This window comes from Mauremys reevesii, linkage group 2 (genome assembly GCF_016161935.1).
Source record: "Mauremys reevesii isolate NIE-2019 linkage group 2, ASM1616193v1, whole genome shotgun sequence".
Lineage (NCBI taxonomy): Eukaryota > Metazoa > Chordata > Testudines > Geoemydidae > Mauremys > Mauremys reevesii.
The window spans coordinates 15,745,029-16,263,165 of NC_052624.1; the positions used below are offsets into that span (position 1 = coordinate 15,745,029).

At 43.9% G+C, this 518,137-nt stretch overlaps 3 protein-coding genes and 3 long non-coding RNA genes across 24 annotated transcripts; 3 read left to right on the plus strand and 3 right to left on the minus strand.

Annotated features, from left to right (window-relative positions):
• Nucleotides 1–8,029: 8,029 nt before the first annotated feature.
• CRYGN (crystallin gamma N) lies at nt 8,030–21,373 on the minus strand. The gene is made up of 4 exons (XM_039526704.1): nt 21,332–21,373; nt 20,629–20,877; nt 17,568–17,713; nt 8,030–8,420 (listed from the first exon to the last, which is right to left on the minus strand). The coding sequence occupies exons 1-4, from the start codon at nt 21,350–21,352 to the stop codon at nt 8,285–8,287; spliced, it is 552 nt and encodes a 183-aa protein (XP_039382638.1). The 5' UTR covers nt 21,353–21,373; the 3' UTR covers nt 8,030–8,284.
• A 24,156-nt stretch (nt 21,374–45,529) lies between these two features.
• RHEB (Ras homolog, mTORC1 binding) lies at nt 45,530–102,444 on the minus strand. The gene is made up of 8 exons (XM_039524137.1): nt 102,186–102,444; nt 85,426–85,497; nt 72,665–72,732; nt 65,250–65,332; nt 60,563–60,619; nt 60,412–60,459; nt 59,764–59,845; nt 45,530–46,018 (listed from the first exon to the last, which is right to left on the minus strand). Exons 1-8 carry the CDS (start codon nt 102,235–102,237, stop codon nt 45,926–45,928), a joined length of 555 nt encoding a protein of 184 aa, XP_039380071.1. The 5' UTR covers nt 102,238–102,444; the 3' UTR covers nt 45,530–45,925.
• Nucleotides 102,445–102,568: 124 nt separating this feature from the next.
• On the plus strand, nt 102,569–132,748 carry LOC120397742. Its single transcript, XR_005593974.1, has 4 exons — nt 102,569–102,712; nt 113,906–114,054; nt 116,827–116,909; nt 132,357–132,748. It is a non-coding gene; the product is annotated as an uncharacterized LOC120397742 (long non-coding RNA).
• PRKAG2 (protein kinase AMP-activated non-catalytic subunit gamma 2) lies at nt 121,958–483,953 on the minus strand. 17 transcript variants are annotated; one of them, XR_005593965.1, is made up of 19 exons: nt 418,993–419,176; nt 377,905–377,976; nt 364,014–364,293; nt 240,893–241,104; nt 212,827–212,926; nt 181,985–182,094; nt 165,004–165,085; nt 162,292–162,350; nt 152,562–152,607; nt 144,678–144,732; nt 142,689–142,815; nt 137,423–137,588; nt 136,976–137,013; nt 135,133–135,279; nt 131,632–131,763; nt 131,073–131,126; nt 130,371–130,425; nt 129,360–129,453; nt 124,803–124,850 (listed from the first exon to the last, which is right to left on the minus strand). XR_005593965.1 is itself a non-coding variant. In XM_039524125.1 (16 exons), the coding sequence occupies exons 1-15, from the start codon at nt 419,107–419,109 to the stop codon at nt 129,340–129,342; spliced, it is 1,725 nt and encodes a 574-aa protein (XP_039380059.1). In that variant the 5' UTR covers nt 419,110–419,176; the 3' UTR covers nt 121,958–124,850; nt 129,319–129,339. The 17 variants fall into 17 exon arrangements, 12 of the variants coding, with proteins under 12 accessions (XP_039380059.1, XP_039380060.1, XP_039380063.1 ...); XR_005593967.1 differs by lacking the exon at nt 131,073–131,126; XR_005593966.1 differs by lacking the exon at nt 130,371–130,425 and having other exon boundaries at nt 124,808–124,850.
• LOC120397740 lies at nt 213,304–226,274 on the plus strand. Of its 3 annotated transcripts, none has more exons than XR_005593970.1 (4): nt 213,304–213,437; nt 214,602–214,736; nt 218,356–218,480; nt 225,859–226,272. It is a non-coding gene; the product is annotated as an uncharacterized LOC120397740 (long non-coding RNA). The 3 variants fall into 3 exon arrangements; XR_005593971.1 differs by lacking the exon at nt 213,304–213,437 and adding an exon at nt 213,463–213,590 and having other exon boundaries at nt 225,859–226,273; XR_005593972.1 differs by lacking the exon at nt 213,304–213,437 and adding an exon at nt 213,633–213,758 and having other exon boundaries at nt 225,859–226,274.
• On the plus strand, nt 243,243–246,979 carry LOC120397741. The gene is made up of 3 exons (XR_005593973.1): nt 243,243–243,946; nt 244,027–244,168; nt 245,076–246,979. It is a non-coding gene; the product is annotated as an uncharacterized LOC120397741 (long non-coding RNA).
• Nucleotides 483,954–518,137: the final 34,184 nt, after the last annotated feature.

Here is a 518,137-nt window from a genome sequence, read left to right on the forward strand (position 1 = left end):
TAATGGTGGATTTTTTAAAAAAAAATGAAGAACTTATATTTCATTGGCCAATGGCATTCTATTCAATATTAAAGCAAGCTACAAGTCCACCATTATGATGTTATTCTTTAGTCAGACAGAAGTTATTGGGCTCAATACAGGGGTAATTGGGGGAAATTGAATGGCCTGTGATATACAGGAGGTGAGACTAGTTGATCTAATGGTCCCTCTGGGCTTAAAAAATGAATCTATGAACAGGAAGATAACAACTGATGCTGGAACATCTCAGCAGTGTCAGGGTTATTCTAGGACAAGAGTCTGAGCCCATTTTGCTGTCACAAAGGAGCTAAATCTCGCAGCCAATCACTTTTGATACACATCAAGTTTCATTTCATGAGACCATGACTGGAAATAGAATAAATTAATTAAGGCTGGGAATTAGGATGCTGATTGATCTTCCCCATCTGATACCAGGATCTCTTTCTCCACCCTGCTTACACCCAGCCATTCTTCATGCTTCACATTGTGCCCACTAAATTCCATACGGTCAAGGAGACTAGAACACCCTATGAAACATTTCAATCCTGCCCCTCAGTTGGCCAGAGAGGTCACCACTAAACACTCTGTCCTCTACTCATTGACTAAAAGTGCTGCCTACTGCCCTTGTGGCACACCTAGGACTGAGCTGGTTTTCACTGGGCCTAGGTTGAGGTCTTTGACAGAGGGGAAACACAGTGCAGCCTTCCAGCACTGTACAATGTCATTGTCAGAGTGGTTCCCTTTTAAATTCCAACTGCATCCCCAGACCCGTAGTGAGCCTCCGGCATAGATTAACCCGAAACTACAATGATTAGCCAAGTTTCAAGAACCCCAGCATTTGAATATCCGAGTGACAGTTCTTTGGTAGTCATCTTAGCTCCAACCAGAGAAATAAATGTACCGGGGAATGTATAACTGAAAAACAGTGAGGTTGCATAGTGCTTCCCATGTGTTCATGCCAAGTGAATATTGCAGCATGTACACCCATTACCCAGATCTGCATAATAGAGTGAATCCACATACACAGTTAGTCTAACAGCAGCTTGCTCTGGAGTCAGATTCTGTACAGCTTCAGTCTGTATTCCAGCAGTCCAGCCAAGCCCAATATTACTGAGTGCATAGTCTTCCAGATGGAGTTTGTATTTAATTTAGCCTTATTCCTTGTAATTAACAATACTTCACATTTATTCATTTTGGAATTTCTGGTGATTTCTAAGAATTGTATAGACTAGTTTCCAGTTTACTTTGTCCACTGTGCACCTTACCAAGACTTCCTTATCAGTGCACCTTACCAAGACTCATTCAGGCCTACAGCTGAATGAAATAGAGCTCTCGTCTGCACTGCAAAGCCACATATTAGTTTTACATCATGTTTTGATCAGTCACATTGTTTAGCAAATATTATTTGATCGCTTGAGCAATGTCATCATGCCCGCCTTTCCCCCCCACCACACACACACAAAAGAGACAAAAGAAAAAAACCTCACACATTAAAGTATGTAAAGGACCAAGGATTCTGACATAGGTGTGTTTTTCATTTAGGGATCAGGAAAAAAACATAACAGCTTCATAGTACAGTGTCAAGTCAAGAAGAACGTATGGGGCTGAATTTACTTCTGACAGCGACTAGCGTCAGAGGAAAATGTAAGGAGAAGATTTTTAACTGTATCTGTGCATGTACATGGTCGCACCTTATATTAAGGTCACAATTCATAAATAGTACATTAAAGTGTTATTAAATGATGAATAAATGTTATAAGCATGCTACAGACATGTGTAATGTGTGTTATAGATGGTCATAGACAACCATTACACTCTATAACTGATTAACCAGTCTTTTTGTTCTGTGTGTGTGTACAGTGTCTAGCTCAGAGGTGGGCAAACTATGGCCCGTGGGCCAGTCCTGCCTGGCCCCCAACCCCTCCCCCGCTGTTGCCCCTCCCCCGCAGCCTCAGCTCACCCCACCACCAGTGCAATGCTCTGGGCAGCAGGGCTGTGAGCTCCTGGGACAGTACAGCTGCAGAGCCAGGGCGTGACTGGTGGCAGCGGCGGACTGGCCTGGCTCCAGCCAGGCGGCACGGCTGTAGCGCCACCGGCCATCAGTGCTCCAGGCAGCGCAGTAAGGGGGCGGGGGTGTGGATGGGGTCGTGGTGGTTATGGGGGGGAAACAGAGGGTTGAATGGGGGCAGGGGTCCTGGGGCGGCAGTCAGGAAGGAGGGGGGTTGGATGGGGCGGCAGGGGGCAGTCAGGGCAGAGGTTTCAGGGGCAGTCAGGGGACACGGATAAGGGGTGGTTGGATGGGGCAGGAGTCCCGGGGAGGCAGATAGGCGGTGGGGGCCGGGCCACGACCCCCTCTCCTAACCGGCCCTCCATACAATTTATGAAACCCGATGCAGCCCTCAGGCCAAAAAGTTTGCCCAACCCTGGTTTAGGTCATGGAAAGTGAACACAAAAAGGGACACTCGTACAGCTTCAAAGACTGAGGATAAACATTCAAACTAGTCATCTTAGAAAACATGTTGTGATAGTAGCTAATACAAAATGCCCAGAGGGGCTGTCAGGAATGAAAGGAGGGGTTGGACGGGGTAGCGGGAGTGTGGGGGGCAGTCAGGGGATAGGGAGCGGGGGGGTGTGGATGGGGCAGGAGTCCCGGGGGGCAGATAGGAGGTGGGGGCCGGGCCATGATGCCCTCCCCTAACCGGCCCTCCATACAATTTACGAAACCCGATGGGGCCCTCAGGCCAAAAAGTTTGCCCACCCCTGGTCTAGCTCAATAAGTTCCTAATCCTAGGGTGCTACCACAAAATAATACATAATACTGTGGGGGGTGGGGTGAGTGAGCATATATTGTGTAATACATGCTAGGATAATGTAGGTCTGTCTCCCTCTAGTGGCTAGTCTACATAAGAGGTTTTGAGCGTGCGTCAGGACTTGTTTCAGAGTGTTAGCCGCGCCAGTCTGCATCAGCAAAAAGAATGAGGAGTACCTTAATTGATTAGTCTCGTTATAGTTGGTATGGCAATACCCATTTTTTCATGTTCTCTGTGTATATATATATCTTCCTACTGTATTTTCCACTGCATGCATCCGATGAAGTGGGTTTTCACCCACGAAAGCTTATGCTCAAATAAATGTGTTAGTCTCTAAGGTGCCACAAGTACTCCTGTTCTTTTTGCTTCAGGACTTGGTCCTTCAGTTCAGTTCATGGTTTTAGTGTGAGCCCCGGAGGAACAGTTATACATGCATGCAGGTTGGTGAAATGCCACGTATTACACACCACCCCTAGAGCAACTGAGTGCGCAGTTTGGGTTGATTTTAATGCCTTTGCTTCTTTATCCTCTTGTACCGTGCCCTGATATTGAATTTGATTCAAATAAATGACAATCCTGCCTTAAAAACAGGTCACAACTCAATTGAAATCATGTCTATCTTTCTTCAGGACCAAATTTTGCCTTACTAACAGATTAGAGGTGGTTGCAATAGAGCACAATGCATATTACTGAATATTAACGTTTAATAGAATGCGTTGAGTTCAGGAGCTGATTAGAGCCCCGATGAAACAACAGCAATCTCACTCCTGAAAGGACTCCTAAAACCTCTGTAAGCCATATTTAATTAAAAGAAAATGAAATACACAGAAGCCAAGGCATGAAACGTGCATTTCTGCATCCCACTCAGTAAATGAATCATTTCTCTGTTTTCCTTTCTGAAACAAAAAACCTTGTAGTTCATAAAGATTCATAGATTTTAGGGCCAGAACAGACCATTTTAATTACAATATCTAGTGTGACCTCCTGAATAACACAGGAAATGCCCATTACAATAGAGGGCTATTCTGGCATTACTATGAAGATAATTTGATATCTTGACTAGATGATGACATTCCAGAACATATGAACACAGAGCTGAGCCCAAGACAAGACAGGATGGCCCAGCTTGCCTATGAGACAAACACAATCCAAATATTATTAAGTTCACAGCATATGTTATCTATCTCTATATCACTGTAATAGGCAGACATGCACGTTATCTAGCTATATATAATGGGCTATGTTTCTCAGTTGGTATAAATCAACATAGCTCCATTGATTTCAAGGATTCAGCCCAGGACACTGAGAGTACACATAGGGTCATATCCCTTACAGAGTATATACTCAGGGCCAGATTGTCCTCTCATGTCAGTTTTACTCTGATGTAACTCCACTGACTTCAATGGAGTTATTCCTGATTTACTTCATGTAAGTGAGATCGGAATCATGTAAGTGAGATCAGAATCTTTACTAAGGCAAAACTCATTAAGCCCACTCATGACAGATGCCGGAATTGGCAACTCCCACTGGGCCTGATCCTGCAAAATGTCAAGTAGCCTCAACTTGCACTGAAGTCAGGAATCATTGAAGTCAGTCTGAGCACAGGATGAAGCCCAGTGATTTCAATGAGAGTTGCGAGTGTTGAGCATCTCTCAGGCTCTGACTTTAAAGGGAGTTTTACCTGAGTAAGGGCTGCAGAATTTTGCCGAGGTAGACTACCTGACGTTATGGGGGAATATGCAGACTTCAATCAGCACGCGGTTAGGAGGGCTACGTTATTCAGGAGTTGCTAAGCCAAGAATGAGTTATGCATAAGACTCCAAACAAATGCTAACCAAAGCTTTCTACAACCTCTGCAGCTATATTCTTTATGTCACAGTTTAGAAAATAAACATTTTAGCAAGTTTCTGAACATTTTGTTGGTCGTGTTATTCAATTATGTTCTGCATGTACAGTTGAGCTGGCAAACACACAAATCCACAACCACCAGGGACTTCATGGTTGTCATTATGCTACACAGCAAGGCCACCAAGATCTTCTTGGCAAGAGTGAGACTTCAATTCAGATCTTCCAGTGTTAAAAGCACAGGCCCCTCCCACTGGAGCTAAAGGAAAGGCTACGTTAGCTATAGCAATACAAGGCCTACGTCTCTGATTCCAACCAGCAGAGCATATTTTATATGTACTCCCATACAGAAAAACCTTTGTTACCCTAGAGCTAAGGTCACTGGACTGCACATACCATCAACAAAAATCCTAAAAAACAGGGAAACAAACACCTCATTCTTCGCCCCACCTACAATCCACTCATTTCTTCTCCTCGATCTTATCTACCCGCCTTCCAACACCCACAGCCCACATATCTCCACCCCAAGGGGGAGCTTTAACACTGACCATGTTTATTACCCAGGGGCCTTGTTTTCAGAAGTGCGAGCACCCACAGCTCCAGCTGGAGTCAATGGAACCTGCAGGTCATCTGTAGCTCTGAAAACAAAGCCCTATATGTTGCGGTGATTCACACAGGGTTAGTGTGGCTTCTAGAAAGTAAGTGTGTGTGGTGTAGATACACAGCCTGTAATTTTTAGGAAGCTTTATGTGAGCAGATGATTTGTGTTAATGGTTGTTCTAAATGTGGTGGGTGTTGTCTGAAATGACAGACAGGAAATCTGCAGGAGTGCACATTGGGGCATCCTATTTATGATTGGTGTTAAGGCTGCCTTAGTGCTTGTTGCTCTCTCCCAGAGCCCACCTCCATATTCTTGATGACCAGCCCTACCAGCTCGCCAGATGCTTGATCCAGAGTCCACCGGATGCAGGGCCATGTGCAGTGTGCACTAGTGGAGTGGGAATCAGGAAACCGAGGTTTGTTTACCAGCTCTGCCACTGACCTGCTGCGTGACTTCGGGCAAACCACCACATCTCTCTGTGCTGCTGTTTCTCTTCCTGTCCTGTGCAGATTTTAAGCTGTTCAGGGCAAAGACTGTCTCTTACTATGGGGTTGTACAGGGTCTGTATAGGGTTGTACAGGGGTTGTACAGGTCTTTGCCCTGTTTGCGGCCTCTTAGCACTACTGCAATTCAAACACCAACAGCTGCAGGGGAGTTGGAGAGCCAAGCTCCCAACATCTGAAAATGAAAGTAGCTGATGGATATGAGCAGTTGTGTTAGCTTGTCTTGGTGAAAACTAATATGTTAATTGTGTTATTCTGAATTATACTATTCATGGGTCAAATCCTCAGCTGGTGTAAACCAGGAGCGCACCATCAAACCCAATGGAGCTGTGCTGAGTTATATCAGTTGAGACTCTGGCCCCTTTTTATCTAGTTTTAAAGTTTAAAAAGTGGCATATATCAGAGACACGTTGTAGGTGTGTGTTATTGTGTGAGTGTGTGAGGAAAACTATTCCAGAGTGAAAGGACAGTGGTGATTCAAATAGAAGACCCTGAAGACATTTGAGGGAAAAGGGTAACATTTCAAAAAGGGAACATAAGTGTGTCCTCTGTAAAAGTTAGTAAATACCTCTGTAAACAAATGTCATAGAAAACCAAACCGGCCCATGTCTACTATCCCAAGCTGGACACTAAAAGTTCCATCACTAAGGTGTGGAACAAAGGGATTTTAATCCTGCTTTAACTGTAAATCTCAGTGCAATCTTAACTATGGCATCTCTACTGATGGCTTCATACATATTCATACAACTACAGGCCCGTTTATTACAGCATCATTCCAATAAAATGCTCTAATTTTGTTATTTGTACAGGGCAGTACACCTCTACCTCGATATAACGCAACCCGATATAACATGTAAAGCAGCGCTCGGGGAGGGCAGGGCTGCACACTCTGGTGGATCAAAGCAGGTTCGATATAACGCGGTTTCACCTATAAGGCGATAAGATTTTTTGGCTCCCAAGGACAGCATTATATCGAGGTAGAGGTGTACTAAGCAAATAATCTTGACTCAAAAGGTGAACAAAAAAGTTACAAAGTACATTTAAAATATATACGTTTGGAAAATAAGCCACAAAAATAAAGGTAATTAACGGGAACACTGATGCAGTGAGCAGCTCATAAAATTCCATCTTAAAAACTCATTCTTGGCATTCCAAGGTCCAGCTGATTCTTTTTCAAAAACAAAACCCAGTGGATGTAACCAGATTTGTTTAAGAAAAAAACACCACCCATCAGCAACATGTCTGTGGCCCTATATTGACTCAGGCCTGTGTGCAGTTGCAATGCAGATTGCCATTCTTCCAAAGTGTATCCTTGTGCTCCATCATAAATGTGCAATTAATAGAGACTTCTGCTTTTCTCTGAGCTCTTAAAATTGCAGAATTCTTGTATATTTCACTGCACCGCAGGCCACTCCACAAGGGCAGAACAGAGATGCACTGCTGAATGTAGCATCCCTTTGTAAGTGCACTCTTGCATCACAGCCAGATGCACTCTGGGCCTGCCATCCTTTCCAGTGTCCCTTTGAAGAGACAGCTAAAGTGCTTAGGTCTGCATTAGTCCACTGGAAAGTCTGCTAAGACTTGCAGTGAGGAAGCAATGGTTCAGCATTATAGGAATTTTTCCAGTTCCTGTCAGTAACCATCAGAGAAATGAGCCTGAACAGCCAATATAATAAACCAATATATATACCACAGAGGGAGTGAAAAGGAGAATGAAATTATCCCTTTAAAAACTGGCCAGAAACACTGTAGCTAATATCAAATGCAGTTTATACTCCTATGGGAAAAGAGTCACCTGACCGCACAAAAGCAATCTCATTATGTATTTTGTAAATAATTTAAAAGACAGAGATTTTGGTCTTTCAGCCCAACCCCATCTATATCTCCCTGGCAACCCATGTGAAGCTGCAACAGAGAAAATACCCAAGAAATACAAGAGCTAAATGTATCCATTTAAGAAGAAGAAAAGGAAAGGTGCTATGTGAGAAAAACGTCTGTATTCTTATATTGCTTTTCGAAGGCATACACAGAAAATCCCAGCTGATTGTGGCCACAGGAGTTTCCAAGTCACCCTTCTGGAAATAAACAGGACAATGTTCGGAGATGTTATACTTGTGGAATGGTGGCTTTTAAAATAATAATAATAATACTGGGCCTGATCCAAAGCTCGCTGAAGTCAGTGGAAAAAATGCTCAATTGCTCCAGTGGGCTTTGGCGCAGGTGCACCAGACTGCACGGGAATAATGGGCTGGTTTAGCGTTGCCATTACTGGTACCTCATCTGGAAAGCAGCAAAACAAGCCCATGTGCTCTGCTCATGAATCAAAGTACAGTCAGGCCATCTAAACAAGCAAAGCATACTTTGTCTCATGTAACGGGGGGAAAATGCCTGCAGCCAACAGCAGCTCTTCAGAATTTATTCCACACTTGGAATTACCTTGGAGTGAGCAGAGGGGAAGATTAAACTCTAGTTTGCACCAGGACATTGTTTGTACAAGAAAAATTCAGTTAAAAGTAGTTGACAACTCTTCTGAGGGACTGGATATTTGCACTGTGAGCTTGCCACGTGTTAAAGCTGTTGTACTCTCCCCTCTCCACAACGTACATACGGCCACGATAGTTGGGTTCCTCATACAGCACCCATCTAAAACAGAGAATGAACGGATTACTCAGGGAAGCATTTATACAGTACAGTAGTAAAAACCATTTTTGGTCCCTTGCTGAATCCCTTTGTCAGATTGCACCCTGGAAGTTAGGGAGCACTGCTTTGCTAAGGGCACAAGACTTTCGCCTCTGGGTCAAATCCCAGTCAATAGATTTGTCCAGTTTCAATCTGGACACAGAATGGAAACTGCTGTCCTCTGTGGAGTTAACCTCCTTAGTGCTGCTGGCTCCTTCTCCTTGACTTCTGTGCTCCCTTTTGACTATTCCACAACCATCCTGGACCACTCCATCATATTATTTATTATTTGTGTTACAACAGCACCTAGAGGTCCCAACTGAGATCGGAGCCCCAGCTCGCTGAGTGCTGTACACACACAGTACGAGACCATCCCTGCCCCCAAACAATCTAAATACACTCCATCTTCCTGAACCACCCCTTTATCTATAAAAGTAAACTTGGTTCCCCATGCCCAGATCTAGCCACTCTCTCTCTCTGAATGGTGATAACTGATCTTCTCAAAGGCCTTTCTTCTATGGAATTCCAGAAGGGTCATTTCTTGGCTGTTTTTTTTTCCAATTTGAATTTGATATGTTAACCAACCTCCTGGTTAAGTTAAGGGAGTGCTGCAGGCTGAGAATTTTAATCAAAACAGGGCCCCACAGCTTCTGAACCACGTTTTGAGCAATGGTTGAATGAACTTATTCTAAATGCAAATCTGTTTGATCAGCGCAGCACACAGTGATCTCCCATTGGAGACAAAACATGTATTGGGCCCCACTATTTGACTTTGCTGTTGTATTTGAAATGCTTTCTAGTCTGAGTGCAAGAAGTACCACAATACTTTGGTCAATTCAAATACTCCGACATAGTCACCGCTGGAATTTTAGTAGTGGCTCTGATGTAAATGTGAATTTAAACAAAACCTTCAACATTATCCTCAATTATTAATCGCAAGGCTGTGATCTCAATTTTCACAAATTACTTTTGTGCCTTGTCCCCAATTTAAAAAAAAAACAAAAACAAAACCCCTCCAGCTCTTGAATGCTCTTCTTGCCAAACAAACAATCTCTCGCAATCACTGAACCTTAGAAAGGAACAAGACACGTGTCATATCAGATTATGTCATTTGTGGTACTGGAAGAGAAACGGTGCATGACACTGTATGAGGAACAGAAAACATCTATTGAAAGCAATATACCAGATTTCACCCAAAAACTGTCACATTTTCTGCTGGACAGTATTATTTTAGAAATTGCTATGAAATCAAAATCTCGTCTTCAGATTTCATTTTCAATAATGCCTTACAATTCTATTATTATTATTATTTACACTGAAGTTGTACCTAGAAGCCCCAATAATGGACCAACGCTATATAAGGTAAATGCTGTGCTCACTTACATCCAGCTATACCATTAGATGGACAGACTTTTCATTCAAATTACATGCAGTGCACTCATTTACACATATGATAGAAATCACTCTGGTCACTAATCACTAAAGTGCAGCCACCTCTGTGACAGAATGTGGCAGCTGTTGCAGCACACAGCAACACTAGATAAGAATTTAGGACAGGAAGTGAAGATGTCTGTACCCAATTGACATTGTGCATTGGAAATTAGCAAAGGAACATAATTACCTTCCAAAAGCCACAAGTAGGATACATCATCAAAAGGTCCCTGGGGAGCAAAGAACCTTGCATCCCCCTGAAAACCTGTTATAGGAGACAGCTTTGCCTAGTGGATAGGGCACTCAACTAGGAGTTCAGGCGATCTGCATTCTCTTCCTGGCTCTGCCTTTGACCTGCTGTGGGGCCACTTCAAATTTGTGCTTCATTTTCACTATCTGTAAAATGGGGATAATGTGACTTACCCTCCATTGTAAAGAGCTTTGAGATCTAGGGATAAAAATTGCTATATATAAAATAGGATGTATTATTACAAAAGCCCGGCCTGTTCACAGAGTAGTGCAGGATGGGATTGAGTTCGGGAGCTGCCAGATGTATGCAGAAGGGTAGTGGAGAGGAAGAGTCTGCTGTAATCTATTGTTGCACACACAGTAAAATCCTCTAAGTTTCTCATCTTAACTCCTGGCTGGAAGGGGCTGTGAAATGCTCTGGAAAAAGCATGTTCATGCATGATGGTGGATGTCATCCCTCATGTTGTTCTCCGTATCTTGCACCCTCAGGATGATTCTGGAGTTTTGCTGGCAAGATCTGGAGAGAGTTGGTACAGAGCCCTCCTTGCCTGGCATCGTGGCCCAGAGCTGTGTCCAGAGTCCTTTGCAGCTAAAAGGACAGACTGACCTGACACAGGGACAGGAACTGTGTCTAGAACCGGCCTCACCTGGGGGAGTGGCTTGTCTTGACATGGGGGCTTTGAGGTTGAGATAAGGGGTGGAACGGGACAATCCCACTCTTAGCTACACGGAAAGGTAAAATATAGAATTAAAAAACCAATTAAATCATTTATTTCCAATATTCTAAGAGCCTATTCCGGCCCTCTGACCCTGAATACTACAGCACAGCTGGAGGAGAGCTTTTTAGGGGCCAAGCAACCCTTTTTAAGAAGGGTTTTAACAGAAAACCTGCACCCTTTCTCTAGATCATTTATGAGTAAGTTGAATAGGATTGGTCCTAGGACTGACCCTTGGGGAACACTACTAGTTACCCCTCTCCATTCTGAAAATTTACCATTTATTCCTACCCTTTGTTCCCTGTCTTTTAACCAGTTCTCAATCCATGAAAGGATCTTCACTCTTATCCCATGACAACTTAATTTACATAAGAGCCTTTGGCGAGGGATCTCGTCAAAGGCTTTCTGGAAATCTAAGTATACTATGTCCACTGGATCCCCCTTGTCCACATGTTTGTTGACCCCTTCAAAGAACTCTAATAGATTAGTAAGACATGATTTCCCTTTACAGAAACCATGTTAACTTTTGCCCAAGTTATGTTCTCTATGTGTCTGACAATTTTATTCTTTACTATTGTTTCAACTAATTTGCCTGGTACTGACATTAGACTTACCGGTCTGTAATTGCCGGGATCACCTCTAGAGCCCTTTTTAAATATTGGCGTTACATTAGCTATCTTCCAGTCATTGGGTACAGAAGCTGATTTAAAGGACAGGTTACAAACCATAGTTAATAGTTCCGCAATCTCACATTTGAGTTCTTTCAGAACTCTTGGGTGAATGCCATCTGGTCCCGATGACTTGTCACTGTTAAATTTATCAATTAATTCCAAAAACTCCTCTAGTGACACTTCAATCTGTGACAATTCCTCAGATTTGTCACCTATAAAGGGCAGCTCAGGTTTGGGAATCTCCCTAACATCCTCAGCTGTGAAGACTGAAGCAAAGAATTCATTTAGTTTCTCTGCAATTACTTTATCGTCTTTAAGTGCTCCTTTTGTATCTCGATCATCCAGGGGCCCCACTGGTTGTTTAGCAGGCTTCCTGCTTCTGATGTACTTAAAAACATTTTGTTATTACCTTTGGAGTTTTTGGCCAGCTGTTCTTCAAACTCCTTTTTGGCTTTTCTTATTACATTTTTATACTTAATTTGGCAGTGTTTATGCTCCTTTCTATTTACCTCACTAGGATTTGACTTCCACTTTTTAAAAGATGCCTTTTTAACCTCTCACTGCTTCTTTTACATGGTTGTTAAGCCACAGTGGCTCTTTTTTAGTTCTTTTACTGTGTTTTTTAATTTGGGGTATACATTTAAGTTGGGCCTCTATTATGGTGTCTTTGAAAAGTGTCCATGCAGCTTGCAGGGATTTCGCTCTAGTCACTGTACCTTTTAATTTTCTGTTTAACTAACCTCATTTTTGTATACTTCCCCTTTCTGATATTAAATGCCACAGTGTTGGGCTGTTGAGGTGTTCTTCCCACCACAGGAATGTTAAATTATATTATGGTCACTATTTCCAAGCAGTCCTGTTATAGTTACCTCTTGAAGCAGATCCTGCGCTCCACTCGCGACTAAATCGAGACTTGCCTCTCCCCTTGTGGGTTCCTGTACCAGCTGCTCCAAGAAGCAGTCATTTAAAGTATCGAGACATTTTGTCTCTGCATTTCATCCTGAGGGGCTGGGAGCGGGGACACAGCTGGGAGCAGAGCCACAGCTGGGACTGGGTGCAGAGCTGGGCCCCACTGCACCCCCACTTTGGGGACCTCTGCCCTAGGCTGTGGTCAGAGCCAGCCAGGGAGCCCAGGCAGCTGTGGGGGGCCTTGTACCCTGCACCTGCCTTGGATGGGGGGTTGGGGTGCCTTAGAGCAGTCCCTGCCCCCCCAAAATGTGGAGGGTCCAGGGCTTCCCAGGCAGCTCTTACCACAGCCTGGCTTCCGGCCAGGCCTGGGGGCAGGGTCTTGGCGGGGGAAGAGGATTAGTAGGGGGAAGGGCCCTGTGGCAGGGAGGGCATGTCAGGAGCCCAAATGTTCTTTGTGCCCAGAGCCCCAGTAAATCTTAATCCGCCTCCGATGCCCAGCATCAAAACCATTTGTAGGTGTGGGTTGTGCAATAATCCAAGCCAATCCCCTGCAACACAGACCACCAAATCACATGATGGTCATGGGGCTCCTCTGTCCAACTTCTTTTAGTAAGAGCTTCCCCTTCTTTTCACCGATCACGCTCAGTGAAGATGCTTTCTTGGCATGGAAGCATCATGTGTAACCACAGACCCAGCTGTGCCTTGCACAAGCCAAACACTTCCCGCCTCTCAGAGAATTCTACAGCCTTCTGCCTCCTCTCCACAATCCCCCGCCCCCAGCACACACACTTCCAATAAAATGTGTTTGTTGGTAAAAGGAAATGTGGTACAACGAAAACAGAAAAATAACCGATAACAGGACATAAAAACAACAAATGTGTCCCTGAAAAAAGGAGACAATTTTCCCCCCGGAATATGTTAATTCCTCTGAAACAGTGACAAAAGGCAAACTCTGCACAACCCTAACTTTGCAAAAGGTTTCAAGGATGTCTGAAAATGTAGGGGAGACAAAAACTGGGCTGATCATAGTTGGCCCTGCTACAGTGAAGGATCAAAAGGCAACAATGAATGTAGCCTCAGAGGAGTACTGTGATACAGGGAAATCTTATTATTATCCTAATTTTAAACACAAGGAGAATGAAGTTCAGAGAGAACATTGTCAAATATGAGTGACAGAAGTTAGAAATCTACATTCACTAGGCAATGAACTGGGTACTGATTTTTCAAAGTGCTATTGAAGTCGATGGAAGTTGTGGCAGTTCAGTGCCTCTGAAAATCAGGCTTAGCTAGGCACCAAACTTTCAGCACTCGGGTTTGAAAATGTTCACATGAGTGACTTGTCCAAGATCAAACAATGGCTCTGCAGCCAAGAACAGAACCCAGGTTTCATGATTTCAGTCCTGTGTCACAAAACCCCCCTTCCTCTGGATAAGCCAGGGAGCAATACCAGGTACATATGGTTGGGGTGTGCAGGGGGCACTGACTTTCCCCCAAAAGACAGTCTTGACTCTTGACTAGTCAGAGTTGAGTAAGTGGAACTACACGGCACTATGGGCAGTGGCCTCAACCAAAAGCAGGGTTCTAAGATGTCAGAAGGGAAGATCAGACATAAGAACATAAGAACATAAAAGAAAAGATGGTAAGTGAACCAAAGGTCCTAGCCCCCCATCTCTCATCTCGACCAGTGGCGCCAATGCCAGGTGCCCTGGGAGTGAGTGAACTAACAGGATCATGATCAAGTCTCTCTGCTCTCCATCTCCATCCATCTCTCTCAACAACAGAGCTAGGACACCATTCCACCCCATCTGGGCTATAGCCCATTTATGGACTAGCCACCATGAATTTATCAGTCCCCTTTAACATTATTATTATAGTAGCCTTCACAACCCCCTCCTCAGTAGGTTTTTCCACAAGTTGACTGTGCGCTGCGTGAAGAAGAACTTCCTTTTATTTGTTTTAAACCTGCTGCCTAGACCCATCTTCCTCCTCTGGTCTAGCTGCCAGAGAGGGGTGGGACTCTGGCATTGAGCTCCTCCCTCCCCTTCTAGTCCCAGTGCTAGAGAGGGAGACGGGCAGGCCCATGAGATGATCAATTTAGATGGGTTGTAGAGCTCCAAAAACAGTGATCTTAGGGGCTGCCTGCTTTGCTTGGCCTTAAAGGCCTGCTCCAAGTGTGTGCTTTTGTCTAAATGGTGGTTTGAACTGGAGCCAGGGTGGCTCTTTATGATTTACAGGGCCTCAGGCTGCCCAGGTTGGGTGTGTGGAAACAGAGCCTTGAGCTGCTCCCTTTTCTGGTCTGTCTGCTATAGGGTTGGAATCAGACTGAGTTGACTCCCATTTTCACCCCAGTGAAAATGTTTCCCTAAACTCTAGTATCTCATAGCTCAAGATGGACCCAACCTGACACACCGGATCTGTGTGTGCCCGTGTGTAACCCACACACCTCCTGGGTGTGGTGTTCTGTCCTACCTAGTGGCACCGAGACCACTAACAGAGAGAGTTAAATGAGTTTGCTAAGAGGCAGCTGGTTTTTAGCTCATGAGGTAAAGGCTCATGCCCTAAGCTCCACAGGTCCCAGGTTCGATCCCGCCTGCCGACGACCGGGATCTGTTGGTGTTGGACACACACACCCCTTCAAGGTGTGGGACATCAACGTTTAAATTCAGATTTAATGCTGTAGCCTTGGCCCATCTCTAAGTACCACAAAGCCACGCTGGGGAATTTCTAATGGAGAGTGGGAAAGCAGGAACCATCTTCATAAGGAACCTCCTCCCCCGACAATGTCTAATTAGACAGTGACACACTGTCCAGTAGGCTTCACCCACAAGCACAGCCCGCCACATGTCCCATTCAAGCTTTGCAGTGTATTGATTGGTCCCATCACTCTTTGGCACCAGTCACAGAGAGAGGGAAACAACTCACTTCCAGGACCCTGTATTCTTCTAGCAGCAGAAGCAGAGCAGAAAGTCAGTTCCTGGGCTGACTCCTCTTGGGAAGAAGAGAAGAAAGTTTCTATTTGCTCCTCTGACCCTTGGCAATGTGCTCACCCTTCTGGGCAGAAAACGCTGTTTCCACACAGCTTTGGCGAAGACAGGGCCTTTGCCTCCTTCACTCATTTGGTTTCATTCCAGTCCATGATATTTTGGTTTTATTTCAGTTTGGTCTTGTGTAATGAGTGTAGTGTTCTGAAGGGTGTCAGACCAGCACACCCTATACACGGACATCCTCTCCATATCCACAAAAAGGTACAGAGCAAAGCAAATATTCCCCCACAATAGCCCACTGACCTGGCTCTACCGTGATTTGGAAGACACCTCTAAGGGGAAGAGGGTTGTCCAGTCTCCTTGCCACCTCACGTCTTGGCCTCTCTCTTGAGGCTGGCCCAAAGGACTCCAGTTAGTGCTAGCTATGGTGTTGGGTTTGTGATGTGGACACCTGACTACTAGGTAATGGGCTGAGGCCACCAGCTCATTTCACATAGACCACCAAACAACCAGCACATGTAGACACTGCTAGCCTGGGCTGGAGTCAAACCAGCAACCTTGGGGTCAAAAGGCTCCATGTCCCTATAGCAAATCCCTAAAGTAGCCAATCCTCCCAGTCCGTGCATTTATTCAATACCGTCAGCTCTCTAGCAAATGAAATAGCAAGCCAGGCAGCCATTTACTGCACCCAATCCACTACATTTTAACTGGTGGTTACCATTGTCTGTCAGAGAAACATTATTTTCAAGGTAAAGACTCAGATGATGCCTAAACCCTACCAGGAAGAATGTCACTTCTTATCTGAAGCATTAGCAACCTCTAGTAGATGTCAAGATTACTCAACTTACATTGAACCCCCTCTCCCCAAATAAACATATAGCTCAAGATGACCAAACTTGCTCCACCAGTGAAAGCCCTTTCATAGCCAATGGGAGTGTTTGCAGCAATTTTAGTGGGATGGCTGCCACTGCACCCCAGCCCCAAGCATGCACTGCCACCCCCAGTCCCTGTCAAGGAGGTTTATTCTTTTGTGACAAAGGTTAAACAAACAACCAGAGTGAAGTCTTAAGTCAGTACCTGGCCCCCAGGCTCCAGGGCCACCCCGGCTATGGGCAGGGCTTAATTTGTAATGAAAGAGGTGCCAGGGCTCAAGCAATTTTTTTATAGTCATAACTGGTGCAGCAAGCCCAGAGGCACTGGGGCTATGAACTGCCAAGCCTGGAGGGCCAGGAAGCCCTGGCACAGATTAAGCTCTGCCTACGGGTCTCTGACATTCCAGCTCCTGGCAACTTCCCAGCCTCAGCCAGCTCCACTCCCTCCTTGGAGCGGCAGCCGCAGGATTGCTTCCCTGAACCCCCCTCTTGCTCCAGGACTCACCACAGGAGTTAGCTCCACTCCAGTGTGGCCTTTGCTGCCCAGGGCTCAGCCTGCCACAGTCCCCCTTTATGAACCCAGGTGGAGCCCGGCCCTCTTTAATTAGCTGAATCAAGCTCACCTGCTCCAGTCCGGGGAGCTGGGCTCAGTCTATCCACAGAGACCAGCTACCCTGTGACCAGGGGCGGCTCTAGCTTTTTTGCCACCCCAAGAACGGCAGGCAGGCTGCCTTCGGCGGCTTGCCTGCGGGAGGTCCCCGGTTCCGCGGATTTGACGGCTTGCCTGTGGGAGGTCTGCCAGTCCCGTGGATTCGGCGGCTTGCCTGCGGGAGGTCCCCGGTTCCGCGGATTTGATGGCTTGCCTGTGGGAGGTCTGCCAGTCCCATGGATTCAGTGGCTTGCCTGCGGGAGGTCTGCCAGTCCCATGGATTCAGTGGCTTGCCTGCGGGAGGTCCCCGGTCCCACCCATTCGGTGGCTTGCCTGCGGGAGGTCCCCGGTCCCACCGATTTGGCATACCCGCCGCCGAATTGCCGCCAAATTCTCAGGACTGGTGGACCTCCCACAGGCATGCCGCCGAAGGCTGCCTGATTGCCGGCCTCGCAGGGACCTGCAGGCCACCCCCCACAGCTTGCTGCCCCAGGCACGCGCTTGGAGCGCTGGTGCCTGGAGCCGCCGCTGCCTGTGACAGAGTGGATTGGGCTTGTGTGGAGAGCTAGCTTAACTGTGTTGCAAGAATGACATAGCAGTTGCATTCCTTTTATGTCCTTTCTTACTTACGCTCCATCTCCGTATACTTTGATGGCATTGACACAGTTCTTGTTCCAGCCCTGCCCTTGCAGGAAAGAGCAATCTTCAGTGAACTCCATGCAGTGACCACTAAAATGGCTCCCATCAAATATCTCCATTCTGTAATGCTCACCGTGCTGGGGACAAAGAGATTTCAGTAAACTCAAAAGAAAATGCATCAAATTGTTTCCCCTGATTGTAAAAGATAAACAGAAAGCAAGGGTATCTCATCATGAAAATGTGGTAAAAACCCAACAATAACACTGCCCACCCCTCACAATACCCACCCAAATGCCCACATAAACATACAAATGTCTCTCACAAACAGCTCACTCACAAAAACACACACACAAACTCCTCCCCAAAATATACCTCTGCAAACATCCACACACCTGCATAACCACTGTTCACACACAAACGTATTGCTCATGTTGTGTTTACCACACATACCCCCCCACCTTTCACCTCTAAATCCCCTCCCCCACCAAACAAGTACTTAACACTGTTCACAAAGACGCACACCACACAAACAACACTATAAACATAACCATTTCCCACTCCACATATACACTTAAAAAAAATGCCACACACACAAAATATTGGAAATTTGCATGAACAAAAGTATAAGAACATAGTGCAAAACAATTTAATAAATCCAAAATACACACAGGTGGTAGAATATTTCCCCAGTTTGTACTTTCCTTCAGTTCCGATCATATCTCTGATTATTTACACAAGATGTTGTGCCTTTGTTTTAAAAGAAAAGGAAAATATCTTCCCAGAGTGCTAGCTATGAAAGCCTTCCTGGGTGAGTTGAGGTAAATATCTTTGGGGGAATTTTGCTGTCTTCTCCACAGGTATTTGTGATGGAGTTAGGCGAAAGAATTTTTCATATAAATTGCATTATGCATGAAAAAGCTACATTGTAGTGCCAAAAATCCCATAGCATTCTCCAGCAGTGGAATCTCAGATACCATTCCTGACCAAACATTCTTCAGTGTAACTGTTGCCTGAATTGTTGAAATATTTTAAAACTCTCACTTGTATAAGAGCGATGGAGCACAGGCCTGAGGGGAAGAAACGCATTCATGGCTACTGGCCCACAGAGGTTCAATGGGTCTCCATGGATCTGGAAACAAGGTTCTGTGTGGTACCCTTGACACAAGCTCATAGTCCCCTCTCTGGATTCTGTATTAAACATTGGAAACCACCCCCTGCACAATAGACTTATAACTCTGCCATCGGGGGTGGGCTGCACTGGGCATGCTGTAGGAGTCTCGCTGAAATGCTAATATAAAGACAACCTTTCCCCTTGCTGAATGAAAAGGCCTGGTTCCAACATCAACCAAAAGAGAGAGAGAGAGTCCACTACCTCAAAGATCTACCTGCCCTCACGCCAGGCTAAGGGAGTGATGCATCTCATCCTGGCTGATGTGAGGTCACTCACCCAGAAAAGTTAGTATATCAGCAACAGGCCCCAGGGTGTGCCAACCAAGAAGAAAAAAGCCATTAATACTAAGGAGGGGTGGCAGGGGTCAACCAGTGGAGCGCCAAGCATAGGGCTACAGCCAATTTTTGACTTGTACAACACACATGCTTGAATGGGGATGACACCATACACCCTTCATTCTTCTCATGTGGTGTATCCATTGCCTCCCGGCCCCAGTCAGCACATCCTTGGCAGAGTTCTAAGAGCAGCTCTGTGCAGGATCCTCCAACCACATACACCAACCAGAGCTGCACGGGACAGACCGCAGTGTTGGCTAGTACAGCTCCCACTGATACATTTTAAACTGCCATGAGAAGGTAAGACAAGATTCCCCTTCAGCAGCTTGGCTCATTGGCTGACAAATCCTTAGGGGTTAGTGAGACACCAGATTTATTTAATGGAGAACAGGGCCCTCAGTAGACCTAGTTCAAAGAGGCGCCTGTCGATGTACAGCCTCATTTTAGCTTGCTGGGTACTGGTCAGCCAGCTTTCGGGACTTCCAATATGAGCTGCCTGCATAGGAGTAATGAGCAGATTCCTACATTTGAGAGGATGCTCTAGAGTAGTATGTGTGGTCTTATGTGCATCTCCTGTGGAGTTTTAGTACACACACACACACACACACACACACTCTCTCTCTCTCTCTCTCTCTTTTTTAGGCTAAGTTTTACACAAAACCAAAGAAAGCCACAACCCAATGGGACTTGGTGACTGTATCAACCTGTAACTGAACATAACCTGTGAGTTATTTTCTTTAATCATTCTCCCATCAGCAGCAGGTGACGTCAGGATCAAATGGAAAGCTCAAACCAAGTTCAATATTTTTCTCCAGCTGCAAATCCTTCCAATTAAATTTCCTCCGCAGAGCGGTAAAGGCTCCCTGCTCTGTTTTTGTTTGTTTGTTTTCTTTGTGTGATCTGGGCCATATTTGGTATTAATTCCAGGGTGCTCAGAGTTTGAAACACAGGAGATAATGTGGGTGACATTGCCAAGAGCCTGAGAGCTGTCCCACAGCAACAGTCTCCTCTCTGGTTTGCACAACAGATTGTGATTCCATGGCCTGTCCTCCCTAGATACACACAGATTACTAGTGGGCGTCATCAGTTGCTCTGCACACACAGAGAGAGCAGACTATCAGAGTAGAGCCCTGCCTTGTGCACAGAACTTTGCTATTCATTTGCGTGTAAAATATTTCATAACATTACAAGTAAATGCAGGTGATGCTGTAGGGGCATTGCCCTCACATATAAAAGCCACAGCAAAATTGTAACCCATTAAAACTGCTGACTTGGAAGACAGGATACAGATTTTCTCCTTGTCCTGAAAACATGGGAAATTGTTATGCTATTTTGTGGCCTATGCAGACTATTCACAGAGGATCTACTTTCCCCAGAATGCAGTTTACTTCCTAACTGTGTATTATTGCTATAAAGCTCGTTCTCTCTGATATTTATTTAGACTTCAGCTAACATGGAAGCTAAAGGCACAAATGCAGCCCCCTCAACCAGATATTTCAGCAACAAAAACAAACCTCTTGGAAACTAACTGAAAGTTGGCACTAACCATTCCGACAGGCCTGCAGGAGCCCATGTGATCATTATAGCCATTCCACCGGTAGAAGTCAGGATATTCCCCATGCTCCAGAATGTATTGCTGTCCTCGGAAGTCTGGGTGATCAAAACAGATCCAAGCTCCACTCTGTACACAGATAGAGTTCACTCGGTTCATGAAACCTCTGTCCTGGAAATTATCACAGGTCCCACAGACCTCCAGCTTCCTGCCCGTGAAGTATTTCCCCTCATAGAAAGTGATCTGAAATGAGGAGAGAGAGGATGCTGTATTGCGGCACATGCAAACACAGACTGCCTGTCTGTACTATGCATTGTTATTCTGGCAGACATAGTGGTTCTTAAATTCTGTGTCTAAGCAGCGGAGAACTAAATTGTCACTGGAGTATTTGTTTCAATGAGAATTGTAACCCAGCTCAAGTTTACAACACTGCATGTGGCTTTATATCACCTCTCTCTTGTTCTTTTGTAACTATAGATGTTTGAACAGCAAGCACAGCTATCAAAGTACACCCCATTCTAGTTGCTCCTTTCCCCTCCTTAACAACTTTGCTTCCACTTCTCCACATTCATTACTAACATGATCATCACATGATCTGCCTTATCCTAACCTAGGAAAATTCCTACTATCTCCGCCGAGAGAGAACTCCGGCTCTTTGGCCTGAGCTGAGGACCAAGCAGTTGGTTTTTTTACTTACTTTTCCCGAATACTGAGACATTTTCTGCTGGATGCAAACCAAAGCCAAAGCAGAAGCCAAACCAAAAGTGTGATCTACAGATATGTTGGATACCCCACTATATACCAGCGAGGAGAGACGAGGCTGGTATCGCAAGCCCTGCTTAACAATACATCAGGAATAGGAGGCTTTAAAAAATCATGCTTAGTAGGCAGAACTTCCACTGTCGGGCCCTGCTGAGTCCAGAGTTTTGATTTAGTGCGTATAATTTAACAAAAGATTTGTTTGGCAGGGATTTGACTGATTAGTGTTGCACATTTAGAGTTCCCTTTAGAGGACTTAGTTTTTAGAATGGGCAATAAGGAAATTATAAAAAGGTGGCTGCTCAGAAGCGGGGGCTCTTTTATTGGCATTTTCTTCTTCTTCTTTTTAAATGGGCCACTGCTTTTCAGCTCACTCTTACCTACTGGGGCTGGAGAGCCCGAAAGTGAGCATCCTTGGAAGACTCCTTAACAATAATGATTTGTACTTCATCCATCAAAGGAACTGCTTCTCATACATGCATAAAGTTTTTTTAGACAGCGTTCCTGAAAGCCAAACACCTCGTCCCCTCTAGTGCCTGCAGAAGAGCCAATGATGAGTAGTAAGCGCTGCAACTGTAGCCAGCTTCTGTGTGCAGGGCTGGCTCCAGGCACCAGCTGAACAAGCTCATGCTTGGGGCGGCAGATTCCAGGGGGCGGCATTCCGGCCGCCCTTTTTTTCCCCTTTTTCTTTTTGGTTTGCCACTCCGGCCGCCCTGTAGGAGGTGGCGGTGCGGAGGAGAGGAGCTCCCTGCAGCAAACTCCGCAGGGCAGCCCGCGTCCTTCCCTCCCCGCCGACCGGAGTGGTGCAGAGCCCTCCCGGCCGCCGGCACAGCGGTCGGGGCCGCATGGCGAGCACCCTGCTGAAGCCCTGGCCGCCTCCCTTCTCTCTCCCCCTCTGCTCCCTCCCCCTCCCCCCCGCTAGACCGGGCACGCACTCCCCTGCACGTCTGCAGCACAGGGAGTCCCCCTGCACCCTGGCTCCGGTCGCCCTGCAGGTTTTGGTTTTTTTTGCTTGGGGCAGCCGCCCCGCGGGGTTTTTTTTTTTTTTTCTTCCTGCTATGCCGCTCCGGCTGCCCTGCAGGTGTTTTGTTTGTGTGTGTGCTTTTCTGCTCTGGCCCCCCCACAGGTGTTTTGTTTGTGTGTGTGCTTTTCTGCTCCGGCTGCCCCGCAGGTGTTTTGTTTGGGGTTTTTTTTGCTTCATCCCCCCCGCCGCCCGCCCCGGCAATTCTGTTTTTTTTGCTTGGGCCAGCAAAAAAGCCAGAGCTGACCCTGCCTGTGTGGAAGGGTCCAAGGCTAATTGTGTCCTCAACACCCTTTCATAGCTACACATGGGCCTACCACTATGTGATATTTCATGTTCACTGCATCCTTTGAAGATGAAAAGCACTTGGGCCCTGATTCCGCAAAGTACTTAAACCCATACTTAGAGCCCCCTGAAGTTAACATGACTTAACCCCATGCTTAACTTTGTGTTTTGCTGAATAGGGATGGACTAAGCATGTGCTTAAAGTTAAGCGTGTTTTTAAGTGCTTTGTTGACTGGAGACCCGTATGAATAAAGAGATGTAGTTGGAATTTAGCTGACAATTTTGTTGGCAATGCAGGAGACAGAATAAAATCCAACTCACTCTCATGTAAAAATCATACAACCTTTTGATAGCACCCTTCGTCTATAAGGATTCTAAAGTGCAGCCACTCCTGGGGAGGAGGGGAGGCCATCAGGAAGCACAATAGATTGAAAGGCATTTTGCCGAAGAACCCTCCATCAAGCCCCAACTTTTTCTATAAAAAGTGCCACAGGAGCTTCATATTCTTATTTTTTAGGTCTTTTCTGAAGAATACTCCTCATCAAATTCTAAGAAGGATTCAGCTGGCCATGATGTGGCCTGAGTTGAACCTCTGGTGTTCAGTACTCTAGAGCAGTAGTTTTCAACCAGGGGTCTGCAGACTATGTCTAAGATTTCCAAAGGAGTCTGCACCTCGATTCAAACATTTTTAGGACTGCAATAGGGTTGCCAACCCCCCAGGATTGGCCTGGAGTCTCCAGCAATTAAAGATTAATCTTTAATTAAAGAATATGTCATGTGATGAAATCTCCAGGAATATATCCAACAAAAATTGGCAACCCTAGGTCTGCAAATGAAAAAAAGTTTGAAAAACCACTGCCCTAGAGATTTCAAAGGTGAGTCTCAAACCCCTATGTTATCCCTTCTGTGTCAGGAACAAGGGCACACCCAAACACAAGTTTTATTGAGTAAGAAAGTGTTGGTGACAGGTACTTTTCCTGACCAGAAACATACTGTCGAGATGACATTTGGGAGGTGAAGAATAAAGCCACTGATTTGAGATAAAGATCAAGGCAATTTAACTTGAGATACAGAGCAAGCAAGCATGTGTGAAGGACTGCAGTGGTGAAATCATGAGTCCTCTTCCAAATAAACTTGATGCCAGCACAGAAGGTAAGGGAGAGGGCGTGTGAACAGATTGTTGAAGAGGGGCGTGAAGGATGACAGCACAGGTTGCAGGGAGCTTGTAGTGGATTACATGCCAGCATTCACCATGAAAACAACATGCCCTGGTGTTCAATGAGTGGGGAGGGGATGCACAGTGATGAGGGAGAAAAAGCAGACAACAGCCATTTCATTTCCTCGTTATTGCTAATGTGGCTGGGGATAGCTGCCACCTCTCTAGGGCCACAACAGTGTCCTTCATGCCTGAATAGATCCCAGGGTGATATGGAGACTGAAAAAGAAAATATTAATATGCAAAACAGCTCGAGCATGAATAAATCACTCATAACAGGGGAGGCAGGTCAGAGTGGCATGAGCAGCATGGGGCAGGCAGAACCAGAGAGACCCGCAGAACTATCGATCTTTGAACATGTACAGTAGACTGAGGAAGCACGAAGGTGTGAGCACAGCTAATGTGAATTTGCCCCATACCTCCATCTCTGAGCCAGCCAAGAACTGAGCAATACAAATCCAGTTGGAAACACAGAATCAGTTTATTTTCTATATGAGAGGCTGATGTCATGCAGTGGGGTCACAGTGAAGCAACATAGTGGCTTGGGCATAGGTCTGGCAGGCAGGCACTCCTGAGTTCTGCCTCTGACTCATTTTGTGACCTTGACTGCCCTACTTCTCAATGTCCCTATCTGTGAAATGGGGCTATTGATACTTGGCTACTTCCCAGGAAAGTTGTGAGGATTAATCAGCCAATGTTTATATTTTTGAAATGCTGTGTAAGTGCCCTTGCTGAGCGTTGTTGTGAATGCAAAAATGACCTGGGAGCAGCCAGCCAGTCTCACTGTACATCTGCTCATTATGGCTAGTCTGAGGAATTAGTCCCGCAGTACTGCAGCGTATTCCATAAGACTTGACTACATCTGAGGGTGCTCAGATACTACATTGATGAGTGTGGTGTAAGAACCTATATAGAATAGACTAGACTGTTCAAACCAGGTATCAGAGAGGGAGGGAACAGGATACAGGGTAAACATTTCAAAAGCAACCTAAGTCCCTTTTTTTTAAAAAAAATCACTTAAGTGACTTTAGAAACCTTAGTCCACTGATTTTTCAATGGAATTTAGGCACCTATGTGACATAGGAGCTGTTGAAAATTTTGCCCACGCTGAATGTTGGATTCCAACGCTCATGTAAGTTAGGGATGGTTGATAGGCAACAACCCTCATCTGTACACCTGGGGCCATTTTTACACCCATTTCAAATCCAAGCCTCTTTTGACGTTCAAAAATATTTGTTTACTTTTTTCCCCGCCACTTCTAGTGTCTGGCCTGGAGCTGAAGCAGAGTGCCTATGTAGCCTACTCATTCCACTGTATTTACAGCTTGTATCACCAGGAAAGGAAGGATACCAGAGCTCAGGGCAGAGCAGTATCTTGTGAGATTATCTTGTAATAGCTATTGATGGACCTATCTTCCATGAATTTATCTAGTTCTTTTTCGAACCCTGTTATAATCTTGGCGTTCACAACTTCCTCTGGCAAAGAGTTGCACAGGTTGACTGTGCGTTGTGTGAAGAAATACTTCCTTTTGTTTGTTTTAAACCTGCTGCCTATTAATTTCATTTGGTGACCCCTAGTTCTTATGTTATGAGAAGGAATAAGTAACACTTCCTTATTTACTTTCTCCACACCAATCATGATTTTATATACTTCTATCATATCTCCCCTTAATCATCTCTTTTCCAAGCTGGAAAGTCCCAATATTATTACTCTCCTCCTTCGGAAGCTGTTCCATACCCCTAATCATTTCTGTTGCCCTTTTCTGAACCTTTTACAATTCCAATATATCTTTTTTTGAGTTGGGGCGATCACATCTGCACGCCGAATTTTCCACAAACAGTGTCTCCTACTGAGATACTTTAAGCAAATCACTTTTACTTTGTTCAGGCTCACTTTCACAAACTTCACTGGCCAGCAATCCATCACCACCAGAAATCTACCCTTACCTTCCTCAAGTTAGGGCTTCAAACTGACCATCAACATTAATTTGCTCCAAATAAAAGTTTTCCTGAGCTGCTTTCTGCGCTTCATCTAATTCCAGATTACACTTCTGTGGTATTAGACAGACATTCAGAAATTTCTTCACCATATAAACTTCTTTTCTGACTGGACAAAAAGCTATTTTCCATAATCCCAAGGCTAGAGACACTCTCCTCCTTGTTATAGCATAGCTGGTTAAAAACATACAGCTGCTTGGAATCAAATACCCTCTTCACAGATCTCCCTGTCAGCTACAGAGGATCCACATTCATACTTTTTCTGGGATTGGGTTGTGACACTCCCCTGATTAAACATAGTTACCACATCATTATTAAACAACATACCACCATTGTTATAAACCGAACACGTTCTGTTGTAGAGAGGAGCTGGACTACCAGGATAACACAGTTCCTGCTCTTCTTTCATTATTCTGATTTGGAGTTTAAGTCTGGCCACCTCAGTCTCAGCTTGCAGCAGCTTCATTCGCCACCTGTGAGATTCTCTGTCTCTCTCCTCCACTTCTTTTTCCAGCTGGGACAAGGCTTGCTTCTCTTGCATCTGAAGTTCTGCCATTTCTCTCTCATGCTGAAGATGCTGGCCATCTCTCGGGGCTTGCAGTTTTCATTGTGGATCACTCACTGTGACTAACTTTAACCTTTAACACTCTCAGTTTTAAATTTTAAATTTGGAATAGCGTGGGGTTCTGATCCAAAACTCAAATGATCTGGTTCTGTGGATCCTGCCATGACTACACCAGTGGGACCTGTGGTGCCTGGGGGCAGGCCTCACTGGAAATGCCAGGGTCAGGGCAGGCTGCCAAAAGGAGAGCAGATACTCCCCAGACTGGTGCGTAACAGTGAAGTTAAACTCCTGAACCAGTCACAAACTGTGCTGCTGATCCCCCACACTGGTTACCAAGAAGTAAAATAAGAAATCACACAGCCCCCTTTATTGCATTCCAGTTCTCTGGCTCCCAATCCGCACCTAGGTCCAGGACAGTGAGAAGTTATTTAAAAACCTCTGCTCACCTATACAAAATATTGGGCCTACAAATATACCTCATTTGTGAGCTCAAATATAAAAAGCATGTAAAAGTTCATACAATGTTATGATAGCCCATAAGAACAAATATTAATGGGAAAAAGTAGGCAAAGTAACTGACTTAGTCCAAACAAAAAAAGCCAAACTGATATGATTCAAGGACTGTGTTAATATTACGCTTGTTAAAAACAAGAGATATGAAGCCAAAGTTAATGAGCCAAAATTGGTTCATTGACTCTTAGCCTAATTGGTAGACAAAATAATGAGGGGATGAGCTATTCCACCCATCATCCTTTTTTTAAGTCCTTAAAAGGAAGAGATTTTTGTGAGGAAAGGATGAAAGAACTAAAAGAAAAACAGCTGGAAAGAACAGAATCTACTGAAGCCAGCCTCACCATCCCAGCTGTCACCCCACTGTTTCCTGAGACCCTGGGTCTTCATCATCCTGACCCTGAGAAATGTCCTGACCAGAACAGACCAGAAAGAGAAGGATCCAGATGACATTGCCACCCTAATAGGCTCCAGCTGAATCCAAAACACCACCTGGAATGATAGTTACCATCTTCAATACCGTCAAACAAGGGTGCGTTCCCATCTGTCACTGGCCTTTAACAACAACAACATCGACACCCCCAGCCCATCTCAACTAACGTCTCTTTTCCCCCAAAAGACAGTTACTAGCATCTTTAATACCAACTAAAAGCCTGCCAACCAGGGTGGGGGTGGGGGAATTCCTTCTAAAAACTGTCTACAGCTAAAGGGAAAGGGAACAAGGGATGTTGTTAAAAGGAAGCCTTCCTTAATATTTTACATTTCAAATGCTTTACTGTTTTTCCTTTTCTGTGTCTTTAATAAGAAGTTAAAAGGATTTTAATGGTGTATTTGCTGTAGTACTAAGCAGGCTGTTCTTGTGTTTCACTCTTTAATGTTGGACAGTGACTGGGTTATGTTAAGATCTTTAGCCCATATATTCCATCTAAATTAATACAACAGGATTCCAAAGGTATTAAACCTAATTCAATAAGGTTTAATTTAGGCCTTGTCTACACTAGGAAATTAGGTTGGTATAACTACTTTGCTGAGGGGTGTGAAAAATCCACAACCTTTAGCGACACAGTTAAAAAGACAGAGCTGCCTCTCGGGGAGGTGGGATACCTACGCTGACGGGAGATTCCCTCCCATTGGTGTAGGTAGTATCTTAACGGAAGTGCCATAGCGGTGCAGCTGCAGTGGTGCTGCTGCAGTATATTAAGTGTACACAAGTCCTATAATCAATAAAGTTCACTCAGAATATTGTAGGAAATTGTCAGTCTTGTCACAGTTACACACAGCAGCTTCTTTTATTTTTCTAATGTTAAAACCCCCCAGTTTTTTCCAGACTTTCTTTACATCATAAAGAAAGATGCAAAAATAGGTAGATGTCTATATTGCGAGGCAGTGCTGTCTAGTGGTTTGAGCCATAGACTAGGAGCCAGGGGACTTGGGTTCTGTTCCCGTCTGCCCTAGGCTTGCTGTGTGACCAGTAAGAAGTCAGTTTGTCTCTCTTTCTCCTCCAACTCTTTGTTTGTTATGCTCTATTAAAACTGTACACTCTTTAGGGCAGAGACTGTCTTACTATGTGTTTGGGGGTTTTTTGCTGGTCACCTTTAAGAAACTTGTGAATTATAGAATGTGAAGCTGTACGCACAGGGAGCCTTTGCTTAAAATCCCTGGGAAGCATTTTAATCCCACATTATATATGTATATCTTGGTGTTTAGCTGCATCTGTGTTGAAATACCAGAACATTAACAAAAATGACAAATAATGAATAAATTGTGAGAGTTTTTAAGCACAGACTCTCCACACCACAGAGGTTCTGTCCACATGATTCCTGACAGGGATGGTGACTCTCTAAGGCTCTGCTCATTCTCCCACGCTTCAGCTTCGAGATTCTATTTCCCCCTAGTTACAGTAGTTTGGAATGGTGAAATTTGCAGGTGAGATAGCTTCCCTCACAATTGTCTGATGTCAGACGTGGCTCTCATCCAAATAAGGATGAACCCAGTTCTTATGAACAACTGTCAATCAAATGCAGTAAAACACGCACATTTTAACCCATTGAAGTCAATTACTCACTTGAAGCAAATGACAGAATCACCGAAGTTGGAGATGGAAAAAACGTTTTTAGATGGAGTCCCAGGGTTTCCCAAACTTTTGCAGCTGTCAAAACCTCTTTAAACTAAAGTTTTTTTTGTGACCTGTCTCTCTCAAGAGCTCCAGCTCTAACCATGAGCTGGTGAAATTTTGTAACTATAGTCACACAGAAATAAGTAAGTGTTTAAAAAGTAAAGACATAAGAGAAGAAGTCAATAGAGGAGACAGAAATGTTACATTCACTCAGTTCAGTCTGACCGATGTACTTGTCTAGCTGATAGACAATGATCCACATAATATCTATTGGGGAAATATAGCATCTTAATCCATTTCCTATTGACAGCTGATCACAATAATTTGTTCTCATGGCCACCACCAAAGAGAAAACCAACTCACAGCTTTCTTACCTAAAGGTGAGAACTCCTCCTTCAGAGATGGCCAAAAACCGCTGAGTTCCTGACTAGAGAGTCAGTTAGTTACATGGTCCTGTGACAAGGGAGACTTGATCATTTGTTTTGCAGTGACCCAGACTCATAATGGTCCCTTCTGACCTTAAAGTCTATGAGACTCAGTGATGCCAAGCCAACAGCATCCTGGATAAAGGGAAGAGCAAGCCACATCTTTCCCCTCTGTTAAGTGCGCTCAGATGTTGATCTGAGATACTGGTGGTCCCCGACCAGATTCTCAGTTCACGCAAAGTCTGAACAAGAGGCAGAACGACATGGGAAGAACCACTGACAAGTTTCCCTGATTATTGCTTCAACTCTGTCATACCAGGGTAAAGTTTTCATCTCCCATCCCAGGGGAGGCAGAGAATTCATCTTGTCCAGGTGCTCAAAAATCTGCAAGGGTAAGACTAAGTGTACCACCCACAATCAATCACAGACGGCCTTGGTGAGAGGAGATTGCTTATCACTCCAGAAAAGCTGCATCTCTGAGGAGCTGAGTTAGTACTATACCTCATGAGACCACCTGGCTTGGAGGAGCTATGGGTGGAGACAGCCCATCTCAACACAGAACAAGGCACAAAGCTGAATTCATTGAGAAGCCATTAATGAAGTTTACTATAACAGCTTCATGAAAGAGCTGGGGCAGATTTTCAAACCTTTCCACAGCAGCAAGCGCTTGATGGCGTATGAAGCACTGAAGCCATAAGGCCTCGGGTGCCATGTTTTGGACTGCGTGGCCAGTTCTCAACTCTCATTGCCTTAGCACCTCAGTGCAGGCTGCAATACTCCACTCCCGCTGAAGGTGGAGGCTGTGAAAACCCCATTATTGGTTAGACAAAGACCTGCCAGGGATGATCTATAGTTACTTGGTTCTGCCTCAGCACAGGGGGCTGGATTTGATGACCCATTCAGTTCCCTTCCAGCCCTACGTTTCTATGATTCTAAGGTGAGGCTCTGATTGCATTCGGGAAAGCCTAGGATGAACGCTATCCTGCTGTGCAGCCCAGCACAGCTTTACAAATACAGGTCTTCAAATGAACCAACAGAAACATTCTGCACAAACACGAGAAGCTGGGTAGCACTAGGCACAGCAGTAGATGGGTCGAGTAGTTAGTTGTCTTGAAAGCAGAAGCTCTCACGCATCCTCAGCTATGCCACTAATAGGGAATGAAACACTGTCAAAGGTGTCTGTGGTGGGATGTGCACTTGGGCCTGAGAGGCCAATTATGGTATCTGGCTGCAGCTGGAGGGAGAGCCAGACTTAACAGAACATGAAGCCCAGCTGGGCAGGAGCAGGCCGGTTAGTAGAAAGCCAGGAAGTTGAGAGCAGAAGGAGGCTGGACTGTGCGATGGAGGATTCTCTAACCCACATGAAGTCACTCTGGAAACTGAAGAAGAGTCTATTAGAAAAGAAGAATGGATACAAAGTGGGAAAACAAAGAAAGAGTAGAAGCAGAATCAGGTGATGATGTCAGCAAAAAAGCAAAGCTGAGGAAGGAAATAAACCAAAATGTGATAGTTGGAAGATCCCTAGCCAAAGAAATAAGATTAGGAGATGCTAACCCTGTGAAAGTAGCTACCTGGATTTAAAAAGCACAGGGGATACTGTAAGAGCTAGTCTGAGAGATGGTGATCTTTTAGTTGAATGTAAAAACAAAGAGCAAGCTGATTAACGCTGAAATGCCAGGGAAAGTTAAACAAAGTTGCCACTTACCAAAGTATTTGACTGAAATAAAGGGGAGAATATATGGAGTGCCATGAGAGCAGACCAATTATGAGTAAGGCTACATTTTAGTTACGGGTATTTTAGTGAAAATCATGAACAGGTCATGGGCAGTAAACAAAAATTTACAGCCTGTCACCTGTCCATGACTTGTACTATATACCCCTAACTAAAACTTGGGCGGGAGGCCACGGATGCTATAGGGGGGCAGTCCGGGGGGCTGCAGGTGCTGGGGGCAGTGGCCAGGGACCTGCGCTGGTGCTGGGAGGGGAAGCCGGGCAGCAGCATGTGGCCTGGGACCCCCACTGGTGCTGGGAGGGGAGGACTGGCGGGCTCCCTACCTGGCTCTGACCAGTACGTCCCTGCAGCTCCTAGGAGGAGGGTCAGCTGGGGGGTTCCATGTGCTGCTCCCACCACAAGCACCAACTCTGAAGCTCCCATTGGCCAGGAACCACAGCCAATGGTAGCTGCAGGGGCAGCGCCTGTGGGCATGGGCATCACGTGGCGCCCCCTTGCCCCTCTGCCTAGGAGCTGCAGAGACTTGCCAGTGGGAGCCAGGGAGCTCCCTCCCCACCAGGTAAGCACTGCCCTGCATCCCAACTCCCTGTCCCAGCCCTGAGCCCCCTCCCACACAGGGGCGGCTCTAGACCCCAGCGCACCAAGCAGGCGCTTGGGGCGGCCGTTTCCGGGGGGGCGGCATTTTGCTCCGGTGGAGCTCCCGCCGGCATGCCTGCGGCAGGTCCACCGGAGCCCGGAACGAGCGGACCTCCCGTCTTCCCGCGGCTCCGGTTGAGCTCCCGCAGGCATGACTGCGGCAGGTCCGCTGGTCCCGGGCTCCGGTGGACCTGCCGTAGGCATGCCGGCAGGAGCTCAACCGGAGCCGCGGGAAGAGGGGACCCGCCGCGGGACCGGGGAAGGGCGGCGCAGCGCTCCGCGCTGCTTGGGGCAGCCTACTGTCTAGAGCCGCCCCTGCTCCCACACACCCAAATTGCTGCTGCTGCTACTAGCTCAAGGGCTGCCTGGTTTGGGCAGACCCTGAGCCAGCACCGGCCATGGCACAAGTCATGGAAAGTCTCAGAATCCGTGACTCCCATGACCTCCATGACAGACATGCAGCCTTAATTATAAGGTAACAAAAGCATAGAAGATAAAAGTGTTAGTAAGTAAGTGACTAATTAGTAAACAAGGCAAAGAAAGTAAGCCATCAGCAGCTGCACTGATTACATTTAGGAGTTATTGCTACCTGAGAAAGTAACAGGAGGGTTTCAAAAGCGACAAAGGAGTCTGTGGCACCTTATAGACTAACAGACATATTGGAGCATAAGCTTTCGTGGGTGAAAGTTTCAGATATTCTGAACCAAGTCATATATCCCCCCTCTCGTACGGTGTTATAAGCGTCAACGGTATGGGCATGTAGCAGCTGTTTGTAAAGGGAAAACAAGATGTGGTAAACATGGGGAAGAACAATCCTATGAAAATTTTATAGAAAGGACAGAGGTCAAATGTTGTAACCGCGGTGGTAATAACATTCAGGCATATAGAAGGTGTATTGTGGCAAGGCAAGCTAAAGAGATACAAAAGGCAAAAACTGTAAACATACCTTATGCAGAAGCTGTAAGGAGACTTTCAAAGCATCAGGTGGAGAAGGAAGAGACAGTCAACACAGGAAAAGGGGAACTGCAGACACAACCTCATTCAGTAAAGAATATGATAAACATTGCAGAAGGAAAAGGCGATGATATACTAATAATGAAGAAAGAAAAAAAGGGTTTGGGTTTTTTGCATTTATGATAAAAAAAGTGATACATTGTACACATCACAAACTGGGGGAAAATAAAACAATGAAAATTACAGCAAGGGCAATGGAAAAATACTTGTATGTTAGCAGCTTGTCAATGGACCTTATTCATGCAATTTTGAATGAAATTAGTGGTGAAATATGACAAGTATGGAGATCTCAATCTTTTGTTGGAATGCACAGTCTAATAGCACATGGTCAGGAATTACAAAATAATATCGTGGAAATGAAAGCTAAACCATATGTCGTCTGTATCCAGGAAACATGGTTGGTTGAAGAGCTTACATTTAAAATTCCAGGGTATATTGGCTTTAGGCAAGGCCAAAAACTAGGAAAAGGAGGAGGTGTTTGTACTTTCATTAAGGAAAGATTAAACTACATAACAATAGAGAATGAGGAAGTAAGCCTAGAATATAATGCTATTGAGACCCCAATGCAGAAGATATTTCCTTAAGGATTTATAATGTCTATAACCCATCTGGGAAATTAGAAAGTTTGGAGCCACAAGAAATAGTGAAGAATACTAAAAGACCATATGCTACATGCTGTGATCTAAATAGGTGTAATAAATTATGGGGAAGTAAGACAACTGATAAAATGGTGCATGCTTAGAAAAGTTCACTGATGAAAACAATCTAGTGGTTTTAAACGTTGGCAACTAGATTTAATGCAGCAGATGGTAGTTTTTCCTGCTTAGACATTGGGACTTATAACAGCAGATATGGCAAGTAAATGTAACTAGGAAAGATTGTAAGGAAGACAGACCTGGGCGTGATCATTTCCCCATACTTATTACTTTTCAAGGGCAAGGTAAGGTTGGAAGGTAATGGAAAATGACCCACCTGAAATTTAAAAAAAAAAAGCTAACAGAGCTATTTACAAGCAAATGTACTGAATTTGTGAATAATCAACGTGTGAGTAAAGACAGAGAATTTCTGTGATAATGTAACAAAGGGATTAATATTAGCAGTTACTGTAGCCAAACCTAGGACATTGAAGTATCCCAAAACTAAAAACTCACTTCCATGGTGGAATGAGGAATGCAAAATGGCAGTTAAAGAAAGAAACAAAGTCTATACAAAAGCAAAAAATACAATAAATAGTGAAGATCTAATGAAGTCTAGGTAATATGATGGAGAAAATGATGAATGAAAGATTGGTTGCCTATTTGGAAAACACTGGAATTATAGATAAGGAGCAGAGTGGTGTTAGGAGGGGAAGATACACCATTGATCACATTGCTAAATTAGAAATTGAAATACAAAAATGTATGAAGCACAAGGGTTTCATGATAGCTGTCATTCTAGATACTGAAAACGCATATGACATACTTTGTACAATAAGCCTTGCCTCCATAGTAAGTGCACTAGAGATAAGGGAAAGAATGTCTAGGTGGATTAGAGACTTTTTGGAGTAAAAGAACCATGCAGATCAGAGTTGGAAAAGTTATGTTGAATATATACAACATTAAAAATGGTACACCACAGGGAAGTGTTATCAGCCCAACCCTATTTAATATGATAGATAATCTCTCAAAACAAGTAAGTGCTGGAGTACGTCATTCTACTTGCAGATGACTGGGCTCTGCATGTAAGGAGCAGGAATACTGAGGAGGCAGAAAGCAGAATCAAGAAAGAGTAACATGAGACGTCAGACTGGGGAAATGCATGGGGTTTCAAGTTCTCCATGGCTAAAACCAAAAGATTTATCTTTACAAAAAGGAAAGTTACAAAGGAATATAAACTGTATCTGTATGGAGAACAATTAGCTATAGTTAAAAGATTCAAATTCTTAGGAGTAATATATGATACTAAATTACTCTGGAAAAATCATGTTACAGATAAATGTACGGGGGGATTAACCTGCTTAAAAATCTTGCTCGGACTAACTGGAGGGTGTATAAGAAAAAGCTGCTGGTGGTATCCAGAGACTTAATCAGACCAGTTATTGAATATGGCTGCCAAAACTTCAGGTCAGCCACAAAATCAGAACTTCAAAAAATAGATTTAACATAAGCCCAGACACTATGAATTACATCTATATGTGTGCTACAGATAGGGTGACCAGATAGAAAGTGTGAAAAATCAGGACAGAGTGTGTGTGTGTGGGGGGATAATAGGAGCCCATATTAAAAAAAAAGCCCCAAATATCAGGACTGTCCCTATAAAATCGGGACATCTGGTCATCCTAGCTACAGATAGCATCTAGTGCAGGGGTTGGCAACCTTTCAGAAATGGTGTGCCGAGTCTTCATTTATTCACTCTAATTTAAGGTTTCGCGTGCCAGTAATACATTTTAACATTTTTAGAAGGTCTCTTTCTATAAGTCTATAATATATAACTAAACTATTGTTGTATGTAAAGTAAATAAGGTTTTTTTAAATGTTTAAGAAGCTTCATTTAAAACTAAATTAAAATGCAGAGCCCCCCGGACCAGTGGCCAGGACCCGGGCAGTGTGAGTGCCCCTGAAAATCAGCTTGCGTGCCGCCTTCGGCACCCATGCCATAGGTTTCCTACCCCTGATCTAGTGAAATGTCAGGTACACTACAAATTAAACTACTGGACCTAACTGTCTGGGCCAAAGTTAATGGGAAATGCAACAATGAAAGTATCAAACAAATTTATGAAGATTGCTGGGAACTCAATAGGCAAACCATAGCACATGGTGTTAGAACGCCACATATGGCTGAAGCTGAAGTGCAGCTGCAGGAGTTGAAAGCCACAGAAAAGCTGAATGAAATCAAAACTTTCAGTCAGGGTAAAATTAGTTATGGACGGAAAGCTGCATTTCCTAATATTGAGTTAGATTTATTTTTCTAAACTTAAGAGTAAAAAAAAGGCACTAGGTATTAAAAATGAAGTATACCAATCTATAGATAAAAAGTGGAGTTGGTTTTGTCAAATATGTACAGATGGGTCCAGAACAGAAAACACAGGAAGAATAGGGAGGGCATATTGTATAGCCAAATGGTGAATTAGTACATCTAAAAGAATACCTCACTATGTAGCTGTCATGACAGCCAAACTATTAACCATAATGCTAGCATTAAATTGGATCTGGAATGTATGGCCAGCAACAACGGTCTTTTTTCAGATTCAATCTTACGGTGATTAAAAACGGGTGTCTCGGTATACAGAAATGATTTCATCAGTGAAGTTCTATGTCTAATAAGAGAGTTAGTGCAGATGGGGATACATGTAGCATTCACTTGGATCCCAGTGGGATAACAGGGAATGAAATGGTGGACAAAGCAGCTAAAAATGCTGTAAGAAGTGGAAGGATTGACATAGAAATACCCTGGAGTAAACAGGAATTCAAAAGCCTAGTACAGAAAAATTTAAATGAGGAATGGCAAAAAATTTGAATTAATGAAAAAAGAGGAAGTCGATTTTTTGAATTGTGCCCTAGAGTGGAGGATTTTGCCATATGTCAGGGCCTGGATAGGACTAATGATGTGATTTGTTTAGAGTACTAACTGGCCCTTGTGGCTTAAAATGTTTTTCGAATAAAAAGACACAAAGATGGACTATATGATTTCTGTAAAGTAGAAGAAACGATCACCTTTCGTGGGTATGTTAGGGCTTTGATAAAGAAAGAAAAGCTTTTTGAGGCATTCAAATGTCTTAAGGTTAAAAAATTACATTAGTAAAAACATCCGGGAAATGAAGTATTATTAAAAAGGTGCTGTGACATTACCTGAAAGACACAGGGCAGAATGAGAGGATCTAAACTGCTAAGTACTGAGGAATGAGAGTTGATGACAGTTATAGACTATTCAGTTAAGTCTGCTTTGCCATTAAAATGAGGAAAAGCAGATGAAGAAGACCGCTCTAAGAGAATCTGCAGTCACTCACTAGGAGCACAGAAATGGGGAGGAGAATACCCAAGAGGAGGAATAAGACCTGGGATCCTAGCCCTGGAAAAAGGGTCAACCACAGAGGAATTGGGGGGAAAGACAGCCCGAGAGGGCTGAGTGGAAAGAAGCTCAGGGAAACAGAAGGAAGGAGAAGGACTGAATAGACCTTTGCTGCTCATTATAGGGTCCCTGGGCTGGAACCCAGTGTAGAAGGCAGGTCTGGGTTCCCCTACCAGCCACTGGGCAGTGGCACAGGATTGTTGGAGATGCCAGCCAGACAGCTGGTCGGGAGGAAATTTGTTACCCCAGAAGGGAAGGACCATATAGTGACCTGGCCAGAGGGCTGAGTCATGAAGGGGAAGCACCCCGAGTCAAGAAGAGAGAGAGGGAGGTCACAGCGTGACTAACCAAGGCTGCCAGACTGGGTGAGAGCTGAGCTCCAGTGGTAGTCAAAAAGAGGCACCACCTTTGGTGGGTGCCTCCCTTCACAGTGCCATCCTCAACGTATAACATTTGAAACCAGGTCTGTTGTGGGGGGCAGGATAAGATTTTTTTTTTTTTGCAGTGAAATGCACCTTATGCTGTTATGCCATTCATAAAGACACCAGATAATCAAAGACCCCAGTTGTGTCTGTATTGACAGTAGGCAGTGTTGTTTTAGCTGTGGTTGTCTTAGGATATTAGAGAGACAAGGTGAGTAAGGTAATATCTTGTATCGGAGCAACTTCTGTTGTTGAGAGAGAAGCTTTCAAGCTACACAGAGCTCTTCTTCCAGTACGGCTGAAGCTGTGTAGTTTGAAAGCTTGTCTCTCTCACCAACAGCCGTTGGTCCAATAAAAGATATTGCCTCACCCACCTTGACTCTGTGTATTGACAGTGCCAGTTTGAAAGATCAAATCTTGTTGCTTTTTCAAGGCTTCACGTTTTCACTGAAAAAAGTCCTGGCATTCATCTTCAGTTCTGAAATGTTGCAAGAACTTTAAAGGCTGTGTCCTCCCATTAGTTAGCAGTCTGGTGCACACACTGTACTGTGTTTCCATCAACTCATAGCGAGACATCAGGGCCGTGAGTTGATTTCTGAGCCATCCCTTGCACTTTGGGATGCAGAAACAGGCTAGAGTCTCACCTGGTGCAGCTCCATCCAAGTCTCTGAAGTAACACCGATTTACATGAGTTGAAGATCTGGCCCATATATATTAATTGGGCTCATACTGTTTTATAGAAAGTAAATCTGGACACATGTACAGGTCAGAGTTTAATATTGCTTTATAAACTTTGTTGGCATCCTTTCATCTACGAGAGACAGTGGGAATTGCAGCCTGTGGTGTGGATGGTTTGCAACATCTCATGTGACTGAATAATCCAAGCCAAGATTTGCATCTAAACAGAGGCCTAAGCTTTCAAAAGTAATTGGTGACTCTGGGTATTCACCCAGTTTTCAAAGGGTGCTGAGCACCTGCTCTATGAAAATGAGCCTCTTTCAGGGTGTCCCACATTGAGCACCCCAAATCACTAGTCCTTTTTGAAAGTTAAGGCCAGAGTCCCTAGCAGATTGGAGTGCCCACACAGCCTGCACTAGTCTACACTAATCCACCACTAGCATGCAGTCACTGTATACTCTTCAGTATCCTTAGAAGTTAGGGAAGTGGATTGGACTGAAGAATTTGTGGATCTAAAGGTGGAGGAGGCCTGGAATTACTTCAATTCAAAGTTGCAGAAACTATCAGAAGCCTGCATCCCAAGAAAGGGGAAAAAAAATCATAGACAGGAGTTGTAGACCAAGCTGGATGACAAGCATCTCAGGAAGGTGATTAAGAAAAAGCAGAAAGCCTACAATGGGTGGAAGATGGGAGGGATTAGCAAGGAAAGCTACCTTATTGAGGTCAGAACATGTAGGGATAAAGTGAGAAAGGCCAAAAGCCATGTAGAGTTGGACCTTGCAAAGGGAATTAAAACCAATTTTTAATTAAAAGGTTCTATATCCATATAAATAAGAAGAAAACAAAGAAAGAAGAAGTGAGACCGCTAAACACTGAGGATGGAGTGGAGGTTAAGGATAATCTAGGCATGGCCCAATATCTAAACAAATACTTTGCCTCAGTCTTTAATGAGGCTAATGAGGAATTTAGGGATAACGGTAGGATGACAAATGGGAATGAGGATATGGAGGTAGATATTACCACATCCGAGGTAGAAGCCAAACTCGAACAGCTTAATGGGACAAAATCAGGGGGCCCAGATAATCTTCATCCAAGAATATTAAAGGAACTGGCACATGAAATTGCAAGCCTATTAGCAAGAATTTTTAATGAATCAGTAAACTCAGGGGTTGTACTGTACAACTGGAGAATTGCTAACATAGTTCCTATTTTTAAGAATGGAAAAAAAAGTGATCCGAGTAACGATAGGCCTCTTAGTTTGACATCTGTAGTATGCAAGGTCTTGGAAAAAATTCTGAAGGAGAAAGTAGTTAAGGACATTGAGGTCAATGGTAATTGGAACAAAATACAACATGGTTTTACAAAAGGTAGATCGTGCCAAACCAACCTGATCTCCTCCTTTGAGAAGGTAACAGATTTTTTTAGACAAAGGAAACACAGTGAATCTAATTTAACCTCGATTTCAGTAAGGCATTTGATACGGTTCCACATGGGGAATTATTAGCTAAATTGGAAAAGATGGGGATCAATATGAAAATTGAAAGGTGTATAAGGAACTGGTTAAAGGGGAGCCTGCAATGGGTCGAACTGTCAGGCTGCAAAGAGGTTACTAGTGGAGTTCCTCAGGGATCAGTTTTGGGACCACTCTTATTTAATCTTTTTATTACTGACATTAGCACAAAAAGTGGGAATGTGCTAATAAAGTTTGCAGATGACACAAAGCTGGGAGGTATTGCTAATACAGAGAAGGACCGGGATATCATACAGGAAGATCTGGATGACCTTGTAAACTGGAGTAATAGGATAAAATTTAATAGTGAGAAGTGCAAGGTCATGCATTTAGGGATTAATAATAAGAATTTTGGTTATAAATTGGGGACACATCAGTTGGAAGTAACAGAGGAGGAGAAGGACCTCGGAGTATTGGTTGATCACAGGATGACTATGAGCCGCCAATGGGATATGGCCATTAAAAAAGCTAATGCAGTTTTAGGATGCATCAGGCAAAGTATTTCCAGTAAAGATAAGGAGGTGTTAGTACCATTATACAAGGCACTGGTGAGACCTCATCTGGAATATTGTGTACAGTTCTGGTCTCCCATGTTTAAGAAGGATGAATTCAAACTGGAACAGGTACAGAGATGGGCTACTAGGATGATCTGAGGAATGGAAAACCTGTCTTATGAAAGGAGACTCAAAGAGCTTGGCTTGTTTAGCCTAACCAAAAGAAGGCTGAGGGGGGATATGATTGCTCTTTATAAATATATCAGAGGAATAAATATCAGGGAGGGAGAGGAATTATTTAAGCTTAATACCAATGTGGACACAAGAACAAATGGATATAAACTGGACCCTAGGAAGTTTAAATTTGAAATTAGATGAAGGTTTCTAACCATCAGAGGAGTGAAGTTCTGGAACAGCCTTCCAAGGGGAGTAGTGGGGGTAAAAAATATATCTGGCTTCAAGACTAAACTTGATAAGTTTATGGAGGGGATGGTATGATGGGATAGCCTAATTTTGGCAATTAATTCATCTTTTATTACTAGTAAGTAAATATGCCCAATGGACTGTGATGGGATGTTAGATGGGGTAGGATCTGAGTTACTACAGAGAATTCTTTCCTGGGTGCTGGCTGGTGAGTCTTGCCCACATGCTCAAGGTTTAACTGATCGCTATATTTGGGGTCAGGAAGGAATTTTCCTCCAGGGCAGATTGGCAGAAGCCCTGGAGGTTTTTCCTCTTCCTCTGCAGCATGGGGCATAGGTCACTTGCTGGAATATTCTCTGCACCTTGAGGTCTTTAAACCACGATTTGAGGACTTCAATAACTCAGACATAGGTTAGGGGTTTGTTACAGGAGTGGGTGGGTGAGATTCTGTGGCCTGCGTTGTGCAGGTTAGACGAGATGATTAAGGTCAGAAGGGACCATTATAAAGTCTATGAGTCTATAAGGAGAAAACAGAAAATGGGTGCCCAGGTCCTGTCCCTGGTGGTCACTATTGCCAATGCCTGCTGCACACATGGGAGCAGCATGGGAGGAACAATAATGGACACAACAATGGACTTTTTTTGTAACTTTTTAGCTTTAGAGTTAGTTTGTTGGGACAAGAGGACAGCTGGACAGGCTGCAGAAATTTTTTTTTTTTTTTGCTTTAAAAAGGAAGGACATTTTCAGGATAACATGACATCTGAGGAGGGGCAGGGCTAGAAGCCAGACAGTCCTGACTTTTACTCCCAGGTCTGACAGACATTCTGTGGCCCTGCGTAACTCATTAAACCTGCCTGCATCAGGTTCCTCCATCCTCCGTAACATGGGGAGAATGCTCATTGGGATGGGTGAGGAGGGATCAGTCAGCATTTGTAAAATACTTTGAAGTTGAGCAACACTATGATCATAAAAATATTATGATGGTATAAATAGTAATAACCTGTAGCTTGCTCCTCCTCCTCCTCCACCACAGGTTACACACAACATATCAGTGCTACTCAGACTATAACCTACCAGTCATGGGTACAATAAATCTGAATCTCCACTGCAGTCATGATCAGGGAATGCAAGTTCTGATCCATCCTCAAGCTACACAGGATTGTACCAAGTACCCCTAGTAAAACACTAATGGTACAAACCATTCAGGCATTCCGCAGAACGCAGGCATATAAGATTTCATCTTTTCAGATAAACATAAAAGAATCTGAAAATGGATACTTGGCATTTCTACATCACAGAAGCAGCTTTATTCATTTTTTAAAAATAAATCTTGACTGTAATAATTTTCTCCAGGCTGACACTTGGCAATCTACCTATATACTGAGTGGTGACAATAAGGAATACTGTATGGAAACAAAACCAACCTCAACAATAGCAGCATTGCTGCACTCTCATCTATATGCTAGTCACTCACATGAAGGGCCAGATGTTTGGATGTGGGAGTTTCATTCAGAGAAAGAATGATTTAAGGAAAGCCCAAAGCCAACAACTGCCCCTCCCCCACCCCCATCTGTCAGCACTTCCTGCGCCAAACAGGCAGACTTTAGCATATGCTGCTCTCCCTTCTGAGCAGGAGCTCAATTCACTGGGCCAGCTAACGGAGCAGTCTAGCTACTGAAACACAGGGAAGCAGTAAGCTCACTTCTGCAGCTCTCTGCTTGCCCAGAGAATGAGAAATTGGGACCCACCAACTCCTACCCTGCCAAGCCCAAAAGGAAGATCATTGCCTCAGGCACTTCAAAGCTGTTGGCTTTCCTGTGTCATAACTAGACATCTTCTACTTTGTAAGTCCTGGCTGCTTTAGGCTTTTCAGGGCTTAGTGACAGGACAGAGCAGCAGGGAGTTGTCCATTTTCCTCCCCATCCTCTCGTTACATACATATGCCATATTCTGCCTGTGATCTCTGCTCACTGCTGGTGACCATCATCATTCACCCGTCCCTAATGCTCTGCAGCTGCTGGAGATCTGCCTACCAAACCAGGGGTGGAAAAGCAACTCAGCTTTCCAAGCCAAATGGGGGAGGGCAGATGGGGAAGTAGATTCCCTTCCATGTCCCTGGCTTCTGGTGTCAGATTAGAGAGAGATGTGGAAGTGAAAATGGCACTCGGGTGCTGTGAAGGCCCCATGCAATCACAGGTTTAAGCTCAGCCCCAGTAGCAATTGGTTAACTTCACATGTATTGTTGGTTAAAGTTGCCATAAGGTTGACTCCATGAGCAAAAACAACTCCTGTCAGGTTTAGGAATGCAATAAAATGTTTGTTATGCTCTTGGGGTGCCCCTTCCCCATAACCCGGTGGGCAGCTCTGGCTCAGTATAATACTGCCAGTTTCCCACAGTGTGCTTCTGATAGCAACAAGGCTCTAATCTATTCTAGGGCCAGGTATTCCAAATTCAGGGCCACAATGCAGGGGGCACTGCAGAAGCGACATGGGGAGTTACTAGATGTGGCACAAAACTTGTGTACAAGTTTTGCAAGAAAATGAAGCATAAGTGATAAAAACGGAACCACAACATGAGGCCTACATCCGTGTGGCCCTTTAAGGCCTCTATAATGAAGAATCTGAAAATGCCAGGTAATGGCTTGACATAGAATGGAGAATGCAGCAGACTACAAAAAGTTCTAATGAAGCAATATTAAGCCTGCAACTATATGGTCTTGTGCCTTATGAGTCCTAGTAAAATCTGAGGCAGACATTCCAGCTCTCCTGCAAACACAACAAAGCAGCACTCCATCGGAATACTGGGCATATCTATAAATTGTTGAGGCTCAAAGCAACCTCAGATAATGTATGATGTGTCCTGACTCATATTTGGCAATTCAGAAAAGTGGATCATCGCGTAAGAATGACAAGTTGTTCCAATGGAGACTCAAAGAAAACTTCAGAAACAGTGACAAATGTAACTGTTTTTGGCAGGTGATGTCAAAGTTGCATTCTGAAGTGTTGCTGAGTGTATTAAGTCTTGGAAGGAGTCCAAATCTTAGAGAGACTTGATTATTCATACTGGCACTGCACTCTCTTCTCCCCCCTCACCTGCCTTTTTAAGTATACACACAAATTGCAACTGAAAGTCATGTTGTAGTACCTACCAAATTGGAGACTCAACACAGCAGGAGCAATTGCTTTCAAAAGGCAGCTAATGAGACTACTCCAGAACCCAACTTCCCTGATATGGCACAGCTTCTAGCACTTGTAGATTGACAATACTGTTGACTTGATTCTTTTGTAAAATTGCAAATGCCTATCCTGAAATGTGTAAGTATTGTAAGTTTCCATATCAGCAAGATTGCAGCCTGCACCTGTGGTGCCACAGCAATGGCAGGTAAGAATACAGGCTTGATCACCCAGTTTAACATTGCATCTAATGCAGCATAGCTTCACTGTTAAATACACCAAGCTTCACAGGAAGTGCCTGAAAACAGCTCCATGAAGAATTGAGCTCCATTAACTTAAAGGTTGCCCAATACAACTTTTTGCATTGCTCTGTTATGCCATGGGCTCCCTTCACCAATAGCTTCTCTCTTACTGAAGTGAGGCTGATGTAAAATGCTAATTTGACTCTGAATTAAGGGAAGTGCATGTTTTCCTGAATGATCAACAATCTACCCTTCAGTAATCCTTCTTGTGCGGCAAATTTAACATACCTGGTTGAGTCTGGAATTTAACTCAATACAAAAAATTAAAGTCCATGCACAGAGTTGAAGCAAAGTTGAGAAATGTGAACTGGGTCTTAAGTGCAAAGCAACTGATCAACTTCCTGTTTCAGACTTCGAAGGAACTGAGGAGCCAGTTGAACCATTAAATTCAAGCCAACACTGAGACCAGCTACTTGACTATTTAATTGATTATCTACAGAGCAAGGGAGAAAATCTAAAACCTTCAGTGAATATGCAGTTTATTCAGTAGCATGGACTGGGCCATTGTAAGAAACGGCTAAACCTCTTTGGTGAGGAGATCCTGCATGTGACTCAGCAGATTTTTGGCCACCTCCGAAAGATACTTGCTTAGATGTAGAAGCTTTGGAGGTTTCCATTGCATTTTTATCCTCACCTTCAAAGAGAGGTCTGATGGTAGTGAAGAAAATGCATTACAATCGCCCATCATTCAAGAGACAAGATTGTTTCCCCAATTCAGCCTATGAAATGTCTCCTTAGCTAGACAGGTTCATCTGTCACCACTGTCCCAAATATATTTAAAGCTCTGTACCTTCTTTAAAGTTATAGATTTTGAAACTTCCTGATTATGATTTCTGATATGGCTACAGTTAAAAGTTTTTAAACTTTCTATGGTTCAGGTCAATGATCCTGAACTTTCACAAGAATGGAAACATTTACCTTAATTGGTCCTGGCTGCTCTGCCGTATAACCCTCTGAAAAGCAGGACAAATATGAAACCATTCCTCACCCATGTCAATGGTAGCCTCAGTATGGAAAATGCATATGGAAATACCCTGAATAATGCATGCCAAAATATTCAAGGCACATATAATTGCTTGCAAGAACCAGTTTGAATTTATAACCCAGAACTGCTCCATTATTTCATTCTATTTTGAAAATACTGTCCCTACTTACAAGCCTGTGTAAACAGTTTATAATGGAAGTGTCAACAGACCCTTCATTATAGCTATATTTGAGTGGCCTCTATCAGATGAGTCATGTTAATGAGAAGAGTGATGCATTTGCATCCTTAGCACTTTCTTCCATCAAGTTAACAGGCAATACCACAGTGCATCATCCTTATCAGCTGGTACACAGGTTCATCTGAGGTTGTAGTCAGCCACCCAGGAGTTCTGCTAGAGGGGCTGCTTCAGATCACTGTAGCAAACGAACACACTCTGGAAAAGCTAAACAAGTGATTGGCTTCAACATCCATCTCTACTAGTCCTGGGGGGCTGGAGGCGGTCAGTTTGTAGGAAAACCTATATCAGGTTACTACTATATTTATTATATCTTATTTTAAAACCACAGTTAAATAGAGCAACACAATAAGGTTTGCAGCTATTTTATTTACAAGTATACATTTAACACAAAGAAACACAGATATCCAAGCCTAGTTAAGAGTAGTGTAACAATATGCATCATTTTGATGATTATTCTAACCAACAGACTACACTGAAAAATTAATGCCAGTAAAATTCTTGGTCATAATATTAAGAAATACAATATAAACTGAAAATATGATTGCTTAAAATTTGAAAATGGAAGTGAAGCCATTTACACAGGAGTCAGAGTTTAACATAATCTGAGGAAAAAGGCTCCAACCAACTGTGCATCTTTCAGGTTAAACAGAAGAAAAAAGAAGCATAGTTTATCCTTAAAGATAACGGGCAGTTTGCTTCTTCAGGTAGAATGTATTCCCAGTGTTCAGGTTTTGCAGTGGAATTACATTACTGAGCACGACGACTTTCCTTGTGAAGCTGCCCCATCAATCTTTTCTGCCTCCAAAATTATCCTCCTAAAAACATCCACGGCAGTCTGCAAAGAGAGGAGTGTGATTAGCATGAAGGCTGCAAATACCACTTACTGAGAGAAAGACAACTTGGTACAGTTTTGCTGGCTACTCTAATAGACAAATGCATACTCAATTTATCGAGTCAGGTCTCAAACAAATATGGTAGGATTTGGGTAAGTAGGAAATCTAGGTGTATTGAAATATTTACCACAAGAAACTCTTTGGAAAATGGGCATAACCCAATATACATGCTTACATGGGGAAACATTTTAAAAAATATTCTGCAGAGAACAAGCTTTAACTGAATTGTCAAAAAACCCAAAAAGCTAATTACTATAATTCTGCTTTGTATTGTAGCCATTTTGAATAGTAAGTGCTCTTTGACAGTATTGAAGGCTTACATATTCTGCCTCTCCAAAAGACAATACACAAGTATAAAATTAAATCATATACTCCAAGCAATACTACTACAATTCAGATTAGAAGAGACATTATCTCTGTAAAGCAGCAAGTAATTTAACATCAAAAGGAGAGGAAAAAAATGGAGGAAAGCAATTCCAATTGAAATTAAAAAAAACAATTCAGTAGAGGGTTGGTTTTAAGCGTCTTGAGTCCTTTCGTCATGCATAGTGAATGTTCCTACATTATACTGCTCATTTACATTTTATTGTATGACTACCATCAGACACTGCCTAGTTTACAAGTATTGTCCGAGATGAGGTGTCCTGTTCAGCTCTACCAGAATGAGGCAATGAGATTTGACACCTGCTGCAGGAAAATGCTCCAGCGATAACAGAAGAAAGTTGAATTTCAAGGGGAAGTATCTAATTTTAACCAAAATCCTTTTGAAAAGAGTTAATATGATCAGATAAACCATAAATATTGCGACAGGGTCACAGCTTACATTATACATATGAAACCTCAAACTGCAAAACAGCAGGCATTAACATATGTTGGTTGCATGTAGCCATATATTATAAGCTTGCCACTTCCTTATACGGTTGAGGAAAAAAATCCAAAACCCCTGAAAAAAAAACCCCACACAAAAACTGTTCAAATTTACTGTGTGTAGGCATCCTCGTGCACATCCCTTCAGCAGCTAAGAGTAACTGCTATTCTCTGAGCAGGAGTCATCTTTCCAGTTATTGATTCCACTTAGAACTCCTTGCTGGACCCTCCCCTAGGTAGACTGAACAAGCTTAGGCTACAGTAATCACTGGATAACGTTTTTCCAATCTACTTGATGCTATTCTCTCAGATTAGTTAGGAATCCCCTTGATAGTCTCTCCCTATCACGTCCTCTATGCTTTGGACTCACCTTCCAGATGTGGGGAGGACCCACATTGTTATTCTACTGTATGCGATCCCGACCTAGACAGTAACTTGGTGGGCAGAATGGATCTGTGCAAGGACACAAAGGAGTGGCACCTTTACTTGGGTCAGAACTAGGTAGGAGCTTAAGTCCTCATCTTTGAGTTACAACCTGCTGGACTAGCAGGTTGTAACTCACAGAAGCTGAACAACTGAATCGGACATTCCTCTTCAATGTAAGTAGGAGCCTGATTCATTAGAGAGTAAAGGTTTCAACAGATTTGACAGAAGTGGTAGACTGAACATTTGACTAGTTTACAAGGTTTTCATGAAAGCATGAAAAGTTAAGATGCAGAAACGTCAAGCCCTCTTTAAACTTCCCCCAGAGGTTACTCTTCACTTCAAAAATTCTATTAAATGAAGCACCAGTGTACTTATATGGACTGAGAAACTTCAAATAAGGGGGTTTATGTCATGACACATTCAGGTTGAAGCATTATTGAATACTAGCCCACACTGAGAAATAGTCACCCCTTTACAGAAGTTAATATGCAAAAATGGAGCATTCCATTGCACCTCCTTGTGGGATTCACTTTGTATGGTTAGACTGCAGACTGTAGATAATAGATTGCTTTGTTTTTGTATATTTTACAGTCACTTTATTAAATATTCCTTTCTACATTATTATCCTAAAGCCAATAGTGATGCTGAAGTTCTCAGCTTCATTTTGGGTTTCTGATCAAGTTAAAGACAGACATTGGTATTCTGACTAAGGGACGTTTGGTCAAAAGCTCCCAGGGTATCAATTTTAGTCTATCCAAATGTCATTACTATTATAATTTCACGAGCACCAAATTCAGTTTGTATTGAAAAGAAAAGATATTCCATGTTATATGGAGGCAAATGTATGAGAACTGGAAGAAGCTGGTACAAGAGACTATAATTTGTTTAAAATAAACATGCTGAAAAACTCTGTGTGCTATGTGTTCTGACCTGGCAGTTATTTCTCCAGTAAGGTACAATTTTTAGTTGGCTCACTTCCAAATAAATTCCACTAGACTCAAATGGCCCCACAATCTTAAAGTAATTATAGTAAGATCATAGCAGGCTGAATTCTATGTATAGCCTCTCTCATATTGAATACCATGTGTTCTGTACCGTCTCAGGAACCATTAAAATACTATTCATAAATACAATTTTCCAAGCAATCCAAAGGCAAACTGACATAAGTGGCTGATTAGTCAAATTGCACAATACGCTTCCTGTGCAAATTAGATTTTAGCAGAGTTCTGGACAGGATTACAGATCCCATCAACTACTTTCTGCTGATAAATTTTCCGCGGGTGACAACTTAAAGGAAAAATCTAGTCTGACCTACAATACACTTAACATTGTTATGTAAACAGTTGAAATTTTATTTTGGCTCTAGTAGACACTATTCTCTACATTCCTGACTGGAAACAGCTATTAAAAAAAAAAAAAGAGCACTTATTCTGTCAAATGAGACGAGACTATATGTTATTTCTCAGCGAGATTGTTCGTCTGGGCCACTCACCAAGATGTAGGTGGCCAGTGAATACATTTCACAGAAAAGATGGGATATTTAACATGTTTTAGTTAGATACATTCTTTATGGATCTACAAAGAAAGATCAAGAATACATTTTCAAGCTGGTAAATCTTTTCAGCAAAACAAGGTCATGAGACGACAGACAGGTGCCACTGTTGCATGAACAATACAGTCTTCACTGGAAACCACTTCCCTACCTCACAGGGGTACTGCAATGCTGTTCAATGCAATTGGTCAAGTCTACACTACAAACTTTTGTCAGGGGCTGGATAAGCTGTACTGGCAAGGAGCACAGTTTGGCTAGCATAAGCTGTGTCTACACTAGAAGCACTTGCCAGCATAGTATACAGATATGGCTATACCAGCAAAGTGCTCCTACGTATAGAACTGGCCTTTGTTTGATGATTGATGGCAGTGGTGATCAGAATTACTGAACTCTGATCAGCCATTTGACCATGTTGGCTTATTTCTAGATTTCAGTTTAGTTTTTTTCGAATTGAGGACAGCACAGCAAGTGGTAAAGTTTGGATTTAATGCTAACTACTGAGTATAATCAAATCAGGGTGGGGGGAGGGAGAGAAGGGTATTTCTACCTAATCTTACATAAAGCACTAGAGGCTTTAAGTCTGTTTGCTCTTCCTTTGCTGCTAATACACTTGATCATGGAACAATTATATGGCCTAATTACAGACATTGAAAACTACTGAGAACAGCATAAAGGCATAGTTATTTGAACTCATGTTCTGCATTTAGGTTTGTGTGAAATGTTTTGCTTGGCTCCACAGTTTGAGTGCTTATGAGTAGGCTTGGCATAAATACATTTTTTAAAATATAATTTCAGATTTTTTAAAGCATTTTTATTTTTATCAATTTAAGTTTTCACAGTTGCATGAAATTATGGGAGGGCCTGTCTATTTAGTGACAGTAAATATTGTGATTAAAAAAGGTTTTATAATCATTAAAACCAATGGTCATCACCACATGTCAAAATATACAAAGTAAATATTCTTAAATCAAACTAAGTTCCCAAGCAGCTTTTTTTTTTTCTCCCCCCTTACATTTTTGCCTATTTGTATGTTTTGATTATCAATGGGGGGGGGGGGGGGGAAGAGAGAGAGAAAGTGTTGAAATAGATGTTTTAGGACCATTAACAAGCTACCACACAAGAGTTTACTAGACACCTCTTGGGTGGTTCCATTAAACACACCAATTTGCCTTTCCCTGGCACAGTAAGATCAGGCAACGCACTCAGTGTGCAGATCTGATCTTTGTGCTACAAAAAATTGTCCTCCTCAAGGAGGAGCATGAACTAGATTCACTTGTGGCTTTGCCCCATAAGCTCCTAATGTGTTTTGGTACAAGGGCATTTTACATCTTCCAAAAGAGGAGGAAAGAAAGCCCTAGAATGTGATGGGGAACAGAAGATAAGGGAATGCAGTTGGACTTCAGACACAACGTAACATCTGTTATAATTGTATTTCAAGCTTGGTGTTTAGCTCCAGGGGCAGACTTCTTCAGGCTCTTGTGAAGTCACCACCCTAGAAGCACGCTGACTGCAGTTGGCAACAGGAGATGTATTTCAGAGTTCTCTGATTCTAGCTCCTAGCAAGAGGAAAGTGCAGAGGTCATGGAAGTAGTTCCTTGAGTCCACATCCACAAGCTCGCCACCATGGAAACCAGTACCTATAAGCAATCCTAGATTTGACTATCTGCAGTTACAGCAGGGGATTACATCTTCAGATGCTTTTTCTGCCCACTGCTATCTTGAACTGGACTCCTAAGTACACCAGTTGAGAAGGAGACAAACACTGCACTTTGTGATCCAGCTATGGCTCTCCAGAAAGAAATCTACAGCAGCAACAGCTTCCTTTGCCTGGTGTTCTATCAAAAGGTTGCTGCAAGCTTGGTCAGTGTTCTTGATGTTGTTCCTGGTGGCCCAAATGGGAAAGCTTTGCATTGACTGTAATAGCCTCAGCACTGCAAAATACTGAGTAGCTGATGTGAAGGCCATGTTGGGATGTGATGATCTAAGCCAGTGATTCTCAAACTGTGGGTCGCAACCCTGTTTTAATGAGGTCACCAGGGCTGGCGTTAGACTTGCTGGGGCCTGGTGCTGAAGCCAGAAGTCCGAGCCCCACCGCCCAGGACTGAGGCCAAAGCCTGAGGGCTTCAGTGCTCAGGTTACAGCCCCCAGGTTACAGCCCCCGCCTACCCAGGGTGGAAGCTCTCAAGCTTTGGCTTCACACACCCCCAGGGGCTGAGGGTCAGGCTTCAGCTTTGGCCCCCCCCATCCGGGGCGGAGCAGCTCGGGCTTCGGTCCCCATTCCCGGGATCATGTAGTAATTTTTGTTGTCAGAAGGAGGAACTTCAACTCCAGATTTATAGAATCTGGGTAGTCCTCTTTAAGCAAGAAGCCAGCTTTCCTGCAAGCAGGAGGATAAAGGGAGGGTGGAGCATAGTCATAGTCCAGTCCCAATAGTCAGGGTGCTGGTATTATCATGGCCAGAAGACAGCAGCTGGAGAATTTATGAATCTAACCAGAAGGCAAGTGCTCAGGGACTTCTTGCTCCTAAAGGACGCTCCCTTTGTTCACCCAAGACAGCAGCTACCACCCAGAGAACAACAAGTCTTGCTCCCAAGCTAGAGGAAGCTTCTGCCCTCTAAACTGGAGGGGGCTTTAAAATCATGGAAGACAATCTTGGCTCCTCAGAAGGGGGTCCCTATCCCAGAGGTTCCTTGGTGCCAGTGTGAGATCTTGCCGAAGAGGAGGAAGCGTCTCCAGAACCAGTAGGATGTTCCTGTCTGTGGTTCCTGTTGAAAGGGATGCTTCCCTGTCCTGCTCCCTGCCTGATCTCTTTAGTTAAGGGGAGTCTTGGATGGATGCAGCCCTATCTCCCACCTTTTACCTTCCTTCCTGACGAGTGTAAGTCACAAGATCCCCGGCAGCTGCCTACAGTACCAAGGGTGGCTGTCCCAGCTTTGGCCTTTGGAGTACCTGAGCCCCTTGGTAGGCTAGACAGTAATTCTCTAGCTGTAGACTGAGGCAGCCACACAATGTTGGTGTGTCTTAGCAAGATTTGTGGAATCTGATACTTCTCTGCTCAGTCTTCACTGGCTGGCAAAGGTACTGATCTCTCCGCTTCTTGAAAACTATTGGATTTACCAAGCATATTGCACAGAACAAGTGAGCTCACCGAGATGGTTGTGTACTTTCTCCATCTGATGGAAAGGCGCTATACTCAAGCATCTGGACTGGCAGAGGATCAGAAGAAATCATTTACACCTGATGTTTAGGTTAAGAACCTGCATTACATTATGCCAATACCAATGATTAAAAAAAACCACAAAAACAAGAAAGTCTCCAGTTAAGGTTACTAGGTCATCCCTGATATAAATCTTGTCCAGCAACCTTTATATCAGTAGCAATATCTTTTGTACCAACTTAAGTGTTAGGTACTCACTGCAGTTTGGAAGCACTAATTAAAAACAGAGTTTTTGCAGGATTCCTAAAGAAATTGGGAGGCTCGTGGAGAAGTTCATACATTTCTGATGTACAATTACTGTTCCTCCCCTTTGAAGCAGAGTCTAATGTGCACAGGTTTGCTACATATTTCAGATGACAGCAAATCATCTAGTAGTTCTGATGTCCAGGCATCACACAGCACACTTTTTATTATGGAAACATAACAAATCCCATGCCAGTCAGTTAACGAGACTATGTATGTTCGTACAGCACTTTAATATGCTAGGTCAAGGGTGGGCAAACTACGGCCCACGGGCCAGATCCGGCCCCTCAGGACTTTGGATCCGGCCTGCGACACCATGTCCTTGTGGCACCCAGGCAGGGGGGCAGAGGGCTCCGTGTGTCGCCTCCAGGCACCGCCCCCCGCAGCTCCCATTGGCTGGGAACGGGGAACCATGGCCAATGGCAGCTTCAGGGGAGGTACCTGGAGGCGCGGAAAAGGTAGCACACGCGGAGCCTTCCGCCCCCATCTCCCACAGGGGCCGCAGAGCTTCTGGGAGCGGCGCGGGGCTGGGGACAGGGCAGGCATGCAGGGAGCCTGCACTGGCCCTGGTGTGCGCCACTGTCACCCCGGAGCCGCTTGAGGTAAGCGGCGCCAGGCTGGAGCCCAAACCTCTCCTGTACCCTGCCCCCCAACTCCCTGCCCTAAGCCTCCTGCCTGCACCTCACACCCCTCCTGCACCCCAACTCCCTGCCAAGCCCCCTGCACCCCTGTGCACCCCCTACTGAACTCCACACCCCTCCTCCACCCCAACCCCCTGACCTGAGCCCCCTACTGAACCCTGCACCCCTTACACACCAACCCCATGCCCTGCATACAATTTCCCCACTCAGATGTGGCCCTCGGACCAAAAAGTTTGCCCACCCCTGTGCTAGGTGTTATGAAAAAACTAACTTCTTTATAAAAAAAAGCAGGCTACGTAACTAGAGTGTCACTTCAAGTTTCAGAAAGTTATCAATAAGTTCACAATATGAATTAGTGAGCAGTTACAAAAATTTATATTTAGCAATGGGAAATAACTGAATGCCAGCTAGACTTTGTCTAAGAAACGTTGACTGCAGTTAAGTCAGATTTAGCTTAAAGACTTTGTTCTAGAGTGGAGCATTTGTATACAACTTGTCTACTAAAAACCACTTAGCTGCAAGTCTATTACTCACTGAAGGATTTTACAGGACATTTACAATCTTCATTTTTTGCACTACTCTGGAACTAAACCGAAGAGTGGCATTAAACTTGCCAAAATCTAAACCAAGAACTCAAGTACTACAGAAATTAAATCGTGACTTCCTTTGGATCTGCAGAAGATTTTGAAAGATTTGTACAATCAGTTTTCTTGACTGGTGTGGAGAAAGTAAATAAGGAAGTGTTTATTCCTTCTCATAACACAAGAACTAGGAGTAACCACATGAAATAGGCAGCAGGTTTAACAAAAACAAAAGGAAGTATTTCTTCTCACAACACATAGTCAACCTGTGGAACTCCTTGCCAGAGGATGTTGTGAAGGCTAAGATTATAACAGGGTTCAAAAAAGAACTAGATAAGTTTATGGAGGATAGATCCATCAACGGCTATTAGCCAGGATGGGCAGGGATGGTGTCCCTAGCCTCTGTTTGCCAGAAGTTGAGAATGGGTGACAGGGGATGGATCACTTGATTACCTGTTCTGTTTATTCCCTCTGAAGCCCCAAGCATTGGCCACTGACGGAAGACAGGATACTGGGCCAGATGGACCTTTGCTCTGACCAAGTTTGGCCATTCTTATGTTCTTTTGCCCTGTGGAAACTGGATTTTCTTGACTATCCACTGCCAGCAGCACAAGTTCTGGCAATTACATGTATGAAAGAATAGAAGAGGTATGATTTTTACCAGGAAACAAGGTTCCACCTTGCAGGATTGTCTGTTTGGTTGCACAAAGAACTTCAGGAAAGATACAGAGTTGATTCCTAATTTTAGGTATAGAGAGGTGCTAGTGAACTTTCCACCAGCACACGGGTCAGCCTGGAGCCTTATTCTTCATCACAAACCAATCTGATACTGTTCCTCTGACGCCATCATAAGCCTCGATTCCATAAGGCAAAAAAGTTTGTTACAACCAAAGCAAAAATGATATTTGAGTACAGACAGCCTATTAGTACTTCAAACCCACAGCCAGTTAAAATGAACTAGGGAAGAGGTCAAGGAACATTATAGATTAAGCACTATATGCAGCCACGAGAATTGATGGCACCCTCCGCACCCTCACAATTTGCAGGTACTCCAGAAGGAAGAGCCTGCAATGGGAGGAAAATGGTACATCACCAGCATCACCGCTAGCTTTTCTTCTGCCTGCATGAGAGAGGCATCCTGACCCTAGAGGCTCCTGGTGTCGACTTGCTGGGATTGCAGCCTGCATATCCCTGCCAATGAAAGCCAGGCAGGGGGAACCACCCGGTGTGAGAGGTGTGTTGATGGAATCTCAGGAAGCAGATATGAATTGCAGGTGGTGGCTCATCTCTACATCATCCAAGAGCACAAGGACTTTGACAGGGCACATGTCAACATTTGAGATGGAGGATGCTAGCCAACAGAGGACTACAGCAGCACCAGAGGAGAAAGAAGAACCAGCTGCTCTATGTGGAGGAGTAGCTGCTGGCCACTTTGGGCAGTAGACAGTGCTCCGCCCCACACCCCAGTATGCTGTATGGCAACAGGAAGTGAGAAGCAGACCTCAATTGCTGAAGGGGAGCCACATCTGCCCCCAAGACTGGCAGGCTCATAGCCACCACACCCAAGAGGTAGTGGTGTAGGGTGCCAATGGTCAGGGTTTCCCTTCTGAGAGGACAGAGGCATCCATCTGCTGACCCAATGTACCAGACGGTGTACTGCCTGCCTGAAGCTCACACCAGGAACATTACAGAAAGGTTGGCGCAGCTCATCGGTACCTCTACCTATGACTCATTCATGTGGGCATTAAATGTTACTGCTTATCACCCAGAGAAGATCAGCAGTGACTAAAGGCTCTGGAAGTGAGGGTCATGGAATTGGGAGTGCAGCTTGTGATATTGTCCATTCTCTCAGTTGAGGGCTGGGCCCAGATTGGGAGAAGCGCATCCAGTAGACAAATGCATGGCTGGGCAAGATGGTGTTGATGGGAGGGCTTTGGCTTTCTCAACAATGGAGTGCTGGTCTGAGAAGGAGGGCTGCTGGGAAGAGAGGGGGTCAGCCTGATCAAAAAGATGCTCTTCCCCAACTCACTAACCTAGTGAAGAGGACCTGAAACTAGGCTCAAAGGGGGCAGGTGAGACACTCACAGGTAAGCATAAAAAGGAGACCTTAAAAAGGTCTAGATTTTGGGGTGGAGGGGCAGACATGGAAAATTACAAGAGGGTCATAGGAGGAACAAGAAAATCAGTGGGGGAATCTGATTAACAATTTAGATGTCTATACACAAATGCAAGGCGTATGAAGAACAAACAGGAAGATCTGGAAGTATTAGTACATATGCTAAATTATGACATCAGAAACTTGGTCAGCTAAGTCTCCTGACTGGAATACTGGTATACAGAAGTAATGCTTGTTCAGGAAGAGCAGGCAGGGAAAACATGGGGGTGCTGTTGCATTTTATATCAAGAATATATACCTTGTTCTGAGTCCAGAAAGAGGTGAGAAGCAGATGAGTCTCTGGTAATGATAAAAGGGAAAAAATCATAGGGATGACCGCACAGTAGGGGACTACTATAGACAACCAAATCAGGAAAAGAAGGTGGATAAAGCATTTCTAGAACAAGCAACAGAAATATTCAAAACCATGAGACCTGGTAATTCTTGGGGACTAACTACCCAAACATCTATTGGAAAAGTAATATGGCAAAACACAAAATTTCCATTAAGTTTTTGGAACATATTTGGGACAACTTTTCTTCCAGAAAGTGGAGGAAGTAACCAGGACGACAGCCATTTTATACTTGATTCTAACTAGCAGGGAGTATTGGGTTCAAATATGAAGAGGGAGGCAATTTGGGTGAAAGATCATGAAGTGATCGATTTTATGATTCTAAAGAAAAGGAAGCAGTAGAATAAGGACAATGGACTTAAAAAAAAAAAAGCAGACTTTAACAGACTCAGAACTGATAGGTAAGGTCCCATGAGAAGAAAATCTAGGATAAAGGGAGTTCAGGAAAGGTGGAATTTTCCCCAGGAGAAAAATATTAAAGGCACAACTGCAAGCGATCCTGACGCAAAGGGAAGATAAGAACAGTAAGATGTCAACATGGCTCCATCAGAAGCTCCTTAACGACCTGAAAAAAAATCAAGAAGAATTTCTACAGAAAGCAGAAACATGGGCAAATTGCTAAGGAGGATACAAAAGAACAGCACAAGCATGGAGGGACAAAATCAGAAAAGCGAAGGCACAAAATGACTTACACTTAGCAAGAGACATAAAAGGCAATAAGAGGTTCCTTAAATCCTTTAGGAGCAAGAGAAAGACTAAGAAAATGTAAGTCCTCTACTTAGCAGGGAAGGAGAATGAATAGATGAAAACAAAAAGGCTGAGATGTTTAATGCCTATTTTGCTTAAATCTTCCCTAAAAAGGTTAATAGTGACCAGATACTCAACACAATTGATATTAACAACAAAAAGAGGGAAGGAGCTCAAGATAGAATAGGGAAAGATCTAAATATTCTTTAACCTGTTAAGTTAGATGTATTCCAAGTCTATTGGGGCTGATTAAATTAATCTCAGGTATTTAAGGAACTAGCTGAAGCAATCTTGGAACCATTAGCAATTATCTTCGAGAACTCCTGAGGGATGTCCCAGAGGACTGGAGGACAAACATAGCACCCCATCTTTAAAAATGGGAACAAAGACTGGGGAATTATAGACCAATCAGTCTAACTTTAATACCTGAAAAGATACTGGAACAAATTATTAAACCATCAATTTGTAAGCACTTAGAGGATAACAGGGTTAATAAGGAATAGCTAGCATGGATTTTGACTTGCTTCCTCCAACCCAACCAGGCCAGTAACCAAGTGTCATGATATATGGCTTTAATAAGGCTTTTGACACAATCCCACAAAATATTCTCATAATGAAATTAGGGAAATGTGGGCTACATAAAATTACTAGAAGGTGGGTGCACAACTGGCTGAAAGACCATACTCAGAGTATGAATCGGTGGCTCCTCATCCAACTGGAAGGGTATATATATCTAGTGGAGGTCCCATAGGTGTCTGTCACTACTGAATATTTTCATTAGCATCTTGGATAATGGAGTGGAGAGTAGGCTTAAAGTTTGGATGCCACTAAACTGGGAGAGGTTGCAAGCTCTTTAGAGGACAGGATTAGAATTCAAAACAACCTTGACAAGTTAGTGAATTGGTCTGAAGTAAACAAGAGGAAATTCAATAGACAAGTGCAAAGTAGTACATTTAGGAAGGGAAAAAAATCAAATGCAGAACTACAAAATGGGGGCAGTACTGCTGAAAAGGATCTAGGGATTACAGTGGATAACAAAATCTGAATCAATGTGATGTAGTTTAAAAAAGGCTGATATATTCTGGGGTATATTAATAGAAGTGGTATATGTAAGACAAGAGAGATAACTGTCACATTCTACTTGGCACCAGTGAGCCCTCAGCTGGAATACAGTGTCCAGGTCTGGGTGCCACCCTTTAAAAAGATGTAGACAAATTGGGGAGCACTCGGAGGAGAGAACAAAAGTGATAAAATGTTAAGAAAACCTGACCTATGAAGAAAGATTAAACGCATACCCAGTTTATCATCTTAAGAAAAAAGACGGGGGGGGGGACCTCATAAGTCTTCAAATGTCTTAAGGGCAATTATAAAGAAGACAGTGATCAACTGTTTTCCATGTCTACTGAAGGTAGGACATGTGATGAGCTTAATCTGCAGCAAACTTTCTTCTGAGGTCCCCCGCAACATGCTATAAAAACTCCATAGCCCAGCTGTATCACAACAACTGTTTTTCTGTATACAAGAACAAGGGCCAGCATTAGGAGGTAGCAAGCAGGGTAATTCCCTGGGGCCCCACAACAAAGAGGTTTCAGAGTAGCAGCCGTGTTAGTCTGTATCCGCAAAAAAACCAGGAGTACTTGTGGCACCTTAAAGACTAACAAATTTATTTAAGCATGAGCTTTCGTGAGAAGTAGCTCACGAAAGCTCATGCTTAAATAAATTTGTTAGTCTTTAAGGTGCCACAAGTACTCCTGGTTTTTTTGTTTGTTTTTTTTTACAACAAAGAGGGCATCACAAAGCTAAGTTGCTCAGGCTTTGGCTTCAGCCCCACGTGGTAGGGCTCGGTGTCCTGGGCTGCAGTTCTGTATGGTGAGCTTCAGCTTTCTGCCCTGGGCTCTAGCAAGTCTAACGCTGGCCATGCTTAGCAGCCTCCCTGAAACCTGGTTGAGAACCACTGATGTAGATTATATATTAGGAAAAAACTTTCTAACTAGAAGGGTAGTTAAGTTCTGGAATCCCCATCACTCAAGGTTTTTAAGAACAGGTTGGACAAACACCTGTCAGGGATGGTCTAGGTCTACTTGGTCCTGTTTCAAGTCCAGCCCCCTGCACTGAACTCTCAATGCCCTTTTCAGCTCTACATGTCTGTGAAATACTGGAACATATTCAGGGGGTAAATGAGGAAGTTATTACACCAACAAGGATTAGTGTTAGGTTAGAATGAAATTAAATCTGCTAGTTTTGTCATCATTTAGAAATAACAATGGTAACATTTACAATGTTTCCTGGTTATACTTGGTCAGATTGTGGCCATCCATCCATTAACACAACCCACATCACTACAAGATTTGTGAATTATTTATGGATTATGAGGCAGGAAAACATTACTCCTATTTCAGAGGGAATAGAAGCACACTGGCAAAGCTGGAAAAGAACCCAAATCTAAGGGCTGGCTAGTGCCCTACCCACAATGCTATCCTTTCATCCTTGTAGCGGTATGTTCCTGCTAAGGAGTCAGCAATTAATTCTCTATTTTTGAAGGTACTGATACAGATCAAGCCATTACCACTTCAACTTAAGGTGAGAGTTGACACTTAATCTAACTCTTTCCATTTTAGCACCAGAATCAGACACACACATAATTAAGTTACACCTTTAGTCCCATATTTCTCCTTTCAGCAATCTGACTTCATCTACAATTCTCAGTGAAATATCTGGACAAGCTTGCACACATGGACTTCATTGCAAGCAATCATTTCACTTTCTGTTGCCAATACACAGCAATACAGCATATTTTAGTCTTCTTCCCATTGCGATGAGGTACATGTGGAGACATTTAAAGATCCTTTGATACCGAATCCCACTATTTAAATTGCAGCGTATCAAAGTGGATGTTAATTGGTTACCTGATTTTCTTTAGCAGAGGATTCCAAGAAAGCTGCATTCCAGGATTCTGCTAAAGCTTTCCCTTCTTCATAGCTAATCACCCTGACCAAATAGAAGACAATATAAATTATTACAGCAAAGAAAATGTTCGATGGCTTGTGGAGAAGTTAGAGCAACAACTGCCGCGCAACTGCAGTTACTTCCCTGCAGCACTTCTATGAAGTATTAAACTGCATCACATGCAGTATAAACATCGAAGTAAAATTTGGGTCTTGCAATACTTGCTTTCCATTTTTACTACCTCCATTTTATATAGTGCTTTAAAGTTATTGTCACAACATTCCTATGAAGTAAACATGCAACTACTCCATTTTGTAGATGAAAGAGAGACATTAAGTGACTTGCCCCAAAGTGAGAGCCAGGATTAGAATTCAGTAGTTCCTGGCTCTCATTTCCATTCTCAAGTCCACAGTTCCTTAGTTATGATAACTTAGTTTAATTTAGAATTAGGTTAGCTTATGCTAACTTTTTAGCTATGGGAAATTATGTACCTATAATTTAGTTCCCCAGAAGAAAATTTCATTGAAATTGTTACAAGTGATGTTGCAACAGAGAACAGTTATGGTATCTTAAATTTTTCAGAAAAATATTGTATTTACAGTACATACCGTTCCATATGCAGATCTTTTTTGTTTCCAACCAGCATAATGGGTATTCTGTGAAAAGAGTGAACCACTTTTAGAATAGCTGTTATAGCATATTGAACAAAGTACTAGTAATATACCTGCAATGAAATGAGATGAAAGTGTTACTACTTACTGGACTTTTCCCACCATATCCAATAACTTGCCATGGATAACTTTAATCACTTCAAAACTGCAAAATAAAGGGATGAAATCACACATGCACTCTGATGTTTAGCCTTAATACCCAATACACAATTAATTCCACCTGTAGACTGAGTTTAAGCTTTATTCTCACTTTAGATGTAAAACAACTGAGATGCTGTAAATGTGTTACTGATTCCTATACAAGAGAGGCAAATTGGGCCAGAACTCCATAAAACACTATACCATCTAACAATGTTCTTACATAGGCCAAGATAATCCTGCCTAATATACCTGATTTCCCTTTTGATAAAGGGCACTGCAAGTGTATGAATCAAGATGGGGAAAGTCATGCTTTAAGCATTATTTGGATGTTTGATGTATCTGCTTGGACTGTAGGTACACTTTAGGCAGAATGTGTAATAAGATTTAGCTGCACAAATGTAGGAAGTCTGGGTAAGAAGGTTAAGTTAAAAGTACAGCTTCAAAAAACAAGCAAGCACTAAGAGGGAAGGTGCAATAGAATTACTAAGGATGTATTGCTTTGCTGAAATTCATAGTACTTTCCATTTTAAATTGGGACAATACTCAATTTCAAAATTAAAGTAGAATCAGAATTTATGCACTTGAAAATGAAGAAAAAGCCTAAACTGTGACTTTCCAAGTCAAGAGAAGCACAAACTGAGCTGCAGGCGATATGAGAAACATTGCTTGTTCAGATACTACAATTATGGGTGCTAATACAAAGTCTGTACATGAAGACTTGAGTGACTAAGGCCAGAAGCAATATTGTGAGGTGCCAGGAAGCCTCAAACCAAGCTAACTTAATGGGTATTGGATATTTAGTACCATGCAGAATAAGCAAGCTGTAAACAAATGAAGCCAGTGATGTGCAATGGCAACCACTGTATTACATTTGGAGTAACTGAGCTATTAGAGAGTTTGACAGACAACTTTGATTATAACAGGGACACCATGTATCAACCTGGACTGGACACAAATACGGCAATTAAAAATTATGTAGGGTAGATAAGGTAGGTTCTGACTTTCAAAACTTTGCCATAAGTAGTGTGCTCATTTACATGGCATTTTAATCAGAGCTCAATTTTCAAGGGCCTGATTCTTCAAGCACAGATTTGCATTGAATACGGGCCACAAAGAGATGCCTTGAATACCTCCCTGTACAAGACTGGTCTAATCTGCACGAGGAAACCAGCTTGGTATCAAACTAGTCAAGAATCAGGGGTCCACAAAAGTAGCCTAAAGCCATCTTTGCTTCTTTTGCCCAACAACTGACCACAGGCAGATTATAGGTCAGCCTGACTGTAGAATCTGGCCCACAGTTAGGTATGCACCCTCCTGCCTAAACCAGTAAGGACTAAAGCCAGCCTGTGGACACTTGGGAAGGAGATTGTAAGAGCCAATGAAAATACAAACATAGAAATACAGAGAGACAGTGAACTCTAATGACTGTTATAATGGACCAAACAATTGTCAATAAACCCAAAACAGAAGGGGGGGGAGGGAGGGAGGACTGTCAATGGACAAGGTAGCATTACACTGATGTTTCATATCACTTCATCTTTACTACCTTATGAATGGATTTCCTACATTAGCAAGTGGAATTAACTAAGTTTTAATTTAAAAGACAAGGTAACTGTAGGGCCACAATTTATTCTCTGCAGGCTAACAGTAACTGAGGATTCGTTAAGGGAGGTATAAACTGGTTTATAATGCATGTTATTGCTCACTAGACGAAAGACAATCCAAGGAAGCAGGGACCACCAGCAAAAGATGACACATGATACAAAGTAATGGAACCTACTTTGTGATACAAATTAGGAATTTAAGTAAATCAGAATGAGAAACCTTCAATAACCTTGTGAGCAAATTTAAGACTAGGTTAGAGAAGTAGGGCGTTGTTTGCTTCTTCAGGAGTGTTTTTATGAATTCCCATTTGACAAACACTGCACGAGTCACTCAATATAGAAGAGAATTTTTATTTTTTTTTGTTTAAAAGAATGGATTTTCCAAAAGAATCTACAACAAAAGCGTGGAAAGAAACAAGTACCCTACCATATCAGTACTCAAATGTTCAGTTCCTATATCAATATATAGCCAGTGACCTAGCTATATGAACCAAGAGCAACACTGGCAAACTTGTGTCAGACTGGAGTAGCAACCAACAAGCAAGCAGAAGACAAATCAAAGCCTCTTTGGCTTTCCAGAGTACTTAGGCAATCAGGGTGCGGTGTTACATGATATGTTCTGTCCTGCATCCAGAGTCTCTAAGCAGAAGAACAGGATATGACACCTTACACTTCAAGCAGATTTCTACTTTAAGAGCCAAGCAGTAAAAAAAAGCCATTAAAAAAACCAAAAACTAGAACTTGCAAGTATAGACCCAAGGCAGTCTGAATATATTCTGCAGTTCTTTGCTAAGCTTACACTATAATTTGACTCTTCCACAGTGGCATCCCAACAGTTGTCAGGCAGGACAAACTTCTGTTTTTCACCTGACTGCTTGACTTTGCAGCACTACATAATAGAGAACTGGAGCCAGAGTTAAAAGAATTAAATCCTCTAGTTATTACTGATCAGGTGTAGGACAATCAGTGGAAGCTTCCAGGTCATCAATGTGCCCCAACTCTGGTTGCAAAGTAGTAACTCTAGCAGCAAAGATTCAGCCTCTGTTGCTATTCTAGCCGTGTTCTCTGGGTGAAACTACAAATAAGGGAACTTTACATCTTCAGTACGCTGTCGCAGATGCAGGCAACTGTCGCTTTGAAGTGGACGGAGATTGAGACCACCAATTCATTTTACTTAGGACCATGCTACTAGCTAAGCCCAGATCTGAACTAGTGACCAAGAAGATGGGAGACTCCATGTCCCATAAATCCCCAGGGTTTCAAGTACTGTCTTGAAATTAAGCCAGAGTGCCTCCCCCAGAAGGAGAGAATGCCATCACCAAGTTTGTGTTGTTACAGAATTTGTACATGGGGATGCTTTATAATTATTTCACACTGTCTTAAGACTCAATTCTTACCTTCATCACCTGTTACTGTGAAAGATCCTGTAAACAGCGACAGAAGCGGCTGTCTAAAAACTTATGCTCCCTTTAACATTATTCCTCAATACTACAGAATGTTAATTTGTTTCATTAGGTAGATCTGCCGAAGCTACTCTGCGTATACTTTATGTATTAACATAATGAGCAACCATAAGAGCATTTGAGCAGCCCAGAAGAGTTCAGATTAGGACATACTAGACACTCCAGTACCTGTCAAGAATGCAAACAAATGTTTTCTTTCAAAGTGTCCCTATGTGCTGAAGAGGAAGAGAGGTCGCTCAGGACCTTCTGTTTAAAAAACAACAAAAAAACCCTTGAAGGTTCTTAGATTTTACTTATTTAGTAGCTTACATAAGGAAGCTACTATTTTTACATTGCTAACTCTTCCTCTTCTACTGATATGCAGATGCTGTACAAGGTAACTTTAAAAAGAAATCCTGCCGTTAAACCCCACCAAATTTATAGAAATAAGACAACGTAGGGGTCCAAAAAAGGAAGGCGATTAATAGAATATGGTGCCAATGACTGTACAAAAACCTAATGAAGAGGTTAATGTGCTTCTGACCAGTAAAGAGATTACCTAGAAGAAAGCCGGGCCCTCAACCCAGAAAGGACCTTAATTCAAACTCTGAAATCTGAATAGCTATTCTGAGAAACTATTTTACAGTAAGACATGTCCTTCAATACTGCAAATAAAAAAGCAGCCTACAAGCCAAATTCATATACACTGTCTATTGCCCGGAAGCTCATAGCAATGAACAGGCAATTTCTACCAGTCAACCGGACAGGTGGGCAAGGCAGAAAAAACCCACAAAGAAGAATCAGCTCTATTTGAGTGCAAGGCTACAGCTACCCTACAGAGCTTACAGCAGCGCAGATACACCAATGCAGCTGCGTCACTGTGGCACTGCTAATGCAGACACGAGAGCGCTCTCCTGTCGGCTTTCTTACTCCAGCCCCTGCGAGCGGCAGTAACTATGTCAGCAGGCGCAGCTCTCCCACTGATGTTGTGCTGTCAACTCTGGCGTTTATGTTGGTGCAACTTACATTGCTTGCGGGATGGGTGGGGGGATGGGAGATTTAGTCACCCTAGTGAGCGACATAAGCTATGCCAAAATAAGCTGTAGTGTAGACACAGCCTAAGTTTATACGGCTAAGAGGAAAGAGAAACAATAATATGGTTCTTATGTTCCCATGATTTCTGACCCAAGGAGAAAAGTCAGAAAACATGTAGTGCCCTTACTATTTTAGGTCATGTTTCAGTTTATTTATGCCTCTTTGTACTCATATACACCACAATGAGCAGCACTAGGAATACTTAAGCTTGATCATCTTTTTACTCAAAGTTCATAACCAATACATTTGAATATGGATTCTCTCTTTACTCTCCCCCAACCACTGTATTTTGCAAGCTGCTTAGGTACAGTAAAGATCAAATGCTATTGTGAGGAGAACTGTTATTCCCATTTTACTGATGGGAAATGGAGGCAGAGATTAAAGAATTGTGAGGGCATACAGGGAGTCTGTGGCAGAGCCAGGGATTGAAGCCACATAAATCTCAGATCAGCAGCGTACTCATAAGAATACATACACAGAAGAACTCTATTACCTTTTTATTGATGTGACTGAATAAACGAGAATGTAGCCATTAATGTCTATGGAGTATGTCTGAGGAAATATGGAGTATTCATCCTGTGGAAGGAAAATGGTATTTTTAAAAATGGTTATTGCTACAAGAGAGAATCTTACTTACAGCAGATTACCAGCAGTTTTATACACTGACCGTATTTATAAGACGTGAATTGCAAGACCACCATTTGTAAAGATTTAAAACAATGTCAATACAGGTGAATCAGACTCCATAGCAGGCATGGTGGAGGCTGCCTGTTCCTTAAGGATTACATGGGATGCCCAGAAAAAAAAGTTAAGAAAGCTAGGGGTAAGAAGCTGCAGATTTCCCCCCCCTACCCTCCCCACACACAATATATGCTAAACAAAAACAAAGAATTTCAAAATTTCCCACAAAATGAAATCAAGAAGATTGTTTCAGGTCAAAATTGAAACAAAACACATTTTGACATTTTCTTATACTGTAAAATAAAATTCAAGATAAAACATTTTACTCCAAAAGTGTCAGAATGGAATGCTTTGATATCAAAATGCTTAGTTTCATGTATGTTCCCTACCCCCCCCACTCAACATTTCTAAAAAATAGAAATCTTGGAAAATTTTTGACCACCTGTAAATTCTATATAGATGTTGTTCTGATGCTAGATTTAAAAAGTTTAGTTTAAGACCACTATCTCATCAGTTTATCCAATTGCTCAAACTGTTCACGTTCATATGTCACCAGCCTATATAACGCAGGGGAACCTTCCCCCTTTCCTAATGAGCAAGTGGGAAAGGACCCTTATCTAGTCCTCCCCCAACTTCACAACTTTCTAGCAAGGTGAAGCTAGACAGAACTTGTCTTTGCTTGTGCTTCATATTCAGCTCTAATGTGTGGCAAAGCCCCACCACTGCTCGAATATCAGATAAATGTGCAACTTGGTTGCTGACTAAAGTAAATGACTTGGATCACTTTTATAGCATGTGCAAGAAACAGATGGTGGATGTGCAAACTAAGCATTAGACTGTACTTGACATTCCACAGGACTTCTATCAATTGGAATAGCTTTGGTAACAATTATCACCACCTGTCCCTCAACCTCTAGTACAGGGGTAGGCAACCTATGGCACACGTGCCAAAGGCGGCACACAAGCTGATTTTCAGTGGCACTCACACTGCCCAGTCCTGCCCACTGATCTGGGGGGGCTCTGCATTTTAATTTAATTTTAAATGAAGCTTCTTAAACATTTTAAAAACCTTATTTGCTTGACATACAACAATAATTTAGTTATATATTATAGACTTATAGAAAGAGACCTTCTAAAAATGTTAAAATATATTACTGGCACGCGAAACCTTCAATTAGAGTGAATAAATGAAGACTTGGCACACCACTTCTGAAAGGTTGCCAACCCCTGCTCTAGTACCTCTTAACCAAGCTCTTGTTTTCACAGTACTCCCATCAACCCATCACTTCACTCCTCCAGCTTTACAGGTTTCAGTATCAAATCCTGTGCTGTACTGAGATAGAAAGGGTTGAGATAACAACTAATTCACACTTTCACAACTGTCTGCTTGGCTGTTATTTGCTTGTTAGAGATGCTTTTTGGAATGTGAAATCCATTAACGGCTATTAGGCAGGATGGGTAAGGAATGGTGTCCCTAGCCTCTGTTTGTCAGAGGGTGGAGATGGATGGCAGGAGAGAGATCACTTGATCATTACCTGTTAGGTTCACTCTCTCTGGGGCACCTGGCATTGGCCACTGTTGGCAGACAGGAAACTGGGCTGGATGGACCTCTGATCTGACCTAGTATGGCCATTCTTATGTTGGAATTATACATTTAACATTTACGAATGTTATGTTGCCAACTAACAACATAATGTGGCCCAGTAATTAGATTCACAGAAATCACTTTACACCTAAAGTAGTTATTCCTATAATCTTTGCTACATTATATGTATCCATTTAAGCAGCCCCCATGGTCTATTGGGCAAGTAAACAAAACTGAGCAAAGCTTGTTCTAATGCATTTACAGTGCTTTTCGACATCTACTCACAAGATCTCTCCCCTCCAATCCACTGAAGCCAACAAAGAAAACAAAGACAATCCATGGGAAAGAAAGATTTAAAAATAACCACTGATGAGACAATGCTATTTTAGTTAAGAATTAGTTTCAGCTGTGTGATACTGAAATTGAACCTCAACCTTGAGAATGAACTCTGTTTAAGGTTGTGTTGGCTGGGGAATTGGTTGAGTTATGGTATTCTTTTTAGACTGAGAAGCAGCAAAGAATCCTGTGGCACCTTATAGACTAACAGACGTTTTGCAGCATGAGCTTTCGTGGGTGAATACCCACTTCTTCGGATGCAAGTAGTGGAAATTTCCAGGGGCAGATATATATAAGCAAGCAAGAAGCAAGCTAGAGATAACGAGGTTAGATCAATCAGGGAGGATGAGGTCCTGTTCTAGCAGTTGAGGTGTGAAAACCAAGGGAGGAGAAACTGGTTCTGTAATTGGCAAGCCATTCAGTCTTTGTTTAATCCTGAGCTGACGGTGTCAAATTTGCAGATGAACTGGAGCTCAGCAGTTTCTCTTTGAAGTCTGGTCCTAAAGTTTTTTTGCTGCAGGACGGCCACCTTAAGATCTGCTATTGTGTGGCCAGGGAGGTTGAAGTGTTCTTAGACTGAATTAATGTTCTTGGGAAAGCGGGTTCTGATTTCTGCAAACATTACAATTTGCAAGAGAAGGAAAGGTAGCTACCCAGCTCCTGACACAAATGACCAAAAATCAGGATGTTTGGTCCACTAGCCTGCATTATACAGTTCAACACCACTCCAAAAGACAGCAAGGTGTGGGGAAGTGCCATTTGGCCAGCATAGCATATTCTTTTAGATGCAACTCCTTATGGGTGCTACACTCTAGGTGCACTAACTCTCCCTGCACCTTTGATTGGAGATTTCTCATAGCAGTCTCTGTTCAACCCTCATGTGCGTGTTAGGCAGTCTCATGCCCTGAGCTGTTATGTAGTACTGTGCGGAGAACTGCCCTCAGTTCCTTCTCTACCACAAAGTCCCATAGCAGAGAACTCTGAAGCAGAGGGGAAGGACAGGTAGAGGAGCATTCATAGGGACACATCTTAAAGAACCACAGTTACTGCACAGAGGCTATGGCTACACTGGCGATTTGCAGCGCTGGAAAGCCTCCACCAGCGCTGCACTTAGTAGCCACACACCAGCGCTGTGATTGGCCTCCAGGGAATAAGGTGTATCCCAGAATGCTTTTATAAATTACTCTCTTTGTTTTGTTATGCAGCCTCTCTTTGTTTTGTTGTGAAATGAGCTCGATCGGAGTCCGCTCTGTACCTGGCTGTAAACAATCAAATGAGAGGCAGGCAGGCAGAGTGAATGAAACAGCGAGCGAGGTCGAGCTCCGCGAAACTGCTTATCTATAAAAAAAAAAACAACACTGATCACAGCAAACAGAGCTATCTATACCTGGCTGTGAGCGATCAAATGGAGGCAGGAACAGTGTTGGATTGCAGGCTGTTAGGGGTTCGCAAATTTTTTTTTTTTTTTCCAATCTCTCTCTTCCCCCTGTCACAGTACACCACAGGGGGGAGAGTGAAACAGGGGCAGTCTGTGTTGGAGGCAGGCTGTTTGCAATTAGAGTTAAGACTAAGGGCTCATGAACATTTTGTGATTTTTCCAATCCAGGAAGCTAACACACAGTGTTGGCTCCAAAAATCCACTCTATCTTCCCCACTCCCTGTCACAGTACACCACCCTCCACCCCCCTCTTTTGAAAAGCACGTTGGTGCACTTGAATGCTGGGATAGCTGCCCATAATGCAGCACTCCCAACAGCGCTGCAAATGCTGCAAATGTGGCCACACACCAGCGCTGGTAGCTGTGAGTGTGGCCACACACCAGTGCTGCTCCTACACAGCTGGATGACCAGCGCTGCAAACTACCAGCGCTGCAAACCGTAAGTGTAGCCATACCCATAGTGAGTAACTATTTCTTCTTCCAGTAGCGTCCCTGTCAGTGCTCCACTTAAGGTGACTACCAAGTACTGCCTCTAAGGTGGTGGTGGTGGTGGGGATTTCGGAGTCAAATCCAGTAGAAAGGAAAGCATAGCTGATCCAAACACAGTATCAGAGGCAGAGTCATGAGTTACTGCATAGCATTTGGTAAATGTATACATAGAATCATGAGTCATAAGGCTGGAAGAGACCTTGAGAAGTCTTTTAGTCCAGTTCCTCCACTCAGCAGGACTAAGTATTATCTAGATCAGTGGTTCACTCCTATTTACCATTGTGGGCCACATATGCAGCTCTCCATGAATTATGTAGGCTGCATTCACACAATATACATGCCTGTATGGCCCTGAGGGTGTCACATGGGATGCAGTTGTGCTGATTGGGCCACAAGCAGCTCATGGGTTGAGAAGCACTGATCTAGACCATTCCTGATATGTATTCATCACTGGAGATTTTTAAGAGCAGGTTAGACAGAAATTCTACAACTTCCCTAGGCAATTTATTCCAGTGCTTAACCACTCTGACAGAAAGTTTTTCCTAATGTTCAACCTAAACCTCCCTTGCTGCAATTTAAATCCATTGCTTCTTACCCTATCCTCAGAGGTTAAGAACAATTATTTTCCCTCCTCCTTGTAACCACCTTTTATGTACTTGAAAACTATGTCCCCTCTCAGTCTTCCCTTTTCCTAGACGAAACAAACCCAATTTTTTCCGATCTTCCCTCATGTGTAATGTTTTCTAAACCTATCATTTTTGTTGCTCTTTTCTGGACTTTCTCCAATTTGTCCACATCTTTCCTGAAATGTGTCACCCAGAACTGGACACAATACTCCAGTTGAGACCTAATCAGCATGGAATAGAGCGAAAGAATTACTTCTCATGTCTGTCTTACAACTCCTGCTAATACATCCAAGAATGATGTTTGCTTTTTTTTACAACAGCGTTACACTATTGACTCATATTTAGTTTCTGGTCCACTATGACCCCCAGATCCCTTTCCGCAGTACTCCTTCCTAGGCAGTCATTTCCCATTTTGTATGTGTGCAACTGATTGTTCCTTCCTAAGTGGAGCACTTTGCATTTGTCCTTATTGATTTTCATCCTATTTACTTCATACCATTTCTTCAGTTTGTCCAGATCATTTTTAATTTTAATCCTACCCTCCAAAGCACTTGCGAATACGCTCAGATTGGGATTATCTGGAAATTTTGTAAGTGTACTCTTTGCCATTATTTAAATCACAGATGACAATATTGAACAGAACCAGACCCAGAACTGATCCCCGCAGGACCCCACTTGATATGCTCTTTCAGCTGTACTATGAACCTGATAACTATTCTCTGGGAACAGTTTTCCCAACCAGCTATGCACCCAACTTTAGTAGCTCTATCTAGGTTGTATTTCCCTAGTTTGTTTATGAATATAGATACCCAAGTAGCAGCTTTACAGATTTCAATAATCGGCACATTTTTGAGAAAGGCCGTAGAAGTGGCAAGAAACCCTTGTAGAATGGATGCTTATAACCAAAAGTGGTTGAATGTTGCGAGACCGGTAACAAGAGTTAATGCAGCCTGATAGCCAATTGGAAAATCTCTGGTGAGAGACTGCTGACCCTTTTGACCTATTTGCTAGCGAACGATTAACTTGTGAGTCTCTCCAACGGTCTTTGTCTAGATAAAAGGCCAGAGCTCTCCTGACATCCTGGGTCTGCAACAGTGCATCCTGGAGATTTAAATTCGCTTTGGGGTGGAAACCAGGCATGTGAATGGTCTGACTGAGATGCAACTTGGAAGAAACCTTAGGTAAGAATTTGGGGGGGGGGGGGGCGCACATGACCTTATCCTTAAAACTCACTGGGGGTGGGCGCGCATGACATCTGGGCCTCGATTTCTCAATGTGTCGCGCTGATGTAATGGTTATCAGGAACGCTGTCTTCACTGACAAATGGAGCAGTGAACAGGTAGCCAAAGGTTCAAAGGGCAGTCTTGTGAGGCATTTGAGGACCAGATTAAGGTCTCATATTGGAGTAGAATGTTGGATTGGTGGTTTCCCAGTCCTCTAAGGAATCTCACTGTGGTCAGATAGGCAAACTTAGAATAAACCTTTATTGGGGGTGGAAAGCCATGATGGTTGCCAGGTGGCAGGTATAGAGCTCAATTGATAGACGCGAGGTTTTCAGAGTTAGGGCAGATTCCAGTATCTGGAAGTGACATGGTCATTGGTGGAATCTGTCTACAGTCATAACAGCTGACAAACTGTGTCCATTTTTGAGAATATGGGTAATGAGTAGATTGTTTCTTGCTGTGTATTAGCACTCTTTACGTCTCTGAGCAGGCTGTCTCTAATCCTGTGAGCCATCGACCAACTATGCTCTAAATGTTTCATCCCAATCTCATGATGCTTCATCTTCCTGCCCTCCTGGGAGAGATCAGGACCAGCATGGAGAGTAATCTGAGAGCAAACAGCTGTATCAGGTAAGGAAACCAAATTTGCCTGGGCCAGGTTGGAACTACTAGAATGATTCTTTATTTAGAGCATAGCTTTGGCTATCAAGGGAGTTGGTAGAAATGCATACAGTAGGGCTGATGACCACTAAAGGTGAAAAGCAATCCCTCAAGGAATGGTGACCCAGTCCACCCCTTGAGCCAAAGTGGGTGCATTTCTTGTTTGACTCTGTGGCAAACAAGTCTGAGGGGTGCCCTACTGATGGAATATGTGGTGTAATATGTTGGGGTCCATTTCCCACTTGTGGTCTTGGAAGAAGAAGTGCCTGCTGAGTGCATCTGCAGTCACATTCTGAATCCCTGGGAAATAGGTCCCACCTTCATTTTGGTTATGCATAGCCTATGGCAGTTGGTTCTTGGAGTCTGCAATAATAGGTTCTATCAGATTAGCCCTTCTGTATTAAAGGAACGCAGACAAGAACGCTAATAGACATTACTAGCACATTACATTAAAAGACACATTAAATTTTACCATGACTCAATCAACGTAATCTTATTTCTTGTATTTTGTTTGATGTAGCCAAATTCACTTTCCAAACACTAGTTTATAAAAAAACCCACTATAGTACACTGCTTTAGCAATGCTTAATAGCCCCTATTAATCCCAAACAATCTGAACACATTTCTACTAATTTTGGGGGACTAAACTACTTGACAGTATCACTGTTGGAAGTTAATTCAATTACTGCTAAATGAGCAAATATTAGTTTAGTAAGTGAACTGTAAAAGCCTTCAGACCCCCTTTATTCAAATATATCAATTGTGGTGTTTTGCTCAACACAGGACAATACCAACTTAATCCTACAGGAGTAGCAGTAACACATGTTGCCTTCACTTTGAAGGAATGGTTCAGACAACAAAGATCACTTACTTGGCCAGCTGTGTCTACTAGCTGAAGATGATATTCTTGCCCATTTACTGTGATCAGTTTTGTAAAAGCTAGAGGAAACAAGAGAAATGCACTTCAGAATTAAAACTGAATAGCTTTATACTCAAGGTCTACTGAGATCAGACCAGAAATTAGTGGCGAGAACTCTAGTGGAACAATCTGAAGTTTAAGTTTTTCAAGCAGGAGTGAAAGACTAAATTGGGGTGCTCTGTATACAGTCAGTATATTGCATACACTGAACATTAATGTTAATTAATAATTTAAAACTTCTGAAAATTGGAATTGCACACACTGGATGCAGAATTTCTCGTAAGTGTTATTTCTTTACATTTAAAGCACTTTAAGACTGTAGACTTTTCAAATAGATAAAAACTAGTGGTCAAATTGTAGACCTAATTGGATTTTCACATTAAGAGTTACCTGAATGTAAGTCAACGTCAAAGTTCGTTAAGATTTAACATGGGGTCTTCAGTTTCAAAACCATTCTCTAAATCCAGGTTTCCTCATCTGAATACCCACAATGAAGCAAAACACCAAGAATTTTTTAGCATGATGGAATTAAAAATAGCGATTTATTGTGAACAAACTGTGCACACAGGACCACTGAAATTCTGACTTGAGGCTGTCACACCACTATTTTTAACTTGCTGCATTTATTGCAGCACATTCAGTTCTTAATCAGGAAGTACATTCAGTACTATTAGAGGAAATCAAAACACTATTATCTTACTATATTTCAAGAAATGCCAACGCACATTATAAGCAGAGGATTATCTGGAAGCCACAACTCAATTTTTTTTTTTTGCTTTTGTGAGTGTATATTAGCATAGTAATGTTATATTAAGTGTAATATAAGCTAGTTGCCTATAGTATTTTACTACCACATTCATGCTGAGAACATAAGGAGCCAATTTCAAAGCTTTTTGTTTTGGCCCAGGTGGTTAGTCTTTGTACTTTCCAAATGTACACCCTAGCTTTAAACACTCTTGATATGCCTCTAGGGTTATTACAATGTTATGGACTGAAATTTTGACTTAGGTCCTCTAGTGTTTAAAGCAGCATAGATTTCATGAAAGGATGAAAGTCACAAACAAACAATCACCTTAACATTAACTATTTTAGTGCTGAATGTTTTAGCAAGAACATTAAGCTAATGTGCTAATCATACATTTCCTGACTTGCCTGCCAGTGGGCAAATGTTTTGGCAGTCCAAAACTTCTAGCTTCCCCGTTGACATCTCCACAATGCAGTCTCTCTCCCTCTGCCAATATAAACTTTTGCAGTGCATTGAAGGTGATAACTTTCAGTATTAATGTTTGTGCTTTCCCTTGAACTAAACAATGAACACTGCAAAGACTATTATTCATTTTTGTGTTTTGAGAAACTTGGAGGTTTATCTATCCAAAGCCACTGCAGAATTGCCAATAAGGGTACTGGACAGCTGAAGAATCTAAGCACCCTATTGAGGAATTTAGGTCAAGTAGTTAGTATATGACATAAAACCCTGCTCATACTAACTAATCCTACTAGGTAACCTCCAAATGCATAGCATAGTATGAGTATTGTAGAGACTGGGGCTACCTGGACAAAGCCTCAACCAGCTAATAAATAATGAGTAGATATAGCCTCTGATAAAGGGCGCAGGTCTGCCTTTTGACATGTTTATAATTGGAGGTATCTGTCTGGATAAGTTACCGGTGTGTGCCTCAATAAGTTTATACCATGCCCTGTACTATTCTAGTGCTCTCTTTTGGAATGAAGAACTCCAGGTTAAAAAATTACAGCAGTTATATTCTTGCTCTATATGAAAAAGTATTAGGGGGTGTTGATGAAAACACACTACCACCTCAAAAAGTGTTAATGAGCAAAGTCACAATTTGCAAGGTTCTTGAGTCAAGTTAGTAAGATGGAAAAACAAGCCCTTTAGACAAAAAGGCCATATTAACAGAAATATTTAAGAGGTCCAGAAACTGGAAGGGGATATTACAGGGAAACCCTGCTATAATGCGCCCCGCAATTATGCAAATTCGGATACAACATGATCATAAGGTGGCTCCAGCTGCCCCACAGTCCCTAAAATATTTGAAGGCTCTATCAGGTCCCCTCTCAGTCTTATTTTCTGAGGACAAAACATGCCCAGTTTTATTTAACCTTTTTTCATAGTTTTTCTAAACCTTTTATTTTTTTGTTGCTCTCCTCTGGACTCCAATTTATCTATATCTTTCTTAAAGTCTGGTGCCCAGAACTGGACAGTACTCCAGCTGAAACCTCACTAGTACCAAGTAAAACCAGACAAGCACCCCCCCCTCCCCCACACCACCACCTAATTTACAAAATTCCTGTTAATACATCCCAGAATGATATCAGCCTTTCACACAACTGCATCACATTGTTGACTCATTCAATTTGTGATCCACTGTAACCTCCAGATCTTTTCCCACAGTACTATTTCTACCCAATTATTCCCCACATTTTGTAATTGTGCTTTTAATTTTTTCTTAAGTGTAGTACTTGGCACTTATCTTTACCAAATTTCATCTTGTTATTTCAGACCAATTCTTTAATTTGTCACGGTCGTTTTGAATTCTCCTATCCTCCGAAGTGCAATCACCCCCGTTTGGTGTCATCTGCAAAATTTTATATGCATACTCGCCACTCCATTATACAAGTCATTAACTGAAATACCAACTAGCACTTGTACCAGACCCAGGACTAGGTATACCCTCCCTGTCGGGTGACTGATAACTACTCTGGATATGGTCTTTCAATCAGTTATGCATCCATTTTATCTAGACCACATTTCCCTAACTTCGTGATGAGAATGTCCTGTGGGACTGTCAAAAGCCTTACTAAAAATAAAGATGTATCACATCTACTGTTCTCCCCCTGCCCACCATCCACTGGGTTATTAACCCTGTCAAAAAAATCAGGTTGATTTGGCACAATTTCTTCTTGATACACCCATGCTGGCTGTTTCTTATAACCCTATCCTCGAGGTGCATACAAATTAACTGTTGAATAATTCATTCCAGTATTTTTCCAGGTATTGACATTAAGCTGATTGGCCCAGGTCCTCTTTGTTCCTCTTTTAAAGATAGGCAAACATAACACCTATCTCCAGTCTTACAGAGGATAGGTAAGGTCCCAAGAGTTCTCAAAGATAATTGCTAAAGGTTCCACAATTGCTTCAGCTAGCTTCTTAAGTACCTGAGGATGAATTTCCTCAAGACCTGCTAACCTGAATACATCAAACGCATCATATTATCTTTAGCTTGTTCCTTCCCCCATGTTGTTAATATTAATTGTGTTGGGTAACTGGTTACCATTTATCTTTTTAGTGAAGACTGAAGGAAAAATAGGCATTAACATTTCCGCCTTCTTGATGTCAGTTATTAGATCTTCTTCCCCACTATACAGACCTACACATAGGGGAACTACACTTTCCTTCATCTTTCTCTTGCTCCTAGTGTATTTAAAGAATCTTATTGCCTTCGTATGTCTCTTGCTAGGTGTAACTCATTTCATGTTTTAGCCTTTCTGATTTTGTCCCTACCTGCTTGTCAATAAAAAGAGAAGAACTAAAGATCTATGCTTACCAAGTCAATGTGAGCTAACTGATAACATTTCCTCATTTCCCTGCATCAGAGATTTCTCACACACTTCTAGAAACAAAACTGAGTTCCACAGTTTAAAAAGGCAAACTGATGGGATGAATTGTGTCTTATGCCTTAAGAGCAGCCTGACTTTATAGTTTGTTACGCAGCTTTATTAAGAGCTCTCATTAATGGTTATGTGCATTTTCAAAACTAAACTACAGCTCTGTGCCTAAGTAATTTGAATTAAAAGCAAAGTTTGGGAGAAATTTTAAAGACTAGACCCATGAGAGCAGTAAAATTTGAAGTAGCATAAAAAAAGCCTCAGATGTTGAACTGTTTTGTATACGGCATTTGGCAAAGGTGAATCATTCCGAAGTCCTGATACACTTATGTGTAGTACAAGAATACCTTAAGTTGTTAAATGTAAAGAAACTGATAACAAGGTAAGAAGTTACTGCAAACAAAGATATCTAGAGGGCAATAAAAGCTATATTGTTTCTTTAGCTTACAGTTCATTTACTTCTGTGACATTACAGCAGAGATTCTGGCAGTAGATTCAGGTCAAACGTTTTATAGTTTGTTACTAAACATTCTGGAGAAATGCGAACCCTCCCCCAGGCACAGCATTTGAATTCCCCACCACTTTAGCCACTATTATTCACTGCAGACCTGAGAAAACTACATAGATTCTGAAGGAACAGAAAAACTGAATTGCTTTCATGTTTCCCACTGTCTTGTGCTTCTCACTTAAACAGAAGTATGCAATGAGAGATCTTCAAAATAAGATTTAGTGATCAGAAATGCATATTCAAGAATTTCCATTTTTAAAACAGCTTAGATAGTAACGCAAATACACTGCCTTTTAAGAAGTTTCATCAGTAACTGACAAGACAAGAGGACAGATTTGAGACACTAGTCTGGTCACAAAAAAGAATTGTTTTTAGATTTGGCAGGTTTTTTTTACTAGATCACTAATAAAAGGAAAATATCTTAAGACACCCAATCTACAGCCTTAGCTCCAGAGGACAAGATGAAAAAAACGGTTACTTACCTTTTCGTAACTGTTGTTCTTCGAGATGTGTTGTTCATGTCCATTCCACATTAGGTGTGTGCGCGCGCTACGTGCACAAGCGTCGGAAACTTTTCCCTTAGCAGTACCTGTCGGGCCAGTTGGGCCCCAGCCTGAGCAGCGCCACTGCGCCATGCATATATAACCCCGCTGGCCCAACCCCCTCCAGTTCCTTCTTGCCGGCAACTCTGACAGAGGGGTAGGACGGCAGGTGGTGGAATGGATGTGAACAACACATCTCGAAGAACAGCAGTTACAAAAAGATAGGTAATCGTTTTTTCTTCTTCAAGTGCTTGTTCACATCCATTCCACATTAGGTGAATCACAAGCTTACCTTCGGAGGAGGGTAGGAATCACGGAGCAATTGATCGGAGGACCACCACGCCAACCACTGTCTCCTCTCGAGCCTGCTGGTTGACTGCATAGTCTGCAGATCTCCTGGACCGGGACCTGTGGCAGGAAAGCTGCTGAAGCTGCTTGCGCCCTGGTCGAGTGGGCCGTGACCGCCGGGGCTGGAACACCTGCGAGGTCATAACACGCACAAATGCAGTCTGTAATCCAGGAGGCGATTCGCTGCGCCGACACCAGGAGGCCCCTTATCCTTTCCACCACGGCCACAAACAGCTGTGTGGATTTACGAAAGGGCTTGGTGTACTCCAAGTAGAACGTCAAAGCTCGGCGGACATCCAGGGAGTGCATACTGCGGTGACTAGTGTCTGCATGGGGTTTGGGAAAAAAACATTGGCAGACAATGTCCTGGCCTAGATGGAATTGTGAGACAACCTTTGGGAGGAACTTGGGGTGTGGGCAGAGCTGCACCTTGTCTTTATGAAATACTGTATATGGCGGCTTTGAGGTGAGTGCCCTCAGCTCAGATACCCTTCTGTCAGAGGTAATGGCCACCAGGAATTCCACCTTCCAGGAAAGATGGAGGAGGGAGCAGGTAGCGAGGGGCTCGAACGGGGGCCTCCCCCATGAGCTTAGAAAGGACTAAGTTGAGATTCCATGGGGGGAACTGGGGGGTGTAAGGGAACACCCTCTCCAGTCCTTTAAGGAACCGCCCCACCACAGGGTGGGAGAACACCAAGCCCCCTGAAAACCCCGGGTGGAAAATGGAGATGGCCGCCAGATGCACCCTGATCGAGGACAGGGCCAGCCTCTGCTGCTTGAGGTGCAGTAGGTACTCTAGAATGGTGGGCACCGGAGCCTGGCGTGGCTGGACCTGTTGGGGCCCACACCAGCATGAGAACCTTTTCCACTTGGCCAGGTAAGTCGCCCTGGTAGAGGGCTTCCTACTACCAAGTAGAACCTGCTGCACAGGGAGGGAGCACTGGCTCTCCAAAGCGTTCAGCCACAGAGCTTCCACACAGTCAGATGCAGTGATTGCAGGTTTGGGTGGAGGAGCCGCCCTCCGTCCTGCATAATGAGGTCCCCGTGTAGGGGCAGGGTTACTGGGGCTTCCACCGATAGCTCCAGGAGCGTGGTGAACCAGTGCTGGCAGGGCCAGGCCGAGGAGGATGACCGCCACCCCGTCCCTGCGCACCTTGAGCAGGACCTTATGCACCAGAGGAAGCGGGGTGGGGGGAGGGGGAGGAGAAGACTATTTTAATTCCCCCTCCTCACGGGATCACGAACACATCTGCTTTGAGCCCGGGCTGCGGCCGTGAAACGAGCAGAACTGCAGGCACTAGATGTTGCCCCTGGCGGCAAACAAGTCTACCCGGGGAAACTCCCACTTGCGGAAAAGTGAATACACGACGTCCACTCTTGAGCGTCCACTCGTGCATGCGGTACAACCTGCTGAGGTGGTCTGCTAGTTTGTTCCACACCCCCGGGAGATGTGCGCCTCGTGGTGAATGGCGTGGGCTATGCAGAAGTTCCAGAGGAGAAGAACCTTGTGGGAGAGCGGCAAGAAGCGGGCTCCGCCCTGCTTGTGTTTATGTAAAACATGGCAGTCGTTTTGTCTGTCAGAACTGTCATGCTGTGACCACTCAAAGTGGCATGAAAGGTCTGGCAGGCTAAACACACCGCCCCGAGCTCCTTCACATCAATATGGTGCGACCGCTCCACTCCCGACCACAAGCCCTGAGTCCTCCTAAGTGAGCACCCCATCCGAGGTCTGACGCATCCGTCACAAGCATCAGGTCTGGCTGTTGTGCAGCAAAGGGGATGCCTTCGCAAACCACGGTCTGGGACAGCCACCACTGTAGGGAGTCCAACACTTCCCTTGGGGCTGTCACCAAGTCCAGGGGGTCCCTGCCTGTATGGTATACACAGGTGAGCCAAGCCTGCAGCATCCTGAGTTTCAGTCTGGCATGCTTGACCACGTGTCCATGCTGCCATGTGGCCCAGAAGCCTCAGGCAGCATCTGGCCGTTGTAGTGGGAAACTGGCACAGGGAGTTCACTGCTTGCTGGAAGGCCAGGAATTGTGGTACAGGCAAAAGCGAGCCTCCCAGTATCACATCTAGGACCACCCCTATGAATTCCACTCTCTGCATGGGAATGAGTGTGGACTTGGAGATGTTGACCAGGAGCCCCAGCGTGTGGAATAGTCTCAGGGCCACTTGCACATGGGACCAAACCTCCTCTTCGGACCGACCCACGAGGAGCCAGTTGTCGAGGTATGGGTAAACTCCAACCCTCTGCCTCTATAAGAAGGCTGCCACCACTGCCATGCATTTTGTGAACACCCGTGGGGTCGTAGCTAGGCCAACCGGGAGAACTGTGAACTGGTAATGTTCTTGGTTCACAGTGAAGCACAGGAATCGGCGATGTGCCGAGTGGATGGCGATATGAAAGTATGTGTCCTTCATGTTGAGGGCAGCGTACCAGTCCCCCGGATCCAGGGAAGGGACGATGGTGCCAAGAGAGACCATGTGGCACTGGGCCTTGACCAGGAACTTGTTGAGCCTGCACAGGTCCAGAATGGGTCAAAGGCCTCCTTTGGCCTTGGGAATGAGGAAATAGCAGGAATAGAACCCCTTCCCTCTTAGGTCCTTTGGTACCAACTGTACCACCCCAGCCTCTAGGAGCATGCCAACCTCCTTTTCCAGAAGGTGCTCATGAGAAGGGTCCCTGAAGGGGGTGGGAGGTAGGCAGGAAGAACTGCAGCCTGTAACCGCTCGGCACCGTGCGTAACACCCAGCGGTCCGACGTAATACTGGGCAATGCACAGGAGAAGCGGGATAGGCAGTCCAGGAAACAAGAGGATGGATCCGGTGATTGGTCTAGTATGCTGTCCTCGAGTGCACCTTCAAAAGCCTGGTTTAGGGTCGGGCTATTATTATTGCGCCACCTCCTGTCATCCCCATTTCGCTTGCAGTAGGGCTCCTGCCTAGGACGAGGTTGGTAGTGACGCAGAGGAGACGGATGCATCTTGAAGGGCTTCCTTTGGGTCATTGGGGTGTGCATACCCAGCAACTTGAGTGTGGTCCTCGAGTCTATGCAGCTCTGCATCCATCTGGTCCGAAAAGAGCCCGGACCCTTCAAGGGGAGGTCCTGGAGCGAGTTCTCGACCTCAGGCAACAGACCTGACTCCTGCAGCCAAGCTGAGCGTCACATGACCATGCCAGACGCGACTGTCCTGGCTGCCGCATCCGCCAAATCCAAGGATGCTTGAAGAGAGGTCTTCACTACGGCCTTGCCTTCATTCACCAGCACCGTAAACTCCTGTTGGGAACTCTGCAGGAGGCTGTCCTTAAACTTCCCCACAGCTGCCCAGGAGTTGAAGTTATGCCCGTTGAGGATGGCCTGTTGGTTAGCAATCCTCAACTGGAGGCCCCCTGAGGAATACACCCTCCTGCCAAACAGGTCCAGGGGCTTCGCTTCCTTGGCCTTAGAGCGCCATGGGCAGCAGGCCCCGGCCCCTTTCTCATTTACCGCTGAGACTACCAGGGAACATGGGTTTGGGTGGCAAAACAAGAAGTCGTACTCCTTTGATGGGGCAAAGTACTTGCATTCCACACCTTTGGCTGTTGGGGCGCTGGAGGCTGGGGCCTGCCATATAGTCTTTAGTTCGACTGTATGGTCTTAATAAGCGGAAGCGCTATACTGGATGGACCCTCTGGGCTCAAGATGTCCACCATGGGGTCCTCCTGCTCCACCATCTCTTTGGCCTGTAACCCCAAGTTATGAGCAACCTTACGCAGTAGCTCTTGGTGGGCTCTGTGGTCTATTGGCGGAGGTCCTGATACCGCTGTGCCTGCCACTACTTCATCCGGGGATGACAAGGAGGTCAGCAGCTGCTCCGCTTCCTTGTGCTTCCAGCTCGGACCCGGACAGCTGACCCTGGAGTGGCACCGGACTCAGTGCTGGTTTCTCCGCTCTCTCGCTTGGCGATGGCGCAGGTGGTCTGGACACCGTAGATTCCCGCACAGAGGAGCGTCGGTGCGGGGATGGGACCGGTCCATGGACAGTAAGAAGGAACTGGAGGGGATCAGGCCAGCAGGGGTATATATGCATGGCGCAGTGGTGCCGCTCAGGTTGGGGTCCTGCTGGCCCGATGAGTACTGCTAAGGGAAAAGTTTGACACTCGTGCACGCAGCGCACGCACACCTAATGTGGAATGGACGTGAATAAGCACTTGAAGAACTACTTCTCTTAAAGGTTTGAGCCTTCAGGGCAATAGCAGCGGTCCACTGTATGCTACCAGAGTAAGACCACCACCTTCTCAATATACTAGTCAGTTTACACTTTGAGAGCTTTGCATCTCACACATGGCCAATTAGAGACTGATACATACTTTAAAGAGAAAAACGTCAAAAAAAAAAAACCTACCTTCACACTGAAGAAAGGAGGGGGACAGAAAAGAAATTCCTGAAAGTTGTTTCTCGGGAGAAAATATTTACAAGGCAAGAACTTCTCTAAAAAAGGCATCTTTGCAGAATTCAGCAGTAACAGTAAAGCTAACACCAACTAGTGGGCTTTGACATGGCCTCCCAGTTTGTGGTCAACCATGCTCATAGCATAATGAGATTCAGAGAGCCCTCTTGATAACAGCATTGTCCATCAAACTGTTGTCAAATAAAAAACAGTTGGCTGGACTTTAAGGGATTTAGTGCACTTCAAAACAACCTTGAAGACTCTTTAATACCTAGCATATAGAAAAAAGATTTAGTGAGTGAGGTTGAGAACCAGGAAAGTATGCTGGCAGTTTCACAGACTCGTTAAGTCTAAGGAACATCAAATGACTGTCTCCCTAGAACCATATCCAGTGGAAGCTTAGTATGAAGATGGGTCATGCAGGTCTGAAACTCACTTGTTCCACAAGCCTCTCACTACCACCAGGCTAGAGGCCCTCCATGTAAGACTTGAGCTCACAGGAACAAAACTGTTCAAAAGCTTTCAAGCAGCTTTGTCAGGGCCACAATAGCTGACAACTGTGTCTTTTACTGGGAGAAGGTTTAGAAGTGTCAAGCCCTGCATGAACTTGATGACAAACTTCAGAGATGGGTCTATCTTTGACTAGTTCATATTACACCATGCAGCATCCTGACATAGCTATCGGGAGTTAAGTTCTTTGAGTTTAACCTGAAGATTAACTAGTCGAGCAGTTTGTGTGGAGCAAGTAAAGGAGGTTCATGCACACCTGTTTACATTATCCCACAGTTCTTTTCCCTCTTAGAATTGTAGGCCTCTCTGGCAGTTCTCTCCCCTCTTACTGCACCCCCCACCTCAAGATGCCAGAAGCACGTGAGCCACATTTTGGAAACACTACACCTATAGATCTGTTAGAAATAAAACTGGTGAGTTGGTTAGAAGGAGATGTGAGGTTCAGAGACAATCTGATACTGACCTGAGTGACTCAAGCCCAAATACGTACAGTTATTCAGTTCAAACCTTTGAGCTTTGCTATTAATTTAGCTACCAGAGGGACTAGTGGAAAGGCATAAAGATGCCTCCTTCTCCAGCGTGAAATGGAGAAAGTGTCCCTTGCTTTTACAGCCTTCTCTAGATAGCACTGGCAGAGGACAAGTAGCTTCCTGCTCCGTTTTATGGTGAAGACTCTTGTGTTCCTCACCTAGGGAAGATCCAGCCTGCTTCCCAATCCAGAGGCCACTTGTGAATTCAGTCTACAATAGTGTTCTTCACTATGAAATACACACCAACTACATATGTTTTGTAGAAAAGCCTACTCCAATGCCTAGAAGGAGTGCCAATACAGTATGTTTGACAGCATTGCTACCAAGTGCTATGATAAGTCAATTCTCAGGGAGGATAGGTCAATCAATTGCTATTAGACAAGATGGTCAGGGACGCAATCCTATGCCCTGGGTATTCCTAAGCCTCTGACGACAAGAAGCTGGAACTGGATGACAAAGGGTGGATCAGTCAATAATTGCCCTGTTCTATTAATTCCTTCTGAAGTATCTGGCACCGGCCCCTGTCGGAAGTAAGGATACTGGTCAAGGTGGACCATTAGTCTGACCCAGTTTGGCCATTCTTATGTTTTTAATTTTAAAAAAAGCCTATTCTGTGAGATTTTGTTTTTCCATCTTTTATGTTGCCAATTTTGATTGGCCATCTTAATCACGTGGTGGGAGTTTTTCCAAAATAAGTTATTGACAGTGCCAATTAGCAGAAGCAAGTCTCTAGAAATTCAGGACTCGCCTACTGTTGGAGTAACTATTTTGTTAAGTTTCCAAGTGCAGAGAAACCCTCAATGATTTAAACAGATCTGACTGGAAGGAAAGAGATTTATGAGAAAGAGTATCTGATATGACATCCCTGAATCTCTGCAGAAGAGCTGGAGCAGAGTAAGTGAAGTACAGATACTGTAAGAAGGTAGCATTTATCATCACTGGGATGGAATTCAGTGGACAGTAAGGACCCTGCTACCGCTGCTCTTAAGGATTTAAAAAAAAGTCAGTCCTGTACTAAGGAGCTAAGATGCTAGAACAGGGGTGGGCAAACTTTTTGGCCTGAAGGCTACATTGGGGTTCCAAAACTGTATGGAGGGCCGGGTAGGGAAGGTTGTGCCTCCCCAAACAGCCTGGCACCCTCCCACTTCCCACCCCCTGACTGTCCCTCTCAGAATACCCCACCCATCCAACTCCCCCACACCCCTTGTTCCCTGACCATCCCTTCCCAGGACTCCCTGCCCCCAAGTGCCCCGCCAGGACCCACCCCCTATGCCACCCCCCCGCTCCTTGTCCCCTGACTGCTCCGACCCCTATCCACACCCCTGTCCCCTGACCACCCCATCCAATCGCTCCCTGACTGCCCCCCCCCCCGCCCCCGGGACCTCCTGCCCTGTTTCCATACTGCTCAGAGCAGCATGTCTGGCAGCCATGCAGCCCGGCAGGAGCCAGCCACGTTGCTGCGCTGCCTGGCAGGAGCTCTCAGCCCCGCCGCACAGAGCACTGGCAGCACGGCGATCTGAGGCTGCAGGGTGGGGGGACAGCAGGGAAGGGGCCGGGGGCTAGCCTCCCTGGCCAGGAGCTCAAAGGCCGGGCAGGACAGTCCTGAGGGCTGTAGTTTGTCCACCTCTGTGCTAGAATGAGAAACTTGCACAGATGTATCTTTGGAGAAAGACCCCTTGCAGTATTATGCTAGTGCATAGGACACCTGAAAGCGAATGACTAGAAATTAGTGTTTAAACTAAAATTTTCTATTATCCGAACAGAAGTGCAGAAAACAAACAGCATAACTAAAAGCAAACTGGATTAATTTTGGGGACTTTAACACACTGATATAATTATCAAGATGTACCAATGAAGTTACAATTCATAAGAGAGTAACATGATTAATGAGTACAATATTACTATCAGAAGACAAAGACCAGGATATATTTTAAAATTAGATTTTAGTATTGTTTTCTTGCATTGTGTGTTTGAAGTCAAACCAGAGATACTATCTCGTTCCTTTTGCATATTACAAGTTGTAATATATGCAAAGCAGCTTTCTATCAAACACTGCTACTCTGTTCAGTGCATGTTAAGGTTCAGAGTTAAAATTAAAATCCTCATATGGATGATGATTCCATGTGAAAAGCCTTTTTTGGGATTATGCAAAAAGGACAAGTTTAATTTATAGGGAAGCACTTGGAAAGCAGCTTCAATTACCTAAAGATACTTACTGTTTTCTATGGTTGGATCATATGAATCAACAAACTGGCCTTCCACAAACTGAATAGTCAATGAAGATTTCCCTATAAAGGAAGCAAAAAAAATATTTGTTTAAATGCCACTGTACAGAAACATACTCCAATGAGTTAATTAAGCCATTAGAGCAAGAGTCTGCTACCAAGTACAAAGTGATATTACAATAATCAAAGTTGAATGTGTTTTTTTTATGAAATAAACATACAAACCTGTGGTGGCTTAAACCCTGGTTACAGTTGGCTACTGAACCCTATTACTGAAAGTACCAGTTAAATAGCCTGTTCTCAATCAGTACCAAAAGTTATGTAAAAACTAGCACAGACAGGTCTGACAAGCTGTTTTCAGCAAGGGTTCTGTTTCCTAGCATAGTCAGAGCACCCACTCCAGTTTATAGTATAGAACAGGGGTAGGCAACCTATGGCACGTGCGCCGAAGGCAGCACGTGAGCTGATTTTCAGTGGCACTCACACTGCCCAAGTCCTGGCCACCAGTCCAGGGGGCTCTGCATTTTAATTTAATTTTAAATTAAGCTTCTTAAAAACATTTTAAAAACCTTATTTACTTTACATACAACAATAGTTTAGTTATACATTATAGACTTATAGAAAGAGACCTTCTAAAAATGTTAAAATGTATTACTGGCACGCAAAACCTTAAATTAGAATGAATAAATGAAGACTTGGCACACCACTTCTGAAAGTTTGCCAACCCCTGGTACAGGAAACCAATTTCTATTCCAAGTGGTGTTGATTAACATGTGCTGTGATATAAGTACCCACAAGACAAAGTGGCATTTTGATAATTATAAAGACTGGAGCTATGCAAGAGAGAACAGGAACTTTACATTAAGAAAAAAAGGGAAGGGAGCAAGATGCTAAATAATGGCAATAACGCAAATCCTTGCAGTGTCAGAATTAAAGACTGTTCCACACAAAAGTTTAAGGGCAAAGTCAGTCACCTGATCTACGCAGGCATTCTATCATCTATACAGTATTGGGAGTGGTGAAGAGTTACATTTACCAGTTTGGAACACTAGAGAATGGCTGTGCCAAATCAGATTACAACATTTTTATTAAAATGCATTCATCCAATCAGTAGTAGTTTAAAGAAAAAAAAACCACTATACTATAGTTAAAACTCTCTTAATTGTTTCACTCTAAGAGGTATTTAACCCTCTGCCCTCATCAGAAAAAAGTTAAGATGACTTTAGGATCCAAATTTGACTTTCAAATCATATCAGTGAGGAACTTAGAATTTTACATTCCATTAACCACATCTTTCATGATTAATCCAGGGGCCTGTAATTTAAAAACAAACAGTTATATGTCCAGCCCTTATGGCTCTGAAAATTATACTGTTAACAAACTGATGCAAGAATGTCTGCCCAATTCTGAAAACAGTTTGAAATCAGTGAGAATTATGAACTGCCCTATTCATCTCACTAGTATGACAAAGACTAAGAAGGATACATTTAAGATCCTGCTCACATTTAACTGGTATTAAAAGTCATGGTTAAGCAGCAAAGCTTAGTGGCAAGTAATTCATTTTGTGTCTACCCAGCAACTTTTCTGTCATCACAACCATATTTGTGTGCTTACACCTTAAGACAAGCAAACAGAGCACAATGAGGAGCAGTGCACCCCACTATGTCCTCCTTCAAAGAGCTGGGAAGGAGAACTGGACAACCAATTTCACATAGATAACTGGGGTCCAGGATGCACCGGAAAAAAAACAAAGTGTGTACTCAACCACATTATAGGAAGACAAATGAGCCATACTAGGCCTCTGGCAGCGGTTAATCACTGTTGGCCACTACAGTAAGCCATAGGACATTGACAAGCAATATCCAGAGAGTTTCTGCACTACAGAAGTTGGAGAACCATTTGACAGTCTGTCCCAATCACTCCTTGTTCCCTGTAAGACGTCCACAAAACTTGGAGGGCAGCATTCATAATTGGCAGGGAATAGCATGCAACTATTAGAGGGCCAGGTTCACATTCTGTGCTGCACCTACTTCCCTCAAGTGTTAGAAAAGTTCTAGTATCACACTAAAGAGCTGACAGAAAACCGCACCAATGAGTTTTTGTTTGTTTTTTTTAAATTCAATCTAACAATACATATATTTATCAAGTCTACTTAAAAATGTAAGCTAAAGACTTTTCACGGGCAAGACAAATTTCCTATTCAACAGCTAATCCTTCCTAAAGCTGTGAAGAAAATACTGATTCTTAGGGTACCTCTACACTACCAGCCGGATCGGCGGGTAGTGATCAATCTAGTGCGTGTAGTGTAGACGCGATACTCAATCCCCAATCGCTCTCCTATCAACTGCTGAACTCCAGCTCAGTGAGAAGCGGAAGCAAAGTCGATGGGAGAGTGGCAGCCGTCGATCCCATGCTGCGAGGACGTGAAATAAGTGATTCTAAGTCAATCTAAGATACGCAAGTTCAGCTACGAGAACAGCGCAGCTGAAGTCGACGCATCTTAGGATCCATCTCCCCCCGGCAGTGTAGACCAGGCCTTTAAGACAGTTTAAGTATTAGAACAATCAACTTACATGGGAGGGGCACCCTGATCTTAGGTCTTTGCAAATTAAAGCCTTGCAAATACACAATTAGACAAGTGACTTCATTTTAATTTAGTCTGATAAAATTCAGCTATTGAAGTGATTCACGTGGTCACAATTTAAGATGAAACTTGGGCAACTACTGAAGATTGGACTTGTTTTGTCCAGTTATGTCTTAACTAGAGGCTAAGGGAACTTGTCTACCCTCAGGAGAGATTTTGCTAACTGCTCATATTAACCAGGATTCTCAAGCTCTCAGGATTCTAAGCAATATTTTCCCCAGCATTAATTTCCATGCACCACAATATGCTTCTTTTCAGAGATTACTGGATGTTGCCTGATTTGATAAGGGCTGTTTTAGAAAGGCACAATATATGTTCTCCCATCCCCAGGCCCAAGTTTACCACCTCAGCCCTACCAGAACCAGGTGTTCGAGCGTGCAGTGTGCTACAAGATATAGCATTTCCTGGGAAGCCTGGTCATCTGGTTACAGACTCTGCATGATGTTTTGTTTCACCATCACACAATCTGTGCGATTTAGACAGTACTTTTAAGCAGAGAGATTGCCATCATTTTACTATTGTGAAGCAAGCATTTGGAAGCAGGGTTGAACTTACAGCACCATTTCCATTGCAATGACTTCCCTACATGCAGGAATTTGCCAGATCCTATTTCAACATATGCTTACTAACACACTGCAACATAATCCTACAAACATTGCTAAGTGTTAGATATTTTTGGACCTGGACATTAGCTTTTTTTGCTCCTTTGTAACCCATGTTAGTGTATTGGGGAAAGATGCTTCCAAACAGTGAATAGTCAAAAAATTTGATTAGTTTCCAGTTTAGCCGAAAGACTTATCGGGTAATACTGAGTAATCCCTTGGCACTGGGTGCATTTCTACACAATGGTGAGAGCAAGATTCGAGAACTTTAATTGATAGACACTATGAAGACTAACAGGCATATAAGGTTCATTTTTAAAAAACAGTTTACAGGAAAAAAGTTGTTTGTGATGAGACTATTCATCCCAAAACAGTTTAAGACTAAGCCATAGTTATACTTTGCTGTCTAAACATCAGTTTATATGCATGTTTTCCCAAGTCTTCCTACAGACTAGAGAACAAAATCCAGAAGTGATCAGTCTCAATTCATTCTTCATCAGACTCACGGAAGTGGGCTACAAGGCTCTTGACCCAGAGGATACTAGTTTCAGTGCTATCAAAATTATTTTGGTAGAATGTGGTATTCTGAAAAGAGGCCTCAGGTCCCATTAACAACCAGAAGGCAAGATCTTAGCTAAGCTCAGAGCCAGGAACAGAGCACTTGTCATAAAGCCATATTAAGCTATTAGATCTAGTGCTGTCAAGACCTAATTTCTCAAAGAGGCTACATTTGAGCCAAAAGAAGAGATGCTTCAAGAGGTGTATCACTTCAGGGCCTTTCAGTTAAAAAATAGCCTGTATCCATCATAAGCTTACTGTTTGTGAGACAAAAATAAGCCTGTATGCAGTTCAGCTGTAGTTGTCTCCTCGCTACTTCCAGTAAGTCACACCAGTTTACCCAAGCTATAAAAATAAGCCACTGCACCATCCAAGAAGTCATATTGGAATTTCTAGAGAAAAGAGTTCAGGCTAAATCAAGCATCATGTCCTACTACAACCAACCTAAGAATAAAACAGATCTTCAGCTCACACATTTAAAGTGAACTGATATTATATACAGCAAGCAGTATTTAAAGTGCCCACTCAAGTGAGTAGAATTAGCTCAACTGAGGTTATAGCCAAATGAAGATGAAGCAGAGTTGTACTAAAATACACTTGGAATACTTTGGTGTTTTCAGATAGGATGCTCAAATGTGGTATTACGTAGGTTAGCCTTACATATATGCAGTATGGAAATCAGATGGACCTTCGTTCTGCTCAATATAGCACACCTTAGAATGGTTCTCTTTGCTGTATAGGATAGCATACTGAAGTAGTATTCTTGAAGCGATTCAACTGCAAAGAGCCAGGAACCGCACAGACAAAGCCAACATGCTTGGATTTAGAGACGAGTTGGCCAACTGCAGGAACGGTCAGTATAACATTGATAAGTTAAGGGCATCTGCAAAAATTTAGCTATCTGGAATAAATAGCTGCTTTTGAAAATGAGAGGATGGAAAGAACATCGAGCTTTTCTAATGCAAGTGAAAATTTTGCCTACAACAGCACTGTCAGTAGTATGACCATTTTGGCCAAGAAATACTATAAAATGAGCATATAAAATAACTAGGTGGATGCACATTTAAAAATGAGAGTTAAGATTTCTAAGAATAGAAGGCAATGCTAAAATTTAATGTTCGCCTGTACTACAAAAATCTACTTGAATTATTTCTCTCCTCTCCTCTCCCCCAGAAAGAGTACCAAAGAGAAAACAGATAGGAAGAATCAAAAAATTCAATAGTTGTGTTCCACACTACTCCTCCCAAAACCTTGCAAATGCAAAAAGTTAAGCATGTGATGAGAATCCATTTGATAATTATTCTTGTCAGTGCTCTAGAAAATGTTACACAGGGATAATGGCGAAATGCAAGATTGGAATATTATGAATGTATGTAAGTATGGAGCGCTATATAATTAATCAAAGCAGACGGTCGACTTTCCCACTCCAAACTGGATAGCGATCAATCAGTAGCTGTCTGGAGTTGCCAGCTTCCAGATTGCAATAGCCACCTGCTTCTCCACCGGCAGGGCAGCTCTCAATCTTGTGTCCTTGCACCACAGGGTGGGGGCGAGTCATGGGACTGTGTGCTGAAAAGTGGTTTTTCCTCATCTGAAAGTTCTGCAGCCACTGCTGATCATCCCAGACTTGCATGAAAATGTGATCCCACCACTCAGTGCTTGTTTTCCAAGCCCAAAAGCAGTGTTCCACTGTGGTGAGCACATCTGTGAATGCCACAAGCAATCTTGTGTCGTATGTGTTATGCGAGTCGACACTAATTAAGTGCCACACTGGTAATTAGTACAATGGGTCAATGATAGGATATTGTTAGCCTTTTTCCAGAGGGTCTGGCTGGAGAGTCTTGCCCGCATGCTCGGGGTTCAGCTGACTGCCATATTTGGGGTCGGGAAGGAATTTTCCTCCAGGGTAGATTGGCAGTGGCCCTGGAGGTTTTTCGCCTTCCTCCGAAGCATGGGGCAGGGGTCGCTTGCTTAAGGAGTGGGTGGATCGGCTTATGTGGCCTGCATCTTGCAGGAGGTCAGACTAGATGATCATAATGGTCCCTTCTGATCTTGAATTCTATGATTCTATCATTGGACTTCTCACTGTCAGTTTGTAGCTTAAGGAGTAATTCGACTGCAATTCGTGACGTGCTGGCAAGACCCATCAGCATATTCTTCAGCGGTTTGGGATCCATTCCCACAGACCGAAAGGGACGAGAGCGCGCAGTACAAAAAACATTGAAAGATGGTGCCAAATGTGAATGGAAGCACAGGGATTGCTGGGATGCAAAGCAATGCATCACGGGGCATTGGGACAGGACCCAGAATACCCTGCACCCCACCCCCTTCCCACAAGCCACAGGGCCAAAATGGGAAGAGGTGCTCTGTGGGATAGCTGCCCATAACGCACTGCTCCCAATGCTACTGCAAGTGCCGCAAATGTGGCCAAACCAGTGCGCTTGCAGCTGATGGCGTGAACACACTGCAGCACTTTCCTGGCTGCGGTCTCCGAGGGCTGGTTTAACTCACAGCACTCTACATCTGCAAGTGTAGCCAGGCTCTAAGTCTAACTGTAAGGCACAAGAGATATTACCCATGGCTGCTAGCTGAAACTGCTAATGGTGTAAGGAGGAACTAAGAGACAGCTGGCCCCACTCCACCTCCTCCCTGGATCCTGGGGACTTTGGGCACTGCTGGCAAAGAGACGTCATTGGAAGAATGTACACTAGAAGTAGAATATGTAGTGATAATCACTGAAAGAACCCATATTCTAATTATGGCTCAGCTAATTAGATCATAGATCCTGGATGTGTTGTAAGAACTTTGAGTTGCCACTTGTGAGTTACTCATGTTTTGTCAGGCAAGCTGGAAAAGACTAGGGTTGCCTTCTGCTGCAAAGGAAGGCAGGGTGCCAACTTCTTTTAAACAAGCACCTATAGGTAACTATCAACTTGCCTCTTATGCAAGTCTATTAGGTGTCATATCATCCAGACTCTGAATTTCCTTGGATCCATATCACCCATGTGAAGTCTGGACACATATAGTAAGGAGACAGCACTGATCCCAATCCTATAACAGCAGGTCAAGTAACAATGGTGATTCTAAGTACTGACAAGATTTTGGGGGTTTTCAGACTTTCGGAGGGGACGGACAATGGCACTTGAATGGATCTATTTCTATTGAGATCCTAAAGGATGATAGCAGGTAGCTGAGTGACTGCCATGAAGATGTGTTTGTGCGGGGTTTTATTTGTTCAGAACATAGATTTTATGTACACATGAGAATGCTGGGGAGAGGATGGAATGGGAAGATGAGTGATATGGGCTGTTACATCATCAAGGATGTTCTACACTATATGCTTCTAGTTATAAAGTAGATGTTATGACATTCACTCATGAAGCAGAACTAGCAAAAGCGCTATAAAGCTTTTTATAGGGCAGTTTCAGTACATCAGTTTTTCAGAAGTCATTGTTATTGTGTCAAGTATCAGAGGGGTAGCCGTGTTAGTCTGGTTCTATAGAAGCAGCAAAGAATCCTGTGGCACCTTATAGACTAACAGATGTTTTGCAGCATGAGCTTTCGTGGGTGAATTATTGTGGTTATTCAAAAGAAGGCAAAGAAGTGACTAACATGTTAAGTGTTATCATGCCTTATGTTATCCGCTCCTTTGTTCCCAAGGAGTTGTCACTTGAGACAGTGCTGTATGTTAGCCTCCTGCACCACTTATGCTTGAGCTTTGTAGCACTTGAGATCCTCAGTGACACTTGATGAATGTACACCAACTCACCTACCGTTTCAATACCCTATTGCACTGATATGAACTGCAAGAAGTTTATCCTCATTTGTGAATTATAGCCCAGAGGGACAGTATAGTTCTTCTGACTGGAAGAGAGAGAGATAATGTACCACAACAAGAAACAGACAATCATTCTGTCAAACTTTTATGGAGCTACTCTGCAATCCTCTCCCAAAGGTTTCTAGGGAGAGCTGTCTCATTTCTTCCCTTGTGATAGGGCACTTTTGCATGCCATTCCATGATGATTTCAGCAAGCATTACTGCAGGGGTGGCCAACCTGAACCAGAGATGGAGCCAGAATTTACCAATGTACATTGCCAAAGAGCCACAGTAATATGTCAGCAGCCTCCCCATCAGCTCCCCGCCCCCCGCGCCTCCTGCCCACTGGGGGCCCTGCCAATCAGCACCTCCCCTTCCCTCCCGATCAGCTGTTTCATGGAATGCAGGAGGCTCTGGCAGGAAGGGGAAGGAGCAAGGGCACGGCAAGCTTGAGGGAGGGGGCGTTGAGGGGTGGAGTGGGGACAGGGCCTGTGTCAGGGCCAGGGGTTGAGCAGTGAGCACCCCGCAGGCACACTGGAAAGTTGGCGCCTGTAGCTCCAGGCCCGGAGTTGGTGCCTATACAATATTAACTTCTGAAGAGCCACATGTGGCTCTGGAGCCACAGGCTGGCCACCCCTGCATTACTGGAACAAACAGGTTAGCAGCATATGGGCTCGAGTGACTTTGGGATGATAGCAATAGCTGTCCTAACAAAGGACTACTATATTAGTCTCACTATGGAGCCACTCAGTGCCCCCTTAGGCTCTCCAGTGCATCTTGCCACTCAGACAAGCTGAGCTTCTGTGATGAAAAGTTATTAAAACCAAAAAACACCACATATTAGGTTAATCCTAACAATTCCTTTGTTACAGTCAGGAGTCAGATATCAGCTAAAATCCCCACTGCTTGTTGAAAATAGTACCTATACTCAGTGCCGCTGCCCTGTACCCATACATACGGAAATAGGGGCCAAAAATGTTATATAGTTTCACATGCAACTGAAAAACTCCCTCATTTTCTCCACTCCTCACCCTCAGGCCATACTCACACTCACCATGCCTGGGGCTGGAGAGAGGTGTTGTGCAGAGGCCCTCTAAGGCTGACGCCACTAATTCTCATGGCCATGAATTTTGTAGACCCCTTATTATAAATGTACAGCAACCACTGCATAATTCATAGGTTCATGAAAAGACAGTGGAATATTCATAGAAATGTATTCCAAGCACTGTGCAATTCCTAACTGCCTCAAAAGTTCAGGGCAAGGTAGAGCACAGTCCCCCGCACGACATTAACATGCAGTCCTGCATACCACATTAATGTGGCAGACCATGAAAGTGCTCTTTCAAGGCCTCCCTTGGACATACACTCCCATGCTGAGCTCTAATGGCCCTTGTGGCTGTCTGATGACTTGAAACAGCCAGACGCTCCACCTCTGCCCTGCAACCTCTGGCAGCAACTTTTCCCTCTTTGTCTTACAGATATTCTGAAGGACAACAGGCAACTAAAACCCTTGGATATTTTTCTCACTGAGATACCGTTCTGTGAGTAAACACACATGAATTTGACACCTTCCTCCCAGACACCCCCACGCAACTTGTTTCTACCCGTAGTGCACTGCACATCAACACAAGCACTCCTGGTGAGTACATGCAGCACTGACGTAAGCAACCAAGCATGCACACGCACAAGTCATATATTAACTGTGGCAGCTTTATGCTGACATAACTTGCATGGACCAAAGTTTGTAGTACAGACATGGACTTAGTATGCTTTGACTTTCTACCACTTCAAACAGCGGTACATCAAAGCACACAATGAAACTTCTAGTCCACTATAGCAATGTCCACACTGGACATTACTGCACAGCAAGCGAGTGCACTGTAGATTCACACCTTGGCGTGCCAGACTAACTCATTATGTAGATAAGCCCTTGATGTTTTAATTATTCAGCATATATTCCTACAGCTAGACAGTATTTAAAATAAATTCTCGCAGGTCACTGTTGAGAGCTGCAGGAAGTTAAAGTAGACTAGTGTTTTACTTTAGTCTTATACTGGTGCCAAATTCAATTATAAAGTGTTAAGTGGCTGCATTATAGAAGCCAAAGAACTGTTTGGCACTTCCATAAGACAGCACTGCACACCCTGCCATCCAGCGTTTAATTGCAGCGGAACCTACCCTTGTAAGTTATTTACTGTATTCTAAACAATAGCCTTTCAACTTTTGTATAAATATAGCAATAGCAGGATCCATGCCTTGCTCAGAGAAGGAGTCCCTTCCTTTCATACAAAGATGTTATCACTTGGTTGAGTGAGCTAGCATTGAATCAGAAAACTACAAGCATAAACATTTAAGGATCTGACAGAGAAAATAATATAAAGCAGGCAAATCAAGAGTTAATCCTAGCACAGCGTCCTTAAATAACCCCACTGTGGCTTGATATTACAGCTGAACATGCTGCCTCTAGTGTCCCAGCTACTGTTAAAAAGTTTGCTGCAGTAAGTTTGACGTCTAAAGGGTAAAACCAATCATAAAAAGAAGTTTTTAATTAAAACTGGCATTTAAGTCTCATTTCAGTCCCCTGCTGGGAGCAGCCATTTTGTTTATCTTGGTATTCTAGAGCATCACCATTGTAAAGACCATTTAATCCAGTTCCCAGTCTAAGACTTTTTAGTTTTAATAATGTTACTAATTAAGTATTAAATATTGCATAAATCCTGACCATTAGAATTTAATTTTAGGACCTAGGTGGCTCTAATGCAATGGCTTTGGTGTGTTACAGGCTCCACTAATTCTGTAGTGATGTACTTCGACATGACAGCAGGTTTTTGTTCTTCGTCAGATACAACAGTAACACTGGCTATTTAGTATGTAATAAAAGTATCTGTTCCCTCTGATTTAATACTGAATGGATACCGCATCATGATTTTGAGTCCTGTACTGAGAGGTACCATCATTCCAAATGACTTAAAAGCAAACTCCTGACTCCATTTGTAATATTAGAAATACTGTCACTTTTTGGCAGAATAAGGGGGTGTTTGCTCCATCTTCCTGCACAAATGCTTAAATTCCCCAGTACAGTGTTTGCAATCTGCCCTACTATAAATGCTATAGGGATGTCACAGTCTACTCCAGAGATGGCTGCATTAGTTCTTGCATTTTTTGTTTATACTTGACAAGCACGAAGGCTTTCAGATGACTATATCAAGAAAAGTGAGCCAAGGTTCATAACACACTGTGACAGCATTTCCAGACCACACACACAGACTAAGGCTTTAGCTACACTGGACTTTCACCAGTAAAACTTTTGTCATTAAGGGGTGAGGGAAGCACACCCCCAAACAACGACAATTTTTCCAGTGAAAAGCACTGGTGTGAACAACTCTTTGCTCTCCTGCCGACAAACCACTTGGGAGGGGCGGGGGGGGGGATATTTTTTTTGCAGCAGGAGAGCTCTCTCTGACAAAGAGCGGCTACACTGCACACCTTTTAGTGGCATGGCCCTAACAACACAGCTGTGCTGCTAAAAAGTGCGTAGTGTAGACATAGCCTTAGGCTATGGCTACATTACAGTTTAGGTTGATATAACTCATGTTGCTCAGAGGTGTGAATAAGCCAACCCCCAAGCGCTGTAAGTTCCACTGACCAAAGCACGGGCCGCAGGGATGTGTTGGCCGCCACTTCCCACAGCTCCCATTGGCCGGGAACAGCGAACCTCGGCCACTGGGAGCTGCAGGGGGCCGTGACTGCAGATGGTCAACATAAACAAAACGTCTCACGGCCCGCCAGCTGATTACTGTGATGGGCCACGTGCTAAAGGTTACCAGCCCCTGCTCTACACCCAGATAAACACGCCACATCGTGCAAAACCTGAGAAAGTCATAACAGACAGTCCAGCTAAAAAACAGGCAGGTCACCAAAAGCCCAATTAGTTTTTTTTTAGTTCTATGAGAGCCTCTAACATAGAAAAGACTCTTTCAGATCACTTCTGAGGTGTGGTCTGCAGTATGAAATTGGGTCGGTGTAACTATATCACTAAGACCTGGTCTACACTGGGGTGCAGAATATCGATCTAAGATATGCAACTTCAGCTACGAGAATAACGTAACTGAAGTTGACGTATCTTAGTTCGACTTAGAATCACTTACTTCACGTCCTCGCAGCGCAGGATCGACGGCCACCGCTCCCCCGTCGACTTTGCCTCCACCTCTCACCAAGCTGCAGTTTAGCAGTGATGAGAGTGAGATCGGGGATCGATTTATCATGTCTACACTAGACGCGATAAACTGATCCCCCAATAGATTGACCGCTACTCGCCGATCCAGCGGGCAGTGTAGATGTACCCTCATATGCGAGAAACCCACACCCAAACAATACAGTTAAACCAACCTAACCCCCAGTGTAGACAGAGATTTCTCTTGTTGATCTCAATACTGCCTCTTGGGGAGGTGGATTACCTATGCTGACAGGAGAATCTCTACTGCTGGCACAGGTAGAGTCTTCACTGAAGTGCTACAGCAGCTCGCCTGCAGTGTTTTAAGTGTAGACAAGCCCTAAATCTGAACCTTCAGATAAGGGAAGTTCTCATTCCATCAGGTTATGTCCTCAGCTGCGTATCTAAGACCTGCAGTCCAACAAGCAACGTAAAGGCAGGAAAAAATGTCATGTCCAAAGATCCATCATACCACAGCAGACACACAGACATTGGTGGGGGTAATACGTTAGGGAAGCCCAACAGCCACCTTCTCAGGCTATTCTAACAAATTACCTCATTTAAGAAAGGGACACTATTCTAGTGGGAAGACAAGTGTGTCTGCCTCAAACAGATACAACTTTAGATAATGCTTCCCCAGCCAGAAGGCAATAAGATGATCTACAATGATCATCTACAATAAGATGATCCAATGGCAAACATCAGACCCACCTATGCTGCTTTTCAGCAAATTGTCTGCCATCCTCAAGAGACTCAGAAAGGCTTATCAAACAACTCAAAACAGCCTCACATTCTCACTTCATTTCACCTCATGCAAACCTATTATTCTCACACTGAATTTTCAAGTATTTTATTTCCTGAACATTAACCATCAGGCTACACAAAACATGTAGATTCTTTTTAAAGTTCATAGTTTTTTTAACTCATCTGCAAATTTGACACCATCAGCTCAAGATTAAACAAAGACTGAATGGCTAGCCAACTACAAAAGCAGTTTCTCCTCCCTTGGTGTTCACACCTCAACTGCTAGAAGAGGGCCTTATCCTCCCTGATTGAGCTAACTTCATTATCTCCAGCCTGATTCTTGCTTGCATATATACACCTGCCTCTAGAAATTTCCACTACATGTATCCAACGAGGTGGGTATTCACCCACAAAAGCTCATGTTCCAATACGTCTGTTAGTCTATAAGGTGCTACAGGACTCTTTGCTGCTTTTACATAATTTTTTAAAAACTTCTATGCCATCATTGTTTAAGACGCAAATATTCATTGACTTTACCAGAGTCTATGAATGTTTTGAATACTAAATAGCTGACTGACCCTAGCTACTACAGTTTGGTAACAGAGTCAAGTTCCTCCCACTATGAAGAAACTGCTAGTTATTTTCTAGGAAAATAATCACCTGGCTTCCAACCTAACTGCCTGCATCTTGTGGAGTCAAAACAACCACCTTGTCCACATTCAGAAGTTGGAATGGTTTAATTTAAATTGGAGTGCTGTCTTCTCAGTAAGTAATCTCCTCAACTTCCCTCTTCTGACAGCAATAGTGTGGTCAAGTACCTTTCCAAACATCTAAAGGAAATTGGGGTATGGATGAGTGCAAGGTGGCTGAAGCTCAATCCAGACAAAACAGAGATGGTAGTATGGAGGAAAGCAAGTGGAGTGTACGAGAGAGACTATGCCTTCCGGATGAGGGTGTTTGTCATGTTTGCAGCCTGGGTGTCTGTTTAGATTCTCAATTATTGATGGATCATCAATTTTTGGCAATAGGATAGATGGACTTCTCAATTGTACTTAGCAACACCTCATGGATATGGACCTCTCTCACAACTGATGCTTTGTCATCTCAAGTTTAGGTTACTGAAATACACTTCTTGGGAGTACATCTTAAAATCTACTCAGAAAATGAAGACTGGATGGAATGCGGAAGACTGCTTTTTAAACTAACGTGCCAAACATTATATCATACTTGAAGATCTGAATTGGCTGCTTATGATTTTCCAGGTGTTGGCGTTAACCTATAAAGCTGTAAACAACCTAGGCCCTGCCTACTCAAGAGACTCTCTTCATGCCATATAGCCAGAGTCAAGATTGGTGTAGGTATTAATGAGATGAAGCATTCTTGATTTGAAAGAGAATTGTTGGCAGAACATTCTATAAAAGGGCCCTTCAGTTTTGGAATTAGCCCCAATCTTGCTCAGAAATAGCTCTGCAGAACATGCTGCAAAGTTCAAATTTTAGGGAGCTTCCAAAAGGGAGCACGTGAGAGAGGGTTTTAGGCAGAATATCTTTCCTCATTTTTCTTTTACTCAAGCCTTGATAAATTATTGCTTTATCTGGTGGAGGTTGTCAATTTGTTTCTCTACTGAGTAGAGCTTTTGAAGCCATTGTCAGTATCCTAGATACTAACAATAAGCTATGAATCTTATCGCTTCAATGTCCTTCATGAATAAGCAGTTTACAGAATGAAAGCAAAGTTCCAATGAACTCTTTAATAGTTCTTGTTTTAGTAAAAAAATTCAGACTACAGCAAGTGCATGAAAAATATTTGAGACTATATTCAGGAATTCTAACCTAAAGGCTTCCCTCATAACTTATAGTGGTCAGAGATTGTTTGCAGTGTTGTTGTACCCATGTGGGTGCCAGGATATTAGAAGAACAAGGTGGGTGAGGCAGTATCTATTTTTGGACCAAGACAGACAAGCTTTCAAGCTCACCAGACCTGAAGAAGAGCTCTGTGTAGCTCAAAAGCTTGTCTTTCTTGGTCCAATAAAAGATATTACCTCACCCACCATGTCTCTTTAGTGGCCAGAAAGAAAGAATTGAGTTGAGACTTAATCCATTTCTAGAATCAAATCGCTCAAATAGTAGAAGTATCAGGGAGGGACCCATATTCTACAGGGAAGTAATTGATGTTACTCACTTTTAAGCAGTTTCATAACTTTATGTCAAACAGTCTTATCACCTACTTTTTAGCATGCATCCTTTTTATTACTGTACATGTGACTGTTAAGAAACACCTATTTATATATAGTGTATAGCAATTTGTAACTCTTCTATTCAACAAAATTCAACATTTGGGGGCTTTTCTGCTGAATTGGGGCCAAACTGAGTAGATTCAGACAATTACCAACATTTATATTGCAGTTGTTTCTGGACGCCCCTGTTGTGGGCAGACAAAGCACAGAGATTTTATTCTCCTTCATGTTTCCCAACCATCTAAATATAGGTCCTTACAGAAGATCACATTTTCAACTTTTACTAATCACAAAGGTGACATGGGGAGTGGCTTAGCTATGTTCATTTTTAAAACTTTCTTTTGTTGCAAGATCAGAAATTGTGTTCCATTAAAGCCACGAGAACCCTAAGATCTACCTGAAGAAAAGGGTAATCATACAGTGTGGGCAGACAAAGAAAAACTGACTATAACTGTTAGTTTCAGACTGCAGCTGGATGGTTCTGGGGAATTCTTCTGCTTGGGTTAATTTGCATGGGTCAACAGCAGTCGTGCTGCACATGTTCAGTGAAGTTATAAGGCACAGACCCAGCACTGCACTGTCAACACTACTACTACTATATAAACCTGGAGCATCTTCATAAATTTGGGATGAGAAAAACATCTAGAGACCAGCCATCAAAAAGAAGGGATGTCCCTGGAGACTGAGGCTAGAGCAGAGTCACAAGTGAGAGGAAGAGACACACAGGGCGAACTGGACATTTAACACACCAGTATATTTCACCCAGACAGGTGCAAATCAAATCCAGAGGAAGAATCTAGCAGCCGGAGAGGGCTTATGTTCTCTATGCAGGGGCCTGTGGGGGAATGAATGGTGAAAAGAATCACCCCATAGCTTCCCTGAACCAATGGAACTGATGCACCCCAAATACTGTACCTAGTTGGTATCTCAGCAATCACATCTCAAGGGCTCATAATTACTAAAAAGGTTCTGGGCAAACAATCACTCCATTAAACACACAACAGTATGTAGGAAAACATGAGAATTCATGTAACAGTGAACCCTGCTAAAGTGAATGTTTTATATTAGAAACTTTAACTTGGTAGCCAGAACAATAGCTTTACAGGGAGCCATAAACAGTGGGCATCACTCCTTTCAGTGAGACAGCAGGCACCTGGTCATTAGAATTAAGAATACTTTTCACAAGCAGCATTTCTGAGCAGGTGACCTTTCCAGAAAGCCGCATGAGAGGGCTGGGTGCGGTCAGCCCACTGCCCCTCTCCTAGCCACAGGGCACCTCTGGAGCTGTAGCGCTCCGAATTCCACCGACTCCAGGCCCTTGGCAGACCTGAGAAGGGGCCTGAGGCCGGACGGATCCCGAGGCAGGCGGCGCCCTCCCCTAGAGGGCCGAGCACGGTGCCAGCCATCAGACCGGCGAGGACGGCGGCTCCTTTCCGTCACTCGGATCAGTTTTTTGGCGGCACGACGCACGCTTAGTGCGCCCCAGGCTTTCCCGGGGAAGTGAAGCTGCCGGACTCCCCGCTCCCCCGGGCCCATGGCAGCTCCCGGCCGGACTACACCTGTCGCTGGGGACTCTCCGCGCGAGGCGCGGAACCAGCCCGCAGGACGCTCCGGGGCGCAATGCGGCGGGAAGGGAACCCCCTCCTCGGGTTCGGCCAGGCTCGCAGCCGCCGCCGAGCTCCCACCGCTGAGCTCCCCGCGCCGTCAGTGAGAGGCAACCGGCCCGGCCACTCACCAGCAGCCGCCACAGCCTGGAAACGGCAAGTTTCCTAGGGCCGCAGCCCGGTCCCGGGCTCTCTAGAGCGTCCGCCCGGCCTGCCCGAGCGCCTGCCGCCGCCGCCGCCTCAGCCCGGCACGACAGCTTCGCTCCCCCCACCGGCCCCACAGCTTCGCTCCCCCCACCGGCCCCGCTCCGGGACCCACCGCCCCGCGCTCACCCACGCTCCGGTAGCCCAGGATCGCGATCTTGCGGGACTTGGACGGCGGCATCTTCTCCCCGCCCGGCCCCGACCCACATCAAGGGCGGCGGCTCCGGCTGAGGAGGAGGCGGCGAGGCGGGGCGGCGGGACTGGACGGGAGACCCCGAGGGCGAGGGCGAGAGAAAGAGGAGACGGCGACGAGCGACATGCAGGGACCGGCGGCCGCACCGACCGAACGAGGCTCCCTACGCGCAGCAGCAGCGGCGCTGTCCTCACGTGACCCCTACATCACCAGCCGAACGTAGCTGAACGTCGTGACGTCACGAACCGAGTCTGAGATTGCGGAGTTAAACACCGGCCGGAAACGCCAGGGCGCGGAAAAGTCGCTGCGTCATTCTCGGCCTTGGCACCTCCCCTTAGCTACGGAGCAAGTACGAGCTCTGATTGGGCCTGAACCGTAATGTAGGGTGTAATACCCGGCACGGGATTGGCAGCAGGGTGCGGACGCTGACTAGCCAGCTCCAACGATTGGCTGTATTTGAAGGGTGAGGCGGGGCTGAATGGTGGGGCGGCCAAATCAGGCTTGGTGGCGAGGCGCATGCGTGAGCGATAGGGGCTTTCGTGGGGTTGGTTGGTTTAGGCTCAATCGGCCTTGCGCGCGGGGGCGGGCGTGGGGATGCCTGGGGGAGCGCGCGCGGGCGCGCTCAGGCGTGGTGGCGGTTGGGCTGGGCCCTCTTTTGAATGTGCCGCTTTTCCTAGTGCTGTGGAACCCGCCTGCTCGCGCGCGCTGGGCCCGGGAAGTGCCGGCGCCGTGGGGGCGGGGCGTTGAAGCGCTGGCTTTGGGGCCTCGCTGCTGGTTCACGTAATCCCCGCGCCGAGCCAGGCGGCGCTAGCTATGGGGCAGCTGCCGGGGGCTGCAGCTGTGGCCCGGGTGCTCCTCCATGGGGACGGAAAAACGGCCGGGCCAAGCGTGAGGGGGCGTTGCCAGGCAGGGCCCCGTGGCAGGCGCCAGTTTGGCCCAGTCGCCCTTCTGTCAGCGCGAGGGGCCGCAGGGCGGTGGCGCACCGCAGCGTTGCCGGGGTGGCAGAAGACGTTACTGAAGGATGAGTTACCTCCCTAGGTAATCCGACGAAGTGGGTATTCACCCACGAAAGCTCATGCTCCAAAACGTCTGTTAGTCTATAAGGTGCCACAGGACTTTGCTGCTCTCACCTCCCTAGAACACTGCGCTGGACTAGCAGGCCAGAGAGCCCGACTTGCACGTGGGCCGCAACCCGTGCAAAAGGGGTGTGCAGGGCGGGTATATAACCTGCAGGACGGTTCAGGCCCAGTCAGGTCGGACGTGCTCCGCACTGTAGCTCAGGGCATGCAGGGAGCTCTCGCTGTGATGCGGTGCTGGAGTCATTGACTCAGGCTTTGGCTACACTTGCACTTCAAAGCGCTGCCGCTGCAGTGCTTTGAAGCGCTAAGTGTAGTCAAAGCGCCAGCGCTGGGAGAGAGCTCTCCCAGAGCTGTCCGTACTCCACCTCCCTGTGGGGAATAACATGGGCTTTGACCACACTGGCGCTTTGCAGCGCCGGAGAGGGTGTGTTTTCACACCCTGCTGCAGTGCTGCAAATTTGCAAGTGTAGCCAAGGCCTGAGGTATACTCAGGCACTGCACATTTGACCCCTACCCCGGGCAGAAGTCTGATGATCTGTCCGCACATTTCTATTCTCTATCTCTGGAAAACATGTTCTGCTAATTTGTATAACTAATTTAGAAGGGGCTGTTATTTTCTGAAAGCAATAGATGCTGTACATGAATATAATACAAAAATAACCATCCCCTGCTAACTGCACACCCTTAGCTGTCAGCTGCCATGCCACACTGGAACCTATTTGGGATACAGTAAGACTTCAGCATTATGGACACCAGAGTTACAAATTGACATAATTTTGTGTCAACCATACATCTCATTTGGAGCCAGAAGTATGCATTGAGGCAAAAAAAAAAGGCAAATACAGTTCACTATGGTATTAAATGTAAACTACTAAAAAATAAAGGGAAAGTTTAAAAAAAAAAGTTAACAAGGTAAGCAAACTTTCTGTGCTTGTTTCATTTAAGTTAAGATGGTTAAAAGCAGCATTTTTCTTCTACATAGTAAAGTTTCAAAGCTGTATTATTTTACTGTTCAGTTGTAAACTTTTGAAAGAACAACCATAACGCTTTGTTCAGAGTTACAAACATTTCAGAGTTATGAACAATCTCCACTCCCAAGGTGTTTAACTCTGAGGTTCTACTGTATCATCAAACAATTACAACCGCTACTTGATGGGTACCCCATCATGAAAGAAATCTTTCCTGACCTGTCTTTTAGCCTTCAAACAACCTCTCCAAGCTCATCATCAGAAGCAAGCTCCCCCCATGACCAGGACACACCAGGTCAAAGTGGCACCAGACCAGACCCTGAGAGAACAACAGATGCAAAACCTGCAGACATATTTCCAGTGGTATAATGATCAACACTCTCCAACACACCTTTCAAAATCCATGGGTCCTATACATGCCTATCACAATAGGTGGTGTACCTCATCCAATGCACCAATTGCCCCAATAGCAATTACACGGGTGAAACCAGACAATCGTTTAGAAAAATAACAGACAAAAACACAGTTACCTATGGGTAACGCTTTTTACAAAGAAATCACTTTATATCAGACCAGGCCTTATCTTTAAAGGACACCTGCACGACACCTTCAAAAGACAAGCTTGAGAGCTTAAAATCATAATTTTCTAGACACTAAAAATCACAGACCAAATAGAGACACTGGATTTATGGCTTGTTACAATCTATAGCTCGCTAACAACAACACTCTCCCGTTTCCCTGGTGCTTTCCCCCCATTTCCTCCCTGTGACTGTAGGAGTATAGATGGGCCACTTCACTTTGAATGATCCCTTGAAATATGTGTAACTACTTATATTAAACCATCTGTTCCATCTTGTATTTAGCTGTGACACTGAGGGCAAATCTACAAAATTAAGCTGACAAGTTACTTTGATGTACAGCCACCGCAGTAATTACATCAATTTTACATGTCCACCCTACACTCCTTTTGTCAGTGGTGCACATCCTCATCAGGAGCATGTCCATCGATTTAATGGACAGTGTGGGGCACTGACAGCCCTTCCCATCATCCATGAAAAAATGGTAAACATTAGAAAGTGGAAGCAAAAACAGTATTAGCTAAGGAAATAGCTCCCTCTGGTTTTCCCAGACTTTGTCTTCTAGACTAAATTCTTCAAGGCAGGGATAATTGTGATTATATTGTGAAAATCAGAGTATGTTGTTGGCCTTTAATGAATAGTTGCACCAACAGAAAGACGTTCTCTGATATGAGAACATAGAATCTATGAGATAATAATTTAAGGTAGTGAGATGTAAGATAGCATGATGTGAATAGCATTCTGCTGATGCTGCAGCACAGTCATTTGACCTTGACATTTATGTCTGAACTCTTTGCATTCATTAGGGGAGAAGTCCTATCGCCTCGTCTATGACAGGCTGGATATGGGGATGGGGAGAGAGGGGTGGCATGTAGGATTTGTGCCACCATATGCCTTCTGGCACTTCACAGTAGCTTCCAATCTACAGGTAGAGGATCTGGTGCTATGAAGATACTCCTGTTCTTCCCTACCTTCCAGGGCAAGTTAGTACTGCAAAGGGCTACTGTGGCCATAGTGCTCTGCAGTCTGAGGAGGAGGAATCCTTGTCCCTTCCCCCTCTGGGTCTAGTAGCTATTGTACAGTCCAGTGTCTGGGTCATTTGCTAGATGGCAGAAGCAAAAAGAGCTGTGCTGCTTTGCTGGCATTTTATTATTTTAATTGTTGTGCATCTGTAACTATATTTGGAGGACCCTGCTGGTGTCTGTTGAAGCCATGGCTATGCTTTCCAAATCTGCACATCCCCTTCTGACTAGTCCTGAGACATCTGGGCACTGTTCCCTGCTTCTCCTTCCCTAAAGCATTCAGAAAATATTTTATATTTAAAAGGTAGGTCTGACCTCCTGGACACTTTCCTGACAGGGCTTGGTAAGCAGCAGTCATTCTGTTTTTCTTCCCTGTTAACTTCCACTCATTGCCTCCCTCCACTGGGTGGGAACAGGCTAGCACAGGTGTTTTCTGATCCTCTCTTCGACTGCCCGGTCTCAACCTTTTCGCCTCAAAGATCCTTACCTCCTCCTCCTGCTAAAAGTCCTTCAGCCCAAACATTGTGCATGCTTGTTGAATAACAGTAGGAAGGAAAAGGCTACCATGTCATTTCCCCTCCTAAAAGACATCGTGTCTTTAAGGCACAAGCCACATAAACTCTCAGTTCCTCCGGTAGCTCTCCAGTGCACAGAGAGATTGTGCCCACTGCACCACCCATTCACCGGGTTCACCCAATCCCCCACACAGCCAGCCAGTGGGTGGTGGTCCAGCCTCTCCCCACATGTATTGGGATGGCATCCCAGAGGTTTATAATTTTGCCTAGGCCCTATAAGATGTACCTATGATTGGCAAAAGGGGATAGCTGGTGGAGGCCTACTACTCTGCTCTAGAGGTTGCCTGGGCTCCACATTGGTTTCCAGACCTAATTCAAGATATTCGTTTTGATACGTAGACACCAAAGGGCCATAGTTATCTCAGAAACAGCCTCTCTCCTGAGCTTTACCTTGATAGTTGTGATCAGCTGGGCACATAAGCTGAACCTCCTTAGTTTTGTTTGTCTATGGGTAAGGCACTGCCATTGAACAGCCTTCAACTGTGAAATTTCCTCTCTGTCTGGGTCCAACACAGCTTGAGTTTCATGCTCAGATAATACAGAAAATCAGGATGAACACAGTATAACAATTTGTCAACCTTCAGGGCAGAGTGCAAGGCCTATCTGTTTTATCCAGGCTCTTGCTTTTGTTTGAAGGAGTGATTTATATGTATGTGTTAATACTGGTTTAGGTGACATAGTGCACTGTTTTTATTATAAACTAGCCTAGAGCGTGATAAGCACAGCTAATAAATGCAAACCATAAATACCAGGCATGTGCCTAGGCTGTGAGATAATGGGTGGTCAAAATACAGACACACACACATTGAAAATTGAGCTCAAAGTTGTGAGTGGGACACCAAAAGAGCAAATTCTGAGGCAGATTGGGGTGGGGAAAGGACAGATGGCAACCTTCTTTTTTTGACCATTCCTGCATCTGTGGAGATGAGGTGGAGGAGGAAAAACTGAAATGAATCTTGCAGGGGGGTGGGAAACTCATGGTGACATGGTGCGGTTTGAAAACCACTGTCCTAGAATACCAGTTGGATTTATATAGGGGCAGGGAGCCAATCAGGAGTCATGAGGCTGCTCCCTGTCAGAGTGCTTGAGCCAGGACTTCCCATGGGCTGCATTCATGGCAGGTTGTGAGTAGTGGAGCACAAGCTAGTTACAGGTACTGCTGCGTGGCAGTGTGGAGAGGTCTGCCTAATGGCCACAAGAGTTCAGGCTCCTATTCCACATCCTGAGTCTCTTCCATGGTACCACGACCTGCAGACAAGGAACACGGACAATACTATGTTGGGTGGCATGGTTGCCCATGCAACCATGACTAAACCCTAGCTAATCAGGAAAAATGTACCCACAGCAGTCCTCCACCCCCGTGCAGTCCTCCACCCTGTGCAGCAGCACCATGTGCAGGAAAGGAGAATGGGGGCCTGGCGACATGCAAAAGTAGATAATTCTTTTGTTTGTACTGATTTCCCTGTTCAATGGTAGTGTTATGCACTTTATTTTATTACTGATTTGGGTATTTTATTGGCAACTGGCCTGCCTGAGAATGCTTTAATTTTTTTTGTAATACAGCTGTGTTCACAAATAAAGGCTTTTATTTTGTTAATAGGGCGGTCGATTAATTGCAGTTAACTCATGAGCTTAACTCAAAAAAATTAATCGAGTTTTAAAAAATTAATCATGATTAATCACACAAACAGAATACCAATTGAAATTTATTAAATATCTTTGGATGTTTTTCTACATTTTCAAATATGTTGATTTCTATTACAACACAGTATACAAAGTGTACAGTGCTCACTTTATAATATTATTTTTATTACAAATATTTGCACTGTAAAAATGATAAAAGAAATAGTGTTTTTCAGTTCACCTCATACAAGTACTGTAGTGCAGTCTCTTGATCGTGAAAGTGTAACTTACAAAAGTAGAATTTTTTTTTTACATAACTGCACTCAAAACAGTGTAAAACTTTAGAGCCTACAAATCCACTCAGTCCTACTTCTTGTTCAGCCAATCGCTAAGACAAGTTTGTTTATATTTATGGGAGATACTGCTGCCTGCTTCCTATTTACAATGTTATCTGAAAGTGAGAACAGACATTCACATGGCTCTTGTAGCTGGCATTGCAAGGTATTTACATTCCAGATATGCTAAACATTCATATGCCCCTTCATGCTTCAGCCACCATTCCAGAGGACATGCTTCCATGCTGATGATGCTCGTTAAAAAAAAATGCATTAATTAAATTTGTGATTGAACTCCTTTGGGGAGAATTGTATGTCTCCTATTCCGTTTTACCTGCATTCTGCCATATATTTCATGTTATAGCAGTCTCAGATTATATGTTCTTTTTAAGAACACTTTCACAGCAGATTTGACAAAATGCAAAGAAGGTACCAATGTGAGATTTCTTAAAATACTACAGCACTTGACCCAAGGTTTAAGAATCTGAAGTGCCATACAAAATCTGGGTCAAGGGTGTGCTTTCGGAAGTCTTAAAAGAGCAACACTCTGATGCGGAAACTACAGAACCCAAACCACCAAAAAAGAAAATCAACCTTCTGTTGGTGGCATCTGATTCAGATGATGAAAATGAACGTTCGTCGGTCTGTTCTGCTTCGGATTGTTATCGAGCAGAACCTGTCATCAGCATGGACGCATGTCCTCTGGAATGGAGGTTGAAGCATGAAGGGACATATTAATCTTTAGTGCATCTGGCACGTAAATATCTTGCAACGCTGGCTACAATGGTGCCAGGCAAACAACACCTGTTCTCAGGTGACACTGTAAACAGGCGACATTGTAAACAAGATGCGGGCAGCATTATCTCCTGCAAATTGTAATCAGACTTGTTTGTCTGAGTGATTGGCTAAACAAGAAGTAGGACTAAGTGGACTTGTAGGCGCTAAAGTTGTACATTGTTTTATTTTTGAATGCAGTTATTTTTTGTACATAAGTCTACATTTGTAAGTTCAACTTTCACGATAAAGAGATTGCACTACAGTACTTGTATAAGGTGAACTGAAAAATACAATTTCTTTTGCTTTTTACAGTGCAAGTATTTTAGATAAAAAATAAATATAAAGTGAGCACTGTACACTTTGTATTCTGTGTTGTAATTGAAATCAATATATTTTAAAATGTAGAAAACATCCAAAACTATTTAAAAATGGTATTCTATTATAGTTTAACAGTGCGATTACTCGCGATTAATTTTTTAATCGTTTGACAGCCCTATTTATTGATAAAGTTTATTCCCATCGCTGCATCATATAACTTATATTTAGAAGAAAGATAAAGACATGATAAGGCATAACTGGGAAGCTGTATCAAACAATTTCTCTCAGTTCATCTATTCAGAGCAATCCATAATGAAAAGCCACTGTTCATATCATACAAACCATCATGGTATAAGCAGTCATTTCATCCACAATTAATAATTCATGACAATCACACACACACACCAGTCGTAGCATACAGCAACAGTACTTCATTTACTGTAAAAATCATGGTACAAATACAACCATAAAAGTACTATTTTCCCTCTTCAATTGATCCATGCAAGTTCACTATGTGGGAGTACAAAGCGTTGCTGACTTCGCTTGCCTGGGTGCAGCCTGCTCTAGCTGTTACAGGAGCACTTTCTGTCTAAGTGTACCAAATCAGCAATCAATTACTATCATAGGCCCATTGAGGGGCAAATGGCTCACCTTTGGATTCACAAAGAATGTGCAGGGCACACCACGCCACAATAATTCAGACAACATTGATAACACTGGAATCTAAACAATTCTGTAATCAGCACCAGTGGGATACAATCTGCCAAATGCACATTTGACCACCATTCTACACTTGAGAGTGTCATTTGCCAGGGCCTCTGACTCAGGATATAATTTCATAAACCAACACAAAAGGTTGTAGGTAGGGGTACCCTAGAATAACACTGGGGACAGTTACTCCATTTATGACAATCTTCTTGGGTGGGAATAGTGTCCTGGCCTATCCAAGAATGTAGACTCCCAATCAGGAGAAAACCCTGGCATCATGAACCTTTCCAGTGCAGCCCATGTTGACGTCCATAAATCGACCTCTGTGGTCCATGAGGGTCTGCATAACAATGGAGTAGTACCCTTTGCAGTTTATGTGCTTAGGTGCACCTTGAGGAGGGCAAACAACAGACACATGAAACCCATCAATGGCCCTGGAGCAGTTTGGAAACACCATTTTCTCAAAGTCAGCAATTACTTTAGGGACATTGTTTATGCCCACCATCTTTGGGTAAATCATATACCTGATTGCTTCAGAACCCTCCGCCGCCACTTAACCAGTTTGGTGTTGGAAAGTTACCTGTGGGTAAACAACAGACTTCTAGCAGTCTGGGATAGCTAGTTTCTAAATGGTTATAGTCACCTGCTTCTGGACCACCATGGCTGCCCTCATACATGTGCTGTGATGCTGGCAGGTTAAGGCAAGCTGTTCACAATGCTCCAGAAATGTAGCTTGCTTTATGCAAAAGTTCTGGAGCCACTGTTGGTCATCCCAGGTCCGAATGACGATGTGATTCCCATCAGGCTGTGCTTGTGGGCCTGCTCCAGATGTGCCAGTCTACATAGGAGACAGCGGTGGTATGCTGAGATTTGTGAACAACAGCCAGCTTGAGTCTGCCATGTCTGTATCATGCCTTCGGTACATCAGAAAACACCACTGAAATGTGCACCAGTGACTTGTGGATGCTTTTCCCGTTTTCTGAAACAGGAGTGAAAGCCCAAGCAAGACAAGTTCTTCAAATGGTGACTCCATGTAGCTTGCTCCAGTTGCCAGGAGCGTGCAGACCCCCAAAATAGTTTGATCAGATGTGTTGGTGTGCTGAGACAATGTTGTGTAAAGTGCTGCGAGATGGACAGGCAAGTTTTCCCACAGTGCACCACAAACAAATGGCTAGCATGACTATAGCTGGGGAGGGCACTAGGAAGCCTGGGATAGTCTAATTTGACTATGTTCTGTGGGATAGACGTGTAAGACCCAGGTCCAGAAACTGTAAATTTAGGGTCAATATTTAGTGTGGATGCTCAAGCCCAGGCTTACAAACACCCAGCCTGCAGGCTTGAATCCCACAGACCTGGGCTTACTCTGCAGTGTAGACATACCATAAGGATTTCTGTCAGCACAATTATGTCATAGAATCATAGAACCATGGGATTAGAAGAGACCGTAAGGGTCATCTAGTCTATCCCCCTGGCAAGATACAGGATTTGTTGTGTCTACCATCTAAGACAAATGGCTAGCCAGCCTTTTTTTGAAAACCTGCAGTGAAGGCAGTTTGTTCCATTGTCCTACAGTTTTTACAGTTAGGAAGTTTTTTCTGAGATTCAATCTAAACCTGCTATGCTGTAGTTTGAACCCATTGCCTCTTGTCCTGCCCTCAGTGGCAAGGGAGAATAATTTTTCTCCATCTTTTTTATGGCAGCTTTTCAAGTATTTGAAGGCCAGTGCCTCAGACCTCCAGAGCTCCCCTAGTTGCTTATGCACACTCTCTTAGTGTTCCTCCTACACTGTTCTCAGGCTGGGCATCTAATTTAACCTCTTTGGGGCTAACCAGGCAGGAAGGCAAGGAACACCAGCTTAGCAAAGGAATTTCTTAACTACATTCACTTCATTCTGACAGCATTAGACTTAGAAGTCTTTGCAAAACAACAAGTACTGAGCTGCAACCCCCTCTACTAGCCTCTAGTTTGATCTCGCCCCTTCTGTGAGTCAGAACTCTTGTCAGCATTTCAGGCTAGACAAAGGCTCTCCTGCCATCTCTCTCTCTCCAGACAGTGCCTTTTTTACATGTAGTGATGATCTGTCTCCCTCCAGAGAAAAGGAGAGGTTACTCCCTGAGGTCTTCTATATGTATGTCCCTATGGGTACTCCATTTCAGGTGTGCATGTGCCCGTGTGTCTTTGGAGATTTTTAGTAGCAGTGCCCGTTCAATCCACACATACACCCAACACATCCTTATGCCCCATTCCCAGGATATATAAGGCTCTGTGGGTGAATTGCCCTCAGTTTCTTCTCTACCACAAAGTCTCACAGAGGAATCTCCAAACAGAGAGTAAGGAGGGAGTGTAGTGGAGCATCCACAGGGACATGCATCTTAAAGAATTCCAGTTACTGCACAAGGCGAGTAAACACTCCTTCTTTGAGTAGTGTCCCTATAGATGCTCCACTTCAGATGACTCCCAAGCAGTATTCCAATAAAGAGGAGGGAGCTTTGGAACAGAGTCCAATACTGAAAAGAGAACTGCATGGTCAACTGCAGCATCTGACCCAGAGGCATGAACCACATCATAATTGTTGGAGAAAGTATGTACAGAAGTCCAAGTTGCAGCTCTGCAGATTTCAGTAACTGAGACATCTTTGAGTAATGCCACAGATGTAGACTGTGATCTTGTAAAGGTGGTCATCACTCTAGAAAGAGGTTGAATGTCAGCCAAGTCATAACATGCAATAATACACCCCAAGATCCATCCTGGGAGCATCTTGGTGAAGATTGTGGATCTTTTGTGTAGTGAGGCAAAACAACTTCCATCTAGTACAGAGAGGGTTAATGCCCCACATGGTTGCAGCCAACCCCACCTTGCCCCCCTCGCAGGAAGTGCAGAGGTGGAGTAGGAAGTATAAGAATATGGCCCTGCAGCTCAGTTGTGGGCAGACCAGGGAAGGAGGCAGACATCCCTCCGAGGAGCTGAGCTTTCAGTGAAGCCCATGAGTGGTAGCAGGGAGAAAAGGCAACCCACTGCCCCAGGATATGGACCACCGTGGGGAGAGCTGGGAGGAGGGGCCTCCTGACAGTGAGACCGAGAGCCAGGTTACAGAAGTGACAGAGCAGTGCCAGCAGAAACCAGTAGGATGCAGCCCAGGAAACCAAGACTGGTTTGATTGTGCATCAGGAGGCAAGGCAATAACCACACATTTCCCCACCAACCCAGTGGCAAGATTACTTGCCACTGCTAGGGCCCTGAGCTGGGACCTGGTGGAGCAGGGTGGGCCTGGGTCCCCCTACTCCCTAACCCCAGTCCTTGTATGCGGGACTGACAGCGCACTAACCTTTAGGCTAGAAGGCCAGTGACAGAGTTTAATTGCTCTGTCCATGTCCAGAGGGCTGAAGCCCCTAGACTATTGCTGTCCACCCCAACCAGCAGGACAGGGCTACCAGCTCACTGGTGGTGTGCGGAATCCTCCTTTTTGCACTCTGAACTGTAATTTGGGCAATTGAGCAGCCGCAAGTCAGACCACCCAACAAACTGCTGGAGGGCATACCGATTTCCTGATGCCTCCAAAAGGGGGTGGCCTGAACCCAAGAGGGAGGACAGTTACACTTCAGATCTGGCCATAGTTGAAATGAAGAATAAAGTTTTCTGCTGTGTAATAACACTTTTCACTTTGCCTTAACAGGTTGTTTTTAATCCTGTGATCCATTGACCAGCCATGCTTTGAGGCAAAGAACTCTTGAGATTGGGGTGAGGGATCTTCCCATCTTCCTGAGAGAGAAGGTGAGGAGCAAGCTGGAAAGTGATTGGTGAGCAAATGGCCCACTGTATAAGGTAAGGAAATCATGTCTGCCTGGGCCAAGTCAAAACTATTAGATTAACTCTGGCTTTGGCCTTTATTTTGAGTAGAACTTGGGATATTAGGAGCCAGAGGGAACACAAAGATGACCCGAATACCATTGAAGGTGAAAAGCATGTTCCAGGGATTGGTGACCCACTCGGGCAGAACTGAGTGCATTTCTTGTTTGTGGCTGTGATGAACAGATCTATCCGAGGGGTGCCTCATTGTTGAAATATGCAGTGAAGTACAATGGAATCTACTACCCACTCATGGTCTTGTGAGAAGTGCCTGCTGAATGTATCTGTGGTCAAATTCTAAGCTCTTGGAAGGTAAGCTGCTGTGATGATGATCTGATTGAGTATGCACCAATTCCAAAGCTGGCCAGCCTCGGCACACACAGAGGGGGAATCCTGCCCCTCCTTGCTGGTTGATATAAAACATGTGTGACATATTGTCTGTCATGACCTTTATACTCCTGGGAGAATTCTGCACCACCGTGCATGTGCATAATTAATGAGTCACATATATTTTTTAATTTTTTTGTGCAGAAAAAAGCTTCTGCTGAAAATTTGCTGCAGTTCTGCATTTTGCCGACCAGAGGGCGATGTGGCAATAGAATACAGCAGCAGCTCGGGAAGAGAAAGAGCCTGCCTTTCTTCACAGTGCCTTTTGGGCCAGATCAGGAGACAGGGCCTATGGGGAGACAGACAGCATGGGGCTGCTGGGGGTAGGGGCAGGCAGGGGCTCAGAAGAGCTAGTGAGGGAGGACTGGGGCAGGGGCTAAATGGGAGTGAAGATGCAGGGGCCCATGGGCAGTGGGGGAAGGAGTGCAGAGCTACAGGGGGAAGGGGAGTGGCTAAGTGGGGGCACATAGACACATGGGGAGAGATGCAGGGCCACATAGGGACAGAGGGTGACTGAGTGGAGGCACAGACACATGCGGTGCAAGGACAGATGGGGATTGGGGGAGTGGGTGTCTGAGTGGTGTGGAGGGACACATGTGCCTGACTAAATGGGAGAGGCTATGGGTCAGCCAGAGTCTGCATGGGGGAAGCTCCCTAACAGTTCCCCCCCTCCAAAAAACTGTTCCATACTTTTCCCACCCATACCCAACAACCCTCCAAGTTCACACCCAGGCACATTCCCAGCAATTATTTTCCTCTCCCTCAACTCCTATGTTACCCCTGACTCCTCCTAGCCTTTGCACTGGTTCTGAGGGGTGCAAGCAATACGGTTCTGTATTATAGTTTAAATGAATTATTACTCAGAGTTCTGTATTAATATACCTAGTAAGGAATCTATTTGTCAAAAAACATTTTCTGAATCTTTTTTGTTGTCTGTATTGTTATAGACATACTTACTGACAGGTATTTTGAACTAAATGACAAAAAATAATTGAAACTGGTATGATTATATTGTGTTATTTTCACAAATAAAATATGCAGAATTTTAAAATATTGTGCACAAAATTTTTAGTTGCAGAATTCCCCTAGGAGTAACCTTTATGCATTTGCCCCTGATTAGTGGTAGAAACGGGAGACAGGCATATCTGACTGCCCTATATTTTAGGAGGTTGATGTGCAGAGTGGCTTTTGAGGTATCCACCTATCCTGGGTCATGTGGGTGTTCAGATGTGCTCCCCACCCCACAGCGATGCATACGTTGTTATAATAACCATTGGGGGAGGGCGGACAAAAGGGACTCCTGCACAAACATTGTGAGAGTATTTCCACCAATTGAAAGATTCCTTTAGAAAGGTGAGTATGGAAATTAGTGTAGTTAGACTGTGTGTTTTAAGAGAATCAACAGTTTTGAGCCACCCATGAAGGCAATGCATTTGAAGTCTTGCATGGTCTATCCCCAAAGTATCAGCTACCATATGTTTCAATAGCTGAAGAGAGTTCTTGACTGAGATTTGAGTACTGATCTGGACTGTGTTGACTATGTTGGACAGGGCCACAAATCTGTGCATTTGAAGTAGGATTTTGTTGCTATTGAATAGAGAAACTATTATTGCTAACTTTTGTACAAGGGTCAAGGTGGATTTTTGAATGTTCAGTTGCAGGTCTAGTTTGAGGAAGAGATCTATGGCCTTGCAAGTTGCTTGTGAACTTGTGTCCTGGGAGCAACCTTTCAGAAGCTAATGGTCTACATAAGGGAACACCAGAAGAGATTACTTATTTGTAACTGGAGGTTCTTTGAGATGTGTGGCCCCATCTGTATTCCTTCTCTACCACAAATCAGATAAGATCTGAAACAGAGGGAAAGAAGGGAAGGTAGTGGAATACAGAAAGGGGCCACACATCTTAAAGAACCTCCACTTACAGAAAAGTAACGTACTCTTCTTGAGTGATGGTCTCTATTGTATTCCACTGTAGGTTATTAATAAGCAGTACCTATGTAGAAGGAGGGTGAGAGGCTGTAGGGCTGAGCAAAGTACCACTGCCCCAAAGGAGGCATCAGTGGAAGAGTCCTGCACCAGGGCATAAATGTCTTGCAAAATGTGTGAATGGAGCCCCACATGGCTGCTTTACAGATGTCCTGGAGGGGTGCCTCCTGAACAGATGCCACAGTAGTTGCTTCCGCTCTTGCGGAATGAGCTCTTAATCCATGGGGGGTTTAGGGGGAGGTTCAAAAGCTGATAGTGTAGAATACAGTCAAGAGATCCATTTGGAGAGCCACTGGGTGAAGCTGGCGTGCCCTCTGACATTTTCTGCTATAGCGAACAGCCTTGGGGATTTCCTGATTGTTTTTTTTCTCGGTAGGTAAAAAGGCAAGACTTGCCAAACATCAAGGGAGTGGAGTCTTCCTTCTTCTGTGGAAGTTTGAGGTTTGGGGAAGAACACAGGTAAGTGAATGGATTGGTTAAGGTGAAATTCTGAAACTATGTTAGGAGTGAAGTTAGGGTGTAGATGTAAAGAAACCTTATCCTTACAGTGTACGGTGAATCAGCCATCATTGCTGAGATGATGGCTACAAGGAAAGCAACCTTCATGAAAAGGAAAGACATTGAGTAAATAGCCAAAGGCTCAGAGGGGAGCCCTGTGAGTACAAGGTTAAGGCCCACTGGGGAGTAGGCTGCTGAATACGTGGGAAGGTTCTTATTAGGCCTTTCCAGAATCTATTGGTGAGTGGATGTGCAAAGACTGAGTGGCCCTGAGAAGGTGGGTGGTATGTGCTGATCGCCATCAAGTGGACTTGCAAGGAGCTGATGAACAAACCTGGTATCTTCAAACAGAGGATATAGTCCAAGATGAGATGGAGATCTGTAGTCTCTTGGAGAATCCCTCTTTAATGTGCCCAAGAGAAGCACTTCTATTTAGCTAGGTAAATTTTTCTAGTAAAATCCTCTCTTATAATAGAAAGGACATCTTGTACAGCTGTGGAGCATAAATATACCCGTCCAAATACCAAGCCCTGGGGTGGAGTGGACACAGATTGGGGTGCTTGATTTTGCCGTTCCACTGGGTCAGGAGCTTGGGGAATATTGGGAGGATGAATGGTGGTTGGGATGACGTGTAGTTGGGAAACTAGAACTGTCTGGGCCAGAAGGGGGTGAGAAAAATCCTGCTGGATTTTGTGTAGAACTTGTGGCAGAAGTGGTAGTAGAGGGAAGGCACAGTTGAACTGGTCCAGGCAAGGAAGAATCAGAGTATCATCTGGGAGTGGCAACCTCAGTGCAACGGGCACATTTCCTGTTTGTTTGAGAGGTGAACAGATCCCTGGCTGGAGTTCCCCATAAAGTGAAAATATTGCACAGTACTGAATCATGGCACTCCCTGTGTGGTCAATCCCAAAATATCTTCTGAGGGAACCTGCAAGCACGTTTTGCTTTCTTGGAAGTTCATCTGCTGATAGAATGATTTGATTGCTGATACATCAGTTCCGGAGGCTGACTGCTTCTGCACACAGGAAGGTGGATCTCGCTCCCTGCTGCTTGTTGACATAGAAGACAGTTGCTATGTTGTCTGACATTACAAGGGGACACAGAGCGCGGATGAACCAAAAAAACCCCTTGCATTTCTTCCAGACTGCTCGCAACTCCTGGATATTGATGTGCATCCTGGAGTCTCGAGATGTCCAGGCACTTTGTGCTGTGGTGCTGTTCATGTGGGCCCCCCTACCTAATAAGGATGCATCTGTAATAATAGTCCTGTCTGGAGAGGAAGGGGGACGCCCACACATAACTGATAAGGTTTTGTCCAACACGGTAGGAAAAACAGTACCTTGGCCAGAACTGTCACCATGAGATTCATGGAATGACAGCTTGGGAAGTATACTGACTGCAGCCAAGTTTGAAGGCAATGAAAGTGGAGTCTTGAGAATGGGGTGATGTAGGTGCACGAGGACATAAGACTTAGGCAAAACAAACAGGTCTTCACTGGTACTCGAGGGTTGCTTGTGACGTAAGCTATGATATTGTTCATGGTCTGGAACCTGTCCTTGGGCAGGTATGCTCTTGTGGTGATAGAATTTAAGGTTGCCTTAACGAGGTCCAGAGATTGCATGGAGGTGAGAACAGATTTTTCAGCATTTATGACTCCCAGGGAGGAGAGGAGGTGTAGCATCATGGAAGTTGATGCATAGGCTTCCTGGTAGGACTTGGCAACAGGGAGCCAGTCGAAGTAGGGGAAGACAATAAGACCACAATGTCTGACATGGGCTGCCCGTACCAAGAATATCTCGGTAAAGACTTTTGGGGGTGGTCACTATTCTGAAGGGGAATACTCTGTAATGAAAATGGTGAGAGCCTACCATGAATCTGAGAAAGCATCTGTGGGCAGGATGAATATCTACATGAAAGTAGGCATTCTTCATATCGAGAGCTGTGAACCATATGTCCTTTTCTAAAGATGGAATTATCGCTGCCAAATGTGACCATGTGAAATCTGAGTTTGCGAATGAAGCAGTTGATATGGCAGAGGTTGAGGATTGGTCTCCAACCACCCTTCTTTTTGGATATCAGGAAGTAGGTCAAGTAAACCTTCTCCCTTGGTATTGAGGAGGGGTGTGTTCTGCCACTCCTTGCTGCAGTAAAGAGTTCACATCTTGTTTGAGAATACTCTCGTGAGAGTGATCCCTGAAGGAGGGTTGCGAGGGTTTGGTTTTTTTTTTTTTTTTTTTTTTGAGGCAAGAGTGATACAAACTATCATATAGCCAGAGTGGATGACATTCAGCACCCTCTGGTCCATTGTTTTTGCACTCCAAATGTTGAAAAAGGGTGCTAGATGACTCCCTAATGGTATGTGTGTGGGTTGAGAGGTGTTGGACGGCGGGCTTGTTTACACTTACCGGGGGATCGACGAGCGGCGATGGATGCATCGGCAAGCGGCAATGAATGCATTGGTGGTCGATTTAACATGTTTAGTGAAGACCCGCTATAATCGACCACAGGTTGCTCTCCCATCGACTCCTGTATTCCACCAAAAAAGAGAGTACGGGGAGTCGATGGGAGAGTCTCTCCCGTCGACACTGCGTAGCATGGACCCCGCGGTAAGTAGATTTAAGCTACATCGATTTGAGTTATGCTATTCGCATAACTCAAATTGCATACCTTAGATCAAATGTCCCCTGTAGTGTAGACAAGGCCTTAGTGTTTTGCTGCTCTTGAGCTCCTGTCAAAAAATAACATCACACAGGGGGCTGAGATTGAGATCCTGATCCTGTTGCAGAGGGTGTAGGTGAGCAGGACTTTTGAAACTTCTGTCTCTGGTTCATAGGGCCTCTGATGGAAAAACTGCTGAGCCATGTCTAGATTTGATCGATGGGTGATGAAACTTCCTCTTAGGGGCAGGCGTGTATATCCCCAGTGAGCAGAAGGTAGCTCAGGAATCCTTCAGGCTTTGGAGGGACTTGTCCATCTTCTGACTGAAGAGGTGCAGTTCACTGAACGGTAGGTCCTCAAATGGTATTCTGGACCTCCTTAGGAAACCCTGACACAGAGCCATGACTTCCTTAACATGATGCTGGCAGTAGTCATAGCTCTCGAGGCGGTATCAGTAGAATTGACTGAAGATTGGAGGTGGTCCTATCAGTTTGCCTTCATCTATCAAAGCTTGAAAACAAGCTCGGTCTGGTTTCAGAAGGCTGTCAGTAAACTCCTCAAACTTGGCATAGTGTGGAAATCTTCTTCAGCCACTAGTGACTGGTAATTGGCCATCCTGAACTGGAGACTGGATGATGAGAAGACCTTTCTTCCCATCAGATCCAGGTGTTTTCCCTCTTTGTCAGCAGGAGTTGACTGAGGATGTTGCTATCTAGCCCTTTCAGAAGTGGCATGGACTACCGGTGACTTGGGAGTGTAGAGAGAAAACAAAAATTCCACACCATTGGCCAGCACCTAATAATTCTTCTCCACCCCTCTCTGCAGGAGGAGTAGTGGTCCCAATGCCCCCAATATGGCCAGTAGGAGGGAGTCAATAGGTGTTCAGGGGACCCTCATGGCATACGGTACCAGCCGCTCTGAGTTAAATAAGGCGGAGGTTGGTCCCAAACTGGTGTGGGCCTTTTGGGTGGTGGTGGACACACAGGATAAGGAAAGAGTGATTCATTCAATGGCTCAATCTTCTGAGAGAAGACTGATTCTGGTTCCAGTGGTGGTACTATTGGTGCTGTTGGAAGGGAGATGTATTCTGTGTATAAGACAGGTGATAAGCTCCTTCCAGCAGTCAATTCTCTCTGAGGTGATATCTCCCTGGAAATGGAGGGGCCTGATGGAGGAGGGGATTCTGAATCCAGAAAAGTGAAAATGTCCTGTGGGGCGGCAACAGTTTCAGATCTCCCAACTGTGGGAGAGGTTCTGCTAGTCCGGGCTGTCAGGCCTTGGGGTGGTATCCAAAGTTGGCAGTGATCAGACTTCATACCGACAGACCCTAGAGTTTGAGCAGAGCAGAGCTGGGGATGATGGTACTGATGGAATAGAGTCCAGTACTCATGGAGCCCAATGTTTATGGCCTTTCTTGTCATGCCTCTGGGACAAAGGATGTCCTAAGTCCTCATGGGCCAAGCTGGTGGGCTTGCCTGCAGTCAAGTCTGACTTCTTCGAAGTGAACTTAGAGGAAGACTTACTCTCATGCTTATGAGAGTGCTTCTAAGCTTCCTGACAAGTTAAGGGTCAACTACAAGGAACAAAAAAAAACAAGTAATGGCCAGCTCTGTTCTTTGAAGGAATGCTCCTGTTCAGTATCTAGTTCTTGATCCCACCCTTACAATTTTGGCTACCTATGGAACAGAGACCAACTTGACCGATAAAGGATAATTTTAAAATGAAAAATTCTTTATAGATAAATCAGAAAATTAAAATAGATAATGTGGCACACAGGTGATATGGCCCCAAGGAAAGGGAGGGAGGGAGGGATTTTTACATCCGCAAGGACAGAAGCGATTGCCTATTCGAGAAAAAGAGCTGAATTTCAGATGGAGATGCACTCTTTCAAATATAAGGTTTCAAAAATAAGATAGGTTTGTGAGGGAGGAGTTATGCTGCATGACATGACATAAGCGATCACAGATGGGATATGGAGAATCTCTAGAATCCAGTAACAATGGGATAAACTTCCACATAGAATCTCAAGAAGAAAGGATTGAGAAGAGACTAGACTCCACTACTTTCTTCCGCAGACCTTGCCCCACACTTTCCTCATTATTCAAGGAATGAATTTGAATTGCATTTACAGTATATTACATAATTAAAGTGTTAGCTCCAGCTACCATCACTTTGAAATCAATGTGATTTTGCCTATTTATAATGTCAATTTAACTATTAGCAGGGCCTGCTGTGGGAGGTGGGGAAATTACTAGGGGGAGCAGTCAGAATTTGCTTAGGGTTGTGAAGGCCTTGGTTTTGAAAGTATTATTTGCACAGTAAGTTCATAGTACTGAAAATTAATGCAACTCTGCTTGTCTAACTGGCATTTTATTTCACAAACTAAGCTATTTCAAGTTTTGTAACAGACATTTCATTTCACTTGATTGTATTAAAAAAAAAACCAAAACTCCTTACACATTCATGGTTTTTTAAACACACAAACAAATTTGAATGCATTTCATTTTGTGGTATAAGAGCAATGCTTTATATGTTTATTTTACAGCTGTTCAATTATTTTGATGTAGATGACTCAAATTCAACACTTTACCAAATGCAGTACATAGGCCATACATATTATTTACAGCATACGAACGTAAGAACTCGTGTGTCTTAAAACAGATAATGCTGTATTGGGAACAGTACATATTGGGAATAGAACAGCAGTCTGTACACCACCTGTATTTGTGATAAATATTTCCCCAGTGGCATGTAACAGGGTTGTAGTCCTTTTATCAGAGGGTCTTACAATGTATTTGTGCGCTCAGCAATGCCCAAATAAAAAGTGGGAGAAAAGGGTACTGTTCTAGACTTAGGACCCAATTCAGCAAACACTAACTTTAAGCACACACTTCGGTGCTTTGCTGAATCAGAAGCAAAAACCTCAGCCTCCTTTTGTGGGTCTCTCACTCCTTTATGAATTTAGAGCATTTTGATTTTAACTATTATGCAATAATTCAGATAATTCTTTTTCTTAAAGACTTAGACCGGATTGTGATTCTCCCTATGACAGGAGGGAGTTCAGCCAATATAATTAATTCTCAAGTGACTAAACTTCTGCTTTGATCAGTCTCGCTTACCACATCAATTGAATAAAATTTTTCATCCCTTCTTCGGCAGAACGGCGGGCTTACAAATACACACCACCAATAAAACAGACCGTGTTGAACACATACATTATGCAAGTGCTCTCTAAAAAAGGAACAATGTTGAGGCCTTAACTTTGCACCTTCTTCAAAGAAAAAAAATTCTACCACACTGCCACAGGAGGAAAAAAACAAGAGCCACTCCATTCAGTTTTATTTTTCTCTCTCCACCAACATTATTCCCAGAGCTTGGACAATGGTATTTATGATGGAGACGATTAACTCTATATGCTGAGGTTATTGTTAAACCAAAGCAGCCATTTAAATTTCAGCACCATTCGAACTATATGGGAGTCAATTTTTATCTAGTCAGAAAGGAAAAGTTTTTAGAGAAAGACCCTTTAACTTTTCAGAGGGAATAAGCAAGGGAGAGAAAAAATTAGTGAACAATTTTTTTGACCGTGTACTATGTGAACGTGTTCAGATTTTATACTGAAAAAAGTCTGAGGTGCTATTAAAAAAGGAGTTGTCAACTGTAGACCCAAACTTCAGGCTTATAGAAAGCAAGTTTTGACAAGACAGGTTTTTATATATTTTTTTTAAAACAAGTCATTAATGTAGTTTTCAGTTTAATTTAATCATTTCCCATCCTGTGCCTGAAATTAGAGAGGGACAAATCAATCCATTTTCATTGTCCTATCTGGGAGAAATGGAGAAATACCCCATCAATGCGAGACTGAACATTCATTCAGTCTTAATAGTGTAAGGTGTTACACAATAACCCAGATAAAGACAGTTGCTTTTAAAAAGTAACAGTGTCCCTTTAATGTATAATTAGCCTGTAAAGAGGGAAGGGAGATAAGAGTGATTCAATGTCTTACATTATAACAAATATCCAGGTGGGAAAAAAAGGATGTAAGCAGCATGTAAAATCTGTACATGCAAAAATACCTGGCATTTTCAAAAACTGCTATGAACAAACTGATATAGTAAGGTTTGTTTATTTTCTTCCATCTGCAGAAGAAAGTCTACAATTATATAGTGTGATCTCTAAGCTTTACGGTGCATTTACATTAGCAAAAACCTTTCCTCGCTCTTTGCATCTGTACGAAAACTGTATATCCATTATAATTTACAAAAAATCGTATCTGCAATCTTACAAACATGATTTAACATTTTAGTACACAGGAAAATATATAGCTCTCTGGCACTTAGTCTCCTCCATGGTACCTGTCTATTACAGTACAGAATAACACTTTTCAACATGTGCTTTTGAAAACCTTAGACTTAAGTAATGTGGGCTGATCTATAAGCTATAGCTTCTGCAGCTCCCAATTTTTAAAAAATGAGAAAAATCTGCCATTTTTTTGTATAACAATCAACAGTTTATTAATGGACATGGTGAAATTTTAGCTATCCACCAAAAATGTGTAAAAAATTGCCATGAAAGTAAAAATAAATAAAGCTGTTTTTAAAATCAGTCTTGTTTTACATATCAGTTCAGAATGCAACATTAAAAACACGAAACCGTCATTAAAGTTTTAAAGTAATCTACTGATATTCAAATTACAACCTTTATGACAAATCTAATGAGAACTGAAACTGATTTGGTTTTAGGTTTAAAGACTTTCACATTCAAATACAGTGTCTTGTTTAGCACAATACTTCCTCTGACAGTGATGGGCAACTGATGACATATTGCTGTATTTGACATAAGGCACTATGATATGAATATGCCATACACTTGCCTTATGTCAGATGTCTGTTGCTGACCAGTGACTTCTGTCAAATACGAATGAAACAGTTTCAGAATACAGTGCATTTTAACGAAGGACATAGTCTTTCAGCAAATGTTTTGAAGACATTTTGAAATGCAAGCCTACATTTTTTAACATATAAGCTTTTTTGTCATGCTGCTTTTTTTGCGACACCACTGGGGGAAAATACAGACATTACCCATCACTGAGTTTCAATACACATTCTCATAACCGTTCTTCTCGTTTCTATTGCAGTCAGTGTTCTTGAAGCAAACTTGACTCAGAAACTTTGTTCAAGTTCTCCTAGAAAGCTTTATACATTCACAGCAGTCACTCAGTTTCACTCTCCTTTTGTTTGGCACCTGTTCATAGAAAAAAAAAATCAGACTTTTCAAAAACATGTAATGTCCTTGCTCAGACTGTACTTCAGAGTCATGGAAAGGCAGTTTGAAAAAAACTGTTCTGGAGCATATTTGGGATATTGCAACACTGACTCACTATGTATGAGACTCTTAATTGTCAATACCATTCTTGAAGAAGACATGTTAATTTTAGTAATTAGGAACACAAGCAAAGCCAGAGGGGCACTTGGACCACCACTGTTTATTTTTTTAAAAAAAGAGGCGCCCCTCAGCATAGCAGCCAATTGCCATAGAAGGCAAATCAACCACACAGTTGCTGAACCAATGGTGATGATTCTTCTAGGAAGAGGTCAAGAACCATGGCACAAAAGACCCTTGGTGATTATTTTTTTTTGGTCCTTGACGGCAGTCAAGATCAGCATTAAAGCTCCCTCAAGGTAAAGACCTACTTGAGACCGAGCCAAAAAGGATTCCCACACTATCTGTATTATGCTGGTGCGTCAGTTTACTTTAGCACAGAGGAAGAGCCTGATTAATGGGTGGTCCAACTGTTGTGGAAGAACAAGTGGTGACAGGGCTGGAAGACCATTCAGTATACTCGATTTCATTTGGGCTCTTCACCACTACCTCTGCTTCTGGGTTGCAGCATCAAGCCCTTTCTCTCTTCTACAGTTCCAGGCAGCCAGCTGGGTATGTGCTGTATTTATATTATTATTATTTTAGGTATCAGGGAGGTAAAATGTGTGAGGAAGCAAGACAGAGATTTGAAATCTAAGAACTCTGAGGGCCCATGAGGTTGCTAGGAGCCACCCTGGAATGTTTGTTTGAAAGTCAGCAATTGGAAGAGGACTGAGAGTTAAATGTGGAGACTTGCCAGCAGGAGGTGGTTTTATCCAGGTTTTCTAAAGTTGCCAAGAAAGGTTTCTCCAGACTCCAGAGACTGGCCGATCAAGTACTAAAGAGGTCTGGGCTGCTGAGGGGGCTGCAGTGAGACCAGACTGGGAGAACACAGGACTCCATGGCTTGAAAGACCAATGAGCACTTCAAGATGATCAGTTCATTCATAGGTTTTAATTGTAAATAATACACTACAAGTTTGTGAATTCAATCTGGAGTGGAGCTGTGGTAATTTCTGTAGTGGCCTTCAAAGAACACCTACCGGAGACCCTTGCTCCTTGAAACAACTGGGTCCTTCTAACAAGAGAGCAGAGGAAGGGTTGCCCCAAGGTGAGAAGCTTGGTGGTAGCAGCAGATGGCCACAGGAAACCTGGGGTTGCGACAGCTGGACTTCAAATGTATACAGTTGTGGAGAGAGATTGTGCACTATGTTCAATACCACAAGTTCTCCCCCACACACTAGTTTTTTTTTCCAGCAGCAACCACTATCCATCACTTAGAGGAGAAATCCTATAGTCTCTCCTCCTAACAGTCACACTTCCTTTCTCCATATACATAGGCAGACACCATGACTGATCTCAAGCTAAATTTAGCATTATCAATGCAAATGAAAAATTCCACTTGGGCTTATGGTTAGACACTTTCTTTTAAAGGGGCGGTATCAGATTAAATTTGGCCCAAAATTCAGGAAACTTTGTGTGTTTAAACAAAAAAAAAATCTTGACTCAAATGATTGTCTCTTCACCCCATTAAAATGGAAAGAGGGTTTTTGCTTAAAACTTTGTAGCACTTAGGTAGAACCTAAAAGCGAAAACTTACTATAAAAAAGTGAAACTGCTATTGTTTTCCATTGCTTAAGCTGAGAAATACAAAACAGCATCAGCATAAATGGTGAGAGTTTTATAAAACTTCTGATTTATGTGACAGGGTACCTGTCAGGAGTTGGAATTAAGTATCCCACATTTTGATTCCATACTTCCTCCTCTCAAAACATAAGCCCCAGTTTTTTTTCCCCTAGAAATGAGAGATAGGAGCAGCAGCCTCTACAGCCAACAGCAATAGCATTCATGGAATGCTCTGTTCTACACTCCATAAGCAAAGTTTGACTCTAATGGTGAAAGCTGGTATAATACTTGAGATAAATCATCCAGATTCACCTTTCCCTACAAACTTGAACATGGTGATTTAGTTGTCTAGTGTACTTTCCATTTTTGGCAGGAAAAACGGAAAGTACACTAGACAATATGTTTTAACAGTTGTAGTATTTGACACTAAGGCCTGGTCTACACTAGGGGGGGTTCGAACTAAGGTACGCAAGTTCAGCTATGCGAATAGCGTAGCTGAACTCGAAGTACCTTAGTTCTAAGTACTTACCCGTCCTCCTGGCATAGGATCGAAGTCCGCGGCTCCCCCATCGACTCTGCCACCGCCGTTCGCGGTGGTGGAGTTCCGGAGTCGACGGGAGCGCGTTCGGAGTTCGATATATCGCGTCTAGATGAGACGCAATATATCGAACTCTGAGAAGTCGATTGCTACCCGCTGACCCGGGCGGGTAGTATGGACGTACCCCAAGACAATAAACATAATAGCAGTATTTCTGGATCTGGTGATTTTTGCTATAAGCTGGGGACTTATCTGTTTGAAGTGTCAGAGAAGGAAAATTGGGTGTATTGGTTGATCTCAGGATGACAATGATGCGGCTGTGAAAAAGACTTATACAATCTTAGGATGGATCAGGCAAGATATTTCCAGCAGAGACAGGGAAGTGTTAGTATTCCAGATGAGATGTATAATGGTACTGTGTACAACTCGGGTCTCCCATATTTAAGAAAGATGAATTCAAACTGGAACAGGTGCAGAAAAGAACTACTAATATTATCAGGAGTAATGGAAAACCTACCTTATGAGAGGAGACTCAAAGAGCTTGGCTTGTTTAGCCTAACCAAACAAAGGCTGAGGGGAGATACAATTGCTCTCTATAAATACATCAGATGGATAAATACCAGGGAGGGAGAGGAGTTATTTAAGTTAAGCACCAATGTGGACACAAGAACGAATTGATATAAACTGGTCATTCAACAAGTTTAGGCTTGAAATTAGATGAAGGTTTCTAACCATCGGAGGACTGAAATTCTGGAAGCCTTCCAAGGGTAGCAGTAGGGGTAAAAAAAACCTAACTGGGTTCAAGACTGAGCTTGATAAGTTTATGGAGGGGATGGTACGATAAAACTGCTTACAATGGCATATAGCTGATCTGTGACTGCTAGCAGCAAATATCCCGAACGGCCAGTGATGGGACCCTAGAGGGGAGGGCTCTGAGTTACTATAGAGAATTCTTTCCCAGGGATCTGGCTGTTGGATCTTAAGAACATAACATAAGAAAGGCCGTACCGGGTCAGACCAAAAGGTCCATCTAGCCCAGTATCTGTCTACCGACAGTGGCCAATGCCAGGTGCCCCTGAGGGAGCGAACCCAACAGGCAATGATCAAGTGATCTCTCTCCTGCCATCCATCTCCATCCTCTGACGAACAGAGGCTAGGGACACCATTCTTACCCATCCTGGCTAATAGCCATTTATGGACTTAGCCACCATGAATTTATCCAGTCCCCTTTTAAACATTGTTATAGTCCTAGCCTTCACAACCTCCTCAGGTAAGGAATTCCACAAGTTGACTGTGCGCTGCGTGAAGAAGAACTTCCTTTTATTTGTTTTAAACCTGCTGCCTATTAATTTCATTTGTTGACCCCTAGTTCTTGTATTATGGGAATAAGTACATAACTTTTCCTTATCCACTTTCTCAACATCACTCATGATTTTATATACCTCTATCATGTCCCCCCTTAGTCTCCTCTTTTCCAAACTGAAGAGTCCTAGCCTCTTTAATCTTTCCTCATATGGGACCCTCTCTAAACCCCTAATCATTTTAGTTGCTCTTTTCTGAACCTTTTCTAGTGATAGAATATCTTTTTTGAGGTGAGGAGACCACATCTGTACACAGTATTCGAGATGTGGGCGTACCATGGATTTATATAAGGGCAATAATATATTCTCAGTCTTAGTCTCTATCCCCTTTTTAATGATTCCTAACATCCTGTTTGCTTTTTTGACCGCCTCTGCACACTGCGTGGACATCTTCAGAGAACTATCCACGATAACTCCAAGATCTTTTTCCTGACTCGTTGTAGCTAAATTAGCCCCCATCATGTTGCTGAAATGCTCAGGGTCTAAACTGATTGCCATATTTGGGGGCAGGAAAGAATCCCCCCCCGCTCCCCCCCAGTCAGACTGGCTGAGACCCTGCAGCATGGAGCACAGGGTCACTTGCAGGTTTCAACTAGTGTAAATGGTGTGTAATTTCAAGTCTTTAAATCATGATTTGAGGACTTCAATCACTCAGCTAAAGGTTATGGGTCTATTACAGGAGTGGGTGGGCAAGATTCCATGGCCTGCAATGTACAGGTCAGACTAGAGGAACCTGATGGTTCCTTCGGACCTTAAAGTCTATAATAGACATTAGCAACAAAATCAAGCAGACTAAGAACAGCATGCTATGCTACACCCTACTGTACCTGAAGGTTTATGAAAAGAGGTCAGAAGGCAGCATCTATACCTGCTGGCGTGAGCACCAATGCTTGTAGAATGTCAGAGAGGGAGATGATACCCACAATGCTATCTGCTTCATTCACTACTACCAGACGATGAACCTGCAAGCAGGGAAAATACATTTTATTGGATAGGAGTTTTATTTTTCTGATTTATAAATAATGGCAACAGTGAAACAAGAGTCCTAAAATAAAGTGCTTAAGGTGGGCAAATTTTCAGAATTAGAGGGAAGAAATTGTTCAATCAGTTTCTTGACTAACATTTTAATATGGTGGTATCACAACATGCTTAAGCTGCTATTTAAAGGAGCACACAGTTGTAATATTTGTGTGATGTTGTCGCAAAAGGGACCCTGTCAAGCGATATCAACTCAGAAATAATAATTTATTTTTACAAAACCTAAGACTAAGACTTAGCATAGCTCTGTTCTGAAAAGCAACTCTGAAGTGCCATTGAGAGTTTCAAATTTGAGTCAATAACCTCTGAATACATTGATATGAATTAGAGTACAATGATAAGAACTTGACTTTAAAGAGAGATTTTTCCAACTGACAGCCTCTGCCAACTCAACCTGGCATCTTATATTCACAAGCTGTGCCCTTGCATGTGCACCATCATCAGGAAGAGGAGATTGCGTATGTCAAATTCTGCAGTCAGATTTATTCAAGGTCATTGTATTCAAGTTGTTTTCAGTGACACTTCTCTATAAAGGGATTGGACAGGTGAGATTGAGGGCCAAATCTGGTTCTAAAATAGGAACCTGAATAACAATTCTGCTAATTTTGCATGAAGCCTGAACAGATTTCATGTCATTCTGCAGAGATAACACAGCTAGGAGAGTGAAATAGCAAAGATGGGTTGCTAGACCAAGTAGATACAACTCTGAATACCCAGAGATTTGTGAATAGCAAGGTGATATTTTTACAGTCACTTTTCAGAGTAGAATTTTAAGACCAACAGAAACGTTTCACATTTTTTATATTTAGCAGAAACAGAGTTTTCATCAACAAATATTCACCTTCCAAGTTTATAATCTAAACATTGCAGCATTCATCAGGACCAGAAAAATGAACCTAAGCAGAAACAAAGTGAAGCTAACCAATCTAGTTTTGTTACAAGTTGAGAGCAATATTATTTACTTGTTGCATAAATAGTGAAAAGTTTAACAATTTCAGTTTGAATAATCAAATTTAACCGCAACATACAGTTATACTGACAAACTTCAAGAGTAAGAGTTGATCATCTACTTGAGTATAAAATGTAGATATCTAACAGCTGAATACTCTTGATCATTTATCTTAAGGTTCAACATTTAACCATTTCTTCTTTTTTAATATCACTAAAAATCAGTTTTCTGTAAGACACCACTTTTTTCCCATGGGAAAGATGTCCAAATGAGTAAAAATGTAAATAGTGAGATTACTGCTTCCAGCACAGTATTTCAATGAGAACTGGCATTATTCTCTCTCAAAGATGAGATTAGGGATGACAGATACAAGTGATAAGGGCAAAAAACAGAGCTGACATGTTAACTTTCCTGTTTCTTTTATTAACACCTTGGAACCCCCTTAGCGCGCTAGGCAATCAAATTTCTCAAATGCTAGTAAGTGCAAAGAAGAAACCTCATCACCCTTACCAAGGGGATAACAGAATGAAAGCAGCATCTCTGGTTTGATTAAAGTAATGGTACGTTAATTTAGGACTGAGGTTAGCTACATACCAGTCAGGATACCTTAGAGCTCCTCTTCTCTTGTATTTGAACAGTCATACCCACCTGATACAAATGGGGAACACAGGAAAGAAATAGAAAGAAAAGGGGGAAAATTCTGTTTTTATATTTTTTTCTTCTAATGAAACTGTGCTGGTGATACTTCGGACACGGATATTAGTTTTCTGTATATTATGCACATTTAATCACTTGGTCATCTTTCTCACATTGTGTTGTGAGTTCCATTAAGAAAAATTATTAGTATATCAATTAAACACTTAATACCAGTATGATTAAGCATTCTTGTTTAGCAACCAAAAAGATCAATTTAGTACCACACCTGGAATTTTTATAATAAAAATAAGTGTTTTACACACAAGACACAAACTAATCCCCCCAGCCAATGGGCAGCTTTTAACATCACTCGGGAACAGGGCCAGATTTCTAGAATATATGTGGGCCTCTACATAAAGCTGACTCATTGAGAAATATTTTATATTTGTGTATTTATAGTGTATCCATTTAGATAGAAAAATTTCACCCGTTATACAATGTGCACAAAAATACATACAGTTTTTCCTATTAGATGTTAAGTGAATGTTTGAAGTTGTGTGAATTGAACTATACTGCAGCTATCAAGTGGCAAGTCTCAAGAAGCAGGTTCCTCTTGTAAAAGTGATTTTCCTTCTCAGGGAGCTGTCACCTGGTAAAACAAAGGTTAATGAGGAAGGGTCAGGCAGGCAGGCCAAGATGGGCCACATCCTTGTGTGACATGCTGTCCAAATCACTCCCATTGTATTTCTGCACTTATGGTTGGCTTATTTGGGGGATCCAGACATTCCATAAAGCTTGTGAGCAAAAAAGTGAGTCCATTGAGGAACACAGTGTAATTCCTACAGACTGAGGGAGGATAAGTATGGCCTTACCAGGCTCAGCTTGCACTCCCAAGGGAAGGAATCTTTTTTGAAACTGTTGGAATGGACTTAAGACCTCTAAAGATATTAACAGAAAGTTAGATATAATATGGGTCATTCTAGACACACTGTAGTACAAACTGCAAGCTTTAGCGGGCACAGAAAAAGCCAGAGGATATGGAATTGTCTGCTGATACAGTTCTAATGGAATACTGAGGAATAGGACTGACAATCCTGAGAATTAACTCAAATTAAATAAATGCAAGATTGGGGTCCTGAAGATGCAACATCTTGGATGTAGAAACTGAAATAATATGTTTTAAATGACTCATGAAGATGACTGAAATGGGTAATTTTGATTTTTCTGAAATGGGCTTGATAGGTGGACACCTCTCTCTTGCTCCCTTATATGAAGTCTATTGATACTGGAGAAGGAAGACAGAGGATAACAGCACCCAAACATTGGTAGATACAGCTACAGGTGAAATGGATTTAGACTTCATAATGTCTGCTTCTCTGGTCAGTCAGGTAACATCACATGGGAGAATCAGGAACCAGATGTATATCATAACTAAACATGATCAGGGATGCATGATGCAGTAATGTTAATATTATGTATTTGTCATTTGAATTTACACATATCTTTATGCTTTTAGCATGCTTGAACTCTTATTTGTTGTTTAAGTTTGCCTCGTTGTAAACGCATCTCATAACCAGGGGTGCTGGAAACCTGTGTGAAGGGTTTCCATGCTTAAAAGATATCCAAGAGTCAAATCTGCCAGGATGGTTTCTACAGCATTTAAAGATTTCATTTAGAAAGCCAAGTTTGTAGTCCTCCTCTCTTTTTGTAAAGATAAACCTTTTAAAAACAAAAAGAGTGGTATGATCTTCCTGAGTCTAGAGACATACTAAAATAGCTGTAAGATGTATACTGCTCCATCCATCTCAAAGTAGTGGTTACTCTGCAGTTTATAAACAATTTAAAAATCACTGTTAACTCTTTCACTTATACTTGCCATATGATCTGGACAGTGAATTAATCTGAAAGGACATTCCACAAACGTTTTAAAAGATACCAATAATATTCTATCATATTTCTTCCCCATCCGATCAGCAATGGGTGACCAATTTCTCGGTAGTCTTAATTTCTGGGAGTACCCTAATATGCCAACAGATTATACTGAAACATTGGTTAAGACCCAATTACAGTATGATCACTAGCCATCTGGTCAGCCAGCATCTCCACAACTTTTAGTTCCAAATACCTTCAGTGCCTTCCACTCACTGTATCTCAGATTCACAGATTCCAAGGTCAGAAGGGCCCACTGTGATCATCTACACTGACTTCCTATATAACACAGGTCATAGAACTTCCTCAAAATTCCTAGAGCAGATCTTTTAGAAAAACATCTCATCTCGATTTAAAAACTGTTAGTGATGGAGAATCCACCACAACCCCCATTGAAGTGTCCCAATGGTTAATTACCCTCATTGTTAAAAACTTGTGCCTTATTTCCAGTCTGATTTTGACTTGCTTCAGCTTCTAACCATTGTATCAGGTTATGCCTCTCTCTGCTAGACTGAAGAGCCCATTATCAAAGATTTGTTCTCCGTGTAGATACTTATACACTGTGATCAAGTCACCCCTTAACCTTCTCTTTATTAAGATAAATAGGTTGAATTTCTTCACTATAAAGAAATGTTTTCTAACCCTTTAATCATTCGCCTGGCTCTACTCTGAACCCTCTGCCCCCCCCCCCCCAAATCATCAAAGATCCTTCTCAAACTATGGACACCAGAACTGGCGACTGTATTCCAGCAGTGGTCACACCAGAGCCAGGATACAGGAATAAAATGATCTCTGCTCCTACTTAAGATTCACATTTATGCATCCCAGGATCACATAAGCTCTTCTGGTCACAACACTGCACGGGGAGCTCATGTTCAGATGATTATCCACCATGACCCCCAAATGTTTTACAGAGTTCCCCGTCCTGTAAGTCTTGCCTACATTCTTTGTTAATAGATGTATACATTTACATTTAGCCATGTTAAAATGCATATTGCTTACTTGTGCCCAGCTTATCAAGCAATCCAGATCACTCTGTCAGTGACCTGTTCTCTTCATTATTTACCACTCCTCCAATCTGTGTCATCAGTAAATTTAGAGATTATTTTGTTTTCTTCCAGGTCATTGATAAAAATGCTAGATAGCATGGGGCCAGAACCAATCCCTACAAGACCCCACTAAAAATGCCTAGTCGTGATTCCCTGTTCACAGTTACATTTTGAGACTAATCAGCCAATTTTTAAGTCCATTTAATGTATACCATATTAATTTTGTATTATTTAGTTTCTTAATCAAAATGTCATGTGGTACCAAATCAAATGCCTTACAGAAATCTGAGCATATTACGTCAACACTATTCTCTTTATCAGCCAAGGTGGGAATCTCATGAAAAAAAAAAAATCAAGTTAGTGTGAAAGGATTTATTTTCCATAAACCCATGTTGATTGGCATTAGTTATATTACCCTCCTTTAACTGACTATATTATTCAGCTTTAATTATTATTATAATATATATACATATATAATTATCTTACAGCTACGCAAAAAAGTATGCCGTCTTTGCATAGGCCCTCACCCACTCTAATAATGGTTTTGATCCTGAGGTTACTTCTGAAAAATATGACATGCACTCTCAGACATAGCTTGTCAACTGCAAAGCATTAGGCATCCACAGTGCAGTTTGCAGGACTGTGCATTTGTTGCCAAGTATGTTCCAAAAGCAGCATTTCTCTTGAATAACATTATTTTTTATTCTTCCATTGTCCACTGATATCAAGTAGAAAACATAGCAGTGGGGCTAAGTGGAGATATAAGCTACAAAAAATATCTTGCAATTCCCCCATCACCAATCACAAAGTTGTACTGATTTCACCAAAATCACCTGCAAATTACCAGTGCCCCCGTTGATAAACCTAGTAAATCAACACTGATATCTACACATGCTAATGTAAGAAGCAACATCTACAGTGAACCATCAACATTGCTTTGTGTTATTTTATTGGACTTTGATGAAAGGATGCTTATGCACTATTTGGTACGCTTGTTGTCTTAGTGCTTTAAGATACTAAAGTGAACAAAGTAATCTCACCTCAGCCTTCACTATTCTATCAACAATGGTCTCCAGTGTTTCCAGCTTACTGCACTTCACAACACCTTCAAAATACTGAGAACGGTGCTGGAGGGCTTGCGTTACTGTGATATCTAGATTATTATAGGTTTTTTCAGCAGCCAGGTTCTGAAAAATAAATTAAAGGAATCATTATTAGTCTTCACAAGAGAGAAGGAGGTATTTGTCATGAAACTATCAATGCAAATATCCAGTTACATTTTTTGGTGTAAATTGATGGCTATTCCGCTTCATATATTAAGCAAAGTATATCAAAGTCCTTCAGCTTATAAACACAGCCAAGTAAGCACTTCTGTTAAACACCCCAAAACAAACTTGACAACAACAATTAATACACAATTGTTCACCAGGCCAATGAAGAACTCCCTTTGCTGAATGATCTTTGGGTAGGCGGTTCAATGCTGCTCCATCTACTTTTGTGCAAGGAGTAGAAAATTTGAAGGTCAACTGAAGTTCTAGAGATTTAAGAGACATCAGCAATAAAGAGAAACTTGGCTACCTTACTTGTAGTTTGTTCTTCTCATGAAGGAGCATATCCACTGCTATGAGCATTACTCATGAGTTAGACCTGCTCAGTATGCTACAATGGGGGCATCTTAGGCTTCATCCCCCAGACCCACCATCTTCTTCCCTGCTTGAGCTCAGACTCCCACTGCTAGACTTTTCTGGCACTGCAATCTGACACCAAAAGGTAACTTCCAAAGCTGGAACTACGTGAACTAGATAAAACACATCACCAGTATCACTACTGAAGTGTGAGGGTTAATTAAAAGTATTATAGATAACATCTACAGTCTGGATCAGGACTACTTTCATATTCAGAGTTTTGCCCAGACCACTGGATGCCCTCTCTTATGAGAAGAGTGACAGGTAAGGAACTTAACTATCTTTCCCTTTCATAACGAGGTATCCACTGGTTTGGCTATTACTCATGGGCATTACAAACTGCACATCTGTTTATTCCCCCTCCCTACTGTTCCCTGCCCCACCCCCCTCCCCGCACTCCCACATCCTCCTCCCCCTGCCCTATCCCACCCCATTCCGTTCCTTCCACCCCATCGCCCTGCCCCACCACAGGTACTCATTGTACAGAAAACAGGATGGCTCCCAGCACACAGAAGGGGAGCACAACCAGCACTAGGACTCAGGAAGTGGCATCCAGCTGCAGGGTCAACAACAGCCAGCCAAGTGGCACCCTTCTTCAGCTGGGCAGCTTTGCACTCGCAGAAAGGGGATGGCGGTGCCCCTGCACACCTCGCCTCTGTTTGGGGGTGTAATATGCCCCCAAACTATGCCCATGAGAGTCCCCAGCTCCCACTTCCCTGCACAGCTTCCCTTTGCTTCCCCATCATTTTCTGTGGGGAAGCAAATAAATCTGCAGGGGAACATGAAGTCTGCATGTGCGCAGTGGCAGAATTCCCCCAGGCGTAAAAATCCAGTCATATGCAGTCATATGAAACTCCCAGCAACCTGTAAGAGGAAATCCTCACTCTAAAACTCTCTGAAAGAGTCAGGCTCTGGTGCAGCAGTAGTTAAGAAGAGGATGTCTGAACTCAGGGGAGGGGATGAAACCTATACGTCCTCTATTGTGATGCCATGAGTAACGTAGACCACCAGATGCACATGCATAAGAAATGCTAATAAGCCAGAAAAAAATACTGTGCAAAGTGAATGAAAGCAGTGTTTTAGCCAGTTCATCAAATTAAAAGTTAGGGAATAAGTAATAGCTGAAGCAAACAACTGAAGGACTGCAATTTCAAAAGACACACTTTAAAACATTTTACAAAATTTAAAAGATACTTACTATTACATCAAATTTGGAATAAATATCTACAACTTTTCCTAAAAATGAAAAAAAAAGTTAGTAAACTGTTTTAGAAACAAAAGAAAAGTTATTTTCCTTGCATCCTAGTTTCATTAATTACCTTATAATTACAAGGAAAAAATTTAGATCAAGAATGGAAAAAAACTTTTGACATGTTACAGTGAACATCTGGCTAACTGAACAGGGGGGGTGATATAATAAGATCTTCTAGGCCTGTTAACTTGGATTTTTCATTTGCTTATTTCTTGCATCTCAAATTATATTCTATCCCCTCCTCTCCCTTGTTGTTTGATCAGCAAGTGGCTGGATGGTATAAAGAGAGATTTAGGGATGGTTTCAGCACAGATAATTGTACAAAATAGCAAATTAAAAACGAAACACGCTATCACTCCCCCTTACTATATTCTTGTACAGCTTAATACATACCTGACTCATCCACAACTGGTAATGCAGATATCCTTCTGTCTACAAATATGTTCAAGGCTTTAATAATAGGAGTGTCTGGATGTATGAAGGCAATGTTGTGATAAGTTCCTATCCCAAGTTCATCCAGGTTCTTCTTCATAAAGGCAGGCTTTGGCATTTCTGACACCTAGGAGAGTTAAAAATACATTCATGCACAAATCATGGTGGATTCTCCATCACTGACAATTTTAAAATCAAGATTAGGTGTTTTTCTAAAAGATATACTCTAGGAATGATTTTGGGTATGTTCGGTGCCTTGTGTTATACAAGAGCTCAGACTAGATAATCAGAAGGGTCCCTTTTAGCCTAAAAATCTATGGGTTTACAATGCAGTTTTCTTCAAGTGCTTGCACATCTCCATTCCAGTGTAGGTGTGTGCATGCCCCGAAAACAGCTGCTGGAATTTTTTCCCCTAGTGGTATCTGGCAGGTCAGCTCTGGTGCTCCCTGGTGTTGTGCACTCATAGCGCCAGTAAAAAGGGCCCTGATGATGCTATGCCCCCTCAGTTCTTTGTTACCGCCCATGACAGTTGATGGAACTGCTCTGGTTGTTTCGGCAAACTTCACAATGGTTTTTAACTATTTACTCTAGAAAATAGCAATCAGTTAGTCAGGTTTTTTTTCAGTTACATTAGTGTTGGACCCTTCTCCAATCAGTTAGTGAAGTTTGTCCGTCTCCAGGTGCTGCGGCATGCCTTGGTCACCGGGCTTCAAGCACAGTGCTTCCTGTGGCAAGTCAATGCCCTTGAGCAACATACACTTGAGCTGTCTCAAGTGCTTGGAAGAGGCTCAAAGAAGGACCGCTGCCAGATCTGTAAAGACTTCAAATCTTGCACAAAAAAGGACAGGGAAGCGAGACTGAAGGGCTTTCTCATGGAGGCAGCTCTGAGACCTGCTTAGAACTGAATTGCTTGGACTTGGTGCCAGGTGCCTCGGTGTCAGTGCAGAGCCTGGTGCCTAAGAAGAAAAACAAGAAGCAGCCAGAAGGAGGTTGATCCCCAGCACAGAAGTCAGTCAGACATGGGGACTGGGATACATTGAGATCTGTGCTGGCACACTCTTCCACCTCAGCACCAGCAACTCTAGTACCTATGCAGGGTTCCACTGAATTTAGAAGCACCGACCTCAGGCAGGCAACGTGGCTCCAGTATGTTTATGGTGCCATCAATTCTTGAAATGTTCACAGCAGCCAAGGACCTCCTTTTGTTGCCAGTGCCTCCATCTCTGGCAATGCTGGAATCGGTGTTGCCAGTGCCATTGAGTGGCAGGGAACCATCTTTCTCCGGCCACCACCTGGCTCCTTGACAGCCTCATTGCAGGCTTCACCACTGCTCATCATCATCTCCGGCACCAACAGGGTCTGCATCGCCCTTGTTGCCTCACCAGGACTCCTCGTTGGAAATGAGATCATACTCATCTCACCCTCGCTACTCCCTGAGGCACTCCTACTCCACTATTGCCCCAAATGCAGGAGTGACACCGAGTGCATGCAATGGCCTTCTGGAATCCATGGTTCCCCGCCGGCCCAGGCTCTTTCTAAAGGCGCTCCTACTTGGTGGCCTCTGAGAACAGAGGACCACTGGTACCTCGCCAAGAGACTGGACTTCGGTACCAAACTTCAAGAGGAAAAAGTTCCGGGAAAAACACAGAGAGAGGTGGATGCCCCCCAGCCAGTGCTGGATTCCTCTTCCTCCTCCCCAGATGAGGCTGTGGTGACAGCTGGTGTTTCCTCCCCAGGTTGACCACAAGGCTCACTAAGACTTACTAAAGTGGGTGGCCTCAAAACTGGATATCATGACAGCTGTGGGCCCATCGAGGGTGACCCTGCCACTCACTGAGGCTTTCATGGACCCAGTCAAGGTGCTATGGCAGACTCCTGTGTCCCTTCCTCCCATGGCAAAGCGTACAGAGTGGAAGTATTTCATGCCAACTAAGGGTTATGAGTTCTTATACTCATACCCCGCTCCAGGATCCCTGGTAGTTTCAGCCGCTAACGAAGAGATCACTAAGGTCAGTTGGGAGCAATGCCTAAAGCGAAGGATCCCAAAAGGCTACACTTATTTGGCAGAAAGGTCTATACTACAGGAGAACTGCAACTTCACATAGTAAACCAGCAGGCACTACTGGGCCGCTATGGCTTTAATATATGGTATGCCATGCAAAAGTTTAAAGACCTGCTCCCTCAAGAAGCCAGACAGGAGTTCTCCTCACTGGTCGAAGAAGGAAAAACTGTATCAAGGGCCTCCTTACAGGCAGCCGTGGACGTAACTGACTCTGCAGCCAGATCCATGACCTTAGCTGTAACCGTGCACAGGAGCTCATGGTTACAGTCATCTGGATTTACTCATGAGGTTCAGCAAACCTTTCAGGATCACCCCTTTGAAGGGTCCTCACTCTTCTTGGAGCAAAGTGATGCTAAGCTTCATGGCCTTAAGGATACCAGGACAACCTTGAAGTCCCTGGGGCTGCATACCTCAGCGGCTTCTAGGAAACATTACAGGACCCAACAGGCTGGCTGGTACTTCGCCCTGCCAGCCAGCAGGACACACAGAGGAGAAAGAACAGGGGGTTTAGGCATAGACCTCCGCCAGCTTTCACCTTGGATCCAATGAAAGACACCCCCAGGAACTTGGGGAACTTGAAGCATTCCTTTTGATGGAACATCCCAGTTTCCATGATATCAGATCCAGTTCCCCCCCCCACCTTTCCTGTTTTGGACTGCCCCATCCCATTTCTTCAGAGCCTGGGCCTGCACTACTTTGTACTGCTGGGTGCTGAGCATGGTAGAAGTGAGATACACCCTCCAGCTTGTGTCTACCTCACCTTCCCACCCTCCCTCCTTTCCCCTCTTCAGGGACCCATCTCATGAGCAACTATTGGTACAGGAAGTCCAGTCCCTCCTTTGGGTGGGAGCTGTAGAAGAGATTCCATAAAACTTGAAAGGAAAGGGGTTCTACTCTTGTTATTTCCTGATTCCAGAAGCCAAGGATGGTCTCAGACCTATTCTAGACCTTCACTGTCTCAACCACTACCATCATTCCCTCTCTGAATCCAGGGGATTGATATGCCACCCTTGATTTAAAAGATACATACTTTCACATATCGATTTTCCAAGGCCACAAAAGGATCCTCAGATTCATCGTAAACCAGGTACATTACCAGTTCACGGTGCTTCCATTTGACCTGTCAGCTGCTCCACCACGTGTCTTCCCCAAATGCATGGCAGTGGTAGCTGCCTTCCTGAGGAAAGGGGGAGTACATGTCTTCCCGTATCTAGACAACTGACTTGTCAAAGATCAGTCCAGGGCTCAGGTGGAATCCAACATCCACTTCATCCAATCATCCTTCCAGGCCCTAGGCCTGCTAATAAACACACAAAAGTCCACCCTCATCCCACTACAGAGGATGGAGTTCATCTGGGAGGTTCTCAACTCCATTCAGGCCAGAGCCTTGCTCCTGGAAGATTGGTTTGGGGAGATCACAACCCTGATAAAGGTCCCTCAAGGCCCACCTGGTTACAACAAGTGCAGAGCTGGGCCACATAGCATTGTGCAACACGCAAGGCTGCATCTCAGACCTCCTTAAGTATCGCTGGCCACAGTGTACTTGCCTGTCCATCACCATCAAGACTCTATTCTCACTGTACCTTCTCAAGTCCTCGTCTCCCTGGAGTGGTGGCTGGACCATTACGTGGTCTGTGCAGGTGTACCCTTTTCGCAGTCCCAACTTTTGATGTTGTTGGTCTCAGACATGTTGTTACTGGGCAGGAGAACCCACCTGAGGGACCTCAGGTTTCAAGGCCTCTGGTCCCCAAAAGAGCTCTCTCTCCATATCAATATCAGAGAGCTTAGGTGATCCACCTAACCTGCTAGGTGTTCCTGCCTCACATTGAGAACAAGGTAGTTTTGGGTGTCACAGACAACATGACAGCCATGTTCTACATCAACAGACAAGGTGCACGTGCGCTTCCCCTCCGTGTCAGGAAGCAATTCATCTGCGGCAGTTCTGCATAGTGCATTCAATCCATCGAGGCTTCTCACCTCATGGAAGCAGAGAACCAGCTGGTGGATCACCTCATCAGAGTTTCATACCAATAAGTATATTTGAGTTAAGCTGAAAAACAGGTTCAGATCTAAAACAATGTTATCAAAGAGGTGCAGAATTAAGATTAGAAAGTGAACTTTTTCCATTCTGAAGCTGTATATTTATCTAAGCTTATGTAATGACAACACATAACATGCATTTGACCCTAAGCTGCATCTTTCCCTTTTTCAATCCACTGAAAGCAAAACAAAAAAAAATGGCAGGAACAGAAAGACAAAGCGTAATCATTCTGGACTGTGTACTTAGTTCAAAACCTGCTTTCCATCCAAAACACCATCTACTCTGGCTGCTCAGAATATTAAGAACATAAGAACAGCCATACTGGGTCAGACCAAAGGTCCATCTAGCCCAGTATCCTGTCTTCCAACAATGGCCAATGCCAGGGGCTTCAGAGGGAATGAATAGAACAGGTAATCATCAAATGATCCATCCTGTCGCCCATTCCCAGCTTCTGGCAAACAGAGGCTAGGGACACCATCCCTACCTATCCTGGCTAATAGCCATTGGTGAATCCTCCATGAATTTATCTAGTTCTTTTTTGAGCCCTGTTACAGTCTTGGCCTTCACAACATCCTCTGGCAAGGAGTTCCACAGGTTGCGTGAAGAAATACTTCCTTTTATTTGTTTTAAACCTGCTGCCTATTAATTTCATTTGGTGGCCCCTAGTTCTTGTGTTATCTAATCTTCTAAAATTCTACAAGGCTTCTCTGAACACAGTATGAACTACAGTAATCCTCTCTTGCTTCATTCTCACCACCATGACAGAAGCTGCAAGACTAACCTAAGGAAATTCCAGTCTCTCTGGAATTTGAGCTGAACCGGACATTTTTCTGCAGTACTGTTACTGGAGAGAAGACAGCAAAACAATAGAATGTAGGACAGTGTGTCAGCTACCAACTTTTTCTAAATGCATGGGGGGGGGGAAGGAGGGGAGGGACAGGGGAAGAAGCCAACAACAACATTTTTGATCTTTCCTTCCATCATATCTTTTCTGTCAAGAAAACATGCAAAAATGTTCAAATTAAAGTGTTTACTCAAGAAAAGATTCCAATGAAGGGTTTACATTAACAGTAATAGGCTTCTATTTAAAATCAGTCAGTCAAAGTACATTTTAAACTACTTACAAAAAGCTGGAGGAACTTGAGGATTCTTTTATGGGTAAGTATATAAAGTGCATTCCCACTGACAGGATCAATAACTGGCAATCTGTGGATTTTGTTTTTGATCAATGAATATACAGCATCAAAAAGGCTGAGGAAAAATCATTAAATCTGTTAGTGAATTCTGACTGTAAAATTCCAAAACGTACTCTGACATAAGAGCATCACAAAGAATACACAAGACCAATAATTATCTACCCTAATTTTCACATAAAATCCTAGAGAAATTGCAGAACTTACACATAGCAAAAAATATCAGCAAGTTTACTTTCACTATTGTTGAAGACAAACCACATGCACACAGATATATATCAACATTTTAGTAAACCTTTGGTATCAGTACATATTGAGGGACAGTGAACCATTATAACAGAGAAGTTAGTAGACGCAACATTTCTGCACAATTTAAGTAAGTTTTTCATTAGGACAATAGTCACTTCAAAAATAAAGCCAATTAATAGCACTCAAAACAAATGCCCTCTATTCAAAAAGAAACACACAGAGTGACAGTGTACAGTATTCCAACTCTTTTGCGCTGGATGTACCTCAATCCTCAGCTGAAAGGATCACATCAGGGGGGAAGAGTGTTCACTTTCACTGTACACTCTTTCAAACGGTTCGTTGAGACATCCAGCAATGCCAATTTTGTATTATAAATTATTATTTAATGGCAATTGCCTTTCAGGATGTATACACTTGTCCACAAGAAATGGAGCCAAGATCACCATCTGATTAAACATATGCCACAGAGATGATTGGGGGGTGGAACAAATGTTAGAGGTCAGTAACACTGATTGAATTTGAAAAAGTGACCAAGAGAGGAAAGGGTGTATTGACATTAACAATCCCCTGAACATAAGAACGGACATACTGGGTCAGACCAAAGATCCATTCAGACCAGTATCCTGTCTTCTGACAGTGGCCAATGCCAAGTGCCCCAGAGGGAATGAACAGAACAGGTAACCATCAAGTGACACCATCCCTGCCCATCCTGGCTAATAGCCGTTGATGGACCTATCCTCCATGAACTTATCTAGTTCTTTTTTGAACCCTGTTATAGTTGAACAATCTAGTCTTAGGCTATGTCTATGCTACAGCCGGAAGTCTACTGGAGAGTGTCTCCCATCAACCTAGCGCGGTGCAGACCCCGCAGTAAGTCGACCTAAGCTACATTGACTCCAGCTACGTTATTCACATAGCTGGAGTAGCGTAACTTAGGTCAACTTACTGCGGTAGTGTAGACATAGCCTTACTCTTCTTGAAAGCTGGAAGCACAGTAGGAAATAGAAAATGTTAGTCTGATGGCAAGAAAAATAACTGATTATCAACTAATCATTTGAGACATTTTGTCTATAAGGTGCCACAGGACTCTTTGCTGCATTTGAGACAATACATTGCTCATTTTTAATGTAAGGTTAACCCTTGAAGTACTGACACTTCCCAGACTGTTGGAACAAATGCTTAGGACATAGCTCCAAAAAGTTAGTATATTGATTAACACTTCTTGCATCAGTAGCATGTATTTATCAGAGTAACACTTATAGACAAATGATTTTCCTTGGTAATTAGGATTCGTGAAGTGATGTACGTAAGAATCATCTTCCCTACAGTATTTGTTTTCTCTGCTCTGATAGGTATGCAAATTAAAAAGCAGTCATGTCACTGGCCCCATCCCCTTCCTGACAAGTGCACTGAAGGGAATTAAACAAGGGGTTTGTGGCAAGCTCGTAAGTTGCTGCAATGCTACAAGATATCCTACTGGACTCAACGCTGATTTTTGAGCGTCCTTCCTTTGAGTCACTTAAATAAAAACATGCAAAGAGTCTTTCCATTCTTCGTTATCTTACTCTAGTTCACAAAATTAAAATCCTGTTTCTCTTTAACGTAGATAAAGAAATCCCTAGTACTAATTCCATGATCAGCACAATTTAAAAGCAAGCAACAGAAACTTACCTTGCATCCGGGGAGATGTTCACTAAAGGCTTAAAAGTTTCTTGTAAATAAAGCTCTATATTAAAAAAACCAAACATTTTAAAAAGTCAATGTTTTAGCTACAAGGAAGTGGACAATTACTATAATGTTTATAACAACTCCCTGCTATAAAATTAAAACGGATAAGAAGTTACAAAGGCTCACAATCAGACAAACATCTAGAATTCTTTTTTAAAGTTAAATAAATGTGCAGGGGAACTTTTGACAGTGAGCCCTCTACACTGAAGTTAAAGGGACAATCAGCAAAGGGATCCATAGGAATTATTTAAACAAGAATTAAAGTAATGAAAAAGAAGAGTATCACCACTAGGTGTCATTATAGCAATACAAAACATCATGAACAGAAGATTCATCCATTGGATGAAGGCTTACAGTAACTGTGGTTCTTAGATGTGCTGTCTATATATTATATTTTTCACTCTTGGTGCACATCTTTTGGCCAGTAGACCTGATGTCACCCAGAAAATCTAAATTAGCTAACTGGTAACAAATCGTAATACCATCGGAGATCAATTTAGATTGCCTTCAAGATGAATTGACCTGGCTCATCTTTCTCTCGGCAAAGACAACAAAAAAAATGTCGGTAAGACCCTGGATGACCGTTCTATACAGATAAAATGAGAACGCCCTCCATACATCTAAAGAGTTGAGTCTTGCTTACCACTGTTGGAATGTAGTTTAGGGAAGAACATTGATAGGGTAAGAGGAAGTTTGAAGCCACTTTGGGGAGAAATTGGGGACTCGAGAACAAGCCTCTTTCCATGATAATCAGCCAGCCAGTATCCAGGCTCTGAGATGTAGAGAGGCTGGGTCTAGATGCCAGTTGTTTGGGGGGAGGGGGGGGAGAAGACAGATGGACAGACTACATCTGGACTAAACTGGCAATGTTAAAAAAAGAGACAGAATTGAAAATCTTATGAGGTATCAGAATTGCCTGGGCCAAGCTGATGCTATCAGGATCATTACTGCAGACTCTTGTTTTAGAGTAGCAGCCGTGTTAGTCTGTATCTGCAAAAAGACCAGGAGTACTTGTGGCATCTTAGAGACTAACAAATTTATTTGAGCATAAGCTTTCGTGGGCTACAGCCCCACTTCTTCGGATGCATGGAATGGAACATATATTTAGGAGATATATATACATACATACAGAGAGCATGAAAAGGTGGGAGTTGCCTTACCAACTTTAAGAGGCCAATTAAGTAAGGGAAAAAAAACCCAAAAACTTTTGAAGTGATAATCAAGATAGCCCAGTACAGACCGTTTGATAAGAAGTGTGAGAATACTTACAAGGGGAGATAGATTCAATGTTTGTAATGGCTGAGCCATTGAATCCATCTCCCCTTGTAAGTATTCTCACACTTCTTATCAAATGGTCTGTACTGAGCTAAGTTTTTTTTCCCCCCCTTACTTAATTGGCCTCTTAGAGTTGGTAAGGCAACTCCCATCTTTTCATGCTCTCTGTATGTGTATATGTATCTCCTCAATATATGTTCCATTCCATGCATCTGAAGAAGTGGGCTGTAGCCCACGAAAGCTTATGCTCAAATAAATGTGTTCGTCTCTAAGGTGCCACAAGTACTCCTACCTCTTGTTTTAGTTTCTTTAAAACCCTCAGTATCAGAGGATACACATACATCAGACCTGGGATCCACAAAATGAGGATTGTCTCTGAGCGTGGTCCCAGGTTCAGGCCCCTCAGAGCAACAGGTGGCATATCTCCTGTTTGTGCTTCTGGTAAACAAATTCATGTGTGGGTAACCCCACCTGTGAAAGACTGAATTATAAAGAGTCTTACTCATGGTTTTCTGAAAACTGACCGCTCATGTGATCTGGCTAGTGTGTTCTGTAGTCCTGGAAGGTGAACAACTATCAGAGTGATCTGATGATGGATGCACCAAGTCCACAAGCAGACTAATTCCTGACAAGGAAGAGGATTGTGCTCCTCCTTGCCTGCTCACATACAATGCTGGGTGTGGTTTTGTCTCTCACTCTCCACACCATTCTGCCTTGGATCAGAGGGAAAACACTACACAAGCTAAACACATTGCTGCAAGTTCTAATATATTTCTGTGAAGAAAAGACTCCTCTGAGGATCACAAACCTGGAGATTCATGTTGTCTAGATGTGCTCCCCAGCTAAGGATGAAGGAGTTTGTCACTACTGTTTTGAGGACAGAGGTGGAGAAAATGGAACACTTCTGCATACATGATTGGGATTATTCCATCAACTGGAAATAATAGGGCTTAAGGAATATGAACTGGCACATTGATGCTTGCTCAGGACACACATTTACTTTCATTGTATGAAAAAGTGGCTGAAGTAAAGTCTGGTACGTGGTATGACCAATGTGCATGAAGCCACATGAACTATCAACCTTAGACAATCTGGCCTGAGATAAGTATGCCCTACCTGTCATGGAGTTTAGCAGTGTCACAATAAATTGTATTTTCTGGGTCAGCATCAAAGATGACTTTTCCTTATTGATCTTGAGTTACAAGGTGGCAAAGAGTTGTAGGATGTGATGAATGACATCTTACCTGTTGACATGAGCTCCCCCAAACAAGCCGGTCATTCAGGCAGGAACAAACTTTTATGTCTCCTTATGTACGCTGCCATTTTATCCAAACTTTCTGTGAAAACATTTGGGGCTGTTGATAACCCAAAATGGAAAGACTCCGAACTGGAAATGTGAGCTCCCCAGTAGGACTCTCAGGAGCTTGTGTGGGCTGAGTGGATCAAAGCATGGCAATATGCATCTTGAAGGTACAGACTCTAGGAATGGGATTACTGAGACGGGGTTGCCATTTTGAACTTGCCTCCGTGAATGAATCTGAGTTTCCTTGAGTCCAGAACTGGGCAGCATCTTATTTTTCAGTTCAAGGAAAAAGGAACAGGAATAAAAAAAAACTTTCCCCCCTTTATTGAAGAGGCACTTCTATTGCTCCCAAAGTAGGACATCTCCTGATGTAATTCTCTTCTGAGAGGGATCACTGAAAAGGGATGGGGAATGTGGATGGACGACTGGAAACATCTAAAATGCAACCTAATATCCAACCTCTACAATTTCCAGGATCCAAAAGTATGAGGCAATATTGGTCCAAGCTTCCCAAAAAAGAAAATAAGCTGTGTCCCAATGAGATAGGGAAAAGGGACGTAGTTTTGGGAAGCTCTCAGCTAACCATCAAATAAATACTGCTGCCCCTAAACCAGAATGCAGGTAATCTGTGTATTCTCTGTTTCTTTCTCAGTGGTTCTTACAGTCTTTATATAGAGGCTAAAAGGGGGGCAGAAGGAACCTGCCTTGAATAGGGCTGCTAAGCTTCTTTTCTTCAGGGTTGTGCGGTGTAGAGACCCAAGAACCCAAGTGTAGCCTGGGAGTCCTCTGATAAGCACAACGCATCATCCGCTTTCTGCTGAACAGATCACAACCCTTAAAAAGAAGGTTTCCTATAGCAATCTGTATTTCTTTGAGAATATGTGAGGATGGTATTCAAAATGCCCCCACCTCATTGTCATAGATGTTACCATCAATCTTGCCACAGTGTCTGAAGATAGTCCTGGTACCTTCTCTCTACCTTTTTTAGATTTCAGTGGAACAGATGCAGGAGTCTGCCTTAAGCACTGTGCAGGTTATCAAGAGTCCTTCGCTGAGTGGCAGAGACAGTCTGTCTGGCATTCAGGTGCACAGGATGTGTAACTGTTTATGGAATGTCTCTTGCACTAACTCAGCTGTAATGCCCAACGGCTCTGCCATCTGACAAAGGAGGTCTTGAAAAGCCTTAAAGAGTCCTGTGGCACCTTATAGACTGACAGACGTATTGGAGCATGAGCTTTCGTGGGTGAATACCCACTTCGTCGGATGCATGTAGTGGAAATTTCCAGAGGCAGGTATAAATATGCAAGCAAGAGTCAGGCTAGAGATAACGAGGTTAGTTCAATCAGGGAGGATGAAGCCCTCTTCTAGCAGTTGAGGTGTGACCACCAAGGGAGGAGAAACTGCTTTTGTAGCTGGCTAGCCATTCACAGTCTTGGTTTAATCCTGAGCTGATGGTGTCAAATTTGCAGATGAACTGGAGCTCAGCAGTTTCTCTTTGAAGTCTGGTCCTGAAGTTTTTTTTGCTGCAGGATGGCCGCCTTTAAATCTGTTATTGTGTGTCCAGGGAGATTGAAGTGTTCTCCTACAGGTTTTTGTATATTGCCATTCCTAATATCTGATTTGTGTCCATTTATCCTTTTACGTAGGGACTGTCCAGTTTGGCCGATGTACATAGTAGAGGGGCACTGCTGGCATATGATGGTGTATATTACATTGGTGGACGTGCAGGTGAATGAGCCGGTGATGGTGTGGCTGATCTGGTTAGGTCCTGTGATGGTGTCGCTGGTGTAGATATGTGGGCAGAGTTGGCATTGAGGTTTGTTCCTGAGTTAGAGTTACTATGGTGCGGTGTGTAGTTTCAGACTATGTTTCAGGTTGGCGGGCTGTCTGTGTGCGAGGACTGGCCTGCCACCCAAGGCCTGTGAAAGTGTGGGACCATTGTCCAGGATGGGTTGTAGATCCCTGATGATGCGTTGGAGAGGTTTTAGCTGGGGACTGTATGTGATGGCCAGTGGAGTTCTGTTAAATTTCTTTCTTATGCTTGTCTTGCAGTAGGAGGCTTCTGGGTACACATCTGGCTCTGTTGATCTGTTTCCTTATTTCCTCATGCGGGTATCGTAGTTTTGACAATGCTTGGTGAAGATTTGTAGGTGTTGGTCTCTGTCTGAGGGGTTGGAGCAGGAGCAGTTGTACCTCAGTGCTTGGCTGTAGACAATGGATTATGTGGTGTGTCTGGGATGGAAGCTGGAGGCATAGCGGTTGGTGGGTTTTTCAGTATAGAGTGGTGTTAACGTGACCATCACTTATTTGCACTGTGGTGTCTAGGAAGTGGAAGTGGACCTCCCGTGTGGATTGGTCCAGCCTGAGGTTGATGGTGGGGTGGAAGCTGTTGAAATCGTGGTGGAATTTTTCCAGAGTCTCCTTCCCATGGGTCCAGATGATGAAGGTGTCATCAATGTAGCGTAGGCAGCGAAGGGGTGTGACTGGACGAGAGCTGAGGAAGCGTTGTTCCAGGTCAGCCATAAAAATGTTGGCATATTATGGGGCCATGTGGGTGCCCATAGCGGTGCCACTGGTCTGGAGGTATATATAGTCATCAAATTTGAAATAGTTGAGTGTGAGGATAAAGTCACAGAGCTCAGCAACCAGTTGTGCTGTGGCATCATCACCGACGAAAGCTCATGCTCCAATACGTCTGTTAGTCTATAAGGTGCCACAGGACTCTTTGCTGCTTTTACAGATCCAGACTAACATGGCTACCCCTCTGATACTTGAAAAGCCTTGTAGTTGTTGGGGTGATGAAGCAGATGGGACCATAGCTTTGTCAGGGGATGACAATGAAATGGCAGCAGGGGCAAGTTCAGCTGACTGATGATTTTTTCCATCAGAAACTTGTAATAGTTGAGGATCAGCAAGTGACATCTGGGATTGCTAATGCTGTTGGACCTTCAGGAGGGAGATAGGCCCTCTCCAGGGCAGAGGAAGGTTTTCTGGTGTGATGGAAGCCCCATAGTGCCCACAATGGCCATGAATGACAGCTATAAGCAAAATGAGTTGAGGGCCACAGGGAAGGTACCAGGTTCCTCCTTATATCCCCTATATCTACTAGGGTAAATTTTGAGCCTTGGACTCCTTATTGGATGTAGAAGGGTCAGATAAGAGATTTTGGAGTATGTGAATGAACCCTCCCCAGTGCGGTTTGAAGTGGATAAGAAAGAACACTTTTCTTCCAATAGTGGAGCTGATTTGACAGGCATCCCAGGTTCTGAGCTAGGAAAATCTTTAGATGATACAGAAGACCTACTCAGTACTGAGGAAATGGCAGTGGTGCGTACAGATAAGGGAATGTCCACAACCAAAGGTAACAACTGTGACTCAGGGAGGGCAGACAAAAGTAGATTCCCCCTTCCCCCCTTGCTTCCCACCCACCCCAAAATACAGTGAATCTCCATCTCAAGACTGTTGGTACCGTGAGCAACAATTTTGAAAGTTAGGAAGTCGCTGGTACAGGAACAGTAAAAGCCTTGATGTCAGTACTGGGCGTCCCAAAGGCAGTGCCATTCAGTGCATATTGGAGACTGCTTTGAGGGTGCTCCTTATCTGGTACCGGTGTATGGAGTCTTTTTGGGTGACAGAGGATCCCAACTCCAGCTTTGTACCAGGAAGGCTGAGGTGATTTATGCCTTTTCTTGTTGCCAGGTTCCTAACACCTGTATATATGCTCTTTAGAAGAGTGGTGCTGTATCCTACGAAATCAGTCATTGAAGAGGACTTGGTAATAATAGCAGAAGAATGCTTCAGAAGAGGAGTTCTAGAGCTGGCCATAATGTCCACACTTATCGGGTACTTCTGGTGGAAGACTGCTCAGATCTGGGTAAATTTCGTTTACCTGGATCAGAGGCAGGTCTCATTGATTTGTCCAGCAGATAAAGTTTTAGGTGAGTCTCTATTGCCTTTTCAGTGTGTTTAGAAAATGACTGACAAAGAGTGCATGTGTCAGTAATATGCCCCTCACTCAGACATAACAGGCATCTTGTATGTCCATCATTGAGGGACATAGCCACCTCACAAGATGGACAATATTTGCACAACAGATATTTTTGCTCAACCATAAGGGCTGTAGCTTGGTACCAGGCAATGAAAAGCCCTACTACCCAGAACAGAAGCCTATTAAAACCTATCTATCCTAAATACCAAGACCTATACTAAGAAGATAACTATTTACACAATTTTTTTTAAAGCTTGCAAGAGAAACTACGAGCAGTGTCACTCTTCCTCACAGCCTTGGGTGAGTGGTAAGGAGGAACTCAGAATCAGCTGGCCCCAACATGCTAATCTTGAGTGCACATGCACCAAGAGTGGATTTTATATTTAGATTTATATGAAACAAACACTGAGAACTTTTAGCTGGTGATTTTTAGAAGACTAAGTTGCCAATTTTAAAGTTAATCAACATATTTGATTTTCAATTTTTTGCTTAACTCCTTTAAATCAGCATGAACTGATAAAATGTTGTATGACAATCGTCTCTATACAACATCATTAAATGTTAGCTTAGAAAAAAGAGAACTGTAAGTTGTCATTTTTAAAAGGTAACTTGCTCATGGCTATAAAATATATTTGAAACTACTAGCACAATTTGTTAACATAAAACTGGAAAAAGCAACCAACCAACGGCTACATTCCACAAACTGTGTTTAAAACAGTAGGAGAGATTTTAAAAACTGTAGGCAATTGGAGAGCGTTTATATTTAGGAACAGTTCATTAAGTGACATGAAGTTAAACAAAGTCCTTCTCAAGCTCTCACACAACAAGTAGTTGTAGCTCATGATGTGACCGTCAAGTGAACACTAAGAGTTTTCAAAGCAGGATACTGTGATTGTGAAGGTGTTATTGGGAGAAGGCACAGTATATAAACCCACCAAGATCCAAACAAGTTAGTTTAAGATTTACTCATCCTATAAAAGATACTTCTGTTTTAAAACAAAAACGACTTCTGTGAAAGTCAGTCTGAAAACAGGACCTTTGTTTTACTAGAGTTTATTATTATTACCACCAGCACCACAGGATTATTATTTCAAGTGCAAAAATAAGCAGTGTGAGCAAACAGACTAACTCTAAATATTTCTTGTTTTCGTTCAACTATCTTAGTAAGAGACAGATTAAGTATATGAATAACCAAATTTTTCAGAGACAATTTTAAGTTTCCTTAACAGGCATCAATGGATCTTAATAGAAATGTTCTCACCCCTCCATGTTTCAATCTTGTGCTCCTCCAATTCATAGATCTGAACCTACAATGGAAACATGAAAGTCGATAATGCTTAAAACATTGTCCAATCCCAACCAAAAGAATGTTAGGTTTTAACAATAACTTTCAGATCCAAATTATTTCCTTGTGTATTACTGCAGATTCACTACTGCATAAAGTCAAAGTTGGTCATAATTCTTGAAATATACTGGCCCAGTGAAGAGCAGAACTTACTGGCACTAACACACAGGAAGCAAGAGCAACACTTCCCAGCACTAGATTTAAAGACATATACCAAGTAATTATAGCATATTGTATCTTAGAAAAAAGTGCACAAGCCCCCCAGTTTTAACAAACTCCTTGCAGGTCACTTTTAAAGGAAGATTGATGAACAGTATTTATCTGTATTAAGTCATTGACAAGACCCAGTAATGATGGATAAAACTGTGAATTACAAAACTGAGGTAAAAACAACGAGGAATCCTTGTGGCACCTTAGAGACTAACAAATTTATTTGGGCATAAGCTTTCGTGGGCTGAAACCCACTTCATCAGATGCTTGGAGTGAAAAATACAGTAGGCAGGTGTATCCCATCTTTTCATGTGCTGTAATATATATATTTTACAGCACATGAAAAGATGGGAGTTGCCTTACCAAGGGTGGGGGGGGGGTCAGTGCTAACGAGGCCAATTCAATCAAAGTGGAAGTGTCAACTGTTGGGAATAGGCCACTTCCATCTTGATTGAATTGGCCTCGTTAGCACTGCCCCCCCCCTTGGTAAAGCAACTCCCATCTTTTCATGTGCTGTAAAATTATACACACACACACACCCCTACTGTATTTTTCACTCCATGCATCTGATGAAGTGGGTTTCATCCCACGAAAGCTTATGCCTAAATAAATGTGTTAGTCTCTAAGGTGCCACAAGGATTCCTCATTGTTTTTGCTGATATAGACTAACACGGCTACCCCTCTGAAAACTGAGGTAAATGCTTTTTCCTCTTTGTGACAGTACTGACCCAGCACTCTACTGAGCTAATGAACTATTGCCCCTGGAGTCGAATTAATTGGGAGATGGGTGCTCAATGACTTAATTAGGCAGGAGGCTGACAAGCTAATGAGAACAATGAATCCATGAGCTGGGGAAAGTTAACAGATAGCTTCCCCTTTGCACTTCCTTGCTAACAGGAGTCTGGGGATATTAGATCTTTCCCTCTCCCTCCACAGAAAGTGGGCTAAGGGGCAAGTTTATGTGCACTTATATATTGCTGCACAAGGCTGTAGTGGTGAACTGGTGGAGGGAACCTAATAAATAACACTAGTGCTAATAATCTTAGAAAGCATCCAGACTGTGTGTGTGGTGGTCCAAAAGGCAGAGAAGGTAGCCTTGTTATACCCCTAAAGGAATAACTGGGGACGTGGCTGAATTTTTATTCTGTAAGACTTCATTTCCCCGTGTACAAAAGAGAAAGCATGAAGAGAACGTTACGATTTTTCAACCACAGGTGGTGCTTTGTTCTCATTATTAAAACCTACTGAAGACCACATTTTTGCACTTCCCAGCCTCTGTCACACTGCCCAATTTCTTGTTGCTCAAATGGCAGCCTCCTGCAGTTCTGGCTCCAGACATTATATGACCTCCCCAACGTTGTTAGTGGCCTTCTGCAATTCACTGACAGTTTCCTGAATATACTTTTAGTAGCTTTGTCTGTGAACTAATTATTGCTAAGTCATGATTACCACCTTTAGAAAACCTAGACATGTCTAGACATGTTAGTTTGATGCTCAATAACAGCTACGCCCTGGCTCTACTCTGGGCCAAGGTGCCCTCACCCCTCTCATGAGTCATCTTCAGGTATTTCTGAGGCTTTAGTATTTAGAGGCATTGGACAAATTAGGATAGTTCATCTACTAAATTAAACCACTAAACTGCTAGGGGCCACCCTCAAACATGATCATTCCTGCAATCGCCATCCCTTGAAATGTGCCAGAAGATGCTGACTAGTTGACAGTCACTAGATTACCTAAAGCAGGGGTCGGCAACCTCTGGCACGCGGCTCGCCAGGGTAAGCACCCTGGCAGGCTGGGCTAGTTTGTTTACCTGCCGCGTCTACAGGTTCAGTGCACTGCAGCTCCCACTGGCCGTGGTTCGCTGTCCCAACCCAATGGGGGTGGTGGAAAGCGTCGCGGGCAAGGAATGTACTGGCCACGGCTTCCCACCACCCCCATTGGCCTGGGATGGCGAACCACAGCCAGTGGAAGCCACGGTCTGCCGAACCTGCCGATGCAGCAGGTAAACATACTGGCCCAGCCCAGAGGTTGCAGACCCCTGACCTAAAGGAACCATTTCTAGAAGCAATATAAAAGCAAGATATATATGTAAGTAAAACAAACTGGTTTTCAGGGTACTTGCAAACAGCAAAACAGATGAGATATTTTAGCTTGATTCAGTCTAGCTAAACCATCAGAAATCTTGGTAAAGGCTGATGAGATGAAGTTACACCTGTTATTATGACCACATTTGAAGAGAATATATTCGTAAAGGATTAAAACCTGGCTCAGGATTCAGAATATAGTTTGATTTTCATTGACAGTTGCAGCAGATAGTAGGAATGCTTTGAGAAATTATAGGAATGTTTGTGGTAATGCAAAAGCCTTGAACTTTCTACAGATCCCTTGGCAATGGTGTTTTGATGCCTTTATGCAAAATAGAAATGCATTTATTTGAAGTAAAAAACTCCACTAACTTTCCTTATAAATGGTTTAAGGAGGTTATCCAATACTTGCACAGTGGCACGTTGGGCTTTGGAGAAAATTCAAGTGGAATGTATGTAATTCACTTGTTGCATTAACACAGCAGCAGGAGAGGTTTTTATTGCCCTTAAAAATATACAAACCACAATGATTTTAAGATTGTCAAGCTTAATTCAAAGCAGTGAAGTAACTCCAGCTTCACAAAATTAAGAGAATTCAGAGTATTTTAATTTAAATTTACAGTTACACTGGATTTGCATTCAATTGCTATATAAAGAAAAATCATTAATTTAGGCGCAGATTCTGTAACCTTTACATATCTTGAGTCATACCTTGCTACATAAGTAGTCCCATTGACCTCAATGGGTTAACTTGTGCAAGTGCAATCCAGTAAGAATAAGGGTTGCACAGTCTGGTCCTAAGTGGTGTTATTAATTTTAAAGACTGGTTTACAGTTATTTAAGAAAAATACATTATGATAATTTATTTTTACTAGAACAGGAGCACCACAATAGTAAAATATACAGAGATTTTACAAATATTCCTACTCATTTTACTAGCCAAATTCTGCCACCTTTACTCTGGTTGACTGGCCCCTTACTATGCAAGTAGCTCCATTTTAAGTCTAGTCTATGGAACTACTTGTGGAATAGGGTGCTACATAATTTAAGTAAGGGGAGCAGAATTTGGCTCTCAGATAATATACTCCATGCAAAGATAAACTGGTATTACCAAAAGCTGAGAATTAATATCACAATATGGAAACTACTACTTCTCAATGTACAGTCCCTCCAAATTGTTCTGCTCTAAGTCACCAAGAAAAATTCTAGTTGTCAGTTTCTTAAAACGGTGACAGTAGCTTGTGTCAAACTCCTTGCAGCCAATACAACAAAAAAAATCCCTTGTGTTAACTGCAAAATGGAAGGGGGTTGACCAGTTTTGCAAAACCTACTTCAATTGTGATTTTATCCAATTATTCCTTGTTATTTTGTAACAAGACAAAAATGTGGGAGGGTTTTTTTTTTTTTAATAAAGTAAACTAATCATTGATTTGGGCAATTGGGACCCAGCAGCAGCAAGAAAATGGCAAGCACATGAGTGCATAGGTAAACAAGATAGCTAATGGGAGTTTTAAAACATATCTAGATCCAGTCAAACTGAATATCTGGAACTGATTGTTTCAAATTCCTTTAGCTGAGTTCTACCACAAACACAACAGACATCAGCACACATGTAACTCAGCTCCCATGTTTACATGATAGATAATACACATACTGCTGTATTAGTGAATTTTTCATATATCTGTGTCTCTTTACCAGGCAAACAGAAGCTCTCAGTGTATACATGCCTTTTAGCGTATTCTCTGAGTTCTATGAAATAGCTATGAGCTCAAGAGCATCTTGTGTATTGGCTATACCTGTTCAGACCAATGTTCCATCTAGTCCACTATCCTGTCTTCCAACAATGGCCAGCACCAGATACTTCAGAGGGAATGAACAGAACAGGGCAATTATCAAGTGATACCTGCCCTGTCATCGACTCCCAGAATGTGGCAGAGGTTTAGGGACATCCAGAGCATGGGGTTGTGTCCTGATCATCGTGCTAAATAGCCATTAATAGACATATCCTCCATGAATTTACCTAATTCTTTTTTTAAGCCAGTTATATTCTGGCCGTCACAACAGCCCTTGGCAATGGGTTCTACAGGTTGATTGTGCCTTGCATGAAGAAGTACTTCCTTATGTTAATTCAAAACCTGCTGCCTATTAATTTCATTAGGTGACCCCCTGGTTCTCGTGTTACGTGAAGGGCTAAATAACACTTCCTTATTCACTTTCTCCACATCATACATGATTTTATAGACTTCCACCATATTCCTGGTTCATCATCTCTTTTCCAAGATGAACAGTCCTAATTTTTAAAATCACTCCTCATATGGAAGCTACTCCATACCCCTAATCATTTGTGTTGCCTTTCTCCATACTTTTTCAATTCTAATATATTTTTGTGAGATGTGGCAACCAGAATTGCACATAGCACTCAAGATGTGGGCATACCATGAATTTATGTAGTGGCATTATAGTATTTACTGTCTTATTATTTATCCCTTTCCTAATGGTTCCTAACATTGTTAAGCTTTTTTGATTGTCACTGCTCACTGAGCAGATCTTTTCAGAGAAATATCCATAATGATTTAAAGATCTCTTTCTTGAGTGGTAATGGCTAATTTAGACCCCATCATTTTGTATAGACCCCATCATTTAGACCCCATTTTGTATAGTTGGGACTATAATTTTCCAATATGGATTACTTTGTATTTATCAGCACTGAATTTCATCTGCCATTTTGTTGCCCAGTCACCCAGTTCTGTGAGATCCCTTTGTAATTCTTTCCAGTCAGCTTTGGACTTAACTATCTTGACTAATTTTGTATCATCTGCAAACTTTGCCAACTCACCATTTATCCGTTTTTCCAGATCATTTATGAATACATTGAACAGCACTGGTCCCGATATGAGTCCTTGAGGGATCCTGCTATTTACATCTCTCCACTGAAAACATGCTTTATTCCTACCCTTTGGTTCCTATTTTTTAACCAGTTACTGATGGAGGAGATATCCTTCTCTCTTATCCCATGACTCCCACTTTGCTTAAGAGCCTTTGATGAAGACCTTGTCAAAGGCTTTCTGAAAGTCCAAGTACACTGTATGTACTGGATCACACTTAACCACATACTTGTTGATTCCCTCAAATAATTCTAATAGATTGGTAAGGCATGATTTCCCTTTACAAAAGCAGTGTTGATTCTTCCCCACATATAGTGTCCATCTATATGTCTGATAATTCTGTTCTTTGCTATAATTTCAACCGATTTGCTTGGTATTGTAGTCAGACTTACTGGCCTGTAATTGCCAGGATCACCTCTGGCACCTTTAAAAAAAATCCTTGTTATAGTAGTTATCTGCTGGTCAACTGGTACTGAGGCTGATTTAAGCAATAGGTTACATACTACAATTAGTAGTTTTTCAATTTCTTGAGTTCCTTAAGAACTTTTGGGTGACTACCATCTGGTCCTAGTGACTTATTACTGTTCAGTTTATCAGTTTATTCCAAAACCTCCTCTACTGACACATCAATCTGGGACAGTTCCTCAAATCTGTCACCTAAAAAGAATGGCTCAGGTTTGGGAATCGCCTTCACATCTTTTGCAGTGAAGACTGATGCAAAGAATTCATTTAGCTTTTACACAACAACACTGTCTTTCTTGAGTGGTGCTTTAGCACCTTTGTCATCCAGTAATGCCACTATTGTTTGACAGGCTTCCTGCTTATGATAAACTTTAAAAAATTTTGCAGAGAGTTTGTGTATCATTTGCTAGTTGCTCTTCAAATTCTTTTTTGCCATGCCTAACTATACTTTTACACTTGATTTGCCAAAGTTTATGTTCCTTTCTATTTTTTAAATAAAATAAACAAATAAATGATAGATATCCTATCTCCTAGAACTGGAAGGAACCTTTTGAAAGGTCATTGAGTCCAGCCCCCTGTCTTCACTAGCAGGACCAAGTACTGATTTTTTTGTCCCAGATCCCTCAGTGGCCCCCTCAAGGATTGAACTCACAACCCTGGGTTTAGCAGGCCAATGCTCAAACCACTGAGCTATCCCTCCCCTCCTCTTTTGACCTTCAACTGCCTTTTATGCTATTTAGCTGTGGAGATTTTTTTTTGGTCCTCTTACTGCTTTTTTTAATTTGGGGTACACATAGTTTGAGCCTCTATTATGGTACAGGTTGCATGCCTTTCATTCTTGTGACTGTTCCTTTTAATTTCCATTTCTAGCCTCCTCATTTTTATGTACTTCTCCTTTCTGAAGTTAAATGCTACTGTGGTGGGTTTCTCTGGTACTCTCCTCTACATGAATGTTACATTTATTTACATTATGGTTGCTATTATTGAGTGCTTCAGTTACATTCAACTCTTGGACCAGATCCTGAGTGCCACTTAGGACTAAATCAAGAATCGCCTCTCCCCTGGTGAGTTTCAGGACTAGCTGCTCCATGAAGCAGTCATTAATAAGGTCTAGAAATTTTCTCTATGCATCCCATCCTGAGGTGACATGTTCCCAGTCAATATGGGGACAACTGAAATCCCCCTTTCTTATTCAGGCTTCTGTTTTTGTAGTTTCTCTAATCTCCATGAGCATTTCACAATCACCAACACCATTCTGGTCAGGTGGTCGGTGGTATATTTCTACTGCTATACTCCTAATATTCAAGCATGGAATTTCTATCCACAGAGATTCTATGGTACGGTTTGATTCATTTAAGATTTTTACCTTATTTGACTCTATATTTTCTTTCACATATAATGCAACTCCCCCACCAGTGCGACCTTTTCTGTCACTCCTATATATTTTGTACCGTGGTATTACCAAATCCCATTGATTATCATTGTTCTACCAAATTTCTGTGATGCCTATTATACCAATATCCTCATTTAATACCAGGCACTCAAGTTCACCCATTTTAGTATCTAGACTTCTTGCATTTGTATATAAGCACTTATAAAATTTGTCCATATTAGTTGTCTGCTTTCATGTGATGTAATGTAATGGGACTTTTTTTTTTCTCATTTGACTGTTTCTCTTCAGTTCCTATCTATACTTTATCAACTTCTATCTACCTAGTCTAGTAAAGAGGAGAGGATAGAATATCCTCTTTAATAAATCCTCTCCTAAGGGACGTTGGTCTGATCTGTGTGCGCCTCTACATCGGTCTGCTTTCCCCCAGCCCTTAGTTTAAAGTCTCCTCTAAGTCCTTTTTAATTTTACATGCCAGCAATCTAGTTCCATTTTGGTTTAGGTGGAGTCCATCCTTCCTGTGTAAGCTCCTCCTTTCCAAAAATTTCATCCAGTTCCTAATAAACCTAAATCCCTACTGCAAATACCACTGTCTCATCCATACATCGAGACCCTGCAGTTCTGCCTGTCTAAATGGCCCTAGGCATGGAACTACAAGTATTTCAGAGAATGCTGCTAGGGAGGTCCTGGACTTCGATCTCTTACCTAGCAACCTAAAATTGGCCTCCAGGACCTCTCTCTCCTACTTTCCCTATGGCACTAATACCTATGTATATCATGATCACTGGCTCCTCTCCAGCACTGCATGTAAGTCTGTCTAGATGTCTCAAGAGGTCTGCAACCTTTGCATCTGGCAGGCAATTTACCATGTACTTCTTCCAGTCACCACAAACTCAACTATCTCTAATAACTGAATCCTCCATTACTATTACCTATTTCTTCCTAACAACAGGGGTCCTTGCACCTTGAGAGGTATCCTTAGTGTGAGAGGATACTATGACATCATCCGGAAGAAGGGTCCCAACTATGGGAGCATTTCCCTCCACTCCAGCTGGATGTTCTCCTTCCCCAAGACTTTCATCCTCCTCAACAGCACAGAGGCTGTCAGACTGAGGGTGGGACCACTGTACTGTGTTCCAGAAAGTCTCGTTTATGTACATGTGTCTCCCGTTGCTCTTCTAGCTCAGCTACTCTGGTCTCAAGAGCCTGTACTTTGTCTCTGAGGGCTGCAAGCTGCTTGCAACAAATGACTTCACCATTTAATTTTTTTTAAGTGTAGGACAAGTTTTTCAAGTAATTTAATTTAAAAAAAACAGAACAACTAGTTTTTGCTTTTAGTTGATTCCCCCTGTAAAAAACTCCCCTTAGGTTTTCCTTCCAGATGGTGAGAGATGCTGGCCATGCCCAGTTATCTACAGTGGGTGGCTTATGTATAGGTCTCAGTTTTTAGTCCTTGCACAAGGGGATCCCACCCTTTGCAGGGCTTCTTATGTCTCTGCTGATGGGTGATCAAAAGGAAAATAAATGTTTCAATGCACCCAAGAGTAACTTCTTCCCAGAGCCAACTCAAAGGGAAAAAGGCCAGCAATACTTTTTTACTTCAGGGCTAATTGAGTAGCAGTTTTCTAGGAGTTATTCTGGCTGGGTAGCTGATTTGGGCTCACTCTGTCAGACTTAACCAGGCAGTTCACTGCACTCCCCATAGGGTTGGGGGAGGAGATCTCCTAGATGGGAATTCCACCTATGGCTTCAGGAGTTGCTACAGCTGTTTCCTGCTCAGGGTGACCTCTCCCCCTAGCTAACTGCAGTTTCCTCCTCTTTAAAGCCCTCCTCCTACATGACATGATTGTCAGAGCTGGAGAGACAGGGCTAGCCCTGAACACAGAGCCTCTCAGGCACCTTCCTCATCAGTGTGTGATCTATATAACTCATCACTCCCCGCAATCTCCCTTTTTTTTTGGTCCACCTGAATAATGTTGTATGTGATTCAACATGTGCAAATCACATATTTTGAATCAAATGTACAATAAAACCCTAAACAACTATGGTCAAATATTTTTCTAAGTACTTTTCACACTAAATCACTTTTACGTAGAATCACTAATTTACACTGAGGTTTAACTAGACCTTTTACGCCAAAAATAAAAAGAAAAGAAAAAGATGTCTTAGTAGTAGTAGTATTATAATAGTGCCTAAAGTTCAAAACCAACCAAGATTCTGTATCTAGATCTAGCCAAGATGATGGCCCCACTGTGGCAGGCACCATACACACATAATACAAGATAGTCCATGCCGCGAAGAGTATAACTACAAAAGACAAATGGGAGAAAAATGTTACCCACCTTTACAGATGGGAAACTGAGGCAGAGAGGGGCTAAGCAATTTGCCCAAGATCACAGCAAGTCTGTGGCAGAGTTGGAAATTTAACCAGAGTCCCAGTCCAGTGCTTTGACCACAAAGCCATCCTTTCCTCTCAAAAGCACAATAAAGCATTTCTATAGCAAGTTAATCTCCTAAAGGCTGTACAAATATTAATCAATTTTCAATGCTTTTGATTTGCATTTATGCATGCTATGGTTGTTAATAATACAATTAAAGCCTGATATGGTACTTACCATTGGAGACTTATAGTATCTATGCAGTATATTAATGAAATCTGTAATTGTTAACATTCCTGTAACAAGTGGAAAAAATATAACAGCATTTAGAAAAGGCATCTTAAAATGATAAGTATGTTTTTGTATTTTTTTTTTAAATATTTACTTCTAAACTGAACACAACACCTTAAGAGTTTTGTAAGTGGCCAATCATTTCAAAAAAGTGTGCATACTAAATTCTCCAAGTTAGCACTGACACAATAGACTATAACAGAAAGAATAGACTCTGTATTGGTAGAAGTTGGAACCAAATCCCCTGGATCTGGATATTGCAGCTGGCTCTTTTCTCTAATAGTTTTAGTCAAACAAAATCCTGAACTAGGATTGCCTCCCCCAGCCTGCATTTTGTTTTTGGATGGGGGTTTGGGGGGGGGGGGGAGAGATAAAGGGTTTCAAATCCAGTTATGCAGTTTGGGCTCACTCTGTCAGGCTTAACCAGGCAGTTCACTGCACTCCCCATAGGGTTGGGGGAGGAAAGAATATAACAGAAAGAATAGACTCTGTATTTTGTGAGTCAAACATTCACTTAAAGAAAATACAAGCAGTAGGCAGATTCATAGATATTAAGACCAGAAGAGATTATGGTCAGCCAGTCTGACTTCCTGTATAACACAGGCCAAACAACATCACTCAATAATTGCTGCAGCAAGATCACAACTTCTGTTTGAACTATAGCATATTTTCTGGAAAGATATCCAGTTATAATTTAAAAAGACTAAGTAACAGTCCATCATATCCTTAGGTATATAGAATAATGCAATATCCGTCAGTAATACCAAGTTATCAAAAATAATGTTTTTTTATTTTACTGAAGTCCTACAAACTGAACAAATATCATTCCACCTAACTGATTACTACGCCTACAGCTGAACTTCTGAAAGACATATGAAGTGTTCAGAGGGAAAATGTCAATTTCTAGAGGTCAACTTTAATTGACCAGAAATCGCAGATGAGCCTAAATCAAAATTCAGCATTGATCACGGCACACAGTCCTTCATAAAATTACTAGTGCTTCCCATGGCTTTGAAATATTAAGTTCTTTATAAAGTATCTTTATAATTTATTTCCAAGAACCTCTCAATCTACATGTCAGGTTACACAGAAAGTATTTATAACTGTCACTATGATCCTGTTTTTCAAATGTGATATTGACAATGCTATATTCCAAAATTAGAGAAGTGTTAAAGAAAGCTGCTATGGCTTCCAAATAGCAAAATAAGGAGCCAAATGCATTTCTAGCACTCTCAGGATGAACTTAAGTTACAGCATTCCACAGTAGTTCTGTGCTTTTTTGCTTTGCAATCCATACAGAACACAGTTTGAGATATGCATGTATTCTAAACAGCTTACTAGGATATTAAAATAAGACAGTGAAATAAATTAATTTAAAAGGGAAAAAATGGATTATGTCTTTTTATGGGGTAAAGAGACCTTTCAGGCTTTCTTTATTCACCACAAAGCAACACAAGAACATAAATCCAGTTTGTTTCTTTACATGTTACCTGTAATACACAAATTTGGGAGTTTTACTTTATAGTAGACTCTGAAGCAAATAAGTAGTTGGGTTGACGCTACATTTTTTTTCTACGTACATCAAAGCCTTCGAGGAGATTATCACCATGTTACTGTGCAGTCACACATGCATATTGGAAAGTGATGACAGTGAAGAAGGTAAGTAGATAAGTAGATAAGGTGGTAGACTTTATGGCTGGCCCAGCGGTATGTATAGTAAACAATACTTCCAATTTGAAGAACATTTTCATTGGGCTAGTCAGCCTTTATGAAGCCTTCCAGTCTTTAACTAAAGCCTTCCAGTCTTTAGTTAAGACTGGAAAAGAGAATCTTAAAACGTTGGCGAAACACTGCTCCTTCAGAATGGACAACTAGCATTATCCAGGCTACATCTCTTGAGATGATTTACAATAACTGACAAGTAAGATTTTTAAAGGCTTTTTTTGCTGAGAATATTTATATATTTAAAATGTAAATGAAAGGGATTTGAAAGATGCCCTGAAAACCAGCTAGATTTTTAGGCTGGCATTTTCAGAAGCGCTTAAGGGAATTAGGTGTCCAATTCCCACTGAAATCGATTGGCAGTTGGGTTCCTAACTCCCTTAGGTGCCTCTGAAAGTCCCTGCTTCAGTATTCTGCCTTTGATGTCTTGTGCTATACCCTCCAATTCCCAACCCCTGGAATGGTAAACATAAAAGATAAAGCAACCAACCAGTTGGGGCCCCACATCTCACTGGTCAGGCTTACCTAGTATTTCCAAACCCAAGTGCTCTAAGAAGTCATGAGTCAGGCCCATCAAAATCATGAAATTTCAAAAAGTGTGTGTTCTGTTTTTTGAGCCCTTGTGGTTCATGTCTTCAAGTTCTTGTCTGCAACCCATGAGATCTGGAATGTTCACTTTCATTTAAAAATAAAAGTGGAGATTCTCATGTAGCTACCCGAGTTCAGCAGCTGAAGCTCTAAGGAAAAAAAAATCACCACGTTTTGAGAGACTCATGATAAAGTCACAGGAATTAGCAACACTTCAACCTTTGCTGGAGGAGTAAGAAAACTCACCACCAGATGCATTCCCAGGATATACAACACAGCTAGCGCTGGCTCTTTTCTCTGCCACAACCCCACATTAACTCCCTGCTGAAAAACACCAGCTCTCCTTACCTACAAAACTCTGTTTTTTACTCTCCCACAGCGGAGCTGCTCGAACACCATTTGCCACCAAGGCAAAGAAAGCCTTCTTTACCTGCCAGAAGAAAAAGCAACCAAACAAAACCTTATTAACATTACATCATCATATTAGAAGAAACCAACAAGGTAGTATGTGTAGAATCACTAGTAAGAATGCAGTTAATCAGTGGATAGTTTGTGTTTAAAAATAAAATAAATTTTTTAAATACTTAAATGCTGACTAAAAACAAGATTTTTACATTCTGCTGTTGTGTCTTTTACATGACAGTCTGATACTTTTCCAGCTGTACTTAATTATTTGTATATGTCCACACTTTACCTTAAATTTGCTTTTCATCAGTTTTATGTCACACACTTAAGGTGACACACAAACAGACTGGACTTTAAAACAAAACCAAAAAAAAAAAAATAAGCCATCTGTGATAATGTAAGAGAGCTCTCAGACTACCAGCTCAAGAATATAGTTTGACAGAGATTGTCATGTTTTTAGAAAGACTATATTGAGTCACCTGAAAAGTAGTTAGTTGAACTTTCTTAGTAGCAACATTTGCATGAGAAAAGGTAGAAACGGAATAGAAGTCTTATTTCCACTCCTGTTCCTGTCAGTTTGAGCTCTTGAATGTTTATACAAGTTTCTTTAAAAAAAAAAGAAAAACCAAAATACAAAAAACCACTCAGCTTCATCTGATTAAGTTGTCCAACAAGTTAGTGAGTTTTGCTGCAAGATAATCATGGAGCACACATTCTCCCTCCTACTTAAAATAATTTTCTTATCTCTGTTTCAAAGTCACAGGTTATAAATGCTGTCTTTAAAATAAAAATAATCCTGTGAAATTTGTGAACGTGGATTACATGCATCAGATGGCTGCATTTAAAAAAAAAAGTTACTGAATGTTAGACAAAATCCTTCATGAGTATTATCTGATAAAGACAACAGATGAGAAATTCCTCCCTCCTCAACAGAAGTATTCTTTGAGGGCAAGAAATGGCCATCCCTTCAGGGAAGGGCCAACAAAAATCAGAAGGACAGAATTTGATGAGTATTAGAAAGTGTAAAAAAATAAGTCCTTGTGGAGAACACAGAGCAGAGAAATCAACTCACGTACAGACACATGAAGCTGGAGAAAGGGAAAATTCTGTCTTATCTGTGAATTTTCATTCAAGGACTCTACATGGCAGAGTTCTCAAAGTGGGGCATTCTCTGGAGGCAGACTAGATCTTTGTTCTGAGTCTAGGTTTAGGATCATCCCTCAGGAATAACTCTTCAGGAGGACAGCTTCCAAAGCTGAAAAATACTAACTATATAAGAGTGCTATTTAACTCAAATCATTTGCAGCAGAGCCTTGATGTGAAATTTTGGGGCTTCCTGGAGGAACACCCTCCTTCCCCTTCAAACCACTTAACAAGTGAGCAATAGTCAGACAAAACAACCCTATGCAATCCCTACATGGGCCAAACTATCTGACATGGAGTCCTAGAATGAATGTTCATAGGTAAGGCAGAATTTTCACTTTCTCAATCCCCTCCATGCAGTGCAATGCAGAAAGCAATAAGCCATCCAAACCATCGCCAGGGAGGGACAATTCAACCATGTTCAGTAAAAGCTTTGTTATCCGGCATGTTGGATAAATGGGGAGTGCAGGTAAGTAAAAAATTCCGGTTAACTAAGAGGGAGGGAGTTTGGGTGAGGGCTCTGGGCTGGGGCATGGGAGGGGGTGCAGGCTCTGGGAGGGAGTTTGGATGCGGGAGGGGCTCAGGGCAGGGGGTTGAGGCACGGGAGGGGCTTTGTGATGCCGGATCTGGGCGGCGCTCACCTCGGGGGGCTCCCTGAAAGTGGCGACGTGTCCTTGCTGCTCCAAGGTGGAGGCGCGGCCAGGCAGCTCTGTGTGCTGCCCCTGCCCGGAAGCGCCACCCCTGCAGCTGCCATTGGCCACGGTTCCCGATCAATGGGAGCTGCAGAGCCAGTGCTCAGGGTGGGGCAACACATGGAGCCCCTGTGGCTGTTTCTCAGCCTAGGAGCAGCAGGGACATGTCACCGCTTCTGAGGAGCCACATGGAGCCAGGTAGGGAGCCTGCCGACCCGACCCCACGCCAACTGGACTTTTATTGGATATCAGAAATGCTGGTTTCTAGAGCTTTCCGGTTGGTAAAGTGCCGAATAACACAGCTTTTACTGTAATACTGAAATGGAAATTAAGGACTACTGGGGCCTCATGTTCCTTAAGGCCCTTCTCTACCAAACCTGCATCATTGGGGTTGAGGATGTTGACTCTACAGTGTTTGAGACAATGTAGATGGAAGGCCTTGTAATAGCATTGCAGACCACCTCAGCTTTAGAGAGGTCTCCTGCACTTTAGAGGATCTAGAGGGGAGACTCTCTCAATAGATTTTAAGACTTTATATTGCTCTTTTAAAAGATGATTTGAGCAATATCCTTCACCAGTACTGGGCCAAACCCCCTGTGAGGGGCAAGAGTGATTTACCAGGGAGATTGAAAGGATCATCTGCAGGCAAGTCTCCCTAAAGAAAATAGATCATTTATGACCTCCTGTGGGACCCCAGGGGATGGAAGGGGAGAGGAAATGGGCCCCATCACCCAGGGAAGAGAATCTGACTCATTTCACCCAATGTTTCCTGATGCTGGGTTCAGGCTAAGGGGGTCAACTTCACTGAATGAGGAATGAGCCAGAGCCACCAGAGAAAAGTGACTCACTGGTGACTCCAAGAAGTCACAGGAGTTGGCACCTTTCATGGCAGTCAAAGCCTTGCAGGTAAAACAACTTGTGGAAAGGGGGAATGCTTTGTGGCCTTCTCAATCATCTCAACATGGATCTTGCCTACATGATGGCCAGGAGTGGGAATTTCTTCCTGAGGGCTCCTTTGGGAGGTTGGAGAGATCTTACCTTTCCCTGAGTCTAAGGAGGCTCCAATTAAACCAAATCAAACAAACAACACTTTCCTGCTTTCTCTGCAAGCTCTGCTCCAAAGGAGACCTGGAATCTGTCTTGTGTGCCACTTAGAGGCAGAAAATTCTGGCGAGTTCTTCTTGAGAGAGTGATCCTAAACCTAGGCTCAGACCAAAGATCTGGTCTGCCCCAATTGCTATGAAGATAGGGAATGACCCTCTGTGAAGACTGTCTGACATGAAGCGGACTGAGTGATACATTTGTTTGCTGACCAGATGAAGTTCAAGCAGCAGGACTGCAAGCTCCTACATTGTTCAAACCTATGTTTATGCTCATACAAACAATGGCCTCTGCAGAAACAGTCATACAGGTGCCAATGTATGCTAATTATAGAGGTTTGTGATATTCCTACCAACATACAATGAACTGCAAACAGATAAGCACATTTGAAACTCTGATCACCATCAAAAGTTACCAACAGACACCAAAGTTAGTTCTTATTATTAGCATAGGGCAAGAACAATGGTATCTTCGTTATTCATGTGCAGTAACTGTTGGCAAAATCCAACTTTTTAAAATGACTTATTTTGGTCCACTACCAACCTGGCCCATATTTAACCAAAGGCTAAAGAGAATGACTGACTAAATGGATTCTGTCACCAATTATCCAGAAGTTCCCTCGCCCTCTCCATATTCTGTTGATCCTTAAAGGTGGTTTTGTTTATATAATATCAGTCACCATAATGAATTTGTAAGTACTGTACTTATTATACTGACCACATTCAAAAATTTAACTTCAAGATCTTGAGCAAAAGTTGGGCAAAAAAAGTTTAAGATAATTTTAGTAAAGCATCAATAACTTGAATGGGTTAGATTGTGTCTTTCAATCACAGACCATAGCAAAAGGCTGCACACAGCTGTATAGCCCCATGGGATAATGCCTCTCAGAACTCCAGGGCATGCAGAGGCTGTGCATATGCTACTACACCACTATAAGGTGCAAATTGCCTGGCTGGTACAACAGGTATATATTTGCCCTTTCCCATCCTCTGGGGTATTGAGCATTCTGTACTGCTGAAGAGTGCTGGGGCTGTTATTCCATCTAGTCCGCATGCAGGGCAGAAATGTAGTGAGTAAGGGGCACCTACATCAAAGGCCAGGCAAAATCTAGCCTTAAATAACCATGTACATACTTTTTTTTTAAAATTATTATTATTATTAAACACACCCCTCCTCCTCCATAAGCGACAGCATGCTAAGTGAATGGTTCTAACAAGAAATGTAAGTAAACTGTTCACTCCAATATGGGAAAAAAAATATGGGTCAATGGTAAAGAAAATGTTTATGAAGCAGAGAAATGAACAAATTTTTGCAGCAGCAAAAATCTACAGTGTTGGCATCACAAAAAATGCTATTTTACACGACTGGAGACAGGTAAACCAACTTGTAGAACTGGAATAGAGCACTTATAATTCGTTGAAATTTAAAAACTCACATATATTACATGAAGTTATTCAAACTTATATCCATATTCCTTTGAAAGTATTTTGGAAATTCTCTTCAGCAGAATTGGTGCCTCTGTGATTTAAATACTAAGGCAGAGGAAGAAACTAGTTTGCGCCCATTAATCTGCACTTACAGTTGTGAGAGGACTCACTGAGTCTCTCTGCAAAGTAATAAACGAAGGAAAACTTTTAATGCTTACAATGCCGAAGGGCAAAAGGGCAGTGGGGAGAGGAGAGGAAGAATGGAGGATAAGAATTTGTCGCCAATGCCTTTTAAATTTCTGAGCCCTCACCTGGCTGTTATGCCCACATTTTCTTCTCTGCTTTGCTTGTAGCATAGCACAAAGTGAGTTTCTTCAATTTTTACTGTTGTGCTTTGTTAATAACCTTAAGTTTAGATTAAGAAAGATGGTAACAGGGTAACAAGCCTTCTGGATGCAGGGGAAGCAAATATGATAAATCTCTACTTTAGTAAAGCTTTTGATGCTCTCACATGACCTCATAAGTCAACTAGAGATATATAGCCTAGATGAATTGACAACAAAGTGGATAATCACCTTGTTGGTATACCATACTCAGACAGTAGTTATCAATGGTTCACAGTCAAGGTAGAAGGGCATATCAAGTGGGGTCCCACAGGGATCTGATCTAGGTCTGGTTCTATTCAATATCTTCATAAATTATTTAGATAAAAGAACAGAGAGTACTCTTAAAGTTTGTGGATGATACCAAACTGGAAGGAGTTGTAAGCGCTTTCAAGGACATGATTAGAATTCAAAATGATCTTGACAAACCAGAGAAATGGTCTGAAACAAACAGGATGAAATTCAATAATGACAAATGCAAAGTACACCACTTAGCAAGGCATAATAAACTGCACAAATACAAAATGGGAAATGACTGCCTAGGAAGGAGTACTGCAGAAAAGTATCTGGGGGTTATAATGGATCACAAAAGTAAAAGTCAACAATGTAATACTACTGCAAAATAAATACATACCCCGAACATCATTCTAGGGCAGTGGTTCTCAAACTTCATTGCACCGCGACCCCCTTCTAACAAAATTTATTACACCACCCCATGAGGGGGGAACAAAGCATGAGCCTGCCTAAGCCCCAAGGGCTTCAGCCCCAGGCAAGGGAGCTGAACCCAGAGGCTCGGGTTGGAGCTCGGGCTTCAGCCCCACGCGGTGGGGCTTGGGTTTTGGCTTTGGCCCTGAGCCCCAGCAAGTCTAAGCCAGCTCTGGTGACTCCATTAAAATAAGGACCACTTTGGGGTCCCGACCCACAGTCTGAGAACTGCTGTTCTAGGGTGTATTAGGAGTATTGTAAACAAGATTTGAGAAGTACTTCTTCCACTCTACTCTGTGCTGATTAGTCCTCATCTGGAGTACTGTGTCCAGTTCTGGGCACCACATTTCAGGAAAGATGTTGACAGATTGGAGAAAGAGTTATAAATATGATTAAAGGTCTAGAAAATGACTTGTAAGTAGGGCCCTACCAAATTTACAGCTGAGAAAAATGCATCACGGACCGTGAAATCTGGTCTTTTTGGTATTTTTACCCTCTACCAGGGGTAGGCAACCTATGGCACGTGTGCCAAAGGCAACACGTGAGCTGATTTTCAGTGGCACTCGCACTGCCCAGGCCCTAGCCACCAGTCCGGGGGGCTCTGCATTTTAATTTAATTTTAAATTAAGCTTCTTAAAAATTTTAATAACCTTATTTACTTTACATACAATAGTTTAGTTATATATTATAGGCTTATAGAAAGAAACCTAAAAACGTTAAAATATATTACTGGCAGGCAAAACCTTAAATTAGAGTGAATAAATGAAGACTTGGCACACCACTTGCCGACCCCTGCCCTATACTATAGGGATTTCACCAAGGAGTGCCAGCGTTTCTCAAACTGGGGATCCTAACCCAAATGGAGATCACTAGGTGTGTGGGTTTTTTTTTTTTTTTTGCGCAAGGTTATTGTAGGTGGGGACGTGGTATTGCCACCCTTACTTCTGCACTGCCTACAGAGACGAGTGGTTGGAGAGTGGCAGCTGCTGGCCAGGTACCTAATTCCGAAGGCAGCACCCCGCCAGCAGCAGCACAGAAGTAAGGGTGGCAGTACCATACCATGCCACCCTTACTTCTGCGCTGTTGCTGGCGGTGGCACTGCCTTCTGAGCTGGACTCCTGGCTAGCACCCATCACTCTCCAGCCACCCAGTTCTGAAGGCAGCGCCACCGCCAGCAGCAGAACAAGAGTAAGGGTGGGAATATCGCAATCCCCCTACAATAACTCTGTAACCCCCCACTACTCCATTTTGGGTCAGGACCCCTACTGTTACAATACCATGAAATTTAAGATTTAATTAACTGAAATCATGAAATTTATGATATTTTAAATCCTATAACAGTGAAGTTGACCAAAATGGACTGTTAATTTGGTAGGGCCTTAGCTCTGAGGAAAGAGCGAGAAAGTTAGATTTGTTTAGTCCAGAGAGGAGAAGACTATGGGGGATCATCATAAAACGGTCTTCAAGTACATAAAAAGTTGTTATAAAGAGGAAGGTGATAAATTGCTCTCTATGTCCACTGAGGACAGGACAAGAAGTCATTGGCTTAAATTGCCGCAAGGGAGATTTAGGTTAGACATTAGGAAAAACTTCCTAATTATAAGGGTAGCAAAGCACTGGAACAAATTACCCTCCTTTACTAGTACACAGCCCTCCGAGTGTTATCATTGGAGGGCTGGCCATGGGGGTGAGTCCAGGCAGAAAAAGGGCAATATAGTATTGGGGCCAGGGGAGGGGGGAGGGGAGATGCAGAAATAGGGGAATAGATGGAGGAGGGCTTTCCCCCCGAGACAGGCCCTCTCCAGAGCTCTCCAATGTCACAGAATCATAGAATTGTAGGACTGGAGGGGGTCTTGAGAGGTCATCCAGTCAAGTCCCCTGCACTCATGGCTGGACTAAGTATTATCTAGACCAGTGGTAGGAAACCTATGGCACGTGTGCCGAAGGCAGCACACAAGCTGATTTTCAGTGGCACTCACACTGCCCGAGTCCTGCCCACTGGTCTTGGGGGGCTCTGCATTTTAATTTAATTTTAAATGAAACTTCTTAAACATTTTAAAAACCTTATTTACTTTACATACAACAATAGTTCAGTTCTATATTATAGACTTATAGAAAGAGACCTTCTAAAAAGGTTAAAATGTATTACTGGCACGTGAAACCATTTATTCACTCTAATTTAAGAAGACTCGGCACACCACTTCTGAAAAGTTGCCGACCCCTGATCTAGACCATCCCTGACAGGTATTTGTCCAACCTTCTCTTAAAAAAAATCTCCAATGATGGAGATTCCAAAACAATTTATTCCAGTGCTTAACTATCCTGACAGGAAGTTTTTCCTAATGTACAACCTAAACTGTCCTTGCTGCAATTTAACCCTATTGCTTCTTGTACTATCCTCAGAGGTTAACGAGAAAAAATTTTCCCTCCCTCCTCCTTGTAACAATTTGCTTATTTTTTATGTACTTGAAAACTGTTATGTCCCCCCTCAGTCTTCTCTTCTTCAGTCTAAACAAAACCAATTTTTTCCAATCTTCCCTGATAGATCATGTTTTCTAGATCATTAATTTTTCTTGCTCTTCTCTGGACTTTCTCCAATTTGTCCACATCTTTCCTGAAATACGGTACCCAGAACTGGACACAATTCTCCAGTTGAGACCTAATCAGCGTGGAGTAGAGTGGAAGAATTACTTCTTGTGTCTTGCTTACAACACTCCTGCTAATACATCAAAGAATGAGGCTTTTTTTTTGCGCAAGTTATACCATTGACTCATATTTAGCTTGTGATCCACTATGACCCCCTGATCCCTTTCTGCCGTACTCCTTCCTAGACAGTCATTTCCCATTTTGTATGTGTGCAACTGATTGTTCCTTCCAAAGTGGAGCATTTTGCATTTGTTCTTATTGAATTTCATCCTATTTACTTCATCCTATTTCTCCAGATTATTTTGAATTTTAATCCTCTCCTCCAACCCCTCCCAGCTTGGTATCGTCCACAAATTTTATAAGTGTACTCTCTATGCTATTATCTAAATCACTGAAGATATTGTACAGAACTGGACCCAGAACTGATCCCTGCACATTCAAGCGGGATTGTCAGCTAGTGTTGGAGGAGGGGGGAGCTGAGTGGGTAGGATTACCGATAGTGGCAGAGCCAGCACCCTCCCAAGCATCAAGGGCACCCAGCATCCCTTCTTGTTGGGTCAATGGACAGTCCCTCCAGGGTGTCCCAAAGCCCGACAGAGGAAGCACCAAGCCTCCCCAGAAGAGCACAGGATCTGGTACATGCTTCTCTGGTAAAGTATCAGAAAGCCCCCCTCCAGGCTCCCCACACTACACAATGCTGCCAGCAGCTGGATGGCGACTTGCCAGCAGAAAAAGAGGATGCAGCGGAGGAGGGTGGGTGGTCCTTACAGCCCAGTGGGAGAGGGCTGATGCTGGAGACCAGCTTCCCTAAGCTGGTGAAGAGAAGCAGAAGAGCACTGGGAGGAAAGGCAGGGCAGAGATGAGCACCACCCATGTGCCCAGGTCCTCCTGGGATTCATGGGAGAGAAAGAGGTTGTCCCAGTGAGATGCCTTTCTCCAAACATTTCCTGGGAGGCAGCCTCTGACATCAGGAAGAGGACAACTTTCCAACAGATCTTCAAGGCTGCCACAATGGCAGAGAGCCCTATCATCCATGCTAAAGCTCACACTAAGTTTTGATGTGGAGCAAGGCAGTCACCAGAAGACAATGGATGCTTTGCCTCTTTGTCAAGATGGAGAAGGGGCCCCTGACACTGCTGATACTGGAAGTGGCAGGTAGATGGGCTGAGGCAGATAGTAACTGGGCAGTAGGTGGTGCAATCCACCAGCTCTGGGGGTAAGGGACAACAGGAGGAGGGGGAGCCATGGCCACCTGCCTGCAGCAGTTGAAGCCATCACCACAGAAGATGCTTTCCAGGTGAGGCTCTTACCCTTTCTGCTGGCAAAGGTGCTCCCTGGATGGTGGCAGGAGTTTTGACAGTGGAGTCCCTCCCTGGACCTCCTGCTGCTGCCCCAGTGTGAGCACTGATGGCACTGGCAACAATGTTAGTGGTTATTGCCACAGAGACAGATGGGGGAGAAAACTGAAGTGGGGCAGCAATGGTGGTTGGGGGTCCCCCTCATTTCCGCCCCCCTTTTCCTCCACCTGGGTGAAACCACTGGAGCAGAAGCCTTGCATGTGGCTACAACACCCTGTATCCCATGCTCTCCTCTTTTATATGGTTAGGATATATTTTGTACAAAATATGCCTGGTGAGGTATTATTTGAAAACTCAAATCTGCTGAGTATTATTATCCTGTTGAAATGGGTACATCAACATTACATGTGAAGTTATGAGATTCTACTGTATGACTGTTACTGAAAAATGCTGTAAGTCTGGGTAACACCCACAAACAAATTTTTCAGTGACAGAGACATACAGTAACTCCTCACTTAAAGTCATCCCGGTTAACATTGTTACGCTGCTGATCAATTAGGGAACATGCTCATTTTAAGTTGTGTAATGCTCCCTTCTAACGTCGTTTGGCAGCTGCCTGCTTTGTCTACTGCTTGCAGGAAGGGCAGCCCCTTGCAGCTAGCTGGTAGGGCTTGGAACCAGGGTGAACTGGTAGCCCCCTATCAGCTCCCTGCTCCCCTAAGTTCCCTGTGCAGCAGCTGCCTGCAGTTCAGCTGTGTCCCTCCCACCACTGCCATGTGCTGCTCCTGCCTTGGAGCTGCTCCCCGAGACTCCTGCTTGCTGTGTGGGGGGAGGGAAGGAAGAGGGGGGCTAATGTCAGGGTGTCTCCCTCCCCCATGCTCCTGCACTCCGCTTACCCTATCTTTCAGAGAGCAGAGGGGACAGACCAGGACTCAGGATGGAGGAGCTTGCAGCAGCTGCATCTCAGCAAGCTGATCTAATTAACAAGGCAGTGTACTTAAAGGAAATGTGCATATCTCTCTCCATTCCTGCTGCCTTGTGTAGAGAGACAGTTAACCCTTGAGGGCTCAGCCAATTGCTAGTTCATCATTTAGCAGTAAGGGAAATATCCCACCCTCTGACTCCTCCACCTCAACCAAGCTTCACAATCATCATCACTGTGTACCAGTATTAAATTGTTTGTTTAAAAACAAACAAACAAAAAAAAAAACTTATAGCGCGTGTGTGTGTGTGTATATATATATATATAAATATAAATATAAATATATTTTATATATATATAAAATTTGTCTGGTGAAAAAATTTTCCCTGGAACTTAACCCCCTCATTTACATTAATTCTTATGGGGAAAATTGGATTCGCTTAACATCATTTTGCTTAAAGTCGTATTTCTCAGGAACATAACTACAATGTTAAGTGAGGAGTTACTGTACTGGCAACCCCAGACAGATATCAGTCAAGTGGGCTATCACTTACCTAAGCAACCATTCTTCAGCAATGGGGAAGTGTAAATAAAGAATTCACATTTCCTCCTAGAAACACTTCAAACCTCACTTACACAGAAGACTGTTTGTCTGTACCCTGGTGGGGGGTAATCCTCAAACAGCGAAGAAGGATATAAAAATAAGAGGTAATGACATCCACCTCACCTTTTCCCCTCCTTCTCTACTTAAGGCAGCTAGATTGCTTGAAAGATAAAAGAAGCAACATTAAACTGGGGGAGTGGTCCCGGTCTGGAGGTTTTCCAGCCAGTACAAACTGCTGTAAGATTTGGTTTGAACAACTCCTTTTTTGCTTTTAAATTTAAACCTAGTAGCCTTGGTAAAGTTTAGGAATTAGCTTGTGTGTTTAACCTTTTATTTCTTTTGTGACCAATTCTGATTTTTATGCCTTACCATTTGTAATCGCTTAAAATCTATCTTTTTCTCTAGCTAATAAACTTGTTTTGTTTTATCTAAACCAGTGTATTTTGGTTGAAGTGTTTTGGGAATCTCTACTCAGGTCAACAAGACTGGTGCAGTAGTGTGCTGGACAGAACAAGAAGCACATTTCTGGGGGACAAGGGGACTGGGGATATGCAGATGTTGCCCTGTATGTAATACATGGATGGTTGGGCATACCATTCATGTATTCAGCTTGGAGTGATTTTACATGCTGGTGGCTGTATGAGAGCAGAGCCTGGAGAGGTCATTGTTCACCAGAAAAGCCGTGTAAAAGGCATCACAAACTGGAGAGCTAAGGGGACACAGAGGTCCAGATCGCACCCTGGGGAATGTCACAGTGACCAATCAGGGTCTGCAATCAAGCACAGGTGATGGGAACAGCCACTGGAAGGAGGAGTGAAATGACAAAGGGAAGGCTAGGGGCAGGGGGAAAAAATGGAGGCTAACCACTCCTTTCCCCTACCCTGCACATGGGGGAGAAGAGTGCAAACAAAAATTGGAGAGGTTAATGAAATAAAGCAAAGAGGGCATGGGGCACAATAGGCAGTGTTGTGTGGGCACCAGCTTCTCTGGCTGCACTGAGTGAAAGGCAGCTGTCTGAAGAGATGCAGTGAATAGAAAATTAAACAAAATGGTGGGGAGGAATCAAAAGCACTGGGAGAGTGCAGATACACAGGGCAAGCAAGGCTGGGTAGGACAGGGAACAAACAGCAAAAGCGGGGCTAGGGCTGAGTAGGAGTACCACCAAACAATGCAGAGGAAGCGGCTGGACAGGGCAGATAACAGAGTATGAAGGGAGGGCCCTGGATGGGACGGGGAAACATAACAAATCACACTCTTGGGAGAAGAATTCTGCACCACCGTACATGGACACAATTTATGTGCCACGCTGATTTTTCTCCACATATTACAGATTCTGCTGGAGAGGTGCTGCAGTTACACCTTTTGCCCACCAAGGGCTGCTGTGGTGCCAGAAGAGAGGGCAGCTGGCCAGCAGAGAGGCTGTGTTCCTCACAGCAGAGCCAGGTGAGGAGGCATGGGAAGGACAGACTGGGGTGTGGACTCAGGAGCTTGGGGGAGGAGGCAGCATTGAGCCAGGGGCTGAATGGGAGTAGGGGTGCTGGGCTACACAGACAGGGGAGATGTGCCTGACTCAATGGGAGAGTCCAGGGGTCAGGTAGGGTCTGCATGAGGGAGGTTCCCCAACTAACTCCCTAACAATCCCCCCCCCCCCTAGCAATTATGTCCCTCTCCCTCAGCTTCTCTGTTACCCCTGATTCCCCCCAAGCCTTTGCACTCCTTCTGAGGGGTGGAGGAAATACATTTATGTATTGTAGCTTATTAAGGAATCAGTCAAAAAAGCCATTTCCTGAATCTTATTTTGTTGTCTGTATTGTTACAGACACGCTTGCTGACAGGTATTTTGAAATAAGTTACCAAAATAATTGAAACTTGTGTGATATACTGTGTTATTTTGACAAATAAAATAAGCAGAATTTTAAAATACTGTGTGCAGATTTTTTTGGCACAGAATTCCCCCAGGAGTAAAATTCCCCAGGTGGGGAAGAGGGAGCCAACTTGACAAGCAGAGGAAGGTGGAGGAGGCCTACCAGTCCTCTGCAGGGAAAGTCCAAGGTGCATGTGCACCCACATGTGCTTGCGACAGACTCTCTGCTGCAGTAATCCCAGGGGAGGCTGGTGGAGGCAGGCAGGCAAGCAAGCAGATGGCAGTCAGCAGGAGCAGCAGTGGGGGAGTGCTCCATGATGCTCTCCCCTCCCTAGCAGCAACAAAAACTCAGCAACAGCCTCCTTCAGCAGCAATGGCAAGCTCTGCCCAGAGTCACAGGATGCAGTGGGAATGAGCCAGGGGACTGCAGGAAGGGAAAAGATGGCATCGTGGCTAAGGAAGATGAATGCGAACTAGATTCTATCCCTGCTTCTGCAACAGAGTCCATGTGTGATGCTGGGCAATTCATCCAAACCAAAAACTTTTCGTAACTGGGCATTAATTGTGTGTTCCTCATTTTTTGGGACCCAACTTGAAACACCTGATGTTGAATTTGAAAAAGTGGTGAGTGTTCATAGTTGCAAATGAAATCAGTGGGAGCTGTGCACTGAATATAAACAAAAAACAGAAATGAATAAAAAAGCTACCACAACAGTGATAAGTACTGGGGCGAGGGGGGGGAGGGGAGGGAGGAAAAACAAAACACAAAAAAACAAACCCTATGTTTCTCAGATTGGGCACTCACCATTAGTTTGACAATTCTGGCCTTACTTTCTGTGCCTCTGTTATCATCCCCACTTTACACCACCATCCAATCTCATGTGTGTTGTGAAGATAAATACATTAATACTTGTGAAATACTCAGATATTATGGTGACAGCACCACCCTAATACGCAGATGTAATTAATAAATTTGCATGTACAGTTTGGATGGTATGCACTGAATAAGACCTAGGGTCATACACTGAATGAGGCAGGGGTTCTGTGGCAAGGGGGTTGAGCTAAGGCTGTCTTAACCTTAATTCTGTCATTTTGTAAGTTTTTAGTTAATGACTTTGTAATCTGAAGGTTCTTTTAATAGAATTTTTAAAATCTAAAAAAAAAACCCAAAAAACCACACCCATCCAGCTACCCCCCTCTCTCCCCAAGACAGGGAATTCCTTGCTCCACATGGGATATAAAACCCTCGGGGCTCCAAGGATTCTCCCACACTCTGCTGCTATTGTCCTAAGGGAGATGTAAATCCTGGCAAGTGTCAGGTGCAAGAGGGCAGAAAGTTCATCTATCAGTTGCGGCGCTTATATGTCACACAACTTTTCTCCACTGCCTCCCCACTACCAGAAACTTTCCTCACCTCAGTGAAAAGCTCCAGCCACAGGGAGAGTATGAAGCCTTTCCCTGCTGCTGCCACTCTGGGAAAACATTTAATTGACATGCACAGCTACACACACCAGTGTGGACACATCCTGATTTTCACTGTGGCATGAAGCTACACGTACTATACATCACTAGTGGTGGCATGTAGTGTGTAGATATAGTTTAAGATCCTCCAGGATATTTGGGTACTTTTATATTTCACTGAATCTTGCTCCTTTTGTATTGTAGAGTTTTCTTTCCATCTACCTTTGAAGTATTATAATCTGTAGTGAGGCTTACTACTATGTAATGTATACCAATTTTATTGTTAACCATGAGAACAACTACAGTTTTCTGATGGTCTTAAAGACACGATTTGTACCACCAAATCAGAAATCTATTCATTCTCAAACCTAGCCTTGACTGAAAATAATCCCATCTCCAATTACTAAGGGGAGAAAGGATATTGAGGATCCAGCAACTACTCAAAAACATTCTTCCAGAGTAACTCACCAGCACAATAAAGAACTAAATATTAATGAAGGTCTGATTTTTATCTTCCTTATCTATTATAGACCAATATAATTCCATTGATCACTTCTGATTTACACTGGTGTAAGGTAGATAAGACTATCTTATGTCTTTTATGCAGTTTAGCTACAGAACCTGTGAATTTTGCAAGCAAGTTACAAAAATATATTTGGGAGTGACATATGTTCTGGTAATCTATGGAAGAGGCACCAAGGAGCTTGCCAAGAAACCACTTTTTAAAAATCCCAAGAAATAATTGTAAGTCAGTTTTCTAAAAGGACCAGATCCAGTAAAGATGTCAAGCATGCACAAATCCCACTGATTTCAATGGGAACAGTGAACACTGATTCCCACACAGCGTTTGGTCTTAAATTACCAGCAAAGTGTAAGATTTGATCTGTGATGTTAAGATCCTGAGGTATTAACTCTCTCAAAATGGGCGGACAGATACACTTGTTTACTTCCTTTAATTTTATTAAAATTTTAAGTTACGTTCCAATTGTTCACCTGAATATACTTGTCGGTTAACCTCTCCACAAATGTTTTTACTCAAAAGTTTTCTATGAAATCTTCAGGTTTTTCTTCCAATCAAATAAACTTCACTATGGCTTGACAACTGATTAATCAGTCTCTCACGCTGGGCTTTTCATGCTGCTAGCATCATTAACCCAGTCACTTTTCTTTAGCAAAACGGCTGTCACCAACATTTATTACTGGGACCCCAACAGCACACTCAGACTAACATGGCTACCACTTTGAAACCTGGCACTGTACAGATAGTGATCAAAGTGAGTCCCCAACCACACAGGCATAACACCACCTCCACAAGAGGTGTAGCCCTTACGTCCATGTAGTTAGGGTGACACAGCATCCATGTAGACACTTACTACCTCGCCTGTTGGCTGTCAGCCCTGAGTGGGGCTGCTAGCTGGAGCCCCATGACAACTCGGACTGTCAGTGGTAGCAGGGGCCAGCTGCCAGGCTCCAGCTGTCAGTGCCCCACTTCAGACAGTGGAATCGCTCTGAGTGAGGAGACACACCACTGACAAAAGCAGCAAGTGTGGATGTGAACTACCACTTTAATTACTGTGGTAGTTGTACGTCAACTTAAATTTTTGAGTTTAGACAAGCCCTCAGAAATACAAGTTTTAGACTGGTGTATTTTCAATTGTGTCTATCAAAATTCCCTAGGTAAAAATCAAATTGATACATATAGCCTCTAGAGGCTAACACAGATCGGTATATACTTGCTATTCCACTATCACATTTAAAAAAAAAAGAAAAGAAAAAAAAAAAGAAAGTGAAATTGCGATTTTAAAGCCACAAAAGAGCAACCAGACTTACAGTAAGCAATAAATAAACCAACCTGTAGATTCAAATTGTAGTATCTTCCTTGCATCAGAATGAAAGAGGTCTTTTCTTAAAATTTTCAAAAAAACCAAACAAACCCAAAACCAAACAGTTACCACTGCATCATTTATCTTTTCAGGGGACACTAGGAGCAGAGCATGTCTCATCTCATCTCAGTCTTTTTAATCAGGCTAAAGTTAATAGCCCCCTTTTGCTGCTTCCTTTAAAAATCACTCCAAATAGAACCAACAAAATCTGAAGAGTCTAGAAAGAACCAAATGGTGTGCCCCTAATTTCAGAACAAATTATTCTTAATGTTTCCAGAATGGACTGAACTTCTAGTACTTTCTGCTTTTGGCAACTGCATACATCATGCACACAAAACCAAAAATCTAAACTAGCTAAAATACGCTGATGATTTACTGGTAAAATGTAGGACCTCCAAGGAATTACACACTTATTTAATTCAGAGGATTATTTAATCTTAAAAGGCAAGGCTCAAAACATTGATAATTTGCATAATATCCATACTCCTGCATAATCATAGATATTGATATTTTGATAACTATTTCATTTACCTATCCCCCATTGGAAAGTCAGTAAAGCTCCATGTCTATTTGAAGGTTACGCTAACTATTGACTCAAAGTAAAATATGAAAGTTCCCTCCTATACAGATGTACACACTTTCAAAAACGTATTACCGATTCTTGGACCCAAAAAGCATCTCAAAAACAGTTTTCTCTAAAGAGAAATCAATTTCACACAGCATTCGAGGATGATACCTATGTGCGTATTTTAAAAGGCAACTGAATTGCAACAAAATGTAGTCTTAAGCACTTACTTGTAACGTAGTGTCAAAAACAACAAGCTTAGAACTTGTTGGTACTATGTCATAACACTTGTTAGACTTCATGAATCGCATGTAGATGTCGCTTTCCGATTCTTCAGATGCTGTAAGAAGAAGGAACACTTAAAAGATCTGGTTTGTTTTTTTTTAAATGCAAAAGAAGAGCATACCATCAAATCATTTAGGCACCATTTTAAAAGATGAACAGTCCCAAAGCAAAAATCTTTGGAACACAAACATAATGAGATGGTTCAAGCATCAGATCAGAGTTCTGCAGCTCAGACCCATCTTTCCTCTGATTACACATTGGAATTACAGTTTGAGACTGACATGTCACATTGATTTAACTGAACAGAATTCCTTGAATAAGGCAATAAATGTCTCCAATATCTAGTCTATTCAACATTTTCTCTTTGTTTGGGATATTAATTTTGCTTTATACCCATGTTTTTTTGATATAGTTATTTCTCTGACAGGGAACTGGAGGACTAGTAGGCAAGTTTGGCAAATTATAGGCAGGGCTGATAGCACCACCTATTAAGGTTGCTCAACATTTCCCATAAGACCCTATTTTCAAATCACTTAGAGCTTTGACAAACGCCATTTTGGCAGGAGTTTTATGGGCTAGATATCTGGCTCAAGCTTTTAAGATTACAGCCAAACAGCTCAGCCATTTCCGAGAACAAGGCAAGGGCAAAACAATGTATTCCTGCTGCTCTCCCCATGTTAAATTCTGGTGACCTCTCCTCTGAATTGCTCTAGTATTCTTATGATTTGGAGAAGGACTTGAAATTTGGCAGAGATGGACTGTCAGAAATGTGCCTTTTGCCATCCCCATGAAAATCTGCCCAAATTTGTCTATATCATAAGCTTCTGAAAGCAATCACAGTTATGCATCATCAGTAGAGACTTGTTAGTTTGCAGCTAAAGTCTCTAAAGATTCAGTCCTCACTGAGCATGCTCAAGCCTCACAGCTCCTAGGGCTGCCCAGACTTTGAATGCACCATAACCCCAGAGCAACTGAGCATATTCCACCCAGCCCAAGGCTACAAGGGCAAAGTTGGATTTTTCCCATAACGGCTGTTTCAGGGCGATGTGGGCTGGGCACTGGAACTGAGAGCATGGAGCCTGTCTCTCCTGTGTACTCAATGGCACTCACCATCCCTGCCCTCCAACCCTGCTGGCACCCAGTGTGGAGGAAACCATCTGATCTGAATGCAGGTGGGATGAAAGCCAGACCAGGGGGAGGGGAAGGAGTAGATTGAGACAAGGAATCTAGTGAGACTAAGACTGGCAGGAAGGATAGGAGAGAGACTGGGGACATGAAGAGAAACACAGAAATTGGGCAAGGAGCTGGGAAGGGTAGGAGATGAGGAAGAGTGAATGAGACTGGCTAGACAGAGAGACTGGGACAAGGGAACTGACAGTAGCCCGGGAGCAGCTCGGAAAGAGGACTGTGATCCAGCCTGGGTGTGTGTGTGCACACAACACATTGGACGAGAAACGAAAAAAGGGGAATTTAGAATTGGCTGGGCAAGGAGACTGGGCACAAAGAACTGAGGATGGATGGGAACTAGAATGGGACTCTTCAAGAGTGGAGACTGGCAAGCAAGGAGAACAGGACTCAGAAAACACAAGAACAGGCAGGAGGGGCAGGGCAGGAGTCAAGTGTTGGGGGGAGGCAGAGAGGAAAGATGGGATGAAGAGCCTGTGCACGCTCCCCTCCAGAACCTGGGATGAAACGCAAGATTCAAAAAGAGTGTCTCTATTCTAGGTCAGCAAATATCTGTGAAATCCACTGGAATAGTATGTCATCCCCCCTAGTGCTGGTCCATACAGAGGATGACAATCTACTACTACTATCGGGTACTCTACCACTTGACCTGTAACAGTCTGTGTAGTGGATCTAATGGTTCCAACCTGCTGATGACCATGTGATTATCCATATGACAGCACCAGATGGTTGTGGGTTTTTTTGTTTTTTTTAAAAGCTAGGAAGTTACATTCATACAAACTAACTGATAAAAGAACATTAAGGTAGTAAAGTCAAGAACTCAAAAGTTAGGAAGTGCCAGAATTAAGGCTTAATTTGCTCCCCTTGTGAACATGCATTATGATAGTCTTTAATTACATGATCACATACTATTTTCTCTACAGGACCCCTACCTTGTTCAGTACACACTATGGACCTGCTCTGGGGATAAATTCAGGGTTCTGTAGTAAAGGAGATTTATCTATAGGACCCCAGTCTCATTTCTTTCAAAAGTTAGTAGGTGAGGAGTCAATTAGGCAGGGGATTACAGGAAGAGAAAGGAAGGTCTCATGGCTAAGGCAGCTGAATGCTGCCCTGGAGAATCGGATTCTCTGTGACATAGGCAGGGATATGTGATGCCAAGCAAGTCCCTTATAGCAAGCTTTTCAGAAGTGGTCATTAATTGTGTGTTTCTTATTTTCTGGTGCCCAACTTGAGTCCCTGAGATCTGATTTTTCAGAAATGTTAAGAGCTCACAGCTACAAGTGAAGTCAGTGGGAGCTGTGCTGCCAATAGAGTGTTACATAGGGTACGTCTACACTACGGGATTATTCCGATTTTACATAAACCGGTTTAGCAAAACAGATTGCATAAAATCGAGTGCGCGCGGCCACACTAAACACATTAAATCGGTGGTGTGCGTCCACGGTCCGAGGCTAGCGTCGACTTCTGGAGCGTTGCACTGTGGGTAGCTATTCTGTAGCTATCCCATAGTTCCCGCAGCCTCCCCCACTCCTTGGAATTTCCGGGTTGAGATCCCAGTGCCTGATGGGGCAAAAATCATTGTCATGGGTGGTTCTGGGTAAATGTCATCAGTCACTCCTTCCTCTGGGAAAGCAACGGGTGGCAATGCAGTCCGAAATCAAAATTAAAAAAAGAGCTCCAGCAATGGCGTCTGTGTGGAGATTTTTAAAAAATGATTTTGAATTTTGTCTTCTGTAACGGAGCGCTGATAGAACAGATTTGCCTGCCCTTACTGCAATCACATCCGCATGGTCCATGCTGGAGCTCTTTTTTTATTTTGATTTCGGACTGCATCGCCACCCGTTCTGATCGGAGCTCCACGCTGGGCAAACAGGAAATATTCAAAAGTTCGCAGGGCTTTTCCTGTCTACCTGGCCACTGCATCCGAGTTCAGATTCCTGTCCAGAGCGGTCAGTGGTGCACTGTGGGATATCGCCCGGAGGCCAATACCGTCGATTTGCGGCCACACTAACCCTAATCCGATATGGTAATAACGATACTAGCGCTACTCCTCTCGTTAGGGAGGAGTACACAAATCAGTTTAAAGAGCCCTTTATATCGATATAAAGGGCCTCTTAGTGTGGACGGGTGTGGTGTTAAATCGGTTTTACACTCCTTAAACCGGTTTAAACGCGTAGTGTAGACCAGGCCATAATGTTAAGAACTCTGAAATAATCAGGCCCTGTGTGTCTTAAGTTAGGCACCCAAAATTAAGATCAGCAGTATCTATTAGTCTGTGACTCAATTCCCTGCTCTGTACAATGGAGATAATACTGCCTCCTCCCCTTACAGGGGAATTGTGAAAGTTTGTTATTTGTGAAACAATGCATTCAGATACAAATAGTGATAAGCACCATAGAAAAGCCTGTGTACAGTAACTGGAGTTCAAGATGTGCTATACATATGCAGATTCAACTGATGGTGGGCATATGCCTCAAGATTAGAAACATTTCACCAGCAGTTCAACACCAGTGGTTCTCAACCTGTTTCTCATTGTGGGCTGCATATGCGGCCCAACAAGTGTTACCTGGGCCACAGGTTGAAAACCACAGTGCCCCCTAGCCAACCCCCCCAATTTCTCTGCCCAGAACCCTCTGCCCAGAGACCCCTCCACAGAGTGGGGCCAGGAGCAGAGTGCTGAGTGGGCAGCAGAGATCCTGGACCCCACTGTGTAGGGCTGGGGGACCGTTGGGACCCAGACCCTTACCCTGCCGGGGTCAGGGGGTATCCAGGAGCCCCAAAGCTGCTGCTGCGTGGGGCTGGGGGCAGCTGGGACCCTGGAGCCTGACCCTGCTGCTGTGTATGTGTGGGGTGGGGGTCCGCAGAGGGGCAGCCCAGACCCCAGCCCTGCCACTACAGGAGACCAGGGGGAGGACAGCCCAAAGCCTGCAGCCTGGACCCCGAGCCTGCCATGTGGGGCCAAGAGGCAGCTGGCAGACCAGCATGTGGTCTTTAGCACACACCTGAGCTGGGCTACAGCTGTGTGTTAATTGGGCTGCATGCAGACCGCGTGTTGACAACAGCTGATCCATACAGTCCACATGTGGCCTCCCAGTCATCATACTCTGCGACAACAGCATACAAGGGCAAAGGGCATCAGATGCTATTTGGTTCCTTCTTACCACAGAATTGCCAAAGAGGACTCGGAGGTAGACAGGATGAAAGGGCAGATTGCAGAATGTGTATGTGGACAATAGTTAGTGTACAAGTAACTGGAATTCAAGGTAACTTCCCATTCTCCTTGAATTGCTTGTCCATATGCACACTCCACTGATGGTACCTCCCAAATAGTGACTGAGTTAAGGAGGTGGGCTTGGAGTGATTAGTTAGACAAGTGAAGAACTGCTTTAGCAAATGCAGCATCGGACATGGAAGCCTGAGTTTAGGGGCCAGTATTTTGAGAATGTATACTGATGCCAAACACAACTGCTTTGCAGATGTTGATACCAGTCAACTCTGTGTTCTTGGGGAACCAGGGTGCAGTATCCAGCCTGTCTGACTCATGAAAGACACCCCCCATCCCGCACCAGACTCTACTTGAGCCAAAACCGATCAGAGAAAAGACTCGCAGAGAGCAGTGAAGGGTGTTGGGAAATACACCTAGACCGCTCCTGACAAGGGTGAGAAGATTAAGGCATCTCCATTAGCATACAGAACAGAACTGCACTGAACTCTGGGACCAGAAAAGCAGGGAAGCACTGCATCATGGGGGGGGGGGGAATCTCTGCTCCAAATGTTAATGAACCTATGCCTGCACACACCCAGGTCAGCAGTTATCAGACCAATTCTAGTAATGAATCCTTGACTGATAATCAAAATACTGAAGCAGCCTAATTGCATTGTGAGCTCTCTGGAAGAAAACACCACCCATAGCCAAGAGTGATCAGCTCCTATTGTCTAGCCTAAAGAAAACCTTTGAGTCATCAGTTTACCCATAAACAAATCTAGTGTGGTCCCTTGAACCGTTGTATTCTCTACAAAAACCCCTACCTATGCCCAAGTGTTCTGATACAGGGACCCAAACTATGCATCAGTGCCACTGGGACACCATCTACTCCTGAGTGATTGTGCTGGGGGCTCTGCCTCTCTCCAGCACTCAGGACCCTGAACTACCACCATCACCTGGGAACCCTGACCAGTTCAAGCTCTATGGAGTGTGTGAGATCCCTCTCTCTTCTTTTCTACCTCAGGTATTAACCTTTAATAATGTAACTGTTATGTGGGTTTAGGCTCTCCTTGTGTAGTTATCACCGTTATTCAATAAATAACTTTTATGGTTAAGCTGGTTTCTTCTCTGTCCCTGAACTTTACTCTTTTGTGTTTTTAGCTTCCCCCATTTTTTTTTTTTACCTAAGCTAAAGATCCCTGTAGCGCTCAAAATACTGTGGGGTTTGCTCATCAAGTGGGTTACTACCCGTATAACTGTAACGTGAAAGTGCGGATAGGGACGTGCTAAACCTGTGGCATATAAGGGTTGCAGCTTGGAAGTGCTACCTGACCCAGCCTATTGAGCCCAGGGGCATATAAGGGTGACAGCTTAAAAGTGCTGCTTGACCCGGTCCACTCAGACTTGCTCTGGTGTGTGTGCGCGCGCTCATCTGGTTCTGGGGCTGGAAGAACCCAGCCCTGGGGAACCTAGGTCCTGCAGGATAGCTCCATCGGGAGGGGACTTGCAGAGGGAGGAGTAGAGCTCTATATGAACACACAAGTGACATAAGCAGTACATTAATAAAATTACAGAATCCCCCTCCCCTGAAAAGGAACCCTAATAAATGAGCATACCCCAAAGTAACGGGCAAATCTGGTAACAATGTCTAATACTGGCAAATTACACAGTGGTGTCACAGATGCGGCTTGTGAGCGGTGGCTCTCCCTTGGCTACAGGAAAGGCCATTCTGATTGAGATTGTCAAACTGGATCTCTTATTCTGAGATGAAATTGCAGAGCCTTTCAACTTCTCTGCTATGGAGATGAACAGTCTTGATGACTTCCTATTTAGGTAGTAACCTAGCACTCTCCTAATGTCTAGAGAGTGTATAGTGCTGCCTCAGCTCCGAGCACATGAAGTTTCGGGAAGAACAATAGTAGGTGTATTTGTTGGTTCAGTTGAAATTCTATTACTACTTTTGAACAAAATTCAGAGTGTCCTTGTAGAATACGGAGTACAGCAGATCAGCCAATGCCTGCATTTCCCTAACTCTTCTGGCACAAAGCTATATCAGTTAAAAATATCACTTTCGTGGAAAGGTGCAGTAGGGAAGAAGAGGCCATGGATTTGAAGGTTGGCCCCATGAGGGCTGAGAGTACCAGGTTCAAGTCCCATGGGGATAGAAGTTTCTTAACTGGTGGGAATACTTTAACTAGGCCTTCCTGGAAACCTAATTACGAACAGATGAGAAAATATTGTATGGCACTCCACCAGTGGATGGTGAGCTGATATGGCCACTAGGTGCAACTTGACAAAACTGAGGGACAGGTTTGTGTGTTTTAACCAAAGTAAATAGCCAAGTATTTGAAGAGTGATGAGGCATCATGGATTTCTGGCACCAGTGAGAAAAATATTGTCCATTTTACTAGATTGTGAAAACTTCCCTAACAGCAGAAAAGAATCAACAAGATGAACCTAACTGTGAAAGAACTTTCCTGTTCTATTGTTGGCATCCACCTAGCTATGCAGTGATATGCAGGTGTCAAACAGTTCTGCAGTGACTCAAGAACATGAGTACCAAGCTCATGGCAGACAGTTAAGAAGCGGGACACAAAACTCCAAATTAGTTTCAAGTGGATTTCACCAACCACTCATCAAATGTAAACTCCTCAAGCACTAACAGCCTTAACATGGAGTCACAGACAGTCCCTTTGGGCACTGCGATCTATCTTGCCACCTAGGTAAGCCTCCAAAACTCCCTTACACCAACCCTCCACCCAAATTCAGATTACTTCCACTCTCAAGGGACTAGTCACTTACAACAAGTCAATCATATCTTAAATCTCATACCAAAGAAAACACTTGTAGCCAATCCTATAACTATCTAAAAATGTATTATATAAAGGAAAAAGAAATAAGACTTATTTCCAAGGTTAAAGAAGGTAAACACACACAAATGAGTTAGTCTTAAGTTTCAAAAGGTAATAGAAGCTTCTGTAATGCGCAAACTCTATAGGTCCCTTAGGACTAACTCAGGCTACACACTGGGGATCTCTTGTTTATGCCTACAAATCCTTGCCCTTGAGAATCCAAGCAGCACAGAAATAAAAGTTCCTGACAAGGAGAAACTACTCCTTCCCCCTCCCCCGCCTTCTCTGAGCTGCCAGTTCAGCTGATGGAAAGAATTTACTTTGCACATCTCCTTTCCATGTGGAGGGAAGCCTTCTACAAAGGCTTCTCTGTTGGGCAGTTCATCCCTTTGGTCAGGAACCAGCATTTCTCACTAATTCATGTCTCTTTCCTGTCTAGTGATTTACACAGAGAATTACAATGCAAATGCTCAAATACTACCTTACAATATGAGACAGGTATGTTAAGTACATGAGATTAATGCATGTAGCAACTTACAAGCATTCAATAACGTCTAAATAGAAAGTATATTTTTATAGTTCTAATTAATATTTCTGAAATATTAAAAACACAGCTGAAACAGACTGAGTTTCTACTATGCACGTGGCAATATCCAAGCGAGGCATGGAGATTTTGGCATAAAGTGGTATCTAGTATGCCACTGTCACAGCAAGGCTGTCAGATTTGGGTGTAGGTTTTGTCCATGGTCCTGAGACAGAAGGTCTGGAAGCAGATGTAAGGTTTTGGTTTGGGATACTGATTGGTTCAGTTGCTAAACCTCTATTGCCTGGGCCATGCAGAAGCTATGAGGATTAGCTTGGCTGAATCTTGTTTACAGAGCACTCTATGAATCAGAGGTGTTGGGGAGCGGTGGGGAAGACACACACACACACACCCCCCTCATGTCTCCTGAACGTGGTATTGGAAACTCATCTGCTATGACTCTTGGACTCATTCCTACCCTTGAGCAGAATTTGATGCTTCTTGTATTGAGTGGTGAAGAAGTCCATCTTGGGCTTGCCCCAGGCCTTGAAGACATTCTCCAGGATCTGGTCTTGAAATCATCCGTTCATTATTTGGGAGGAAGTATCTGTGAGGTTGTCTACATGCATGTTCTGTGGTCCAGGAAAGCATACTGCTTTCAGGAATAACTAATGTTTGGGGCACCAATTCCAAAGCCTGATGGCTTCCTGGGAGAGAGAGAGGAAGACCTTACTTCACATTATTTGTGGATATAAAACATGGTGCTCATATTTGTCAGTCATGATCTGTACCAACTATCCTATTAGGTGGCGGAAGGATTTTCAGATCTTCCGTACAGCTCTGAGTTCTAGGAAATCGATGTGCGTTCTCTTCTTCCTTGGGCAGGATGAGCCCTGTACCTTTAATCTGTCCATATGTACACTCCACCCTAACAAGGATGGATCCATGACATAGGCTAGGAAGGATGGCAAAGGCATCTAGAAAGGGACCCCCTCTACAGGCATTTATTGGGTTTTTCCATCATTTCAGTGATAATAGGACCAAAAGGTGGGATGAGGAGAGATGTCCAGGTGATGTTTGTTGGCTGTGAAAGCCAGCTTTAACCAAAAATCTATCAGCATCCAACGTGAAGTTCAGCATATGGCATTATGACATGCAAAAGGCCATATGACCTAGGAGGGTGAGACATCATCTTATATAGGTATGTCAGTTCTTCTCTGGTTGAAAAGTTATGGCAAACAGTTTAAATAACTTGCCCTGAGGTAGGTAGGCCCTGGATGTGGAATTGTCTAGGATGGCCCTGATGAATTTGATTATCTGAACCAGGATTAAAGTTGATTTCTGTTTGTTGACGTAGGCTTAACTTCTGGAAGCAAGTGAACATGTGTTCAGAGGTCTGTTGAGATTTGCCCTGTATGAGCCAATCTCCCAGGTTAGGAAATATGGTGATGCTGCACCTTCTCAGGTGAGCTGCCACTACTGATAGCATCTTGGTACTGGACTGGTAGCATTCTTCATACTGTGGCGATTCTCAAGGGCAGTACTTGATACTGGTAGTGATCCTGGCCTACTGTAGGTACTTCCTATGGTGTGGAATGATGAATATGTGGAAGTATGCATCCTGAAGGCTGAGATACACAAACCAGGCTCTGTACTCCAGAGTTGGGATTATCGACGTAAGGGTGTCCATCCTGAATTTCAGCTTGCAAATTAGCGTGTTGAGGTTCTACAGGTCCAGGATAGGGAAATAGCTGCTGTAAACTCCATTTCCCCCATATTGTGAGGAGATCTCTTCTATTATGTCAGGACATCCTCATGCTTCTCTCTAGACGTAATGGATCCTCTTGAGATGAGTCCCTGAAAAGGGATGGGGAAGGGGCTTAGGTGTTGTAGCCCATAGAGCTGGCTTTACCATTTTAATTTTGCTTAGCAGTGATGCAAGGAACCTACTGGTCTGTATCTTGTAAGGCATCATCTTAAGCAGTTAGCACAAGGCTTTGCTGCCTATGAAGTTTGGCATAGATAAATGGCCCAACAGTCCCCCTGAGTTTTGGGGACTCAAGAATAGTGTGCTTAAGGGAGGAGTAACTGCAGGAACACTGAACTGACACTAGGCTTGGATATTTTAGAATAGAAAGATTGGAAGATGCTTAACCACAAACTTACCTTGGTGACGAATTTATGTATATAGTTGTGACAGGTTGGATCACAGAACCCAGCTTGGGAGTGCCAAGACTACTTCTGCCCCTGCTTTCCTGCCCTGGCAGCTTAGGACTGCAGTGCCCTGCCTGGTTTGAGCCAGGCTCGCTAGCCTGCTGCAAACCCAGACCCAGGTCTGAACCACGTCCCCAACAGCAGTAGGCTTGACTGAAAGCAGCTTACAGAAATGTTCTTATCTTTAACACTCAGATGCCCAACTCTCAGTGGGGTCTAAACCCAAATAAATCCGTTTTACCCTGTATAAAGCTTATACAGAGTAAACTCAAACTGCTCGCCCTCTATAACACTGATAGAGAGATATGCACAGCTGTTTGCACCCCCGGTATTAATACATACTCTGGGTTAATTAAGTAAAAAGTGATTTTATTAAATACAGAAAGTAGGATTTAAGCGATTCCAAGTAGTAACAGACAGAACAAAGTGAACGACCAAGTAAAATAAAATAAAACATGCAAATCTAAGTCTAATACAGTAATACAACTGATACAGATAAAAACTGTGACCTCAGTGACTTCTGCAGCAGCCGGTGTGTCTGGCCTGGGGGAGCTCAGGCAGCCACTGTGTCAGTCACACTGGCCGCTGCTGGGGCAGTTGTGGGCCAATCTGCCCTCGTCTCCCACCAGCCGCAGCAGAGTTTGGATGTGGCAGGGGCTGGGGTGAGGTGGGCTCTGGGCGGCGCTTACCTGGGGGCTCCACGGAGGCGGTGACATCCTCTTTGCTCAGCTCCTAGGCGGAGGCATAGCCAGGTAGCTCTGCATGCTGCTTTCAGGCCCTGCTCCCGCGGTTCCCAGCCAATGGAACCTGTGAAGCCAGCGCTGTGGGAGGCGGCAGCACGCAGAGCTGCCTGGCTATGCCTCCGCCTAGAAGCTGAGCAAAGGGGATGTCACCGCTTCCAGGGAAGCACGGAGCCAAGTAGGGAGACTGCTGGCCCCACCAATGTCATCGTCCGTCCGTCCCCCCTGAAGCACCCACCACCACCCTCAAAGATTTAGTCAGTGGTATATTAGACTATTTTGAAAGGAAATCTCTAGAACAGGGGTTCTCAAACTGTGGTTTGGGACCCCAAAGTGGGTCATGATCATGTTTTAATGGGGTTGCCAAGGCTGGCTTGGATTTGCTGAGGCCCAGGGCTGAAGCCAAAGCCTGAGCCCCAGGGCCGAAGCCGAAAGCCTTGGGTTTCAGCCCTTGGCAGCAGGGCTAGGGTTACAAGCCCTCTGGCTGGGGCTGAAGCCCTTGGGCTTGGCTCCCCGTCCCCCCCTGCACCAGGGGTGGTGGGGCTTGGGCTTTGGTCCCCCCACATGGGGTGGCAGGTCCCGGATGGGCTCAGACTTCAGTCCACCCTCCTCGGAGCGTGTAGTAATATTTGTCAGAAATGCAGGGTCATGGTGCAATGAATTTGAGAATCCCTGGTCTAGAATTTCTAGAGTTGGTAGAGTAGAACACCTCTTTCAACTGTCCCATCAAAATTGATGCTTCTGGGACTGGAAGGGTTGGTTGGTGTGGGATGGAGCAATAGGCTGTCAGCCTTCCTATGGAAAAAGTGACATTTCCTAGAGGGTTTGGATGTTCTTTGATGCTAGAAGGGAGGCAGATGTGATCCCTGAGAGGAATAAGCCAGTTTGAAATTCCTCTTAGGAACTGCCACATACTCTCCAAGGGAACTCTGAAGGACTCGTGAGCCTCCCTATGTATGGAGGGCCTCATTAGAGCTGAATAGTTCAGCTACTTTGAAGGGAAAGTCCTCCACTATCATTTAGACTTCTAAGGAATTCTGATCTCTAAAGCCAGGATGCCTGCCACATAACGACCATTGATGACATGAATCTGGAAGCTGTTCTGCCACATCCTGTGCCACTTACAGGCTTGTCCTGGCCGCTAGCTGGCCCTTGTTGTCTATTGACACAAATGCCTTGCAAATCTCGATTTGCAGGCCATCTGAAAAGGTAAGCAGTTTCACGTATGCAGAAGTCAAATGGTCAATATAGCCAAGTAATAGGCCACATGGAACTAACTTGCTGAGAAGTAGGCTTTCCAGCCAAATAAATCTCATTTCTTTGGTTCTCTCTTTTGGTGAGGACCTAAATTGTTTTTCCTTTTTGTTCACCACTGTGACTACCAGGGAGGATGGGAGAGCGTGTGTGTGTACAGGAATTCCACACCCTTGGGAAGCATCTTATATTTTCTATCTTGCAAAAGGCAAAAGAATTGGGGCAGGTGTCTACCACAAGGGTTTGGCTGGGTCTATGATAGCCCTTTCCGACAGCGAGGTTACCTTTCCCATTGAAGAGGGCTGGAGAATGTCCATTTACTTACCATTCTGCTCCTGAACTTCCTCAAGAGGTATTTGGAGGGCCTCAGTAACCTTTATTAGTAAATCTAGGAAACCTTTGTAATCATCTGATTGTGGGGTCTTGGTGATACTATGACCTCATTTGGGGATGAGAAAAACAGGGTCACTGGGGCTGGGAAGTCACCTTCTGGTGCATATTCTTCCCTCTGTTCCCATTTCACCTGCGGTTGCAGCGCAACTGGGAGGGGTTGTTGTGCGGTCTCAGGGACCACTACCATGGATGACAGTCTTCTGGTGGTGGTGTTGGTCCCACTGGCTAAGGCTGATCTGAGGAGACCAACATCCCCAACAGGGCCATATGGGCCCTGGTGGATACAAGCCTAGTGGCCCTGATTAGGAGAACCAAGGCTCACGATTTTGCATGTCCCAGTATCTCTTCTCCCACAAAGAGAGTGTCTTGACTCTGTATTATGTTGAGGGTTGTGGTGACATTTTGGGTAAGTAGAGATGCTGCTGGTATGGATTGTCCTCATCCTTCAACTCTGAAGATGCCAAGGAGAACATATAACATGGATCCATGGGCAGTATTGTGGCTCTCAGTATGTTTGGGACTGACTGTGCCACACCAATGGATAGAATCAGTACCAACTGTAGGGCTTAAAATCGACATCAAGGGAGACTGCAGTTCCTGATATATCTGGCGAGCTATTGATGCCAAGTACTTTTATGGTGCTGGCAGCCTAGGTGGTTTTTGTAGATTCAAAGGCCAGAAGAGACTATTGTGATCATTTAGTCAAGGGGTTCCCAAACTTTTTACCTTGGGCCCCCCCTTACTCCTATTCATGAAACCTCCCCCTTCCCCCCGGGAGCCAGGGCCACAGCTCTGGGAGGGAGGGGACGGGGACAGGGGTAAAGGGCTCCTAGGCTGGCAGCAGGGCGGGGTGGTGCTCCCTGCCTGCCTGGGCCCCAGCTGCACGTCCTCGAACGTTCCTTTGCAGCCCTCTAGGGGGCATGCCCCACAGTTTGGGGATCTCTGATTTAGTCTGAACTGTCTAGCACAGGCCATAGCACTTCCCCAAAATAATTCCTAGAGCATATATTTTACAAAAACATCCAATCTTGATTTAAACATTGACAGTGATAACGAATCCCCCATGACCACTGAATAATCAATCATTGAACAGTTTATCACTGTAAAAACATGCGCCTTACTTCCAGTCTCAATTTGTCTACCAATGGTGTAGATGGTGGTCTGGAACCTGGTTCTCTTGAGGCACTATTGCAATCGCCACTACAGTAAAGGAGAGGCACTTGGGTGTAGCCCTGGTTGACCTGGCTCCAGCCCTGTGGATGTTGAGGTACATAGTACCTGGGTCGGTGATGAGTTCCTTTCCAAAGGCACATCTATTGGTACTAGGCATTTCAGTGCTGTCCAGTTGGAATCGGTACAAGATGGAGCTTCAGAGGGAACCACTCAGGGCCACGAAGTCTCAGAAGACGTTTGGTGCTGCAGGAAGGTTTTCCTGTTAGAGGAGCCTTGTCTCCCAGGCTCCTGAAGCCATGTGGCCTATCCAGGGAGGACACAAACCTTGCGGTTGTTGTTTGGGTAGCTGGCGCCGGGACTCTTGTAGGCAGAGAGCTTGCAGTTGTACTTTTGGGCTCCGAGGGCCCCTGCAGGGATAGGAGTGGTGTCTCATGAACCTGGTTTGGAGGCAGGTTCAATGGATTTAGTCATCGCAAAGACCTGAAGGCAAGTCTCCTTATCTTTCCTGAACTGAGAACTGCAAGACTCCCAACAAACATGCAATTTGTAAATATGCAATTCTCCCAGACACACACTGTCCATTTTGGCTGGGTTAGCTCTCCTGCATGAGGGGTAGCATTAGAATTCAGGAAAACCAGATAATGCCATGCTGTTGGCAATTAACTGCCTGTTGTATTCCTATTTCTTTAGCAATCTAACATCTAATCTAGGGATAGCTATAAAACAGTAACTATAATTAGTAAAGAAAGGCTGGCAGTCTCTCAATCACTCAGGGCTCTAGCCTCTAAGCCACAAGGTAGTCAGAGGAAATGAGTCGCGGCCAACATACTTTGCCTTTATAGGCCCTTGCCTTGAAGCATAAGGACTGGGAGGGCATATGGGTGCTGTATAAATGCTGCTGACCAAAAGGTCTCCAATCTCAAGCTCTTGAGTTGTACGCATATCAACAGCGGAATTTACATATGCACAAGTACTTGGAGGAGTTGTTAATTCTGTCTTCAGAGTAGGGTTTGAATAGTGTATAGAGATCCACAAAGTGTGGGGCGCACACTTCTAGGGCGGCCTGGAGGAACATCCGAGGAGGTGCGGTGGGGCCCGGCCAGCCCCCAGGGGGAGCAGGGAGGGAGCACCACCAGCCCCTCCGTGCCCCCAGCTCTGCTCTGGTCACACCCCCAGCTGCATCCCAGGCTCCCAGTCTCATGCCTGGCCCAATCCACAGCCTTGGTTTGGCTCCACTCCTAGCCTGGGGCCGAGGCTGGGTGCAAGGCTGGGAGCAGAGCTGCACCTCGCTGTGGGTCCTGGCTGTGGGTCCGGCTGCTCCCAGCTCTGGCTCCCAGAGTGGAGGTGGGGGCATGGACAGGTAAGGGGGGGACATGGCCCTCAAAAGTTTGGGGACCCCGATGTACAGTAAACAAAGAATGAAGAGGAATTATACTGAATAGCTGCTCAAAATACAAGCATTCTCTCTCCTGTGCACTGAATGAGGCAGGGGTCCTGTGGAAAAAATTAGTATGTGATCATGTAATTAACGACTATATCAAAACATAAAATTCTTGCTTTTCCCCAACCTTTTAGAGCTTTGAGATTAAGGTGCTGCAAAGTGAGAGTGTGTTTGTAAAAACCAAACAAAAAAAAACCGCACACACACACAGTAACTACCAAAAACCTGTATAAACACCTACAGTTCTCTCAAAGAATTGCAATATGTCTGAATATTTTTATAGCAAAACTAGCTCAGCTCAATGAAAGGTAAAACTGTATTACAGTACTTTCAACAGCAAGTTTCCATACCAGTGTACCCTAATGGCATAAAAGTTTACTAAAACTTAATATAACGTAACAGTGAAACTGCTATAAAAACTGTGACCTTAATTCCAGTTACACAGAAATGCACATGAAATCCTGAAGTAAAGTTTAATTTTATTGAGGAACAGTGTTGAAAGACTATCCTCATGTGAAGAGGGATCCACCTTAATCAGCTGGTAAACAATTGTGCAAGATACAAATATTATTTATTTAAGGTTACTCAGATCTTAACAGTTGCAAATAAAATGAAAATTCTGGTATTTTAGTTTGCAGTCTTAAAAGATATAAAAACCTCTGCATACCTCTAATCATCATTATTTAAGGCACTTGCACTAGTAATCCCCAAATAGATATTTAACTAATTATAGTGCATCCCACGGAATTCTTTGTACAGATACTGTATAAATACTTATTATAGTTTGTGCAGGAGTGCCTACAACAGACCACTGTGGACTGACTTTTTGCTGTTTGTATGGTGCCTAGCACAATGGGGCTCCTGGCCTATGAATGGGGCTTCCAGGTACCATCACAGTACAAGTAATTATCTCTTTGCAGCTAAAGGAAGGTCTATGCTACAAGGCTAAGTCGACCTAAGTTACGCAACTCCAGGTATGTGAATAACGTAGCTGGAGTCGATATACCTTAGGCTGACTTGTTGCAGTGTTTACACTGCGCTGGATCAACGGGAGAAACTCTCTCGTTGACTTACCTTATGCTTCTCGTTCTGGTGGAGTACCAGAGTCGATGGGAGAATGATTGGCAATCGATTTAGCGGGTCTTCACTACACCTGCTAAAAATCGACCCCCAGTGAGTCGATTGCAGTGTGTCAATCCCCTGGTAAATGGAGACAAGCTATAAGCAATACTATGCTTTTTTATATTTAGACTGAATTCTAGTATATCAGTTCAACTTCAGGTTGTGGTTCCAGAAAACCTTGAAAGCGGGAAGTTCTACTGCATGAGGAACATTTTCCACATGTTTGATTAAAGTGTTCAAGAGTCACAAAGAGATCATTCAGCAGCTATAGGTACACAACTGTTGTAGTCAGCATCTGTGAGCCTCAAGAGCAGCTTGTTAATGCTGCCAACTAATAAAAAACCCACTTTCCATAAATGTTTCAATGATGTAAAGAATCCTCCTGGTGGGCCTTACACAAATATTTGTGTAACTGACATTAACTAAATCAATTATAACAATTTGACTTTAGATTTGAAGCCAGTTTTCCCCCCCTCTCCTTACTGCTGAAAGCCTAAAATGTATCTACTCAATAGTCTATCTAGTAGTTAATGGGGAATGAGGGCAGGAGTCAAGTTAAAACACTCCATATTCCTACTCCACCAGTCTGGGAAAGTGGACAATCAAAAGCAAAGGAAAACTAAAGGCTGCCCATGCTACCCTTCGTGAAAAAGCCACTCAACAGGAAAAACAAGACATTTAAGAATAGGAAAATGATTGTAGAGATATTAAAAACTGGCAAGGGGATACCAGTGTCAGTTTATTATCTGAAATTACTTTTGACTCTTGAAAAGTAGTCACTTTTTAAAGTTGCGTGCTTAACTTAAGGGGGCACTCATTTTAGGCATTAAATGGGTTAATTAAGGGTAGCATGGGCAACCTTTAGTTTTCCTTTGCTTTTAAGTGTTCAAGTTATGTCTCAGTAATTGTTTAGTATAGTTTTTAAATTTTATATTAATATTGAGGCACACTGAAGATATTTGTCACCATAGTCTTATGGCTGCCCATGTTCCTCAATTACTAGCTTTCATAAAAGTATTAAAAATATATTTCATACTGTAGTTGTATGCTGACACTTGGCATCAGTACTGGAGTGTGACAATCATTAACGCATTCACACTGTATGTGAGATAAGAGACTGATAATGGAGCTGATGCGCAGCTTAAGAAATCTGCATTTCAGAGCTAATTAAAATAAACCATACAATATCCTGTCCAGGCACAAAGAAAAAACAAAACAAAACCACAAACACACTAATTTGCTCTGATTAAGTTACAAGCCTTTTTCAAACTGAAGAGCAGAGTAATGGGAAGGAGATATGGTATTTTAAATCTAGAAATTCAGTTTCTGGCCTGGGATATAAGTTAGGAAGAAGTAGTTTTACCCACTCGTTAGTCAAGCAGAAAATGCCTATAGACAGCTCAGTGGATTGGTAATGAGTACATCATTGATCTTAAGGATTTTCTACAGTGCCCATCACTATGTAACATAATCAGCTCTAAATCACCAGTTCAAATCCTGCATTTTCGGGAAAAACTGCACTACTGTAGTTCTGTGAATAGAGGTTGAACCTCAATTGCCAGGGTTATCAACCTAATGTTTTCTACAAACAGATTTCACATCCACCTATTAAGAATTCATAAAAAACCAGTACATCTACATTTTTCCCTACCAGAAAGCCCCATGACTTTCTCCAAGTCTAATTACTCCAAACAATGAAAATCTAGGTTTAAAAAGGTGCCTCTCAGAAAAATGCTACTCAAGGCTGACAGATGAAGGTATTGAAATACAAGACGTCCAAAGATGGTGTTAAACTTTCATATATTAATATTAGAAGCTACCATTCTGGTGGACTGGGCTCAATGAAGATTTAAGATCAATGAATGGTTGCTGAAGTGCAAACTAGCCTCAAACCCTTGTTTACATGAGACAGTTGCACTGTTTTAACTAACGGTGTTATTTAGAACTGATTTATTTAAACTACTGGAAATCCTTGTATAGACAGGAACTTATTTGGGTTTAGATTAGACCAGGGGTCAGCAACCTTTCAGAAGTGGTGTGCCGAGTCTTCATTTATTCACTCTAATTTAAAGGTTTTGTGTGCCAGTTATACATTTAACATTTTTAGGTCTTTTTCTGTAAGTCTATAATATATAACCAAACTATTGTTATATATAAAAGTAAATAAGGTTTTTTAAATATTTAAGATGCTTCATTTAAAATTAAATTAAAATGCAGAGCCCCTCCCCCGGACCGGTGGCCAGGGCCCAGGCAGTGAGAGTGCCACCGAAAATAAGCCCGTGTGCCGCCTTTGGCATGTGTGCCATAGGTTGCCTACCCCAGGATTAGACCGAGGTCTGCTAGAACAGTGGTTTTCAAACTGTGGGTCGCGAGCCAGTACTGGGTTGCAGAATGTAAGGTACTGGGTCATGGTGGCTCTGTTCAGCACCGCCAACCGGACCATTAAAAGTCCCGTTGGCGATGCTGCCTGGCTAGTCCCTACCTGTTGTGACACCATGCTGTGCCCTGGAAGCAGCCAGCAGGTCAGGCTCCTAGACCGGGGGGAGGGGCATGGGGCTCTGCATGCTGCCTGAGCACTGGCTCCACACTCCTATTGGTCGCCTCCGTCTAGGAGCTGGACCTGCTGCTGGCTGCTTCTGGAGGGCAGCACAGTCCACAGTGCCAGGACAGGTGGGAAGTCTGCCTCTGCACCACTGACTGGGAGCCCCTGGAGGCAAGTCCACACCCCAACCTCCACCCCAAAACCCCTTCCTGCACCCTAAAACCCTCATCTGCAGTCCAAAGCCTGCAACCCCAGCCCAGAACCCTGACCCCCTACCACACCCCATCCCCATACTCCTGCCCAGAGCTCCCTCCCACACCCTGAACCTCTCATTCATGGCCCCACCCCGTAGCCTTTGCTCCCATACCCCAACCCAGCCCTGAGCCCCTCCCACACCCCAAACCCCTCATCCCCAACTCTGTTGGGTTGCAGACATTACCAATTTTCTTCAACTGGGTAGCCAGAAAAAAAAAAGTTTGAAAACCACTGTGCTAGGAGTCCATTTACACTAGCCCAAAATGAGCCACTCTAACTGTGTGACTTTTTAAAGTGATTTCATTAAACCAATGGAAATCCTCATGTACGCACTCTTATTTTGGTTTAACCAGTGCAGCTCTCTCATGTAGGCAAGTCTTCACTAAGACAGACAAGAAGTGTCCTATCCTTAATGGAACAAGGAAAGTCAGTTTTAACATGTAAGCTGAAAGGGTGTTTTGTTTTGCTCCCCCCCACCCCATGCTTCTTTATGTACAAGAAGCTCCTGAAAGGTTTTTGTATTGTTTTAAAGAAAGATTTTTAATCTTAATGATACAAGGAATGTCAGATTTGATCTTCCCTGGTTTTGCTGGCAAACTTGGAGATTGTAGAGATGTTTATGTTCTCTGACACCTTAACTGAAGGGACAATGTTGAGTTATTAACAAAGATATGCTTTGTTCCCAAGTGCTGATTTGGCACAGAGAATTAACAAAACAAAAAGTTTAAGCCAGCATTTAAAGGTTTTCTTATCTCAACTGTTCAACTGCCAGTCTCAAGATATCTTAATTTCACTAGTTCTCTCCACTTACCACATAGTCTTTCAGAATAGAAGAGTCATTGCTTTCTGATGTTAAGGGGAACGAATGGGAAGTTCAGGCCTTTGCACATCATATAGATTAACTACCACTGACCTATTTCCCCCCCCACCCCTTTGTGGGTTACCTTTAACACACACAAAGTTCTGTCTAGACATGGACTTTCAAAAAAGGCCATTAGATAGTATTAAGTAGAAACAAAGACATTTCTGTCTAAAAATTTACTTTGTTATTACTTGTAACATTTAAGCTTAATCCTCCAGTTGAATTAGCATAAGTATTTCTGCATTTCTCCCCGACTTTGTGCATGACAGCATTTTCTGTCTAGTCATCACTGTTTCTCCATAGCATTTCCATTGCAGTTTGAGAGTCTTTCACACAGAAAAGATGGATATTTTAATGACAATGAAGTATTGTGTAATTTGTATATTTTTACAGGCATAACACGTAATAGCATGACCTAGAGGCAGGGTAAAAATTGAAGCTACCTTTAAATAACTTTACAAACTCTAGTTAGCTTCAAGTGCCTCTTTAAACATAGCAAGGGAGGAAAACCTATAGTAGGTTAGTGAGATATGAACACTAAACCTTTTATTCTGGGCATTTTTTTGTGAAGTCTGACTCCAGGATTTCATTAACTTATTCTCTGTGTGACTGAAGAAAACCAGTTGAATCCCTCAGAATGTCTCCCTAGGCATTGCTATCCTACTTTTACCTTAAAGTCATATTATTCCAGCAGCAGGAAGGGGGGCGAAGGGAGGAAGAGGGCAAGGATAAAAGTAAAGAATCAGTTCAATTAAAAAAAAAAATCTAATGTTGCAAATTTACTTGGCAACTCAATTCTCTTCTTGCCTTCTTTCTTTTGCCATCAGTGCAAAAACTTAGCAACAGCACAGGCTGATCAGATGCAAAACCGAAAAGCATAGGTCAAGGGAATGATGGTAATACTTAAATTCTGCTGTTCTGATGAGTGTTTCAACAATGTCAGGGATAATGAGTCATAGTACACAGAAATCAAGGTAACAGGGACCTCATTTAAATAGTGCAAGTAAGGAAAGTTATTTTGTCTTTAAACAGATTTATTTACAGTTGTAAGCTTGCACAAAATAAAGTTGCTCTTGGCCAGATTTAGAGGTGATGTTTAAAAGGTAGCACAAATTACATGTTAATCCTGGGGGAATTCTGCACCACTGCATACACCCAGAATTCATTTTCTTCTACAGAATTTTTTCCCCTGAAGAAAATACATTATGCCAGAGATATGCTGCAGTTACACCTTTTGCCCATCGGGGCCGCTGTGGCACCAGAACAGTGGGCTGCCACTCCCATTTGGGAGCAGCCAGCCACAGAGAGGAGAGCTGAAGAGGCTGCATTCCTTACAGCACCCTGCCCATGGGGCCAGGTGAGGAGGCATGGGAAATGGGGGGGAGGAGGGAGGAGGGAGAACAGCATGGGGCACATGGAGCTGTTGGAGGGTGTGTGTGTCACAGATTGAAATTCAGAAGGGCTAGTTGGGGGCAGACTGGAGTGAGGGCTGAATGGGATTGGGGTGCAGGGACACATGGGGATAGGACAGATGTGCCTGACAAAGAGGCTAGGGGTCAGCTAGGGTCTGCATGGGGGAGGCTCCCCAACTCCCTAACAATACCTCCTCCCCCACAAAAAAACCCAACTTGTTCCATATTTATCCCAGTCACACTCAACAACACTCTAGGTTATCTCCCAGGGTCCTTCCCAGCAATTACTTCCCACTACCTTAGCTCCTCCATTACCCCAGACTCCCGCAAGCTTTTAAACTGCTTCCATGGGGTGCAGGAAATTTGTTTCTGTATTGTAGATTAAATGACTTACTCAAAGTTCTCTATTAATATGCCTCATAAGGAATCAATTTCTCAAAAAACATTTTTTTTCCTGAATCTTTGTTGTCTGTATTGTTACATTCATACTTACTGATAGGTATTTGAAATAAATTACCAAAATTACTGAAACTGGAATGATTATATTGTGTTATTTTGACAAATAAAATGCAGAATTTTAGAATATTGTGTGCAGAATTTTTAACGTTTTGGTGCAGAATTCCTCCATGAGTACACTGTGCAAAGAAGTCTAAGTCCATGTACTACAAATTGAAGGTGAGGGGAACAATCCCCAAAGGAACATTTCTGCATTTAGTTTTATTACAGTTCTGCATACTGTATTATTCAACCTTAAATCCCAAAAATCACATGCTAAACTTTTAGAGAAGAGACCCACAGGTCTTGTCTACACTGGGAAAGAGGCATCATATAAGGAGATGTTTTAACATGAGTTACAGATACAGTTTCTCTCTTAGGGTAGAGAACGTTAAAAATGTTACCTGCAGTTCTTCCAGCACCCACCCTCTGAAAATTCAAGGTGGTTTTTTTTTTTTTGCCATAGGATCTTTCCACACTAAAGAGTCCTTTCTCAACAAATATCCCCACTCTCAAGCATCAACCTCCACCACATCCTCCCACTCCAAGGGTTTAGTAGATAGATCCTCTCTCCAGTGGGCTCTGAAGCTCATAGACTCATAGACTTTAAGGTCAGAAGCTCAATGAACCTGAGCTGGTTTGGACCAGTGGAGGGTGAGGAAAGGAGTTTGGTTTCAAAGCTGAGGGCTCCCTGCAGAGAACTGTCAACCCCTGCAATTCTCTCCCCTCACCCCCCGCAAAAAAGTCTTAAAATCAAGGGAAATCCATCTTGAAGTGTCTATGCAGATCACAACCGCAACAGTATGGCAGAGAGAGGGAATCCCTCAAGTAGACAGATCCCACGCCATTAAAGCTTTGTAAGTGGAAAAAACCCAACATCTTAAACTCAACCAGTGACCATGGATGGATAGTGCAGATCAAGCAGCACAGGCACTGTGAGCTCCTACCAGGAAACACTACTTACCAAAGAGGCAGGTGTTTTCTGTGCCACTTTAAGCTTTCTGATTGATTTAAAGTGAAGTCCCACACAGAGTGCATTACAGTAATCCAGTCTTAATCCAGTGTAGACTAGTAACAAAAGCACAAATCACCTTAACTCATGATTTTCCAAATTTTTTTTAGTGATTATGTTGGTCCAAAATGCAACAGAGCAATTTTAAAACTCAAGGGAGTTTGTGAGAGAAGTAAAGGTAGGGCCCAATAGCACTGCCTTTTAAGGTTGACCAACAATTCCCATTATAAAAGCACAGTTTTCAGCTGCTTATAACATTGCCAAGCTAACCATTTGGGCTGAAGTTTTCCATATTGGATGCAAGGCTGTTTTTTGGGTTTTTTTTAAATAATTTGCATATGCTCTGTAGAGATTTTACAAGAGTGTTGTACTTAGATTCCCTGAAGATTCCATCTGCACTAGGCATGCTCCAGCCTGGGGCTAAGAAGGACTGTCCCTGCAAAGGAAGAGGGGACAGAGACAGATCTGATAAGATGGGGTGTAGAGGCAGAGAGAGTGGGACAAGGAGCTGAGGGAGGGAGAAAAGGCAGGCAAGAGGCAGGCCTTCTGTCTTATTCACAGCACAGGATAGAAGGTACTCAATGAGCAGTTCTTCAGGTTGATCTTCACTGTTCAGAGTGTGGCCATGCCTTCTCTACTGCACACTAGTCAAACCCTTCTCTGAAGGCAAAATTATTAATTTCCTCATGGGCTTTTCTGTGGTGTTCATCACTACAGTATTGGAGTGCTTCATTAACATTAGTTAATATATCTTCACAACACTGCTATGAGATGAGAGGTCAATCTTATCCACATTTTACAGAGGAGACAATATTAAGGTAAAAAATATCCACTAATTTTGAGTGCCCAACCTGACATACCTGAGATCTAATTTTTCAGAGAACATAATATTATATAGCACTGTGCTTTGAGCATACAAAGTTCCTATTGACTTCAGCTGCTGCTGTGAGATCCCAGGACACCATAAAATGAGGAACATCCAATTAGTGACCACCTCTGAAAGGGTGACTTAAGGAACTTGCCTTGCATAACATAGCAGCTACCTTGCTATTGCCAAAGAGAATCCAATTCCCTGGGGTAGCACATTCAACTACCTTAACTATGAGACTTTCCTTTCTCTTTCATAATCTCCTGCCTCACTGACTCCTTATCTACCAACTTCTGCAAAAAATGAAGCAGGGGCCCTTCAGGCAGATTCCATCACTATACAATCCTGATGCATCCTCAGAGCAGGTCTATCCTGTGCACTGAATGAGTCAGGAGTCCTGGGGGGGAAAAAACGGTATGATCATGTAATTAAAGAGTATATCAATGCATGCGCACAAGGAGGCCAAATTAAGGTTGCACAGGCAACTGTAACTCTGCCTTTTCCAAACTTTTAAACGGTAGGCTGTATCTTAACGTTCTTTTAATGTAGTTTTGTGCATAGTTGTGTGTAATGCATCAATAACCTATAATATGCATTTTGTTGCCACCTTTCCCATAACAGTATTACAGCCTCCCCCCACAACTGAAGTGGGTTAAAACAAGAGCCAAGTTAAAGTAATATGAGCTGAGACGTGAAAACAGGGATGAGAGTTAGTGGTGAAAGGTTAACAGACAGATTTAAGGAAAAACTTGTAGGAGAGGAGAGGTTGTTTGGCATCCTACTGGAGGGAGGATATTCCATGCATAGGAAACACCATGAAAGAGGTACAGTCACAGGCAGAAAATAGACAAGAGGGTGTCATCAAAAAGGAAGAAGAAATTGGGAGACCACAGTGCAAGAGGTGGGTGTGTAGGAAAGGAAATAGGAGATACAGCCGGGCAACACTGAGCAGTTTTGGTGGGAAGATTAGGAATGCAGATTGTATAGTGCCAACTCTTTAGACACACAATTAACATCCTAGTATCAGAGGGGTAGCTGTGTTAGTCTGGATCTGTAAAAGCAAAGAGTCCTGTGGCGCCTTATAGACTAAACATGCTCCAATACGTCTGAGCTTTCGTGGGTGAATACCCACTTCGTCAGATGCATCCGACCAACTGGGTATTCCCCCACAAAAGCTCATGCTCCAATACGTCTGTTTAGTCTATAAGGCGCCACAGGACTCTCTGCTGCAATTAACCTCCTAAAAACCTAAGTGTCAGGGTCTAAAAGGTTTACTATTGAGCCACAATAATCAGCAATGCACAAGCTCAGTGACTACAGCAGTTGCAAGCATTACCATACAACTAAATCTGGGCACTCACTTCCTAGGCTAAAAGTGCTGTGGATGAAGCATATTTAGTTCATGTATTGCTCTGCAGAAACCCCTTTGGACAGTCTAGAAAGGGAACCCCTTCCACCTTGTTGGAATGAAAGGCCAGTCACTGTAACTCTGTGTTGATTTGACAGGATAGCAATATAGTTCTGTTGTCTATGCTTAGAGCCTAGTTTTAAGATTAAAAACCAATATTCCAGTGTTCATTCTGGGCTGCACAAGTGCATCATGAGCATTGACTGTGGTGTTGAAGTACAGTGAAAGCTTTTTTTTTTTTTTTTTTTAAAGTGAATCTGAAGCAGTCAGTGAAAGACACTTGAACATAAAGATGTAATAGTTCAAAGGAGCAGGTTATAGACTCATAGACTTTAAGGTCAGAAGGGACCATTATGATCATCTAGTCTGACCTCCTGCACAATGCAGGCCACAGAATCTCACCCACCCAATCCTGTAACAAACCCCTAACCTATGTCTGAGTTATTGAAGTCCTCAAATCATGTTTTGAAGACCTCAAGCTGCAGAGAATCCTCCAGCAAGTGACCCGTGCCCCAGGCCGCAGAGGAAGGCAAAAAAGAGACCAGACCTGAAGTAGGAAGAGTTAACCCAAGATTTTCTTTAAATGGCTCTTTTTTGCCACCATATAGTCCAAGGGATCTACTGAATTTAGTTTTGAAAACAAATATATTATGCCTATATTTTTGAGGATGACTAATGATTTTGAATGCCCAACCTAAGACACCTTAAAGGGGCCAGATTTTCAAAAGATGGGTGTCCAGCGCCTTCTAAGAAGGCAGGGCCTTTTTAAGTTTCTCAAATTGGGTGCCAAAACAAAAACCGCACTCATTACTTTTGAAAACTTTAGACCATATTAGACTTTTCTGATAAGAATCACCCCGTTGGCTTAAGGTGACCACTGACAGTTAGCAATGAGTTTCTTCTCCCCCATTATACCCTTCCGTTTTTGTCTCCCTTCCACCACACCCTTAGTGAGCCCCACATGAAAAAAAAATTGTTCCTAGCCTTTAATCTGGGAAAAAGCAACTGCAGTTTTTTGTATAGTCAGAGCTGCCGTTTTATTTTCTTTAAGTTGTGCTGGTGGATAAGATGGTAAAGAGATGGCTGTGAGCCAACACTGCAGCAGAACCAGTTATCCAAGCTACAGTTACAATGCTGAATCAACCAAATTACTGCAGCTGACAGGTATGTGGTTGATATCTGTGATGTAAATACTGAGACTAAATTAACTTCTGTAGCCTAACGGAATTTTATACACTATTTGAAGGATGGGGTGAAGAAAATTCAGATTAGATTAGTGTCATGGTATAGTTTCAACCAATAATGCTAACAATTATTTTAAAAGAAAAACAACAAACACAACAACAACCACCACCACCACCTAGATCTCAAACATTTCCGTCTGTAACAAAATGAAGCTACACAGTGACAAACTGTGGTGGTAAAAATCTGATGTTTTTCTGTTAAATACACAAAAACAAATTACTTCTCCGAGCTCTTCCCCAACCTCCAGCCTCCTCCCTCCCTCTTTTGCAAAAACTAAAATAAATCCCAGACCTACTATAGCTTGACACTGATCCCATACAGAAAGCAGTTGGAGAGCAGGGTGTTTATTCTTTTCTGTTCTTTATTTTTTGAGCAGCTATGCAATCCATGATCTATCCTGACGTTTCACAAGTCAACCCAAAACTGTGTGTGAAACAAACCAAGGAATCTACTTTGATGCAACAGTACTGTGTGTGTGTGTGTTATTAGGCACACACTCACATCAGCTTTGTCACATGTTTTACTGTAACAAGGAACTGGTTGTCCCTGCCTCCCAAAAAGGTAACAGTATGAAAGATAAGAAAACCTACTTCAGTGGTCTTATTTCCATTCCCTGCTAGAGGGACAGGGATCTTGAATTAAAATATTTTTGACTACGATAGTTAATGTCCGTTTTCTGAGAGAGAAGTCACCATTTAAATAGCATGTCCTGAGCTTTCTAGTAAACAACTATTTTATTAATAATTAAAAGTTTCTCTGTTCTCTTACTGATGTTTAGAAGGGTCTTTTGGGCAGATCCAAGCAAACTAAACATATTTTGGCCCACCTCTTTCTTCCTCTCCTTCCCTTCTATGTATATATTTATGTGCTGGCTATTGTGTTTCAGCTCTGCTGCAGCTAATACTAGTAAACACTCTCTTGAAAAGACTGAGTAAGAGCATTCAGTACAAGAATTATGGTATCGTTCTATTGCAAAAGACAGGATCTGGAACTGACCAACAAGTGAAACTAACAATAAAGAGAGTCCAGTCAAATGTCCAAAGTGAACAAGCGGGGGGTGGGAGGGTAAAGCAAAGGCAGAGGGTAAGGAGAAGGAAGAACCAACATTTCTCTCTCAGGAATAGTTATCTTATGTGTTAATTGTAACACTAGTTAGGTACAAAATTTTTAGATACAAGTGTGATGTTTTTGAGTGAGTGTCCATTTTACTTACAGACCATCCCTTCTGAGAAACCAGATTCTGCAAAGCAACATACCGTCCCAGTCACGAGACAAATGCAGTTACAAGAAAGGTTGGTATTCTAAACAGCATTTCATTTCCCCCACCCTTCAGTTTAAACAATTAGTTTCAAATAATGTGAATTAATTTCCTTTAAATTAAAATGCCAGTGACATTCTCTCTCATTTGTGTAGACTTTCAAGAGAATCACAAGCAAGATCCATTCTGGAATAAGACCATTTTGAGGCCTTGTTTTTTATGGCTACTTTATGTTAAACACTCAGTTCCAAAGGAACTGCAGCATAATTTGATATACCAGATAGTTATTGATTGTTGGTGGACAAACTGTTGGGGAAGCTAGCCATATGTGAAACACAGAGCTAAATTAATATATAATAGCAGCTAGAAAAGTTTCTAATTAAACACATAATTTTATATATCAGAGAGAGAGAGAGAGAGCGCGCACGCATGAAATCTAATCACATTCTTGAAGGTCTTTTGTTTCTGAACCACCTTACCACCCAACATGTCTCATCTACCAAATAACCAGAACTAATTTTCTCTCCTCCCTTCCCTAACATTAGCACAACTGCAATCATAGCAACAAGAGCAAGATTGAGGTAAAAAAATATAACCACTGTGAACATTTCCATCTGCATCCCACTGTCTTCGGGCTTCTCTACGTATTGACTTCATGTATGAAGACATATTGTGACAATGAAAGAAGTTTTGCTCTAGTGCATGGGCTGCTACTTTTATCAAAATGGTCTCCACTGAAATACACTGCACATACCCCTGTGTCTGACGAACTGGGTATTCACCCATGAAAGCTTATGCGCCAATATGTCTGTTAGTCTATAAGGTGCCACAGGACTCTTTGTTGCTTTTTGCACATACCCCTGCCACCTGTTATATGTATATAGCATTCTTAATGCCCATGTTTTGATCACTATCCTTCCAGACAAAGATTAGATGGATTCCCTACAAAGATGGCAAGTGGCTCTGAATGGGGCCAGGGCCAGGGTTTGCTATTAAGTGTACTGTCCACCAACAGAGGAACATGCTTCCTCTGACATATTCCAAAACCAATATACAACAAATTAAAACAAAGCAAAAACACTCAAACTTATATACCAACTCAAAAGAAGAGCCACATACCTCACTTCAGTTTGATGGAGGAAAATAAAATGTCAAGAAATACCACAATGGAACACAATTTTGAGAAGTGAGAATGATTGGCAGTGAATTCATATTTTATAATCTGACGTGCTGGAAAATAAATTATTCTATCACAGTAATCTGTACTATCTTGTGTAAATGAGAGTTTTTGTTTAGACCAGACATCCACCTCAGCATGTTATGAAACACTACTATTAAAGTACACATTAAACAATTGTAAAGGGGATTTATTTACATTTCCCCAAAATTGAATGTTTGTAGCAGATCAATAAGATAAATTTACGACAGACTATGCATGTCATGGTTTAACTCTCCAACTTAAAGATAAGAGGAAGTCAATCAAGTACATGAAAGGTGCAAATGTGGTCAGAAATTATTGGTGTTAAATTGGGGAAGGATAGTACAAATTAGATACTGAATTCCTTACATCAAACATTAATGTAAAATAAGTCATACTGAAGCTGCAGATTTTATTGTTCTGGTGAGGATTCACCAAGACAAAAAAAAAGCCTGAGTCTATTTGACTGGCCTACCTTTGCTTTAAAACGTATAGAGCAAGAAGCTCTTAGAAAAGCAGTCAAGTCAGTAGGACTCAAGAAAAACCTTTAAAAGTCATAAAAGAATTTAAAATGAGGTTTGTGGCTAGTTACATTCAACAGCAGTGTCAGCTACAGAAAGGAATAGCTATCAAAAAGAACATCTGATTAGCATGCTGGTTTATTATTTTTTTTTTTTTACTATAATGACTCAGCCTATTATTTTCAAAGTTTTTAAAAGATATATTACTACACGTTCTGCAAATAAAAAGCCTACGAAGTTTTAAAAGCAGCAAAGAGTCCTGTGGCACCTTATAGACCAGAGGTCGGCAACCTTTCAGAAGTGCTGTGCTGAGTCTTCATTTATTCACTCTAATTTAAGGTTTCGCGGGCCGGTAATACATTTTAATGTTTTTAGAAGGTCTCTTTCTATAAGTCTATAATATATAACTAAACTATTGTTGTATGTAAAGTAAATAAGGCTTTTAAAATGTTTAAGAAGCTTCATTTAAAATTAAATTAAAATGCAGAGCACCCCAGACTGGTGGCCAGGACCCGGGCAGTGTGAGTGCCACTGAAAATCAGCTCGCATGCCGACTTCGGCATCCATGCCATAGGTTGCCTACCCCTGTTATAGACTAACAGATGTTTTGGAGTTTGAGCTTTCGTCGGATGCATGTAGTGGAAATTTCCGGTGTGTGTGTGTGTGTGTGTGTGTGAGAAGCAGGCTAGATAACGGCTACCCCTCTGATATGAAGTTTTAGCTACTTTAAAATATTAAACATGAAAATTAGATTTCTATGGCCATTCTACGAAAGGCAATCATGTCTAAAAACTACTACCTTAAGTTTTCAACACCCCCCCCTTCAAAAAGGCACAAGCTTATAGATCTGCTCAAAATTATGGAGGAGAATAAACTCCTTTACAAAACAGAGTAGTGCTTGTAAGAAGGTAAATAGGTCAGAAGCTCATCTCCTACCTGAGTTAACTATTTGTCAGTCATCTAATTAGGAGCTAAATAGGAAGCAGCATCAAACAAAAGCTGGCAGAGAGAAGTCTGTTCAGTTAACACTGACTTTTTCTAGTACATGCCCACATCTGGTACAACAGTCCCAATTTTTTCATCTTTCAACTGTCATTTAGATCTAGAGGTCAAGGTCTACAGTACGTGTTATCAGCGGGATACACAAAAGTTCTTTAAAAGCAAAAAAAACCCCACGCGTGTCAGGGTCCCCCCCATACAGAACTGGGCTCAACGATAACTGGAAAAACAGCTCCGGGATCCCACCCCAGCAGAGGGTGGCGAAGAGCGGCGTTTGCCCGCCTGACTTGTCAGCTGCTGTGAAGCGCCCAGCGTGTGAACGGAACACACGGGACGGGTCCGTACTCAGCGATCGCCCCGCACGGGCTGGGCCGAGTCCGGGGGCAGGGTCGGGGGTAACCCCCAGCGACCCGCCTCGCCCCTTTCCAAGGGCACAGGCAGCAGGGTGCGGGGCAGCCCCCAGCGGGGGAGACGGGGGCGCCCGCCCGCCTGACTGGGCTTCCCCCCGCCCGGGGATGCTGGCGAGCCCCGGAGCCTGTAGCGGGCAGCAGCGCCCGGAGCGAGGGGAGTGTCTGTCCGACAGCCGCCGCAGGCGCCTCCGACTTACCTTCATCGTCGAGCTCTAGTTTCTCCAGCATCCCTTCGGAGGCGGCCGGGGGCTGAGGAGAAGCCGGAGCCGCCGCAGCCGCTACTGCTGCCGCCGCCGCCTGCGGAAGGGGGAAAGCGGAGAAGGGGATCAGCATCCAGGCGCGGACCTACCAGACCCGCGGCGGCATCGGACGCAGCCCGGCGTGGCGGCGGCTGAGCCGGTCTGAGGGAGGGGAGTGGCCGCTAGCCCGACGCCGTGGGGGGGATGGAGGGAGGGGGTTGCCCCTCCGCCTGACGGGGCTCGATTTGTGCTGTCTCCTACACACACTGGGGGAGGGGAGGAGGCGGGACCTCGCCCAGCCCATTAACCCTTTACACCCAGGCCGGATAGGGCTCTGTCCGTTCGAGAGGCCGCAGGCCTGTGACGTGGGAGGTCTCGCGTCTCCTCAGCCTCCTTCAAGTCAGCGAGCCGCCGTTTACGTCCGTTAGAGTCCACGGGCAGCCAAAAGAACCTTTGGGTGAGAAAGTTCCACCCCGTTCCCCTCGCGGTCCCCCTGTCTGGGGCCTGACTGGAATTTGGAACATTCCGTTTTGCTGCAATCAAGCCGGCTGCTCCGCACAGGAGGGAAGGTAACTACCATTCACACGAGGGGGAGGGGGAAGGAGAGCGGTGGTTGTGCTCTTGCTACCTGCACCCCGGGTCAAGCCCTCCACCTTTCCCCGTCCAGCCTGCAAGGCGAGGGCGGGCTGTTAACGCTGCCTGCCATTCTTCCCAGGGTCGGGGTAAGGCACCCTGAGAGGAGGAAACCCTTCCCCCCTCAGCCGGAGTTGGTGGTGTCCGATGTATTCACCTGCTAAGGCGGCCGTGAGCAGCCCGTCCCACTGCTGTCTAGCAGGGGAGGCTGCATCCCACCTCCCCCCTGCCAAGAGTGGGCCACCTTCACGGGGCAGGTATTTCTCAGGCTAGAGTGCAGGCCAGCCCTTGCTGCAGTCCCCACCCTCCCTGGCACGTCCCAGGGTCCTGCTGTGCCTGGAGACCCCCATCCTCCACTCACCACATCCCACAACATGCCTCCCACACCCAGCGATGAGCTACCAAAATCTTAACAACCGGTTCCCTATAAAAAAGTTCTGATTTAAGGGGGGAGACATACCTGTGGGGCTGGGGGCCCCTGCAGGGCCTGGGCCAAATGCCCCACTTGCCCCCTCCCCTCTGGCCAGCCCTGGAGCTTGCAGCAGGACACCTCCCCTCCCCCCACCACCTTGCCGGGCCTCTCAAAAAAACGGCAGCAGGACGACTCCAGAGCTCAGCTGAGCTGCCCAGCTGATGCCGGTGGCTGGCCACTCTGCAGCTGGGGAGAAGCGGGGGAAGGGTCGGGGGAGCCTCAGCCTCTCCAGCTGGGAATCCTGGGAACAACAGGATGGTCAGCCCGTGGACTGGAGTTCTTTGCCCACCCCCTGGCCCTTTAACAACCGGTTCTCCACTGAGGTCTAGTTTTAGCAACCGGTTCTTGGGAACCTGTGGGAAGCAGCTCCAGCTCACCACAGCTCACACCTACTGTAGCCCCAGCGGCCCAGGACAGTGAGGGTCCCAGCCTGGCTGTGGCACTGTGAGACACACAAGAGTCAGACCCCAGCACTACAAGGGGCCCACAACATTCAGCAAGTCCCAGCATGCAGTGGTCCAGCTTGATGTGAGGCTGCACTGCATGTCAGACTCTTGTCTGGGCAGGCCCCATTTCTCTGAAGTAAAGATTAAGGTTAGTGTCATCTGTCCTATTCTGTACTCATTAGACAGAGAGGCTGTGGTAAATGAAGCTGTAAGGAGTGTGGGGACTGGATTTTGGAGAGATGGAACAAGTGGAGTAGTCTTCATGCTCCTAGCAAGTTACTGTACCGCCGGGCAAAGTCTGGACACCCTGCTCTAAAGTGAGCATTCCATTTTCTTGATTGGTTTCTGCTACACAGGTGCTATAGCTTGTTTAAATACAGCAGATCTTTTCCATATTAATGACCAGGAGTAAAATATTTTAAGGTTCTTATTTTACCTCCACTTTTCTAAGTCTTTTCATATAAAGTACACATTTTTTAAAGAAAGGGTAGTTACCCACTGGAAAAGTTTACCAAGGGATGAGGTAGATTCTTCATCCTTTGAAGTCTTTACATCCAGATTGGATATCTTTCTAAATGAAATGCTCTGGTGCTCAAGCAGAAGTTATGGTCCTGATGCAAGAATTAATGGGTGAAAGTATATGGCTTTTATTATGCAGGAGGATAGACTAGATGACCATGATGAGCCTTTCTGGCCTTAGAGTCTATAATTTAAAAAATGAATATCCTGAAGTTGCTAGTCACTAAAGTGTGGATGCCTTAGAAATGTTCAGCATAAATCACATTAGCAGAGACAGGGTAATGCAAATAAAGTTTATGTTATCAACCTTCTGAACTAGTATATACTTTTTGTGGCCCAAAATCTGATTGCTAGCAATTGGAAGAGACAGATCCAGGGGGATTTGAGGAGTTCTCCTTACCTTGTTACCTAACCCCTTCTGCCTCTTCCTGGGAGTTTTTAGTTTAGTTCTTAATAGTTGTCACAGTTTCATCTCTACCCTCTTATTTAACTGCCTTTTCCTTGGACAGCTACTGTCTTATTTGTCCGCAGGGCTTCAAAGCAAGCATTCCTTCTCCTTAGAAGTAGGTTCTCTGTCCCTTGCTGAGCTGTGGCAGCAAATGCTAGTGGACATTAGAAATGCCCCATGATGCAGAAGCATGGTGCTTCAAAGGAGTTATAGCAACCATGTAGAGAATACTAAGTAAGGCTTACTTGGCACACAAGCACTGGCTGCTGAAGGTGAGGAAGTTTTCCAAGGAGAAGGTAGATAGAGGATTAAGGCATTCAATATTTCTTGCTTTCCAGCAGAATAACATGCACAAAAAAATAGAGAACACCACAAAATGTGTGTTAGTGAGAGTTAAGGGTTAAGAAGGGAGTACAGAACCTTAACAATTCTAGCACAATTCTGCATGGCAGCTCCAAACAAGGAAAATAAGATCCTCGGGGGCTAGGTGACTGCTTTCTACCCCTAAACAAATCCCTTCCAGTGGACATTAATATGAACCCTCACTTGCTCAGGAAGTAGGAGTGTCCAATTCTTGGTCATAAGACAGACCACCATGAGGACACTGTGTCAAGTTTAACTCCAAACCACGTGTGTGTTGTTTTTTGTAATGGCAAAATATTGTTAATGTATATCTCAATGAATACTGCAGCTGATCAGCCATATAAACACCACCACTACTGAATACAGTAACAGTAGTGCCACAGCCAGGCTGGGACCCTCAGAACATCCACAGCATTTTAATTATATCTTTTATTTGAGCTGTGCTTAACCCCCCCCCCATACAATTTTCCTTTATATCACTTGTCTTGATATTGATCAGGGTAAAATGTGCTTCTTACCAAATTCGTTTGTTTGTTTAAAAAAGAACCCCCAAACCATCACGATGTCACCCCAACTCAAATATAACCCAGTGCCTATGGTGGCCCCTGCAGTTCTGTGGGGAGCTATCACAGCTCCAGCTGGTGAGGCGCTGTGAAAATTCTGGGGGGAGGCACAAAGTCAAGGAAGGCACCTACCCCCCGTCACATAGCAAATGACACCTCTGTTTGGAAGAATGAAAAGTAAACTTATCAGAATGAGGACCGCCACTGATGTGTATCTTAACAACAATATTTACCTTGGAGAAAAGACTGTGAAATAAGGTTGCCATCTCTGAGTTACAAAAAAACAAGACAGCTGGGATGATCCTGAGCCAATAAAACTGGGCAGCTGACACTGAACACCCTTGCAGACTTTCCAGGACAGCTACCTCAAAAAATAAAAAAATAAAAAAAAATCCTCGGAAAACCTGGACAGGTGGTGGCCCTACTATGAAAGAAACTTCCAGTAAAGAATACATACCTTTCAGGAGAAAAATTAATACTGATGTGACTAAAATAGTAATAAAGCATGTGTTTGCAGGATCAGAAAATTAATTAGAGAAATCTGGTTTATTTTTGAATTAAAAAGGATGAAAATTTTATATATAACAAAGTCCAAAAGGGTATTAATTGTCATAGCAATATCATAGGGTATGTTTCTAGCGAGGTCCTATGGGGATCAGTTCTTGGCCCTAAGCGATAATATTTTTATTAATTACCTGGAAGAAAACAAAATCATTTAAAAAAAAAAAGCATATGTTGTTTGTAGCTTAAATTTAACACACACACCCTGAAAGTACACAATGTATTTTACCTGCTATAGTACATAATAAGCCATAAGAAGACATTTAGGCCCAAATCATGCCATAAACTCAATGCCAGCAAACTTCACAAGCCTCACTGCAGGATCAGAATGTAAATTTTTTTCTTGGGAAAACTGTATCCAAGCTGAGAATATTAAGACAAATTAAAGATAATTATTAACCTCTAGTAATATTTGCTAGTGTATACGTAACGCTACATTGCAGATGGGTGTTTTACCAAAACATCACTGTGCTACAATTGCCTCTGTACTGCTCATAAATGCAATGGAAACTGAGAATCTCCATCCTTGCAATGGAAACTCCATCTTTCACTCACCCCTGTGAGCTAGCCTAGCAGTATACTGGCATGCTAATATTCTAAGATCAATGAACTATGTCAGCATAATAGGATGAGTTAAGGTCTAGGAGAAAAATCTGTCCTACCCCAGAAAGGCTGTAACTCCCATTACATTGATATAATATGGCATAACGTAGGAACATCTGTGTATTTAGACTATTTAATCTGCTGCCACAAAAGATTTCTAAGAGCTCCTTTAGTCTACACTAGGTATAGTATAGACTAGTTTATACTAATATATAGTATGTATTAATATACTAAGGCCTTGTCTAGACTAGGAGTTAATGGTATAATGTTAGAATGGGTTAGATAACATGTTTGAAGTCTACTGTAGGCAAGGCAGAGTATACTTGAACATGTATTAAGATTACTGAGTTAGAGCCTAGGCTCCCCATAGGCTAATCACATATCAAAGGCAGAGTGTGCCTGGTCTGCATTTGACTTCTCAAATATGTTAGAACATGTCTCTCTCTCTCGAGTGCATCTCTTCAGTCACAGCTTCCATAAAACCAACTGAGTAAATTCTTTACCTCTCAGGAGCACATACCCATGGTCTCTCGAGACTGAAGGATGCCTACTACTACTAATACGTCTTTAATCCTAATCTAGACAAGGTTTAAAGCTATTACAAAGCATTTGGGTTTTAAACCAACAGTGTTCAAAATAATTTAAAACTTTAGATGCTATGAGCCAGATTCTTCAGTATGCTGCAGCTCCTCTACTTTGATCTGTTTTTATTGTGTAAAGGAACAGTGCTCCTGCCATACATACTGGTATCTTTCTGATATACTGTAATTTCGTAAAACATTTGTTATCCGTTATTGCAAAACAAAACTTAATAAATGGTTGGTTTATGTTTTAATATATATTTTTGAAAATTGTCTGAGTATTTTCCTTCTATGTTAGGTTACAGCTCAGAAGTTATGAGCGTCTTAAAAACAGGTTTACAACCAGAATGTTGACACAGATAGAACCTTGATACAGCTCTGCTAGCGATCTTTATGGAGGCAAAGTAAAACAAACAATTTACGGTTAGTAGATTAGCAAAACTCATAAAAATGTGATGTAAACAAAAGAATTTTCGGAAGGGGAGAGCTTAAATCATAGTAGCAAATTGCTTATTTTTTATCGCTGTGTTCTTTCTCTAATGTTTTAACATTAAAATGAATGGGAATTACTCATATTCTGAAGGGGGAAATCTATCCCCTGGATTTTATATATTATAAAACAACATTTAACATTTTCATCTCCACAGCTCTTTACACACATTAATTAATTCCCCAAGCACTTCTGTGATTCATATAACTAAGTATTATCCCAACTTCTCAGATGAGGAAATTGAAGCAGGGAGGGTCTGATTTGCACAAGACCATAGAGGAAATTAATGAAAGGGCTGGGATTAGAATTGGAGAGTTCTTGTCTCCCAGGCCTGTGCTCAGGCCAAACAGCCCTGTCTGTCTATGTATTGCCATGCAGGAAACACTGTTTTCATTCACAATTTCATGCCCCATGTAAGCATCATGGAGATCGAATGTTAAGTATGGTGGAAACAGGAAAGAAAGGAACAAGTACCTAATGCTGCTAAACAGTGTCCCCTTAACTCAATTCAAGATCACTCACTGGCTCTGAAGAAGTCCCATGCAGTCCTGCTTGGATAGCAAATGCTATATGGGAAGCAAAATAGGGGATCCCCTAGGAGTTCTGAGACCGACATATTGAAAGGTAAACCCAAAACACCAAAAAGGCCCAAAGCTGCATTCTTTATCACCCAAAATCTAATTGATTTCAGTGATGGTTTTGGTTGTGGCTTAGGCCCTAAATGTATGAGTGACAATTTCAGACTTAATATGTAAAGCAATCCATCATATGTATAAAAAAAAACCCTAAATGTTAGAGTGTGGAAATGGAAAGTTAACGTATCCACCATGTTCCTCCCTACCAACTATCCTTTCACATTCATTATCACTCCAGCCCATTGGAGCCTTCCAGATTTTCTTGGCCTTCATGCAGGTCATGAGGGGAATGAGGCACAGGGGATGGATCACTTGATGATTACTTGTTCTATTCATTCCCTCTGGGGCACCTGGCATTGGCCACTGTCAGAAGAGAGGATACTAGGCTAGACAGAACTTTGGTCTGACCCAGCATGGCTGTTCTTATGCTCTTATTACCATTTTGAGGTAAGACTGAAATCTTAATTATCAGGGTTTATACACATAGATATAAAAACATGAGAAGGATTTTTAAGAAGTTCAACCAGTCCAAAAATGTGAACCCAAAAAACTTCAAAATGTTTTGTTTGTTTTTTTATTTTGCAAAAGGCTTAAAAATTCTCTTTCATAACAGGATGCAGCCTGTCAAATTTCAATTGGTTTGCTTTGTTTTTTTTGCCACATTAGAGGAGGCTGAACATCAGCCTTATAATAGAAGGCCTGCTTCATCTTAACTATTACGAGATGACTGATCTCTCCATATTAATAAACTAAAACATTAGTGATATTTACACTCTTACATTTACAGCTCTTGATCACTTTAATAATCACATGGAAAAATAGGTGTTTCTACTCAAACCAATATACACTTTTAGCCATTAGCATGTAGCCAATAAATGTAACCAAACAGTACATCCCAATGAATTTAAAAATCAGAACTAATCCTTTTACTTAATTTAATTGCTTTTCAAAAGTTGATGGATAATTTATTAAAATTGGACATCAGTTACTTTTCTCATACGCCAGGAGACTGCTTCTGCACAGATGTAAGGATCCCAGTGTACTTACAACTAAGAACTGGGAACTTGGCATGAAGAACTAGCTCCATCATCTCATCTCCCATGGGACTCTGGTTGCATGTAATGATCTGCCTATGCACATTTGATTTCAGAATCAGACTAAGTGAGCAGTTGATAATCCTTAGGGAAATATGGGTAACATTTATTTGCTTTTCATAGGAGATGAAAGAGTACACCCAGGCCACAATTCAGCAAAGCATTAAAACATTCTTAAATCCATCCATATTCAGGAATGCATTTAAACACATTCAGTTTAAATGCATGCTTAAGCACATGCCTAAAGTTCAGCAGGTATTTCCATGTTTTTCTGAAAAGGGATGGACTGCTGAATCAGGGCCCCAATGCAGAGTAATCACTAGAGACCAGATTCTGATACCACTTACAGTGGTGTAAAACTGGAATAACTCTGTTAAAGTCTATGACTCAAGGAATATTCTTAAAAGGCTGAAAACAGTTCTAGTTAGTGTCAGAATGTTGCCATGAGTAGTTTTCTTGGTTAAGCTTTTTCTGTTAAACTTGAACCCACTGGAGTCCGTGGCGCAAATCCCACTGGCCTTAATGGGACTAGGATTTCACCCCATGTGATTATTCTAGTGGTTGCCAGGTCTCATATCGACTTCTAACAGACGATACTTGATGTTCTGTGGATTAGTTTTTGAACTAGGTGCAGCACAGTGTCTATATTACAAAATAGAGCTGACTACTAAAATAAGTAAATTTACTGTATATGCTCCCCAGTGTCCACATCGTCCAACACATTAATATCAAAGAGCTGGGACAGAACTGGGGGAGGTTTTGACAAGAGGACATTTCTTCTGTTTTTGCTCGCAAACACCACCAGGGATAGTATTGGCTTTGGGCCCCATTTTATCTAAACTCTCCCAAGTTTAAGGCAATATACTTTTGGATCATCTCTAGAAACAAATTTTTAGGCTTAGTATGTAAATTCTAATTGAATACTCTGAGTGTTTCCTATATAAGAGCGGGTTAAATCATCTTCTACAAATAAACACATCTTTGTTTGCCTTTTTCCCAGAGAACCAGCATTCATTTTAAATTAAAATACTCTAAAGCAAGTTGTGTTTGAATAATACAAAAGGTTACATATTAATCTGCAATGATGGGTAAAGACTCAGAAAAACTTTGTTGCAAACGACAAGTCTGTATGAAACAGATTTACTAAAGTATTGCAAGAAAAGTCTTAGCTGTCCTTCATTAAAAAAATGTGTATTCCCAGACATGCATCAAAAGATGTCCTAAAAGCATTTTCACTACTCATTTCTTCCTTAGCAGAAAAGGCATTGACATTAGTGTTCCCGTTATGCTTGGGGAGCCAGTTGTACAACTGATAGTTTAACAGTAAAGTTTAATGTCCTTGCAAGTACTTCAAAGAAGAAAAAATAACCCTTGCTTTCTGAAGCCTAATAGATGGAGAGCCACAAGAAGGAATTCCTATCTAAATGCAAATCAAGGCACAACCATCTTGAATGCACGAATAGTTACAAATGGTAATTTTCCCACCATTTGCTAATGTTACATGCTACAATTATAGTCTTACACAACTGGAGTATTTAACAGCTATTCTCTTCAGAATGCAACAATGCATATTTTAGTTTTTTCTAGTCATATAAGCAGCCCAAAATATTCTTCTTATGTAGCAATTTGTTTAAGCAGATTTAATTTAAAACATTGTTATTCCTTGTTTCTGGTTTAATTAGTTTTGCTCCAGAAATACATAAAGGCTAAAGCGGTCAGAAAAGAAAAAGAGCTAGATCTGCTCGCTGAACTATGAACAAAGTCTCCTACTTGTTTGCTAGAGTGTGAATTGTGTAGAACTGATTTTCATAGTTTATTAGCAGTCTGGTGCGATGGATGTAGTGATCCTGAGGTTAGCACCACAATTGGATCCTTCCCCTTCCCCTTACAAAAATGGGAACTGCATGTAAACTATACAATGAATGTTGGGCACACACATTTGCAATCCACCTGAGTGCAAAGGGCTGGACACATGCTCCTCAACACCACTAAAACCCTGGAGTGGAGATGTCTGGGTGATTTTGCACAGAACAGCTGTGCAGGAAGTGTGGAGTTTCCAATAAAGGATCTCTGTACACAAAAGTCCAGATTTCCAAGGGAGAGCAGATTTCACGGTCCATGATGCATTTTTCATGGCAACAAATTTGGTAGGGCCCTATACATTGATATATATATTCACACGCTGCCCCTGCTCTGCCTCAAGCATTAGCTCTGCAGCTCCCATTGGCTGGGAACCATGGCCAATGGGAGCTGTGGGGGCAGTGCCTGTGGGCAGAGACAGCGGGCAGAGCCGCCTGCTGGGCCTCCGCCTAGGAGCAGCCAGGACAAGTGGGGAGCCGCCCAACGTGAACACCCCCTGAATCTGGCACCCCACGCCCCAACCCGCTGCCCCCAACTCCCTCCTGCACCCAAACTCCCTCCCAGAGCCTGCGCTCCACTGCCGGACCCATGCCAAATGGACTATAAACTGGAATTTCAATGAAGATTAGAAATGCCGGTTTATAGAGCTTTCTGGTTGGTGAAGTGCCGGATAAAAAGCTTTTACTTTATTCCATTACCCTTACTCACTATCTCTTGAATCTTTGATCATTAACTTCTTGTTCAATGCTGATCCGGAGCAAAAGCTTCCCCTACTCTGCAAGTACCAGGGGTGGGGGGGCTCAACCCTTGGCCCACCCATGCCACCCCTGCCCCCAAGCTCCCACCCTTAACCTGCCTCTTCTTTCCCCCCCATCTTCCCCTCCCTCCTGCCCGTGGGAATCAGCTGGCTTGCGACGTTCAGGAGGGAGGGGGAGCCTGCGCACCAAGTCCTCGCTCCTCCCCCGTCCCTCCTGAACACCGGAAGCCAGCTGATTGCCGCAGGCTCTGGAGCTTGAGTCTTTCCAAGGCTGACAGGGAGGAACCACTCAAAGCCACTACAATGGCCTATGGAGGTAAGAGGTTTGTTTCACAGCTCTCAGAGCTTTGTACTAACCTAACTGAGAGACTACCTCGCTCCCTGTGCCATATTGCCACAGTTGTGATCAGTGAAGGTGCTCAAGCAAGAGTCTCTTTAGTATAAGAGAAGAAGCTGCTGACAGGGCAGTCTCCATGAAGGGCCCTCTGATTTTAGCTATTTTGGGTTGAGGGAGGGCGTTCCAGATATGGTGTCCATGGTATACTTACTGCAAGACTCCTTTAGAGAGACAGGGATACAATAAGGGCTATTTATGAAGGAAGGAGGTTGGTTTGGCTTTGGTGTTTCTGTAGTTGGTTATTGGTTATTATTATTTTAACTTATGAAGGTGAAGAAGCTGCTGGTTTTAATTTTATTTTGACTATATTTTTAACTTTTGGCAAAGTCACCTAGAGCGCAGAAGAGGTGGTGGTGTTCGTGGGGGGAGGGAGAGAGGAGTTACTTTTTATTTCTATAATAGGTGTTATTATTTAAGGCTCTCTGTAGACGCCAGCCCACACCACTGCATTAGTTTATGTTTCTAAAGTTATTTTCACAACCACTAGAGCTAAAAACATTTATTTAAAATAAATAATTAAAAGCCTACATTGTGGTTCACAATTTCATAGCCGGTGAACATGTATGCATACTAATTTGTGTATTGTGCTTTTATCAGAAAGTCCTATGCCAATTCTTTGAAAATGATCAGTTTTGAATATATTTCTGAATTGTTTAGGAGGAAACTCTAAACTTGGGGAGCCAAGGCAGTGATCCTGTATGTAAATTGTTACTTCAAGTCAAAGTCGAATAACAGGGTGGTGATTTATAAAATAATTTATTTCCTTCTTTAGTATTAAAGTGTATGGTTAATAGGAATACATGCTATCTATCTATCTATGGTATTTATATGTCCCCCATTACCATAGTATCGGAGTACCTCACAACTCCATGTGAGGTAGGGAGGTATTACCTCCATTTTTTACAGATTGGGAACTGAGGTCCAGATCCACAAATGTACTCAAAGGTAAATCCCAGTTTTGGGCACCACTGTGATGCACAAAACCCTCACTCAGCTGCCTCCTTACCCTGTAAGTGCCTACACTCAGTGGCTACATTTTTGCTATAAAAGTTCTCTGATCACCTGAGTTTCTCTCTCTGCCTTAGTCTAGAAATCCAGATGCTTATCTCCCACTTTAGCTCCAGTGCAATCCACAAACTGGGGGAAGGTAGGCAGAAGAGTGTGTATCTCACCTGTGAGACCCGATCTGGTAGATGGCCTCTAAGCACTCCTGCCAGATAGGGTCTCAATCAAAATCTGGGTGGGAATGGTGACCACCTTTCCATTTTTAGCCAAGTGGTTAGCACTACTCACCTGGGATGTGGGAGATCTACACTCAATTCCCCTCTCTGTCTGAGGAAGAAAATATTTGAACAGTGGTCTCCCACCTTTCAGGAGGGTTCTCTAACCACTGGGCTATGGGATATTCCGATGTGGAGCTCCCTTAATCTCTTCACTTTGGATAAATACCTAGAATCACTGGGCAAAAAGAGAGAGAGTGACTGTACAGCTTGGTGGTTAGGGCACCTACCTCCCACCTGGGAAGTAGGAGACCTAGGATTCAGTCTCTCTGCTCCAGTGACAATTTATACACAGTGAAACAACTTCAACATGAGCGATTAAGGGAGTCCCTAATCAGAATACAAGAACTGGCTATGGTGGAGAACCTGGCCTTCAGATCTGCCTTACACCAGCCAGTTGTCAAGGTGGAGGGAAGACATGAATCCCCTCCCTCCGCAAATAGGCACCACCTCTGCCCAGCATTTGGTGAATTCAGGCAGGGCTGACGACAAACCGAACAGGAGTACTGCGACCATGAATCTCAGGCACTTCCTGTGGCTTGGCAATACTGCCACATGGAAGTAAGTGTTGTGAAGATCTAGGGCACCAAACCAATTATTTCAATCTAGCGAGGGAAGGATCGTCACTAGGATGACTATATGAAATCTCATATAGTTGATGTATTTGTTGAGATTCTGAAGGTTGAGTACGGGTCTCAGAAAGTTCCATGAGTAAAACCCCTTGCCCTGATGTTGAAGGGGACTTCTTCTATGGTCCCTAAAGCAAGTAACTTCTTGTGGAAGCAGCAATTCGTGAACAGGCACCTGAAAAGGGACAGGTGGGCAAGTAGAGGAGATTAAGAAAAACTGGATAGAGTATCACAGTTGCATAGTGCTTAAGACCTACTTGTCCATTGTTATGGCTTCCCAAGCATTGAGAAAGTGGGACAATCTGTCCCCAAATGGGAGAGAAATGACAGGAAGATTGCCAGTAACTTGACTGCTGTCCTCAAGGTGGAAGTCAAAAGGATTGCTTACCAAAGGATAACTAAGGACAAGTTGGCTGGTTGGAGTTGAAGCCAGAGGGTTTCTTCCTCTGATTTATGTCTCCTCTTTGGAAAGACATGTTGCCAGAAGTGTAAGTAGGTTGCCTGTAGTACAGTTGTAATACTGCTTGCCTGTAATACCGTTGATAGTGCTATGATTCCTGGGCCCTGTCCTGCCATCGGTTGGTGGCAGGTGTGTAGTCTCCTAACAGAGTGTAGCATGGGAGTCTTTAAATGAGTGTAAAATCTCCATTTTTTTTCAGAGAACAGAAACTGACCATCCAAAGGGTATAGTATGTTGGATGTCAGGGGCTATACTGGAATTTTTGTGACCAAGAGGTTGTTCTAGTTGTTATTGCAGAAGCTGTACCCTAGAAGAAACATCTGCTGTGTCAAGCGCCAACTGAATCACTGATGTGGCTGCTAGAGGACCTTCTGCCAGGAAAGCCTTAAACTCTTCCTTTGCATCTTCAGGGAGTTTTTCAGTGAATTTAGATGTGATCCAGTTTACAAAGTCATTCTTTTATAAATGAACCTGCTGATTAGCTATGCATGTCTGGAGAGACAAGGCAGAATAAATCTTTCTCCACAGCAAATCAAGCCTCTTGGCCTCCTTTTCTTTGGGTGTTAATTTGAACTTGCCCTGTTGCAACCTCTCACTGGTGACAGTGACCACAAGGGAGTTTGGGGCCAGGTGGGAATAAATACATTCAAAGCTTTTCATGAGGACATAATAATGTTTGTCTTACCTGTAGGAGCTAAGGAGTTTGGTGTGCATCACAAGGTCTTTGCTGGCTCCAAGAGAGCCTCATTTGCAGGGAGGGCAACCCTCCCAGGTGCTGACAACTGAAGAATGTCCAGAGCTTGTCTGTGTTCTCTTAGACAAACTTAGCTTAGGTGATCTTGATAGGACTTAAAATATTCCAGAATAGAGGAGGAGGAATCTGGATCCAATGAATCATCTGGTCAGGAGAGTGACAAAGCAATAGGAGCCAGTGGATCCTCCTGTGGTAGGACCTGGTCCTGTGGTAATGGCTCAGTGAGAACAACATCTGCAGGTGCCCCCAATGTAGGAGGCTATAGAAGTCAACTAGCCAAACAGTCTGATGATCTCGACCTCAAGTGTGCCGATGATCAGGACCTGGGAGACAGGAGGCCAGTAGGTACTGGGCCATAATGACCTGTCTGTATTATAGGAACAGTCCTGCTCTTGGTACCAATGTTCTCCCTCTGGAAACAGCCTGGAAGACTTACTAGACCAATGCCTAGGAGGAGATGGTGAAGTAGAAGACGATTCAAAAACAAATCACAAAGAGCCATTTGAATAATCAGTAGGCAACAGAGGAGCTAAACCAGAAGGGACCACTAGATGCTCTGATCTGTCTGTAGCCCAATGAGAAGAGTACTGAAGTCCACACTGTAGTTAGTATTGCAAACGCCCCACAAGGTGTTGAGCGGACTATGTCAACACTCAGTGCCAGGATGGACTTCAACACTGGTGCAAATGTATGGAGTACCATTTGTATCCTGTCAGAGAAATGCCCTGGTACCAAAGCTGTGGGTGCCAAGAGAGACCATTGTTGAAGTTGAGGCATAACTGAGTACTGACATGGAGAGTGTCAGTGCCAAAGACGGTATTGAAGTCACATCTTTTGTAGGCTTCCACAGATGGTAGCCTGTGAACCAAAGCAACAGATCCAAATGGGCCAGCAACAGCTGGGGCACCTCCACTACAAAGGACTCATGTACTACAAGAAAGCCTGGAACCGAGAGACAAAGCAAATCAGTTGCTGCCTGATAAGCCTGTGAACTAGTTGGTACTGACAGCTTCGGTGCCACAGTTGTGCGCGTTGGTTCCAGACTCAATGGCCATTCCACAGATGGTACTGGACTTGACATTAAAGTACTGATATGTTCTTGCTGTGGTACCGGGGAGATATAGGTTAAGGGTCCAGCTCTACCCTGAGTACCTGAGGAGTCCCGGTGATGTTTCGAGCCCTTCTTTGAGGAAGAAGAGAAAGTCTCTCCTCAATCTGGAATGGTTCTGGCTGGTTTTATGGGTCCTCATTCATTCATCAGCCTTTTTCTCTGAGAAGAGTCTTCGTCATGAGACCTGTCAGAAACTACCATAACCTCAGCAGCTGCCTGAGGGGCCAAGCAATCTGACGAAGGTCCTGGGGCTGAAGCGGGTCTCATCACCTTCTGCATGAGGTGCTATGTAAGATTCAGATATCTGGCTGTCTGCGTTCTTTTGCTGAAAGAATGGCAGATACTGCACCTCTCTTTACTGTGTCCCTCGCCTAGACACAAAAGGCAGTGCATTTGGGGGTCATTATTTGGGATAGCTGCCCCACATGACAGGCAGTGCTTAAAGCCTGGTGAGAGCATACCACAGGGCTTCATATGAAATGAACTAGCTACTGGGTACTAACTGCTAATTACTAGCTACTCACAAAAAAGGCAGGGAGAAAACTCACTGATGCAGTAACCACAAGGTAAACTTCACAATGAACTTTGACTCGGGCCATAGGTGTTGAGAAGGAACTGAGGAGGATTGGGGCAGTGCTGCCCTTATGTAATCTTGGGAGAGGCTATGAGGAGGTGTAGGGTGCATGTGTCACCCTGATGGTTTCTACTACAGAAAGCCCTCTGGCCTCAGTGCACTGGGCACATGTGCAGTTGAGTGGAATACACATCTGTAATCAGTCAAGGAACTCTCAGATCCCAAGCTAATGCTCTAACTGTTAGACAACCCTACCTCACTCTGAATCTCTTGTTTTCATTAGCTCATTAACTGAAATGTTCTTTGTATCCCAAAACATTTCCACATGACTGCAACAGCCAAATGCTGACGCGTCTGCTGAAAGGTATAAAGAGCAGGCAATGGTATTCCCTCTTCAAAGTGTAACCTCCATATCTATAAAGGACTAAGTAGGGAAGAGAACTGTTAGGTGACCAGCTTGTGCTGCTCTCCCTTTGTACCGTCACGGGGGCTAAGAGCCTCTTGGTTGCTCTTGCTGTCTATTTCTGAGGTTAAACACCTCAAGAGGAGAGACCATGTGTTTTCAATGGAGGTTCACACATCTGGAAGTTGCTCCCTCCAGAGGTCCATGAGAACCCAAATTTGGTAAGCTTCAGTCATAGTGTAAAACTTAGGGGCTAGGACAAGTTTTTGATTGACCCTACCAGAATGCTTAACAGATGTGGGCGGGTGAGATGCCTGTTACTATATTTTTTCTTTTGTAGGACTATTTCTTTGTAAAGGGCTGTTTCCAGTGATATAAGGGGCCCCGGTGCTGAGGCAATGGGCATCATTACAATTTCTAAATAAGTAACAATCCCCAGGCTTAGCCAGTAGCCCCCACCAACAGAAGGGCATCAGGGTGGTACCTTTGCAGCCAGCTGCTCTTAATGCTATCATGGCTGCCCAATGATTGAGCCTGACTTCACTAATTATTTCTTACTCGTGGTCAAACTATCATCTCCTTCCCTGATCCTTGTCTTCACCCTCTTCTTCCTATTCTCTTCCTTCACTTCTCATCTCCAATTTCTTGTGCTTGCCTCAAATCCATTATCCATTATTTCACTCCGCTTCTGCAGACATCTTTTCTTCTCATCCCCAATATCCCTCCTAGTCATCTTTTAAATCTTTTAACAAATACATTTATATAGGCCCTGATCCAGCAAAGCAATTAAAGCATGGTCTTAACTTTAAGCATGTGAGCAATTCTTTTGAAGTCAACAGGACTATTCATGTGCTTAATGTTAAGCATGTGTTTAAGTGTTTTCCTGGATCAGGGCCATAATCATTTTCTAAACACAACCAAACTACAAACCAACAAAAGTAGTACATAGCAACCCAGAGCAACCACAAAATTAGGTATTATTGTAACCTTCATCTTACCTTCCCTCGATATCCTGCCTTTTGTATGTCATCATCACTAGTAGTGTTACGGCTACACTTAGACTCTATCCTGCAAACACTACTGGAAGTAATACTTACAACCATGAATGGTGCTGTTGATGCTCATGGGAATAAGTCCCACACGTGGTAATGTTTGCAGGGTCAGGCCCTTGCACAGTAAACTCCTCAGGTCAGGGATCCAGTTTATTATTTGTCTGCACAGCACCATGCACACACAACTTCAAATCATAATTTTTAACTTTTCCTGTTATGGGGCACAGGGAAATGTCATATTTCTAGATTTCCCCCAAGTCCCCCCACTTTCAGCCAACTTCTAATCTGAATAATAATAATAAAACTTACTTATTTAATTGATTATAACCCTATATATGCAAGCGATCAAGTTAAAAGCGCCTCTCTCCAAAGAATTCTGACCCTGTCCCCTTGTTGTCATGACGTCCCTCTTCCCCAATACTCCCCGCCTTATGATTTGGTATTTTTACTGATTGTGCCATTGTTTTGTTTTTATACATTAGATTGTGAGATCTACAGGGCTGGGACCTTGTCTTATTTTTACAACGATAAAGAACGGTGCACATCTTTGGCACTATACAAATCATTGCCATCATAAAAACACATGACCTGACCCTTAGTTCCAGTTGAAAACACTGCTGGGAATATGCTCAAAGAATAAATATTTTGTGTTCACTGCACCAACACAATGAAAACATTTTTCCAAGCTGCTGCTGAGATGGTATCTAGTCCCATTATGAGTCAGCACCCCAATGCAGCTGACTTTCCAATTGCCAACTCTGGCTGCTTGCAATTATTTTTTTTTAAAAGGTAGACACAGGCTCCATTTTTAAAGAGCTAATTGCTCCCTTCCTGCTTAGGCAGAAATCTGCAAGATCCGAATATCACAGGGAGTGGAGTGAAGCAAGGTGTGTTCAGGGGAAAGGTGGTTGTAGTGTATTTCCCCTTCCTTTATGCAGCAAATCTTTTCACAGTTGCTGCAATAGACCCTGTTTCCCTAGGCAAGGGATGGGACTAGGGAAGGAGGAGGGGAGGAAGAGTCATAGGAATGGCCACTTGGTACAGCACATTTCCCTTCAAGGCCAATCAGGACTTACATGTCTTAAAACATTGTAGGTGATTACAGGCAACATTGTGGAGAGGACCTGAGATGTTGGGTGTGGGGGATACAATATGCAGCACTGTCACAAAGGCAGGAGACGGACTGGGAAACCTGTGGATGGTTAAGAATCCACAGTGTTTTCTCCTGTGGATCCCAGCCTGCACCCCATTTATGGCTGCCAGCTCTGCTCCACATCTGGGCCAGTAGTTCAGAGCGGGTAATGCAGTGGAATGGCAAGTTCAGGTTCCGGGGGAGCTGTCCTATGTTTTTCATGAAGGGGTTTGGTGCAGAATCCCTACTCTCTTGTAAATGAACAGCCTAGATGGTAAATAGTTTTCTGTATTCTTGCCTTAAACTGCAAAAATATAGCTTGCAAATCACCATAAACAGTTCTTCCTTAGCTGCAGTTTTATGCTGAATTGGGCAGTACACAGTCCATTACTGTTATAACATGGCCTCCTTTCATGAGAAGAGATGCTTACTTACTCTAACTGGTTCTTCGAGATGTGAGGCAGACATTTAGTCCACTTAGGTGTGTGTGCGCCCAGTGCATGGGAACCAGAGAATTTTGCCTTGCAGTACTCATAGGAGGCAGGGATTGTGCCTCATGGTCATAGCCCCTCCCCTGGATATATGAATAAGGCTTTACCAAATTCATGGTCCATTTTGGTGAATTTCACAGTCATAGGATTTTTAAAATAGTAAATTTCATGATTTCACCTATTTAAATCTGAAATTTCACAATATTGTAAGTGTAGGGGTCCTGACCTAAAAGGAGTTGTGGCGGGGTCTCAAGGTTATTGGGGGGGGGCAGTTGCGGTACTGCTACCCTTACTTCTGTGCTGATGCTGGTGGCTGTGCTGCCTGGGGAGCTGGACAGCTGGAGAGCAGCGGCTGCTGGCCTGGAGCCCAGCTCTAAAGGCAGAGCCGCCGCCAGAAGCAGCGCAGAAGTAAGGGTGGCCTGGTACATTATTGCCACCCTTACTTCTGTACTTCTGCCTGCAGAGCTGGGCCCTCAGTTAACAGCCGCCTCTCTCTCCAGCCACCCAGCTCTGAAGGCAGCGCGGCAGTAAGGATGGCAATACTAGGACTCCCCTAAAATAAACTTGTGAACCCCCACCCTCCCCGCAACTCCCTTTTGGGTCAGGATCCCTAATTTGAGAAACACTGGTTTCCCCTGTGAAATCTGCATAGTATAGGGTAAAAGCACACAAGAGATCAGATTTCACTGGGGGAGACCAGATTTCACAGTCTGTGACGCATTTTTCATGGCCAGGAATTTGGTAGGGCCCTATATATGAGGCAGCTCTGCCTTGACCCCAATTTAGTCCCTTCACACTACATGCCCTGAGACTAGACTCCGATGCAGGGGGACAAAGGGTGAGTTGTGGAATACACATCTGCATCATATTTTGAAGAACCACAGTTATAGTAAGTAATCATTTCTTCTTTGAGTAGATGCAGCTGTGTATTCCAATTACATGACTCATGCCAAGCAGGACCCACAGGAGGTGGATCTCAGTCTAACAAAGATTACAGAACCACCCTCCCAAAGTTTGCAAGATTTTTTGGATGATGATGTACAGCATAAGAGTTCATAAACATATGTATCGATGACCACATAGCAGTCCTGCAAATGTCCAGTATTGAGCTGTCACTTAGGAACATTATTGATGGAGCTTGCACTCTCTTAGAATGAACTCACATCCACTGAGAAGGCATAGTCAAAGGTATTTTATATGTAGTCTTGATACAGGATGTTTCCATCTAGAGATTTGTTTGTGAAGAGACCACTTGCCCCTTCATACAATACACATATGACACAAACAGGCAAGGCAAAGCATGAAATATTTTAGTCCTGTCCAGGTAGAAAGTTACATATCAGACATCTAATGGGTGGAGATACTGCTCCTCTGGAAATGAATGTGGCTTAGTAAAGAAGACAGATAAATACACCACCTGGTTCAAATAAAACTGAGAGACTACTTTACACAAAAACTTTAGGTGCAGTCATTAAGTCACTTTGTTTTTGGAGAACTGCATATAAGGATGATATGCCCTCAGAGCCTGCAACTCACAGACCCTCCTTGCGTATGTTATCACCACAAGGAATGCATGTTTCTAACACAAAAAAGGGAAGGGAGAAGATGCAGAAGGCTGGAACAGAGGTTCTGTCAAAGCCACCAGGACCACGTTAAGGTCCTCCAGAGAAACCAGCTCTCATACCAGGGGATGGAGACAAAGAAGTCCTTTTAATAATCTTGCAACCAGGGCATTGGAAAAAAAACCTAAATCTTCCATGAACAGGGGAATGAAGCGCTGCGATAGCTGCCACATGCACCCTTAGAGAGTTAAGCAGAAGGCCCGATGACAGAAGATGCAGCAAGTATTCCAATATATCCTGAATAGAAGCCAACATTGGTTGAACTCTGCAAGCCAATGACCACAGCAAGAATCGCTGCCATTTAGCTGAATAGGCCAATGACTCAGAAGGGGACACAGAATATGTGATCCCTGACTCCATGTTTGAGACAGTATCTTTCCATGCACATAGACTGGGGGTATAAATTGGAGACTGTGACATCAGCCCAGGGCCTCTCTCCTCCCTCAAATACTCTAAAGGCAAAAAGAATTCAGCCTGTATACAAAGAACTTTGAGCTGCTTACAATGTCTAGTAGGGTGAGAAAAACGGCTAGATTCAAATCTTGTTTAGCATAGAGTTTAGAATTTAGACTGTGATTTTACCTTCTCTTTCTTATGTAACCAACTCCAACCTCTATGCCTAACACTTATCACTTAAAATCTATCTTTTTGTAGTTAATAAACTTATTTTAATGTTTTATCCTTTCCACTGAGTTTGTCTAAAGTGCTTGGGGAATCTGCTCAGATTACAAAGGCTAGTGCATGTTCACTATCTTTTTGATGAAGTGGTGAACTAATTAATGAGCTTGCATTGTTCAAGAGAAGGTCTTGAGCAGTGTAAGACAGTACATTTCTGGGGTGCAAGTCTGGGACCTGGCAGGATTTGCTGGTGTCTCCCTCTGTATAGTTCATAAGTGGCTTAGAGAGCATTCATGCAACTTAGGTGGGTGTGTCCCAGTATGTTGTTGGCTGAGTGATCACAGCACCTGGAAGGGTTTGCTGCTTCTCACTAGTACAGCATCGGAAGAGACAGTCCAGGGAGGGGAGTTAAAGGCACAGCGGTCCCACGATTCCAGGCTTCATGCCGGGGATCCATCACAGCCCCCAATGTAGGCCAGACACTGGAAGCAGGAGGATCCCAACCTCAATGCCAAAGAGTCCTGGGATTCTAGGGATAAGGGTGAAGCTAGCCCTGAAGGTGTGAACAACTGATCTCACTCATCCAAACTGGATTTATGTCTGTGGAGGGAAGGGGGCAGTATCTTACGTATGCACTCTAATTTCCTCAAGGCACAGAGTGTGCCTTTATGGAATGTTATTTTCCTACAGAATCAGAAGATTGATTGCTGTGGCTGTGAATGCTATTAGAAACTAGTGTATAACTACATCAGTTTCATGATGGTATGATTGTACATATTCTTTTCAAAACCAAGTAAGTAGTTTTTTAAGAAAGAGGTATAGCTGGTTAAAGAACAGTGGAATGGTACAGCCCAATCTTAGCACATTTTTCCTAATATTAAGCGTATATTTTTCTTGTTTTCATCCCATTGCTCCTAGTTATAGCCCCCTCGCCCTGTTAAATATTCCCCTCCACCACTGGGTTTGATTCTCCCCTCACACAAATCTGACCCCACTATGACTCCATTTAATTCAATGGAGTTATTAGTGAGACACACTTACGCAAAGGAGAGAGGAATCAGGTCACTGGTATTTAAACGTTTCAGATACTTGTAATGTATAATGTTAATACCCCCACTTAGTTGTCAGATAGCTAACTATATATACTCTTTTTAAAAAGCTATTTATTTATTGGGTTTGGTAACCAAATATCAATCATGGACTACTGTCAAATAGATGAACTACAACTTTCACATATCAGAGGGGTAGCCGTGTTAGTCTGGTTCTGTAGAAGCAGCAAAGAATCCTGTGGCACCTTATAGACTAACAGACGTTTTGCAGCATGAGCTTTCGTGGGTGAATACCCACTTCTTCGGATACAAGTCCGAAGAAGTGGGTATTCACCCATGAAAGCTCATGCTGCAAAACGTCTGTTAGTCTATAAGGTGCCACAGGATTCTTTGCAACTTTCACATGAACTGCAACTGTTTCACTGACAGTTATGTTTAAATAAAGATGGTCTGTTAAGGCCCACTGAGATCCAGTAGACTCTGTAATAATCTTGCACAGAGAAGTAAGCAGTGGTCACCACCTAATATGAGGCATTTAAAACTAGACTGGCTATAACTGTTTTAAGGAAACATATTGCAGGTAACAGATTAGATAATTATTAAATCCTTTCATCTCTAATTTCTGTAATCAGTTTACAGCAGTATAAATCAATGGTGAGTCACAGTAATGTCTTGGCACACTAATATACTGCCTTAAATCACCTGAATGCTGAAATTCTGAATCTCTGTCATCATTCATTCATTCATGCCCGTCACCCCAACCGGGGTATGGGCCGCCAACAACAGATCTCCATAGTCTTCTATCCTGGACCATTCGCTCTAGCTGGTTCCAGGTATAGTGAAAGAATAGACTCCCTTTCCCCCACCCACGAGGTTTTTGTAAGACAACTTCAGATTCAAACGTCAGTTCCAGTTCTCTTCAGCAGAGTTAAATCTCTGCAATAAAGCAGCCTGATTATGGGGCTTTGATGTGTGGCACAGCTTTTAGAGAGAGAGCCAAATTGAGGGGCCTACTGTGCATAGCCTGGTTCCCAGGCTCCCTGCCCGCAGAAGAGTGTGATGTAATCATTCCTTATGCAAAACAGGTGAACAGCTGTGTTTGTGAGTTTACTACAGTTTGGCTAAGGAGTAGCATTAAAAGCCCTGGAGAGAAGTGCCACTGTTAAAGAGCCAGTAAGTCACTGAAGCCCCATACTCTCCTTCATGTCTAGGTGTGGAGGAGGGTACAGTTCCATCTCTGGTACATTCCCCCTCTCCTTCCTTGCTTGGAGGGCTGTAAATTTGGAATGGGTAAACCAGATGTGGACTAAGCTCCTCCAGATTCTCCCTCACCCTACACCTTACTCCTGAGGGCATTCTGAGCCAAAAAAAATAAAAATTACGCGCACAGTATTTTAAAATCCTGCAAATTTTATTTGTCACATAAATGTGGAGGCTCCAGCATGGCATTGGGGAGAACAGGCCACTGACTGCACAGAGGTGGGAGATCATTGTGCATATATATCCCGCTCGTCCCGGGGACACAGACTCAGCAGTGAGGTTGCATCCAACCCTGATACAGTGCAAGGACCGGGCCTGCCCCAGAAAAATACCCCAGAGCGCTGCCCCTCCATGCCATGTGCACCAGGGGTGGGCAGGCAGGTTCAGCAAAGCAGAATCCTAGTGTGAGGGGATCCAGGTGTGAGTTGAGAGGGTTCTGTGTCAGGCAATCTGGGTGTGGGCGGCTCAATGGGGGATCCGGGTGGGGGGGGGATCTGGATGCACAGGGGCTTATTGGAGGGTTCTGGGCGCAACGGTAATGGGACTCTGCAGGGCAGTCCAGGTGAAGGTGGTTGGGGCTCAGCGGATCTGGGGCGGGGGGATAGAGTTCTGCAGAAGGTCTGTGTATGGGGGGCTCAGTGGGCGGGTTGGGATCCAGGTGCAAGGGGAGTGGGACTCTTAGTGTGGGGATCCAGGTGCGGGTGGCTCATTGGGATGGACAACATGCAGGCTCATTGAGGAGGGCTCATTGAGGGGGATTCTGGGTGTGTGTGGGGGTCAGGCTCAGCAGCAGGGTCTGGGTATGAGGGGATGTGGATGCACAGGAGTTGGATGGATGGGGGGCAGCTCCCTGTACAGTGATCCCTCCCCCTGCAGCTGGGGAGCGATGGGTGCAGGAAGTGCTGAGGGGTGGGGAGTTTGCAGAGCTTCCTACAGCCGGGGGAGAAATCTGGGGGTGGGCCTGACCTGAATGCAGTGCAGGGGAAGAGGAAGTCCCGTCTTCCCCAGCCGAGCCGGGACTAGCAGCTAAGCCCGGTGCAGGTTAGGAGCCACTAGCCATGTCTTCCCCAGTCCTGCCCCCCACCCCACAGTGATTTGCCTCTCTGCTGGCTGCCATGGGCACCCAAAACATACTGCTGGGGAGGGTTGCATGACCGCTTTTGTGGCTTCCCTTTGCTTCCCTGTCAAAGTCATTTTTCTGCAAGGAAACAAAGAAATCTGTGGGGGACATAAATTCTGCACATGCACAGTGGCACAGAATTCCCCAAGGAGAAACACCTGCAGGGTAAAACAGCCAAAGCTGAGAGCCCTGAGTGGGACTATTTTTAATCCCACTCCCATCTCACTCCTGTTATTATGGCAGCCAGTTCTGTGGGACCCCAGTCCCATTGCAGGGCTCTAGGCTAAGGCTTCCCTTTCTTGCTGAGGAGTCCCCTTTAGATGGGTGCAGGGGAATAACCACAGTGTAAGAGGCGGAGTGCCCGATGCATGACCAAAAGTCATGTTTACAGAGACTGGTGGGAGGCTATAGAACCAGAGGGCATAGAGGAGGCAAGGGGCATTTCTGCAGATGCTCTTGCCTCCTGGAGATCTTGCCATTAAGGGTGCATTACCCTTGGCTTCTTTTGGGAGGGGCACGAGCACAAACCCTGGTCTCCCCAATAGGAGAATTCAAAGGAAGCTCCACATGTTGATAAGCAGGGAGTTCTCTTTCCTCTGCATGATTTATTCTCGTGGAGGGGAGGACAAGGCCCTGAAATGGGCTGGGGAGTGATGTCCTCTGCAAACATGTACATTTTTGTGATAAATGGAACCCTGGCCCTTTCATCACATCGACCTATAACACTGCAGAGGAAGGAGTGAGGAGGGAATAAAAAGGAGAACAGCAACCTTAAGCTCAGCATATTATTTTCCATTTCAAAACGGGCAAAGCAGAAACCGGGAAATACGTTCACTATTAAATTGACAACCTCTTTGCATTCCAATCATAGTTAGTAATTTCCCATTAAAGAAGAATAAGTTATCATTCACCACTTATTGCCTGAAGGTCACACAGTCCAAACAACTCGAGGTCAAAGTACAAGCCGTCTCATGAACTGTACATTGAAAAATCAAGTTGCACTTGGCCTATTAAGTGTAGCGCATGCTAATCTCTCTTTACAGCTTTGATCTCTTATCAGCTAAATTCCTCAGTACACCACTCTGGCCCCACAGATACAAACACACATACATTATTGAAAGAATATGGTATGCATATTAATGAATATCTAAAATTTTAGAAGTAGTGCCCACAAATACCACTGCAGAGATGTGTCATATAGTAATTAATCTGAACATCCATTCGGTGTGGGGTTAATTACTTGGATTGGTGTGTAGTATTCTGATTATCTGCTCTTAAGAGGTATGCTTCTTTACTTGCTGTCAAGAGCTGCCTCCGACATTTTCGTCCTCTCTCCAAAATTAAGGCTCAAGATAATATTCTATCCTTCAAAGTGCTCTTCACAACAGGAAATTTTGAGATTATATCAGGAGGGAAATTAATAGTATTATTTTTCCCCTCCCCCTTTCTCTTTAGCAGATTTTTACCCCTTCAATGCCATACTCCCAGGCACACCAAAGGCCAGTTCTGTATAGGGACAGAAACAACTTGAAATCTAGTCAGTTCTAAAAGGCAAGGTAAAATTAGTTCTAGCTACTGGTTCTACACCTCCCCTTAGGTCCCTCTTCTGTTGTGTGTTCGTACAGAGCCTAGTACAGTGGATCCTGGTTTTTGACTGGGGCTCCTACATGCTACCACAATACAAATAATAATAATGATAATAATTAATAAATAAAATGGAACTACTCGTGCTTAAAATTAAGCATGTGCATAAATATTTGAATGACTGGGGCCTAACTAAATAACTGACTACATAGAGGAAAACACAGACTCGCAAAGTAAATAAATAGAGACTTTTTTTTCTAAATTCTTTCAGTTACAGTAATTTTAGATGTTAACTGTAAGACTAGTACATAAAAAGTTTCTGAAAGAAACATGATTTCATCTTTTAAGTGATGTCTGAGACAGGTTGCCATGTCTGCATACAAGCCTCCCTCTGATTGACAAAACTGTGTACCTAGGGGCATTCCACAGCTGTTAGCATGAATCATTTATCATATAATCTATAGAGGGGATTTAAAATAATCATTAACCAGAGAAAAAACTGCCTTAATAAGCAGCAAGGCTTTTAGAGACTTGTTTATGGTATGTGCTTTATGAACACAAATGTTTTATTACCCCACAACAAAAGAGAAAGTCAGGATAAATGAAGACAACAAAGTGTGCATGCAATGCTCATAAAATAATGTTGTTCCTCTACTGTGGTCAGATATGTGAGCAATGCTGTGTACCTGCACTGCTGAGAAAAGTGTGAGCTATTCAGTCATTAAAAGACAAGAATCCTGAACCTATCAGTCTCATATTCATCTCCAAGCTGTTGAAGGTGAGTCACATTTTCCTAACGAAAAAAAAACAGGAGTACTTGTGGCACCTTAAAGACTAACAAATTTATTTAAGCATGAGCTTTCGTGAGCTAAAGCTAACGCTTTGCCCACTCAGTAGATCTTATCAAGGATTTAATAGGTTTTTAAGACATCTGTTGAAAATTAAACATAAAGGGTCTGATCCCCCACTGCTTTGCACCTTTTGCCATCATTTATATTGGGGCAAAGTGACGATAACTAAATCAGAATGGCAGCATTTTATACCTACTCTGCCCAGGTATAAATGATGACATACGGTGGAAAGCAAAGGGGAATCAGGCCCTAAATATTTACATTCCTCCCGACCTTTCATTTGTATAGATGCATCCAACACTAAAATACACCAACTGGTGACAACACTTTACAATGTCACTGTCACACTCTGCATTCCAAAGCAACACCCTGGCACCCCCATATTTACTATGGTGATATGATTATGGGATGTTTTGTACAAAGTATGCCTTATAAGGTATCATTCTAAAAGTCTTGATCTGTTGAACATTAATATCCTGTTGGATTGTATATGCTATCATTGTATGGGAAGTTTTGCAATGAGTGTGTTACTGAAATATGCTGGGAAGTCAGAAACACCCACAACCAGCCTTTCACGTACAACAATGAAGTAGCCAGACGCATTGATGGCTACTGTAATATGCAGTCTGCTGACATGTTGCCAGGGAATCTCTGCTCCTGGGAGCTGCCCATGTCCCCTGGCGGTTGTGCAGGGCCGGTGCGACCATTTAGGCGACCTAGGCGGTCACCTAGGGTGCTGGGATTTGGGGGGCGGCATTTTCTTCGGCAGCAACCGCGGCGGCTGGATCTCAGCCGCCCTGGTCGCCGCAGGCATTTAGGCGGAGGGAGCTGGGGCAGGGGAGTGCGGGGAGGGCCGCCTGCAGCGACGGCGTGCTCAGGGTGCTCGTTCTCTTGCGTGGAGCAGGGGTGAGCTGGGGTTGGGGGGTGCCTCAGGGCAGAGGGTGGGGGATGGGGAGCTGCCACAAGGGGGCACCTCAGGGTGGAGGGGGGTAGCTGCCACGGGGGGGGGGTGCCTCTGGGCAGAGGGGGGGGGGAGTTGGTGTGTGGGGGGGTGTGCCTCAGGGCAGGGGTGCAGGGAGGGGGGCGCAAGGTGGAAGTTTTGCGCCTAGGGTGCGAAACATCCTTGCACCGGCCCTGCGGTTGTGCTCTTCCTTTCTCATTTTGCTGGACTAGGGGAAGAAAACCTGCTGGGGACTGGTGCAGCTGATACTATGGTAGAGTTTTTGCTTCAAGTGGTGGTTGGTTCTTCCCCACATGATTGACCAGCAGGAAAATTATGTAAACTCTCCTTTTCTACTAGCTCCATTTCAGAGGTTGGCTTGGGAGAAAAAACACGCAGGCTGAACAACTTTACCCTACCCTGACCTGGCACTTCAGATCAAAATGTAGATGCTAGGACCTATAACCACTGCATAGTTTTCTTCAGATTACAGATGGCATATTGTCTATGGAACATGGTGAAGTCTTGGGACATCCCTGATATAAAGGAGTACAACTACCCACAACCTGCCCCACATTATGCATGTACAGTTCCCAGCTTCTTAGCCATTAAAAACACTAACACACACAAGTCTCTCCCTATTGAAAAGGCTAAACAAAATACTCCACTTACTGTTTTTGAGGTAGCACAGGGAGTTGGCATCACCGTGGGAGGCTTGGCTGCATTTTGGGGTGGAGGCAGAGTAAACCTCTGCCCTGTGTCCGGAGGAGAAGAGTGAAACCGCGTTTCTAGTCTCTCAGGTTCATGTTTATAGGATTCAAGAGGAAATGCAGGCTGCTTGGTCACTTGTGTTGGGGTAGATGGAGAAGATGAGAGGCCGGAGGCTGTAAACAAAGAAAACATTATTAAAGTGCAGGTCAAAACAAGAACGGAGAAGAATCTAAGCTGAAAACTAAGCCTGCACTTGCTCAGCCAATTTTTCTACCCTTCCCTCAAAAAAAACGAATACACATCTCATCCTCCTGTTTCTAAAGAGGATTTCCTCCTTCCTCTGCTTAAAACTTAAATAATTCAAATGTATCCTATGTGTATAATCCATTATACAAAGAGAGAGCATTGTGCAGTGGTTAAGAGCAGAGAACTGGGAATCTATTCCCAGCTGTGCCACTAGCTTGTATCACCTTGGACAAATCACTTGGCCTTCCTGTGTCTCTCTTTTCCTGTCTGTAAAATGGGGATAACAGGAGCTATCTATCTTGAAAAGCATGGACATTCACAAATGACAGAAGCTATGTAAGTGTACAGCACTATTATTACTTTTAATATCCACACTAATCTCAGAATGACAATATCTTATATGCAAGGAGCTCAACAGCTTTAAATGTTTTTATTTTTTCCCTTCATTTTATCATCAAAGAAAAATCCAAGCCAGCAGTTAGAATAAAATTAGGAGCAAAGGTACAGGGGAAGGAAAGGTTACTCAGTTCTTCAAGATGTGTCCCCCTGTGAGTGCTCCACTTTAGGTGTGCAGGCACCCAACCTTTGACTGGAGATTATTGGTAGCAGTGTCCGTTCTGCCAGCTCACATGACATCCTCATGCCCTGTACCAAGACTATATAGGGCCCTCCATTGCTCCTCTGCCGCAGAGCCCACAGAGGCAGTTCTGAAGCCGAGGGGAAGAGGTCAGGTAGTGGTGGAGCACCTGCAGGGACACACACCTCGAAGAACTGCAGTACCTGCACAAGGTGAGTAACCTCTCATTCCCCTTCGAGCAGTACCTGTGGGTGCTTGTGATGGTCCTTGCTCAGGGGTCCGTTGGTAGGGTCATGCCATGTACTGGTCATAGCTTAGGCCTGTGACTTACAGGAGGGTTGTTGATAGGGGAGCCAGGACCCTCCCACTCCACTGGGCTCTGACCCAGGCCTTTTAAGGACGATCAGTGATCTAACAGCCAGGGGGTTGCTTAAGGCTGCCTTCCCTGGACCACGTCCTATCTCCCACCTTGCGATTGTCTCAAAGTTGCTGTCTGGGTTAAGATGGTGCGAAGGGTGACCGCTCATCTTAAGACACCTTCTGGTGGCAGTGTGTAGCGTGGTAGCTCTCTTCTTCTCATGGGTGGCAACTGCCTCCTCCTGTGGTATGGCCCACCCTCCTGGGCAGCTCATTTGTAGGGTCTTCCCCTGCAGGGGTAGTCCAGACCAAACAAAAGGAATTTCCAAAGTCCAGAGTTTGTATAAGAGGGAGAGAGGAATGCTTCCCTCTCAGGCTGTCTCTATAGCAGCCCCTCCCTTGCATCAGGGAGGGAGCTTTGGGCAGTTGTTTTGGGGAAAGATTCGGCCTTTGTCTCAGCCCTTCACTGCACGTTTGCTTTCTTTCCCAGTCTGCCACCAAGTGAGCTACTTCCCTGCCTTTTAATTCCTCTTCCAGTTGGTGCATTTGCTACAGGTGTGGTGGGGTGGGGTTGGCTGAGCCTGGAGTAGTTCCTTAACCCCTTGTTGTCCAGTGTGGGGTTTGCACACCCCATCACGGTGTTCCATTTTAGGTGACTTAGCAGTAACCATTTAAGGAGATGAGAGTTTCAGAACACCACTGAAGAAAGAACTGCGTTGCCTACTGCCGCATCTGATCTTGCAGCATGAATTAAGACATAGTGGTCGGAAAACATGTGCAACGAGGACCATGTTGCAACCCTGCAGATTTCAGCAACTGGAATGTCTTTAAGTAGGGCTACAGATGTAGACTGTCATCTAGCAGAATGTGCAATCACTCTTAGTGAGGTATAACCCCAGTGAACCCGTAGCAGGCAATAATACATCGAGAACCATTTAGAAAGTGGTCGTGGCTGGCCCAAGACAGCTGACTTGGGCTGTGTGGCTGAAAAATCTCAGTGTTCTGGCTCTGGCTGGAGCCTGAGCTCTGGAACCATGCGAGGGTGGAGGGTCCCAGAGCTCAGCCCAAGGCCAAACGTCTACCCAGAGATTTTTCAGCCCCAGATCCCAACCCCCACTAATCCAAGTCAGCTGACCCAGGCCAGCCATAGGGTTTTTATCCATGTGTAGACATGCCCTGAGTGGAGACACATGATCCCTTAGACCTCTATGCAATAGAAACAAAGAGTCTAGGGGTTTCCAGAATGGCTTAGTCTTGTCTAAGTAAAAGGCTAATGCTCACAATATCTAGTGTATGAAAAGCAGACTCTTGTGTAGGCTTATGCAGCTTAGGAAAAAAACCCGGAAAGTAAATAGTTTGGTTGATATGAAATTCAGAGGACACCTTAGATAAGATCTTTGGATGAGGTTGTAAAGATACCTTCTCCTTGGAAAACAAAGCAAAAGGAGGGTGGCCATTAGAGCCTCCCATCTCCCCAACTCTTTGAATAGAAGTGGTGAGCACCAAGACGACTAACTTCGTAGACAGATGTAGCAGCAATCATGTAGCTAATGGCTCAAAGAGTTGTTTCAAGGGCCTAGTTAAGAACTAGGCTGAAAATCCCAAAATGGTGTTGGGGCTCTAATCTGCAGAAAAAGTCCTTTTAGGAATCTTGTGGTGGTCGGATGAGCGAATTCTAAGAAACCTTCTACTGCCATATGGAAAGCTATCATTACCACTAAATGAACCTTGATGGAACTCATAGAAAGGCCTGAATTTTTCAGTTCCAACAGGTAATCAAAGACTGAGGAAAGAGATGTCTGGATAGGAGAAAGATGGCACCAGTTACACCAAAGGTTATATCTTCTCCATTTCTGAAGGTAAATTTGTCTAGTAGATTCCTTTCTGCTATTTACCAGTGTCTTTTGTACTTCAGATGAACATGTGGTCTCTAGTCCCAAGAACCATTGAGGAATCAAGCTTGTAGTTGCAGGATGTTCAGATTAGGATGGAGCACCTGACCTGCATTCTGAGACAACAGTCAAGGTTTGTTCAGGAGCTGCCACAGAGGGCAAGAGGTGAGTTTGATGAGGTAAGGAAACCAAACTTGCCTTGGCCAAGTTGGTGCAATCAAAATGATTTTGGCTTTGTCGTGTCTGACCTTGATAAGAACTTTTAAGAGCAATGGAGTTCATAGAATCATAGAATTCAAGATCAGAAGGGACCATTATGATCATCTAGTCTGACCTCCTGCAAGATGCAGGCCACATAAGCCGATCTACCCACTCCTTTAGCAAGCGACCCCTGCCCCATGCTTCGGAGGAAGGCGAAAAACCTCCAGGGCCACTGCCAATCTGCCCTGGAGGAAAATTCCTTCCCGACCCCAAATATGGCGGTCAGCAGAACCCCGAGCATGCGGGCAAGACTCTCCAGCCATACCCTCTGGAAAAAGGTTAAGAATATCATATCATTGACCCATTGTACTATTTACCAGTTTGGCACTTAATTGACCTATTGACTAAGCCTGGAGTTGGAGGATATGCAGAGAGAAAACCTTTTGTCCATGTAATGACGAAAGCATCTCCTAGAGATTGGTAATAAAGCCCCCCTCTGGAACACAATTTCCTGCACTTTGTGTTGGCTGCTGTGGTAAAAAAAAAAAAAATCGACCTCTGGAAATCCCCAAGCCATGAATATTTTGTTGAGGACTCGAGAGTACACCTCTCATTCGTAATTTAGGGAGAAATCTCTGCTCAGGTCCACCATGGTGTTTTGTATACCCAGAAGGTAGGAAGATTAAATGACTAACTGATTGGCTATGTACCATTCCCAAAGCTTTATCGCTTTGGGGCAGAGCGAGGGGGAACACGCTACACCATGACAATTGATATAATACATGCATACAAGGCTGTCATGATCTTGATAGACTTGTTTTTAAGTAGGGAAAGAAACTGGAGCATTTCTGACCATCCTTAATTCCAACAGATTGATGTGCAAGCACTGTTCCTGTTGTGACCATTTGTCTTGGACTGTGTGAGGACCCCAATGTGCTCCCCATCCCAAAAGGGAAGCATTCAACATTACTATGACTGTAGGGGATTCTGGATGAGCAGGATTCCTGCACAAACTTTGGATGGATTCAGCCACCAGATGACTGACTGCAAGACCTGATTGGGCACAGATACTTGCTTGTTAATACTGTTTGTTGGGTACACAAACAGTCCTGAGCCACCCCTGGAGATACTGAAGATACAAACTGCTGCTTTGTGTTACAAAAACGCAAGCTACCATACATAACAGCAGTTGCAGACATGTCCTTGCTGGAACTTGAGGGATGAGCTGCACTCTTGCACACGGTTCTTTAGAGCAAGGAACTTGTCAAGAGGGAGATAAACTCTCTCTTCCCATTATCGAATCCAGAAGTGCTCCGATAAAGAGAATTCGTTGTACAGAGGTCAAGATAGATTTCTTGAGATTTATTTGCAGGCCTAGCCTTCAGAATAGTGACGTCGTTGTTTGGACAGCAAACCTAACTCCTGATATGACCAAACCTTGAGGAACCAGTTGTCAAGGCAGGGAAAGACAGTTATCCCTATATGACGGAGGTAGGCAGCTACGACAGCCATGATTTTTAAGAACACCCTTGGGGCGGATAACAGGCCAAAAAGTGTAGAACCTGTTAATGATTGTGATTGAAAGTGAAACAAAGAAATCTTTTGTGAGAATGCTGAATCATTACGTGGAAGTAGGCATCTTTGAGGTTGTGGCTCACAAACCAGTCCCCTAATTCCAGGGAGGGAATTATAGCTGCTAGGGACATGATCCTGAATTTCAGATGTCTGACATGCTTGTTCCATTGTCTGAGATGTAGTATCTGCCACCAACCTATTCTTCTTTGGTATCAGAAAATATCTTGAATAGAACCCTTTTCCCCTGTGTCGAAACTCTATGGTTCCTAGACTTACAAGTGATGAGATCTCCTGTGTCAGCAATTGCTCATGAGAGGAGCCCCTGAAGGGGGAAAAGGAAGGGTGGGGTGGAGGTAAACTTGATAGTACAGACAAAGTAATGGCCTCCAATACCCATTTGTCCAATGTTATAGTCTCCTGTACTTGATGAAAGAGAGAGGTGGTATTCAAATTGAGGAAGAAGAGATGTGTCCAGCAGTTGATAAAACCTGGTCATTGGATGGTCTGGACTCTTGACCAAACCATCAAAAATGGTGTTTGAATGATGCTGAAGGCTGGGATGAAGCAGTCTAGGTAGTTGCAGACTTTTTCTTTGAAAACCTCAACCTCTTGGTCAGCGTTTCTGGTGGCCTGCAGAAGGCAGAAAATTGAGCAGATTGGGATCTTTGTATTGACCGAGACCTGCTAAACTTCCTTATTTTTTACAGGAGTGTATATCCCTAAAAACTTAAGTTTTGTCCTAGAGTGTTTTAGGGTATGAGTTGTCTGTGGAATCTGCGAAAAGCCTCTGGCCTTTGAAAGGTAAATCTTTCACAGTCGATTGTGCCTCCTGTGAAAACCTGGGACAACTGAAGCCAGGAAGCTTGCCTCATTGGTACTGTGGTGGAAACAGACTTGGTTGCCTTGTTTGTCACATTGAGTGAAGCTTGCAGCGAAGTTTTTGCTAAAAGCTGACCCTCCTTTATTATGGAGCTGAACTGTTCACGATGTTCCTGTGGTAAATGGTCAGTAAAAGTATTAAATTTCTCTTAATTCAGGTAGTCGTATTCTAACATCAGCACCTGGTGGTGAGTTATCCTGAAGTGTTGTTGATGAATAGCTTTTATGACCTTTCTAGTCCTTATTATAAAGGGATGGCTTTTTGGATATGCTGCCTACTCCTTTCATTGGCTGCATCCATGAACAGAGAGTTTGGTGTAGAATGAGAAAATAAAAATTCAGAATCCCTGGGTGGGACATAGTATTTTTTAATCATCCCTCTTCCGTGTGGTTTAGTGGTGGTGGGTGTTGCTGGGGTTTGCCAGATGGACTTGGCTGGCTCCGAGAGGGCTTCATTAATTGTCAGTGCCAATGGGGGCTACAGGAAGCAGCACAGGCCAAGGGATATGCTGGCCACCGCTTCCCGCAGTCGCCATTGGCCTGGAATGTGCTGAGGTAGAGAGGTGTGCAATACGCCCAAGCAATGAATGCAGTGGGAGTGCCCATCACTAACAAGGCCTGCTTCTCAGTAAGAAAGGCATCTTTTAAATCCCAGTGAGCCTGGCATCCCCGACAAAAGAAAAAGTTGTTCAAGCCCCTCAATGGGGGAAAAGAAAAAACAATCTTTTCTGTCTTTTTTTTTTTAAATAAGGTAACAAACGTTCCAGCTGTAAGGTATTAAAACTAACTATAAAGCTAAAACACTAATAAAAGTGGGAAACAGATACAGCACAGTCACATGCTAGATACCGTCTCTGGCCAAAGGCGGTGGAGTAGGAACTGGGGTCAGTTTGCCCACAGAGCCCTATACAGCAGGGGTGGCCAAAACTTCCTGGCCCACCGAGCCTCGTATGACAATCTTTCGAAGTTCAAGAGCCGGGGCACACCTGCCAGAAGCCGGGGCTCAGGGCTTCAGCCCCACTCCTGCTGAAGCACCAAGCCCCAGCAGGTGCGCCCCACAGGGCTGAAGCCCCGGGATCCCCCTCCCCCTGGACAGAAGCCCCTACCCCACCACCCCCTGCAAGGCAGAGGTCCCGACTCTTCCCCCCAGTCTTGGAGATGGAGACTGGGGGGAGCTGGGGGCTTGCGAGCCGCACTTTAACAGTAAGAGCCGCATGTGGCTCACGAGCCACAGTTTGGCCACCCCTGCAGTATAGCCTCAGTTCAAGGCACGAAGATGTGTAGGGTGAATGTGCAGGCAGAATAGGCACTGCTACCAAAAATCTCCATCAAAGGTGCAGGGCACATGCTCACGTTAATGGAGCACCCACAGAGACATTACTTGGAGAAGAAGTGAGGTACATTTTCCAAGTGAGATGGTCTCACTGCTTTCTGTAATAGCGCTAACAATGCTTTTGTCCCATCTACATTAACATTTAAATAGTTTTCAACATCAGTTGAGGAGGAACCGTATGCTGAAAACAAATGTGTCATTTTCCTTGTGAAAATACAACTTCACTTGGAATGTGCATCCCACCTCCCCTGTACTTCAGCAAGTAGTCTTATAGCAGTTCTGCACTGTGTTTACATAGTTTGATCTAGCTACGTCTATCATCCAAGTCAGGAATATTTATCCATGCCCCACATGAACATTTCCTTCCTTGGAGTAATGAGGTCCACAAATCTATGACATTAGATCTGTGAACCTCATTACAAATAAGAAACTAGTGAAACAGATACAGTATATCCACATAAAGTATGAATCTAAATAAGGCCTGTATGTGTATCTTTATCAATAAACACACAGGACCCAATTCTCTTCTCTCTCATGCCAGTGTAATTCAGGACTAAGTCCGTTACCTTTAATGAAGTTACAGTAATGTAAACCATGTGCCCAAGGTAAATAGGTCTACATGCTTTAAGTGAGTTGAACCACTTACACCACATCTGAATTGAGCCCACATAGTGTACTTAAAGGGATTTGTGTGTGTAATCAGAAGACTTTAGTCCATAGAATGGGACTGAACAAAAAAAATTCACATTAGCATGCAGAAAGGTTTTTTGAAACCAGAAATCACACAAACAAATGCTTGAGAGAACCTTACAAACCCATTTTCACAGCTACTTGTTATGGGTCTAATCCTCAGGGCTTGTCTCCATTGGGGATTTTTGCACCCTAGTGCAGATGCACTGCATCGGTGTAAATTGAGGCTTGAAGTGGTGCTGTTTAACTTGGTTTCAGACTGGGGAAAGCTGCACCAATAGCAAGTCACTTTTTACCCCAATGAAGTATATCTACTAACTCCACTACCACAAAAAAAAAAAGGGGGGGAGGAAGGGTTTGGGTATGGGTCAGCAAGGCCTAAGAAATATTTTGTATCAACTTCCACTCAGTTCAAAGGGAGTTTGAGATGCTCAGTACCTGTCAGGGTCAGGCCACACCTTAACCAAGCTGAATGACATGTTTAAAGGGGAGTTTGAGTTTAGTCAAGTAGTTGCTAAGGCACTGATGATACGGTCAGGAAATTATTAACTAGACAGCCGAGGAAGGACTCTGTTATCCCACTGTTTGCAGTGCTGGTCCCAGAACATTAGAGACTAGGTGAGTGAGGTAATATATTTTTATCTAATAAAAAATATTACCTCACCCACCTTGTCTCTCTGTTATCCCAGACATTTCCAGGGGAAAGTTACCGCATCTAATGATTAAAGAAATTAATGAGGGACTTCATGGTTTTTATGAAGAACACATAAAAAGGACATTTGCTAAGCCTCTCCTGATCGTTTTACTGTTCTCAACAAGTTAAATAAAATTGACTTTAAGATCACAAAATGCCCAGAAAAATACTGTTGATGCTCTAACATGGGGTTTATTTAGTGTGGTATTATGCAATATTTAGTTTATTTCTCTACAGTTTTAATGAAGATCCTAAATCCTAAATGATTCAGTTTTACTGGGATCAAAACAAGTTCCCACCCTTCCTTCATTTCTTCCCAGACTTACAGCTGCCCTTTCCAGCACTTATGGTTTGTTGGGGAGAACTGCATCCCTGTGGATTAGACCGCACTAATCACAAGTCTGGTTCAGAGTGGGTGTTGCAGACATATACAGATGATGCTTAATGCAAAATGCCACAGTGAGATGCAAGAAAAAAAAAAAAAGAAAAAAGATCTGCAGTATTTTGAATATCCTCAACTCCTATTGATTTCAGTGGGAATTGAGGTTGCTCAGCATCTTTCAAGATTATAAAGGAAGCCAACTTTCCCGTTCAATTCTCAGTTTCTGACAGGTTTAGATAAATGGTGCTTGCAAAGGTACTTTTATCTTTGGTATCTTTTATGGCTGTTCAAGAGTCTGCAGAGTGTTTAGCGTTTGGGGAAGCTGGAACTGATGAAACTGACAAACCACTAAAAGGGAAAAAAACCACATTAGTTCTGAAAACCTTGCTGCTGGGACGAGTCCATCCTGAGCTAATGGACTCAGTGAGTCAAAAGAAACCATTTCCAATATCAATAAACTGGGCCGACAGGATTATTACCAGACACAGGGTAGCTACAGACTCACTGTCCTGAGAAAGCTGGCATCCCAGCTAGAGAGGGCACAGGAAGCAGTGTATCAAAGGAGACTGAAGAGTGACATCTTTTAGGACTATTCTCACCCCATTAGGAATATGAAACTGGCTGCTGAGCACCTGAGGGAGAGTCAAGAAATCTGGGTTCTAGTCCCTGCTCTGCCAGACGCTTCTTGCAGGCAGGTCATTGTGGCCTCCATTTTCAAGAATGTCCACTAATTTGGGGAACTTCTGTTTTTGGAAGCCCCCCTTAAGACACCAGCCGCCTGATTTTCACAGGTGCTGAGCACCCATAACTCCAATGAAGTTAATGGGAGTGGTTGGTACTCAGGACATCTGAATATCAGACCCGTGTCTCTCAAGTTGGACACCCAAAACTGAAGCACCCATTCGAAAATCTGGGCTTTACCCTCTCTGACAGTTTCCTCATCTGCAAAGTGGGGATAATTTTTCCATAAGGAGACAGTATGGAAAAGCCCTATTAGATCATCTAGTCTAACATCTAAGATCTTACCTCCCAGAGTCGTTGTGAGAACTAATTTATCTGTATTTGTAAAGCATTTTGAGATTCACATATGCTATCCCATGATTAATATTGAAACAAAAAGCTTGCTGCTGCTATAGATCTCAGCTTTGTAAATCCAATATAAGGATCTTTGTAAAGGCCAAGTCACATTAAAAATGCAAGTTTCAGATTTTTCATAAAGCCAAAATAAATTTTGGACTAACAAAACCTTGCACTAATTTAAAACCTATTGGACTAACATCTAAACAGCCAATATTTCTAGAAATACCTGAAGTCATATGTGCGTACAGTAGCTAGACTGTTCTACCACGTATAAAACATAATGAAAAGAAAGTGAGATATAGCTATACCACATGGTTAGAAACAATACATCACAGGCTACTTAACAGTCTTGGTTCAAATGCACTAAAGGAAGGTTTAACTTCTTCCCTTGGGAAGAAAGAAGCCTGTTCACACATTACTAAAAGCTCTCCTAAACAAATCAGGCAGAACAAATGACGTTATGGAGAAAGTACACTTAAAACAAGGACGCAGTAAGAAATAGCCAGAAAATTTAGACACCTCCACAATGGAGTCAAGAAAACTCCGTATTCAGCTAGGAGTCTGAAGAGGGAAAATATTTAAGATCCCCTCAAATTTTTATAGATTTTAATAAGGAGGTGAACTCATGTACAAAGAATTCCCCATCACCCAACGTTTCCCTCACTGGAGAAATGTACTATGAACCAAGTGTCTTTATAATATCAAACCTAAACTGCTCTGCATTTCCTCCACTGAACAGATAAAGTAATAGTTTTTAGTCAACACAAAATACATTAGAGATGAACAAGACTAGTCCATCCAGTCCATCCCCTGTTGGTGCAGGACTGTGCCCTATAATTCTCCAGTGATTCTTCTTGTCCAATTTTAAGGGAGAACGAAAACTTTTTGCCTTGTTCCACTCCATTATTACAGTTTTGCATTTCATTTCATTTCTAATGTCTTTTCTGGTGGCAATAAAAAATAGAGAATTGTTTGCATTGCTTCTTACTGATGATTCATAAGCCCCAAGATTTGCAAGCTGTCCTTAATTTTAATTTGAATTAACATACAGACGCAGCTGTTCACATTATAGCACATCCTCAAACACAGGAAAGATTTGAGATCACCATGCTAAACCCAAACAATGCATTAATACATTTTCTCTGTTCTTCGGAAATATTACAGGCTATAGTTTTGAAGTATAGTGACTGACATTAAACAATCGACTGTTAACCATACTGTTCTATCTGAGATACTGCAGTTTTCCCCCCATTCTAAGTATGGGAGGAAAAACGTGACATCTCAGATATCATTGTTTGGCAACTGTTGACTTTATCATAGCAACCACAGTAGCTACAAGATGTACATTTTTTTTCCAATCTGCTCACCTAAAACACTGGAATTTCAACACAATTCTTAATATGAAACCACTCAAACTCATATATAGAAGGCAAAAGCAGGCATGCATCCCATTGTTTGACAGGAACACACTGGCAGCTTGCCAAGCGCCCAAAGACCTTCCTTAACTTGAGTAAAATGGGCAAACTAGAAGTATGAGTGTGGTCCACTGCATGTATGGATCCCAGCATGCAATGCTCCATCTCAGTTTGAGGAGCCTCAGGTTAGATTGAGATGGCCCACACAGGATGGGATGCGTAGAATTCATCAGTGTATTGAAGATGACAGAAGCTAAGGGCCACATCTTTGGCCAACTCTAGAATAAAATATACCAACCAGGATATTTAGTTTGTCATAAAAATACACCAGCTGCTAATATAACTGATTTCTCTATACAGGCCAATCCCTCACACAATAATTTCCTTTAAAGTCCTGACTCTGAATAGCTTTTATCTGTTCCTCCCACTCAGATATTCCTATGCAAACCCACCCTCCTTTAGGACTTGAGAGGAAAGAATTAATAAACCAGCACACTGCTTTTTTTCCCTCTTGGGGTTATTTGAAATCACAGCTTCTCTCTTAGGTTTCCTTTGCAGAGTGGGCGACACCCACCATGGATGCTGTCATCTACCAGCAACATGGCAGGATGCGGCTGTTTTTTTATGGGAAACAATGCTCACAGCTTGCGGTCTCCTGCCAGTGCCTCCCTTCAACTCGACAGCTCTGCTACATATGTTTATGTTACAGGCTCAAGTCATCCCCTTGCAGAAAAAAGGACACCACCTTTCCTGCACACACAATGCCTTTCACGAACCACACACCTACAGAGGTGGCTGCTGCAGATTTCAGAGGAATGTGGGATGCTGCTGTTTCAGAACATGATCATCCCTGCCACTTGTGCACACAATGGTCAATTTTGGCTGGTACTTGAAGGGAGTTGTGACCCTCCTCACATGGGGAGTAACCAAGTGATACGGTCTGGAGTTTGCTATTGTTTTTGCTTTTTTCATTTATCTGCTAGGAATAATGTTGATCAGATTTGTGGGATTTATTGGACACTTGCAGTAAATCACTTTTGAGGTTCTCACATGACTATGGATCTGTTCAATATTCTCATACTTTCATCTGTTTGATCATATATGGATCCAAACCATCACTAACAAGCCTTCATATAATAATAAATTGAGATATACCTCTCTCATAGAGCTGGAAGGGACCCTGAAGGGTCATTGAGTCCAGCCCCCTGCCTTCACTAGCAGGATCAAGTACTGATTTTGCCCCAGATCCCTAAGTGGCCTCCTTAAAGACTGAACTCACAACCTTGGGTTTAGCAGGCCAATGTTCAAACCACTGAGCTATCCCTTCCCGCAAAGGCTTAAGCATTTGCTGATCATTTAGACTCAAACGTCTTTAAAAAAACAAAAGAAGTTTTTAATTTGCAATGGCTCAGAGTGCTGATTTTCCTCTGATTCCTTTCATAAATCAGGACAACGCTCCCCTTTCATTTGCATTCTTCTGCTAGCAATGAAAACAGAGGAGTAGGCAGGCTACTGATGAATCTGAGTGGGGCTTACTATTAGTTCATTAAGCTGATTCACTCCTCAGGCATGAAACGACGTCTATTTTAGCACTTAAGCAAATGGTGCAAATTATGTAATATGAAGTTTAATGCAGCTATTTAATGGCTGTAAAATGATACACCCACATGCACGTGGAGAATTATTGGCTCTTTTTAATCAAGTAGTGTTAGTGGCATACTGTACACATGTACAGAGTTGTAAAATAACATACTGCTTTATAAAAAAGTAAACTTGATAAGTAAGCTGAATAGTCATTGTGCCAAAAATAACATGGATTCTTCCCAGGAAATGTTCTTGCCAGTCCTAGCATTCTCATCAACACAGAGTTTCAAAATATCACAGCTCCTGACGAGCCACAGCCCCCATAGTTAAACTATTCAGCCCATATTTGAGATGGAAAAGCCATCTCCCTACTGGTGGCCAAGGACTGTGGCCCTTCCTCTCAGCTTCCCAAGTAAGATAGGGCAGCACTGATTCCCCTGCTTTAGCAGTTCAGCTTCAGTGTAACTAAAATAAATGCAGGTTTCTGCATGTGGCAGGTAAAGGATTCCATGGGTGCTGCTTAAAATATGGTGTATTTGCATGGGAGAGTTAGGAACTGCACGAAGACTGAGAATCTGCTGGCTGTTAACCCAGGTGGTAACTGGAAGTGACACTCAGTTTTAGTTTCACTGTTGTATCATAATTTTTTTTTCTCTGCAGTTCACAAAATGTCTTTCTGAACAATCACTAATTAAGCCTTAAAATACCTCTATGAGGTAGGTAAGTTTTCATAGAATTGGAAGAGACCTCAGGAGATCATCTAGTCCCACCACCTGCTCAAAGCAGGACCAATCCCCAGATTTTTACCCCAGTTCCCCCAAATGGCCCCCTCAAGGATTGAACTCACAACCCTGGGTTTAGCAGGCCAATGCTCAAACCACTGAGCTATCCCTCCCCCCCATAGGAAGGAAATGGGGGAATGGAAAGGTTAAATGATTCAGACAAAGTCATGCAATGAAACAGTGGTAGAGCTGGGAATAGAACCCAATAGCCCAGATTTCCAATCCCCTTGAATGAAACCACAAGACAACACTCCTTCAAAATCTCTCCAAAGTTTGTGTTGTGATCTCCTTCAGCAGAGCTCTGTGATGAGAGGGCCCATTGTCATTTCTAAAGGGGAAAATCCTCTCCCTTGTGTATAATGCCCAAGTAAGAGGGTGGTCCACATGGGCTGGATTCTGTCACCACCTCTCTCTGTAGGTATAATCCCTGCTCCCAGTCCCTCAGCACACATGGAGGTATGTTCAAGATACACTGTCACTTCAGATGGGACAACCTTTCCCTCCAATGGGCACTCAGATCTACAGGCCACCATGGAAGAGATGACATCCACTCCTTTATGGGACATTCATCCCTTGGAGCAGCAGTCTCTACACTCAGAGACTACCACACGTTGTCTGGGGAGGTTCCTCATATCCTCCTCTGCTCCCATGCAGAGCATGCAATGGCCAGACCAATCTAGAGACAAGATTAAATTAGATTTATGATCAATTTTCAAGTATGTTATTTTAAAAGTTTCCTAAGAAAAATCTCTATTTTCAGCAGTAAAAAGGCATCTAGCGCCTTTTCCCCACAACAGCTCAAATGAAATAAAAATACCACGTTTTAACAAACCATTGCTTTATCTTAATCACTGTTCTATAGCTGAATCCATACACCTGGGCATTAGCCTTTGCCTTATTGGCTATTTCACGCTGTAAAAATAAAGAAACAAAAATATATAAATTCCCAACCTTCAGGTTATTCTATTCTATTTAGGTTCTTATATCATATCATCTCCATAAGATCTGAGAATTTAGTAACAGCCACTGCTCCCAAAGCTGAGAAAAGCAGACCATCATTCTGAATGCCTTAATCAGGGAAATTATAAGAGTTTCTCTTCCCGCTGAAGAACTTTCATTCCCTTTAAGAGAAACTGGTTATGGAGAATACTCAATTACAGTCCTAACCCTAGGGTCTGGTCCTATAAAGTTCTCAATGCCTTAAACACCTACAGACTTCCACACCATCCAGGAGCAGGTCCTTATTCTTACATTTGGAAACTACGCTTGATCTACTCTGCAAAACTGCCGCTGCCACAATGGATCATTATTCTGCACAGAATGTTTTTCCTTGCACCAGTGCCCCCAGTAACCTAAGCTCTTCCCAGTGATATAGAAACACTGCTTTCTGATAATTAAGGGGTGATGATTGGGAGAAATCAGAATTTGTAAGCTGTACATAGTCAGTCTCCTATTGGGGACTCGCTGTGTGTCTGCTTCAGACTGCAAACTCCATTTTGAATGTGGGCTAGGCTGCCACCTCTGTTGTCTTTTTACCTCCATTTTGGACACAGGGCTAACACTGGAGGGTTGTTAAACCTTGATGGTCCTCTATTAAGATGGAAGCCCCCTTGGACAAAGAGTTGCCAACTGCCTACAGAAAACCAGTCTGCCCATGTAGACTTAACTAAGGAATGGATCAGCTGCTGGGGGACTCCAATCACCTGACAAACCTGATCGGGGTAACCTGATAAGGGGACTGGAGGTTATAAAAGAAGAGAATTCTCACGGGCCATTTTAGAGCTTATAGAGAGAGACTTGGCTGTAGGAGTAAGAGGAAGCTCCATGTTCCAGAGGAGAAGCCATGTGCAGGAGGGAAGGGGGTCAGGAAAGATCCTGGACATCTCAAAAGACTGTGACCTGAGCCCAAAGAATGCTCCAATTGGTGAGGGATCCGAGGCAGGGAACCGTGTACAGGTGTTTCATTGTTTCATCTAGAGCTGCATCTCTCTTGTGCTATCTAAAGTAAAGCATAATTGTGGTAGAAACCTTTGCAAAGCCTGTGTGTAATGTGCTTCCATGATCATGTGTCCCTGGAGAGGTAAATGGTAAACCAGAGTGTTCACAACGTTGGAGCTCTGGGAAAGAGTTTGCTGAAGCAACCAGGGCATCTTGGGGGCTGGGTCAGCCCTGGTCTGGGGGTCTATAGCAGCTGGACTGTGGGATCCCACTTCTGCAAAGAGGTAACAGAATCCATGCCCAGGCAGGAAGCGTGCCACAGAGGCCAAAGAGACAGTGCAAGATCCTACCCGGATAAAGAGCAGCTTAAAAGCACACAGGTCCAGCATGTGGGATGCAAATATACCCGCCTAGTGAATGTCTAGCAGGGAGAGCTTTACCAGGGCTGTGACACAAGGCAAACTGATTCCTGCCCGTCAAGTCAGTTTAGGATTTATGGATTTGACCACAGAAAGATGCAAATGTAATAAAATCTTCTTTTCTGTGTGATCCCAAGGCTGTACGTAACCACACCTGAAATACTAGTGAAATGTAAAAAAGGTCTATTCATTTTCCGCTATATGAGATGGACATTCAGGGTATGTCTTCACTGCAGAGTCAATTCCATTATCTACACTGGTGTTAACTCCTCACGAGTTGGCCTAACTCGATGAGAGTGACCACACTGAAACAACACTTGAGCTACACAGATTGTGTTAGCAGCTGCCGAGCTGTGCTAACTCCAGCTAAAGCATGTATCCCAGGACTGGCCAGCCAGCTTGAATTAGAAGCATCATCACACTTGTGTGTGGACAGAACTTGAGTAAGGGGCAACACAAGTTTTAACTCAAGCTAACCAAAGTGAAGGCAAGTGCTCATATATTTCAACCCTTTCTTCCAAAATACCTAGAGGGCCTGATTTACCACTGCCTAGCGCTTTGTGTAGTCACTGACAGCGGTGTACAGTGGTTTTAAAATGCTCCCATTCTGATTTGCACAAGTGCAGGTGACTACACAAAGTGAATCAGATCCTGTAACGCTCATAGGAGTTATGCTTGAATAATGAGTACAAGACTCACCCTTTCAGCGAGGTCTTTCACCCAAAGAGATTCAGATATTTGCACTTTAAAAAGTCACCCTTTCGAACAGCAATTCACCTGCTCCTTTTAATGACTCATTTCAAGATAGACATGTGGCATCTTTGCAGACCCCAAGTTGCCCATCAACATCCAAACAAGTTGACTGATGAGCATATGTTAACACATCCAGCCAGCTACTACAGTCCTTGGCCCTTATCAATGTCAAGGCAACTGCAGAGACAAACTAAACCCTACTGACTTCCTAGTCTGACATTTAGGTATTGGCCAATCATAGTACTGCATCACATGGCAGAGATTCACGTGGTCAGCTCTACTATATGCCGGTTACAGCTGGCTGCCGTGAGAAACAGTGCCTGCGGCAGCACTGCCTTATTTACTTAATGCACCACCTGGTATTTCAGCTCTCACAGGGTACTTTGCGCTCAGCCGCAGAGGCTTTAATGAAGCCACATTCGTTTTGTATTCTAGTGGAGCCTATTGGGACTGTTAGCTGTAATGCTGAACTGCTCTTTCCACTGTCGACCTCAGTTTTTCAGGGGTTGTTACTGTGGGTTTTCATTGCTATTTTAGTTCATGTTGGGCTAGTCAGAGAGGGGCAAACTGCTCTTCCTTGCACAAGAGACCACTGGGGCCCAGGGTTCACCCCCCAACGGGAAGCAAAAAGTAAGTTTCCACTGGCTTTCTTCCCCAGGGGTTTATGTCAGGGGACAACTGCTAATTTCAATAGGGATATATTGAATCACTGTCCCCTGGATGCCCGGACCATAACTCTTCACTGCCCAGCATCGCTAAGTTTTCCAGGTTGAACTAGGCCCCTGCAGCGGGAGGCTGCTACTAATATCTGCCTCTGCAACCTCCCTCTGGCTGATTTTCCATACACGGGCTCCTGTGTCCTGTTTTATGCAGGCAAAGCTGTCATAAACCAGAGATTATTTTTATTGTTTAATATTTGCTTCTGGTGGAACCTAGTGTCCAAGGTGCGTCACAAACATAAACGATGATACAGTCCCTGCCCTGAAGAGCTTACATTCTGAAAGACAAAAAGGGGGTAGGGAACAATATATAGATCTATAATACACCTAAAGGTGTTGAGGTAGTAACTGGCCTCTTCTAACACAAAATTAAGTAGCTTTGCAAATCACCACTTTAAACACAAGGGGTTTTTTTTAAGCAGATATTTTAGGAGGTTTCAGAACAATGTGTGACTTAGTTCTTCTCCTGTGTGCTGTAGTACGCTTTCACAAGGGAGTAAATTTAGGATGGATTGGAGACACAGATGTGATTCAGAAGCGCCTTGCTTTGTCACTTTAAATCAGACCCTTATCTTTAATTGTGTGTGTTATTCCCACTGGATGTTCCTGTTAAAGGAAACGAAATGAAAAAAACAAACATCACTGACATTACAATTGATACTGAGGGGACAAATTATATGAAAAGAACTCTCACAATCTAAATCTTAGCATACAAAGTCCCTCTGAAATCACTAAGGATTTGCACAGTATACATACTATCCTCATAATCCAGAGTATGGAATGTTAATGCATATAAAAACCATTCTGCTATCTATTTGGCATGCATGCATGAAAGCTAAAAAAAAAAAAGCAGCCAGTGCAAACAAGGGTACACCCGTCTCGATGTGTGTGGCCATTAACCCTAAGAGTTGGGCATGTGCTTAAAATATTGCACCTTCAGAAGGCAACCAGAGCAGGGGCCTTCAAGTCTCAAGTCCTGGGACCTATTCCTGACTCTGCCATTGGCTTGCTTTGGACAAGTCACTGAGCCTGTGTGTGTCTGTTTCTTGACCTGTAAAACGAGGGTAATAATTACAAAGGTGCTACTAGTGGCTCCAATAGTTAAGGCTGAGCTGAGAGTCTGACTTAGAGCACAATTTACGTTTGTTTATTTTCTGTGATGCTCACAAGGGTGATGTGTGGTTTGAGTAATTAAATGCTTGTAAAGTACTTAAGAGATCCTTGGGGAAAGACATTATAGGAGCACAAAATTTTAACTAGCAATTCATCTGTCTCTGAAATCCATATTTTTCAGAACATCTCTTCTGTTATTAAAAGAAAAATTCTCCCTTGTGCCAGTGTGTGGGTTACACTAGCTCCTTTTAAAATTCAACAGGAATAGAGACGCACTGCAGCCTGTGGCGCTCCCCACCACGCAGCAGCTGACCCAGACTTCTGCCTCATCATAATTCTTATCTGGCTAACCAGGGAATTAATCTTTGTGCACATTTGGGATAGCAGAGACTGCACGCTGCTTTTTAGTGCATCCACCAAAACCCTCTTGAAGAAATGACTCACGACTCCCTGGCGCCCCTTTGATAGAAAACACATTGCTATGGGTCTGCTCTTGATCCCATTGAACTCACAGGTAAAATTTCCATTGAGTTAGCTTGTGCAGGATTGTGATCCCAAATGAACGTTAGCGACGCTAAGCAGCAGCTGCCTTGGAGAGTTTCACTCTGTGTTGATCTCCAGCTGCTCGTAGTCTAACCCCCCTTCTGTGCAATGATTTACACAGCTCTAGTTTCCTTCCAGCTTTCCTTATTTAGTGCTTAGAAGCCCCCAACTGAAGCCTAACTACACCATGCCACCATATATTTGAGCAATCAAAGGCATCATATTAATCCTCCACCCCCAACAGAGAAAGCTGGAGAAAGGGGGGAAAAAAGTCATACTAACCCCTTTGGCTGCTTCCCTTCCTGGGATTCTCCATAGTCTCCTCACAGAAACAGTCACTGTTAGGTGCTCCCTTGATCCTCGCCCCCGACCTGAGCCATCCCCCATTTATAGACCACACTCTAGAGAGCACACTCCAGTACTCAGAGCATGCGGCCAGGAATCAGGAGGACAGGGTTCTATTCTTGGTCCTGCCAGTGACTTGCTGTATGACGTTTGGAAAACTGCTTAATCTCTCTGTGGGCTAAACTCATCCCTGGTTTAACTCCAATGAAGTCAATGGGGTTTACACCAGGGATTAATTTGTCCCTGCACGTCAATTTCCCCATTTGCAACCTCGGGATAAGTTCATATTTGTAAAATGCTTTGAGATCCTTGAATGAAAGGTGCCAAGTATTTTTATAGATAACCTGTAGCTAGTTTCCCCACTCTGGGAAATGCTTCTTTAACTGGCCAAATTCATCTCTCTGGCTGCAGGCTAAGGAACTGAGCAGACACTGCCCCCCTCCACCAAGCCCTTTTCTTGACAACGTGCCTGCCTGCGAGGGCCAGCGCAAGACCAACGCCTGACAAAATGTGCCGCACGGTGGCTTCCCTCACCCGGCTGTACTACAGGCTGCAGCTGTTGCCTCCTCTCAACACTCAGCCCCATGCTGTTGTAAAATGCTGGCAGGAGAAAGTGCAAACTGCCCTTCAGCAGTGTTTAAGCCAGTGCATGCCTACATTTTCCATAGGCCTGGCCAAGTGGTTTCTCTCTCCAGGAAACCCTTCCCCTCCCATGTCACCCAGTCCCAGCCTTCTTCTTGGGCTCACACCTCATGCAGTGCCTAGCTTCACCCCACACCCCATCCCAACTAATTATTTTAAGCTTCATACAGCACATTGTATCAATCACGTTCTTGGTCAGTTATGCTCCTCAGCCCTCCCTCTCCTTGCCATCTTTCCGTCACATCATCTGAAAACAACAGGATGACCAGACAGCAAATGTGAAAAATGAGGACAGGGTGGGGGGTAATACAAGCCTATATAAGAAAAAGACCCAAAAATCGGGACTGTCCCTATAAAGTCAGGACATCTGGTCACCCTAGAAAACAATGGGAGCTGAGGGTGCTCAGCACCTTGCAGGATCCTGCAACTTCAGGGCAGGGACAATCTTCATTTCCGGAAATCCTCTTCCAAAGTTATGGCACTAGAGAAATATTAAATACAAACCATCCAGTCTCTGCTCCTCCTGCCCACATAATGCCCAGTCCCAGCCTTTCCCTGTCCCCACTCTCACCGCCGGTACATGCGTTCTTGACTGACTGCCTCCAGCAGCTCTCATCACAGGAAGCATCTATTCTTTCTGTGTCATCTGCTTCAGTCACTTGTTCTTCTCAAGACCAGGGCATAAAAAGTTACTCACACACTACAGAATAAAGTGCTAGTTCCAGGCAGTGGCCACAGCAGCTCTAATCACTTTGGGAGTTTTTAAAATATGCCGCAGATCCACTGATTTTGGTACATGTATGTGACTGACACTCCAGGCTCCCCATCTCCACCGTAATGATGAGTCTCTGTGAGGAGCCCTGGTGAGTCTTATTCAATAGCGGGCACTCAAATCTGCAGCTGACTGCTTCAAACCCTAGTCTCTCACATACTGGAGCAAGTCAGGCAGGCACAACTGAATGGTGGGCAGGCCACGGTGGTACACGGAGTTCACTGGTAAGGTAGGAGGTGGTGTGGGCAGGGCCATCTCTACCCATACGCAAAGTACGCAGCAAATTTCCTGGTGCCTTATGCAGCTGCGTGCTGCTCCAGCCCCGGTTCGCCTCTTCCCCATGGCCCCTGCCCCTGCTCCGCCCCAGGCTCTGCCCCAGCCCCGCCCCCACTCCAGCCAGCCCTTCCCCTGAGGACTGCAGCAGGGGTCAGGCTCCCTGCACTCACCGGCGGCGATAAGTAGAGCGACTCGGCTCCAGCCTGCTCCGGTCCCCTGGCTCCCAGCCACGCCGCCGGCGAGTGCTGGGGGGGGTGGTTCCCCCCTCCCCCCGAAGGCTGGGAACCAGGGGAGCAGAGCAGGTTGGGGCCGCGTCACTCCACTTCCCGCAGGAAGTGGCCATTTCCCCCCCCCCCCGTGGAGGCCTGGGGCCCCACCCCACCCCCCATGGGGGTGCTGCACAGGGCACCAAAAGGCTAGGGACGACCCTGAGTGTGGGTCACTGCAGGGGAGGAAAGGAATGGGATGAGAAGGATGCTGCGTATGAACCACTGGTCTACTGTCTAGTAAATTTTAAAAACCCTGTAATTTTCTGACCTAGATTTAGGGCTCCAGATTCAGTGACCAGAAGCAAACAAACACTTACATTCAAAGTACTGCCTGGTGCAGGTCAGGCCTTAGTCTCATAACCGAGAGCAGTCACCTAAAATTAATGTATCCTAGGGGACAATCCAAGATGCAGACTCCATGACCTAGTGCTGGGGAGCCAAACTCATTCTGTGGAATGGGCTGAATCCTATTTTGGTCTGTGAGCCAGGACTACATGCTTCCCTCATTCCACAGCAGAATTACACTGATGTCCATGGGAAGCTGGCACAAAGGTCAAGAGTAGAATATGGCTTTTATAGAGAAACTAAATTTGTACTTATTGTTCTGTATGATAAGTGCAGATCCTTATCATTGCTGTCATCACTGTCTGGGGAAATATGGAAATATGGACCTGTTGGAGAGCACTGCTATCTTTGCCCTTCTGCTTTCCCCCATTCTCCTATGCCTGTTCCTCTTCTCTTCCTTGTCATAGCGAGTCTCCTCTGTTTTCCCCTCTGCATTTAACTATCTTCAGCAGTTCCCCAGTTCCAACCCCCCCATGAGCTTCACTCTCATTCCATCCACTAAAATGATCAGCAATTAAATAGTTATTTTTCACATGCAGAGTATCATCCTGCATTAGACTTAATATCCCGAAGGGTACGCCTATACATGAAGTGCAGACACACCTTGTGGTTGCAGTAGATATAACCTGGTTAGCTTGGGAACCCGAACAGCAAAGAACTCTGTATCCTGGATTCAGTGTGGGCTAGCTGCCCAAGCAATTACTCAGGGAGCCAGGTGGGCTCATACAGCCAGTGTTGAAGCCTGTGCTGCTGTGGCTTCACTACTCCAGTACCAAAACTAGCAAATTTAAAAGGTAGCTCAGGTATATCTACACAATTGCACCCCATGATTATCAGTATAAACATCCCCAAAGAGATTAATGGGGCAGGGGATTCACAACTCTTACAACCATTTCAGTCTGCACACTCAGGAAGACAGCACTGCATCTAATTACACAGGGTTCACACGTGACAGGTTAGCTAGAACAGTGGTTGTCAATTTTTTTTTCTGGCAACGCAGTTGAAGAAAATTGTTGATGCCCGTGACCCAACGGAGCTGGGGTTGAGGGGTTTGGGGTGTGGGAGGGGCTCAGGGCTGGGGCAGAGGTTGGGGTGAGGGCTGCAGGGTAGGTCTGGAATAGGTATAGGAGGGGGCTCTGGGCTGGGGCAGGGGGTTGGGGTACAGGAGGGGGTCAGGGCTCTGGGCGGGGGTGCCTGGTCAGCAGCAGAGCTGGGGTGCAGAGGCAGGCTTCCTACCTATCCCGGCACCACAGCCCACACTGCACCCCAGAAGAGGCCAGCAGCAGGTCCAGCTCCTAGGCGGAGGCGCGAAAGCGGTTCCGTGCAGCTCTCGCCCGCAGGCACCACGCCCCTTCCCATTGGCTGGTTTCCAGCCAATGGGAGTGTGGAGCCGGTGCTCGGGGCAGGGGCAGCATGCAGAACCCTGTGCCACCCCCAGGAGCAGGACCTGCTGCTGGCTGTTTCCAGGGCATAGTGCAGTGTCGGAACACATAGGGACTAGCCTGTCTTAGCCGGGAAGCACCACCAATGGGACTTTCAATGGCCCAGTCAGCGGTGCTGACCACAGCCACCACAACCTAGTGCCTTCCATTCCGTGACCCAATTCTGGGTTGTGACCCACAGTTTGAAAACCACTGAGCTAGAACACAAAAGGCCTAACAAGATTTATTTTTTAAAATGTCAAATTAAATTGTGCAGTATCTAGATAAATAAGTGGACAGAGTGTTTGAAAACCCTGGCTTGGTAGGTCTTTCTATCAGTGCAAAATTTCAGTGCACACCCAAGCATCATGGTGCATTTATGGATGCCCCATTTGAAGCTCTTTTCTGCTCTGACTAGGGCAGCACAGTATCTGAAATCTCATTCAGGCACAAAAGGCTACTGGGCCAACTATAACACCGTTAATGAATAAAACAGGATGTGTCAGACCGAGTGACAGAGGAGAAAAGAAAATGAAAGTCAGGTGTTCAAATACCAGAGCACAGCCCTTCCTTGCCCACCCTGAGCAGTGAGCAGCACAGAGAAAGCAATGCAAGCCTCCAAAAGAGGTCTCCAAGCTTTAGAAATTCCTTGGGGACACTGGTCTTATCTTCAGCCACATTCTTTTCTACAACTCTCTAATGAGCCAGGTAAATAAAAGGTACAGAAAGTGCCCCAAGACCAAATTAATTGGTCCAAGTTAAAGCCCTGAATGCTGCAGAATCAGTGCAGAGAGATCTCTACAACAGGCTGATGGAATGGGAATTTGAGGTCAGGACAGAGGCACGGCCAGCAGATCTATCAGCTCCACCAGCCGAATCCACCAAGAAAAGGAGGACAAGTGTCAAAGTGGCTGAGGAGGCTATTGCAGTACCAGAAGCAGCGCAGCTCCGATGGAGCTCCACAGCTGGAGGTTGAGGATTCCACTCCTCACCCCTGCAAAGCATCCCTGACCATTTTCTTGGGCTTTGTGCTGGAGACAGGATTTACTGCTATAAAACAGAAAAAATGGCACTAACATCAGCTTCTCCACACTGACCGGATAGAAGATGCAAGTCTTTCTAATCCCTAAGGCCCAGATCTTCAATGGTTTTCAGGCCCCTAACTTCCATTTATTTCCACAGGAGTTAGGCATCTAAATATCTTTGAGGATCCAGGCATAAGTGTCCTGAATGCTCATGGAAAGTGATGAGGTTACAGCCCTGGAGACAAGAGTCCTTTGTAGCCACAGGACAGGTGGTCTTGGCAGCAGAAATGCAGGCATCCCTGCTGACCTGCCTCAACCCACCGCTTTGCGGGGTGAAAGAGTTCAATTTTCATGCCTGTTCACTCTGAGTCCCCACCACCAAGGTTGCTAATTGGTGTCAACTGTAATTTGGATACTACTCAGAACAGGACCAAGACTGCCAAAGACAGAAGCCACAATGAACAGATATCGGATGGCAACAGTGTCTAGTCATTACTGAACAGAGCTGGATTTATCATGCAGGTGAAAGGCTCTGTATCTCATTACCAATCCCCATCTGAAATGTTTTTGTGATGCTGGTGCCAGCTCTTGCCAAGGCTGTAGGCATCAGCTGAGCACTGACAAATTTATAGCTGGAAACTGGACAAGCTCCCCTATACGTTGGTATTGTTCAAAGTAAGTGTTAGACTTGTAAAGGATGTGTTTAGTGTTTAGACTCTATAAAACGCTTGTAAGTTGCTGCGTGCATTAATCCTACTTGTAATGGCCATATCCCATGCTACAAGGTAATATGTAAGTTTTGCTTTTTAAATGTAAAAATGCCTGCTCCGAACTTGTGAACCCAGGCAGGAGGAGTGGTTCCCCCACCCGTCAAGAAGGGCTATCAAAACTAAGTGGGCCATTGTAAAATATCACGATACAAAGACTGGGTTAATGGCCTCACACCTGTGAAGGTGCTATGTGCGGGGAAGCTCATCCCATCAGCTTGAATTGTGGAAGAAGGAAATAAAGACAGCTAACATGAAAACTCTTCGCGTCTTTGCTGTTTGGACTCTCACAGGGCTAGAGCTATGAAACAAAAGCAGAGAACCCCAGGGTCAACCTGGGTTGCCCTAAAAGGCATTCAGTGCTGACAGATTACTACAACGGTGTCACCTTTTGGAACCAGAGACTGTAACTCATTTGTGTATATGTGTTGCCTGCTTTAACCTGTAAATAATTCATTTTTTCCCTAGTTAATAAATCCTCAGTTAGTTTACTATAGGATTGGCTTGCAAGCCTTCTCTTTGGTGTGAGGTCTGAGGTACAAATTGACCTGGGGTAAGTGGCTGGTCTCTTGGGACTGTAAGCAATCTGATCTTTGGCGTGAGTGACCATTTATCATTTAGTCCAGCTTGCCTGGGTGGTGGGATGGATTGGAGTGCCCAAGGGGGCTGACTGTGACTCCATGGTAAGATTGTTATAGTGCCTCGGGAGTTCACATTTGTTACTGGGTTGGTGAAATCTAATTCTAGAACACACCACCAGTTTAGGGTGTCTGTTTTGCTTTTTGACTGTCTGCCGAGATTGGCACTCACAGTCGTGAACCACTTCAAACAGTGTGACAGTTTTCACCTCATTTCTGAAAATAAATCATGAGCTGATCTGTTATTTTAACAAGTAGCTACTGCATTGTAAAGCCTGGTCATTTATTTCCAGCATCATTAAAGCGAGGGAGTGTTGTAAACCATCTCCTGTTTCTTGAAACACACATTGCTCAGGATAAGAGAATTACTCCCCTGGCCCACGAGACTTGCCTACCCACTGGATAATAAAGACTTGCACTAATAAAGCCATTGTGTGTGAGTCCATATTTGTAATCTAGTTAGCTAGCTTTTGCTTCCACAAAGAGACTATAAAGAGTAGTCAGTCCTTTCTGGGAGTAACACATTGACCTGAACATAAATTAGTAAGTGCTACAGGACCCCAATTTGCTGAGCATCAGCTAAATGGGATTTGATCATGTCTTTAGGGTCAGCCTCTGTCTTTCAGTATAGATGAGCCAGTCAGCTATCAAAAGGCCAGCTGGCTTCAGAAAGGCTAAACAATGGGATCCACCAGACTAGAGTTCAGGAAAGAGAGTCCTGACAATTCACTAGCTAGCACAGATCTGAAAAGCAGATGGTACTTGTTCTTTGTAGTCTGATCCTGTGGGACGCAAAGTGCGGCCTCCAAAGCCTGCTGGCCAGGTAGGGGAGCTCTTATGTTTTATTGAGCCTCCAATTTTTCCTACAGACTGATTATGACACCTTCAGAAACATAGTGCATGACACTACAGTGACAGCGAGGTGTTTTTGCCAGTGGACATTTGCTCACTAAGGGCTTGGCTACACTTACATTTCATAGCGCTCTAACTTCCTGGCTCAGGGGGTTGAAAAATCACCCCCGAGTGCAGCAAATCAGAGCGCTTTAAAGCGCTAGTGTAAACAGGCTCCAAGCGCTGGGAGCTAATCCCCTCGTAGAGGTGGATTACCAGGAGCGCTGGGAGAGCTCTCTCCCTGCGTTCACGTGCTACCACACTCGCACTTCAAAGCGCTGCCGTGGGAGCACTCCCCCGACAGCGCTTTGAAGTTTCCAGGGTAGCCATGCCCCATCTCATATGAATCTGGCAGTTGATAGACTGACTGCAAAATAAATGCATTTCAGAAAGCAGTGGAATACCCTCATTAACATATCAGAGGGCTGCCTGGCTTTAGATGATGCCTTACAGACCTACCCCACTAAGCCCTGTCTACACTAGGAAATTTTAGCAAAAAATTTCCCACTAGTTCAGCCATATAATCAAGAGCCATTATATAGCAAAGATTCTGACAACTTCCAGAGCTTTTACTACTATGTTAATTAAACAGATTTAAGATACTGGAACTTTATCGACACTAGGGGCAACTTGATCATTGTCTATAAATATTTAGAGAGAGAGAGAAGGCATCTGATACCGGAGTATTCTTTAATCTAGCAGACATTTTTCAGAACCATCAGAACACCTTATCAAGGTATGTGGTGGATTCTCCATCACTGGACATCTTAGCCTTCTAAGAGATATGATCTAGTTCAACCACAGATTACTGGGTTTGATGGCGTCATTATTCTGTACTCTGTGTTACGCAGGAGGTCAGATCAGATAATCAAAATGATCACTTCTGATTTCCAAATCCGTACTAAACAGGGATCCCGCTAGTACTACTAGTGATGCAGCTAAATGGGTGACAGCACTAATGGGAATTTTTTTATTATTATTATTATTAAAAATTTCTTAGTGCCCACATGGCTGAAGGGTGCTAGACCAGCCTTTGCTGCAGGAGAAAGGTGAGAAATCTCCATTACAATGAATTAACTCTGCAATAGGCACAGCGGCACATTCAAGTTAATTTGAATAATCTCAGTGGTATAAAACAAGATATTTGCACCAAGGAGTTTAAAATCTTAAATACACAGATAATACAAAGAGAACTGGGAGAGCAGTAAGAATATAGTTAGTAGTGGTGGAAACAGGAGTGAGACAACTAAACCTGGAAAGAGGAAGAAATGTCCTTGGCAGCGGATTTTTCAGAATATATCGGGTTGCACTCATTTAAATTGTCAGTAAACAATTTTTGATGCATCTGCTTGTCACTGTGGTCAGGAGCAGAATGGTAGCAGAGCAAACCCAAGCAGAGATTATTGCTGGATATACACCCAGCATCCAGAATTAGACAATGCAAGCTCTCTAAAGAATCCATGTGACACAGATTGTTTAGCTCTACTGCCTCTAGGAATCTCTCTAGCCCACTGGACAGAGATGTTGCCTCTAGGGTAGGTGGTTGAGTGTTCAAACAGCATAAAGGTTGTTTCACCAAAACAAATGCCCGCCCCCCCCTCCCTTTCTGTATGATTTAAATTCATCACTTCATCTTTGTAAACAAAAACTAAACTAAAAGGTACTGACAGCTAATCCAAACTATTTAATGTATATGAAAACAGCCAAGCTAGAGAGAGAGAGAGAAGAGAGCAGGAGCTGGCCATGGAAGGAGACAAGAGCTACAGGAACAAAAAGGACCCAGAACAGAGCAGTGTTAGCCTGTAAAATGACCAAGTTAAACAAGGCACAACCAGGGCCAACCCCTGAACAAATCCGGAGCTTTAAAAAGCTGATAGTGAATCCTGATAGTAAATAATTGTGTAACTCTTTCACTGCTGGCCTTCAACTTCCACAATCCATGACCACTCCGCAGCAGTGAGCAAGCGGTTTAGCTGTATCTGGTATGTTCAGAAGCTCTGTGGGTGCATTCTACCTGCATGTACTTGCAATGTTTGGCAGCAGGTCCAGTGGCTTAAAAAATGGAATTTAAATGCAAATTCAAAGTCATGGTTTGTGTCATTCCTTAAATCAGTAGTTCTCAAACTTTCGTACTGGTGACCCCTTTCATATAGCAAGCCTCTGAGTGTGACCCCCCTTATAAATTAAAAACACCGTTTATATATTTAACACCATTATAAATGCTGGAGGCAAAATGGGGTTTGGGGTGGAGGCTGACAGCTCGTAACCCCAACCCCCGCACCTCCATGTAATAACCTCACGATCCCCTGAGGGGTCCCGACCCCCAGTTTGAGAACCCTTGCCTTAAATCTTAACTTGTAACTAGCCAAGCACAGAAGAAAATTACATATAAAATTCAAATCTTTTGTAGTCACATAGGTTCCACCTTTTTCCTATTTCTAATCACTCTGCCATGGACCGCTAAAGCTTTTTAATGACACTTCACTCTGGATTTCTTTTCAATGCCTCATATGGTAACTATATAGCAGCAGCTGGATGAAGCAACAGTTGCTGCAGATCCAGTATCAGAGTGTGACTGACATGCGGACGGCTGCTTGCAGCTGAGGAGACGAGTAACGTTCCTGTGGAACCTGTGATTCCGGGTCATGTGTCATTGTCACGGAGTCACCAGGTCAATGCTCTGGAACTACTCCATGTGAAGCCAGTCAGGACTCTGGGGGAGACTCGTCTCTCTGAGCATACTGTCTCCAGGACAAGAAGCTTACACAGCTTTGACCTTCCTGGGTCTGACCTCAGAGCATTCAGCATCCCCTTACACACCATGTGCTTCCTGCAGTGAGTCCGCCCAGGCGGGGCTCCTGGGGAAGCCAAAGGGCCCTGCACCCCAACTCCGCAGTGAATGAACTATTCAAGTTGATGGCCCATTAAAGAACACTTAACTCTCACAATGGGCCATAGAAGAAGTTCCTCCCCACCCGGTGAGCCTTCCTGTGAATGCTTTAGCCAGCATATGGGTAATGGCTGTTCCTATGAGTCATCAAAGCATGTAAGGGCATGTGACTTGCTCATGTGATCCTGGACTCCATTTTGTGCCTGTAATTTTCCACAAACTGCTGGGGGCTTTGTTTGGGACAGTAAAATTCCATCCACATGGGAGAGGGTATAAAAGACCCTGGAAACATCTCCATTTTGTCTTCATTTCTTGCTTCATTTCTCTGGACTGGGTTTCTAACACGAAAATTCTAAAGAAGAAGGACGGATGACCCCTGAACAGTCTCGGTAATTTCCAGAGAAGACTTTGAGTAAGCTAGCAGTTTATTCCATCACTGCAACAAACCTGATGTCAGAACTTTGCAATGATTGTATGCATATGATCTATAAATCATTTTAACTCCCTTCTATTTCTTTTCTCTTAAAAATAAACCTGTGGAGTTTAGTTACTGAAGAACTGGCAGTAGCATGATTGTTGGGTAAGATCCGAGTTATATACTGAACTGGCTGTGTGGCTGGTCTCTTGAGATGAGAACAAATCTTTGTTTGATTAAATTGGTTTTCAATAACAGCATCCCCGATAATGTCATGGCAAACCTGGTGGCTGAACTTTGTGACTTTGTCCTCACCCACAACTATTTCACATTTGAGGACAATGTATACCTTCAAGTCAGCGGCACTGCTATGGGTACCCGCATGGCCCCACATTATGCCAACATTTTTATGGCTGTCTTAGAACAACGCTTCCTCAGCTCTCGTCCCCTAACGCTCGTACTCTACTTGTGCTACATTGATGTCATATTCATTATCTGGACCCATGGAAAAGAAGCCCTTGAGGAAATTCCACCATGATTTCAACAATTTCCATCCCACCATCAACCTCAGCCTGGACCAGTCCACACAAGAGATCCACTTCCTGGACACTACAGTGCTTATAAGCGATGGTCACATAATCACCTCCCTATACTGGAAACCTGCTGACCACTATACTTACCTACATGCCTCCAGCTTTCATCCAGACCATATCACACGATCCATTGTCTACAGCCGAGCTCTACGATACAACCGCATTTGCTCCAATCCCTCAGACAGAGACAAACACCTACAAGATCTCTATCAAGCGTTCTTACAACTACAATACCCACCTGCTGAAGTGAAGAAACAGATTGACAGAGCCAGAAGAATACCAGAAGTCACCTACTCCAGGCCCAACAAAGAAAGTTACAGAATCCCACTAGCCATCACTTTCAGCCCCCAACTAAAACCTCTCCAGCACATTATCAAGGATCTACAACCTATCCTGAAGGATGATCCCTCACTCTCACACCATCATAAAACCTAATCACATCAGCCACACCATCAGAGGCTAGTTCACCTGCACATCTACCAATGTGATATATGCCATCATGTGCCAGCAATGCCCCTCTGCCATGTACATTGGCCAAACCAGACAGTCTCTATGCAAAAGAATAAATGGACACAAATCAGACGTCAAGAATTATAACATTCAAAAACCAGTCAGGAGAACACTTCAGCCTCTCTGGTCACTCAGTTACAGACCTAAAAGTCACAATTCTTCAACAAAAAAATTTCAAAAACGGACTCCAATGAGAAACTGCAGAATTGGAATAAATTTGCAAACTGGGCACCATTAAATTAGGCTTGAATAAAGACTGGGAGTGGATGGGTCATTACACAAACTAAAAACTATTTCCCCATGCCAATTTTTCCCCTATTGTTACTTACACCTTCTTGTCAACTGTCATCCTAATTATCACTACAAAAGTTTTTTTCCTCTGCTGATAATAGCCCACCTTAATTGATTAGTCTCGTTAGAATTGGTATGGCAACACCCATTTTTTCATGTTCTCTGTGTATAGATATCTTCCTACAGTATTTTCCACTGCATGCATCCAATGAAGTGGGTTTTAGCCCACAAAAGCTTATGCCCAAGTACATTTATTAGTCTTTAAGGTGCCACAAATACTCCTCATTCTTTTTGCTGATACAGAGTAACATGGCTACCACTCTGAAACCTGTCAAAATCTATGTCTGGGTAGTGAAAGGAGTGCTGGAATGCTTAAGGAGATTGCATTTTTGGCTTCTTGTTAAACAGTATGCTGAGTAGGGTGACCAGATGTCCCGATTTTATAGGGACAGTCCCGATATTTGGGGCTTTTTCCTATATAGGCTCCTATTACCCCCCACCCCCGTTCCGATTTTTCACACTTGCTATCTGGTCACCCTGGTGGTGAGATAGAAGATTACTTTTGCTGCTAGCTTGGTATATCTAGTGGTGTCTGCCCTGTTTCTCAGCATTTCATCCTTAACCTGTGACCCACAGAGGCACGATGACAATCCCCACTGAAACCTTCCACGTTACCTCCTTTCTCGATCACTATGGACACCACCACCATCCTGCTTGTCACTCAGGCCCAATGATAATAAAAAACAACAATACAACTAGACTGGACACAACAGTAGCAACTATACAACGCAGCCTGTCACTAGCAGGGAGAGGGATTACACTTTTTCCATCTCTATAGAGTCAATCTAACTCAAAATGACCAAAATGTAAAGGCTGTATCAGGGGTTGCTTCCAGTGTGGTCCACAGAAGACACAGAGGCCAATTCTCAAAAGGTATCTTCAACAGGATCTCCGAACACAGTAGCTGGGCACTCAGACTGACATATAAAACACGTAAATGCCCATTTTACATGCCAAAAGCAGAGTGTTCTATTAAGGTTTGAAATTTCAGATCCCACATCAAATAAATCTCTGATTCCTTTTTGGTGTAAGACAAAAAAAAGGCAAAAATTAAAGAAATAGCAAATTGCAGTGTCTCCTTTTTACCAGTATGTGCAGCATTGACCATGAACTGAAGAGGAAAGGATGTGATAAAAACTACAATATAGAGATGAGGGCCAAAGTCATTACTGGTGCACCCATTTACACCAAATGTGAATATGGCTTCTAGCGTAGGGCTCAATCCTGTGACGTGCTGAGTGCCCACAACTCCCACTGACGACCATAAGTCGCTGTAATTAGGGTGACTGAGGAGTCTCAGCACTTTGCAGAAGTGAAGCACCGGACAAGACAGGGCCGTTATGTGGGAGCATGTTAATTGTTACATATAACCTTTCCACACTGCAGTTATCTGCCAATACAACCTTCTTCAGGTATTGTGGTTCTGAATGTTTTATCCTCCTTTTACACACAGGAGAGCTCATTTATTAGTTCAGGACCAAGAGGCATTTCTTAGGACATCACTGAACATTCTGGCAGTGAAGCCTTTTTTAAGCCAATGTGGAATCATGAATCAGCAATGAAGAGTTCCTTCTAGATAAACTCCCTGGCAATAAAAACACTGAATGCACCAATTCATCCCCTTTCCTGGGCAGCTAGTGCTGGCAGAGTTCCCACTGAACCAGGCTGCCCTCCTCGGGCACAACGCTGATGTCAATCTACTCCACTAACCAGTATCAGAGGGGTAGCCATGTTAGTCTGGATCTGTAAAAGCAACAAAGAATCCTGTGGCACCTTATAGACTAACAGACGTTTTGCAGCATGAGCTTTCGTGGGTGAATACCCACTTCTTCGGATGCAAGAAGAAGATCCGAAGTGGATCTTCGGATCCACTAACCAGCTATCCCCATTAGTACACAGGATGCTACTTAGGCCCCAGTGACTCCGTGGGAGTGAATCCAGCCCATATATTTGGCTCTAAGCTATGGCCAGTTTACAAACAATACATACAATAAGAGATGAAGCAAAATTAAAGGGTATATTTAACATGTGTATATCACAATAATATCATACGCACACACTGTAGTGGGGTGTATAGACTCAGCACTGGCAAGATGAGGGTTAAGGAGCTGCTCTGGACACAGGAAGTCCCGCCCCTTGCCTCTGTTGGGCATGCTCCCACTGGAGGAAGCATACAAAAGACAGTGGCGCAGCTCAGTCTGGGCTTACTGAGGAAGAGAGCAATTGTGTGCAGCAGCTTCCTAGGGAAAAGCTGCTGAGACCAGGCCTCCCAGCCAAGCCACTGGAAGCCCTTTAATCACGGGAGCCGAAGTGATGACTCTCTACTGCCAGGCCAGGGGAAGGGGCTCTGGAGATGGACCAGAGAGAATCTCAGGAGGGATCCCAAGACCAACCGATGGCGATGGCAGAGAGACAGGAACAAGGGTAGAAAGTGACCTAGAGAGTATGTGTAAGGGCACCAGACCTAGGGCACATGTAGGGGCTGCTGTTTTGAAGGGCCCTGGGTCATAACCTAGAGGAGTAAGGTAGGCCTGCCCCCCCCTTTTTTTTTAAACTACAACCACTAGGCAAGGTGGCCTTCGACTCTTGCCACTGGGCTACACTACCCCCGACACACACACACAATGCCTCCTCCCTGGCTATAAGGCATTGTCAGGCTATAAATCATGTTTTGTTTTGTTTTTTTAAGTTGACTCACTCAGATTATTAAAATGGGGGTCGTAAACCTGATTTACTTTCCATCTTTTATGCATTTCACTCAGCTCTGACAATGACAATGCACTGAATTTTATTCCTACTCCTTTAATCAGAGTTTGGCTGACTGATTCTCATACACTGACAGAGATCTGCAATGTCCAGGTTGCACGCAGTACTGACATGTTTCAGTCCATCTGTTCTCAGTTAATTCTATTTAAATATCATGAAAGCTTTTCTCTTAACATTAGTGTCTATAAAACCTCTTAAAAAAAACCCAAAACTAAAATCTGGGGCCTAAACTCTCATAGCTTCCCCCTGCTCTGGTTTTACCTTCTCTGGTATGTCGTTGACATCTGCCTCTAAATAATCCCCTCTGTTTTAGAACACCTGGGTCTGCCTCCACTTTACAGCAAGGTCTAAAATCTCTTCTTGGCTGTTTAGTGGAAACTGACAGTGGGGATTTTCTCTCATTTCAAGCTACTTCAACTGCTGCCTTGTCCAAGGGCTCTCTAAATGATTTTCCTCAAGAGATTTGGAGAACATCTATACAATAAATAACCCAACACCAGCAAGCCAGATTGTGACATCTAGAGTATAAACATACCCCAGCATTTCAATAACTCCGCTATTACAAGTTATCTTGATAACGGTCACAAGATAGCTATCAAAACACGGGATTACGCGCACACGTTTTACAAACTCATCCAGTTTTAACTCATTCATTCATTGGCATCCAGGGAAGTTTAGTTTCCCTTCTTGAATGCTGCGTCACTATGAACAAGAACCAATATTTTCAAACCGATATGCCTAACATTAGGAATATAATCCAAAATAAATACCCGCTCTGAAAATTAAGCCATTTTTAGATGCTTAAATATGGATTTATGTGCCCAAGTTCAAAAATTTTGGTTGAGGTAAACTAGTCTTTTAGCAAAATTATTTCGGTATACTTATTTTGATGCATGTGGCTCCTACTGCAGCCAAACACAATGCTTGTATATATGCAGTGTATTCATCAGTATCGCCAACCCCAAGCGTTGAAAATCATGAGTTAGGCCCCCCAAAATTATGAGATTAAAAATAATACATTTCAGGGGGGTTTACTTGCCTTTTTTTTTTAAATATTAAAATTCATGTTTTCAAACTTCTCTGCAACCATGAGGACTAAATTTTTTTTTTTTAAATGAAAGCTGAGATTTTTATGGAATAACATGATTCCAGAAGCTGAGGCTTGAAGAAAGAGCAAATATCACACAACATGCAACAAAATGGTGATTGGCAATACTAATTCCCATATAGCCTGTTGGTCACATTCTGATCTCAGTTAAGCAAATATAAATCAGGAGTAACTCCACCAATCGAATTACTCCTGATTTACACCCACATAACAGATAAAAATCTAGCCTGCTCTCTACATAATATGCACAAATACACTATTAAAAATTTCATTTAAATAATGTCATAGGTGACAAAACTTAAGAAATTAAGCCTTTTGGGTGATAGCAACTCAAATGCAGATCTTTCTGAAAAAAGAATTCTGGTGTGAGTGAATCTGAGATTGGCTTCAATTTCAGTCTTTACTGCAGAATGGGATATCATGAGGGAGAGCAGTCCTGTCACTAGAGGAGGCAACATGAAAGCAGGATTTCCAGGTTCCAGTCTCAGCTCTTCCACACTGACAATGTGAGACCTCAGGCAAGTAACTTGATCTTTCTGCATCTCAGTTTCTCCATTTAAAAATGTGTCTGATAATACTTCTGTAGTTCACGGAGGAGTTGTGAGAATTAATGTATGTGGAGCCTGTTGAGAGTCCCAGATGAAAGGTGCTATGGAAGTGCAAAGGACACTATTATGTCACACAAATGAAACAGGACTAAGGGCTTGGCTATATGAACACAGTTTGAGGCAAACTGGGATGTAAATCTACCCCATATTAGCCTGCCATGCACTAACTGTCCGTGTGGACCCTGTTTCATGCACCCTGTTGCTATGCACTAAAAAAGTTCCCTCCCTAGTGCACTTTAATCTACTTCTGTTTCAAAGCAGGGTAGATCAAAGTACACGATGGAACTTTCCATGTGCAGCAGCAGGTTTCACCCAGATAGTTAGAGTGCAGCAGGCTAAAATGATGTAGATTTACACCCCAGCTTGCTGTGAACTAAGTGTTCAGATAGACAAGCCTTAAATTTTCCATCTCTGTAAGCAGCAGGCCTTTAGTGGGGGGCCCCCCCCGAAAACCTCAAAATGGGCCGCAGGGATGACTATATATATATAAAAAAAAAGTGCCGCTGAAGACCCAGAGCAGCGAAGGACCCCCACTGTCGTGTCGCGGAGACCCGGAGCTGCCAGGTGAGTAAAAATTTAAAAGGTGCCTCTAGCCAGGAAGGGCCTCTTAAGCGAGGAGCGGGACGGGGGGGTGGTGGAATTGGCCTAAAGCCGGCCCTGTCTGTAAGACAGAAAGAACAGGTGGCCGGATACCACTTTTAGCCTCACTGGTTCACACAATTCATGAGAAGAAGAAGCCTTTAGTGATTTATGTCGTCCCTCACTTCACTCTTGATCAAGAGCCTGATCCAGTTCCCACTGAAGTTGATAGGACAACTTCTATTGACTTCAACAGGCATTGAATTGGCCTCCAAATGAGGTTAGCAGCAGTCGCGGCATGCCACCCATTGACTTCAAAGGAAGTTGCTCCCATCAGGCCCAGAATGTTGTTTATTACTGAGAGTACGCGGTATTTTAACAATTCAGTGGGACTGATAACGTTAAAATGCAACAGGGCTTGAGGTTTGTTTATGACTTTTTTTCTTTCCCACTGTGTTCAGCTGGTTTCCATGGCAGTGTGTTGTTACCTAGGATATGGTCAAGGATAGTAATTTTGTTTGGCTGTTACTTGATTAATTGCCAGATTTGCAGGCAGACTTCAAATTGTGTGTGCACGCACATGCATGTGTATAATATCAGAGGGGTAGCCGTGTTAGTCTGGATCTGTAAAAGCAGCAAAGAGTCCTGTGGCACCTTATAGACTAACAGACTAAATCCGACGAAGTGGATATTCACCCACGAAAGCTCATGCTCCAATACTTCTGTTAGTCTAAAAGGTGCCACAGGACTCTTTGCTGCTTATGCATGTGTATATATGCAATGGGGGGGGGGGGAGAGTCCTAGATAATTTAGCTTTTTCAAGCCCATATCTGCAACCCTTGCACGTGTGAGTAAGGGCTGCAGGATTGGGACTTTCATGTGTAAAATGAGTGACACTACATTGATTTTTATTTTGGGAAAGATTTTAGTCAATTTTTAGCATATGGTCTTTTCCAAAGAACAGCCTGCACAGTATTCAATGGGCTCATTAATTTAACTGAAGTAGAAAGACAAACCCAATTGCTGTTGGAAGGAGCTTTACAAAGGAACGGATTCCGTAAAAGTATTGGTATACATGCATAAATACCACTGTTGAAAATTTCAGCATAGAAACTGTGCTGTAGCTTCCAGCTACTGAGAGAGGCATGTGGTACATGCTACCGGAAAGACTAGGGCATTCATTCCACTAAGAATAATCCCCCACAAACTGTTGACAGGCATGAATCCTATAAAACAGATACAAATAATTTTAAACCCTGACAAAAATACAGTTGATTGTCCTCACGCATTTTGGATTCTTAGCTTCGAATACACCGCAGAAGAGAATTAAAATGGTCAGTGCATAAAGAGTAGTGTACTTCTAAACTCACATCCAAGAACTGTTCTGAGAAAGCTGTATTTCCTTTTAAATCCTCTGCAATGTCAAAATCTGGCTTGATGTCATGTAATTAAAAATACTGAACTGCTACAGTCCTTGGCTGGGAGCTGGATGCTGTAACTATGCTCCTTTTAAAACCAGGACGATTTCAACAGACAGCAAACACCATGACTGGTAGGTGTGTCTGCATAACCACATGAAAGGAGTCTGAGTGCATGTCAGACTGCCAAACCATGTGACTTGGCAGACCTGCTATAGCTGGATAAATATTATGCCATTCAGTGGCAGATACACCCCTGGATTTAGACCATCTCTGGATAAGTTAAATCCCTGGATTTGCATGTTCCTTGTTTTGTTCTGAGCAGCAATGTAAAGCTCATGTTTATTCACCATAAGTCAAATCCTGCCCCAACCCAACCTTGCACAGATGTGGAAAGCCCTACATCAAGAACTGGGAGTGGGTAGGTCACTCAGAAGCTGTGCAGAAAGATTCTGTATCCTCCTGCAAAGCTTTGCTCCATGGCAGCTCTTCCTGCAGTAGCATGGAAGACGGTCTGGGATAAGGCCAGAAGATGGTAGAGGATGCAGCTAGGGGACTATGTGAATCAACGGGCCAAAATATAGGAGGCAGAGACAACCACCCATGGGCTGTAGTGGCTGCCTCAGAGCATCTTTGCTGGTGCTCCATAGTGTGGGGGGAGGATTTCATTCCCTTAAGGCCCCCCCCAGAGATTGTTTGAACAAAGCCCAGTTTTCAATCAACCAGGATTTGGCCCGGGATTGTATGTTACTGAATTCTTATATGTAAGTGGCTGCCAGTGGGAGTTTAGAACTGCCAAGGGAATGACAACAAAGCTGCTGGAGAGGCACATTTTAAGATGCTGGTATTTCTCCAGCATCTTTAGAGAGGGCTGCTTGCTAAAATGGCCATATATTCTTAAAGCAGCAGGAATTTAACATTACCTATAAAAATTCACTTCATCCTGAAAATCAGCTTTTAAAGTCTATGCCTGAGAATAATTTTGTCTTTAACAAGATGAATTATAAAGCAATTGGGACTGTTTTAAATTGTAGTAATGCAAGAAATAAAAAAGGGTTGGTGGTTACAAACAAGTTAGACCCTGTTATATTTTGTGGGAAGTAAGAAAGGATTGCCTGGAGTATCTGGTTGGAGTATCTGCCTCAATACTCCAGGCAAATTCATTCTTTCAGGGACATGAGTAATTTGCATAAAATGTGGGGTAGCTGGCTCAGGCAATGCACTTAAAAGGCTCAGAGCACCCCTCAACTGCAGATCCTGCCCTAGCATGCCTATGTCAGTCTGCAAAGGAGGAGTGAACACTCTGCACCATATTCATAGGTGACTAAAGGAGCATAAAAAGGCTACATACATCTAAAGGGAGTCTAGGGTGATGTAACTTATCATCCAGCCTCTGCAAAGCATGTTACATCACGCTGGATTCTCACTAGACTTACAACACCTACCCCACCTTCCATGGGCACAGACACCACTTTTGAAAACCGCACTATGGCTTGTGGACGAACAAGAAACAACACACAACAACTGTGCCGGGACCTTTCCTTGCTGACTACCTCTTCTCTCACCAACACGTCTGTGGAAGGGGCAGCCTGGAGGTGGCCCACGGTTAAAGCCACAGGTGCCAACTTTTTTCTGCGCCAGTGGGTGCTCGTGCCCCCAGCCGCGCCCCGACTCCACCCCTGCCCCAAAGTCCCCGCCCTAACTCCGCCCCTCCCTGCCCCTATTGGACACCTCCCCAAATCCCTGTCCCGGCCCCGCCTCTTCCCCCAAGCCTGCCACATTCCTCCTTCTGCCCCCTCCCTCCCAGCGAAACAGCTGTTTCATGGTGCAAGCGCTGGGAGGGAGGGGGGAGAAGCAGGACATGGCGCGCTCAGGGGAGGAGGTGGAGGTGAGCTGGGGTGGGGGGGCGCGGCAGGGAGCTGCCGGTGGATGCAGAACATCCACCAATTTTTCCCCATGGGTGCTCCAGCCCCGAAGCACCCACAGAGTCAGCACCTATGGTTAAGGCTACGTTTTAGTCACAGGTATTTTTAGTAAAAGTCATGGACGGGTCACAGGCCGTAAATTTCTGTATACTACCCGTGACCTGTCCTTGACTTTTACTATATAACCCTAACTAAAACTTGGGCTGGGGGGCCGCGGGTGCTCGGGGCTCAGTCCTGGGGTGCCAGAGATGCTGGGGGGGTGGCCTAGGACCCCCGCTGGTTCTGGGGGCGGGCAGCAGCCACAGCCCGGGACCCTCACTGGTGTTGGAGGAGGGAGTCAGGTGGTGGCGTGTGGCCCGGGACCCTCACTGGTGCTGGGGGAGGGAGCCATGTGATAGCGTGTAACCCAGGACCACTACTGGTGCTGGGGCAGGGGGGTCTTGCAGGCTCCCTCCCCCGGCTCCGCACAGCTCCCCGGAAGAGGCCGGCATGTCCCTGAAGCTCCCAGGGGGAGGGAAGGCCGGGGGGGCTCTGCACATTGCCCCCGCCACAAGCTCTGGCTCTGCAGCTCCCGTTGGTCAGGAACTGCAGTCACTGAGAGCTGCGAGGGCAGTGCCTGCAAGCAGGGGCAGCATGCAGAGCCCCCTGGCCTCTCCGCCTAGGAGTTGCAGGGATATGTTGGCTGCTTCCAGGGAGCACCCCCCCAGATAAGCACTGCCCCACACCCCAACCCCCTGACCCAGCCCTGAGCTCCCTCCTACACCCAAACTGCTGCTGGCCCAGGGGAGTGTTCGGGCAGCCCCTAAGCCAGCTGTACTGGCCACTTCAAAAGTCACGGAAAGTCACAGAATCCGTGACCTCCGTGACAGACTCGCAGCCTTGCTGTATTTGGACTATTTTCTGAGTGAACAGTTTAATTTCTTGACATTAAGGGCTACATTCTCTGGGCCACTCTGTTCCCTTTGTGTCTCCAGAGCAGTGTACAAAGGGAGCAGAGATGACCTGTAACCCTTGTCGGGGATACCTTTAGCATTGGGGAGCCTCTGCAGGCATATAGCCAACACAGCCAGTTCCTACACTTTCCGCTCCAGAGTACCCGGGGACAAGGGTTGACTGGAGTGTCGTGCTGAGGAACTGGCTAGGATTATTATTTCTTATGCTCCTATGGGACCACTTTCAGCTGGCACAAATTAGAACAGTTCCCAAACTGCACTGAACTCCATTAGGGCCAGGACTGGAGCAGAGAATCAGGGAGCTGTAGATGGGCTCTTTGATACACCCCCCCACACACCTGCACTGAACTCCGTAGAGAACCTGGCCTGATATCTTATACCTGATTAGTCAGAAATGGGCACCGGCTTCTTGTGGGATTTCCATTTATGCCTTTTTCAAAATAACAGCAGGAAATATAACTTAGAAACAGGGGGATGCAGTGAGAATATTTGCACTTCCATCTGCCAGGATATGGCTGGATTTTTAGCACATGATCCTACACACTGTGTTGGGGGCTGGGAGTCCTGTATGTCCTGCAATGCTCAGGTAAGCAGGAGAAGGTAGGGATGGGGCATTCACAGTCTAACATTACCTAGGCACTTCACAGAAGCCTTAAAACCCAAAGAGAATAAAAGTAACTGCAGCATACTCCAGATAAAGGCCTACACCCTCTGTGGCTGTTATTTCTTCAGCTGTTTCACGCGGCAAGTGCTGGGAGGGACGGGGGAGGACTGGAAACACGGCGTGCTCAGGGGAGGAGCTGCAGAAGAGGAGGGTCCAACACAGAGATTTGGGGAAGGAGGCCAATAGGGTCAAGGAGAGGGCGGAGTTGGGGTGGGGACTTTGGAGAAGGGGTTAGAATGGGGGTGGGAGGGGGCGGACTCGAACACCCACCGGCGCTGGGAAAAGTTGGCTATGATCACATTGATTTAGAACAGGAGAAAGTCAGTGGTGGTTCAGGCCTGGAGTGTGCACCCCCTCAAAAGCATTAGTGCTACTGATCTTCCTCATCAAAGGAGCAGGGATAGGATTTGTCCCTAAGAGTCCCAAAGCCTCTTTGGGTGGTAAATGAAAGTGGGCTCAGGCAAGCACTTCCTAACTTGACATCAAATGTCTGAACCGCCCATTGCACAGCAATGATGTAACAGCTGTTACAGCAGGATGGACTCAGAAGAAAGGCTTTATCGTTTAACTCTCTAACACAGGCTGGAATACAGTATGCATGGCAGACTCTATGCCAAATAAGAGCTGGATCCTGCAATCCATACACCGGACAGTAATACTTATTCCTGTGAGCTGTGCCTCTGACTTCAGTCTGAGTAAGGGTGACTCCTGTGAGTAAGGGTGTGAAGCACCAAGCCTGTAAATTCTATGGGTTGTTGTGGTTTTTTTTTTAAAACACAATCAAAAACTAAAATTCACTTACAGTTTTAGAATCATACGAATCCAGAATAGTTCACAATAAAACACCACAGGCCAGATCCTCAGCTGGTGTAAATTGGTATAACTCCATTGACTTCAATACAGTACACTGATTTACAGCCGCTAAGAATCTATCACTTAACACACCTATCCCTAACCTGTTTTACAATGGCCATTTCTGGCGTGGCTCTTCTGGGTTATTTCAGTTACGTTAGCTGGGAATACATCCCAAGAGTAAATCCAACCAGAGGTTTTTTACAAGTCTAAAGATTGCTATAAGAAATCAGCAATGAGGGGCTGGCCAGGGCGGCAATCTAGAGAAAAAGCAAAAGCACCCCAAAGTTTAGCTGAAATTCTACAACTTCACGAAGAATAGCTTGTGCTGTTCAGGTCCCCACCTTTCAGAAGCTGTAAAGGCTTGATTCTTTTCAGACTCTCTTTCTTTCGAGAGTCACATAACTCCAGTGACGAATAGAATTATTCCTGATGTTCACCAGGGGAAGTGAGAGGAGAATCAAACCTTACGGACAGAGGACTGAAGTGGGGGTAATGCTGCTAACTAACGTGTTGAAGGGACCATTAAAGATCTCACTGATATATTAGATCATCAGAACCCACATGCTTAAGTTTAGAAACAAATCACCTTAAACCTTAAACAAAAATGGAAGGGAAAACAAACATCCAAGGTCTCAGCTCCTCAGTCTGTTTCCTATTCCCAGCACTTCAGTGTATTAGATTATGATTTCCTCCCCATGTATTCCTCTTATCAAAAGTGGCCTGGCTCTTTTGTGATACCCTGCTTTGCTCACTACGTAGACAGCACTGCCCTTCCTGAAGGCTCAGCATTCCATAGCCTTTTGGACTGTATGCCACCCATCTTGGTTCTTGCCTCTGGTGACTGCATCAGCAGCCATGTATGCATCAATTCCACCACTAGGAGCCCCACAATCCCCACCTAGACAAAACACCCATGGAAGAGGACTCTGCATTCCTAGGATCATGCCATAAGGAGAAGGCTGCCTCGACATGGATTGGGTGGTGGTTCTTTTCCCAAACCCTGCAGGATGCTCCTGGAAGCTAAAGCCGTCCACAAAGTGGAATAGAATGTATAAGGACAATCTGTCCAGCACAGATGTTGAACTGGCCAGAATTTCATCATGATCCAAAGCCTAATGCAGATGTCGTAAAGATTTATCTGATAAGGAAGCACGACAATAGGACAAAGCAGATACTGACTTTGTTTTTCCACAAATCCCAGAACATATTGATTTAAAAGGTTAACACTGACCAGCGTCAATATTTACCTCAGCTCAGCTCAATCTTTATGGTATCATCCTATATAAATATGTACGACACTAATAGCTAGGGTAAATTCAATTAGATGAGATCAGATCAAATGCCAATATGAGTATTGCTGCAAAACAGATATGTTTTACGAGTATTAATGAATGCAGCTTCACAACATCTCTGTGCAGCAGGAAGTTATTATTTCCACCCATTTTACCAGCTGAATAAACAGATGCACAGAGAGGTTAAGGACAGAATTTTAAACTTGGGTGCTAGAGTTGAACCTGACACCGAAATCCATACCAGGCACCTAAATAAATGACCTGATCTGCAGAGGTGCTACAGCAGTGGCTCTCAACCTTTCCAGACTGCGGTACCCCTTCCAGGGGTCTGATTTGTCTTGCCTACCCCAAGTTTCACCTCACTTAAGAACTACTTGCTTACAAAATCAGACATAAAAATACAAAAGTGTCACAGCACACTGTTACTGAAAAAATGCTGACTTTCTCATTTTCACCATATACTTATAAATCAACTGCAATATAAATATTGTACGTACATTTCAGGATATAGTTATAGTATATAGAGCAGTATAAACAAATCATTGTATGAAATTTTAGTTTGTACTGATTTTGTTAGTGCTTTTTATGTAGCCTGTTGTAAAACTAGGCAAATATCTAGATGCGTTGATGTACCTCCTGAAAGACCTGTGTGTACCCCTGGTTGAGAACCACTGCACTAGAGCACCCACAGCTCCCACTGAATTCACTGAGGGCTGTAAATCCTCAACACCTCTGAAAATCAGGTGAAAGTTATATAGATATCTCTATAGGATTTAAGCATCTAACTTTAGGAACCCATGTTTGAAAATTCTTATCTAAATGACTTGCCCTAGATCACACTACAAGTCAGTGGCAGAGACAAGCAAAGAACCCAAGAGCTTTTATTCCTCATCCCTTGCTCTAAGCAGTATATGCTGGCTTCCTGATCTGCCATTCAACTAGTTGTAGCCAACCACAATTCAGTAATAAGTTTTCCTGAACCCTTTTTAAACTTCCCGATATAAACTATACTGAGAAACTTTAGGCAAACTACACATGGACTGTGACAAAGATCACTGAAAAATGAGCTAGAATTAGAGACAAATACAATAATACTGCACTAAATTTCCTCTAAATATGCAGAATGACTCAAGCATGTGAATTAAATGCAGGCCTACTTTCCTCTCTGTGTGTTTAGAAATGAGTTGTAAACTCAGTAATGATCACAGTTGTTTGCTACTTTCCCAACTGCTTCTTTGTCTCAAACATATATGGTATTTAAAAGGGACATTCAACTAAAAACAAAACAAAACACAACTGTCCAGACTTTTTTTTTTAACCTATTATTGTTACAAACACCATCTGAGATGACCAGAACTGAAAGAGCATAAGGAAAAATACTTTCAGTTTGCTTATACTGTGTATTTGGCATCACTTTGTTTAATTGGTTTTCCTTGTATACCCAGTTGCTTTTCCCTTTTGTTTATGTGGATCTTTCCCACAACAAAGGGAGAGAATTTTAGAACAGGAAAGCATGACTGTAGAAAGCACAGAAATTGGCAGGAGGATTTGGGGGCAGTTATAGAACCTGAAACTACTTTAAATCTTTTTCTAAATTGACTAGACTGCACATTGATTGTGTTCTTTAACTGTGAAGCACTGTTACACTTTTCTCTACTCTGTTATGCAGCACAATGTACATGTGGATACAGGCATGACTACACCTCACCACCTCCTGCTGATCAAATGAAGGCTTGTCTACACAGCAGCAATGCACATTACAGGAGTCAGAGTGGTAGCTGTTGTTAGTCTGTATCAGCAAAAAGACCAGGAGTACTTGTGGCACTTTAGAGACTAACAAATTTATTTGGGCATAAGCTTTTGTGGGCTAAAACCCACTTCATCGGATGCATGCAGTGGAAAATACAGTAGGAAGATATATAGACACACACAGAGAGAACATGAAAAAATAGGTGTTGCTATATCAACTCTAACGAGACTAATCAATTACGGTGGGCTATTATCAGCAGGAGGAAAAAAAATTTTGTAGTGATAATCAGGATAATCAGTTGACAAGGTGTTAGTAACAGTAGGGGAAAAATTAGCATGAGGAAATAGTTTTTACTTTGTGTAATGACCCATCCACTCCCAGTCTTTATTCAAGCCTAATTTAATGGTGTCCAGTTTGCAAATTAATTCCAGTTCTGCAGTTTCGTGTTGGAGTCTGTTTTTGAAGGTTTTTTTGTTGAAGAATTGCAACTTTTAGGTCTGTAATTGAGTGACCAGGGAGGTTGAAGTGTTCTCCAACTGGTTTTTGAATGTTATAATTCATGACGTCTGATTGTGTCCATTTATTCTTTTGCATAGAGACTGTCCGGTTTGACCAATGTACATGGCAGAGGGGCATTGCTGGCACATGATGGCATATATCATATTGGTAGATGTGCAGGTGAACGAGCCTCTGATGGTGCGGCTGATGTGATTAGGTCCTATGATGGTGTCTCTTGAATAGATATGTGGACAGAGTTGGCAACGGGCTTTGTTGCAAGGATAGGTTCCTGGGTTAGTGTTTTTGTTGTGTGGTTGCTGTTGAGTATTTGCTTCAGGTTGGGGCCCACCTTAATTGATTAGTCTTGTTAGAGTTGGTATGGTAACACCCATGTTTTCTGTGTATATATATATCTTCCTACTATACTTTCCACTGCATGCATCCGATGAAGTGTGTTTTAGTCCATGAAAGCTTATGCCCAAATAAATTTGTTAGTCTGAGGTGCCACAAGTACTCCTCGTTCTTATTACAGGAGTGTGATTTCTAAAATGTACTAATATGTTGTTCATTAATTGGGCTGTGTAGGCCCTGCTGCTGTGGATTAGAATTTCCTAGTGTGCTTTAACATATTATTGTTTCAAACAGCACAACGTTAAAGCACACTAGGGAACTTTTAATGCACACTAGCAGGGTCTACACAAACCAATTAATGTGCAACACGTTAGTGTGCTTTAGAAATCGCACCTCCCCCCATAGTGCACATTGCTGCTCCATGTAGGCATGCCCTTAGCATCTCAAGGTTAGACCTGCTGCTGTTCAAGGCTAGACTTGACACCCAGCTGTCAGGGATGGCTTAGGCATAATGAAATCAATCCTGCTGCAACGCAAGGGAATGGACTAAATGATCCTCTAAAGCTTCCTTTCAAGGCAAATGACTCTGTCAAACACATCAAAAGGAGCAGCTCAAATCTGCAGGGAATTAGAGACTCCTTCACATCTAAACCCTAATAAATGCTGTGTTTTGTCTTACACAAAGGCTGTGTCTACACGGCCACTTTCAGCGCTAAAATTTTAGTCGTTCAGGGATGTGAAAAAACACCCCCCCGAGCAACAAAAGTTTTAGCACTGAAAAGCACCAGTATAGACAGCACTTTATCGCTGGGAGTGCGGCTCCTGGTGCTAAAGCTACCACCCCTCGTTGGGGGTGATTATGTTTTAATCGCCAGGAGAGCTCTCCCCCGGCGGTAAATCATGACTATGCTGCTCATGTCACAGTGCTGCCATGGCCGCGCTGTAACGTGGACAGTGTATACATACCCTTATGATTAATCCCAATTTAAGAGAGCCTTTTTTTGTCTTTCAGTTTTCTTCTTTTCCTGGGCCCCATCCATGTTGTTACATGCTCTAGGGAGCGACAGTCTGCCCTGCAAATCAATGTAATATTAGCTCCTACCACTTGATTTTCTGAAAGATTGCACCAAAGCAGCGTAGTTATGGGATCAGAAAGGGCAGGAAAGAGAATGGGACTCCCAGCTCCTCTTCCCTGCTCACCTCCCAAACAGACTAGGATCCTGAAGGAGCAGCAGGTGGGGAAAACCACAAGAAGCTTGTGAACAGGGCAACTGTCCAGTTTTGGGCCCCACACTACAAGAAGGATGTGGATAAATTGGAGAGAGTCCAGCGGAGGGCAACAAAAATGATTAGGGAGCTGGAGCACATGACTTATGAGGAGAAGCTGAGGGAACTGGGATTGTTTAGTCTGCAGAAGAGAAGAATGAGGGGGGATTTGATAGCTGCTTTCAACTACCTGAAAGGGGGTTCCAAAGAGGATGGATCTAGACTGTTCTCAGTGGTAGAAGATGACAGAACAAGGAGTAATGGTCTCAAGTTGCAGAGGGGGAGGTTTAGGTTGGACATTAGGAAAAACTTTTTCACTAGTAGGGTGGTGAAGCACTGGAATGGGTTACCTAGGGAGGTAGTGGAATCTCCTTCCTTAGAGGTTTTTAAGGTCAGACTTGACAAAGCCCTGGCTGGGATGATTTAGTTGGGTTTGGTCCTGCTTTGAGCAGGGGGTTGGACTAGATGACCTCCTGGGGTCCCTTCCAACCCTGAGATTCTATGATTCTATGAAAGGGCGTCAGGACCCAGTCCGTCTGTGACTGCCGTCTGAAAGCCCACCTAGGTGTAACTGACTGCCCCAGGTGGCTGCTTTATGGTTACTTAGTAAACAAGGTGATCTAACAACAACCTGGAGCTAATAAAAATGTCACCCAAGCTCAGGGTACGTCTTCACTACCAGCTGTATCGGCGGGTAGCAATCGATTTTTCGGGGATCGATATATCGCATCTCATCTAGATGCGATACATCGATCCCCGAACGCACTCCTGTCGACTCCGGAACTCCACCAACGCGAACGGCGGTAGCGGAGTCGACATGGGAAGCCGCGGACGTCGATCCCGCGCCGTGAGGATGGTAGGTAATTCGATCTAAGGTACTTCGACTTCAGCTACGCTATTCACGTAGCTGAAGTTGCGTATCTTAGATCGATCTCCCCCCCCCCAGTGTAGACCAGCCCTCAGTTAGCAAAGGCACTGCCGAGAAGACAGGAAGCTCCTGTACCTAAGGTATGAGCTCCCAGGAGAGCTTACCAGAGTAGTGAGCCTAGAGGTTTGCTTCTGGAGACAGGGAGAACACCCCTCAGCTGTTGGAGAACACCCCTCAGCTGTGCTCCTAGAGATAGGCCCCCAAGAAGGCCGGGTCTCAATAAAGGGATTTCCCAAACAGAAGCAGGAAGCCCAGCCTGTCAGGAACTATGTGCTGCCCTGGGGGGAAGAGATGAGATTCAGTAAAAACAAGTGCCAAGTACTACCCCTTAGGACGGGGGGAGAAATCAAATGCACAGCTGCAAAATGGGGAATAACTGACTAGACATTAGTACTGCTGAAAAGGATGTGGGGGTTACGGTGGATCACAAACTGAATGAATCAACAATGTGATTCATTTGCAAAAGGCTAGTATCATTCTGGGGTGTATTAACAGGAATGTCATAGGTAAGACCTGGGAGGTAATTGTCCAGCTTTACCTGGGAGTGGTGAGGCCTCAGCTGGAGCACTGTGTCCAGTTCTGGGTGCCACACTCTAGGAAAGATAGGGACAAACTGGAGAGTCCAGAGTTAAAAATGAAAATGATAAAAGGCTTAGAAGACCTGCCTATGAAGAAAGGTTTAAAAAAACCACTGGGCATGTTTAGTCTTGAGAGAAAAAAGACCTGAGCCGGGGCAGGGGGCCTAATAACATATCTGAAGAGTTAAGGGCTTTTACAAAGAGGATGGTGATCAACTGGTCCCCGTGTCCACTGAAGGTAAGATAAGAAGTAATGGGCTTTATATCTGCACCAAGGGAGCTTTAGCGCAGGTATTAGGAAAAACTTTCTAACTATAAAATGACCTAAACTGCCTCATAGATTTCCATTGTAACTTCAACTACCACCATCAATCCATCCATCCCAACTCTCCCTAGAACACTCCCACACCAGCATCAACTTCCTGGTTACCACGATCAGCTTCAGCAATGGAACCCTACTGACAACTACACACAAGAAACCCATGAATCACCACACTTACCCCCACAGATCCAGTAGCCACCCCAGACATGCCATAAAATCTGTCATTTACAACCAGGCATTCAGAGAGCGCAGAATATGTCCCGAGGAGAAAGTCCAGGATACACACGTTAACAGGCTTAAAACCACCTTCACCGAACAAGAACATTGCAGAGACGCAGATCACATCATGGAATGGACCACCCAAATACCTCAAGAGAACCTGCTCAACTACAGAAAAAACCAAACCAAACCAAACCAAACCCCCTCCACTGACTGCACTCCCATAGCTGTCACCTACCACCTGGCCTTAGGGAAAATGGTGCCCTGGGTGAACTTGTATTTTGGCGCCCTCGGCCCCCATTGCTCCTGGCCCCCATGAGCTCCCCAGGCTCCCCACCCCTCTTTGCCGCTAACCCCTGAACTTCCCCCCTTCGGTGCCCTAACCCCTGCATTGTGCCCCCTTCACACCAACCCTACACACCCCTCCTGCACCCATGTGAGGAAACTGACCTGGATCCATGGAGTATCTGGCATTGCTACTCGCCCCTCCCCCTCCAATACTGCTCCTCTGCACCCCCCTAGGAGGCAGTGAGGGTGGGAGCGAGGAGCGACATCAGGGTTCTCTGCATCCAAGTCACTTTCCCCACTTGGGCTACGCAAAGACAGGGCAGGAAAGCAGCAACTCCTGATCCTCGTCTCGGAGAACTCTGGGCCTCAATCTCCAGTGCTTTTACACTGGTACAATGCAGTGGTGAATCAGGCCCCTCCAAGCTTACAGATGGCCCCTCCCTGAACTATCAGCATCCAAATCAGTTTTCTATCTTCTCCTTGCTTTTGACCAGTCAGTCTCTACCTGCAGCTAAGTAAACAGCCTGGGGTTAAAATAGCCTGTTTTTCTCCGCTGCTTAGCATGGGAACTACAATCTACCACATTTATTTTACATCTGTGTAAGACTAAAAAGCTGCAACATGAAAAACTCTTATTTTTGCTCACAAGCATGCAATGTGGTGCATGCCCTGTACATGGTCATGACAGATCACATGTTTATACATACTAGAGCTTACCACAAGCATCCTAGTTTGGGCTGTGCAAATCTCCAAATACATTCAAGAATTCCCAGAGAATAGCCACTGAGAGATGAAAAACATTGGCCCAATTCCTCCTTGGAGTACCACCACTGACGTCCTTGGAGTTAGAGGGGGGATGAATTTGGCCCTGTGCACATAGGATTAGATCTTGCAAGGTGCTGAGCATTTGGGCCCTGTCCAGCATATGCTTTAACCTTAAGCAGGAGCACAGTCACATTGAAGTTATTGGGATTATGTGTGTAAATGCTTTGCAGAATCCGGGTCACAGTGCTTAGCCCCTTGCAAGTTCAAATCCCTGCAGCAGTGCTGGAGCTTGAATGAAATGTGTTATTACTGCTATTATTAGTTGTTACTTTGTACAACAGATTTGTGCCCAGTTCTTTACACAAATGAATGAAGACAGTGGAATTAATTAGAAGAATAAGTAATGAAAGAAAGAAACAAAATTTTATTTCAAATATTCTTAGATTTGCTGCTCCTGGTGGTGGGAGTTGGTAAATTACAAAGGATGGACCAAGTAACTACTACTGTTACCAACAATAAATACATCTACATTCAGCAAAAAGAAAGCTGCAGCCCTGTGTACCACAGTTATAAACTTCTTGTGGATTCTTGTTCACAACTGTCTCCACTGGAGTTATGAACTCCTGTAAATACAGCTGGCCAGGTGAAGTGGGTACTTAAAAGGAAAGCGGTAGCCAGTTATGCAAGAAAGATAACGGTGGATCAAACATTGTTTTTGGATGTGCGGGCAGACAGCTGACACTGAAGACAATGGGAGGCACTTATCCATGCATTACAGAGGAAAATCAGGCTCTGCATTACTTGTTCTGTAGATCAACTAGAGCAGGGGTCGGCAACCTTTCTGAAGTGGTGTGCATTTATTCACTCTAATTTAAGGTTTCGCGTGCCAGTAATACATTTTGACGTTTTTAGAAGGTGTCTTTCTATAAGTCTAATATATATAACTAAACTCTTGTTGTATGTAAAGTAAATAAGGTTTTTAAAATGTTTAAGTAGTTTCATTTAACATTAAATTAAAATGCAGATCTCCCTGGACCGGTGGCCAGGACCTCGGCAGTGTGATTGTCACTGATAATCAGCTCACGTGCCGCCTTCGGCACACGTGCCATAGGTTGCCTACCCCCAAACTAGAGGATACATCTCTTCCATCTTATTCTCTAAAGTCTTCTCAGACATGAAGATGACCAAATGAGCAGTATGATATGAACATACATAAAATGAAGCAATAGAGCAGTAGCATAGCCCTAAATGACAGGTTGTGTATCACACAATCCATGCAGTCCATCGCAAACCTGTCTGCAATCTCACTGTCCTTTCAGACAGGTGTGTAGTTGGACTTTGAAATGGCAGGTTTAAGGGTGATTCTACCAACAGGGAACACAAATTCTAATCTTGGGTCTGCTTCTATACCTTGGGCACATCAGTTTACATCTCTGTAATCTCAGGATCCCCATCTGTAAAATGGAAATATTAATATTTTCCTTTGTAATATTCACAGTGTGAGGGATATTATGTTAACATTTGTGAAGTACAATCAGGGGCAGCTCTAGGAATTGCGCCGACCCAAGCAGGGCAGCACGCCGCGGGGGGGCGGGGCTCTGGCGGTCGCTGGTCCCGCGGCTCCGGTGGACCTCCCGCAGCCGTGCCTGCGGGAGGTCCACTGGAGCCGCCTGCCGCCCTCCCGGCGACAGGCAGAGCACCCCCCGCGGCAGGCTGCCCCAAGCACGCGCTTGGCGCGCTGGAGCCGGCCCTGAGTACAATGAACATATAAATCACTATTATTACAAGTACAGCTTTATCTATAGATTGAGTACTACCTCCTGCCAGCATCTGGAAGGGCCAACTTGAAAGGGTAGTTTCACCTCTACGTCCATTCAAAGTTACATCCTGTACTTTGGGGGCATTCTGCGCCAAAAAAAGTTAAAAATTCTGCACCCAATACTTTTAAATTCTGCAAATCGTATTTGTCAAAATAACACTACATAATCACGCCAGTTTCAATTATTTTGGTAATTTATTTCAAAATACCTGTCAGCAAGTATGTCTGTAACAATACAGCAGTGGTCACCGAATGGTCGATCCTAGAGGCTCCCTGCCTTAGCCCCGGCTGCACACCGCTCCCGGAAGCAGCCAGCATGGACCCACAGGCGGCGGGTCAGAGATCTCCCACCGCACACTGCTCCTGCCTGCAAGCACCATCCCCGCAGCTCCCATTGACTGGGAACAGGGAGCTGTGGCCAATGGGAGCTGCGGGGGCGGTGCTTACAGACAGGGGCAGCGCACGGAGCCACGTGCCGCCCGGCCCCTCCCCAGGAACCTCAGGGGCATGTTTGCCTCTTTCAGGAGCAGCGTGGGGCTGGGGTAGGCAGGCAGCCATGCTACACCACCAACTGTGAGTGAGAGAGAGTGGGGCAGAGTGAGTGATGGGGAAATGGAGTGATTGGGGCAGGGCCTTGGGGAAGGGGCAGGGTAGATCCTGGATTACCCTTAAGTTAAAAAAGTGATCTTGGGCATAAAAAGGTTGGAGACCACTGCAATACAGACACACACAAAAATTCCCCTGGGAATAGAGTTAAAGAAACCCCTCTGACACCCAGTTCTTGTTTTCTCTGCCCTCTTCTCCCCCACCCCCAGAGCTCAGCTGGGAGGAGAGACACCCACAACCCCTCCCCCACAGAGCCCACCTGTGGGCCTCCCCCAACCAATACACCTAAACCCCCTCTTCCCCAGAGCCCAACTGTGGGGTCCCCCCCAGCCCAGTTACCCACACCCCCTCCCCTCCAGAGTCCAGCTGTGGAGCCTGGCTCACCAAGGAGAATGAGGCACCTGAACATTAACTCAAAGAAGGCACAGCAACAGCATTCTCAGTAGAAATATTTCTGGTTTTAGCTAAATTTTTCAGTACTCAAATTTCTGGGGGAAAAAAAATCCACCAAATTTTCTGTGTAAATCCCCCTCCTTTTTCAAACAGCACTAATATTAACACCATTTGTGGTACAGATCCTTGACACCCCACAGTTATCTTCTTGCCATGTTAAAATGTTTACCATTTATTCCTAACTTTCTTCTTTTTTAAGTCAGCTTCTGATCAGTTATAATACTTTGCCTCTCATCCCAGGACTACTTTGTTGACTTAACAGCCTCTTGTGGGGGGAGTCTGTCAAAGGCTTTTTAAAATTATGTCAGCCATTTCTCTCTTCTCAACAGGAACAGCCAAAGCAAGAACAGTTGCACTGGGGGATGTGGTGGGGGGGAAGGATGGGGGGAAAATAGGGTCCAACCAGGGCCATGCTTCTCTCACACACTCTCACTCTTGACCCAGACAGTGCCTTCCCTCCCCTCGCCATGTGGCCTTGGGGAGAAATGCAGAAAGCAACCAGCCAGAGACTCTAGCTGGTTAGAACTGGAGCAGCCAACAGAGGAACCAGTAGATATTCTTTTTGAAACTGTTGAAAAACCTTTATTTCTCTGTCCTGTTCTGATTGGCTGTTTGCGCTAACCCTTCCTCACAGGATCTCTGCTTAGGTTTCACTCCATATCTCCCCATCTACCCTCTTTCTCCTGTACTCCTTCACCTCCTACCTTTACTTTCCATTTAGTTAATCCCTTCCTAAATAAAATAAGTAAGGTTTTGTTAGCAGCTCAGCCATTTCATTCTTCTACCCTTCAGAACTCTTGCACATATATCATCATCTAGACTGGGGACTTGTTACTCTTTAATTTATTAATTTGTTCCAGCGCCTCATCTTCTGACAGTGCCACATATTTATTTCCTAAAAAGAGTAGGTACCTCCTCAATATACTCTGATGAAGAGTAATGCACAGAACAATTAGCCCCTCTACAATCTTCTTATCCCTAAATGTTCCTTTTTACCCCCTAGTAATCCAACAGAACCACTGATTTCCTTGCAGGTTCCAGTTTCTGATATTTTTAATGAATATCTTGCTATTTGTCATGTCGTTACCTATGTGCACTTCAAATTCTCTCTTATGCCGCCTCACTTATTAATAATGATACCACTTTTCAGCTGTAAATCTCAAAGTTCTTTTCCAAGGAGGTCATTTTCATTATGCACATTTTACAGATGGGGAAACTGAGGCACAGAGTGGTGAAGTGACTTGCCCAAGGTCACCCAGCAGCAGTGCTGGGAATAGAACCTAGATCTCCAAATTCCCTTCACTCAACTTCTATTTTGCTTTTATCTGACAGGGTTTGTGATCCCTTCCTATTTTCTTTTTTTCTGAAAGAAACCTGCTTGACTTGAGTGAGATCTTGAAACTTGCCGTTCAACTATAAGTGCTAAGTAGATCCTGGGTAATGAGCAATATTCACTCTCAAGCCTCTTTCATGTCCGCTCCTTTATCAGCAATAGCATAAGGAAAAGGAAGTAGCAAAAAGAATAAATGGACCCAAATCAGACATCAAGAATTGTAACATTCAAAAACCAGTAGGAGAGCACTTCAATCTCCTTGGACTCTCAATAACAGACTTAAAAGTGGCCATTCTTCAATTAAAAAAACCCTTCAAAAACAGACTTCATCGAGAAACTGCAGAACTGGAACTAATTTGCAAACTTGACACTATCAAATTAGGCCTGAATAAAGACTGGGAGTGTCTGGGTCACTATAAAAAGTAATTTTCTCTCTGTTGATACTCACAGCTTCTTGTCAACTATTGGGAGTGGGCCACATTCACCCTGTTTGAATTAGCCTCATTAGCAGTGACCCCTGTACTTGGTAAGATAACTCCCATCTTTTCATGTGCTGTAATATATATAACGGCCTACTGTATTTTTCATTCCATGCATCTGATGAAGTGGGTTTCAGCCCACGAAAGCTTATGCCCAAATCAATTTGTTAGCCTCTAAGTTGCGACAAGGACTCCTCGTTGTTTTTGCAGAGATTGAGTGAGTGAAGCAAGATGCAAGTTTCTGCATGATCTTTAGTATACAAATGAGGTGCTTACCTAGGCTTTTCTCCTGCTACTAGGCAGGAATAGCTTGGCAGCTATGCAGCAGTGCTGACTAATTCAAGATCAGATTCTGCAGAGTTCCCTGTCCTATTCTTCACTTTTTACCTTGTACTTACCTGCTCCACACTACAAACCTTAACTGTGCAGGAGGAAACCCTTAGCCTTCAGCCTCTGTGTACAGACTGCAAACTGCAATCGCAATCATGATACCAACAGACAAGAATCCAGTGGGAACTGGACTAAGCCCACCAAGCCTGCTTTGAGAGAGAAATAAGATGACAAGCAGAAGCTGTCCAACAGTAATTGGTTAAGGAATTAATAATATTTTACACTTTTATAACATCTTCCATCTGAGGGTCTCAAAGCACTTTACAAACATTATTTAGCTTCAAAACATCCCCAGTGAGGCAGGAAATATCAGCACTTTATAGTGGGAAGACTGGGGAGCAGGGGGTGTTAATCAGAAAGTCTGTGGCAGAAATGAGAATAGAACCCAAGTGTGATGATGTGGAAGTCATCCCGGTGCACTACACCTCACTCCCCTTCACTTGCATTATAAACACCTCCAGACAGATCATTTTTTAATCAAAGAGCAGCCCACTTCCAAGAGTCTCATTTATAAATGAGAACCATAAACTCAAGTAGCAGCTCACTGAGATGTCCAGGACATTTGACACCTCAGGCTGTTAGTCCAACTAGCCATCCCTGGCTCCTTCCTTAAGGAGACTCTTCTTTGCACCTGAAAACAGTCTTCGGTCCAGGAACCCTTCCTACTTTTTTCTCTGGGTTAACCCTTTTCAGTCCTTTCTTAAGCAGGAACCCCCAGCTCTCCTCTTTGGAGCTGAGCTGTGGTTTAGCCAGCTGGCCCCCTTTCCTTAATTACCTTCAGGCTGCACAGCAGGCCTGCCTTTCCCTGCTGGTATCTTCTGCTGTCTGCCCAGTTATATGAGAGAGGCAGCCTCTATGCTGGGTCCCCTTCTCCTAGCTCATCCCCAGCTGACTGGGTGCGAAGGGAGCCTTGCCCCGCTCTCTCTGAAAGGCCCCCTAGCCACCGATTCTTAAAGAAACAGTAACAGGATTTCCTCCCAAACACGTCTTACTCCCAAAACTATTTCCTCACTCCCAATGTCTCCCATATATGTGTGTGTGTGTGTGTGTGTGTGTGTGTGTGTGTGTGTGTGTATGTAAGATTTTTCAACCTCTTACAGGGCTGTACCACATGATTGGCTAGGTTGACCACTAGGCACCACTACCCTGAAGGGACAGACTACTCTGTCACACCAGATTTTATAATCCCAAATCTGATGCATCTACCACAAGACAGTATTTCACCCTGGCTGGGGGACACTGTCATTGCTGGAAGGGCACTTGGAATTGCAAAACCTGCAGGGTAGAACAGAACAAGCTCCAAGAGCTTGGAAGATGCATATAAGAATAGGAGGTGGAATGAGCAGCACAGGGACCCAGCACACAGGTTTATCAGGCAGGGGGAGGAGCCTAGATTGTCAGTCACCACACTACTGGTGACACATACCAGTGAATTCATTACAGCAATGGACGCAATCCCAGGAACATGTACCTGCAGTTAGGAACCACTGCTGTGCTCCTTGGGATTTAACTGTGGGATCAGCCAACAAACTGAATGTAGCAATGTTAAGAATGTTTTTGAAAAAAATTTAACTCATCTGCACATATAAGGTTTTTCCCTGGCTAAAGGAATGCAAGCGTATGGCATGAAGCCTTTACATTATCTCTAACAGTTCAGCTGATTATCACGTCTCTAATTCCAGTTCACACAATGCCACACAGCACTTTCTTATTATGGATGTGCTGCTGACATGTACAGACACTGATTAGATAGTTTGACACAGGCCTAAGGAAGTACTTAATGAATAAATGACTCCATATTTCACAGCTATTTTTTTTAACTGTAGGTCCCCGTCTCTGTAGTTTGCTCTCTGCCCTCTCTCAACACAATTTCTTCTAGCTACTGAGCTAACCCAACCAACCAAAACCACAATCCTAATATTGTTCAATTTTGTCCATCCTTCTATCTCCATGCTATTCATAGCTACTCCTACAAAACCACTCTCCTAATCCTGTTGACAGGCCAAGGAATGCTTTCTTCTCACAGCTGCCAAGTGCCTTCTGTAGGGAAGTTCTATGATCTGGGCTATAGGGGATGTCAGACTAGATCAGTGGTTCTCAAACTTTTGTACTGGTGCCCCCTTTCACATAACAAGCCTCTGAGTGCAACCTCCCCTTATAAATTAAAAAACACTTTTTTTATATATTTAACACCCTTATAAATGCTGGAGGCAAGCGGGGTTTGGGGTGGAGGCTGACAGCTCGTGACCCCCCCCCGTGTAATAACCTCACGACCCTCTGAGGGGTCCTGCCCCCTAGTTTGAGAATCCCTAGCCTAGATGATCTAGAGTGTGGGGACTGCACCCTGCTTGGCTAGCTGAACAGATAGCAGGTAGTTGTTGTCAAGCTGTCCTGCAGTGGCTCAGGAGCATGAGTATCAACCTCAAGGGAGACTGTTAGGAACCAAGGCACAGACACTCAAACTGGTTGTGAGATCTACACTCCTTACAGCACCTGCTACCCGAGTCTCAAAGTATTTTGAGGGTGGGGGGGAAGCTGTGGTCTAGGGGATGAGAATAAGGAGATCCATATTCTCTAGACCTACCTTTCTCTCTGATTGTCACAGCAAATCACAAGCTCTCTGGGCCTAAGTTGTTCTATCTGTAAAATGTTAACGATATCACCTTTTTTTAAGTACTTGGATATCTACAATTGAACAAGTGTTCTATAAAAACAAAGCATTATTAGCATTAACTAAGCCTCACAACACCTTGGTGAGACATGGACTGACATCCTTTTGCTAGAGATGAAGACCATGTACAGAGGGGTTAAGGGCCTATGCCAAGATTTGCAAAAATGGGTGCCTAAAATTAGGCTCCTAAATCTGTATTTAGGCACCTAAATAAATGACATGATTTTCAGAAGTGCTGATTTCAGCAGGAACTGCCAAGCAATTAGCACCTCTGAAAATCATGCCACTCCTTCAGGTGCCTAACCACGAAGCTCTAGCTCTATGTTTGAGAACTCTGACCCTCGTTTTCAGAGGTGCTGAAAATCAGGCCTTAAGTGACTTGCCATGGTCACATACGGATACACTGATAGAGCTAGAACCAGAACTCAGGAAGCTCTCAGTTCTCAGTCCTCTGCCCATTCCCTACTTCTCTCTAACTGAATTAATCTCTTACACCAATGTCGTCCCTCCAGGAAGGAGACACACTAGCAGGGTATTGTGGCCAGGGGTGGCTCTAGGCATTTTGCCGCCCCAAGCACAGTAGGCAGGCTGCCTTCGGCGGCTTGCCTGCGGAGGGTCCGCTGGTCCCATGACTTCAGCGGACCTCCCGCAGGTGTGCCTGTGGGAGGTCCGCGGAAGCCACGGGACCAGCGGACGCTACGCAGGCGTGCCACCGAAGGCAGCCTGCCTTCCGCCCTTGCGGCGACCGGCAGAGCGCCCCCAGTGGCTTGCCACCCCAAGCACGCGCTTGGCGTGCTGGTGCCTGGAGCCGCCCCTGATTGTGGCAAAGCTTGTATGGCAGCTGTCTGGGTAGTACTTTTTCTGTGGATAAACAAAAAATTCCCTCTCTAAGGCAACCACACTAACACCATTCACCAGTACTACACTGACTTAGAACCTGGAGTCTTTATTCCTTCAGTCCAATTCTGATTTCATTTACACTGGCTTTACCACACCACGCCCCCCCGTGTAACTCCACTGACTTCCTCATTTACATCTGCGAGCAGAACAATGCCCCGTGTGCAGCACTGTCTCCTAGCAGGTTGCCATGTTTCTCCATCTGAAAGCTAGTAGCCCTGCATCTGCCAAACCCAACTTGCTATATGCTCAGTTTGGTAGACTGACTAACCCGGTCACCTAACCCTAGGATCTACTACTAATACAAGAAATGATACTCACCAAGTTTTAAAGGAGGACCTGGCTGATACAGAGAAATGCTGGGCATCAATCCAGAAAGCAAGGTAACAAGAACAAATCTGTCAGCACTAGAGTTGGCACCTGCTTTGACCCCAGAGAGCAGAAGAAGGTTTTTGTTACAGCCCAGCAGAAGAACCAGACTCTGGAGGGACAGAGGAAATTAATCTTACCAGACTTAGGCTTTGCCACCCACGTGAGCTGCAGAAATTTGACAGCCATTAAAAACTCTTCAGGGAGAACATGACATATGTATTCTGTGCTACACCCTGTACCACTGCCGGTCCATGGATCATATCTGTGCACCAGTCACCTAATCTGCTGCTCTAAGCAAAGGTTGAAGTTGTGGATGAAAGCAGCAATCAGAACGCTGAAATTGGTCTCAAAAGTTTTGCTGGCAGCAGCTCCCATGCTTGTGGGAATTCTTCCCTTTTGCTTTATGTATCAATATCAGCTCCACTAATGTAAACAAACAACTCTAGAAGATACAGCTATAAAAGCATGAGGGCTTTTAACAATGGCATATGGTAGGCAAGGTTCATTTGCTCAAACTTTAATTTTCTTCCCATTAGTGGCTGTGTATGTTAGAGCACCTCTTCCAAGCGTATGTACACTTTGATGTAGCTGCTCCTCCACAAATGGTGGATATACTGAGCCAAATTCATCCCGACTGTAAATCCACTGGACTTTGTACCACAGGACCATTTCAGTGGGTAACGCTTTTAGTTTGATTAAGGATTGCATGGTTTTGTACAATTTCAATTGTGCCTGCAAACTGCAGGTGCAAGAAATACCATTTAAAAAAAATATATCTGGATCTTTAGTAGCAAAAGAAAGTGATACTGACTGATATCCTGAATATACAATGCAAATTCCAGCAGCATCCGAAAGCTAAATTAACCCTTTCATGAGTTATATGCAATGTTATTGTAGCCATGTTGGTCCCAGGATATTAGAGACTCTTGCTGAGTGAGGTAATATCTTTTATTGGATCAACTTTTCTTTGAAAGAGAGACAAGCTTTTGTGCTAACACAGAGCTCTTCTTCAGGTCTTTCATGAGTGTCACATACACTCACAGATCTAAAGTCCAGGAGGGACCATTATGATCATCTAGTCTGACTTCATGTATAGCACAGGCAATGGAACTTCCCCAAAATAATTCCTAGAGCAGAGCTTTTAGAAAAAAAACCTATCCAATCTTGATTTTAAAATTGTGAGTGATGAAGAATCCACCACAACCACTGATAAACTGTTCCAATGGTTAATTACTCTGTTAAAAATGTACGCCTTATTTCTGGTCTGAATTTGTCTAGCTTCAACTTCCACCCATTGGATCATGTGAAATCTTTCTCTGCTAGACTGACAAGCCCATTATTAAGTATTTGTTCCCATGTGGGTACTTATAGACTGAAATCAAGTCATCTCTTAACCTTCTCTTTGTTAAGCTAAACAGATTGAACTCCTTGAGTCTATCACTATAAGGCATGTTTTCTAATCCTTTAATCACTCTTGTGGTTCTTCGCTCAATGCTTTCCAATTTATTTACATCCTTCTTGAATTGTTGACACCAGAACTGGACACAGTATTCTAGCTGCGGTCGCACTAGTGCCAAATACAAAGGTAAAATATTCTCTCTACTCCTACTTGAGATTCCCCTTTTATGCCTCCAAAGATTTCGTTAGCCCTTTTGGCCAGTGTAGCACTGGGAGTTCATGTTCTGCTGATTATCCACCATGAGCCCCAAATATTTTTAGAGTCACTGCTTCTCAGAGATAGAGCCCCAACACCCTGTATGTATGGCCTACATTCTTTGTTCCTAGATGTATACATTTAGCCATATGAAAAACAAATACTGTTTGCTTTCACCCAGCTTACCAAGTGATCCAGATCCTGTCAGTGATCTGTCTTCTTTATTTACTCTCCCTAAATTTTGGTGTTATCTGCAAATTTTATCTGTGATGATTTTTTTTTTAAATTAATGACCTAGAAGATGATATATGGCACATGGCCAAGAACTGATCCTTGTGGGACCCCACTAGAAACACACCTGTTTGATGATTTTTCCCCATTTATAATTACACTTTAAGACCTATCACAGTTAGCCAGCTTTTAATCATTTAATGTGTGCCATATTAACTTTATTTCTCTCTAGCTTTTTAATCAAAATGTCACACAGTATCAAGTTAAATGCCTTACAGAAGCCTAAGTATATTACATCAACACTATTACCTTTATCAATCAAACCTGTAATCTCATCCAAAAAAAAAATTCAAGTCAGTTTGACAGGATCTATTTTCCATAAACCCATGTTGATTGGCATTAATTATACTTCCCTCCTTTAATTCTTTATTAATCGAGTCCTGTATCAACCACTCCATTAACTTGCCCAGGACTGATGTCAAACTGACAGACCTATATTTACCCAGGTTATCCCACTAACCCTTTTTCAATATTGGCACAACACTTGCTTTCTTCCAGTCTTCTGGACCTTTCCCAGTGACTTTGAAAATCAACATTAAGGGTCCCACAACTGTCCACTGTACAGTCCATGATCTCTTTCTTCTAGTCATTTCATTCATCCATCAAAGACACTTCCAGATTGTGCTGCAAACTCTTAACTTTGGAATAAGGTTTGTACTTTATGTTACCTTGTCCTCACAGCAAATAATCACCGAACTGCATCCTGAATATCCTCAAGCACCAGATTTATTATACTGCATTCAGTCTGAAGCACCTAACTGGGACAGAAGGGAAAAAACCCACCAATATCATTTGGACTTTCCCAGTAGCAGACTGGATGTAAGTCTTGGAAGGTATTGAGCACCCTCAACTTCCATTCACTTCAATTGGAGCAGATGATACTCGGCACCTTTGACTTTGCATCTTTCAGGATGAGACCGGTAATAAGCCCCCATTAATACAAGTGCCATCCATGAGTAGGGATTGTGATAATTTACTTTACGTTACACAAAAGCATATTGAGGGTACCAGGGCCATTGATAATGCTGCAGATTTGACTACTCGAGTAATAAGATCTTTATATCTCTCAACAAATCTATTCAGCACCCACAGATTAATCAGTGTCCCCCATATGCTCAGTAATAACTGCAAACTTTTTACTCCAATAAAAGGTGATTTATGCTCTGTACTCAGAACACAATGATGTTGCTGGGGTTTCCTACTTAAACAGGCTCCTCTCAGCTATTCATTTTACAGTGTAGCTTATTTATAACATTTCAAATGCTAAACTGCTTTTTGCTCCATCCTGATGTCAATCACTTGAGTCTACATCTTTCACATACCATGGGCCCCTTTGATTTTCGTTGATTTCTTTCCCTGGGATCAAGGTGATCTATTTTTAGTATACAGACTGGTGGAAGTGAGGAGTTGCTATAGTGACAGTTAGCTGATACAAACCAAGTCCCACTGCAATTCTTGAAGCTAGTAAATGAATCCAAATAGTAATCTGTGTGAGACAGTGGCTCAGAAACACCCAAACTTTGCTCAGCTAAGGCTGCATTAGCCATCTTCCAGGGCCCCCAGGGACACATAATTTGCATGAAATGGGACAGAATGCAACTTTTAATATGGGGTGCCTTTTGCAGGTTGTACAAGTCCCAGCAAGCAATGCTCTCTCTCGACCTATGAGAGGCTGCTATCTCAATAAATACAAATGATTCAGTGTTGCCTATTCTTCTTCACGTTGAACATGTAGCCCAGATCTGGGCTCCAATGATGGCCGCCTTGCATTAGTCCACTGATGCAAAGCAGCTGCAAAACCAGCTTCACTGGCTGCCTGAGGATTCACCAAGTGCTAGAGAATCCCTGGGTGGCACAGGACTGGCACAGCCAGATATGCGCCACCCAAAGGGGAAAAGCGGCACAGCCAGCACATTCTCACACTCCAGTAATTCCTGGCTACTGGAACAGCTCTTTGAGGTCCATTGCATCCAGTCATAACCGTGTCTCTTGGACAAACAGAGCATCCTACATCATCCCAACTTCTCTATCACCCTCCTCAACTCAGACTTTCCATCTGCTTCCAACGTCCATTCTTAATCCTGGCACCATCCTTTGACTCTGAACTCTACTTCTGCTGCTACTGGAGCAAGAACCATCCTGTCTCAGGCTTCTAGCATCTGGAACAAGCTTCCTTTGTCTCTGCATCTATCTGACTTTCCCTCTCATTTCAAGTCTGAAAATGTACTCTCTCTTTTCTCTCTACCCTTTAAAATTTGCCTCTCGTTCTATGGTTATGTATTATTTATTTGTAACTGTATGACATGCAGTAATGCTGTATAGAGTTTTGGTAAATAGTTTGTGTGGAAAATAAATCCATATAAAAATCTGTAATAAAATTGAATTGTGCTGTATCTCAAAGACCTACCTCCTGACGTAGCTCTTCTGTACACTAATTCTTGGTTTATATGCCATTAGTCTCCCCTTAGGTTTTACTGTTTCTCTGATTCTGCAAAAGGATTTGGCATCTACAATCCACGGATTGCACTGCATGTAATACAGTGTTAGATCTTGAATTCCTTCCCAGCCTGTGAATGAGAGAATGCACAGTAGAGGCCAAGTCTTGCTCTCTGATATTTAGGTGATTTGGAGTGGAGGGCACAGTAAGCTTCTTCCCTACTAGTGCACTTTTACAGCAGAAGGGCAGAATACCGACTATTACTGCACTGTCTGACACTTCAGGGCTCCAAGGGGGTGTGGCCTAGCATCTCTGGGACGCATGCTGTGGTGTGCTGCACTTTACTATGCATTCCTCCCACTTTCCCCTTTACTCTTGGCCATGATGCTGTGTGCTGGGAGAACAGCTTGGAGAAATTACACACCATTCTGCTTCTCTTCAGACATTTCTCCAGCATAAAAAGACAGGATTTTGCTCCCAGAGTCCTGTATGTATTATTTTGTTCTGTTGCACTACCCATACTGAAAACAGTGGGGATGGTGGAGCCTGTTAGGAAAAAATGAATGGTTCAGTTGCTGTCATTTTGAATGTCCCTACAGGTTCCTCACCACTACCCCGAGAAGATGCCAGGGGATGGTGGTTGTTTTCTGACTCTATGAAAAATCTTTGAAGAAATGATGGAGAGTACTGCTGTCCTTCCTCAGGCTAACATCCCAATTGCTTCATCAAAGTAAGGATTGTAGGAAAAGGAACCATATGAATGCAAGAATCTGTTTGAAGCCATATAATAGACTTACAAAGTAGTATGATGCACTGCCTGGCTATGTCTTTAAAGCCAACTAAGGTTCTGTGACCTTTGCCTGCAGTGAGAATTCTACCATACAAACCAAAAGTGCCAAAGGCACAGCAGTATCTCATAGACCAGTACTGCACCTCTAAAGACTGAAGGCTCTAGGTTTCAGCACAACTCTTCGGTAAGAATAAAATACTCAAGACAATTTGGAGCAGTTAAACCTGGCTGCCAGAATTTCTTATGCTTACAAGTCCTTGACCTTTTTTCAAATCTGAACAGGAATAAAGGTGAAAGCACACTTGTGAAAAGTAGCTGAATTAAAAAATTCCTAGGGTTGGTGATTCAATAAAACTAACACATGTTATTTTAACAACATGCTGTGAAATAGTTCTTTTGGACAGCTCACTGGAGCCATGAACAGGGAGTTGATGATCCAAAACCACAGATTTCTAATGTAATAAAGTATGTAATAATATAAATGCTATCTGCGTGTGGGATTTTAGGCTACGGAAATGGTTAAGTTTGTGAAATTTTTGTATGTACTTTTAGTTCCTTGCAAAAGCATGATGATACGGATGCATGGAAAAGGTTCTATAAACAAACAATGGCTTGGTGTAGTATGGTCAAAGCAAACACAAGGTTGATTTAGAAATTATAACTTCTAAAACAGCTATTCATCAGGAAGTCAGAGGCCTTGAAAATTACAAAGGTGGGGGGGAGACCAGCATTGAACTAGAGAATAGGGATGAGCCCATAAACTCAGACATTCATTAAAATCTATAATGCCACTGGCTCTTGGAGCATACATTTTGATCCTATGGCATTCTGTGTGATAAAACCCCAGGCTCCATTCTTCAAACTGTGATTTCATGTTCAAGCCATCTTTGCTTCACCCTTTTTACCTTTCAATATATTCATTAAAAAGGCAATCAGATATTTAGTCTATATACCAGAAAGTAAGGGGTGAGGAGAAGGTATGGGGAAGGAGGAAGTAGTCAGAAGTAGAAATTGATAGTCATGGCTGGGTTCTATGCACAGCTCTACCTCTGACTTGAGAGGTCAGAGGTAGACCCCACCATACAAGATACTTTTCATGACTATCACCACAGGCACAAAATATAACAGCCTCTCTTTTATCATTACCATAATGATGACAGAAAAAAACAACAGCCTAATGATATTTTACTAGTCCCCAAAAATATATTTACTGGCCCTGGGTAAGCAAGCAAGCAGAACTTTTCAAGGCTTACTTAGCTTTATGGAATCTCAGAATCTCCATCTGTAAAATAAGAATAATACTTCTTTCTATTATTAACTTTTGTTATATGTCTGTACAGTGTCTAGCATGATGGGGTCCTAATCCTCGACTGGGCACTCTAGGTGCTATTGCAATACAGATAAAATTTCCCAACCTCACAGGGGATATTGTGAAGCTTCATTCATTTACACTTCAAAAGGACCAAGTATCATTATACAGAGGAATACACAAATCTTATCTCCTTTCTGTTTGTGCATCTATCTCCTTCATGCATCTTCCCAATAAATACCTCTCCTCCTTCTGTGTTTTTGCTCCAAATGCTCCTTATCCATCTCTTAAATCACACTCATTCTCTCTTGTCTATACCCCTTTACCTGATCTCCCTCTGTTTCACAATCTCTCTGGGTTTGAATATCCAAGGATCTGGTTTTGTTTCCTTCTCTTTCAGAAATAACATTCAGCCTCCATTGCCAAAAATAAGTCACATATACATATATGTTGGGGTTTTTAAGTTTAGTTATATATTACAGACTTATAGAAAGAGACCTTCTAAAAATGAAACTGTATTACTGGCACACAAAACCTTAAATTAGAGTGAATAAATGAAGACTTGGCACACCACTTCTGAAAGGTTGCTGACCCCTGATCTATACTCACAGACCCTGACTCCAGCATGGAGTCACAAGAAGACTAAGTAGTAAAGGTCTGTGCATGAATCTATTTTCCTGGAGCAGGCCCTAAGTTAGTTCTTTAAACAGAAGGTATTCATTTGACTGCTACATGGGAATAATCCTTTTCCTGACATTCAAGACACCCTCAAGTTAGAGCATTTATGCTTGTAGTGTGCTCCAGGCAGCAGCACGGAGGTGAATCTGTAAAAGTGAATTGTGGGGAGAAAAGGCTTTCATACATTTCACTGTGGTTCATCACCATTTTTTATTCCTAATGACAACCAGCCTCTCAGAAGCCTGAGTCTTGCAGTTCTCTGTAATGCAAGATTAACTGGCCTTGATCAGCCACTGGTGCACATTTTCTGAAATCATTGTCAGCTCAGCAGATCATGAAAACCAACAGAGAAAATTGTTAATGAACTGAAGAGCTCTGCAGCTGAAGTGTTGTAGCTACCTTAAAGGAGCAATGGGATTCTCTTCTTCTATTTCATTTACATTCTTTTACTATGCCCAAAGGAGTCTCTTACAAGAAGTATCAGAGGGGTAGCCGTGTTAGTCTGGATCTGCAGACCATGCAACAAACCTCGATGCCAACTCTGCCCACATATCTACACCAGCAACACCATCACAGGACCTAACCAGATCAGCCACACCATCACCGGTTCATTCACCTGCATGTCCACCAATGTAATATACACCATCATATGCCAGCAATGCCCCTCTGCTATGTACATCGGCCAAACTGGACAGTCTCTACGGAAAAGGATAAATGGACACAAATCAGATATTAGGAATGGCAATATACAAAAACCTGTAGGAGAACACTTCAATCTCCCTGGCCACACCATAGCAGATCTTAAGGTGGCCATCCTGCAGCAAAAAAACTTCAGGACCAGACTTCAAAGAGAAACTGCTGAGCTCCAGTTCATCTGCAAATTTGACACCATCAGCTCAGGATTAAACAAAGACTGTGAATGGCTTGCCAATTACAGAACCAGTTTCTCCTCCCTTGGTTTTCACACCTCAGCTGCTAGAAGAGGGCCTCATCCTCCCTGATTGAACTAACCTCGTTATCTCTAGCCTGCCTCTTGCTTGCTTATATATACCTGTCCCTGGAGATTTCCACAACATGCATTCGACCAAGTGGGTATTCACCCACGAAAGCTCATGCTCCAAAACGTCTGTTAGTCTATAAGGTGCCACAAGACTCTTTGCTGCTCTCACAAGAAGGATGCACAGTGCGCCAACCTCTCATTTTCCCCGCTATTGAATTTTGCTGGGGGAGGGAGAGAAGGTTTAAGAGCAGCTCTGGGCTTAGCCAACTCCACTTGGCTACACCTGCAAAGCCTGCACAAGATGGAGGCGGAGCTTAAATGGGGGAAGCAAGAGCCCAGGAGCTGGTGTTGCCTGAGATTAGACCACACTGCCCTGACCAAGCCTGCAAGGCAGAGACTGGTGACTGTTTGGGAGGGTCACGCACTATTTTTGGGTCACTTCTTTAATTCATCCGAGGGGAAAAAGGGGAACTCCTGTAGGAAATGATCCACAGAGGAAGATATTTAGCACCCCCAGGAACAGAACATAGCTAACCACTGTAGGACCCTGGATTGGAGCCTGGTGGAGAGCGTGGAACTGGGTTCCTCTACCAACTCCTAAAGGTGGGACAACCAGATGAGTCTACTCCTCGGGAGGGAGAGGGGAGAAGAGAATACAGCTGGAGAAGATCCTGAATACACAAGGGTCCAGACCCCAAGTCCCGGGGCTAAGGAGAAAGCACCGATGCCTAGTCAGGCACCAAAACAATTTTCTTTTGGTACATCCCAGAAGGGGTGGACTGGCATGCAGTACCTGAATGGAGGACCGAGCCACAAATGAAGAGACAGACCCCACAGAACAGTGTTATAGAGGGAAGGGGAGACATCAAGATGGGACAACCTGCTACACCCCTGCCTGAGCACTAGGCAGCACTGCTGGTGAGTTCAGGGCCACTCGGGGGGAGGGAGTGGGGCAATTTGCCGTGTGTTAAGGGGGCGGGGCTGCAAGCTCTGGGCCGAGTGGTTCCTCCCCTTACCACGCGGCTCTGAGCGGGGAGGAGCTCAGCCCTCCCCCTCCGAGCCACGCGGGTGCAGTGCTGTTCAGGGCCGCTTCTCAACACGCACGCTGAGGCGCTGGGAGGCGGGGGTAAGCGGCCGGGGCTGGGGGGGTTAGATAAGGGGCAAGGAGTCCCGGGGATAGTCAGGGGACAGGGAGGGGGGTTGGATAGGGCAGAGGTTCTGGGGGGGGCGGTCAGGGGACAGGAAAGGGGGAGTGATCAGGGGACAAGGAGCAGGATGGGTCAGGGATTCTAAAAAATTCTCATTCCATTTGAAATGTTTAGCGGGGTTTTTATTTGTTTGTTTGTTTTTGTTTTTCTGCTTCTTGGTGACAAAACAACCAAAAAAGCCTCCAAGGTTTTCAATTTGTTGTTACCCCTCTACCCCGCCTCCTTTTTCTCCCTCTTTACCTTTTTCTCTCCCCGCCCCGAGAGGGAAAAGGAGGCGAGGAGAAGGAAAGCCCAAGAGAGGAAAAGCTCAATAAAAACCATTTTTAAAGACTTTAAGTGGAAAACAAAAGTTGAATGAAACAACATTTGTCTACACATTTTTTCTTAAATGTTGTTTTGATTGAACAAAAAAATCACCCAGCTTTAGCTGTAACCACACAGGCTTCTGTATGCTCCTTATGCCTAGCCTGAATGGCCCACTGGCCTGAGTTCAGTCTCATAGGGGGCACCTGCTAAATATGGCTTGCTTACCTTAACCCTCAGCTTCTCACCCAGCCTCTGTCCCAGTGCCTAGATATCTGGCTGAAACTGTTACTTTTGCTGGATGGCATGAGCACATTCCTCCTTCTGACCTATCACTGAGTCACTCCTTCGGCAAAGAAGAAAAATAGTGTATTTCTATTCTTCAGATTAACCACAAATTATTTCTACATTATTTTAGCCAAGTATGTGCTTGGCCTGCCTTCTATGGCTCAGTCATGTGCAGGTAGGTGAAATAGTGGGTGAAAAACTGGTTGAAGGACAGTAATCAAGGAATGGTTATCAATGATACACTTTCAAACTGGGGAAATGTGTCCAGGAGGTCCCACAGGGGTCCAGTATTATTCAACATTTTCATAAATCAATTGGATAATGGAGTTGAAAGTTCATTTATGCAATTTGCAGATGACACCAGGCTGGGAGGAGCTGAAAGCACTTTGGAGGACAGGATTAGAATTTGAAATACCCTTGATAAATTGGAGGATTGGTCTGAAATCAGCCGATGAAATTCAGTAAAAACAAGTGCAAAGTACTACACTTAGGATTGAAAAATCAAATGCATAACTACAAAATGGGGAATAACTAGCTAGGCAATAGTACTGCTGGAAAGGATCTGGGGATTATAGTGAATCACAAAGTGAATGTGTCAACAATATGATGCAGCTACAAAAGAGACTAATATCATACTAGGTTGTTAGGACATATGTTGCAATCTTGTGCAGTATCTCTGGGGATACATAGTGTATTAAGCTTATGAATGGTGTATGTATCACTGTGGGCCAGGGACTGTACGCAACTTGGGGCAGTGGAGGAGAGTGAGGGGGAATGATACCACAGCTCCTCCAGGAACTAAAAGCATTGGATGGTGATTTAAGGTGAATCACTCAGGTTGTAAAGACCTCCAGAGAGGTACCATGCCTGGGGACGCTTGCATAAACCGGTTCAGACTAGGTTTTCCAGAGACCAACGGACTAAAAAAGGATGTTTGGCATAAAAAGTCTACATTTAAACTGACTCAGGGCCTTCTTTTGATTCAGCAGGCAGACAAGTCCTTCTGACCGAAGACGCCACCCTTCCAGAAGGGCTGGAAGAACTCTGGCTTACTAGGGCCTCTGTCAGATTGAGCAGTGACATCTGATAAGCTTTTAGAGTGTGTCATAAACATACAGTTAAGGGTGAATTCCTCTTTTGCCTGTAAAGGGTTAAGAAGATCACATAACCTAGCTGACACCTGACCAACGGGACCAATAAGGAGACAAGATACTTTCAAATCTGGGAGAGAGGAAAGTCTTTGTCTGTCTGTTGTTGTGTGTGCTTTTGCCGGAGAAGATCAAGGAGGCAAGCCATCTAACTCCATTAAAATTCAAAAGTTTTGGATTTTTTTTAAGCAGAATTTTTGTATTGTTTCTTTAAATAATCAAACACAGCAAGCAGCAAATATTTGGCCACAAACTTTTGAAACCCCAAATCATGTTCAGGTTTTGGCAGACTTATTTCAGCTTTTCAATTAAAAAACCCACAACAAATTTTGAAGGAAAGCAGACATTGTCCGTGATTTTTTCTGCTTTTTAAAAACCCCTAGTTTTCGATCCAAAAAAAAGTTTTGACGGAAAATATTTGTCCAACTTTTTTAATGAGCTTTAGTGCCTTTTAGCACTAGCTGATGCTGAGAACCAGTGATACCTTGTAAAGGTGACTTGAAAAGAAATTTTCTCAAAACTGGGTTTGTGCTGAGATGCAGAAGGTTTTTAAATGTTTATTTTTCCCAGGGCCACCTGGGAGGGCGGGCAAGTGGGGCAATTTTCCCCGGGCCCCACAGGAGAATACAGTATTCTATAGTATTGCAACTTTTTTTAATGGGAGGGGCCCCCAAAATTGCTTTGCCCCAGGCCCGCTGAATCCTCTGGGCGGCCCTGGGTGAGAGTCACCTTCCACAGCTGGTGGAGAATGTGGGCAGGCTTGCTCCAGTTCTGCTAAAAGGAATTCTTAAAAAAAAAAATGTAGTTCATCAGCCAGTCAGAGGTAACAAGATGATGGACATGGAGATATTGTTAAAGAGTGCTGAAGCATCAACCTGAGACATTGGCAGAAGCCGTAAAATTAATGGATTGCTGACAGGGTCCCTTCCAAGACACTGGGGAGTAGTTATACTGGGGCCAGGGAACCAGCCTACCTCTAGACACAGCCAGCCAAAGAGGCTTGCCTGACTGTGACCACAGACTCAGACTTAACATTACTGACAGACAGAGGGCACAGCAAAGCCACAGGAGGACCCTAGATCAACTGGGAACAGAAAACAGAAACCCAGAGAATATCTAAACCCACAGAAAAGGTTGACCTCAGAGGCCAAACTCCTCCCAAAAATACAGCTCCCTGTGCCGAGAAGATATCAAAGAGAAGTGTTTTGGCTTGCTCACTCAATCCCATGCATGGAGCACGTGGGTGGGTAAGACCCTTGAGTGGGAGATGAATAAGTTCTGTTGGCCGGGAATGCACAAAGAAGTCAAGGACACTGAAAGAGATGCTGAGGAAACTTGTTAAGTTTCAGCCTATGCCTCTTGAAAGTTACAAAGGCAAACCTCAAGGCCACAGCCCAGATACAGAGGTGAGGAACATACAGCAGCCTAGCCGGCAGAAGTTGAGATTTAGCTGGTGGATTTCCAAATGAATAGTTGGGACCCATTGCCTTGGAACGAGACAGCGCTCCCTATTTGTGCAGGGGTCTCTACAACGGCACTACGAGCCGAGATGCTTCTGTGTTGGGCACTTATGGAGTTTGACAGGGCAGGAAAACTCCTATTCAATCTTTTGCATGTGTTGTTCAACCCTTCACTGAGCAGATGGTGTCCTTTAAAGGGCAGGGATATTAGCCTCATCTTGGCCGAAAACTGTCCCCTTGAGAAAAGCAACAGAGCTGATCTATTTACAACACTGCAGGCTGTATCAAGAGCTGACAATCAACGATGTAACTGACAGATAGGTTGGGGGGAGGCAGTCACCAATTTCCTTAAGCAGGTGAGCTAAAAGCAGCATGAGGGATAGCTCAATGGTTTGAGCACTGGCTTGCTAAACCCAGGGTTGTGAGTTCAATCTTTGAGGGGGTCATTTAGGGATCTGGAGCAAAATCAGTACTTGGTCCTGCTAGTGAAGGCAGGGGGCTGGACTCAATGACCCCTCAGGGTCCTTTCCTGTTCTATGAGATAGGTATATCTCCATTTTTTTTTTTTTTATTTTCTTACAGCTACATGCCTCACAGCTGCCAAAATCATCTCCCTTTCCCAGTACTTGGAGCGTATCTTCCCTGCTTCCTGAATCTCTGCACTGCCTTCTCTTTTTCCTATGCATAAAGTTGCAGTGTCTCCTCCTCCCTCACACCTCATTCACTCCCAATGCTCTGTCCAAGCCTCTATCCTGACTGCTCCCTTTAGCTGCATGTGCCATATTGTGGTCCATGCGCTAACCCCCTTGTACTGCTCACTTGGCACAAAGGGATTTTAAAGCTGCTCTAAATGGGCAACCAGCGATCCCCCAATTCTCTCTCTACTCCCATTCACTAGACCAAGACCCTCACTATGCCCCTCTCTCAGCCTGGGAGAAGATGCTTAGGCCTATTCTGGGGTTTAGCTTGAATGATGCACATAAGAAAAGGCACAATAATCTTAGCTGTAGGAGTCCTAAAGGTGGATTCTGTAATGAGGCAAGAAGCCCCTGGTATGCCCCAGCTTATGATGGCCAGAGGCCTCTCTTCTTTCTTTAAAGCATTTTATGAGTAGAGGTCAAGGAAAATCAGAAACTCTGAGTTCAGTTAGTTCAGAACAAGAGGAGTGGTGGCAGAATACAGCACACTGACAGCTGGCCTGGAAAATGATACATTTGTAACCTCATGGCCTTTTCCATCTTTACTCAGAAAATGAGGGAAAGAAGCTGAGCCTTGTGTGTCTGAACAATCACAGCATAAGAAAAAATGAGTCGTTTGAGGTGGTGAGCAGGGCGTCCCCTGCGTGAACCCCATTAACACCAACAGTATTTGTATAGCTACACCTGCATCACACTGCTCTAAAAGCACATGGATATATTTCTAAAATTAATTCCTGCTCCGACAGCAGAAGAAGCTCAAGAGAATGCACCAGTCTGCATTACTGCACCTGATGGGCCACCACAGGTGTTTGTTACAAATGTTCTTACAAAAAACAAACACTGGGTCTGGTCCTAAAAGGTCTCCAATATGAGAGCTGATGGTGCTCAGTGCCTCTCAGGATGAGTTTAGTACAGGCCAGTGCTTTATAAACATAAAGTCCTTTTGGTAAAGATTAATTCAGAAAATAATGTGAGCTTTTTAATAAATTAACCCATCCTGAAGAAAAAGACATTCGCACACGTTAACCTGCTTCCAGAAAAGAATCCAGATTCCTCTGGGATCACAACAGCAGCAGCTACTCTGAGGAAGCCAGTATAACATACACATCTGATCTTTATTTTCCTACCCTTGTGATCTGAGGTCAGGTTTTGGAAAGACACCTGCAGCTCATTCATGATACAAAAGTGACAGAGAACAAATGTGAGCCATGTTTTAAATATTGCGGATGGAAATTCTGCATAGTAAACGAGCATCTAATTCTGTCTCTACACCACCAGGGTGGGCTACACGGCCAGATTAATGACAGTAATTATGGTCGGAAACTAGAACGGACAGCTATTGTTTTATAGCCTGCACAACTCACAGCACTGAGAAACATCATGCTCTTTCATACCCACGGAAACCTTTCAGTTCCCTTTAGTTAGATGGGAGAGGGACTGTGTAGGAATAAGGAGGTAAATGTTTATGTACTTTTCCCTTTTGACTGTTTCATAAGAACAACCATACTGGGTCAGACCAATGGTCCATCTAGCCTAGTATCCTGTCTTCCGACAGTGGCCAATGCCAGGGGCTTCAGAGGGAATGTACAGACTAGGCAATCACTGAGTGATCCATCCCCTGTCATCCAGTCCCAGCTTCTAGCAACAAGAGGCTAGGGACTCCCAGAGCATGGGGTTGCATCCCTGACCATCTTGGCTAACAGCCATTGATGGACCTATCCTCCATTCTCCTATCTAATTCTTTTTTGAACCTCCATATCTGTAACACTTGTGATCTACAATGTTTTTATAGCAATTGTTGTTGTTGCAGGTTGAATTATTTCCTGCACAGGGGAGGATTAATGTTGGGTGCTTGCACCTGGGGCCTACATTCAGAGGGAGTGTAGATGCTACAGTATGTTTGGGTATAGCAAGTGGTGCTGCCGGCCAGCCAACTGCTGCAGAAAGAAGACTTCAGGTGCCCCCTAGAACTTTCCATGGACCCTGAACACCCTATGTCACAATGTCAACCAAGGGAAGATGGGGAGGCAGTGGCTGGAATTGTCATAGATCAGACTCAGCCACACTGCTGCCTGTCAGTTGTTGATCTGGGTCCTCTGTGGGCCTAATGTACCTTCATTCCTGCACAAGGGGGCAATGTTAGCTGTCTCTTTACTAGATCACACATTTTACCCCACTATGAAACTCTCAAGGCTTAGATCTCCTTTGATTTACACTGATACTTCACAATATTCAACACTGCAACAGAGAAAACAAGGAACACCAATGGCAAGAGAAAGACTTTAAAAACAGAGCAAATTAATTGAAAACAAGCTTAAAAAACACCTTGGAGTTTATTGAAAAGAGTAAATGATGCTAAAAAATAGTTACTAAAACTGGATGCACTTCCATATACACCCACAAGACCCATTTCTTCTCTCATACTAGTTTTATACCAGTGTCACTCCAATGCAGTTTCTCCTGAATTATACCAGTATGAGAGAAGAATCAGGCCAGGGTTATTAGCCAGTCAGACATACTGAACTCTGTACTTATCTTATTGATTCAGTGTGACAGTGACACTGTTTTTAAGTGCCATAGTGCGAGGTCAGTATCTCTCTTTTGTCTCAGCAGAATTGAGCTTTACTGGAAAGTACACAGTGCAGAACAATACCACCAGGTGATGCAGGAAATTCATTCCCACTACTCAATCATAGCTTTCCGCTGTTCATCAGGTAGAAATCAGCAGAGGCACTATTCTGTTCTCAGGAAACACACATGATGTTTCGTCCAACGTCAGAATACCCCATGCTTCCTGGCCAACTCACCTTACCTGAAATTTGCTTCCCATTGCAATACCCAAACAGAACTCAGCACTTGATTAACCTGTTTTAAGTGACCTAATGGAGGCTGGTCTTTAACTAAAGGTGAAATATAAGTGTACTGGAAATTGCGGGGGGACACTTGAAAGATGTGGTTTAAAACAGCAGTTGCCTATGGGTGGTAGCACTTAGTTTGAAGACTCTTATATTTCCCTTTTTAACTACCAATTATATTATTTAAATATTTACTAAGTTAGCACTTCATTTAATTCTCTTTAAAGTAAGAGAATCCTAGTTTGAAATTTACAGTCATCAGGCCTGCCAGGATATATTTCACACAGTTTAATCTCAATACTGTAAAGCAACTTTGAAAAGAAATCATTTTGGAAGATTAGTTCCTTATAGATTTTTAGATGTATACTAAAGGCATTCACTTAGGGTTTCCCATCAAGTACAAAGTACTGTATAAACATCCCCATTAATATCTACCCACAACAGAAGGTTGCTCTTTTTTTTGTATACAGCCACAATGCCTGCTCCCAAAAAAGAATTAATCCTCGCATTGAGGGGTAACAGAAGTTCCCTACCTAAAAGGCCATGAGGTTCAGATTTGCGCCTCTCAGAGCTTCTGCCCTGGTCCTTTTGTTTCTTGCTTCCTCTAAGACTGCCAAAACGCTTCATGAGCTGCAGCAGGCACCAAAGCAATAGCAGCCGTCAATCATACCAGGTATCGGAGAAGAAGAAAGAGCAGATCTGATCAAAAGGTGGAGGGGGGCAGGAAAATAAGTCAGTTAAAATGGAAACACGGGGGCAAAAAGTAAGATATTCCAAAAAGTAGTCTGAAACAATGTGCGGCTATGAACAGCTTCAGCTTCTGAATTTCTGAAAGAGACTTCAGACCACGTCTTAATGACAAAAAGATCCAGAAAGAGCAGCTGAACTTTGCCCAAAGCAGTTCCGATCTTAATTCTTACTGTACAGTAACTATTCTGAAAATATCTGTGGATACCAGGAGAATTTCAAAAGCCTGTACAGCTTGCAGCGGCAGTTCTTATCCTTAAGCAGTCAGAAAGCTTCAGAGGCTGAAACAGAATTTCACCAGTGGATCAGCTTATGCAGAAGAGGTCAGTAACTAGCTGATAAGCTCCCCTTTTTAAAAAATACTAAATATGCAAAGGAGGCACAAGTCCTCTTGAAGGGAATTGTCATGTGCAGTTCTGCATGATGTCTCTTTAAAAAGACTGTAAAAGGAAACCACCCCTGTACAGACAATTCTTGGCACCAATTGGTCAGAGCACATTCCCATTATGACATGACATCACACAACTATTTTGATTCATGTGTCCTAAGTCTTTGCAGGGACAGAATCATACGGCTGCCTACTGATGAGCTAAGAAGCGACGGGCTTCTTGAGGACGAACAGCTAATGGATTAATGGGGAATGAGGCCTTGCCAGTTCCTTAAAAGGAAGGTGGTCATCTTTTGGAAAGTAGAGACAGAGCTGCATGGTAGACATTTCTGTAGCAACTTGCACTCTCTCCAAATATCCTTGTACTGCACACAAGGAAATGGTTCTGATAGATTGCCCGCATTCTGCCAGTGCCCTGCTCTCTGCAAAGCAAAGGGGGCTTATGACAACTGTTTCCAACAGAGATTACTTTAATTGAAATCTACCTTGCAAAACTTTTAAAACAAAAATTATAAAACAATGCAAAGCAGAAATCTCAAACCTGTAAGGGCTCTTATCCAGAGCAATTACCACACACATTTATTAGATTAGGGTCTGGGATTCCAGATTTAGACAATTATTTTAGGAATGGGCTGAACATCCTGGGCTAGGTCCTCAGTTGGAGTAAATCTGGGATCTGGTCCAATGTTTCAATCTACTTTGAATGCCAATCACAGAATATCAGGGTTGGAAGGGACCTCAGGAGATCATCTAGTCCAACCCTCTGCTCAAAGCAGGACCAATCCCCAGACAGATTTTTGCCCCAGATCTCTAAATGGCCCCCTCAAGGATTGAACTCACAATGCTAGGTTTAGCAGGCCAATGCTCAAACCACTGAGCTATCCCTTTTCCATTGTCTTCAGGATTACAGTGAATGCTTGGTTAAAAAACAAATTCCATGATGTTCAAAGTATCAGAGGGGTAGCCGGGTAAGTCTGGATCTGTAAAAAGCAACAGAGTCCTGTGGCACCTTACAGACTAACAAATGTATTGGAGCATGAGCTTTCGTGGGTAAATCCCCACTTCGTGATGTTCAAAGGTGCTGAATACCCACAGCTCCCATAGATTTCACTGGAATTTGTGAGTGCTGAGCACTTTCAAAAATCAGATGCTACATGAATAATGAGAAATTGCCACATCTCATTCTCCTCCATAAGGGAGAGGAGAGGAGAGGAGAAATGGCCATTGGTACTGCCAGGGAGTCTCTCCTGACAAGTCACTATGGGGGAATTGCTATTGTCACAGCAAGGTCACAATCCATTTAAGTGCTGACTGACTCTCAGCATCCACCTGACTCTTAGCATCCACAGAAACAGAGCGTGACACACCTCTTCGCTCTGTGGCTTCTGACATCGCAGGGCATGCCATGTTTCAGAAACCTCAGAGTCAATTCTTACACACTCAGATTTCAGAGGCATGGTGCACACCAGATCGTCAACACTAGAGGTGTCCCAGAGCACATGGGAGTCAGAATTAATTAAGCTACAGAGATCCGGGTGAGGCTTCTAGGTCCTGGTGACGCAAAAGAATTGGAGGGCCCCCCCCTCATCCACTGTAAAGGAAACTTGGAAAAAGAGAACACATGGCAGGCATCCTTGGTTCTCCCTCCCACACTTCTTTAAAAAACCAAGGAAATTATTAACAAAAAGCTTCATTAACTTCAAACTAAGGCTTCCCTATAGCCGAATACTGAATTTAAATATTTTACTCAAAGTTGTTCACAACTCTACCCCTCTCTACTTGTCCTCCCATCTCTTATGTCAAAACACCTTCCCTCACCCCTTCTGCTCTGCCAGTTATGCCAGCCTTGTCAGTCTCCCGCACAATGATCTCAGTATTTTCCAGCAATGCTGCTCTTTATGCATGGAATACCCTCCCTGAATTATTCTGTATGGCCACTGCCCTCTTCTCCAAATCTTTCCCTGAGGCCCACCTTTCATAGAATTGTAGGACTGGAAGGGATCTCACGAGGTCTTCCAGTCCAGTCCCCTGCACTCAAGGCAGGACTATGTATTATCTAGAGAACATCCCTGACAGGTGTTTGTCTAACCTGCTCTTAAAAAATCTCCAATGACTGAGATTCCATAACTATCCTAGGCAATTTATTCCGGTGCTTAATCACCCTGACAGTTAGGAAGTATTTCCTAATGTCAAACCTAAACCGCCCTTGCTGCAGTTTAAGCCTTTTGCTTCTTGTCCTATCCTCAAAGGTTAAGAAGAACAATTTTTCTCGCTCCTCCTTGTAACAACCTTTTATGTACTTGAAAACTGGTATCATATCCCCCCTTAATCTTCTCTTCTCCAAACTAAACAAACCCAATTTTTTCAATCTTCCCTCATAGGTCATGTGTTCTAGATCTTTAATAATTTTTATTATTATTAATTATTATTATTGCTTTCTTCAGTTTGTCCACATCTTTCCTGAAATGTGACACCCAGAACTGGACACAATATTCCAGCTGAGGCATAATCAACGCAGAATGGAGCAGAAAAATTGCTTCTTGTGTCTTGCTTAAAACACTCCTGCTAATACATACCCAGAATGATGTTTGCTTTTTTTCCCCCCAAACAGTGTTACACTGTTGACTCTCATTTAGCTTATGATCCACCATGACACCCAGATCCCCTTCCGTGGTACTCCTTCCTAGGCAGTCATTTCCCATTATGTACGCTTGTTCCTTCCTAAGTGAAGTCCTTTGCATTTGTCCTTATTGAATGTCCCATCCTTACACTGTAAGACCTTTAAACAATGTTCAAGTGGTACACATTCATTTTTTAAAAAGACAAGTCAATCGGAGATGCATGAGAGTTTCTGGGAATAGAATTTGGCCCAGTAACTTTACAAAGAATAGAGGGCAAGAGAAGAAGAGAGAGAAAGCTAAGAAAACAGCCAGTAAATAAGCATCTGAAATTCCCTTCCCCCAGGTGCAAAATAAATGAGCCTCACTACAAAACCACTGTTAACTACATCTCCACTCTACTCTCCCCACAGCAGCATTTTCTCTTTCTTCTGCACTACTGTGACCACTGAGAATGACTTAATGTCATTAGAAAGAAAAAAATTTAAATCCCTTTTTAATGAGATAGAAATTGGTATCCCTTCAGTGCAGAAACAATATTCTCATACCCCTGTTTGGCAGGCGCCAAGAATAAATACACACTGATGACCTTTTCAAGCAGGCCACTGCACCAAAGGGGATCATTTCCCGTTGTCAAGAATGGCAGCCAGGCTCTAAAGGTTTTACATACTGCTACTAGAAAATGAGACAATGCTGTGTAACAACAGACTTTCATGGTAATTTGTTAGAAAATAGTAAGTGCTGGGAGTGCAATCGCTTTGGCTCCTGCAGCTGATGTTCTAACAACTGATACTGCACCTGTACATCTGATTTCACATCTGTGTTAACAAGTTCTGTGGAAACATCTGAAAAAAATAATAAAAAGCCAGGCTTATTGGAGTTGTATTAGGACAGCCAAAGTTCTGGAGGCTTGAAACTGAAATCTCCTCTAAACAGCGATGTAAATACTTGGTCAAGTAGTTTTTATAACTTTTACATCCCCAGATGTAAGTTATACCATGTTCTGTCTCCAGGGATATCTATCAATTTTTTAAAAAGCCTATGCGGCTGATCCTGAGTCTTGTGGAGCACCCAGACCTCCAGCTGATCTCAAAAGAAGTGGAGGGTGCTGATATGCAGACTCAGGTCAAAGATAAAAAGATATTTTTCAAGAATTAAATTAATCACAAGGCTGTGGGTTTTTTGGTGAGAGGGGCAAGAGTGTGTGTGAAATTCTTCCCCGTAATGTTGGACATCTGACCACAAGAGCACTGGGCAAACAAATTAGATCCACCCAGTGAGACAGACTATGAACCAGTTTCATTTCATATAATCAATTTCACTCTGTTAGTTCTTCCTGCCCACCCCCTTCTCAAGACTCCTCATGTCTCCATCCTGGTCCCTTCCCTGTTCTGCCTCTGTACCTTACCCTGATTTGACTTCCTCCATTCTCATGGTTTTAATAACCATCACTACACTGACAACTCTTCAATTTACCTCTGCCCCGCCCAATCTCTCTGCTTGGGCTCACTCTCAGATCTGCAGCTGTCTCTCTGACACCTCTTCCTGGATGACTGTGCTGTCAACTCAAACACTACATGGCTAAAATAGAACTGCTCATCTTTCCCCTCACTGCCCAAATTCTCCCCACACACCCCCTCTTCTATATCCCACCAACCTCCTTGTGCCTCAGACTCACAACTGCAATATGTCCCCTGGCACCTCTCCATCCTTCACCACTCATACCCCTTTAGGCTGCTGCTAAGTCTTTCATTTCTTCCTCTACCTCTCCCATATCAATCTTTCCCTCCTTCACTGCTGCCAACCCTCTCACCCAGGCCTTGGTACTCTCCTGCTTAGACTATTGCAACTCCTGTTCTCTGGCATGCCCGACTCCCACTTTGCTCCCCATTCCAGTCTATCCAAAATGATGCCACTAAGTAAACTTGTCTCTCTCTCCTGCCAATCTGACCTTGTCAGCCCCACACTTTCAGAGTCTCTTCCCTGGCATCAAATTCAAACTCCTTCCCACCTTCAAGGCTTTGCACACATGCTGTCTTCCTCATTCCTTTTGTCACATGTCACTCATATGATGTGCTTCTGCTTCCCTTCACACATTCTTTGTATCCCTCTCCCATAAACAGGGCCCTACATATAATTATGCAGACATGAAGAATAATGTAATTATCTATTTTCCCCAAATATGCTGCATATTTGTAATCCAGGTGCCAGGGCCGGTGCAAAGATGTTTTGCGCCCTAGGTGAATTTTCAACCTTGTGCCCTCCCCCGTCCCCGAGCCCCCGCCCTGAGGCCCCTCCCCCCACGACAGCTCCCCCCTCTGCCCTGAGGCACCCCTGCTCCACCTCCACCCCAAGCACGCCGTCGCTGCTTCACTTCTCCTGCCTCCCAGGCTTGCGGCGCCAATCAGCTTAGGTGCCACAAGCCTGGGAGGTGGGAGAAGTGAAGCAGCCACGGCGTGCTCGGGGAGGAGGTGGGGCAGGGGTGAGCTGGGGCGGGGAGTTCCCCTTCGTGCTGCCCCCTCCCCTTACTTCCTGCAGGCGGCCCTCGCCACGCTCCCCTGCCCCAGCTCTCTCCGCCTAAATGCCAGTGGCGACTGGGGCGGCCGAAGATCCGGCCGCCACAGTCACTGCCGAAGAAAATGCCGCCCCCTAAATCCTAGCACCCTAGGCGACCACCTAGGTCGCCTAAATGGTTGCACCGGCCCTTCCAGGTGCTAAGCTTATTTATTTTACTGAGTCTCCAGCCCTTATGGTTGCAAAGAAAAATTTAATAATGAGAACTGAATGTAATCAATACAGGGATGTCTGACTGAAGAGGAGCTCTGTGTAAGCTCGAAAGTTTATCTCTCTCACCAACAGAAGCTGGTCCAGTAAAATGATATTAACTCACCAACTTTGAGTCTCTACAGAGAGAGCATGAAACAACAGCTCTGATATCCACAAACTTCCCTATTCATCTCAGTGCAGAGTTAACTCTGGACCCTGAGGCCTTGTCTACACTACGGGGGGAGAGCGATCTAAGATATGCAACTTCAGCTATGTAAATAACGTAGCTGAATCGACATACTTAGATCTACTTACCACAGGGTCCACACTATGCTTTGTCGATGGGAGACGATCTCCTGTCGACTCCCCTTGCACTTCTTGTTCAGGTGGAGTATAGGAGTTGACAGGAGAGCGATCTGCAGTCGATTTAGCGGGTCTTCACTAGATCCACTAAATCGACCGCCAATGCATCTAACACCGCGTATCTATCCCCCAGTAAGTGTAGACAAGCCCTGATGTAAATATTTTAAACACCAACGTTGTTAACTATTTCACAGCTGATCATTTTACCAGAAACATCAAGCTGATGCACTTTTCCCTTTCGGTTAGATGTAGTAGCAAAGCTACTGACTCAGTTACATGCTCTCAAGGTTTGCTGGGGTGAAATGTTTTCCCATTATCCGCCTTTGCCTGTATGCTGGCCCCTCTAGGGGAGGTCTGAAGCACAATGATGGGGCAGTGGCACTGCTTGTGTTTTTGCTGTGGGTAAGCAGAGGACTTCAGTCTGCAGTGCCAGGCACTAGCTTCACAAAAACTGGTTTTGAAAAATATGAAACCTAAATTAAGATGTAATAATTTTTTTGAATACCCAAAATGTGTTCTAACCTCCCCAGATCACTCTGTAAATTATTGCTACATTAAATCCTGACACCTCTGGGATGTTTCTTAAACCCACCCTTCCCAGGGATTTAAGATGGAGCACAAGGAATATCAATAACCTTCATGGGAATAGTGAGTGCTGGTGTAATGGTGATTTCTAGTAACACAAATACTGCATTCCTGCTTTACACATTAAGGACAATGAGTAAGGACTGCAGGATTTGCGTCCATAACAAATAATCATTTTTTAGCATCTGATTAGTAAACTATGCAGCATATTTCTGCAGCAATCACACTTGCTTTTTACCCACAAAAAGAATGTTATTAATGTCTAAGCGGAGCTGTTATTACATACTGATCAATCAGGCTGCATTTGATCTGATAATCACATCAAGTCTATTCTGACAAACACAAAATCAAAAAGGTAGTTAGGAGTTTTTTAGCTAATGAGAACATATCCAGAAGAAAGTTTTACACAAATTAATAGACACAGAAAAATTCTTATAGAGAAACTTTTTCTTTCTCTCTTCCCTTTCTTCTCATTGCTTCCCCCACCTTGACTTATCTGGCCATTGCACAATTCCATAAATCAGACTCATTGGGCACTGCAGAGCAGAACAAAGCATTCCCCTCCGTTCGAATGGCTGGAAAAGGCTTTCAGACAACACTGAACGGAGAAAAATTGAAACTTGGAGATGGCTCATAGTGGAAAGGTGTGATTCATGCCCATAGCCTCACAATTCCTGGTGTGACAATGGGCACACCAAAGTGGAGGAGACTTAGCATCACTATCCCACAGTTCAGGGCAGGGAATACCTTATCCAACAGATACTACCAGAATACCATAGGGAATAACCTAACTGAAATGAAATTGGGCAGGACACTGGGAGTGATCTTCTATCCCTGTAGTAAGTGCCATGGGAACTTTAATCTTCAAAAAAAAGTCAGTAACTTGGTTTTACTGTAACACGAAGATGAAATCACCTAGCACGCATTGTCCTTAACAGAGGACTATGGTACTGGTTCTTTATTGACTTGGAGAGAAGATGAACACATACTGAATTACCAACATCACTATATTACAAACATGCTACTCTAATACCTAGCTATTTCCCATTAAACAACTAACCAGGCTCATACTGCTTAGCTTTGCAGCCCAAGTTGATAAGCCACAAGGTGGTGGTGGTAGCAACATAGCTTAACACAAATTCACTGTAGTTTTAACCATGGAGTTGAAAAAATTATCACAAAATATAGTCATAAAAAACAGACCTTAAAAGTAATTTCAGTTTATACACCTGCCCCCCTACTAATTATTGTGGTTTTAGAATCACTTGCCCTGTTTTCAAATGATTTTTTCTCCCCTATTTCTATGTGAAAAACCCACATAAACAGGAAAAACTGACTATACAGGAGAAGCAGAGCAACTGACTGCAAAGGGCTATGAAATGCACACAGTAAGCAAACTGGAAAAGATATTTTTCAGAATTACTATTCTCTAATCTTTTGAGTGAAAATGATCTTGTGTCCACTGGAACAATAAGTAAAAAAAAAAAATCAGACAAGTGTGATTTTTAAGTTCACGATATCCCCTTAGTATTTTATCCTGGACCGGCACTATGGCACTGGGGTATATAAATACACACACACAAGACAGTATGCCACAATGGACAGCAACAGTTGCCTCCTCCTATTAGCCGTCCATGCCCACCAGAAAGAAAAAACTCCAGTGATAGCCCAGTGAAGAAAAGAAAAGAAGAACCATGCTCTGAAGATATAAATCTTTAGAAGCAGAGTGAATACAAGTCAATGATTCATGTTTTTTAAAAACAGATTTTCTTGATTGAAATCTGATTTTTTTTATTTAAATTAAATATTTTTCTTTTTAAAAATAAACCTATTTAAAATTAAATCTGACATCATGACTAAGGCTACGTTTTAGTCATGGGTATTTTTAGTAAAAGTCATGGACAGGTCATGGGCAGCAAACAAAAATTCACGCCCTATGACCTGTCCATGACTTTTACTATACACCCCTTACAAAAAACTGGGCAGGGGGTCATGGGTGCTCTAGGGGGGATGGTCCGGGAGTGACACAGGTGCTGGGGGAGATGGCCCAGGCCCCTGCTGGTGCTGGGGGGAACAGGCAGTGGCGTGCGGCCTGGGACCCCTGCTGGTGCTGGCAGGTGGGTGGGCGGGCAGCAGCACGCAGCCCGGGACCCCAGCTGGTGGGGGAGGGAGGGTTGGCAGGGGCTCCCTACCCAGCTCCGGGTGTCCCTGCAGCTCCTAGGTGGCGGAGGGGCTAGGGGGCTCCGCACGCTGCTCTCACCACAAGCACCAGCTGCGCAGCCCCCATTGGCCAGGAACCACAGCCAATGAGAGCTGCGGGTGTGGGCAGTGCATGAAGCCCCCTGGCCCTTCCGCCTAGGAGCTGCAGGACCATGCCAGTGGGAGCCAGGGAGTCCCCTCCCCAGGTAAGCACCCCTCACTACCCCCCAACCCCCGCCCCTAGCCCTGATCCCCCTCCCACACACCCAAACTGCTGCTACCCGGCTTGGGCAGCCCCTGAGCCAGCAACCAGGCACTGCAGAAGTCACGGAGGTCACAGAAAGTCACAGAATCTGTGACTTCCACGACAGACTCGCAGCCTTAATCATGACAACCTATTTTTATGGCCTAAACTTACTACAATCTTTAAAAATCATTTAAATTAAACAAAAAAGTGATATTCAAGTAGTAATTATTTGCTGCTGAGGTTTTAAAGAAAGTCAGACTACTGAACTAGCAGAATTCACTGGCTAAGCACCTGGAACCAGAGTTGAAGTGTTAAACCAGCTTTTGACAGCAATAGCCTCTTCTGCAGATGCAGAAAGAATATTTTCTTCACTTCAGTTTATTCAACTAGTTCAGTTCAGTGATTAGCTCATTCAAAACTGAGAAACCAACTGGGAGTTGAAAAAAGCAGGAAAACTTGTTTTTCTCTTCCAATCTGTGATGAGGTGCACTCACCTCTTGTGAGCACCTCCTGTCGCCTTGTTGCAATCCCGAACTCTTAATCTCTGCTCCTGGTGCCTCCTGTTGGCTGCAGCCCTCATCAGGTGTGTCTTCAGTGACTCAGCCCTTCAGCTACATCACACACAGGGCTTGGCTACACTTGAAAGTTGCTGCGCTGGGAGTTACAGCGCTGGTCGTGCAGCTGTGCAGGAACAGCGCTGGTGTGTGGCCACACTCACAGCTACCAGCGCTGGTGTGTGGCCACATTTGCAGCATTTGCAGCGCTGTTGGGAGTGATGCATTATGGGCAGCTATCCCAGTGTTCAAGTGGCAGCAACGTGCTTTTCAAAAGAGGGGGGTGGAGTGGGGTCTAGTGTGACAGGGAGCGGGGGGAGAGAGAGAGAGAGTGGATTTTTGGAGCCAACACTGTGTGTTAGCTTCCTGCCTTGAAAAATCAGAAAATGTTTCCGACCCCTTAGTCTTAACTCTTAATTGCAAACAGCCTGCATCCAACACAACTCCCCGCTATTTCACTCACTCCCTGCCTGCCTCTCATTTGATTGTTTACAGCCAGGTACAGATTGATCACAGCAAACAGGAGCTCTGTTTGTTTTTTAGATAAGCAGCACCAGCTCTGAGTTCACAACAAAACAAAGAGAGGCTGCATAACAAAACAAAGAGAGTAATTTAGTTAAAAGCATCCTGGGATATCTCCTAATACCCTGGAGGCCAATTAAAATGCTGGTGTGTGGCCACACTTGACGAGCAGCGCTGGATCACCAGCGCTGCACTCGTTATACCCCAACCAGACCAGGTGTACAGCCAGCGCTGCAGCCAGGGAGTTGCAGCACTGGATGTGCCTTGCAGGTGTGGACAGTTACTAATTGCAGCGCTGGAAAGCCTCCACCAGCGCTGCAACTTTCAAGTGTAGCCAAGCCCACAGTCTAAAATTGACAAACCCCTTCCAGGGTAAAAAAAAAATCCTACAAGGACAATCACTGTGTCCTTGTTGGCATCTGCAGCCCTGTCTCTGGGCTCAGTCCTCGTTCCCTTCTGGGCTAGTTTTAAGTCTGTTCCTTCACTGTTATGGAGCACTGGCCCCTGGCCTTTCTCCTTGGAGACTCTTTGTCCTTGGTGGTTCTCTGGTGTTCCATCTCTCCAGCCAGGTCACTATTTAACTTCAGTCCCCTTCCAGGGGGTCATGACCAGGAGTTCACTCAACAGTCTGTCTGCCCTTATTCTGAGCCCTTTAAATCCCAGTCCTTTGCTTGGGCTTCTAAACGAGCCTTATCCCCTTCTCGGGACATTGGCTACTTCCCCAGTGGTTGGTGGGGGGACCCAGGCCCACCCACTACTCTGGATCCCAACCCAGCAACCCTATAAACAGCAGCCATGAGCTACTTCCATTAATAGTTGCTGCTGCATTCGCTGGGCTGCTTCCCACATAGCCCTTACCTCAGGGCTGATGTTCTTAACTCCTCTTCTTCCTCACTGAGTGACAGTGTCACCAGAACTCATCTTCTGGTTCTTCCTGGAGCTCCAGTGACCAGCAGGGAGCACCCTTCCTTGCTCCTCTGGTCCCAGTCCAGAACTGACATGTTCAGGTCCTGCAGCTCTTTTAAACTGATTCCACTGCGCTCTGATTGGCTGCTTCACTGCAGCCTTTCTAGGCAGGCCTAGAGGACCCACCTCCCTTCCTAGGATGGGGTGTGGTAGGACCTTGAGGCTTCCAGCAGGGGGCTTCAAAGGGCATGGTACACCCAGTCACACAATCTATGAATAAAAACTGTGTGAGATCTACTAGTTCTAAAATACCGAAGAACGTGGTAACCAGAAAACAATCAGTTCAATTCACTACCTACAGATAAGACTTCCCTTGTTTAATAAATCTAAATGCAAAACATGTTTTGATAAACTTACTTATTTTCCTTATGTATCCAGCACATTTAAGGTTGTTTTACTTAACTAATAAAAGCTCTTTTAAATGATGTTTTTTGTGCATTTTAATTGAATTACAATTTCCATCCAAATGGAGCTTGACACAAAACACAAGTAAAAAATTGATCATTATCTAGTAAATAAGAATGTCATTCACATTTTCTAACATAATACAAAAATGTAAAAATGAAGAATCAGTATCAATGTATGCTAACCTATATAATTACTTAAATAAATGTGAGCAGATATAGTGATATATAAGAAACTGTCTCTTACATAACCACAGACTACACAAGGCTTAATGGATAAAAACCAGAGGTGTAGCGAGCACCCTCCGTACCCTCCGACAGGAGGGGGCCCCGCAAGGAAGGGGGCCCCTAAAAGTGGCAAAAAATGTTTCTGCATTGTAAGGGGCCCCGGACATATGTTCAGAGGGGGCCACGTTCTTTGTTGCTACGGCCCTGATAATGCCAAAGAGACTCTGGAAGGCACTGAAGTGTCATCTAATCAGTACCTTCCAATGTTTCACTGTCATTTCAAGTGATATTGCTCTTGGGAGTGGTACCATAATGGACTGACAGCAACTCTCTGACCACAGAAATAGACTGGTGATCAAATCCAACCTACTGGTAATCACCCTTGTGTTTGAAGACATCTTCATCTTGGTGCATATGTTCACACCATCATGAAATCAAATAGAACCCCATTTGCTTTTTAATATACCATAAGAGCTCTAAAAGGAGAACTGAACAAAAAACATGATCACTTCTCTGATCTAATGATTCTGGAAAAATTTCGCTATCAGCAAGGAAATGAAGTTGAGGACCTTGCATAAGTTTATATCAAGAATAATTAAAAACAAAACTTACTAGCAAACTCTGCCTATAAACTCTGTTCTCTAAGTAGAAAATACTCACAAAAATCTGACTCAGTGTTCACATTGCTCTGAATAATTCTATGCAAAATGTGTCTGCCTCACCTATAGTGGTTCCAAAGAGCTTACTAGAATTAGTTAGCCAAGTACTAAGACCCAGCCTGAAAGGAGCCTGAACAGATGGATGTATGGAGGAGGAAGCATTCATTATTTTATAAATCAGGCCTGAAAAACATATATAAAAATCTTCCCAGCTTTTCTCTCCATCTTACTGAGATTTGTGGGCACAGAGGAGACACAGTAATTTTCATAGCAACAGAAAAGTAAAAACGTGCTCCTACTAGAATTTTTAAAGGAGGCTAACACACTGTGAAAAAAGACAGAGCCTGGAGCTCACTGACTAATGGTACCTATAAAGACCAACCTTCCAGCACAATGAAAAGAGGAAACAGCGGCAAAGACTGGGGCAGCAGGTAGTTAGAGGGGAGAGAAAATCTTTAAGTGAGTTAAGATGCAAGATCTCTTATGTGATATCATCATCCAAGCTCCTGTCTTTGCTATTTCTCTACAATATTGCCATAAGTACTCCAGTAATAGGCAGGGAACTCTACAAGGGGACATCGCATCCAATTTGCAAACTGCCAGCCTACCCTCTGTGAGCTTTGCTCCATACACTATGAAGACTTGAGGGTGTGAATCAAAGAAAAAATGTGGGATGACAGTCTGTAGTTTAAGGCAGAGAAAAAAACTGCATGATATGGAAAATTCTTTTGCTGTTCATTCATTACACTGAGTGCTTGAAAACACCGTGGATTGTGAAGCGTAGAGGAACCATATTTATGGCCACTGTCATTACCTGGTGTATTTCATTGCGTGGCCAGTTCACATGGTCTCATAGTCATAAACACACACCTTCACCAACTATGTCGTTGTTATTTCTGTACACAGTAACACAGTGTTGCTGGCTTACAGCAAGAGGGGGCTTCCCTGCAACCTTCACTCCCTAGTCCAAGCTCACCCTCTACACTTCCCTTCTGAGCACAGTTGCTCTCGGTTCCTTCCACTTATATGCTCCCAATTACATCATTAGCCTGGTGACTACCACCCAGGCACTCAGAATCCCCCAACAGAAAGTATTTAATTGCTCATAACTGAGCCTGCAGCCTTCTTCATGCTGCAGCAAACACCAGTGACCAGGATGCTACTCACAGTACCCTGTCACAACCCTGAGAAAAACCTCACGTTAAAAAACAACAACACTGGCTTTGTTGGGGTCACTGAAGACACGAAATAGGGGAGAATGTTGAATTATTCTTTCTAAATGGATTATGAAAGTGCTGGGAATGGATCATTTAGATTTTCCACTCACTATTGCTGCAGATCATATCCCTGGGGAAGGTCAAGTAGGGGTCAGTCCAAGCCGTTCTGGCAGAATGTACACAGAGCAGATTGGCAGGAGAAATAAGACTCTGAAACCTGCCCGTACCAGTGAAAGTCTGTGGCTAATGGTAAAGGCAGAGAATGCCCAGCCTACCTACCATACCCTGCTCTGTGTCTGAAAAGCATGGTTGGATCCTAGAGACAACAAAGCAGGATTTCAGAGAAACAATTTCGCTCCCGCTCTGAGCATTACTTGTTTGGAATTTTTTACTTATTAAAATATCATGGTTCTCGGAGCCTGAACCTCTGCCAAGGAAAAGGTTCAGCAGCAGTTATGCCAGTGCAGGCTCCCCAACACTCCCGCACCATTGTGCTTCAGCTCTGACCTGAGGGACCAGGACTAGGGCTGAAAGAACAGGTCAGTCTCCATGGCCCATCCAGGCCTTGATTCAACAATGGACTTAAGCATGTGCTTAACTTTAAGCACGTGAGTAGCCCCATGAGTAATCCCATTTACTTCAAATGGACCACTCATCTGGTTAAAGTTAAGCACAGACTTAAGTGCATTGCTGAACCGGGGCCTCAGTCCTTGGAGCCTCTACTGAAGCTGGCAACTAGTATGCCATTATGGGTGTTTCTACATGGCAAGTGAAGGTAGCACAGGTAAGCATTCAATCTTTAGTCTAGCTAGCTTGGGTAACAACAGTAGAGTAGACGTGGTTGCATGGGCTTCAGCACAGGATAGCTCACCAGGTACAAGCCTGCCAGGGAGTCAGGGAACCTACAAGGGTTACTGGCCTGTGCTGAAGCCTGTCTACACTGTTATCCATGCTAAGTAGATTAAAGATTAAATGCTTACCTGTGCTACAATCACACCTTCACTTGCAGTGTAGGCATATCGTTAGTGCCAACTTCAAGAGTGTCTTCTGGGTTTTGGACACCTGTCCCCTGGGAATGGGAGTGAGACCCACGAAACTCACTTCACGTGGGTCGCCAGGCAGCCATGAAATGAAATAGTATCAACAGTTCTGCAGTGAAGTGAGAGTATTGCAGTGCTCTGAATATCAGCTTTGTAAACTCATCTCCCTGCTGGATGCACATGGTGCTTTACAGATATACAGAAAGACAAGGTCCCCGAGCAGAGGCGCTTACAGTCAAAACACAGAAAATAACAATGGGCAAAGTAATGAGGGGATTCAAAAATAATAAAGATAATAATAAAGAAAGGGACTCCTTGTTTCATATGTACAGATTCTAGTTCCTTTTTTAATAAAACGATACAATAACTCAAATATTTGCAAGTAAAAGTGAAATTTAGGGTTTTTGCTCAGTGCATTTTTGGCACCAAAATATAAATACAATAGTGATAATAAACAATATGGATCACACTAGTTGTTGTGTCTTTTCACCCACTGCAGTGGATTGAAGGGAGAGTGATGTGTGAAAACATCCGTCCCTGCAACAGTCACAACACATACTTGTGGAGCTTGCCAACTCCCAGCAAGCCACAATACGTGTGCTTGTTACCGCTGCTTTTACCACAAGTAAATGTACCTCTTTTGGTGGCAAACTGGCACTTGGTAAGATTTTATACCCTCTGCATTACTTTGTGGTCTATTTATTTTTACTCTGAAAAGATCATTTTAAAATGACCAAGTCATGAAGTGCAATGACTTTGCTTCTAGGACGACTGTGGAATGCTGGCAGATTCCTTTTAAAGAACCACCTATAATGGGCAGAAAGCACTTTAATTTTTTTAAAGTAGCCTTCTTCCTCTAATTAAAGACATGAAGTGTTAGGAACAAAACAGACGTGTGCTACCTCTATTGCTGGGCATCTCACACATGAAACAATGCAAAGCCTGGTAAATGACATTCTCATTCACTCAAGAAAACATACTACTTACTTAGCCCTTCAGCTGGGTACTGCATCCTTTCAAAGCCACTATGAATCATGCCATAGAATTGGCTGTAAAGAACAACCCAAACTGGTCACTATTTCTGTGTTGCGACTGGGACTGTCAGAATCAGGCTTTTACACGGTGCTTTAAGAAACCTTATCAGCTTTAAAGATTAATTTTTTTTGCTATTATTACACAATGTGCATTAGGAAAGAAAAATCAATGTCATCACCTTGGCAGCCAGCAATAAAGACTTGGCAAGTCTCTGACAGCCATATTAATCACAAGCATGTGACTAGAACAGAAATATCTGTCAAAAAACCTCTATCTTAAAAGCCACGAATAGAAGTTATTGCTCCCAGCCATGTACTTCTGTAACTCATGCAGGTTGTTTCCAGCCTTAATAAAATACTATAGGGGAGAGGGAAGGTAAGGGAGGCAGTGCTGCTCCAATGACCAGGGCACTAAACTAGGAATCAGGAGACTTGGGTCGTATTCTCAGCTCGGCTGGTGTTCGCACTGTGAGACCATGGGCAACACACTTAGGTCATATACTTTATTTCTGGTCCCCTTCTCTCCCCCTATTAACCAGTAAGGGGATTAAAAGTCCAAAAAGAAACATGCAGGTCTTGTTAGTTCTCTGTAGATTTTTAAGGTCATTCAGAGGCCTCCCAGTTTCTCTTCTGTTTATACTCCTCCTGTGTCGATACCCATTACCAGCCTATCTGCTGAGAGTGCAAATGGGAAAGTCACTGGAGAGTCTATCCTCTCGTCCTCAGTAAATTGCTCAGAGTGGATTACTGCAGGAGCAGTTCAGATGGCAACAGCCCTACTGGCCAGACACATGACAGCCCTACTGGCTGCAGTAGCATTGGAGAGTCTTACGGCCTGGAAATTTTAGCCACCTAATATGCATCTAAATCAAATTGATTGTTTTCATCCCCTCAGTGTATTAAAAGATGTAACATGAGCTACTGTAGCCGAGTGCAGCACAGATAAGGAAAGTTCAGCTTATCTTTATTTTGAGTTACAGCATTAGGCAGTCAGTGTTCCGCCCTTTGCAATTCCTCCTTGCACCCTCCCTGCAGGCCCCCTATTTATAGTCACCTGCTAAAAAATTAACGCTTTGTTAAACAACAAATCTACTAATGCTCTGCACTTCCATAGTACCTCCCACAGAAGTATCTTAAAGCACTGTGCAGAAATTAAAGAATAAAAAATAATAATAGGAGATATACCTATTGCCTAGAGCTGGAAGGGACCTTGAAAGGTCATTGTGTCTAGCCCCCGCCTTCACTAGCAGGACCAAGTACTGATTTTTGCCCCAGATCCCTAAGTGGCCCCCTCAAGGATTGAACTCACAACCCTGGGTTTAGCAGGTCCATGCTCAAACCACTGAGCTATCCACCAGGAAAGCCTTCTTATCCCTTTTTACAGATTGGGAAACTGAGGCTTGTGGCGGTTAAGTGTTCTGCTCCAGGTTGCAAAATCTGTGGTACAGCCAAGAACAGAATCTAGATCGCTCAACTCTGAGGCCTTTACTTGCACCACCAGCACATTCCCTCCCAGCAACAGTTTTGTCATTGAGCCAATATCCCATTACATTATGGCTGCCATGTGGCACATAAAGAGATACACCCATGGGGCGTGGCGGGGAGAGTATTACCAGTGAAAAATCCTCACTACCACTTAGCTATCCCATCTGTATCTCCTCTCACCAGCCCTGATAACAAGCAGAGAGCTAAGCATCCTGCATTTAGGAAGGAGTTTTAATGGGCTTTGCTCTAATTTAGCTTCATTTGAACCTTGTTGCTCACAAGCCACTTAGTTATTGGAAGAGCCACGTGTCCCATTGATTAATATTATGCTTGTTTCTGGCAAGTGTCACAATGTGCTAGTCACTTTCCAAATATAGCAATGGCATTGTTCTTACCCCCATAGGCTTACAATTTACACCTCTACCAGTACACTGTTAAATTTGCTCTGTGCTGACACAGTGGATTGGACTCTTATGTTCTGAGGCGAGAGATTTGTATACTGAGATGCAGCTTTCTATGTAAGCTTATCTGAGACCTCACTCCCTTGTTAACTGACTCAGTACTTTGAGGTATCTTTTCCTGGATAATTGCAAGGTGACTCCAAAGCTTCGACCTAAAGCTAGGAAGGAGGCAGGTTCCTCTGAGACATTTTAAACTCCTTGTGACCCAAAGGAGAGATTCAGATTCCCAAATGCGGAGAAGTTGCACGGAAGCAGGTTAATTCTGCTTGTAACTTCACAACTTTCTTTTCTGGAAGCTGGTTAGGTATTTGTAACAACTGTCCGCAAAGCAAACAAGAACTTGTCGGGGAAAGCACTTTGTATGGTCCTCAATGAGTTTCCTTTAAGGCTAAAAACGGAGCAATGCTTGTGTCATTTATCAAACAAGGTGAAGAGCTCTACTGCTTCCAAGGGAGATTTGCCAGTCTGGTCTATTTAGAATACAAGCTCTTTGGGGGTAGGGATTGTCTCTTACCACTTGTATGTACAGCACCTACCACAACTGGGTCCTGATCTTGGTTGTGGCCTCTTGGCACTACTGTAATACACATAATTAATAATGAATTGCCCTAGTTTTCCCATTCTCTTCTCCACTTCCACTGTATCCTACATCGACCTGTTATGTCTTTTTTCAATTAGACTGTGAGTTTGTCAGAACAAGGACTGTTTCTGAATTATTTACAGTGCCCAGCACAACAGGGCTCCAGCCCTGCTTGGGGACTCAGAGTATTTACATAATACAAGTAATAATAGAAAAAATGTGTCCTTTCTTTTCATGGCATGAAAGCCTTTCCAATGCCCGCTACATCTGGAAGTCGCCAGTACAGGATTTGCAACAGGGAAGGATAAGGAACATCTCCTTAACTTGGTATGGGGAAAAGAACCTGGTGTGTACTTGGTGAATCAAAGATCCACGTACTTTCCCAGTCATAAGCCCATCAGAGGGAAATTTCTCACTCTGACATTTGACTTTCTGGACACAGAAGTAGATTCAGAGGTGTTATTTATGGCCAAGCTCTGCATGGGCTGGAAGGATGAGAAAGTAAATTCTCAGGATTTTGATGACATTGGGCATTTTCTTTTATATGGTATCTAAGAAGTGGCAAAAACTGCAGGCAGCAGTTTAACAAAAAATGTTGATGTTCATTCTGTTCTGGGATTTGCTTGTGTGTCTGCATGTAACATCAATAACTTCTTAGGTTTTTATTTTAAGAGCCCTCTAATATGTTATCTTTAATTCAGCCTATTTTAGGCTTTGGTCTTTATAGATAAAAAATAAGTCCTAGCCTGGAGAGGAACGTTAGCTAGTTTATTTCTTTTATCCCTCTCTTACTAAAGCTAAACTTTCTGAGATGTGTAAGGACTGACACAACAGCACGTGGAAAGGTTTTGAGAATCTGTTTATATTCACGATTGTTAAAAGGACTTATCCCCTCTCTAGTTTGTCCCAATGACACCATTTTATTTTAAACGGCAAAAAATAAACTGATTCATTCAGCCTTCCCTCTACCATCTGTGAAGCAGTCTACAGCAAGATTTAATATTGCTTATTGTGGCTTTTAAAAATATATATGTATTGTGCATGTTGTTACATTTTGTTAGGTGTCCACGAGTTCTTGGGGAAATGGGCATCATAAGTAACTACTGTAATTTTTAATGAGAATGGGTGAAATCCTGACCTCACTGAAGTCAATGGCAAAATGGAACTGACCCCATTTGGGTATGTAGAATACAGCATAAGCATTTATATTAACTACAGCTCGATGAAAGAAAATGATAAAATCCAGTACAAGCAATATTTCCAACAGTCTCCCAACATGAAGCATATATAATATGCTGCCATGCCTCTGTCAAGCAGGAGACCATTTCAGAGCCTTATAAATGGTTTCCCAGTGGTGAGGAGAATGGTGCAAAGTGTGGATATTTTCTTACTGTAACTTGTTTTCATTTATACAGTCCTTGTGCACAGGGGGCCTAACAGCACAGGCAAATCCCCTCTTTCAGCGCAAACACCAATGCCTGATTCTGAGCAACTCTGCCCCAAGAAATGACTCTTGCTGGAGAGAAGACAGAACAAACGCTCCCACTGCTAGCTCCCCCAAACAGAAACAACACATCTCAAAACTAAAGAAAATACAGCATTTCTTCAAAGACAGAACTGTGTTCATGAGCTAAGAAAACAAACTTGTAAACCTATGGGTAATAGTGCCACCTGGTGAGTTCCACCATAGCAGCATATTCAAAACAGAAGCTACCAACAGTAATGTTCTTCTTCTTAATTTAGAAACAGGAGAGGTAAGTCCTGATTTTTGTACCTAACTGTAGACCAGTTCTTTCCCCTACTGCCCAGACTCGACAGACTCGAGCTGAAGCAGTGTATGTTCTTTATTTGCTACTTCAGTGAGTTATCAGTCCACCGAAAAAAGGCACAGCATGGTGTTAAATGCAAGCGCACACCCACATTCACCTGCTCACCTTAAATACATTGTTACAAAGTTATTTATTATATATAAACGCCTTCCTGACTAACACTAAGATTAGCTTGCTAACTCAGGTGTTTACCCGACTGGACTGCTGACCAAGTTGTTTACCTGATTGAACTCTACCCTGCCAGACAAGCAGGCATCTTTTCACATGTCCTAATACCTAAAATATACATTCTACATATCACATCCTACAATTGCCCCAACCTCCAATATTTTGGTGAGACACACGCAGGCATAGGAGAGGGCGAGGGCGAGAGAGAGAGAGACAGAGGCCTCACTACATTAGCATTCCCATTCTTGCTGCCACTTCAGTAAAGCTGAACTACTGATAGCAATGGTGGGAAATTTTAGGGAAAAAATCCTAATCCAGAAAATGCCAGAGAGAAGATGAGAAAGTTCCTCAGAAATCATGTATCACAAATACTGTATGTTTGTTCATTTTAAATTTTAAAATCAGAGCAGACAAAACAGTAGTACATGTGCAGTGGGGTATAAAGATCTAGATCAGAGGTAGGCAACCTATGGCATGGGTGCCGAAGGCGGCACATGAGCTGATTTTCAGTGGCACTCACACTGCCCGGGTCCTGGCCACCGGTCCGGGGGGCTCTGCATTTTAATTTAATTTTAAAAGAAGCTTCTTAAACATGTTAAAAACCTTATTTACTTTACATACAACAAGAGTTTATTTATATATTACAGACTTATAGAAAGAGACCTTCTAAAAAGTTAACATGTATTACTGGCACGTGAAACCTTAAATCAGAGTGAATAAATGAAGACTCGGCACCCCACTTCTGAAATGTTGCCAACCTCTGACCTAGATCATCCAACAGGCCCCTTCCTTTTCTAACTTTATGGTTAACCCCTCTGCTGCTGGTGAGAGTCCCTGGGTGGTAGTGGAATGAAACAGCATTCTTTTAAATTCAGTTGTTCCAAAGGCAACAAAGCTGGTACGTGGAGGCAAAGCTGTGTGATGGATCTGCTAATAGCCTCTGTACACTAGGGGATGTACAACCTTTCCCTTCCCTGCCAGCCCTAGTAAATTACAGAATCATAGAATTGTAGGACTGGAAGGGACCTCAAGAGGTCTTCTAGTCCAGACCCCTGCTGCATTCAAGGCAGGACTAAGTATTATCTTATTCTTGACCAGTGTTTCTCAAACTGGGGTCGCCGCTTGTGCAGGGAAAGCCCCTGGCAGGCCGGGCCGGTTTGTTTACCTCCCCTTTCCACAGATCCAGCCAATCACGGCTCCCACTGGCTGCTGTTTGCCGCTGCAGGCCAACGGGAGCTGCTGGAAGCAGTGCAGGCCAAGGGACTTACTGGCCACCGCTTCCAGCAGCCCCCATTGGCCTGCAGCAGCGAACAGCAGCCAGTGGGAGCCACAATCGGCCGGACCTGCGGACGGGGCAGCACAAACCAGCACAGCCCGCCAGGGGCTTTCCCTACGCAAGCGGGAACCCCAGTTTGAGAAACACTGTTCTAGACCCTCCCTGACAACTGTCTGTCTAACCTGCTCTTCAAAATCTCCAGTGATGGAGTTTCCATAACCTCCCTGGGCAATTTATTGCAGTCCTTAACTACCCTGACAGGAGGTTTTTCCTCATGTCAAACTTAAACCATCCTTGCTGCAATTTAAGCCCATTGCTTCTTGTCCTATTCTCCTTCTAACAACCTTTTATGTACTTGAAAACTGTTATGTCCCTCCTCAGTCTTCTCTTCTCCAGACTCAACAAACATGGGTTTTTTCAATCTTCCCTCATAGGTCATGTTTATTAGACCTTTAATCATTTTTGTTGCTCTTCTCCTGATTTTCTCTAATTTGACCACATCTTTCCTGAAATGTGGTGCTCAGAACTGGACACGATATTCTAGTTGAGGCCTAATCAACACGGAGTAGTGCAGAAGAATTACTTCTCGTGTCTTGCTTACAACACTCCTGCTAATACATCCCAGAATGATGTTTGCTTTTTTTGCAACAGTTGTTGCACTGTTGATTCATACTTAAATAGTGACCCACTATGACCCCCAGATCCCTTTCTGCAGTACTCCTTCCTAAGCAGTCATTTCCCACTTTGTATGTGTGCCGCTGATTGTTCTTTCCTAAGTGGAGTACTTCACATTTGTCCTTATTGAATTTCATCCTATTTACATCAGATTATTTCTCCAGTTTGACCAGATCATTTTGAATTATAATCCTATCTTCCAAAGTTCTTGCAAACCCTCCCAGCTTGGTATTGTCTGCAAACTTTATAAGTGTTCTCTCTGTGCCATTATCTAAATCACTGATGAAGGTGTTCAACAGAACCGGATCCAGAACTGATCCCTGAGGGACCCCACTCGTTATGCCCTTCCAGCTGGATTGTGAACCACTGCTAAGTACTCCCTGGGAATGATTTTCCAACCAGTTATGCACCCTTATACTAGCTCCATATAGGTTGTATTTCCCTAGTTTGTTTGTCCTTTCCCTTAGCCACATGTTTGACAGTATGTCTACACTGCGTTTTAAAACGAGTGGCAGAGTCTCAGAGCCTGTGTCCAGAGACTCAAGTTCACAGGGCTCATGCTAGGGCACTAAAACAGCTGTGTAAACATTCAGGCTCAGGCTGGAGCTTGGGCGCTGATGCCTGGAGAGGGTGGTGGGTTTCAGAGCCTGAGCTCCTGCCCGAGCCCCAACAGCTACACAGGTGTTATTAGCGCTGAAGCACAAGCCCCACAAACCCGAGTCTGTAGACTTGGGCTCTGAGACTCGCCATCGAGGGTTTTATAATGCAATGTAGACATACCCTGTGTGGTTACTGGACTCCCCAGGGCTTGTGCTCACAAGGCCTAGCTGCTGAAGCACCTACAGTGCTTGCCTCTGAGTCGTGGTAACCCTGGCACACTGCTGGCACCCTTGAGGTTTGGTGTCCTCCATCACTGAGCAGCCCCAATATTTACAGTTGGAAATTAGTATCTGTCCTGCATAGTAGGTCCGCGAGGAAGAACCCAAGTGGCTTTGGGGACACACACACACCCCACTACCCAAATAAATAATTTAACAGCTAAGACAGACCATAAAGACTACATCTCAGAACACCCAAAATCCTGATGTATGAGTGTGTCTTGGTTGCTCCTAATTCTTTTAAAACTATTAGTAGCAGATAATTGTCCTAGACATTGTTTTTGAAAAGGTGACAGAGACCCTGCTGTCATTTAACATGGCGGCCACACTTTCTACATCTCTTCTCTAGTCACCGGAAATAGATGTCTCCAGTCCTATATCCCTCTTACTACTCTCAGTAAAATTATACACTAAGCTTTGTCTCAGTGTTTATGGAACAATCTAACATCAAAAAGAAAGGGTCAGTGGAAATCTCAGGAGAGGCATAAAGTATTGCATTTCTGAAATAAAGTTCTGCTGCTTTAGAAAGGTTTTTTATTATAAGGCTACCATGCTCTGGTTATCAGCTCCAGTAAAGTCTGTTGTAAACTCTGGGCCAGATGCATGAAATCTACATACTGATGTGTTTCCACTGCTCCATCCATTTGGCTTCCTACTGCTTTAGTTTACAACTAGATCTTCCAGTAAAGCTGCTGAATGCAGCGTTCTCAAACTGTACATTCCTTGGCCATAAACTTCCCACCTTTTAGGCCTCTGCATTGACCTCCTATGCCCACCGAATCAGCACAAGAGAGACTGTGACCACTTTCCACTGTCACAACCTCCACCAACCCCACCAGCAGATGTTCAGTCTCAGGGATCTTCTGCCAGTGGTTACTCCAGTTCAAGCCAGTGTAATCCCTTGGTGAACTGGCGCTAGCTCCTTACCCACACTTGTAACACACACCCAAAATCAGCCTCTTGGAAATGAAATGCTGCCTGGGTGCATAAGCCAGTTTGTTTGTTTTGCCTCCAACATTGAGAAGACCATCTCTTCCCTCATTTATTGCTCTTTTTGAGGTGTATGGAAGACTCTCGCTATAGATTTTCCACTGAAACACATGTTAAAAAATGGTATTAGTTTATTAGTGACACAAACAGTCTCATTCATTTCTGATCAGACTTCATTACCAGCGTGTTTGCTCCCATTTACTCTGCATGTGATTTTAATTTCAGTGATTTGTCCTGTTAATTATAAATACCATCAAAACAGTGTGCACTTTCCCTGAGCTTCCCAGCAACCCCATAACAAATCTCTCTCCTAAAACACTGCCCTTTGCACTGGGAACAGGAATTCCTTTGGGTGATACAAGCGTGATGGGATGTAAATTAGAAACAGCAAGCTTAGGCAAAATAGGAAAAACCCCTGAGAGTGAAACGTATCAGAATCTGGAATAGTTTCCCAAGGGCAGCAGTGGAAGCTCCGTCCTTTGAACCACGTAAAGATAGACTAGACAAAGCACAAGACTGAAATTTACACTGGAGGAAGAAATCCTGCACTCGCTAAGGTAGGTAGCAGCAGTGAAGGGGGCAATGGACCAGATTTTGATTTCAGCTACAGCAGGGTAAATCCAGAGTACAATAGTTCCTCGAGTGGTCGCAGATATGTATTTCACTCAGGTGTGTGCGAGCCCCAGGCACTGAAGCTGGAGAACTAGGCTTAGCAGTACCCATCAGGGATACCCTTTGGCCCCGGGTAGCTCCTCCCATGGCTATATAAGGGTGGTGCCGCCATGACCTGTCCCACATGCGAAGCTTTTGTCCAAAACAATTTCACAGTTTCACCTTAACCACGTTTTTTTACTTATCTGTATTCTTTCCTCAGCCACACTCAAATGCAGATGAACAGCATGTTCATACATTAGATGTGAGGTGGTGCTTGACGTTCTATCTGGAAAGGACTAAACCATTTCGTCCATCATACCGGCTTTTTGTCTCTTATGCAGTTCAGATGAAAGGTCAGCCAGTCTCTGTGCAGACTATTTCCAAATAGATAACTTCCTGCATTACTATGGCTTATGGAGTAGCTTAAACCATACCCCTACAGACATTACAGGCTCATTCAACAAGGATCCAAGCAACATCAATCACATTTCGTAGCAATGTTTCAATATTAGACATTTGCAGGGCTACTATGTGGTTTTCCATACATACTCAGGCAAAACTCCCAATGACTTCAGGATTTTTTCCCATTGATTGTATTGGTAAATGCCACATAGATTAAAGTAAAGATGTTTTGTGATACTTTTGCATGAAAAGTCCAACACAGAACTAAATCTTTTGCATTTTCCTAGTCTAATGATTTTATGCATTCTTCATCTTCAGACACCATGTGCCAAATTCTCTTCTGGCCTAAACCTGAAGTCAGTGCAATCAGGCAAGCAGAAAGTTTGGCCTGTCAGAGAGGGATATCAAACAAATGGCTATAAGTAAATTAATTATTTTTTAAAAACAATTCTAGGGATCTCAGATACTTTCCTTTCTTTTACGTGAAAAAAAAAAGCCATGGAAAAAATAAAATGTTCTCTTCTACTGGAACAAAAACAGCATCTATTGCCACATAGCTAGGCTTTGATCATTTATCTACCTTTGTTTGCATGGCTGAAAAGGTTACCCTCAAATATTTATTCCCAGCCTTTCCTTGCTCACTACCATCCAAGAATTTGCTAATAATTCACATGTTTTTCTGGAGGATGGACTTCTGATTCAATGAAATTCAGACATCCGTGCAAACTGCCTCATACTAATCCCCAGAACCTGTGTGAAAGTCAGAAGTGCAATGATCCCTATTACTAATTAGTTTGGTTTTTAAAGAGGAGGGGGTGGTAATTAGGCTCTTCATGAATAAGGGTTTGATCTCATTGCCACTAATTTCATAGCATCTAGACTAACTCTGAAGCACTAAAAACATTTTAAAATTTGGTTATCTAAATGGAAACTCTCCTGTAATGCTCAGCATCTCTGTAATGGCCTAAAACAAACCCCAACTGAAGTCAACACAAGCTTTTCTATTGATTCCAGTGGGCTTTAGATCAGGCCCCTATTGAGACTCTTTATTTAGGTGCTTCAGCATGGGGTAGGGGCCTAGCATTAGGCACCCAATTTTGTAACTTCTGACCTGTATAATTAACACCAATGTCTCAGAATTCAATGGCCGTATACTACTCTTACCTATGCCAGTGTAAATCTTCCCAAAGTAAATCTGCTGTAGTTTTACTTCAGATTTACATAATAACAGAGCGGAATTTTACTCTGTGGGTGTGAACCACATTTTTATTGTTTGGTCTCCACTGGAAGTAACGATGCTTTTTTCCAAAAAAGAGATGAAAAGGTGGATTAAATGTTCATATTAAATGTCCCTTATCCCAGAACTAGGTTTACTGATTTTCAAAGTTAGCTCTTAGGACGTAACATAGAGGCAGGCACTAGTCTGTGCCAAAACAATTTATTTTATTATCTTTCTTCCCCACATCTTGCCTGTTTGTTTGTCTCATCCACCGGACTCGTCTTGTGTTATTTTAGAGTAAAAGTTCTTCGGGGCAGGGACAGTCATTTGCTAAATGTTTTAACAAAAACAAGAAAGATGAATTCAAACTGGAACAGATGTGGAGAAGGGCTACTAGGATGATTAGAAGAATGGAGACCCTACCTTACGAGACGAGATTTAAGGAGCTTGGCTTGTTTAGCCTAACAAAATGAAGGATGAGGATTACTTTCTATAAATACATCAAAGGGATAAATACCAGGAGGGAGAGGAGTTATTTAAACAGGCCAATGTTGACACAAGAACAAATTGATATAAATTGGCCATCAGTAAGTTTAGACTTGAAATTAGACAAAGGTTTCTAACCATCAGAGGAGTGTCACTCTGCAACAGCCTTCCACAGGGAGCAGTGGTGGCAAAAAAATCAAACTGGTTTCAAGACTGAGCTTGATAAGTTTATGGAGGGGATGGTATGACGAAATTGCCTGCTATGTCATATGGCTCATCCGCAATAGCAATTAGCAAATATCTCCAACGTTCAGAGATGAGACACTAGATATGGAGGGCTCTGAGTTACTACAGAGAATTCTTTCCCACCTGTCTGGCTGGTGGGTCTTGCCCACATGCTCTTCGTCTAACTGATCGTTATATTTGGTTCAGGAAGGAATTTCCCTCCAGGTTCGATTGACAGAGACAGGGGCAGGGAGGGCTGCCTTCCCCTGCAGTGTGGGGCCTGGGTCACTTGTTGGTTTGAACTAGTGTAAATGGTGGATTCTCTGTAACCTGAAGTCTTTAAATCAAGATTTGAGGACTTCAGTAACTCAGCCAGAGGTTATGGATCTATTACAGGAGTGGTTGGGTGCGGTTCTGTGACTGTTCTGCCCCCTGGGTCTCAAACTTGGGCCCACAAGTTTCATGGAGGCACCTCACCCTAACCTGCCACTGGCAGCTTGCTAGTAGTAGCTAACCTGAGATCCACAAAGCCCAAACTGGTGGGGTCCCAGAGTGGCTGATCAGCCTGCTGGCCCCACTGAAGCCAGCAGCAGCAAAAGGAAGCTGTCTGAACAACTGGGCTCCACCATGCTCTGCACTGTGTGCTTCCTGCTCCCCGCTATCAGCCTCTGCTACCGCTACCTGCTCCTGAGTTCCCAGGTTTATTTCCTGGCCTTCCAACACACCTTGACTCCTGGCATCTGATCAGTGGTTCCTGCCATCCAGTTTGTCTCCTGCCTCTGGCCCCCTAGCATCTTGACCCAGCCTGACTCTGGCTCCCAACTCATAGGTCTGGTCTCCACGTTATCTCCTGCTTTTGACCTCCCCGCCAGTATCCCAACCAAACTGACTCTTGATTCCTACATTGTAACTGTGAACTCGGGTTCCAGCTACCACGACTGGCTGCCCATGACCCAGCTGTGACAGTGGCCTGCAAGGTGCAGGTCAGACTGGACGATCCCCTTCTGGCTAAAGTCTATGAGCCCTGAAATGCTTCAGGCCTCCAGGCACTACCACAATATAACTGATAACTATATAAAAATAACAACAAGGGGGCGCTATTTGCCACTGTCTAGTCACCACTGTTTCATAATAAAAGTTCTATTTTAGGGGTGATTTTTCCTCCCTATGAAAAATCTTGATAACAACAGTTTTTCAACACAGTTGCCGAGGGCTAGATCATACTCTACATATTAGAGTCCCTTTGGGCCACAAGAGTAGCACGACCTTGAAGCTGCCCTAAAGGGACAGTGCTGGGGAATCCTCAGCTGCTGCGAAGCCTGCATAACTGGCTCTTGGCCTTTTTCCATCCCAGTGTGGGGGCAGCAAATAATATCATTCTAAACAAAAGACTCTTGTTAAGTTACAGTTAAGGTTGCTAAGTGCAATTCACTCACCATTAAACAGATCTGTTAAAAGACCACAAACATTAAGAACTATGGAAATCACATGCTAAGGTTAAGTAAACTGTTCTGACACCAAACCTCACACTCAATTCTCTCTCTCTCTCTCACACACACACATCAACAGAAACGTTCTCACTGACCAGCACTTCTGGCTATAGCACAGTCTCCTGCCATTCTTCCCCCAAATGGTGGGAGAACCTGGCCACACCCAGTTATTTACATTGGTTGGGTCCGACACAGACCCAGCTCCTGATTACTTGCGAGGGGGCCCTGCCTTTTGTGGGCCTTCTTAAGTCTCTCCAGATGGGGGATCAAAAGGAAAGTCACAAGCCCCAACACATTCGAGGCTACTCCCTTCCCAGGGCTCTTCAGGTGGGGGGCAGGAGTCCACTGACAATGATACAGAGCACGCATAGTAGATTTTGAGAAACCCCCTGGCTGGGCTGCTGAGTCAGGCTTAGTCTGTCCATCTTACCCTGGGACTTTGCTGCATTCTCCTTAGGGTTTGGGTGAAGGTCTCCTGGCTGGGAGTTCCCTCTGTGGCTTCAGGAGTCACTCTTGTAGTCTGCTGCTTAGGGCAACCCTGCTCCTCCATCCCTCCCCCCACCCCCCACCCCCCCAAGGTTGGCTCCAGCATACTCTCTTTTAAAGGCTTCGTCCCTCTCATACTTGATTGACAGGGTCACAGGGGTGGGGCTAGCCTTACTGCCGGGTCTCTCTGGCACTTCTTCGTCTGTGTGGGGTCTATACACCTCGTCACACTGGCCTCCGACGAAGTGGGTATTCACCCATGAAAGCTCATGCTCCAATACGTCTGTTAGTCTATAAGGTGCCACAGGACTCTTTGCCGCTTTTACAGATCCAGACTAACGGCTACCCCTCTGATACTTGACACTGGCCTTTGGAATTTATGAAAAGTTCAGGATCCACAAATAGTAGCAATTGTTAAAATATTCTTCAATAACAAATAGCATGACATCCCCCCAACCCTCCCACTGATTTCAAGACATTTGTTTGTGAATATAATAAATAAACCTGTCACAGACCTGTCTTTACATTGAGAGTCATATTAAATTCAGTGGATCAGAATGTCAAAACTTCCACTCCAGGATTTGGCAGTCTGGCCAACTCTAGAAATTACCACTGTTATATAATTTTTTATTCTTTGTTGGGGGAGGGGGATAAAGTGTTTTTAGCCACTTCTACTTTTGTTTAAAAGTAAAAATGAGCGAAGAGGAAAAAATGTAAATAATGGTCCATTAGCAGCCAGTTTAAAAAAAAAAAGTCATTTCTATGAGCTCTAAACAGTCCCACCTGCCATACAAAGAACATATCTACACTATGCTCACAGGAGAGCATCTAATAATGTTTCACATTGTCAAGTACCACATACAGCTCTAGTTGGCATAACTTAACACAGTTACGTACAGCACATTGCTCTCCTGGGCAAGCAAGATAGGTCATGCTTTGAAAGCAGCACTAGATTTCTGTTTTGTGTGTACTGTAAACAGCATCAGGAAAAGCTGTAATGAGCAGACTGGAAAGGAATCTTTCATGATCCAGTTTCACTGCTTAGTCAAGGGTATGCTTCAGGGGAAAGTGGGGACAGGGCTAAAAAACACTACACAATTTTACATGTTCTGTCTAGAAATCAAGATATTTATATGGCCCATCACCACAGTACCTGAGTGCCCATTTCACATGCGAGCTATGAGCACAGATTCAAATATATTGCATGGATCAAACATGAGAATTATTTAAGAAATGAGAGGGGAAAAGGCACTCACAACAAAACACTGGTGAGCTCTGACAGAAAATAGTATAACATGGTGCACAGAAAAAAAATAATCTTTTTTTAAAATAATACCTCTGGGTTCTGAAAATAAATATAGGAGGCAGGAAGATCCTGCTTAGATTTCATGAGATACTGAACACCCAGATAGTGAAAAACACCAGCCTTGGGACGGGAAGAGGAATTATTGGCCTATTGTGCAAACAGAGCTCTCAGGAAGATATGCCTTTCTAGATTCACTTACTGATGGGAGTGACAAAAAAAAAAAAGCCTTTCCAATCAGTTTCACTAAGTGCATTGCCTCACCTATTTAATTAGATAATGTCAAATCCCCAAAGGGAAAAGCAGGCTAAAAGGTATGTAATCTGCAGAGAATTTCAATTGAAGATGATTACCCTTAATGTAAAGGGTAAAGCTAGGCTGGCTGACTCCACAGTTTGTCTTCACTCCAAAAAAGAAACTATTGAGATTAGGCTCAAAATTTACCTGTAAGCAAAGAACATTAATTAGAACTTTTTGTGCTTACATGTATAATCACAGCTTTACACTACATGATGCTATGTGTGACCTTCCATCTCACTGACTCCCCCCCTCCCACCCAAATCTGCCCCTTGCATCCTCAAACTTGAAAAAAATACCTACCGTCTCTTATTTCAGGGGGAGAAGGGGAACCCAACACATTTAACACACTGGCTTGCAAAATATGGTCTGTGCACAACCAGAGGTTTGAAGTGCCCTTCCATGTGGTCCACAAAATGCAATATTTTGAGAACAAATTATAATAGGATCTGGGCCAGATCATACTATAATTTAATACATCACACACTGTGATAAGGAAAATTAGTGGGAAGTTTTCCTCTGATCTTCAAAGCACCAAAGGTAACAGCTACTAGCTCTCAACATACATACTGGAGTATGGACACTATTAGAAAATGTTGGACCTATTAAGAAAATGTTAATGAAATAGGTTTCCTTCAAGATTCTGATGTTTGCGGATCATTCACAGATGCAGAGCCAAACAATTATATGTCCAATCCTGCTCTTGTTGACATCAATGGGAGTTTGCCCACCACTTCAGAAGCAGGACAACATAGACTTAGGGAGAAGAGATAGCTCAGTGGTTTGAGCATTCACCCGCTAAATCCAGGATTGTGAGCTCAATCCTTGAGAGGGCCATTTAGGGATCTGGGCAAAAATCTGTCTGGGGATTGGCCCTGCTTTGAGCAGGGGTTTGGATTAGATGACCTCCTAAGGTCCCTTCCAACCCTGATATTCTATGACCCTCCTTGTCTGCTTGTATTTTGGACTAAAAAGACACCTGGCCTCCTCTAGTTGATTACTGTAGGCACAATAAAATCCCAATCAATTTACTCATTGGTCTAGAAAATCCTAAACCAATTACCAGTTTTAATAAGTGATACCTTTGTTCTCTACTTCCCTTGGAAAAAACAAATGTGAGTTTATTTTAGCCAAATAAAGAGTGTATAGAAGTACTTCGTTTCATTATGTAGACTCAGGAGTATAGGATTCAGTTAGATCAGACCCAATGACTCCAACATAGTTTTGATATTACACAATTTCCACAGTCCTGTCACCTTTGTAAAACTATAAATACAAAAAGCCTTCACGTTAGATCTCCAAATCCATTCTGATAATTATTTGACTAACAGTGCAAAAAAATGAATTCCTAACCTGGCAACTGGGCCTTATGCCAAGTGCAGTAGAGTATTTCGTACATACCTGCATCTCCTTACACCAGAAAACTCCCATTTGCATTTAAATCACTCACACACCTACACACACAAAATGTAATTATGAGCCAGTAGTAAATTCTAGTATAAATAGGTTACTAGAAATGTCAGGAATGTCTACCCCAACTCCCATTTAAGTCAATCGAAAGACTCTCTTTGATTATTGACTTTAATGTCAGTGTTGTTATAGCCGTGTTGGTCCCAGCATACTAGAGAAAGACAAGGTGGGTGAGGGTAATATCTTTTATTAGACCAACTTCTGTTGGTGAAAGAGTTCTGCGTAAGCTTGAAAGCTTGTGTTTTTCACCAACAGAAGTTTGGTCCAATAAAAGATATTACCTCACCCACCTTCCCTCTTTAATGGAAGTTGGATTGGGCCCTTCATGGTTAACAGTTACAGTGTTCGGTTTAAACTACCACAGAGGGGGCAACAAAACAATAATGATACATCACAACACATTAGCTGTCTACAATTCTCTTGAACACACTTTTACCCAACACTTCACCATCTTAGGGTTTTTTTACAGTGCTTATCAAAATAGTATCTAAGCACTCCCCAGATAAGTTAGATATTAGAGCCCCCTTGTGGACTTGCTGGAGTTTTCTACTCTTATCCCCAATCTGTATCAAGAACTCTCTGCTTAAAGAAGATGAATATATATTCTAACAGCAGCTTGCCATATGGCCTGGAGAGCCTGGAGTAAGCCAATCCTGATTATTGGATGAGCGCTACCTGAGAGGAATCAGGTTATTCCAGTATAAAAGGAGCAGGAAGTTGCAGTAAAGGAGGGAAGCCCAGACACTTGCAGGGAGAAAGAAGACTCCTGTAGCATCCTGAGTCAGCAGGAGAGAGTGGGGAAAGTTCTCCAGGCAGGGATGCTTGGGAGAGATCCTGAACAAACCAGGGAGAAACTGTAAAGGCCCAACTGGGAGACCCTGTGGAGAAGGATAAACTCCAGGCAGGAGGTGCTGGGACACTCAGGGAGAGGGCCCTGAAGAGGGGGGAAACAGAGGCCAGATACCACAGAGGGACCTTTGGGCACAAGGGGGTACTTGGGAGGAGGCCAACTCCACTACATATGTGTAGAAAATTATTATAATTGACATGATCTCCATGCTGATTATGGTGGAAATGACTGTCAGAAGAATCAGGTAATGTGCCCTGAAGGTATTCAGCTTAATTCACATTCTGGTCTTCTCTGGAAACTTCCATCACAACTGAATCCCCTTGAACAATAATGTTAAAACCTCCTATACAAAAGTTTTCATACAACCCCCTTCAAAGCTTTGAAACTAGGTGGGAAGGCTGAGGTAGGTTAACGCTTAATTTCTTAAGCCTAGATAACACAACATGGAATGAATAATGATTAAGACTGCGTGTCTGTCACAGAGGTCACGGATTCTGACTTTCCATGACTTCTGCAGCGGCCACTGCAGCTGGCTCTGGGGCTGCCTGAGCAGATCAGGCAGCCCCGGAGCCAGCCGCAGCAGCTGCAGCTGGGGCAGTTTGTGTGTGGGAGGGGGTTGGGGGGGCAGGGTGGCCCTCACCTCAGGGGGGCTCCCCTGAAGGGTTGGCATGTCCCTGCAGCTCCTAGGTAGAGGGGCCTGGGGGCTCCGCGCACTGCCTGCGCTCGCAGGCGCTGCCCCCAAAGCTCCCATTGGCTCCAATTCCCGGGCAATGGGAGCTGCGGAGCCCCGCCCCCGGCCTTCCTTCCCCCTAGGAGCTGCAGGGACACATGGAGACAGGTAGGGAGCCTGCCTACCCCGCCAATCCTCCCTCCCTCTCCCATCATCAGTGGGAGTCCGGGGCTGCGTGCCACCACTCAGGCCTGCTCCCCAAGCACCAGCAGGGGTCCCGGGCCAGCACACCTGGACTTCCCCCATAGAGCACCCGCAGCCCCCCGGCCCAAGTTTTAATTAGGGGTATAGTAGAAGTCATGGACAGGTCATGGGCCGTGAATTTTTGTTTATTGCCAGTGACCTGTCCATGACTTTTACTAAAAATATCTATGACTAAAACAGCCTCAATAATGACCTTCCCATCTGAAGATGTCTATAAATAATATTTGTTCTGAAAACGTCAGAGGGCATTTCTATTTGAGCACAAGCAGACATACTTAACTTATAATGAAGTTAGGCTTCTATGCTACCGTCAGGTGTAGGATTTTTCTTTCAGAAACACTTACGCACACATTTAGTTCCATGCATGTTAAAAGAGCAGATCAATGGGACCGAGATCCTCCAGGAGCACAGAGACCAGACATGGTGGGTAGTAAAATAACCTAGAGCATTAAATAAACATGAGAGGATGGATGTGATTCACGCACTGAGCAGGCCCTCGGAAAATGTGAGTTCAATTCCAAGCTTTGCCACTGATTCTCTCTGTGAACTCGGGCAAGTCACTTAATCTCCCTGTGCCTCACTTCCCTGTTTGTAAAATACTTATTTCCTCCCACCCTTTGTCTGTCTTGTCTATTTAGACTTTAAACTCTTTCAGGATGGAAGTATCTCTTATGCTATGTCTATACTGCACCTCTTTCAATAAGGACTACATTAATGTGAACTAGGTACCTTTTAATTTGTGCCAGCCTTGTCCACACAGATCAGTCAGAGCACACCACTTGGTCTACACTGAGTGCCTGTAAGGGCATTGTAGACAAGCCCTTAGTGTGTGTGTGCAGCACCTGGCATAATTTAACTAAACATCAAGAAGATGGCTTACCACACAGTAAAAGTGTGCAGATATGATGTTGATTGGTGCCCTAAGACCCGGATCCAGCAAAGCACCTAAGCAAGTACTTGGCTTGAAGCATATAAGCAGTCTGAAATCAAGGGGACGGCTTCTTTATTTAAAGTTAAGCAATTGCTTAGATGCTTTGCTGGACTGAGCCCTAAATATCTGAGAAGAAAAAAACAAACAAACCACAGAAGTTTTTCACAAAGGGATTGGCAGAGTAATACTTATTACTTCTATCCTTTAGTCTTCTCTACTGTTGTTTGCAGCATGACCTGTCAGGAAAGGAAGCTGTTTGCGTCTTTAAATTGTGGCTTCTCCCAAGTAAAACGGTGTCTCCCCTGAAGACCACTGGTATCCACTGAACCAACAGGGCATTAGCAGTGAAAGCTCCACCAAGGTGAATCAACTCTGAGGGAAGTTCAGAATGTTTTGTTTCTATTTCAACCTTGCTGAGGCAAAAAAGTTCATTTGACGTTTTACTGACTCTCAATCCATTGCTAAAGACTTCCAAGAAAGGCTAGTTCTTCTCTACAGTCTCTTTACTGTTACTAAAAGAACAATTCACATATTTGCTTTTAGTAAGTACGTAGACAAGAAAAATTAAGAACACTGACATCACATTCATAAGGGACAAGAGAAAATGAAGTCACTTAATTATTTAAAAAGCAACAAAGACTAACAGATAAGGTGCCACAGGACTCTTTGTTGCTTTTTACAGATCCAGACTAACATGGCTACCCCTCTGATACTTAATTATTTAAGTGTTGTCCAGAATGAATGTCTTAAGCTGACACCAAAAGCATATCTGAAGATTTCCAGGAAGTACCAAGATTTCAGTCCCATGTTGAGGAAAAGAAACAGAAGATCGGAAGGAATTAGGCACCACAGTGCCTGTCCTTCTCAGCCAATACAACAGCTGGAAATTATTCTCACAAAGAGGCATTTCAAATTCAGAAACACCTCAGTTTTCTGAGCCATTCCCTCTAAGTCACTCGCTACAGCCCAGTGGTAACTTTAAGAGACTTTAAAATATATATTTAAAATTATACATAGACATAAAGAACATGGGTATGTTGTAAGTACTTCATCTACCCATAACTGCAGGGTAATATTGGAAATGTGAGGCTAGGATGGAAACAGGAAATTAATCAGAAGCCCTTTCCAGATGACTGGAAGGAAAATATGCTACTAATTATGGCCCAGTCTATACTAAAAATGACCCATTCCTGACAATAGATGCCAGTAACGGGTGCAGCTGAAACAGAGTTGGACATTACTTGCCTTTGTCTGTGTTTTCAGCTAAACTATACATAACACATTTTCGGCTGTACCCATTGCTGACACATCAGTAACATACGATTTTTTTAGTTTAGACAAGCCCAATAAGCAGCGCAAATCCACCTTGTGGGGAGAATACCAGCAGAAAATGGTAGTTAGATATTTTCACACATCAGCATTATAAAAGAAAACAGACACAGATGGCCCGTCCTCTTTCCCTGGGTTTCACAGAGGGTTCTTCACCAGTCCAGGGAGAGGGCTGGGAGTGATTGGACTGGAGAGATTGCTGGGAGGAACACCTATTGTCCTCCATACCAATCCTACAGAGATCAGGGAAGGAAGATAATAAAGCTCAAAGCTGCCTTATCTTTCCATGTTACCCTCTCTTTGATGAGGATTTATCTTAAAGGGTGAGTCTTGGGGGTAACTATGGTGGAGGTCCAAAGACATCACTCAGCTTCCACACCAAAGTTCCTGCCTCTCCTGTTGACCTGGAATCCCTGTGGATCCTGGAGGACTTGGGGAATGCTTTCCAAGGAGAGGGGTAAATTCTGCGCCCTCCCATCTCCCCCCCGAATGATCAGGAAGAAAACTTCCTCAAGGTTATTTCCCAAACTTTAGCTCCCACCCTGCTGGGTTTCCCATAGCAAGGAGCAATTGGTCCCAGTAGTATCAGAAGAAGCTGTTCCACACGCAGGATAATAGAGATATTGGGGGAAAAAGCCCACAGTTGTAGTATTTCACAACACAACTTATAACTGATATTTACATACAGTAGCATTTCAAAGGCTGGGAGGGAAACACACTATGGATTGTACTTACTGACCTCAAAGAGCAATCTAAATTTAGAATCCCTGAGCAAAATCAGTGAACTTCGGACAGCCAATTAACAGAATGTGTATCCATTTTACAGGAATATATATTAAGGAAGCCTATTCTTTAGAGTAATGTCTGTCAGGAGTTTGAGCCTAACACTGTAAAAATACGCCTGTGTTGAGCACAGCTGCAAGCTATTCATCCAGAATGCCCTTTGTCAGGCTGACCTGTCTAACTGATCCTGATAATTTGCATAAGCTCTTGCACTCATTACAGAGTAAGCAGCTTCACAGCAACTTGTTACCAAAATAAGAAGCAAAGCAATTCTAAAACAAATCGTGGGAGAAATCAAATTCAGCATAAAACCTGAGGAGAAGCTTTACTATTCAGATCTATCATAGTTAGGAGGCCTTCCTCAGAGGAAAGCTTAAATGCTGCATCATGAAAACCCCAAGCTTTTTCCATTTTATCATTAGGATATAGGAAAATAGAGCTACTTGCACCATCTTCAGGTATAAGACAGTATAGCATGCAGTGTGCATATCCTTTTTGTACACAGAAAACAATCTATCCATTATCTGCTCTCCCAGAGAAACAGCATTATAATAAATAAGGTATGTGGAAATCTTTGTGTAGTACCTCAATCATCCCTCCAATTGAACAATATAATTAGTCTCGCCTGTGATTACCAGTAGACTCATAGACTTGCAGGTCAGAAGGGACCATCATGATCATCTTGTCCAGGGGTGAGCAAACTTTTTGCCCCGAGGGGCACATTGGGGTTGCAAAGCTGTATGGAGCGCCGGGTGGGGAAGGCTGTGCCTCCCCAAACAGCCCCCTCCCACTTCCCGCCCCCTGACTGCCCCCCTCAGAACCTCTGACCCATCCAACTGACCCTGCTCCTTGTCCCCTAACCGCTCCCTCCCAGGACCTCCCACCCCTAACCTCCCCCCCCGGGGCCCCACCCCAATCCAAGCCCCCCGCTCCCAGTCACCCAACCTCTATCCACACCCCCACCCTCTGACAGGCCCCGGGACCCCACACCTATCAAACCCCCCGTTCCCCGTCCCCTGACCACCACCACCCTCCCGCAGAACCTCTGCCCCATCCAACCACTCCTTGTTCCCTGTCCCAACTGCCCCACCACCCCTTACCCAACCCCCCCAGCCCCGGCCCCCTTACCATGACGCTCAGAGCAGCATATCTGGTAGCCGCGCCGCCAGGCTGGAGCTAGACACACTGCCGCTCTGCCCGGCAGGAGCTTGCAGCCCCGCCGCCCAGAGCGCTGCCCGCGTGGTGGCGTGGCTACGGGGGAGGGGCCAGGAGCTCAAGGGCCGGGCAGGACGGTCCCATGGGCCACGTAGTTTGCCTACCTCTGATCTATTCTGACCTCTTGCACATTGCAGGCCACAGAACCTCACCCACTCCTGAAATAGACCCCTAACTTCTGGCTACCTTACTGAAGTCCTCAAATGATGGTTTAAAAACTTCAAGTTACAGAGAATTCACCATTTACACTAGTTTAAACCTGCAAGTGACCCGGACCCCATGTGGCAGAGGAAGGCAAAAAACCCAGAGGGTGTCTGCCAATCTGACCTGGGAGAAAATTCCTTTCCGACCCCAAATATGGCCATCAGCTAGACCCGGAGTACGGGGGCAAGACCTTCCAGTAAGATACTTGGGAAAGAATTATCTCTAGTAATTCAGAGCCTCCCCATCTAGTGTCCCATCTCAGCAGTTCAGGATTTTTGCTACTGGCAGTCGCCAATGGACCACTTGCCATCGTAGGCAGTCCCATCATAGAATCATAGAACTGGAAGGTTCCTTGAGAGGTCATCTTGTCCAGTCCCCTGCACTCAAAGCAGGACTAAGTATTATCTAGACCATTCCTGAGAGGTGTTTTGTCCAACCTGCTCTTACCATCATACCATACTCTCCATAAACTTACCAAGCTCAGTCTTGAAGCCAGTTAGGTATTTTGCCCCCACTGCTCCCCTTGGAATGCTATTCCAGAACTTCAATCCTCTGATTGCTAGAAACTTTCAACTAATTTCAAATCTAAACTTGCTGATGGCCAGTTTATAGCCATTTGTACTTGTGTCCAGATAGGCGCTTAATTTAAATAACTACTTTCCCTCCCTGGTATTTATCCCTCTGATGTATTTATAGAGAGCAATCATATCTCCACACAGCCTTATTTTCGTTAGGCTAACCAATCCAAGCTCTGAGTCTCCTCTCATAAGGTAGGTTTTCCATTCCTCAGATCATCCTAGTAGCTTTTCCCTGCATCTGTTCCAGTTTGAATGCAGGCTTCAGATAGCTTGTGCAACTTTGATTTAAAGTAATTCCAAGCCTCCTCCACATTCAGATCCTTTAGTTCTGAATGTGGACTGGACTGAGATCCCTCAGTCCAGTCCACTTCCTTAACTAATTTCCTTAGTTTTTTAAAGTTTACTCTTTTGAAATCAAGGACCCTTCTTGCGGATCTATTTTTGTTTATCCTTCCATTTAGTTTAAACTGAATTAACTCATGATCACTCAAACCAAGGTTGTCCTCTACAACAAGTTCTTCTATGAGGTCCTTACTACTCACCAATACCAAATCTAAAATGGTATCACATTTTGTTGGTTCAGCAATTATTTGTTGAAGAAATCTGTGAGCTATCCCATCCAGGAAAATCCGGGCCCTACTATTATTATTAGCACTTGTCCTCCAATCTATGTCTGGGTAGTTAAAGTCTCCCATAATCACACAATTCCAAGTAGTATTTATTTCACTGAAAACATTAAAGAGGTCTCTATCCATCTCCAAATTGGATCCTGGTGGTCTGTAGCACACCCAAGCACTATATCAGGAGAACCTCTAGTGGCTTTCTTCCCCAAAGTGAATTTGGCCCAGACTCTGTCCTATCCATTCCACCACTTCTAATTTCTTTACTGTCTACCTCATCATTAATATACAATGCTACTCCACCACCTTTGCCTTTATTTTTCTCTTTTCTGAACAGCACATACTCTACTACTATTCTACCATGTTTCCGTTATCCCTATAATATGTGGCTTCACTTTCTGCACCAATAGTTCCAGTTCTTCCATTTTGTTATCTAGGCTCCTTGCACCAGTGTACAAACACCTTAACTGTTGCTGCTTGGCTTTGCCCACATTCCTCGCCCGACTGGGTACAGTCATTCTTCTGCCAGTATCACATACCTGATTGGTATCAGCATTATTCTTCCTCTTAATGTCCATTCTCCTACCCGCTGCTGTTCCTTTCTCCGTTGCTGTGTCCATTCTTACTTTATTTTCCTGAGAACTATCCACAATGACTCCAAGATCTCTTTTGTGAGTGGTAACAGCTAATTTAGACCCCATCATTTTATATGTATAGTTGGGATTATGTTTTCCAATGTGGATTACTTTGTGTTTATCAACATTGAATTTCATCTGTCATTTTGTTGCCCGGTCGCCCCGTTTTGTGAGATCCTTTTGTAGCTCTTCGCAGTCTGCCTGGGACTTAGCTATATTGAATAGTTTTATATCTGCAAATTTTTCCACCTCACTGTTTACTTTTCCAAGATCATTTATGAATATGTTGAATAGGACTGGTCCCAGTACAGACTCTGAGGGACACCACAATTTAACTCTCTCCATTCTAAAAACTGACCACTTATTCCTACCCTTTGTTTCCTATCTTTTAACTAGTTACTAATCCATGAGAGGACCTTCCCTCTTATCCCATGACAGCGTACTTTGCTTAAGAGCCTTTGGTGAGGGACCTTGTCAAAGGCTTTCTAAAAATCTAAATACACTATATCCACTGGATTCCCCTTGTCCACATGCTTGTTGACCCCCTCAAAAAAATCTAGTAGATTGGTGAGGCATGATTTCCCTTCACAAAAACCATGTTGACTTTTCCCCAACAAATTATGTTCATCTATGTGTCTGACAATTTTGTTCTTTACTATAGTTTCAACCAGTTTGCCCAGTACTGAAGTCAGGCTTACTGGCCTGTAATTGCCAGGATCACCTCTGGAGCTCTTTTTAAAAATTGGTATCACATCAGCTATCCTCCTGTCATTTGGTACAGAAGCTGATTTAAAATGACAGGTTACAGACAACAGTTAGTAGTTCTGCAATTTCACATTTGAGTTCCTTCAGAACTTCTGGGTGAATACCATCTGGTCCTGGTGACTTATTACTGTTTAATTTATCAGTTTGTTCCAAAACCTCCTCTAACGACACCTCAATCTGGGACAGTTCCTCAGATTTGTCACCTAAAAAGAATGGCTCAGGTTTGGGAATCTCCCTCACATCCTCCACTGTGAAGACCGGGGCAAAGAACTAATTTAGTTTCTCCACAATGGCTTTATCATCCTCAAATGCTCCTTCTGGAGATTACATGAGCATCGCCCAATGGTCTCCCGAGTTCCTAGTTTAAAGCTCTTTTAGTGAGTTCTGCCAACCTCCATCCCATAAGTCTATTTCCCTCCCTGTTCAAGTGGAGTCCATTCCGTGAGAACTGTCCTCTATCCACGAATGCCTCCCAGTGGGCAAACACTCCAAAGCCCTCTTTATAGCACCACTGCCTAAGCCATCTGTTGATCATCATAATCTTGTCTCATCTTTGTTCTCCTCCTTTAGGCACAGGCAAAATCCCACTGAAGATCACCTGAGCCTCCATTTCCTTAAGCATCTTCTCCAGCCTGGCATAGTCTCCCTCAATACGTTCCAGTGAGAATCTAGCTGTGTTCTTTGTTCCCACATGAAGGATAATCAGTAGATTCTTTCCTTTTCCCATTAAGAATCTCTTCAGCCTCAGGTCCACATCCCATATCTTCTCCCGGCAGACAGCACACCCTTCTGTTCTCCAGGTCAGCTCTGGTGACAGGCCTGTCTTTCCTCTTAGCAAGGAGTCACCAATCACTGAGACCTGCCTTTTCCTGGTAACAGTGTGTTTCTCTGGACTTCCTCCTGGTCTTTCTGGCTGCAAGTCCTCTTGTCTTTTATTCTCCCTTGCAAGCTTCTGCGAGTCATCCTGTATCCTCCTGGCGCTCTGAATTCTAGGTATCTCCATTGGCTCTTCCCCTCTTCTTACAGGACTAGCTGCTTTTCTCTTCTTCCTTGCCCTCCTACCGTCTGTTACTGCCTGCTAAGCCCCTTATTCATTATCCAACTCGGCAAACCTGTTCCTGTGCTCTGTTTCTCCTTCACTAGCCAGTCTTTTCCTCTGCCTGGTTCTCACAGTCACATACTTCCACTGGTCCCTTTCCTCACCCAGCAGTCTCCCCTCAGAGTTCTTCAGTCCAGCTTGCAGCTGCAAGTCTTGACTTTTCCCTTCAGCCTTCTCAAAGCAAGTTCAATATAACGCAGTTTCACCTATAACGCGGTAAGATTTTTTAGCTCCTGAGGACAGCATTATATCGAGGTAGAGGTGTACTTCAAAAAACACAAAATTAATATTCCCTATTAACATATTAAATTCCATATAGTTATCAATGTTTACTTACAAATATTAACAATTCTGAATTTCAGCATCTCAGCTGAGAGTCTGCCCACCTATTCCCTACTCTGTAAATTAATTCTGTCTTCAATTCTTATATATGTTCCCTCTAAAGCGAGATGCAGCTCATAAACGAATGACTGTAAAGCAGAAAGAACAGAGCTTCGGATCCCAGACTGAGTTTGCAGGGCTGGCGATTAGAAAGAACAGGTTTACTTGCAAGCTGAGCAAATGTGATATGGAGTCACTGTAAAGCAATTCCAAAAATGTCAGTTTTAAAATCACTTTTCATAGCATAGCAACAATTCAGTTAAACCTACCTATTGTCTCTTTATTCAGGTCTGAAAAACAACCTCAAATAGACTGACTCTATAATAATCCTTAGCCAGTTACAATACTTCAGTTGTGTCATGTCAATCATCTTCTTTTAACACTCAATAATCCCAATGTATTCACTGTCTTCCTACCTAGCTGCCTCCACTCTATTGAAAGGTTGTTCTATGATGGACTGTTTCTTGCTTACCTCTATATTCACAAGTGACTAAAACTCGATACTGTACTCCAGATGCCATCTAGCCAAGGCTTTATAAAATGACTGCAGGACATCCTTGGATTTGGCTGATATTAGATGGGTAGGAGGTCATTTTTAGATCTGTATCATATGTAAGATAAGAGTTTGTGGTCACTATTGGAAATGTACATGATATATAAATGTAGAGAGTAAATGGTGTTCTAGTGCATAGATAGAAGATGGATACTGATACAGTCAGTAATTCGTGGAACTTTGATCCAAACCTTGAATTTCCTGGGTTTCAAACCTATGCTTTTTAAAACAATATTCTAATAATGTGGTTTTAAATTTTAATCTTAGCTCTTTAAAAACAATTGTCTGGAAACTTCATATTTTTAAACAAAGTTATTTACAAACACACATATGAATATCTGATACAGATTGTGTTGGGGTTTGAGGTTTTTTTGGATTTTTACTTTCACACTCTTCTTGAAACTGAGCAGTTTACTTGACTGAAATGTACAAACTTCATCCAGAAGGAACTCCAGCTACAAAATGAGGGGAAGCATAGTGAACGCCGCTCGGTCACGTTCCTTTGTACAGAAAAAGGCACCGTGACAGACACTGAGCTCTAACAATCAGTTTACACAGTCGCTAGCAACCTAACAAAACTGCTGCAGTCACGTGCAGGAAAATATTTTCCTTCTCATGGCACAAACTTTTTTTAGACCAGAATCAATAGGTTATTACTCAGAACACCACTAAGGTAAGCCAGCAAAGAATGAGACAGAGAGGAACCTTAAACATTTTAAACCATGTTAAATCACCAAGATGACAAAGTGCTTTTAACTTTTACCTTTACATGGGAAAGGATCTTAGGCTTCATATCTTCAGTTCAATTTCTGTTTTAACATAGTCTTATTCCAACCACTATTACTTATCCCGTATTGCACAAGCTCAGAAACAAAGTGTGGTGGGGCGGGAAAGGGGGGGGGCGGAGGAGACAGACAAATCAAGCACTTCAAATACCGCATATGTACGCTTTAAACCGAGAACATGTGACGGTGTCACTGCCAAGAGAAACAGGATCACATGGATCAACATGTTAATATATGTTTTGAAATCTGCATGGAAGGAGGAAAAGCAGAAGACTTGGCTACATAATTTTCCAGGATGGTGGGAAATGATTATTTCACAGATTCTCTTGTAAAGCAATAATCCAAAATTTAAAGTTTTATTTCGTTCTTCTTTCAGCTGCAGACTAGATTACATGAGGATTTGCTACATGACCAACAAGGGAAAGGTGCAGTGCATCATTAGCACCAATTTAGAGATACATCATGATCAAAACCCCAGTTCAATAAGCACATGCTTGAGTATGCCTCACTAACGTAGGCCATTCCAGATTGCCCATCACCACAGTAACGCAGTACTGATCTTATATGGCTGGTTTGAATACTTTTTTCTAAGAAAATCCCCTCATTCAGACAATGAAGTTGAAGTGATAAAGGCTTTGTTTTGGATAAGGTTTAATAAGTTACATTAGTGTTTCATAATCCATAAAACCATTCTTTATTTACTGAGCAAGTAGCATTCACAAGATTTAATTATAAAAAGCCCCAATATGTCACTGTTGTTTATCAGATGCCATAAAGTTCCTGGAGCCTTGGAAAGGCACTTTAAAAAGAAATGACATAAAAATAAATGTAGTAAGTCTTAAGCATGTAATTCCTACGTAGATATAAAATCTACCAAAAAGTGGGGGAGAATGGAGGGAGAGGCAGGTATCTATTTAAGTCTCCTTTAGAAGGGATCTTAGGGAAGGGAACATCACCTGGAATAAAAGTGACATTCTGTCTTATAGCTATGGAAGGGCAAAAGTTACTGGTGTATGCACTTGAATCAACATCACTCTCTCTCCGAGAGGCGGCTATTCCTGCGCTAAGAAAATAAACAGCATGACTACTGCAATGATTTCTCTCCCAGGAAGGTGACTGATGTCTTCTGTTGGCTCAAAAATATGGCATGAGAGTCTGTTCCTATTCCTGGCTCTGCTGTATAGTGACATGACCCTAACTCAGTGCTTTTGCTGAGTGCTGGAGGATCCTTTCGCTTAATATTCTGATGGATGGGTTAATCTGGCTAGGATCAGATTTCACCTTCCAGCCCTGCTTAGGAGCATAACTAGGCAGCACCTAAATAATCAAAGTGTCACTGGCATACTTTGCTATGCAATATATATTATATTATTATTATTATTATTATTATTCTGGCAGGATGAAATTCTTCCATGTGCAGTGAGCTAGCATAAAGTATATACAGCACTTACGACACACTCAAAACCACAAAATAAGGCTAAAATGGGATTTAAATGGTGCATGAGCTTTGTGGAGGGGCTAAAAAAAAAACAACAGACTACTAGAAAACCTGTTTAAACTTTAGCTATGGAAGAACTAATGCCCCTGATTGATATGGCTAAACTGGACATATCATCTCTAATTGTGTGTAATACAAATTGGACTCCCCTCGAAACACCCCCTTCTCTAGGCTTCAGTCCCTGGGAAGTGGTTCAGTGTGGTGAAGGGACTGGTAAAGATCTTACTTCAAATGACTCTGCAGAACGTCTTGCCAAATGTAACTGCAAATCCTCTACAATTCTGTGTGCATATGCAGGTACCACATACATGTGAGACTATTCGTATGTACAAAAGTCAGCACAAAATTGCTTATTTTGATCAAAATAAATATTTTCCTGGAATTCTGTTCAAGTAAAAAAAAAAATTAAAAGGTCCCTTATGATTCCTGTGGATCAAAGACGACTATCGGTACAATATACATTAGCCAAACACAGCTATAGGCATCAGTACTACTGTGCCTGTGCACCTATACAGGATTTTAGTTCTTCCATTCACACAAACCAAACCACAGACAATCCAAACAGTCAAACAATTCCAACAATTCCTAATAATAAGCAGCAGAGGAAACGTGAGCACGTTCTTTTCTGTGATTCACCTGTAAGTATGTCTGTTTCCTAGCGCCTCTGAGCTGCGTGAGCTCTAACTCTCTGGTTATATTATTACATTTTAAAACATGCAAGTAAATTGTTTCCTTGACAAATAAGTTATTCAAGTGGCTCATTCAGTAACAGGTGCACAAACTACTGAAGAGGCACAATCTGTGTGTAATAAAAAGTAGTTAGTTGTGCTCAATCATACCGGTTGAAGTACCTATTGGTTTCAGATAGATGAGCCTAAATACCCTCTCCATTGTCATCAGATCAGGAATGCATGTCATTTTCCTCTGCCTGGTAAGGATAATTTGTTCTATAATAGCATAAATAACATCGGGAAAGTCACTGCTGAAATTCTCTAGGTGGTTAATGAAGCAGAACCTCGCTCATTCTGAGTTAAGTTCACCCTGTGCAGAGGGCCGTCACTAACGACATGCATCACTTCAGTTCCACTTAAATCCCATGGACGAAATCCCAGGCGCACTGAAGCCAATGGCAAAATTCCCATCGACTTCAATAGGGACAGGATTTCATCCCAAGCCTTAAATCTGACTTATGTGCTGGCTCTCTGCACAGGGCTAGATTTGTCCCTTTGCTTGTAGGAATCTCATGTTCATTTTGTACAGGACAGTTAGTGTGCAAGAAACTGATAAACACCTTAAGTGAAATTGATAATAAACAGCACGTTCCCCATCCACACTTACTTTACTATAGGCAGGTAAAGAATAGGTCAAGCCCAGAGGTACAGTGTATCTTCCTGAAATAACATGATCAATTTCTTACTTTTTCTTGATCTGGTGAAAAACTTGATGCCACCGGGCGAGGTAGACGGGTTAGAACTGGGAGAGGATTCTTTGGAAGAGGACCTGAAGATCCCACTGAAGCTCATTCGGCGTGGGGAGCGTGGGGGAGACTCCTGATTTGGGAAGGGGAACACTGTTTTTGGTGAACCTGGGCTATGTTTAGGTCTCACAGGGGCAGAAACGGGGCTGGAAGGTCGATTTTGGAGCCCTTTTGAGAAAAGGCCTTTCGAAGGGCTGCCCATATGGTAGCTCTCTTCCACCTGAGGAGGGAAAAGAAAAACAAAACATTAATTCAACCCAGTGTGTTCCCTTAAAAGTCTCAGAACCTGCCTCTGTGGGTATGTCCATACCGCAGCTGGGCGTTGGGATTCCCAATGTGGGCAGACAGACTCTCACGAGCTCAGCTCAAGCTAGAGTGCAAAGAATAGCAGTGTGGATGTTGCGGCATGGGCAGTGGCTCAGGGCAGTGACCCGAGTCGAAGCCTGCCTGAGCCCGGGTTCCAAGCGTGAGCTGCCTCCCGTGGTGCAATGACCACAAGTCTGTCTACCTGGCTGGGAATCAGCACCTCTGAACTGCACTGCAGCCATAGCTTGTGAAGTCATTAAACTCATTACAAGGAAATGAACAACCATCCCAAACAAACATTCTCAGTGCAATTACATATGTGTCTAAGTGTCCAAAAACAACAATCGGGGTGAAATTCACCCCTGTGCAAAGGGCCAGCACAAAGCTCAGTGGGACTGATTTGGTGAATAGGACTGGTGTGGCCCTCAGCACAGAGATCTGTGTTACCCCAACTGCATAAGCTCAGAGGGAAAACTAAGACCCAAAAAATCCCATAAAACTGTTGGGGGAGGGGGAGATTTTCTTATGAATAAAATATTTTGATCTTGAAAAGAGAGTGCAACAAGATCCTTGCTCTCCACATTTGCTAGCAGATACCACACATGGACAAAAGTGAGTTTAAGTGCTAGGTTCATCTGTCTGAAGTGAGTTGTATTGAGTTCCAAACCCCTTGCATGCCTGTTCCTTCACTCTCACTTGCACCTGTTAAATAAAGGGTAAAAGGTTTAAGCAAACAACATGCAAATCTGCCATCTTAAGCAAGATCCTCTTATAAGGTGCTTAGCTACATGTTCTCCTCTAGAACTTACGCCTGCTTAGTAGCCAGGAGTAACATAGCAGCCAAATAGCAACACTCTCATTACCACAGGATCGGGCTACCCCACAACTCCTGTCCTGTTCATCAATTTATACTTTGTGCCAGTTCAATCTTCTCACCTGCACAATGTAGGATCATACCATAAACGTATGACCTGATCAGAGAACTATTGTGTTGCAACTGTACAAATACATACAATAACTCCTCGCTTAACCTTGTAGTTATGTTCCTGAAAAAATGATACTTCAATTGAAACGATGTTAAGCGAATCCAATTTCCTCATAAGAATTAATGTAAATGAGGGTGAGGGGTGGTTTACGTTCCAAGGAAATTTTTTATTTATGTGTACACACACACACACACACACACACACACACACACACACACACACACACAGTATAAGTTTTAAACAAACAATGTAATGCTGTACACAGGAATGATGATTGTGAAGCTTGGTTGAGATGGTGGAGTCAGAGGGTGGAAGACAGTGGGGTATTTCCCAGGGACTGCCTTACTGCTAAATGATGAACTAGCACTCGGCTGAGCCCTCAAGGGTTAACACATTGTTGTTAATGTAGCCTCACATTCTACAAGACAGCATGAATGGAGGGAGGGGAGACAGCATGAGAGACACTCACCATGTGTGAGAGAGAGAGAGAGAAGCATTGCCCCTTTAAGTATGCTGCCACCACTCTAAGTATACTGCCCTTTTAAAGTAGATCAGCAAGTTGGGACAGCAGCTGCTGCCAGCAAACTCCCTCTGTCCTGAGCCCTGTGGTGTGTGCCCCCCCCCACTCTGTGGAGATGAGGTACCGGGGGGTAGGAGAGGGGTGAGGGGGACACCCTAACATTAGCCCCCCTCCTCCCCATCTTGCACAGCATACAGGAGGCTCCCAGGAGCAGCTCCAAGGCAGAGGGCAGGAGCAGCACATGGCAGTGGGGGGAGGGACAGCTGAACTGCCGGCAATTGATAGCCTGCTGAGCGGCTGCTGCACAAGGAACTTAGGGGAGTGGAGAGCTGATTGGGGGGCTGCCGGCCCACCCTGATTCCAAGCCCCCACAGCTAGCTCCAACAGGCTGCTCTTTCTGCAAGCAGTGGACAAAGCAGGAGGTTGCCAAACAACATTATAAGGGAGCATCGCACAACTTTAAACAAGCACGTTCTCTAATTGATCAGCAACGTAACAACGAAACAACGTTAACCAGGACGAGTTTAAGTGAGAAGTTACTGTATAAAACTACAGTCCAGGCCCTGAGGAGTTTATAATCAAAGATGACAAGCAACCTATGGTAGGGAGAGAAATACAATCAGATTTACATAATTTTTATACATACATATTCATTTTTACATGAATATAAATACTTAGCTATCTCTGAGGGATAGCTCAGTGGTTTGAGCATTGGCTTGCTAAACCCAGGGTTGTGAGTTCAATCCTTGAGGAGGCCACTTAGGGATCTGGGGCAAAAATTGGTCCTGCTAGTGAAGGCAGGGGGCTGGACTCGATGACCTTTCGAGGTCCCTTCCAGTTCTAGGAGATTGGTATATCTCCAATTATTACCTATTACCTGACTCCCCCATAACCTTCATGGAAGAAGTGGATCTGGATGGGAGGGCCTATAATTTTGACAGAACAGAACTATTTATATTAATTCTAACTCAGGGGTAGGCAACCTATGGCACACGTGCCGAAGGCGGCACACGAGCTGATTTTCAGGGGCACTCACACTGCCCGGGTCCTGGCCACCGGTCCGGGGGGCTTTGCATTTTAATTTAATTTTAAATGAAGCTTCTTAAACATTTAAAAAACCTTATTTACTTTGCATACAACAATAGTTTAGTTATACATTATAGACTTATAGAAAGAGACCTTCTAAAAACGTTAAAATGTATTACCGGCACGCAAAACCTTAAATTAGAGTGAATAAATGAAGACTCGGCACACCACTCCTGAAAGGTTGCCGACCCCTGTTCTAACTGTAGCACTATATAATGGACTTGACCATTTCCTTTCTACAGAAAAGAAGGATGATCTTATGGTTAAGGAACTTGACTGGGTCTTCCCAGCTCTTTCACAGACTCCTTGTGTGTCCTTGAGAAAATCACTTTCTCTAATGCATGAGTCCTACCCCCACCTATATAATGAGAATACTTCCTTTACTTAGACTATAAGCCAGTGGTGCCCAAACTTTTCCTCTCGCGCCCCCCCTTACCAGTAATGGAATGTTTCCATGCCCCCCTGGCCTGAGAGCAGAGTCATGGCTGGGCCACGTCTGGGGCCAGGAGCAGAGCCACAGCCGGGACCCAAGAGTGGGGGCCGATGGCCGGTAGTAGGGGCCAGAGTGGAACTGGGGGCAGAGCAGGGCTAGGTGGCACTCCCTCCCTGGCCCTCTGCCCTGTGGGGCTGGCCCAGACCCCACTGCGCCCCACTGGACAGTCTTCCGTGCTCCCTGGGGGGGGTGCCCCACAGTTTGGGGACCACTGCTGTAAGCCCTCTGGGGCAAAGACCATTTTTGTTATCTGTTTGTATAGCACAAAGGGCTTGATCCTGCAGGCACTACCACAATATAAATAAAACCAATACTTAGTATACTACGTAAACATCTTCAAAGTAGTAACATTTTTAAAGCTATTGCTAATTTTACAGAAATATTATAATGCAATTCATATGACTAAGCTGACTGAAATTACTGCCACATAGCTTTTGCTCACAAGTATATCTTCTGAAACAGTCAATTAACATGAGAAGCTGATATTCACAGCATATCCGGAGAACACTGCAAATTTAAATTTGGTTATGGCCAAAGACATTAACTGGAAGTGAGGGTTAGAGGCACAGTTCTATAAATTTGAGTTCATCATCATTCATAACCACAAAGCTGCAATCACTACAATTTCAAAACACTTGCAAATGGATAATTTCATTAATATTTTACCTAAAAGACAAGTTCTGTAAGAATGTAAAACAGTGAAGTGTCAATAATTTTTCGCGCGTCATCTTTATTAGTTTTTTCCCCCCGAAAGCTTATCTAGCAAAATCAAAACAATGATAAAAGATATCGTTTTAAGTGCTTATTTATAGTACAGGACTTTCCTGTGCTAACGCATCTACAGAAATTTGGGGGCAAAAAAAAAATCTAAGTTTAGACATTTCTTAAGTAACTTATCAATGTATCTTGTTTAAATATTATGAAAGAAAATTGTTCTGAAATAGCATGCAGAAGCAGTAGTATCTTTTATTCACTTTAACATGAGTAAGAGAAATGGTGGTGGATCAACCAGCTGAGCACCAGGGGGAGAAGCAGAACATTTTAAGTGCATGTTACTAAATGAAAGGAAATTACTGCCATGAGTTCTTTCATAACAGTACTGCATGCTCACTACATATATGTCACTCCATCACAGAGGGATAGAAGCCTGTGACTTTTCTTTGGGCAACAGACTAGTACTTCCTTCTTAGAATATCTGAAGCTAACAGCTTAGTAGATTTCCAAAAAGGATGAGTCATTTATATAAAAAGCAGCAACAATTTAGCCTTGCTAGTATATGTCACAAATCACTATCAATCTTCATGCTTCAAGGCACAAAAGCATCACTAGCTGGCCTCAGGAAGAAATTTCTCCCATGGTATAGAATTGAATAGTCTGATGCATTTGTGAGGTTCTTATTTCTCCCTCTGAAGCATCCAGCATTGGCTACTGTTTAAGTCAGGATACAAGACCAGATGGATCATTTTTCTTGTTCTTTATGTTCCTTGCAGTATACTTTCAAAGTCAAGTAGGAATCTAACTCCCATTTGTGCCTTTGAAAAATTTGTCTGGCTGTGATGTAGATGCAAATGTCACTCTCCAATTTCTCTCAGTGATAACCCTCTCACATTATTGTATGTTGGTGCAGGAAAACAAGCACAGTGTGAATAGGATAGGTCTATATGTATGTGGTACATGACACAATGGCTCATTCAATCCAGACTGGATAAGTGGGTATTAAGAGATAAGTGATCAAAATAAACAATGGAAACACAATGTAAATTAATACGTACGCAAGTGAGGTCTAATGAAATAAAATGAAAACATGCTCACTGGCTAAGACAGTCTAAGTCAAAGATGCCAAGTTCAAACACCTAATTAAAGAAGGGAAAGCTTCCTGCACTGCTGAGTTGGGGCAGAGCACATATTCACAGGGTTTTTAAGATCCAGGTTTAAGCGTAGTGTCCCTAAAACTTGGATTGAGGCTGCAAGCATTGGCAAGGATGGAGAGAGGAGGCTGTGTGATACATTGCTCACTAATACCTTGAAGACCCTATTCTGCTTTTTGGATGACATGTAAAATGGTTATTAAAAGACTCCCTAGCACAGGGGTGGCCAAACTGTGGCTCATGAGCCATGTGCCGTTCTTTAACAAATGCGGCTCGTGGAACCCCTGCAATGCTCCCCCATGCTACATCCACCTGCCTGGGAGGGGGAGCTCGGGACCTCTGCCTTGCAGTGGGCTGGTGGGGTACGGGTTTCTGCTCAGTGGGGAGTGGGGTCTCGGGGCTTCAGCCCTGCGGGGTGCTCCTTCTGGGGCTCAGGGCTTCAGCAGGAGCAGGGCTGAATCCCCAAGTCCTGTCAGGTGCCTCCCGCAGGGCTGAAGCTCCAAGCCCTAGCCCCCACCAGGTGTGCCCTGGCTCTCGAATTTCTGATGATTGTTGTATGTGGCTTGGAGGGCCAGTAAGTCTGGCCACCCTGCCCTAGCACTTTTCACTGGAGCTGTGTTAACCTGGGCACCCTAGTGAAAATTCAGCCCAGGTAACTGCATCCTGCCTAACAAACTTCCCCTTCTAGTTTCATCTGGATATGGTATTCTTCTTCACTTCCTATCCTCACCTGCTGGGTGGTGATGCTGTGCACTGTCAGGCACATTTCATGTGCCATCCCAGAGAAGGCCACACTTCAGTGGCAATGTGATTTCTCTACTTAATATCGTTTGTAAAGTATGTTGAGTTCTTTCAGCATGAAAAACACTATACAAGATTATCTAGAAACATATAGACATATTCCATCAGACATCCCCTCCAATCTGGTTCCATCCTTCCACTCCACTGAAACTGCTCTCACCAAAGTCTCTAATGATAGCTTCCTGTACTCCATCCTCCTCCTTTCGGCTGCTCTTTAAGCTACTTCTCTCTCCCTTCTCCTCAATACCCCATTCTCCCTAGGTTTTCAAGGCAATGTTATCTTAGATCCCCATTCTCTCTCTGACCACTCTTTTAGTGTCTCTTTTAATGTCTCCCCTCATCCCTCATTCACTCCCTCACCACAGATGTCCAACACAGCTCTGTTGTTGGTCCTCACATGATCTTCATCTATACCCTATCCCTGGACAACTTTATCTAGAGACACAGACTAAACTATCATCTCTATGCTGAGGACTCCATACTTCTCCACCCCTGATCTCAGAGCCAAATCCCACACCTTGGTGCCTCTGGATTTCTGATTGGATGATTCACTGACCACTCAAGCTTATACAGCCAAGACAAAGTTAATCAATCTGTTCTCCTAAATGAATATCATCTTCCCCATTCTCCATCACTGCTAACACTACTCAACATCCTCCTCTTCATCTTCAACCCTGCCTCTTGTTCCTCCCTCACATCCAAATCTTGTGGCTTCCTTTCCTCTATTTCTTACTGAAAATCTGATTTTTCCGTTCTGTCCCAAAAGCTAAGGCACTTGTCTGGACTTTGGTTTTGAAGACTGCAAAGTACTCTTCTCTGGCCTCCTGGATACACATACCACTCCTCTAAAATCTATCCCAAACACTGCTGCTAAAATGATCCCTCTCACCATCCATCTGACCATGAGTTCAAAGGAATTTGTGGTGCCCAGCACCTCTGAAAATTCAGTCCACTTTGATTCAACTTCTGATTATGTATTTAGATGCTTAACTATAGGTACTCAGGTTTGAAAATATTGTCTTATTCCCAGACTAGAAATGGGCTCAAACTAATATCCTGATTTTGGACACTGCTGAATTTAGGAAATATTTTGATCTGAAATTTGTGCCTTGAACCCAGCTCCTATTAAATACTCCTGTACTGCCCTTCCCCCTCTTCCCATTCAAAGGGGCTAGGATGTTTATGGAACATTTGGGTTTTGTTATCCTTCTCTTTCAGAGAGTTATTTGACCTTAATTATGCTTCTATACTGAAAAAAATGAAGGCAGATTTACAGAAAAGGATTCTCCTTCCACTTTCCTTGATGGGGAGAATAAATGTAATTAGAGAGAATACACTAGCTAGAAGTCTGTACTTATTTCCTGCCCTTCCAGTGAATCTCAATAAGAGGCTCTTTGATAAACTTAATTGGATGATTTCCTCATTCCGGTGGAACAAAAGATCTCATAGAATCAGAAGAGCTGGCTTGATTAGACCAGAAGATAATGGAGGGTTTGCATTCCCATGCAGCATGTGGTTATGCTCTGCACTATTACTTTCCTTGATTCTGCATGAGTGACAGCAAGGAGATGATAAAGCATCCTAAAGAATCAGAGAGATGTCAACTTCCTAAAATAAAATCGGATGTGACCAAGTTGGCTGACCCGGTAGCCTAGTGAGAGTGCTCTGAGCTTCCATGTGAATGACTTGGGTTACATTTCTGATCTCAGTTCCCAGAGCCAGCAGGGGTTGGAAGTACTTTAGAGGCTGAGGCCATGCTACACTCCAGGTGCTAGTGTGGCAAACCTACAGCACTGCAGCTATGCCACTGTACACACTTCCTACATTGATGGAAGAGGTTTTTCCATGGCTGTCGTTGATCTACCTCTTCAAGCAGCACTAGTGAGGTCGATGGAAAAATTCTTTTATCGACCAAGCCATAGCTACACGGGGTTTAGGTCGGCTTAACTATGGAGCTCACGGGTGTGAATTTTTCGCACTCCTGGGTGATGTAGCTAGTCAATCTAAATTTTAAGCGTAAACCAGGCCTGGGTATTCAGCACTCATGGAAAAAGAAGTGCCCACTGTTAATAGAGAGCCCTTGGGGACACTCCTTAATGGAGTCTCATCCGTTCTTCTTCAGCTGACATGATGGGGACTGCAGCACAGAGTATCAATGGGGTGAGAGAAAAATGAGTAAATCCCCTAGGTTCAAAAAGAGATGGACAGGAGAGAGTAAGTATTGCATCCAGCAAAGGAGGCTTCTATGTTAGACCTTATCTTGATAGATAAACAGGAATTAACCACAGAAATAAAAAATAGTGGTACCTTAGGTACAAGGGATCATAAAGACTTGATTACATTTACTTGATTGTCCCTAATAGCTTAAGCAAGCCTTTCCCAGAGCACCACCCAGGTGGGTACTCCCACCCAGCCCTGCATGCAAGACCCTCCCTCACTTTTCTGACCCCTCCTGAGAGCGCTTTGGGTCTTAGTGTCCTTCAGGGAGTCCAGGATCCTCTCTCCTCCAGCTCTTTCCGGTGATGGTCTCCCATGCTAGGGAATGTATCTTATTTAAAAAGAAATTTCTAATATTTTGTCCCTTCCTGTCCTTTCCTGGGGGATTTTCCATTCTCCAACCCTCTGTGTGCTGGGCATAGAGGGTCATTAATAATTAATGTGCCTGCCACTTTATGAGTTAAGGAATTGTCTTCTATAGCTTTTTGAAATTATAAGGCTATTTTAGTACTGGAAGCATGAGAGGATATGTTGCTCAGATTGAAGTCCCTCATGATAATGCATTTTTTTTCTCCCCTACACATTACAGATACGGCTTAACGAGCCGATCATTCTGTTCTCTAGTGTGATTTGGTGGTCTGTAGCAGATGGCAACTGGTATCCCATCTTGTACTTTATCTGTCAGAATATTAATCCAGATGAATTCAAGATCTTTTGCTTCCAATTTTCCAGTGGAAACAGGAAACACTATATTGGACAGAATGTCACTCCCCATCCCCTTTTGCCCACTCAATCCTTCCTAAATAGACCATAACCATTATCTCACATTCCAATTGTGTGACTCTTTCCACCAGATTTCAGTAATGCCAACTAGGTCAAGTTTATGCTCATAAATGAGCAATTCCAATTCTAACAATAGTGTTTAGTAAAGTCAGCTTAACTTCAGTACCTGAAAAGATAATGGAGCAAATAATCTGCAAACACCTAGAAGATAATAAGGTAATAAATAACAGTCAGCATGGATTTATCAACAACAAATCATGTCGAACCAATTTAATAGCTTTCTTTGACAGGGTAACAACCTTCTGTATGGGGGGAAGCAGGAGATGTGATATATCTTGACTTTAGTAAGGCTTTTGATACTGTCTCACATGACATTCTCATAAACTAAGGAAAACACAACCTAGATGGAGCTACAATATGGTAAGTGCATAACTGGTTGAAAAACCATTCCCAGAGAGTACAGTAACTTCTCACAAAGGCATCCCGGTTAATGTTGTTATGTTGCTGATCTATTAGAGAACATGCTCATTTAAAGTTGCGCAATGCCGCCTGCTTTGTCCACTGCTTGCAGGAAGATCAGCCCATTGGAGCTACCTGGTGGGGGCTTGGAACCAGGGTGGACCGGCAGCCCCCCATCAACTCCCCTAAGTTCCCTCTGGACAGCCGCCCAGCAGGCTATCAATTACTGGGCACTCAGATGTCCCTCCCTGCACTGCCATGTGTTGCTCCTGCCCTCTGCCTTGGAGCTGCTCCTGGGAGCCTCCTGCTTGCTGTGCAGGGGATGGGGGGAAAGAGGGATGCTGATGTCAGGGCGTCCCCCTCACCCCGCTCCTACCCCTTGTCCTGTATCCCATCTCCACAAAGCAGGGAAGGGACATGACAGGAGACTGGGCCAGGACAGAGGGAGCTTGCGGGCTGTCTAGGAAAGAGTACTGCAGAAAGGAATCTGGGGTCATATTGGATCAACAAGCTAAATATGAGTGAACAGTGTAAGACTGTTGCAAAAAAAAGCAAACATCATTCTGGGATGTATTAGCAGAAGTGTTGTAAGGAAGGCACAAGAAGTAATTCTTCCGCTCTACTCCATGCTGATTAGGCCTCAACTGGACTATTATGTCCAGTTCTGGGTGCCACATTTCAGGAAACACGTGGACAATTGGAGAAAATCCAAAGAAGAGCAACAAAAATGATTAAAGGTCTAGCAAACATGACCTATGAGGGAAGATTGAAAAAACTGGAGCAGAGAAGACTGACAACAGTTTTTGAGTACATAAAAGGTTGTTATTAGAAGAAGGGAGGTAAATTGTTCTTGTTAATCTCTGAGGATAGGACAAGGACAAGAAGCAATGGGCTTAAATTGCAGCAAAGGCGGTATAAATTGGACATTAGGAAAAATTTCCTAACAGTCAGGGTAGTTAAGCACTGGAATAAATTGTCTAGGGAGGTTCTGGATTCTCCATCATTGTCTAACTTGCTCTTAAAAATCTCCAAATACCCGTTAGGCATGGTCTAGATGCAGGGGACTGGATTAGATGACCTCTCAAGGTCCCTTCCAGTCCTACAATTCTATGATTTTATATATCAGAGTATACTGCTGAGGCTTCAGTCCATGTTGTCTCTCATTCTCACCAGCTATTTCATATCCATGTTGAATACATCAGGACTGAGCTTTGTGGGACTCCATACATAAGATCTCTGGAGGTGGGGGGAACTAATTGTCTTAACGATGCTCCTGAGTTCCATCAGAAAGGAGGACTTACATCATTTCAGGGAACTCCTGAATAGGCATATTTGGAGGTCAACAGTACCAAGTTCTCCATAAGGGTCTAACAGCATGAATACTGATGTACTTCCCCCTATGTACAGATGAGGGAGAACATTCATCCAATCAACAAGTGCTGCTTTGGTAGCATGTCACACCAGAAGCTTACATGAGAAGGGTTTCCAAACAGTCAAACTGTAGTCCTGCCCTGAGCAGTGAAGGAGAAAGCTGAGCTGAGATTAACTCCTTGTTCACACAGCACCAGACAGTGAGGAGAGGAAGGATTGTTATAGCTTATTATTATTATTAAGTTTAAGCAATTAAGGCACTGAAGGGACTCAGGATATCTGCCTTCTATTCCTAGATCTGCCAAGACTTCTTGTGTGATCTTGGGCAAAGCATTTTCAGTCCTTCAGTTCACTATTTGTACAATAAGGATAATACTTCCCTGCCTGAAAGGGATGTTAGGATGATACATTCATTAATGGTTGTGAGCTGCTCAGATATTATAGTGATGAGCGCCACAGGGAACACTTACAAATACATTTTCTAAAAATGCCTTTGAATCCTTTCACAAGGAAGAACAGTCAAATTTAATGAAAAACTTTAAAAGCAGATGATAATGAGATCTTGTGGATTACTCAGCTTTAACTCACTCTATAACCTAGACAGTAAAGGGATTTAAGTATGAAAAGAAAGACATTTCTGATTTACTGCAGGTCTCCAAAATGACTGGGACATTGGAAATGCAGATGCTATATATAAAGGAGTCATCTCTTTTTGCATGTGCAAGTCAGATGTGTCAGACTGTGACTTCAACCTTGGACAAAGGAGAACCACTTTACCTGAAGTAAATATTAATTTGAATTGTTTGTTTGCTTATCTTCAGAAAAGGCTGATTTAGATTTTTATTTAGAATTATATAACATACTACTGATTGATACTAGGACTAATTCAGTTGTGGGAGAGACCCGCTCATGAACTGCATGGTAATGGGTAGGATGAGATGCATGTAATGGATTTTAACATATGGTTTATGTCCCGTCGGAGATTGGGCATAGTCATTTGATCTCATTCCATTTTGGAGCACAGGTTGAACACAGCTTGAAGTCGAATATTACGAAGCACTGAAAGTGCTAGATTTCAATCAAAAAATCATCCAGTTTATAAAAGCAATTTCATACCTCTTCGAGGCCCAAACCTACAGCTGTTCCATGCATAGAATTTGAAGTCAATGGCAGTTCTGCAGGCTGAGTGACAGCAGAGCAGAGCTGGGCCCAAGTGTTTAAAAAATATCTTTACTGGAGCTGCAGAAAGAAGACATGGCTGCTGGGAAACATTGTTCCAGCTCTTCCCAAGAAGGTCTCTGGTCAGAATGACATCACAAAACTAGTAGGAAAAATTCAGGCACCTCCAAAATGTCAAAGGAGGACTTCAAAGAGGCATCACACAGCCTTGGGAATGAGTAAGACCACAAGAGAAAATCTGGTACTTTTTTTTCAGGATTGACCCTCATAGTTTTCCCATCATCAAGAGAAAATAGGAGACTCTAGATGGAGAAAGCAGTTTTTAGCCAGAAATTACTGCCTTTCATCATCATAAAAATTCAGCACAAAGATATCACACTATTCATTTTATGCTAATCCACCAAATATATATCTCTTTCAGTACATTTTTTCCCCATCCAGTGTCTACCTGAGTTACCTTCCATCCATCTCTGACACCAGCATCACAGTCTTAGAAGTTCCAACACCAAAAAGAACAAGGCCAGTGACATTAGGATACTCAACTACTGATTGAATGGACCAGCTTCTAACTTGATTATTTTTTACCCTGAGGTGCAAAATAATAGAGAAAAAATTGCTGACAAAAGCCAATTTATTTAAGTGTCACTTCTGGATACATATTAACTTCATTAGGACAATATTTGTCATTTCCCCTGCGTTGAGCCACAAAATACAGACACTGTGATAGACTGTAAGAGGTCTCATTTAACCATAGAGTTAATATTCTTTGCTTAAGTGTTATTGTGAGTCAGAATAAGCCATTTTTCAGCTATAGGCTGAATTGGCACTTTTTCGGGGAGGTCTACTCTTCATTCTCCAGATTAGATAGCATGCCCCCCACACACACACACTCTGGACCTACTGCAGGTCCAGCCATGTTGGAATGAGATCATAACAAGTGACAGCATCTTCCCAACTCTATTGGCGCTATGAGGCCAGGACTTTGAGAGCCAGGAGACCCCATCACAACTGGTGCCACTGTAAAAGACGTGGAGCTGCTCTAGAACTATCTTTCTATGTATTTGTCTGACTGTTTGGCAAGGGATGTTTGCCAAATTAGTATGTTTGGTTTAGTTTAACAGCAGGCTTCTAAAAAAACAAGCAGGAAGGCAAGGGAGTGGATTCCGATAAGATACCTCCAGGGGGATTAAGGGAGAATGCCTGAGCTATTAAATAGGAAGCTCCTACTTCCTTGGCACCAGTTACCTTTTACAGCTTATTTTGCCAATACTGGGAATAAACAGATCAAAAAGACCATAAAGAGTTAAAAGGACTCATTGGCCAGAGGTCAGGAAGCTGTTCACAGGGAACAAACTGACACCCATGGACATCTGTTTGTTTACTGTACAACACCAGACAGCAACGCCTCTCAGTGAATCACAGTAGCTAACCATATTCCTAGGGATAACTGTTGTAATTCAGTGAGGAGTGTTACTGCATTAAGTTAAATTTAATTTGCAGTGTTTATAGCAACAGTGCTGTAGTAGGGACTGTTTTTCTTTCTTCAAAGGAAGTATCACATTAGTACAACAGTGGTGCAGGGCAATCCAGCAGTGGCTACCTTTATCCCTGGTCTAATTCCATGGACGTTGGGGATTTACATCAAGGAAGAATCTGGGCCCAAGACTCCCAGCCTCTGCAAACCTAAGTAAAATAAAACGTGTTTATACTACCATAAGCACTATGAAATTGCAAGGAGGATGAAACCTTTGAAACATCCTACCTTTCGAGAAGCACTTTTGTCTGAGCTCTCCACATCTCCATCCAGGAATGGCATGGCAAACGAGCTAAGATCCTAAAGGGGAGAAAAGGAAAATTAATGCCTTACATTAATACCTTTCTCCTGCTTTGCTTTAGGTATTCGTATTGTTCTAGTCCACAGTTTTATTCCTGAAACATACACCGGCATACCACGTACTACTTTACAAGTAAGCTTTAACAACTGCTGTAAAATAAGGGCCCTCTTCAGCACTCCCTGACTCTGAAGTCAATGGGAGATTTGCTTGAATAAGGTGGAAGTACGGAATGCTTTTCAGGGGCCTAGGCCTCATCCCCTGAGACTCAGAACCTAGGACCTTATGCTAGGACTTTCAAAGGAGACTAACAGAGTTAGGTATCGAGATTCCACTGAAATTCATAGATGATATTTGGGATATACACACTTGTTCACCAACACAAATATCTTGCCTCTAGCAGTGACATTGTTATTATTTTTATGCACTATTTAAAGCAATTAACAAGAGAAAACAGAGATAATCTGAAAATATGTAACGTGTCTAGGAGAGAGAAGACACACAGCATGGCGTTGGGAAAATAACCTATGTATTTTCACAAATTAGAGAGGAGCACACGATTGATCAAGTGAAGTGGAACCATGAGACAAGTATGCACGGTCATCCTTAATTAATGAAAACAAACTGCAATTATATTACACCCCCTGCTGCCTGTTCTATTTAGATCACTTTCCAGTCTCATCATTTAGACTAACACAGGTTTTTTTAAATTAATAATTAAATGTTTTCTGTAAGGCTCAAGTTTACCATCCATCTGATCAGAGAGGTGGGTAATGCGCAACTCACACTATATACCTCTCAGTTATTCAACTTTGTGAACAGAAGTTCTGTAATGAGATAACTAACTGCAGTTTGAGCTTTGGCTCCAGGGCTGAACAAATATTTTTCCTGATGTAGAAAACAAACACACACACACACTCTTGGGTGTCGGTTCAAATGCAGGCCATTTTAGTAGTGGCTAAAAGTTATCAGCTAATGGCTGTTTGGTGGGTCTTCATCTGGTTCCTTATGGAGAAGTATCTAAATCACAAGAGCCACCACCAAAATTGGCACCCTTTTTGGGAGCATCAGAGAACCTCTATTCAATCCCTCTTTAACAGCAACAATACATTTGTACCTCATCCAGTAGCATACTCTTTTTTTTGCACAGTGCATAAAAACAACTTGTGATTGAACAGTTTTTCATTAAAAATTAACTTTGTTCTCTCTTTTTTGTTTTTGGAGGTGGTGTTTTTTTGGGGGAGGGGAGTTGGGTGTTTTTTCTCTCTCTCTCTCTCCAGTGAAAGTGTGTGGCAAAATGAGCAGATGGCAGAGCAAAAATTGGTCTCATCCCAGATTGCATAATCATCCTAAATGCAAAACATGATTTTTTAAGCACAAACAAACTTCAGACACTCTTAAGGATTGTGCCTTTATAATATACCAGTTATACAACTAACAAGAAGTCTGGACATTTTGGCCTCAACCTCTCCATCTCAAAATTCTCCCCACCCCCGTTCCTCTGGCTGGTTTAACAGCAGAACTGCCCGTTTTTCCTATAGGACGATTATTGTAGCCTAGTGGATAAAGTGCCTGCATTGCATTTACAGGATTCTGCATTCAAACCCCAATTGGGGTTGCATTTCTTTGCACATTCAATATTTGTGTAATGAAATGCAACCCCAACAGCACATGTGCAAAGAAATGAAACCCCTTCAATATTATCTATTTGTTCAATGAGATACTGGTGTTTCAGTTCCAACTATGTAATAATTACCTGTACCATCCAAATCCAGGCTGTAGTGGAATGTCATGTATGCATGCAGCAACTCTACACTAAATATTATTTCAAATTTTCATGGAACTTTGCTAGCATGTGGCCCTTAATATGAACTAAAGAATACACTTTGTAGCTCATTGTACATTTATTCCATGTGCCGGGCTCTCACTCATGTCAGTGGGACACATTGTCCCCGCTGCTTCCACCGGGAAAGGGGACTCAAAACTGGTAAATCTGGGTGGGCATGCATAGCATAGGAAGAGGCCCCACATCATGCAATTGTCCATCCTGTACTTACCCAAGTCTGTGAAAGCTCCTTTCAGGGTGGAATGATTAAGGCTACGTTTTAGTCATGGATATTTTTAGTACAGTAACTCCACGCTTAATGTTGTAGTTGTGATCCTGAAAAATGCTACTTTAAGTGAAACGATGTTAAGCTAATCAAATTTCCCCATAAGAATTAATGTAACTATGGGGATGTTAGGTTCCAGGGAAATTTTTTTTGCCAGACAAAAGACTATATTTTTTATATATCTATATCTATACACACACACACACACACACACACACACACACACACACACACACACACATAGTATAAGTTTTAAACAATTTAATACTGTACATGTACACAGCAATGATGATTGTGAAGCTTGGTTGAGGTGGTGGAGTCAGAAGGTAGGATATCTCCCAGGGGATGCCTTAATGCTAAATGATGAACTAGCACTCGGCTGTGCCCTCAAGGGTTAACACATTGTTGTTAATGTAGCCTCACACCCTACAAGGTAGTACAAATGGAGGGAGAGGAGACAGCATGGCAGAGAGAGAGAGACACACACAGTATGTGTGAGAGAAAGAGAGAGACAGACATGCATTGCCCTTTTAAGTATACCGACCCCACTCTAAGTACACTGCCTTTTTAAGTAGATCACCAAGTTGGGACAACAGCTGCTGCCAGCAAACTCCCTCCGACCTGAGCCCTGTCTGTCCCCCCACCCCCCTATTCTGTGGAGATGGCCCAATGGCGTAAAGGAGCGGGGGGTGAGGGGGACACCCTGACATTAGCCCCCCCTTTCCTCCCCACCTCCCCCTTGGGGAGCAGCTCCAAGGCAGAGGGCAGGAGCGGCACACGGCAGTGGGTGAAGGGACAGCTGAACTGCCGGCAACTAGTAGCCTGCTGGGCAGCTGCCACACAGGGAACTTAGGGGAGCTGATGGGGGGGCTGCTGGTCCACCCTGGTTCCAAGCCCCCACCAGGTAGCTCCAATGGGCTGCTCTTTCTGCAAGCAGTGGACAAAGCAGGCGGCTGACAAACAACATTATAAGGGAGCATTGCACAACTTTAAAGGAGCATGTTCCCTAATTGATAGTAACAACAAAACAACGATAACCAGGAGGACTTTAAATGAGGAGTTACTGTAAAAGTCATGGACAAGTCACGGGCAGTAAACAAAAATTCACAGCCCGTGACCTGTCCGGGACTTTTACTAAAAATACCTGTGACTAAAACTTGGGCCAGGGGGTTGGCCAGGGGCGCCGCAGGTGCTGGGGGAGGTAACCCAGGACCCCCACTGGTGCTGGGGGTTGGCAGGGCTGGCAGGGGCTCCCTACTCAGCACACACACACACACACACACACACACACACACACACACACACACACACACTGCTGCTGCTGCAGCAGCAGCAGAAGTCCCGGAACCCGTGACTTCCGTGACAGACTCACAGCCTTAGCAATGAGCCATGGGCATAGGAGACTGTGGGGTTTCTGGAGGCAGAGCTGGGGGTTGAACCTAAAAACCAGGCCATAGGCCTCTTAAGTTTGCCACCTAAAAACTGTGGCACCTGTATTAATGGCCACTTTTGGAAATTTGAGGCCTAAATGACTTGCCCAGACACCCAGGAAGCCTGTGGCAGAGCTGAGAATGGAATGCAGATCTCCTGAACTCCAGTTCTTTGTCTTAAGCTTAGAATACAAATCTTAAAATTGCAAAAGGGTTGGTACAGCCCTATCTGCAAGAGCAGAATTTCAGATACCAAATCTAAACAATTACAGCCTCAAACTTTAAAAACAACAACAAAATTCTCTTGCATTGTTATGCAATAGCATCCAGTGCCAACTTCTGCATTTACCAAAAAGATCCATCACCCTTGGGGGTAGCCAAGAGAAAGTGTTTTGGGTTTTGTTTGTTTTGTTTTAACAGAAGCGGGAAAAGTCGCAATGTTCTCCAAAGGGGAATTTCACACCATCTTAAACAGCAACCATCTTTTTATTGCCATTACTGCAGCCATCAAATTGTGTCCACACACTTCCCCCTGCATACAGACTCTCCGCCAACCATGCTGAATGTGCAGTTAATGGTGAACATGACAATCGAAACCACTGGGCTTGCCAAGAACAAAACACGTGTCTACACTGGCAAGTTTCTGTGCGACAAGTTATACCACTTTTATTAAAACGATGGAATTAAACCGCTGTTCACACTGTGCTCTTTATGACACTGGAGCACATCCACATTAGCAGCATCACATGACGCAGGTTTCCCAATGCCATTTTTCCAGGGGCATCGTGCTATATTGCCAGCTGCTTTTCAACTGAAGTGTGTGTGTCAGGAAGTGTGTACGTATGTATGGAGTGGGGGAGGACAATGTGTGTTTTGGGGGACAGAGAGTGTGTCAGCATGCTGTCTTGTAAGTTCAGACAGCGGCAGGAAACAACCAGTCCTGAGGCAGGGGGAGGGGGAAACCCCGACATCAGCCCTCGCCTCCTTCCCTGGACTCTCTGCACAGCAATCTCACACACACACACACACACACACACACACACACACACACACACACACACACACACACACACACACACACACACACACACACCTCTGCGTTCAACAGAACAAGCATTCCACATTAATGGTTTGCTTTGTATCCCGGAGCAGATCAGCACAGCACACAACGGCTGTCAGAAACGGAGCTTTGAAAGGGGAGTGGCGCATGTCTCCAGGGCCGCTGAGTTCAAAACAACGAGCAGAGTGGTCACTTGACGCATTATGGGACAGCTCCGGAGGCCAATTACAGCGCAGAAAGCAATCAAGTGTCTACACGGGCAACAGAGCACTGGAGCCTCTTCACAAACAGCCTGACGAATCTCATTGAGGTGGTTTTTTTGCAGCACTGCAACTGAGGAGTTTCTGCGCACTAAGTGGCTCGGCAGTGAGTACACGTCTGCAGTTTGAGCGCAAAAAGCTGCTTTACTGCACAGAAACTTGCCACTGTAGACAAGCCCTGAATGGGAGAGGAAAATACATTCTTATTTCAATTAGCAAACAAAAACTACATTTAGTGACAGATAAGGCTGCATGAGGACACACTCCATCCACTTAAAACGTAAAAAGTATGAAAAAGTGCATTCCTTTCCACCTTCACATTGCCCACGTGCTGTTGATAACACACTCCACCACTCAGTAAGACTTTCAATGTTATCTCTAACAGATACCCAAAAGCAATACATACAGTTCTTCTATTTCAAACTAGCAATCTCACACAAAACCTTAACCTATTTCTCATACAGAATCACAAAAGTGTAGGACTGAAAGGGACCTCAATATATCATTGGTTCAATCCCTGTACTCAAGACAGGACTACATCATAACTAGACCATTCCCAACAGGTGTTTGTCTAATCTGTTCTTAAAACCTCCAATGATGGAGATTCCACAACCTCCCTAGGCAATTTGTTCCAGTGCTTAACTATCCTGACAGGGAAATTTTCCGAATGTCCAACCTAAACCTCCTATGATGCAATTTAAACCCATTGCTTCTTGTCTTAACGAGAGGTTAACGAGAACAATTTTTCACCCTCCTCCTTGTAACAACCTTTTATGTATTTGAAAACTGTTCCCATGTGCCCTCCCAGTCTTCTCCAGACTAAATAAAACCAACTTTTTCAATCTTTCCTCATAGTCATGTTTTCTAGACCTTTCATCATTTTTGTTGCTCTCCTCTGGATTTTCTCCAGTTTGTCAATATCTTTCCTGAAATGTGGCTCCCAGAACTGGACACAATACTTCAGCTGAGGCTTTAATAGGGCGGAGTAGAGTGGAAGAATTACTTCTTGTGTCTTCCTTACAACACTCCTGCTAATACATCCCAGAATGATGTTTGCTTCTTTTGCAATAATGTTACATTGTTGACTCACATTTAGCTTGTGATCCACTATAACCTCCAGATCCCTTTCCACAGTACTTCATTTCCCATTTTGTATGTGTACAATTGATTGTTCCTTCCTAAATGGAATACTTTGCATTTGCCTTAATTAATTTCCTTCTATTTACTTCAGACCATTTCTCAAGTTTGTCCAGAGCATTTTGAATTTTAACCCTATCCTCCAAAGCACTTGCAAACCCGCCCAGCTTGGTATGCTCTGCAAACTTTGTAAGTGTACTCTCTATGCCATCATTTATATGCTTTTTTATATAAAAATATCAAAATTAGATCTGCATACTTGACCATCACACATTACATTAACATGAAGTTATTCTGCCTTAACACTTTGTAGTCACTGTTAACATCATTTAATTTTTATGGTGAATTTCGTATTATGGCAAAAGGCACTCTTGAGGTAGAAAGTAGGAAAATTTATCTGAACTTTACCTCTAGACAAAAGGAAAATTTCAGGTAAATCTGAAGATCCACTACAATGGGTCTTACTCCTGCTTGCAGCTTCCCGGAGACAGAAATGAGACCTGTCAACCATGGCAGGCTGGTAGTTGCCAGCCTTTGCCATCTACAGATACTTCCGAAGCTGCTTTGTAGAGCTCATACCTTTAAACATCAATTCACTTGTTAATAGAGAAAGAATTTCCTATAAACACTTCCTACAACACAGCAACTTCAAATTTCACCCCAACTACCAGAGACGTTATATTTAAAATCATGCCCATGAAAAACATGGAGGAGTGTGACAGTTTAACACTCCCTCAGAACTATAATCCTTATGCCAGACGGGTTGGATATAAGGACTTTCCCACTAGAAGCAAGAAAATGTTCCACTAAGTTCAGATACATTTTCTTATTTTTCTTCGCAGGAAAGTCCATGGATCCATTACACTGGGATGTCCAATAGCAGTGTCTCACCAGGGAGGGAAATATTGGATGAATGAGGAGATATTATTTAATAAAAAAGAAACATCAATCAATTATTGAGTGAGCATAGTATGCAAAAGCCTTCCTCCAACAGCACGGACTGATGAAGATTGCAAATTTAACCTTTATCCAGTAACGAGAAAGAAGTGACATTAATTATGTCATGGAGAAGTTTGTACCCCAAATGCACTCAGATACCAAGAACAATTTTTAAATGTTTTAGGACAAAAAAATTTATTTAAAATCCAGTGTCATGAAAAAACTTACATTAACTGTTTTGAGAGAGACTTTTGTTCCCAAAATGCATTCCGAAATGAAGAACAATTCTTTAATGTTTTAGGTGAAAAAAAATAATTCAACTAGAAAATTGAAAGAACTAGCAGTATTTTAATTTAGTGTGAGCGATTTTCACACATCAGCATCAACGTGGAGTGAATAAAATGGTTATCGCGTACAAATTCACTGCTTTCTCCATACTGCTTGTGGCTCTTCTGGTCAGCTGACCTTGGGCAAATGTAGCAGTGTCCACTGCTGAGTTTCCTACATGCTTCGGAGGTATCTATTTTTTGATGGTAGCCAAGGGACAAGATTGCTGTTTTGATGGGCATGGTGAGATGACAGGTAAGCAAGGATTCTTCTCTTTATATGTACATCTACGAGTCACTCTCCCAGATTGACAAGGAACAAGTGCCCTCTTTGTCTTGGTTGAGTGTTGTGCCAAGCGGGATTGTTGCTGACTCAAATGACAAAACTTGCAATTCCAGCAACATCAAGCATGTTGAAGGAAAGAACCACTGGCTGCCTATTTATTTTGCACCTTCCAGGAGCACATCCTTGTTAGATGGTCCATGTTATCAACACTACTTTTAGTAACGTTGTTGTAGAGAATTATGTCGGGTTTCTTTTTCTCTCATTCTACAACCTTGTCATGATGCATGATTGATAAAATTATTACTGACTTGCCCTCCTTTGGAATATTAGAGAAATCAGGGTGATTGGCCCAGCAAACCCAAAAACTGATGACAATTCTTCTCTGCTGAGATGTGACTGCATCTCACTGGGTGTATCTGGCTTGTTTCATTGGATTGTTCCAACATAGGTCAAATTTTCATTCAGCAGGTCTTCAGCAAGCTGAGGACCGGTGAAGAAATTATCCCCAACTACATTTCTTTCAATCTTATACCAGTGCTGAACAGAAGCTCCTCATTGTCTGAAGACGAACTTGCAAAATCAACGGAAACACAGTCTTCCTTCTCAGAGCAACTCTCAATACGTTCTGGCACAAAGTCATTATCATCTAATACGCTGTCATCACACAATGACTCGCTTTAAGAGTTACAAATCATTTTCATAAGGTCAGAAGCAGAATATTGCGCCTGATCGTTTGCCATCTCGAACTGTGCAACACAGAAAATCCCCTCGAGAGTCTCCTGAGTCTGTAGTGTTTGGAGCACAAGACCTAGACAGAAAATCCTCTCAAGCATGGGTGTTGGGTATTGTAGGTACGGGAAGGCGTTGCCTTCCCAAACAGCCTGATGTCCCACTGCCCATGCTCTTCCCTGGGGCAGGGAGGCTGGGGGCTGCGGTATGCCCCCAAGGCCATGCCGCACCACACCACCTGTCCTCCCAGTGCTGGGGCCAGGGCCGCTCTGCCTGCCCCGCACTGGGGCCGAGGCCACTCCAGCCATGCCATCTGCCCGGGGATGGAAGCACTCCGGCCATGTCGCCTGCCCACCCGCCCAGCGCTGGCTGCTCACCCACCCAACGCTGGCTTGCCTTCGGGGCAAGGGAGCTGGCTGGCCAGCCACCAGGACGCGCTGCCCAGCTATGCGGGGCAGCTCCGGGGCCAGCCTGGAGCAGGGGCCAGCGGCCACAGTGGGGGGGGGGGGGTTGGGGTTGGGGGCACAGGGCAGGGGCCAGCAGCCACAGTGGGAGCTGGGTTCCAGTAGGCGCAGAACAGGCAGGGCGTGGCAGGGTAGGGCTAGCCTCCCCAAGCCAGGGGTTCACCCACCACCCATGCTCTCAAGAGTGTTAGGTGAAGAGAGCCAGCATCAGTCCACTCTGTGTTGAGGATACCGATCAAGCCTGGATTTTAAGGGAACAACATCTCTGGAGTACCGTCTACCTTAAGGAGACTGGATACAACAACCACTGTCTCTGCAATGCATTATCAATTAGCACATGCTAACTATTACAAGACAAGATACTTTTGTCAACCTGTCAGCAATAGCTCATGAGCGTGAGTGCCAAACTCAGGGCAGACTGTCAAGAAGCCGGGCACAAACCACAAATTGATTGTGGATAGTTCTCTGAAAACATCTACTCAGTGAACAAAGAGAACAATTGACTGCCATCCTCTTTCTAACAGCCCTTACCATATCTGAAGATTAATAAGGTCCCTCTTCAGTGTTCTTTCCTCCAAACTAAACACACCATTTTTTTAAGCTTTCCTCATAGGTCAGGTTCTCTCCTCCAGATTTTCTTCAATTTGTCCATATCTGTACTAAAATGTAGCACCCAAAATGGGACGCGGTACTCCATCTGAGGCCTCACCAGTGCTGAGTAAAGCAGAACAATTGCTTCTTGTGTCTTACATACAACACTCCTATTAATGCACCCTAGAATGATATCAGCCTTTTTCACAACTGCATCAAACTGTTGGCTCATATTCAATTTTGGGTCCACTGTCACCCACAGATCCTTTTCAGCAGTCTACTCCATAGCTAGTTACTCCACATTTTGCAGCTGTCCATTTGATTTTTGCTTCCTACATTTAGTACTTTGCCCATGTCTTTACTGAATTTCACACAAATTCTCCAGTTTATCAAGGTCCTTTTCAATTCTAATCCTGCCCTCCAAAGTGTTTGCAACCTCTCCCAGCTTGGTGTCATCCACAAATTGTACAAGTATACCCTCAAGTCCATTATCCAAGTCATTATTAATAATACCAAACACTATCGGACCGAGGACTGACTCCACAGGATCCCTCTATATATGTCTTCCTAATGTGTCAGTGAATCATTGATAACTATAACTAACCATATTATAGTAATTTCATCTAGGCCACATTTCCCTAGTTTGCTTATGACAATGCCCTGTGGAACTGTCTCAAAGCTTTACTAAAATCAAGATAAATCACAGCTACTGCTTCCCCCCATCCACTAGGTCGGTAACCTTGTCAAAGAAGGAAATTTGGGCTTATGTGGCATGATTTGCTCTTGACAATCCATGTTGACTATTAGTTATCTTATTATTCTGTGGAGGCTTACAAATTGATTGTTTAATGATTTGTTCTAGTACCTTTCCAGGTATCTAAGTCAGGCTGACTGGTCTGTAATTCTACGGGTCCTCTTTGTTACCCTTTTAAAATATAGGATCTGTATAAACTCTTCTCCAGTCCACCGCAACCTCACCCACCCTCCATGAGTTCTCAGAGATAAAGGCTAATGATTCTGAGATTGCTTCAGCTAGTCCCTTCTGTATTCTAGAGAGAATTTTGTCAGGTCTTGCAGACTTGAATACATCTAAATATTGTTTAATCTATTCTCTCTCTATTTTGGCTTGTGCTTCCCCCACTTGTTGTTAACATTAATTGTGTTGAGTATCTGGTCATAATTAACCTTTTTAGTGAAGACTGAAGCAATATAGGCATTAAACACCTCAGTCTTCTTGATGTCATCTATTATTAACTTCTCTTTCCTGCTAGGTAATGTAATTCACACTTTCCTGTGTCTTTCTCTTGCTCCAAGTTCATGTATAGAACCTCTTCTTCTTGTGTTATGTCCCTTGTTAGAGGTAACTCATTTTGCGCCATAGCCTTTTGGATTTCGTCCCTACATGCTTTGATTTTGAGCTACTCTTTTGTACTCGTGTGCAGCAATTTGTCCATGTTTCATCTTTCTGTAGAATTCCTTTTTGATTTTCAGGTCTTTAAAGAGCTCCTGATGCAGCTATATTGGCCTCTTACTACCCTTTTTAGATGTGCATTACTGCTCTGCCAAGAGCATTCACTTAAAACTTTTTTTTTAATAATCAGAAATTTGAAGGATGTGATCTGAGATTTTCACTTCTCTGCTCACGTCTACTAACACACTATGGCTCTCACTCTTCATTGCCTTGCATCTTGTCTAGTAATTGCTACCTGAATGAATGAACAGACCACCATTCTGAGTTGATAAGTATTTTGCACCCCTTTGCATTGGTGACTGCAAAGGATGCAAAGCAGTGGTGAATCAGGCCCTAGATACGGCTATACAAGAGCTAGGCATTATTACCTAACCAGGAACAGACACTTTCCCTGAGGACCTTTACCCATGCTAAGCTAGCACTTCAGTATGGAGAACATGCCCTACTGTTTTCTGGATTTCTCCTTTAATAAAAGCAGAAAAGGCAACTTGATGCAGCCTCAGAGTACAGAAAATGGGCCCAATTTTGCAAGGTGCCACTGAAATCCAGCATTCTGCAGGATCACACCCTGACAGAGCTCTAAGACTCTACCTATGTGATGTTCTTATCTAACATATTTTCTGGACACAGATAACCCCGAGTATCCCTCTAGATTTAGGAGGATCAGGGTTTCTGGTATCAGAGGGGTAGCCGTGTTAGTCTGGATCTGTAAAAGCAGAAGTACCTACAAAATACCTACAAAATCTCCACCAAGCATTCTCAAAACTACAGTACCCACACGAGGAAATAAGGAAACAGATCAACAGAGCCAGACGTGTACCCAGAAGCCTCCTACTGCAAGACAAACCCAAGAAAAAAACCAACAGGACTCCACTGGCCATCACATACAGTCCCCAGCTAAAACCCCTCCAATGCATCATCAGGGATCTACAACCCATCCTGGACAATGATCCCACACTTTCACAGGCCTTGGGTGGCAGGCCAGTCCTCGCCCACAGACAACCTGCCAACCTGAAGCATATTCTCACCAGTAACTGCACACCGCACCATAGTAACTCTAGCTCAGGAACCAATCCATGCAACAAACCTCGATGCCAACTCTGCCCACATATCTACACCAGCGACACCATCACAGGACCTAACCAGATCAGCCACACCATCACTGGTTCATTCACTTGCACGTCCACCAATGTAATATATGCCATCAGATGCCAGCAATGCCCCTCTGCTATGTACATCGGCCAAACTGGACAGTCTCTAAGGAAAAGGATAAATGGACACAAATCAGATATTAGGAATGGCAATATACAAAAACCTGTAGGAGAACACTTCAACCTCCCTGGCCACACAATAGCAGATCTTAAGGTGGCCATCCTGCAGCAAAAAAACTTCAGGACCAGACTTCAAAGAGAAACTGCTGAGCTTCAGTTCATCTGCAAATTTGACACCATCAGCTCAGGATTAAACAAAGACTGTGAATGGCTTGCCAACTACAGAACCAGTTTCTCCTCCCTTGGTTTTCACACCTCTACTGCTAGAACAGGGCCTCATCCTCCCTGATTGAACTAACCTCGTTATCTCTAGCTTGCTTCTTGCTTGCATATATATAACTACCGCTGGAAATTTCCACTACTTGCATCCGAAGAAGTGGGTATTCACCCACGAAAGCTCATGCTGCAAAACGTCTGTTAGTCTATAAGGTGCCACAAGACTCTTTGCTGCTTTTACAGGGTTTCTGTTAACTTCAGTAGGCAAATACTATTGCTCCCAATCATCGGCTTTACCCAATCAGCAGCATATTTATTAGGAACAGCCTCTGACTGCACAATCTGTTGATTAGACTCTCCATTAGAAAGAAGAGATCAGGACACAGGCAGTTAGCACACATGCTAGCACTAGGGTCTTAATGTCTTGAGATTCTCAATTTGAGGAAGGGTTTGGATTCCATACTCCTACCAAGACAAAATTAATGACTCAAGTTCTTGAGGACAAGGGGCACATTTCTGCAGATCTGACTTGATGGAGGGATTTCTCTTTCAGAACTTACCTTTTTAGAAACCCTGCAGACCTCAGAAGACATCACTCCAATGACTACTATTTAAGTTAAAATTCAAACTTGATTCTAAATCTGTGTTATTAGGAGTCTTGCACACAGAAATCATTGCTTCCAGACACAAAGCTATTATTTTGCTTTTCATTAAGGACACAAAATGTGGATGATTTTAGAATTTTTGGCAATTTGGAGAGATGATTGATTGGTTGCCTGTACCCAGTGCTCCCTTTTTTTCCTGGGACCAGCAGTACTAAGAGGACTGTCCTCATTTAATCCACGCCTAAGAATATCCAGGAAACATCTGCAAAGTGAAGTGACCCATCACATTTTAATCTAATGATTTGTAGATTATATCTTAATCTGAAAATAGAGCAAAAGGAGTTATTACTTTACAGGCCATTTAAAATATCAAGTTTGGGTCATGGGCAAGGAGAGGGAGAAGGTATTTTTTAACATAATATGCCAAAACAATTAAAATATACCCATGATTGTACCATTCTTAACAAATAAAGGCATGGAGGAGTTGAAATGGACAGAGATCTGTACTCATATTTGTCACTCTGAACACAACACTGAGCCTTGCTGTGATAGTCTGTTCCTTACCGGTACGGTTACTCATTCCCTCCCCGCTCCAGTGAATTTAACAGAAGTGTGTGTTCTGGAAGACAGTGTGATAAATTATACTGAGACTTTAGGATTTTGGTTACTAAGTCTCAGTATGACTCAACGAGTGGGCAGCGACAGATGCAGAATGCTTGTTACATGCATAGAAGCCAGGTTTGTACTTCGCAATGCTTGGCTGATTTAATTTCTCATTTCTCTTAAATTGTTTAAAGGATGTTCATAATAAAAGAAACCATCAAGTGGAACTGGATAGCTGGAGCCGGTGGAAATGAGATATGGAGACCTTCATATCTCTGTGTTCCTGGCTCCAATCCAGCCCAAATCTTGGTGCCTGAAAATCATTAACACCATGTGGTGACTATTCAGTGCCCTTAGTGAAATTAACTTGGTGGCCTCAGTACAGTTCCTAGAAGATAAGCATTCGCATCAGAAAATCCTCACTACAACTGCCTTCCTGGGCATCCTAAGCAAATAGGCAAAGGATTAAATGGCCATGGAAACTGAAGCTACCTATGCACTGCCACACCCATTCCTGTGCCATGCACAGCCTGGGTAGCTACTGCTTTACTTGATTAGAGCTTTTGATAACACAGAGCCCGTCCAGTCTCCTGAGTTTGTAGTACTGGTGGAACCTTACTGAAAATACAAACCACATTAGACTGGAAATGCCAAGATATTTCCCAGATAATGGTTGACCAAAATAGTTTGTTGGGCGGTATGCGGCCTCATGCTGGTAACCCTGTCAGTCTCAGCACATCCCAGAGGAAAAGGATCTCTTCCAAATCACTAACATCTTGTTCTTCTTGAGACTGATCCTGACAGGTGCTGAGCACCAGCAACTTACACTGAATTCACTGCTCAGGATCAGACCACATATGAATTGCACCAACAGAAAGCCATAAAGAGATTTGTGGGATTTTTTAATATCTCAGGGATATGGTATTCTTTATACCCATACCTCCAGTCTTTATGGCAACACCCCAGCTCTATCTTGTGAGTCACCTGGATAACCACCTTGTAAAGAATCCAGCAGCAACAGCCATACTGAACATGGAATGGGTTGGGAAGGAACCAGGCAATAGATTCTGAAGACTGGTTGGGCATATTCTGGAGCGCGAGCTCAGACGTGGGGCTGTGTGTAGCATGTTCCACTCTGTACAGACCGCCATGTTATTTATATGTTTTAAGTTTATTTATATGTTTTAAGTTAAAAAAATGCCTAGAGGCCTTGAGACAGTATGGAAATATTATGAATAATGTTGCCCTATTCCTAAAGCTCTACAGTTAATAGAACATCACTTGTGGCTCTCTGACAGGATCTGAGTAAGGACCCCAAGCATGTGACAGCCTGTTTATTGGTTCTTTCACAATAGGAATCGTGCAGTGCTATGACTGTTGTCAGAGTATTTATTATTATGGCAGATGGACAACTCAGCTAAAGCATAAATTGAGAGAGAGAGAGCACAAGAGTGAAAGAACACAAAACTGTGAATATTCCTCATCCCCCTGGGCCTTCCCACACAGCTGTGATGCACACACTCACCACTCCAGATCAGACTCCTGCACTTGCTCTACCACGTCTGGAACTTGGCCGCCACTCACAAGCTGCAACTTGTACAAGCAGAAGCCTGCTTACTGACCAGCAGAGGCAAGGACCAACACATCACACCACTGCTGCATTATCTACTACTTATCCATTTCCAGCCTCAATGTAAAGTCCTGTTTCTGATCTTCAGAGTCCTTACTGTGCGGTAGGACTATACTAGATTGCTTATCCATCCAGAACCGGGCTATCAGTATTATTGTTATCTACTACTCCTCGGGGAATTCTGTGCCACTGCGCAATGCAGAATTTTGCAGAAATTAATGTTATGCCCACAGAATTTCCTTTTTTCTCTCCACAGAAATGGGCTGCAGAGCTATTAGCTATCCACTAGGGGCTGCTGGACCTGGCACAGCCCAGCTCACAAACAGAAGACAAGCCTAGGGGGAGGGAACAGGAGGGTTCCCAGCACTCCCTGAATGAAGGAGGCAGCAAAGTGCACAAGAAACTCTATGCAAGCCTGGGACTGAGCATCAGGATATTTCTCCCTCTGGATCCCTGGGCTCTGGGTGATCGAGGGTGTGAGTGTCTGGGGGCGGCGGCCCAGAGCTGGGCTCTGGTGGGAGCGGGGAGGAAACTGTCTGGGCTGGAGGAGCCATGGTTGGGGTCTGGGAGGGAGCGGGACGGAGTGTCTGGCCCCTCGGTTGGGCTCTGGGTGGAGAGCGAACAGAGAAACAGGAACTGGGCTGTCATAGGGGTTTCTTTAACTCTCTACTCCTGGGGATATTTTTGTGTGTGTCTGTATTGTTACAGACATAATTGGTGACAAGTATTTTGAAATAAATTACCAAAATAATTGAAACTGGCATGATTATATAATGTTATAATGACAAATAAAATTTGCAAAATTTTGCAGAATTTAAAAATATTGTGTGCAGAATTTTTAATTTTTTGGCACAGAATCCCCCCAGGAGTAATCTATTGGAACCATGACCAAAGGTATGCTGCGGCCTTCATATTATCGACAGGAACACTTAGGCACAAAGCATTATCAACTACAAGACACCATCTATGGGATCCCTTAGCAAAAGAGATCAAACTAAGCCCAAAACCAACCCTGTTCAATGCAGCCCCCCTTTGTGATAAGACCCCTCCAACAGAACATATCCCTCAAGACCCTACCCAAAATAGGAAGGCTGGGCAGAGGAAGAGAGAAATGGAAGAAAAAAATGGAGAAGCAGTTACAAGCATGTTGAGGGATTTAAAAGGAAAACAAACAACACACATCTATAAGCAGGGAGAGATTGTGGGGATCTTGCCCTTCTAGGCATGCTCAGTGCTATCAATAATTGCTGACAGTAATTTTGTGCTGGGATCTTAGAAATACTTTATGTACATTAGATAGATATTTTCAACAAAGTAGAGCTTCCGGAAATAGTTAAACAACAAAACTACAGGCAGCAAGAGATCATTAAAGTTGACCAAAGATAACGGTGTCCAAACATAGTAGAAACACTTGGGATACTATAGCGATGGGTGCCAATATAAAGATGATATAACAGGGAGTTCTGAAAGGGAGTTCTCCAGGTGAAGGAGCAGCAAATATAGGACCCTTGAGGTAAGTGGCTGTATCTAGTGTGTGTTTGTGTTTGGGGGTTACTTGCTGTGTGCTGAGCTTGTGTCTGTCTGTCTGAAGGACCGTGTGCTGTGGCTGGCAGTTGGAAGCTGTGAGCTTCTAAACAAGGTTTGAAATCTAGAAGCCTCTGTTCATTGGCTGAGCCTTAGTCAGGAGACAGGGCTATCAGGGAGGCCAGGGCTTTATAAAACAGTGAGTCAGCGACCAGGGGCCGCTAACAGGGAGTTTCGAGAGGGAGTCTGGAAGGGGAGTGGGAAGGGGGCGAGGTACACTTGCTGTTCTTTAAAAACTTTAAACTAAACTATAATCAAAACTTCTTGATTTAAACAAAAACCCTGTCATTAACCTAGGTAGCTGTAGGAGACAATGCAGGCAGAAGCCCAGCAGCAGAGCGGGGGCTATCCTGTTTATTGCGCTCAGTGTAGCATGTATGATTACCCGCCCTGTGGGCGGGTGGCGTATCTGTGCATTCGGTGCAAGGAGCTCCTGGCCCTCAGAGACCACGTACGGGATTTGGAGGCCAGGGTGGCGGAACTGGAGGAGCTAAGGGAGGCAGAGAGGTATGTTGATGAGGCTTTCCAGGACACTGTAGAATTGTCCCACCTCCAGTCAGACAGCCCCTGCACTGTTGAGGAGGATGAAAGACCCAGGGAAGCAGAGCAGTCAATGGGAGCAGAGGGAAATCTTCCCATAGTTGGGACCCTCCTTCCAGATGATGTTGGGGTATCCTCTCGCACTGAGGTTACCTCTCCAGGAGAGGGAACTCCAGTCACTAGGAAAAGCCAGGTGTTAGTAATGGGAGATTCAATCATTAGAAACATAGATAGCTGGGTTTGTGATGACCGGGAGAACCGTATGGTGACTTGCCTGCCTGGTGCAAAGGTTGCGGATCGCTTGAGGCATCTAGAAAGACTTATGTGTAGTGCTGGGGAGGAGCCAGTGATTGTGGTACATGTAGATACCAATGACATAGGGAAGGGAGGAGAGACGTCCTGGGGGCCAAATTTAGGCTGCTAGGAATGAGACGGAAATCCAGGACCTCTATGGTGGCATTCTCAGAAATGCTTCCAGTTTCACGCACAGGGCCAGGTAGACAGGCAGAGCTTCAGAGTCTCAATGCGTGGATGAGACGATGGTGCAGGGAGGAGGGGTTTAGATTTATTAGGAACTGAGGAAACTTTTGGGATGGGGGAGCCTATACAGGAAGGATTGGCTCCACCTAAACCAAAGTGGAACCAGACTGCTGGCACTTAACATTAAAAAGGTTGCAGAGCAGTTTTTAAACTAAGAGATGGGGAAAGCCGATTGCTGCAGAGGAGCACATGGATCAGACAGAGAATTCTCTTAGAGGAGAGTCTATTGATAGAGATTCTCTAGGTTTTAGTCAGGAGGAGAGGATGGAAAAGGATAAAGTATGGGCCAGATCAGATGAGAAATATTCACATAAAAAAGAATCTGAAACATCAGAAAAGAGCAAACAAATAAACAGTGACACGTTTTTAAAGTGCTTATACACAAATGCCAGAGGTCTAAATAATAAGATGAGTGAACTAGAGTACCTCGTGTTAAAGGAGGATATTGATATAATTGGCATCACAGAAACCTGGTGGAGTGAGGACAATCAATGGGACACAATCATTCTGGGGGTACAAAATATATTGGAAGGACAGAACAGGTCGTGCGGGGGGATGGCATTATATGTGAAAGAAAATGTAGAATCAAATGAAGTAAAAATCTTAAATTAATCCATGGATAGTAATTCCATGCTCTAATAAGAATATAACAGTAGGGATCTATTATCGACCACCTGACCAGGACAGTGATAGTGACGATGAAATGCTAAGGGAGATTAGAGAGGCTATCAAAATAAAGAACTCAATAATAGTGGGGGATTTAAAGTATCCCCATATTGACTGGGTACGTCACCTCAGGACGAAATGCAGAGACAAAATGTCTCGATACTTTAAATGACTGATTCTTGGAGCACCTGGTACAGGAACCCACAAGGGGAGAGGCAAGTCTCGATTTAGTCGCGAGTGGAGCGCAGGATCTGCTCCAAGAGTTAACTATAACAGGACTGCTTGGAAATAGTGACCATAATATAATAACATTTAACATTCCTGTGGTGGGAAGAACACCTCAACAGCCCAACACTGTGGCATTTAATTTCAGAAAAGGGAAGTATGCAAAAATGAGGAGGTTAGTTAGACAAAAATTTTAAGGTACAGTGACTAGAGTGAAATCCCTGCAAGCTGCATGGACACTTTTCAAAGACACCATAATAGAGGCCCAACTTCAATGTATACCCCAAATTAAAAAACGCAGTAAAAGAACTAAAAAAGAGCCACTGTGGCTTAACAACCATGTAAATGAAGCAATGAGAAATAAAAAGGCATCTTTTGAAAAGTGGAAGTCAAATCCTAGTGAGGTAATATAAAGGAGCATAAACACTGCAAAATTAAGTGTAAAAATGTAATAAGAAAAGCCAAAAAGGAGTTTGAAGAACAGCTAGCCAAAACCTCAAAAGGTAACAAAATGTTTTTAAGTACATCAGAAGCAGGAAGCCTGCTGAACAACCAGTGGGACCCCGGACGATCGAGATACAAAAGGAGCACTTAAAGATGATAAAGTAATTGCAGAGAAACTAAATGAATTCTTTGCTTCAGTCTTCACGGCTGAGAATGTTAGGGAGATTCTCAAACCTGAGCTGTCCTTTATAAGTGACAAATCTGAGAAATTGTCACAGACTGAAGTGTCATTAGAGGAGGTTTTGGAATTAATTGAGAAACTTAACAGTAACAAGTCACCAGGACCAGAGGGCATTCACCCAAGAGTTCTGAAAGAACTCAAATGTGAAATTGCAGAACTATTAACTATGGTTTATAACCTTTCCTTTAAATCAGCTTCTGTACCCAATGACTGGAAGATAGCTAATGTAACACCAATATTTAAAAAGGGCTCTAGAGGTGATCCCGGCAATTACAGATCGGTAAGTCTAACATCAGTACCGGGCAAATTAGTTGAAACAGTAGTAAAGAATAAAATTGTCAGACACATAGAAGAACATAAATTGTTTGCAAAAGTCAACATGGTTTCTGTAAAGGGAAATCATGTCTTACTAATCTATTAAAGTTCTTTGAGGGGGTCAACAAATATGTGGACAAGGGGATCCAGTGGACATAGTATACTTAGATTTCCAGAAAGCCTTTGACAAGGTCCCTCACCAAAGGCTCTTACGTAAATTAAGCTGTCATGGGATAAGAGCGAAGATGCTTTCATGGATTGAGAACTGGTTAAAAGACAGTGAAAAAAGGGTAGGAATAAATGGTAAATTTTCAGAATGGAGAGGGGTAACTAGTGGTGTTCCCCAAGGGTCAGTCCTAGGACCAATCCTATTCCACTTATTCATAAATGATCTGGAGAAAGGGGTAAACAGTGAAGTGGCAAAGTTTGCAGATGATACTAAACTGCTCAAAATAGTTAAGACCAAAGCAGACTGTGAAAAACTTCAAAAAGATCTCACAAAACTAAGTGATTGGGCAACAAAATAGCAAATGAAATGTAATGTGGATAAATGTAAAGTAATGCACATTGGAAAAAGTAACCCCAACTATACATACAATATGATGGGGGCTAATTTAGCTACAACTAATCAAGAAAGAGATCTTGGAGTCATCATGGATAGTTCTCTGAAGATGTCCACGCAGTGTGCAGTGGCAGTCAAAAAAGCAAACAGGATGTTAGGAATCATTAAAAAAGGGATAGAGAATAAGATGGAGAATATCTTATTGCCTTTATATAAATCCATGGTACACCCACATCTTGAATACTGTGTAAAGATGTGGTCTCATCTCAAAAAAGATATACTGGCACTAGAAAAGGTTCAGAAGAGGGCAACTAAAATGATTAGGGGTTTGGAACGGATCCCATATGAGGAGGGATTAAAGAAGATAGGACATTTCAGCTTGGAAAAGAGGAGACTAAGGGGGGATATGGTAGAAGTATATAAAATCATGAGTGATGTGGAGAAAGTGAATAAGGAAAAGTTATTTACTTGTTCCCATAATATAAGAACTAGGGGCTACCAAATGAAATTAATGGACAGCAGGTTTAAAACAAATAAAAGGAGGTTCTTCTTCACACAGCGCACAGTCAACCTGTGGACCTCCTTGCCTGAGGAGGCTGTGAAGGCTAGTACTATAACAGAGACCTAGATAAATTCATGGACGTTAAGTCCATTAATGGCTATTAGCCAGGATGGGTAAGGAATGGTGTCCCTAACCTCTGTTTGTCAGAGGGTGGAGATGGATGGCAGGAAAGAGGTCACTTGATCACTGCCTGTTAGGTTCACTCCTCTGGGGAGAGAGAAAGAAAGAAAGAAAGAAAGAAAGACTAGGGAAGCTAAGGCCACACATGCTGTGGAAAGGAGATCAGAATCAGATTCCTAATGGAGCCACATGGGAAGGACCCTCTGCGGAATGATCATTTACCACCATGCCTTTGTGCTGCATTGTTCCGTATCCTCCTTTTCCCACAGAACACAAACTCTTTGGGCATGGAACTTGTTACCTGTTTGGCATAGCTCTGTGTACACTTACAGCACCAGACATATAATAATATACTACATATAGTCGTCTCGTCATGTCTCATGTAGAGTGATCTTGTTCTTCTGGTATCTGGGCCAAAGAGACATGGAACGCTGTAAATTCCGTTCTAGGTCCCAGTGAGGATGTCTTCTCCCACACACACTCTCACTTCTCTACCCTCTTTGTATGTAATGGTGCTGTTTCTTGGAGCTGAAAAAATAACCTCAACAAATCAGGAAAAAGCAGCTCTAATCAGAGCATCTGCAGGGCATAGTAAAAGTTACAGTATTTGGCCTACATCTGCCTTAAAATCAGCTGACAAGACATCAAACCCTTCAAGCTGCACCTTTGTGAGACAAAACCACAGGCCACAAATCCTAACCTCCCAGGCTTTGATCTGACAGCAGATGAGAACTGATGTGACTAAACTCAGTTGTGGGGAGGGGATTAGGTATTTTTATTACTTTTTTCGAGTTGATGGAGCCATCCAATAAAAATAAACAACATTAGCACCTTTCGTCCTTCAGGAGCCCAAACCATTGTATAAACTTTATGCGCAGCACACAATAGTTTTGAGATTAAAATAGTGGATTGGCACGCGAGAGATCTGGGTTCAGTTCCCAGTTCCATCACAGACTTCCTATCTGACCTTGGGCGGGTCACTTATCTCTGCGTCTCTTTACAGTCTGTAAAATAGGGATAATATTACTTCCTTTCTCTCATTCTTGTCTGTTTTCTTCATTTAGAATGTAAGCTCGTGACAAAATGGACTATATGTTCGTACCATGGCTAACACAGTGGGGCCTTGATATCTGCTGGGACCTCTAGGTGCTGGTGTAATACAATATAATGAACAACAACAACAATGGAATCATTACACAATGTTGCCCCATGGAAACGCAGCAGCCATTCTGCACCAGTCATGTTACTTATCACAGATCTTTTTTACGGAAACTTGAGGAATAATGCATCTGTTTGAAACAATAGAGGAATTTAAAATTTAAGAAGCTTAATTGTTATCCCAGTTGGAATTTGGCCAGGACACCCAGTTAACACCCTGTACTCTTCTGTCAGATCCTTTCACACAAGTGGTCATGGTCTCAGATCTAGGAAAAATATTCAAAGAATAGTATCTCTGACAACACTGTGCCTCCTGACACAGTCCCATGGCAAGTGCTTAGAGCTAACTCAGATTCCTACTGTGCACTGGGATCTATTCTTTTCTTCAAGAGCTCTTAAAGACAGTGACAGCCCTGGAGCAAACACAAACACGTGACTAAAATATTAATCCATTCATAAAAACTTGTACCTATAAGAACAGTCAACCAAATGGAGCAAGATGACAAGTGGGGTTATTCATCATCACTGGAGATATTAATCACCGTACTGGAATCTATGTAACAGGCATGGTTTGGAAATAATTAAATCAAACCTGTTATAATAGTAAGGAAGGGAATAAAACGACCCAAAAGATGTTCTCTCCAACTGCTATTCAACACACACCTTAAAATGTTGCAGGAGAAATTTCCCACTGCAAGCTGCAGCAGCCCTTCAAGAGTTTTAACTTTTCTTAGCATAAGCTCAGGACATGTATGTTAAATTTTCCATAAATTGTACCCAGCTTAGATGCATGAGGGCACAACCCACCTTCCCTCCAAGGCCCTCTAATCAGCAGGTTTCTGATTTTATCCTGATCTTATTCACAACATTCTCATTTTAACATAACTAGAACGGATCTACAGTGCAGAAGAGAGCACCAAATGGAAATTTAAATTCCGGTACAATCCTCACCTAAAACCTTAACCTGAATATCTATCTTTATGTAGGTATTTGTAAAGACCCTATAATCACAACACCTGGTTACTGTAGATTGACAATGTATTACGGCAAGTCTTGTCCAGTTGAAATGTTTAAATCTGCATTTGGTTTGGCTGTCAGCGTCTGGCTTTGGATCTGCTACTGGAATTTTCTCCTGCTTTGACAATATGGAATAGCTTTGGTGAAGAGAGTTTGGCAGCATGCCCTGAACATGACAACAGTAGGACACATATTGAGCCTGCTATTGCAAAGGCCCTTGATTTTGTACTAGTGCTCTGTTACTATAGAAAAAGATGGTTACCTTTTTGTATCTGTTGTTCTTTGAGATGTGTTGCTCATGTCCATTCCATTGTAGGTGTGTATGCTTGCCACATGCACTGCTGCCGGAAGTTTTTCTCTCACCAGTATCCATAGGGGACTGGCTTTTGTGCTCTCTGGAGTGGTGCACCACCAGCTCCACCCCCTCTCGGTTCCTTCTTGCCAGAAACTCCGACAGAGGGGAAGGAGGGTGGGTCATGGAATGGATACGAGGAACACATCTCGAAGGACAACTGTTACAAAAAAATAACCATCCTTTCTTCTTGATCATGTCCATTCCATTATAGGTGACTCCCAAGCAGTACCACCAGAGGTGGTAGGCGTTCATGAACGTGTCGATTGCAACACAGCTCTGCCGAAGCCAGCATCATCTCTGGCCTGCTGAGTGATGGTGTAATGCATCGTGTGTACTAAAGACCATATCGCAGCCCTGCATAGAGACATGCGCCAGGAAGGCAGCCGAAGATGCCTACGCCCTAGTCGAGTGAGCTTGACTATTGGTGGAGGCGCAGTCTGTGCCAACTCATAACAAGTATGGATGCAGGTGGTGATCCAATTTGAAATTCTCTGAGAGGACACTGGAAGGCCCTTCATCCTATCAGCTATCATGATAAAGAGCTGGGTCAATCTGCAGAAGGGGTTGGTTCGCTCCAGGTAGAACACCAGAACACACCTGACATCTACAGTGTGCAGCCGCCTCTCCTCATTGGTCATGTGAGGCTTTGGACAGAACACTGGAGAAAGATATCCTGGTTGACATGAAAATGCAACACAACCTTAGGCAGAAAGGCCAGATGGGGCCGCATCTGGACCTTGTTCTTGTAGAATACAGTGTACGGGGGCTCCGAAGTGAGGGCTTTAATCTTGGGGACATGTCTTCCCAAGGTAATAGCTACAAGGAATGCAACCTTCCACGACAAGTGGGAAAGGGAACAAGAAGCCATAGGCTCAAAGGGCAGACCCAGGAACCTGGAGAGGACCAGGCTGAGGTCCCATTGGGGAAATCAGGCTCTTTCCGCTGATCCGGGGCCTATCAAGGCCCTTCAGGAACCTGATCAACATCTCATGCAAGAATACCCATCTACCATAGATGCGAGGATGGAAGGCCGATATGACTGCCAGGTGCACCTTGATTGAAGAGAAGGCGAGACCCTGGTGTTTTAAGTGAAGCAGGTAATCCAGGATGGACTGCAGAGATGACTGGGTCAGGGAGATGTTGTGCTCAGACACCCAATGGGAGAAACGCTTCCACTTTTCCAGGTAAGTCGCTTTGATGGAGGACTTTCTGCTTTCCAAGAGAACCTGCTGTACCTGCCTAGAGCAGACCTGTTCCTCTGGATTCAACCACGCAGCATCCAAGCTGTGACGCGGAGAGAGGAGAGGTTTGGGTTCAGGAGCCAACCTTGATCTTGCAAGAGTAGTTCTGGGTGGCTGGGAAGTGGCCACGGGGCTGCTACAGCCAGGTCCATTAGTGTGCTGAACCAATGCTGGCAAGGCCATGCTGGGGTGATCATGATGACTCATGCCTTGTCCCTCTTGATTTTTGAGAGGACTTTGCTTATGAGCGGAATTGGCGGGCAGGCGTACATTAGGTCCCCTGACCATGACAGAAGAAAATCATCACAAAAAGTGAGCCTCTGCCGAGGCCTTGGAGATACCAGAACTAATGACACTTTCTGTTCTGTCTGGTGGCAAACAGGTCCACTCAGGGAGCTCCCCACTTCAGGAAGATCATTCTGATAACCTCCGAGTGGGGGGATCACTCATGGTGAGAGAAGACGGACCTGCTGAGGCAATCCAGGAGGTGTGAGGCTTCCAAGTGGATTGCAGGCTGAATACCCACCGGAGCTGCTGCGGTCGGGGAGAGGCGTCTCTTCCCCAGCCCCGAGCTGCTGCAGCAAGAGAGGGCTGGGGGGAGTCCTCTCTCCCCACCACAGCCCTGGGACAGCCTACACTCCAAATCCCTCATCCCAAGCCCCACCCCAGAGCCCGCACCCTCCGCACTCCGACCCTCTGCCCCAGTCCTGAGCCCCTCCCACACGCCAAACTCCTCAGCCCCACCCCTGAATGTTATGTGCACCAATATGAAGCTGATGTGTCACACATCACCTCCATATTGGTGCACCTAAAATTCGTGCCACACATGGATGTAAAAACTTAGAGTGAAAACTGGTAGTGAACGGTCCCAACTACGAAATGTAGGAACCATCTGTAACTGTGGAATATCGATATGTGAAAGTAAGCGTCTTTCAGATTGAGGGTGGCGTACCAGTCTCCCGGATCTAGGGAAGGAATGATGGAGGCCAAGGAGACCATGTGGAACTTCTACTTTTTGAGTTACTTGTTGAAGCTTCTGAGGTCGAGGATGGGGCGTAGACCCCTCTTGGCTTTTGGGATAAAAAATAGCGGAAGTAAAACCCTTTCCCCCTCAAATGCAGCGGGACTTCCTCCACAGCTCCCACCCACAGAAGGCCCTGCACCTCCTGAGCAAGCAGATGCTCGTGTGAAGGGTCCCTGAAGAGGGATGGGGGTGAGGATAGAAATAAACTGGAAGGTATAGCCCTTTGCTACTGTGCTGAGGACCTACCAGTCCAATGTCACAGAGGCCCAGGCAGGGAGGAAAGGAGCTAGATGGTTGGAAAATAACAGGGGAGCAGGATCCAGGACACAGGCTGGAAGGGCGCCCTCGAATGCACCCTCAAAATGCCTGCTTATTACCCGGCTGGTTACGGGTGGAGCTTGAGTGAGCACAGGGAGCAGGCTGATGGCCTTGCCACCGCTTATAACCCTGGCCCTTTTTGTGGAAGGGCTCCAACTGAGGTTGGCTCCCAAATCTGTGGGGTGGTTGCAGCTTAAACCACTTCCTCACTAGCCCCAGCATGTAAAGGCCCAGGGAGCGCAAGGTAATTTACTGTCCATTTGCTCAGAAAACAGTGCCAGGCCATCGAATGGGAGGTCCTGGATGGATTGTTGATCCTCCATAGATAGGCCCAACAACTGTAACAAGGAATCCCGCCTCATTAAAATGGCCGAAGCTATGGTCCAGGACACATAGTCTGCTGCATCTGAGGCCACTTGGAGCGCTGCCCTGGCCACCGCTCTGCCCTCATCAAGGATAACCAGGAATTTCTTCCTGGGTTCCTCTGGCAGCGCATCCATGAACTTGGCCATGGACTGCCAAATATTAAAATCATAACGGCCAAGTAAGGCCTGATGGTTGGCCACTCTGAGCTGGAGGCTGGCCGTAGAATAAATTTTTCTACCAAAGAGCCTCTCTGTCTCCTGGTTCTTAGGCGTTGATCCCAGTTGGCCCTGTATATCGCGCTCATTGGTTCCCGACACAACCAGTGAGCTCGGGGCAGGGTGGGTATAAAGATACTCACACCCCTTAGCGGGGACCTAGTATTTTCCTTCTGCCCGCTTGGAGATGGGGGGCCGGGAGGAGGGTGTCTGCCACAGAGTAATTTTCACCACTCCCTTGTGCACTGGCAATGCTGCCTTAGAGGGGGCTGCTGCACTTAGCACATTGAACAGGGAGCCCAAGGGCTCCGCCAGTTCCTCAGCTTCCAAACCCAGATTTGACGTGACCCTCTCTCAAGAGTTCCTGGTGGGCCCTGACATCATCCTGGGGAACTGAGTGAGAGGGCCCCACTATTGCCTCATAGGGCAAAGATGAGGAGGAGGCAGGTACAGCCGGGTCTGCCAACTCCACCGCTTTTGCCATGGGAGCCTCAATTGAGGCTGGCTGACCCTGGGGAGCCTGCTCTGACTTTGTGTCTGAGTTGGGGGCAGGTGAGAGACTGTTGCTGATCATCTGTCAGATGCCCCCGAGGCCAACCTATGCCCCTGCGATGGGTAGGAAAATCCCCAGGGGTTCCATAGTTGCCAGGGGCAGGCCACTGGCGGCCAAGCGGGAAATGCCAAAGCCCAATGGGTGGCCCTGGCCTGTGGGTAGGGTCTTCTCCTTGCAATATTATATTGTTTATGTTGTTGTGATTGGAATGGAATGTTTTTAATATTTTCTCTGAATGCTGTGGTGGTGTGTTCTGCCTGCCTTTGCTGCAAGATGCCAACTGAAGGACAGAGAGAGATCAGGTGGCCTCCCTGTCCGGAAGGAAGAGACACAGAGGCCAGAGGAGTCAGTTTGTTTGAGCTGGCTGGGGGGGGGAGAAGACAGAGGGAACTCTGGGGCCCCCCCCCACCAAGATGGATGGACTGAGGGTTCTCTTTTTTTTGTACACAAGCTCTGTTTGTTTAAACTGTGTTCCGTATCTAATAAACCTTCTGTTTTACTGTGTGGCTGAGAGTCACATCTGACTGTGGCATGAAAGTGCATGGTGTGGAAGGGCATGCTGAATGCTCTGAGGTCAGACCCAGGAAGGTGTAAGCTCTTGCCCTGGAGACAGTCTCCTGACTGAAGAAGATGTGGAAAAAATTGGAAAATCAGTGGAGGGCAACAAAAATGATTATGCTTTAGTCTGAAGAGAAGAAGGAGGAGGAGATTTTGATCAACTGCTTAACTACCTGGGTTAAAAGAGGAGGGAGATGGACTGTTCTCTCTCTCAGGTAGCAGACAGAACAGAAAGGAGTAATGGTCTGAAGTTGCAGTGGGGAGGAGGTTTTGGTTATTAAAAAAAACTTTTTCACAGGAGGGTGGTGAAACACTGGAATGGGTTACCTAGGTGGGATGATTTAGTTGAGTTTGGTCCTGCTTTGAGCATGGCAGGGAGGGACCCCTCTCCCCCTCTCTCCCCCACCAGTGCACATGCATGGTCCTCAGGTCCAGGTCAGGTCCCCTACCTCCGCCCCCCTGGTGGTGGGGGGGGAGGGGAGCCATCACGTGTGGCCTCCCCCTGCCTGCCTGGGGGGGGGGGGCTGCCTTGCCCAGCATGGTGGGAGAGGGGACTGCAGGGTGGATGCCAGCCAACATATCCAATTACTAATCAGGTAGTTCTATAACAGGCTGCTGGGTATTATGTCATTCAGTCATTCAACCCATAAAATGGGCAGGGGTGTGATGGGCAGAGCCAGCTGCAACCTGGGTCTGCTCTGCCTTGCTGTCCATGCCTGAGGAGGGGGAGACTTGTCTGGGGGACCAGGACGGTACCAAGGCCCCGTCTACCCCGATCCCATCGGCTCTGGCCAAAGACCTCCATCAAGAACCTGTACAAGGGCGATGGCTCTCATTGCCAGGATCCCGGTGATTGCCAACGGCGTTCAGTGGATCGGCACCGGTACCCCAGCGATCAACGCCTCACACTTAGAGAGCGGTGCTGCTCTGTAGATCGGGAGCGGGAATAGGAGCGAAAAGACTGACATGTAGGAGACCGTCAACGCACCCACGGTGAACCGCACCAGCGATCCAGTGACTGGTGACGGGGCTCCGGGGACCAGCATCTCGACTCTCTGGAACGGTGCCGGTAGCTGGGAAAACAGCTTGCTCGCTCCCAGCACCAGGGCTCTGGGGACTGGTGCCGCACCTCTGCGGGTCTGCACCAGACCACAGGCGATCAGTGCCTAGAGGAACGCTGCCTGGAATCCAGAGACCGATGTCGGGAACTCTGTCAGGCAAGCCAACCCACATCCGGGGGCTGTTGGCGCTGTTCAGGCAAGCGCTGATGGGGCATCCCTTACAGTGAGGAGTGATGCTGCACTGATGGGGACCTTTTTTGGTCCACGGTCTGAAGCTCTTGCAAATGCAACACTTGTTGCGAACATAGGTTTCCCCTAAACCAGGGGTCTCAAAGTTCCGGCCCACGGGCCATCTGCGGCCCAAGAACCTCCCCAGTATGGCCCGTGGAGGAGAGATGCATGCAGCCATGCTACCAGTTCTGTCTGCTGCAGGCGCCGCCCCCCGCAGCTCCCACTGGCTAGGGGAAAGGGACAGAGATCGCATCACTAGTCGCCGGGCAGAGTCAGCCATGGAAGCCGCATCATTAGTTGCCAGGCACAGTCAGACATGGAGGCAATGTCACTTTTTTCCACAATGAATATAAACAACTCAAAATACTGAACACAACTATCTGATGCACACCTTGCTGCAATCCTGAAGGTTTCAACTGCTCAGTCACTGAGGCAAAACATCAACAAACTGAAAGAACTAAAGCGTTGCCAGGTGTCTGGCAAACACTGAAAACTCTCTGGCAGGCAAAGAATTGTATAAAGTTGTTTGACAGTTTTATTATTTCTAAGAAATTAGAAATAAAATATACAAGATAACCGTTTTCTTTTCTGAACACCATCTTCAGTGACATTATTGGCCTGCTGGGAGGATTTGAGGATAGGCACTGGCCCTAAGGTAAATTGAGTTTGTGACCCCTCCCCTAAACACTTCAGACAGCTTCTGTTGAGATTACTGGCCATGGGTTTCTTACAACAGTCACAAGGTTTGAAGCCCAGGGACCAAGGCATTTCCTGTCGCTAGGCCAAGTCTCGTTTGGGACTGACAAACTATTACTAATTCTAACGCTAAGGGAACTATCAAACTATCAAAGTTTTTAACAACTATACATAAAAAGTTCGCAACTAGACACAGTTGAGAGAAGTAAGCTTGCCAAGGCAAGGAGACATTCCAGCACTGTCACTGGCAGTAAGAAGGAACTGAGGGAGGGGGTAGCCAGCATTGCTCCTTATACCGCAGCATATGTGCACCACTTCAGAAAGCGCCAAAGCCGGTCCCCTACGGATACCATGGAGGGGAAAACTTCCAGCACCAGTGCATGTGGCGAGCACACACACATACAATGGAATGGACATGAGCTAGCACTCGAAGAACAACTTTGGTCCATCAGATCCTATTAATAATTCTTTAGATCGGAGCCAGTCGCCATAGGTTTCCATCTAACAGTGAGGTGGAACTGTGACCCACCTGTTCACAGACATCTGCAAGTGGAGAGGTGTTGCTCCCTGTCACTAAAAATCTACAGAAGAACTAAATCAACAATAAAACCGAGACAAAAACAAGCATGACAGACTCCTCCTCTTCTGGGTTTCCTGCCTCCCTGTTGATCAAGTCAGCACCTGGAAAAACAAGGGCTTGGTCCCATGTCAATAGGGTCCATTTCATCCCCTTTCCAGTCATTTTCTCTTCCCACAGATGCTCCTGGTCCTCAACAACCATATTTCAGTCACTTAAGTTCTTTCTGATCTCCCCTAGGTGCTCTTAGTCTGTCCAATCTCCACTTTGCAGCCATTCTTGGCTTTTCACCCCATCTGGGGCTGCAGCTGTCTGAAACTGAAATCAATTCTCCAAGGTCAGATATCCTATGTTCTCATGATCTGCCATGTACCTGAAAGCATGGCCTGAATCAGAAGCCAAAAAGACAGTAATCCATAAGCAAAACATACAAATATTGCCAAAATATCTTGCCTCCTTTACTCAAATAATTTCAAATACTTGTACACATGCACTTTAGTAACACTCAGGTATTAGACCTCTTTCAATTGTTACATTTTAGGCTGATCCTGGGAGATGATAGGCCTGAGCTTTAGAAGACAATCAATACCTAAGAGGCCAATTGTTGGGTGCTCAGCATTAAGTCTGGTGATATAAAAGAAAAACAGAAGGGAAACAGAAGGGAAACAACAGAAATCAGAGTTGACTACAGTGTCAACCATTATTGAGCCAAATTTTAGAAAATCTCAAATTTGAAAAAAACGAGTATCAACAAAATAAGATTTAAAATGAAGGAACTTTCCAACAAATCGGGATTTTTGGTTGTTGTTAACTAGCAACAGCCACTAATTGGGTAGCAGTTGCAGCTTCCTGTATACAAGCAGTTTGAGAAGACAGACACTGCAGGATGCAGAGACCAGATGGTTTTCAGAAGAAATTAAATACACACATCCCACAAAGCTAATCTCTCTTTTCAAATCACTAAGAAAAGTTATGCAAGGAAAAAAACCCACAAAATTGTTTGTACTAGATAAAAACATTTTGTTCAGCCTTGAAATATCTACTGGAATTAAATGCTCTAAAAAGAGAATATCAACTCTGCTAGTCGTGCATGCAAAAGAGACAAAACATGACAAAAACAAAATATGCGAGTACCATACCTTTCTTATACTGCCTTAAGTATGTCTGCTCCCAGCAGAGTCTTGCAGTGCATTCATGCCTCCTTCTAAATTAATACAATCCTCATTCCCTTTATAACAAGTCTCTTACAAAAACACAGATGATTCACACAAATTCTGACTTACAGCTCTGAAAAATCCTGCAGCATGGCTTGAAATGTTCATAGAACTGCATTAAAAACCTCTCCCAAAAGGCAACTGAATTAAAACAGTTCAGGCTCTGCTACTGATTCTGATGCTGCAACAGATGGGGAGCAGGGCTGGGTGTGTTCTTGATTCCCATCACAGCACAACAAGAGGACGGCAGAAACACTAGGTAACCCAGAATAATACAGGCAACAGTTTTATCTACGGCTGCCGGGTGCGTGCCAAAAATGCTTCAGACACATTGGAAGATTCAATTACAAGAATGCAGCAACCTGTCTTATTAACTGTAAAGGGGTTAAGGATGAGCGAATGGGTAAGGAAGTACTGAACAGCCTAGATATCCAAATGTCATGGGGCCACTTAATAAGTTTGAGGGTTCAGAAAATTTTTAATATGTAATTAAAATAACACGCTGGAGACCAGGATCCTGTTTTTGGTAACAGGAAGATTCAAGGAGGAGTCCGGCGGCACTTTAAGGTGCCACCAGACTCCTCATTGTTTTTGTGGATACAGACTAACATGGCTACCCCTCTGATAGGAAGATTCAAATAACTTAGGTTGCACTACATTCTAATGTTTCAGGGGAGGCAGCGTAATCCAGTGGATAAAGTACAAAGACTGGTAGTCATGGGACATGAGTTCTATTGCTAACTCTGTCACTGGTCCACTCTATGAGGATAGGAAAATCACGTAACTTCTCTGTGGCTCTATTTCCTCAACTGTAATAAGAGGATAGTGACATTTACTCAATTTTGCAAGTTGCTTTGAGATCCCTGGATGAAGAGTGCTCTATAAATGAAAATAAATAGATACGTCAGGTTGAAAATGCAGAGAATGTAATTAAAAGCAAAAAAAAATATGTTGGCAAAATAATGCAAACTCTGAAAGTGGGAGCCAGAAAAAAAATAAGAGTTTTGTTAGCACTTTCTTTCTGAATAAGAAGTCCATTGAAAAAAATTTCTTTAGGATAGCTTAAATGTTCAGCTTTGCTCAGTGTCACTTACAATCCCAGAATGGACCCTATTACTAGCAAAAGAGGCACCAAGAAACTCCAACATCAAAGGAAGGAAATTAAGTTCTCTCACTTTTAGGATTAAAAAACAAACAAAACATTTGGGGACTGGACTGTCACAGAGCTGGTTGGGCTCTCCTGTCGGTGGCTCACCAGACTAGCATAAGGGGATCCAGACACTAACTTCTCTGTGTCTCACCAGGCTGCTGCACTGTTTCCTCCCTTCGCCTCTGGCACATTTCCTGGACACCGACTCTCAATCTGTTACTCCTTCATGAAAATGGAGCCCCACAGCTTATTTGCCATAGGCCCCAGGACCAGTGCTAACCCTCAGGATACCCTAGTAGCTTAAGCAAGCCCTCTCCCAGAACTCTACTTACAGGTGTGAGCTTTCTGGTTCCTCTTCAAGGGGCCACGTGGTAGGTGTAGCACCTAACACACTGACCCTTTGCACAGAAGTCACTATTGCTCTTTACTTAAGCACAAGAAATACAGAGAACGTACAGATCATATAGAAAACAACAAACATCCTGAATGCAGTGCCCCTCACTCTAGCTCAGTGGAACTTCTCAACCAGGGGTACACGTACCCCTGGGGGTACGCAGAGCTCTTTCAGGGTACATCAACTCATCTAGATATTTGCCTAGTTCTACAACAGGCTACATATGAAGCAGCAGCAAAATCAGTACAAACTAAAATTTCATACAATTACTTTTTTATACTGCTCAATAAATTATACACTGAAATACAAGTACAATATTTTTAATATTCCAATTTAATTTAGTTTATAATTGTATGGTAAAAATGAGAAAGTCAGCAATTTTTCAGCAGTAGTGTGCTGTGACACTTTTGTGTTTTTATGTCTGATATTGTAAGCAAATAGTTTTTAAGTGAGGCGAAACTTGGGGTATGCAAGACAAATCAGACTCCTGAAAGGGGTACAGTAGTCTGGAAATGTTGGGAACCACTGCTCTAGTTCACTCTGTTCTGACGTGTTCTTGGAGAACCATCCATGCTCAGGTAGACAGGGTTCCCCCAACTCAGACTCCTGCAGCAGTTTCCACCATCTTGAGCTGGTGCAAATGGCCAAAGACCCCAAATAGATCACTGGGGCTGTCCAGCATCCTTTTATTGCAGTGAGTCACTTGTACACTTTCAGCACTTTTTTGTGCTGAAACACAGGAGTTTCTCCCCTGGCTCATTTACTCCGACTTTGGCCAATCCATTCCCTTCCTCCTGCTCAAACTTCCTGTCGCTCTCTGTAGGTCTTGCCCATGTGAGTCTTGTTACAACCTTTTTTTTTGATCATCCGTCTTTGTCTTGCTTCGATAATTCTCTATGGCTCTCCGCTTCCCGTCAGAGAGGAGGAGACGGTATCTTCTCCAAGCTCAAGCAAACCTCTTGTCCTAAAAAGCTTTATCCTGAACAGGTGGTCACTGAGTTCTCACAACGCACCATTGTCCCCGGTCTGGCAGGGACGTTACAGCACCTTGCCAGCCCATGGCAAACACACACAGAGAGTATTATTCATGACAACAGCAATTTTGATAGCAACAGTTCATAATATCAACCAGAATTCAGAAGTTGTACAGATTGATTTCCCAAATCTCACAGACATCTCAGAATGCAAAGCTTGTCACCTCTACGTCACCAAAAGTTGGCTGGTCCTTGATGCAAGCGAAATAAATTTAATGGTCTCAGTCCAGTCTCTACTGAGCAAACGTTCAAGGGCAAAAACACCAGCACAACTGGCACCTATGCTGCCAGTCTCAAAGAGGCCAAAGACCAAGGGTGAAATCCTGGCCCCACTGAAGTCAATGGCAAAACTCCTGAACAGTTCTATGGGGCCAGGATTTCACCACAACTGAGCATGGAGACAGAACTTCCTTTTCACCATCAGCGTGGTCCCTCCAAATCAGGTTTGAGGCCCAGTAGTAAGTCTTTATTGCAGAAGGTTTTACCTAGAAGGTGTTTATAGGCTTCGTGCAGAGCTGGAACTGTTCAACCGCTCTTCTGCTTCAAAAATGAAACACACATCTCAGCAAAGATTTTCATTTTTAAAAATCACCCCCTTTTTAAATGCTGGAAGAGCAGCACAAAGTGCCTTAGAGTTTTACTCACACACTGTGTTCTGTTATTCCAAACCACCGACTGCCTCTCAAATTCATAGCCTGACTTAGCAAAGTAATTGCACATTTTTTAATTTTTTTGTTTTTAGTAAAGGCAAATTAGTTTTCATCTCACACTAGACTGAATGCTACAAAAATATCTATCAACGTCTAAAACTGCTGCTAACTAATCTTTCAAAAGCTAAATCAATCCATGGGGATGACATCTGGAGCAAAGGCTTTCTGGAGTATAGTAACTCCTCACTTAACGTCCTCCCGCTTAACGCTGTTTCGAAGTTACGTCGCTGCTCCATGAGGGAGCATACTCGTTTAAAGTTGTGCAATGCTCCCTTATAACGTCGTTTGGCTGACTTTACCAGGGAGCATTGCACAAGTTCCTCTTCTCTGCCTCCTCCCCCTTCCTCCCTCCCAGGGTTTCCCCCGCCGTCAAACAGCAGTTTGGCAGCGCTTAGGACTTTCTGGGAGGGAGGGAGGGAGCGAGCAGGGAAGCTGCCCACCCGGCCAGGGGAAAACGCCGCTTCTCTCCAGCCGCTGGCTGCCCCTGCTCCTCCTGAGTCCTCCGGCCCGTGCTCACAGGGCCGCATTCCGAAAGGGGCTTTAGAGCTGCAGGCCAGGGCCCCGGGGCCCCCTTAGCCCAGGGCCCTGCAGCCCCTAAAGCACCTGCATTCTGAGTTGGGGGGGGCAGATCCCAGAATTGTGGCTCCCAGAATCACGGCCATGGGGGCGGTGCCGCGCTGCACAGAGCCACCTGCACACCCTCCTGCACCAAACAGGAGCTGCCCCAGGTAAGTGCTCTGCACCTCCTGCCTGCCCCAGCCCTGAGCCTCCTCCCACACCTACACCCTGAGCACCCTCCCACACCCTAACTCCCTCCCAGACCCCGCACCCCACCCTGAGCACCCTCCTGCACCCTAACTCCCTCCCAGACCCTGCACCCCACCTTGAGTGCCTTCCTGCACCCTAACTCCCTCCCAGACCCTGCACCCCACCCTCAGTGCCCTCCCGCACCCTAACTCCCTTCCAGACCCCCCACCCTGAGAGCCCTCCCACACCCTAACTCCCTCCCAGACCCTGCACCCCCAGCCCTGAGCCCCAGGACTAAGCCAGGAGCACCTCCCCACCACAGTACAGTACAGTATATAATGCCCTGTCTGCCCCACAAAAATTTCCTTGGACCCTAACCCCCCGCATTTACATTAAATCTTATGGGAAAATTGGATTCGTTTAACATCATTTCACTTAAAGTTGCATTTTTCAGGAACATAACTACAACGTTAAGTGAGGAGTTACTGTATACCGACTAATTAAATGGTCTCCGTTATACAGCATGTAACATTACCCATGAGAGGTAAAGGCACCCACGTCGGTACTGAACGGTCTTTTGGGGTATTAAGCAGGTGTCAGTTCACACAGTGCTACCAAACCTGCAGCTGCAAAGGAAGTCTAGGGTCCCCCACCCCAAAAGGGTCAGGTTGAAATGCTATTACTGTGTTTACTGCTCATGTTGCTGCTACATGGAGAGTGAGCTTCTTCGCACTGATGCAGCTCGGTGATGAGTATAAATGTCCCATTTTAGCGAATCTGACTGAGTCGCATTACTGGTACCCCTCACCATCCTCCTGGTTAATGGGAATCCATCCACTATTCCCTTAGCTCCCTCCACAAACACACACACCAATTCTGGACACACAACATAGTCCAACCACCGGTTACCTTTCCACCATCCACTGGTTTGAAACGCATCCCTACAGCTGGGCACAACACAACAGGAGTCTGGGGCAGATGCATGGAGTAGGTTACATTGAAACTTGGGCCTTGTATCGAGGAACAGAGTGGAGAGCTTGGTAATGCAATGGCTTGGCAGGTTTCCACAGATTTGCTTAAACTAGCCCTGATTATCTTTTCCTATCTCCACTTTCAAAGCAACCACACTTTCCAGCTTGTACCTTTTGCCGTGATTATTTTAAATTCTGCTACAGACACTGATCACCTCTTGTACTACAAATTGAATAGTTATCTGTAAGATAGAAGGTTCACACTTAGGGTTGCCAACCCTCCAGGATTGCTCTGGAGTCTCCAGGAATTAAAGATGATGTCATGTGATGAAACCTCCAGGAATAAGTCCAACCAAAATTGGCAACTCTAACTGTGGTTATCATGAAAAACACCAGCTTTGGTACAGTGGTCTAGATTATGTCCAAGCAAAATAACTAAGATTAATGAAAAGATATTACCTCACCTACCTTGTCACTCTCGATATCCTTGGACCAACACAGCTACAACAACAACACTGCCAACAACTATGGAAGATATAAAAATTTTGTCATGTAAAATGGAAACTTCACAACGTGAACCCAGACTGAGCAGTGACAGCATTTTCTGAGTAAATGCAAGAAACACAATACCATCCCCAGAGGACTCACCATTTATAATCCTTTGACCACTACATCCAATTCTAAATATGCAGAACAGTTCTGCAGAAGGAACTCAGAAAAACTGAGGAACCATCTCCTGCACCATATATACTCCAGAAGAGACCACCTCAAACAAGAAATCATAAAATTCTCCTAACAACTGAAGAAAAGAAAATCAGGAAACTTATCTGGAGATCACACAGGAAACTCAAAACAGCTGTTTAAAAAAAAACAAAAAAAACACCTGATGAGAGCCATCCAACACAAAAGCAAAAAGTGGAACCAACTACAACAATCACCATCACCAATAGAACATCACCCCTGGGAGAAATCAAGACATAATGACCCACCACACAGACATTACACATCATGAACCTATCAAAGCTACTTCATTCTGATAAGTGGTATCTATTCTCCAGAGAACTGAATTTTCTTCCCCAACACAGAACTTGATACTATACTAACATGTGGGGAATGAGAAGAATACTTCTGATGACTCTGCCTCAAGGAATTCTTTCACAACCAAGACGACACCATCTATAACTACAACATCCCCACCAAAAGTCATTAAAAAAATCATCTGACTGGACACCACCCAGCAGACTAAGCCACGCGATGGATCATTATATCAGTTGTTTCAGGAAAAAAATTGACTGTGAAATCCTCAACAAATATTACATCGACCACAGTGACTGTATCACTGAGAGGATAGCTACACAGTCCTTGAAATCAAACTACCAGATGGTGATCAAACCAGCAGTTATAGAGTACACCATTGTAGTCCTTAATCATGACGACTACATCAATGAGGCCAACAGAAAAATCTCTGACACTACCTACTATACAGAACTCAAAGGCAACCCCACACCACAACTGACACAGGAGTTTAAAGATATCATTAAATCCTTCCCCAAAACAACTCCAAGAAAAAAAACCTCTATAACCTCATCCTCCACAAACTCACCCCTGGGACCATGTACATGTTTGCCAAGATACACTAACAAGGGGTCCCAGGCAGACCCATCATATCTGGCCACAGAACTCTTACTGAGGGAATATCAGGACTCTTAGAAACCATCCTCAAACCACTCACCACACAAAGAGCCAGCTTCCTCCAAGATACTACCAACTTCCTCCAGAAACTCTGCACCATTAACAACCCTCCCAGAACACTATCCTTGCCACCATGGATGTCACCTCTCAATCTACCAACATCCCTCACCATGACAGTATAGCTGTCTGCCTCAAACACCAAACAAGATAACATACAACACTCAGAAATCCACCCTTACACATTGCCAAACTCATCTATTTCATCTCCCTAATATACCAACCTCTTCATGGGCCACCTCAAGGAAGAATTACTGGAAAAATGCAGCATGAAACCAACAATATCCCTGAGATAGAGCAATGATATTTTCATCCACTGGACAGACAACCTAAGCGCCTTCAGAGATTTCCACCACAACTTTAACAACAACCATCTGTCCCTCAAACGACCTCTTATTAACACTCTCACATCAGCATCAACTTCCTGGACACCATAAATGGCTTCATCAATGGAACTCAACCAACAACAACAGACAAGAAACCTATCGATCACCATACACCATTACTCCACAGACCAAGCAACCACTTCAGATGCACCAAAAAAATCTGTTATCTACAGCCAGGCACTTAGATACCACACAATTTGCTCCAAAGAGAAAGTCCAGATATACACGTAAACATACTTAAAACAACCTTCACTAAACAAGGACATGCCCTCAGAGAAGCAGGTTGCATCATGGAAAGGGTTACGCAAAATATCCCAGGAGAGCCTGCTTCAATACAGGGAAAAACCCACTGACCCAATCCCATAGCTGTCATGTAGCATCTCACACTGGAACTCACAAATGCTATCATTAATCACTAAAGCCCATATCTGATGGGGATCACATCCTGAAAGAAATCTTTCCAAACCTCCTCTTCTGGCCTTCAAACAACCTCCCAACCCTGCCAATCTCATCATCAGAGGCAAGCTCCCCATAGACCAGGACACACCAACTCACAGTGACAAGAAAGGCTGCCAGGACAACAGATGCAAAGCCTGCAAACATATCTCCACTGCTACGATGATCAACACCCCCCCCCAAAACATCTTTCAAGATCCATGGGGCCTACACAAGTCAAAAATACGATATCACCCATGGGTGAACGCTTTTCACAAAGTCATGGCTCTGTATCGGACTTCTCAGTCCTTATTCTCAAAGGAAACTTGCACAACACCTTCAAATGATGAGCCTGGGAACTTAAATTCATAACACTGCTAAATACTAAAAACCATGGACTTAGACACAGTAGTTTTGTGGCTCATTACAACAATTTGTAACACACCCCACTGCCTGCTAACCCTTAATTGCCCACTTCATTTTAAGTTGTCTCCCACCACATCTCTCCCAACTTGTATTTAGCTCCGACACTGTTTTCCCATCCACAGACCTGAAGAAGAGCTCTGTGTAAGCTCAAAAGCTTGTACCTTTCCCCAGCAGAAGTTGGTCCCATAAAAGATATTTCCTCACCTATCTTGTCTCTCTAAGATCAGCAAAGTTAATAGAAGTTTTACTTGACTCAGTCATGCAGCATCAGATCTAAGGGCTTGGCTACACTTGTGAGTTACAGCGCATTAAAGGAGCCCCGGGCGCACTAGCTCACTACCTGTCCACACTGGCAAGGCACATAGAGAGCTCTGACTCTGCGGCTAGAGCGCTGCTGGTACTCCACCTCGGCCAGAGGAATAACGTTTGATGCGCCCCTGCTGGAGCGCCCCAGCATCAGTGTCAACGAGGTGTTGCATTACTGCGCTCTGATCAGCCTCTGGAAACGTCCCATAATCCCCTTAAGTCAAGTGGCCACTCTTGTCAGTATTTTGGCTATGCCCTTTGAAAGCTCCGTTTGACAGCCAGCATGCTTATCTGCTCCGAGACAAAACAACCATTACTGTGGAATGCTCTGAGTGAGAGAGAGAGGTGCGGGGGAGGGGACGTCTGCTGCTGTCTGAACTTACAAGACAGCATGCTGACATGCTCTCAGCACCCCAAAAACCCACTCTCTCTCCTCCCATATCCACACAACACACTCCCTGTCACACTCCACCCCACCCCATTTGGGAAGCATGTTGCAGCCACCTGCATGCTGGGATAGCTACCACAATACACTGCTCTCTGTGGCCATTGCAAGAGCTGCTAATGCCAGTGTACTGTCAGCTGTCAGTGTGACAGATTACAGCGCTTTCCCTACGGCGCTCTACGAAGGCTGTTTTAACTCAAAGTGCTCTACATCTGCCAGTGTAGCCATGCCCTAAGGGCTCCCTCCTGCAAGGCACTGAGCAATTCCTGAAGAGTGCCAGGTGTCCTCAATTCCCACTTGTGTTAAATGTACAAATCAGATTCTTTGCATGAGGAAAAGCAGAAAAAGGGTGTGTATTGTTCCTCAAAAATGGTAACTCTTAGTCGGGCTGTTTTAAAACATGTGTGCAAGAATGGCTTTGTTTTGTTAATGCGTGACATAAATAAGCAGGTATTTAGAATCTGGAGGACTTTCCCCACCAGACTATGATGATTATTTTAAAACAGGTCACATTTTAGGGCTGTAAGAGGGTGCACAAATTCTTTAGAGATCCAATGTGGGAATCCTCACAGACTATCTCCCTTTTATAGCCACACTCGCAATACTAGGAGGAAAGGAATAAACCTGCTGGGGTTAGTTGGTCACAGATTCTTCTCTCCTGCTCTGACTATGAGAAAAAAGAAGGCATCTGGGGTTGACCCATCAGTAGAGATAGTCAGGAAATGGAAATCCCTAAAAGAAGAAATTACTCACTTTGTACAGTAACGATGGTTCTTTGAGATGTGTCCCCCTATAGGTGCTCCATTGTAGGTGTGTCTGCGTCCCTTGCTGATTGGAGAACTCTGGTAGCAATCCACCCTGCACGCACATGCGCTGCTCCCCACCTGCCACGAGTTCCTTCTCTACCACAGAGTCAACTACAAACTCCAAAGTAGAGGGGAGGTGTCATAGGTCTCACCCCCACTTGGAGCTGTTGGGTTCACAAGATGGGGACCTGCATGGATCCTTCTAAACTTAAATCCTAGTTTAGATCTGGTAAAAGCTGCCACCACCCAATAATGTACGTGTATTGGGACACAGTCCTTCCCCCCAAATCCTTGGGGATCCCAAGAGCCCCAAATCCATGGAGTTCTTACACCTAGGAGAAATAAACCATTCCCCCCTTCTTCTCTCCCCCCTCCCTTTTCCTAGGAGAGATACCGGGATCCAACTACAGAGGGATGCCTCCCTCCTCCCCTTTCCCTGAGAATTCACCCAAGGAAAGATCAACCAAGTCCTTAACAGAAAAGATTTATTAAAGAATAAAAAGAAAGTAACTTGTCTCTGTAATACCAAAATGGAACAATACACAGAGTCTAACCTATAAACCTGGAGAGAATTCCCCCTCCCCCTTTCTTTCTCAGTAAAAGCAAAGTAACAGCAAACAGAAATAAAGAATTTCCTTCAGCAAACACTCACAATTGCAAATGTAGAAATCAAATTATAAGACTAATCCGCCTTTCTAATTAATACTCACTATTGGATAGTAGGAACTACTCCAGGAGAACTTGGAGACATGACTGGCCTCTCTTAACTCCCAAGAGAGACTCTAACAAAGAACACAGACAAAGGCTTCCCTCCACAGAGATTTGAAATTATCTTGTCCCTGATTGGTCCTCTGGTCAGGTGGTCATCAGGTACTGCATGTTAACCCTTTACAGGTAAAAGAGACCTTAACCCTGATCTGTTTATTTATGACAGGAGGAGAGTGGGTCATGGAGCACCCATAGGGCCACACATCTCGAAGAACCATCATTACTACACAAGGTAACTTCTTCTTCGAGTAGTGTCCCTATGGGTGCTCCACTGCAGGTGACTCCCAAGCAATGCCCACCATTGGAGGCTGGGACTTTGAAGTCAAGTCTGGTATGGATGATAGTACTGTGGCACCAAATTTGGCATCTGCAGCTGAATCTGCCCAGGATGGCATAATGTCCTGCAAAGGTGTGTGCAGATGCTCAGGTAGCTGCTCTGCAGATGTATGATATAGGGATACTCTTGGAGAAGGATGCAGAAGAGGAGACCAACCTTGTAGAATTTGTGCGTATTGAAGATGGGGGAGTTACATTACATAATTGGTAACAGAGTTTACCTCAGCCAGAGATCCACTTAGAGAGGCTCTGAGCTGAAATCACTGTACCTTTTGACCTATCTACAACAGAGTGGAAAAGTCTCAGATTTTCTGAAGGCTCTTATCCTGACCAAATAGAAGGCCAAGTTTCTCCTCACGTCGAGCGTATGGAGGACGGCTTTCTTATTTTCCTGATAAGGTTTGAGATAAAAGACTGGAAGAGGAATAAGCTGATTGATATGAAATATGGAAGTCACCTTGGGAGTGAACTTCAGATTTAGTCTAAGCGTGACCTTGTCAGGGAAGAACACAGTGAAAGTGGGATGTGCCATCCGAGCTGCTATTTCCCCAATCCTTCTCACAGAGGTGATGGCAATGCAGAACACCGTCTTCATGGAAAGCTGAGTTAATAAACAAGTGGCCATAGGTTCAAATGCTGGCCTAGTCAGACCTTTTAATACTAGGTTGAGATCCCATTGAGGTAAGGGAAGTCTGGGTTATGGAAAGAGGTTCGCTATGCCTTTGAGAAACCTCTTCATATGGGAGAAGACTGGAGTATACTTCTACCTGCTGAGGGAAGGTTGCAATTGCTGCTAGATGAACCTACAGTGAAATGATAGAGATTGCCAATTTCTGGAGAGTCAAAAAGTAGTCTAGGATCACTAGTAGGGTGTATATATTAGGGATGACACCTTTGGGCAGGCACCAGATTTGGAATCTCTTCAATTTTTGTAGATAAGTACAGCAAGTAGCTCCTTTCCTACTGTGTAATACCACCTTCTGTACCTCCTCACAGCAAGTCTCTGTGCTGTGTGATACAGCAGGGCCAGGGAGCAGTGGGAGAGGGGAGATATATAAACCCTAGGCTAATTAAGGTGTGGTTCCCTGTAGACTAGGGAGGCTTGCTACAGGTTAATTGGAACACCTGTAGTCAATTAAGGCCCTGTCAGGAACCTAATAAAACCCTCTGCATCAGGCAGTCAGGGTGTGTGAGGAAGAAGAGAGGACTAGAGTTTGGAGGTGTGTTGCTGAGACTTGAAAGACCAGAGAACCCAAGTAAGGGAGACCCTGCCCCAGCAGGGCAGGGAGACTCCATCCCAGGAGTGATGCCAGGGTTTCTGGCGCCCTAAGCAGAATTCGGAGGGCGGCATTTTGTGCGCTCCCCACGGGGCGCGCAGGAGCTTCCGGTTCCACTTCATCGCACCACCGAAGAAGGACCCTCCGCCAAAATGCCACAGGCGACAGCGGCAGTCATTGAGCTGCTCAATTGCCTGCCGCTGTTTTCCGCCGCACATCGGCAGAAGGTCCTTCCTCGGCAGCGCAATGGGACCGGAACCAGAAGCTCCCGTGCGCCCTGTGGGGAGCGCACAAAATGCCACCCTCCGAATCCTGGCGCTCTAGGCGACCGCCTAAGGTCACCTAATGGAAGCGCCGGCTCTGCTCCATCCTCCAGCATCAAAGACCAAGGGTAACCCTGGGCCTCTGTGAAGGACCATGCCCTGAGAAGGCAGTCATCCAGGTAAGGATAAATCATGACGACTTGATACCGTAAGTGGGCCGCAACTACTGAGAGGACCTTGGAGAATACTCTTGGGGCTGATGAGAGGCCGAAAGGGAGTAATCTGTATTAGTAGTGGTCTTGCCCTAGCATGAACCTGAGGTAACGTCTGTGGCTCAGTATGATCAAGATGTGAAAATAAGCATCTTGGAAGTTGAGGACAGAGAACCAGTCTCCTTTTTTCTAACACTGGAATGATTGTTGATAACGTGACCATCTTGAACTTCTGAGGCGTGATAAACTTGTTGAGCACTCTGAAGTCCAGTATGGGTCTGCAACCCCCTTTTTAATTTGATATCAGGAAGTAATGAAACTACTGAGCACCCATTCTGGGAGAACAGGTAGATCCTACTCCCGTAATAAAAGAGGCACTCTCAAATTGAAGGATTGCAAAGTGAGACTGAGGAGAAATGTGTATGCATGTGGATGACTTAAAGGCCTCGGGTTTAATATGAGTACAATAAAATGGCGATTAGCACCCAGGAAAGGCTTTTGCCCCCCTCTGGGCCTTTTTTTCCATCTTGCTTGAAGAACTGAGTCTGGGCTAAACAATTTAAAGAAAAACCGAATCATGCTATGAAATTTTTTCTTTTAATCCAAAAAAATTGGTTTGAATCTCACAGTCTGATCTACAAACTATGGAATTCCTGCATGTCTCAATTCTAACATGAAAACATGCCTTCTCCTCCCCCACTCCTTCTTACTTTAAAAATATGAAGCAAGAGAAACAGATTGCATGAGTACATCCCAAGCATACAGAATAGTTAATGGTTTAGTCACCATTTTAAGATTATTTATTGAAAACACTTCTGAATTTGGCCAGCTTCTAACATCTATAAAAAGTAATTTAACAACTCCCCATTTCTTTCTCCCTCCCAAGATGATTATGGATAAGATTTTATAGTTCTTACCATTACTTAATAACTCACATTTATATAGTACCTCTCATGCCAAAAGGTTTCCAACCACTTTTCAAAACTACAGGCCAGGTTTTCAAAGTCATACCCATGCAGTTATTTATTAATTATAGGCATATGTTTGCGCACAACTATCTAATGCTTGATGTGTGTTCAAATATTTGTGTATGCATTTTACTAGTTAGGCACCTAGTAGCTATGTGATTGTGCAAATATCTGATTTCTGAACATAAGCTTGGCATGTATATATAGCTATAGATACTGTAGATATATACAATTGCACAAGCCTAGATATGAAACATTGTGTGCATGCATAGGATCAAGTTAAGTGCAGCAACCTCTATGGTGCAGCAGAGAATAAGTGCACAATATGCTGTACAACTGTGTATGACTAAGGAAGGCTTTGTAATAGAAGAAATTGTCCAGATCACTCCATTAAATGTTACTTACAAATGTATTATGTGCACAAATTCCTAAGAGGCAGTGAGAAGGTGGATCCAAAATTCCAGCTTTGCCAGGCCTTTGTTAAGCAGTATTTGCACGCCTCCAAAAAAATAGTTTTATATAAACCTTACCCAGTCACCTGCTAAATTATAATCTATAAAATCACTTACATTGTGATGAATAAATATTATAACTCAATCACTGCTAATAAAAATAAATAACAAAGATCAATTGTAGTGTTTTTTAATTCTGTTTAAATTGTTAAATCTTCATAGATACATTTTATTAATCATTCCTGCTATTATAATCCAAGTCTTAAAAAGAATAAAGGATTTATATTCTAAAACTCTTATCTATTCAGACTGACTAGATAATTTTCTAAATTATGAAGGGAAGTAATACAATGAAATAAATAATTATTAAAATCATAGAATATCAGGATTAGAAGGGACCTCAGGAGATCATCTAGTCCAACCCCCTGCTCAAAGCAGGACCAATCCCCAGACAGTTTTTTACCCCCATTCCCTAAATGGCCCCCTCAAGGGCTGAACTCACAACCCTGGTTTAGCAGGCCAATGCTCTAACCACTGAGCTATCTTCTATTATGAATGAGCAAAATAATTATTTATAGCCCAAAAGATCAAAAACTTTGAGGACGCAGATTTATAACCAATCTAATGACCCAATTCTGCAAAGACTTACACGAATAGTCCCATTGAGGTTAACGAGCAGAGTTACACAGATGTTTGCAAGATCAGGGCCTAATTCCTCACACTCAATGTTTTAAGGTTCTCTTCCCTATCAGTCCAATAAGATACATTCACATTTTTCCAAAACATACTCTATTTCCTCCCCTTTTTGGTCTAGGTATAAATTCTAATCCTATAAATTTAAAATTAGAAGTAGTTATTTTTAATGATTTCCCAAAGGAGAAGTGAAATGACTTCTTATTAGAATCATAGAATATCAGGGTTGGAAGGGACCTCAGAAGGTCATCTAGTCTAGGACCAATCCCCAGACAGATTTTTACCCCAGATCCCTAAATGGCCCCCTCAAGGATTGAGCTCACAACCTTGGGTGTAGCAGGCCAATGCTCAAACCACTGAGCTATCCTTCCCTTCTTGAGTATGCTCTTATTTATGGTCTGTAGTGCTCAGATTTAAAGATCTAGCTGTTTAACTAATATGTATATATAGCAGAAATCACACGAGCACGCAGATCTGGGTGAAGATCTGGCCCCTCCACTTTAAATTAACAGGGTTTTTATCTGCTATTATTAAACTTCACCATTTATAATTTACTACTCACTTACTACTAGTCATAATCCATGGAAAAGCAGTGGAAGATAATTCTGTCAATCCCTAGGCTCATTTACAGGCATTTTCCTGAAATTTATTTCATTGCTTCACAGGCTACTGTAGCTACTAAAATCCCAGCAAGAACATTCTGGTTGACTTCATTAGACTGCAGTTACCCAAGATTAATTTCCAACTGCACATCACGTTTTAGTTTAGTAAAGGTAACAGGTGCTGCTGGAACATAACTGCTGAGAACAGCTATAGCTAAGGTGACCAGATGTCCCATTTTTATAGAGACAGTCCTGTTTTTTGGGACTTTTTCTTATATAGATACCTATTACCCACCACCCCCATCCCGTTTTTTCACAGTTGCTATCTGGTCACCCAAGCTATAGCCCCAGAGAAAAAGTGGGGTGGAAGAGGATGGGTTTATCATTCTGAGCTAATATCTATCATCACTTTTAAATGGGCATGTAATTATGCTACAAAAATAAATGTGACTGCAATCAGAATACTGTTATCTATACCAAGAAAATTATGACATCATATTTCAAGACCACGATTAAGAAATCTAATACGTTATTCTCCGAACACCCGCCACTATCCCATTTCCCTACCTCAAAATATCTTAGTTATATGTGTCTGTTTTAATTGCAGTGCTACAATATCCAACGGAATAACATCTTTCAGTAAAACTTGCTGGACAGTAAAGAATTCACACTGCAAATAAAACCAGTCTGAAGTATTTTGTTTTACCTCTAGGTGGTAGGCTAGCTTCCAAACAGGAACAAATCCCATGAACAGCGTTCGGAGGCCGTACAGAGAAATCCTTGGGCAATGATCAGCAATTTATAGTATACTCTTTAGAACTTCATAATACTACTTTTCCTTCTCCAACTTCCATTAGTCTAAGGAAACTTTACTAGCTGACTGGAATCCATCAGTTAGAGCAGAAGACTGGGAGTCAGGATACCTGGGTTCTAATCCCAAACTCTGCTAATGACTTCTTGTGCGACTTTGGGCAAAACCATTTAAACACTGTGCCTCAATTTCCCAGTTCCCACAATCTGCTTCTAACAGGCCTATCAACAAGAATAATTTTTCCATACCAAACCGTGCAGTCACCTCTAGGGTAGAATGCAGCAGCTGTATAACAGAGCACAGCAACAGCAGCTTAGGACAGAGAATGAAGACACCAACATTTATTTGTTTTTACTTATGCTAAAAAGAGAACCAACAAGAAGTGTGTCATTCATCACTCTGACCACCTTTAGTATGCTGGATACTGTTCTCCGATCTTTCATCCATGTTTTTGTCTTTTTAGACTGTAAACTCTCAGAAAGACTGTGTCTTTCTACAGGGTTATGCACTAAGTACCAACCACATTTTGAGTACTACTGCAAAATAAATAATGCAGCATCCAACTAAAATTAAAGGAAGAATTTTAGGTAGGCAGAATACAAAGACCCAAGCTGGAATTTGCTAAGACACCAAGAGCAAGCCTTGATAATAGTACCATGTGATCTTTAATAATCAGTAGCGATCAAGAGCTGTACAAATTGCCCCACCATCTCCCGACCCCTTAATAGAGCTTACTCCCTCTGGATACTTACAGAACATCTCTGTCAGGGATGTCTTATCCCTGGAGCACGTGAAAATATTTCTGATGAAATAACTTTATGCCTTTGGAATGCACCAAGTGTCAGGTATTTGGGTGGGGGAACCGAAAGTATCTCCCCTCGAAGGTTCAAGATATCCCTGAAACTTACCCTATCCCCATTTCAAAAACACAAGTTGAACTCTCTGCTATGCTACCAACATACCCAGTATACTTTTCAGCAACAGAGAATAAACATTTCCAGCAAAGTGCAGTTTAATGTATCTGTTTCCCCAGTGCTGCTGCCTCTTGCTGAGAAAAAGCATTTTTGCTTAAATTTGAAAACAAATGAATAAATGTCCTTCAGCCTTCCTCTCTGCAAGCACCTGGGATAATGGAAGTCATCATATGCCAAGACAGACTATTTCTTTGGGAACCCCTCGTTGAACTATTGTTAGCACATCAGTGGATATGACAAACTAGTGAGATCTGGGTGAAGTGGTACACAGTTTCATAACATTATTCTTTGGATGATTTATTCTTTAGTTTGGAACCTGATTAGTCTCTTAGGGTTGTCAACGCAGAGCAGAGAAAATAAAATATTAGCATTATAGCACTCAGGATTGACCATAATTATCAGTGCACTGAAATGTTATGAACATGTGCTATTTTTGGGGAGAGAAAGAGAGACAATTTTAAATTGAACCCATCAACAAAACCTTGCAATGCTATTTAGAAGTTAGAGTGTGGAGCCACATTTTTTAAAGCAATGATGACATCTAAGTAGCATTAGTTTTAGAGCTATTTTGGTTTGCTTTTACTCTTAGGAGGCAAGAGGCAATCTACGCCCATAAATTCTCCTCCCTTTTCAGCCTTTACTTGTCTATATTCTTTTTCAGCTGTTAACTCTCAGAGTCTAGAATACTTCACAGAAGGAAGAGACATTGGACTAGGCCTGCTGCTCTCATGCTTTAAGTTACTGAAGTGCGTAAGTACTTAGCTGATTCTGGGCCACAATTAGTAACTATCCTCCCTCCCTGCAATACTGAGGAATTCATTAACTCTCCCATCTAAGTACAGCCCTAGTTCCGCTTGTGCAATCTGAAAATAGCATAGTACAAGGCAATATGGCCGCTGGCTAAAGAGTGCTGTGTGTTGGCATATATCTGCCTGCATTTTTTGCAATGGCATTACCAATCCACTCCCAAGACCTCCAAGTGTAGAATTTCCCTCACCAAGGGCCCAAGCCAACAACCATGGAAGTCAACGGAACTTCAATTGGCACCGGATCAGGCCCAAAGGCTGGTCCCAAATGAAAGCCAGCCCAGCGAGCGTTCTGACAATCCCCACAGCCCTTATTTGTCTGCCTACTGTCACTTAGGCTGTGATCTCATAAGCCCGGGCTGATCTAGGCGACTATTTGAATAGGAGATCGTCAAGGAGAACAAATCACAAGAGCCATTGCTGATTCAGTAGGTGGCACTCTTCCTGCTGAGTCACTTTCTGGCCTCACCTTTCTTTTAACAGAAACAGGCTCACTGCCATGGTTTGAGCTAGGGTGACCAGATGTCTTGATTTTATAGGGACAGTCTTGATTTTTGGGTCTTTTTCTTATATAGGCTCCTATTACCCCCCACCCCTGTCCTGATTTTTCACACTTGCTGTCTGGTCACCCTAGTTTGAGCTACTACTCCCAATCAGAGGAGGAGAGCCATATTCCTTCAGAGAACGTGTATGGGAGCATTGAGAGAAGAGAAGATAATTCAGTTTACAAATCTATTCAGTCCCTGGCCTCTCTGCCAGACTGCCAGTCCTAACTCTTGTGGTGGTTGCTGTCATGTGGACACTTGTTGACTGGAAACTGGACTGAGACCAGCAACTCATTTCACGTAAAATAAAAAGCAGCCATGTGACGCAGCAGTTCAGAGACATATGCTCAAGTCACACAAATCAAGGCAGGTGAATAGCAACATCCTCCATGGCCACTAGATACTTTAAACACAGATCTTTAAAAAGTTCAAATTGTTGTTCTAAAAATCAAACACCCATTCAACTTTTTTCTTGAGACGTAACAAACAGCAATCTGCCGCTCAATTTAGTTTTTCATGGCAGGCTAATCATTTTTCTCACAAAAGGATGGATTTGGCAGGACAATTGAGAGCAGACTACAGTGAACGTGACTATTTGAATTCAAAGCATCCAATGCTGTGTTTTGCTTTCTTTTCTCAGCTTTAATTTAATCACTAAGAGCTTGATCCTGTGTGAAGTGCTGAGCTCCTTCAACACCAAAACACTCTCAGAGATCTCAATACCTTCAAAGACCAGTTCCTAAATGATAAATTGAATATGATGCTTCAGTGCAGCTACAATGCTCTAAATTCTATACATCTGAACAACCTAAATATTCATTAGGGTTTGGATTTTCTGAACACTACAAGGAACTCAGAGCATAAATGTGACTAAAAGACTTTCCACGGGACATGTGCGTCCAACTTATTTGGGTGTTTTTTCAAAATCTCATCCTAATTCAATTCATATATTTAATAAAATACTGCTGTGCATACATAAGCAATATACATCCCATTCCTTGGTGGCATTTACCATGACCAATATAGGTCTTCTCAAGTGCTTGTTTTCTCAAGCGCTACACACGGAGACACAGTCAAACAAACTATTTTGGAAGGACAACTGCAAGGTGAGATTTCTTTCTGAAATCAGGCCAAAGTTCATTCAGCCTACCTTGATTTTTCTGCCTATTAGATGCACCACCTGAAGCACCAAGAGGCACTACAATTAACTGCAAATCCCTTTTCAGTTTGTGAAGACCTGGGAAATGGTCAGAACCACAGCTTAAAAACTTCGGGTGGGAGAAGGGGATAAGCACTGAATTGCTTCACAGTATCCTAAACTTCGACAATTTCAGTTGAAACTTCAACACAACAGTAGACAAGGCAGGCTCAAGATAAATTTAAATTAATAAAATAATAAAATTCTTACTTTCTTTTTCTGCTAATTTAGGCAGATGTGTGTTTTGAAGATAAATTTAAATAGAACCTTATTCCTTTTCAAGAAAGAAAAACACAAACCAGCCTTTGACTAGACAACTCCTTTCCTCCTTCCATAAAATGAGAAAGAATCTGTCAATCCCATCCACTTTTCTGTATCTCAAGCCTCATTACTGGGTGTTGGGGATCAGCATGACATTGACAATCTGCTAATACTAAATACCAGTATTTTCCAGTGTTTACATGTCAGCTTTTATGATAAAGGATCCCAAAAGTTCTTTGCAAGGTGTATTTATTTATACAGGAGTCCATTCCCTAGCCACAGAAGTGTAGCTGGTTCTGATGTGAAACATGACAACTGTTTTTATACAATGATCAGCAAAGGTGCAGTAACTCTCCTATAAACACTTCCAGTAACACGCCTCATTACCAATAAACTCCTATGAACTGGTGCCACATCCCTACAGAAAAACCTTGAATCAATCCTTACTTCCTTCTCATTACCTTGTGACCTACCATTTCCATCCATCATCCCCCAAAAACCTGCACTGCCACCGACCTAGTTAAATCATAGCCTCTATTCATCTGTATTCTACTCACCTGTGCATAATGTCCATGTGCCACTAAACAGATGTGCTATCTCCATAGTGGTAATTAACAAGGTAGAAAGAAAATATGCAGCCTCAATATAACAACCTTATCATATAAGAGAGAAGTATCAGGGACTCCATGAATCCACCAGGGACTTGATGACCAGTACATGGAAGGTGCTCAGCACTATAGTGAAGAGTAGCAGTATAAAAATTAAAGAAAGAAAGAAAAAGCTTTCTGGCTTATTAGGCACTTCAGTGAGTGTTTCAAACAGAAAGCAAGGAAGACAAATTATTTTTGTATTTAAGGTAACTGTACAAGTCATCAGTTTACAGTGGACAGCTGATTTCAGAGGAACACAGAGAGAGTTGCATCTCAACTTGGTCTATTAATTCTATCAATCCTGATGCTGTCATTTTGGCAACCAACCAGCTTCCCAGTTTAAAATAAATTTTAAAAAACCTGCTCCTCTCACTGCTGTTGCAGCTGCTCACTTCTGGCCTGATTTTCCATGGTGCTGACTACTCACAACTCCCACTGAAATCACTGATAGCCGACAGTACCCAGGGCCTCTGAAAATCAGAGCTCTTGTCAAGAGGTCAAAGAACCATAACTTAGTCCTACAGAGATGAAGAGTAATAAAATCAATTTTCATCCTCCATGAATTAAGATGCAGATGATCAATACCAATGGCTCATCTGCTCCCTCCAGAATTTTAAAAGTGAGATCTTGGGAAAAAGGCCAGGATGTGGAACAGGACCCTGAACATCCTCAATGCAGGGGATGCATTGGAAAGTCTAGCCAGTCTTTTTCATCTCTAGCTTCTATAAATATACTAAGGTTACAGTGAAGTCACTGAAAGCTGAAGATGAGGTATCTTATTAAAGGTGGAACTGGTAACAATGTCTACAGTTAAGGTTCCCTGACCCTACCCTACCCTGAGATCCTGTTTTCAATTGCTCAGAACTTTGCCAAGCTTTAACCATTCAGGCTGAAGCTTTCCATGCTCGTTGTCTGTCTTTGGCTGAATTTTATTTATTTAAATTTCAGCTAAAGTAGTTAAGCCACTTCCAAGAACAAAATTAGAGAAAAATACATTGTTTTGCCCATGTTTTTTAAAAAAATAAAATAAAAACAATCTTACAACCATTTCATTGAGAAGCACTACAGCAGTGGTCCCCAGCGTGGTGCCCGTGGGCGCCAAGGCGCCCGCCGGGGCATTTATGTGCGCCCGCCTAGTGCCCAGCAGGGGAGAGAAGCCGCAGCCCCACGCCTGCCGGGGACCGAGAACTCCGGGGCTGCAGGCTGCGGGTGCCGGTGTTCTCTGTCCCTGGCAGATGTGGGGCTGCAGCTTCTCTCCGGCTTCTCTGGGGCTGCAGGCGCCGATGTTCTCAGTCCCCATCAGGCACAGGGCCACGGCTTAAGCCGGAGAGAAACCGTGGCCTCACGCCTGCTGGGGACAGAGAACTCTGGGGCTGCAGGCTTCATTCTATGTTAAAGTAAGAATAAAAAATATATTTGGACCAGCAGTTCAACAATGTTTTACTTTTTTAAATAAATAAGATGAAAACTGTTTATGATATTTATTTTGTAAAAACCCCTTAATTTTTCTTACATAGATAAAAAAAGAGCAAATTCACATGGTAAGGTGAAAGAGTAATTGCCGAATAATTTAATTAATACCTTTTACATGTAAAATTACCCTTTTTATCTTATGGATTCATATATTATGTAATATTAAATATGATGTTTTCATATTATTTAATGTACAAATACAAAATAAGCTTTGAAAAATTGTTGGTGCTGGCCACACTCTTCTGAAAACATGAATGTGCTACTGGCCACAAAAAGGTTGAGGACCACTGCACTACAGCCTCCATACTTTGAAGCAAGTGCTTGAAATTCGGCAGAAGCACCACTCTGGTGTGAGGGATATGCCTTGTATCATCCCTTTGAAAATTCACCCAAATATGGCCACAGTTCAGAGATGCTCAGCGGACACTTGTTCCAGTTTGGCAGCTGAATTCTCCGAAGATTTCTCTCTCCATAGAGCATGCTCCACCCCAGGGCTTCAGGATCTGAGCAGAAGATTCCCTGCAATTGCACTTTCCAACTGCCAGAGGCCACTGTGGTGCCAAGCACAGGAACTAAGATCCGAAAGCCTATTTCTCCTTCACTCTCAGTGCTTCCCCTGCTAGTACCCAGCTAGAGAGGAAGAGGAGGGTGCAGCCTGACTGGATTGCAGAGGGATGAGAAATAGGGAGTATTGCAGAAGCCAGAGAGTGGAAAGGAGCAGAGGGGGAGAGGAGGCAGAAGCCAGAGAATGGGGACAAGCAGAAGGGGCAGGAGTGGACAGAATAGAGAAAGAAGAAGGGGGCAGGAGGCAGGAGATGTGTGGGTAAGAGGAGCAGAGGAGAGAGGAGCTGGAGGGAGGATGGATAAAAGAAAGGAAAGCAGGACAGACCATGGTCTGGGGAGGGTGAAGAGACAGGCTGGAGACACAGAAGCAAAGAGGTCTATAACCACAACAACTAGAGCACTCTCCCCTCCAGAATCTGGTGTTGAACTCAGGCGTCTGAGGGAAACATGGGTGCCTTTGAAGGCAGTGTCGCCAGAGATGAGGCCCAGTGCCAGGGAAGCTGCTGATCAGGGTGCCCCCAGTATCAGAAGGGACATCGGTGTCAACATTATCGCCGGACCGGTGCTAACAGATCTGTGCCATGCTAGTTTTGGCAGCATCAAGCAAAACCTTCATTGGCTCCTGGACGTTGAGCCTCATTAACAACTGAGGAGGGCCCTGCATAAAGTCTTTCCAGGAAGATGGCGCTTTCGACAAGGGAAGCTGAGCAGGTTCTCTAGAGCAAATCGGAGGAGCAGTTTGCCTGGTCGGCACCAGTGGGATCCCCTGCTCCTCAAGCGTGTTCTGATACCAGCGATGGATACTGCTGTGCAGAGCCAAGCAGTGGAGGAACAGCCCAAAGCTTTGCTAGCCGTGTGATGGGTGTGTACCCCATACAAAACCTAAGTAAAAAGGGCCAGTTAACCCTGTGACAGGCTGCAACTGGAGCAGACTTACGGCTGATAAAGTGTAACTGATGATGAAGCCCAGCTAGGCAGGGGCAGGTTGAGTAGGAATAAAACCAGGAAGTGGAGCACACAAAGGGGGCTGCAGGAAGGAACTTTCCAGTCACTCCCTAGAGAGGAGGGGAGTTGGCAAAAGACAAGGAGGAAGTATAGGGGGAGAATAAACCCTGGGATCCTGCCTTGGACTACAGATTCTGGCAAGTGCCTGAGAAGGGTGAAATAGGCACAGGGAGTAGAGGAAGCTCCATTGGTAACCCAGGGGCCAGAACTAGATAAGAAAGGTAAGAAGCAACCTAGAGAAACAGAAACGGAGTCTGAGATTGTGTAGACCAGGGGTCAGCAACCTATGGCACACGTGCCAAAGACGGCACACGAGCCGATTTTTAATGTCACGCTGCTGGTTGCTGTGGTCCCGACCGCCAGCCCCGCTCAGCCTACCCTGACCCCTGCACCCCCCACATCCCTCAGCCCTGACCCCTGCACCCCCCTCACACACTCCCAGCCCCCTGCCCTGACCCCTGCACCCCCCACGACCCCAGCCCTGACTCCAGTAACCCCACACATACCCAGTCCCCCACACCCCATGCCCTGACTCCTGCACCCCTTCACATGCCCTCTCCCTGACTCCTGCACCCCCACACATACCCACCCCCACCCCTCGCACCAAATGGGAGCTCTGCACCACCACCCCCACACATTCCCACCTGCACCCCTCGCACCAAATGGGAGCTGCCCAAGTAAGCACTCCACACCCAAACCTTCTGCCCCAACCCTGAGCCCCCCCTCCCTCATTCTGGCTCCTGGCCAGACCCTGCACCCCAACCTGCTCCTTCACCCCCAGCCCTGTGCTCAGTGCACTCCCACCCTCAGCTCAGTGCAGAGAGAGAGGAAGAGAATGGGCTCGAACCAGGGAGAAAGTAGGTACCTACCCACTCTATGTGGGCAGGATCGGGACCCAAGACTGGCAGCGGGCTGCGCTGCTCAGCCCGCTGCCAGTCTGGGGTCCCAGCCGCCAGCCCCGCTCCGCCCGCTGCCAGTCTGGGGTCCCAGCCACCAGCCCCACTCTGCCCGCTGCCAGTCTGGGGTTCTGGCTGCCGGCCATCTCTCACAGCAGCAATTCAAATGGCAAAAAGGAAGCTAAGTGTGCCTGCAGTCTTAAATGTATTTTCCTCCTCGTCCAAGGAATGAAGACATGGTAAACTGAATTGGGACACTACAAGAGCCTCTCTCAGGCACACTAGGCTCCAAATGTTTGCATCTGTCTCTGGCAAGATGGCTACGCGCAGATTGCACAATTCTTGGAACTCCCTACAGGGTTTGGGATCTGACATCGCCTCAGAAATAACCCAATGCAATTGGCCCAATTACTCTAACAATGAGACGAAAGGCTACCTAGCTAACATTTAGCTCTCTGCAGCGGTGGCAAAGGAACGCAGGTGGTTGGGAGAGGTGAAACTCCCTTATACAAATGCAGGAAGAACACTACTCAATTCCGAAGTGGACACAGCTTTGTTATACTGTACCATAGGTCAGTGCAAGAGGAACTAGGTTGCATAAGTGAAAATGCAGAGGCTTTCAAAGAATAGTATTATGTTTGTCGTTATTTCACCCTGTCCCTCCAAAATGTTCTTGGTGTCCAATGTATTTAAACAGAATTCGAAGGCATGTATTTTTTCTCTACAAGCCTCCCTAATTTGTAGCTTCCAACACTGGCAGGTACAGCATGTTGTTACCAGGTGTTAAACCCACTGCAGCAGAACAGCTATGAGGCTTTCTTTCCTGTATGCCAACAAAGCACTTCTGTTGTGGGAAAACTATTCTAGCCCTTTTCTTCGGCTAATTCAATTGCCCTCGGGTAGCCTTTGCACTCCTGCCAATTTATTTAAAGGGTCACTGAAAAACCCTTTAGTTTTCTTAGTTCCCTATTGTTCAGAAAATCCTCTTGACAGTTTAGAAACATTTCTCTCTCTTCAGAGTTTGTATATAGACAAACAAATATATTTTCCCCCAAGTGGAAAAAAAGCAGATTGTGGAAAAGCAGAGACTTCCAAATGACCCCATACTGGGTTTTTTAAATTATGAAAGGGAATGAAAAGGTCAATTGAGAGAGATTATTAATATAGGCAAAAAGATGAAGAACAAAGAATCTATAACATTAGGAAACAAAGAATAAATATTGCAGGATGAATATACAACAGCTGAGAGAGTATTAAGTCATTCAGGGCCTGCTATGCTATAAGCCTTACCATAGTGGGTACTGTTTATCATATGTCTTGGTCTTACCTGCGTGAGAGATACCAAACTGAGTTGGTTTAGCCATGGTACAGAGCCATGGTGCAGCACCGGGCTTTCTAAATAGTGGACATGAACATGGCTTTATCTGGTTATGATGCAGTATGGCGCTATCAGACATGACTGAACTGTATAAACTTTTCAGAGCACTCCCCGTTACTAAAACACAGTACACCTTTTCTAGGGTCAACCTAGAGGTTAATTTTGGCAATGAGACCCAGATCTGCCTCTACCCCATGCCTTTCCTCCTCTGTTCATTCTTGTATCTCTGTCGTTCTGACATCTCATCCTGGGCAACTCAACGACAGCATAACAAAATCTGAACTTCTTAACTTTACTGCTTCTCCAAAGTCTCTTTCCATTAATTAGCCTTCAGTTCCACCCTCACCAGGCTCACAATCTCAGTATCATTCTGTCTAGGTTCTTATATAGGGCTTGTTGCCATGGTGTCTACATGCCTCCTAAAATTACATACATGATTTTGATAGCTTCAGGAATAAATGCTAGAGTCATGGGGAAAATGTCTCCTGTCCCATCCCCCACTGCCACACACACAGTTTGACCCTGAAGGCTGACTGTGCCAGTGGCACATCACAGGAGATCTGGCTCACCCAGGTTGAGGCAGTCACCCCAAACACCTTAGGCCAGTCCCATGACGAGCTTTGAAGATAAGGACCAAAACCTTGAATCTGACCCAATATTTAACAGGGAGCCAGTGAAAAGATCAGAGTAATGGGGTGATGTGCTCCCTACAGCTCATGTTATTCACCAGGTGGGGAGTTGTGTTCTGAACCAGTAAGAAATACCCCACTAAGAGAAGAACAGGAAGAGACCAAGGTGAGCAGCCCAGGGGAATAATGACCAAGATCAAAAAGCTTTGGGAGCATGGACAAAGGGTCCAAGTTTATATACGAGTTCACTCCACAGACAAGACCGTCCTTTCTACTAGGTTCAGTGCCTAGCAAAATGGGTCCCTGGGGCCTGTCTGCATAACCACAATATGAATACATAAATAATGGTAATAACCAAGCATTGGATCAGCACTATATATAAGGAATAAATATTGGCTTGGACAGTACTTGTAACTTCCTTGAGAGGTGAATACAATTAGTCTGCTGATAGAGTTCACCAGCATTAAAAACTTGCATTTGATCAGCCTTGTTCTCTCCCTGAGAACTACATGTTAGGACTCCATAGGGTGTATTATGAGCACTCCTGGTTTAGGAGGAGTTCTGCCTAGGACTTCGAGAAGAGCAGGATCTGGCACTCAGTAGTTATTGCGCCCCTCCTCGCTTCAAATTTTTCCTTGTGTGCACTAACAGAAAACTAATCCAGCTTGTTGAATTGGTCCTGTACAAAGATACAGCCTCACACACCTCTTAGTGACTCTGTAGTAAACCAACAGATCAAATGTACTCAGAAAGGAACAAATCCAATATTTGCTAGAATGTATGTATAGCAATAACTGTATAAAAAAGTAAGACATAAGACTGAGTTTAAAAAAAGGGCACAATTCCTTGCCTCTCAGATGCTACTTAATCCAAATGTACTAACGAGAAAGAATGTGCTGGTAAATGTCCATAAAACAAATGTCCATAAAACAAAAAGCAAGAAAACAGATCCTACCATCTATATCAGAGGTGGGCAAACTATGGCGCCACATCTGGCCCACAGGACCTCCTGCCTGGCCCCCGGCCCCTCCCCTGCTGTTCCCCCTCCCCCGCAGGCTCAGCTCACTGCGCTGCTGGTGCAATGCTCTGGGCAGCAGGGCTGTGAGCTCTTTCTGGGCAGCGCAGCTCCAGAGCTGCGGCCTGACCCAGTGCTCTGTGCTGTGCGGTGGCATGGCTGGCTCCGGCCAGGCGGTGCGGCTGCCTGTCCTGGTGCTCTGGGTGGCGCGGCTGTAGCACCGCCAGCCACCGGTGCTCCAGGCAGTGTGGTAAGGGGGCAGTATGAATATGAAAAGACATTTTATAAGATCTGTAGAAGGAAGAGACAATACAAATATTAAGCTTTCATTTGCCTAGGCAGAACCCCTGTAAGAATAGAGAAAAGGTAAACTGGGGGGGGGGGGGGGAGGACAGGTAATCTGGCTATCACTGACTATATTTTATTTATGTGGAGGACGGATTGAGTTTCTCCCAATTAGCTGGTCCAGCACAAATGAACCAGAAAATAAAAACCATGTTCAAAGACATCAGTAGCTCAATTAATGGGATTCGTAGTTGAAAACGTAAAGATGAAAGAGCAGGATAATGGAGAGTACACCATTAGAGTTTTGAAAACATACATTCATTTTATCTTAGCAGATTGCCCAGCTTTGTCAATTAAGAAGCCATGCTGGCAATTTGCCAGGAACCCGAGGGACACGCCTCTGTGCGGCCTTCCGAAACGTACAGTATTATCGTAATGCTGCTCTCAGCGAATGCAGAAGATCATCACTGGGGCGCAGTGTCCAAAGGCTGCATCTTCACATCTGAGTGGTTCCTTTTCCTTTGAGTCTGTCCTGAACCAGTACCCCAGCATGGGGTGAGGTCGGGATGGCAGAACCAAGCTAGAAGCTTGTGCCCCTAAAATGGAAATATTGCAGGGGTTGATCCCTGTTTCCATCCCGGCGCATCTTCCCTGTAAACTACACACATGTACTACGCATATCACCAACCATGCCACTTATGATGGGCAGGGGTCCATGGCTGCTGGGGGCAGAGGCAAGAGTGTGACTACCAAGAGGCTGGAGCAGCTGCCAGCACCCAATCCCATGAGAAGGAGCAGGGAGGAACCAGGATGATTGAGCTGGGACCAGGAGCAGCTACCCCCACCGAGAGGAACCCCTGACCCCCATTCCAAGTGAGCTTCCACCACCTCTGGGTAAGGTGGTCACATGCTTTTGAGTTGTCGTCTTTTGGATCAGATATAAAAATGAGGTCATGACCACTTGTGACCATTAAAGATCCCACAACACTTGATGTAAAAATATGGATCTTATTATCAGTGTCATGGCCAAATGTAACCCAAGTAAACACCTTCTGCCTTCCCTAAGTCTCCCTGCAGCTTCAAATGGATATGCTATTCCTCTTCACTGTCTGTCCTATCTGTATCAACTCTTAAACACTGCTACGTTCAAGTCTAAAGATTTCAGAATTTCAGCAGTAAGTGAAATGATCCCTCTTCTAACTCCAAAGGTGCTGAAAAGCCTAATTATGTAAATATTTGTAGAACTCTTGGAGATTATTTTATTGAACAGAAAGATTTTATCCATGCTTACCTGAAAATCTCCCTTCTTCTTTGTGCTAAGGTCCATAGAGCCATTACAATGGGTACTTCAGTCTGTAGTCTGGGGGCACAACCCGAGCTGTCAGTCACTGGAAGCAGGGGAATGCCCCACCTCCTCAATTTTCCTCCACTTGAGAATACTTCCACAGCCAGGATAATTCCATTCTGCTTTCCTAAATTACAGATTGTGTTACCTATATTTTGAGGAAAAAGCATAACTCTTCTACTGCAGAGCATGGGGGCCATTTCTCCAAGCTAACTAAACCTGAATCTCTGGATGCCAATTCCCATCTCTATTCTGGATGACCTACTTGGCTCCAACCTGGACCAGATCAGTGGACTGGATTCTTGTGTGGAGACTCACGGACTGGACTGTGAGGGAAACTCCACTCTACCCACACAGCTGGCTGAGCTCCCCAACAAGACACTCAAGAAGGAGTGAAGCAGGAGACACAGACCTTTTGCCTCTGGCTTTCTCAGCCCAATTCTCTCCCAGAAGCCTGCAGCAGCACCAGCCATTACAAAGGCCTCAGAGAGGGAAGCAGAGCTGAGGGGACAATCTCCCCAAAAGACAAATGCAGCCCTAGGACACAGCTGGGGATCAGACAGACAATTTTTTTTGACCAAATTGTTAGTCAAAAATTTGAAACAAAGGCTGGAATTTTCCTCAGAAAAGCTCTGCAACAGGGAGACCTCAGGGAATAAGGTATTACCCTACTGCTAGTGACTAGCAGGTCTGGTTCTGTCCCCACACTGCAAACAGGCTGAAATACCCACTGTAAGTAGACCTTAGCACAAAGAAGAAAGTGCTACAGAAGACCAAAGAATTAAAGATGTAACAGCAAAGGTTAGGGCAGGTCCAAGCCATATTTTAGGACTCTGAGGCTGTATCTGACTCACAAGTTGTTCTTTCGGTACCTTTCGTCTAAAAGATTCTTACTATATAGTTTGTATTTGTTAATCACTGCAGATTTCTCTGGTTAAGCCAACAGCACCACTCAGCTAATGACTTTCATGGAATCAAGCTTGAGCTCAATGTTCAAATGAGTACTGGATTGGGTTAATATGCAGTCGTGTTCACAATAACAATACTTAGAATATAGAGATTTTCATGTTCAGTGAGCTATACAAACATTATTTAATTGATCTTCACAAAAGCCCTGTCAGGTAGGTAAGTACAAATTATTATCCCCATTTTACAAATTGGAAAATTGAGACAGGATAAGCAACACACCCAGAGCCACTCGGTTAGCCAGTGTCAGCGCTGAGATTAGAACTAATGAGTTTCCAATCCTGTGCTCAAATCACTTTTCCACATCTCTCTCTCTCTCTCTCTATTGTACCTAGGGAACATGTCTCTCAGAATCAGCCATAAAAACAGCATTGGATTCCTTCCTGCTAGGTGCCTCCCGGTGTCAGTGTTGTCCACTAAAGTTTTTAAAGAATACAAGGGAATACCTGCTAATAAAAAGGCACAACAGTAAGATGAATTACAGGGCTGATTCTCCTTTCAAAGCTGGCAAGGAAGTCCTATTAACATTAACAAGAGCTATGGGACCTATGTGCAGAGGAAGGAGATTACAGCCCTAAATCCAACCTGTGTCATTTTTATTGCAACCCTTGTTCCACTTCAATAATTTCTTTACTACCTCCACAGACACTGTCACCAAAAGACACATGTTTATCTGTGCTTTACAAGTTCTTCGTTGTATTTATTGGTGAATTTTAAAAAATGGAAAAGTATCCATTTAAGTAATATCCTTTGGATACAGAACACTATCGCCAACAGAGCTACCCCTATCAGCAGCACAGCTGCATTTTTAAAAACAGAAGAAACACCAGGTGGATAACTGTGACCATAAAGAATATATCAAGTCACAGACACAAGGACAGTAAACAGAATGATATGGAAAGCTCATAATTCAGGGTTGTCTGTTAATGTAATTGAACCCATTGGGATCAGGAAGTAGTTGCATCCCTCACTTTCTTTGTTTAACATTTCGCAAGTGAACTAATGCATTATGGGAAAATGTTCACCTTCCTCTGAAGCAGCAGATATTAGCTATTTGCAGAGTTAGGATATCTGGCCAACTCAATTAAAAAAATACACTTATTAGCATGAAAAGCTAAACAAGCATTAAAAATTAATAGACCCAACCCTTGTCTCTCTCTCAGAGGTAGATATAATCAACCCAAGATAGGGCTACACGCTGCCACTTACAGTGCAGAAGTATTGTTTGTCTGAGAGAAACCATTCCAACTTCTGCTTCATGTCTGACAAATAGAAGATCTTGTTTCTTTCTTTCCTCCCTCCCACTTCCCTCCAGAGTCTCTGGGTCTCTGTCAGAGCCCTGAGGATTACTTTTCCCATTGTTTCCTGTTTTAATAATAAATAATAATAATTGGAGATATACCAATCTCCTAGAACTGGAAGGGACCTTGAAAGGTCATTGAGTCCAGTCCCCTGCCTTCACTAGCAGGACCAATTTTTGCCCCAGATCCCTAAGTGGCCCCCTCAAGGATTGAGCTCACAACCCTGGGTTTAGCAGGCCAATGCTCAAACCACTGAGCTATCCCTCCCCCATCTCCATCCTAGAATCCCTAAGTCATAGTCAACTGTGCAAATGTAGACAAGACTTCCCTTTTAAGACCCTCACTCTCTTTACCCAACTAGCTAGATGAATTGTTGTTTGGTCTCCTCCCCACACAGTACTTCTAGCTTTAACCAACACAGACTGGTAGGAACGTCTAAGAATCTGTCCCTCTCTTATATTTCTCCGCCACCAGCTTGAGAAAACCAACTTATCCTTTGAAATGCTGATAATCAAAGTGCCTAAATATGAAGATATAAGAGATGCAAATCAACACACATCATAAACAATCACAGATCTACCAGTATCAAACCAGAAAAGAACATTTCAGCTGGCTCAAACTTGCAATGACAGAATAAATTTCTTTTCAGAACACCAGTTAAATTTACATGTGAATCATTTATTTGCAATCTACAGAAAAGAGAGAAAACAAAATAAAAGGTCATTAAGAGTATACATGTTTAACATGGAATCCCCTATAAGACCATGTAAATTGGCAACATGAAAATAAGTTTACTGCAAAAACATAGGCACCAGTGAGCTTAGGCGCCTACAGGATTCAGTGGGAGTTTTATACATGGCAGTGATCCTGAATCTGGGAGTTTAGTGCCTAACTCCTTTTGTTCATCCAGGCCTTAATGCTTTGGGTAGTCCTTTTCTTATGCTTCTCTTTCCACTCACGATCTTGTGGTGAAGGAGACTAGTTCTGATTTGTACAAAAAATTCATTTTATTTCTATCCTGCATCAACAGACAGTCCATAACATAGTGCAATGATGATGTAGTGAATGATGGCATGACATGGGAAAAAGCAACTGACTTCGGCATGTATTTAGCCATCACGCATAGCAAAATGTACCAAAACTGAGCTATCAAAACACATCTTCTCCAGGTGAGACACCTGACTTACCTCATCTGTATTATGAAAAATGCAGCAGTCTTTAGCAAAGGAAAAATACAAGGAGACCATATTTGCAATGTGTTTCTGACCAAACTATACTTGTTTCTTGCCAGTGCACGCATTGGGGGAGGGGAGGTGTTATAATGGTGTTAGATATGTGTAACAAATCCTAGTAGATATATAGACCATAACATGGAGGGGAAAGGGAATGTCTGTCCACATAGGCCAGAGAAAAAAAATGTTTAAATAGAATTGTTTTTGTACTGTGGATGGGAACAAAGATGCAGCTTTGGGTTATTGACACTGAAAATGTTCTACAATGTAGCACATTAGGCAACACCTACAGATATTCTGCAACTTATGTTCATATTGCCATTTTATATGGTCTTATAGGGGATTCTATGTTAACCATGTATACTCTTAACTACCTTTTATTTTCTGTTTTCTCCCTTGGCATCTATGTGCTGCCTCCCTGTAGGCATCCAGACACCTATCTGTCACCTAAGCCCCAGAGCTGGTTAAAAGGGGGTGGGAGTGTCAGAGAAAGGAGGAAGTGATCCTTCCAATTTACAAACAGTCCAATTCAGTTTTTAAATCAGAACTTTCTTTAAAATTTAGCTACATAATAAAACTTTCCACTCAAGTGCTTACTAAACCCTTCAGCTAAGTCTGCAACGAATACATAAGCACTGTAACCATTTTACTTATGGGTAGACTGATGCACAACCCAACCCTACCCTACTGTCACACAGAGATCCAGTGACAGATTTGAGAATAAAACCCTGGTGTTCTGACTCATTATTGTGCTTCAATCACAAGATGAATTCTGCCAGCTGCAGATTCCAAACGAAGGTAAAGAATGGAATTAGAAAAACTGAACAAGATGTAGGTTTGTTGCTAACACCATAGAAGATAACATGATTTCCCTCCTTGTTTGCTTCGTTGCTTGTGCATTTACACTGCAGGGATGTGAACAGCACTGGTGTTTGTCAATTAATACAGAGTAGCACAGCACGCTCAGGCATTGCTTCATGACCATGGTGCTTTCTGCAAGACCTTTTAAAAAAAACGGGGGGCGGGGGGGTTGGGAGGGAGCAAAACCTATACAAATGTATTTGCAGCCCAGAAAACTTTACACAACAGATTCTATCATTTAAAAAAGTAGGTCAAATTGTGTGTGTAAATAAGTTAACAGTGTCTTTTAAAACTCTATATTGTCCCACACTTATCTATGTAATGCACTGCACAACTGGCTACGTCCATTGTACAATGGAGACTTGGGAGGGAGAACTGCTTTCCACAAAGGCATTAAATATTGACAACAGCAGGTTATCAGATTCAGTGGATGAATGATCTTGCCTGCTACTGCAAATACTATGTTCCTAAGTACCTTAGATAAACCTCTTCATAAACCTCTTAGTCTGTCACTTGAAACAATTCCCAGGCTGGAAACGTCGACTAACAATATTATAAAATTAACCTTCCTCATATAAACAAAATCTTAAAAGAAAAGTACACTGCAGTGAACTTAAGTAGAACTGGAAGAAATTGAGTCAAACCTGGCTGGTTTGCCAAGGCAAGAATTTTGTTTCATCTTTTTCCCCCCTCTGTCTTTTATAAAACAGGAAAACTAAATTCCAAAAAAAGTAAGTGTAAAGATAAATTCACACAACTGGAACAAAAACCCAGTCAGGAAATTCAGTTAATTTTACAGTATACATTTTACAACAAAATATTAAACTGCAAATATATTTTAAAACGTTTAACATAAAACAGGCAATGTGGGCAAGCTAACAGTTGGAAATTTAATTTTTGCATTTTGTGACTGTGATTTGAACTGCTGCATTGCCTTTTTTTCCCTTTTAATATATAATAAAAATATCCAGACACTACAATTCTTCAGCAGTTTCCTTTAGTTTTTTTTAAAGTTCAAATGTCCTTGCCCAAATTGAACTGTTGAACAGGAATTTTACTCCTGAATTAAGATGCTCTTGTAGGAGAGAACAACATAACCCAAGCTCCTAATTACACAATACATGAAAACTTAGTAACTTTAAATGACCGAGGGAGACAGTGTGGTCTAGCAGGTAAGGCATGGGACTGGTATTCACTTCTGTCACTGCCCTGCTCTCTGACTTTTGCCAAGTCACTTCACCTCTGTGCTTCCATTTCTACTCCTGTCTATTTAGATTGCAGACTCTTCAGGGTAAGGAGTGTTTCTCACTGCATGTTTGTACAATATCTAGTAAAATGGCTGATTGGGGCTTCTAGGCTTTACTTTAATGCAAATAATAATAAAGACTAGGGATTCATAAATTCATAGCTTTTTAAAGCCAGCAGGGACCAACAGAATCATCTAGTCTGGCTTCCTGTATAACAGGCCAAAGAACCTCACCCAATAATTTCTTCATTAAATCCATATGCAGTCTTGATTTAAATACTTCAAGTGATGGAGAAATTACTTCAAATATATTCATAACCAACAAAACCTGTGATGCAAAACTACCTTGAAAAGTAACCAAGTTCTGGATGTCAAGTATCAGAGGGGTAGCCGTGTTAGTCTGGATTTGTAAAAGCAGCAAAGAGTCCTGTGGCACCTTATAGACTAACAGATGTTTTGGAGCATGAGCTTTCATGGGTGAATACCCACTTCATGAGAACAGAGCTTCAGAACAGTTTTAGATTCACCCATCATCACTGGGATGACCACCTACCATGTATTACTTATTTGCCACTAACCGTCTCACAATCTGTGTCCAATAATGAGCTTACTTGATGTGATAAAAATGTGTTTATAAACACTCATACAATCAACAATCATACAAAGTATCACAACAAATATGACTCTGTACCATGATAAAACGTGTGTGGGACTGTCCCTTCAAAATAAGCTTTGTTGCGTATTATTATTCATCCAGTTCATTCTTTGAAGTGGAAGAGCTCACCAACATACTGCTATAAATGTGTTTTGATTCCACCATCTCTTTTCTTCTTCAACTGACTCGGAGTCTAATCATGGTGTGATGCATATTAGTCAGCCTGAAAAACACTTGATGCTGCATTTGGAGACTAAGAGCTGGTCTACACTTAGTTTACCTAAGTTATGCTACTTCGGTTAGTAACTGAGGTCAATGTAACTTAGGTCTACACCACATTGTGTTGCCTCTACTGCCACTAAGAGACTTGTAGCCTAAAGCACAGTCCAAATACCATTTCTAATAGTGAACTCTTGGTGCCCCTCAGCAAACCACTTGGAAACAAATCCCACCCTACTTTGTTAGATCATGTCCTGTGTTGCAGCAGGATGGCAAGATTTCCAGCTCTGTTTAAGAGAGCAATCGGAAGAGACCTGGCTATCAGGCATAGGCATCAACTTTCCCCGACGCCAGTGGGAGCTCGTGCCCCCCCCACCCCGCCCCGACTCCACCCTTTCCCCACCCCGACCCCGCCCCCATTCCAACCCCTTCCCCAAAGTCCCAGCCCCAACTCCACCCCCTCCCTGTTGGACCCCTTCCCCAAATTCCCACTCCAGCCCCACCTCTTCCCCTAGCACGCTGCATTCCCTCTCCTCCCCCCTCCCTCCCAGCCGCATGAAACAGACATTTCGTGGCACAAGCGCTGGGAGCTAGGGGGGAAAAGCGGGCACGCAGCCTGCTCAGGGGACGAGGCGGAGCAGAGGCGGAGGTGAGTTGGGCAGGGGAGCAGGGAGCTGCCTGTGGGAGCTGAGCACCCACCAATTTTTCCCTGTGGGTGCTCCAGCCCCAGAGCACCCACTGAGTCAGCGCCTATGCTACCAGGCACAGCACAGTCCCAATGGCACAGCACAGTCCCAACAGGATGTGGTCTGAGGGCTGGAGTGCACTGTCAGAGCATACGCTGTAGGACAGTGTGGGGGTACACAGAGGTTTTCTAAGGGGTACATCAACTCATCTAGATATTTGCCTAGTTTTACAATGCAACAAAAAAAGCACTAGAGAAGTCAGGACAAACTAAAATTTCATACAGAAAATGACTTGTTTATACTGCTCAATATTCTATACACTGCCATGTAAGTACAATATTTATATTCCAATTGATTTATTTTATAATTATATGGCAAAAATGAGAAAGTCGGCAATTTTTCAGTACAGTAAAACCTCAGAGTTACAAACACCGGAATTACGAACTGACCAGTCAACCACACACCTCATTTGGAACCGGAAGTATGCAATCAAGCAGCAGCAGAGACCAAAAAAAAATAAAGCAAATACATTACAGTACTGTGTTAAAGGTAAATGTTAAAAAAAAAGGGGGAAAGCAGTCTTTTTCTTCTGCATAGTAAAGTTTCAAAGCTGTATTAAGTCAATGTTTAGTTGTAAACTTTTGAAAGAACCATAATGTTTTGTTCAGAGTTACTAACATTTCAGAGTTAGGAATGATCTCCATTCCTGAGGTGTTCGTAACTCTGAGTTTCTACTGCAGGGATCCCTCAGCCCACACCATTTCCCGCAGACCCAACTGGCCTGGAACAGCGAACCGTGGCCAGTGGGAGCTGCAACTGGACGAACCTGCGGACGCTGCAGGTAAACAAACTGTCTCGGCCTGCCAGCGGATTTCCCTGACAGGCCGCGTGCCAAAGGGTTGCCAATCCCTGTTCCACTGTAATGGTGTGCTGTGAACACTTATTTTTATGTCTGAATCTGTAAGTGGTTTTTAAGTGAGGGGAAACGTGGGGCACAAGATAAATCAGACTCCTAAAAGGGATACAATAGTCTGGAAAGGTTGAGAGCCACAGCTGTAGGATGCTGCAGTGCATTTACCTGCTGATACATGCTGTTCCTTCTGAACACCACTGTAAGATATGCACTAACTATACAACCTTCCCCCCCACAAAACCTAAGTCATCCAGCCCTCTGCTGGCAGAGTAGCAGAATTCCACCTCAATACCCAATCCACTCCCACCCACAACATGGCTCTTAACAACAGTGAGCTGTTAACATCTCTGCCTCTTTCTCCATCTGTAAAACGGGGATAATACTTGCTCATTTACCTCACAAAAATGCTGTGAATGTTGATTAGGCAATCATAATATCATAGGATTGGAAGGGACCTCAAGAGGTCTTCTACTCCAGTCCCCTGCACTCAAGGCAGGACTAAGTATTATCTAGACCATCCCTGACAGGTGTTTGTATAAGCTGCTCATAAAAATCTCCAGTGATGGAGATTCCACAACCTTCCTAGGCAATTTATTCCAGTGCTTAACCACCCTGACAGGAAGCTTTTCCTAATATCCAACCTAAACTGCCCTTGCTGCAATTTAAGCCCATTGCTTCTTGTTCTATCCTCACAGGTTAATAAGAACAATTTACCTTCCTCCTCCTTGTAACAACCTTTTATGTACTTGAAAACTTATCCTGTCCCCACTCAGCCTTTCCTTCTCCAGACTAAACAAACCCAATTTTTTCAGTCTTCCCTCAGAGGTACGGCCCTACCAAATTCATGGTCCATTTTGGTCAATTCCATGGTCATAGGATTTTAAAAATCATAAATTTCATTATTTCAGCTATTTAAATCTGAAATTTCACAATGTTGTAATTGTAGCGGTCCTGGCCCAAAAAGGACTTGTGGAGGGGTTGCAAGGTTATTGTGGGGGGGGTTGTGGTACTGCTACCCTTACTCCTGCGCTGCTGCTGGCAGCAGTGCTGCTTTCAGAGAAGGGCAGATGGAGAGTGGTGGCTGCTGGCCAGGAGCCCAACTCTGAAGGCAGAGCCACCTCCAGTAGCAGAGCAGATGTCAGGATGGCCTGATATGGTATTGACACTCTTATTTCTGTGCTGCTGCTTGCAGAGCTGGGCCCTCAGTCAGCAGCTGCCACTATCCAGCCACCAGTTCTGAAGGCAGCAGCGCAGAAGTAAGGATGGCATGGTATGGTATTGCCACCCTTACTTCTGCACTGCTGCTGGCGGGGCACTGCCTTCAGAGCTAGGCGCCCGGTCAACAGCCGCCACTCTCCAGCCCCCCAGCTCTGAAGACAGCGCAGAAGTAAGGGTGGCAATACTGTGACCCCCCCCTTAAAATAACTTAGTGACCCCTCTGCAACTCCCTTTTGTGAAACGCTGGTCTCATCCATGAAATCTGTATAGTATAGGGTAAAAGCACACAAAAGACCAGATTTCATGGGGGGTTCCATGGCCGTGACTTTAGTAGAGCCCTACTCAGGTCATGTTTTCTAGACCTTTAATCATTTTTGTTGCTCTTCTTTGGACTTTCTGTAATTTGTCCACATCTTTCCTGAAATGTGGTGCCCAGAACTGGATGCAATACTCCAGTTGAGGCCTAATCAGCATGGAGTAGAGCGGAAGAATCACTTTGTGTGTCTTGCTTACAACACTCCTGCTAATACATCCCAGAATGATGTTTGCTTTTTTTCTTTTTTGCAACAGTGTTATAATGTTTACTCACATTTACTTTGTGATCCACTTTGACCCCCAGATCCCTTTCCGCAGTACTCCTTCCTAGGCAGTCACTTTCTATTCTGTATCTGTGCAACTGATTGTTCCTTCCTAAGTGCAGTACTTTGCATTTGTCCTTATTGAATTTCATCCTATTTACTTCAGACCATTTCTCCAGTTTGTCCATATTATTCTGAATTTTAATCCTATCTTCCAAAGCACTTGCAATCCCTCCCAGCTTGGTACTGTCCACACACTTTAAAAGTGTACTCTCTTAATGTTTGTAAAGGGCTCTGAAGATAAAACCATTAGTGCTGAATTATTTATTAACCATGATTATTATTACTAATGGAGACCTTCAAACTGAATTTTGCAGCACAAGAGTGCAGAACATATCATAATTTGCTTATTCTAACCGTGAAGCATTGGAAGGACTCACATATAACTTAACTCTGCTCTTCATAAAGTCATTTAGAGTAGCAGACGCATGACCAAGAGTACAGTTTGGCTGACAACACTGAGCTCAGCAAATGCCAGAGAGACTTTCTGATGAACTGGCAACCAACCTGACTTAGCAGGATGGGGCACAATTGAGCCCTTGCACAGAGCAGACACCTCTGTCTTACAGTGGTCTAAATACATCCTCCTCATCATCAGTGCAACAGTCCGACATCTTAAGTTCACATACATGTACAATATATATCCCTTCTCGCACTGGGCCAGCATTTCTTTAACATGAATACAACTGGTGAGCACTAGTGTTGCTACTTGGAAAGGCTTCTCTCCCAAAACCAGAAACTAGAAATTTATCACAAAATGTGAAAACCTGGGATTTTGTCAGGAACTTTCTTTAAGACCAAAACCATTGTTTACCAACTCCCAGCACTGTCAGCAAAATGTTAACCACATTTTAAAATGTGAAAGTCAATTTTAAAAGTTTGCAATACAAACACTTTCCCACAGCGTGTGTAACTTAAACACTACAGCACGGTGACAGTTTGTGGTGCCAGATGGAGACGGGAACATAGAGAGCCACCTGCAGTTGTCAAAGAGATAAATGTGTTATTAGTGAGTATCCAGAAGTGATACTGAAGAGTCAGTCCTAGTTCTGGATTTAAGGAGATTTAAACCATTAAATCTTTAGGTGCCTACCAGCACAGTGGATGAGAACCCAAAAGTGAACCGGAGAAAAGTATGGTCTTATTTTCAGAGGTGCTAGAAACCGCAGCTTCTTTTGAAGGCCACTGTGCCTGAAAATAATCAGACCTCTGACTTATCTATTCTGGGCATCTGTACTATCTCCATTCCAGTCTTCTTCATTGTCCAAACTGAGTAAAATTCAAAAATGAAGCAAACAGTTTAAATAGTAAAGAGTAAGTCAGATTTTTTTTAAATATGTCAGTATGAAAAAATCTAACATGTTGCTAGCAACAAAGATACATATTTAAATATATGATTCTTAACCGGATAGTGTCTCCTTAAACAAGTAAACTCTGTACCATTAGAAAGCCTCATTCCAGAGATTAGCAGAATTTAGCAGCTGGTATAGATTCTTCTACAAGTGAAATTCTGGTTCTTAACTCTGACACAAAGAAACTTTTGCCAACTGTACTGGCTTAGCTAGCTGGCATTTTCTGTGCGGAGAATTGTTATCTTAGATCTCTTTTAGACCCTTGGCTGTAGGCACTGTATGTGCTAATCAAAACTAAGATGCCTGGTTCAGCCACTATTTTTGTATTTGGCTCTAAATGGGCACACAAACGGCAGGGATCTTTTTTAATCCTGTTGCAGATGGAAGTTTCCATACTACAGTTCTGCAATGACTGTAAACAGGAGGCTGGTTTCATCATCAACCCTTAACCCTTTATAGAAAAGTACAGCGGCCATGGAGCGACTAATCCCTCACTGGGGGAGGGAGCATGGGGCAATTCAGCAAAGGTTCTGTGCACAAAAGAGGAACTGACACTCTCCGAGATCTGCATTTCTGTACAGATCCCAAGCTCTCAAACTCTGATAAAAAACAAAACCCCGCACATCTGAATTCTATTAAAACACTAAAAATAGACGTTAGTATGTGCTAACTAGTCCAAGATTACACAGAACCTTGGTTATGGCAAAGCAAAAATAAATTTAAAAAGTAGAAGGGTTTTTTCTAATTTAAAAGCAAAATGTATGTTGTAGAATATTGGATTAAGCTGGTTTTAGAGCTATGATGTCCAGAAATTATCATTCAAAGCCTCTTTCATTATCTTAGGCAGCTGTTTGGGCAGAATTGAGCAGTTGCGGGGCTGCAACTCTTGCAGCTTCATTGACCCACAGGCCAAATTCTGAGCCTGTGAGCAAAACTGAAGTAAAACTGCTATGCCCACAGGAACCATACAGGAATGAGGGAATGAATGGGGATGAAACTTCAACACTGCCATCCACACTCCCACGTTGCTGGGTTCACAGGCGCCAACTTTCATTATTCTGGATGGGTGCTCCACCATAGCACCCCTCCATCCTGCCCCTTCCCCCAAGGCCCCACCCTCACTCTGCCTCTTCCTGCCCCACTCCACCCCGTCCCTGAGCATGTTCTGCCCTCTCCTCGCCTCTTCCTGCCCCCGCTCCGCCTCCCGCCCACTGCCGAACAGCTGTTGGCACCTATGGCTGGGTTTGAGGAGGAACAGAAGGATGCAGTGTACAGCCTCCATCCATACTCTACTCCCCAGGGTTTGCGGCCACCTAGATTTGTGCTAGCTATGCATTGCCCTAATAGCTATGCTCTTGCCACCCTGTAATACATCTACATTTCCCACATACATACCCTGCGGTGAGCCAGAGGGGCCCAGCATCCCCAGAGGCAGGGCATCATCTGCTGCTCTCCCCATGCACAGCAGACACACCATTTTTAAGATACCTCAGGATTTTTCTCAGCTTCCAGACACAACTGAGGGTATTCAATGTTTTGAGCGCTGACTATAGATAAACCCCTAATAATCTAGGCTGAGGTACTTCAGTAACTGCTCTTCCCTCCTATGTCCTTCCAAAGTGACTGTGGTCAGCCATGTTGGCTTTGTTTTCTACTCCAACAAGAGTTGGGCCAACACTGGAACCTCCAATGACTCTCCAGGGTGAGTGGATTTGAATCCCCAACTCCAAAGCTTCCCTCATGGTTTTGGTTAAGGGTCAAATTCAGTCCTGTTCCTAAATTAACATATCCAAACATGCATCTGACGAAGCGGGTATTCACCCACGAAAGCTCATGCTCCAATACGTCTGTTAGTCTATAAGGTGCCACAGGACTCTTTGCTGCTTTTACATATCCAAACAGGACAGTTTTGTGCAGCTAAAGTTTGTAAAGTGCATTAAAATGAGGTCTGTTTCAGCTCGCACTTTCCTCCTTCCCCATAAGTGAGTCTGGCAATAAAGTTCCACCGTTCAAATCTTGCATCTTTGCTAGACATATGAGATTTCTGCTATTTAGCCATTTTGAGATCAAATCAGAACCCAACCTTAGACCTGATTCAGTCTCAAGCCCAAACCTTATTTTAAACGTAATCTAGATCCAAATGCTCTATCCTCAGCTCATCCATCTGAATCTCGCAGAGAGTCACCAACAGTCCCCCATTTGGTGCCTAAAGTCCCATTCAAAATTAATATAGGGCACATTTTGTCCTGTATTTCACCACTAATCATGAAGGGACCATACACTGTGATTCAAATGTATTATTCTACATTCGTACCCCACCCCACACACTAGTAACACTTTGTGGCATTTGCCCTCGAAAGCTTTGCCCTCTACTTCACACATGGTTGTCCTTTATTTCCATATTGTGGTGGGTGCAGTGGGAAACCTTCACTCCCTTCAGAGACCTGCTCTATTGAATTCCCCTCCATGGCTGTTACTAGGCTCGCTGTAGGGCCTCTCTCTTTGGGCCTATGTATCTTTGACCGTTTTGATATCCCTTTTAGTTTTCTCTGTTTTGTTTATATCTGGCTTCTCTAGGCATTGAGCCCAGTTTAGTTTACTTTTTTGTTTGTTCCTTATAGTATCCCAGATACTATTTTTGAGATTGTGTTTTATAAATATATAAACAATCATACAGATGCACCATATAAATGGTTGCCTTTGCATGTGTCTGCATGCATGAGCGGGTGATAAAGGGGCACTGTTGAATCATGCATAGGTCAGACCTGAGAATATGTATCTCTGAAAAAAGCATCTTTAATTATATACTAGTTATTTTGCTGGCAGAATTCCCTGGCATGCTGCCTTTTTTATAAATAGTCCTAAGGCCAAACAAACGAACCACTATTAACAAGTAGACTTTTCTGTTTTAAAAACAGCCCTGCTCAGAGATGCTCAGTGCACCAGGGCTCAGATGGGTGGGTTAATGCAACAAAAACAACAGCTAGATGCAGCGGTCAGATGAAGCCAGTAATCAGGGGTAATTCTTACTGGCACTTCTATTAGTATAGAATTTAAAACTCATTTAAATAAAATAAACCCTTATTGTTTAAAAAATGCCACAAGAACATTTCACATACAAATTGGCACAGTGCTGTCTTGGGTCCACCCCTACACGATTAAGAGATATTGTGTTGGGAGACCCAGTTAAAACGTGTTTTGATCTAGTTACAACAGACATTACAACACCATGCTAAAGTCCTGCGAAGTGCAAAGCTGCCATGTGATCTACCAGCACGGTTAACACTTCAGTAAGCTGGGAAGACTTAAGTGTGTTTTAACTATGTTGTAATAAATAACGCCAAGCTCTTATATAGCCTTGTGCAGCAGAACAGTGTGGAGAGGTCCTGAGTCTATGTAAAGACAGCAAAAACAGATCCAAAAAGATATGGCCTGTCCTCATTCACCATTTTTGGATGATAACTCTTAAGCTTAATGATAACTATATAAGTGTCCAGTTAATTATTTCACCGATCTTATTAGCACAAACATCCAGCTATCCTGTGCTTCGGGGAGCAATTTTCCTCACTAATCTGATTCAGGACTAGAGAAAATGACTTGATGATTTAATGGTTGTGTCGTGGTGTGGTGCAGGCCCAAGAAAGGAACACAGAGGCATGAGCAGTTGCAACATTTAGTAGTGGTCTGCTAGAAGTAATACAGAAAAGAGACGGCACTATTTCTGGCTGGATTGAGACCTACAACATTAACTCTCAAAGTGCTTTCCAGCACATCTTTCATCACCCAGCTACAGAAACACCCTCACTGAATCACGGCCAACATCTAAACACATCTACAGTAAAAAAACAAGGTCTATCTTTATTGGCAAGACAGACTAAGCTACCTGACTCTGGAGAGCATTATTTCATTTGGCTTCAGTCAGCTGACTCTTGAGTAAAGTAGACTGTGCTGCTTTCTCTTTTTTGGATTTTCATTTTCTTCTTTTCCTTCTAGTTTTAGACCTGGTATTTAGACTTGTTCTTTTCCCTCTTCCTTCTTCAGCATGCTTGTCACAGAATTTAGCATTTCTTGAGCAGAGAAACCGGACATGCTCTTCTATGACATCATGTCAGTCATAAGGTTGCCAACTGCAGCTATAAAATTTTCTACAGCTTCAGCCATATGCTGGGTGAGGCCTGCATCTGTGGGGAGAAAACTTATTCTTTTTGACTTCCTAACTACAGTCTGCAAGATGGCCAGTGAGCTGGACTTTATTCACAAAGTGGGAGCAAAAGCTTTGCTGGGAGACTCCCACTGTACCTAGCCAATGAGCTAACTGCGTTCATCAGCGGCAAGCTCGATGCCCTGAGAATTACAAATCAAATTGACTCACTCAGCTTCATTGGTGTCAAAGTTCTGACATGTCACTGCTGATCGATTATATTTACTGCTGTACCCACTACTGAACTATAATGATAATAAACTTCTGTGAATTGCTCCTCACTAGGATGTGGATGAAAAGAAAACTCAACTACTTTCTCTGCACTCCCATGATCAGAAACCAGCACCTGTGTAAATATGTCTAATGTTAAGACACCTCTGGTCCATCCCCCCCACACACTATATATCATCTCTGCCCACTTCAAGATCTATATGATGTTGCAAAATGTTCCTTTTTGACTTTTATGGAATTCAGTTTCTCAGGCTGGGTAGAGCTGTCAGGAATGTTGATGTCTCTCACCACAACTTCTCCCTGTAGTTTTCCATTCCATACCTGTCCCCAAAGCCTGTCTGAATTGATCTGGTTTGCTGCTTTTCATTTCTTCAGATTTTTGTTGAAGCCCAGTGTACTGAAATTTGCATCCTTGGGTTACTCCCTTTGTAATTCTGTGAAGGTGACACATTGTCCAATAAAATACTCAAACAGTTCCCTCAGAGTTTCACACACATTCTTCTAATCAGGACTTTGGCCTAATAGTAACAGGTCACCTACCGTGGTATGCATAGTGGGAAAGAACACACATCTGTTTGAAACAGTCTGTTCCTAGGGAAAGTTTTCCAGGGCAGTGAAAGGCAATTAATGTCACTGCCTCTTGGGGAGGGGCAGGGAAATATTCCCATCCTTGCTGGGTTTAGTTGCTGTATTTTTGACCTGCAGCGCAATTTCTCTCCAAAGTCTCCTGTTTAAGGTGTATAATTTCCCCTACCCCTCCCTGCTTTTCCTTTCTCTCCTCTCACAACCCTTCTCAGAGCCTTACCTGCTCTCTTATAGAATCATAAAATCATAGCACTGGAAGGAACCTCGAGAGGTCATCTAGTCTAGTCCCCTGCACTCAAGGCAGGGCTAAGTATTATCTAGACCATCCCTGACAGGTGTTTGTCCAACCTGCCCTTAAAAATCCCCAATGACAGAGATTCCACAACCTCCCTAGGCAATTTATTCCAGTGCTTAATCACCCTGACAGTTAGGAAGTTTTTCCTAATGTCCAGCCTAAACCTCCCTTGCTGCAATTTAAGCCCTTTGTTTGTTCTCCCCTCTACTTGTAACAACATTTTATGTACTTGAAATCTGTTATTATGTCCCCCCTCAGCCTTTTCTTCTCCAGACTAAACAAACCCAGTTTTTTCAACCTTCCCTCGTGTGTCATATTTTCTAGACCTTTCATCATTTTTGTTGCTCTTCTCTGGATTTTCTCCAATTTGTCCACATCTTTCCTGAAATGTGGCGCCCGGCCAGAACTGGACACAATACTCCAGTTGAGGCCTTACATCTTCAATTCAGCACTGGCAGCTCAGTCTGTTTGTAAGTGAGAAAAGAAAAACAAACCTATCCCTTGCTGATGAGGAGTGCCACTGTTTCCTTTCCCTTTGTTTACCTCTCCCTCTGGAGGTACGATATAGCCAGTTCTGACACCATGTCCTGTTGTGGTGCAGGCAGGCAGGAGCAAGGGGCATGGAGAGACACATGCTATTGCAACAGAGGTAAATGATTTCTTAGTAATGATCCAGCACTACTGTGAGATCTACAGCATTATTATTTATTTATATTAACTCTGATGCTGTGTCTGCACACATATTTTTCAGGGAAAATGTTGCGGTTTCAACAGTGGCAACAACTGCAAGATTGCTGGTGAAGCCAGATGAGATCTCGGTAACAGAGGGAAAAATACCTGCACCCTGAAAAAAACATTGTTCCCCCCTGGAAGTTGCACTGATGCTGGTGTAGCGGCAAGAGAGTTCCTGAAAATGCTAGAAAAAAAATATGCTCTAAAGAGCATCTCAGCACAGTCTGGGCTCTCTCCATGGGTATCAGCCACTGAGATCTGAAGACGTTCCCTGAAGTGAAGTAAATTCCATGCAGCACCCCTGAAGAATGTCTTTATTAATACATTTAAAAACTATTAAGCCTGCATGCAATGAGTTTGGTGTTAGCGGAGTTTCAAAAAGACAGGTGTCTGCATCACAAAACCACTATAATTGCCATAATTTATGGCAGCCTTAGCAGAGAGGTCATGGACTGAATGGACCAGGAAGCGGACACCTATCACCTTCTACCTATTTTTGCCCTATTTTTAGGTGGTCCTTCAGTTCAGCATCAAAGGAGGCCTGCAGCTCTGCTATATCTGCTTTCTAGATAAATGGAAGACTTTGGGCATCAGGGCTGTTCATCTGGAGTCTTTCCCAAAAGCACAAAATCTGCATGCAGGAAAAAAATAATCCTAACAACAGCACAAGCCCTACAAAATGGATTGTTTACATATTTGACTATACTAGTATCAAGAGACAGTCAAAACAAGTTTTCTTCTTGAACTCAAAACTTTGCTCCTTTCCCAGTGAGTATCTAGCGGCACAATAACCCCTCAATGCACCTGCTTACAAAGTGACATTCTTTTCAGCTTTATTGAAAAGAGCAGTTTTTGTACATTTCTGATGCTCTGCTATACAACAGCTGCTCTAACCCTACTGTCAAATTTAATCTATTGTAAGTCATCAATTATCAGCACACAATACAGCTGAAAGCACATTCAGTGGGTAGAGTTGCTGGAAAGACAACATTATCGGTCCGGATACAGTATTAACCTTTTATTTCACTTGAACACGACTACTGAAAAAGTATGTGAATACGTAATGTGACTCCAAAGGGGCCAGAGAAAACAGAGACACGAAAAATTATTTAACAGAGACACGAGGCAAGGGATAAGAGACAAGCTTACAGAATGCAGGAGAAAGAAAAACAACAAGCCTTTAGTAGCAACTCCAAACACTGAGAGAGTCCCAACTCCAGATGGGCTCAGCACCTTTCAGAATCAGGCCTTTTATCTGCTCCGCTCTCTCCCCAAGAGACTGGTGTGAAAGCCAGGCCATGCTCGTTACAGTATAAACAGTGAAAGACCAACCTCAAAGAGAATGTCTACCCTTCGAGCTGGAGGCATAAATTCCATCTTGAGGCGACATACTTGCAAGAGCTCTGAGCAAAACAGAGTAGCCACTGATCACAGCTAGCGCAGGTAACTCTCCTTGAGATGAAATTTACACCTCAAGCTCAAAGTACAGACATAGCCAAAGCGTGAGTGGAGTCAGCTCCAGAGGTTTTGCTCTCTTAGGCAAACAAAACTTCTACCCTGACGGCCTCTAGTCATTCCCACTGTTACAGTATTTAAGTGGCCACCTCTGATACCTATATGGCAAAGGCAGCCTTGAATGAAAGTGCTTAGCCAAAACTTATATTTAGTTCTTGGATTGGAAAAATCAGTCTGTTCTCATGAGATAAACCAGTCTCTCTTCTTTTACTTTACTACAGATGGAGCTGGTATCCCTGCCTATAGTGAAGGCCGCCCAACAGTTTTCATCATAATGCCCTATTTTTAGTTGCTTTAACTTTATCAAACTTTAACTCTTGACAGCTGGGAGGGGCAATTGTGAGAAAAGTCCTGTTCAGATCCCAGATGGAGCATGCTCAATATAGATGTAATCTTCGATACTTTAGCTGCCAAACTCTAACAGTCTTTGAGTAAGTGTGAACTGAGATGTTCAGAGGCTCATAACTTGGCCAAATTTGGGGGGATTTTTTATAGTGATGAGAGAAGGCACACGCCTGACCTCAGAGCAGTCCCCTGCCCAAATTTCAAGTCTTTTCTCCAAAGCATGGAAGCACTACAGCTTCTCAGTTAAACAGCTGTCATAATTTTTTTTATCACATGGGCAAACCAATGTATTTCTCTTTAACCTCATTCTCAGAAATGGCTGAGCAGTTTTTGATAAAATATTTCCCAAAAAATTCATGAGGCAGACACTTAGCCTGAAAGATTTATGCCTGAATGCTTAAAATTTGACATAAAAAAGGTTATAAGCAACTGAAAACAGGGTCTTATATAATGTAAGCTGTCAGGCAAGCTTAGCCTATAACAGATTTTAAAACAATAAGCCAAACCCAACATTTTCCAGAATCACAAGTCTTGTCAAACAGGGAAATGGCTAATATAAATATTGTTAAAAGTGGTTTCTGATAGAGAGCGGCAGTGTTTCCCTGACAGAGATACAGTATTGCTAACCTCAAGAGATCGCAAATCATGAGTCAGACCTCCCAAAATCAAGAGATATTTTTTTTAAATCAAATCATTTTTTTTAAATTTGTCTTCTGACTTTTTTTATGTCCCTCTATTCCTCTGCCGATGTGTGTGAGATACTTTCAGGCTGGAAACTCAACCTTTAACACACACAAAAATGTACACACCTCTCCCCTGGCTGCTCAGATGGAGACTCCACTCACTATTTCCTCTTTCCTAAGTAGGGAAATTGCCAACCATTTCTAATTACTGACTTGACACAGAAGCACCACTTGCCCACTCCCCTACCTCCTGCTTCCCTGGGACCTTCTTTCTGCTATAGGGCCATACATGGAGGGAGGGCTCAGCGGCAGGGCAAGTCTATATCCTCAGCCCCGTGGCTCTTGAACCCAGGCTCTAACCACATGCCCACCCCTCTAAATCACAGGGTCAGAGGATCTTCTCATACCACCGCAACAGCTCCTCCTGCAAATCACTTAACTCTCTCACCTTTCATTTCACCGTGTATGAAACGGGAATAAGAATGCTTCCTTACCTCCCCAGGTAGCAAGAGGAGCTATATAAGAAGATTCCAGCATTGTCACCCTGAAGCCTAAAATGTCTACTGAGTCAGCATCAAGTGATGGAAATAGCTACAAACACAGCTGACAGCTCTTTTTGTTCAAAAAGACTGAATCATCACTGGTTGCTTGCGGAGCCCTGCACATACGGTGAAATACTTGGCCCAACTGCCACACCTGTGTGTCCAACTGCTCAGAGCACAATCAACTCTCAGCTCAACCCTCCACACACACACACACACACACACACACACACACAACACTACAACCAGCACACACACAATAACTCCAAGCATCACTCTGAAGCTTATGTCTGTTGAGTCAGTGTGAAAAGATGGAAACAGCTACAAGCATGGTTGAAAGCTCTTTTTGTTTAAATTATCACCAGGTTCAATCATCACTGGGACTTGCAGGCTGTTACTGTTTTGTTTTGTTTTGTTTTGAGCGTGACTTTACGACAGCATGGAATTTCAACTACTAGTTAATTCATTTCTGTTTGTGAAGCCCTTTGAAATCTGCACATGGAAGTTGCTGCTCGTGCAATGCATTACTATTATTGTGTTGGATCTCTCAGCAGACTCTTTCTAGGAGAGCATTAAAACAAATTGGCTCAAATAACTCATCAGTAAGAACCTGGATACTCTCCAAGAGTCCACTTTGAATGGCAAATTCAAGTAAACCAGGTTCCTCCTGGATTTAGGGCACTAGCAAAAACTACAGCAGACAGACTGTTGATATTATGGAATGCACTCAGCTGACAGAAGAACAAATCTATGGAAAAATGAACAGAACCATACACAGATAACAAGATTAAACTGAAGCAACCAGAATCCTGGATGTATCTGATGACCAAGAGTCAGAAGATCAGTAACTGTTTTTTTTATATTTCAAATTCAAGTTAAATTAAGGAAGTGATACATTAGAGATCACACTTTGTCCAAGACAGTACAAGCAATTCCCCAACATGGTGTTGGCAGACAAAGCACTACAATGACATTTAAATAAAAGGAATTTTTTTTAAAAAAAAAGGTGCTCCTTTACAAACAGGAGGTAAAACCAAGATCCTGACCCCTATGGTCATTTAAGATCCCAGGGCTCTTTTTCCTTTAGAACATGGAGTTTGTCTCCTGGCCAAATTCTAAAATTTAGATAATTACATTCTGCAAACCAAATTCTCTCTACAATATCAGCCGGATAAAGTACGTTTTTCTGGTCTAAATTTGTCTAGTGCTGTTATGTCCCATGAAATACTGTTGCTCTCCACCCTGGATGTGGCAGCATACCAATAACTGTAGAAAAAAATACCAGCATATATGATTTGTAAACATTCTGGGACCCATTGGTATGAAAAGCCTTAGATCAGTTTAAGACGCCATTATTAATTAGCAGCTCTGAAATCAGCCAAGCAACTATCCATCAAAAAAAATAAAATAAAATAAAACTAGTGTAAATGTGAGTCACGTTGTTTGGGTTACATGCTGGCTTCAAGGCCCATGACAAAATTATCTGAGCTCTTAGGGCCCAGAATTATGTTTCCCAATACAAGGATATCCCTTTTTCTCTCTAGTCTACAGTCCTGCCTTATGGACAGAGGATGTCAGGATCCAAGATAAAGAAGGTTTGTGGTTGGGAGTCAGAACTCCTACATGGCAGTCTGACTTCTAGAAGCAGATCTATAGTTTTAAGACTACTGAGGAGACAGATGTTCATCAGGGAGGAGGGATAGCTTAATGGTTTGAGCATTGGCCTGCTAAACCCAGGATTGTGAGTTCAATCCTTGAGGGGGCTACTTAGGGATCTGGAGCAAAAATTGGTCCTGCTAGTGAAGGCAGGGGGCCGTACTCAATGTCCTTTCCAGTTCTAGGAGATTGGTATATCTCTAATTATTATTTACTTATTATAGCTAATTCAGGGACAGAAGCTTTGGACATAGATTCAGATGAATCTGTTAATGAATTACCAAGTGTGGTTGTGTTTATGTTGGCCTGAGTTTCAATGGCCAGTTTAATGAATGCACACACTTCAAATACTTATCCAAGATGAACATTCATGCTTATACTACTCTGCCATTATAAATAAATACACAAACGCACTCCATGGCGTGTCAGTTAAGGTAGCCCTTTACATAACGTTCCTAACACAAAACGTAAAAAGGAAGGAAAAGTCAAGGCTACAAAACAGCATACCCTGTACTCCCCCACCCAAAGACACACACCTCACCCACAGCACAATTGAGCCAACTGATCACCACATGCCAAAGAAAATGAACCACCCTTTAACTCTGCCCCAGTAGGGATTCCAGCCTCCCAACATTGCCACCCCCCAATTCCACCCCACACCTTCACCACAAACAAATTCCTTATACCACTCCTGCGTAGTTCTGTAAAATTACACACACACAGTTTTGTGCCAGGCAGTGCTGAAACAATGGCAACATGGAAAAAAGTCATGAGACTCTGAATGAGAACTTTTGGGGGCCAAGCTTTAATTACAACCAAATGATTTTCTTGAAACTTCTCGGGAAATTCGACCTTTACTCAGAGATTTTGTCCTGAAAATTTGGGAAAGATACACTGTGTTTTTCCTATAAGGTTGAACTCCCACATTAAGTATAAAACAGAATGCAACATTAACTATGTCATCAAAACAATTCCACCCTAAAACCCACTTGAGTGAATATACATGAACAGATACTCTTAATAGGTCATGCAGACACACATACAAGTACATGGGTCTTACACAGCCTATGTACTGAAGTATAATTAAATTCAATGACAATTACAAAGTCACATCAAGGACAGTATATAGCCCTATACACTGGCCTTTATCTGTATAGCTGTCGTGGCTTTGGTTAAACAGGATTTGCCCTTTTATAATATTGCCTGGCCTATTTATAATGCCTTTTGCTTCCATTAAGTGGCTGAGTATGTATGTATTTATTTTCCTCTGGGCACTTTGTACCTGCATCCCCATTTAGACCACTGGAAGCAACTGGAGGCACAGGATACCAACGGTCTCCCTATGCTACTTGTGTTGCTGGAAGAAAGTTAGATCCGTCTGCCAGTCAAGCACAAAGTAAAAAGATATTGATAGTTTTGAGTTGCCTGTTTATCGATACAGCAGGGTATTCTGCACCTCTGATTTAGGTGGTTTGCCCCTCTCATCTACTCCCTGGCAAAGCCCAACAGATATCTTGAAATTTAAGTCCCGTGTACAGGCTGTGGCCTTGATTCTGACCATAATTACAGCAGAATAAATCAGGAGTGACTCCAATTAAGTCAGCAGAGATACACCACTTACAATGATGTAAGATAGTTGTTCTCAATCAAGGGTACATGTACCCTGGGGGTACGCAGAGGTCTTCCAGGAGGTACATCAACTCATCTACAGTTGCCTACTTTTACAACAGGCTACATAAAAAGCTCTAGCGAAGTCAGTTCAAACTAAAAGTTAATTCAGACAAAAGGAGAAAGTAAGCAATATTTTAGTAATTGCGGCTATCTCAAATTTGGCATCCTACATTAGTAGACCATATTAAAAATGTTGGCCTTAATACACATCTCATAAGGATGTCAGGAAGCTTAATGTTTATTTAAAAAAAAAAAAAAAGAAAGAAAGATGGAACGTATTTTTTTGCACCTGATTGATTATTATATTTGTGTTTTAGGGTAGTTCTGGTGATAGCGACTACTTCTTTAGCTGGAAGGCTCTGGTCAATAGAATATTCTTTCTTTAAGCCCCTCTGGCTGCCACGGCTCTGCCCAAGCCCCATGTCCTCCGTTTAGCATGCTGGTGCCTGCCTCTGTGCACTCACTCCTCTCCCCTACCCTTCCTCCTCGGGCTACCCCAGGCATTAAAAAACCCCTTTTGTTCCTGGGCTCACTGAGAAAGGCAGGATTCATTTACACAGAGGTGAAAGTAAGCCGGTTCAATCCAGTAAAGCGTACTGGACCACATGGGCTTCCACGGTGGGGATTGAAAGGGCGGGCAGCCCAGAGCCCTTTAAATCCCGGCCGCCGCTGAGATTTAAAGGGCTCAGAGCTCCCCCAGCTGCGGGCAGCCCAGAGCGCTTTGAATCCCGGCCATGGCTCTGGCAGCCGGGCTGGAGCCAGGATTTAAAGGGCTCAGAGCTCCCTGGGGCTGCGGGCAGCCCAGAGCCCTTTGAATCCCCGCCGGCTCTGGTGGCCGGGCTGGGGCCAGGATTTAAAGGGCTCAGGGCTCCCCTCAGCAGCAGGAGCTCTGGGCCCTTTAAATCCCTGCCCCAGCCCCGCAAAGCTCGGGGTTCCCCTCAGCAGCCAGAGCTCCGAGCCCTTTAATTTGCCCCTGAGCCCCAGGGGGCTCCCACTACCTCTTCAGCTGGGAGCCCCTGGTTGATTTAAAGGCCGTGGGTCTCCCAGCCACAGCTAGTGCTGCAGGGCCTTTAAATCTTGAGGCCCCGTCTCTTCCAGATGAGGCCACGCCCCCTCAGGACTCCGGCAGTACCGGTAAGTCCTGTAAGTTACTTTCACCCCTATCTCTATGATACAGTGGGTCTGACTAATGACATTCACAAGGCTACAGAAAAAGAAAAGTTCAATACAAAAAATAAAAAATAATCCTATGTTGGGACTGGATGGCTCAAGGAACCAGTAACAGGACTAACACAAGGAGTCCAGTGGCACCTTAAAGACTAACAGATTTATTTGGGCATCAGCTTTCAGGGTTTTTTAACCCACGAAAGCTTATGCCCAAATAAATCTGTTAGTCTTTAAGGTGCCACCGGACTCCTTGTTGTTTTTGTGGGTACAAACTAGCACGGCTACCCCCTGAGACATGAGTAACAGGGCTAGGACCCTACTCCCTCTGGGCTGCTTGTCCAAATCCAGCCTTAGTCAGCAGTAACTGAAAGCTGTTACCACCCTCTGGTGGGTTGATGCCATGTATGAAATAAAGTGGGTTCTCAGTCCTATGACAGGTGGGCAGGCTTCTACACCACTGCCATGCATACCTTTGCTGCCAGTCTCCTGGAGACTGAAACGGACTCTCAGGATTGAAGCACCCTGATGGGGCACTGGGAAGAAGCTTGCATTGCCACGGCTCACAATGAACCTGGCCCGTAGTCCACCAGTCTTCAGGGCCGTCAGCATGGCACTTTTCACCAGTACTTAATTCACATCCCATTTTTAAATAAAAAAGGAAAATGTTGATCCACCTCCTCCTCTCCATGCTCACTCTCCTGCACAGCTATCAGCACTGTCAACAGCATCTCATTTCTACTAGTGAATAGTTTTCCAGCTTCCTCAATTCTAGCACCATCCTGCATTTAAGATCCATTGCAGCATATTCAGACCATTTCTACAGATCCGTTAGCTCTAGTATCTGTCTGAGAGGGAAAGAAACCGCACTGACATAATCAACTTAGTAACGATAGGACCATTACTGAATCAACAAATCAGTGTCTTTTGCTGGCAATTTCCTCTTTGTGTACCTTCCATAAAAGAATAATTTCTGGTTCAGTAAGAGAGGCATTTCATATTTATTTAGTAAACGGAGGATTTAAGCATTTGGATTTTCACCAATTATGTTGCATGGTACTGATTATCAACTGCAGCTGACACATTCCAATCCAGAAGTGCCTACATTTTAGTAGTGAGACAAAAAATCCTACCGGCAGCTGAATGATCTAGTGTCATGCAGATGGATTGTGTCTTTTGTCTTTTTTTGCTAGACTCCTACAAGATTGTGATCCCTTCATCTAACTGATTTATAACAAGACATCACTGGACACTTTCCCTCTGTAGTTAAGGCTGAATAATATTTTCATTCTATCCCAGTCTTCAATCACTCATAACATTATATATTTTTTACATTTCAGGCTAAATGTTTTCCATTCTTGGTCTCCCCCTGAAGAAAGATTGTTCCCTTCTCCAATCCCCCATCCCTTTTAATGTTAAAGCAAAAAAAAAAGTTCAGCCATTTTTAGGTGCAATGAGACCCGGATGAAAATTACATTTTCCATTATGATTTTTTTTTTAAAATCTTGCGACTTATTTTTTTCTTTTTGGAAAGAAATTGATCGTTGCACGGTGAAATAGATGGAAATCGTCCTCATGGAAGAGAGATGTCCCAGAAAAAAAAAACAGGTTTTGATTCAGCCGAGTTTGGAACATTTGAAAAATCACATTCTGAGGATACTCAGTAGATTTTACCCAGAATGCTCATTAAGGCCCTGAACCTGCTGCACTACTGAAGTCAATGGGAATTTTGCTTGCATGCACAGTTAGGTTATCTTCACAGTCAACTGGCCAGCCACCTATGTTGTTGAAATGGGCAGGAAGAACTGGTGCTAAAGGTATGACATCTGCCTACCTTCCCACTCACTGAGCAATGCAATGTGAGCAATGCATCAGTTGAGCCTCCCCCTCCACCTTAGAGGTGCTACAGCTCAGTTCTGCTGTACAGTTATAAATTTCATAGAATCTCAGGGTTGGAAGGGACCTCAGGAGGTCATCTAGTCCACCCCCCTGCTCAAAGCAGGACCAAACCCAACTAAATCATCCCAGCCAGGGCTTTGTCAAGCCTGACCTTAAAAACCTCTAAGGAAGGAGATTCCACCACCTCCCTAGGTAACCCATTCCAGTTCTTCACCACCCTACTAGTGAAAAAGTTTTTCCTAATATCCAACCTAAACCTCCCCCTCTGCAACTTGAGACCATTACTCCTTGTTCTGTCATCTTCTACCACTGAGAACAGTCTAGATCCATCCTCTTTGGAACCCCCTTTCAGGCAGTTGAAAGCAGCTATCAAATCCCCCCTCATTCTTCTCTTCTGCAGACTAAACAATCCCAGTTCCCTCAGCCTCTCCTCATAAGTCATGTGCTCCAGCCCCCTAATCATTTTTGTTGCCCTCCGCTGGACTCTCTCCAATTTATCCACATCCTTCTTGTAGTGTGGGGCCCAAAACTGGACACAGTACTCCAAATGAGTATTCCAAATTTGCAGAGCACTTTGGAATTCTCTGGCTCAAACAGCACCTCATGAAATATATTTACCTGCACATTTAAAATGTAACCCAATTCCCCCAACAGAGTTTATTTTCAAGACAGAACAGATTCTTACCACCCCGGTAAATTAATAGTTAACACACTTCACACTTCCTATTTCCAGTATTCAGGCGGCAGTACCATATAAATAGGAACAAAAACTTCTTAGGGATGTTTTTGGAGCTAACTCAAGTGACACACCCCAATGGCCACTACAGTTCCTTATCCTTACGGCCCAAGTCCCTTAATAACCAAGAGAAGGAAGGCAAGTGACTGAACGGTCTCTGAAGCAATACAAAACAAAACACAAACCAAAAAACTACACCACCACTGAACTACACTCCTCTGGCTGGGGCTTACACACATCCAAAGCAGGGTATTCCTGTCACAGGAGTTATCCGGTGCAGTATGTCAGCCCCCCAACCAGCAAGCCTGAGCATATTTGTTTTTACACAGCAATTTCCACACCAAGACACATTTCTATTCCCTCCCCCTTCTCACGCTTTTGTATTCCTCATCAACAATTAGCGGAAATGACTGGCTGTGCCTGTTCTCACTGTTCCCAGACATTTCTCTCCCCCTAGTGAGCTCTGAAGACCATGCAATATTTGACATGACAAGACTTAGAATCCTTCTGCAACAACAGAAAAAGCCAAAAAACAAGGAGGTTAGTCCAATTTATCAGTTGGGGCTCGGACAGCAGTAGGTACCCAGGGCAGTGGGATTCATACATTTTAAAGTGTCCTTAGTCTCTCGGGACACTGGCCCAGAAAACGGGAATTTTAAGCTACAGAAAGTTTTTTGTTTAATTAAAAAACATCAGAATAAAGGTATGTTTACTGAGTCAACTAGCTCTTCTGCTGGGTTTATGCCATTAAAGCAACAGGATTTTAAATGTAAATTAACTTTAGTACAGTCAAAATCTAAATCCTGTTGTTTTTACTTTAGAAGGAAACATGTTCATGCAAAGGATCTGAAATACACCACAGCTCCAGAACTTGTTCCAACGTTGCATATCCCATTCCTGCAGCATGCACAATTTGCCACCCTGTAACATACACAAGTATGTATTTAATTTGCTATAAATAGCTCTGCGCAGGACACAATCGATTCTCTCTCACACACACAGTGACAATACCAATACCGTTTTGTATCCGTACCACATTTTTCAAGATTAATCAAACTAAATGGACAAAGCTTCTGAGCTCGTAAAGAACCACAGAAGCTGGATATGGAAAAGAGCTCTTAGATCATCTAGTTCTTTTCTCTGTCAAGATTGGGTTGTTCCTTACAGTACATTTTTATTGTTTTATCAGTCTTGTTTTTAAAGTCCAGAGCAATATTTTCACTACTTCCCTTGGGAAAACTATTCCACTATTCCACAGATTCCCATGATATTCTGCTCAAATTTTCCCATTTCTATTAGCTATACCCCACATACCACTCTAAATAATTCCTCTCCCTCACTAGCGTTAACAACCTTTAAAAATTATAAACTTGTGCTTTCTCCCTTAGCTGTCATTGCTTAGCCGATCTATACACATGTATCTAGAAAGACCGAAAGAGCAAAGTCATCCCACTAGCTCTTGATGGTTCAAGGAGAGCCCAAAAGCATTAACTCCCCTCACAGGGCCCAGAAAAGCTTAAGCCCACCACAATAATTATTTATGACATGAATCAGCCTGCAAGAAAAGCAGACATTAGCTCCTGGAAAATCCAATAAGCCAAAATATGTTTTAAACCCATACCTCAGTTTTATAGCCTTTCTCCTGGTATCTTATTCATTAGGCTGTCTCCCATTAAGGTTATTCAATATAAAATCAATTTTTAAAGCAAAAAAAAATCAGATATTTTAATTGAAAGTATATACAGGTTATAAAACTATTTAAAATTAAATGCAAAAATAATATTAAGCAGTTCATATTTGCTGCCAAGTTTTAAAGAGAGTCAAACCACTGAACCAGTGGAAGACACTGGCTAAGCACCTGAACCCTGAGTTGGCTGAAGTGCTAAGCCAGATTGTGACAGCAGTAGCCTCTTTTGCAGATGCAGAGAGAATATTCTTTTTCATTTCAGTGTATCCGACTACCACATTCAAAGTTAATTAACCAACTGGGAGTAGAAAAAGCAGGAAAGTTTGTTCTCTTCCTCCAATTTATGAACAAAGAATAGGTGTGAGAGAATGAGAATTACTAGTTTTAAAGTCTTGAAGGCCATGGTAACAAGAAAGAATCAGCTCAATTAACTAACTATTAAATCAGCTAGTATTAAATGCAAAATGTATTTTGATAAACTTTTTCTTATGTATTCAGGAACAAAAAACATTTTTAATTTAAATTTGAATTTCCATCCAAATAGAGCTTGACACAAATTGCAAGCAAAAAATGAATAATCTAGTAAAGAGTTCAGCTATACAATTGCTTCAATAAAGGTGTATAGTTATAGCGTATCCTCCTGGTTAGCCCAAAGAAACACCATTGCTGATTTGCAACTTTACACTACATTTGGTTTGGTAACCAATGAGAATCAATCTTTCTTTAGGAAAATAACTAAAAAGCAATGGTTTCAATCCTGCGTGCTGATTTAAATTATGATTAAAATTAGTAATTTAAATCACCTTGATTTAAATCAATCCACCCTACAATACAGTGTGAGTATATTCAACGCTCATTTACTTTTAAAAGACAGCAATATATCACCTACCCAAATGGGTGGAGCTGGAGAAGATTTTTGCCTGAAGCAGTCCTACAGAAAGCCTCATTCACTACACAATTCTGTCACATTCCCAGAGCAGCCTGAAAGAGGCACAGGTCCTGTAGTGCAATAAGGTAATTAAAGAATATCATCACGCAGAAATCCAACAGGGCATGGGCAGCCTTAATTCTGACATTGCCTAACTTCTGAATTCTTGACTTTGCAATCTTAACATACTTTTAACATTTTTTTATTTGTTTGCAATGCATTTTATACACACACATACACGTGTGCAATACAGGATGTTTACTACATAACCAATCTTAAGTTTCAAGATAGCTACCCAACTTCTCTGGCACACGTTCAGCTTTAACCTTTGTCACTTTTTTTCCTTTGAAATACTCTAGTCTGCAAACAAATCAAGCTGAATGGTTTAAGCAACAAGCATTTCTTAAATTTTTCATCCCTTAACCTCTTTTCATCTCTCCAAACCTAAGACGTTCCACTAAAGATACATGCACACTCAGAGAAACAGAACCACTCATATGAGCCAAGTTGCTCATGTGGGTAAGTGTCTGCAGGACCAGGCCCTCAAACTGAACTCATTCAGGCAGGGCCCATGGTTCCATCTTCAGGCTCAGTTCTACCATCCTTGCTGATGTTGAACCATACCTTTTTCTTCACATATTGTCCTTTTGCTTTCTCTGAAATTACTTGCAGAGTAAAGCACTACTCCTCTGATTCCAGGTGGCAGAATTTGTCCTTGTATTTGAACAACACCAAGTACCTTGTCTGAGCTTAACAATAACCTAACAAACCTAGACATCATGCAATGTAAAGTGAATTCCATTTCCGTGTGGCAAGACCACACAGCCCACAAAGAAAATAAGTATTACAAGGCAGAGTAAAGACACAAACTTCTGTTCTTAGATAAGACATTTCCTCTTTACTTTTTACTCTTTTCAGTATTTCAAAGTTAAAAATCCCAATAAAAGATTTAAATTAACAGTATTTTTGCATGCTTGGATGAAATCAGTTGAACAGGTCTGAAGGAGTTCAAGGATCCGGGACTCTTTAAATACACCACACAGATAAAAGAACTGAAATTATTTTTTTGAATTGCTGAATTACTGGCATAACATCATAAGGAAAAACACTGGCATGTGCCAAGTGATTCTCAAAAAAAAAAGTGTATAATTAGATTCTATCTGAATAAATTAAACTAGTATTAGCTTTACCTTGGACTAGCTGAGCAGAGGGTGAAGGGGGATTACTGGTCACCTTTTTATCACCCAGCCCTCTTTGCATATGAGGAGTTTATTGTTTGTGAACAATGTCAGCTTAACAGATCAGGAGGCTGAAATCATCTCCCCACACAGCATATAGATCAGTGGAAGTTTGATGAATCTCCTGCACTGGATGGCTATTGGTCAGGGGTGGGGCGAGGGTAAGATCCTGCGACAGATAGGAGGACAATCAGCAAAGAGTTGGTTACAGCGCCAGGGTGTCTAGGGACCCTGGGAGGAGTGTGGTGGTTTGAAGGCAGTTGGAAGTGCTGAGTGGGACACACGGGATGCGAGAATCTATAAAGGTCTAGCAGATGATCTACCTTAGAACACTTGCCTCAAGTAATGATCCACCTGTTGTGCTACCAGGGATTCAGAACAAAACATTGGTGTGTCCTACAGCAGACCCCATGGAGTGTGCAGTAATCACACAAGGTTCACCACTATTTCTCAAACCTGCCTGAGTGGCATCTCTTCTGGATGTGGGGCCACCATTCAATGCTTGGCCCCTCTGTCCAGAAAACCCATAACAGTCCTAACTACTGTGATGGTTTGTGTGTTGTGGACACCTTGCCACAAGGAACTGAAATGGGATCACCAATTTATTTCACACAGACTATCAAACAGTATCAGAGGGGTAGCCGTGTTAGTCTGGATCTGTAGCAAAAAGAATCCCCCCTGTGGCAATATAGAGACTTTTTTTTTTTTGCAGCATGAGCTGTGAATAATATACCACTCACAGGAAGAAGCTTCAGAACAGTTTTTTTAGACATTCATCCATCTGACCACCACCCACCACCATGAAGTGGGTATTCACCCACAAAAGCTCATGCTGCAAAACGTCTGTTAGTCTATAAGGTGCCACAGGATTCTTTGTTGCTTTTACTATCAAACAGATGTCAGATGGTAACAACTTTCAGTCAAGCTCTTACCAAAAAACTGGGCCTGCATGAGAGACCTATAGGTGGACAGCTAAACAAAGGGGGAAAATGGTCTTGTGGTTAAGGCAATGGATACTACTCAGGAGAGCAGGTTCAATTCTCATCGCCATCCCAGACTCTTTGCATGACATGAGGCAGGTCACTTAATCTCTCCATTCTCCATCTGTAAAGTGGGGATCACCATATTTCCTTTCTCCTATCTCTTGTCTGTAGTGTCTATGGAGATTTTAAGCTCTTCAGGTGAGCTGTCCTACTGTGTTTATATACATCTATACACTGATATATGCGCCTAGCACACTGGAGCCCCAGCCGCGGTTGAGGACTGTAGGTGCTGCCATAGGAGGTAGCAAATTGTCACAGTAGCATATTGCTGCATTAAAAGGAGTTAATATTTCATTAGCTACAACATTAAAACAATGGAAAGCTTACAGGGAACTTTTTTTTCCCTCTTTGAGGAATGGAGAACCTGAGCCCTCAACCATTCACCAACGCAAGGTATATACCTTCCCAGCCCCAGGCAGTAACTAGAGCACAGATTCAGATGGCTGGAGTGATGATTTTAAAAGTTCCTAATCCTCTGCCTCATCTTCTCCTTTCCAGCCTGAGCTACCTTTCCGCAGGCCATATCATTTAGTTCCCATTTCCATCACAGAAGCTTTGATTAATACTCACTCAACAGCAGCAAATCCAACTCCAACAATCTGCTGTTCTAGATGGAATTACTGTAGCATCACCGCATTTCATAATTGTTAGTGTATTTATCCTCACAGCACCTCCATGAGGTAGAAAAGTATTATTATGCCCATTTAACAGATGGGGAACTGAGGCACAGAGTGACTGAACTACCCAAGGCCACACAGGAAGACTGGTTCAGTTCCCTGCTTTGCCACAAAGTGTCCCATGTCCTAGGCTAGCACTCTAACCACTGGTTTATCCTTCCTCTCCTCAGGTTTGGAACTACTGGAAGATCAAGAGTAAGGGCTTGTCTACACTGGCACTTTACAGTGCTGCAACTTTCTCGCTCAGGGGTGTGAAAAAACATCCCCCTGATTGCAGCAGGTTTCAGCGCTGGAAAGCGCCAGTGTAGACAGTGCATCAGCCCCTGGGAGTCGCCAGTGCTGGTAGCTACTCCACTCGTGAAGGTGGGTTTTTTGAGTGCTGGGAGAGCTCTCTCCCAGCGCTCTGCTGCGACTGCACACGGCAGCACTTTAACGTTGCCAGGGTAGACCAGCCCCAATTTTATTATTTACACAGCACCAACATCATGCTTGCTTGAAAAGTTGCCTGTAAAGTATCTAAAGCTTTGCTAGTGCTGTGTAAATTAATTACCATGTCTGGCTTTTCATAACATTGTAGGTAATGCATATATGTACCTACTGCTCCCTACTGCTGCAATGTCAAATTTGTGTGTATATTTGGGTATGTCTATATCTATCTCTACTGTAGTACCTTACAAAGGGTCTCAGCTCTTCCAGTCCAACTATAGCAACAACAAACAGATTTTGTCTTGAGCTCATGGGATAGGTTCCTGTTTTGGAACAGAAAGTCCGAAGTTCTATCTTCATTAATGACCATACAGTCTGTTCAACCATAGTGTAAGGTATAGCTGACAACCTGAAATATATGCTGCAACAAATCTGTTATACTTCCCGTTATGCCAACTCTACATAATGTAATTTGCCATGCTAAATTATATAGCAATGTACAAAACCCTAGACACTATGTTATAAAGCTAAACTTTAAGTGTCAGAATTGAAGATAACAACAAAAAATGTGGATTGCATTTTGGTTCTCTACAAACAAAACAAAGGTCCCAAACTATATAGAAGGTATCAGAGGGGTAGCCGTGTTAGTCTGGTTCTGTAGAAGCAGCAAAGAATCCTGTGGCACCTTATAGACTAACAGACGTTTTGCAGCATGAGCTTTCGTGGGTGAATACCCACTTCTTCGGATGCAAGCAGAAGAAGTAGGTATTCACCCACGAAAGCTCATGCTGCAAAACGTCTGTTAGTCTATAAGGTGCCACAGGATTCTTTGCTGAAACTATATAGAATTCATATCAAAATATTTCATGTAATTTAGAGCAGCAGCTCTCAAACTGCAGGTTGGAACCCCAAAGTGGGTTGCAACCCCATTTTAATGGGGTCACCAGGGCTGGCTTAGACTTGCTGGGGCCCAGGGCCAAAGCCCGAGCCCCATCACCCAGGGCTGAACCCAAAACCCAAGGGCTTCAGCCCTGGGCAGCGGGGTTCAGGTTATAGGCCCCCTGCGTGGGGCTTTGTGTGTGTCCCCCTCACCGACCCGGGGAAGCAAGCTCAGGCAGTCTCAGGCTTCGGTCCCCCCCTCCTGGGGTCGTGTGGTAATTTTTGTTCTCAGAAGGGGGTTGTGGTGCACTGAAGTTAGAGAATCCCTGATTTAGAGATTATTATACAAGTTAGCATTAATTAAACTGAAGCAGATACTGAGAACGTGTAAACAGCTGCAGTCTAGAATTCTTTCCTCTAGCCTCCACCTTAAGAGTAAACCTATCAATCAGACTCAGCAGCAGAAATTGCCATGCCAAAATTATTGTTTCCACACATTACGATTACTAGAAATATTTCAATGTTTACACAGTATCATGCAGCCAAACCGCCACTATCTGTCCACATAAGGCCTCTCTCTTTCCATCACGTGCAAAATATATTCCACTCAAGGACATCGAGTTCAAAAGTCTTGTTCTTTTGCCTCCACAGCCCTGCATTGCTCTGCCCCTCCCCACCTGTCAGGCCTTGTCTCTTACCACAGCACTCTCTTCCCCACCAACCTTGATGCTCCATTTCTCCCACAACCATCTCTGCATTGTCTTTCATGGCACCCTACGCATAGGGCACCTTCTGGTATAAATGCAGTTTTATTCTGAAAAGTGAATATGTTAAATGGTACCTTACTCACATATGCTGGACAGATCTGTTATCTGGAATCAGCTCTACTGACTTCCATGCCAGTGACGCTTTGGCTACTTTTTACTCCTGGGGTTAGCCCTGGAGAGCCAGCACAGAGGGGTACAAGCTGGATTCTAAACCTGCCCACATGTCAGCAAATTGTTGTAAAATTCTATCTGCGGAGTCAAATTCTGCTCTCAGTTCCATCCGTATAGCTCCCTTGAAGGTAGTGTGGCTGCACAAGTGTAACGGTGGACATAATTTGAAGTCCCTGGGACACACAGGTGCTACTAAGTGCACAAATTAGCCCATGATTCGTAAGAAAGAAAGAATACAGACTCTGTCTCAGATCTCAGGGCTCGGAGGCAGGGGGAAAAAAGCATTTTTGTCATTGAGACAAACATAATGCTCCATCATGCCATTTTTATAGTCATTTTTCCAAGTAGACCTGACTTTCAAAACTTCAGCATCACTGTCTATACCTACTGGCAAGAAGGACACATAAGTAGAGTCTTTCTGTATCTGCAGGATGTCACTTTCTTACTCATACTTATCCTCTAAAAAATAAATTAATTAAAAAAAATAAAATAAAACCACAGTAAATAACCTTACATGCTGCACAGCAGTAATTATAATGCAATGATTTAACCCCTTGCACCATAAAGACACACACTCCTCTCAGGCAAGAAACTATAAAGGATTCATTCCTCTTCTCACTCTAGCTTTCAGCAGTTCCTGTCCTCCTATTCTCTCCACAAACAGAGAGCGTCTCCCACCTCCCCAAATGATTAACACAATGTGGCCTACCCCTCCCAATAGGCCAACAGCCTCATGTTCCATGCCTCTGCTCAGCTTCCACCCCTCTCTTTGGTTCTTCCATGTCCATGGCCCATTCTTCTGATGCAGTTCATCTCCTTCCTGCTGGTCTACAGCCCAAAGGAGCTGCTGGGGACAGGGAGGGAAGGAAGGAGGGAGGGAGGGAAGGAGGGGGCAGGGCAGATCAGGAGTGCAAACTGGGAGAGAGAGGAGGTGGTTGAAAGGAGCAACTGTACTTTTCCATAAGCCTAGCTGGTGATCAGTTTGTGGAATGTCAAGACGCATAAAGATTGAGAGCCCTTGTCATTTTTTTCCTACCTACTGTAATTGCAGTTGCTAATCCTTTTTATCTGATGCACAGGAGCGTTCAGATTCCATTGTGAAAGTTCCAGGGCTTCTCATCACCTTCCTCAATTCTTTAGTCCATTAAGAGAGATCCGATTTCAAAATTGCAAGAAGGTAGAAGTTTGGGACACATTGTTTTCTGGGTCTCATGAAGACGACACAGGTACAGTTCCAGATTCCATTTTAGGGAGCCATTTCCCTCTCCTTTCCCCACTGAAACAGTCTTTCCAGATATGTTTGTGCTCCAGGGTCACACAGGTAGCAGATTCCCTCATTAGCTCTTTTGGAAAAATTCACTACTGAGCACTTTCATCTGTTGCTGTCACAAATAACTCCAAGAATGGAGTGTTGTCCTCTTCTTGCCCGACCCAGCACTCATCTGACCAAACAAAGTATATTCTAAAATACTGGAAAGGAAGAATCATTTTATGAATGTGATTTATTAACTGGAGAAACACTAGGTGAGTGAGGTAATATCTTGTATTGGCTCAACCTCAGTTGGTGAAAGAGACATGCTTTCAAGCTACACAGAACTCAGAATGAGCTTATATCATTCTGCTTATGTCAGACTGAGCTCTGTGTACCTCAAAAACTTGTCTCTTTCACCAACAGAAGTTGGTCCAATAAAAGATATTACTTCACCCACTCTGTCTCTCCCATATCCTCAGTCCAGGGCCGGCTCCAGGCACCAGCTTAGCAAGCAGGTGCTTGGAGCGGCCACTCCGGAAAGGGGCGGCACATCCAGGTATTCGGCGGCAGGTCCCTTGCTCCTGGTCGGAGCGAAGGACCTCCCGCTGAATTGCCGCAGATCGCGGCTTTTTTTTTTTTTTTTTGGCTGCTTGGATCGGCAAAACCCCTGGAGCCGGCCCTGCCTCGGTCCAACACTGCTACAACACTGCAAACCTTTATTATCTATGCAATGACTAACTGCTTTGCTATAGTGGAAAGCAAGAGATGGAGGGAGAGATCCTCAGTTGGTGTAAGTTGTCATAGTGCCACTGAAGTCCATGACACTAAGAGAATTTACACAACCTGAGGATCTGCCCTGGGGTCTCTACACAATAACAGGAATAGGTACAGCATTAAATCTGCTCCTAGAGATGGCTCCTTCAGAACTAAAGCACTTTGAGAAAGAAATGTGGGAAAGTATGGAGAGCTGCTGTCCATGCTACAGCTGTTCTGTGCACAAAAAAGGACTGTGGTCTCCATAGCTATTATTAAGAGACCCTTCCCAAGTTGGGGGGAATATCACTACACCAACCTTTCTCTCAGGGCAGGAGAATGGGTAGAAATAACCACTTCATTGGACAGGTATTTTGGCCTCATTGATTACTGTACACAAAGGAACAATGAAATTTTTCACTATCACAGAGGTCGGCAACCTCTGGCATGGGACAGTTTGTTTACCTACCACGTCTGCAGGTTCGGCCGATCACGGCTCTCACTGGCCACGGTTCGCCGCTCCAGGCCAATGGGGGCTGCGGGAAGCGTCACGGGCAGAGGGATGTGCTGGCCGCAGCTTCCCGCCGCCCCCGTTGGCCTGGAGCGGTGAACCACAGTCAGTGGGAGCCACGATCGGCCAAACCTGCAGACACGGCAGGTAAACAAACTGGCCCGGCCCAGCGGGCTGCTTACCCTGGCGAGCCGCGTGCCAGAAGTTGCCAATCCCTGCACTATCACCTTCTAACATATTTAGGTCTAATACAGAAAAGTGCCAAATATCTGCAATTTCCCACTCACTGAGAGCTGCAGTGGGTGGTCAGGTGAAGATCTTGGGACAGACTCCACTCTTCATTACACTTAGTGTAAATTCAGAGTAACTCTATTGGCATCAGTGGAGCTACACTAGTGCAGGGGTCAACAACCTTTCAGAAGTGGTGTGCCGAGTCTTCATTTAGTCACTCTAATTTAAGGTTTCACGTGCCAGTTTTACATTTTAATGTTTTTAGAAGGTCTCTTTCTATAAGTCTATAATATATAACTAAACTATTGTTGTATGTAAAGTAAATAAGGTTTTTAAAATGTTTAAGAAGCTTCATTTAAAATTAAATTAAAATACGGAGCCCCCCGGACTGGTGGCCAGGACCCGGGCAGTGTGAATGCCACTGAAAATCAGCTCGTGTGCCGCCTTCGGCGCACGTGCCATACGTTGCCTACCCCGCACTAGCCCCTAAATCCAAAGTAACTGAGAGCAGAATCTATTCCCTGTATGAAGTGAGATGAAGTTAGAATATGTTAAAAATTGTCATTGTAACAGAACAATTCTGTAAGAAGATTACACAAGGAAAGTATTGATCTCTCTGCTAGGAGCTCTGAGTCAGCAGACAATTGCATCTAGCCTTAGAGGAGACGACAATGCTTTTAAAATATGTACCAAGCAAGATAAGCGTGCAATGTATATTATTACTTATTGTGTTGCCTTCTAATGTTTTAAAAGGAAACTCTATAAGAGCTAAGATATCTACATTAGAGATAAGCAACAGCCACAAAAGTTGACTCTGTATCTGAGCTTTGGAATACATAGGATTTCATTTGACGCCATCTCTACTTTAAAAATGTATAGAAAGTATCTTTTCAAGATTTCAGAAAGTGGTGCTGTGAACGAGAGAAGATTTTGCCTCTTAATGTATCTCATATTGGCTCTTATAGTCTAGCTCAATTACTAGTTTGTCAATATAAATCACTTTGGTAATTGCAAGGAGTAAGTTCATAGAGCACAGCCCAGTGATTTAGCAACTAGCTCCTCACTCTGCCATGCTAAAGAATCGAATGGTATGAGGTTTATCTTGGACTATCACAAATCAATTTAGCAGGTGATGGGGGCATCCAGTTTACAGGAACTCAGCAGACTGCCAACCATCCCAAGAGCAAGATTTGGGTGTCACAATGCAAATGCTTCACTTGTGCAGAAGGAGGGGGAGATTCAGCACAGAAAGCACTGTTTCAGAAAGAAAGAGTTTGTCAGACTCCTCTATTGCGTCCTACAGTTCTTCCCCCAACCCTCTATTCTTGCTTGAAACGGACAAGATCCTGAAATTCCCACCTTGGATTGTGAGCCACAACAAAATGGCCTCTTTAAGGCTGATCAATATGTTCCCACTGTATTCAACCCCTAAAAAAAGAAACAATGAGAAAGAAGGAGAACATTTACACCTTCCACTCAGGAACAACTAATGTATTTGGTTTTCTCTGTACACCTAATTTTCATTTTTTTAAAGGCTTCTCCGCTTTTCATCAAAGCTTGTCAACTTTTTCTAGGTCAAATCTTTCAAGTGGCACAGATGCACCCCCACTGTAGGGCTAGAAAGTATCACTGACTCCCAATTATATCAACTTTATTTCTTGTGTAGATTTTGCTCTCAATACTTTCTCTTAAAATTACACTCTCCTTTATTTCACTTTCTGTTCACACCTTCTTAGTCTTTCCCTTGTTGCCCCTAATCTGAATATCTCAATGAGCAAGAATTAAATGTCTGAGCAATAAACACTATCTCACAACAAGACACAGAAGAGGAGGATGAGCAAAATAAAAATGTCTGTCTGATGAAAGCTCCCTTGACAACTACAGCAGCACTGATAGGCACCACTGAAATAATAGGACTGATACTCCAAAACAACAGCCAAGAAAATGTTATGAAACAAATAAAAGTCTAAATTGATCTTTCCAAATGAAATTTCACTGTCAAGTGAGTACAACAAAAGGTTCCTAGCACAGCTGTATTGCCACTACAACAAAAGATAAAAAAAAAACTACTGAAAAATGCCACCAAATCTGAAAAATTATCACCCGTTTTAGGAATACTATGGACCTCAACACTACAGAAAGAGGAAAGAAGTCTGTTGGTTCACAGTAGGGGGAAGAGATCAGATCTTTATTAATTTTTGTCTTGAATTGCTCCCAAATGAGTCAACAGCAAAAAAGCTACTGAATACACTGAGGGCAAGATCAGACCCTAAGGGTATGTCTACACTGGGATAAAAAACCCATGGCTAGCCTGGATCAGCTGACTCCGGCTTGCAGGGCTCAGGCTCCAGGGCTGAAATACTGCTGTGTAAATGTTCTGGCTCAGGCTGAAGCCCACGGGAGTGGAGGGTCCCACAGCCCAAATGTTTACACAGCAATTTTTAGTCCCGCAGCCCAAGCCCCACAATCCCAAATCAGCTGACCCAGGCCAGCCACGGCTGTACCAGGGGGCTTTTATCCCCATGTAGATGTACCCTTAGTGGCATATGTGCAAATATCTACCACTGTCCAGGTGGCAACCTACTAAGCAGGCTCAGCAAAGAGGCCAAGAAGTTAACAAACACAGACAATGAATGACCGTCTACCCCTAGAGGAGGTCCCTATAGGACAATACTGAGGCAACCCTGGGGAAGAAGATGAACTTTGTGATTTAGAAAGAGAACTAGAAGCAGGAATTTAAATTTGACCCCTTTTAGTTGGGCACATTCTGGGCCCTCCCCCCATCCCCCGAGGAGCTCGCACTCCCTCCTCCCCACCCGGCACTGGGAGGACCTCGCTGCCCCCAACTGCCCCGGCAGGAGCTCACTCTTTCCTCTGCCCCAGCCCCCGACAGGAGCTCGCTCTGCCCTGCCTTTGCATCCCTGGGGCCGGAGAAGTTCTCTGCCCCTGGCCCCAACTATTACTGGGGGGGCTTTGCCCCTGCTTGCCCCCCCTTGTGCACACCCCTGACTAGAAGCCAGAACATTTGGGTTCTATTCTTGGCTCTGTCAAAGACACTCTGATTTGGAAAAGTCACTTAATCCCTTCATGCCTCAACTCCTCCACGTATAAAATTAGGATAATTATGGCCACACTGGGGTGTTCGATGTCTGTAAGGTATTTTGAGATAATCAGATGGAAGTTGTATTACTGGCGCGGTGGCAGAGCTTGGTGCCTAGACACTATCATGATGGACACACATTGGAGACACCCACATTAGATGAGAGGGGCCTCATTTTGAGCACACTAACATACTGTAGGGTTGAAAGTTTTACTCACACTACTGGGCTCATGAGAACTCTACAGAACTAATTCTTCCCATTAAAAAGCTGTGTATTTCTCCTTTCTTTTATACTACCAGTTCAGTAGGCCCTACACGTTTGTATTTGTTTGTTTTTCCATGAAAAAAAAACCACACCAAAAAGCATAGAAATAAAATTAGCTGATGGTTTCCTGTTGGCCTGAGAGGGACATGCTCACGCTGCCTCCTGCCCCTAGGCAGCTGGAGCAAAATCTAGACCCCTCAGCACGAGGAGCAGGAACTCTGGAACTCATTGCTAGAGGCACCACAGCCAAGAGTGGTGAATTCCAAAAATGGAATGAAGATTTATATAAATAAGAATATACTGAGTTAATAGTAAGGATTTGAAAAAAAAATCAGTGCAGTTTTGAAAGGGATATACTCTGGAGCTGGAGAGTTTAAGCCAACCTCTAACTATTGGGCATTAGGGAAAAATGATCCTCTGAGCAAGTTATTCTATACTGCCCGGCTTCTACAGCGTTTCTTGCACCTTCCTCTGAATCAGCTGCTACTGGCCACTCTCAGACAGGAAACTGGACGGCCTGCTGGTCCAGAATTTGATAAAAGGGTTTTACGTTGAAAAATGATTCATCAAAACTAACTTTTTGCAGGACATAACTGATTTTGACAAAAGTTTCACAAGTCCAGAATGAAATGTCAGGTAACAGAGTGAGTAACTGACCCCAGCCCAAAACAGCTAATAACCCCGTGGTTAAGGCATTCATGTAGCACGTGGGAGATCAGGTTCAAGGCCCTGCTCTGCAGCAGGGCCTTGAACCTGGGCCTGCCACATGCCCAGTAAGTGCTCTGACCACCAAGCTATTGTGGGGTGAGACACTCACAATCTCACCTGGGGGAGTTTTTCCACTTGGTATAAATACTTAAATAGTCACTACAGCAGGGACTTGACCCTGGTCTCCCACCTTCCAGGTCAGGGCCCTAACCACCAGGCTAATGAATCTGGGACTAGCACACACAAAAACTTTAAAAGGTCTCAGTTTAGCCACCGGGTTATTGGGGGGGGGGGGAGCAGCGGGAGAAATCAACCTCTCTCTCTAAATTTTCAAAAAGTCTCAGTTTCCTCCCTATATGGAACTGGAGACGTTTTTAAATTGTGAAAATTTTCATGGGATAGGAGAACGGTTTCCTGCCAATCTGTACACTCGTCTGCTCTAGTATGATCATTCCTCTGCACCTACCATTCCAGCAACAGGTTGCTTTGCTAAACATCTGAGAGGGTTCTGAGCTATCCCCCTCCTGGAAATTCAGTTCTGAATTAGAGTTTGGGGGCTTCAGATTAGAGGCTCCAATTCAGTCTCACTGCAGAGATAGGTCCAAGTGCCAAAGCTTGGGCACTTTCAGGCCCCCATACTGCTTTGAGCCCACCTCTCGTTAAAATACACTCAGACTCTACAGCATTGCACATGAAATATCAAATCCGGTTAGAACTGTGCCAAACAAAATCACATGGCTAAATGAAGTGCAGAGCATGCTGTCTGCAGAGGGCATGCTCTCCTCTCCCTTTGCCCAGTCACACGCTGCAAGCCTGGCACTCTGCATGCAGCTGGGCTGCGTTTGGTTAGTGCATGAAAGGGAAGAGGTAGAGGATGCCAGTCCTCCCTCCCCAGCACTAGCCCAGCACCAAACTGTACTTCCTTTTCTCAGAGAGACAAGAGGAGGTGAAGTTGTATCTTTTATTGGATCAACTTCAGCAAGAAGAGCTCGGTGTGGCTGGAAAGCTTCTCTCTCTCACCAACTGAAGTTGGCCCAACAAGAGATTACCTCACCCACCCTGTCTCTCTAATATCCTGGGACCAACACGGCTACAACAACAACAAGCAAACAGCCCAAGCAGGAACAGTGTGCTCTCTCTGCCCCCACACCTAGGGGTCTACCTGTTACACAGGCCACACCTCTCCCGCAACTAGCTGCTACTCATCTGTTGCATACACATGTTCACCCAGTCCATGCACTCCCTCCCCCCCTACACCTGAAAGCAGCTTATCCTCTAACAACATACTACTTCTAAATGCCAGACTTAGTCTTATCAGATGCAGACCTTGCCAACCCAATTTGCAGCAGCCTCATCAGCCAAGGACAGAGCCCTCTGACCATCATCCAATCTGGTCAGAGGGCAGCCGTCAGTGACGTGTGACATTGTTTGTCTTTGATCAGGGTCGCATGTGGGACCCTCTTGGCCCCCCGTGTGAACGCTGGCTGCACATTGACTCTGGCCTGTTCGAAATCGGTTCCGAAGGGCCCACGGCTCGGCTGAGAGGTAGCTACTACAGAACCTGATTAAAGGGAAGCTCCCTCCTCCTGCCCCACATCTGGTAGCAAGACAATGCAGCATGAGGTGTGCAGAGGACCCTTTCCCCCAAATTACTGATTTTACGAGGCAGGATAAACACGCATTGCACAGAGGCCACTCCTCCTCTCCCCACCCACTCAACCTGTTGCGGCAGCTCGCCGACAGGCAGAGCCTGCCTGCAGGGCAGGGGACACACAGACACACACCCCCAGCACTCCGCCGCTGCTGCTGCCGGTGGCAGGAGCATGCACCGCACGCAGGTCTCCCCCCTCTCATCGGCTCCCGAACAACAGCCGCTTCCCCACACTCCCCAGCTGTTGCTCCTTAATGCCAGGAGCGGCCCCGGGGGGGGCACTTCTTTTCTATCCCCCCCCCACCCCAGCTGTTGCTAAGTGACAGGAGAAGCAGGCACCGCCCAGAGAACCCCCAAATCCTCTCCTGCTGCAAAAGGCCAGGAGGCGCATGCACCTTTCTTGACCACGCCCCCAACCTGTTGCTGCTAAATGGTGTGGGGTGTCCACGCGGCCCAGAGTAACAGCCCCCCACGCGATGACAGGACAGAGGCGTGTGCCGCCGCGTGCGGACAGCAGCCCCTTCAGCCCTGTCATCGCCACCGAGGGGGGGGGGGGCGCAGAGGCACTTACCGGGATGTGCACTCGCAACATGCGTCTCTTCTGGCTGGAGCCTTTCCTGCTGCCGCTGCTGGAAGCATCTTTCTTCTTGGTGTCCATGGCAGTGCTTCCCATCCCGCTCAGCACGGCTTGGCTCCGGAGGACGGCTCCTCTTCCACCTCCGTCCACCACCAGCAGCCAATCTGGGCTTGTTTTCAAACCCTCAGGAACTGGGGAGAAAGGGGGTGGGGGAACCAAAGGGGAAGGGAGGAGTTTCTTCCAGCTGCGGTTTTTTTAAATGGGGGCTGGGAGAGCTGCTAGGGGCCCCCGTCTCCTCCAGGAGCAAGATCATGAGACATCCTTAAACCTGCGGTTCAGTTTATAACTCTTCCGCCCGTTCAAAAATATCCGGAGACTCTTGGTGGGTGAGAAAGTTCCCTCCCCTCTGCACAGCAAAGTGACAGGTCCCCCATTACACGTGCCCTGGGGAGGGCAGAAGTTGAGCTCGACCCCGTTTGCAAATAAATACAATCCCTGGAGTCCGGATCCTGCGGCGAGGTCCGTCCCCCTCTGTCAAGCAGGAGGCGGTGGCCAGCGCTCCCTGAAATGCGCCTTCCTCTGTGCAGCCTCAGCAGCGAGGCAGGGCCACAGCGGCCAGCAGCTCACGCAGGCCTGGAGAAGGCGGTGGTGCAAACAAACATTGCAATGTGGTTCCCCTTTCCTGCTGCGAGCCGGAACCCCAGGCAGGGCTGCGGAGAATCAGGGGCTGGAACTGCCAGGAGGAGGAGGAGGAGTTGCCAATGCTCCTGGCAATCTGGCTCTGCTGAAAACAAGAGGCTGCGCTTAACAGGAAGTGCAGCAAATCGTAAAATACTTTCTCCCCGAGCTGACACTGCTCCCCTCCACAGGCGCCCGTCTCCCGTCCAGGCAAGAGCTCCCGGACCTTCCCTAGTGAGTCAGGATCTGACGGCGACCGAGAGAGGGTAGCGAGTGTTTGGGAGGGGGGCTGCGAAGGCTGTGCCTAGTTTGCAGTTGCTGATGCACCAGGGACGGGCTGGATTTCACCCCTTCACGTGAAAAAGAAACAGCGACCTTCTTCCCCGCCCCGCCCCCGAGGCAAACCCCACTCCCTGGGTTCTCCGTGGCCATCAACCCAGAGCCTGCCAAGGGCACTCCGCGCACACCCCCTTCCTCCTCCAGCCGCACTCCTGGGTCTCGCCGAGGGGCGGCTCGCACCGCCCCTCGCTGCCAGGAGCCATCAACGCCGCTGTTGCGCAATTTGTAACACTCGCAACAACCTCACCGCTGCAATGAGCACAGAGGGCCAGTAGGTGGCGGTGACCACAGCCAGCGGCAACGCTCCTGCCGAAGTATAAAATCCCGTAACTCAGGGCTAGTCTACACTTACCAGCCGGGTCCACACGGTGAGTCCGACTTCTCGAAGTTCGAACTATCGCGTCTAATCTGGACGCGATAGTTCGAACTCCGGAAGCGCCGCGGTCGACTCCGGTACTCCACCACTGCAAACGGCGGTGGCGGAGTCGACCTTGGAGCCGCGGACTTCGATTCCGCGGAGTCTGGACGGGTGAGTAGTTCGAACTAGGGTACTTCAAATTCAGCTACGCTATTCACGTAGCTGAATTTGCGTACCTTAGTTCGACCCCGCTTCTTAGTGTGGACCAGCCCTCAGAGAGCTTCAAAGCGGGGCCTGGAGGAATGGGGGCGGCCGGGCGCCTCCGCCACCTGGGGGCTCACAGCTGGACTGAGCCCCCGCTGCACCCGGCCTCATAGCGGGATGCAGCTGCCACGCCGGGGCTGACGGGGGGAGCCCCACAGTTAGCTGCTGGGGGCTAGCGCCCGCCAACTTTCTATTTGCAGAAACCAAACACCTTTGCCCCGCTCCCTGCCCCCCCACTCACTCCACCCCCCCTCTGTCTGTCACTCGTTCTCCCCCAGCCTCACGCCCTCATTTTCACCAGGCTGGGACAGAGGGTTGGAGGGCGGGAGGGCTCTGGCTGGGGCTGGGGCCAGAGATGAGGGGTTTGGGGTGCAGAACAGGGCTCTGGGCTGAGGCCAGGGGCGGCTCTAGGAATCCCGCCACCCCAAGCAGGGCGGCGCGCCACGGGGGGCACTCTGGCGGTCGCCGGTCCCGCGGCTCTGGGGGACCTCTTGCAGACGTGCCTGCGGAGGTTCCGCTGGTCCCGCGGCTCCGGTGGAGCATCCGCAGTCATGCCTGCGGGAGGTCCACCCGAGCCGCGGGACCAGCGAACCCTCTGCAGTCATGCCTGCGGGAGATCCACTGGTCCCGCGGCTCCGGTGGACCTGCCGCTGGCATGACTGTGGAAGGTCCGCCGGAGCCAGCTGCCGCCCCAAGCGCGCACTTAGCACGCTGGGGTCTGGAGCCGGCCCTGGCTGAGGCAGGGGGTTAGAGGAGGCTCCAGGGTTGGGCCAGAGATGAGGAGTCAGGGTCCTGGAGGGGGATCCAGGCTTGGGCAGAGGGTTGAGGTGCGGGGGGGCAGGGCTCCTGCTGGGGGCATGAGCTCTGGGGTGGGGTTGAGGTTTGAGGTGCAGGAGGGGGCTCAAGGCTGGGGCATGGGAGGGAGTTCGGCGTGCAGGCTCTGGGTGGTGCTTACCTCAGGCAGCTTGCAGGAAGCAGCAACATCTATCTCCAGCTCCTAAGCAGAGGCATAACCATGTGGCTTTGAGCTCCGCTTGCACCTGTAGGTGCCGCCCTCTTAGCTCCCATTGGCTGCTGTTCCTGGTCACTGGGAGTTGCTGAGCTGTTGATGGGGGCAGGGGTAGCGTGCAGAGTCCCCGTGGCCATCCCTCTGCTTAAGAGCCAGAGGGAAAGAGAGAGACGCCATCAGCTTCCTGGGAGCTGCACGGTCCCAGGTAGGGAGCCTGCCTGCGCTGCCAACGGCCCAGTCAGCAGTTCTGACCATTGCTGCCAGGGTCCCTTTTTGACTGGGCATTCTGGGCAAAAACTGGATGCCTGGCAATTCTATCCATGTGGATGGAGCCCCACAGTTAGCTGCCTGGGACTTTCAGCGGGAGCACCACCTCCAGCCGCCAGGGGCTAATAAAGGGAGCCCTGCCACCAGCCCATAATTTCTACAGCAACAACTACCTTTCCCTGCTTCCTGTTTAGTATCATCTGCTGTCCTAATAACAAGCTGTTGTGCAGTGCTTATTCCGCTGGTGAGTTTGATATTTTTTCACATCATTGTGTAGCGAAAAATGGAGCGTACTTATTGCCAAACGATGGTAGTGTTCCAAAACGAAAGCTAGAAGCTGAAATGGCTAAAGTTGATACAAAGAAAAAATCTGCACAAACAAGAAAATATGATGAAACATATTTGGTTTTTGGTTTCACTTCCATTGCAGTTAATGGAGAAATTAGGTTTCAATGTGTAGTGTGTGCAGTAACTTTAGCAAACAATAGCCTGAAGCTAACAAAATTAAGACGCCATTTGGAAACAAAACACAGCCATCTGGTAGGAAAGAACAGTGATTTTTTCTGAACGAAAGCTACAAGAAATTAATAAACAAAAAAAAAACACAATGAAAAATGTGGTCTCCGCCCCTGCAAGTGCTTTAAAAGCATCGTATCAAGTTGCATACCACATTGCCAAGAATAAAAAGCCTTACACAACTGGAGAAAAACTGGTTCTCCCGGCTGCAATTGACATTTGCAGGACGATGCTTGGTGACAGTGCAGCAGAGAAGTTAAAAATGATCCTGGTCAGACAACCAAATCTCTGTCACGTCAGAAAATATCAAGGCACAGCTGATCTCTCGATTGCAGTCCAGTTTATTTGCAATCTGGTTGGAAGAAAACGGATATAGCAAAAGAAGCTCATTTAATTGCTTATATTCAGTACTCACACAAAACATCAATATTGGAAAATGTTTTGTTCTGCAAGCCAATTAAGATGCGTGCAACTGGATCTGAACTGTTTAACATTTTGAACGACTTCCTAACTTCTCATCAGTTGAAGTAGGAAGCCAGGCGTCTGAATCTGCGTGGATGGAGCCCCTTCTATGTCTGGAGGTAGGGCAGACTGAAAGCCAAAGTGTTTGAAATTGCTCCACATATATCATGGACACGGACTCATTGTATGCTATACCGCAAAGCTCTTGCAACTCGAAACATGGATCGGGAACTTACAGATTTTCTGAGTTTTGCTGTTGAAAGCATGAACTTTATCAAGACACTGCCCACAAAGGCACGTCAGTTTGCAATGCTTGGTGCAGAAATGGGAGTGGAGCATGATGGAAGTCAGGTGGCTATCCAGGGGGAAAGTGTTGCAATGTGTTTATGAAGGGAGAAATGAAGTTCGACTTTTTCTGTTGGATTTGAATTTCAGAAACACAGACACGCTGAGTGATCCCTACTGACTTTACTTTTGGCTTACTTTGCTGATATTTTTGACAAACTGAATTCTCTAAATGTCTCATTGCAAGGAGCAGAAAGTACTATTTTTGACCTGCACAAGAAGATATTGGCATTCAAGAGAAATCTAAATCTCTGGAAAACAAAGATCAAAACTGGTTTAAGCATTTCCTTCTAGTTGTTAACTGATGTCATCGAGGAAACAGAATCTGAACTATTGAGTTTTGTGGAGTCAATCAAGAATCATTTGACTTCTCTCAGAGCAGTTTGGATAAATATTTTCCTGAAGGAAATGCACCCCTGAATGATTGAATTAGCCAACCTTTTCTAGTTGAGGCAGTGACCTTGTCCCATCTCTCAAATGACATTCAGGAGAAGCTGACTGAACTTCAGAGTGATAGGACATTGGAAATTCAATTGAAAAAACAGTCTTTGGGGAATTTTTGGTTGAAACTTGGCTTAGAATGTCCAGCTTTGTCAAAGTGTTTGATCAAAGCTCTTTTACAGTTTGGTTCATCTTATTTGTGTGAGATCGGATTCTCTTCACTGGCTGTGCTAAAGACAAAGTACCATTTGAGACTGGAAGCAGAGGACAACCTCAGAGTGTCGGTTTCAAAAATCTCCCCAGGAACTGATAAATTGTCCGCAGAGAAACAAGCACATGCTTCACGTTAAGTATCTGTGTATTTGAAATATACTGGTGTAGGCAATTTAAAGTTCTATTAAGGTCTGTCTTAGGTTTGTGAGTAAGCTATCAAGCATACTTTTGTACGTGCCTATTTTTGTCTGGGTTGGGGCAACCAAAAATTGTAACTCAAGGTGGGGCTCAGCTCAAAAAGTTTGAAAACCACTGGTATAACTACTATAGATCGCAACAGATACTTTGATGCAAACTGCAGTAGCAGCTAGCTTTCTTCTCTGTTGCTGGAGGGAAACATGCCAAATAGAAGAGGGCCTCATTCCTTTTTTTAAACCTATCATATTTTCCACTCTCTCCCTCCAACAAGCTCTCATACTCCAATGCATTTTCAATTAGGTTAGAGGAACAGGCAAAATTTCTTTATCTAGATTACAAATAATGCCATTGAATTTTAGAAACATAAAGCCTTTAAAAATCCATTTCACCTGTCACTGTTTATGTTGTTTGATTTTGCATTTCTCTCAATGCTGACAAGGGAAATCAATAAAGTCAGTTCCACCTTTGTTTACAGTCAGGTTCGCAGGGCTGTGACGTTTGGGTTGCAAACACTGCAGGGGAACCTTTATTTGTTTGAAAACCCAAACTGTTTCAATTAGAATGCTCAGAAAAATGCACCCCAAATCTCTCTGCTGGCCTTGTTTTTACAAATCTACATCTTGGGCCAAAATTTGAGTTGTGTAGTGGATCACTGTTCTCTCCCACAAACAACCTTTGTTCTGTGTCATAGCTTTCAGAAGTTGGCATGTATTCCATAGTAATAAAGTCTGCCCCTGCTACCAGAGAATCTGAACTTGTAAACACTTACACACAAGCTTAACTTTACACAGGTGAGGAGTCCCATTGGAGTTCAAAGTTATGCATGTGTGTATTTGCAGAAACTGTGTCAGAGTTCCCTCTATCACAATCTAGATAACGTCAGGGCAAGCTACAAGGCAATGATTTGCTACCAATAGTTCAAAACAGGGGCTCCCAAAAAAATCTCCTTAGCTTGTGAAAAAAACTAGGTGTGCGGGTGGTTGCTGAAAGGACATTTATTTGATTCCTTCCCTATAGAAAGGTCTCAGAATTTAAAAGAGATTAAACCAATACAGGGAAAACATTAAATAGGTTTCTATAGAAATTGCTATAAAAACTTATAGCTAAGAATAAAAAACTAGAATGTTTTTTGTAGACAGTTTAAACCATTGTAGCCCACAGAGCTAGCTTTAGCATTTATTTTATTTAGCGATAATGCAAGTAACCGGCAGGACTGTATCCTATAAGACATTAACTTAAGCAGTTAGGATGAGGCTTGAGGCCTATGAACTTCGGCCGCCACACTTAGGTTTTGGGGAACTGTGAATAGAGCATTTAAGGGGGAAGTTTATACATAACACCAGGCAACCACAGGAATATGAACTAACACAAGCTTTTGGATATTTTAGGATAGAAACATCTGCAGATGTCTCACCACAAGAGTGCCATGGCAACACAGTGACATAAGTTGAGATCATTAATATACTAACCTATAGGAGAAGGGCACACCAACATTAGTAGGGTGAAGAGATACAAATAAGGAAGAGGGGAGAAACCGCTACTGAATATGCATTAGGCAGAGTGGCATCAGAGTTTGGGTAACTAAAAGTCTCATTCTGTTGGTGCCAGGATATAATGACAATGTTGAACATGACTTGTCCTCTTCTCCACTGAGCTGAAAATAGTGGTCATCATTGTATCATTCTAACTCAAGTGCTCCCAACAGAGTTCAGATATGGTATGAATTTCTAACGTAGACAAGCCCTAGAGAAGGATTGTTTGCAAACCACCTCCACAAGCAAACCCAGTAAGACGGCCAGCAGATTCACTGGTCCATCTTTTCCTACTATAACCCACCTCCTGGGCTAACTATCTGCGTAATACCCATATTATTGCTTTGTAAAGCCAAACACACACACTATCCAAAAAATAAGATTTCTGTTCATCTGGGTGTGCATCTGAAAGCCTTTTCCCTACTGAACTGATTTTAATGTACCATACCCCAGTCAAAAGCTCATGATTTATATTAGTGTCTTTGGATTTTAAAGGTGTTCAGCCAGGGGATTTGTGTTCACTCCTTCATTTCAGGCCCAATCCAACATTCTCCATGTACTCAGAACTCTGATACATTTCAACAGGAGTCTTGGATCCATAAAAAATACAGGATCAGGCCCTTGATAGTCTTCTCGAGATGGAAGTCAGGAGAATTTGATTTTCTCATATTATTACAAGCTGAGAAAAACTCTTAAAACTAGCAGAGGTGGCTAAAAAGTACAACAATAAAAATATCCTGAGACTCTGTATAGTCTGGACACTGAAATGCAGAAATATGACTTGACATGCAAAACAACCACAACTGGCAAATACATTTTGGATTATACCCCATTATATAACTGGACCATAGTTAGCTATCCCTTAAATATAGGTTGACTCAATTTTTCCATTATAAACACCTACAATGCCTTCCCTGGTTTAGAAAATAACCATAAAAGTTTGCTTTAAGCTTTGGTTGTACTGGTTTTCGGACGTCTAATGCCATAAGCAAAATAATGTTTAACTAGTGACTGCTATGCTGAAATTTCACACACACTGAGCGCAGTAATAATTTGCTTTCTGAAGACTTTCATTTTTAAAGTGAAAGTTGTGTCCAAAAAAGCAAGAAACAAAACCAATATAAAAACATGAGAGTTTCTGGTGCTTTTTAGATCCATCTATAACAACAAACAAAAACACATAAAAAAGCATTGGTTGTTAAAGTTTAAAGCTCACCGGTAATAATATGGCCAGGTGCTACTTGGTGCACACATTTTCATATATGTTTTTATTTGTTTTAATGAGAAATACATCTTTCTGACAAAGCACCCCTAATCCCCTTTTACATCTACATGCTTCTCACTGTGAATATTTCATACTGCTTTTTATCACATGGACTTTGTAAGCACTTGCAGCCATTGAGTTAATATGACAGCTCATTACAGCCCCATTTATAGGGTCTAAATTTTAATTTGTAAAGAGTGCATATGTCTAGATCTTACCAACTATTATAGTTTGTCAGGTGAACACCACGCATTTTAATTAGTATGTATAAGAAATTCTTATTTCGGGCTAGCGGAGCTCTCAAACATTTTGATCAAGAAGAGTCCTTCAAGAAGTCCCAGAAACATGTTTTAAGGTTTATTCTCACCTCTCTGCTCAATAATTGCATAGATCTGGTTGGTATTTATGGGCATAAACCCCCATACCCAAGGATATCATATGTTCCATATAGCCAATTTGCTCTTTATCATCCTCTTATCTCACTTTCTATTTCTCTCACTGATTCTGGTTCTCTTCCATCTGTCTAATTTTGTTCCCTTTCCCTCACTCACTCTCTCCCGCCCCCTTCCATCCCTCCTTTTCTTCTCTTCATTCTTCTCATTTCTCTATTCCCCTGCTCCCTTTCCCAAGTTTGCATCTAGGCTGTTTGGATTTCGTTCAGCACATTTACAAGATTAAAATCAATCAAACTGTACAGAACTCATTAATTTTGTCAGCAATACAATGTAAGTAACATGATGAAATGTCAGTATACAATGCTACATCCGCACAAACCATCTCTATGGAGCAAAAAGTGCCCAAAGACAACATGCACCAGGACACCTATCTGCCTAGAATTTACATTCTGATCTGGTACATACAGAAACTCATTAGACCTCCCAGGATTTTCCCAATTATGTAGTCTATAGCCCACCTAAAGCAGGCTATGGGAGAGTGTTTGTGGCAGGTAAATTGAATCTCACAGTTTGTGGCAAATATAGAGTTAAAACTCTTTCCTGTACTCACTTATATAGGCTGCAGGGAGACGCAACTACCTGAGGCTGTGCCTGCAAGCAATCCAGTAGCAAGACCTAATTAGTCAGCAGGAGCAACATGAGACAAAAGGTTAATGAGCAATAAGCTTCTTGTTCCCTGTGGGAGAATCAACAGCAGTAAGGAAGAAATTCAGCAAATCTGAAGGTTTGAGGAGAGGGATTGTGTTTAGCTGTTAACATTCCGACTTTGAGCTGTCAGAGGCTCATTCTTTCTGTAACTGGTTATTGAAATAAACTATGCTGCTACTGCAATTTAGCTAAAACTCATCTGTACAAGATGCTATTTTATAGCTGCCACTGCTCCAGCCAATCCATTTCGGGCTAAAGCTACTCGTCTCGTACTCATACTGGTTTAGCTAGTGTGTTGGGTCATGCTTGTGTCACTGCACTGAATCAGCCTATTGGGTCAGCAAAAGCACTATCACATAGGGAGGGCAACATTGGAAGCAGAAACAACAAAAACAACGAGGAGTCCTTGTGGCACCTTAGAGACTAACAAATTTATTTGGGCATAAGCTTTCATGGACTAGTGCTAGTGAGCCAGCTTCACAGTAATTTTGCCAGGTAGGGGAACTCCTCTACCTTTAATTGTCTGAGAATTTCTCCCCAAATACTCACTGGAGGCAGATTTTTTCTGAAGAGTTTCTTGCGGTTGTAGGTCTCAACGGGATGTTCTGTTTAAATAGGCACAATCTGGTCCTATGACTGGATCAGTAGCACTTTCTCCAGACAGTGCTAGCAACCTCTACTTGAAATGGAATAGTCTCATGTGATCATCCTTATTAGAATCTGACACCTACATGCCATAGTGACAGCAGGTGCCTTTTAAATACATGTATCCAGGTTCTCATAGTGGTGCCCATCACCAGAGTATTTAAGAGATATCTTCAGGCTACAATGAGAAGAATTAATTCCTTCCAATATCACCTTCTAAATCAGGGGAGGGCAAATTACGGCCCACAGGCCGAATATGGCCCATCAGTGCTTTCAATCCAGCCCACGGGCTTGCCAGCCCATTGGCCGCAGCTAAGGCAGGTGGCCAATGGGAGCTTTGGTGGTTGTACTCGTGGGTGAGGGCAGTGTGCGGCAGAGCCGCCTGCCCCACACCACCCCCCTAGGAGCCACTGCCGGACATGCTGGCCACGGGACCGGCACAGGTCCAGGGCACGTAGGGAGCCTACCTTAGCCTCGCTGCACCCTGCTGCCACCCCAGAGCTGCTCAAGGTAAGCGGCGCCATGCCAGAGCCTGTACCCCAACCCCCTGCCCTGAGCCTCCTAACCCCTTGCCTTGAGCCCCCTGCTGCACCCTGCACCCCTCCTGCATCCCAACCCCCTGCCCTGAGCCCCTTCCTGCACACCACACTCCCTCCCACAACCCCCTGCCCCAGCCCTACATTCATGGCCCTGCATACAATTTCCCCACCCAGATGTGGCCCTTGGGCCAAAAAGTTTGCCCACCCCTGTTCTAAATAGAAAGTACCTAAATTCCCAAGAAAATGCTTTTTTCTTCTGTGCCACAAAAGTTCATATAAAGACCCAGAAGATGATTCTTCAGGGTTCCCACAACTCCTTTGGCTTTAGCCCGAACACCTTTTCACAGAATCAGAACCACTTCCCAGATAAATAATATACAAGTTTTGTTTTTAAAGGGACACTGTCAAGTTAGAGAACATATTTTTAGAAGTAAATAGCACCTGAAGCAGCACTGTTTTCAAGGTCTGAGCACTTCAGTGACTGTGGAAATGGTAAATCCCTTTAACATGAATGGGGGATGTTCAGCTTGAAAACTTGTGTTGGTGCTAAAAAGGAAAGATCACAGAAGAGATGACCAAGACCTAGTAAGCCATCTAGTCTGCTCCTTACTAATGCAAGAATGTTCCCTGTGCTATATTTTTTAGTGCTTCTCATTCAGTTTTTGGCTGCAAGCCAGACACAATAATAGTGCTGTGATTTACATATGCAGGCCTACAAATTACCTAAGCAATTTTATTTAAAAAAATGATGCTTAAAAACACAGCAACATTAGTGGAAAGATCTACTCATTTTGTCACCCCAGAGGATTACAAATAGGTTTCAGTAAGAATTCCATTTTCATGTTGTTTTCCAGCAGCATACATAACATAGTGTATAAACTAAAAGAGCATTTAAAGGAGATGAAGGTGAAGCCCGAGCCAGCCATATGTGGGGACAAGCCAAATAATGTTTTCTGCAGGAATAACGTGCAAATATTTCCAGGTTCATCAGTCAAGTGAACTGTGAAGAATTCAGAGGGTTAAAAATTTCAATGTCACGGCCTTGTGCGTGTGATAAATCAGGGTTTTTGAGAATCTCAGAAGTTAGTTGTTTGGCACAGTGCATGTGTCAGGCATCAGGCAGTACAATAGGTGGTAAAGATCCTTTCCTCCAGAAGGAACCACATGAAGCTGCCCAAAAACATCAGTGTGTTTTACTGTAATATGGTGCTGTGATGAAAGCATGTTAGTTCCCAAAATGAGCCACAGGAGCAGGGCCGGCTCCAGACCCCAGCGCGCCAAGCGCGCGCTTGGAGCGGCATTTTGCCGGCAGGGCAGCAGGCGGCTCCGGCGGACCTTCTGCAGTCATGCCTGCGGGAGGTCGACTGGAGCCGCGGGACCAGCGGACCCTCCGCAGGCACGTCTGCAAGAGGTCCCCCGGAGCCGCAGGACCAGCGACCGGCAGCGCGCCCCCCGCAGCATGCTGCCATGCTTGGGGCGGCCAAATTCCTAGAGCCGCCCCTGCACAGGAGCTCTATTCAGAGGAGTCTGCCTTGATCTCAAAGGGTATCACGTCTGCACAATCAGGGTCAAACTTCCCTGCTACAGAGGAGGGGTGCAAAGCCCCTCATGCTACTTAATCCCTCGTTGGTGGATTTATGCAATCCCTGTGAGCTGCAGATAAATGGCTTCCAATCTGCCCTGTGTGGGACCAGAACAGAAGATCAACTTCAGGGCTAGCCTGTGTTTATACAGCTCTAGTAAGCCCACACACGATGGGTTCAGTAGGTCTGAAGACGCTGGGATGGCTGCACAGTAATCCTGCACTCTGGGCCTTCACTGCGGAGGGGAAATTTCTTCTCCCCAAACTCCCTGCAGGCAGTGCACACAGAGCCTGCACAGGCTCAATGCAAATGAAGCAAATTTTCCAGAGTGTGTTCGGGCTTTGTAAGAAAACATGCATTCTTCTTCTCTCCTCCTGTTTCCTATAGTATTCCTATTTAGCCCCAGCCCAGAATGACAGATACAATACTCATGCTTTTTGGATTACACAGGAGTATACCTGTCCCCATGCGGAAAGATACTAAATTTTGTAATCAGTTAGCAAATTATTCTGCAGAATGGACAGCTATTGGTATTTGCAGTTTAAATCTGGTGATTGTAGTTTAACATAGCAACAGTTGAATTCCACAGTAGCTTTTTCATCCTCAGCCAGATATTCTGAAGAATAGCCTTGAATGTTGAGTCTCTCTTAAACAGTGTGGGACAATGACTAGAACATCAGGAAACGGAGGGCTTGTGGGTGTGTAATTCCCCACCAGGAAGAACTTTTACCTTGAAACATCCCATATTGCCTGTGTAATTGAAAATGATGCTCTCAATCAGGGCCGGTGCAAGGATGTTTCGAGCCCTAGGCGAAACTTCCACCTTGCGCCCTTCCCTCCCCGCCCTGAGTCACCCCCCTTGCGGCAGCTCCCCACCCTCCGTCCTGAGGCACCCCCCCACCCCAGCTCACCCCTGCTCCGTGCATGAGCACCCCGAGCACGCCGTCACTGCTTCATTTCTCCCGCCTCCTAGGCTTGTAGCGCCTAAGCTGATTGGCGCCGCAAGCCTAGGAGGCAGGAGAAGTGAAGCAGCTCACCCCTGCCCCGCCTCCTCCCTGAGCACGCCATGGCTGCTTCACTTCTTCTGCCTCCCAGGCTTGCGGCGCCAATCAGCTTAGGCGCCACAAGCCTGGGAGGTGGGAGAAGTGAAGCAGCCACGGCGTGCTCTGGGAGGAGGCGGAGCAGGGGTGAGCTGGGGCGGGGAGTTCCCCTGCATGCCGCCCTCCCCTTACTTGCTGCAAGCGGCCCTCCCCACGCTCCCCTGCCCCAGCTCCCTCTGCCTAAATGCCGGCGGCATCCGGGCCGCCGAAGATCCAGCCGCCGCAGTCGCTGCTGAAGAAAATGCCGCCCCCCAAATCCTAGCGCCCTAGGCGACCGCCTAGGTTGCCTAAATGGTTGCACCGGCCCTGCTCTTAATAGAGGGGTTTTGCATGCAAGATATATCATTTTCATTGATAGCAAAGTTAGTCACAATCAACATTATAATTTCCCACCTTAGTTTATAGCAACTCTTCCACCTCTAAATATTTATTACAAGACCAGTTTCTAGAGATGGTCCCAGAACAAAAAGATCTGAACTCCTCAGGATTAAAACACTCCTCTCATCAGATGCTCAGCTCATGTAAATCAGTGCAGCTCCATTTAAGTCACAATTGTGTCTATTCACCATAATGGGATCTTCAATCTAGCAGAGAAAGGTACAGCACAATCCAATGGCTGGAAGTTGAAGCTAGCCAAATTCAAAGTAGAAATAGGACATCAATTTTTAATGGTGAGCATAACTGGAACAGTTTACCAACGGTCATTGTGGATTCTCCATCACTCACAATTTTTAACTCAAGACTGGATGTTTGTCTAAAAGAAATCTTGTAGTGTTTATTTTGGGGAGCTTCTCTGGCCTGTGTTATACAGGAGGTCAGACTGGATGATCACAATGGTGTCTTCTGACTTAGAATCTATGAAAAGATTCGTGAAAATTAATGGAACTTTATTCACCGGTTAATCGTGAATATCTCATTGGCACCAGAGTGACAAACCTGTGAAACGGAGGAATAAAGAGAGAATTAGAAAAAGAGAGAATTCTGGAAGCAGACAGTGAAGAGTCATGGCTATGGAACCAGAAAACAAGGGCAGAGAGAATCACTAATGGATCCTGCTCTGGGACAGCCAAGTGGGAGTTTAGCCCTGTGATCTGCCTTTCCCAGGTCACAAGCTATAAACTAACATCAGCCAGGAGTGGCAGAAGCGCCCTACAAGTGAGGGGCCCACAGGTGCCCAAACCTTGGCCCTGCCCTCCACACCACACTGCCCCTGAAGCCCTGCCCCTTCTCCCCGAGCCCCTGCCCCCACGCCGCCACCCCTTCCCTGACCCCTGCCCTGCCTCTTTCTCCAAGGCCTGGTCCCCCATTCGCTCCTCTCCACCCGCTCTCCCTGTCGCTCACCCTTACGGCCAGTAAAAGGTGGGAGTGCCATGGCTCTCTGGCGCCCCTGACATCAGCAACACACTGGTTATGCATCTGGAGTATTTTCTCCTGAAAAGGACCCACACAATGTTAGAGGGAAACTATCAAGATAAAAATCATATATTTAAAAAAATCCTTACCTGTGCAACGGATAACATCACAGGTCATCACAGGTGCGGAGTGCCTCCTACAAAATGCTGTGTGCCCTCCACTTCCAGTAAAAGGCATAGGAGCAGGCTCTTAGGCCTGGTCTATGCTGCGGTGGGTGGAGACCGATCTAATTTACGCAACTTCAGCAACGTGAATAACGTAGCTGAAGTCGACGTACTTAGATCTACTCACCGCGGTGTCTTCACTGCAGTGAGTCAACTTTGGGCTTGAGTCTGAAGTCTTGACATAATGGGAGTTTTGCCTATGTCAGGACTGCAAGATCAGCCTGCATATTTAACTGATTTTTATCTCACAGCTAAAGGAAAATATATGGTATTTTGCACAGTTTGATTGTTTTTTTTCCTGGAATATTCATATCTGTTATTTAGATACTGCTTAGTTACTAAGAAGCTGCTCATTGTATTTGGACAAACACTTACACTATTCTGCACATCCCTACAGCCTGATTCTGCTCTCATTTCATCAAACAAGATTCTCATTGACTCCTATGGGTATAAGGTCAGACACCTAATTTTAAACTTTGTGGCGGAGCGGGTGGAATGCAGGCGCAACTTTCCATCATCTTATCATTAATTTTTTTTGTCTCTTCAGAACTCAGAAAGAGAAATCCCAATCCCCCAGCAGGAAGCTTAGTCTTACCAGAGAACAGACAAACCCAGGGCCGCCCAGAGGATTCTGGGGGCCTGGGGTCTTCGGCGGCGGGGGGCCCTTCCGTTCCGGGACCCGCCGCCGAAGTGCCCCGAAGACCCGCGGCGGCCCCCCCCCCGCCGCCGAATTATCACCGAAGCCGGACCTGCCACCGAAGTGCAGCCCGGTCATCAGCGGTAATTTGGCGGAGGGGGCCCTGCCGCTGGTCTTCGGGCACTTCGCGCGGGTCCCGGAAGGGAAGGGCCCCCGCTGCCAATTACCGCCGAAGACCGAGCTGAACTTCGGCGGGTCCCGCTTAGTCTTCGGCGGTAATTCACCAGCGGGGGGGTCCTTCCGCCCCGGAGCAGAAGGACCCCCCGCCGACGAAGACCGGGAGCAGAAGAAGCTCCTGCGCCCGGCCCCGCAAGAGTTTTCCAGGCCCCCGGAGCGAGTGAAGGACCCCGCTCCAGGGGCCCCGAAAAACTCTGGTGGGGGCCCCTGTAGGGCTCGGGGCCTGGGGCAAATTGCCCCTCTTGCCCCCCCCCCGGGCGGCTCTGGACAAACCATTAAAGTAGGACAGCTGCAACACGAAAATATTGAAAGTACTCTGTTCAGCAGTAGTAAGATGTATAGTACAAACACACCGACATCCAAACAAATGCTCATCATATTCATCCAAATATTTACCACAGAATCAAAGGAGAGAAATACAGCTCCCACGGAAATACTGTGAGTAGGACACAGTCAGTCCCCTTAGTAGTAAACTATTTTTTAAAACTACTTTGGTTCAGGGAGGAGGGATAGCTCAGTGGTTTATGCATTTAAGCTGTTAAATCCCAAGTTGTGAGTTCAATCCTTGAGGGGGTCATTTAAGGATCTAGGGCAAAAATCAGTACTTGGTTCTCCTAGTGAAGGCAGGGGGCAGCACTCAATAACCTTTCAAGGTCCCTTCCAGCTCTATGAGATATAGGTATAGCACCATATATTGTCACAATAGAGTTTAATTATTTACTCTTCAGGTAGGAAAATAACAGATAATTGATCTTCAGCCAATGGGTGCTGTTTTTCTCCTTAATTTTTACTACAGTAGAATGGAGTAAATATTTCAAGTTGCAGCTATTTAATTAAAAATAATAAAATGATGGCAGTAGGCAGAATTGCTCCAAACAGACAGAGATACTTTTCTATACAATGGCATCTCTATCACTGAACAGTGTGGTACTCGATAGTTTTTCTTCCTGCAGTAAACTGGACAGCCACAGAGAGATCATCTAATGGATCACATCAGTATGAGCCTGATCCTGTGAATGCCCTCCACTCTGAGTGAAGTCAATGGAGGCTGCAAGTATTCACCAGCTCTCAGGATCAGGCCCAGTGTGTCAGACTACCAAAAGACAACTACAACCAGATTCACTGTTGTCCTGAGGCCACTTAGAGTAGGTTTTCACCATACAGTTAACTCAGGCTCATACTCAGGTATCGTCCCTAATCTGGCTCCCATCCACACACAAAAAACTCTGACCTGAGCTAGCTAGCTAATCTGGGACCATGGGCTAAAGCCTGGGAGTTGCTTTCACTTGGGCTGGTAATGCACCCACATTGTTGTGTGGACACAGACTAAACCACTCGAGTGCTGATAGTCCTCCACTGCCTTCCCACAATTCCTCCCATGTACCCATATGGACAGACAAGTTTTCCCACAATTCACTGGGAAAAGAATCATGGAGCAGTTCAGCTTACTGAAGCACTAAAAATCATGGGGTATGCCCCCAGATATCCTAGCACCTCACATGGGTGAGTGCAGACCAAGTGGGAAGCACCTCAAGTGTGACTTTGCAGTGTGGCCACTCACACCCATGTACCAATCCCCCATGTTAAATCTGCAGTGAAAACATGCCCACTGTGATGGCACAAAGGACCTGTAGAGAAGACACAATCTCCTCCCTCCAAAATCTATTCAGCGCACAGGGCAATCCAGGCTGAGAAAAGAAGGGGGTATATCAAAGGTGGGAGAAAGCATGGCTGAGGTATTACACCACAGCAATGCTGCACCTGAAATGGTCAATAGGAGCCATTGAAAAGGGGGTGAAAAGTAGGGCAGGCTAGTGAGGCTGCATTGGAAGCCAAATCAGCTCCCCACTGCCCCTGCCTGAATAGAGTATTCACAAGCTGCATCCCCTCTGTCCCTAGTGTCAGCACAAATATATTTTCCTGGTCATCTTTTTTTCCCCGCTCAAAACAATATTTTTAATTCACTGCCAATTTTTTCCCTAAGAGTCAAATATCAAGCGTTCAGTTTTAGTGCTGTTTGCAGACATAGTTATGCAAATGTCGATCACCTTCTGGAGCCCTCAGAAACTTCCTGAAATCAAACACCAAACATGTCTTTTATAATTAACATAAAACCGCAAGCCAGTCTTTTCATGCTCTTTTATCAGAGCAGATCTTCACAGCTCTTTCTGCATTCTTTCAGATGAGTCAAAGTAAACCTAGCTCACAGTCATTACCATTAACCTTGGTGACCTATATTTTTTCTGCCTCCTTAGCCATAATATTGGAGCCTCTAATGATAACACACTCACTCCTCTAACATGCATCATACTCAAACAGCTTGGTTAGTTTCTTAAACTTTGTGCCATTGATCATTGTTCGATTTTTTTTTTAATGCACGGATTTAAACTGTGTGTTGATTTTTAGTTTATAGATGACAGTCCTCCAAGGTGTCCGTACACTTTGTGCACAAGAGAGAAATAGAACAAATATTATGGAACTATAACCTGGTCAATATTAACCTTCACATACTCTCAACATGGCTCTTCCTTACAGGGACACCTATTATTATATAATGAGAGCAAGAGCTGCAGTACATTTCAGTTCCTTGGGATTTCATTCTTCAGAACACACTGTACACTCAGGGAACGTCCGCTGGGAAGTACGGAGGCTAAAGAAGGTAGATATGTCAGAGCAAGTTTCTAGTGTGTAGTAGTCCACCAGCCACCCAAGATATAAAAGAGAATGGAGGCTGAATATTCCAGAATCATGCTTATTCTGTGTCAGGCCCATTCTTGCTTTGAGGGCCTCCTCTGGTGGATTGCACCAGATCATTGTCAGACTGGGTGAGCTCTAAGTTACAGAGCTTTAAACATGGCCCTGAACTCCTCAAATTAGCAAACTAAAGGAAACAGTAAACATAATGGGCTAAATTCACACCTAGTGTAAACAGGGTCAGCTTCATTGGAATTGTACCATGCAATAGATTGCACAGGTTCCTTGGTGCCCATGGGATCACCTGCCCCAGGTACAAGACATTTGTCTCAGTCATGTCTAGTCAGACAGTGGCATAAGAATTTTGTGGTTCAACCCAAGAAGGCAGCCTGGACCTGGTTTTCTGATTCCTATCTGGGAGTGCCTCCATGAGATGAGGTAATTTGGGGAAATCCTAAGCTTCCTTCCTGCTCCTTAGCCCTTGTCTACATGAGAAAGTTGTGCTGGTATAATTTAAGGTGTGAATTGGTGCTAAAGGCAATGCAAGCCTCTGGTATAAGAGTGGCTTCTTTTTGTTTAGCTTAAGTCCACCTAAGCTAAAGATTAAAGGCTAAACTAAAGGAACAGGTTTATCTAAACTGAAATAAGCCACGCTTATACCAAAATAAGGGAATTTTATGCAGAAATAAGTGTCCACACTGCCTTTTGCACCAATTTGAATTCACTCTTTAAGTAATACTGATGGAACTTTCTCATGTAGGGAAGTTACTTAGGTGCAGTTGAGTCCAATTAGGATCAGAACCTTCAAAGGAGGTCTGTAAACAGCTGAGACCAATGGAGACACAAAGTGTTACCTGGTTTATATTGTCTTGGGTTTAGAGGCCTGTTCAGCTACAGTGAGGGATTATGGCCAGATCCTTTGCTAGACTGTTTTTAGTTTGGTTGCATCAGAAAAATCTATAAATAATATGAAAGCCCAGGGATGGTTTTATTTACTTAGCTAGGGACACCTGAGTTTCCATCCAGCTGCATGGACCCTCACCCTGCAACACAACACATGAGTTTGTCCTATTATATGCATCTAATATAGGGCTCGTTCCTATATAAACCCTTTGTGCCCGGAGCTCCCATTAATATTAAAGGGTGTTCTATATGTAGAAAGCTTGCAGTTTTGTAAATTCCTAGAGGATTACATAGTCCCTACTCTATGTTATACAGAACTGAGCATACTTTTGGTCAGTAAGTAATAAAGTGATGTTTGACAGCATCTTGTACGGAAGTGAGTAGATGCTGTTTTAGAAATGCCTCCTCTCTCCCTTTGAGCCAGGCCGCTCTTTCAACAGGAATTTGTCACCCTCCAGCCACTTTGAAATCTCCCTATCCAGAGCTAGGATTGAGCCAATGCATGATGGTATAACATACCAGCACCCTTCTCATGGTGCTATTTTATTCTACAGAGCCTCAGATCTTTTCATTAAAGCAAAATAAGTCTCAAGCTATTATTAGTTGTGAAGAAACCTCAAAAAAGGTGACCATGTGTAGTCAACGCAGAGACAATTCTGCAGAGAGCCTAGAACAATAGCACTGGGATTTTCAGAAGTGCAGAGCACTTAGTTTAATTCAATGGGAGCTGTAGGTTCTCAGCAGCTCTAAATGTTACCCTTACCTCCATGTGGGCTGGATCTTGCAGTCCTTGTGCAACCACTCTCACTGACTCCAATGGTGTAAGACGTGAACAAGAAATACACAGGACTAGGCCCACTGGGAATTTTGCCTAAGACAAGACTGCAAGAGCAGGTTCTATGTCACAGATTTCCCAGTGGTAACATGGGCTAATAAGTCTTACCTACTTCAGTAGTGTGGGATGGTCAGTTAATGGTTGTACACTGCTTCAAAGAGGTAATGTGCTATATAAGTACTAAATGTTATCCTGAGTCCAGGAACCTGAATTAGACAAAAATACATGTTGCAAAAACACACAAAATGGTTTAAATATGTTTCTATTTTTCAAATGTGAACAATGCAGGAGTTGACCCATAAGGACACTGAGCCATGTCAGGAGGGCCTTAGTAGAGCCATCGAATATAGGGCTCAAGCTGAGACAAGCACCACTGACCTAGCAGTACCTGTCATGGTGAGGCAAAGGGTTGGAGACAGGATCAGGGTCTTGGGGCTTGATTTTCAGAATTGCTCCTCATTCAAAATTCCAGTTGAAGCTCATAGGCGCTATAGATGTTCAACTACTGTTAAAACTAGGCCATTGGCACCTCCTAGGATCGGGCCCTTTAACCTTGCTTGGTAAGGGAGTGAGTGTGTAACCCTAACCCATCGTTCACAGCCCCTCCTCTCTCTGCTGCCCCAAAATATTTGCCTTTTTTTCTAAAAACAAAAATAAATTTGTGCTAGATGCACTGTACTAAAAACTGAATCCTGAGTACCCTCGTAGTGAGTCAGCCTTGCTGCTTCCAAGGCCTCAAGCAAGACATAACAGCAACAGCCGTTCATTTAATTTGTCTCCCTGAATAGAACTGACTCCAAAACATCCAGAAGCCTCTCGGATCACCGGAAAGTGAGAGGGCGACGGCGTCCCCAAAACCTACAAAGGTCAACTCACCAAATGCCTTGGTGTGCTTGGGCCTATAGCTTTTAGGGAGATTTACAGTCCTCAGATGTATAACATTTTATTCTCAGTAATACTGAAATAATGTTTACGGGGACACTGTTAGCTAGTGTGAGTCTCAACATTTAGAAATTGCTGTTTTATAAAAGGAGGTGGAGATTTATTAGAAGGAACTTTTGTATGTTAATGATAACTTTGTTCTTTGTGTTGCAAGCCCAACCCTCACAGCTCCGGGACTCAAAGTGAAAATGACCAATGAAAGTGCTTCACTGGCTAAACTGAGTGAAGTGCTGAGTAAACAGCATATAATGGTGAGGAGTAAATGGGATCGTTAAACTTCTTTGAACTGTCAGGGTGAAATTATCAGAGGGCCAGCACACAGTCTATGCACCCACTTAACTTGTGCATTGCCCTTGTGCTGGCTTTCTGCATAGGGATGATTTTCACCCTAATAGGACAAGACATTAATAGATATACTGACAGCATCCCGGTAAGAGTCTCTGCATTTCTCGACTGTTAGCAGCAGCCACTTCTCCCATTTCAGCTATGCATCTGAATAATTATACAGCACCCATTACAATACTGTCTGAGCACTTCACAATCTTTAATATATTTAGCTTTATAAAAAAACCCAGGAGACAGGAATCTGATGTCTTAATTTTATAGGAGGACCTGAAGCACAGCAAATGTAACTGACTTACTTAAGGAAGTCTGTGGCAGAGCATGGACCTGAACCCACATCTACAAAATTCCACAGTAGCCCCCTTAGCCAGTGGGCCAGTCCTTCTTTCTAAAGCTAATCCTTTACATCAGGCATACTCAGATCTCAGTGGTTCAGGAGCCAAATTAGCAATCAACATTGCCCAAAAGAGCCTCATTAGCATGACTTCATTGTTTAATTTACTATGTATGGCAGGGGAAATATTTAGTGTGTATATATATATATATATAAATGTTATCAACTATAATTGGTTAATAACATAGTAAAAGCATCCTGATTGGTTAATAATTTAGACTGGTTAATAATTAAATCATATGCTGCAAAGAGCCGCAAGAGATGCATTAAAGAGCCATTTGCAGCTTGCGAGCCTCAGTCTGAGTATCACTGACCTAAGGTTTTTCTGCAGTACCCATCACCATGCTCCGTAAGCTCTGAGGCCTAAGAAGGCTTTGTTCTCTGCCCCAAACCTTCAGACCAAATTATTAAAACTGTTGGTCCAACACAGATGACATCCAGAATCTGTCCCACAATGACAGAGAGCAGCTGTCAGCAGCAGTAACCTGAAGAGATTGGGAAGAAAGACAAGTCTGATGATAGCATCAAGTCTTTGGCTTGTGCAGGTTTAAAGATCAAAAAGGTGTCATTGTTTGAAATGTGATGACTGCTCCTTCCACATCATATGGGAAACCTTGAACCATTCAGCTCCTGTTTTTATTTATTAATCCTGGCTTGTAAGGGAGCCCTCCACATTATATGGGAGCAGCAATGATCCATCTCCTGGATCACACCCTGGAAAAGGTCAAATAGCAAACATGTGAGAACAACAGAATATAGAGAGACTGATGCTGCCTGCTGTTTGCTCCCAATCACAGTCCATGTGAGCTCAGTTGGTTGCTTTTCAGGAAAGTAGATGCTGAATAGGCAAGGATGGCTCAAACTAGCAGAACAGGCAGCAGAATATTTAGTGGTTGTTTATTGTGCCAGTGATTGCAGGGCTGGGAAGGAAAGGCATTTTAGAGTTTGATTACATCAGGAAAAGCCATAGAGGCAGCCCTGACAGTCATGCTCCTTACAATCACATGGTTAACAAACTTATTACTGCTTTCTTTCCTCCCACTGTGGACACCTGATTCTGAAATTGCTGTCAAGCTCTGCTTTGGAGTGCTACAGAACATTATATACACAGGCATTCTTTAAACCCTGCTACGGCCCAGAAAATCCCTCCTTCCCACATAGGTGCTGGAACTACGGGTGCTGGGGATGTGGCAGCACCCCCGGCTTGAAATGGTTTCCATCATATACAGGGTTTACAGTTTAGTTCAATGGCTCTCAGCACCCCCGCTATACAAATTGTTCCAGCATCCCTGCCCTCCCGAGTCCCACTTTCATCTCCCTCATCCCAACCATTCTCAAGGTTTCTACTTTGGAGCCAAAGTCCAATCGCTGCCTCTCAAACAACCGAGGAGGTTCTTGGTTGTACAAAGTGAGACCCATATTCCCATCCCTGTGTGTTCATTACAACAATACTTTGCCTTTACATAGCACTTACTATCAAAATCTGACAACTCTATCTATATATGACACCACCAGCTACCCCAAACACATACACAGTCCTGAAAGAAAACAGGGGACCTGACTGAAATCAGTGGTTCTATGCCAGCTTACAGGATCTAATAACCTAGCCCAGGACCTTCAACTAACCCGAGATCTCTATTTATTTCCATTAATTCAGATTCTCCATTATCTGCCACTAGTGTGGGGGATTATACTTGTGAACACCAGCAGGCAGTGATATAGACAGTGTTACGAGCGGGGTGAAACCTTGTTATGGGACAGAGGTTACCCCCCTCAATTAACATAGAGGTAAGCATAAACACCGCCTAATACAAAAGGAGTGTGGGAACTGGGCCAGGAGTTTTTGCTGATTATTGTTTTGGGGGAGAGGGAGAAAAGAGAGAGAGAGAGAGAGTGTGTGAGTGAATGTGTGTGTGTGTAGGCAGGCAGGACAGATGCAAAGAAAACTGGAAGAGACTGAGTGCTTGTCTTCACATCCAGCGGCACAGCTGCACTGCTGTAATGCTTCAATGAAGATGCCACTGTGCTGATGGGAGAGTTTCTCCTGTCAGCATAGTTAATCCACCTCCCAGAGATGTGGTAGCTATGTCAACTGGAGAAACTCTCCCATCAACATAGCGCTATCTACACCAGGGCCGCCCAGAGGGGGGGGGCAAGAGGGGCAATTTGCCCCAGGCCCTGAGCCCTACAAGGCCCCCCCACCAGAGTTTTTCGGGGGCCCTGGAGCGGGGTCCTTCACTCGCTCCGGGGGCCTGGAAAACTCTTGCGGGGCCAGGCGCAGGAGCTTCTTCTGCTCGCCAGCGGGGGTCCTTCGCTCCGGGCGGAAGGACCCCGCTGGCGAAGACGGAGTGGGACCCGCCGCCGAAGTTCAGCTCGGTCTTTGGCGGTAATTCGGCGGCGGGGGGCCCATCCCTTCCGAGACCCGCCGCCAAAGTGCCCTGAAGACCCGCGGCGGGGGCCTCGCTCCGCCGAATTACCACCGAAGACCGGGCTGCACTTCGGCGGTGGGTCCCGCTTTGGCGGTAATTCGGCGGCGGGGGGGGGCCCCGCTGCGGGTCTTCAGGGCACTTCAGTGGCGGGTCCCGGAACGGAAGGGCCCCCCGCCGCCGAAGACCCCGGGCCCCCGGAATCCTCTGGGCGGCCCTGGTCTACACTGGGGGTTGGACTGATATAACTACATTGCTCAGGGTGTGGATTTTTCACACCTCTGAGCAATGTAATTATACCAGTATAGGTTTGTAGTGTAGACCTGGCCTGAGAGGAGACAGTCTGAAAGAGCATCTGAAAGCACAGTGGCTGACTGTAGGAAATTTGGGAGGGAAGAGGTTTTTGGGTCAGGGTGCAAGCTGAAGAGAGTGCTCTTGTTGCCATGAGCAAAAGCAGCTGTTTCCTGCTATTTGATTCCTTCTATGTTTAGACACCCAGGACTTTGTACATTCTTTGTAACAAAACTACTTCAAAGAAATACCTGACCATCACCAATTTCTACCAGGGCCGGCTCCAGACCCCAGCGCGCCACGTGCACGCTTGGGGCGGCAGCCGGCTCCAGCGGACCTTCCGCAGTCATGCCTGCGGGAGGTCCGCTGGACCCGCAGCTCGGGTGGACCTCCCACAGGCATGACTGCGGATGCTCCACCGTAGCCGCGGACCAGCGAACCCTCCGCAGCTGCGGGAGGTCCACTGGAGCCGCGGGACCAGTGGACCCTCTGCAGTCATGCCTGCGGGAGGTCCGCTGGTCCCACGGCTCCGGTGCACCTCCCGCAGGCATGACTGCCTGGGGCAGCCAAATTCCTAGAGCCGCCCCTGATTTCTACTCCCAGCTGGAATACCCACCGGGCCCCAAACTTTGACTAGCCACTCTGGTTGAAAAGGGGCAATAAGAGACACTCACCAATGTGCAAGACTCTCCAAGTGCTATATAAACTTTGAGTCTCTCAACATCCCAATAAAGTAAGTAGGTATTATTAGCCCCATTGTACAAATGGGGAAACCGGTGCACAGAGGTTACGCAACTAAGTCCCTTGCTTTAAGCACTAAACTAATTGCCCTACCCAGCTTGGCTTGGATGTCTAATGAGAACCACCACAAATGTTTTAGGATATTGTTAGGATAAGACAGCATCAAAACTGGGTTAATTTTACAAGCTTATTCTGAGAGATACTATCAACAAAACATACCTTGGGGGTGTTTCAAACTACACCAGTGAACTGTGCCAAGTTATGTGTTCTCTGGAGGAGATAACGCCCACATACAATCAGGCAAGTTGGTATTTGCTCTTGACTTTTTCTCCAGTGGAAACAATGGTGTCTAGCAAGTGTAAGCAGAATGACTCCATATGGCATGTCTTGCTTTGTGGTTTGAAACACTGGAAGCAGAAATGATGAGCACTCCCATTTCTCCATATGTATTCGCCCAAAGCAGCAGAGTGGTGGTAAAAATGAGAAGTAATGATCATCCCAAGTCAAGACTCTAGAACCAAACACACAAATTCACCCAGATCAAGTAATTGCCTTTACTCTTCATAACTTTAATCTATTTATTGACTACAATGCCTACTTTCCCCCAAATCAATTGACTGGACTCAGATGCAGGAGATCTTGGTTCTATTCCTGACTTTGCCACTGACCTGCTGTGTGACCACTTTCATCTCTCTGTTCTTCAATTTTCCCTCCCATTCTTTGCTTTGTCTACTTCAACTGTAAGGTCTGTAAGGTGTGGCAGGGACTGTTTCTTAATATGCTTGTATAATGTTCAGCACAATGTACAGGCATAACTGTACTACAAATAAATAATAATGTAACCCTTCTGCCAGGTGCCAATGTCTAGGGATTCCTTTTTCTAAAATACATTAAAAAAGGCTTGAGCCCCCACCCTGAGCCATAGTTCTATTTCTAGCTCTGGGAGATTAAAACAACTCCCCAGTCACCTTAGTAGGCGGTTCTTCCCCACTTCCAAGCACTCCAAGGTCTTTGGGGAACATGGACCACAAATATCTTTTTATTTGGGAAAAGCAATCAGAAGAAACATGAAAACTCTATCTATATTTACATACAAGAAAATGAGCAACCCAGATCAGTACAGCAGGTGTTTGCTTAACCCACAGTTCCAAATAATAGTTGTACAGCTTAATACACTCCAGAACTTTCATCCCAACACAAATCTCACCCATAGGTCCAATTAGACTCAGTGGTAGTCAAGGGGCAGCTTTTCTCAGAAGGTCTGCTCCAATCCGGAGAGAACCATTCCACCAGGTTCTGCACTGACATACAGCTACCTGGTCCAGATTTGTGATTCAGCTCTGTTCCATTGTCCTGGGGTGCTATGTGGTCAGGTCCGCACTTCCATCATCTACCAAGTCACCATGAAGTCAGTTCTCCTATGCTTCCCACTACAGGTGATGTTGCGGGTCTGTAGGTTGCTGCAAAATCTGCTCTGGTGTACCTGAGCTGCTATGGCCAAAAGTAGGATGCACAGACTCTCCAAGTAGGGAACCCAAAGCCAAATACCACTCTTAGACAGAGTCCCTGTCCCTTGGGCCAGAGCTCCTGCTCTCTAGTACAGAGCCTTCTCCCTCCTCGCTTAATGATGTTACCAAAGGCCACTGCCATAATCTCAGGGCAACCCACTTGCTCTAGGGCATATCCTGCATGATTCCTAAACCCTTTCATGGGTATCATAATAAATAACAAATAAATAAATTCTCGTAGATACACAATCAAAACAAATTCCAAATAAAGCAACACACTCAGAAGGTAGAATTATTGGTAAGCAATATTATACTTCATGAAATGAACCTGGTCAGAGCTGGCTTTTTCTTCTTCACCCTTGTAGAGAGAACAGAGAGTTCTGTCCTGCTATGTCTTCTGGCCCTGGGACTTACAATAATAATAACGAAAGCTACAGGAAACCTATATCACATTAAATTAAACTTGATTTCTTGTAATACTCCTTAGTCTCACTAGAGCAGACCTACTAAACTTGTCTATGTAGCCCTCCTTCAGGGCTTCACGTAACTTGTCTTTCTATGTCCCATTATAAGAACGGAAAGTAGTTTCACTTGAGAAGCCTTGATAAGAGGGGAAACAGAAGAAAGCCAATAAAAACACATTAATAACAACTGAAATAAACAAAATGGGTTGCCCCTATATTCTTTTTAAATATGCCAAAGTATAAGAGACCATAAGAAAAAGAATTCACAAATCCCAGATAGGCAAAGATTATCCAAAGTATCAGTAGGAGATAGCGTAATAATTTATGTCTCCTCAGTAATAGCAACCTGACACTGTTAACGTCAAAGTTCTACCAAAAATTTAAACAGTAAACATTAGCTCATGAAGTACATTTCCCCCTTGCTGCTTCCTGTCAGGGCAATGTCATGGATGGGTGGTGCCTCAAGCAAGGCTTACATTCAGGCTCAGCAGCACTGCTCTCAGATTCAGGCAGGAGAATATCACAAAAGGGTTCACATGGTTCCACCTTTAGTTCTACTATGTATAGGATCTTAACCCACCCGCATCACCACAATATCTGGGTGCCTTTCAGTGGTGCAATAAATGATGTGACTAACATCTGTCATCCTTTCTCTCAACTTCCCCCTGTGGTGGGAGAATTGTGTGCGCAACGTAGTATTTCATTTTGATCTGGTTTTGTTGTGGTGGATTTAAAAAAAAAAAAAGCAGGTAGACACTGCTTTGTTTTTATTGGAGAAGACAGTCTGGGTGCCCCTTGTCCTTGGAGCGGCACGTAGGCAGGTTTATGATGGTTCTAGTTAAACACCACCCTCTACTAGATTTTGTTTTGCTGGTCCCTAGGGTGATCAGGTAAGAAATATTTCATTCTAAACCAGACAAGTGAATTCCTTGGATCCTTAACTCATGTGGAAAATTACACTGTATTAATGATATCTTGATTAGTTTATTATATTTGAAAGAGTGAACTTCCCTCTTGTGCTACTTTGACTGCTAAAATAAAACATGACTGCCTTTTAACTTTAGATAATCACATGACATGAATGACTCCTTGCTGAGCATATTTGTTTGAAATACCAATATAAAATAATCATACAAGTTAGATATGGACTAGTCCTAGGAAGCCATCAAATCTAAACCCTTTACAGCAATTTCCATCATTCAACCAATTTTAAAACTAAATTGTCTGCACATCAGACCATGCAGCGCTATGGAGCTCAGCTAAGTGATGGGATTATAACAGCTACTGGGAGATGTATGCAGTTTTGTTTTAGCTGTGTCGGTCCTAGGATATTAGAGAGACAGAGTGGGTGGGGTAATATCTTCTATTGGAGCAAATTCTGTTGAAGAGAGACAAGCTTTGGAGTTTACACAGAGCTCATTCTGACATGAGCAGAACAACATATGCTCATTCTGAGCTCTGTGTAAGCTCGAAAGCTTGTTTCTCTCTCCAACAGAAGTTTCTCCAATAAAAGATATTACCTTACCCACCTAGTTTCTCTGGCTCTTAGGAGACATATTTCCCTAGATATGTCAGAGCTGTTCATCAGCTTGGTTGTCCACTGTCTTGTTTTGGAGTTCCATCTAGTGAGAGCATTAAGAATTACACCAGCCCAGAGAATGGAAGTGAATATTCAGCATTAATTTGACGAATAACAGGATGTATGATTTAGACACTAAATGGTGAAAAGCATGGAGTAATGGGGGACTACCACAAATGCCTACCAATCTCTTTGAGGACCAGTTTGGTATTAGATTTCAACTCTTAGGCAATGTTATACCATAATGTGGTGGAAGTAAGTATAAGGGGTCTACGGTCAATCAAACATTGGTCCTGCCCCCTGACCTGTCCTAAACCCCACTCCTCTGGGGTATTAATTCTGGGGTCAAGAAGAACACATGATTGGAAGCCAGGGGGTGGCATGTGACCCCTCTAAGAACTCCTCCCATAGCACCCTCCTGCACCCCAAACCGCTCATCCCCAGCCCTACCCCAGAGTCCGCACCCCCAGCCAGAGCCTGCACCCCTTCCCACACCCCAACCTCCTGCCCTGATTCCCCTCCCACCCTCCGAACCCCTTGGTCCCAGCCCAGCGCACCCTCCTACAGCCCAAACTCCTCATCCCCAGTCCCACCCCAGAGCCTGTACCCCCAACTGGAGCCCTCACCCACCCCACCTGGCACTCCACTCCCCTGCCCCAAGCCCCCTCCTGCACCCTGATCTCATTTCTGGCTCCACCCTGGAGCCCTATCCCCCTCCCGCACCCAAACCCCAATTTTGTTAGCATTTATGGCCCGCCATATAATTTCTATTCCCAGATATGGCCCTCGGGCCAAAAAATTTGCCCACCCCTGGTCTAACCCAAAACTGAAATGTTTCAAGGGTTCACAAACCACTGCCACACTTTTATAAAATAAGCATCTGCTGTAAGAACAGTCAAACATTTAAAAGCTATGGGTATTGATAGGTTATTTATTATAGATGGTTGTGCTACATCCATTTTATTTCTAATGGAAACCAAAATTTTAAGCATGAAAGAAACATGTTTAAAATAAAAATAAAACAAAAATCATCCCTAAGACATTCACTGATATCTGCAAGATGCCTCCAGTCAGGAAAGGGTACAGTAACATTAAGGATTGTTGTGTATGGTAGTTTACTGTTTAATACTGTAAGAAGGCTCGACGGTGCTTTGTTTTTTTCATTGAAACAGGAAAATATATTTTAACTTTAAAAAAAATTAGCTAAAACTTTCCAGTTGTGCAGACAATTTAATTTTTACCCCTAGATCACGAAAGGGGGATGTTTGGGGAGGGGTATCCTCTACGGGATCCTCAGCTGCATCTTCTATGTCAGATGCTATTTGAGAATCAGACTCTGAGGGGCCACCACAAGGATCATCAGGAGTAGACGGGGACCCATCTAGAGACCCTTCTGGGGCATTTTCTAAACCAGACTCTGTGTGACAGTCACCACTGCCCAACAGGTCAGATTCTGCCTCCCCATTCTCAGACACACCAGTCTGAGAGCCTCTAATAGGGAGCATCTCTTTTTGTTTTTTTCGCCTCATCACCTCTTTAGCCTTTTTAAAAAATTTTACAGTGACCCTGGCCCATAACTTTTTGGCAGCAGTCCTTTTATCCCCCAAATGCTGTCCCCCCCTTTTGTTTATGCCTTAGCTGATGTGTACCCTTCAGGATGCCTGTTTTACCCAGGCCCCTTTCCACGACTAGTCTGGCCTGCTCAGGGCCCCCCTCTGGAAAAAATGAAGTATTTTTGAAAAAGTCACTGCAAGAGCTTTTGCATTTTTGATCTAGTTTCCAGTCCTCCTTTCTTTTAGAACCCTTGAGGATACAGCGTCCATCAGCTTTCTGAACGAAGCATCATATTTTCCCCAAATCTTTTTATAATACCAAATTGATGTGCCGAGCTTAGTGTGTTGGGAGAATGGCATGTAATAATTTTCGGCTACTTCATAAGGAGATACCCCAGCATCACAGGAGCTTTCGGTCCTTGTTTTTTTATTCATAGCCCCTGAAGCGTGTGCTCCAGGTTTGTGAATGTGTGTGTTTTCCCTCACAATTTTCTCAGGTTTTGTGTGGTGTCTAACTCTGAGGAACTAGAGTTGTGTTTGTGTTGTTGCTTTTTACCAGAGTCTTTTGTTTTGTCCTTGGGTTTGACATATCTGAGCTTTGGACTGTCCCGATGCTTCGTCTGTGCTCTTCTGCTGTTTTGTGTTGGCATTGTTGTTAGAGGTCTCAGAGCAGATTCCTGTTTTTTTTAGATTTACGCAACCCCGGCTTGGTTCCTACCTCAGAACACCCCATCCTCGACCATCACTTCTTAATCATTAATCTACCTGAGCAACATCTTTTCCATTCACCTTGTCTGCCGATGACTCCCATGAGCTGTGGTCGCTTTCCTCCTCCAGGCTGGACCAAAGGCTGTAATGCTCATCAGTTTTCCTCACAAGTGGTAGGGTTTCGGGGTCGGGTTCCAGGGTATCCATCAACGGCTCTGCCAAAGGGCTCCCCTCGGCTGCTCCCCCCTCCTCCTCAGAACTGTTGCTGTTGTAGTGCTTTCTTGGCAGGCAGTTGAAGGCCCTCAGAGCTAAAACAAATGCCAAAGTTCTCCCGGGGTGGTGAAGGAGTCCATGTTTCCTCTCAGCTTTTCCACGATTTCTAAAACGTGTTCTTTGAACGAGATGGAGTCTTCTGCGTTGTGCTGGGAGTTATGAGGGGTGGTGCTGCTGTGCTCTGATTGGTAGAGAGTGGTAGGGGGAGCTCTTAGACGGGGTCACATGCCCTTCTTCTGGGCGGGTCATCCCGCCCCAGAACCTGCCCTATTTTGTCAAATCTGCTCTCGGGAAGGTCCTCTGCAGCGGATACCCATCCTGATTGGCAGGGGATAGTGGCGGGACCTCTTAGAGGGGTCACATGACCCACTTCTGGATGGAGCACCCCACCCCAGAACTCCCTCCAATTGATCAAATCTCCTCTTAGAATGGTTCTGCAGGGGCAAAACCCACCCTGATTGGTAGAGGGGTCATATGCCACATTTTCTTTTAGTCACGTGCCATGATATGTGTTTTCTCCTTCACAGATTTCCAGAAGGGATGATGGTTTAAGATTATGAAACTAGCCAAACTAGTCCAGTAAATGGTTTGTAATACATTTCTGCCTGGTCCAAGGAACCAGTGAGCATTGAAAATCATACTATCTCAAAAGCTAGCAAAGGAAAGTAGTGTATCCCGACGTTCCAGTGTCAAACAGCACTTTGTTCTAGCCTTGGTGATTTGTGGGATCTCGTATCTTAAACCCCGCCCAAAAAACCACACGCCTTTGATTCCCATCTTGGCTCCACACTAGACACTTTCAGTTACAACCTGTTTTAAGTAGCTGCTCTCTCCAGCACAGTACCATTTGCCACTGCCCTGAACTGTCACTTAAAGTTGGTGAATATCTCCACTGATGAGGAGGTAAGTCCATAGTGGTCTGTGCTTGTATAGCATCCTAGCCTGTGACTCAGTCATTGATCACATCCTAGATCTTTTCTTTTCTTCATCCCTCTCTCTTTCCAAGATCTCAAAAGGACTTTGACTCTCTTGCATAATGTTGATTCTTGAAACCAGTACATTGTTGCCACTTTTTTCTTTCAACAACTTAATTTTCCAGATGCTAATAACTGATATTGGTATCGAATAAGAATGATGATTTTAAACATTAGCCACTTAAATGTTTGCACATTTAAGCTGTGAACATATACCATTTTTATATGAATACTCAAGGCTTAATTCTCATTTACACTAAGGCCCTTTTACACTGCTCGGGCTTAGTGTAAATTAGACTCAGGACCTAAGTGTTATTGTTATTAAGCACCCTCATCTCTCTGGCTCGTCTGTACATTCTAATTAATATTTATACTTCGCATCCATTACCTGTATTTTTGTTGTCATTTCTTGGTGTACCCATATATATAATCAATTCATTATGCCTGTTCCCATATTGCATTCCTATTGTCTTGATTGAAATAAACAATTGAGCTTTACAACCTTATGATCACCAGGGGGCATATCACAGCTTGCATTATGTAGTCAGGTTTCAGAGTGGTAGCCATGTTAGTCTGTATCAGCAAAAACAACAGAATCCGTGTGGCACCTTAGAGACTAACAAATTTATTTGGGCATAAGCTTTCGTGGGCTAGAACCCACTTTATCAGATGCATGGAGTGGAAAATACAGGAGCAGGTATAAATACATGAACAGATGGTAAGGCAACTCGCATCTGTTCATGTATTTATACCTGCTCCTGTATTTTCCACTCCATGCATCTGATGAAGTGGGTTCTAGCCCACGAAAGCTTATGCCCAAATATATTATGTAGTATTCTAATGTCAATTGTAATGTCAGCATAGCACTGGTTTTATCTTTATCTTTTATTTTCATGATTTTCCTTGGGCTTTTTAATTTCATTCAGAATTTGACCTTTTAAAATAATTTAATGCCAACTTCCTATAGCCATTGATTTAATTGTCTAATAATTCCGCTCTGAAACAATCAACACAAAGGTCATGTTATTCGTATTAATTGCCGTTTTTAATATCCTCAGAAATTCAGATCCCAAGTTTTTAAAATCCTAATAAACAGTTAATAAGTTAAAAAGAAGCAATAGTACCCAAACAGGTCACAGCTCCAGATAATATTCTGTTCAATTTAGAACATTTATTTTCTAATTAATTGTTATTGTTAAATTTAATCTAATAACTATTAACAACTTGCTTTTTGATACCATTGTGAGTAGCCTTTCCCCACATAGATCTCACTGATAAATCACAAGTAAGGAATATAGTTAAAGCTCTATAGGCTTTGATTGTTTTTTGTTTTATAGTAGTGCCTAGAAGCCGCAGCTGACCTTGGGGCACCACTGTACTGGGTAATATACAAACACACAGTCCTTGCCCACAGGTACTTACAATCTAAATAGATAAGACAGACAAAGGGAGAGAGAAATGAAGTATTATTATTCCCATTTTACAGAAGAGGAACTGAGGCACAGAATAACTTGCCCATGATCACAGAGGGAGTCTGTGGCAGAACCAGGCTTGTAATATCAAGTCTTTAAAGAACACTATAGAATTATTTAGTGTAGCTGACAAATAACAGTATATCCCAGTGAAGGATGTTATGCATTAGAATCTGATTCCAGAAAACAATGCGATTTCTGCATTTCCTGTTATCTGAAAAAAAAATATTACCATTACCAAGGAGTACTCCCATCACAGGGATGTTGTGAGGCTACATTCAATACCGTATGTACATAAAACAGTCTCCACACAATGAAGTTGCTGTGGAAATGCAGGGCTAGATCCTCAGCTGATGTAAATCAGCATAGTTACATTAAATTAACTGTCCATAGGATTGGGGCCTAAATGAAACAAGCAGGTCAAATCCAGTGTTCATTGGATTACTGGATAATGATCTCATCTCAAGGAGGTCCATTTGTTTTGCTGATTTTTACATACACTTTTTTATGTGGATTCACTTCATTGTTGGTGCCATGAAAACACAAAAATCATCCCCAAATTAAACTTTCCTTTTGAGAAAATAGGAACATTATAATGGGAGAATAGAAATGAGTCCTGGCCTATGGTGCTTCCAGATGAAAAGTGTGGATATAATACGAGAGTTTTGAATAAGGCTTACCAAAGTGCAAATATAAAATCACACATCTTGTTCATTAAAGATCTCCCCTGACTTTGAATTTTGTATCTAATTCATCACATTTCTAAAGCTTCCATCAGTGAGTTTCTAGGCTTTAGGACCTCAAGGCCTGTCCTCTTCCCTCCACAGATGTCATGGTCAGAGTGTCTCATCCCAGTAAAAGACTGTATGACCTAGGCTAGAATACCAATTTAGTTCTTGGGATACCTGGGTTCTATTCCTGCCTTAACCACTAATGACCTTGAGCAAGCCTCTTAATGCCTCAATTTTCTCATATGTAAAAGGAAGATAATTATATTTACCTCCTTTGTAAAGCACTTGGAGCACGATGGATGAAAATGCTATACAGGAGCTAGCTATTATTATAATACCTTAGCACCTGGAAGCAGAAATATAGGTGGGAAGAATCTACTGATAGAGTTGTGGAGGTACATAACTAAGAGGCAATTTTCCTTCTGATCTTTCTGACTTTTTAAATCTTTGATTGTGCTTTTACAAACAAACTGAAAAAAAAAATCCAAATCAGAACAGAAAATAGCCCAGGTTTGCCCAGGTTCACAAGCCTGTCAAGCAAAACCAGGATTGAGCACAGTCTCAGGCAAAAGTAGGCAGAGTATCTGGCCAAATGCCTCCTTCCCCATGGGCTCAAGGAGAGATTCACTGGGTTGAGATGAAATTACAAGATACATTTATCCCTAAACTATCTGAGTGTGGGCATGTTGTTCTTAATCAAATACTACCATTCAAGATCAGGACATGTCTGACCCTTCCTTATTAGTCTGGGTGCATATCTGGTCATTCAACCAAAAAAGCCTCGATTAAGGTCTGTGAGGAGCAACCTCTTCATTACTGGGTATAATGGCTTATGATGTGTTAATTTTGTTGGATTTATCAACAGCATTTGACACTGTTAATCCCAGGATACGTGTCCATCAGCTGTCTTCTGTGCTTGACATTCAGGGAGTTGTACTCAAAGGAAAGGCTTTGCTTCCTATCTCCTTTCCACTCCCCCCCCCCCCATATGGCAAAGAGTTAGCTTGAACTTTACAGTAAACAAAAATTACAAAGATCTTGCATATAGTAGAACAGTAATGCACAGATTCTGTTTATTTTTTTCAGGAGCATATTCAATAGTCAATAGCATATTCAAGGTCGATGTGCTGTTTAACATATGTC

Excerpts from the sequence above, each read along its gene's own strand:
- CRYGN (XM_039526704.1), bottom strand. The coding sequence starts at position 21,352 with ATGTCTCAGTATTCGGGAAAA. Across the intron at positions 20,878-21,331 it reads TGTCTCAGTATTCGGGAAAA|ATCACTTTCTATGAGGGGAA; the intron begins GTAAGTAAAAAA and ends TCCTCATTTCAG. Across the intron at positions 17,714-20,628 it reads CCTGCAGGCCTGTCGGAATG|CACGGTGAGCATTACAGAAT; the intron begins GTTAGTGCCAAC and ends CTTTGTCCCCAG.
- RHEB (XM_039524137.1), bottom strand. The coding sequence starts at position 102,237 with ATGCCGCCGTCCAAGTCCCGCAAGATCGCGATCCTGGGCTACCGGAGC. Across the intron at positions 65,333-72,664 it reads TAGTAGACACAGCTGGCCAA|GATGAATACTCCATATTTCC; the intron begins GTAAGTGATCTT and ends TTCCTTCCACAG. Across the intron at positions 59,846-60,411 it reads AAAGATCTGCATATGGAACG|GGTGATTAGCTATGAAGAAG; the intron begins GTATGTACTGTA and ends CTATTTGGTCAG.
- PRKAG2 (XM_039524124.1), bottom strand. The coding sequence starts at position 419,109 with ATGTGCGTGCAGGGTGGATTGCTACCAGAGTTCTCCAATCAGCAAGGG. Across the intron at positions 212,927-240,892 it reads CCTGTGCTACCTCAAAAACA|GCGGCGGCGGCAGCAGTAGC; the intron begins GTAAGTGGAGTA and ends CCCCTTCCGCAG. Across the intron at positions 137,589-142,688 it reads TCAAGTTCCTCCAGCTTTTT|GTGTCAGAAATGCCAAAGCC; the intron begins GTAAGTAGTTTA and ends TAACTCTCCTAG.